This window comes from Chiloscyllium punctatum, chromosome 9 (genome assembly GCF_047496795.1).
Source record: "Chiloscyllium punctatum isolate Juve2018m chromosome 9, sChiPun1.3, whole genome shotgun sequence".
NCBI classification, from domain to species: Eukaryota; Metazoa; Chordata; class Chondrichthyes; order Orectolobiformes; family Hemiscylliidae; genus Chiloscyllium; species Chiloscyllium punctatum.
The window spans coordinates 10,941,589-11,518,304 of record NC_092747.1 but is presented as its reverse complement, the minus strand read 5'-3'; the positions used below and the strand labels follow the sequence as shown (position 1 = coordinate 11,518,304).

Below are 576,716 nucleotides of genomic sequence, written 5' to 3'. Positions count from 1 at the left end.
CAGGACTGGAGGGTTTGAGTCATAAAGAGAGGCTAGGATTTTCTTTTCCCTGGAACACAGGAGGTTGAGAGGTGACCTTATAGAGGTTTATAAAACCATGAGGGGCACAAATAGGGTGAATAGACAAAGTGTCTTCCCTGAGGTGGGGGAGTTCAAAACTAAATGATTTGGATGCGAGCATAAGAGGTATAGTTACGAAATTTGCTGCTGATCCCAACATTGGAGGTGTAGTGGACAGCGAAGAAGGTTACCCCAGAGTTCAACAGGATCTTGGTCAGATGGGCCAGTGGGCTGAGGAGTGGCAGATGGAGTTTAATTTAGATAAATGCAAGGTGCTGCATTTTGGGAAAGTGAATCTTAGCAGGACTTATACACTTAATGGTAAGGTCCTAGGGAGTATTGCTGAACAAAGAGACCTTGGAGTGCAGGTTCATAGCTCCTTGAAAGTGGAGTCGCAGGTAGATTGGATAGTGAAGAAGGTATTTGGTATGCTTTCCTTTATTGATCAGAGTATTGAATACAGGAGTTGGGAGGTCATGTTGCGGCTGTACAGGACATTGGTTAGGCCACTGTTGGAATATTGCGTGCAATTCTGGTCTCCTTCCTATCGGAAAGATATTGTGAAACTTGAAAGGGTTCAGAAAAGATTTACAAGGATATTGCCAGGATTGGAGGATTTGAGCTATAGGGAGAGGTTGAACAGGCTGGGACTGTGTTCCTTGGAGCATGGGAGGCTGAGGGGTGACCTTATCGAGGTTTATAAAATCATGTGGAGTATGGATAGGATAAACAGACAAAGTCTTTTGTCTGGAGTCCAGAAGTAGAGGGCATAGGTCTAGAGTGAGAAGGGAAAGATATAAAAGAGTCCTAAGGGGCAACTTTTTCACACAGAGGGTGGTACGTGTATGGAATGAGCTGCCAGACGCAGTGGTGGAGGCTGATACAATTGCAACATTTAAGATGCATTTGGATGGGTATATGAATAGGAAGGGTTTGGAGGGATATGGGCTGGGTGCTGGCAGTTTGGACTAGATTGAGTTGGGATATCTGGTCGGCATGGACGGGTTGGACCAGAGGGTCTCTTTCCGTGCTGTACATCTCTATGACTCTATGACTCGAGACAGCATAGTCTTCAGGTGAGAGGGAAAGATTTTAAAAAGACCTGAGAAGTTATTTTTTCACACAGAGGATGGTTCTTACATGGAATGAACTGTCAGATGAAGTGGTAGATGCAGGTACAGTAACAACATTTAAAAGACATTTAGACAGATGCCTGGATAAGAAAGGTTTAGAGGGATATGAGTCAAAGAAAAGCAAGTGGGACTAGTTTAGTTTGGGGAACTTGGTCAACGTGGATGAGTGAGATAGAAGGGTTTTTTTCTGTGCAGTATGATTCTATGACTGCTCCAGAATTGGATCTTCTGGGTGATGCAGATATCTTTGAGCCCAAGACCATCATTAAAGGTCAAGCCAGACCTCACCATCTTATTAACCATAGAATAGAGCAGTGCAGAAGGAGCTCATTTGTCACATCATGGCAACACTGGTTCTATTGCCTGGTGCCTTTTCCCTGTACTTCCTAATGACATTACCTGATGTACTCTAATGTTTCAAAGGCACTTTGATAAGCTACAGATCCAGGATTAGTGGGTGAGGGTCAGAGAGCCAGGTTAGTAATAGTGCCAAGGTGCCATCTGGAGGAAAGAGTGCCAGGTGGTTAAGTGAACTGGGGGGCAGGGACTGAGGGGAATAGGTTGGCATGTGACTGAGAGGAGTAAGGTGCTGGGTGGGTGTTTGAAGGGTAGAGTGCCGGATAATCAGGTCAGAGTGTACAGTGGCTGGTGGATTGATGATAGCATTGGGTGGCTGGGTGGCAGATACAGTAAGAGGTAAGTGAGCAGCGGCAGTCCACTCAGACCATCGAATCTGTACTGCCATTCAATGAGTTCATGGATAATCTGATAATCCTCAACTCCACTTTCTTGACAGTTCCTCATCATGATTCCCTGCACGGATTAATAATCTGTCTGCTCAGCCTTGAAGACACTTATTGTCTCAACCTTGACAGAGACTTCTGTGTGATAAGGAATTCCACAGATTCACTGGCCTCTGGGAGAAAACATTTCTCCTCATCTCTGTCTTAAATGGGTGACTCCTCATTCGGATATGATGCCCTTTGATCCTAGAGTCTCCCACGAGTGCAAACAACCTTTTCACATCTATCCTGTCAAGATCCCTAATAATCTTTATGTTACAATAAGGTCTTATTCTTCTCAACTCCAGTATTAAAATGGAGAGGGTTCAGAAGAGATTTACCAAAACATTGCCAGAAACGGAGGGTTTGAGTTATGAAGAAAGGCTGCATAGGCTGAGACATTTTTCACTGAAGCGTAGGAGGTTGAGAGACGGCTTTATGGAAGTTTATAAAATAATGAGAGGTGTGGATAGAATGAATGGTAGCTGTCTTTTCCCTAGAGTGGGGGATTTCAAGACTAAGGTGAAACGTTTCTTAAGGTGGGAGGAGAGAGATTTTAAAAAAGGTTTGAGGGGGAAATGTTTTACACAGAGGGTGGTTCCCGTGTGGAGTGAACATCTGAGGAGGTGGTGGATGTTGGTACAGTTACATCGTTTAAAGGACACTTAGTCCTTTAGTATGTGAATAAGAAAGGTTTGGAGGTATGTGGGCCAGGAGCAGGCAGGTGGGACTGGTTGGAGCGAAGGTGCTGCATGACTCTCTGACCTACCCAATCAAACCTGTCCTCCTAAGATCTGTCCTCCACATTTGCTAGCAACCTCAGAAACCTTCTCTGGCCTCCCTCTAATGCAAGTATGCCTTTCCTACATTTACACACCATTCCCTTTGAAATAAAGGCCAACCTTCCTTTCATCTTCCCTATTAGCCATTGAACCGGTATGCTAGCTCTTTGTGATTTAGAGTTATAGTCATAGAGATGTACTGCATGGAAACAGACCTTTCAGTCCAACTCGTCCATGCAGACCAGATATCCCATACCAAACTAGCCCCACCTGCCAACACCCAACCCATATCCCTCCAAACCCTTCCTATTCATATAGCTATGCAGATGCCTTTTAAATGTTGCAATTTTATCAGCCTCCACCACTTCCTCTGGCAGCCCATTTCCACACACGCACCACCTTCTGCGTGAAAATGTTGGCTCTGGGGTCTCTTTTATATCTTTCCCCTCTCACCCTAAACCTATGCCCTCTAGTTCTGGACTCCCTCACCCCTATTTACCTGATCCATGCCCCTCATGATTTTACAAATCTCTGGAAGGTCACTCTTCAGCCTTCAACGCTCCAGGGAAATCAACTCAACCTCTCCCTATAGCTCAAACTCTCCAATCTATTCTGAACCTTTTCAAGTTTCACAGCATCCTTCCAATAGGAAGGAGACCAGAATTGCATGCAATATTCCAAATGTGGCCGAACTGATGTCATGTACAGCTACAACATGACCTCCCAACTCTGTACTCAGTACTCTGACCAATAAAGGAAAGCATACCAAGTGCCTTCTTCACTATCCTATCTACCTGATTCTCAGGAGCTATGAACCTGCACTCCAAGGTCTCTTTGTTCAGCAATACTCTTTAGGACCTTACCTGCTAAGATTTGCTTTCCCAAAATGTATCACCTCACAGCTATCTAAATTCTAAAATCCCTCTGTGCTGCAGCTGTCTACAGTTTTCCCCATTTAAGGAATATTCAGCTTTGCTATGCTGACCATCAAAGTGAGTAAACTTATATTTTTTCACATTATGTTTGATCAGCCAAAATTTTCCCTATTTGTTTAACCTGTCTATGTCCAATCTGTAGAATATTTGTGACATCCTCAACACTAGCCTCCCCACCAGATAAGTGAGTAAAGGTATAGCAAGGTTGATGCGCAGAGGGGTTACTATTATCAAGGTTAGATTGGGATCCACGCGGCAGATCAGTGTGGCATAAAGATGTTTTGGGTTCAGGTCAAGGGAACTTTGGTTTGCATTGGGTCTGGCCAGGGTTTGGGGTGTTATCTAAAAGTGTTGGGGCAGGTGTCTGACCAGGGGGTTGGGGTGGGAGTGGAGGTGGAGGCATGTTTTATTGGCGGGTTGGAGGCTGCAGGCTGACTTTGATTGTTATTTGTGATATTGAAAGTCTGGTAAGTACATTGGAGTCATCAGAAGTCCTAGACTCTAACTCAGAGACTTTATGAAGCATTCCGGAGAATTGCTAACTGTTCGGATGCCCATTGTCTGCATGGCACAAAATGGCTGCTAACTGCCCCTGACAAGCTCTACAGAACTTGGCGACAGTAGTTAGAGTGTGTGGCAAAATATTTGCTGAATACAGGTCTCAGCAAGTAGGATAATAGCAGCTGTCTAAGAATCACGGTTACTGACTAAGATAGAACATGCAGCTGCTATTTCTTACATTGATAAGAACATTTTACACTGTGTAGTTGTTTTCCTTGAATTATTTAATCAACCTGTTATAATAGTAAGAGCAGGTTTTAGTTCAGATCCTTCAGACAATCATAGATCCACATATACACAAACACTCACCAAAAGAGAAGATTCAAAACAGTTTCAGCAACAGAAATGACCCATTTTATCATTAAAGTTTGTGAAAACATCATGACCAAGGCTGGACCACCAGAGTATCCATCTCTTTAAGGTGCTGTACCAGAGAGCCAATCTCAGAGGGATAACCCACCATCGCTGATCAATCGTTTAAAGGGGAGTAAGTCCGCTCTAATTTTTAACTGTGAACAGTCTGAAGCTTTGTGTGTGCCTTAGTGTGAGGAAAATATGAAGCTGCAGCAAAATTGTACCAATATAAAATTGTACTGAATCTACCACTGGACTCGGACTCTCATTGGAAAATGTGAGATCTCACTGTAACGTTGCCCCATTAACTTTCCAAGCAATTCCCAAATACTCTGTGGTTTGGAAATCCAAGGGTTGTGTTTCTTTCAGGAGGTGTCACTGTTATGCTGATCTTGCTATGAGATGATCTGGCCCAATATTATTATCAACTGGTATAATCCTCACAAGGTGCCTCATTGAATGAAACTGCCAAGCAGGAGAGAATAAAACATCCTTCCATCTTGCAGGAGAGGATTTTGGTTTATTCATTCATGATGTGAGGGAGTCACTGGCTAGGCCAATACTTATTGCTCATCACTATATTCCCAGAGGGCAGCTAAAAGTCAGCCACATCACTGTGGGTCTGGAGTTATATGTCGGGCCAGACCAGCTAAGGATAGCAGTTTCCTTCCTTAAATGGTGTTAGGAAACCAGAGGGGCTTTTCCAAACAATCAGCAATGGATTCTTGGTCATCATTAGGCTTTAAATTCCAGATTCTTTTTAACAGAAATTAGATTTCATCATCAGATATGGCAGGATTTGAATCTGAGTGCCAGAAACGTTACTTGAGTTTCTAGATTTATAATCTACCAATAATACCACGACACCATCGCCACTGTTCACTGGGTGCCTGGCCTCTGATGCAGAGTGATAGTAGCAGCATGGATTTGATTGCCATACCAGCAAAGGTCACCATGAATGTTCCATCTTCATAAACCCACTTGTCATCTGAGGCATGGTAACCCTCAGATTAAACCAACATCATTGTCTCTCTCTCAGATAAAGTAATTGTGACGTTACCTTGCAGAGTGTGCAAAAATAGTTTGATTTGCACCAGAGCAAATTGCATTTGCTGTTACTTGGAATAAATGGGTATCTTATCATGTATTCCTCAGGCTGGTAAGCTCGTCAGTAATATTAGAAATGATAGTAAAAGTTTCTTCCAATACGTAAGAAACAAACAAGAGGCAAAAGAAGAGATTGGGCCACTCCAAGTTGATGCTGGAAAGCTAGTGCTGGGAGGTAAGGAAATAGCTGAAGAACTTAATAAATACCTTGTGTCAGTCTTCACAGTGGGAGACATGAATAATACCCCAACAGTTAAGGAGAGTCAAGGGGCAGAGTTGAGTATGGTGGCCATTACAAAGGAGAAAGTACTTGATAAGCTAAAAGGTCTAAAAATTGATAAATCTCCTGACCTGGATGGGTTGCATCTGAGAGTTCTGAGGGAGATGGCTGAAGAAATAGCGGAGGCATTGACTGTGATCTTTCAAAAGTCACTGGAGTCAGGGAAAGTCCCAGATGATTGGAAAATCGTTGTTGTAACCACCTTGTTCAAGAAAGGATCAAGACAAAAGATGGAAAATTACAGACCGATTAGCCTAACCTCGGTTATAGGTAAAATTCTAGAATCCATCAATAAGGATGAGATTTCTAAATTTTTGGTAGTGCAGGGTCAAATTAGAACAAGTCAGCATGGATTTAGTAAGGGGAGGTCATGCCTGACAGACCTGTGAGAATTCTTTGTTGAGGTAACAAGTAGGTTAGACCAGGGAAACCTAAATTTCCAAAAGGCCTTTGATAAGGTCCCTCACGGGAGGCTGTTGAGTAAGGTGAGGGCCCATAGTGTTCGAGGTGAGCCACTGGTATGGATTGAGGATTGGCTGTCTGACAGAAGGCAAGAGTGTTGGGATAAAAGGTTCTTTTTCTGAATGGCAGCCGGTGGCAAGTGTTGGGGCCACTTTATATATTAACAATCTGGATGAAGAGACTAAGGTGCATTCTTGTGCAGTTCGTCAATGATACAAAGTTAGGCAGACAGGCAGGTAGTTCTGAGGAGGTGGGGATGCTCGTCAAGGGCAGTTCAGAAAGGACAACAAACTACACCCTGTCAAACCATACAGAAATATCATTGAACCTGGGCAAGCATTCCCAAGATGACTGGTGTCAATGGCTCAATCTGCACTCTGTCAGTGTGGGATACATTGGTCAGGTCCAACAGAGCCATCTGAGATGTCTTGGGTACATTCACTTTTCCTTCTTAGAATCATCGAATCCCTACAGTGTGGAAGCAGGCCATTCAGCTCAATGAGTCCACGCCAACTGTCCAAAGAATTGGTATTAGTCCAGTTTACTAAGACTAAGTGGAGGAGGAAGCCCATAGATATTCTTCATTAGAAGGTGGATTTGTCCCGATAGATGAATATGGTGCTTAATATCTGCACATATTACCTCTAAATTAAGAGATGGTCTTATGTGAGTCATTAGACCAAATGTAACAGTAAATACATATTACTGTTAACCACATAGATGTAGCAATAGAATAACAATGACAGAACAACAGCAGGGAGACTTGCAAAACACTAGTTAGCTCCTTGTAGGATTGGCTATTTATACCATCATGGGTGGAGCTTTATGAGCTGACTCTTTTAGATACTTCCTGCCTTAGACCAAGAAAGAATCTCCTCCAAAACCTCTTCGCTCACCTGAGGCATGATGACCCTCAGATTAAACCACCAGCAAGTCATATCTCTCTCTGTCTCTGTCTCTGTCTCTCTCTCTCTCTCTTTCTCTTTCTCTAATGAGCGAGCATCCCTATGGTCTTGTTAGACTATGGTGACTTTACCTTGTCTTACAGGTTACGCAAAAGTAATCTGATCTGCCACAGAGAAAATGATATTTGCTAATATTTTGAATATGTGATTTGATTTGATTTATTATTGTCACATGTACCAAGGTACAGTGAAACATTTTGTTTTAAGTGCAGTATAGGCAGATCATGCCATACAACGTGCATTAGGGTAATAGAACAGGGTGAGGAAGACAATGCTACGGCTGCAGGGAAGGTGCATAAAGAGTGAGATCAACATTAAATTTATGCCAATTACACAGGTCCATGTCATCATTAATGTCCTTTAGAGAGTGTTGGAATTGAGATTTCTTTTCAAAATGTTTAATATTTCATATTGAGCAGAGTGTTACTGTAATAACTTGCCATCTACAAACATGTGTCTGATATGGAACCAGAGGGAGAGGTGAGAAGAACCACAAGGATCCCTGAGATTATAATGTCCCTTTGAACTAACTTCACTGAGTTATCTGGTGCTCCATATCCCCTATTATCAATATATTGCTTTTGAAGGTAATAAGAAGCTTTTTTTTTGTTTTTAGGAAGAACTGTAAACTCACCTTCAGATGAAGATTGGTAATGGTGCAACAATCATCCTGTCTTTATGAGTAGTCTATGGTCATTGACTGAAAGGGTTTAGACTAGTGATTGATGAAACAAAGATGGCCACCCTCAAAGATAAGTTAAATCAACAGGGATGAGTGAAGAGAGAGGAGGGTGAGGAAGAGAGACAGAGAGAGGGTGAGAGAAAGAATCCATGAGCACAAGCCACCATCTTCCAACTTCCAAGACTGGCAGTTCCCTTACTTCAGCCTGAAAGAAGAGCAAATGTTGCTGCTACCAAAGATTCTCACCAAAGATTGTGAGAGACTTGGTATCAACACTCTGCCAGTCCAAGGTTGCTGCCCCAGGTCGTGCTTTCTTCAGAATGGCTCTCGGATCACTAAAGGGTTCCCATCTGTCATGCATATTTCCTTTCTAATTGAATAATTGAATGGGGGGAAGTTTAAAAGAGACATGTGAGGCAAGTTTTCATACAAGTGCCTGGAACCCACTGCCAGAGGAGGTGGTGGAAGCAGACACAACAGCAGAATTCAAGAAGCACCTGGATGAATAAATAGAGTCATAGAGGTGTACAGCACGGAAACAGACCTCTCAGTCCAACCCGTCCATGCTGACCAGATATCCTAAATTAATCTAGTCCCATTTTCCAACACTTGGCCCATATCCCTCCAAACCCTTCCTAATCATATACCCATCCAGATGCCTTTTAAATGCTGTAACTGTACCAGCCTCCACCACTTCCTCTGGCAGCTCATTCCAAATATGCACCACCCTCTGCGTGGAAATGTTACCCCTTAGATCCCTTGAAAATCTTTCCCCGTTCACCTTAAACCTATGCCCTCTAGTTCTGGACTGCATCACCCTAGGGATATAAACCTTGTCTATTTATCCCATCCATGCTCCTCATGATTTTATTAACCTCTATAAGGTCACCCCTCAGCCTCCAACGCTCCAGGGAAAACAGCTCCAGCCTAATCAACCTCGCCTTGTAGGTCAAACTCTCCAACCCCGGCAACATCCTCGTAAATCTTTTCTGAACTCTTTCAAGTTTCACAATATCCTTCCCATCGGGAGGGAGAACAGAATTGTATGCAATATTCCAAAAGTGGCATAAAATAGAGGGATACAGATTCTCTAAGTGAAGACAGTTTTTGTATGGAAGGACAAAATGTGTTGGCGCAGGCTTGGAGGACTGAAGGGCCTGTTGCTGTGCTGTACTATTGTTCACTCTGCCTTGTATCCAAACTGCTGCTTCTTAACAAATTTCACATACTTTCTGAAGTCTGCTTACAAATGGTCAACTGCATGTATGCGATAACTATGACTACGAATCCTCCCCAGCGTCAACAGGAAGAAAGTCTTTGACAAAAAATATCCGCAAACTATGAAAAGAATAAAGAAAGGTTTTCCTTCTCCCATGCAATTTTCTGCAAAGTTGTATCATGAACCCCCCCCCCCCACCGTCAAAGATAAATAAGACAGCACCACACCAAACACAGAGAGCTTATAATTAGTCAAACCAAGAAATCCGTCACAATGAGTCAGTTATTATCATCAAATTGTTGAAACAAAACCTTTGATTATGTCTGCAGTAATTGTTATTTTCTCATTCAGATAATCACCCCACTTGTATTGTGCCTGGCTTCTCCTGAATTGAATTATGTTGTGAAGCAGCATAGCGCGGGAATCACTTGGATTCAATGAGATTTAAGTGGAAAATCGCAACATTAAACTTTTCCAAATGCACTTGGCAAGGTAGTTTCATTCCAATAGATTTAGCATGTATTAGCCTGATGGTTACACCATTAGTTCATGACCTCAGAAGTGAGGGCTTCAGGTCAAGTTATGCCATGTTAGAAGCACAGAGGACAAATACTAAAATCAAAATAAAAGTGCTGGTGAGACTCAATGGACCTGTGAAGGAGTCAACATTTCAAGTCTCATTACCCTTCTTCAGACCTGATGCCAGTTAGGAAACAGTGGCATTTAGCTGAAGACAGAGGTGGGGGGGGGGGGGGGGAATGCAGGAGTGAGCTGATAGACAGAGGTGGAGCTCTGAGAGAGAAAGAGAGAGAGAGAACAACAGTTAGGGAGACAAAGGGATAGGTAAGTGTATGCCAAGGAGAAAGATAATGAAGGCCATAATAGGTGAAAATAGGTTGGCTATGCTGAAAGCAACCAAGGTAAATACTAGATCCAAAAAGTATCATTGAGGCTACCAAAGGGAAAACTGACCAGTCAGTCCAAATGGACAATGTTGTCGTTTACCTTCCTTAGAAAACTCCTCTCAGCCCTCCCTATTTACCATCACTGCCTTCTATTGTGTGTTTCTTCCATATAATTGCAACTAAGTTATTCACTTCAACCTCTAAGTTAGAGCATGTTACACAGTCTAACTGTTCTGTCGGTGAAGAGGTGACTTCTGCACTCCTGATTGGATTGTTTGGTGAGTATTCTCCATTCCCACTGTGGAGATTTGAGATAACCAAAGCAGACACCTTGATGTGCTGAGGAAGTAATGCTGTTACAAACCAACTCCATATCTGCAAACAGAAGAAGTGAGCCAATAAGCATTGAACTCTGCCAGTCCAATGTGCCCAGATCACTCTGGGTACAGATCACTCAAAACTGCTGCCTCACAGCGCCAGTGACCCAGATTCCATTCCCACCTCAGGCAATAGTCTGTGTGGAGTTTGCACATTCTCCCCGTGTCTGCGTGGGTTTCCTCCAGGTGCTCTGGTTTCCTCCCACAGTCCAAAAAATAAATGTGCAGGTTAGGTGAATTGGCCATGCAAAATTGCCCGTAGTGTTAGGTGAAGGGGTAAATGTAGGGGAATGGGTCTGGGTGGGTTGCGATTCGGTGGGTCGGTGTGGACTTGATGGGCCGAAAGGCCTGTTTCCACACTGTAAGTAATCTAATCTAAAAACAAGTAATCTAATCTAATCTAATCTAAAACCATCCCCTCTGAGTGAGACATGTGGTTTGTATGTCTGACACCAGACCCTTGATCCAACTCCCCTTCTAGTATCTCCTACAATCAATCACCTCACTCGAATTAGGTTTGAGAGTGTGGTACTGGAAAAGCACAGCAGGTCATTCCTAATGAAGGGCTTATGCCCAAAATGTCCTGCTCCTCAGATGCTGCCTGACCGGCTGTGCTTTTCCAGGCCCACACTCTCGACTCTAATCTCCAACATCTGCAGTCCTCACATTCTCCTCATTGATTTTAACCTCACTCTAATTAGGGACAGGTAAAAACAATGACTGCAGATGCTGGAAACCAGATTCTGGATTAGTGGTGCTGGAAGAGCGCAGCAGTTCAGGCAGCATCCAAGGAGCAGTAAAATCAACGTTTCGGGCAAAAGATCTTCATCAGGAATAAAGGCAGAGAGCCTGAAGGGTGGAGAGATAAGCTAGAGGAGGGTGGGGGTGGGGAGAAAGTAGCATAGAGTACAATGGGTGAGTGGGGGAGGGGATGAAGGTGATAGGTCAGGGAGGAGGGTGGAGTGGATAGGTCGAAAAGGAGATAGGCAGGTAGGACAAGTCATGGGGACAGTGCTGAGCTGGAAGTTTGGAACTAGGGTGAGGTGGGGGAAGGAGAAACGAGGAAACTGTTGAAGTCCACATTGATGCCCTGGGGTTGAAGTGCTCTGAGGGGGAAGATGAGGCGTTCTTCCTCCAGGCGTCTGGTGGTGAGGGAGTGGCAGTGAAGGAGGCCCAGGACCTCCATGACCTCGGCAGAATGAGAGGGGGAGTTGAAATGTTGGGCCATGGGGCGGTGTGGTTGATTGGTGCGGGTGTTCCGGAGATGTTCCCTAAAGCGCTCTGCTAGGAGGCGTCCAGTCTCCCCAGTGTAGACAAGACCGCATTGGGAGCAATGGATACAATAAATGATATTGGTGGATGTGCAGGTAAAACTTTGTTGGATGTGGAAGGCTCCTTCAGGGCCTTGGATGGAGTTGAGGGAGGAGGTGTGGGTGCAGGTTTTGCAATCCCTGCGGTGGAAGGGGAAGGTGCCAGGATGGGAGGGTAGGTTGTAGGGGGGCGTGGATCTGACCAGGTAGTCAAGGAGGGAACATGTCTTTGCGGAAGGCGGAAAGGGGTGGGGAGGGAAATATATCCCTGGTGGTGGGGTCTTTTTAGAGGTGGCGGAAATGTTGGCGAATGATTTGGTTTATGCAAAGGTTGGTAGGGTGGAAGGTGAGCACTGGGGCATTCTGTCCTTGTTACAGTTGGAGGGGTGGGGTCTGAGGGCGGAGGTGCGGATTGTGGACGAGATGCGTTGGAGGGCATCTTTAACCATGTTGCGGGTTGTGGACAAGATGAGTTGGAGGGCATCTCTAATTAGGGACAGGCCTGTTGTCTGATAAGGCAAATTGTTACAATGCCAAAATATTATGGGCAATTGAGCGGGAAAGTCCAGCTTCCAACATCCAGGTACCATTTTATAAAGTAACTAAATAGCGCCTCACTCCCTGCAACCCAGGAACATTGCTCAACCTGAGTTCTTCATCCCAACGCTCTCCTGAAAATGCCAAGGACATGGCAAACAACTGTCACAACCAGGGATTTTCCCGATGGTTTTCCAGGAGGGAAAAGAAGTGTTTGTCCCAAGAGATAGCAATAAAAGTCTGCCCTGGCTGTTGAGGGCAGCTTCTGAGGTCAGTACCTGTGATAGGGTTGATTTGATTGATTCATTGTCTCGTGGATTGAAGTACAGTGTAAAGTCTTGTTTGTGAGCGGTAGGGGTAGATCATAGTAAGCACGGATGTCCAGATCAACAAGACTTAGAGGCGTACGGGTTACATTGTACAGGGTATGCATTAGGCAAGATCAACATTGGCAAGATCAGCATTATTTGAGGTTAGAGATATCCATTCATCAGTCTAATAACGGCCAGGAAAAAGCTGTTCCTGAACCTGCTAATGCGTGTGTTTAGACTTCTGATGGATGAGGTTGTAGGAGATCATTACCGGGGTGGGAGGGGTCTTTGATGACATTGGCAGCCTTTCTGTGGCAGCGATCCATGTGAGTGGAGTCTATGAATGGGAGATTAGCTTCTGTGATGTTCTGGGCTGTGCACACAACCTTCTGTAGTTTCTTATGGTTCTGGGCAGAGCAGTTGCCGTGCCAGGCTGTCATGTATCGGGCAGTATTCTCTCAATGGAGCATGTGTAGAAGTTGGTGAGGGTCCTTATGGACAGGACAAATTGCCTGAACCACCTGAGGAAGAAGAAGCGTTGTTGTGCTTTCTTGACCATTGCATCCTTGTGGGAAATCCAGGACAGATTGTTGATTATTGCCACTTCTAGAAACTTGACGCTGTCCACCCTCTTAGCTTCAAGTCCATTGATATATATGGAAGCGTGCCCTCTTCCTTACTTTTTGAAATCAATAATCATTTCATTAGCTTTGCCGACATTGAGAGAGATGCTGTTCTCATTGCACCATGTCACCAAGCCCTCTGTCTCCCTTCTGTATTTTGACTCATCATTGTTAGATATCCATCCTACTACGGTGGTGTCTTCAGCGAATCTGTAGTGGTCTCCTCGTGAGAACTTGGTTTCACAGCCATAAGAGCACAAATGATATGCCTTACTCTGCCACTGTCTACTCAATGCCTCATACCTCTATAAGTATTGTTGGCATTGTAAAATAGTCCTCTGCCGAGGACTATCATACACAAGATACCTCATGTCCAATGAATATCTGTTACTCAAAGTTTGTGAGAAGATTTGTAGCTCGGGTGCTCGTTGTTGTGGTTCTGTTCACCGAGCTGGGAATTTGTGTTGCAAACGTTTCGTCCCCTGTCTAGGTGACATCCTCGGTGCTTGGGAGCCTCCTGTGAAGCGCTTCTGTGATGTTTCCTCCAGCATTTATGGTGGTTTGTCTCTGCCGCTTCCAGTTGTCAGTTCCAGCTGTCCGCTGTAGTGGCTGGTACACATAGACAAGGAAGAAACTATGGTCTCATTCGATATAACGGTACTGTTCACCTTTATCAACAAAACCCTAGCCAGAGAAACAATAGCCAACCTGCTGGACAGACAGAATAGACAACAAGACGGGGAACCTATCAACAAAGACTGCATACTCAAACTTCTGGACCTGTGCCTCACAACACACTTCACATTCAACAACCAAATATATGAACAAATCAACGGCACATCCATGGGCTCACTCATCTCTGGACTCAGAGCAGAAGCTGTAATACAAAGACTAGAACAAACAGTTTTACCGCAAATTCAACCCAAACTCTGGGTCAGATATGTGGATGACACCTTTGTAATCATTAAAAACACAGAAATAGAGAACACACACAGGATCATCAATGTCACACTCACAGGAATCCGATTCACTCGAGAGGAAGAAAAGGACAAACAACTCCCATTCCTAGACGTGATGGTACAGAGAACACCGAATGGAGAATTCACCACAAAGGTATACAGGAAAGCCCCACACACAGACTAAGTCCTGAACTACGAAAGCAACCACTCCAACACACACAAAAGAAGTTACATCAAGACACTGTTCAAAAGGGCCATAACACACTGCAGTACACCAGAACTACAAAAAGAGGAAGAAGAACACCTATACAATGTATTCACCAAAAATGGATACCCCCGCAATTTCATCAACAGATGCCTAAGGGAAAGACAATGGAATGAGGACATACCACAACACAAAGGACTAGACACGTTACCATACATCAAGAACATTTCTGAACTGACAGCCAGACTACTACGACCACTAGGACTCATAAGAGCACACAAACCAAGGGCCACTCTCAGACAACAACTCACCAGGACAAAGGACCCGATACCCAGCATGAGCAAAACCAACGTAGTGTACAAAATCCCGTGCAAGGACTGCACAAAACACTACATAGGACAAACAGGAAGACAGCTAACGATCAATATCCATGAAGACCAACTAGCTACGTAACGACACGACCAGCTATCCTTAGTAGCTGATCTCCACGCAGATGGCAAGCAACATGAGTTTGACTGGGACAATGCTACTATTATAGGACAAGCCAAACAGGGAACAGCCAGGGAATTCCTAGAGGCATGACCACTCATCCACAGATTCTATCAACAAACACATCGACCTGGACCCAATATACCGGCCACTGCAGCGGACAGCTGGAACTGACAACTGGAAGCAGCAGAGACAAACCATTATAAATGCCAGAGGAAACAACACAGAAGCGCTTCACAGGAGGCTCCCAAGCACTGAGGATGTCACCTTGACAGGGGACGAAATGTCTGCAACACAAATTCCCAGCTCGGTGAACAGAAACAGAACAATATCTGTTACTCTGCAGACACCAACATGGGGCTATTAACAACACAGTGATACTGCCTCTCACACATCTGCTAGGGTTTACATTTTAAACATAAAAAGGTGTTTCAACACTTGTTAGCTCAGGCAGCATCAGGTTAATGACCTTTTATCACGAGTACGAGAATGGATGGATTAGTCAGCTTTGCACCAACAATTGTATGGGATGTGGGTGTTTCAGCATTTATTGCCCATCGCTAGTTGCCCCTTGAGAAGGTGGGGGTGAGCTGCCTTCTTGAGCTGTTACAGTCCATGTGTTGTAAATTACCCCACAATGCCATTAGGGAGGGAATTCCAGGATTTTGACCCAGTGACAGTGAAGGAACGACGACATATTTCCAAGTCAAGATATTGACTGTCTTAGAGGGGATCTTGCAGGTGATGTTGTTCCCTTGTCCATTTAGATGGAGGGTTTGGAAGGTGTTGCCTAAGGAGCCTTGGAAGAATTTCTCAGTGCACCTTGTGGATAGTTTACTCTGCTGCTGCTGAGTGTCGGTGGTGGAGGTGCCAATCAATCAGGATCTTTGTCCTGGATGGTATTAAGCTTATTGAGTGTTGTTGGAGCTGTACACATTGAGGCAAATGGGGAATATCTCATCGCACTCCTGACCTGTCCCTTGTAGATGGTGGACAGACTTTGGGGAGCCAGGAAGTGTGTTACTTGCCACAGGATTCCTAGCCTCTGACTTCTTCATGTAGTTACTGTGTTTAGATAGTGAGTCCAGTTCAGTTTCTGATCAAACGTAACTCCCCAGTTTGGTGAGAGTGGAGGACTCAGTGATGGTGAGGCCATTAAATGTCAACCTGCTGTGATTTGATTGTCTCTTGTTGGAGCTGGTTATTGCTGGTATTTGTGTGGTCCGAGCGTTACACATGTTACTTGTGAGCCAAAGCATAACAGCTGATCACAGGACACAGAAGATGGGGTAGGGGCCAGAAGTGGAGAGTCGCAGACTATCCAAGGGAAGCGTAGTGCTGGAGGGTTGCCTTTTCTGACAATCTCTTACAAAAGATATTTTAAATCTGCAGCTCGGATCACTGCTGACAGCAATCCAGATTAGCTCATTGCCTCTGTCTGAGGTGATTCATCTATGCAGTTGCCGAAGGGTTTTCCTCTCCATGAATAATTGAAATAAATGAACTATCACGGTGCATTCCAAATAATGGGTGATGTTTAAACATGAATGAACAGTTGAAAGGAAAACTTGTTCAGGTTTTGATTAGCAGGCCCTTATTTGAGGAAAAACAATATATTAGTGTTTCCAGTGCTAATCAAGGGATGGTAGGACTTGGAACAAGTTCATTTTTTCAGTTCCCAGGGGTACAATTACTGCCAAGGATTATGCAGATGCCCTGTTTCCACCACGGCAACAGAAACAGAAACAGCAAATAGCATAACCCAAAACCAGGAATGATGCGAAGGTATTGGAGATCTAAGCACATTCCCTCAATCACATAGGGAAAACAGCAGATTTCCTCCAAGCCCCACATCATTGTTCTGATCCAAGCTCATGTTATTGCTGAGCAAGCCGGATCCCAAACTGAAACCTAGCTTGATAGCTCATGCTTTGTTGCCTAATTTTTTGTCTTTAAGCAAAGCGGTCAGAAATAGAAAATCCACTGAAGTTGAAACACGCAAAGTAGCATTTCTAGTTTTAACATTTAAGCAGAAGTTTATTGCATAGAAGAACAGAGGTGGAAATAGAGATTATTTATGTATAAAATTAATACATTATTTATGCAGAAAACAAGTTTAAAGAGTTTGAAACATAGCAAAAATACACACCCATCTCTTCATAACAGTACCCCTTTTCAGTGTCCAAACACCAGAGCGAATGCCCTTCTCTATCACACCTAAGGTTTGATTTAATTGTGGCTTCAAGTTTCCATTTGAGAATCTGATAATCTTTTTCTGGAGGCTTTATAGAGTTGAGCTCATACTTTCTCAGCTTCAAATAACTCCTTCAGAGGTTGTAGCTGAATCTTTCTGGTCCAGAACTTTCAAACTGAACTCTTTGTACTCATGTAATCTCTTTTTTAACCATTCAAAAATAATCTGTTTTCTCAAAAGTCACTGCTTTATACATTGAGTTTCAGCCAAACTTGTGCAACTTGCTTCAAACTAAAACTGAAACAATATAATTTCTCCAAACTAAAAATATATCCCCAACCCCCACAAATTCTAGAATTTTCCATCTGAAAATCTAATGCTCTACACTATTCACTTACTTTATTCAGAAACTTTCTCCCACCTGTCACCAGGACCTATTTCTCAAATTCTCAGATTGTATTTTTTTTTAAATCACCATGGCTACAAAGATGCTTACAATTTAATTATTGAACCCCCTTCAGAGAGACAGACTAAAACCCACATGCCATCCGTTTAAATGATGGAACTGCATCATAGTTCCTTCACTGTCATTGTGTCAACTCCCTCCCTCGTAACACTGTGGATCTGCCTAATTTCCAAACTTTGGAACTGCAGTGGTTCAAGAAGGCAACTGTCCATCACCAATTCTCAAAGGGCAATTAGGATTGGACTAGAATTGCTATCCTAGCCAATGACACCCAAATCCCATAAACAGTTTTTTAAAAAGGTGCAGCAAAGATACCCAAGAATTGTTAAATCTAAATGTTTAGATTTTAAAGATAGAAAGGGACAAGGAGAGAAAGCGGAAACACTGAATTGAGATCGAGGATCAGCCGTGATCGTACTGAATAACACAGCAGACTCAAAGGGCTGAATGACCTACACCTTTTCCTAGTTCTTAAGTTTCCATAAATGGATCAAGGAGTAGGCAGGTACATGGATGGATTGGGGAAACTGAATCTAGTCCTCTCAAAGAGAGATCATTTGTGGATTCTGGGTAATCCAAGATGGAGGACGGGAAAAATTTCTGGCTGTAAGAGCTGCTCCTTTTTTTGAGGTATTTTAGGTGTTGGAGGTGGTTTCCTTAAATTCCAGGAGCAGCAATTACTGTTTTATATGCTGTTGTACTGTTTTGGAACTTTGGAAAAAAAAAGTCAAAACAACAGCAGTTTAAAAGGGAGAAGAACAGACAAAGGAAGCACATGGTGAGAACAGTGCAGGAGAGAGAGAGAGAACCTGCACAGTTACACCCTTTGCTGTTTGAATTCGTGTACCGCTGGACATCGGAGTGCATCTGGGAAAATTAACAAATAGTGAAATTCACAACTAATCTTGGAGGAACTGTTGGGCGAAGTTCACAGCACAGAATCAGATAAATTAATTGTTGTTTTAAGTCTGTCCAAGAGAAAGGCTGCAGTAGTGAGTACAGTGGATTCTTTCTTGATTATATGTTTTTGGAGATAAGTCTCTTGATTAAACTTAAAATATAAGCCATAGCTATTAATTCAACCTGGGGGCAGTGTTTGTAGAGGAATAAGACAGTGTTATTTTCTGGGTCTGTAGATTGTGAAGGAGCAAAAATGGCCTTTGCAGTGATATATACTTCTTGTCAGATGTGGGGGTTTAAAGAGAGTTTAAGGGTTACTGCGGATTATATCTGCCATAAATGCTGTTGGAAGTGAATCTTATCAGATCGAGTAAATCGGTTGGAGAGACAGATAGAAGCAATGAGGAATTTGTGGGTGGCACGGTGGCACAGTAGTTAGCACTGCTGCCTCACAGCGCCAGAGACCCAGGTTCAATTCCTGCCTCAGGAGACTGACTGTGTGGAGTTTACACATTCTCCCCGGGTCTGCGTGGGTTTCCTCAGGGTGCTCCGGTTTCCTTCCACAGTCCAAAGCTGTGCAGGTTAGGTGAATTGGCCATGCTAAATTGCCCACAGTCTTAGGTGCATTAGTCAGAGGGAAATAGGTCCGGGTGGGTTGCACTTCGGTGGGTCGGTGTGGACTTGTTGGGCCGAAGGGCCTGTTTCCACATTGTCAGTATTCTAATAACAGTATGTGACGGATGGCAGTTATAGGAAGGGGGCAAAGTCTCAGACACAGTCACGTGGATGGTTTAACTCCAGGAAAGAGTGAGAGAGGTCAGCACCTAGGACAGGAGTCTTTTGTGGATATACCCATTTCAAACAGGTATGCTGTTTTGGAAAATGTAGGGGGTGATGGATTCCCAGGGGAACGTAGCATGAACAGGCAAGTTTCTGGTATTGAGACTGGCTCCAATGCAATGAGGGGTACATCGGCTTCCAAGTGATCAATTGTGTAAGGGGATTCTGTAGTCAGAGGTACAGACAGACATTTCTGTGGCCAGCAGAGAAAAAGCAGAAAGGCATGTTGTTTCCCTGGTGCTAGGATCAAGGATGTCTCAGAGAGGGTGCAGAATGTTCTCATGGGGGAGAGGGGCCAGCAGGAGGTCATTGTCCACATTGGAAACAACGATATAGGAAGGGAAAAAGTTGAGACTCTGAAGGGAGATTACAGAGAGTTAGGCAGAAATTTAAAAAGGAGGTCCTAAAGGGTAGTAATATCTGGATTATCTGGATTACACCCAGTGCTACAAGCTAGTGAGGGCAGGAATAGGAGGATAGAGCAGATGAATGCATGGCTGAGGAGCTGGTGTATGGGAGAAGGATTCACATTTTTGGATCATTGGAATCTCTTTTGGGGTAGAAGTGACCTGTACAAGAAGGACAGATTGCACGTAAATTGGAAGGGGACTAATATACTGGCAGGGAGATTTGCTAGAACTGCTCAGGAGGATTTAAACTAGTAAGGTGGGGGGGGGGAGGGGCGGGGGGGGGGGGGGGGGGTGGGACCCAGGGAGATAGTGAGGAAAGAGATCGATCTGAGACGGGTACAGCTGAGAACAGAAGTGGGTCAAATATTCAGGGCAGGCAGGGACAAGGTAGGACTAATAAATTAAACTGCATTTATTTCAATGCACGGGGCCTAACAGGGAAGGCAGATGAACTCAGGGCATGGTTAGGAACATGGGACTGGGATATCATAGCAATTACATAAACATGGCTCAGGGATGGGCAGGACTGGCAGCTTAATGTTCCAGGATACAAATGCTACGGGAGGGATAGAAAGGGAGGCAAGAGAGGAGGGGGAGTGGCATTTTTGATAAGGGATAGCATTACAGCTGTGCTGAGGGAGGATGTTCCCAGAAATACATCCAGGGAAGTTATTTGGGTGGAACTGAGAAATAAGAAAGGGATGATAACCTTATTGGGATTGTGTTATAGACCCCCCAATAGTCAGAGGGAAATTGAGAAACAAACTTGCAAGGAGATCTCAGCTATCTGTAAGAATAATAGGGTAGTTATGGTAGGGGATTTTAACTTTCCAAACATCGACTGGGACTACCATAGTGTTAAAGGTTTAGATGGAGAGAAATTTCTTAAGTGTGTACAGGACAATTTTCTGATTCAGTATGTGGATGTACCTACTAGAGAAGGTGCAAAACTTGACCTACTCTTGGGAAATAAGGCAGGGCAGGTGACTGCGGTGTCACTTTGGGGCCAGCGACCATAATTCTATTCGTTTTAAAATAGTGATGGAAAAGGATAGACCAGATCTAAAAGTTGAAGTTCTAAGTTGGAGAAAGGCCAATTTTGACGGTATTAGGCAAGAACTTTCGAAAGCCGATTGGAGGCAGATGTTCGCAGGTAAAGGGATGGCTGGAAAATGGGAAGCCTTCAGAAATGAGATAACAAGAATTCAGAGAAAGTATATTCCTGTCAGGGTGAGAGGAAAGGCTGGTAGGTATAGGGAATGCTGGATGACTAAAGAAATTGAGGGTTTGGTTAAGAAAAAGAAGGAAGCATATGTCAGGTATAGACAGGATAAATCAAGTGAATCCTTAGGTAAAAACAATGACTGCAGATGCTGGAAACCAGATTCTGGATTAGTGGTGCTGGAAGAGCACAGAGTTCAGGCAGCATCCAAGTAGCTTCGAAATCGACGTTTCGGGCAAAAATTCCTGATGAAGGGCTTTTGCCTGAAACGTCGATTTCGATGCTACTTGGATGCTGCCTGAACTGCTGTGCTCTTCCAGCACCACTAATCCCAAGTGAATCCTTAGAAGAGTAGAAAGAAAGTAGGAGTATACTTAAGAGGGAAATCAGGAGGGCAAAACGGGGACATGAGATAGCTTTGGCAAATAGAATTAAGGAGAATCCAAAGGGTTTTTACAAATATATTAAGGACAAAAGGGTAACTAGGGAGAGAATAGGGCCCCTCAAAGATCAGCAAGGCAGCCTTTGTGTGGAGCCACAGAAAATGGGGGAGATACTAAATGAATATTTTGCATCAGTATTTACTGTGGAAAAGGATATGGAAGATATAGACAGTAGGGAAATAGATGGTGACGTCTTGAAAAATGTCCATATTACAGAGGAAGAAGTGCTGGATGTCTTGAAACGGTTAAAGGTGGATAAATCCCCAGGACCTGATCAGGTATATCCGAGAACTCTGTGGGAACCTAGAGAAGTGATTGCTGGGCCTCTTGCTGAGATATTTGTATCATCGATAGTCACAGGTGAGGTGCCAGAAGACTGGAGGTTGGCAAATGTGGTGCCAGCAAATGTGGTGCCACTGTTTAAGAAGGGCGGTAAAGACAAGCCAGGGGACTATAGATTGGTGAGCCTGACCTCGGTGGTGGGCAAGTTGTTGGAGGGAATCCTGAGGGACAGGATGTACATGTATTTGGAAAGGCAAGGACTGATTAGGGATAGTCAACATGGCTTTGTGAGTGGGAATCATGCCTCACAAACTTGATTGAGTTTTTTGAAGATGTATTGAAGATTGATGAGGGCAGAGCAGTAGATGTGATCTATATGGACTTTAGGAAGGCGTTCGACAAGGTTCCCCATGGGAGACTGATTAGCAAGGTTAGATCTCACGGAATACAGGGAGAACTAGCCATTTGGATACAGAACTGGCTCAAAGGTAGAAGACAGAGGGTGGCGGTGGAAGGTTGTTTTTCAGACTGGAGGCCTGTGACCAGTGGAGTGCCACAAGGATCGGTGCTGGGCCCTCTACTTTTTGTCATTTACATAAATTATTTGGATGCGAGCATAAGAGGTAGAGTTAGTAAGTTTGCAGATAACACCAAAATTGGAGGTGTAGTGGACAGCGAAGAAGGTTACCTCAGATTACAACCAGATCTGGAACAGATGGGCCATTGGGCTGAGAAGTGGCAGATGGAGTTTGATTCAGATAAATGCGAGGTGCTGCATTTTGGGAAAGCAATACTTAGCAGGACTTATACACTTAATGGTAAGGTCCTGGGGAATGTTGCTAAACAAAGAGACCTTGGAGTGCAGGTTCATAGCTCCTTGAAATTAGAGTCACAGGCAGATAGGATAATGAAGAAGGTTTTTGGTATACTTTCCTTTATTGGTCAGAGTACAGGAGTTGGAAGGTTATGTTGCGGCTGTACAGGACATTGGTTAGGTCACTGTTGGAATATTGCATGATATTCTGGTCTCCTTTCTATCGGAAAGATGTTGCAAAACTTGAAAGGGTTCAAAAAAGATTTAAAAGGATGTTGCCAGGGTTGGAGGATCTGAGCTACAGGGAGAGGCTGAATAGGCTAGGGCTGTTTTCCCTGGAGAGTCGGAGGCTGAGGGGTGACGTTATAGAGGTTTACAAAATTATGAGGAGCATGGATAGGAAAAATAGACAAAGTCTTTTCCCTGAGGTCGGGGAGTCCAGTACTAGAGGGCATAGGTTTAGGGTGAGAGGGGAAAGATATAAAAGGGACCTAAGGGGCAACCTTTTCATGCAGAAGGTGGTACGTGTATGGAATGAGCTGCCAGAGGATGTGGTGGAGGCTGGTACAATTGCAACATTTAAGAGGCATTTGGATGGGTATATGAATAGGAAGAGTTTGGAGGGATATGTGCCGGGTGCTGGCAGGTGGGACTAGACTGGATTGTTATATCTGGTTGGCATGGACGGGTTGGACTGAAGGGTCTGTTTCCATGCTGTACATCTCTATGACACTATGACTCTATTTGGTAGAGGTACTTAAAATCGTGAAAGGCATAGAGTATATCGGGAGACATTGCCCATGCTGGGGAAGAGATGAAGGACAAGTAGGTATCAATCTAAGTTGGTTGGCAAAAGAAGTGACAGGAAGGAACATGAGTGGTTAAGATCGGGAATACACCTCCTTTGAGAGTGATGGCAGAATCATTAATAAAGAGAGTGAGTTGGATCATTATTGGAAGTGGGAAAATGTTCAGGACAATGAGGAAAAGGCAGGGGAATGACACTAGGAGAATTGTTCCTTCAGAGATTTAACACAGACATGCCAGCCTTCTCCAAATAGAACTGTTCTGTGAACAATTCTGATTTGATAGCAGAAAGAATACTTACATTATTTGGAATAATAATTTATTATAATTAATAAAGCCACTTGTGATTGAAAGTCATTGTCAGAGAGCCCGATTCATACAAACAAGGAACAAGAGCAGGTCAATTGGCCTATCGGGCCTGCTTTCCCATTCAATAAAATCTCATTGCCAGGACTTCTTTCAATGGCCCGTTGGTCATGGGTATCACTGGCTGGGTCATGTGCATCACTGGCTGGATCTTGGCCATTACTAGCTGGGTCATGGGTGTCACTGGCTGGGTCAGCATTTAGTGGCCTTGCCTAGTTGACTTTGAGATGGTGAAGATGAGCTGCCTTATTCAACCACTAGCCACAATGGCATTTGGGAGGGAATTCAGGATTTTTACCCAGTGATACCAAAGGGATGGTGATATGTTTCCAACTCAGGATGGTGAGTAGCTTGGAGGGAAGCTTTCCGGTGCTCCCATGTATCTGCTGCCCTTGTCCTTCTAGATGGAAGTGGTTGTGGATTTGGAAGGTGCTGTCTGAGGATCTTTCATGAATTTCTGCCGTGCATCTTGTAGATAGTACACACTGCTGCACACTGAGCATTGGTGATAGGAGTGGATGTTTGTGGATATGGGCTGCTTCGTCCTGATGGTGTCAAGTTTCTTGAGTGTTGTTGTTGGTGCCTTTGTAGATGGTAAACAGGCTTTGGTGCATCAAAAGGTGGGTTACTCACATTCCTAGCTTCTATCATGCTCTTCTAGCTATTGTGTTTATTTGACAAATCCATTTGCATTTTGGGTCAATGGTAACCCCCTAGATGTTGATAGTGGGGAATTCAATGATGGTAACACCATTGAGGGGCAGTGATTAGATTGTCTCTTACTGGAGATGGTAAGCCTAGCATTTATGTCACACAGATGTTACTTGCCACATGATGGCCCAAGCCTGGATATTGTCCAGTTCCATTTGAGCATGGACTGCTTCAGTATCTGATGGTGCTGAACAATGTGCAATCATTGGTGAAGATCCCCATTCTGAACTTATGATGGAAGGAAGACCATTGATGAAACAGTTGAAGAAGATTGTGCACAGGACACTACCTTGAGAAAATCCTGCAGAGATGTCCTGCCATACAATGAGTTGCAACAACGAATCGTCACTCACATTCCGGACATGAACTTTGGCCAAACATCTATCTCCTCGCATTGGTTTGCTAACATGGCTCCGTTTCAAATGGTTACATTCCAATATCCAGGTGGTCAGTACCAACCAAGCCATACACACATTCCCTGCAAGAATAGTAATAAGCCTCGAATCCCTATAGTATGTTAATTGTGATTCCATTAAAACTGATGTGAAAAATCAATGCAGAATTCATGTTAAATTTTGCGACTGTCCACATCATCATGATAAAGAGGTGGGTGCTATGGGTCTGATATATCTTCTGAAAAAGAGTCATACTGGACTCGAAACACTCAGTCCACAGATGCTGCCAGATCTGCTGAGTTTCTCCAGCTTTCTAGATCTTTGTTTCAGATTTCTAGCATCTGCAGCCTTTTGCTTTTATATTACTCCTTAGTTGTGTTCTCTGTGAAAAGGTAAGTCCAACACACTGCGACACGACCTTCAGCACAAGTGGGGCAATTAGAATCATAGAGTCATAGAGCAAGGAAGTAGACCCTTTGGTCCAAACATTCCATGCTGACCATAATTCCAAAGTTCTTCCTCAACCCAAGGATTCTCCAGCACTGTTGTTGTCAAGCCCTCAGCCAGTTCCATTCCAGCTCCCACACTTCAAATCTCACCGTCCACTTTTCCATCACTCAATAATGATAGTGCCCCACCTTGTCCTTACCTACCATCCCACCAGCATCCACTTTCAAAGGATCATGAGATGCTATTTCCTCCACCTCCAGCAAGATGCCACCACCAGGCACATTGTCCCCTACCTTCCCTTGTCCACCTTCCACAGGGCCCATTCTCTCTGGGACACGTTGGGCTACTCCTCCTTCACTCCCAACAACACCCCACAGGACCTTCCATTGCAATCCTTAGAAGGTGTAACACCCTGTTCCTCGCTCCTCAGTACCCAAGGGCCCAAGCATACCTTCCAGATGAAGCAGCACTTAACCTGCAATTCACACAATCTAGTCTACTGCATTCGCTGCTCACAATGTGGCCTCCTCTATATTAGGGAAACAAAGCATAGACTGGGTGACTGTTTTGCAAAACACTTGCATGCTGTCCACAAAAAAAGACCCTGAGCTTCCCATTGCCTGCCAGTTTAACATACCACACTATTCCCTGGCCAACATCTCTGTGTCAGGCCTGCTGCAGTGCTCCAGTGAAGCTCAGCACAAGGTGGAAGAACAGCATCTCAATTTCCACTTGGGCACCCAGCAGCCTTCTGGACTCAATACCAAGTTCAATGACTTTAGGGGTTGAGGTCTTCCATGTCTTTACCCCAACCGCCAAAACCAGGCCTCGTTATCATGGAGTTTGCTATTACACACTACCTGTTGTTAATCATTAATGGCCCCAATTAATAGTCATTCACCCTCCTTTCCAGATCATTATCCATTCATTTGTCAATCGAACTGTTCGTGTCTCATTTTGGACTCTATCTTCACCTATCAATTATTCTTTACCCACACTCCCCCCCCCCCCCACCCCCACCCCAACCCCCACTCTATCTCCTGCATAAAAATCGACATTTTCCTTGCTACCACAGAGAGGACATGATGTTGCCAAACCTGCTGAGCTTGACCAGCAACTTCTCTTTTTGCCCATAATCCCAAACTAATCTGGTTCCACCTGTCTACGCTTGGACCATATCCCATCAAACATTTCAAAATAATAACTAAGAAATCCAGAAGTAAACCTAGAAGTAAGCCTGAATCTCAGGTGCCGCTGCAAGATCCACGCTCCTCTCAGTCCAACATTTTAGAACATCTTAGACATGTCCTGAAGACCCCCAGGGGCAGAACAGAGATTGAAATGAATGAACATGGCACAAATCTGCTCAGAATTACTCTTCCAGTGAATCAGCTGCCCTGTCCTCCCCACGTAGCCTAACAATCTGTCATTTCATATACCTTACCATGTGTGTTTGAATGTGGAGACTTATTGTAGAAGTTCCAATTGCGTTTGGTCAATTTCTCCTTTGGAGGTTTAATCAAGGGGATTGAACAGAACAGTTTTAACATGATGATATAATGAACCTAACCATCTGTGCCTGTGTACATACACATACAGGATATGCTGGCCTCTGTGGAGGTCCAGAGGAGGGTTACAAGAATGTTCCCAGGGCTGAAGGGTTTGCCATATGAGGAGCAGTTGAGGACTTTGGCTTCGTAGTTAATGGAGTTTAGAAGGTTGAGGGGAGATCTGATTGAAACTTGGGTAGAAGTTGCTGGTCAAGCTCAGCAGGTCTGGCAACATCTGTGGAGAGAAATCAGAGTTGGCGCTTCCGGTCAAATTACCCTTCCTCAGAACTGATGGTAGCAAGGAAAATGTAGATTTATATGCAGGAGATAGAGTTGGGGGTGTGGGGGGATGGGGGGGGGGGCGGGGAGAAGTATGGGTAAATAATAAGTGATAGGTGAAGGTAGAGTCCAAAATGAGACAAGAACAGTTCGATTGAGGCCTGGGTAGAGCAGACATGGAGAAGATGTTTCCAGTAATAGGAGAGATGAGGACCTGAGGGCACAGCCTCAAACTGAAGGGATGACTCTTTAAAACTGAGATGAGGAGGAATTTCTTCAGTCAGAAGGTGGTTATCTATGGAACTCACTGCTGCAGAGGGCTGTGGAGACCAAGTTATGGAGTGTATTTAAGCCAGAGAGAGATAAGTTCTTGATTAGTAAAGGGATGAAGCATTACAGGGATAAGGCAGGAGAATGGGGTTGAGAAATGTATCAGCTGTGATCAAATGGCAGGGCAAATGTGATAGGCTGAATGGCCTAATTCCACTCCTCTATCTTATGGTCTTGTAGATTTGATGATAGTTTATGCTGAATGTGATGATGTATTAAATGATTGCTGTGGCTGTGGGATGGGGAGGGAGTTCATAACTCAGCAGACACCCCCCCCCCTCCCCCCCACCCCCCGTATCTTATGTCCTGTCTACTCAGCTGGCCTGACAACTCCAACTCTGGTCTGCCAAGCAATGAGTTCATGGCTGATCTGTTATTCCTCCGCTCCACTTTCCTTCCTTTACCTGACAACTCTCAATTCCCGCAAAGATTTAAACTGCATCCCAAAGGTTGCTGAAAGGACCACAGAGGAATGGTTTGATGGCACAGAATTATTAGAGTATGAAATACATCAAAAGAAGTGGCGACTTGAGGCCTTGACAATTGTAGAAGGTCAGAGGGAAGAAGGTAAGCACTAAAATGAGAAAAGTATTGATGAGAGAACAAACAGAAAAATGAGATATAAGGTGCTCTGGGACTCATGCAGATATAATAGGCTTTTCTTTGTATTGCATTCTATGTAAGTTATGATTCTTTGAAACACAGAAGAAATCTATTTTGTGGAAGCAACATTTCTCAATCAATGTTTTACCTGTTGCTTTTCCTGTAGAGTTCTGTTCAACTTTATAAATTCACTTGTCCAGCTTGTTTTCATGCAGATCATTCCTTGATCACGTCTGTTTTAAACTCTTAATTGACCCAACTATGAGTTCACATTGTAAAAACATCTGATTTGCTACCTCTTCTCTGTGAATGTTTCTATGCTATGATCCCAGCTGATGTTATTACTGGATAAGTGAAATCCCAGACTGAGAACAGATCAGAGTTGTTTTGTTTTTACTGAACTTGGTTGTTCACTGAAACATAAGCCAACAATGCTGCAAGGCCTCACTTTTGCAATAAAAGAGTGGTTATTTCACAAAAGCAATGTGGGAAAAATAGAATAAATCAAGGTATTTAAATAAATACATTCAAAGTTTGAAAGCACACAGTTAAAAATACAATTTCCCTGTATCTCAACCATAACTATTTGCAGTACTCAAACACAGGAGGGAATTCTCTTCTCTGTCACATCAATACTTTTGATTTTACTATTGTTTCCAATTCCTGATCTGGAGAGTTAATAGCCTCATCCTCATATCATAACACAGCTGAGCTTAAACTTTCTCAGCTTCAAATATCCACTTTGGGTTCTAGCCAAGCACTTTTGGTCTGGAACTTTCAAACTAAATACTTACACAGAGGTAACCAATTTCTAATTTTCTGAATTGATTCCTTGCTTCAGGAGAATGGCTTTATACTCTAATTTCAACTAAGACAGCTGGGACCCAAAACCAAAAGTTTTCCAATCCATGGTCATTTTCCCTAAATAAAACAAAACGCAAATAATCCCTGATCCTTCTAACTGATAATAGGCCAATGCTTTTCAATATTGACTCTGTCTGCTCATAGGACTGTCCAAAGGCAAAATAGATTCCAGGAACCATGAAGACAGTCTCCCTCAGACAATATTTCTAAATGAAATCTGTCATCTTTAATATTCCGACCCTACATATGACTTCAAATCCACAGGAAGGTGATTGACTCTGAACTACCCTCTGAAATACTGAGCAAGTCACTCAGCTCAAGGGCAATTAGGGAGGGGAAACAAACACTGGCCTTCTTGAGACACCCACATCCTATTTTCTTTCTAGAAGAACACTAGCAAACTTAATCCAAATTGCCCCTGTTCTTCTAAAATTCAGGGAGTGCATCCTTCCATTGTATAAACACTTTTTACAATTATGTCATATCTCTCCAGGTTATCAGTTTTAATAAAACACAAAACAGCAAGACTAGATTTAAAATGACAAAAACAAAATGCTGCAAGTGCTGAAATTCTAAAATACAGGCATCATGACCCTTTAAATACTCAGCAGGTCAGGTAGCATCTGTAGAGAGAAATACAATGAACTTTTTTTAGTCATTCATAGGAGATAGATATCGTTGGTTGAGCCAGCATTTATTGCTTGTCCCTGGTTGCCTTGCTAGGTCATTTCAGAGGGCAGTTAGAGTCAACCACATTGCTGTGGGTCTGGAGTCACAAGTAGGCCAGGCCAGGTGAAGGACATTAGTGAACCAGATGGTTTTTTCCCTGATAACTGAAAATGGTCATTAGTAGATTCTTAATTCCAGATCATTATTGAATTCACATTCCCCCATGTGCCAAGGCAGGCTTTGAACCTGGATCCCCAGATCATTAGCTGAGTTTCTGAATGAATAGTCTAGCAACAGTACCACTAGGCCACCACTTCCCCATTAAGTGAAGAGTTCTGACAAAATATCACCTCTACTTAAAGCATTGCATTGAATGTTACCTTAAATTGGTCAATGACAATTTTGTCGGGTTTTGTGGAAAGTTTCTCTTTGTGAGCACTTTGCCCCATCACTCACTGTATTAGTTTTGCACCTTGCCTCCATGGCACTCAGTTCATCTGACCTACTCTCTCATCAGCAGAGGAAGTACTCATCACAGCTTTGTAACTTCTGGGATTTCTAAAGCTATCACCATTTTCAAAGCCCAGCTGTTACACCAAGTCATAGGATAGAATTCCTACAATGTGGAAGCAGGCCATTTGACCCATCAAGTCCACACTGACCCCTAAGAAGAGCATTCCACCCAGAACCAACCCCCTATCCTATTGCTGTAACCTTACACTTCCCTTGGTTAATTTACCTCACTTGCACATCCCTGGACACTAACAACATCCAATTAATCTGCACAAGTTTGGACTCTAGGAGTAAACCCATGGGGAGAATGTTCAAACTCCACACAGAGAGTCTCCCGGGGCTGGAATTGTACCGAAGTCCTTGGCATGGTTAAGTCAATTGCAGTCAGCCATGAGCTGCTCTTCTTGGTGAAAGTATCAACAATAAACTTCTCTGGGCACACAGGCAGACACTTTACTACAAATGGAGGCACATATTCATACATCACTTGCTATTTAAGAGCCAAACTATCCAAGTTTCCCATCCTTAGCCTCATCCCAATGTTGAACACTGTCAAAGGGAGTGCTGCTCATTCCCCAGTGCCCAGTGTAACTCAACATCTTCTCCTTGTTCAGTATGGGACCAGCGCACACTGGAAAGCTTTCAAGCAGTTGGAAATGTCCATTTTTATTCAGCATAGCAAAATGAACAAAAGTTGCATTTGCTGCTGGGAACAGACAGGAACTTCTTGCCTTTTAAGCTGCACCGATCAATCACTGCACTCAGGTCATATTTACTGGAACCAGGCGTCAATCAACACTGCCTGGTTTGTTGTCCCCTACACATTTCACAGCTACTTTGTGCTAAAGGTGATATTCCTCCTGCTCAATATCCTTGCGAAAGGATACTGCGCTGGATGAGCCATGATCACAGGGGATGGCTTAGCAGGCTTAAGGGATCGAACAGCCTAACCCTGCTCCGAGTTTTGAAAATTCCGTGCTGCAAGAATCAATGTTCCTGCCAGTTTCGGCATCTTGGCTGCCTGCTAGCGTTCCATCATCTCACCAAATTTTTAGTTTCAAGAGTATTCCCTCAGTCCCCTACTTAATGCATCTTTGATCATAATACATTTGCACTCCTTCACCATGGCCCCAGAGTGCACTCAAAGGCTATGTCGAGTGATGTACTTTGTGACTCGACAGCATTCCACTTGGTCTAGTGCTAGAGGGCAGAAAAATGGAGAAGCATCTGTTTCTTTAACGCTCAGTTCCACTGAGCTTACATAATTTTGCAAGGTTCTATAATTAGATAACATATAGAATCCATATACCAAAGGCCTGTGTGGAGTGCTCGCCCTGGAATCTCATGTGAGAGGCAAGGTGGCCACGCCAGACACAGCTCATCAAGTGTGGTCAATGCTCCTACGCTGGGGATAATGGCTTGAGCAAAACCACTGATACTGGACTGCCAACAGATTTGCAGGATCTGTCTTTCTTGATTCATTCACGGTATATGGGCATCAATAACTAGACCAGCTTTCATTGCCTATCCCAGTTGTCCATAAGGCAAGTTAAATCAACCACCTGAATGAATGAATGAATGAATGACATTATTACTGTATGTATTTTGCAGTGAGAAATACAACAAATACAGCTTTTATTCATCGCTGCAATTCAGCACCATTTTGATAGGTTGAGAATAAGAGAGAAATGAAGAGATACAGTTTGAAGAAAATTCCATCTGCGTTCGGGTTCTGAACTGACTCAGAGCCACCACCGTCTACACGAGACCCAACTAATGGCGAGGAGCTATCTTTCACCAGCTGTGCCGGACCTACCGACATCAAATTGCAACATCTGCCAAAGTGGGATTTACAGTCATTGAGTCATACAGCACGGAAACAGACTCTTCGGTCCAACCAGTCCATGCCAAACATAATCCCAAACTGAACTATTCCCACCTGTGTGTTCCTGGCCCATATCCCTCCAAACCTTTTCTATTCGTGTACTTATCCAAATGAGCTTTAAATGCTGTAACTGTACCCATGTCCACCACTTCCTATGTACCTAGAAAATTGGTCTGGAGTTAAAACTGAGTTTATTGGTGAAAGTTGGCAGGTCTAGCAGCATCTGTGGTGAGAATGCAGAGTTACTGTTTCAAATGAAGTGACCCTTCTTGAGAAGTGAAGTTCAATGATGTTACCACCGTGCCATAGTCTCCTCTTGCAGAGACAATGCTGGTGGTAACAACCTGAGGTACGTAGTCAATATCTATGATCCACTGCTATGTAGACAAAGAGCTTGGTAGAGGAGTTTGAGGTCCTGGTCTTCAACCATTCAGGTGACCAAATGATGCGCTGGTTCAAATGCAATCATTGTCAATGTCTACCCTTCTTGAGAAGGATCTCAGGGTATAGAAAGTCCATGCTTTCCAAGAGTATGCCATAAATTTTGAAAATCGATGGGGTGGTCAGTGTCATGTGGTGGAGACAGATTCATAGAGAACCTTCATCTTGTGAATGTTTAGTGTAAGGCACATGCTGTTGATAATCCCAGTGAAGTTGTTGATGATGACTTTGAGCTAAGCCTCAATGTGCACAGATACAAAGCATCATCTACATCCTGTAGTTCAATGACAATGTCTGAGATGCCTGGTTAGCAGGTGGTGGAGGTTGAACAGGCCCCCCAGTTGGTTCTGGAGATTAACTGTGCTCCAGTGGGGAGCTTGCTGCTGGGGAGTTGGAGCAATGCAGCAAAGATTGAGAGGGGTATCAGTGGGGCAACACAGGCATGAGGAATGTTAGCCTTCATTTCAAAAGGAATAGAGTATAAAACTATGCAAGTCACCCATCAGACCACACCTGGACGACTGTGAACAGCTTTGACCCTTTATCTAAGGAAGGATATAAAGGCATTTAGACATTCCAGAAAGATTCACTAGGATATTCCAGGTATGGAGGGATTGGTTTATGATGAGACGTTGAGTAGTTTTTGCCTGTAATCATTGGAATATAGAAGAATGAGAGGTGACCTTATTGAAACATAAGATTCTAAGGGGACTTGACAAGGTAAATGCAGAATGGTTGTTTCCCCTTGTGGGACCAGAGGCTGTAACCTCAGAACAAGGAGCCACCCGTTAAAGACAGAGAATGAGAAACAACTTCTTCCCTCAGAGAGGAGTGTATCTGTGGAATTCTTTCCAACAGAGGACGGTTGAGCCTGGGCCATTAGGTGTACTTAAGGCTGAGATCAATTTTTAATCAGTAAGGAAATCGATCATTATGGGGAAGAGGCAGGAAAGTGGAGTTGGGGATTATCAGATCAGCTGTGAATGGGCTGAACAGATTCCTTCTGTGCTGTAACACTTCTGTGAATTCTATGATCCCATTGAATGGTGGAACAGACTCAATGGGCTGAGCGACCTCTTTCTGCTCTGACAGCTTATGGTCCTGTGGCCTTATAACCTTGCTTGACACCCTCTGAGCATGGCTTAGGTTTGTGCCAGATCTGTTGATTAGGATTACAGTTTACATCCAGAAGATGGTTAAAATCTTCTGGGCAAAAATGAAATGGAGCAGGGCACTCGCTCAAAGTGTTGAAGATCTTAATAGAGCCAAAGAAGACCAATCACATGGGTTGGCGTTGGATCCTGCATTTTACTGTATATATCGCACATTGAAGCTCATATCTATAGTTCCCTTTAGAGACTACATCCACATTGCAAAGGAAGGAATTCAGAAGGAGAGAGTGATTAAGAAGAATTCTTGGAATTATGTTCCCTGTGGAGACAACAGGGAAATTCTTCTGTCGCACCTCATTTGGAGCTGACACCTCTCTTGAAGTTAGTAACAATTATGATAAGGTTCCCCATGGTAGGCTTATGCAGAAAGTCAGGAGGCATGAGATAGAGGGAAATTTGGCCAATTGGATAGAAAACTGGCTAACCGGTCGAAGGCAGAGAGTGGTGGTAGATGGTAAATATTCAGCCTGGAGCCCAGTTACAAGTGGAGTTCCACAGGGATCAGTTCTGGGTCCTCTGCTGTTTGTAATTTTTATTAATGACTTAGATGAGGGAGTCGAAGGGTGGGTCAGTAAATTTGCAGATGATACAAAGATAGGTGGAGTTGTGGACAGTGAGGAGGGCTGTTGTCGGCTGCAGAGGGACTTAGATATGATGCAGAGCTGGGCTGAGGAGTGGCAGATGGCGTTCAACCCTGCCAAGTGTGAGGTTGTCCATTTTGGAAGAACAAATAAGAATGCGGAATACAGGGTTAATGGTAGGGTTCTTAGTCAGGTGGAAGAACAGAAGGATCTTGGGGTCTATGTACATAGATCTTTGAAGGTTGCCACTCAGGTGGATAGAGTTTGTAAGAAGGCCTATGGAGTATTATCGTTCATTAGCAGAGGGATTGAATTCAAGAGTCGTGAAGTGATGTTGCAGCTGTACAGGACTTTGGTTAGGCCACAGTTGGAGTACTGTGTGCAGTTCTGGTCGCCTCACTTTAGGAAAGATGTGGAAGCTTTGGAGAGGGTGCAGAGAAGATTTACCAGGATGTTGCCTGGAATGGAGAGTAGGTCATACGAGGATAGGTTGAGAGTTCTCGGCCTTTTCTCATTGGAACGGCGAAGGATGAGGGGTGACTTGATAGAGGTTTATAAGATGATCAGAGGAATAGATAGAGTAGACAGTAAGAAACTTTTTCCCCGGGTACAACAGAGTGTTACAAGGGGACATAAATTTAAGGTGAAGGGTGGAAGGTATAGGGGAGATGTCAGGGGTGGGTTCTTTACCCAGAGAGTGGTGGGGGCATGGAATGCGCTGCCCGTGGGAGTGGTAGAGTCAGAATCATTGGCGACCTTTAAGCGGCATTTGGATAGGTACATGGATGGGTGCTTAATCTAGGTTAGAAGTTCAGCACAACATCGTGGGCCGAAGGGCCTGTTCTGTGCTGTATTGTTCTATATTCTATGTTGTTCTATGTTCTATGACATCTCTGAGATCTCCTGGCCTGGTCTCTTCCTTCTGAATAAAGGTAATGAGGTCACACAATGGTGCTAATAACGCTTCCTTTCCATATTTTAGTGCTTCAGCAAGGATTCCATCTGCTCCTGATGCTTTGACATTCCTTCACTATCTAAAGGCCTTCTTTGGTTTTGAGGTTGTATTGAAATGGCAGTGGACACCGTGTTGTGAGCGGGAGTCGAGGAAGTTCTTCTCGACTACAGGAGACCTTCAACATGCTCCTTCCAGTGCATGTCAACCACCACTTGTTTTAACAGGTGTTCATTTCTCCTCATGCCGCACTAGATGCTGGATTAATTTGCCAACAGTGAAGGAATCCATAGAAGTGCTGGTGAGGGTGGCATCATTTGTGAACACCAAAGCTCTATCCTCAGAAGGATGGCATGGTGGCTCAGTGGTTAGCAGTGCTGCCTCACAGTGGCAGGAACCCGGGTTCAATTCTAGCCTTGGGCGACTGTTTGGAGTTTGCACATTCTCTCCGTGTCTGTGTGAGTTTTCTTCAGGTGCTTCGGTTTCCTCTCACACTCCAAAATGTACAGGTCAGGTAAATTGGCCAGGCTAAATTGCCCAAAGCGTTCAGGGATGTGTAGGTTGGGTGTATTAGACAGGGGTTAATATAGGGTAGGGGAATGGGTCTGGGTGGGATACTCTTTGGGGGGGTTGGTGGGGACTTGTTGGGCTGAAGGACCTCTTTCCACACTGTAGGGATTCTATGATCAATGATGTCATTGAAAAACAGGGAGGGGAGACCCTAACCAGGTCAAAATAGCTACAGGAGTAGGCCACTCATCTCCTTGAGCCCGCTTCACCATGGCTGATCTGATTTCTCCTCATTCCTGTTGACTCATAGTAACCACTCAACCCACCTGCTATCAAGAATCTGTGTACCCCTTCCTGAAGAAGACTCAAGGACTCTGCATCCATAGTCTTTGAAAAAAGAGAGTTCTGAATATTAACCCTCTGTGAGAAATATATTTCTTCTCATCTCAGTCTTCTCTTGGTGATACTTTATTTGAAACACTGACCCTCTCGTTTTATGGACACCCAAAAGAAGAAACATCCATTCCACATTGAGACTCCTCAGGATCCTATTTGTTTGAGGTAAGCTGCGTCCTACTCTTCAAAACTCCAGTGGATCCAAGCCTCACCTGCATTGTTCCCTTATCACACAGTCAGTCCATTCTGGGTGTCAGGCAAGGAAATGGAGTAGAAGTGGGAAAGAAGCCATTCCAAATGATTCTCTGGCCAACACTAAGTGGATAAATATGGAACCAGCTGAGTGCAGTCCCATCCAGTGAGATAACCAGGCAGAGACACTGAAGAAGGATGACATTGTCCTTATCAATAAAATGTAGAGTTGGAAAAAAGCACAACAGGGGCAAGCAACATCAGAAGAGCAGGAGCGTCGATGTTTCAGGTAGGACCCTTCATTAGGACTGATACTATCCTTGTGTCAAAGGCAACGGATGGCTCCAGAAAGGGACAGATGACCTTTCTCAGTTTCACATAGGATGCCATTTTAGACTTCGGTAAGACCAACTCTGTGATGGGAGCTCAAAACTAATTGGGCAGGTTCAAACTTTGAGTCAGTGGAAGATGGAAAACAGGCTGATCAGATGGTCAGAGCAGCGGTAACTGGAATTCCATCGGGATATGTGAGAGTTAATGCCCTTGGACAGGACAAACAAAAGAGACAGTACATGATGAGCAATAGGACTCTGCAGAACTCCAAGGATTAATTAGAGGGACTTCACTGTGTATCTGGGTCCATTAGGATTCAGGACAGATGGATAAAGTGGTTAAGAAAGCATATGGTATACTTGCATTTATAAGCCAAGGCACAGAGTTTAAAAGCAAGATTGTTATGCTGAAACTGTACAGTGTTGTACTATATTCAACATTGTTAATGTCGAATAGGCCACAATTAAACAGTATTGTGTGCAGTTCTGGAATCCACCTTATATGACAATGTGATAGCACTGGAGAGTGTGCAGAGGAGATTTGCCAGGATGTTACCTGAGCTGGAAAATGTCAGTAATGAAGAGGGATTGGACAGACTGGGATTGCTTTCCTTAGAGCAGAGGAACTTGAGAGAGGACATGATTAAGATGTATAACATTATGAAGGGCATTGATAGGAAGAAACTTTTCCTCTTGATGGAGATCAATGAAAACATTGCCAAAGTATTTAGATGAGCACTTGCAAAGCTGAGGCAGGCAACGCTATGGACCAAGTGCTGGGAAATGGGATTAGAGTAATTAGATAGGAGTTTTTGACCAGCACTGATGCAATGGGTAGAAGGGCCTTCTGTGCTATAGACCTCTTTGACTTTATGACAATGGCTAATAACAATTAGAATTTTGAAACTCATTCTTTGTGATTCTTTATTTTTCTTCGCTGCGAGTGTTGGGAGCTGAGTCAGTCGATGTTGCGTTATTCAATCGGAATGGATTCATGCAGGTTAGTGGCACTGAGAACACAATCCAGGCAACTTGTGAAATTATATAACTCCTGGTAGACCCCGCTGCTCGTTGGATGCTGCCTGAACTGCTGTGCTCTTCCAGCACCACTAATCCAGTATTTGCTTTCCAGCATCTGCAGTCACTGTTTTTACCTCACATTGGTGTAGCTATGTGGCATGGCAGGATTTGTGGGGGTTGTGCTGAATAAAGCAATGTATTGTATCACCAAAAAGCGAAAGTCCTTCATATTTCCGCTGTCATTCACAATCTCAACATGTCCCAAAGGGCTTCCCAGCCGCTAAATTACTTTTGAAATGTAATCACTGGTTCAATCTCCGAAATGTAGCAGCCAATTTGCATCCAGCAATCTCCACAACTGTAAAGTGGCAATGACTGGGTCATCCATGCTTTGACATGTTGATAATTATAAACCAGGTCACCCAGATATAACTCCACTGATCGTACAGTTGCTCGAGAGCAAAGTCCAGTTTAACACCTCTTCTGCAAAGTGCTGCTTTTACAGCGCAGCACTCCCTGACTATTGCAGAGACATATAACCCTTGAGGTTGTGTTCAGTTGTCAGGACAATGACTGCGAGATCCTTTCTGTTATCCCAGTGTGTCTGTGCCACCACAACGGGAGGTTGGGAGGTTGCGTCACACGCCACCTTCTGGAATGTGCCTTTGCACAGGAAGTCTGGAGAAAGATGTAGCAGTTTTTATTAAGATTCATCCTGAGCAGCTCTGTGACACAGGACTCTGTGTTTTATGGTCTGTTGCCTGGGACAAACACCAAGACTAACATCAACTGTGTCTGGAGGACCATTGACATAGTTTGGTCTACCTGAAAGTTGTTGGTCTTTCAGAACTGGGAGCTGGCCCTGACTGAGTGTCGCAGACTGTGGCAACTTCCAAGGTCCAGGACTACATCCTGAAGGATGCAATAAAGCTTGGGGCAGCTGCCGCCAAGGCGCAGTGGGGAAAGACCACTGTCTGAGGTCTCCCTGCCAAAGTTAATTTCAGTTGAAATAAAAACCGAACGAGCTGTGGATGTTGTAAATTAGAAATGAAAGCAGAGCTGCTGAAAAAGCTCAGCAAGTCTAGCAGCATCTGTGAAGAGAAATCAGAGTTATCATTTCAGGTCCAGTGACCCTTCCTCAGAACTAACGATCTGGCTGGGGGAGTGATTAGCTGTTAATGAAGACTGTTGGTGGCTAACAATAAATAATGTGAAATGGTAGACTATGTGATAACAAGTCCTGGTGTCTGTGGGAGGGGGCTAGGCCATAGGGGAGTTCAGGCCCTAAAATTATTGAACTCAATGTTGAGTCCAGAAGGCTGCAGGGTCCCCAAGTGGAAAATGAGGTGCTGTTCTTCAAGCCTGCGCTGAGCTTCACTGGAGCACTGCAGCAAGCCTAAGACAGAGATGTTAACTGGGGATAGGGTGGGGTCTGGAAGCTTATGAACCTTTTTATGGGTAGGATGTAGATGTTCTGCAAAGTGGTCACCCAGTCTTTGCTTCTATTCCCCAACGTAAAGGAGACCACATAGTGAGCAGTAAATGCAGTAGACTAGATTGTATGAAGTGCAGGTAAAGTGCCGCTTCACCTGGAAGGTGTGTTTGGGCCCTTGGATACTGAGGAGAGAGGAGGTAAATGGCCAGATGTTACACATTTGGCAGCCTGCCACTAATATCCTCGAATAATCCACTGACTCCCACAGCTACCTGGACTATACATCTTTGCACACTGTTTCCTGTAAAGGTTCCATTCCATTCCATTCGCCCAGTCACATATGCTCTAACGAGGCCAACCACAACAAGGGAGCCTCCAAAATGTCCACCTTCTTCCTCAACTGAGGATTCCCCAGCACTGTTGTATACAGGGCCCTCAGCCGAGCCTGACCCATCCCCCTCACTTCAGCCCTCATCCCTTCTCTTCCCTCCCGCAACAGCGATAGGGTCCCCCTTGTCTTTACCTACCATCCCACCAACATCCACATCCAGAAAATCATCAGCGGCCATTTCCACCACTTCCAGCAAGATGCCACCACCAGACAGACATTCGCCTCCCCTCCGGGTGAATCAATACTTTGCTGTACATTGGTTGAACCCTTCACTTGCTCTGTTAATATTTCAGGTTAGCTTGCTTTCACATTCTAATTTCTTCTTCTTTTTGTCACTTTTGCAGGTATTGAAGATTTTCCCAATCTTCTCGACTGCCATTACCTTTTGGAACATTGTGCATCTTTGCATTTTCAATTTGATATTGTTAATGAATTCCTTGGTTGTCCCATCCTTCTTTCTCAATGGTATCTGTGCTGCAGCTCCATGCTGTCAGGTCAGTATCTGTATCAGAACCACATATGAGGCTAGTTTGGGTTCAGTTTCGATGTCTTCACTCACTTGTTTCCTTGTGGTTCTGGACAAAGACTACAGAAGCAGATTTCTGTAGATGTTGGGTCTTTTTGTCGATGTCAGTCTTCCATGAAGGATAACTTTTGAAAATGTATTCATGGGATAGAGGTATCAATGGGCTACCATTTCTTGCCCATCTCTAATTGCCAGAGGGTAGTTAAGAGTCAAACACATTGCTGTAGATCTGGAGTTGCATATAGGTCAGACCAGGTAAGGATGGCAGTTTCTTTCCCTAAAGACATTAGCGATCCAGATGGGTTTTTCTTGACAATCAATAATGACATCATTACCCTCTTAATTCCAGATATTTATTAAATTCAAATTTCACCATCTACCATGGTGAGAATCAAACCCAGCTCCCAGAACTTTCATAGAATCATAGAAACCATTGAAACTCTACAGTGTGGAAACAGGTTATTTGGCCCACATCAAGCTTCTGAAGAGTATCCCACCCAGACCCATTCCCCTTACCCTATTACTTTACATTTCCTCTATCCAAACAACCCTGAACACTATGGATAATGTAGCATGACCAATCCACCTAACCTGCACATCTTTGGACTGTGGAAGGAAACTGGAGCACTCAGAGGAAATCCATGCGGACACGGGAACAATGTGTAAGTTCCACACAGGAGACCCCAAGCAGGAATCAAACTCAGGTCCTTGGCACTGTGAGGTGGCAGTGCTAACCATTGAGCCACCATGCTGCCCTTGTTTGGATCTCTGGGTTAACAGCCCAGCGATAGTACTACTAGACCATCGCCTCCCAGTTGCCCTTGCGAAGGTGGGAGTAAGCTGCCTTCTTGAACCGCTGCAGTCCATGTACTGTAAGTAAATCCACAACGCCATTAGAGAGGGAATTCCAGGAGTTTAATCCAGTGACAGTGAAGGAATATTTCTGAAACAGGATGTTGAGTGGCCTGGGAGGGAACTTGTAGGTAGCAGTGTAATGCCATGTATTTGCTGCCCTTGTCCTTCAATCTAGGTGTTTATGGTCTTTGGTTTGAAAACCTTTCAAGGTATTCCAAGCCCTCTTCATGATTCCTAATCAATGAAGCTAGGCATTTCAATCTTGCTAACAGAGATCATTAGACTCCTTACAGGAGAGAGGTCAGAGAGAGAGTACCAGCATGGACCTTCCGGGAATAGCGGTTTTTCCACATACTCTGTTAAAAAAAAACCAGAGGAAAGCTGAACTCGGAGAACTGGCCACATCCCTTTCATTGTGCAAGTGTTTCTTTCAAAAAGCTTGAAAGCCTTTTGCCTGAGGCAGTATCAGTTAGCTATTACCAGATTGGCCCTAGAAGCCTTCAACCTCCAGACTTTTTGGAGTCTGTGTCATTTGCGATCACTCTGAAAGAAAAGCCAAGGACTGTGTAACCTTGTTAAAGGAGCAGCTTTGTCACACAAGGAAGATCACCCTTCTCTCAGAGTTACGAATCTGTGCGATTCACTGCTACAGAGTGCACCAGCGGTAGCAGAATCAATCAACAGAATCAAGAAAGAAATAGATATGTTTCTGATGAGATGTGCAATAAAGGGCAATGGGAAACAGACAGGAGAATGGAGGTGAGACCACGATAAGATCAGTCATGATCGCGTTAAATGGTGGAGCGGACTCAAAGAGCTGAATTCCATACTCCCACTCCTAATACATCAGGAGACGCTAGCCAGGGAATGCTTAGGACAACGTTTCTAGATCCCGCCGTAGTAAGAGGTTACCAGATTGGATACCATGGAGGGTTGCCTGATGCACATATTAGACTATCCTTTTATAGCTGTCATCTCTGCCCTTGGTTGAAGCTTCCAGCTGACTCAGTCTTGCATCTATCATTATCTGGTCATTACTGAAGGTATTAGAGGAATCATTTGGAAAAGAAGATGCTTGAGAAAGAAATCTTAAAGCAGAGAAATCATTGCACATCAGCTTCCCAATCAACACCTCTGAGAACTGGGTTAGGGTCACGATTAGGTTTAGGATTACGGTTAAGGTTAGGTTATGGCTAGCATTGGGGTTAGGGTAGGAAAAAATAAGGGCTCATTTTAAAACTGAATTGAAGCCTCTTTGTTAGGCCTGATAATAGCCTTTGTCTTTGGAGCTCCCTTCCCATACCAGTGGTGGCGAAAGAGTCATTGAATATTTTTTTGAGTAGTGTTAGATTGTTTCCTGACTTATGAGGGAGTCAAAGGCAATCAGGAATCGTGAAGAGTATAGCTTGTAGGATGGGGCATAACTACAAATTGAGGAATGGTAGATTTAAGACAGATGTCAGACACAGGTTCTTTACTCAGAGAGTGGTAAAGGGGTGAAATGTCCTGCCTGCTAATGTAGTTAACCCGGCCACATTAGGGGGATTTAAACAATCCTTGGGTAAGCACATGGATGATGATGGGATAGTGAAGGGGGATGAGCTTAGATTAGTTCACAGGTCGGCACAACATCAAGGGCTGAAGGGCCTGTTCTGTGCTGTATTGTTCTATGTTCTAAGAAAGTAGTGTTGTGGCTGCAACCAGAGCAGCCATGATCTTACTGAATAGCAGTGCAGATTTAAGGGGCCGAATGGATGACTGCTTTTCCTAACTTGTACATCCACATGTATCTTGACACATTGAAATATTGAATCAAGACTTCTGTTTTTCCTAATTCTGCTGCATCCTTTTTCGAGGAGAAAGTGAGGACTGCAGATGTTGGAGATTAGAGTCAAGAGTGTGGTGCTTGAAAAGCACGGCAGGTCAGGCAGCATCCAAGAAACAGGAGAATCGACATTTCGGGCATAAGCCCTTCATAGCCCCAATCTACAAGCCTCATTCCTAATGAAGGTCTTGTACCTGAAACATTGAATCTCCCGCTCCTCAGATGCTGCCTGACCTACTATGCTTTTCCAGCACCACGGTCTCAACCCTGCATCCTTTTTCGACCATTATATCATTATAACAGTTACGATATTCCACCTATACTGCCATTTAGGATTCACTTGCTAGAGCTCTATCTGCTGAGTATTTCTGCTGTTCCTAACAAGCAGAGCCACAGCTGACCAGGACATAGGTGTTCCACTATAGTTCACCCAATTTTGGACACTTTGGTTTTACTCACTGGCCTGTATCACTCAAAGATATGGGGTGGACTTGGAACACTAATGAAATATTTCTTTTTTGACAGTTATGAAATATTTAATAAATGCATGCCATTAACTTCTGCCTAGCCTGCTGACCTTTGTCTACTTTAGCCAACAAGATCTTGTTAAGTTTGTAATTTCCTTTATTTAAGTTCCATACTCAAATTTCTCACCCTCAAAATGAAGGTAATATGTGATGTTATGAATACTCTTCCCAAGATGATCTTTCACTATAAGACAATTGCTCGATCCTGTGTTATTGCACAGTGTTGGTTCTATTGACCTTGCTCCTTATAAAATTTAAAAGATTTTTAGGCAGGTATAGGAATAGGGAAAGGTTTAGAGGGATATGGGCCAAATGCAACTAAATGGGACGAGTTCAGCTTGGAAACCCTGAACAGCGTGCACGGGTTGGATCAAAGGATCTGTGAAATAGACAAAGTCTTTTCCCTGGGGTTGGGGAGTCCAGAACTAGAGGGCAAAAGTTTAGAGTGACTGGGGAAAGATATTAAAGGGACCTAAGGGTCAACTTTTTCACACAGAGGGTGGTATGTGTATGGATTGAGCTGCCAGAGGAAGTGGTGGAGGCTGGTACAATTGCAACATTTAAAAGGCATATGGATGGGTATATGAATAGGAAGGGTTTGGAGGGATATGGGCCAGGTGCTGGCAGGTGGGACTAGATTGGGTTGGGATATCTGGTCGGCGGTGGACGGGTTGGACCAAAGAGTCTGTTTCCATGCTGTACATCTCTGTGACTCTACGATTCTATGACTATGATTCTATGATTGCAAGTTGATTCTAGACAAAACAACCTTGAATACACTTTACCAATTCATCCTGAAGGCTGCAATGAAAATGTAATTGCCCAATGTGTATGATGATTAAAATCACTCATGATTATACTCAATAACAACATTTAAAAGGCATTTGGATAAATATATCGATAGGAAATGTTTAGGATATGGGTCATGTGCAAGAAAGTGATGTTCGTGTGGACAGACATTTTGGTCAGCACAGACAAATTTGGGCCAATGGGCCTGTCTCCATGCTGTAGGACTCTATGATTCTCTATAATAAGTTGAGAAATAAAACGTAGATAAGAAAGTTTTTTTTAAATTTTCTGGAAAGGAAGTTTTCCGGCATTGTTGACTTTTTCCAAAGTTTATTTTTATCAGTATTTGAGAAAAGCAGGCATTATACAGTACATACATTACCTATATAAATTCAGGAACTAGCTCGACTTGAGTGTGTCCAGTCATTGTATTTTTGACATGCCTAGACTGATAAATAAGATAGGCAGCCTGGTTGGAATAATGATGTGTTTCACTTCAGTTTTCAAAAGTTTCTCAAATATATACAATTGGAGTTATGGAATATTCCAAAATGCAAAAGAAAAATATGCCCCTGAATCAGGCATCAAAGGTCAAAGCATTCTGGAAACATCGAAACATATAAAAGAGGAGCAGGGTCATTAAGCTAGTTCCACAATTCAACATGATCATGACTAATCCTTTATTACACACCACACTCCCAATTTCTTCCCATACCTCTGGATAATTTTAGCCTTTGGCAATCTCTCCATTTCTCCCTTAAGAATAAAATCAGAAGTCACATGACACCAGGTTATAGTCCAATAGATTTACTTAAAATCCCAAACTTTTGGAGCACTGCTCCTTCATCAGGTGAAGTACAGAGATGTGCAGTGGCAAGGAATGTATAGCGAAGAGATAATGGCAAGGTAATTACAGGTGATTAACAATGTCAACAGATAAATACAAATCATGTAATTAGACATTCTGTCATGTGACTTCTGACTTTGCCCACCCCAGTCTAACATCAGCATTTCCACACAGAGTCACAGAGTCATCCAGCACAGAAACAAATCCTTTGGTCCACCAGTCCATGCCAAACATAATCCCAAACTAAATTAGTCCCACCTATCTGGTCCTGGCCCATATCCCTCCAAATCTTTCATGTATCCATCCAAATGTCTTTTAAACATTGTAATTGTACCCGTATCCACCACTTCCTTGGGAAGTTCATTCCACACATGAACTCCCTCTATGTTAAAAAAAATGCCTCATGTCTTTTTTTTAATCTTTCTCATCTCACTTCTCTCACCTTAAAAATGTGTCCTCAAGGTTTGAAATCCCCACCTTAGAGAAAAGACAACTGCCATCAACTCTACCCATACCTCTCATTATCTTATAAACATCTATCAGATCACCTCTCAACCTCCTATGCTCCATTGAAAAAGTCCCAGCCTATCCAGTTTTTTTTTATAACTCAAATCTTCTGCACCCGGCAACATCCTGGTAATTCTCTTCTGAACCCTCTCCAGCTTAATAATATCCTTCCTATAACTGGACAACCAGAACTGGAGACAGTATTCCAGAAGAGGTCTCACCAATGTCCGGTACAAACTCAACATAACATCCCAATGCCTATACTCAAAGGACTGGGCCATGAAGGCAAGGGTGCTAAGTGCATTTTTAACCATCCAGTCTTTATATAATCCTGGGGAAGTTGGTGGTGAGTCCACCTCTCAATCAGCTGCAGTCCATTTGACGTGGTTACCCACATCTGTATCATGAGACTTTTGCGATTTTATATTACTTCCGAGTCAGCACGATGTGTAGCTTGGAGGGGAGCAGGCATGACTTTTGGTGGTTCTGTATGTCTGCTGCTCTCACCCTTCGAGCTGGAAGAGATTGGGGGGTGGAAATGTTTAAACTGGCTTAATTTCTTCTTTAGTACATTTTGCCTTGCTGGCTATGCAGCAGTCATTATGTGCACCAAGTCATATCAGTCTCCGAGGCACACCTCTTGAATACAGTATGACTTCAATGCATTAAAAATCCCGCTTTAATTATTAATAGCTCACTACGTGTGGAAAATGACAACTATTTCAAAACAAAAACTGAAAGATTTAGTGACTATTATACAAAAAAGGTAAAATAATCTCACAGTAACTCACAGGGGAATGGCTGTTTAACTAGTGTTTATTAACAATGATCACTAAACAGTTTAAGTAAACTGATAGAAATTCTTTATGGGGCCCGATTACATTGAGGTCAAATAGTTTGCCCTTCGCTTTTTAATATATTCAGTGTCGTGCATTCATCTCTTGTACGCCATCTCATTTGTAACTTCAGGCATCAATGGATTGGCTCAGTGTTGTGTGTAAGAGCAAAGCTTTGTACTGCAGTGGGCTGATGTATGAGCTGTCAGGTACATGACCAGAATAGAATACTCCTGACATTGCTTTTATCACTTCCACTGCGTATTAATGAGAACAGAAGAAGAGGATGGGGAGAAAGTGAAGAAACAGAAAGCAAACAAACACAGTATTAATGATCTCCAAGGATGTAACAGAGGCGAAAAGGCACCACGGCCATTAAAAACCACTCAGTTAATGTTACTTCGCAGATTGCCTTCGATTGATAACGATGGGCATTTCAGGTTTATTTTCTTGCCAACCAGCACTCTCATTCTCTCTCCCTCCCTCTCTCTCTCTCAGACACACACACACACAGGGTGGGCTCTTTATAATTGCAGCAGATGTTTATCAACAGAGGGGAAGCTGACTTGGTGCTGGAGCGACGCTGTGCACAAGAAAGGGCGGCTCTTTGACTGCATCACGGGCTGCACATTGAACCTCGGTCTGCCTTTAATGGTCGCCAGCACTTCACTCCCACCAATTGCCGGGCATTCCCCAGTCAGAAGGCAACGTTGAACCTCCCTGTTGCACCTCCAATTTAGAACGTTCCCTCTGATTCTAAATCAGGCACTGCTCCACAGATCTGAGAAATGGAATAAAGTTTTTAATCATCTGACAGCGCCGTCTCCCTCCTCTGCTCAGCCAGCTTTGAAAAGATTTCAATATCTAGTCCCTTAAGTTGCAGGAGGGATAAGGCATGCTCGGGCTGAAATTATTTAAAACATTTGATTGGGAAGCTCCAGAGAAAGTATTTGCTGGATTGGAAACAAGGCGACATAATCTCATCGTTTGAGTTAGGGTTTTGCAGGAGGGAAACCAACAAGTGTTTCTGAATGTGAAGGGTCATGAGGGGTGGATGTAAGGGATGAAAGCACCTCACAGTTTCAAAGTCAAGTAGGAATGGGCTTTAAGGAACATCTCCAGGACACCCACACCAATGGCATCGGAGTTAATGGCCTATTCGCATTATGGTTGTACTATTAATGTAGAAACTCAGCTAATGTCCTGGGGATCCAGGTTCAAATCCTGCTTGAAGAATCTGGAATTAAGAGTCTAATGATGACCATGAAGCCATTGTCAGGAAAAACCCACTTGGTTCACTCCTGTCCATGAGGGAAGGAAATCTGTCATCTTTATCAGGTTTGGCCTACATGTGACTCCAGACCATCACCAATTTGACTGACGTTTAACAGCCCTCTGGGCAATTAGGGATAGGCAATAAATGTTGGCTGACCCAGAGATGCCCCATGAATGAATTTTTATTTAAATTAATGGGGCCTCAGTTGTAACATAGGTAAAAACAATCACTGCAGATGCTGGAAACCAGGTTCTGGATTAGTGGTGCTGAAAGAGCACATCAGTTCAGGCAGCATCCAAGGAGCAGTAAAATCGACGTTTCAGGCAAAAGCCCTTCATTAGAAATAAAGGCAGAGAGCCTGAAGTGTGGAGTGATAAGTGAGAGGAGGGTGGGGGTGGGGAGAAAGTAGCATAGAGTACAAGAGGTGAGTGGGGGAGGGGATGAAGGTGATAGGTCAGGGAGGAGGGTGGAGTGGATAGGTGGAGCAGAAGATAGCCAGGTAGGACAAGTCATGGGGACAGTGCTGAGCTGGAAGTTTAGAACTAGGGTGAGGTGGGGGAAGGGGAAATTAAGAAACTGTTGAAGTCCACATTGATGCCCTGGGGTTGAAGTGTTCCGAGGCGGAAGATGAGGCGTTCTTCCTCCAGGCGTCGGGTGGTGAGGGAGCAGCGGTGAAGGAGGCCCAGGACCTCCATGTCCTGCCACCGCAGGAATTGCAAAACCTGCACCCACACCTCCTCCCTCACCTCCATCCAAGGAGCCTTCTACATCCACCAAAGTTTTACCTGCACATCCACCAATATCATTTATTGTATCCGTTGCTCCCAATGCTGTCTCCTCTACATTGGGGAGACTGGACGCCTCCTAGCAGAGCGCTTTAAGGAACATCTCCAGGACACCCACACCAATCAACCACACCGCCCCGTGGCCCAACATTTCAACTCCCCCTCCCACTCTGCCAAGGACATGGAGGTCTGGGCCTCCTTTACAGCCACTCCCTCACCACCCAATGCCTGGAGGAAGAACGCCTCATCTTCCGCCTCGGAACACTTCAACCCCAGGGCATCAATGTGGACTTCAACAGTTTCCTCATTTCCCCTTCCCCCACCTCACCCCAGTTCCAAACTTCCAGCTCAGCACTGACCCCATGACTTGTCCTACCTGCCTATCTTCTGCTCCACCTATCCACTCCACCCTCTCCTCCCTGACCTATCACCTTCATCCCCTCCCCCACTCACCTATTGTACTCTATGCTACTTTCTCCCCACCCCCACCCTCCTCTAGCTTATCTCTCCACCCTTCAGGCTCTCTGCCTTTATTCCTGATGAAGGGCTTTTGCCCGAAACTTTGATTTTACTGCTCCTCGGATGCTGCCTGAACTGCTGTGCTCTTCCAGCACCACTAATCCAGAATCAGTTGTAACATAGTCAAGCTTGAACTGGAAAGATCTGAGTTCAAGCCCAGCTCCAGGACTTAATTCTAAACTTCAGAGCTTGCATTTAAGGAGATAGTGGGAGAGTTGCTGTGGTCACTGAACCCAATCCAGGACTGCAGGCTAATTTCTGGGGCCGTGGTTTCAAATCCCACCATTGCAGATGGTGAAATTTGAATTCAATTAAAACCTGGGATGAAAAGCTAGTCCGATGACCGTATAACCACTGTCAATTGTCATAAAACTCCATTTGTTTCACTCATGTCCCTGAGGGCAGCAAGGTAGCCATCCTTAGTTGGTTTGATTTATATGTGACTCCAGACTCCTCAAAGCACATTTCGCTCTCAACTTCCCGCTAGACAGTCAGGTTTGGGCAGTAAATTTTCATTTGAAAAAAATGTACAGAGGAGGCATTGCTTTTCATTCTTTGAGGATCTGGGAGTTGTTATCCAAGGGCACGCAGCATTTATTGCCCTGCTCCAGTTTGCCAATACAAAGGTGGCTACTGAGCTGCCTTCTTGCCATCACAGTTTGCATAACTAAATGGCTCATGAGGCCATGAACAATTCACCTGGGATCAGGAATCACTTGACGACCAGATCTGGTGAGGACAGCAGATTTCCTCCCCTAACGTGCAATAGTGAACCAGATTTTTTGCAACAATGAATGATTTTACAACAATCATGGATACGTTCCTGAATCCAGGCTTTGTTAAATGACAGAATGTATTCATTTACGGGCCAACCAGGAGAGGTCAGGATTTTGAACACTGTCAGAACGGACAGGCGACAGGTGACTGAATTTAAACACCTGGGCACATTATCCAGAAAGTTGGTCAACCTGAGGGGAGATCACACAGTCTAGGTGTGGGACTGGGTTCTCAAAATATGGATAAATTGACAATGCCTTCCTCAACTGGACTCCAAATTTTGTTATTTCCCTTCACAACTCCTTCAGCTTGGATGTTCCAATTTCAAGGCATTTTTTGCTTTCCAGAGATGGCCTTAACATCGAAACTAGAAGCAGTAGTTGGCCCTTTGAGCCAGCTCTGCCATTCAACACGATTGTGGGTTGATCATCCAACTCAATGCCCTGTTCCACTCTCTCTGCATACCCTCTGCCTGCTTCAGCTCTAAGAGCTATATCTAACTCCTTGTGTAAAACTTTAAGTGTTTCAGCCTCAACCAAAGAGAATTCCATTATCCTCTGGGTGAAGAAATGTAGTTTCTTCTCAGTCCTAAATGACCTAACCTGCACCTTGACTGTCCTATCATTGAGAACATCCTTTCAGCATTAACCCTGTCTAGTTCTGTTAGAATGTTATAGGGTTTTATGAGATTCGCTCTCATTCTACTAAACCCCAATGAATACAGTCCTTATTGATCCAGTCTCTCTTCATACGTCAGTCCTGCCATCACAGGAAGTGGTTTGATAAACCTTTGTTCAACACCCTCCATAACTGGAATGTATAGGGGTGGCAATATTAATCCAGAGAGGAGAATGTGAGGACTGCAGATGCTAGAGATCAGAGTCAAGATTAGAGTGGTGCTGGAAAAGAAAACAGGTCAGGCAGCATCTGAGGAGCAGGAGAATCGGTATTTTGGGCATAAGCCCTTCATCCTAGGTTTTATTGTCACATATACTCAAGTACAGGAGTACGGTGAAAAGTGTATAACTTTGCCATTCTCCAGTACTATCTTAGGTACAAAAACCCAAATGAAAGAAAAGCAACCCCCTTCGACACAAAATCCAAAGCAACCAGCCAAGATGCAAAAACCAGAATTTAAAAAAAAACAAAAACAGAACAGCAAAAAGAGTAAAGACTAGAAGAAAGAAAGAAACATCCGGATCTAAAAGTCAAGATTAGAGTGGTGCTGGACAAGCACAGCAGGTCAGGCAGCATCCGAGGAGCAGGAAAACCGACATTCCTGGTGAAGGGCTTTTGGCTGAAATGTTGAATTTCCAGCTCCTTGGATGCTGCCTGACCTGCTGTTCTTTTCCAGCCCCACTCTAAGCTTGACTCTGATCTCTGGCATCTGCAGCCCTCATTTTCACCATCCAGATCTAAAAGTCTTATCACCATAACGTAGTCTTATCTCGGTAAGTTTAAAAGTGGATCAGACTTCTTTTGAGCAGAACTATATGCAAAACAATTATATCAGCTTACCTGCAGCTATAATTACTTAGAAAATAATATTTTTTTTGCTTAATACAGAAACCTATATGTACTTTCTATCCAGCTTGGTCTCAATGGCAGTCTAATTGGAATACTGTGCTGTTATGAAGATGTAAGGTGTACTGTACCTTTAAGAGAGTTGAAAAGCCAGCGGACCTACCTGGCACAGCAAACTGTTCTGAACAAGGTAACAATGTAACATTTGGTCGAACAGTTAGAGTAGATAGGTTGCCTGGATATAAAAACAAATTCAAACTCAGCCAATCAGTTTAAACCATGCCTCAAGATACCAAACGCCAATCATGTTTGGATTTAGTATTTTGACAATATCAAAACCAACAAAACAATCCAATGTTTTGGGGTATGAAACTGGACATTTTGAACAGCCACCCAGTGTGGCAAAGAGTGGCAAAGAGGACTGTCAAGCCACCAGCAAATACGGACTGCCACAGAACTGCTCTCTTAAAGGTACCTTTATCTATCAACAACCTGTGAAACAGAATCCTTAAAAAGAAGAAAAGGAGACAGAGGACAATATACAGATGACACTTGGCAAACTGACTGGTTTTGAAGTGTGATTCTTGTTTTGTAAATCGTAATCAGGATTTTTTTATCAGACCAGTATTGTAGAGGTGAAGGTAAAAGACAGGTGTAGAGGAAGGATTTGGAAATAGTTGTCAGTTAATTATTCTCTGTTAGACTTTAAAAAATGAAATTGTTAATTTTTACTTTAAATAGTGACCTTTGGTATAATTCTTTGCCTCTCGAATTTTAACAGATTACAGGACTGTGTGAATTTTTTGTGTGTTGCTGGTTTAAATTAACAGAGGGGTTTACCCCATGTTGTAATAGTGCATACCTCCAAAGAAAATGTTAAAATTGGTGCAACTATTAGAATAGTGGGTCTCAATTTGTAGCGTGTTATGCCAATGAGTTGTAACAAAATAAACAAAATAACCTCCTGCCCTACCTCTTCATTCTGAAACCCACAGGGAATGTTTTGCCAAATGAAGGAATTCAACTGCACTGTTATTTCTTCATTCTTATTCTCTGTAAAACATCATTTCTCTATCAGTTATCAATGAGTATTAGGTGGACAGTAAATCATCACTTGAAGACTTAATTAATTTTGACAATCATTGGTCTTGTAATAAAACATAGCCGGTAACAACATAGCTCTGAGAGCAGAAGTCAGATATTGAGCCGTTCCAGCCTGCCCCAACACACATTAATGTCGTCCTCATTGTCCTATCTGTCAAAAATAGGCTTTTTAAAAAAAATTGGGATGGCATGGTGGCTCAGTGGTTAGCATTACTACCTCATAGTGTTGTGGATCCTGGTTCAATACCAGCTTTGGGTGATTGTGTGGTGTTTGTATGCTCCTGCTGTGTGTTGGTTTCCTTTCACAGTCCAAAGATGTGCAGGTTAGGGTGTGTTGGCCATGCTAAATTGCTCCATAGTGTCCAGTGATGTGCAGATTAGGTGAATTGGTCATGGGAAATGGAGGGTTGATGTGGACTCAATGGGCTGAATGGCCTTCTTCAGTGTTCTAGGAAAATGTTGATTCTATTTTGACTCCCTTGTCCATCAAAGCATCTATTGAACACCTTGAATAAATTCAACGATCCAACATCTACAGGGTTTATGTCTCACCTCAGGGGTTGATGGCTTCACAAGAAGCACCATAATGTAGCCAAACTAGTTGGTTGTCAATCTGCAAGTTCTTCCAAGAAGCTAATGGCAAGCAGTAAGAATGGGAGAATTTCCTGGTCAACCAAGTCTGAACAGCAGCTGCAATGCAACAGTCTCCCAAAGGTTGGGTACACAACTTTTTACATAAGCAAGCAACACTCCCGTTCCCAAAAACCATCAGAAAAACACACACACATGTAAACATACACACATATGCAGTCGCACATTCACACCCACAGATAGACACACACACAAATAGACACGCACACAAAGATACAAACACATACACACACATGCAGACACATACGCACACCCACATACAGACACATACACAGGCACGTAAACACATACACACACACACACACACAGGCACAGGCACACACACACATGCACACACACAAACACACACATACACAGACACACACACACATACACACACACATACACATACACATACACACACATACACACACACACACACACACACACATACACACACACAGGTAATTTTCTACATAAAGAAATTTAGTATGAATTCCCTGTTGGATTAATTAATTGCTATTAACCTGTTATTAACAACATCTAGTTGCAAAACCCACTAGTGGAAACATATCTCTTCTAGATATTCTATCAGAGTCTTAAAAGACTTCTTTTAATTATTGATCCATTATTAATGGTTCAATTTAAAAGGGATGACCTTTTACTGTTGTGCAACAAAAAACCTGTCTGTCAAAGAGTTTTGATGAACTTTAATTTTTGGAGTCTTTCAAGGATTAAACGAGGTAAATAAATTGGACATTACTTTGGAAGGAAAGAAAAAAAACAATCCCCAATTTTGTGTGAAAGGGGACGATGCAGAGATATTCCCAGTCTGAGACATGTTCGTATAAAGTCTTCAGCCAATTCTTTGGTTGTCTCACAGTTCTATACTTTAGGGAAAAACACTGGAACTAGAGCTGCCACCAAACCAAATTAAATTGTCAAAATTAACCTTTCAAGTATGCATCGGGATATCTTTTTAATTTGATATAAATAGAACGCACAATGTGGAAATGTCAAGTGATGAATAATCCTTCATTTCTGGTCTTAAAAATAGTCACATTTTAAAACAGCTGTATTCTGTTGTGGCTCGGGGTCACAAGGTTTACATTTGTTTGGAACAAATTAATTTTTTTTTGTTCTAGCTGTGACTGCTTTATACTCTGCTGACTGTTTAGATAAGCAGTAAGGCAGTATTACTGAACACATTGGGAAGGCTGGGAGCAAGGAAGGATTTGAAGTATAGATGTGGTTTTGATTAAATGATTTTCATGTGGACTTCCCAAAGCCTGTCCACTATCTACAAAGTACAGAACAGGAGTATGATGGAAATCTCTGAAATTGCCAAGAAGGTTCAGCTCCATCAACACTCGAGAAGCTTGACACTACCCAGCATAAAACAACCCACTTGATTTGCATCACATTCACAAGCATCCACTCCCTCCACCACCAGTGGAGATCACCATAGATTCTCAGACAGCACCTTCAAAACCCAGGACCACTTCCATCTAGAAGGACAAGGACAGAAGGTACATGGGTTGGCACAGTGGCTCAGTGGTTAGTACTGCATCCTCACAGCACCAGGGACCCAGGTTTGATTCCAGCAACTGTCTGTATGGAGTTTTCATATCCCCCCTATGTCTCTGTGGGTTTCCTCCAGGTACTTTGGTTTCCTCCTACAATCCAAAGATGTGCAAGTTAGGATGGATCAGCCATGCTAAATTGCCCATAGTATGCAGGTTGGATGGATTAGCCATGGGAAATGCAAGGTTATTGGGATAGGGTAGGAGGGTGGTTCTGGGTGGGGTATTCTTCAGATGGTCAGTGTGGATGGATTGTGTGTTTCCACGCTGTAGGGATTCTATGATTCCAATGTAATTCTGAAATTCTGCACAGACTTAAACTTAGACCAATGCTCAGTAGCAGCAGTGTGTACTATCTACAAGCTGCACTACAGACATTCACCAAAGATCCTCAGATAGCACCTTCCAAGCCCACTTCCATCTAGAAGGACAAGGACAACAGATACATGGAAACACCACCATCTGCAAGTTTCTCTCCAAACCACTCACCATCCTGACTTGAAAATATTTCCCCGTTTCTTGAGTGTCGCTAGGTCAAAACCTCATGACTCCATCCCTAAAAACACTGTTGGTGTATCAACAACACTTGGACTGCAGCAGTTCAATAAGGCAACTTACCATAATAAGGCAACTGATGGTGACTCCATCAACTTAGAAGAGTACAGGGTGTCGGTGATTTGCTCCATTAACAAGTATATTGACGACGTCACTGTGTCTAAGGCCATCACCTGTCACCCCAGCCAGAAGCCATGGATGATCACAAAAGTGTGTGCGTTGCTGAGGCCCTATGATTCCACCATCAGAGCAGATGACACGGTGGCCCTAACAACAATGAGGGCCAACCTGACCCAGGCCATCAAAGATGCAAAGCATGCCCATGCACAGAGAATATACAGCCACTTTCAGGACAGTAGCATGTGGAAGGGTATTCAGGCCATCACCAGCCACAGAATTATCTAGTTGTGCTGGTGATACCTCCCTCCCAGATGAGTTGAATAACTTTTATGCGCAGTTTGAGACATGAAATGATGTGGCAGTGAGGAAGCCCAACCCCCTACATCCCCCTCCCCCCCACCAAAGACCAGGTGCTGTGCCTTACCACGGCCCACATGAGGAAAACCCTATGCAGAGTTAACCCACGTAAGGCTGCTGGACCAGATAACATCACTGACAGAGTGCTCAGAGGATGCTCTGATGTACTGGCAGATGTTCTCACGGACATCTTCAACATGTCCCTTCCAACATGCTTCAAGGATGCTACCATTGTCCACGTGCCGACAAAGTCTTCAGTGTCCTGTCTCAATGAATAACACCCTGTTGTACTTCCACCCATCATCATGAAGTGGTTTGAGAGGCTTGTGATGAGGCATATTAAAACCCTGCTGCCCCCCCCCCTCACTGGACACCCTGCAGTTTGTATATCAACCCAACCACTCACAGATGATGCTATCTCTACCACCCTCCATCTGGCCCCCACCCCCCTGGACAAGAAGAATGCCTACGTCAGACTACTGGTCATAGACTTCAGTTCTGCATTTAACAATATCATTCCTCAGCCTCTGATTGGAAAGCTGAGTCTGCTGGGCCTTCTGTAACTGGATCCTGGACTTCCTGACTGGGAGATCTCAGTCAGTCCGGATTGGGAACAACATCCCCAACACCATCATACTGAGCACATGGGACCCCCACAGGGCTGTGTGCTCAGTTCACTGCTGTTCACTCTGCTGACACACGACTGTGCAGTGATACAGGGGTCAAATCATATCATCACGTTCACTGATGACACGACTGTAGTGGGTCTCATCAGCAGGAATGACGAGTCAGCATACAGAGAGGAGGTGCAGCGGCTAACGGACTGGTGCAGAGCCAACAACCTGTCTCTGAATGTGGACAAGATAAAAGAGATGGTTATTGACTTTGGGAGGGCACAGAGCGATCACTCTCTATTGGATATCGATGGCTCCCTCGTGGAGATTGTGAAAAGCACCAAATTTCTTGGTATCCACTTGGGGGAGAATCTCACCTGGACCCTCAATACCAGCTCCACAGCTACGAAAGCCCAGCAGTGTCTCTACTTTCTGTGCAGGCTGAGGAAAGCCCACCTCCCACCCCCCATCCTCACCACATTCTACAGAGGGTTCATTGAGAGTACCCTGAGCTGCTGCATCACTGCCTGGTTCAGGAATTCCACCGTAAGACCCTACAATGGATAGTGAGGACAGCTGAGAGGATCATCAGGGTCCCTCTCCCCTCCATTACAGACATTTACATCACACGCTGCATCCGAAAGGCTAAGAGCATTGTGGAAGACCCCACACACCCCTCACTCAAACTCTTCTCCCTCCTGCCATCTGGCAGAAGATACCAGAACATTCAATCTCTCACGGTCAGACTGGGCAACAGTTTCTTCCCCAATCCATCAGACTCCTTAACACTGTATGATCACACTCTATTCCATTTGCAATTTTTGAATGACTTTTTGAATTGCTTCTAAAGCAATGTTTTATGAATGATCATTCATTGTTGTGTTGTAATTTGCCCACCACTGTGCCTATTGTCTTGTCTTGTCAGGAATTACAGTGCTGTCTTGCGTGTTTTGCACTTCTCTGTACACTTTATGCTGCCCTGCGTATGACTGTACTTTTGTGTCGTCTGTGCATTCATATAGCACTTTGGTCCTGGAGGAACGCTGTCTCGTTTTGATTGTACCAGCTGTATATGGTAAAAAAGACAAATAAAATTGCTCTACTCTAATGTATCACCTTCTCCAGGACAGTGAACAATGAGGAACAACTCCTGGCCTAGTTGGTGACAGCTATATCCTATGAAGAAAGTTTTTGTAAATTGCTGATGCCTTTCCATTGGTAATACGCTTTATGGGATAAAGGTCAGTCCTTTAAGTTGACACTCACTCAATCATTGAGTGGGGTATTTATCTCATGCTTCTCATTTGCTTTCATGTTGAGACACATTAACATCTCACCTGGCTAGACTCTTCCCAGACCATTTGCAACCTCCTCCATCATGAGGTACAGTCATGTAACTGCTCTAGGATAGCAAGAGCAATTCAACAGTTTGAGACCACACTGATCACGCTGAAGAGTATCCCACCCAGAGCCACACCCCTACCCTATCCCTGTAATGCTGCATTTCCCATGACCAATCCACCCGACGTACACATACCTGGACACACGGGCAATTACGCATGACCAATCCACCTGACCTGCACAGCTTTGGACTGTGAGAGGAAACCAGAGCAGCCAAAAGAAACCCACACAGACACAGGGAGAATGTGCAAACTCCACACAGATGGTCACCCGAGGCTGGAATCGAACCTGAGTCCCTGGCGCTGTGAGGCAGCAGTGCTAACCACTGAGCGACAGTGGCAAGTTGTCAGAATTAATTCAATGCAGTCCACAGATTGGTCACCAGCTGAAATGAAGTGAGTGATATATGGGTTCGGTGAATTGGCCATGCTAAATTGCCTATAGTGTTCAGGGATGTGTAGGTTGGGTGCATTAGTCGGGGAAGTGTAGAGAAATAGGGTAGGGGAATGAGTCTGGCTGGGTTACTGTTCAGAGGGTTGGTGTGGACATATTGGACCAAATGGCCTAGTTCCACAGTGTAGGGATTCTATGTTTCTATGATTTTTAGATTTCTATGAGTCCAAGAAGGAGAGAGATCGAAAGTAGGCAGATGTGGGATCAGATACTGGACAGAGTAGAGGTCAAAAGAAGATTGAAATGGTCAGATGTCAGTGATCATAACTGCATCTAAAATGCAAAGAGTAACATTTAGCCAGAATTCTTCTTGTTGGAAACTGGGAACACCTTTAAAACTGTGTTCTCTTCATATTGCATACATAGTAGCCCCTGTGTAAAATGAGAACTCTTTTCACTCATTCATGGGATGAGGACATCACTGGCTAGGCCAGCATTTATTGTCCATCCCTACTTACCCAGAGGTTAGTCCAGACTCAACTGCATTGCAGTCACATGTGGGCTAGACCAGGCAAGGATAGCAGTTTTCCTCCCTAGAGGACATTAGTTTTCCCAACAATTGCCAATCAATAAACTCTTAATTACAGACGTTTTTGTATTCAAATTTCGCCATGGTAGGATTTGAACCTGGGTCAGCAGTCGAGCAATAATATCACTAGCCCATCACCTCCCTGTGTTAGTTGTGATACAATAATAACTAGTCTTTCACAAGTATAACCAAAAAATTTATTGGGTCCCACACTACTCTATTATCAATGCAGTATTTTAAAAAGTAAGTAGACATTGTTCTTCAAAGGAATGAAAATTAATTTTCAAATAGAGATGGGCAAGGGCACAACGGTTACCCTGGCAATGTGAGCTGCTGCCCATGGTCATTTGCCAAGAAGGTTTAAGCTGGTGATTGACACAGTATAGACTGCCAAAAAGATAGATTAACAGGGGGAGGTGGGGATAGAGAGAGAGGATCCCAGGAGTCAGTGACAATCTTAGAGTCACAGAGTCACTCAGATGTACGGCACTGAAACAGACCCTTTGGTCCATGCTGACCGGATATCTTAAATTAATCTAGTCCCACCTGCCAGCACCTGGCTCATATCCCTCTAAACCCTTCCTATTCATATACCCATCCTGATGCCTTTTAAATGTTGTAATTGTACCAGCCTCCACCACTCCATCTGGCAGCTCATTCCATACACACATCACCTTCTGTGTGAAAACGTTGCCCCTTAGATCCCTTTTAAATCTTTCCCCTCTCACCTTAAACCTGTGTCCTCTAGTTTTAGACTCCCCCATCCCAGGGAAATAAAAAAAAAGATCTTGACCATTTACCCCATCCATGCATCTCATGATTTTATAAACATCTATGAAGTCACCGCTTAGCCTCAGATGCTCCTGGAAAAACTGCCCCAGCCTGTTCAACCTCTCCTACTATGTCTATTTACAAGGTTCAAATCAGCACTCTTCTCCTTCTTAATCATCAACCCCACCCCCCTCCCCAGATCAAGGATTATTTGCTTCCAACAGGTTCTAAGATGGCTGATTTGCATGATGCACAGACATTGTCACATACTAAGCAGTGGCGTTGGAGGGTCAGGTAGATAGATGTACATTCTAGGAGCAGCGTTAGTTGTTTTAAGGCAAAATACTGTCTTGAGTAACAAGACACTCAGTTCATGAGTGAAGACTTCAGTCACTTCACCAAAGATTGGTAAATTAAACACCTCATGTTATCTCCATCCTGTCACCGGTCAAACACAAAGGCTGAGCCGATAGTGAGAATCGCCAGAGGATTAATGAAGAAATTGTGCAAATCTCACAGAAGGCAAACATCAAGTGAAGAAACATTCCTACTGAAAGCACTCATAGGTCAGTCATAGAACCTTTACAGTAAGAGACCCTTCGGCCCATCATGTCCATGCCGATCATCAGGCATCTATCTATTCTAATCCCATTTTCCAGCACTCGGCTAGTACCATTGTATGCTACAACATTCCAAGTGCTCATCTAAATGCTTCTTAAATGCCTGGAGGATTCCTGCCTCCATCACCCTTTTAAACAGTGGGTCCACCACCCTCAGTGACCCTATGACTCTATGATCACAGAGGTAAGCATCATCAAAGAATCTCTCATGCTAGACAGATAACTGTGAAAATACTATCATAATATGTATGACCACAAATGGACCATTTGACCCATTAAGGTTGCTCTCTGAGTGAAAATTTGTTCTCCTCAAATCCCTGCTAAATCTGCCAATCTTTGCTTATAAATGTGGCCCTCGGTTATTGACCCCACTATGATACAGAGAGGACTCTGCCAATCTTCCCTCGTTGTACCTTTACTCTTGCCTGTCTCTTCATTGAGCTAAGAGCCTGGACAACCCATTCAATGTCAAAAGCTAATCTCTGGAACTCACAATGTGATAAACAAGAGCCAGGAATGGAGAGGGCAAAGCCAGACTGACATTGGAAAAGCATATTGGCAGATTAGAAGCAGTTTGGATCAGATATTGACTCGCTGAAAGAAGACAGAGGGTGGTGGTTGTGGGAAATATTCATCGTGAAGTTCAGTTACTAGTGGTGTAGTGCAAAGATCTGTTTTGGGGCCACTGCTGTTTGTCATTTTCATAAATGATCTAGGTGAGGGCATAGAAGGATGGGTTAGTAAAGTTGTGGATGACACTAAGGTCGGTGGAGTTGTGGACAGTGCCGAAGGATATTGCAGGCTACAGAAGGACATAGATAAGTCGCAGAGCTGGGCTGAGAGGTGGCAAATGGAGTTTAATGCAGAAAAGTGTGAGGTGATTCACTTTGGAAGGAACAACAGGAATAAAGAGTACTGGGCTAATGGTAAGGCTCTTGGCAGTGTAGATGAGGAGAGAGATCTTGGTGTCCATGTACATAGATCCCTGAAAGTTGCCACCAAGACTGATAGGGTTGTTAAAGTGTGTTAGCTTTCGTTGGTACAGGGATTGAGTTTCAGAGCCATGAGGTCATGCTGCAGCTTTACAAAACTCTGGTGCAGCTGTACTTGGAGTATTGCATACAGTTCTGGTCACTGCATTATCAGAAGGATGTGGAATCTTTGGAAAGGGTCCAGAAGAGATTTACTAGGATGTTGCTTTGTATGAAGGGAAGGTCTTATGAGGAAAGGCTGAGGGGCTTGAGGCTGTTTTTGTTAGAGCGAAGAAGTTTGAGAGATGACTTAATTGAGACATATAAGATAATCAGAGGGTTAGATAGGACAGACAGTGAGAGCCTTTTTCCTCAGATGGTGATGGCGAGCACAAGTGGACATAGCTTTAAATTGAGAGGTGATTGATATAGGACAGATGTCAGAGGTAGTTTCTTTATTCAGAGAGTTAGTCAGTGTTATGGGCTAGGCCAGACCACTCAAAACATTCTTAAGCAGGCAGTCCACACCGTAACTTTGCAGTTTGTTTCAGTAAGTGTACAGTGAAAATTATCTAGATTAAGTTAGCTAGGCTAACTACCAGGTTTAAAACAGACAGAAGAATTTTTTCACAAAATTACAGAATGAAGCATAAGGAACAGAATAAAGAGCCCGATCAGAACTCAGTCTATCCCCCCAAACTAAATTTAAGTATGCTGTTCCAAATATACACAACAGTCCCAATAAGCAAACTCCCTTTAAAAACCAGTATAAATAGAACATATGCTTACAGGTTGAAGTTGAAAGGCAGAAGAGAAAAAGAGAGAGTTTCTACACAGCTGCCTGTTGAACTCCTCACTAGGTCAGACTGAACTAAACTGCTCAGCCCAGCTAGAGAGCTGACCACACCCCTTTCATTATACAGGTCACTTCTAAAATATGACCATTTTGGCTTGAAGTCGCATCTGTTTACATATAAACAAAAGGCTGCTCAAAATCCTTTTCATCTCTGTACCTAACCAGACTGACCGGAGCCCAGCCCGGTTTATTACCCCTCTGAAAAATATCAAGGGCAGAGTATCCTTGACCAAGCAACAGCTTTTAGAAAAAAAGGGACTATAGCTTTGTGACATAGGGATGTGGAACACCCTGTCTGTAACTGTAGTACACTTGCCAACTTTAAGGGCATTTAAATGGTCAGAAGATAAATATATGGATGAAAATTGAATTGTGTAGGATAGATGGGCTTCCGATTGGTTCCACAGGTCGGCACAACATTGAGGGCTGAAAGGTTTGTTCTGCTCTGTAATGTTCTATATTCTATGTTCTATGTTCTAGATGGATGTCTTTAAAAACTGTTGAGTCCCTTTGGAAGAGAAAAAACGGAAACTTGAAAGATTGATTGCACTGCGTGAGTCACTGGAGTCTCAGACTAAATAAAGACATAGCGTCACTGTTGTAAATAATAAATTAATTTGCCTGACTAGAAAAAAATTCATTGTCTTCAGATGAGCAATTTCTGTGAGAAAATAAATGGGCTGCCTGGCAAGTCACTTGAATGAATAATTAAACTTTACCTGAAACGGTTAATTTCTTTTTTTCCTCCGATTCAATGCATTGAATAATTAATTTTGTGCTTAAGAGAAGGAATAATAAACGAATAAAACACCAATTGCATTCAAATATTTAAATAATTCCTCCACTGCCTAGAAGTTACCAATTTACTTTTCATGAGGAGAAATAAAGAAATATATTGCCAAAGGAGGGGAATAAATTATTTTCAAAACAACATGTCCATTTAGGGAGTCAACTCAATTTTAAATCAATTGGCACAAAACAGATGGCATCAAATGCAGTCCTTACTCTGAGCATCTTGAGTTGTTTTGCTCTCTGAAAATCCCTCCTTGCCCATCTTGGCCTCTGTAGTGTGCTCTGTCTTTCTCTTCACTTCCAGTTGAAGCCTCTTGCCCATGCCCAGTTTTAATCACTTCTCACATTGAAGGCCATGTCTTCGATTCAATGTGTTCTTGATGTTGGAATTCACTCCACAACCCTGTCTACCTCTCTGGCCACCACTCCTCCTTTAGACAGGGTTGGAGGAGTTGAGCTACAGGGAGAGGCTGAACAGGCTGGGGCTGTTTTCCCTGGAGCGTCAGAGGATGAGGGGTGACCTTATAGAGGTTTATAAAATTATGAAGGGCATGGATAGGATTAATAGACAAAGTCTTTTCCGTGGGGTCAGGGGGTCCAGGACTAGAGGGCATAGATTTAGGGTGAGAGAGAAAAGATATAAAAGAGACCTAAGGGGCAACTTTTTCACACAGAGGGTGGTACGTGCATGGAATGAGCTGTCAGAGGAAGTGGTGGAGACTGGTACAATTGCAACATTTAAGAGGCATTTGGTTGGGTATATGAATAGGAAGGGTTTGGAGGGATATGGGCTGGGTGCTGGCAGGTGGGACTAGATTGGGTTGGGATATCTCGTCAGCATGGACGGGTTGGACCAAAGGGTCTGTTTCCATGCTGTACATCTCTATGACTCTATGACTCTATGACCTGCCCTTAGGAGCCCAGTGTTACAGTAGCTCAGACATACCTCGTGTCACTGCGTTTAACCTTCAGTGGTAATGTTGGCTTGAGCCAACTTCTCACTTGATTCTACAATGGCTGTGCCAGAAAGGGGTCGGAAAACATTGAATTGTCAGAGAACAGCAATCAGGAAAATTGCCAGTCGAGAACAGTTAACTCTATTATCCATGAAATGTTTGAGCGTTCTGCTGATGTAACATCATTGGATCAGAGCTCGAAATGTGGCCTCAACAAATCAGTTTTGGATTGAATTGAAGTCACCAGAGTCCGGCCAGACCAGACGCTGCTCTCTCATTAGAGAGAGAGATGACTGGCAGTGATTTAACCTGAGGTTTGAGAAGGAGAGTTCTTCATGGTAACTCAGCCAGTCTGGAAAATGACCCCACACAGTTGGCGTCATGCTGCATGCTGCATTTTGAGTGGCTCAGTGGTTAGCACTATTGCCTCACAGTGCCAGGGACCCCAGTTTGATTCCAGCCTCAGGCAACTGTCTGTATGGAGTTTGCACATTCTCCCCGTGTTTGTGTGGGTTTCCTTTGGGTGCTCCGGTTGCCTCCCACAGTCTAAAGATGTTCTGGTTAATGTATACAAAGTCAAAAATCACACAACACCAGGTTATAGTCCAACGGGTTTAATTGGAAGCACTAGCTTTCAGGTGGTTGTGGAGTACACAATGGTAAGACTTGGAATTTATAGCAAAAGTTTACAGTGTGATTGAAAAATACCTTAATTGTTTGTTGAGTCTCTCATCTGTTAGAATGGCCATGATAGTTTCACTTCTTTCATATGTAAATCACAAAACTCTTTTTAAAAGTTATATTCTCAGGTTAACTGTAGCAATTGGTGCTAGCCCAGATAATATGTTGAAGGTGTTAGCTCCCTGTGTGCTGTTGTCTGTGCCATAATGTTTGGACTGATTCTAATCTAAAAAATGAGTTAACAGGTCTTACATTGATTCATGTGGTTTTTGAGCAAAGTACAATGTAACTCAGCAACTACAAACTCGCCCCACAAATGTATATATGTGTGTGTGTATGTGTGTGTGTGTTTTTAAGGTGGATTGGCTGTGCTAAAATGTTCATAGTGTCCGGGGATGTGCAGGCTAGGTGGGTTAGCCATGGGAAATGCAGGGTTACAGGGATGGAGCAGGGGGGTGATTCTGAGTATGATGCTTTTTGAGGGCTGGTGTCGATCCGTTGGGCCAAATGGGCTGCTTCCATACTTTTGGGAATCTCTGATTCTATGAAAATCGCCATCTAACCGACTGAGACAACAGACCCCTATGAGGTGTGTAGTGACCTCTTTGAAGCTTGGTCCATGCCTCACGGTCATTGAAAAACAAATGAAACAAAGAGTTATTCCACAGTACAATGCCATGGGTTTGTTGCTCCTTTTCATTTTGCTTCTTTTTTATTTATCCAGGGCGTGTGAGCATCACCAGCTAGGCCAATGTTTATTAACCATTCCGAGTTACACATGAGAAAGCAGTGGTGAATCGCCTTATGAACTGATGCTGCATGTATCTCAATAAGCCACAAATGTAGACTATTGTCAAGATGAAGGAGAAAAATCACAATTCAATTCATAGCTTTCACTCAAAAAAGTTTTGTTTTCTGTTAGACGTGCTCACTGCGTATCAGTGAAAAGCCAATACAAGGTCACGTATTACCTCTCCAGCTGATATCGATCTTATGTATTACTTTTTTATTCATTCATGGGATGTGAGGGTCAGAGGCTGAGTCAGCATTTATTGCCTATTCTTGCTGTCCTTGAGAAGGTGGGGGTGAGCTGCTTTCTTGAACCGCTGCAGTCCGTGTGCCCGTAGGTTGACCCACAATGCCCTTAGGGAGGAAATTCCAGGATTTTGACCCAGCAACAGTGAAGGAACAGGGATATATTTCCAAGTCAGGATGGTGACTGGCTTGGAAAGGAACTTGCAGGGATTGGTGTTCCCACATATCTGCTGCCCTTGTCCTTCCAGATGGAGTGGTCATGAGTTGGGAAGGCGCTGATCAAGAAGCTTCGGTGCACTTCTGTGGAGCATGTTGTAGACAGTGTACGCTACTGCTTTTGAACATTTGCAGTGGATGGAGTGGATGTTTGTGAATCTGGTGCAAATCAAGCGTGCTGCATTTTCCCAGAGCCTCCAACACACTCCTGGTTTGTGCCTTGTGGATGATAAATAGACTTTAGGGAGTCAGGAGGTGAGTTACTTGGTGTGGTATTCCTAGTCTCTGACAAGACCTTGTATTAACAGTATTCATTGTCAATGAAAGCCCCAAGGATGAGATGCTCCCTCTGACATAAAAACAGGAATTGCTGGAAAATCTCAGAAGGGCTGACAGAATCTGTGGAGAGAAAATCAGACTTCAAAGCTGAAGAAGGGTCACTGAACCCGAAACAACAACTCTAATTTCTCTCTGCTGATGCTGTCAGACCTGCTGAGATTTGCCATCATTTTCTGATTTGGTTTCAGAGTTCCAGCATCTGCAGATCTTTCATGTCTTTTTATCAGATGTCCCTTTGATCTGTGTGGGTCTCTGAGGCCTGTGCATAGCCATAACTTTCACAACCAAACGTTATCAGCATTCAGTGCTGACCACCGAATATCAAATCTCAGAGAAGTGTACAGTTTAGAGGGATTATCAGCCAGGATGTTAATAGTGTAGGATTCAACCATGGTAATGACTTTTAATGTCAAGGGGCAGTGGTTGGCTTATCTCTTATTGGTGACAGTCATAGCCTGGCATTTGTGTGGCATAAGTGTTACTTGCCACTTGTCAGCCCAAGCCTGAATGTTGCCCATGTCTTCTTGGATTTGAACATGGACTCTTCAGTATCTAAGGAGCTGGATTGAGGACAAGAACTAAGTGACACTGATGGAATCCAACCTAGGTGTCACTGAGCAGGTTATTGCTGAGTGGGTGCTGCTTGATGGCTCTGTTGATGACACCTTCCATCATTTTCCTGATGACCGAGAGTAGACTGATGGGGCGATAATTGGCCGGGTTGGATCTGTCCAACATAATTTCTTTAAGATTTGACATTCGGTTGTAAGCACTGAATGCTGATAATGGCCATTGATGTTTGGTTCTGAAAGTTATGGCTGTGCACAGGCCTCAGAGACCCACACAGATCAAAAGGACATCTAACTAAAAAGCATGAAAGAACTGCAGGTGCTGGAACTCTGAAACCATGGTGGCACAGTAGTTAGCACTGCTGCCTCACAGCGCCAGAGACCCAGGTTCAAATCGCGCCTCGGGAAACTGTCTGTCTGGAGTTTGCACATTCTCCCCGTGTCTGTGTGGGTTTCCTCCGGGTGCTCCAGTTTCCTCCCACAGTCTAAAGATGTGCAGGTTAGGTGAATTGGCCATGCTAAATTGCCTGGAGTGTTAGGTGAAGGGGCAAATGTAGGGGAATGGGTCTGGGTGGGTTGCTCTTTGGAGGGTCAGTGTGGACTTGTTGGGCCGAAAGGCCTGTTTCCACACTGCGAGTAATCTAATCAAATCAGAAATTGATGGCAAATCTCAGCAGGTCTGACAACATCAACAGAGAGAAGTTAGAGTTGTTGTTTCGGGTTCAGTGACCCTTCTTCAGCTTTGAAGTCTGATTTTCTCTCCACAGATGCTGCTAGCCCTTCTGAGATTGTCCAGCAATTCCTGTTTTTATGTCAGAGGGACATCTAATCCTTGGGGTTTTCATTGACAATGAACTATCCATCTGAATACTGTGGATACAAGGTCTTGTCAGAGTCCAAGAATACTACACCGAGAAACTCAGCTCCTGACTCCCCAAAGTCTATCCATCATCCACAAGACACAAGTCAGGAGTCTGATAGAGGCTCTGGGAAAAATGAGTTTTGAGAAGATTTGTAGCTCAGGTTGAGGTTTTGGGTGTAGGTTTGCTCGCTGAGCTGGAAGGTTCATTTCCAGATGTTTCATCACCCTACTAGGTAACATCTTCAGTGGGCCTCAGGCAAAGTACTGCTGATAATTCCTGCTTTCTATTTATATGTTTGGGTTTATTTGGGTTGGTGATGTCATTTCCTGTGGTGAAGTCACTTCCAGTTCCTTTTCTCAGGGGGTGGTTGATGGGGTCTAATTCGATGTGTTTGTTGATAGAGTTCCAGTTGGAATACTATGCTCCTAGGAATTCTCGTGCGTGTCTTGGATGGATGTGTTGTCCCACTCGAAGTGGTTCAAAAGCAGTAGCGTGCACTATCTACAAGATACTCCACAGAAATTCACCGAAGCTTCTTGGACAGCGCCTTCCAAACTCATGACCACTTCCGTCTGGAAGGACAAGGGCAGCAGATACATGGGAACATTAGTTCCTGCAAGTTTCACCATCCTGACTTGGAAATATATCACTGTTCTCTCACTATTGCTGGGTCAAAATCCTGGAATTTCCTCCCTCAGGGCACTGTGCGTCAACCTACAGGCCCATGGACTGCAGCGGCATTTTATTTTTAATGCACAGAACATACTGTGACAATGCTGTGTCTTTAAGAGGTGCGTTTTGACCTGGTTTCTTTTAGAGAGAGATTGGGGGACAAGTATCGAGCAGTCTATGAGAAAATAAACAACTTGTGAGGCGTTGGAGTTTTTGAAGTATTGGAGCAATTGCAGCAGCCTCTGTGGACATGGTCAATCTCTCAAAGATCCAAGAGTTTTAATTACCTTTCAGCAATTGTTGTTGTGGGCTTGAACAGGGAGAAGTTTTGTTTTTCTCCCTCTCTTGGTTACAACCAAAGCTGGCATTTCTCTTTCCAGGCTGCTGGACTGCCTGTGAGACAAAATCTGTTTTCTGAATTTGCCATTTTGCCATAGAGTGTGTTTATGGGATGCTGCTATGTTGAAACAGTGAATTAGTAATAGTTGCTGCATTTACTTTTCAGTGAAGTTTTCCAGTACCGTGAAGTTATTCTAAGTTCTTCTTTCTTTTGTTGTATTTTGACAATAATGTTTGAATAAATTGTGTTTCGCTTAACGTTTGACCAATAGCCTTGCATCTGGAAAGTGGCACTTCACATTTGCCTTAAAAATCAGAAAATATTAGGGTCTAGGCTGCCCTTAAAATACTTTGAAGGGTTCATCACAATCCCTAGGCAATTTACCACCTTGTCACGTTGATGCCAGTGTTGGAACTGTACTGGAAGAGCTTGGCGAGGGGAGCGGCAGGTACTGGGGCACACATTTTAAATACTGTTGCTGACTGTTGTCAGGGCCCACAGCCTTTGTAGTTTGCAACTCCTCCAACCATTTCGTGATATCCCATGGAGTGAATGACAGGCATCTGTGATTCTAGGGAGCTTCTGGAGCAGGCTGATAAGGATTATGTACTCAACACTTCTGGCTGAAGATTGCAGAGTGCTTCAGCTATCTATTTTGCCCTGAAGCGTTAGGTTCTTTGCTCACTGAGGATGAGGATATCTGTCAAGCCTTCATCTCCAGTGAGTTCTTTATTCTCCATCAGCTTTAACAACTGGTTGTGGCAGGACTGCAGAACCTAGAACTGGTCTGTTGGTAGTGGGAACACTCAGCTCTGTCTATCACTTGCTGCTTATACTGTTTGGTAACTTGACCACATTGACCACAGTTTTCTTTCTCGAATCAGTGAGCCAGACAAGGTTCTAGAACAATTGACAATGGTTTCACATTCATCAGTAGGACTTCAATTCAAGATTTCCGTTGAATTGGTGCCATGTTTCCAAGAACATTGCTTGTGTCTCTGGATGATTAGTTCAGTGACAATCCTACCATGCCATCCTACATTCATTTGGATGCACATGTTGCTGAATGGGCCATTGTTTGAGATTCTTCCTGGAATTAAGCATCAAGTATATCATGGTGGGTCCAAACTCACATGTAGGCCAGCTAAGGATGGGCTACCTTGAAGCACATTTTTGAACCAGATGGGTCTTCACAATTGTTCATAGAATCCCTACAGTGTGGAAACAGGCCCTTTGGCCCAACAAGTCCACACTGACCTTCCGAAGATCAACCTACCCAGACCCATTCCCCTACCCTATATTTATCCCTAACTGACTCACCTAACCTACACACCCCTGAACACTATGGGTAATTTAGCACAACCAATTCACCGAACTGGCACATCTTAAGATTGTGGGAGGAAACCAGAACACCCAGAGGAAACCCACGCAGACACAGGGAGAATGTGCAAACTCCACACAGGCTGGAATTGAACCCGGGTCCCTCACACTGTGAGGCAGTAACACTAACCACTGAGCCACCATGCCACTCTTCTTTTATAGTGATTATTCAATCAACATTCAGCTCACTTTTTTACTCAATTCAAATTTGACCATTTGTCATAAGGTTTGAAGCCATGTTCCGAGAGCATTATCCTGGGGTTCTGAATGACCAATCCAGTGACCCTACCATGCTGCCACGGATTCCCCAAGTGCTGATAATTGTTCTTAATGTAAGAGCTTGCCTGCATGAACATCAACCAGGACAAAGCAGCCCACTTGATTGGTATCACATCCATGAAAAAAATCAAACTCCTCCACACTGATGCTCAGTACCAGCAGCAGTGTGTACCATCTACAAGATGCACTGCAGAAATTCACCAAAGATCCTTAGACAGAACCTTCCATACCCATGTTCACTTCCATCCAGAAAGATAAGTGCAGGAGTTATTTGGGAACATTACCACCTGCAAGTTCCACTCCAAACCACTCACCATTCTGAGTTAGAAAGATAATCACATTCCTTCACTGTCAGAGAATCTCTACAGTGGAGAAGGAGGCCATTCAGCCTAATAAATACACACGTACTCTACAGAGTGCATTCTACCCAGGCGCAACCTCCCATCTTATCCCTGTAACCCTGCATATCCCATGGCTAATCCTCTAGCCTGCACATCACTGAACACTATATGCAATTTGGCATAGTCAGTCCACCTAATCTACAGACACAAGGAAAACATGCAAGCCCCATGCAGTTGCCCAGGGCTGGAAATGAACAAAGTTCCTGGAGTCGTGAGGCAACAATGCTAACCATTGAGCCACCATGTCACTGGGTCAAAATCCTGAAACTCCCTCCCTAATGACATTGTGGGTTTACCTGTAGCAAATGCAACATTTCAAGAAGTAAACAATTCAAGACTGCAGCTCACCACTACTTGTCCCTCTTTGAAAGTTTCCAATTCTACTGTTCTTCACTCTGTGTCCCTGCATCATTTAAATAATTCACTACACTTACTAAGACCTTGCTCCACAAGCAATAAGTTCTCAGACGGTGCCAGAACAGAGTTTACCTGAGATTGCCTGTGAGATGAACTCACTGTGTGGTAACACATAGTAACTGGGTTCACACATGAACTCAACGGCAAAAGTTTCACCAAGTTGATACCTCACTAACAAACAAGAACCTCTGAAATTAAAGAAAAAAAATGAAGGAAGATGGCTAAATTCCTGGCTGTGTAACACTCACTCACCCATGAATATAAATTTAAAAAATATAGCTTCCAATGCAACACAAAGACAGTTTCCATTATGATAAGTTATGGTGCAAAACCTGAAAGTGATGAAGCAGTTCGGAATTCCTCAGCATTGTTATTATACAGTGACAGCACCTTCTATTTGCTCTGACAGTGAAGGAATTTGTTTTCATTTATCCTGCAAAACAAATTTCCATAATCATTTGTGACAAAATGCCATAAGTGTATGTTCTTTTTTTTTGTGGGCTGGTCATTTCTGTAACTCTGCCGGGTAGAAAATCAGAAAAAAACAGACGCACTTTATTTATTCTGATTCCTCTGGCATGATCAGCTTTCATGTTCCTGCCTCCTAGGCTTCCTTTGTTCAAAGCAAGATCCAGAGGATGCCGAAAATCTGAAATGGCGAAGGGAAACTCAGCAAGCCTGGCAGCACCTGTGGAGGGAGAAACAGAGTTAGTGTATCAAGTCCAGAAAGACTCTCCTTTAAGACCGTTCTGAAGAGGAGGCACGTTGGTCTCAAAAGGTCAGACCAAGGTTTTGGATGACCTATGTGACTCACGTTTTTTTTTGAAACATAAGAATAGAATCCTTAGTGTGGAAGCAGGTCCTTGGACCCAACTCACCCACAACAGCCTGCCGAAGAGTAACCCATCCAGACCCATTCCCCTACCCTGAATTTACTCCTGACTAATGCACCTAACCTACACATCCCTGGACACAATGGGCAATTCAGCATGGTCAATCCACCCGAACCTGCACATCTTTGGACTATGGGAGGAAACCCACACAGACATGGGGAGAACATGCAAACCCCATACAGACAGTTGCTGGGATTGAACCCTTGTTGTAGGATACTGTGAGGCAGTAGTGCTAACCACTGAGCCACCATGATTGCCTAAAGCACCTTATGACACTTGATCATTTAAAAGGTGCTTATATATATGAATTGTTGTTGAGACCTTGATAAATATTTCTTGCTTCCCCATCTCTCCCACACCAGTCCACCTTTCCTTCCCCCCCCCTTCTTTCTGATTATTGCTTCCTCTCAGCATTCATTGCCCATCCCTAATTGCCCCAGAGGGCAGTTAAGAGTCAACCACATTGCTGTAGGTCTGAAGTTGCATGTAGGCCAGATAGGTAAGGATGGCAGTTTCCTTCCCTAAAGAACGTGAGTGAGCCAGATGGTTTTTTTCCAACAATCAGCAATAGATTCATGGCCATCATTAGACTCTTAATTCCAGATTTCTATTGAACTCAAATTCTACCATCCACCATATCAAAATTCAAACCTGGGTCCCTGGAATATTACCTGGGTGTCTGGATTAATAGTCATGAAGTGATAAAGTTAAAAATCACACAACACCAGGTTAAAATCCAACAGGTTTAACTGGAAGCACTAGCTTTCGGAGCGCTGCTCCTTCATCAGGTGGTTGTGGAGCAATGCTCCAAAAGCTAGTGCTTCCAGTTAAACCTGTTGGACTATAACCTGGTATTGTGAGATTTTTAACTTTGTACACCCCAGTCCAAAACCAGCATCTCCAAATCGTGACATCTAGTGATTATATGACTAGTCTACTGCCTTCCCTCTGTTGTAGGAAAGGTTTCAGAAAATATTATAAGAGATAAGATTTACAATCATCTAGCAAGAAACAATTTGATTTCAGATAGTCAACATGGTTTCGTCAAGGGCAGGTCCTGTCTCACAAACCTCATTGAGTTTTTTTGAGAAGGTGACCAAGCCTGTAGATGAGGGTCGGGCAGTTGACGTGGTATACATGGATTTCAGTAAAGACTTGATGGAAAATATTCAGCCTGGAGTCCGGTTGCTAGTGGTGTGCCACAAGGATCTGTTTTGGGACCATTGCTGTTTGTCATTTTTATAAATGACTAAGACGCAGACATAGGTTGATGGATTATTAAATTTGCAGATCACACTAAAGTCGATGGAGTAGTGGACAGTGTGGAAGAATGTTACAGGTTGCAGGGGGACTTGGATAAACTGCAGAATTGGGCTGAGAGGTGGCAAATGGAGTTCCATGCAGCTAAATGTGAGGTGATGCACTTTGGGAAGAATAAGAGGAAGGCAGAGTACTGGGTCAATGGAAAGGTTCTTGGTAGTGTGGATGTGCAGAGGGATCTTGGAGTCCAAGTACATAGATCCCTGAAAGTTGCCACCCAGGTAGATGGTGCTGTTAAGAAGGCATACAGTGTGTTAGGTTTCATTCATAGAGGGATAGAGTTCCAGAGCCGCAATATTATGCTGCAACTATACAAACACTAGTGCGGCCACACTTGGAATATTATGTACAGTTCTGGTCCCTGTATTTCGGGAAGGATGTGGCAGCATTGGAAAAGGTGCAGAGGAGATTTACCAGGATGTTGCCTGGTCTGGAGGGACGGTCTTATGAGGAAAGGCTGAGAGACTTGTGTCTGTTCTCATTGGAAAGAAGGCGGCTAAGGGGGGATTTAATAGAGACATACAAGATGACCAGAGGATTAGATAGGGTAGACAGTGAAAGTCTTTTTCCTAGGATGATGACATCAGCTTGTACGAGAGGACATAACTACAAATTGAAGGGTGATAGATTTAAGACAGATGTCAGAGGCAGATTCTTTACGCAGAGAGTGGTAAGGGGGCATGGAATGCCCTACCTGGTAATGTAGTCAACTCAGCCACATTAGGGGGATTTAAGTAATCCTTAGATAAGCACATGGATGATGATGGGATGGGCTAGGGGAATGAGCTGAGAATAGTTCACAGGTCAGCGCAACATCAAGGGCCAAAGGGCCTGTTCTGCACTGTATTGTTCTATGTTCTACGTTCTAAGGTGCTTTAAGAGTTGTTCCATTTGCCACCCTAGTACAGACACAGAATTGTACTGTAACTGGAGTCTTGCATCCCTTGCTGTACGAATACAAAATGAATAACTTAAGGTGAACATGCTGGCTTACTTGGCAGTTCGGAAGGCAAATACAGCGTTCACATTCATTTCAAGAGGGCTAGAAAACAAGAGCAGGAACATACTGCTGAAGCTATATCAGGCTCGGTCAGAAGGCATTTGAAATATAATGAACAGTTTTGGTCCCTGTATCTAAGGAAGGCTGTGCTGGTGTTAGATGGGGTCCAGAGGAGGTTTACAAGAATGATCCTGGAGATGAAGGGCTTGTCATACGAGGAACAGTTGATGACTCTGGGTCTGTACTTGAACAAGTTTAGAGGGATGAGGGAGAATCTCATTGACACTTACAGAATACCAAGACACCTGGATAGAGTGGACATGGAGAAGATGTTCCCATTAGTAGGAGTACCATATCTAATGGTCTTCTGGTCTTATGGTAATAAAGTAGGATTGAAATCCCAAAGAAAGCTGGACTAAGGGTCATCATACACAACTGACAATAAATATAAACCAGAGAGTTTTGCTCTAGGATAAGGGCAAATTAGTATGTGAGGGACTCAAAACAGAACCAGGTCAGCAAGGCCACACAGAAGCAGGCTAGGGCAGTGGGAGGTGATGGCCTTGTGGTCTTACTATTATCCGGGGGTTCCCAGCTGTGTTCTTGGGATCTGGGTTCGAATCCTGCTGTGGAGGATGGCCAGATTGGAATCTAATTGAAAAAGACAATCACAGTGACCATGGGACGATTGTTGACTGTCAGGAAAAATTCATCTGGTTCACAAATGTCCTTTGGTGTCACCATGAAGGACGTTCCTTTAAGGGTTGGGAGGAATATGGGCCAAATATTGGCAAATGGGACCAGGTTTATTAAGGATATCTGGTCAGCATGGACGAGTTGGACCAAAGGGTCTGTTTCTATGCTGCACATCTCTATAACTCAATGACTTTACTCACGCGATCCCTTTATGTGCTGGAATTCAGAAATCTTGTCAATTTTCACTTTTAACATCCTCAATGACAGAGCTACCACAGCCTTTTTGTGGCAGAGATTTCAAATGATTCACAGAACAGCAAAGTTATGCGGATGCTGAAGATCTGAAATGAAAACACAAGGTGCTGGCGAAACTCAACAGTTACTGTGGAGAGAGAGAAAAAAAAAAGAGTTCATGTTTTGAGTCTGATATATCTCTTCTTTGGATCTCATTCACAGCCCTCTGAGTGACAGAGAAAGAAACAAGCAGCTTTTTCTTCTTCTGTTGTGATGCTTTGATAGGCAATGACACCCGACAGGAATAAAGAAGTATAGAATCTGTACAGGGACAACTAGCAGGCAAGAGAAACACAAGTGACAGCTGCAATACCTCTAGGCATGGTTGCCTCGGAGTTCTCTCAAGAGCGGAGAGTAATCAACTTCAGAGCTTGAATTCCAAATGGATTTGATTTGATTTGATTTGTTTTATTTTATTGCAGTCACGTGTACTAAAATACAGTGAAAAATTTTGCTTTGCGAGCAGTACATGCAGATCAAAGTATACACCCAGATGGAATGCTTTCTAGCTTGCATCTGAATTTCGTCACCCACCTGAGGAGACATGGGGCCACCCAGAATGCTGTTGCCACAAAAAAAAGAAGTGAGTTTTGAAGTTATGATCCTTCTGCCTGTCATTTATTATAAAATTACGACGGTCTTTTCTGTAATTAAATGCAGGGCATGAGTTACCCATTAATATGCAGCAAAGTATTTATTGCCTATAGTTATTGCAAGCTGTTAGAATGTATAAATAAAACAATGTATGCATTTGGGGCGGTAAGGGCAGGGGAACTTGTCAATTTAAATAAATTTAGTGCATGAGAAGCATTCGTAAAATAACATTGGGAAACAAATGCATTTCATTTCATTTTGTACACATCCTGCTTAAAGGTGCCAGCGAGTTTCCCAATTAAATATTGCGATGGATGTATTAATGAAACAAGCTGATGATATTTCATACGCTTTATTATTGTAATCTGAAGAGAACTCGCAAGGAACATGAACTCACTTAGGGTAGCAATTATCAGCCACAATCCCATTGAATGGCACAGCAGGCTTGAGAGGCTGAATGGTCTAGTCCAACTCCAATTTCTTATGGTTTTATATGTACTCATACATTTTTAAAATGCCTCGGCAGTCATTAGGGTCCCCTACTCCTTGTCCCTCAGCCCCTGTCTTCAGGGTGGACACCATCTGCCCTACGAGACATTGGTGAAGTAACTTTTGGAATACTACATTCAATTCTGGTCACTCTGCTACAGGAAGGATGTTGTTAAAACTAGAAAGAGTGCAGAAAAAAATTTACAAGGATGTTGCCAGAGCTGGAGGGTTTGAGTTATAAGGAGAGGCTGGATAAGCTGAGACATTTCTCCTTCCAGAGGTTTATAAAATCACAAGGAGCATAAATATGGTGAAGAGCCAAGGTCTTTTTCTTAATGTGGGGGAGTTCAAAACTAGAGGGACTAGGTTAAAAGTGAGAGGGGAAAGATTTAAAAGGGACTTGGGGGCAATTTTTTCACACAGAGAATGGTGTATGTATGGAACAACAGAGGAAGTAGTGGAGATGGATACAATCACAACATTTAAAAGACATTTGGCCAGGTACATGAGCAGGAGGGGTTGAGAGAAGTATGGGCGACAAACAGGTAAATGGGAATAGTTACATCTAGGAAACCTGGTCAGCATGGACGATTTGGAGTGAAGGGTCTGTTTCTGTGCTGTATGACTCGATGACTCCATTTTCCTCGCTGCAATCGATTCTGATCAAGTGTCACCGGCTTCGAAATGTTAATTGTTGCCAGACCTGCTGAGTTTGTCCAGGAATTTCTGTTTCTGCTTGGTTTGCAGCCTTGTTTCTGACCCCCTACATTTGTGTATTCAAGCCTCACACAATACGGCAAGCTTTTTATTAATCAGCACCTAGGGGACCAGGAGTGTACCAGTTAATGAAATATTCCAATTGATCAAAAGGTCTGCATAATCAATGTAAAAATGTACAGTAAGTAATAGAAATACAGGGGGTATGTGCATCACTGTTATATTTTACTTACAGCATACATCACTTAAATAATCATGCAACTTTGCCTTAAGTAAAGCTTATTGGGCAAGGGCCTTCAATTCACAGTTAGATTAGATTCCCTACAGTGTGGAAACAGGCCCTTTAACTCAACACGTCCACACCAACCCTCTGAAAAGTAACCCACCCACACCCATTCCCCTACCCTATATTTACCCCTGACTAACACTATGGGCAATTTAGCATGGCCAATTCAGCTGACGCGCACATCTTTAGATTGTGGGAGGAAACCCAAGAAGGCACAAGGAGAACAACACAGGGAGAGCAAACACCACACAGACAGTCAACCGAGGCAGGAATTGAACTCGGGCCCCTGGTGCTGTGAGGCAGTAGTGCTAATCACTGAGCGACCATGCCACCCTGTACACCATTTGGTATAAAAGGTCATAAAAACACAGGAGAAAGTGCAACAAAAAAACCAGGATGGGACAAAGACTGAGATATGATTGATATCTGGAAAAACTAAGCAAGTTGCTTGTGAATATTCCTTTAAGAAACTTTGAGGTGATGTTTATTTTAAGGAGCTTTAAAAGTTCAAATGGGTCAAACAGGACAGACTTGGAGAAAATTTCCATAAGATTCTAAGACATGGGAGTGGAGCTAGGCCATTCAGCCCATCAAGACTGCTACCCCATTCGTGACTGATCCGATAATCCTCAACTCTATTTTCTTGCCTTTTCCTTATAACCTTTTCTCTTATGAGAAGACCCAAAGCTCCAGGAAATGAAATTCTAACAGAGAAATAAGGAGAAATATCTTCACTCAGGGTGTCCATTCTGTGAAGTCACTCCCATGGGGCAGTCAGGAAGTGGGCAATAAAACGTGCAACTCCCGTGTCCCATGACAGACAGTATTGATAAAGAAGTGGTTCAGGTAAATAGCTTAGGTATCTTGGAAATGAAACTTAAGAATACGTGAGAGAAAAGGGAATAGGAAGATACCTGTACACTGAAATTATGCAAATATAAAATCATATGGAATACAAACACCAACATAGTGCTAGTTGAGCAGAGTGATCCATTCAGAATGCTTACAGTGTGGAAGCATGCCATTCAGGCAATCAAAGCAACTCCGACCCTCCAACAAGCATCCCACCCAGACCCACCCCAACTCTGCATTATTCCATGGCTAGCCCACCTAGGGTGCATATCCCTGGACACTATGGGCAATTTCGCACAACCAATCCACCCTAACCTGCTTATCTTTGGACTGCAGGAGGAAGCCGGAGCACCCACAGGAAACCCACACAGATATAGGAAGAACATGCAAACTCCACACAGTCACCCAAGGCTGGAATTGAACTCAGATCTGTGATGCTGTGAGATTGCAGTAATAATCACCGAGTCACTGTGCCGCCTATGTACCCTGCTTCTTCAATGCAAGCATTGGAGACAATCCAATGAAGGGCCACTTGGCTGATACCAGACACTGATAGACTGCCTTACAGTGAGAGATTGAGAGATCAGGCCTACTCTTTGGATTTCAGAAGAATGAGAAGCTACCTCAATGAAACATATCAGATTTTTCGGGGACTTGACAGGGTGAATGCAGAAAGGTTGTCTCCTCTTGTGGGAAAGTCTAGGACCAGAAGCTACAATCTCAGGATAAGAGGTTGCACAGTTAAGACAGAGAGGAATATTTTCTCTCAGAGGGTTGTAAATCTGTGGAGCACTTTACTGCAGAGGGCTGTAGAGGCTGGATCATTAAGCATATGCGAGGCTGAGACAGGCATATTTTAACTCAATAAGGGATCAAGGGTTATGGGGGAAAAGCAGGAAAATGGAGTTGAGGATGATTAGATTAACCATAATCCCATTGAATGGTGAAACAGAATCACTGGGTTGAATGGCTTTCTTCTGCTGCTATGTCTTAATGTCTTACGGTCCTTTGGTCTTTTTTCTGTTAAATGGCTTCAAAGCAGAGATTCATAAATTCTTGATCTCGCAAGGAACTAAGGGCTACAGTAAGTGTGCAGGTAGGTAGAGTTGAAATGCCCATCAGCCATGATTAAACGGTGGAGTGGACTTGATGGGCCGAATGGCCTTAACTCCACTCCAATGTCTTATGGTCTTATATATTCCAGTTTACTTCCTGATTTCATATTGGGAGTTTTATTCTGTTGCTTTCAAGACTCTCTGTAATTTCAAGTTGTTGCATTACAGGTGGGAAAATTTCACATTGAACAATTTCTTCCCGTTGTGTGGAGGAGATTACATTTTGTACTGAACAAACGCAATCTTCTTTAATCTCCAATATTACTGATACATTGCCATTGAGCTTCGGTTGGATTCTCTAGCGCTCAAAATAACCCCAAATAAAGTCTTAGCGCAGTATGATCCTGCTCTTCCCAGCAACACAAATCCAAGTCTCTACCTCCAACACAATCACAGCTCCTGCTGACCATCCAACAACAATTCCTATTTATATAATGTAAAAAGAGGGAAATCCACTTTGGTCTGTATCAAAAAATCTTTGACAGTGCACCATGCTTTCAGAACAGCTGAACACAAATGTTTCTTTTTAAATTTACTCAGTGAATGTGGGTGTCATTGGCTAGGCCAGCATTTATTGCCCATTCTTAGTTGCCCTTGAGAAGGTATTAGTAAGAGACCTTCTTGGATTGCTGCAGTCCATGTGTTGTAGGCACACTCACCACACCACGAGGGAGGGAGTTCCAGGATTCTGACCCAGTGATGTTGAAAGAACAGCGATCTGATTCCAAGTCAGGATCATGAGTGGCTTGAAGGAGAACTTACCTTTGTCCTTCTCGATGGAAGAGTTCATAGATTTGGAAGCCTAGGTAAGTATCTGCAGTGCATCTTGTAGACAGTACGCACTGCTGCTACTGAGTGTCAGTTGTGCAAGGAGAGGATGCTTAGGGATGTGATGCCAATCAAGTAAGCTGCTTTGTGCCAGATGATGTCAATCTTCATGAGTGTTGCTGGAGCTGCATGTGGACAGTATTCCATCACCTTCCTGACTTGAGCCTTGCAGATGGCAGACAGGCTCTGAGAAGTCAGGAGGTGAGTTCATCGTTGCAAGGTTCCTAGCGTCTGGCCTGCTCTTGTCACCACAGTCAAAGACCCAGGTTATCAGAACCATCTTAAACGAAGAAAGTGAGGTAACAGAGGCTAAAAGCTTCAAGGATGAAGTTCCAAAGTTTAAAGCCTATATGGCCAATGGCATGGCTGCCATTGGGCAAATAAAATTGAAGAGGTACATGTGCCCAGAATTAGAAGGCCTTAGCATTTGAGAGGGTTGTGTGGCTGGAGGACAGTACAGAGAAAGGGTGGATAAGGCCATGGACAGACTTCTAAATTCAGAAATCAAAAATACATCCATGATAGGAGTTGGTGCAAATGAGGACGAGAGCAGAAAATACTTTGGATGAAATCAGACCGATCAACGAATGAAGCTGGGAAAACACGTGGCCATTGGAATAATCAAGTTTTGAAGTAGCAAAAAGTGTGGGGGCAGTGACAATAAATGCACAGCCACTGGAAGTAAAGAGCTATTAAGCTGCCAAGTAAATAAACAAGGAATTACAGAGTAACAGCTACAGTCAAAGAGTCACAGAGATATACAACTCACAAACAGACCCTTCGGTCCAACCCGTCCATGCTGACCAGATATCCAACCCAATCTAGTCCCACCTGCCGGCACCCGGCCCATATCCCTCCAAACCCTTCCTATTCATATACCCATCCAAATGCCTTTTAAATGTTGCAATTGTACCAGCCTCCACCACTTCCTCTGGCAGCTCATTCCATACACGTACCACTCTCTCATGAAAAAGTTGCCCCTTAAGTCTCTTTTATATCTTTCACCTCTCACATTAAACCTATGCCCTCTAGTTCTGGACTCCCCAACCCCAGGGAAAAGACTTTGTCTATTTAATCTATCCATGTGCCTCATGATTTTGTAAGCCTCTATAAGGTCACCCCTCAGCCTCCGGGGAAACAGTCCCAGCCTGTTCAGCGTCTCCCTATAACTCAAATCTGGCAACATCCTTGTAAATCTTTTCTGAACGCTTTCAAATTTCACAACATCCTGTGATTCATAGGATCCCTGTAGTGCTGAAATTGGCCATTCAGCCCATCAAGTCCTGCACCAAATCTCAGTAGGGCGATCCACCTAGACTCAAACCTGTCTTTCTCACAGCCAATCCATTTAATCAGCATACCCTTGGAAACCCATGCAGACATGGGGACGACATGCAAACACCACACACTCACCTAAGGCTGGAATCAAACCCAAGTCCCTAGCACCATGAGGCACCAGTGCTAACCACAGAGCCACCCCTGCTCCCATTACTGCTTGAGCATCGTCACTGCCTTTGTTTCTCTGAGGGAGGAAGAGAGGGAGGTACAATGGAAGGATTGAAAGAAAGAAGCAAAAGAGGAAGGAAGGAATGAAGGAATGAAGGAACGAAGGAAGGAAAGCCAAAACAGTAATGCAATAATGATCAGACAATATGTTTCCATCTTCCTCAAGAGCAATTAGGGATTGCCCATCCAGGGACTCACACAGTCTGAGTGTGAACTAAGAAAATCAAAAGCAATATGCTATGGAAACCCATGCTCAGAGAAATAAATGGGTAGTGCTCTGGCAGCTTCCATGGAGAGCGAAATAGAGTTGCCAAGCCTCGGATGCAGATGGAGCCTCAGATGAATCTGAATTCTGAAAGACAGAGCAATTTTGGCAACAGTATGTCTAGAACTAATAACCCTGAAGAGGTAACCTCCTAACTTGCATGGTTGATCTTTCATGTTCTCAGAGTGATTGAATGATAAAAAGAACGGTGGTTCAGTGCAAGCTGGGGGTGACAAAGATCTAAGGGGCAGATGGTGGCAAATGGGGAGGAGCAAATAGTTACAGAACTAATATCTGCACCTATCCTTCTAGAGACTTTACGCAAGTGACACAAAGGGGGGTGGAGGTTTGGAACTCTCTCCCACAAATGGCACTCAAAACGTGTGGCGCTGGGAAAGCAAAGCCGGTCAGGCAGCATCCGAGGAGCAGGAGAGTCGATGGTTCGGGCATAAGCTCTTCATCATGAAAGGAGTTTGGGTGGTGACCTTATCACCAGGATACATCCCTGATGAAGGGGGTTATGCTCTAAACATCAACTCTCCTGCTCCTCGGATGCTGCCTGACCAGCTGTGCTTTTCCAGCACCACACTCTCGACTCTGATCTCCAGCGTCTGTAGTCCTTACTATCTTCACAGATGGCAGTCAACAATGGATCAGTTGTTAATTTTTTATCTGAGAGAAAAAGAATGATTAGGCAAAATTACTGAGGGATATAAATGAACATAGAGCATAGAATATTACAGCGCAGTACAGGCCCTTCGGCCTTCGATGTTGTGCTTCCCTGTGAAACCAATTTGAAGCCCATCCATCCAACACTATTCCATTCTCATCCATATGTCTATCCAATGGCTATTTAAATGCCCTTAATGTTAGCAAGTCTACTACTGTTGCAGGCAGTATGTTCCATGCCCCTACTATTCGGAGTAAAGAAACTACCTCTGACATCTGTCCTATATCTATCACCCCACAAATTAAAGCTAGGTCCCCTCCTGTTAGCTATCACCATCATAGGAAAAAGGCTCTCACTGGCCACCCATTCTGATTATCTCATATGTCTCAATTAAGTCACCTTCTTCTCTCCAATGAAAACAGCCTCAAGTCCCTCAACCTTTCTCACTAGACCTTCCCTCCATACCAGACAACATCCTTGTAGCTATCCTCTGAACCCTTTCCAAAGTATCCACATTCTTCCTATAACACAGTGACCAGAACTGCACGCAGTACTCCCAAGTGCGGCCGCACCACAGTTTTGTACAGCTGCGACATGACCACATGGTTCCGAAACTTGATCTCTCTACTAATGAAAGCTAACACACTGCATGCCTTCTTAACATCTCTATCAACCTGGGTGGGAACTTTGAGGATCTATGTACATGGACTCTGAGATCTCTCTGCTCATCTACACTACCGAGAATCTCACCATTAGCCCAGTACTCTATATTCCTGTTAGTCTTTCCAAAGTGAATCACCTCACACTTTTCTGCGTTAAACTCAATTTGCCACCTCTCAGCCCAGCTCTGCAGCTTATCTATGTCCCTCTGTAACCTGCAACACCCTTCGGCACTATCCATAACTGCACCGACCTTGGTGTCATCCGTAAATGTACTAACCCATCATCCTACGCCCCCATCCAGATCATTTATAAAAATGACAAACAGCAGTGGACCCAAAACAGATCCTTGCCATACACCACTAGGAACTGAACTCCAGGACAAAATTTCCCATCAATCACCACCCCCTGTCTTCTTTAAGCTCAGCACAGCGTGTTTTGGCAGTGAATTCTTTGTTATTCTCTCGTGTGATGTGGGCATCACTGGCTGGCCAGCATTGAATACCTGTCTCTAAATGTAATCATTGTTACATCATATCAGGCCCGAGTTGACTGGCAGTGGAACTGCACACAGTTGAATCAGTCTCATCCTTTCAAAGTGGTGGGGGCGGGCGGGAAACGTGATTGCCTGTTTCATTTTTGGTCTTGAAGTAAAGTTTAATTTTAATTTTATGGGTCATAATTACAAATGAAAACAAATGTCGCACAATAAATATGGCAAGAACTCACTGCACATGTGACTCAATTTACAAACAAATGCGTCTTTAAGAGAATTGTCCATTTAAAATGTGCAGGAGTAATCAGTAGCTCTCCATACAGTTCATTAAAGCACACCTTCAAATCAATAAACCACATCGTCTTTTTTTTAAACAGGATGGGAGTCTGAACTCTACTTAGGACAGCAAAGCAGACAGTTAACAGTCCAGCTGCAGTGGAGGGACAAGTTAATGTCCATTCAGAAGGCCTAAGTTAAACTCTTCACGGTGAAACTCGTTCACATAATGTCAATTCAAATGGCACTCCACAGCACTGTCTCATTGCTTGATTCTTTAACAGCAAATTGGCAGCTAAATCACCTCAGCATCCACTTTGAAATGTTGGTCTCACCCTGTTATCTTGGCATTCGATTAATCCATCTTTGTGCAAAAGCTGCCTTCTACGCATCCTCTCCGAAGGAAGAGGATTGCTCAACTGTCCGGAATCCAGCTCCACTGCAAGGCTGCCAGCAAAACTAAAGCAAGCAAGTTCTTTGCATATCAATATATCCATTTCACTCGACAGTTCTTGCCAGCTCTCACAGCACCCTTAAGCATCACAGCTGTATGTGTTTATCCCAGTAGATTAGAGGAAGTAAGTAACACTATGATCTTTAATCATTCTGGCAACAGAAAATACAAGACGAGCTGCAGAGAGTGCAGCTGTAAACACACATCGTGCAGGGCTCCCAGCTAACCAGGGTCTGAAATACTTCCCATTGTCCTCAGGAGAAAGAATTACCTTTCCTAGCAAACGAGCACAAATACGGTCTGGCCAATGTCCTCCAGTAACTTTCCTTTCATTTGTTCTTGGGACAAGAGCATTGCCAGCAAAGTCAATGTAATTTCTTCCCCATGCCCATGTTATCTACTTCCCCCACCCCCTGGCCAGTGAAGCGACGGTCTCTGTGTTGGACACCACTTCAAGAGTGCCAAGAGCCGCTAAGGATGCAGGATGCACTCTAGCAGTGGTGGGGTGGAGAGGGTTGGGGAGGTTTCCATGCCCATCACTAAAGGATATCCGCCAGCACCATTTGGCAAAAGCCAACAGACATATCTGCCAGATAGGTCCAGAATCCAAGCAGTGAGGGAACCAGCAAGAGGAAAAAAATCTACAAAAGCTGGTCCTCAACAGTCTCTGTGCCTATTGTGTATCTGACCAGCACAGTGTTGGCATAAGTGATGACCGCATCGTTCTTGTGGGGACATATTCCTGTTTCTGCATTGTAGGTACGCTCAATCATGTTGTGTGGAACCATCACCATGCTAAATCCGATCTGCCAGCTCAAAACTGGACATTCATGCGATGCTGTGGGCCATCAGTAACATCAAAAAGGTATTTGATCACAACCTGTAACCCCGTATCTTGGCATAGACCCACTATACCATGACCATCAAGCCAGGATCAATGGAGAGTGTAGGAGGGCATGTCAAAAGCAGCACCAGGCATATCTACAAATCAACCTGGTGAAGCTACAAAACAGGACCATTTGAATGCTGAACAATGGAAAAAGTATGGATAGACAGATAGAAGTGAGTTCATAAACCTCCGTAGTTCTGCCACCTGCAGATGTAAATGGTGCTGGATGAAATTAAATTACAACCTAGTGGAGGCGGCTCCACAATTACTCCCATCCTCAATGATGGAAGAGACTAATGCACCATTCATGTGGCACAGTGGCTCTGCGGCTAGTGTTACAACCTCATAGTGCTAGGGACCCGGGGTGGACTCCACCCTCAGTCAACTGCCCTGTATGGAGTTAGCATGCTCTCCCTGTGCCGAGAATGTGATGCTGGAAAAGCACAGCAAGTCAAGTAGCATCTGAGAAGCAAGAAAATTGATTTTTCAGACACAAGCCCTTCATCAGGAATGAGACTTGTGGGCCAGTGGGGGGGCTAAATGATCAATGGAGGTGGGGCTGGGGGGAAAGCAGCTGACAATGGAGGTGGAAGGTGAAAGTGATAGGGTGGAGCTTATAGGTGGGAAGAAAGATGGGCAGGTCAGGAGGGCAATGCCAAGTTGGAGGCTTGGAGATGGGGGGGGGGGAGGGGAAATGAGGAAACTGGTGAAAACCACGTTGATCCCGTATGGCTGCATGGTCTCAAGGTAGAAGATGAGACTTTCTTCCTCCAGGCATTGGGTGGTAAGGGTTTGGTGATGGAAAAGGCCCAGGACCTGCATATCCTTGGTGGAGTGGGAGGGGGAGTTGAAGTGTTCATCCACAGGGCGGTGGGGTTGGTTGGTGCGGGTGTCCCAGAGATATTCTCTGGAATGATCTGCAAGTAGGCGTCCTGTCTCTCCGATGTAGGGGAAACCACATTGGGTGCAACGGATACAGTAGGGGACATGTGTGGAAGTGCAGGTAAATTTCTGTCGGATGTGGGAGGATCCTTTTGGGGCGTTGGAGAAAGATAAAGGGGGTTATGGTGTGGGCGCAGGTTTTGCACTTCTTGCGTTGGCAAGGGAAGGAGCCGGGAGGGGGGTGTGGGCTGGTAAGGGGTGTGGATTGACAAGGGACTCATGGAGGGAATGGTCTCTCTGAAATGTTGATGGGGTATGGAGGGAAATATATCCCTAGTGGTGGGGTCTGTTTGTAGGTGACGAAAGTGGCGGAGGATGATGCAACGTATCCAGAGGTTGGCGGGGTGGAAGGTGAGGACCGGGGGGGAGGGGGTTCTGTCCTTGTTGCAATTAGAGGTGTGGGGTTCAAGGGCGGAGGTGCAGGAAGTGGAGGAGATGTTCTGGAGGGCAGCATCAATCACGTGGGAGGGGAAATTGCGGTCTTTGAAGAAGGACACAGTCTAAGATGCTCTATGGTGGAATTGGTCGACCTGGGAGGCGGAGGAATTGGGAATAAGTGATAACGTTTTTACAGGAGGCAGGGTGGGAGCAGGTGTAGTCCAGGTAGCTGTGGGAGTCCGTGGATATTTAGTAGATGCCAGTGTTGAGTCAGTTGCCTGAGATGGAGATGTAGAGACCTAGGAAGGGGAGGGAGGTGTCTGAGATGGTCCAGGTGTTCTCCTTGTGGTCTGCATGGGTTTCCTCTGGGTGCTCCAGTTTCCTCCCACAGTTCCAAAGACATGCAGGTTAGGGTGGATTGGTTGCGCTAAGTTACCCAGCATGTCCAAGGAGGTGCAGGTTAGGTGTATTAGTCATGGGAAATACAAGGTTACGGAGATAGGATCAGGGAGAGGGTCTGATAGAAATGCCCTTCGGAGGATTGTTGTGGACTTGCTGGGATGAATGGCCTCCTTCACGCTGCAGGAATTATATGAGGGATGAAAAATATAAGACTAAAGCATTTGCAACTATTTTTAGCCAAAAGTGCCCAGTAGATGATCAATTTCAGCTTCCTCTAGAGGTCCCCACCCTCACAGAGACCAGTCTTAAGCCAATTGAATGCACTCTGTATGACAGTGAAGAAATGGCAAGAGGCACTGGATATTACATGGGCTATGGGCCCTGACAACATTCCGGCTATAGCTCTGAAGACTTGTGCTTCAAAACTTCCTGCATCCTTTGACAAACTGTTCCGGTATAGATGCAACGCTGGCATCCTCTCGAAAAATTGCTCAGTTATATCCTGGCCACAAAAAGCAGGACAAATCCAACCCAGCCACTTACCGCCCCCTCAGTTTATTCTGAAACATCACCTTCTCAAGGGCATGAGGGTTTGGCACCAAATCTGGCCTTGCCCACACTCTATGAAGGATTGAAAACAAAACTGAGAAGCTGGTGGTGAATCACTTTATTGAACTCCATAGTCTGTATGGTGTAAGTACACTCACAATGCTATGAGGAGGGGCACGTTTCAGGATTTGGACCCAGTAACAGGCTCTATCAAAGAAACTCTGGCAAGTTATACCTTATATAAGTACACTACTGCCATTGTGGAGGATGTACACTGCTTTTTCATAGAGTCATAGAGATGTACAGCATGGAAACTGACTCTTCAGTCCTACTCGTCCTATCCAACCAGACATCCCAATTTCATCGAGTCCCTTTTGGCAACATTTGGCCCATACCCCTCTGAACCCTTCCTATTCATACACCCATCTAGATGTCTTTTAAATGGTGCAATTGTACCAGCCTCCACCACTTCCTCTGGCAGCTCATTCCATACCCGTACCACCCTCTGTGCGCAAAAGTTGCCCCTGAGGTCCCTTTTAAATCTTTCCCCTCTCACCCTAAACCTATGCCCTCTAGTTTTGGACTCCCCTACCCTGGGAAAAAGACCATGGCTATTCACCCTATCCCTGCCCCTCACGATTTTATAAACCTCTATAGGGTCACCCCTCAGCCTCCGACACTCCAGGGAAAACAGTCCCAGCCTGTTCAGCCTCTCCCTCCAGCATGGACACTCCAACACCAACTACATTCCTGTAAGTCCTTTTGGAACCCTTTCTAGTTGGGCAACATCTTTTGTATAGCAGGGAGACTGGAGTTAAATGCACTTCTTTGATGGTGTGAAATTATCTGAGTGTTATTGGAGTCATACTTATCCAGTCCAGTGGACACTGTGCCATCACAGCTTTGATTATGGAGGAAATGAGGACTGCACAGTTTCCTCATTTCCCCTCCCCCCACATTCTCCTAGTCCCAAACCTCCAACTCGGCCACGCCCTCCAGACCCTCCCATCACTGCCCCCTTCTGACCCCTCACCTTCTCCCTCACCTTTATCCACCTATCGCTTTCCCAGTTACCTCCTCCCAACCCCACCCTCCTCCCATTTATCTCTCAGCCCTGACCCACAAGCCTCATTCCTGATGAAGGGCTGATGCCCGAAACGTCGATTCTCCTACTCCTCGGATGCTGCCTGACCCGCTGTGCTTTTCCAGCACCACCCTTTCAGCTCTGGATTAGGCCTTGTGGAATGGGGGAAAATGTTGGCAATTCAAGACGTGAATTACTGGTGTGCAGGTGTGGCAAGAGTATTTATACGGCTGGTTCAACACAGTTTCTGGTCAATGGCAACCCCCAAAATATGAAGTCAATCCATGCAACCCAATGTCAAAAAGAGAAGCGATGGTTTGAGTGAGTCAGTTGTGTCCAGCTAACCTTAGCATCCTGAGAATGAAATTATAGACTGGCATTTCTCATTCAAAAAGGCAACACCTCATTATTGTGAGATGACAGCAACTTTCAAGTGAGACATTAAAACAAAAGCCCTCTCCTTCCCTCTTGGGTAGACAGAAACATTGCACGCTATGATGGTTAAGAAAAGTGGGTAAGTTCATCCCAGTGCCCTAGCCAGATTTCTTTACCTCCAGTCTACATGACTAAAAATTATTATTCCGAATTACCAGGATGTTGCTTGGTCTTGAGGGCACTGGCTATGAGGAAAGTTTAAAAAGACTAGGATCATTTTCACTGGAAAAACTATGGCTGAGAGGAGATGCGATAGAGGTGTACAAAGTTATGAGAGGCATAGATAGGGTGGATAGTCAGAGGCTTTTTCCCAGGGTTGAAGCTTCAATTACAAGGGAGCACAGGTGCAAGGTGAGAGAGGGAAAGTTTAAGGGAGATGTGCGAGGGAGGTTTTTCATAGGGAGAGGTAGGAGCCTGGAACACACTGTCAGAGGAATGGTGGAAGCAGGCACATTGACGACATTTAAGAGGCACCTGGATGGTCACATGATCAGGGAGGAAATGGGGGACTGAATAAGGGCAGAAGGTTTGTTTTTTAGTTTAACTAGGGCACAATAATCAGCACAGACTTGGAGGGCTGAAGGGCCTGTTCCCATGCTGTACTTCTCTTCTGTTCTTTGTTTTTTTTTAAAGATGAAAGGTAAAATCATTATTGTCTTACCAGGGGATAGGACTGCTGTCTCAGAAAGAGGACGACTGGTGGTGGCTTAATCTGAGGGTTAGGCGAGAGGAGAGGTTGTGAAGGAGAGTCCTTCATGGTAACCTTTCCAGACATCTTCATATTGTTATGTATGGGACTTTGTTGGACATCAATCCCTGGTCTGCAAATTGCCCGTAATGATTTTAATAAGGTCAGCCAGCTCAGCCTCACAAAATATGAGTTCCCTGCTTGGGGCTGCTAATCTGGTCCAATCAGGGAGACCTGGCTGACATAAAAGGTTGAGTGTCAGGGATATTGACACTTCTGTGCCTGACTCAGTGAGAGGCATGGCTATGGTCAAAGTTTGAAAATAAAGGTTGGTTTGTTAATAGAATACCAGCTCCGAAGAGTTTTGTCAGGTTTCCCATATTAAGACAGTAGCTGCACCTCAAATGTCTTAATTGGTTCTAAGTTTTGAAATGTCCTGAGATTGTGAAAGGTGGTATATTAATATACACCTTTACAAGTTGTTGTTGTACCAAGAGATACAAAATACATTATGTCAGCAACCTATAAAGGTCAGATAGTCATTGGACTATAGCTACAGTGTGGAAGCAGGCCATTCAAACCATAAAGTCCATACCAACCCTCTGAAGAGCATCCCACCCAATCTCTGTAACTCTGCCTTTCCCATGGTTAGTCCACCCAGCCAGCACATTAAGGGGAATTGAACATAGAAAATCCATCGAACCTGCACGTCTTTGGACTATGGGAGGGAAGTGGAGCACTCAGAAGAAAATCCACACAGATATTCGCCCAAGGATGGAATTGAACCTGGGTCTCTGGTGCTGTGAGGCAGCGGTACTAACCTCTGTGCCACTGTGCCACCCTGTTTAAAGACAGAAAATGCTTGGTGATATTTCTCTGAAGATTTCACCCCGAAATAAGAACTTGCCTTCCAAATGCTGAGTGACATATTTGCGCCACTGCTGAATTGTCTATTGCAGGTCCTGGAGTCACTTGATGTTTCATGTGCACGCTGGTGGCGGTGCTCAAGAACCAAGCTCATACAGCCATCTTGTGGCCAGGATTTGCAACTGCACTGTGACTGTTGACATGGAAAAGTGAATGGGAAATGCTGACACAGCAGCTCACAATGGCACTGTTGGATGCAATGGCAACAAACACAGATGGCAAAGTCTGGGACCTAAAATCCTGAGAAATTCAGCTGGTGAGAGGTTTTGCAGTTTTGAAGACCTGGAGAAGGCAAAGTTTCAGCAGAGGATAGCACAATTACGGTCTCTTATGGAAAGATACATTTCAAAGTCAGGAAGAGAGAATAGCAAGCTATGACAGCTAGAGAGAGTAAAATTGCCTCTGAGGTGGATAAAACAAAAGCTTCCTTTCTAAGATTTTGTTTTTTTGTGTTGCATTTTCCACAGTTGGATTTGACAGTTCTGTGGATGGAATATTTTTGCATTGAATGTTAGATTTGACGCTATCACTATCAAACAATGTTGCACTGTCAACAGCCTGGAAATAGTTTGGAGCTGCACTTGAAATCTGCTGAGTATTTCCAGCTTTTTCTCTACTTAGTTACCATAATTTCCAATCTATTTTTATGCAGGCAGTTCATTTGTGTTTCCATATTTGGGTTGTCACGATAGGAAATAATCTGTCACCAAAGGGAGGTCATTCAGCCCACAATGGCAGCTCCCTGTGGGGGCAATCCAATTAGACCTGGTGTCCTTTACTCTCCAGGGAGCAGGAGTCCCCTGACATATCTCAAAATTTGTTGTCTTTTCCCATCCGAATGAGTAATCATCAGACTAATGAGTGGCACTTGGCTGGCGTGTAGCAGAATGCAGTCTTGCTGATCACTCAGCTGTACTCCACCAGTACACATTCGCAATAACATCTGAATAGAATCACTCAAAGCAGCAATGACACTTTCATTACTCACTGCAGGAAGCTTCAGTCCAGCAGTTGTGTTGTAAGCAGTGCTGGGTGTATTGGCAAGATGCCAGTTTATACTGCATTATGACCGCAGTACGGAAACAGGCCATTCAGCCTGACAGGTCGATGTTGCGCATATGGCTTCCGACGCCCGTCATCATGTCTGTGCGGAGTTTGCACATTCTCCCCGTGTCTGCGTGGGTTTTCTCCGGGTGCTTCGGTTTCCTCCCACAGTCCAAAGCTGTGCAGGTTAGGTGAATTGGCCATGATAAATTGCCCACAGTCTTAGGTGCATTAGTCAGAGGGAAATGGGTCCGGGTGGGTTACTCTTCAGAAGGTCGGTGTGGACTGGTTGGGCCAAAGGGCCTGTTTCCACACTGCAGGGAATCTAATCTAATTTAATCTAATCTCACCCTGTCATCCATACCCCTCTGTTCCTTTCACCCTCCTGTCAATTTCTCATGGTGAGGTAGCGACTTGTCGGTCTGCGGGCAAGGGCGGCATTTATGGGCAAGGCTGGTGCAATAACTGCACAGAGGCTGTCACCAAGTCACCCATTATTTACATGGCACTGAGATTCCAGTGTTGCACAGGGTAGGTTAAACTCAGAAATCACAGGACTCCAGGTTATAGTCCAACAGGTTTATTTCAAGTCCCAAGCTTTCAGAGCACTGCTCCTTCATCAGGTGAAGTCACTTTATGTCTCTAAAGCTTGTGATTTCAAAATAAAGCTGTTGGATTATAGTCTGGTGTGAAATTACTTACACATGCTCAGTATACTGGCTGTGGTCAGCCAGTTCAGACTCAGTCCCTGAACTGAGGAATTTCTGAATCTCCTGTTCATATTCTTTTATTTTATAAAATGGTGCACATTACAAACACGGTTAACAATAAACAAAAAGCAGCAGTTCACAAAAAAAAACACAATTTTACAGGGTAAGGGCAGCAAGGCTAAATCCCAAAACCCCAAATCCCACTGTTCCGTAATCAGGGAGGGAGGACAAACCTCAAATCCCACTTTCACTCAGAGGTAACAGTAACAAACACAGACAAGACAATGCAATCAAATGACCCAATATCGCTAAATAAAAAACACCTGACACTGGTCCACACCACGTATTGATCAGACCGTCCTTGGCTAGCCTTCCTGCAGAACAGTCGTCAGCCTTCCAGTCTCTGGCCGTCCTCCGTACTGACTGACCCTCCTCAGGCCTCCCTGTTTCTATATTTTTTCTTTTCTTTTCTCCTTATGTTCCCCACACTGTTGCCTAACAGCAGTAGTGCTTATATTTTCCCCAGCACCTGTGTTGTGTGTATGCAGGTGTGAAACACAATGAAGAACAACAAGTACGTAAATCTTTATTTATACTCCCTCACCAGTTAGAAAAGAAACACCCGAGTGGCCAGTGACAAGCAGTGCCCTTCACATCAAAGGACAATGCTGTGTGATCAAACAGTGAAGGGGAGGGTAGGGACTAAATCAAAATAGAGTTGAAGGGGGAAATAAAACGCTCCACTCCCTGTGGTGCCCACCTCTCCCTGAATAGCTCAAGGGAGTTGATGGACACTACGTGCTCCTTCTCCAAGGACACATGGGCTCACTCCTCTGTTTATTTTTTTTTATTTTTTTTATTTTTTCTTTCTGTTACCTGTTAACAAATCGGCTCCGCAATTCAGCCAGTTCAGGAATCAGGCATCCCCTCACAAAAGAAGCAGAAACCAACAGCAGCAGTAACACACTGACCGCGGCCCAGCCAGCACAGAGTCAGTCCCCTAAACTGAGGAGATGCCAAATCTCCAATTTATATATTTTTTTGTCTTAATGTTTCCCCCCACACTACCTCTTAACTGCGGTAGTGCTTATATTTTCACCAGCACCCATGGTGTGTGTGTGTGTGCGTGCAGGTGTAAAACACAGCGAAAGACACAAAGTGCACGAATCTTTATTCAATTTCCACCACCAGGAAGATAGGAAAAAAACACCCAAGTGGCCAGTGACAAGCACTGCCCTTAATCATATATTAATTTTTTTTAATTTTTTTTTTCTTTCTTTTTTCTACAAAGTGCTGGGCCTGTTTATTTATTTATTTATTTATTTATTTATTTTCCTTTTTTCTAAACCCCCACACTACCGCAGTTAGGGGGTAGTGCTTATTTTTATCCCCTGCACCCATGGTGTGTGTGTGCAGGTGTGAGACACAGTGAAAGACACAAAGTGCACGAATCTTTATTCAATTTCCACCACCAGGAAGATAGGAAAAACACCCGAGTGGCCAGTGACAAGTACTGCCCTTCAAACCACAGGGCAATGCTGTGTGAGCAAAACAGTGAAGGGGAGGGTAGGGACTAAATCAAAATAGAGTTGGAGGGGGAAATAATGCACTCCACTCCCTGCGGTGCTCACCTCTCCCTGAACAGCTCAAGGGTGTTGGTGGACACCACATGCTCCTTCTCCAGAGACACCCGGGCTCAATCTTCTGTTTATCTTTTTTTTCCTGGGGAGGGGCCCCAAGGCAAGTCCCAGGCAGCAGCAGTGAGGCAGGCCCCAAGCAGCAACAGGGAGAGTCCTTGCACGTGTGCACACACAGAGTCACAGTCACACACTGAGCCAAATCTCCAAAAAGGGGGAAAACACCCAAGTACCCAGTGAATCTCCTGTTTATATTGGTCACCCAGGTCTCCCTGATTAGTCCATAGTTAGCAGCCCCAACTAGGGTACGCATACTCAATGAGATCCACCTGGTTCCTATCACTACAGCTGGCATTTAAAGACAGCTGCTCTGAAGAAGGTCCCAAAACGGTAACTCTGCTTTCTCTCTTCATAGATGCTGCCACACCTGTTGAGTTTTTGCAGCAATTTCTGATTTTGTTTCTGATTTCCATTGCCCACACATTTATTTTTTGATTAACGTTTATTGCCTATCTCTAATTACCTTTGAGGTAACTGAGTGGGAAAAAAATGGCCTTTTTTGAGTGTCTGGGTGGGGGTGCGGGGATCAATGATTGAGACCCAGCCAGCATTCCTTTTAATTTTATTAGCAGCTGTATGGGCTTCTCAGGCCTGGGCATAGCAATGTCTACTGGAATCGGTCATTGTAGGTGGTCCATGATAGCAGCTGCACTACATGCAGCCACACAGCTTAGGGAGAATGTCACCCCCAGTTTTTCATGATAAATACACATGACCTGGATGAGGGAGCCAAATGAAACATTTCCAAGTTCGTTGACAACACGAAACCAAGTGGGATTGGTTTATGGTTTGGTGTAGGGTTTATTGTCACATGTACTCAAATACAAAAGTTCAGGGGTAGAATGAAAAGTGTATAATGTTGCCACACACAGCGCTATCTTAGGTAGAAATCTTCGGTATATAAAGTAAAGAAATAAAGAAAAAGAGCTTCATTACTAAGTCCCCCACTAATTCCTGGGGCTTGCCATTGACTAGAAACTCAACTAGACTCGCCACATAAACACAGTGGCTGCAAGAACATGTCAGAGGCTAGGAATCCTGCAACGAGTAACTCACCTGCTGACTCACCAAAGTCTGTTCACCATCTACAAGGCACAAGTCAGGAGTGTGATGGAATACTCCCCACTTGCCTGAATGGGTGCAGCTCCAACAACATGAAAGAAGCTTGACATCTTGTGGGCGACATGGTGGCACAGTGGTTAGCACTGCTGCCTCACAGCGCCAGAGACCCGGGTTCAAATCCCTCCTCAGGCGACTGACTGTGTGGAGTTTGCACATTCTCCCCGTGTCTGCGTGGGTTTCCTCCGGGTGCTCCGGTTTCCTCCCACAGTCCAAAAATGTGCAGGTTAGGTGAATTGGCCGTGCTAAATTGCCCGTAGTGTTAGATGCAGGGGTAAATTATGGGTGGGGGCGGGTCGGTGTGGACTTGTTGGGCCGAAGGGCTGTAAGTAATCTAATCTAATTATCCAGGACAAAGCAGCCCACTTGATAGACACCGCATTCATAAACATCCATTCCCTCCACCTCAATGCTCAGTAGCAATAACATGTGCTCTCTATAAGATGCACTGCAGAAATTCATCAAATATCCTCAGACAGCACCTTCCAAACCCACAAGTACTTCCATCGAAAAGGACAAGGGCAGAAGATACATGGGAGCACCACCACCTTCAAGTTTCCCTCCATGCCACTCACCATTTTGATTTGAAAATATATTGCTGCTCCTTCATTGCCTTTGAGTCAAAATCCAGGAACTCCTTCCGAAGGGCATTGTGGGTCAACCCACAGCATATAGACTATAGCGGTTCAAGAAGGCAGCTCAACACCACCTTCTCAAGGGCAACTTGGGACAGACAATAAATGGATGTAGGTTTGCTCGTTGAGCTGGAAGGATCGGTTTCAGATGTTTCGTCACCACACTAGGCAACATCTTCAGTGAGCCTCCAGATGAAGGTAACATAGCCCGCTTTCTATTTATGTGTTTAGGTTTCCTTGGGTTGGTGATGTCATTTCCTGTGTTGATATCATTTCCTGTGGCAATGTCATTTCCGATTCTTTTTCTCAGGGAGTGGTAAATGAGATCCAAGTCAATGTGTTTGTTGATAGAGTTCCGGTTGGAATGCCGTGCTACCAGGATATCTTGTGAGTGTCTCTGTTTGGCTTTTCCTGGAATGGATGTGTTATCCTAGTCAAAGCGGTGTCCTTCTTCGTCTACATGTAAGGATACTAGTGAGAGTGGGTCTTGTCTTTTTGTGGCTAGTTGATGTTCATGTATCCTGGTGGCTAGTTTTCTGCCTTTTAGCCAATTTTGTGTTTGTTACAGTTCTTGCAAGATATTTTGTCAATTACATTAGTTTTGCTTGTTGTTTGTATCGGGTCCTTCAAGTTCATTAGCTGCTGTTTTAGTATGTTGGTGGGTTTGTGGGCTACCATGATGCCAAGGGGTCTGAGTAATCTGGCAGTCATTTCCAAGATGTCTTTGATGTAGGGGAGAGCGGCTAGGGTTTCTGGATGTATTTTATCTGCTTGTTACTGTGAAATCAGCGTACTGTGTTCATTCACAAACCCACCAACACACTAAAACAAGTTCAATGAATGGGAAAAGCATGGCATATGCAGTATAATGTGGCTAAATATGAAGTTATACATTTTGATGTGAAGGCTGAATGGAGAGCATTATTTAACTGCAGATTTGTTGGGAAGTATGACTTTACAAAGAGCTTTGGATGTCCCTACACACCTCAATTAGACAAGCAGGTGCAGAAAGCAATTAGGAAAGCAAGTGATATATTAGCCTTTATTGCAAGAAGGTTTGAGTTCAGAAGGTGAGATGTTTTACTGCAGTTGCGCAGGGCCTTAGTGAGACCACAGCTGGAGTACTGTGAAAAGTTTGGGTCTCATTACCTCAGGAAAGGATGGACTTGCCACTGAGTGCAGCAGAGGTTCATGGGGTTGGTAGGACTGTCCTATAAGACAATATTGGTTCGGCTGGGACTGTATGCGCAATTACTTAGAAGGACGAGAGGGGATCTGATTGAAAAGTATAAAATTAACAGAGTTGGTCAGACTAGAGGCAGGGAGGATGTTTGCCCGGGCTGGGGAGTCTTGACAGGTGACACAGTCTCGGGATACAGGATAGACCATCAAGGATTGTGATGAGGAAAGATTTCCTCACACAAAGGGGGGTGCACCTGTGGTATTCTCTGCTGCAGAAGGCCGTGGAGGCCAAGTTACTCTATATATTCAAGTAGGACTGTTAATTTTTTTTTATTTAGAAGTCACTGAGGGGTACAGAGTGAAAGCAACAATACAGCATTGAGGTAGAGAATCAGCCATGATCATAAGAAATAACATGCTCTAAGGACTGAATGCACTACTCCAGTTCTGGTTTCTATAGCTGTGGATTGGTGGGATGATAGTAACTCAGAGGTTTTTTTTTAATAGAATCCCGACAGTGTAGAAACAGACCATTCAGCCCAACATGTCCACACCGACTCTCCAAAGAACATCCCACTCAGACTCAACCCTTACACTATAATTCCCATGGCTAATCTATTTTAACTACACACCTCTGGACACTATGGGCAATTTCCCATGGCCAATCATTAAACTCACATATCTTTGGACTGTGGGCAAAGACCAGAGCACCTGAAGGAAACCCACGCAGACACGGGGAGAATGTGCAAACTGTACACAGGCAGTGCCCGAGGCTGGAATTGAACCTGCGTCTCTGGCGCCGTGAGACAGCAGTGCTAAGCACTGGCTTTCCATATACTAGGTACGTTGCTTCATATCCTACATGGCAACCGTTGGAATTAATTTTTTTTAAAAATTCATTCATGATTATGGCCATCACAGGTTGTGCCAAAATTGATTGCCCAATCCCAGATGTGCGGATTAGCTGTATTGGCCATGTTAAATTGTTCAAAGTGTCCAGGGATGTGTACGCTAAGTGGGTTGGCCAAGGGAAACGCAAGGTTACGGGAATAGTGTAGGAGGGTGGGTCTGGGTGGGATGCTCTTTGGAGGGTCAGTGTGGACTCGATGGGATGAATGGCCTGCTTCCACACAGTAGGGATTAGTGATTCTCTGAGAAGAGAGTGGCGAGCTGCTTTCTTGAAATGTTGTGACCATCAGGAATTAAAGCTGACTGTGAGAGTAAACATTGGTTACTGTAAAAACCCATCTGCCTCACTGATGCTCTTCAAGGAAGGAAATCTTCCATCCCTACCCAATCTGGCCTACATGTGACTTGATCCAGACCAATAGCAATGCAGTTGACCCTCAACTGCCCTCTGAAGTAGCCCCATCAGACGATTCATTTCTATGGCCATTAAAGATGGGTAACAAATGCTGGTCTGACAAGTGATGTTCATATCCCATCGATGAACAAATACATGTAAACATCAAGGGGGTGTTAAGAGCCCCATCTCATTGTGAATTGGGAAGCACGTTGTCAGCTCCATTGGATAAGGATGACAGGTTGTATTTTTTTTTAACCGATAGGATGTGGCAAAACAATGGGTTCTGTCAGCAGTTCAGCTTTTTCACAGTCACTGACTCTAACTTCTTTAATTCCAGACTTTTTACATTCACTGAATTTAAACTCGTCAGCTGCCACTTTGGCATTTAAAATCATATAATTCTGATCGTTAGCCCACACAGAACTCTGAAGAATGGGTCACTGGACCCGAAACACTAACTCTGCTTTCTCTCCACAGACTTGCTGAGTTTTCCCAGGAATTTCTGTTTTGCTTTCTGAATTCCAGCGTCCACAGTTCTTTTTATTCTTGTAGATACTGTTGCATTTGGTTGCTTTAAGCCAAGTGTTTCTGCTCCCCGACAGCAACAAACAGTCAGTGAATGGTGGCTGGCTACATGTAATCCAGATCAAAGGACCGTCCTTGGCACTGATGTCTATTCTCAGCAGTGGGTGAGCAGCAAAAGATCTGTTCAGTGGCCTATTGGAAATTGGCTTTGCAGATCACGCTGAGTTAGGATTAATCACAACGTCTTTCTTTTTTGTTTCATCCCTCATCGATCGTGTAACTACACCTTCAGCAGCTAGTCAAAGATTAAAGTATTCTGGCTGTGCAATAAATTAATGTGATTTCTTTGGTGGAAAGTGTACACTTTGTGATAAAAGTGGATCTCAAATGGGTCTGAGTAATGATATTTGCCTTTATGTAGCACCTTCAACATAGCAAAATGCCTGAAAGTGTGTCATGGAAGCACGCCCACAAAATGGGACATCAAGCCAGATAAGGGGTTGTCAGAATGTCCAACTCAAATCTTGCTCATGGAGACAGGTTATCGGGAATATCTTAAAGGGCAAGAAAGGTGTATAGAGTTCAGGCGGTTTATGAAGAGAAGGCCCAGTCAGTTTGAAAGCATTGTTGAAGCTGTAATTGGCTGATGTTGTAGTTTGTAAAACCCATTGTTGGAAACATGATGTCAAAAGTGAGAAGCTTCTGAGCTGTAAGAGAGCTGGTCACTGTTCCCAAAAAGAGAAAAGTTAGAATTAAAATTGCAGTCTGCAACTTAGAAGTGTTAGGTGATTCAGAATCAAAGAATCATATAGTACAAAAAAGGCCCATCGGCCTATCGAGTCTGCACTGACAGAAGATTACTCTAAATCTACACTGATCCCACTTTCCAACACTTGGCCCATGGTCTTGAATGTTATGACACCTCAAGGGCTCATCCAAGTACTTTTTAAAGGTGGTGAGGTTTCCTGCCTCAACTACTCCCCCAGGCAGTGCATCCCAGACCCCCACCATCCTCTGGGTGAAAACATTTTTCTTCAACTCCCTTCTTAACCAACTGCCCTTGACCTTAAAGTAATGTGCCTCGTTATTGCTCATTTGACTAAAGGGAGCAGATACTTCCTCTCCATCCTGCCTCTGCCCCTTATAATCTTACACACCTGCATCAGCTCTCCTCTCAACCTTCCCTTCTCCACTGAAAAGAGCCCAAGCTCATCCATCACTGAAATGTTCTATTCCAGGCAACATCCTGGTGAACCTCACCTGCACCCCCTCCTGTGCAAGTATATTCTTCCCATAGTGTGGTGATCAGAACTGCACACTGTACTCCAAGGTTTTGTACAGTTCCAACATAATCTCCATTCTCTTATTATCAATGCAATGACTGATGAAAGCAATTGTCCTGTATGCCATCTTAGCTGCTGCTTTCAGGAGTCAATGGAGAACCATACTAAGATACCTCTGTTCCACTGAGTTTCCCCATGTTTTGCCATTCACTGAGTACTCCCTTGCCTTGTCACATCTTCCAAATTGCATCATCTCAAATTTATTGGGATTAAATTCCATTTGGCCATTTTCACTTCTGTCTGCCCATCTGATTTATTTGGTGCACGGTGGCCCAGTGGCTAGCATGCTGCCTCACAGTGCCAGGGACCTCGTTTGAAGTCTACCCTCAGGTGACTGGCTATGTAGAGTTTGCCCATTCTCCCCGTGTTTATGTGGGTTTCCTCTGGGTGCTTTGGTTTCCTCCCACAATCTAAAGATGTGCAGGTGAGGTAGATTGGCCATGGGAAATTGTCCATAGTGTCCAGAGATGTGCAAGTTAAGTGGATTAGCCATGGGAAATGTGGGGTTACACAGATAGAGTAGGTGGGGTGGGGGGTGGGGGGCGGTGTGTATCTGGGTGGGATGCTCTTTGGAAGGTTGGTGTGGACTCCATGGGTTGAATGTACAGATTCTATGGTCCTCCTGTAACCTAAGACCTTCCTCCTCACTGTCAACCATGCAATCAACATTTGTAAGATCCGCACGCTTAGTTACCATCACCCTCCATTGTCTCCTGTATCATTTACATATGTTACAATCAGGGACCTAGCACTGACCCCTGTGGTATGCCACTGGACACGGTCCTGCATTCTCACAAACCACACATGCTCTGTCTCTTGCCACTAAGCCCGCTAAGAATGGCTGTGGATTTTCCACTCCCTGCTGCTATGTAAATGAATGTCAAAATTGTATTTTTCTTCCAGTTGTATTGCCAAAGTTATGAAATAGCAATAGGGTTAAGCAAAGCGACTGAGCTTATAAGAGTTGCAACCTGGTTGTCAATGCTGGGGAAAGAGCGCTAAAGAGCATAATGGACTGTTGTGGTTCTGTTCGCCGAGCTGGGAATTTGTCTTGCAAACGTTTCGTCCCCTGTCTAGGTGACATCCTCAGTGCTTGGGAGCCTCCTATGAAGCGCTTCTGTGCTATTTCCTCCGGCATTTATAGTGGCCTGTCTCTGCCGCTTCCCGTTGTCAGTTCCAACTGTCTGCTGCAGTGGCCGGTGTATTGGCTCCAGGTCGATGTGTTTGTTGATAGAGTCTGTGGATGAGTGTCTAGACAGGGGACAAAACGTTTGCAAGGCAAATTCCCAGCTTGGCGAACAGAACCACAACAACGAGCACCCGAGCTACAAATATTCTCCCAAAGTTTGAGCATAATGGACTCTCAACTGTGTGGGAGATAATACGGGAGATTTTGAAGTTTTGAAAACATATTTTCAACTTTCTATCGATGTCACTTATGAATGGTACGTGTTCAACATCACAGCTCTGGGGAAAAGGATACTTTTGATCACTATGTGATGGGACTGACACATAATTGAATCCTGCGAGTGCAAACAACTGAAAGAGGATCTAATCGAAGATTAGATTTTTTTTACACAGAAGAGATCATGTTGTGAAAGTATATCTGCTGAAGGAAGAGAAACCTATTCTCAAGAAAGTGATCAATATGTGCAGTAGCTTGCTGACCATCAGTTGGGATATATTAGTGATCCATTTTGCAATGCATTCCCAGGCATTCCAGGTCAAATAAAAACTCAAAAACAAGGAAGAAATATTTACAGAAGAGCCAACAAGAAGGATTAAGGCCAGCAGGCAGGATGCTGAGTAAGTCACACAAAAGCATGAGTAGAATGAGGAAAGAAGTGTTCTGACTGCAAGAAGCTGAATCAATTTACACCCAAGTGTTTAGGTAGAAAAATTCAAAGCAATCCAATCAAGGTGGAGAGATATCAGCTGATGGTCGCAATGAATCTCTCAATGCAGTACAGCAGGTCGACATTGTCAGGTCTAAAGGTGAAACTTTAGATTAGATTAGATTCCTTACAGTGTGGGAACAGGCCCTTCGGCCCAACAAGCCCACACCGACCCTCCAAAGAGTAACCCACCCAGACCCAATGCACCTAACACTATGCGCAATTTAGAATGGCCAATTCACCTGACTGGCACATCTTTGGACTGGCACAACATGGCCTGTGACAGTGCAGAAGAGGCACATCAAGTGAACGTGAAGTGTCAGATATACACCAAATGGTCTAAGTAGTAGCATGAGGCTCACAGCCCGAACAAGAAAAGGACAAAGGGCAAATGACAATGCCTAAAGTCTAGTATTTGGCTCACATCCTGACAGCAAAGGGACTCTGCCTTGAGTCTGACAAGCTGCAGTGACCAACAAATGGTGAAAGCAATATAACTGCAATGTGAACTGTTTAGCCAAGTTCTTGCCTAATTTGTCATCAGAATGTGAAACACTATGGAAGGTCACTACTCAGGATGTGCATTGATATTGGGGCACGAAATAAGGAACAGTCTTCACTATAATCAAACAACCTGTGATGGCAATGTAATTGCTGAGGTGCCTACAACATCATTAATGAACTCAGCTTGCAGTGTAATGCAGAATTTGTAGCTACCTTTATGGTGAGGGCACTTTTGGGTACCGTGTACAATTCTGGTCACCCTACTATTGGAAGGATATTATTAAATTAGAAAGGGTACAGAAAGGATTTACAAGGATGGTACTGAAACTGGAGGGTTTGAATTATTATGAGACGCTGGATAAGTTGGGACTTTTCTCCCCAGAGCATAGGAGATTGAGGGGTGACATTATGGAGGTTTATGCAATCATGAATGACAAAGATAAAGTGCATAGCAAAGGTCTTTTCCCTAGAGTAGGAAAGTTCAAACCTAGAGGGCATGGATTTCAGATGAGGGGGGGGGTTAAGATTTAAAAGGAACCTGAGGGGCAATATTTTCATACAGAGAGTGATTCATATGTGGGATGAACTGGCAGAGGAAGTGATAGATGTAGGCACAGTTACATTTAAAAGGAATTTTGACAGGAATATCAATAGGAAAGATTTAGAGTGATATGGGCCAAACACAAGCAAATGGAATTAGTTTAGTTTGGGAAATCTGACTGGCATGAATGAGTTGAACCGAAGGGTCTGTTTTCATTCTGTATGACTCTATGACTCTATATAATAAGAGCATTCAGTTGCGTCTGCATCCCTGACACTAATGTAAACTGAATGATGCTGTATTCAACATTGAGAAAGCGTGCTTGGCCATTATCCTTGCTTGTGAGTATTATAATCAAACACTACTTGGGAAAGGCAAAATGATAGTGGAGTCTGATCATAAAACATCTTCCTCAAACTGTTTCTATCTGTTCCATATCATCTGTGAAGGATGTCACCTTGCTTGCAAAAAATATCATCTGGACATGACATGGAAGCAAGGGAAAAAGATTAAAACTTGCAGCACTCACTACGTAGAAAGTTCAGGATGCTCAGAGTGTGAAACTTGTAATTTGAGGTTCAATAAAAAGCATCAGCTCTAGAGTCCATTGGCCCAGCAGAGATGTCAGACAGAGTTTTATAGGAGCCAGAATCACAGTGACTATGGTGAGAAATTGCAGAGAATCTCATGGGAAGTCAAACAAGGCCTTTTTTTTAACCTTTGAGAGTAACTCATTGCGTTTTCAAACAGAGCTCTAGCCGCTCTAGGTACATGGTGGCTCAATGGTTAGCACTGCTACCTCATAGCTCTCGAGATCTGGGTTCAATTCTAAACTCGTCTGTGTGGAGTTTCCACATTCGTTCGGTGTCTGTGTGGGTTTCCTTCAGGTGCTCCGGTTTCCTCCAATTGTCCAAAGATGTTCAGGTTAGATGGCTCAGCCATGACTGTTGTGGGGTTATCAGGATAGGGTGCGGGACTCGGTTTGTGTACCTTGCTCTTTGGAGGGTTGGTGTTGGCTTAATGGGCTGAAAGGCCTCTTTTTGCACTGTAGGGATTCTATGTTGAAATGAGATTCTGATTAGGAAGCAGTGAGATGCCTATTACAGGGATTATTTCTTGCCTTTTGGCCTCATTAACTGTAAATTACACCTCATTAATATTCAGTTCCCTATCCTATCACATACTGCAGGAAAACTACACATCAAGAATTCCCGACATTTAAGTCCAAGCAGGTACCTGGTGACCTCAGCATGGTGAATTGCCCGTGGTGTCCGCGGACGTGCTGGCTAGGTGGGTTGGCCAAGGGAAATATTGGGATTGGTTGAGATGCTCTTCAGAGGGTTGGTGTGAATGTGATGAGCCAAATGGCCTCTTTCTACACTATCAGGATTCTGTGAAATGAGTTATTTTCCAAAAATATTTCCATGATTAGACATTTCAATTCAGATTTTTATTGAATTTGTGTCTCACCAATCAGCCATGGATTTGAAATCAGATTAAATAATCTAGCAATAACACCAGGAGGCCATCACTTCCCATTCAAATAATAAGTGTTAAGGACCAGATCAGAAATGTTTGAGGCAATTAGGCCCAACAGTTACATGACAGCGAGCTTTGCAGTTAATATGGTATGAATGAAGTCGGATCAGATGACAAGTATAGCCTGAGAAAATGGACAAGCAGTCAACAGTATTTTGTTTCTGCTGGTGTTCTACCCAAATTGTTTCAATCAGAAGGGACAGGCAGATTAGGAGAAGTTGGGAGGGGAGTGGCATTCAAAGAGGGAGGGGTTGGAAGGGGAATGGGTTATCAAGAGCTGGCAAGGAGAAGGAGCGAGAGGACAAATTCAGGAACTTTGTGAAGAGATCAATGGATGTCAAGAGAGGGCTGATAATGATTGCCCTGGAGAAAATTGCTTTGAGTTATTTTATTATGATTGGCTAGAGAGAAATGAAAAGGCACAATTTTCAGAAGAATTACTGAGTCACAGACTTATTTACTCACATTCAGTTAAATGTGCAGACACCACAATAAGCTCATTTGCTTCTGATGCAAAAATACCTGAAATAATTCATGCACTCATTGTTTTGCTTTACTTTGATAGCTTTGGAATCAATCTCCTGTCATACTAATGAGTGAAGGATTTGCATCATCAATTTATTCTTCTGATGTCAATCAATCATCTTATTTAAATATTATCTCCATGTTATTTTCAGTTGCACATCTATTGCCTACTGCTGTTAAAGAACAGAACTAAGATGTTTTTGTGTTGCACCATTCAAACTCATAACTCACATACTTAACTGCCAAGCAATTTCAAAGTGCAGGCATTGTTGCCATGTCACACAAATGGCACCCACTGAGACACAGCTAACTTCCACAAACACCAATGAGATAAATGATCAGGCCGTTTGTTTTGGTGATTCTGATGGGTGGATAAACAATATAAGACATATGAATTTGGAGCAGGAGTGGGCCCCTCTAGGTTGCTCTGCCATTCAATAAGATCCTGGCTGATCTGATTGTGGCCATCGTGATAATTGTATCGAGGTCAACCAGTTGGACATCATAGAAATATGAGTTCCCTGATTGGGGCTGTTAATCTGATCCAATCAGGGAGCCCTGGCACACCAAATAAACAAGGGGTGAGAATAGCGGTGCTTGTCACTGGCCACTCGGGTGTTTTCCATATCTTCCTGGTGGTGGAAATTGAATAAAGATTCGTGCACTTTGTGTCTTTCACTGTGTCTCACATCTACACACACACACACCATGGGGGCTGGGGAAAAAATAAGCACTACCGTAGTTAGGCGGTAGTGTGGGGGGAGAAAAAAAGAAAAAAATAAATAAATGGAGATCACTTTGATTTAATCCCTGCCCTCCCCATCACTGTTTGATCATGCAGCGTTGCCTTTTGATGTGAAGGGCACTGCTTGTCACAGGCCACTCGGGTGTTTAAAAAAAAATAAAAAAATAAAAAGGGTGAGTGTCAGAGATACTTACACTCTGGTACCTGACTCTGAATGACACAGTACCATAGTCAAGGACTGTTCATGTGTAAATAAAGGGTGTCTTGGTGATGGGATACCGGCCTCAGTGAAGTTATTTCAGCTTCAACTCTACATTCCTCCACCTTTATTCCCTTATTATTTAATGGGGAAACAGAAACATAGAAAAATAGAACCAGAGATAGGTCATTTGTGTCCCTTCTCCATTCAATATGACCATGGTTGATCATCCAACTCAGTCTCCTTTTCCCGCTCTCTCATAGAATCCCTACACTGTGGAAACAGGCCCTTTGGCACACCAACCCTCTGAAGAATAACCTATCCAGACCCATTCCCCCTGCCCTATATTCACCCCTGACTAATGCTCTTAACCTACACATCCCTGAACACTATGGGCAATTTAGCATGGCCAATTCACCTAACCTGCACATCTTTGAATTGTGGGAGGAGACCGGAGCAGCCAGAGGAAACCCACACAGACACGGGGAGACCGTGCAAACTCCACACAGAGAGTCGCCCAAGGCTGGAATTGACCCCAGGTCCCTGGTGCTGTGAGGCAGCAGTGCTAACCACTGAGCCATAATGTCGCTCCTCTCCCTATGTCCTTTGATCACTTCAGTCATAAGAACAATGTCTAAGTCTTTCATGAAAACATGTGTTTTGACCTCAGCCACTTGCTGTGGAAGAAAATTTCACAGGCTCACTGTTCTCAGGGTGAAGAAATGTTTCCTCATTTTAGTCATAAATGGCCTACCCTGTATTCTTAGACAGTGAACCTTGGTTCTGGGCTTCCTGGTCATCAGTAACATCCTTCATTCCCGTCCTGATGGAATTTCATATATTTATCTGAGATTCCCCTCATTCATCTAAACTCCAGTGAATGTAATCCTAACTGATCCACTTTCTCTTCATAACAGGACATGACAGGACACCAGGTAACATGTTCCTGCTTACTTTCACACAAGTCCAATGAGTAGCTCGGTCAGCTGGTGATATAATGATAATGTCCTAGAGATTTAGGAACCCATGAAGTTAATGATCTGAGTTCAAATCCCTCATTGGAAGCTGTTGCGAATTCAGTTCATTATGAAGCTCTTTAAAGTTAAAAGAAAATGGAATGGTAACAATGTTAACTTCCATCAGACTTCTGGTTCATGAATGTCCTTTGAGGTAGGGAAACTACTTTCTGTAGGAGAAAGTGAGGACTGCAGATGCTGGAGATCAGAGCTGAAAATATGTTGCTAGAAAAGTGCAGCAGGTCAGGCAGCATCCAAGGAGCAGGAGAATCGACGAGAAGGGCATGAGCCATTCATCAGGAATGAGGAAAGTGTGTCCAGCAGGCTAAGATAAAAGGTAGGGAGGAGGGGCTTGGGGGAGGGGCATTGGAAATGTGATAGGTGGAAGGAGGTCAAGGTGAGGGTGATAAGCCGGGGTGGGGGTGGGGGTGGAGAGGTCAGGAAGAAGATTGCAGGTTAGGAAGGCGGTGTTGAGTTCGATGGTTGGGACTGAGACAAGGTGGGGAAGGGGAAATGAGGAAACTGGAGAAATCTGAGTTCATCCCTTGTGGTTGGAGGGTTCCTAGGCAGAAGATGAGGAAGATGAGGCAGAAGAGCACCTCATCTTCTGCCTAGGAACCCTCCAACCACAAGGGATGAACTCAGATTTCTCCAGTTTCCTCTTTTCCCCTCCCCCCACCTTGTCTCAGTCAAATCCCTCAAGCTCAGCACCACCTTCCTAACCTGCAATCTTCTTCCTGACCTCTCCGCCCCCACCCCCACTCCGGCCTATCACCCTCACCTTGACCTCCTTCCACCTATCACATTTCCAACGCCCCTCGCCCAAGTCCCTCCTCCCTCCCTTTTACCTTAGCCTGCTGGACACACTTTCCTCATTCCTGAAGAAGGGCTCATGCCCAAAACGTCGATTCTCCTGCTCCTTGGATGCCGCCTGACCTGCTGCGCTTTTCCAGCAACACATTTTCAGCAAACTACTTTCTGTACCTGGTCTGAACTACATGGAACTGCAGACCCACAGCAATGTGGTTGACTCTTCACTGCTCTATAGGACAATTAAGGACGGATCACAAATGCTGGCTTGGCCAGTGACCCACTCCTCAATCCCCTTCCCTGCCCCCACCTTCACCAATGCATCTAATCGCAAATTACTAAAAAGAAGGCCAGATTAGACAAGTAGGTCTTCTATTGAATGTCTCGACCAAGTAGTGAACCTCAGACAGTGCAGCACTCCTGTTCTGCAATGAAGTGTGAGTCTAACCTCAATTTTGTGACTAATTCTCTGCAGTGACATTTGAGCCCACAAGCTTCTGACTCAGTGGTGTTGATTTCATTAGAAAAAAATGTTTTCAGTTTAATTTGATTATTTACAGGTGCAAGATGAAAAACTAAAATTCCTGTCAAGCCACAGCTCATCATTTGTGACTCATCTCAGGTAAAATTACTTTCAGCAATATTTATAAATATACCGTTGTGATATTTTTCCATGCAGAATATTAACCCCATTTGTTTTAAACAAGCTGAATAACGCATTACAAAACATCAGAGATGGCTCTGTTTAGTGCAGCTAAGGTTGAGAGTGGAACCTGGTTGAAGTATATAAGATTATGAGGGGGGTGGGCAGGATAAATACAAAACAGTTGTTCCCTTTAGTTGAAAGGCCAATAAGGAGGGGGCATAATTTTAATTTGATCTGATTTTGATTTATTGTTGTCAAATGAACCAAGATACAGTGAAAAGTGTTGCTTTATGTGCTTTACAGGCAGTTCATGTCATACAAAGTGCACCAGGTTAGCAGAACAGAGTGCAGAATGCAGTGTTACAACCACAAAGAAGGTGGAGAGAGAGAGAGAGAGAGAGACAGAGAGATCAGCATTAAGATTTGAGTGGTCCATTCAGAAGCCTAATAACAGTGGGGAAGAAGATGTTCTTGAATCTGTTGGTACATGAATTCAAATTTTTGTACCTTCTGCTCAACGGACGAGGTTGGAAGAGAGTATAACTGGAATTGGGAGGGTCTTTGATGATGTTGGTTACCTTCCTGAGGCAGTGGAAAGCATAGAAAGAGTAAATGGATGGAAGGCTGGTTTGTGTGATGCACTGGGCTGTGTTCACAACTCTCTGTAGTTTCATGCGGTCCTGGGCAGAGCAGTTGCCATATCACACTGTGATGCATCTGGAAAGGATGCTTTCTATTATGCACCCATAAAAGTTGGTTAGACTCTTTGTGGGCATGCCAAATGTCCTTAACCTCCTGAGGAAGTAGCACTGTTGTGCTTTCTTGACTGTCATGTTGATGTGGAAAAATTGTTGGTGATCATCACTCCCAGGAACTTGACGCTGTCGTCCATCTCTGCCTCAGCACCATTGAGAGAGCGTATCTAGGAGGGCAGTAGAGGTAGGAAACTTTGCCACCTTTAAAAAGTACTTGAAGGAACACTTGAAATGTCCTAACATTCAAGGATATGTGCTGGAACGTGAGGTTATTATAGTTAGGTTGTTACAGATTCAATGGGCTAAAGGGCCTCTCCTGTGCTGTAGACTCCATCACTTCCACTTTCAAAGCTGAGGTTTTCCCCTTTTGGCAACCTTCTCCCCATGTCTTGCTTCCTGCCACCTCCCCCCCCTCCCCCCCAAAAAAAAATCTACTTGAATCCTTAATGTTGGTCAATGCAATGAAGTGTTGTAATGTCAGAAAGACAGAAGCCTATTGGTGCACAACAGAATCCCACAAAGAACTTTGAGATAAGACCATGTGTTTTTACAATGCTGATTGAGGAATTAGTACCACATAGATGTGCGTAAAAATTAAGCTTTTGGCAACCAAACCTTTTCGCTAAAAAACATACATGACTTTGATGCAAATAACATATTTGAGGAGTGGTTAATCCCTCCTGCTCTGATCAACGACCTGATGAAGGAGCAGCACTCTGAAAGCTAGTGCTTCCAAATAGACCTGTTGGACTATAACCTGGTGTTGTGTGACTTTTGACTTTGTCCACTCCAGTCCAACACCAGCACTTCCAAATCTTGATCAAGAATGACCCTGATGCTGGTCGCTGGCCATGGTCCTGAATCCTGGCACTACTGTCCCAAACTAACCACCCATTTCCTGAGATTGAAACAACAAAACAGCAACTGAGAAAAGGATTCACCAGCAACATACCATCCTGCTGCCAAAACTAGCACAGGGTACATTAAAAAAATGCAGGATACTAAGGCTAACTGTCAACTTATTATAGAATCCCTACAATGTGGAAGCAGGCCATATAGTCCATACTGACCCTCCAAACAGCATTCCACCCAGACTCACACCCCTACCTTATCCCTGTAATTTCTGTGGTTAATCCATCTAACCTGTACATCTTTGAACTGTGGAAGGAAACTCAAGGAAACGGAGGGAGAATGTGCAAACTTCACAGAGGTAGCTGTCTGAGGGTGGAATCAAACACAGGTCTCTGGTGCTGTAAAGCACCAGCACTAACCACTGAGCCATCGTGACACCCATATGTAATGCATGAGTAACAAAAGATTTGGGACCAACTATTAGGATCAACAATTACCTGAGGTTTAATATTGTTAAGTGGCAATGAACTGCCTTAATAATATCAAACGAGTGATAGTTGTGGGGGCACCAGGGGTAACTAACCTCCTTCTCTTTACAATTGCACCATGGGAACTTTCACATCCAATGAAGCAGACAAATGCCATACAACATTCAATGATTCATTGAAAAAATAAAAAATTGCCTTAATTTGGAAACTGCTTAAAGATAAAGACAATGATAGAACATCCAGTTGCTCATCTCAAAGAAAGTTAGAAATCTCAAACTCTGTCCTCTGAAAGGTAATGGATACTGTGAATGGACTGAGTGGGGTGAGGGAATATAAGATAGGTTTAAGTACATAAAGTGGTAGAGTTTTGACAGGCAAACATATCACGGGATTATGGACCAAAACTTGAAATTGGAGTTAACATGCAGATCCAGCTATAGTGAGCTTATTGGAGCGATCCTGTTCCTCCATGCTATTTGTTAGTTTGTCAGGAAATCTGCATGATCTCCCAGCACTGAAGGAACAAGTTAATCTATTCGTACTTGGTACCAAACTTACCTTAGAGCTGTTTCAGAATTTGATAAGAAATTATCAATAATTCTCACATCTTGTTGAGTAAACAAAATGCTCTGAGGTTGTAGTTTCTCATATGTTGTGTTGTTGGATTGGAGTTGTTCCAATAATTCTTGAAGATTTCTGCCTGTGACACAATTTAACTTCATTGCAATATATTTATAATTATGAGAACATTCCTTTACATTAGCTTCTGTCTTGCTTGCTGTCCCCAGAGTCTACTCCATATGAGTCCTTCTACTTTGATCACAGACCATTGCCGTTAATCCTTGATATGGCTTCATCTGATATGCTCACTTACACTACATCTGCATCCACCAGTCCCCAAAATCTCTACTTGGATTTCAGCTTTCTCTGATGTTCCTGGATACCCAATGCTTTAGTCTTGTTAAGGAGCAACTCCCTCAAACTATATTCAGAGGATTACTTTGGTTGTAGGTATAGTGTTGGAAAGGATTGTAAGAATTAGGATTTATAATCAGCTAGAGAGGAATAAGTTGATTAGCAATTGTCAGCATGGTTTTGTGAAGGGTAGGTCATGCCTCACAAACCTTGTTGAGTTCTTTGAGAAGGTGACCAAACATATAGATGATGATAAAGCAGTTGATGTGGTATGTATGGATTTCAATAAGGTGTTTGATAAGGTTCCCCATGATAGGCTACTACACAAAATACGGAGGGTCATTGAGGTTGATTAAACGGTTTGGATCAGAAATTGGATAGCTGAAAGAAGACAGAGGGTGGTGGTTGATGTGAAATGTTCATCCTGGAGTTCAGTTACTAGTGGTGTATCACAAGGATCTATTTTGATTTCACAGCTGCTTGTCATTTTTATAAATGACCTGGATAAGGACATAAAAGAATGGGTTAGTAAATTTGTGGATGACACGAATGTGCAGTGGAGTTATGGATGGTGACGAAGGATGTTGTAGGTTACAGGGAGACATAGATAAGCTGCAGAACTGGGCTGAGAGGTGGCAAATTGAGTTTAATGCAGAAAAGTGTAAGGTAATTCACTTTGAAAGGAGCAACAGGAATAAAGAGTACTGGGCTAATTGTAAGCTTTTTGGTAGTGTAGATGAGGAGAGAGATCTCGGTGTCCATGTACATAGATCCCTGAAAGTTGCGACCCAGGTTGATAGGGTTGTTAAGAAGGCATTCAGTGTGTTAGTTTTTGTTGGTAGAGTGATTGAGTGTTGGAGCTAGGAGGCAATGTGGCAGCTGTACAAAACTCTGGTGCAGCCCTGCTTGGCCTATTGCATACAGTTCTGATCACCGTATTATAGGAAGGATATGAAAGCTTTAGACAGGGTTCAAAGGTGATTTACTAGGATGTGGCCTGGTATAGAGGGAAGGTCTTACAAGGAAGGGCTAAGGAACTTGAGGCTGTTTTCATTACAAAGAAGAAGATTGAGAGGTGACTTAACTGAGACGTATGAGATAATCAAAGGGTTGGATAGAGCGGACAGTGAGAACCCTTCTCCTTGGTTGGTGATGGTTAGCCCGAGGGGACATAGCTTTAAATTGAGGAGTTTAGGACAGATGTTAGAGGTCATTTCTTTACTCAGAGATTAGAAGGGGCATGGAATGCCCTGCCTGAAGTAGGAGTAGACTTGCCAACTTTAAGGGCGTTTAAATGGTCATTCAATAAACACACCAATGAAAACGGAATAGTGAAGGATGGATAGGCTTCAGATTGCTTCCACAGGTCGGCGCAACATCGAGGGCCAAAGGACCTATACTGCATTGTAATGTTCTTTGTTCTATGTTCTAAGATGCATTGTGGCAATTCACCTTCCAAAATACATGACCACTTCATCTAGGAGGATGAGGGCAACAGATCCATGGGAACACCACCACCTGTAAGTTTTCCTCCAATCCCCTCCTGACTCGAAAATACATCGGTGTTCCTTCACTGCTGATGGGAAAAGGTCCTAGAAATCCCTTTTGCAGCAGCCTCAGCGGTTCAAGAAGGCAGCTCCCCCCACTTTCTCCAGTGCAACTTGGAACGGACAATAAATGTTGGCTAGCCAACGACATCCATGTCCATCCATGAGTGAATAAGAAAAGGAAACTCTCATGAACTAAGGGCCCTACACTCCATTCCAACAGTATCATTCTTAATTAACAGAGCTACACTCCAAAGAAAAAGTTATGAAACCTTCCTATCATGACAAAATGTCTTGTTTACTTGGATATTCATAAATCAGTCTTACCCTGTAGCCAGGTGTCTATAATAGCTACCATTTCACTTATATTACTTTCTGTCTATGGTTGTGAATTCTTTTTGTCACAAATGTTTTATGCATTTAAGTACTGAGGCCTTAGTTCTGTCTTTATGCTATCTAGTACCCACGAGTTTTATCTACTGGTGTACATTTTTATGATTATGACTCTCTCTCTCTACCATGCTCTGACCATCATTTCCTTGTTATTATCTTGTTCCAATGCTTGGCTTCTCTATTCAAGTCAAGACATCTTCACAAACTTGAACCCTCACCCCATTATTGAGTTTAAACCTTCCTCTACTGCCCTGGCGATACAACCTGCCAGATCACTTGTCCAGCACAGGATTCAAAGCTGGGCAATGATTGACTCAAGGTCAAGGATGTGATTCTGGAAAAGCACAGCAGGTCAGACAGCATCCGAGGAGCAGGAAAATCAATGTTTCAGGCAAAAGCTCTTTGTCAGGAACGTCGATTTTCCTGCTCCTTGGATGATGCCTGACCTGCTGTGCTTTTGCAGCACCGGACTCTTGACTCTGATCTCCAGCACCTGCAGTCCTCACTTTCGCCCAATGACTGGCTCAGGCTACCTATTACAGAGGGCCCTCTTCATGTGTTAGATGGGGGTGGACCTACAGTGGTGGATCTCACTCTATTTGCCTCGAATTTGAAGACACAAATTCTCAGCCCTGCACAGGCACCCAGTATGCAGCAAACTGACAATGACAAACTACTCCTTAAAGCAAACACAATTATAACGAGGCTTCCAATGTTCCCTCAACACTGCCTCATAATCAGTCGGATGTTATTTATTATGTGGCCTTTTCTTTGAGAGGCGGAATGCTTATCAGTTTCTCTATTTGTTGAAATCGCTGCCTACACAGATTTGTGTGCAGATCGTTCGAGACAAAATGCTCCCACTAGCAGAAGATAGTGATTCATGACAATTAGGGATAGGGGCAGAGGAGGGAATGTGTGAATGATGTTTTTCACACAACGAGCTGTTATAATCTGTATACACTGCCTCGGAGAGCTGTAAAAGGTGATTTAATGATAAGAGAATTGAAAGGAAGAGGTTTTTCAAGGACCTGTTGTAGGCATGATGGGCTGAATATTCTCCTTCTGTGCAGTGTGACTCAACAATAGCCTTTAATTAATGCTCAAGCATATGGCTTTTATCAGATGGCATGCATTATTTGTGTTCCTGCTTGGGTTACAGTCCAATACATCATGTCATTTTTTCCAGCTATTGTATCTGCATGAGAGGCCATGACTCAGAGAATTATTACATCATAAAGAGGAGGCCATTCATCCTATCAAGTCCATGTCAATTCTCTATGGAATGAACCAGTCTACGCTATGACTCTGTATTACAATATTTAAAAAGCATCTGGATGAGTGTATGAATAAGATGAATTCTAAGTATATGGGCCAAATACTGGCAAATAGGACTAGATTAATTTACGATATCTGGTTGGCATGGACAAGTTGGACCAAAGGGTCTACTTCCATTCCATACAACTCTTTGACTATTTGACTCAGTCAGTCCCACTCCCCATGCACTGTACCCATAACCCTGCAAATTAATTTTGTTGAAGTATTCATTCATTTTCTTTTTGAAATCATACACTGTCTCTATTTCCACCATTGGGTTCCATGTGATTTCCATTCACTGCATTAAAAAAATTTTTCCTTAAATCCACCCTACACCTCTGACTCAAAACCACCTCTACCCATGAGCTGAAAATCACAGAATTGACGTGGTGCCAAAGGATACAATTCATTCCATCATGCCCATGTCGGCTTTCTGAGCATTTTGACTTTGTGACAAACTCTAGCCTCCAATATAATTTCATTTTGAAAGGGATGAAACCTGTCTGTAATATTCCAGATTTGGTCCCACTTATGCTTTTTGCACTTGAAGCACAGTGCCTTACTTTTATAGTCTATTTCTTTTGCAATAAATGCCAAAATTCCATTTGCCTTCCTTACCACCTGTTTTACCTGTATATTGGTGATTCATGCAGGACATAAGTCACACTGCACGAAAGATTTTGACATTTCTCTCCATTTAGATAATAAGCCACCTTTCTATTCCTTGGATCGAAGTGGATAACCTCACACTTAACCACATTAAACTTCATCTGCCACATTTTGGCCCATTCATCTACTCCTATCTATTTCCATTTGCAAATTTCTTATTTTTTCATTGCAACTTACTTTCCCACCTATTTTGGTGTCATCTGCAAATCTGGCTATCATGCATTCTGTTTCTGCATTAGGTCATTAATACAAAATGTCAATATATGAGACTTTAGGACTGAACCGTACAGCACCTTGTTAGTTAAAGCTTGTCAACCAGGAAAAGCCTCATTTTTCCCAATTTTCTGTTTGTTAGCTAATCCTCTATCCAAGGTCATTAGATTAGATTACTTACAGTGTGGAAACAGGCCCTTTGGCCCAACAATCCACACCGCCCCGCCGAAGCGTAATCCACCCATACCCCTACATCTACCCCTTACCTAACACTACGGGCAATTTAGCATGGCCAATTCACCTGACCTGCACATCTTTGGACTGTGGGAGGAAACCAGAGCACCCGGAGGAAACCCACGCAGACACAGGGAGAATGTGCAAACTCCACACAGTCAGTCGCCTGAGGCGGGAATTGAACCCGGGTCTCTGGCGCCGTGAGGCAGCAGTGCTAACCACTGTGCCACCGTGCCGTCATGTATTACCCAAACCATGTATGATCTTACCTTGCACTTTTGTGGGCAATTTATCAAATGCTTTGGTTTCAGTAAGACTTCCCTATCTTCTCATTTTCCACTCTTTATGAAATAGTGACCAAAACTTTATTTGTCTTTTCCATTACCTGCTTTACTTGGATGTTAACTTTTTTCTAAGTCATGCAAGAGGACCTCCCCCCTTCCAAATCCTTCCATCAGGTACAATGGACCAAATGGTCTCTTCCCATGTCAACCCATCGTCGTATGAAGCTCTTTCCATGAGACCAGAAAGAGAAGGTAGAGCAGGGACTGACTTTGCAATCTTCCTGGTCTTTCATTTTTTTTTTATGTTCAGGGGCACAGTCTTTGGTAATGGAAGGGCTTTCCAAAAGAAAGGAAATTACTTATCTGGAGGACCCTGTGACCTAAAAATTGCCACACTGAGGGCTTGCTCATGATCTGAGTCCTCAAAGGTTCTGGTGCAAGTGAGGTGGGAACAAATGCTGGGAATGTGTTTTATCCAACAAAAGACTCTTCATGTCAGTTCTGTCCATCATGGAGAGAAGGTGTTTGATAATAGCAATATATTTCAGACAATAGATCACCCAACAGTGTTCAGGAACAACTAATGCAGTTATTGAAGTGTTCAGATTCGCATCAACAATCCACCAAAACCCAAACACAGCATCATATTTCTGAAGAGATTCAGCTGAGCTTGATTTGATTTAAGATGTCAAAACATTTCATCTTTCATTTTGTTTGTGTGTACGGAGTGATGCTGATAAACATGTACCACAATACCTCATGTACAGGCTCCAGCTTTTTTTGAATGAGACCAATAATCCTTTTAATGATGTGGAGAGGACCAATAAGCAAAACCTTCTTTTATATATGTATCATTACGGTAACCACATCTTGGTGAGAGGTGGGCAGTGTTGCAGCATAGTTTTTAAAAATTATTATGGATGGCTCATACATGAAAGAAAAATGGCCCATATGTAATATTTGCACCTTAGTTAATTTAATCACTGCTTGTTACAATTAAATCTAAATTAAAACATTTATCAAATGGGATGTCATCAAGGTCCCAACTGCACAAAGAAAGACAGCTAATGTTTGCCAGGCTGGGAATCTGTGAGGATCTGACACATGCACAAATAAATTAGTAATCACTGACTTTCATAAAAGTCACGGAAATACTTTTCTTACAAATTCCTCTCTCTCGGTTTTATATTTTGCTTTCTTGACTTCTGATAATGTTAAATGTGCCCTGAAATGTGGCTCCCACAGCAACTGAGGGACAGGAGGGAATTGTTCCTCACATTTAGTTTGGTCCATCATTCAGTTGGATCATGGCTGCTCTCCATCACTACTCTACTAGCAATTCCTTGATTTAGTGGCCCTTTATAACCTGAAGAAGCAAACCTTTCATTCTTGCAATCCTTGACTCCATTCCAGCTTGCAACTCTTTGGTGGGGGTGGTGTTGGTGTGTGGGGGGGAGTGAGGTTTGAGTATTCCAGATAAGAAGTACCCTTCGTGTGAAGACTCACTTCCTGTGTCACCCCCTAATCAACTTAGTCCTAATTTCAAGGTTAGAGTCCCTTGCTCTGGACTCATCCAAAAAGGACTACAGATTACAGACCCACTCGAGTCAACCTACAGACTGGTTTAGCTTGGAATTATGTTCTGCTGGACTGGTTGGACCAAAGGATCTGTTTCTATGTTGTATGTCTCTATGATTCTATAACTCTATGACCATTCCTCACCCCATCCAATACTTCAGGAATGCAGTCTAGTCTATTCAACCTCACCTCATGACTTAACCCTTTTATCCCCCACACCGCTCTGGTATAATCGACTCTATTAACTCCTGAAAGACCACCATTCTACATGCGAGCGCTGTATAGGTTCTTCATTCTGCTCCACCATTTAGTACGACCGTGATCTCATCTCAGTCTCAACTCCACTTTCTCACCCACTCTCTAAAATCCTTTAACCCATTACTAATTAAAAATCCCCTCCTTAAATTTACTCAATGTCCCAGTATCCACACGCATTGGCGTAGGGAGTTCCCAAAATTCATGATTTGTTTAGAGAAGTAATTTCTCCTCATCTCCATTTTAAATCTACTACCCCTCATCCTAAAGCCATGTCCTCTCATTCAAGATTTACCCACATGAGGAAACATCTTCTCTACACCTGCTTTGTCAATCCACACTAGCATTTTATACACTTTAGTTAGATCTTCTCTTATTCTTCTAAACTCCAGTGTGTACAGGCCAAATCTCTGTTCATAAGACAATCCCCAGTCTCTGGGATCAAGCTCATGAACCTCCTCTGAACTGACACCAATGTAACTACATCCCTCCTCAAGTATACCATATGCCTGATCAGAAAGAACCCTTCTGCTTCCCCTTAAGTAGACTCATAAGTCCACTCTGGTCTGCTTCTAACCATCAGTTCTGATAGCATTTGTGACAATACTGTGGCTTTAAGAGGTACACTTTGATGTGGCATGGTTGGTGGCTCAGTGGTTAGCACTGCTGCCTTACAGCACCGGGACCTCTGGTTTGATTCCAGCCTCGGGCGACTGTCTGTGTGGAGTTTGCAAGTTTTCCCCATGTTTGCGTGGGTTTCCTCTGGGTGCTTCAGTTTCCCCCGACACTCCAAAGGTTTTCAGGTTAGGTGCATTAGTCAGAAGGAAATGGATCTGAGTGGGTTACTCTTCGGAGGGCTGGTGCAGACTTGTTGGGTCGAATGGCCTGATTTCACACTGTAGGAAACCTAATCAAAAGAAAGAGATTTACTTTGTCATTTTTTTTTAATGAAGAAAAATTGTGACCTGAGTGACAAGTGATGTGCTTCAAGCCAGTAATCAGTTTGTGAGAGCTTGACATTTTTTTTTGTAAGTTGGAACAATAGAAGCAGCCTGAATGGGTGGAGTTAAGTTCCCAAGAACCAGGGCTTTTAGTTTTCAGTTAGCTTTCAGCACTTGCTGGGGTGTTGAAGTTGGATGTGGGAGTTGTTTTTCCTATCTTTGTTACAGCTAAAAGCTGGGGATTCTCTTCTTGTTGCTAGAATTGCATGTGAAACAATCTATTTTGCTGAATCTGCCTTTGACAAGGGTGTGTTTGTGGGATGTTATCATGTTGGAACAGTTGCTGTTTAGAAGTTAAATAATCTATCCCTCTGTTAAGTTTCCAATAGAGTTGTTACTCCAATCCTTTCTTTTGTTGTATTTTATGTATAATGCATGAAAAAACATGCTTTGCCTCAAACCTGGTAGTTTGACAAATCAAATTGATTCAAAACACATTGTTCAGGCCAAAATAATAAACAGAATAGTGAAAAATCAATCACAGTCATGAGTGTGCATTGACGCATTGCAGAAATTATTAATAAGCTCGTAATTTTGTTTTGCCTTTAAACTAAGAAAAAGTTAGAGTCTAGGCTATCTCCTTGAAATGTTTTGAGGGGTTTGATCTGATCCATAACACATTGTATCTGCTGTGCTCATGTCCAACACTTCTGCTAGCATTATATCTGGTATGCTCATACCCACCAGGATGCCGAGGTGTTAGTCAAACTTACTGACACCAGCTGCTAAAGAATCCCCAAACAATGTCTTCAGGAAAAGAGAGGCTCATTGTAATAAACAGGTTAGGTTCATTATATAGTACTTACTGGCTAGTTACATTACATCTGAGCAATGTGAGAGTCCTTTGTAAGACTTCATGCCAGACTTAACAGTAAATGCGCGTTACTGTTAGCTTCATAAAGTTCAGTTACGACCTGAAAAGTCAGCTTAGCTCCTCACTCTATAGTCTGATGGGCAGAGTTTTTATTGTGATGTTACTAACTGGCTTATACAATATGTTTCCGAATGTTTGAGCAATGAGTGCAGAATGATACTTTAATACAGTACTGAGGGAGCCCTGTAATGGCAGAGACATCATTTGTTCATTGTGACTGTCTTTCCTCTCACGTGGCCATAAAGACCATGGGTTGTTCTCCCACATCTCCTTGCCAATATTTATTCTACACCAATGACTTTTCAGTTAGTCCTTTTGTGTGTGTAGGACTTTACAATGAAATAGCTCAATAGCTATTAAACAATTTGGGCAGCCTGAGATCATGAAAGGAGTCATATAACTGTAGGTCTTTTTCTGTTGACTTTAAAACATCTCCAAGAGTTTTCAAAGAAAGATCTGAGAATAAGGAAGCGAATGGGCCAAAACATTATGAGCTTGTTAATAAGTTTCTGCAACGCGTCACTGCACACTCATGACTTATGTTGATTTTTCACTGTTCTATTTATTACTTTGGCCTTCACAATGTGTTACCCAATGTGTTAGATTATGTGGCCCATTAAAACATAACTAACTGCTGCTGGTTGACATTTTTATCTTTCTTCACAGTTAGTTATCACATTTCCACAGCAGTGAAAATGCCTTCCATACATACATGGAAACAACAGTCTCAACGCTCTTCCTTTGTATTCCCTTTAACTATTCCTCCATAGGAGTCAGAGGATCACACAGCACTGATGAGGCCATTTGGTCCTGGAGAAGTGCTTCTACTGTGGTAACATTGCTAGACTAGCAATCCAGAGTCCTAGACTAATGTTCTGGAGAGAAAAGCAAACTACCATGAAGGCACTGGAGAAAATCTGCAGGTCTGGCAACATCTGTAGTGAGAGAAAGACACTTGATGTTTCAAGTCTGATAAAGTTGTCATAGTCCCAGAGGACCATAAGGCTCGTGGTGATGTTATCAATTTAAAAGGTTATCTTGTCTTGTTTTATTTTGTAGAGAGATAGTTAGGCAGAGGTCCCAAACTGTTTACTGTACACCATGTATGTAAACAGCTTGGGAGTCCTTGGGGTTTCTTTTTTAACAGCCTGAATGGGTGTGGCCAGCTTTCACTGGTCAGGATTTCTAGGTTTTTAGATTTAGCCTTAAACAGAAGCTATTGGGATCTCAGCAGAGTTGGGAGCTTCAGTGAATGTCTCCTGACTGCTACTCTCCCTGAAATTTCACTTGATGTTTTTTCCTCCCAGATTGGAGAACCGCATGTGAGAATCTGTGTCAGCATTTTCCTTTTTTCCAAGGGGTGTGTTCATGGGATGTTATTATATTGGAACAGTTAATTAATAACAGTTACTGTACCTATTATTTGGTTAAGTTTTCCAATAGGGTTGTTACTCTAAATTCCTCTTTAATTGATTGTATTTTTAACTACAGTGTTTAAATAAATTGTGTTTGCCTAATGTCAAGTAGTTTGAGCAGTTGCATCGCATCAGGAACAGGAACTTCACATTTGCCTTTAAAAATAAAGGTCTAGGCTCCCTTCTTAAAATATTTGAGGAGGTCTGATCTGGCCCATAACAGGCTGCTCTCTCATTAGAGAGAGAGAGGTGACTGGTGGTGAGTTTAACCTGAAGGTCAAGGTTGAGACGGTGACATTCATCATGACCTCAGCCAATAAAGTCAGAAGTCAAATAAGCCTGTTGGACTATAACCTGGTGTCATGTGACTTCTGACTTTGTCCACCTCAGTTCAATACCAGCACCTCCAAATCATCAGCCAATAAGGGAATTGAACCTATGCTGTTGGTTGTACTCTGAGTCACTAACCAGCCAACTGAGCCACCCCACCAATTTTATAAACAGTTTGTGTTTTAACTCACTTTTTATAATATCCTTGCTTGTACAGGTAGACAATCCTTTATCCGAAATTCCAAAATCCGAAAAGCTCCAAAATCCAAAGTTCGTTTGTGAAGTGTTTTCTCAATAACAAGGTGACGTGACGTTGTGGCCCAGCACTGGCAGACATGAATTCTGTATCAGCGCTCGTACTATTCACACGTGCATCTGCTGTTTGGTAATTTTTTTTTAAATTACACTATGAAACTGTCGCTTATTCCAAAATCTGAAAAGTTCCAAAATCAGAAAACTAGCTGGCCCCGATGGTTTCAGATAAAGGATTGTGTACCTGTACACTAAAACTGGAATGTTGTTCCTAATAACCTGCCAGGAGTAATCTCAGTCATGTGGACAACAGGATTTCAAGATAGCACCTCATCACTGCCTCTTCAATGAAGACTAATGCTAACACCAGTCAGCAACGGCGGGATGCCATAATGAATGATTAGTGTTGACCCCACCTGAGAGAACACCTTGGGTTGGATTGCTTGGAAACTTTGAGTGGGTGCAGGGAATTAGGCATCTATGCCTGTAGGACTTTATCAATACATGAGCCAAACAGAAAACTCATTCAGAAAATTACTCATGTGACATGTATCAAGCAGTGATGAAAGTGCAGGATCACCAAATAGAATCGTCTGAAAATCCTTGATAACTGCCATTGTTTTAACATCATCCCATCATCACGTACTCACTGAAACATGTCTTTCTGTATTGAGCATGATGTTCTTTGTTTACTGAAGCATCATGTTCAAACCAAGCAATTGATGCTTTCACAGTCAATAAAGACACCGATGGTACCACAATGATGTGCTTAAATAAATTGATGACTTTAGTAATCAACAACAATAAACTCCAATAGAAGTTAATTTCTTTCTCTCAGTGAGAGGCCTAACTGGATACCAAAGGCCCATATTTCTGAATTTAAAGCCAGATTGTGAAAGACCAGGCGAAAATGTAGGACAAATTGAGAAATTTGTGTTGTTGAAGCTAATGCACAAGGTATATTAAATGTGTCACATTATTTATTAATTTTACTGTTGGTTCTCTGCAGGTTTGTGGGTGGCTCATCTCCAGCAATAAGCTTGGCTCTTGACTGCCTCTGAACTCATTCAGTTTTAACAAACCTCTAGCCCAGAAAACAAATTTGAGTAAAAGTTTGATACTGGCCTGTCTCATCTTGTATACTTAAAAATGGAATTCCAGTGCAACCGGAACGTTCGTTCACTGTTACACTGCTTTTTGTTTCACCTTTTTTTGGTTTTACATAGTCTGTCACAGTACAAATGAGCATACAATTTAGGAGCACAAGGGAGTCTTGTGGGCAACATTGTTAGATACTTACCTGATAGTCTCCTTAAAAAGTCTTGCCCCGACACTGTTGCTAAGCAATCAGCAGTAAGCGTGTGCCTGGTAACTAAGGAGGGCACTCAACGAATTCTGCATTATGCAGGGTGGGCCCCACTGTGGGGAAGGAGGAATTTCAGATGCATCAGGAAGGCACACTGGTTTTTGGTCCTCACTACTGCCTGCCACTCTGAGGCTTCCAATTGGTGCTTTCTCTCTCTGTCTCTCTGTCTCTCTGGAGAAACCATCACCAGAAGGCCCTACCCTCATGCCTACGGAGTGACTATTCTTCTCGATTGTGCCGTCAGCCCTGATTTTTATCCTGCAGTTGGCTTAATGGACGGGTCTCAGGAGGGAAACCTTGGCTTTCACTAATTTAACAGGAATGGAGAAAGAAAGCAGAATGTGGAAAAGTTGAAACTTCACTGAATGAGCATCGGCGTGGGTTTTAATGGAGATCACTTTGAAAGAGGCTGTGGGGTGACCTTATAGCGGTTTATAAAATCATGAGGGGCATGGATAGGATGAATGGACAAGGTCTTTTCCCTGGGGTTGGGGGAGTCCAGAACTAGAGGGCATAGGTTTAGGGTGAGAGGGGAAAGATATAAAAGAGACCTAAGGGACAATGTTTTCACACAGAGGGTGGTGCGTGTATGGAATGAGCTGCCAGATGCAGTGGTGGAGGCTGGTATAATTACAACATTTAAAAGGCATTTGGATGGGTATACGAATAGGTGATTTTTGAGGTATATGGGCCAAGTGCTGTCAAATGGGACTAGATTAATTTTGGGACATCTGGTCAGCATGGATGCGTTGGACTGAAGGGTCTGTTTCCATGCTGTACATCTCTATGACTCTACGATTCTAAGAGCTTACAGTTTCAGGGCTAGACCCAGGGACCAACCTGTGAGGAAATCAAGGGAATTGAAAGAGGCAACAGGCAGCTGAGTGAGCTGGGATTTAGTGCTGTGCGCCTTGACTGTTGGGGTAGGGATGGCTAACTCCGAGCTCTATCACAGTGAGAATGGTGGGGTGGCACGGTGGCACAGTGGCTAGCACTGCTGCCTCACAGCACGAGAGACCCGCCTCAGGCGACTGTCTGTGTGGAGTTTGCACATTCTCCCCGTGTCTGCGTGGGTTTCCTCCAGGTGCTCCAGTTTCCTCCCACAGTCCTAAAATGTTCAGGTTAGGTGAACTGGCCACGCTAAATTGCCCGTAGTGTAAGGGGTAGGGGTAGGAGCGGGTTGCACTTCGGAGGGTCGGTGTGGACTTGTTGGGCCGAAGGGCCTGTATCCACGCTGTAAGTAATCTAATCTAAATCTACTGTGGTTAATCTACATCCCTGTACATAACCAATTCACCTAACCTGCACATTTTTGGACTGTGGGAGGAACCCAGAGGAAACCCACTCAGATATAGAGAGAATGCTCAGATTCCACACAGACAGTTGCCCGAGGGTAGAATTGAACCCGGATCCTTGGCACTGTGAGGCAGCAGCACTAACTACTGAACCACCATGCTGTTCCATAATCTTTATACACAAGATCTGTTGGGTTGGTTCTTGCTGATCCAAAGTTTTCTCCTCGACCTTCCTTTCTATTGATGCTTCCACACTTATTAAATGTTTCTGACATATCCAAAATCGCAAATTTCAGCCCCTGCTGAAGGAAAGATAAGCTACTTCTCTTCTGTTTTAAAGTGGCTTACTGCAGAGAACTGGGAGAGAGTGAGTGAGTTATTTTTGGCTGTTGCAGACCTGCTTTCTCTTCTGGTCTGACCGAACTTCCCTCCATCTATTCATAGCCCAGGCTGTTTAACTACCTGGCAATCAATCACATGATCGTTATCAGGCAGAGGACACTTGTCATTGATAATTTGCAACACCAGTCAGTTTCATCTTCTCACCTCCAGTTCTCGGCACGTTGCAGAGGGCGCAGCTAAACAAACAAGGGTTCACTAAAGGTATCAAATTTGTTGCTTTTAAAGCATCCATTCTTATAGATCACTGGATTTTAAACCAGTTTGTTTTAATTTAAGTCCACGGTTTTAAAAAATACTAAAATGAAAAGATAGTTTTTACTGAAAGGATAGAAACATATGCTGCAGAATCAGATGATTTGCAGTTAGCGTGAGTAACGCAATCTCTGAGCAGGAATCCCACATGTGGACCAGGGAGAAACTTTACCTCAACAATGAGATTTGCTTTCTTCACTTGCGCTCTGAAAGCACAAACCCTGATTGAAATCAAGAGAAAACCCCCAGAAATAAACGTTATGTGCATTTAAATAAGAGAATTTGACTTTCACAAAGAAACACAATTACCAGTAAGCAAATCATTTTGTTTATCCATTACACTCTTTGATTAATATTTATGTATATGCGAGATTGTGCATGTGTGAAGTTGTGTGCATGAAATTATTTGTGACTGTGTGTTTGTGTACATTTGCATGTGGGTATGTGAGAGATTGTGGGTGTGTACATATTTGTAACTGTGTGCGGGTGTGTTTGTCTATTTGTGTGTGTCTGTTTATGTGGGTGTGCCTGTCTATTTATATATGCTTTTATGTGTGTGTGCGTACGCCTGTCTGTCTATATATATATGTGTGTGTATGTCTATCTGTCTGTATCTGTGCCTGTGTTTGTGTGTGTCTGTTTGTCTGTCTGTTTATTAATGTGTGTGTGTGAATGTGTGTGTATATGTGGGGAAGTGCATCTGTAATCACCTTCTGTCCTTGGTCAGTGTCAGTTTAATCCATTTCACAGTATGAAGTGACAGGTCTGACTGCAGTGGCAGGCTCGATCTCACAATTCTGCAGCACCTTATCACCATCATTGTGATGGTAATTTTTCTTCCCATCTCAGAGGCAGCTCTGATCACTTTCGTCTCTGTGGGCAAGTACGGCATGGCTTCACAGTCATAAAGCTGAGCAGAAGGTTCATCATTTTGAGACAGAAGGGAAGTGAATGGTGTTCTAATTTTTGACAGCTGGACCATTGTGTGATGGTGGTATGCTGAGAATGTTTCAGAGAGTTAAATGAAAATTGATGAAATATGATTTGCGAGAGCTTGCTGTATGTGCTGTGAAGCTGCATTCTCTGGAAATCAAAACTAAGACTGAGAGGAGAAGGAATTTCTTCGCTCAGAGGCTTGTGAGTCTTTGGAAGTCCTTGTCGGAGAGAGCTATCGGAGCAGAACTTTTCTGTCCACCAAGGCTGAGATAGATAGATTCTTGATCAGAAGGGGAATAGGGGGTTATGGGAAAAGGGCAGAAAGTAGACATAGGAAATGTCAAGGTAAAAACAATGACTGCAGATGCTGAAAACCAAATACTGGATTAGTGGTGCTGGAAGAGCACAGCAGTTCAGGCAGCATCCAACAAGGGCTTTTGCCCGAAACGTCGATTTCGCTGCTCGTTGGATGCTGCCTGAACTGCTGTGCTCTTCCAGCACCACTAATCCAGTAATAGGAAATGTCAAAGCAGCCATAATCCTATTGAATGGCAGAGAAGGGTCAAGAGGCTGAATGGTCTACTCCTGTTCCTATTTCTATTGGTTTTCTGGTCTTAAAAACCTTCAAGGCCCTTCTTCAGTCTTATTTCAGCTATTTCACTTTGTGCTTCTCTCTGCTTAGGATTATCTCATTGTCCCCTCCATTCAACTAGCTCTGCAGACATAGCATAAACTGCAAAGTGGCAATGATGATGGATCCAGAGACAGGAAATTTCAGTACTGAAGATGGATGGAGAAGTTAAGCTTCTAATCCTTAGACAGGAGAAGGCTGAAAGGAGGTTTGATTGAAGTATTCAAAACCGTGAGGAGAAAGAATCAAGAACAAGACAGTGCAAAGTTGGAATAATTGATGGAAGGAGATATGACAAAAATCTTTCTTATGCAGTGAGAGGTTGGGGCCTGGAATGTGCTCCCTCCAAGTGGGGTAGACATAGGTTGAATTGATCTATTGAAAAGGGAGTTATTACTGTTGGGGAAGATGGTGGACTAAGACTCACCAAAGACTCAGACTAACGTTCTGGGGAACACACACACTGAATGCTGGAGAAATTCAACAGGTCTGGCAGCCTCTGTGTATATTTCTTATACACTTGACAGCGGAAGAGGAGAAGCAAAAGGTCTGATGTATTGAGGCCCAGTGCAAAAGTAAGTATAAAGAAAGCTGGACTTCAGAACTCGAGACCTCGCTGTCTCCTCACGCAGGCCTCCAGCCCAGAACCTGCCTCCAGGCCTCCAGAACCACTTCCTGAGCTGGCTTGGTCTTGGTCTCACCTCCTCCATTTCCTATTCCCTCCAAGTAAGTTTAAAGAATTAAAAGTTGGTAGGAAAGATAACTGCAGAAAAGAGAAGTAAGAAAGAAAGAAAAAGGAAAAGGAACTGGCAAAGCAGAGGAGCTCCAGCTGGAGTGTCCGACTCTGCTGCCATCTTGACTGTTATTAGACTGATGAATGGACCTCTCTAACTTGAAATAATCTTGGTCTTGAGAATGTTGATCTTGCTTTGTGCACCTCCTGTGCAGCTGTAACCTTGTATACCTGACTCTGTCCAGGCATCCTATGATCTGTATGTTCTTGATTGCTATGATCTGCCAATACTGCTCACAAAACAAAGCTTTTCACTGTACTCAGGTACGTATGCCTACAATAAATCAAAGCAAATCAAAACTCTGTTTATACTTTAACATCATTTTGAGGATGTTCCAACATGCTCACAGGTGTCTTAGTGTGGTTTCTCATTGATGTTGGTGCCATGGTATCTATTTTGAGTGAGAAATTTTCCCATTGGTCTTTTTTCTCAACTCTGTCTCACTTGTGTAAAGGACGTTTTTCAAGTTTACAAAACATCAGTTACTTCTGGTTTTGAGAATGATCACGTGTCCACAGAAAGTCAGGCCAGACAGATTCACGTTCTCTGTAGCTGCCCTACCATTCTGACTGGTTCAGGTTCAGATTTTAGATCAGAGTGGTGCAGGAAAAGCACAGCAGGTCAGGCAGCATCCGAGGAGCAGGAAAATCGATGATTCTGGCAAAGGCCCTTCATCAGGAATCAGACTTGAAGACCCCACAGGAGCGTACATGAACATGTCTGGTGACACTGACTGTGTCCAGTGCTATCTGTCTTATTTCCTGGATTTGGGAAGATGAGGTACTGTGCCCGTTCCTCTGTCAACACATCAATTTCACCAATTTCACAAGATTTGCAAAGGTTGCCAACTGCAATCCTCACTGGAGATGAAAGGACTAGAAGCAGATGGTAAATTCATTGCCGGGAATATCAAACCTAATCACTGCATAAGGCAAAAAAATGACAATTCAAAGTGGGCAACTACCTTAAGGCAGTCTACAACGATATCATTTCCAGACAAGCATCCACTTCCTCTGCCCTGATATCTTTGGCCACGTGGTGAAATAATGGTAATTTCACTTGATTTGTAACCGTGAATTCCATGCAAATACTCTGGGCACATAGGAGCATAAGACCATAAGACATGGGAGCAGAGGTCAGCCATTCAGCACATCGAGTCTGTTCACCCATTCAATAAGATGATGGCTGATCTGATAACGCTCAACTCCACTCTTGCCAGCTTTTTCCATACACACTTGATTTCATTGCTGACTAAAGATCTGTCTATCTCAGGCTTGAATTCAAAATTTTGCCCAGACAGTTGGTGGAATTTAAATTCCATCAATAAAATAATTGGAATTTGAGCTAGACATAGTCACGATGACGATGAAATCTGGTATTACTGATATTAAAAGCCCATCTGGTTCACTAAACATGTTTCAGAAAGGAAATCTGCTGTCCTTACCCTGTCAGTTCTAAATATGATTCCAGATCCAAAGTAATGTGGTTGGCTCTTAACTGCCTTTTGAAATGGTCGAGAAAGCAATTCAGCTCATGGGCAGCAAGGGATGCTGGCAATGCCCACATCTCACATGAAACCAGAATAAACAAGAACAACTTCACATTATTTCCTGACTCCCCAACATTGACAAATCTTGAGATGCAGCAGAGCTACTTCTACTTACCTCTTAGAGAGCAAAGCCAACATTGTACAACTTCAGGCAGATTTGTTACAGAATCAAAAAGTGTGGCGCTGGAAAAACACAACCGGTCAGGCAGCATCCGAGGAGCAGGAGAGTTGACGTTTTGAGCACAAGCTCTTCATCAGGAACCAACATTCCAAGCATAAGTTCTTCAAACTCTGATCTCCAGCATCTGCAGTCCTCACTTTCTCCTACATTTGTTGCAGTGCCAGAGAATGTCCTCTGAACTAAGGTCAGCAGCTAATACCTCCCAAAATACCATTTCTTCAGTCTTGTCAGATGTTGAAGGAATGTTAGGATTAACCTATTCAATGATATTGTTATCCATGGAAGGGGAAAAAACATGGTCCTGGCTCCATGGTTAGCACTGCTGCCTCACAGCGCTTGGGACCCAGGTTCGATTCCAGCCTCAGGCGACTGTCTGTATGGAGTTTGCACATTCTCCCCATGTCTGTGTGGGTTTCCTCTGGTTTCCTCCTACAGTCTAAAGATGTGCAGGTTAGATGGATAGCCCATGCTAAATTGCCCTAAAATGTCCAGAGATATGTAGGGTGGCTGGGTTATCTGTGGGAAATGCGGGGTTAAGGGGATTGATAGTTTGAGTGGGTGGGATACTCTTCGGAGGGTTGGTGCAGACTTGATGTGCTTATTGGCCTCTTTCCTTTCTATAGGGATTCTATGATCCCAGGTTCCAAAGGGAGCTCATGTAACCCAATGTGATGCTCAACAAGTCTGGTGCTCAGTTATAAATTGCCATATAGAATTCAGCAGAATCTGCACAGTTTACAAAACACTCAGTGCAAAGCCTCTTAAACTGTGTCCTGCAGCTCTCCAACTATTGCCATGACTAGCAAAACCATAGCAACAACTCCAGTTTTTTTTTAAAGGGAAGTTGAAGGAATTGATGCGGGGTTTTTTTGCTGGTTATTTATGGTCTATGCGGATTATCACCAGAGATAGCGAGAACATCACTTCAGTCATTGATGCTTCAGCTTGGTTTACAAAATGGGGTTTGCCAGACACGTTCAGTACAAATCATCGATGCAATTTGTTCCCATCCAGTTCACACAGCTTCTAGCACGTTCCTGGATTCATTGTCATCTGATATCACAACACAACTATCAGTTGAATGGTGGGATTGAATGATATAAGAGGCTGGGAATTGACAATGTGTCAAAGGGAAACCATATTTGAAAAGTCCATTCATAGGTAACACAGACTCCCTGATCAAAAAGACAGCAACCACACTTAAAATTCTTCACAGCTTTGACCTGCCATTGACAGTTATTCCTGATGAAGGGCTTTTGCCCGAAACATCGATTTCGAAGCTACTTGGATGCTGCCTGAACTGCTGTGCTCTTACAGCACCACTAATCCAGAACTTAAGCCATCAAGGCCATTCAATGAGAATGTCTCAGTAAAAGTGAAAGAAATTGCAAAGTTCCAAGGTAAAGTGAAACGTTCTTTATTAAGTGAACATCTGCAAAGGAATGGCGGTTTGAGGTGGCTATGATGCAGATGTGCTGGCGTTGAACTGGAATGGACAAAACCAGAAGTTGCTCAACATTAGGTTATAGTCCAACAGGTTTACTTGAAATCACAAGCTTTTGGAGAGCTGCTCCTTCGTCAGGTGAAGACTGATAGATCTGTTGGACTGTAAGCTGGTCTCGTGCGATTTGAGGTGGAATATTCGATTTATATTGAGTAGCTAAATTGCAACCACAAGTCCATGTCATCCAAGCCAGGACCAACAGATTGAGCAGCTGCTTGGTATTTACACATATCTGTTGGATGACAGCATGACATGAAACACAATATGTTTCATAGCGAGCTGACCGTGATAATTTGAGGGTGGTATTTATGAGGATGAGTTTCCTTTACTGGTGAGCAGCTATGATGTTGATCATTCACCCCAGAGAATGGATCACAGAATTCTAAACCCTAGATTCAGTTAACTCTGCAAAGTCATCAGAGACCTATGTACCTCGAATTCTATTTCTGTACTTGGAGAATACTGATAAGCTGAGCTGTAATAAGTGGTGTGATGCAACATATTTTTGTTGTGCGGCCTGATTTAATTTAAAAGAAGGTCTGTAGTTTTCCAAAGGGGAAAGGACATAATGGTCAACTCTTCAATTATTTTGTGCTGGATTATGTGAGTGTGCTTGCTACTGAATCTCACTGGGTCTGTTTCATTAAGCATTCAGAGAAAAATGAACAGAGTTGGAAATTAGTTGCTCACTGTGCTGGAAGCATGAAAACACAGTGAATAAATTACTTACTTAGAACCTGCGTGGCTATCTCTGCATAGTTTCAAGCATAAAATGTACAACATGGATCCTCTTCCTTTTGAAAAGACCATATATTTTCATTTTGCTTTATTTCTGATTGTAGACTGACTTGGAAAAAGGGACTACTTTGGAATAAAGGATTGAGGATGGAATTGTGATATCTTTAAAAAGCAAATTAGTGAAATTTGTTATTATTTGTGCTTACACTGTCATTTTGCAAGCAGTGGTGAAAGGTGTAAATAGGCAGAACAGCACTGGAGCATGTGTACAAAGTGAATTTTGACTAACAACATGTAGCTGATTGGTTTGTTCAATTGTGACCAGTCATGGGTGTCAATGCTCACGAGCCTGATGACAATTCACTGATTGATTCCTGTGTCGCTGGACAGATTGAAGGTGAATGATATAGTGAGAAGCTCTCGGACCTCCAGTTAAATACCTGAAGTTAAAGAACCCCTGTTGTTTGATCTGACTAGTTTCTATTAGCTGTTGCTTTTAGCCAATAACTCAGAGACTTAATAATTTGTGAAACAGTCACCCTGTGCCTCTTGTGAAGAAGTGAAAGAACTAAAAGGAAAGGCTCAGGGATGACAAAGGTGATTGATGAGGTCAGGGTGGGGGATGTTGTCCACATGGACTAAAGCATGGCCTTTGACAATGTCTCTCATGGCAGGCAAATGCAGGAGGTGAAGTCACATGGGATCCATGGTAAGACAGGTACAGTACAGAACTGGCATCATCATAGAAGACGGAGTAGCGGTGGAAAGGTGTTTTTCTGAATGGAGACACATGACCAGTTCTGTTCCACAGGGTTTAATGCTGGGAGCCCTGTTGATTGGAATATGTATAAACAATTTGGAGGAGAACATAGGTGGCCTGATTCTTAAGTTTTTGGACAGGAACAAAGATCGGAAGCCAGTAAGAAGGATTGCAACAGGATGTAGCAGGATATAGGTAGATTGGAGACTGGGGCAGAGAAATAGCAGATAGAATGTAATCTGGACAAATACAAGATCAATGTATTGTGGAAGGTCTAATGAAGGAAGGAAGTATACAGTTAATGTTAGAACCCTTAGAAGTATTAACATACAGAGGGATCTCAACATCCATGTCCACAGTTCCCTGAAAGTGGCAGGACCAGTGCACAAGGTGGCAAGAAGGCATATGGCATGATTACCTTCATTAATTGGGGCTTAAAGAGATGGATTTTTAGAGCAGCTGGTGCTGGAGCCAACCAGGGATAAGGAGATTCTGGATCTGGTATTGTGTAACGAACCAGAATTGGTCAGTGACCTCGAAGTGAAGGAGCCATTGGGAAGTAGTGACCATAATACAATAAGCTTCAATCTGCAATTGAGAGGGAGTGGGTACAATCGGAAGTGACAATATTTCAGTTGAATAAAGGGAAATATGGAGCTATGAGGGAGCAACTGGCCAAAGTTCAATGGTGCAATACCTTAACAGGGAAGACCGTGGAGGAACAATGGCGGATATTTCTGTGTATAATGCAGAAGTTGCAGGATCAGTTCATTCCTAAAAGGAAGAAAGATCCCAGGAGGAGACATGGGTGGCCGTGGCTGACGAGGGAAGTAAAGAAACATATAAAGTTAAAAGAGAAAAAGTATAACTTAGCGAAGATAAGTGGGAAAACTGAGGACTGGGAAGCTTTTAAAGAACAACAGAGGATTAGTAAGAAGGAAATACGCAGAGAAAAAATGAGGTACGAAGGTAAACTGGCCAAGAATATAAAGGAGGATAGTAAAAGCTTTTTTAGGTATGTCCAAGGCAAAAAAATGGTTAGGACAAAAATTGGGCCCTTGAAGACAGAAACAGGGGAATTTTATTACTGGGAACAAAGAAATGGCAGAGGAATTAAATGGGTACTTCAGATCTGTGTTCACTGGGGAAGACACAAGCAATCTCCCTGAGGTAACAGTGGCTGAAGGACCTGAACTTAAGGGAATTTATATTTGCCATGATTTGGTGTTGGAGAGACTGTTAGGTCTGAAGGTTGATAAGTCTTCGGGACCTGATGGCCTGCATCCCAGGGTACTGAAGGAGATGGCTCGGGAAATCGTGGATGCACTGGTGATTATTTTCCAGAGTTCAATAGAATCGGGGTCGGTTCCTGAGGATTGGAGGGCGGCTAATGTTGTGCCACTTTTTAAGAAGGGTGGGCGGGAGAAAGCAGGAAATTATAGACCAGTTAGTCTGACCTCAGTGGTGGGAAAGATGCTGGAGTCTATTATAAAGGATGAAATTACGGCACATCTGGATAATAGTAACAGGATAGGACAGAGTCATCATGGATTTATGAAGGGGAAATCATGCTTGACTAATCTTCTGGAATTTTTTGAGGATGTAACTCGGAAGATGGACGAGGGAGATCCAGTGGATGTAGTGTACCTGGACTTTCAGAAAGCTTTTGATAAAGTCCCACACAAGAGGTTAGTGAGTAAAATTAGGGCGCACGGTATTGGGGGCAAAGTCCTAGATTGGATAGAGAATTGGTTGGCTAATAGGAAACAAAGGGTAGTGATTAACGGCTCCATTTCGGAATGGCAGGCAGTGACCAGTGGGGTACCGCAGGGATCCGTGCTGGGACCGCAGCTTTTTACAATATATGTAAATGATATAGAAGATGGTATCAGCAATAATATTAGCAAATTTGCTGATGATACAAAGCTGGGTGGTAGGGTGAAATGTGATGAGGATGTTAGGAGATTACAGGGTGACCTGGACAAGTTAGGTGAGTGGGCAAATGCATGGCAGATGCAGTTTAATGTGGATAAATGTCTGGTTATCCACTTTGGTGGCAAGAACAGGAAGGCAGATTACTACCTCAATGGTATCAAATTAGGTAAAGGGGCTGTTCAGAGAGATCTGGGTGTTCTTGTCCACCAGTCAATGAAGGCAAGCATGTAGGTACAGCAGGTCGTGAAGAAGGCTAATAGCATGCTGGCCTTCATAACAAGAGGAATTGAGTATAGAAGCAAAGAGGTGCTTCTGCAGCTGTACAGGGCCCTAGTGAGACCACACCTGGGATACTGTGTACAGTTCTGGTCTCCAAATTTGAGGAAAGACATTCTGGCTATTGAGGGAGTGCAGCGTAGGTTCACAAGGTCAATTCCTGGAATGGCAGGATTGCCTTACACTGAAAGACTGAAGCGACTGGGCTTGTATACCCTTGAGTTTAGAAGACTGAGAGGGGGTCTGATTGAAACGTAGAGGATTATGAAAGGATTGGACACTCTGGCAGGAGGAAACATATTTCCGCTGATGGGGGAGTGCCGAACCAGAGGACACAACTTAAAAATACGGGGTAGACCATTTAGGACAGAGATGAGGAGAAACTACTTCACCCAGAGAGTGGTGGCTGTGTGGAATGCTCTGCCCCAGAGGGCAGTGGAGGCCCAGTCTCTGGATTCATTTAAGAAAGAATTGGATAGAGCTCTTAAAGATAGTGGAGTCAAGGGTTATGGAGATAAGGCTGGAACAGGATACTGATTGGGAATGATCAGCCATGATCATATTGAATGGCGGTGCAGGCTCGAAGGGCTGAATGGCCTACTCCTGCATCTATTGTCTATTGTCTATTGTCTATTATTGTCTAAAGCATAAAAATTGTCAAGTCATGTTGCAGCTGTGTAGAACTTTAGTTCGACCACGTTTGCAATATTGCATCCAGCTCTGGTCGCCACACTACCAGAAGGATGTGGAGGCTTTGGAGAGGATGCAGAAAGGGTTTATCAGGATGTTGTCTGGTGTGGAAGGTATTAACTATAAGCAGAGATTGGACAAACTTGATTTGTTTTCATTTGAATGTTGAAAGCTGAGCAGCGACCCAATATAAGTTTACAAAATTATGAGGCATGAATAGAATGGGAAGTCGGAATCTTTTTTCCAGGGTAGAAAAGTCAATTACTGGACGGCATAGGTTTGAGATGGAAGAGGGAAAGTTTAAAGAAGATATGAGAAGCATGTTTTTTACACAGAGGGTGGTAAGTGCCGGGAATGTACTGTCAGAGGAGGTGATGTATGTAAATATAATAACAACATTTAAGCTGCATCTTGATAGATACATGAATAGGTAGGGAATACAGAGATATGGACCATACAGAGGTAAAAGACCCTTGGTTTAGAAAGGCATCATATATCAGCACAGGCTGGGTGTGCTGAAGGGCCTGTTCCCGCTCTGTACTCTTCTTTGTGCTTTGAGCTAAAGGACTTGGGAAATCAATGGAATCCTTCCACTGAATCCTGGTAACATTGTTCGCATTATTTTTTTCCTTCCATTCAAAACATGAAGATGTTTTGTACATTGGTGTGTGCATATGTTGGGGAGGGGGGGAGTTTAACATTTAAGTTTCAATGGATAGAGTTAAGTAGAGAACTCCCAATACAACAAGGACAGACCCCCCCCCCCCCCCCCGCCACCCTAATCCTCACAGTCCACCCCACCAACCTCCGCAAACAGCACACCATTCTCCGCCATTTCCGCCACCTCCAAACAGACCCCACCACCAGAGTTATATTTCCCTCCTCATCCCTATCAGGGTTCTGAAAAGACCACCTCCTCTACAACTCCTGCGTCAGGTCCACAGCCCCCATCAGCCCACACCCGACTCCTGGCACTTTCCCCTGCCACCGTAGGACATGCAAAACCTGCATCCACACCACTCCCCTCACCTCCGTCCAAGGCCCCAAGGGATTCTTCCACAGCCATCAGAAATCCACCTGTACCTCTGTCAAAGTCATCTACTGTATCCGTTGTATCCAGTACGGTTTCCACTACAGCGACAGGTAGACAGGACACCTTCTTGCAGATCGGTTCAGAGAACATCTCTGGAACACCTGCGCCCACCAACCCCACTGCTCTGTGGCTGAACACTTCAACTCTCCCTCTCACTCTGTCAAGGACATGCAGGTCCTGGGCCTCCTCCACCATCAAACCGTTACCATCTGAAGCCTGGAGGAGGGATGCCTCACATTCCATCTTGGGACCCTGCAACCACACGGAATAAATGTGGATTTCAATAGCTTCCTCATTTGCCCCTCCCCCCACATTATCCCAGTCCCAAGCCTCCAACTTGGCACTGCCATCCAGACTCGTCCATCACTGCCCTCCTCTGAACTATTACCTTCTCCCTCACCTTTATCCACCTATCACTTTCCCAGCTACCTCTCCCTGACCCACAAGCCTCATTCCTGATGAAGGGCTCCTCAGATGCTGCCTGTCCTGCTGTGCTTTTCTAGCACCACATTCTTGACTCTAATAGAGTTAAATGTCAACATTTCATAATTGTTTACCCTTGCTTAGAATCTACTTATTTGTAATAAACAGTAGTTCCAGTTCGGTGTGAAGAACAGTACTGTGTTCTCAGTTAACTTAAGTCGATTAAGTGGCATGGTGACTCAATGGCTAGCATTACTACCTCACAGCTCCAGGGACCCAGGTTTGATTCCAGCCTCGAGTGACTGTCTGTGGAGAGTTTGCATATTCTCCCCGTGTCTGCATGGGTTTCCTCCAGGTGCTCCAGTTTCATCTCAAGATCTACAGTTAGGGTGGATTGGCCATGGGAAATGTTGAAGTGGGGTTATTCTGGGTGAGGTGCTGTTCACACAGTAGTGTGGACTTCTTGGGCCAAATGGCCTGTTTCCGCACTGTAGGGACTCTATGATAAAGTAAATTTAGGACTTTGATGACTTTTGAAACTTTCATGAGACATATGGGAACAGTTTTGAAGAAGGGTCATTGGACCCAAAATGGTATCTCTACTTTCTCTCCTTGGATACTGTCAGACCTGCAGAGTTTTTTTTTTCCAGCAAGTTCTCAGTTTGCGTGTGATTTCCAACGTCCACAGTTCTTTGAGTTGTTTTTATAATATCTCTACCTCTATCACATCTGCCAATCTTGCAGGCACCAGAGTGAGGGGTAAGAACAACAGGAAATATTGGAGAAACACAACAGGTCTGGCAGCATTCATGGAGAGAGAAACAGAGTGAACATTTTAATCTTTTGCTTTACTTTGTCAAACATTAAGGAAGTGTGGTAATTCCCCAAATTCAGAGTTTAACAGTTTACCTTACAATAAGTATAGATACAAAGGTATTAAGGTATATGGGTCAAAGGCAGGTATATGGAGTTAGGACTCAAGATCAACCATGATCTCAATAAATGATGGAATAGGTTTGAGAGGCTGAATGGCCTCCTGTTTTTATTGGCCAAATACTACTAAACGGTAGTGAATGGTCTGGAAATAATGTTTAAAAATCAGAATTTTGTCTAATGTTTTGCGCTGAAAGAATGACAAGTTCCTGCCCAGGATTTTAACTGGGGTGTGATAGCAGGCAATGAAGGGGCTTTGGTTAGTGGGAAGGTTTAGATCAGAAACCTTGTTCATCTTCAAGCAAGACACCCTGTTGTAGTCCAAGTTTTTCATCTGGTGAAGGGGCAGCACCCCAAAAGCTTAAGAGGGAGTGGATTGGAAGTATTCTAAATTCTGAAGAGGTTTTTTTGATAGGGTCACTGAGGAAGAACTGACAGAGGTGTGGTGGTCCAAAAGTCGCAGAACGGACATCCTTGGCAAAAGAGCCAGAGGTATGCTGTGAAGATTGTTTCGATGCAATGAGTTGCTAGGATTTTGAAAGCAAGGGAGGGAGAAGCAGATTCAATTGTAAAAGGGAATTGAATAAATAATTAAAAAGAAATGTTCAGAACTGCAGGAAAAGAGCAGGTGAGGGGAGAAAGGAAGAATGAGGCTGATTGAATGGCTCTTTTGAAGAGATGGTGTGTGTGCAATGGGCCAAATGACCTCCTTTTGTGCCGTAAAATTCTATCAATCGTAGAAACATGATGCAATAAAAGCACAGATGCATCTCCTTTGTGGCGAAACCATATAATTAACATCACCAGCATTCATTTATCAACACTGCTGATAACTCTCCATTTTAAATGCATTACGAAATACAACCTGGTTTCAAATGGATCAACACTGGCCCTGCAGAGGACTTGGGAATGCGAAACACATTTCACAACCTGCCTTGCTACTAATGGCAGGCTATATGTGTTTGTGTTTATTTCACTGCATAATAATGAACCCTCTTCAGCTTCTCAATCACAGGATGTCAAGGGCAAAGCAGGATCAAAATATTTCTCAATAACTCATATCAGGAGGAGTTATATTTCAGTCAGCTCTTTGGAGGAAGGAGGGTTTTCCAGGGGTCAGCAGTCAATGGCAAAAGTACTTATCTCACTAATTAAGAGGATGAATATAGTGGCAGATATATTCTGTTTTCTTCATTAAACCAACAGGTTGACGAGTCCCCTCCAGCGGTTTTATGCTGCCTCAGTGGAGTTTAGCGCTGTGTTTGCTTCAGGTTCTTGTCCAGTCGTGTTAGGATTGGGCAAATAACTCCTTAGAGCAAACACAACATGCAGGTTCCGGTGGTTCACTGGGGTGGACAAGGTCAGAAGTCAGGCGACACCCAGTCCTAGTCCAAGCTTTTCAACTGGTGAAGGGGCAGCGCTAAAAAAGCTTGTGGTTTTAAGTAAACTCATTGGACTGTAACCTGGTGTTGTCTGACTTCTGACCTTATGGCATTGACATCAGCACTTCTTTGATGACCTGTTTGCACAGAATCACTACAGTGTGAAAATAGGCCATTCACCCCCAAAGAGTCTACACTGACCCCCCAAACAGCATTGCACCCATACTCACTCCCCCTACCCTATCCTGGTAACCCTGCATTTCCCATGGCTAATCAACCCGAGCCTACACATCTCTGAACACTATAGGTAATTTAAGATGGCCAATCCTCTTAACCTGCACATCTTTGGATTGTGGGAAGAAACCAGAGCACCTGGAGGAAACGCACACCAACACAGAGAGAATGTGCAAACTCCACGCAGGCAGTACCTGAGGATGGAAACGAATCTGTGTCCCTGGAAGTGTGAGACAGCAGTGCTAGCCACTGAGCTACTATGTCACTGTGTTGTTTATTATCTGGTAAGCTCTACATGTGGGAGCATTATGAGCACAAGACCTGAGTGGACAACTCCAAGCTCATCCCTGGAGGAGTGCTGTATTGTCAGAGGTGCTGTCTCCAAGGTGAGATATTCTCAAGGTCAGCCAGACATTGACAATAAAGATTGGCCCCAGCCAAAATGCTCACATCCCATGAGTGAATTTTAAAAACTGCAAGAATCTATTGTTCCTGTTCACAGTTATAACAGTAAGAAAAGGCAGTCAGATTTCAGGCTGGTACATTCAAATTGTTTTACTTACCATTATATATCATGATAAAATCAGTTTAACACAAACCGATCCATTATGCCCACAGTGTCTCAGTGGTTAGCACTGCTGCCGCACGTCACCAGGAACCTGGGTTTGATTGCACCCTTGGGCAACTGTCTGTGTCTGCATGCATTTCCTCTGTGTACTCGAGTTTGCTCTCACAGTCCAAAGGTGTGCAGATTAGTACCTCCAGTGAGCATGTCGCCCCTCAGTATGCTTCGGTATGCCCAGATTCTTAGGGTTAGCCTTGATCTCAGAGCCATAGAGTCATGTAGCACCAAAACAGATTCTTCATTCCAACTCATCTGTGTCAAGTAAATTTACCAATCTGACCTAGTCCCATCTGCCAGCATTTGGCCCATTTCTCTCTAAAATATTCCTATTCATATACCCAACCAGGTGCCTTTTAAATGCTATAATTGTACCAGTCTCCACCACTTCCTTTGCCAGCTCATTCAATACATGCACCACCCTCTGCATGAAAAGGTTATCACTTGGGTTCCTTTTTAAATCTTTCCCCTCTCATCTTAAACCTATGTCCTTTAGTTTTGGACTCCCCAGTCCTTGGAAAAAGACCTTGACTATTCACCCTAACCCTCACCTTCATGATTTTGTAAACCTCCATCAGGTCAACCCTCAGCCTCCGACGCTCCTGGTAAAACAGTCCCAGTTTATTCAGTCTCTCCCTATAGCTCAAATTGTCTAGTTTTGACAACATCCTTGTAAATCTTTTCTGCATGTTCTCAAGTTTAACGACATCATTCCTATAGAAGGGTGACCACATTTAGTGAGTTTTGAGAAGATTTGTAGATCAGGTTGAGGTTCTGGATGAAGGTTTGTCCTTCACGAAACGACACGACCAGCTATCCTTAGTAGCAACACACGCGGATGACAAGCAACATGAATTCGACTGGGACAACACTACTATTATAGGACAAGCCAAACAGAGAACAGCCAGGGAATTCCTAGAGGCATGACACTCATCCACAGATTCAATCAATAAGCACATCGACCTGGACCCAATATACTGACCACTGCAACGGACAGCTGGAACTGACAACCAGAAGCAGCAGATTCAAACCAGTACAAATGGCGGAGGAAACAACACAGAAGCGCCTCACAGGAGGCTCCCAAGCACTGAGGATGTCACCTCGACAGGGGACGAAACATCTGCAACATAAATTCCCAGCTCGGCAAACAGAACCACAACAACGAGCACCCGAGCTACAAATCTTCTCACAAACTTTGAAGGTTTCTCCGCTGAGCTGGAAAGTTCGTTTTCATTAACCTTCCAGCTTAGTGAACAAACCTATATCTGGTGATCCAATTTGTATGCAGTATTCTAAAAGTGACCTCATAATGTCCTAAAGAGGTCCCTCATGATATCCCAACTCTTTTACTCAATGTTATGAACAATGAAGACAAGCATGCCAAATGCCTTTTTCACCACTGTCTACCAGTGACTCCGCTTTCAAGGAATTATGCACCTGCACCCCTCAGCAGCACTCCCCCTGCATTGACTACAAAAGTCCTACCCTGGCCATTCTATGTCCACCATTAGAGAGCTCCCTCGGAGTTATGACTGACAAAGATTAGTGACAGAAAACAAACACTTGGCTGAAGAAGCTTTGGTCATCAGGGAATGCACGTAGATAGGCTTCTCCATACAATCAGTTGAATCCTTACAGTTTGAAAACAGGAAATTCAGCCCAACAAGTCCAAACCAACCCTCCAGAGCACATCCCACCCAGACCCATTCTCCTACCCATTCCCTGTGACCGTACATTTGCAATGGCATCTCACCTACATATCCCTGAACACTATGGGTAATTTTGCATGGCCAGTACACCTAGCTTGCACATCTTTGGACTGTGGCAGGAAACCGGAACACCCAGAGGAAGCATATTGCAAAGGTTGCGATGCACCGCTGCCTTCTTCAATAGATGAAAAGAATAATCACTTTGACAACTTTGTGCTGATCTAATTAGCATCAATCAGCTGTCTTGCAATTATCAACCTTTTCTGTTCAGCAACAGGATCCAGCAACCTTTTAACTAAATCTCTGCAGAGGCTGCAGGTATAACATTTTGATTTGAAGGGATCAGGCTAATAAATATCCATGAGGCAGTAGAGGGAGGTTCATCCAATTCAAATGTCTGCCAATTCATTTAAAAGGAACAGTCTGTGTGTGTTTGATTTGGGTGGCCCTTGAGTCAATAATCTTGAGGCCTTGACACATCATTGAGGCAGTGTATTGAATTAAACTGTGGCAACACTTCTATGAGTGAAGTTGGTCATTAATTCCCCATGTACCATGACTGAATTAAAGACATTGCATACAAAGTTAAATTACTTTTCTTGTTAGATCGCCCTCACTCTACTTCACCACTGACTGTGTCGTCGTTCTAAATTGGCTACCCAGTGAAGAGACGGGAGGTCTTGTGGGTAGTGCCCCAACTTTGGGCTAGGAGTTCCAGGTTGAGTCTCACTACAGGACACGTTAGCATGTTCACAAAGCAGCAATGCAGTTTGATTGTCCATTTGGCCTGAAGACAAACAATAGGAGTGGGCCCATCCCCTGGTGATCCATGCTGCAGAAGGTAATGGCCAACTATTGCAGCCTACTTGATTGGCCCTCACCTCCTCAAATATCCATTCCCTCTACCACTGACCCTCAATAGCAGTCGTGTATCCCACCTGCAAGATGCATTGCAGAAATCCACCAAGGCTCCTTCGAAAAGATGTAAAAATAAATTAAATTTTAAAAATCAAATTCCTTTTCAAAATGGCTAGTGATCTCAACGAAACGTAAAATTCTGAAGGAGCTTGGCAGGGTGGATATGGAGACATTGGTTTCCCGTGGTTGGGAAGTCTAGAACACAGGGTTACTCAGGATAAGCAACAAGCCATTGAAGACTGAGATTGGAAGTTTATCATCCTGACTTGGAAATATATTGCTGTTGCTTCACTGTCACTGGGTCAAAATCCTGAATTCCCTCCCCAAGAGCATTGTGGTCTACCTACAGCACATGGACTGCAGCAGCTCAAAAAGGTAGCTTACCCCCACCTTCTCAAGGACTATTAGAGATGGCCAAAAAAATCATTGGCTGGACAGTGATGCCTACATCCCATAAAAATTAATTTTAAAAATGTATGGGTCATCCAGGGAATTTGGTGTGTGATGATGCTGCTCCATTAACAAGGTTATGTTTTCCTTGATTTTTGTTTTCAAAGAGTTAGTAAACACAGAGCCTCCATGGTGTCCAGTTTTGAGATGGTTTAGGGCCAGTTTGATTATAGCAAACAGATACTGCCTCAGGAAAAAGGCTTTCAAGTTAAAAAGAAACACTTGTACAATGAAAGGGGAGTGACCAGTTGTCCCAGCTCAGCTTTTCTCTAGTTTGGTTTGGTTTTTAGCAAGTAGTCCATTGTGAAGCTGCTGAACCCACAGCAGCAGATCTATGCTGAGCCTCCTCTCTCCCTCCCTGACATCTCTCCTGTAAGATCCTGTGTTTGATTTTACCTTTTTTGCAAAGGGGTTTTTTATGGGGATTGTTGCAAGTATTTAGAACCGTATCATTAAGATGGGATAACCTGTTGGGTTTTTGGATCTATTAAGTTATTCGGTATTCTGTTCTCTTTGTGTTTCATTTGGTAATTTTGCAAATAAATTCTGTTTTGTTTAAAACTAAGTAGTTAGGCCAGCTGCATCACTCCTGGAATATCCACTTACACCTGCTTAAAACAACTAGAAACGTTAGGGCCCGGGCTGCTTTCTTGAAATGATTAGATTCCCTACAGTGTGGAAACAGGCCCTTCGACCCAACAAGTCAACACCCACCCTTTGAAGAGTAACCCACCCAGACTCATTTCCCTACATTTACCCCTGACTAATGCAGCTAACACTATGGGCAATTTTGCATGTTTTGAGGGGTTCTGGTTTCGTCTATAACAGGTAATGTAGAGGTCCCAGTTTTCTCTGGTTGGGAAATCTAACAAGTAGGAAGCAGATGTTTCAGGATATTGAGCAAGAGGTTTTGACATTCAGAAGGGTGGGCAAACATTAGATGTGGGGGTGGCAATGCTAGTCAAGGTAGGATTACTACGTCAATCCCAGAAAGAGTGAATGGTAGTTGACAGTGCCACTTACTCTCCACCTGGCCAAGGATTCCAATTATCATTTCCGAAAAATTATACCTTTGCTGATGTACCTTTATTTCTGGGGATATGAGTACAAATTCCAAGTGAATCAAGTTAAATTCTGTTAACAAGACAGGAACTATAAATAACAGCAAGCCCAAAACTATCCTTGATTCTTGCTATTGTGAATGCCCTTCAGCTCACTAGTGCTTTGGTATCGCTTATATGTGACTCCAGACCCACAGCAATGTGCTGGCACTGAGTGCCCTCTGAAATGGCCTTGCAAGCCAATCATCTCAAGGGCAATTAGGGATTGCAACAAAATGCTGGGCTTGCCAGTGACACCAACATCCCATCAAAGATTCAAAAAGATATGTTTCTAAACGTGAGCTTATCCTTGGGGGTTAACTTGACTTCTCTCTCCCACAGATTTCTCAGTTGAATTTGAACATCATTTCACAGAATCCCAACAGTGTGGAAGCAGGCCAACTGAGCCCACACCAACCCTCTGAAAGCATCCCACCCAGACCCACCCCATAACTCTGCTTTGCCCATGGCTAATCCACAGAAGCCTGTACATCCCTGGATACTGTGGGCATTTTAACATGGCCAATCCACCCCAATCTTTGAACTAGGAGAGGATACAGGAGCATTCGGAGGAAACCCACACAGCCACAGGGAAAATGTACAAATTCCACAGTCACCAGACAGTGGAATCAAACACGGATCACTGGCGCTGTGAGGCAGTAGTGCTAACCACTGAACCATTGTGCCATCCTGAGAGTGACTCCTTGTACGTCATGACAAAATTAAAAGAAACAAAAACAATCAAGGTAAAATGTTCGATTGTTGACATGTATATACCTTAACAAGGAAAATCTCACATTTTAGAACACTACAAGGAAACGAAACTATAAATACTTAAACTGAACAGGAAATGATTGAGAGTGACAGATCTTTTATTTAAACAAGGATCTGAGTCGTGTAAAAAGTTTCCTGTGTGGGCACAAAATGCAACTTTAAAAAGTAACTGTCGATTTTAAAAGAATGGTCAATCTTGAATAATGCAAAATTTATTTTTAAACATAATAGAGACTTTAATTACTCTGCAGCTAAAAGAAAATTAATGGGATTTGCAAGTCAGCGACAAATAATCTGAAGTAGAGCACTTGTCTACGAAAATGTAAAAACTAAGGAATTAATAAATCCATTAAATAGAGCACTGAGGCATAGAATTTCATTTCAACTCCCTCTCCCACTCTGCCAAGGATATGCAAGTCCTGGACCTCCTCCACCGCCAAATCCTAGCCACCATATGCCTGGAGGAAGAGTGCCTCATCTTCTGCTTTGGGACCCTCCAACCACATGGCATCAACATCGACTTCACCAGTTTCCTCATCTCCCCTCCCCCCACCTTACCCTAGATCTAACCCTCCAACTCCGCCCTCTTGAACTTTCCTACCTGTCCAACGTCCTTCCCACCTGTCCACTTCACCTCCATTCCAACCTATCAGTATCACCTCCCCACCTGCATCTACCTATTGCCTTCCAAGCTACCTTCTCCCCAGCCCCACCACCCCCCCCTTCCTATTTATCTCTTCGCCCCTTTCCAACCACCCACATTCCTGATGCCCGAAATGTCGGCTCTCCTGCTCTTCGGAAGCTGCCTGACCGGCTGTGCTTTTCTGGCTCCACCCTTTTTGACACTGACTCTCCAGCATCTGCAGTCCTCACTTTCTCATAAGATAAAGCCCGGCAAAGAAACCAATTGCACAATTTTTGGGATTTAATTCCTTTTGACTGTTATGTTGAATGCACCCTTTGGCTTGACTCAATTATTTAAATCAAGAGCGTGGTGCAGTAAAAGCAAAACAGGTCAGGCAGCATCCGAGAAGCAGCAGAATAGACATTTTGGGAAAAAGCGGAACGGCTTGATAAAGGGCTTATGCTTGAAACGTCGATTGTCCTGCTCCTCGGATGCTGCCTGACCAGCTGTGCTTTTCCAGAGTCACACTCTCGACTGTGATCTCCAGCATCTGCAATCCTCACTTTCACCTCAATCATTTAAATTCCTTTCTGCAGGCATTAACTCATTAATTTTCACTTCATCGCCAAAATTGGAGTTTAAGTGAATGGATGCAATAAAGTGGTGTTTAGAGGGGATTAAACTCATTGGAGGATGAAAACTTTGACTGCTTTATCATTAAGCCCTGCCTCTCTATCGGTGAAATAGTGGAGGAAATCAACAATGTTGGTGCAGTCCTTAACTAGTCTAACTAGCTAGCTGCAGGATATAATCTAAACTGTATAATTAGTGGAAACAAAAGCAGAAAATGCTGGAGAAACTCAGCAGATCTGGCAGCATCTGTAGAAAGAAAGCAGCGTTAACATTTCAATTCTGGTGACTCTTCATCAGAATGAGTCACTGAACTGAAAGCATTAAACCTGATGCTGCCAGACCTGCTGAGTTTCTCCAGCAATTTCCGCTTTTGTTTACGATTTCCAGCACTCGCAGTTCTTTATTTTGTGTAATGGTGGATGAACTAGTTCTCGTTATTCTGGCTATTATATTTCTCTCTGCATGGACTGGATCTATTACGTAATTGATGCTATTTACATGATTACTCATGCTCTTGTTCTGGATTGTTTTTGTTTGTTTTTTATATGGCCATTCACCCATTAAATGTAACTGAGCCTACAAAGGTTATTGCAGGAACAGGAAAATTTTGAACGGCTCGCAAAAGCAGGGGGTCATTTGGCCCATCACTGAGTGCTAGCTCTTTGATCGAATTATCATTCTTCCTTAACCTTTCTCTGTAAATATTTCCCGATTTCCTACAAACTTGATTCCTTTCTTAAAGTTATGGATGAATAAGGACCCTCCAGCCTTTTACTTAGACAATTGCAGATCATCAGAATGTGCTGCTTATAAAATAAATCAACTTCCCTTTGGCTCCTTTATCAGTTCGCCTTCGCTCCTTGTTCTCTAAATGCTAAATTTCCAACAAGGTATTTCCTTTTACTGGGTCAACTGTCTTCATTTTATTTACCTCAATTGATTTTAATAACCTCAATTAAAATTGTATAATCAAATAGTGAAATGGTTATAGCATCATGGGAGGCCATTCACCTCATTGTGGCTATGCTCACTCTCTGAAGGACCCATTCACTTAGCAACACCTCCCCGATTTCTCTCTGTAACCTTGTACATTCTTCCTTTTGAGATAATATTCTTAAAATTGCTGCTTAAATCTCTCAATTGAACCCACCTCCTCCACACCCTTAGGCACTGCATGCCACATCCTTCCAACTCGCTGCCCCCGTCTCCATTTTTTCTATGGCCAATTGCCTTAAATCAGTGTCCTCTGGCCTTCAATCCTTCCTCTAGGATTTGTGCCCTTGTTGTGACCATCTGTCATTTTTAACTGAAGTGACTAAGCTCAGGATCAGTCCAGTGGTGCATGATAACATGATTTTGAAACCTTGCAGGGATAATTTTTTTTTAGGGGCCTGATTTGGGTACTAGTGTAGGGATATGACAGGTTTTTTTGAATTGGTTTTTGGATCAATATATATGGTCCATCTGTCAGTCTTTGACTGTACGTACAATGGCAAAGAAAGCAGATGATCACCATGTTGTATGAGTTCTGAAGAAGGGTCACTAGACCCAAAACATTCACTCTGATTTCTCTCCACAGATGCTGCCAGACTTGCTGAGCTTTTCCAGCAATTTCTGTCTTTGTTTCTGATTTACAGCATCCGCAGTTCTTTCTGTTTTTATTTCCTGTAGTGTGTGGCAGCTCACACAATGCATATTCATATTGGCATGGTCACTATAAACATCGTAATGACAGGAATGCAGCACATTCCAAGATTCAAGCGAAATGTTTGCATTTTGAAGCAGTGAATAAAGTGATCAGTTTTCACTCACTCAGCATCGTGAGTTACAGTTTGGCTCAAGCATGGGAATATTCAGAGTCACCCAAGTCAAAACAGCTCATTACCCAGTCCTTCTTTCCTGAACTCTCCAGAAAGTCTGACGACCAATTTGTGGCAGTCAGTGCTACCTGAAAGTGCAATCAGTTCCAATTAAGTGTACCACTGTCATTTTAGTTTAAAGTCGGATTTGTTCTGATAAGACTTATTTATTTCATATGTACACTTTCCTCTCCTTCCTTTGGCTGAACTGTTCATTTGTACATTAGAGTCCAGGTGATGTCAGCTACAACACCCTTATGAAGTGCAGAAGTGACATGTTGCTAGTACTTGCCCCAAACTTTCTGATTAGCTCATTAAAATCACCAGAAATAAGAACGAGATGGCAGGGCTTTGTTGGCTATTATTCATAATTTACAGCAGCACTCTACAGGCGAATCTGTCCACGCTGGTACATTCTGAAGGAGGCACATCACTTTCCCTCCTCTTCCATCATTTACCACCTTCTTTGCTGCACAAAACCATGGAATTTCCCAGGCTCCATCAACCTCAGCATCTCTCTCCCATCTCCAAGCGACATTTATTCATGCACAATTAAGTAAACGAGAGGAGAATGGTATCCTTTGACAACTTTCTACACTAACCACAAGGCCCCCAGTCTTTGTGTCATCTGCAAACTTACTAACCCACCCACCTATATTTGCATCCGAGTCATTTGTATAAATTACAAATACAGACCACTGCAGAACACCATTAGTCACGGGCCTCCAGCCTTCCACCACTGCCCTCTGCCTTCTATGGGCAAAGTTAAAAAGCACACAACACCAGATTACAGTCCAACAGGTTTATTTGGAAGCACTAGCTTTCGGAGCACTGCTCCTTCATCAGATGGTTGTAGGGCAGGACCATAAGACACAGAATTTATAGCAAGAGATTGTCGCATGATAATGATCAGACTGTCAGCGTACATGATGCTGGTTGAGGGATTAGGCAGGAGTCCAGTGAACATTGCCCTTTCTTTGTCTGAACACATGCCACCAAAGCTCTGATATTCAGGGGAGAGGACAGGTCAAGCCTCGCCTGAACACCTTACTCTCAAGGTATATATTAAACAAATGCTATGTGCGAGGGTAGGTGTGGGAACAGAATTGGAGCTTGTAAGAACATGAAAAAATAAGAGCAGGAGTGGGCCGCCATTAAGCCCCTCGAGTCTGCTCCACCACTCACAATGATCATGGCTGACCACCATCAGACTCAGTGGTGAGAGTACCGGCAATGGAACCGTGGTGGACAAATTGGGATCACTGGAAAAGGCAAGGGGTACAGCAATCAGAAATTCAACATTAGAATCATAGAGTCATTGAGTCCTACAGCACTGAGACAGGGATTCATGCTGACCAAAATGTCCCTCCACACTAACCCTATTTTCCTGCTCTTGGAGCATATCCTTCCAATCCTTTCCTATTTATGTATTTGTCTAAATGCCTTTTAAATGTTGTTAATGTACCCACATCAACCATTTCCACTGGCAGCTCATTCCATGTGTGTACCACCCTCTGTGTAAAAGTGTTGTCCCTCGGATTCCCATTTATTCTTTCTCTTCTAACCTTAAACTGCTGCCCCCTACTCCTCAATTCCCCAATCCTGGATGAAGACTGAGTGCATTCACCCTACTCATGCATCTCATGATCTTATACACTTCAATGAGATCCCCCCTCAGTCTCCTACGCTCGAAAGAAAAAGTCCACACTTGTCCAACCTCTCCTGATAACTCAAACCTTTGATTCCTGGCAACATCCTTGTAAATTTCTTCTGCACTCTTTCCAGCTTAATAACATTCTTCCTGTAGCAAGATGCTCAAAGCTGAATGGAATACTCCAAGTGCGATCTCATCAATGTCCTGTACAACTGCAGCATAACTTCCCAAACTCTATACTCAGTGCCCTGACTGATGAAGGCCAGTGTTCCAAAAGCCACCTTCACTGCCCTGTCTACCTGTGCCTTCACCTTCAGAGAACTGTGCACCTGAACTCCAAGCTCCCCCTGTTCCGCTACACTCCTTAAGGACCTACCATTCACCATGAAACTCATACCATGATCTGACTTTCCAAAATGCAAGACCCCAATTGTCTACCAGTTCCCAATGTTGTTCCAATTGGATGTTCCCAACTGTAAAAGATCAGACAGATGAGGGGACCAGCTTACTGAGTTGGATGACCAGTCATAATCATATTTAATAATGGAGAGGTCTCACAAAACTAAATAACTGACTCATAATCCTATTTTCTATGCTTTTCTGTATTTCTATCCTATAGTGCTACAGAAAGTGACATGTATCATCTTCACCAGCTTCCCACAGGAAGCAAGACACCCAATTTAGCACATGTAATGAGTCCTGATAAAACAACCCACAACATTAACTCTGCTTTTCTCTTTCCACAGATGCTGAGCATTTCCAGTATTTTCTGTTTTTATTTCAGATTTCTAGCATCCGCAGTATCATCAATTCTATTTCAACAAGAAACACTCTGATCATCTTTAAGGAAAACAAGCCTCAGGGCATGTCCCAGTTAAGTTGGATTAATGTAGAGACAGCTAACCATTGCGTCTTCTTCTTCTGCAGTGAACAGCCCCAAGAGAGCCCTCTAGGCTTATCACCAAACTCACGAGAATTTATGAGATCAGCACTGAAGAAGTCATCTAATCAGGATCAATTGTTCTGAAGTTGAGTCAGTGCTGCTCATTTTGTTTGGATTTACACAGCCAAGAATCTCATTCATCCCTGCCTGTCAAGACCAATGAAGATTTTTTGATCCCCCTGACATTAAAGCTAAAGTTGCCATCCTTACCTCATCTGGCCCTACATGTGACTCCAGACCCACGCCAATGTGATTGACTTTTAACTGCCCTCCAGGAAAATAGGGATGACCAGTAAATGTTGGCCGAGCTAGAGATGCCCTCATCCCGTGAGTGAATATAAAATAAAATTGTCTTTCACATCCTTGGAGTGTCTCATAATGATCGAGAGCCAAGGAAATACTTCTGAATCGTAGTGAGTTTTGCCAGTTTATCATCAATTGAATCAATGTGCTGAAGAGTGGCAAATGGAGGTTAATTTGGATACATGCAATGTATTGCATTTTGATACAACAAGTAGAGTCCTGGGTAGTCTGGTGGAACAGAGAGACCTAGGGTTTGAGGTATATAATTCTTTGAAGTTTGCATCATCCATAAATAAGGTGGTTAAGAAGGCATTTAGCACGCTTGCCTTCATTGCTCAGACCTTTGAGTGTAGGAGTTGGAACATTATGTTGAGGTTGTACGGTATGGCCTCTTCTGGAGTCCTATGTCCAGTTCTGGTCACCCTGCTATAGGAAGGTTATTATTAAGCTGGAGAGGGTTCAGTAGAGATTTACCAGGATGTTGCCGGGAATGGAGTGTTTGAGTTATAAGGAGAGGCTGGATAGGATGGGACTTCTCCCACTGGAGCTTCGGAGTTTGAGATTTGACCGTATAGAGGTTTATAAAATCATGAGGGGCATAGATAAGGTGAAGGTCAGGTGTCTTTTCCCTCAGGTGGGGGATTTCAAGACTAGGGGGATTATTTTTAAGGTGAAAGGAGAAAGATTTTGAAAAGTCATGAGAGGCATTTTTTTTTAACACAGCGAGTGGTTCGTGTGTAGACGTGGATACAGTTACAACATTTATAAGACATTTGGATAAGTACCTGAATAAGAAATATTTGGAGGAAGACAGGCCAAACGCAGGCAGGTGGGACTGGTTTATTTTGGAATTATGATCGGAGTGGAGTGGTTGAACCAAATGGTCTGTTTCTGTGCTGTATAATTCCATGATTATAATATCCTTTGTTATGGAAAGAAACCATTGACGTGAAATAATTATTATTGGTGAGAAAAGACCATCTTGCACTCATCAAGATAATTTGCAAGAATACAATTGAAAAGTGGAAAATTTGAGCTGCAAGTTAAACTTCTGCGTTCACACTGCTAGTAATCGGTAGCAACATGAATGTTGTTCACCATTAACCAGACACTGCCGTCAGGTCAAAGACACTTTCTGCCAATCGCACAAATGAGTAATGTGCTATATGACTTTCAGTGCCAGTGTGATGCTAAATGCATTGGCCATGCTTATCAAAATGAGCAGATCATAATCATGGTCTCAGCATAGTTCATATGTGCATACTGGAAGGTCCCTCTATTCCTGCAGAGGAATCTAACTTTTGTCAGAATACATGCTTGTTTCAACTCATCAGCCGACATTTCTGCCACCTCCAAACAGACCCCACCACCAGGGATATATTTCCCTCCCCACCCCTTTCCGCCTTCCACAAAGACCGTTCCCTCCGTGACTACCTGGTCAGGTCCACGCCCCCCTACAACCCACCCTCCCATCCTGGCACTTTCCCCTGCCACCGCAGGAATTGCAAAACCTGCGCCCACACCTCCTCCCTCACCTCTATCCAAGGCCCTAAAGGAGCCTTCCACATCCATCAAAGTTTTACTTGCACATCCACTAATATTTATTGTATCCGTTGCTCCCGATGCGGTCTCCTCTACATTGGGGAGACTGGGCGCCTCCTAGCAGAGCGCTTTAGGGAACATCTCCGGGACACCCGCAGCAATCAACCACACCGCCCCATGGCCCAACATTTCAACTCCGTCTCCCACTCTGCCGAGGACATGGAGGTCCTGGGCCTCCTTCACCGCCGCTCCCTCACCACCAGACGCCTGGAGGAAGAACGCCTCATCTTCCGCCTCGGAACACTTCAACCCCAGGGCATCAATGTAGACTTCAACAGCTTCCTCATTTCCCCTTCCCCCACCTCATCCTAGTTTCAAACTTCCAGCTCAGCACTGTCCCCATGACTTATCCGGACTTGTCCTATCTGCCACCTTCCTTTTCCACCTATCCACTCCACCCTCTCCTCCTTGACCTATCACCTTCATCCCCTTCCCTCACTCACCCATTGTACTCTATGCTACTTTCTCCCCACCCCCACCCTCCTCTAGCTTATCTCTCCACGCTTCAGGCTCACTGCCTTTATTCCTGATGAAGGGCTTTTGCCCGAAACGTCGATTTCGAAGTTACTTGGATGCTGCCTGAACTGCTGTGCTCTTCCAGCATCACTAATCCAGAATCTGGTTTCCAGCAAATGCAGTCATTGTTTTTACCTCAATACTTGAGCTATGTATGACAAAATGACTAAATTTTTTTTATTCATGACTTTATCCAGAAATTTCAAGGTACAATCATGGCACAAATAAATTGCTGCTCCATTTGTTTAGAGGTGAAATGGAAGGCAAAATCCGATTAATCACAAACATTTTGCTTTGATAACATGAATCTCTTGGGGATAAGTCAAAATCAATATGTTCTGTGAGGAGATGCTTCATCATTTGATCCAGTGGCTCAGGACTCTCGTGCTGACAGAGTCAACTTTGTAGAATGCTTTAATGACAGTGATGGGCAGAGTATTGATGGAATTTCTCAAGCAGAGAAATATCAAAGAATGGGGAAAACGAAGAAGGAAGACAGCAGCGATAGTTCATTTGAAATTCGTTGATGCAGAGAAATGAATTCTGACCAAAAAAGTCCATTCCAATACCTCAGGAAGCTGAGCACCATCCAGGACGAAGCAGCCTATGTATGACAGATTATCAGAGACTCCCTAAAGTGTGGAAATAGGCCCTTCGGCCCAACAGGTCAACACCAACACTCCAAAGAGTAACCCACCCAGACCCATTCCCCTATACTGTATTTACCCTAGACTAATTCACCTAACCTACTCATCCCTGAACACTATGGTCAATTTAGCATGGCCAATTCACCTGACCTGCACATCTTTGGATTGTAGGAGGAAACCCAGAGGAAACCCATGTGTAAACACCACACAGACAGTCACCCGAGGTGGGAATCAAAATCGGGTCCCTGGCTCTGTGAGGCGATAGTGCCAAACACTAAGCCATTGTTCCACCTACTTGTTTTACACACTATTCACCATTTCAGGATTTACTCTCTCTAGCACCAATACACAGTGACTGCAGTTCCATCTACAAGATCTAGTGCAACAACTCACCAAGACATCCATTGACAGCAGCGTCTGAACTCATGACCCTTTTCATCTAGAAAGACAAGGACAAATGGGAATCCCACCCACCCCTTGCATGTTCCCCTCCAGGCTTCACACGTTATGACTTGAAAATATATTGCAGTTTCTTCATGGTCACTGTTCAAAGTCCTAATAGTCATTGCTTAACAGCTTTGTGGGTGTCGCTACACCTCACCCCATGGACTGCAGTGATCCAAGAATGCAGGTCAGGATTACCACCACAGGAGGAGGGACACTTTCATTACCCAACCGCACCCTGCCCCACCGCATCCCCAGGACTGCTGGTCAGCCTTCGGGAATCGAAGGTGCTGCTGATTGGGTGGGGGGTGGGAGGGGTGAAACTTTGGCGTCTCGACCAGGCATGAATGGTCCAAAGACCAGAGCAACAGCAAAGTGTCGTCTCTGTCATAGATTTGATGGTGCCTTTGGAAAATGAGACATGTTGGCTGGAGTGATGTTGGCAGTGACTCCTGGCTACATAGGTCTGATGTGTGGACCGTTGGAATGGCAGTGTAGTGTTGGCTACAGCAATGGTGAAACGGGGACTCCTGGCTGCAGTAGGCCCAGAGCATGAACTCTTTTGGCAATAAGCCATCGACTGCGACAGTGTCGGTGCCTAGAGTGGGGGTCATGGCTGGGATAGGCCCAGAGTAGGGACCTCAAGGAAGTTCTGCAGTCTGACCGATGAAGGTGAACTCTATTTAAGTATTTTCTATTGATTATTTTGTCCCTCAAAATGGTGCTGGATTGTGGCGACAGAACACTTTCTACCTTCTCTCTCCAGATATATGTGACAATCTATTCATTCATATTAAGTGCAGTTGAAGGTGGTCAACTGATATTGCTCCAGCCAGCACCACCCACTTGCTGTGAAAAAGTGAAAAGAAATTGCTTCTACTAGATACAGTGATAGATAATTTGTAAAAATGTGTTTTTTTGAGACAGCCTCAGGTGATTCAAGGACACTTTGATCCCACACCTAATAATTAAATTCTGGAGTATTTGCAGTCCTTGTATTTTTTTCAAGTCTTTCAGAAATAAAGTTCATTCACAGGATATGGGGTATCACTGGCCAGGCCAGTATTTATTGACTATCCCTAACTGCCCAGAGGAGCAAGTGTGAGGTACCAACATCGCTGAGGGTCTGGACTCACAGGTAGGCCAGACCAGGTAAGGATGGCAATATTTTCTTCCCCAAAGAACATCAGTGAACCAGTTACACGGTCATCATTGGGATCTTAATTCTATATTTTTATTGAATTCAAATTTCACCATTTACCATGGCAGTATTTGAACCCAAGCCCCCAGAACATTACCTGGGATCTCTGGGTTAATAAACCTACTGTTAAAGCACTCTGCCATCAGCTCCCCTAATCTAAAGTTGTTTTGGTTCCACCAGACCATAGGATTGCTCACTCATTAGCGATGGATGACTGGTTGTGAGATTAGATTAGATTAGATTACCTACACTGTGGAAACAGGCCCTTCAGCCCAACAAGCCCACACCGACCCTTCGAAGAGTAACCCACCCAGAACCATTCCCCTCTGACTAATGCACCTAATACTATGGGCAATTTAGCATGGCCAATTCACCTGACCTGCACATCTTTGGACTGTGGGAGGAAACCGGAGCACCCGGAGGAAACCCACGCAGACACTGGGAGAATGTGCAAACTCCACACAGACGGTCGCCCGAAGCTGGAATCGAACCTGGGACCCTGGTGCTGTGAGGTAGCTGTGCTAACCAAGTTTAGCGTCAGGGTCACCATGTCTCAGCCAAAGGGCAAGGTTAGGAAAGTGAGACTTTCATGTTAACCTCAGATAGTGCTGTCGGCATCACACTGCATTGCAAACTAGCCATCTAACTGAACTAATCACTGCCTTACGTAAGATGAGATACACTTCCCAGTGAGAGAGTCCAATGAAGGTTAACCAGACTGATGGCTGGGTTGGCAGAATTGTTGTATGATGACAGATTGAATCAACTAGGGCTGTATTCACTGGAGTACAGAGGGGAATGAGAGGAGATCTCATTGAGATGTATAAAATTCTGACAGGGCTGGACAGATTGGATGCAGGGATAATGCTTCCTCTGACTGTGGAGTCCAGAATAAGGGATAATGTGGAACAACAGAATGAGTTTGATTTGCCAAATGGCTTACTCCCTAGTTGTAATGTTTTCAAATTTACTGTTGATACCGGCGACATCAGTATAGATGGCATTTTACTGCAATAATACAAGATAGGGATTGAACAGCCAGCTAGGTAGGTTTCAAAAAAGTGAATGCCTGTTAGAAGTATTCAATGATGAAGGAAATGGATGCAGATGACACTCAATGTGGATTAATATCAAGTTCTCCATTTCGATAGCAAAACCAGAAAGGCAGATTATTATCTGAGTGGAAATAGGTTGGAAATGAAGAGTTGAAATGAGACCCAGGTCTCCTTATATAGCAGCTGCTGAAAGGAAGCATGCAGAAGCAATAGGCAGTGAAGATAGGAAATGGTGTGATAGCCTTCATCATGAGAGGGTTCGAGTACAGAAACAGGAATACTTGATGCAATTTTGCAAAATCTTGGTTGGACCACACCTGGAGTATTGTGTGCAGTTTTGGTCTCTCTATCTGGGGGAGGATTCTCTCGCTGTGAAAGGAGTGCAACAAAGCTTTAACAGACTGATTCCTGGGATGACAGGGCTGCTAGTTAATGAGAGACTAGATTAGCAAAGACTATTTTCACTGGTGTTTAGAAAAATGTGAGAGAGATCACATAGAAACCTATAAAATTCTAAGAGGACTAGGCATAATCAACACAGGAAGAATGTTTCTGATGACTAGACGGTCCAGAAACAGGGATCACAGTCTAAGGATATTGATTAAGCTATTTAATACTGAGACAAAGAGAAATTTCTTCACCCAGAAAATGGTGAACCTGTGGAATTCTCTGGCACAGAACGTGGTTAAGACCAAAACATTGAATGCTTCAAGAAGGAGATAAATTTTGTTCTTAGGTCTAAAGAGATCAAAGGGTATGGGGCGAAAGTTGGAACAGGAGACTGAATTGGATGATCAGCCATGATCATATTGAATGGGGGAGCAGGTTCAAAGGGCCGAATGGCCAGTCCTGCTTCTATTTTCAGTGTTTCTATATAGATTGAAATCTCCATAATTATCCTACCATTATGTCAAGGTCCCATTAAGTCTTCATTTTCACTCCTCTCATATAGATGTGGTTAGGGACTCTCACAAGTGACTCAGTGACTTCTGTCTGATTTCTACCTATACCAATTCCAAATCCTGATTTCTTAAACTTAGGTTATCCCTCACTGTTGAGTTAATACTGTCATTAACTATCAGAGCCATGCCACCATCTTTTTCTGAGCTTTCTATTCTTCCTAGGTGGCTTGTAGCCTTCAATATTCAGATCCTAACCTATGTCATCCCATGGACATGTCGCTATAATGGCCACCAGCTCATACTAACTGTGCGAATGAAGCTCTAATCGATTTTTTTTGTTGGTAATGACACAAAGTAATGTCCCACACTAGTGACTATTAATTTGTTGAATCTTTACAATTCATAACTTGGCTGTATCAAGCTTGGGAGGGATTTTTATTTTTTATTATTTTCTTCAAGGGGATGTAGGAGCTACTGGCTGCGCCTGCATTTATTGGCTATCTCCAATTGCCCAAGACAAGGTAATGATTTATTGCCTTCCCCAGCCACAATAATCAATGATGTGTAAGTAGGTCGGACTGCTGCTTTAGATGGAAATTCTAGAAAGCTGTGACAGTGACACTGAACGAATGGCAATGTATTTCCAAGTCAGGATGGTGTGTGGCTTGGAGAGGAATTTGCAAATCGTCGTGTTCCAAGGGTGTGAGCATACTCAAGAGATAGTACAAACATCAGTGAACCCCTTTCTTTAGTTCTATCATGTAAAGTGGTACAGAGGATATTTCCAAGTAGCTTGCCCCCTAACTAACCGAAGATGAAAGCAGCAAATAAAAACAGAAATTGCTGGAGTTCAAGTTGAGTGACCCTGACCTATACAGGAGATGTGGGTACGATCTTCACAAAGCTATCAGCAGTTCCAAGAGACATACCAGATTAGAGTCCCAGACTAACCATAGGAACACATGTTGACTGTGGCAACACACAGATATAACGGGTTACAAAACCGAGTCGAGTAGAATCACTGGCAATGATGCATCCCTCTCCAAAGAGTACAATGTATTCTATGCAGGTTTTGAACAGGAAGTCAGTGAAATTATGCCCACATTCACCACCGCAGATGTTTGATCGGCATTCTTCAGAGTGAATCCAGGGAAAGCGACTGACCTGGTTGGAATCCCCGGCCATGCGCTCAGATCCTGTGTGGACCAACTGGTGGGTATATTCACTGACATCTTTAACCTCTCCTCACTACAATGTGAAGTTCCCACCTGCCTCAAGAAGATGACTATCATCCTCGTGCCAAAGAAAAATTAGGCAATGTGCTTCAATGGCTACTGCCCAGTAAATCTGATATCCATCATTACGATGTGCCTCGAGAGGTCAGCAATGGTACACATCAACTCCAATCTCCCAGCTTGCCTTGAGCCACTACAATTCACATATTATTGAATTAGGTCCACAGCAGATACCATCTCACTGGTCCTACATCATCATTGGAATAGCTGGATAACAAGTCAGACTCCTATCTATTGATTTCACTTTTACTTTCAACAGCACAATTCTAACCAAACTCATGTCCAGACCTGGGACTCTGCCCTCCTTCTGTAACTAGATTCTTGATTTCTTGACCCACAGACTGCAATCAGCCAGAACAGACAACAGTACCTCCTCTACTATAATCCTCAACACTGTGGGGCAGCATGGTGGTTCAGTGGTTAACACTGCTGCCTCACAGCACGAGGGTCTCAGGTTCAATTCTCCCCTTGGGTAACTGCCTGTGTGGAGTTTGCATATTGCACAGATTTCTTCCGGGTGCTCCGGTTTCCTCCCACAATCCAAAGATGTGCAGGTCAATTGAATTGGCTATGCTGAATTGCCCATAGTGTTAGGTGCATTAGATTAGATTAGATTACTTACAGTGTGGAAACAGGCCCTTCGGCCCAACAAGTCCACACCGCCCCGCCGAAGCGTACCCACCCATACCTCTACATCTACATCGACCCCTTACCTAGCACTACGGGCAATTTAGCATGGCCAATTCACCTGACCTGCACATCTTTGGACTGTGGGAGGAAACCGGAGCACCCGGAGGAAACCCGCGCAGACACGGGGAGAACGTGCAAACTCCACACAGTCAGTCGCCTGAGGCGGGAATTGAACCCGGGTCTCCGGCGCTGTGAGGCAGCAGTGCTAACCACCGTGCCGCCCATTAGTCAGAACGTAAATGGGTCTGGGTGGGTGACTCTTTGGAGGGTCGGTTGGGCTGAAGGGCCTGCTTCCACACTGTAGGGAAACTAATCTAAAAAAAATCCAAGGCCCCGCAAGGCTGTCTACTCAGGCCCTTACTATACTCCTTATACGCTCATGACTGCGTGGCTAAAGTCTGCTCTAATTCCATTTATAAATTTGCTGATAACACCAACATAGTGGATTGGATCTCAAACAACAACGAGGCAGAGTACAGGAAAGAGGCAGGCAGCTTAATGGCATGGTGTAAAGACAACAATCTCTTCCTCAATGTCAGCAAAACAAAGGAGCTGGTCATCGACTTCAGGAAGTGGAGTGGGGGGGTCACCACCTCTGTCTGTATTAATGGGGCTGAGGTGGAGGTGGCTGAAAGCTTCAGGTTGCTAGGTTCAAATATCATCACCAATCTATCCTGGTCTAAACATGTCAATTCTATCGTGGAGAAAACACACCAATGCCTCTACTTACTTGGATGACGAAGGAAATTCGACATGTCTACAATGACTCTTACCAATTTTTATAGATGCAGCTTAGAAAGCAGCCTACTTGGATGCATCACAGCTTGTTATGACACCTGCTTTGCCCAAGACCACAAAAAATTACAAAGAGTTGTGAACGCAGCCCAGTCCATCACACAAACCAACCTTCCTTCCACTGACTCCATCAACACTTCCTGTTGCCTCAGGAAAGGGCCAATATAAGCAAACATATAAATAGAAAGCTGGAGACAACAGCTTCGCTTCACTTGGAGGTCGCCACTGATGATGTTACCGAGCCAGGTAATGAAACGTCTGGATATCAAACCTACAGCTCAGTGAGCAAACCCACACCCTAAACCTCAACCTGAGCTACAAACATTCACAAACCTGGCAAAAATCAAAGACCTTTCCCACCCTGGTTATACTGTCTTCAATTAGGCAGAAGATACAAAAGTTTGAAAACACATACCAACAAATTTAGGAACAGCTTCTTCTTTACTATTAGTAGACTTAGAAACCTCTCATATAGAGTCATAGAGATGTACAGCATGGAAACAGACCATTCGGTCCAACCCGTCCATGCCGACCAGATATCCCAACCCAATCTAGTCCCACCTGCCAGCACCCGGCCCATATCCCTCCAAACCCTTCCTATTCATATACCCATCCAAATGCCTCTTAAATGTTGCAATTGTACCAGCCTCCACCACTGCCTCTGGCAGCTCATTCCATACATGTACCACCCTCTGTGTGAAAAACTTACCCCTCAGGTGTCTTTTAAATCTTTCCCTTCTCGCCTTAAACCTATGTCCTCTAGTTTTGAGCTCCTCTACCCTGGGAAAAAAAGAACTTGGATATTCCCATATCCATGCCCCTCATGATTTTATAAACCTCTATAAGGCCACCCCTCAGTCTCCGATGCTCCAGGGAAAATGGCCCCAGCCTATTCATCCTCTCCCGATAGCTCAAATCCTATGTCCCAGCAGCTTCCTTGTATATCTTTTCTGCACCCTCTCAAACTTACCAACATCTTTCCTAGAGAAGTGTGAGCAGAATTCTGTGCAATATTCCAAAAGTGGCTTCACCAAACTCCTGTACAGCTGCAACATGACATCCCAACTCCTATACTCAATGTTATGACCCATGAAGGCAAGCGTGCCAAAGCCTACTGTCTACCTGCAACTCCACTTTCAAGGGACTATGCACTTGCACCCCAAGGTCTCTTTGTTCAGCAACACTCCCCAGTGCCTTACCTTTAAGTGTATAAGTACTTGCCCTGGTGTGTCTTACCAAAATGCAACACCTCGCGTTTATCTAAATTAAACTCCACCTGCCAGTCCTCAGAATAACAGGCTTGGCAGCATTTGTGAAAGAGACAGACAGACAGATGTAATTACCAGCTCAGGTCATTGATTTTTCATGGATCCATCGAAATGAGGAGCAGCTGCAGGCCATTCGGCCCTTTGAGCCTGCTCCCCCATTTGATATCATCATGCCTGATCCTCTATTTCAACTTCATATTTCTCTTTCTCCCCATATATCCATTGATACTTTGAAAGCCGAAACATTTATTGATCTATTTTTCTAATATATTCAGTGACTTGGCCTCCACAGCCTCCTGTGACAAAGAATTCCGTAGGCTCTCCGTCCTTTCATTTCAGCTATTCTGACAAAAAGTCATTACGCTGAAGTGCTTGGAAAATACAATGTCTCAAAGTTCATTGACTTCAAAATTGATTCTGCTAAACTTGTTTCTTTCTCTTTACAGATTCTGAGTATTTCCAACATTTATGGCATCATTTCCCATTTCCACACTCAGTGTGCCTTTGGAGTCAAAGGGTCATAGAGATGTACAGCACAGAAACAGACCCTTCAGTCCAACTCATCCATGCTGACCAGATATCTCAACCTAATCTAGTCCCAATTACCAGCATTTGGTCCATATCACTCCCATCCTATTCATATAGGCGAAAGTAAGGACTGCAGATGCTGGAGATTAGAGTCGAAAGTGTGGTGCTGGAAAAGCACAGCAGGTCAGGTTGCACCCGAGGAGCAGCAGAGTCGACATTTTGGGCAAAAGCACTTCATGATGGCTTTTTGCCCAAAATGTCGATTCTCCGACTCCTCGGATGCTGCCTGAACCTGCTGTGTTTTTTCCAGCACCACACTTTCGACCTTTCTATTCATATACCCATCCAGATGCCTTTTAAGTGTTGTAAGTGTACCAGCCTCCACCACTTCCTCCGGCAACCCATTCCATACACCCACCACCCTCTGCATGAAAATGTTGCCCCTTAGGTCCCTTTTAAAATTTTCCCTCTCACCCTAAACCTATGCCCTCTAGTTCTGGACTCCCCCACCACAGGGGAAAGATCTTATCCGTGCCGCTCATGATTTTATGAACCTCTATAAGGTCAGCCCTCAGCCTCCAACACTCCAGGGAAAATAGCCCCAGCCTATTTAGCCTCTCCCTATAGCTCAAACCCTCCAACCCTGGGCAACATCCTTGTAAATCTTTCCTGAATCCGTTCAAGTTTCACAACATCCTTTGCTGGTTCCTATTAACAAAGGATCAAATATAAATGTAACAAGGTTTTCTGATGTCATGGCAATTATCAAAGAAAGAAACTTGGGGCAGCATGGTGGCTCTGTGATTAACACTGCTGCCTCACTGCGCCAGGGACCCAGGTTCAACTCCACCGTCTGGCAACCTTCTGTGTTGAGTTTGCACATTTTCCCTGTGTCTGCGTATTTTCCTTGTGTCTGCGTGGAGTTGCTCCAGTTTCCTCCCACAGTCCAAAGATGTGCAGGTCAGGTGGATTGGCCATGGCAAACTGCCCCATAGTGTCTCAGGATGTTCAGGCTGAATGGGAATGCAAGGTTACAGAGACAGGGTAGGGGTGAGTCTGGGTGAGGTGTTCTTCAGAAGGTCAGTGTGGGATTGATGGGCCAAATGGCCTGTTCCCACATTGTCAGGACTCTAGGAAGCATTTGCACTTCTGTAAAATTTACAAGATGTACCAAAGCACTTTACAGAGAATGTACCAGGTTTTGAAGGCCCATCAAGATCAGGAAATTTGACAATCAAGGTGTCTGTGACAGAGCAATAAGTAATCAGGAGTTGGTAAAATCAGAGGGACGTAATATTACACTTTTGTATGAGCAGTTTATGGTGCTGCAGTTTTGATCGATTAACTGCTCTTGTTTACGATGCTCCTTTCTTTCATAAAGGAAACAAAAAGGAGCCTTGCAATTTTATAGAACTTAAGGTAATGCTACCTCACAGCATCAGGGACCCAGGTTCGATTCCACTCTCGGGTGACTGTCTGTGTGGAATTTGTACATTCTCCCTGAGTCTATGTGGGTTTCCTCTGGGTGCTCGTTTCCTCCCACAGTCCAAAGGTGTGCAGGTGGTGTGAATTGGTCATGAGAAATGCACTGTTACAGGAATGGGGTGGGTCTGGGTGGGATTCTTGTTGGAAAGTCGGCGTGGAATCAATGGGCTGAATGGCCTTCTTCCTCACTGTAGGGATTCCATGATTCTGTGATTTGCATGATCATTGGATGTCTCTGACAGTCAAAAACTATTTTATTGAAGTAAATGAGCTTAGATACTGCAGCAACCAATCTGAACTTGGCAAACCCTTACAGATGATATTATGACCTTTTGGAATTCATTCATAGGATATGGGCATCACTGGCTAGTGCCAGCATTTATTGTCCATCCCTAACTGGCCAGAGGTAAACCGTGGATAACTGAAACCATGGAAACCGAATCTGCGGATGCGGGGGTTCCACTGTATTCAAGAGGGAACTGGGTATGGCCCTTGCAGCTAAAGGGAGAACAGGAAATGGACAAAAACGGGAATGGGATACTGAGATTGCATGATCAACCGTGATTATGTTGAATAGTGGCGCAGGTTCGAAGGGCCGAATGGCCTACTCCTGCATCTAATTTCTAAGTTTCTATTAGTGAATAAGCTAGGTTTTAAGGATGTGAAAGTGCTTAGATTCATTTTAATTTCAAATTCTATTGAATTCAACTTTCACCTATCAGAACATTAGCTGAGAGTAGCTGGATTGCCAGACTCGTGACACACTGTCCCCATGACTCGTCCTATCTGCCTACCTTCTTTTCCATCTATCCGCTCCACCCTCCTCCCTGACCTATCACCTTCATCCCCTCCCCCATTCACCTATTGTACGCTACGCTACTTTCTCCCCACCCCCACCCTCCTCTCATTTATCTCTCCACCCTGCAGGCTCTCTGCCTGTTTTCCTGATGAAGGGCTTTTGCCCGAAACGTTGATTTTACTGCTCCTCGGGTGCTGCCTGAACTGCTGTGCTTTCCCAGCACCTCTAATACAGAATCTGGTTTCCAGCATCTACAGTCATTGTTTTTACCTAGACTCGTGACATTACCACAATGCCACCACTTCCCCACGAAGAGTTTGAAAATCTGTTTTTCTTACTCAAGGATAAACCTTAGCCCAGACACCAGGAATTACCCCTCCGTCCTTCTTTAAAACAGTGTCATGTGGCCTTTTTACAGACTGGTGGATGGGGTCTCATCTGAATGACAGCATCATGGATCATAAAGAACTCCCTCAGTAAAGGTGTTGGTTTTAACAATTATGAATATTAATTATTGCAAGTATGTGTCGCTCTGCTATAACATATTCTTCGTCAACAAGATTTCACTGTAACGCGATTGACAAATTGGGGACACTGTTTCCACAGCGTGAACTTTTAAAAGATGTGTTGGCTGTAACACAATTACATCATCACCACTTTAAGCGCTGTTCCTAAAGTGCGATTTTTCTATAATGTGAGGTTGCATGAAAACACAGCTATTGTGTTCAGAAGAACTGACTGTATCTGAATTGTATCGAAAGCTCCAACTGAGTGAATTTTACAGAGGAACCTCACACAAGCCAATACTGAAAGGCATCAATCTGTTCTGGTTTTGAAAGGAGGTCAGGAAGGAAAATGCCCCTCTGATTTACACGGTCAGTTTGTACCACAAGGTCCATGCAATAAGATCAATCCATTTCAGCTTAAAACATTTTAGTACAATGCATTTGCCTCTGTTAGCAGAGGACCCTGATCCTTGCCCTGATTTGCTCAGAATTTCGTCAATCCTAAATTTGTTCTTTCACAACAAAACACAAAACTGACGAAGCACTGACACAGCAGCATTCCATACCTTCTTTCCAAAATAAGGAGACAGATTCAAAATATTGACAACATGGACTTATAAGATGTAATGGCTTCCACTATTCCACGTCTGGCAGCCATTGACTCCCTAAATCCGAGACTCCCAAACTTTTTTGCACTGTGATGCTCAGCGACACGGGTGATCAGGAAGATGGGGAAGGAGAGAAATTGTGGAAGTAACTCCATGAAGGTCAGTATCCTGGCACCAAGTCACCCTTCATTTACACTGACCCAGCTAGCACAGAGCGGCTCCCAAAGTGAGCAGAACCCCTGATCCTCCTGCTTATTTTTTTTTCTTTTTTTTACCCCCTCACTACCGCCTAACTGCGGTAGTGCTTATTGTTTTCCTCCTGCTTATATCTGTCAGCTAGGACTCCCTTATTGGACCAGGTTAACAGTCCCAATCAGGGAACTCATATTCTATGAGGTCCATCCAGCTGACTTCATTCCAATCAATATGATTGTGAGTAGAGGTGTGGGGGCTGGGTGGTGGTGGGCGGTCAGAAGTCTTGGTGAGGGGAGGCCCCTGAGGAAGTTGATCAGAGTTCTTGGGGATCGGAGGTGATCTGAGTACAGCAGCCTGGGAGAACAGTTAGGCTCAAGGAGCTGAATGGCCTACGCCTGCCCCTATCCATGGATCCTTTTGGGACATAGCTTTTCATTCATTCATTGAACATGAGCACCACTGGCCAGAGACCAGCATTTTTATCACCCATCCGAGGGCAATTAAGATAAAATCATGCTGCTATGGGTCTGGAGTCATATGTAGACCAGAACAGCTGAGAGATGGCAGCTCTCTTCCTGAAAGGACATTAGTGAACCAGATGACTTCTTACTCAACTGACAATAGATTTATGGTCATCATTAGATTCTTGATTCAATTCCAATATCTGCCATGGCAGAATTTGAACCCAGGTCCCTGATATATTACCAAAGTCTCTGGATTAATAGTCTAGCGATAATAGCACTCCTCTTTCACAATAGTAAGAAGGTTTTGTTTAATTTGTTGTAAAAACCTACCTGACTCACCGAAGTGCTTTAGAGAAGAAAATCTGCCATCCTTATTTGGCATGGGCTCCATGTGACTCCAGACCCACAGCAACACAGTTGGCTCTTAACTGCCCTGTGAAATGGCCCAGCAAGTCACTCACTCAGCCCTCCTGAGGGAGGAAGCTGCCATCCTTACCTAGTCTGGCTTGTACATGACTCCAGACTCACAGCAAAATGATTGACTCTCGCTCAGCCCAAGGGCAATTAGGGATGCGTGAGAAATGTTACCCTGTTCAGCAAGGTCAACATCCCATGAAGGAGCTAAAAATAAAAACAAATGCAAGTTATTGCTGCCTTTCGGCTCCTGTATTTCAAATGATCCACTCCTCCCATTAAGTAATGTTAACTGGATCCAGTTAATAATAATCCAGTAATCGAGTGATCATATGTTTGAATGCCATCATGGCACTTGAATTCAGTTTGATTTTAAATCTAGATATAGGAAACAGTCAAAGGTGACCATGGAGCTCGTGGAATGTTGCAAAAACACAATTATTTCTGTTAAGGAAATCTGCCATCCTGGTGCAACATGAAACTAGGTCCCTCACCAACATGGTTGACAGTCAACAGGTGGAGTAGATTTGAAGAGCCAATTGCCTTTCACCTGCTCCTACTTTCTACATTCCAACTGAAATGGCTAACAAGGCACCCAACCTGCTCCCCAGGTCCAAGACCATGAACATTTCAGGACAACTACAACTGGGCAACCAATGTCAACATTACAGAAGAGAGCAGCCATTGCCCCTGGGTCAAAATCCTGGAGTTCCCTCCCTAAGGGCATTGTGGGACAACCCCACAGCATGTAAACTGCAGCAGATCAAGAAGGCAGCTCAACACCACCTTCTCAACGGCTACTAGGGCCAGGTAATAAATGCTGGCCCAGATCCCTCGGGTGAATATAAAACATCCCGAGAGCGAGTTTCACAAAGTTCAGGTTTAGATGGAGGAATACCACGCACGTACATTAAAATTTTCAGAACATTGAAGGTGCACTGACGATGGTTGTGGAGTTCTGTGAGATTTAATCATACATAACAAAAGTACAATAAATTAGAAAATAGTGTGATCATTTTATTTAAAAAAGCTGCTGAAAATTTTATATATATATATATGTCCAGCCAAAAGGTCATTGTCTATTATCACTTAAGGCAAACAAAAGTGAACAAAAACATATACATCGATATACTACATTTAAAGACCCTTCGTGCTTCAAAATGTATAGGACATAATGAGATAAAGAATACACACGGTTAACAAGATTCAAATGAAAGTATATTACTTGTTTTCTAGACTTGTGTCCTTACGAGGTATGTTTCTCCCAAAGGCAAAACCATGTTCAATCTGTCTATCATTCCCTTAACAGATAATTATCCCTTAACCTTTGTACCCCGAACATCTCGAAGTTTGTGATCTGGAAAATTTCAATACGGACCCTCTAGGATTGCGAGGCACTCTTACCGAGCAGGAGAAACTTGTGTCCCTAGTCACTGACCCCCTCAGACACATCGCCTGGACCTGCTAATCCAAACTGAATCAGTCATCAGCTTGTTGCAAGCCCTATCGCTCCCACAAAAGGCAAATAACAAAAGCATTGTCCTGAAGAATTGATGCAAGATGGATGATGAGAGAAAACTTTTTTTTTGTCATCTGCTTTAAATATTAACAGTATCGTTTATTTGTAAATTCTCCATATCCCGCCCAACTGCCTTCAGGACTCCACAAGTCATATGTTGCCTTGTGTCGTGACTCACCTTTTCCTTCCTGATCATGTACCAAAAGAAAATACAAATCCACAGTCGCTCGCTACGATACTTAAACATGCACCTAACATAATCTAAAACAGAGATAAGCTAAGTTACATAGAAGAAATGTTCTGGGCAATAAGCATAAGCGGGCATATCTTCTACAGAGGTTGATGTTACAAATTCCCTAGCCTCAAAAGTACTTCAGGTACCATAATATCCAGGTAAAGTAATTGGCAGAGAACAGAGATGGTTCATCTCATGTATATACAGAAAGAACATGATATAAAGCACAAGCTGTCTAAAAGCTGACCCTTTAAAACTTAAAAAGAACGATAAAAGCATTTTTTTCTTTAAACCCACAGCTATTTACAAATGTTTACAAAGTTTCATAAATACAGTTCAGAGGGACAAGTCAGTCTCACTTCATACAGACTTGGGATCCACGCAACTGAATTGTCCTTTCATCGATGAAATGGGATATTCATCAAGTGCAGTACCATCACACATCTCAATTCCAAAAAAAAAGCCTTTGTTCGATCATTAATTCCTGGCAATAAGGGTGTAACACAGCATGGCACATTGAAGACACTGTACAATCACTTACTTTGAAACGAGAGCTATCCTTTGTTGAATACACTGTCCTATGGTTTATATTTCTCACTGTCTCTGCCAGATGGTTAGAAAAGATCCACAATTCTCTGCGCTGTTGGACACTGAGCTGTCAGTTCCATCTGATACAGTGGAATATTTGAATTACTTTTCCAAATGTTCATCATTTATAAAAGACTTCTGCTTTCAACTCTGATTGTAGAATGCACTGTTCCTCTTTATTTTGTTTTTATTTTGTCTTTCCCTTGGCTATGTTAATTGAAACAATACAACCGTGAAGTGAATATAGCAACTTATCCCCTTCCCACCCCCACCACCCTCTCCACCAAAAAGAAAGTAGTTACTCCAATATTTGTCTTCTACTTGCGGATGGTTTGCTGACAAGTTCTGCTTCGCCGCTTGTTAAAATTGTGTTGAAAAAATGGAAAAAAAGAAACAAAATGAGATTTCTCGCTCAATTGGGGGAGGGGAGGTGGGAAACTCAAATGGGGGGAAAAAGGGGCTCCTCCGACAGGGGGAGCTATACCCGAGTGGTGGAATGTGCGTGGGGCAAGCTCGTACTGTTTTGTCCACCGGTGAACGTGTTGAAGGTGTGCAGGGGCTGCATTGCAGCCAGGGTGTTGGGGATCATGGGGATGGTGTTGGGGGTCATGAGCGGGATGTCGTCCGGTGACCTCCTCAGGGTCAGGGCATAGTCGGGTGGGTAGGTGAGCCTCAGGGTGTCGTGGGTCTGCATCGCCTCACACTCGTGCTCGTGGTCCATTTGCTTCATCTGCAGTGACATCATCTCCTCGTTCTGGAGGTGAGCCAGGTCGTTGGCGGTGCCTCCACCACCCTCCCTCTGGGGGCTCTGTCGCCGGTGTGTCTCGTGTCGCCGCTTGTCCTTCTTGTAGTAGAGGGCAGCAAACGCCAGGATGTTCAGGAAGAGCAGCGACGCCCCCACAGCAATGGTGACGCTCAGCTCGGTCGAATAGTCCCTCTTGTCTTCAATCAGGACTGTCGTCTCTTCAGGGCTGGACTTGCGCGTATCTTTGGCCTGCTTGTTGGGGTTGTGGGAAGGTGTCAGAGGTGGCCGCTTGGTGGTGGAGGACCACAGCTTCCCTGGGGCCCGTCGGGTCACATAAGGGAATGGCGTGGAGTCCGTCTGCGGCACTTTGGTGGTGGTTGACACGTACTGGAAGATTTCGTTCAGATTGTGAAGGTGGGGGACCAATTCTAGCCAGAAGGCCACTTTCGTAGCACGGTAGTGCTCCCTCACCCTGGGCTTCAGGCCGATGTGAAGGTACAGTTGATCCTTTGGATTATACTTTGACCAGGCCACCTCCTCAAACCGGTTGGGTTTTGTGTGGATGAATTTTGTGTCTTGTGGAACGGGCTGGTTTGGGTCACTGGAGGGAAAAGTCAGAAAGTGATTTTAATGGCACAACATTTCAGGATTTTTAAACACAAACCCCCACTGACAAGGGTAATGTACTTTATGAGGAGAGGTATTTTGCCCTGGGAAATTGCTTTTCAGGGCTCACATCGAGATACATGGTAAATGTTAAAATTTCACCCCTCACCCCAGTCAATCGTCTTCCCTTGATATTGAGGCCTAGTTTGCTTTAACTCCTGCTGCTCAATTGCAACAAAGAACAGTACAGCACAGGAACAGGCCCTTCGGCCTACAGTGGCAACATATGAAGTCTTTTTAAACAGGAATCCTTTTGCCTCTACACTGTCTGCATCCCTCCAGTGACTGCCTATTCGAGTATCTGTCAAGTTGCCTCTTAAACGTTGCTATTGTATCTGCCTTCACCACCTCTTCTGGCAATACATTCCAGGCACTTACCATCCTTTGTGGAAAAATCTTGCCTCTCCTACCCCCTTCAAACTTACCCTGTTTTATTTTAAACCTGCATACCCCAGTAATTGACATTTCTACCCTGGGAAAAAAAGAGCACGATTCTCCATTCTATCCATGCCTCTCAGAGTTTTGTAAATTTTTTCAAGGTCGCTCCTCATTCCTTGAAGTTCAAGTGAAAACAACCTTCCTCAGACATGTACAAAGACAAGGTTACATCACTGCTTCAAGTTTCACTGGCAGCAAAACAGAGCTCCATTAAGGCTAGATGGATCCCTATCCACCAAATCAAGCTGAGAAAATTCAATGTTGACCCGATCATTCAGGCAACCATGGCCTGGAGTTTATGCCAGTACTTGCAGGAAACACAATGGGCAATGGACAATGATTTGCAGATTAGGTGAATTAGCCATGCTAATTAACGCATAGTATCCAGGAATGGGTAGGCCAGCTGGATTGACCGTGTTAAATAGTCCGTAGTGTCCAGAGATGTGTAGGCCAGGTGGATTGTCCATGTTAACTAGTCTGTCATGTCCAGAGATCTGTAGGCTAGGTGGATTGGCCAAGTTAAATAGCCAGTAGTGTCAAGAGATGTGTAGGCTAGGTAGATTGGCCATATTAAATAGCTTGTAATGTCCAGAGATGTGTAGGCTCAGTGGATTGGCCATGTTAAATAGATTGTCGTGTCCAGAAATGTGTAGGCTAGGTGGATCGGCCATATTAAGTAGCCCATAGTGTTCAGGGATTGTTGGGCTAGGTGAATTGGCGACGTTAAATAGTCCGAGGTGTCCAGGGATGTGTGGGCTAGGTGGATTGGCGATGTTAAGTAGTCCCATAGTGTCTAGGGATGCATTGACTAGGCAGGCTAGCCATAGGAAATGTGGGGTTATGGGGAGCATCTGAGTGGGATGCTCTTCGGAGGGACAGTGCAGACTCAATGGTCTCTTTTTACATGGTATTGATTCTATGATTCTATGACTTTTATGATCATTTTGTTAAGCAAGCTACTGTAAGAGTATAAGAACTAGGAGCAGGAGGAGGCCATTCAGCCCCTCGAGTCTGCTCCACCATTTGATACAACCAATGGCTGATCTTATCTCAGCCTCAACTCCACTTTCCATAACCCTTTAACCAGTTAAGTCATTACAAATCTGTCTATCTCCTCCTTAAACTGACTCAATGTCCTACAATGCACTGTATTCTGGGGTAATGAATTCCACAGATCATCAGACTAAATTATCAGGTCATTAATTTCAGTGAGATCATTGTTATAATAATTTGCCATGGCACAGATTGAGCTCCCCCCCGCTAAACAGTGCTGCAAGTCTTGTACACAGCAAGAGACCAGACGGGGCCCAGACTTAATGTCTCACTTGACAGTGCCTTCAGCAGTGCAATACTGCCTCAGTTATGCACCAGGAGTGTTTAGAGAGATATGGGCTGGTTGCTGGCAAATGGGACGAGATTAATTTAGGATACACTCAGTTCTGATGTAATGCTAAAAGTCAGGAAAGCTTGAGTTCTACAAAGAACGGTCTAAATTTTTCAATCGCATTAAGCCAAATCGCATTGAACAAGCACATGTTATAGCAGAACCGACTGCAATGGTCGGCATGGATGAGTTGGACTGAAGGGTCTGTTTATGTGCTGTACATCTCTATGACTCTATATTATTGGTTAGCTCAGTTGGCTCTTTCAAAGAGTGACACCAATTGTGTGATTTCAAATCCTCTAATGGCTGAGGTTACCATGACGGCTCGACCTTGCCCCTTTCCTGAGGTCTCAGTGACCCTCTCACCAGTGACCTCTGAGAGGGCAATCATCTGGGACTATTGTGACTTTTCTTGACATCTACTCAGTGTGTTCATTCAAGCCCAGAATGCTGGAATGGAAACATATTGCTTTGCAAGTTTAAAAAAACAATCCCTGAAAATTTGGAAGGGTAGAGCCCAACTCACCCTGTCTTCGCAAAGTTGGTCCAGTAAGTCATGACCACCGCACTGAGCATGACATCGTTCTTCGAGAAGTTGCAGGGGAAAAGCTCAGTGGGTCCAATCATGGGGACGCCAAAGACATAGGGGACCTCATCTCCGTGAGCAGCATCAGACCAGCCTGGCTTCATGTCGCTCTGGCAGTGGTGGTAAAAGGCATAGAAATAGGTGGGTGAGCCATACTGGGCGTGTAGGTCTGCTGTTGCCACCGCTGGCGCTACCCACTGGTGGTCAGTGAACAGCGCCACAAGAGTCTTGCGGCGGGTCTCAGGGTTCTCCTTGTCTGCCCAGTCAGTGTACATGAACTTGATGGTCTCCCGTAGGGTGTCCTTCCCCTCTGGGTAGCCGTACAGGTTGTCGACAAAGTTGGAGACAGCGAAGTCGAAGTCGCTGGCCGAGATCCCGTCCTCGTTATCCACCATGTTCTCCACAAACTTCAGGCCCTCGCCCTGGTTGACACCCAGCATGATGTCATAGTTGAGGAACTCGCCCTGCTCCATGAGGATCTGGGGGTCATCAGGAATGACATCTCCGTCAATGACTGGCCCAAAAGCGATGTGGTAACGGGCAGGCATAATGTCCTGCTCAATCAGCTCCTTGTAGCTCTTCATCCGGAGGCACTCCACCAGGTCAATGGTGTCCAGCATACTGCAGCCAACCTTCTCTGCCAGCAAGCGGGTATACTTGGCAGGCTGGTAGTTAACAGCCCAGCTAGACAAGGCTGTCCCACTCTGAATAATTGCCTTCTGGAACAGACCTGTTGGTTCAATGATAGAAACAACTTAATGGTAACATATACAGGAGGTGGAGATGGCCCAATGGTATTAACACTAGAACCTTAATCCAGATAATGTTCTGGGGGAGCAAAGGAAAACACAGAACTGCGGATACTGTAAATCGGAGACAATAACAGAAATTTCTGGAGAAACTCTGCACTGGCAGTACCTGTGGAGAGAAAGCAGAGTGAACCTTTTGGGTGCTGTGACCCTTTGTCAGGATTGATTGTAGTTATGAAAAGGTTGGTGTGTTGGCTGAAGATGGAGAGGGATGAGGGAGGTCGAAGGAGTAAAGGATAGGTAGGAATGGACCCAGAGAAAGACAGAGAGATGAAAAGCAGACAGTAGGCAGATAAAGGAATGGTAAATGTCAGCGTGAGGGAATCAATAATGACTAACAAGGACCATTAGGAGCTGACAATGGATTGTTGGTGGTAGCAGCCCATGTGATGACAAGGCTGGGTGCACGGGAGTTGGGGTAAGGGCATGGAAAGGGGTGTTCAAGCCCTAAAATTGTTGAACTCGATACTGAGTCCTGAATGCTGCAGCGTTCCCAAGCGGAAAATGAGGTGCTGTGCTTCCAGCTTGTGTTGAGCTTCACTGGAACACGACAGCAAGCCAGGGAACAGGGTGGGGTGTAAGAGTGGCGGGTAACTGGAAGCTCCAGGTCATACTTGCAGACAGAATGCAGGTGTTCTGCAAAGGAGTCATGTCACCCATTTGTGCTTCATCTCCCCTGGCTAGAGGAGACTACATTGTGAGCAGCGAGTACATTAGACGATAATGAGTTAAATACAGGTAAATCACTGCTTCACTAGTGTTCTGGGGAACAGGGATCGAATCCCACCATGGCAGATGGTGGAATTTGAATTTAGTAAAAATCAAAAATTGACAATCTAATGCTGATCATTGTAGGAGGAAAAAAAAATCTGATTCACTAATGTCCTTTATTGAATGTAACACCTGGTGAGATTCCAGTCCACAACAATGTGGTTGACCCTTAACTCTGGCAATTAGGGATGGGCAAGACATGTTGGACTAACCAATGACACCCAGATCCAATTAATGATTTTTTAAAAAATGCAAGAGTAGGAAGTAATGCAGATAGACAAAAGAAGAGAAGCTTAAGAGTGGAAATACAGTGGCTTCCATTACATCAGCACAGATAAATTGGGACAAATGTCCTGCCTGTGCATTGCAATTACCCACAGGATATAGGTGCCAATAGTAAGGCTAACATTTATTGCCCATCTCTATTGAATCAAGCGACTCATGAGCAACTTAGACTAAGGAGAGCATATGATCTGTTTGGATTTCCAAAAGGCCTTTGACAAGGTGCCACACAGGAGGCTGCTAAATAAATTAAGAGCCCATGGTGTTAGAGGTGAGGTACTGACATGGACAGAGGATTGGCTGACTGGCAGAAGGCAGAGAGTGGGAATAAAGGAGTCTGTCTCAGTATGGCAGCCGGTGACTAGTGGCGTTCTGCGGGGGTCACTGTTGTGACTACAACTATTCACATTATATATTAATGATCTGGATGAAGGAACTGAGGACATTGTTGCTAAGTTTGCAGTTGACACAATGATAGATGGAGGGACAGGTAGAGTTAAGGGGGCAGGGAGGCTGCAGAAGAGGACAGGCTAGAAGTGTGGGCAGAGCAATGGCAGATGGAATACAATGTGGGAAAGTGTAAGGTTATGCACTTTGGGGGGGAGAATGAAGGCATGGACTATTTTCTAAACAGGAAAGGCTTCGGAATTCTGAAGTACAAAGCAACTTGGGAGTCTTAGTTCAGGATTCTCTTATGGTTAACATTCAGGTTCAGTTTGCAGTTGGGAAAGTAAATGCAATGTTAGCATTCATTTCAAGAGGGCTAGAATACAAGAACAGTGGTGTACTGCTGAAGCTGTATAAGGCTCTGGTCAGACCATATTTAGAATATTGTGAGCAGTTTTGGGCCCTATATCAACGGAAGGACATTCTAGTGTTGGTAGGTTTCCGGTGGAGGTTTATAAGAATGATCTCAGGGTTGAAGGGTTTGTCATGTGAGGAGTGATTGAGGACTCAATGGAGTTTAGGAGGATGAAGCAGGATCTCTGAAACTTCCAGAATACTAAGAGGCCTGCATTGAGTGGACATGGAGAAGATATTTCCAACAGTGAGAGAGACTAGGTCCTGAGGGCACAGCCTCAGGATGACCCCTTAGAATGGAGATGAGGAGGAATTTCTTCGGCCAGAGAGTGGTGAATCTGTGGAACACATTGCTGCAGAGGGCTGTGAAGGCCGAGTCATTAAGTGTATTTAAAACAGAGATAGAAAGGTTCTTGATTGGTAAGGGGATAAGGGTTACAGGTAGAAGACAGGAGAATGGGGTTGAGAAACATATCAGCCATGATCAAATGGTGGAACAGACTCAATGGGCCGAATAGTCTAATTCTGCTCCGTTATCTTATGGGTTTATGTCAGAGGGCATAAGTGAACCACATTGCTGTAGGTCTAGCACCGCATGCAGCCAGGCCAGGTCAGGACAGCAGATTACTTTCACTAAACGATAAGTCGGCTTCTACAACAAGCAGAGATAATTGCTGTTACTGAAACTTGCTGCCAATTCCAGAATGCTAAAATGAATTAAATGCAAATTCTGCCATCCATCACAGTGAGACTTGAACCCACATTCCCAGGGCATTGACCTGGGGCAGTTGAATGACTAATCCTTTAAAATTACTAATTCCCCACCATCTCGCCGTAAAACTCTATGCAATTGTGTTGCAGTCGGCAGGATTTAAGTCTTTCATATTTAAAACAGGTTGTTGATTATGTTGCCCTACAGCTATGAACCATTTGCATTACAGTCAATGCTAAACCTGTCGATTACAGGCTCTTGAGAGATCTGCAACTGATTCTGACTGAAACCTTTCCATAAAACATCTGTTTCATTTTGCATTGAAGCGACCTGACCTCGTTGTGCATTTCCAGCCTCTGGTGCTGCCCTATTTGTTCGAGTGCATGGAGGTAAATAACCCCTTGTTGATCAGCAATCACCTCTCTGTACGTAATCCCCTCTGACTGGTGCGGGGTTTTACAGTTCACTTCCAGTGGTCACTACAAATTACTAAATACCTACAGCACTGAACCAGAGCATTCGGTCTCACTAATCCATGGCAATATCAAAGCTCCATGCTTGCCTGCTATCTCTCAGCGAAATCGACGTTTCAGCAAAAGCCCTTCATCAGGAATAAAGGCAGTGAGCCTGAAGCGTGGAGAGATAAGCTAGAGGAGGGTGGGGGTGGGGAGAGAGTAGCGCCAGGGACCCGGGTTTGATTCCAGCCTCAGGTGACAGTCTGTGTGGAGTTTGCACATTCTCCCCGTTTCTGTGTGGGCTTCCCACAGCCCAACAATGCGCAGATTAGGTGAATTGGCCATGCTGAATTGCCTGTAGTGTTCAGGGATTTCTCATAGAAACATAGAATCCCTACAGTGTGGAAACAGGTCATTCAGCCCAACAAGTCCACACCAAAAAGCAACCCACCCATATCCATTCCCCTGCTTTATTGCTCTACAATTCCCCCTGATTAATGAACCTAACCTACACATCCCTATGGACAGCTGGAGTGGCATGCCACTGATTTGTGAATCCCTGCAGAGCAGGCAGCAGGCCATTCAGCCCATTGAGGCCACACTGCCCCTCCAAAGAGCATCGCACCCCACCCCACCCCTGTACCCCTGCATTTCCCATGGCTAACTCACCTGCACATCCCTGAACACTATGGGCAATTTAACATGGCCATTCCACCCTAATCTGCATATCTTTGGATTGCAGGATGAAAACGGGGAACCTGGTGGAAACCCACACAGACACGGGGAGAATGTGCAAACACCACACAGGCAGTCACCTGAGGTTGGAATGAAACCTGGGACCCTGGTGCTGTGAGGCAGCTGCGCTAACTAGTGAGCCACCTTGTTGCATGTATTGGAACGGCATTGATATAGCAGCATTCTGTTCAGTAAGTCAAACCTCCTGCTTTCCAAACCAGGAGACAATGAGAATTTGGAGTTTGCTACCACTTGGGGTGGTTAAGGTGAATGTCGTGAGTGTCTTTAAGGGGAAGGTAGATGAGGAGGGAAGGAATCATGGGATATGTCACTTGTGGTCTTTGATGAAGAAGGAGGGCAACTTATACGGAGCACGAGCATGGTACAGTTGGACCAGCCAATCTCTTCTTATTTTTATTAACCTGTGGGAGGTGGGTATCTCTGGCTGGGGCAATATTTATTGCCTGTCCTTAGTTGCCCTTGAGAAGGTGTTGGTGAGCTGCCTCCTTGAACTGCTCCAATCCATGTGCTGCAGGTAGACCCACAAAGCCATCCAGGATGGAATTCCAGGATTTTGACCCAACAACAGTGATGAAGGGTGATATATTTCCAAGTCAGGATGGTGAGTAGCTTGGAGGAAAATTGCAAGAGGTGGTGTTCCCAAGTATTTGCTGTCCTTGTCCTTCTAGACAATAGGAGTCACGGGTTTGGAAGGTGCTGTCTAAAGAGCCTTGGTGAGTTTCCACTGTGCTTCTTATAGATTGTGCACACTGCTGCTGTAGAGTATCGGAGGCAGAGGGAATGGATGTTTGTGAATGCAGTGTTGGATTCTGTGCATTCTATAAACAAAGGCTTCTTGGTTTTGTCAACTCACAATCTGTCTGACTTTCTGTAAGTGTAGAGTGATTATTTAACAAGTGCTCCTGAGTGGAACTGATTTGCAAACTTCGTGTGAACTGGCAGTGGACGTGGGGAAGGGAGCCTTCACGTGGCGTCAGTAAGGAGAGCTCTGAGATTGTGTGACCAGGAAGGATCGTAATACTCCTGACCTGGAGAACACTTCTGATAAAAACAGTGAACACTGTTTTCACTTGCGGTGGGAAGTCCAATACTAGGTGTCTTAAATAGGAGATGGTCGCTAGTTAATTCGATTAGAACTGTTTACTTCTTCACTCTCCCATATGGGATATGGGTGTCACTGGCAAGGCCAGCTTTTGTTGCTCATCCCTAATTGCCCTTGCACCAATCAGCTGTCTTGACTATTTCAGAGGGCAATTAACAACCAACCCCATGGTTCTCTGGAGTCACGTGTAGGCCATACTAGGTAAAGATTGTAGATTTCTTTCCCCGAAGATTAGATTCGATTCCCTACAGCACGGAAACAGGCCCTTCGGCCCAACAAGTCCACACCGACCCTCCGAAGAGTAACCCACCCAGATCCATTTCCCTCTGACTAATGCACCTAGCACTATGGGCAATTTAGCATGGCCAATTCACCTGACCTGCACATCTTTGGACTGAGGGAGGAAACCAGAGGACCCAGAGGAAATCCACGTAGACACGGGGAGAATGTGCAAACTCCACACAGACTGTCACCCAAGGCTGAGAATCGAACCTGGGACCCTAGTGCTGTGAGGCAGCAGTGCTAACCACTGAACCATCGTGATGGAGCTTCAGGACTGGAGTGACTATAGAAAATGCAATATGGCTGCCATGCATGTGGTCAGTGACAGCTCATTGGACACCAGGAAACTGAAATTTGAGGCGATAGACAGATTTGTTATGGGTTAACGGACTATGGAGAGGATACAAAAAAATGGAATTGAGGCTCAGATGGGATCAGCCATGATCGTAATGAATGGCAGAGCAAACTCAATTCTGCTCCTAGTTTTTATATTCTTCTGCAAATTCCAATGAATTCTCCAGTTCTACCCTCACACAATAGAAATATTGCTACTGAAGCCACATACGGTTGTCTTGTGGTCTCGTTTTTTCTACATTATTGCACAACTGAAAGCAGGACATGGCCTTTCCCCAGCAACAATACTCAAGAAGTTGCCAGCAGTTGAACACAAGACACAAGTTATTGTTTTATAAGACAATGCATTAGATTAGATTACTTACAGTGTGGAAACAGGCCCTTCGGCCCAACAAGTCCACACCGCCCCGCCGAAGTGTAACCCACCCATACCCCTACATCTACATCTACCCCTTACCTAACACTATGGGCAATTTAGCATGGCCAATTCACCTGGCCTGCACATCTTTGGACTGTGGGAGGAAACCGGAGCACCCGGAGGAAACCCACGCAGACACGGGGAGAACGTGCAAACTCCACACAGTCAGTCGCCTGAGGCGGGAATTGAACCCGGGTCTCAGGCGCTGTGAGGCAGCAGTGCTAACCACTGTGCCACCGTGCCGCCGTGCATTATGGTTCCACATCAGCAAATGGACTGGAACAGCTTCCAAAATGCCTCAAAATGTTATATTTGTTGAAGCTTCAAAGACGAACATAAACTGATGTCAGTTTACTTGTGCAGGCAAGAGTTCAGGATTGTCTCCAATGAAATGACTCTCAGCTGTCAGTTCAGGTTTGGCTTGAGCTGTGGCTATACATGGCTTCATACTTTTCGGATTAAGCAGCAAATCATTTGAGAGCAATTTGCTCACACGTATCAAATCGGAACGTCAGGAAGTGACATCTTGATAACGCAACCACTGCTGAAGGGGAACCGATTGCCATTTTACAGAATGAGCTGTCCAGGCTCAATTGCTGTTCACTAACCTACACTGCAGTGCGGACTGTGAGAGTGAATCCACCACTACGGGACACTCAATAAACCCACTATTATATGACCTGCAATTAACTCATTACTACAGGTCATGCCATAAACCCACCATTACAGGGCAAAAAGAAAACGCCATGACAAGGCAAAAAAAACCCACCATTACAGAGAAAAAATAAGCCCACCATTACAAGACACAATGGGGTGGCACAGTGGCTCAGTGGTTAGCACTGCTACCTCATGGTGCCAGCGACCCAGATTTGATTCCAGCCTCAGGCGACTGTCGGTGTGGAGTTTGCACATTCTCCCTGTGTCTGCATGAGTTTCTTCTCACAGACCAAAGATGTGCAGATTAGATGGATTGGTCGTGGGAAATGCAGGATTACAGGGATAGGGTGGGGAGGGTTGTGGACGCTCTTCCGAGGGTCAGTGTGGGACAAATGGCCTGACTAAACACTGTAGTGATTCTGTGAAAAAACAAACTCACCGTTACAGGACATAAAGTAATCGGACCATTATGGGACATAGAATGAACCCACGATTATGGAGTCATAGAAACGAAAGCAGTATTACAGGCTTAGGAACAAAGAAGATAGTAGCAAAGTTAGGCCATTCAACCCCTCAGGCTTACTTCATCATTTAATAAGATCATGTTTTATCTAATTAGATTCTAAATTCCACAGTCCCATCTATCCTCAATCAACTTTGATTTTTCTGTCTTATGAGAATCTAATTACCTCTACCTTAAAACTATTCAATGACCCCATTTTCATTGCCTTCTGAGTCAGAGAGCTACAAAGTCACAAAACTGTATGAGAGAAAGACATTCTCCTTACCTCTGTCCTGAAAAGGTGTTCCCTGATCTTAAAATAGTGACCCCAGATCTGAACCCCCTTATACGAGAAAACATCTTTTCTGTATCCACATCTGATACACTTCCATCTAGTTACCACTCACTGTTCTCAACTCTAGTTGAAACAAGCCCAATCTGTCTAACTTCTCCTCAAAAGATAACCCACTCATTCCAGACATCAATCTCATAAACCTCTGAACTGACTCCAACAATTTTACATCCTTACTTATACAAGGATACCAAGCCAGCATACAGTTTTGAATATGAGGTCTTACTAGTACTCTATATAACTGAAACGTTACATCCTTGCCTTTATGTCTGATTCTTCATTAACCTTCTTGATTATGTAGGGTAAAAACAATGACTGCAGATGCTGGAAACCAGATTCTGGATTAGTGGTGCTGGAAGAGCACAGCAGTTCAGGCAGCATCCAAGTAGCTTCGAAAGCGACGTTTCGGGCAACATGAAGAGCTTTTGCCTGAAATGTCGATTTCGAAGCTACTTGGATGCTGCCTGAACTGCTGTGCTCTTCTTGATTATGTACTCTACTTGCATATGAGAGCCATGACTTGGAGGTGCTGATGTTAGACTGGGGTGACAAAGTTAAAACATCACACAACACCAGGTGACAGTGCTTCCAAATAAACCTGTTGGACTATAACCTGGTGTTGTGTGATTTTTAACGGCATATGAGAGGACCTATATCACTCTGCATCTTGGACTTCCAATTCTTCTCCAGTGAAATAACACTCTGCTTTTCCATTCTTCCTGTCAAAAGAACAATTTCACATTTTCCTAAATTATACTCCATCTGTCAGATATTTTCACACTCAGTCAACCTATCATTGTCTATAAATTTCTTATGCCTCCTTCACTATTTACTTTCCTGCCTATCTTTGTCATTTGCAAATGTATTGACTGTGCCTTCATTCCCCTCATCTAAGTTATTGATGTAAGTCATGAGAAGGTGAATGGGGAGGCAATGGCCTCTTCACCATGGATATCCAATCCCTCTACACCTCCATCCGCCATGACCAGGGCCTCCAAGCCCTCCGTTTTCTCCTCTCCCGACGTCCCCAACAGTACCCTTCCACCGACACTCTCATTTGTTTGGCCGAACTGGTCCTCACCCTTAACAATTTCTCCTTCGAATCCTCCCACTTCCTCCAGACCAAAGGAGTAGCCATGGGCACACGTATGGGCCCCAGCTATGCCTGTCTCTTTGTTGGCTATGTAGAACAGTCCACCTTCCATAATTACACTGGCACCACTCCCCACCTCTTCCTCCACTACATTAATGACTGCATTGGCGCCACCTCATGCTCCCGCAAAGAGGTTGAGCAATTCATCAACTTCACCAACACATTCCACCCTGACCTTAAATTTACCTGGACCATCTCTGACACCTCCCTCCCCTTCCTGGACCTCTCCATCTCCATTAATGATGACTGACTTGACACTGACATTTTTTACAAACCTACCGACTCCCACAGCTACCTGGATTACACCTCTTCCCACACCGCTTGCAAAAATGCCATCCTGTATTCTCAATTCCTCTGCCTCCGCCGTATCTGCTCCCAGGAGGACGAGTTCCACCACAGAACACACCAGATGTCCTCCTTCTCTAGTGACCGCAATTTCCCTTCCCACGTGGTTAAAGATGCCCTCCAACGCATCTCGTCCATATCTTGCACCTCCACCCTCAGACCCCACTCCTCCAACTGTAACAAGGACAGAATGCCCCTGGTGCTCACCTTCCACCCTACCAACCTTCGCATAAACCAAATCATCTGCCGATATTTCCGCCACCTCCAAAAAGACCCCACTGCCAGGGATATATTTCCCTCCCCACCCCTTTCTGCCTTCCGCAAAGACCGTTCCCTCCGTGACTACCTGGTCAGGTCCACGCCCCCCCTACAACCAACCCTCCCATCCTGGCACTTTCCCCTGCCACCGCAGGAACCGTAAAACCTGCGCCCACACCTCCTCCCTCAACTCCATCCAAGGCCTTCCACATCCATCAAAGTTTTACCCGCGCATCCACTAATATCATTTATTGTATCTGTTGCTCCCGATGCGGTCTCCTCTACATTGGGGAGACTGGACGCCTCCTAGCAGAGCGCTTTAGGGAACATCTCCAGGACACCCACACCAATCAACCAAACCGCCCCGTGGCCCAACATTTCAACTCCCCTGCCCACTCTGCTGAGGATATGGAGGTCCTGGGCCTCCTTCACCGCCGCTCCCTCACCACCAGACGCCTGGAGGAAGAACGCCTCATCTTCCGCCTCGGAAAACTTCAACTCCAGGGTATCAATGTGGACTTCAATAGTTTCCTCGTTTCCCCTTCCCCCACCTCACCCTAGTTCCAAATTTCCAGCTCAGCACTGTCCCCATGACTTGTCCGGACTTATCCTACCTGCCTATCTTCTTTTCCACCCATCCACTCCATCCTCCTCTCTGACCTATCACCTTCATCCCCTCCCCCACTCACCTATTGTACTCTATGCTACTTTCTCCCCTCCCCCACCCTCCTCTCACTTATCTCTCCACCCTTCAGGGTCTCTGCCTTTAATCCTGATGAAGGGCTTTTGCCCGAAACGTCGATTTTACTGCTCCTCGGATGCTGCCTGAATTGCTGTGCTCTTCCAGCACCACTAATCCAGAAACTGGTATTGTTGCTGAGCTGTACAATTAAAGACTCGGGTAATGTTCTGGGGACTCATGTTCTGAGTGCTGTCACGACAGAGGGTGGCATTTGAGTTCATAAATGTCTGGAACAAAGATCTTTATCATGACCATGAATCCACTGCCAATTGTCGGGGAAAAACCCATCTGGTTCACTAATGTCCTTTAGGCAAGGAAACTGCCATCTTTACCTGATCTGGCCTACGTGAGATACTAGACCCACAGCAGTTTTACATTTAAATCAGCTTTATTGTTACATATACTGTTGTGAGTACTGTGAAAGGTTTACAAGGTGCCACTTATGACACCATCCAAGGTACCTAGGTACAGATTCTTGAGTACAAATTCTCAGGAAAAAAAGTTAGAAAAATTAAGAAATGAAAAGTACAGCATTACAGACCTCCAAAAATACAAAATCATTTTAATAAATTAGATAAGTGAAGAAATAAAAGTTCAGACTAATAGTCCTTCTACAATTGTAAAGAAAAAAAAGACTTTTTTGGAAAAAGAGAATTCAAGAATAAGTCCACCTCGTCCATTTCATGGTTCTGAGCTTGAGGACCCAACCACCACCACATCCCCCCCACTGTATTACCCATCTACACCCCCCCCCCAGCCCCCCCCAACTCCCCCCCCCCCCACCAACCATTGGAATCTCAGGCTCGACTCATAACAATGCTGACGTCAACATGGAGTCACAGACTGACTGGAGCCAACTGCCCTCTGTCCAGTTAGGTATGGATAATAAATGATGGCCAAACCAGAGATGCCCACACCCATGAATGAATTTAAACAAAAGCACAAACCTCTGCAGGACTCCATTCATCACAGCCTACCCATCTGACAAAGATCCATTTGCATATGCTGTCTGCTTTTTGCCAGCCAGCCAATCTTCAACCCATGCTAATGCATCATGAGCTTTTATTATTCGTAATAACCTTTGATGGGGCACTAGTTCAAATGGCTTCTGGAAAGCCAGCTACAATATATTTGCTAGTTCCCTTTTATTCACAACATATTAGTCTTTCAAATAACTCAACATTCTAGGCCCTCACTAGGAACCAACCTTTAAACAAGCAGAACATTAAAGGATGTAGTGAACTATGTCTTTTGTGAAGTAGCTGTATGAGATGATTTACATCCATTGCAATAGGGGGCATTTTAGAATCAGTTCAGCACTTCATCCAAACTATGGATTCTTCAGCAGTGCAGCACTTGGTCAGTACTAGCACTGAAGCAGCAGCCGAGAGCTTGCATAAGAGGGCTGACTGATTCAACAAAGTGTGATACTGAAAAAGATCCAACTCTGATCTATCTTTGACCATTATATCTAAGTTCAGTCATTGACACAGTAATTTCAAAGCAGTTTGAGACAGTCCTGAAATGAAGAAAAAAGGTTGATTCCCTAGTGTCAGAGAGTGACTGCCACGGTTCTATGTTTTGCCACAAAGACAGAAATTGCTGGCGAAACTCAATGGGTCTGGCAGCATCTATGGGGAAGAAAGCAGAGTTGATATTTCAAGTCTGGTGAACCCGGATCCCTGGCACTGTGAGGCAGCAGTACTAACCACTGAGCCACCGTGCTGCGCCATAGAACTTGAAGCTTGAGTGCCAGTAAAATAGTGACCATTGTATAGATCTGCAGGTGAACCTAATAGCAACTGTTCTGGAAAGGTAGGCGGAGACTGCAGATTGTTGAATTCCTTACTGTTACTTTGGGTGCATTGGCAGCCAAATACAATCCATTTTGAGATTACTTACTTTCCCTAATTTTCCTAATTTCTTGGAATTTGTCTCACCCACATTCATTACAGCCAGCAGTCTGTCACTGGTACAAGGTCTTTACTTCCAGATGGTTTCTTGTAGTGCAGATGTCAGAACTGCTGCTTGTTCATGCATCGTTGTACTGCATATGTTTGACCAATGGACATGGCATGAATTTAAAAAATTATGAAAGCAACAATAAGTAATCATAAACAATCCTGTTTCAGATGAGGGAAATTAACATAAGATAAATGACTAGTCAAGGTTTTGAATGTTGTTTAATTATCTTAGTTTATGGAAAGTATTTCTTGATTTTAGAACAAGCCAGATTCATTTGTTAGCCAGACTACTGAGAATCCTTTCTTCCTTACAGAGTCTTTGGAACTCCTTGAGGTGGGGGCAGAGTCCTTATGCATATTTATGACTGAGATAGATAAATTCTTGATCGGTCGTCGAATTAAGAGTTAAGGAGAAAGGGCAGGAAAATGGATAGTTCCCGAATGATCCCATTGAGTGCCAGAGCAGGCATGAGGGGCTGAATGGCCTGCTCCTGTTCTTATTACTTATTGTCTTATAGTGATGATTGTCAAGAGACCAGAATCAGAGGTGCACAGAGGCTTGGAGGGTTTTTGTGCAATATGTTCAAGGATGCTGGAGTTTTTGGCTAAGGCAGCATTTATTGCCCATCCAAGTTGCACTCTGGGCATTTAAGAGTCAATCAAATAACTATGGTCTGGAGTCACAAGTAGGAGGACTGTTAGGGTTTCCTTCCCTAAAAGGCGTTAAAAAACCAGATGGACTTTTACAATATGCATTGGGTTTATTAGATTAGATTACTTACAGTGTGGAAACAGACCCTTCGGGCCCAACAAGTCCACACCGCCCCGCCGAAGCGCAACCCACCCATACCCCTACATTTACCCCTTACCTAACACTACGGGCAATTTAGCATGGCCAATTCACCTGACCTGCACATCTTTGGACTGTGGAAGGAAACCGGAGCACCCGGAGGAAACCCACGCAGACACGGGGAGAACGTGCAAACTCCACATAGACAGTCACCCGAGGCGGGAATTGAACCCGGGTCTCTGGTGCTGTGAGGCAGCAGTGCTAACCACTGTGCCACCGTGCCGCCCTTATATGGTACACCGTTGCGTTAACTTTTCATTAAATTCAAATTTCATTATGTACCATGGTGGGATTCAAACCCATGTCCCAGAACATTAGCCTGGGCACAGAGATTGGAGCATGTGTGGGGAGGGAGTGTGAGCACTGATTAATGAAAGCATTGCTGCGTTGGAGACAGAGTATGTGCCAAATTGGTCAAGTGCAGGTTCTGTTTGGCTACAGCGAAGGATCTCAAAGGTTCTATTACATTGCTTAATGTAGTCTAGAGGCAACTAACTAGTGGAAAGGATGTAGAAGGACATATCTGCAAGAAAATTACAGACAGCTACATGTATTATGGTTCTAATAGCCTCGAATCGTCAAGAATTGAGTTCATATTAGGAAAAGCTTTTTCTAGCAGAATGTTTCCAGACTAAGCAGAAAAAGGTGATTCAAACAGTTTCTTGGCGATGCAGAATTTCAACATTGCAAAATGAGAGACATATTGCTGAAGCTTTTTGCCATGGACTCATCTGTACAGATGCAAAAATGCCAAATTTCAAGCAATCACGAACAGTTTATACTATCGGAGAAAAGCGCTGACTATTTGGCAAGTCAACTCTGATTGGTTGAGGCATTGTTACAGAGAAAGCAATGTAGAAGTTTGGGGACCCCAAGGTCCCAGGTAAAGCATACAAGGCACAAGGCTTGAATATATTCCTTTTGTTTGCAGAGAACAAGGCCATGAATATGCATACATGTCTCTTCCAAACAATGAATGAATTTGACTGATGACCTTAAATTGGTTGTTCATGTAGCTATCAACATAGTCAAGGCTGATATTCAGATATTGCCCATTCACACTGAACAGGAGAAATGTACTTTTAGGATTTGCAAGGACTGTAAATTGTAGCATTTACTCTTGCCTATTACGAAAAATCAAAGGAACATGCTCCTTGATTTGATTGGCCAATCATTGGGATATAGGGCCTGCATGTCAAGGATTGTACTGGTACTGAGATTTATCCACTGCATTCTCACTGTGTGGTCAGCAGAGTAAAACACAAGCTCATTAATGGGCCACAGGCCACCACTTTAATTCAGGTCTGAAATGTGTTTAATCCACCTCAAATAATTCTGCAAAGTATCTTGAAGACCCAACAACAGGTTAAGCAAGCCAGTTCACACTGCAGTGGCTATGCAAGTGGCATTTCCCACTAACGTGACACTGGCACCAGTCAGCCAATCATTCTTGACCTTAACCCAACTGTTCTTTTGGTCTATTTACCCCCATTTTTCTCTGACACTGCACTCGTTCAAAATATGTCAAATCTCTAAGCCTGACCTCATGAGTGTTCAAAAAACAAAGAGTAGCAGATGCTGGAAATCTGAAACAAAAACAGAAATTTCTGGAGAAACTTGGCATGTCTGTGGCGAGAGAAACAAAGTCAATTTTTTGTGTCTAGTGACACTTCTTCAGAGTTCTCCACAGATGTTGTCACACCTCATGAGTGCTCTCTACTTGTATTTATAGGTACAGTCAGTTCTGCTATAACACAGTAGTTCCATTCTCATGTAATCCTGTGTTATAAAGAAAATCACATTGCAGAGGCACCATTTAAACTAATGGGGCCACAATCGCATTATAACTAATATATACTTTAAAAGTTTGTGCTTTAGAAACAGTGTCCCCAGTTTGTCAATCGCGTCATAATGAATCCACGCTAACGAAATATGTATTATAGCAGAACGACCTGTAATCTTTCGATATTGGGATTTTAAACATACAGGCTTTACGAACCAATTCCAGATGGATTTGAAAAAGTTTTCCTCACATTAATTATTTCCTCACATTATTAATTATATGCGTTGCCTGTTATCCTATTCTGCCAGTCCGTGAAGTAGCTTTCTAATGAATGGGAGCCTCAAAACAAGATTTAAATATTACCAAGGCCCTCTTAGAATCATAGAATCTCTGCAGTGTGGAAACAGGCCATTTGGCCCAACAAGTCTACACCAACCCTCCTGTCTTAGCACATTCTGGAGTTAAGGATAATTATGCAGAAGGATGACATAACTTTGAGCTATTTCATTATGGACTGAGATTGATTGCCATGGTGCTGGTCCTAGTATTGAGCTGTCAAGCCAGGGGTCAAATACACTGGCCACCCAACACCCAATTACCTCTGCCCATACCATTTCTGGGATTCTGTGTCAATCAGGTGCCTACTGAGCTGGCATCAGGATTTATTTTAAGCAACAAGATTCCCCCACCCCCCCCACCTCAGTCAAAGAACCAGCAGTCTTGACCTTCAGAATCAACAGCACCACCAGAAGAAATGGCCATTGGTGGAACTGCACCCAGCGAGGAGCAGTATCATGGAGGTCACACTTAGACCCCGTTGAGTGCATTGGGGAACACCGGGGCCAGACAGACAGTAACCCCAAGCCTTTGAGGAAATTGTATCAGCACAATATATTAATGAGACCCTTCCATTAGGAACTAGGATGAGGAACAAAGCAACGATCACAGCATTCGGGAGTAAATCAATCATTACAATCCCAGAATGAATCCATCATTACAAGAATCCCATTACAAATCTTTTCTTACTCGACTATTGAATAAGTCAGCTGAATAACTGTAGAAAGTTGCAGAAGGCCACTGTTACTTTGTTAATTTTTTTCAAAGTGTGATGAAGATATACATGTAAGGTAAAATCACCGAGGGCTGCTCTTTCATGAGAGAAGGAAAACTGAGGGTGAGTTTAACCTGAGGGTCACCATTCTTCAGGAAAGGGGTAAGATGAGACTGTTGTGATAATGTCAGCTGATCATAGAAGCCCGATAGGGTGGGAGCAGGTCATTCAGTGCACCAAATCTTCCAGACAGCTGCTTACTCAGACCCACCCTATTTCCATAACCCTGCATTTCCCATGGCTAATGCACCTCGCTTGCGTATCTCTGGACACTATGGACAATTTAGCATGGCCAATCCACCCTAACCTGCACCTTGTTGGACTGTGGGATAAAACCAGGGGAAAGCCACCCAGACATGGGGAGAACGGGAAAACTCCACACAGACAGTCGCCTGAGGCTGGAATCAAAGTCTAGTCCCTGGAGCTGTGAGGCAGGGGTGCTAACCACTGAGCTAATGTGCTGCCCAATAATGATGCACACCAGCCAGCAACCAATTCATCTAACTGTTGCCCAGAGAGTGGTCAATAATCACAAGGGCAAGAAGCTATAGAGCAATGGGGGTCATGCAGTGGACTGGGACTAACTGGGTCATTTACTTATCCATTTGCAAGCTATGAGTAGCCTACTTTTGGGCATTGTATTACAGATCAAAGCCACTCTTAGCTTGGGGTAAAAGTATGTTCTCATGTACCTCAAGTTTTTTTTGGCCAGTTACCTTAAATCTGACATTAAATTCATTCACAACATTCCAGGTCCACTCACCTCTTCCAGCGATGAAACCATCAACCATGGGTCAACTGATCCACTGCACTAATAATTAGAACTAGTCAGCTGGATGGTCTGTTTGTCTCACAGTGTCAAATATTAGTAAGGGGTTGACAGGAGACCACACTCACAACGATTACCAGACGTAAGCCCAAAGGAGATTGAGAGTAAATGGCTGATTGTTGAAGGTTAGTGCAATCAGCAGGACATGTCACTGTAAAAGTGTGAGAAACAAAACTCATATTCATAAAACACCTTTTACAGCATCAGCATGTCCCAGAGCACTTTATAGCCAATGTAGAATCCTGGAATAAATCCATCCTTACAGGGTCGGAGAACGAATTGAACATTTTCAATGTTCTATGAGGCGACCATTATCAGAGACTGGGGCAGCATTTTACTCAGCCCGTGAGAGTAGCTCAGGAGGTAGATGATGCCATTCGCTTTTATTCATTCACAGGACGCTGGCATGTACAGCATTTATTGCCCATCCCTAATTACCCAGAGGGCGGTTAAGAACCAACCACATTGCTCTGAGTTTGGAGTCACGTGAAGGCCAGACCAGGGTGTAATGAGGTCAGCTAGGTGTCCTCACAGAATATGAGTTCCCTGATTGGGGCTGAGAATCTAATCCAATCAGGGAATCCTGGCTGACACAGAATTTATCGCAAAAGTTTACAGTGTGATATAACTAAAATTATATATTGAAAAAGACCTGGATTGTTTGTTAAGTCTCTCATGTTTTAGAATGACTATTCTAAGTTCTTTTTTTCTAGATGAATGGATGCATTGCCATGGAGAATGCACAAGTTAGATGATGACTGACAGCTAACTGTCAAGCTTTGTTCAAGTTTAAACCAGACAAGTTGTGTTTGCTTTGAGTTAAAAAAAAAGTGACAGTCATTATCTGATTCATTCCTAAGGATAATGCATTGACTGATCATAATCCCAGTCGCCAGATTTTAATTTAAATAAAGCACACTGGTTAAAATTCAGTCATCATCTAACTGATACATTCTCCATGGCAAAACCTTTACCTTTCAAAGTTCACTTGCCCCACCAATCAGCACTCTCCTCTTACAAACTATAAATGATGTTTTCCCTTTGCATCGATATTTCTTGCACATTGCCCTCATAAGGTGAAAAATTTCAAACAGGTTCATCTTTTTTTCCCAGCGATACACAGTCTCTGTACAACCAAATGGATATAATTAAAATGACTTCATTTTTCAGCACAGTTAATAAAGTTTCTGACTGGACTGCTAAATTTTTAATATCCACATCTTCACAATGTGCATTAATTAACATTATGAATGGATCTCATTTGTGTCTGACACCAATCCCCTCCCTGACCAGTTTCCAAAGCTGACACAGACTGTTTGCAATCTCAATGTGTTTTCTTCCCTTGAGCTGAGCATTCTCACTATATCATGTCACTTTGTCCTCTTTATTGCCATGACCATTTACTTCCACCTTGTTAATCCACTGTCTCCTTCTTCATATCCATATCTTAGCTCATCTGCTGCCGAATTTATTTTTTGAAATTTATTCTCTCATGGGATAAAGGCATCACTGGCGAGTCCAAAATTTATTACCCATTACGAATGACCTTGAAATGAGTGGCTTGTCAGGCCATTTCAGAGAGTGAACTAGAATTCTGTGGATTTGGAATCCCGTCTGGCCCAGTCCAGGTATATATGGTAGATTTTCTTCCCAAAAGGTCATGATAAACCAGGCATATTTTTACAACAACCTCGTTTTTGGAATGTGAGGTGATGCATTTTGAAGGATTAAATTTAGTTGCGAATCATACTGGAAATGGCAGAACCCTTAAGAACATTAACACACAGACAGATCTGGGTGCGCAGGTCCACAGTCCCCTGAACGTGGCAACACATGTGGCCAGGGTGATTAAGAAGTCTTATGGCATGCTTACCTTCATTGGCTGGGGCATGGAGAACACAAGTTGGCAAACCATGTTGTAGTGATATAAAACCCTCGTTGGGCCGCATTTGGAGTATTGGATGCAGCTTTGGTCCCCACACTACCAGAAGGAGGTGGAAGCTTTGAGAGAGTGCAGAGAAGGTTCACCAGGATGTTGCCTGGTCTCAAGGGCATTGGCTATGAGGAAAGGTTAAAAAGACTAGGATTGGTTTCACTGGAAAGATGGCAGCTGAGAGGAGACCTGATAGAGCACGACAAAATGAGGACGGGTATAGTAAGGGTGGATAGTCAGAGACTTTTTCCCAGGTTCAAGGTAGAGGGGAAAAGTTTAAGGGAGATGTGCGAGAGAAGCTTTTCACAGAGACAGTGGTAAGAGCCTGGAATACACTGTCAGAAGAGGTGGTGGAAGGAGGCATATTGGTGACATTGAAGACGCATCTGGATGGTCACATGAACAGGGACGGAATAGAGGGATACAGACTGAATAAGGGCAGGACATTTGCTTTTTAGTTTAGTTAGGGCACAATAATTGACTCAGGCTTAGAGGGCCGAAGGGCCTGTTCCTGTGCTGTACTTCTCTTTTGTTCTTTTGAGAGACAAGTGGATCTCATTGAGCCTGAGTTCTCTGATTGGGCCTGTTAACCCAGGCCAATCAAGGAGCTCTGGCTGACACATATAAACAGCAGTTTGGAGGTCGCCCTCAAGACGCTGCCTGTCTTTTACCAGGACCTGATCACTGTTTGGAACATGGTCGAATCGCGCCGCGCCTACCCTCCGGCTGGAGTAGTGGCTGTCGTCAGGGAGCCGTTGCTCAGGAATCCACACCTCCGTACTCGCGGGTTTGAGTGGCTGTCGGAGGGAAGGGCCGTGGCGGCGAGGGCGACCAGGGTCGGGGGCGTGCTGGGTGCCGGGGGCCTGGGCTGGACGCTGCCGCAGGACATAGCGAGCAGGGCAGCGGTAGACGTCCGGTACGTGGCCACCGCCATCCGACGCCTTAAAACGGCGGTGCTCGGACCCGACGTAGTGCACCGGTTGGAGGACGCTCAGGTGTGCGGTGGGATCCCGTCCGCGCTCACCCCGGCCCGGACGGAATTTCACATTGGCCCCAAGGTCCCGTACTTCCCGCGGGAGCCTGTGCCCCACAACCTGAGCCGCCTCCAGAATTTAAATTTAGTTTCTTTTAAGGATATTAAAAGGAAGGCCCTGTATCGACTGCTGCTGCACACCGTCCACCTCTTCTCCCTCATCCACCGTCCGGACACGCCTTGGCGTGCCCATTTGCCACCGGGCGGTGGGGATCCCCAGTGGAGGGCTCTCTACGCGGGAGTCCTCCCCCTTTCTCTCGGGGATCTGGGGTGGAGGGTGCTGCACGCAGCAGTCCCCTGCAACCGCAGGTTGCGGTTGTTCACGGACTCCCAGCCCAACTGCTTGTTCTGTGGCGCTGTGGAGTCCGTGGACCATGTATATATTGGGTGTGGGCGTTTGCACTCCCTTTTTGATTTTTTCAAAAACCTCCTCCTCTGTTTCTGGCTGCACTTCAGTCCCACGCTCCTGATCTTCGGGCACCCGGTACAGAGGAGGGAGGGCAGGTCCGAAGACCACCTCGTGGGTCTGCTCCTGGGCCTGGCCAAACTGGTCATCAACAGGTCCAGGCAGTGGGCTGTGGAGGGGGTCGTTAGGGCCGACTGCCTGCCCCTCTTCCGGGGTTACGTTAGAGCCCGGGTGTCCTTGGAGAAGGGGCACGCGGTGTCCACCAACACCCTGGAGTTGTTCAGGGAGAGGTGGGCGCCGCAGGGAGTGGAGTGCATTATTTCCCTCTCCAACTCTATTTTGATTTAATTCCTACCCTCCCCTTCACTATTTGATAACACAGCATTGCCCTTTGATGTGAAGGGCAGTGCTTGTCACTGGCCACTCGGGTGGTTCCTTTCTTCCTGATGGTGGAAATTGAATAAAGATCCGTGCACTTTGTGTCTCTCACTGTGTCTCCCACCAGCACACACACACCATGGGTGCTGGGAGGAAATAATAAAATAAACTGGAGTGTCTGGGATTCTCCTCACTCTAGGGACTAGCTCTGAGCTGGTTGGTCGCGTGTAAATAAAGGGTGACTTTGTGACCGGATACCGACCTCTGTGGAATTATTTCAGATAGTTTCATGTTTAATATAACGAATGTTTAATACTAGATTTCATTAACTGAATTTGAATTCCACTAGCTGCTGTGGTGAGATTTGAATCCAGTCCCACTGAATCCATCTCGGCCTCTGAATTACTAATCTAGCAAATTTACCTTCACTATCCTCTCAGCTTTCTTACTCTGATCCTCTCGATGCTAACCCAATGCCTTGCCAGCTTTCCTTTGTGCATTTTGCACACATTTGCCCTCTTCCAATAATAAATTGCATTAATGTAGCACCTTTAACATCCCCAACCTGCTACACAGGAAACTTACAAAATCCAATTCAACACCAAACCACAAAAGGAAGAAATATACAGCCTATCAAACGTGGAGTGAAGGAGAAGGTTTTCAGGAAATTCTCGAAGGAGAGGCAGTTCAAAGATAAAATTCCTGAATTTAGGGCCCAGATGTACAGTTGAAGGCTTGGTCAACAGCTCTGGAGCCATTATAATCTGGGACATCCAAGAGGCCGTAATTAGACCAAGACAGAGATCTCAGAGAGTTGTGGGCGACCAGGAAAAGCTAGGTCCTGGACAGATTTCAAAACTGGGTTGAGAATTTTAAAATGGAGGAACCACTGAATCAGGAAAGCATGTGCAAACGTACAATTTACAGTTACGTTAAATCACTCTTAATCACCATTAACCCAGGCTTCCTGCCCTATTAGTTAGCAATGCTGGAGTGCTAAATCACTATTAGTCCCTTTAAATATTAGGACCAAATTGAAGCATTGAACAGAAGCCACTCTCTTGGTATATGTCTCATTTGGTTTTTTTTTGTTGCTGTCTGTCAACAGGAGCCATTTTCATTGTTCATTCTGACCCTGTGCTCTGCATAAACAATTAAAATGGAGTCTTCTTTTTGAATGGCTGTCGCGTTCCTTTAAATGCTCCTTCACCCATCTGTGTTCTCAGTCCCATCCTTCACCTCTTGAACATCCCTACAGTGCTCTTTGTGTGTTGCCATCAGTAAAATACCACACTCCCTGATTTACCTCAGTGTTCCTCTTAAGTCTTTCTATCTTAGTGGCATTCCACACTGCAACCCTTGACCCTTCACCTAGATTAATTTCTCAATCTTTTTTAAAAATGGGCTAAATAATAATTTGGACAGTCAGAAATGATTTGCCCTTTGGAGAAATGACAGGCTGTTTCAATAAGTGGTGCTGCTTAGATCATTACAGAAGCCCCCACAGATTTCATAATTCATGACATTATTTGGGAAGTTCAACACAAGAAAGCATCTATGTACTGCTCTGTATGATAGGCCGCATTACTAAGTCATGAATAGATGACTGAACACTCTTTGTTCGCTCTGCTCAAGCCATGTCACTTGTAAAGAAAGGAATTCAATCTAAGAACAGACTCATTCTTAGAGCACAGCGCTGCCAGAGAAAACACTGGGGGAGTATACAGTGGGAATGAAGTATCGGATCAGAGGAAAGAAAAATTTCAAACAAGGAGGGTTCGGACCGTCAGGCTGGCATTCAGTGTTGTTCCGTCCATTCACTTGCTGTTAAAGGGAACAGTGAGATGTCTATGCAGCGTGATTTGCTACTGAATTGAGAAAGAGAGGCCACACTGTTCTCCAAAGTCTCCACGCTGCCAGGAGTAAGCGTCGGGCACCTCTACACGGCCAGAGAATTACTCCGGGGGTCCCAGGTCACAGGGACCGAGGAAGTCAGAGAAATGCAAGGGGAGGAATGCACGTTGTAGTTGAATTGGAGTCAAAATGGACAGGGGAGCTGGAGGAAGTGGGGGGTGCTCAGAGCAGTGTTGCTAGAGAGCTAAGCATGCAGGGCAATGAGCAGAGATGGTCAACATTTTTGGCCAAATCATCGGGAACTTCATTATCACAGAAAATCCATTGAGAGAGATATGAAAGTTTTCTTTCAAAACAAAACAAAAGAGTGAATGATGAATTTTACAGCTACTGAAAAGTTTAAAAAATGCACAATATAATGCAGAAGTATGCCCTTCAGACTACTGTGCCTGTGCTGGCACTCTGGTTGGGTTAACTTAATGATTTTCACTCCTCTGCTCCTTTCTGTATATCCCCGTTAATATACTCTCCTCAAGTAGCGAAAGAATTCCTCTCTGAATGTTCCTATTGAATCTGTTTACAGCAACCATTCAGGGAGAGCACTCCAGATCGTAATCAGTCCATTCATGGTGGAGAGAGAGAGAGAGAGAGAGAGAGAGAAACAGTGAGAAATTGGGCACATTTTCCTGTCTCACACAAAGATTTTTAAAGGGGAGACAGGGGGATCTTTAATTGAGTAAGAGATAAAATTTAGTTTCCCATAGTATTGTTATGAAGTTCTTATTTCCTTTCAGTTGGATCAGCTACCTGCTTTGTATTAGTTAGTATGTCACAAAAAAATTCACTAATCAATTAAAAACTGCTGATTTGGACAACTTAACACGGCCAATCCATTTAAACAACACATCTTTAGACTGCGGTGGGAAACCAGGGCAACAGGAGGAAACCCACACAGACATGGGCAGAACATGTAACTCCATACAGACACGGGAAGAAATTGCAACTCCACACAAGACACGGGGAGAACATGCAACTCCACACAGACAGTCACCCAAGGGCTGTGCTCAAAACCGGGTCCCCAGCGCTGTGAGGCAGCACGACTAACCACTGAGCCACTATGCCCCCAAAAGTTATTTGAACATGATTTCCATTTGATGAAGCCATGCTGATTGTTCCCCATGACCTTGAGTTTTCTAAGTGCACAGCCAACTCTTTAAAGAACTAAGAGCATTGGGACCCAAGAAGGTCCTGCTTCAATGCGCTCAGCACTATTTCATCAAGTTCCTCTCTCTGTCTCCCTTCCACTGCTTAATTCACAGTTATGACTGAAATGTTTTTTATATCCACTACAATGACAATGTTCATTTATTTCAAAGCATCCAAAGGACGAAGGATGTTGGAAATTCGGAACAAAAAGCAGACGTTGCTGCAGAAACTCACCAGGTCTGGCAGCATCTGTGGGGAGAAAGCAGTATTAACGTTTCGAGTCCAGTAATCCTTGTTCTGAACTGATGAGGGTCAATGTATCCAAAATATTAACTCTACTTTTCTCTCTATAGATGCTGCCAGACCTGCTGAGTTTCTCCAGCAACTTCTGTATTCATTCATTTCATCGAACACTTCCCTATTATCTAATATTAACTCTTCATTCTCACTCTCCAGAGGACCAAGACTCTGTTCTTATTCCTTTTCCTTTTAGATACCTGTAGAGACTCTCACTATCTGTTTTTACAGTTCTATATAACTTCCTCTCATATGTTAATTGATTTTATTAACCTGAAATAGCTGTACAGAGTCCAGTATTCCTGTTAAGGTAAAAAGGGCTTTTGCCCAAAACGTCGATTTCGCTGCTCGTTGGATGCTGCCTGAACTGCTGTGCTCTTCCAGCACCACTAATCCAGTATTCCTGTAACCAAGTCCCCCTTTATTTTTTCATTCACAGTACAATGACTCTGACCAGACAGCTCAGAGCCCGTCCCTGGAATAGGGAGACTCTCTGAATCTCCTGTTTATATCTGTCAGCCAGGGCTCCCTGATTGGCCCAGGTTAACAACCCCAATCAAGGATCTCATAGTCAATGAGATCCAACTGGTTCCAATCGCTACATATTCCTTTCATTCATCATTTTTTTAACGTTCTGACCAATCATTTGACCTGCCACTCAACTTTGCACAATTATCTGCTATTTCTTTAAGTTTGATGCTTTCATTAATTTCTTTAGTTAACTGAAAGTGGTGGGTTGGAAACTCCCCTTGGAATTTACATTTACAGTCAGAATATTCTTCTTCTCAGTATTCTCAGATATCCACCTAAAGTCTACCATCATTTCTCTATTTGTCCATTTAGTAGCCCAAAATCTCAGTTGAATTCAATTAGCTATGCGTACACACCCACACAGTTGCCCCTTTGTGAGTTTAAAACACTAGCCTCAGACCCAGTCTTCTCCCTTTCAAACTTAATGTAACAATTAATCATATTGTGGCCATTGCTTCCTTGAGGTGCCTTTTCTCGGAGGTCATGAATTAATCTTGTTACACAAAATCACGTCAAAGGTAACATGTGCCCTCAATGGTTTCAGAAAGTAGTGGTATCAGAAAATATCTTGAAAGCATTCAGTTAACTCACTCCTCAGGACTGAAAACAAAAAATGCTGGAAATCACAACGGGTCAGGCAGCATCCATGGTGAAAGAGCAAGCTAATGTTTCAAGTCCAGATAATAATTCATCCTTGTTAGCGTTGCATACCTGATTTTTCTAATTTATAAAGATTAAAGCTGTCCCATTATCACAGCACCTACTTCTTGAACACTCTGTCCTACATTATGGTGACTATTTGACCCTATGGAGTATTCCCAGTAGTAATTATTTTCCCCTACTATTCCTCGTCTCAGTGAAACTGACTTTATGTCCTGATCTACTGATCCAAACTCATCCCTATTTATCAGAAATGCCAGCTTTGATTGAGTGTGCAATCTTTCCACCTTTACTTAGCTTCCAGCCTGTAAGTAATATCATAGACCTTTCAATTATCAAGACCTAATCATTGTCATTGTGTAAACACATTTCTATAATGGTTATCATATCATCTTCATTTACTTCAGCATGCACTATTGATTTGTTTGCTTTGTAATGAATGCTTTGTATAAAGTTTTCAGATTGTGTTTTTGTTATCATAGAGACTATAGTGCAGAAGAGGACATCCAGCCCATCGGGTCCTCACTGACCCTCCACAGTGCATTCTCCAGACTCTGTAACACTGCATTCTCCTTCAATAATCCACCTAGCTTGCATATCCCTGGACACTACGGGACAATTTAGCATGGCCAATCCACCCTAACCTGCATATCATTGGGCTGTGAGCAGAAATCGAAGCTCTCAGCAGAAACCAGGGTCAGAACATGCAAACTCCACAAGTTAGCCAAAGTTGGAGTCAAACTCAGTCCGTGCCACTGTGGGGCAGCAGTGCTAACCACTGGGCCACTGTGTCATTATCTTTGTCACAATGAGATCTCTTTTCACTCTGCCCCTTCCTACCATGCCTGCAATTCACATGTTGCTCTCCTGCCCTAACTTTACCTCTTTATTTGTCACATCTAGATCCATTTTATTTAGGTTAAGGCCCTCTTACTGGAGCCTACTTCTCCCACACCAATCTTTGAGCCATACATTCACTGCTCTAACCTTATTCAGACTGTGCCAATTTATTCATGACTCAGGCAATGTCCCCACCTATGACATTCTGCTTTCTGAGTGCCTTGCTTCTCATATTCTTTCAGCAGAAGCTCCCTTTCTAGAACTATTCATGTCTTTGATACTGACATCACCTTGAGCACAGCATCCTTCCCCTTCAGCTGCTCATGCCTTGACAGACTTTAGTAGAGGGGATGGTCTCATGGTTTAATCACTAGAATATTAATCTAGAGACTGAGGTAATGCTCTGGGGATTCACGTTCAAATCCTACTACAGCAGCTGGGGAATTGCAGATTTTTAATCAAATTCCAATTAAGAGTCTAATGATGCTTTTTAGCAGGAATCAGTTTTTGGTACAGCCACCCAATGGTTCACTAATGTCCTTTTGGGCAAGGTAACTGCCGTAGTGGTCCGGCAATATTTCTGACTCCAGAGTCGAGTTCTGCCCTCTAGGTCTGGACTCCCGCACTCCATTGTCTAGATTAGAGTGATGCTGGAAAAGCACAGCAGGTCAGGCAGCATCTGAGGAGCAGGGAAAAGATCTTTCGCTGCTCGTTGGATGCTGCCTGAACTGCTGTGCTCTTCCAGCACCACTAATCCAGTATCTTGTCCATTTACCCTGTGCATGCCCCTTATGATTTTGTAAGCCTCTATAAGGTCACCCCTCAGCCTCCGACGCTCCAGGGAAAACAGCACTAGCCTATTCAGCCTCTCCCTATAGCTCAAATCCTCCAACCCTGGCAATATCTGTGTAAATCTTTTACGAACACTTTCAAGTTTTACAATAGAATTGCACGCAATATTCCAACAGTGGCCTAACCAATGTCCTGTACAGCTGCAACATTACCTCCCAATTCCTATACTCAATGCCCTGACCAATAAAGGAAAGCATACCAAACGCCTTCTTCACTATCCTATCTACCTGCGACTCTACTTTCAAGGAACTATGAACCTGCACTCCAAGGTCTCTTTGTTCAGCAACACTCCCTAGGACCTTACCATTAAGTGTATAAGTCCTGCTAAGATTTGCTTTCCCAAAATGAAGCAGCTCGCATTTATTTAAGTTAAACTCCATCTGCCACTCCTCGGCCCATTGGCTCATCTAATCAAGATCCGAGGTAACCTTCTTCATTGTCCACTACACCTCCAATTTGGTGTCATCTGCAAACTTACTAACTATACTGCCCTGCTTCAGAAAGGATATTATGAAACTGGAGGGTTCAGAAAGGATTACCAGGATGTTGCCAGGAATAGAGAGTTGAGTTACAAAGAAAGGCTGGATAGGCTGGAACGTTCTTCGCTAGAGAGTAGGAGGTTGACCTTATATAAACCTTATAGGGGTTTATAAAATCATGAGGGGCATAGATAAGGTGAATAGCAAAGATCGTTCCACCACAATGGGGGATATTAAAACTAGAGCGGATATTTTTAAGGTGAGAGGAGACAGTTTTCAAAAGGACATAAGGAGCAACTTTTTTACATAGAGAGTGGTTCATGCGTGTCGAGAGTGTGGTGCTGGAAAAGCAGATCAGGTCAGGCAGTAGGAGAATTGACATTTTGGCCATGAGCCTTTCATCAGGAATGAACTACTAGAGATTATGGTGAATGCAGACCATATGAATAGGAAATGACTAGAGGGAAATGGGCCAAATGCAGGTAAGTGAGACTAGTTTAGTTTGGGAATATGGTTGGTGTGAATGAGTTGGACCGAAGGGTCTGTCTCCATTACTCTCTGAAAGCAAGTAGTTGTTATATTTGAGGAAGCCAAATCAGCTGCACTTACTTTTCTGAAACATGGGTGGTTCAAGACGGAGGCTCTCCAAAACTTTCTCAAGACAAGATATGGAGGGTCAATAATCATAGAATCACAGAACCCCTACAGTGTGGAAAGAGGCCAGTTGGCCCATCAACTCTGTACTGGCCCTCCAAAGAGCATCCCATCCAGACCCAGACCCCACCCTGATTCATGTGAATTTAATGATTCACCTACTGAGCCATCATGCCCCCCCCCCCCCAGTAAATATTGGCCACACATTGTAGAAGACTAAAATTAAATGGTATAGCACATGACCTTAAGTACACAAGAACTGAAGTTAGACCAGTGTTATGAAGGTATAGGTGTATACTATACCTTTAAGAGAGACTGGAAGCTGGCATGGACTTAGACACTCCCTAGGGCATTACCATTAAGTGTATAAGTCCTGCTAAGTCTTACTTTCGCAAAATGGAGCACCACGCATTTATCTAAATTAAACTCCAACTGCCACTCCTCAGCCCATTGGCTCATCTAATCAAGATCCTATTGTAATCCGATGCACGGACTTAGACAGGCACAGAGAGTACTGAAATAAGTTAAAACTTACCATTTGACTATGAAACCAATAGTGCAGATGAGTTGCCATGATACAAAAACCAAATTCAAATTATGTCAAACGTTTTAAATTATGCCCCAAGATGCCAAAGTCCAATCAAATTTGAATTTATTATTTTGATAATATTAGAACCAATGAAACAATCCTATGATTTGGGGTATAAAACCAGACAGTTTGAACAGTTTGGGAGAGAACTGCCAAGCCACCAATATGTACAGACTGGCAGCAGAATAGAGCTCTGAAAGGTACCTGTCTGTAAGAAGATTGCACAATAGAACATCAAAAAGACAACATGGGAAAATCTGCAGAGGAAGATACAAAGAGAAGATTCAACAGCTGGACTGGTTTTGAAAGTTTATTTTTTTTTTGTAAACCTTAATTGGGATTCTTTATTGGACTAGTATTGTAGAGGGGAAGGTAAAAGATAGGTTTAAGAGAAAGGAGTTATAAATAGTTGTTGGTTTTAATATTCTCAGTGAGACTTAAAGAATAAAGTAGTTAATTTTTACTTTAAGTAGTGACCTCCAGGATAGTTATTTGCCTCTTGAATTTTAACAGGTTACAGCACTGGATGAATCTTTTCAGTGTCGCTGGTTTACGTTAGCACATATCGCAACACCAGTAAGCCTGCTTTATTGTGATCAAGGCTAGTCTATATTATGACTGTATCTACCTCCCATGGCTCCCCATTCTCCTCTACTTTTGAGTACAAGGTAGTGATTGGTGTGACAGTTGGCAGGATAATTTGCAGAGGGGTCACAAGCTATTGCTCTGTCATTGTTGTCACAGAGGCTGATCAGATCCCTGGCCCCAATACTGTCACTAACAGGGTAGAGGAAGGGTGAGATGTACCACTTTGCTCAAAGATAAAATCAGTCAACTCAAAAGTGCAAAAAAAACACATCATGAGAAAGTACCAATCATTAAAAGGAAAACTGACTGTTGAATTTGCCAAGCCTCGTCTTTGACATCTATTGCTTCAATTCCACAAAAGGTTCACAATCAAATGTTGAGCAAAGCTTGCTGAGTTGGGCAATTAATACCACGCTCTCCCTCCTGTACTTTTCCCCTGCAGCACCAGTGAATAATGCTCTTATCTCCTCCACTCATTGGAATTGCTGACTCCACCAGCAAAGGGATCAAAAATCCACCATTGACATCCATCAGCCTAATTGGGAGTAGCTTGCAATCTCAGCCACCACAGGTAGCATTCAGACACTCACATAGAGATGGCTCACACTGCACACACTGCAATTTATCAAAGTTTATCGCACTGTCTAAGGCTGCAGTAGATGTATCAGTGAGCCAAGAGGGCATGGGTTCAAGTCTTAGCTTTTGAACTTGACCACAGTATGTAGGCTGAATGCTGAGGGAGTGTTATGCTGTTGGACATGCAGTTCTTCAAGATGAAACGTCAAATCAAAGTGAATTCATGATATTCCAATGCACCTCAAAACAAAGGAAGTAGTTTGAAGGATATTTATTTTTGTCATAGAGGAAATCCAGAGGAGGTAATAGCAGAGTGGTAATGTTACTGTACTAATAGCCAGAAATCAAAGTTAATGCTCTAGGTTCACTCTTTAGCATGGCCGTTTGAATTACAATTGGTGAAATAACCCCACAGAGGCTGGTATCCCGTCACCAAGTCACCTTTTATTTACACTTACAGTACCTGGGCTCTGAACAGCTAGCTCAGAGCCAGTCCCTACAGTGAGCAGATTCCTGTTTATGATTAGATTAGATTACTTACAGTGTGGAAACAGGCCCTCTGGCCCAACAAGTCCACACCGACCCGTCGAAGAACAACCCACCCAGACCCATTCCTCTACACTTACTCCTTCACCTAACACTACAGGCAATTTAGCATGGCCAATTCACCTGACCTGCACATTTTTGGACTGTGGGACCAAACCAGAGCACCCGGAGGAAACCCACGCAGACACGGGGAGAATGTGCAAACTCCACACAGACAGTTGCCTGAGGCAGGAATTGAACCCCGGGTCTCTGCCGCTGTGAGACAGCAGTGCTAACCACTGTGCCACCATGCTATTTTATGAAACAATACACAGTTCACAAAACAATTAACATTAACAGCTGTATGCAAAGAAACAGCAATTTTACAAGGGAGAGGAATGGCAAAGCCACGCCCCAAATCCTACTGTTCAACTAGTTTTCAGGGAAATGAGGACAAACCTCAAATCCTAGTTTCAATCATTACAAAACAGTCACAATGATTTCTGTCAGCCAGGGCTCCCTGATTGGCCCAGGTTAACAACCTCAATCAGATATCATGGAGATCCACCTGGCCTTCGTTCCAATCACTACAATTGGAAATCTGGAATTGAAAGCTCGCTGATGACCGTGGAAGTATTGTTGTTTGTTGTCCATTCTTGCCCAGTCTGACCTACTGTCTTAATCGTGAGTCCATTCCCACAGCACTCGGTCATAAACTGCCTTCTGAAGTAACCTCACAGGCAACTCAGTTCAAGAACGGTTAGAGCTAGGTAACACATGCCAACCTTGTAATCCCGATAAGGGAAAATGCAGCATTCAAATTACACACAGGAATACCTTAGTAATGCTACTGAGACAGGTGACCGATTAATGTAGGAGCACGTTACTACAGATGCTGGAATCTGTACTGAAAACAACAAATGCTGGAATTCTCAGTGAGTCAGACAGCATCCATGGAGAGAGAGCAAGCTAACGTTTCGGGTCTTAGTGACTCTTCATTAGAGCTGACATGAAGTGGGGAGGGGGCAGCAATGCTTTCTCTCTACGGATGTTGCCTGACCTTCTGTTTTTGTTTGCTGACCAATTAATTTGTTTTCTTTTAAATGTTGGTTGAGCTGTTCTCCCAAATTGTGCAAAGGGACAGCAGATAGGGTTAACACCGTGACTGTGAAATATGGCACCCCCAACAATGCAGTGCTCTCCCAGTACTGCACCGGAGCATCAGCCTCTGTACTGACTCTGTTCTTTAGGGAATTTCAACTCCATTCCGATCTGACACAGGGACAAATCTGCGATCCCCTGCATCCTCACAGGAGTGCCATCAGTTGCTTGTGGCTTCCTTGGGATAACAGGCTGTGTTCTTGGGTTTGCCAGAGTCAGGTGTACACACATGAGTACAGATTTCCTCCCTTCCTCTCTGAAGTGATGCCCTACCATGGATTAACGAGTGCTGGAAAAGGAAAATTGCCACAACTCCACTCCCCCACCATCTGAGGTTTGACAAGTTTGAAGGTCATGGTGGGGGAAGGAAAATCAGGAATGCATGAGAGGTCAAAATTGGAGGAACACCAAGATCACATAGGTTTGTTTGATTGGTATCGATCGCAGAGCTTGGGAGGGGAGTAAGGCCGCTCAAGACTTTGATGGAAGTTGGTGATGGAATATCAGCCAAACTGTGTGGGATATTTCTAGCCAACCTGTTAGAAAATGCCCAGTGTTGGGGTTTGGGGTTTCAGTTTTACTCCTCGAATCTTGGCTTCCAAAGCCCCTCAGTGAATTTTAATATCCATAACAGATCCCTCACACAAAACACATTGACCAAATGGAGCTCCCCTCAAGGACAGTGAAAATGAGGCAAATAAAGTATTTTCTTAAAATAAAGGCAAACAGCATCCATCAGACTGACAGGAGACAGTCACAAACATTGTGGGATTGAATTTGGAGATGATTTTAAAGGAAAATTGGATAAATATGTAAGGGAGCTGCCAATTGAAGATTAATTCATGCAAAGCTGTGAGATTGATTTTTGATCATATTTGCTCCTATGGTCCCCAGGATTGGCAGTTTCCTTTTTTCAATCAATCCCTGCATCTGAACACTTCGAAAGATAACTGATTTCTTTCTTCATTCTGTCTCCAGGTTAACTGCAGACTTGCCAATTCTAATAGGCTCCAGGCTGACCTCTCACATTCTACCAATCCCCCACCCCCCCACCAACCCCACACCACCATCCCTCCTCCCCCCCACCCCCCCAACTTCCCTAGTTAACCTTGAGCTCATTCAGAATTCTGCTGCCCATGCCAGAACTTTCCCTAATCCTAACCCTAACCCTAACCTAGGTCCCACTATCCTAACTCCCCTATGTCCAATGACTAGTGAGACAGCAAATCTATTTGAAACTTCTTGTCCTGTTTGCAAATATCCCCATGACTTTGCCCCTCTCTATCCCTCCTGGGTATCCTCAAGCTCTGAGCTCTCTTGACCTCTGCACAGTGCCAATTCTGACTTCGTGAGTGTCTCCAAGTTAATCGCTCTGCCAATCCCTTCGGGAATGGGGTGATGGTGACATCATAGCCCAGCTGCTAATGTATTTCAGGTCCAAGCTACTTAGCAGGTGGTTGTAACTTAAATTGATTTTCATCAAGAATTTGGACCATATATTCCATAAAACCATAGTGGAGGGTTGTAAAACTCTATCTGACTTACCAGGGTCCTTTAGGGATGGAAATCTCTCTGTCCTGCACATGACTCCAGACCTACAGCAAAGTGGTTGACTCTTACCTGCCCTCAGAACTAGCCTTGGAGGCTATTTAAGGGCAATTAGGGATGGGCAATAAATACAGGCCTTGTCAGCATCACCACATCCCTTAAAGAATTTATTTTTTAACCTACCTAGGCCAGATTTTCTCAAAGTGAGATCAGGAACCATAAGTAAGCTGACATGGAGTCATAGAGATATACGGTTTGGAAACAGACCCTTCATACCAACTCATCCATGCCAACCAGATATCCTAGATTAATCTAGTCCCATTTGCCAGCACTTGGCCCATATTCCTTTAAACCCTTCCTATACATATACCCATCCAGATGCCTCTTAAATGCTGTCATTGTACCAGCTTCCATCACTTCCTCTGGCAGTTATTTCATACACACACCACCCTCTGCGTGAACAGGTTGACCCTTAGGTCTCTTCTCAATCTTTCCCCTCTCCTTTTGAGCTCACAAGCTCTGAGATAATAATGTCAGTCATACAGCTCTGACTCAGTTGCAGTACGTTTGCTCTTGCTCTGATAGGTAGCTGCACTCAGCTCCCATAGGTCTCTCTCTTCACCACCACACAGTCCGCCCCCCCACCCCCCCCCCCCCCCCGCCATCCTCTCAGCACCGCACAGCAAGACCCCTTCTCTCCTCACCAACACACAGCCAGACCCCCTCACTCCTCACCACCACACAGTCAGACCCCTTCTCTCCTCACCAACACACAGCCAGACCCCCTCACTCCTCACCACCACACAGTCAGACCCCCTCACTCCTCACCACCACACAGCCAGACCCCCTCTCTCCTCACCAACACACAGTCAGACCCCCTCTCTCCTCACCACCACACAGTCAGACCCCCTCTCTCCTCACCACCACACAGTCAGACCCCCTCTCTCCTCACCACCACACAGCCAGACCCCCTCTCTCCTCACCAAGACACAGTCAGACCCCCTCTCTCCTCACCACCACACAGTCAGACCCCCTCTCTCCTCACCACCACACAGTCAGACCCCCTCTCTCCTCACCGCCACACAGTCAGACCCCCTCTCTCCTCACCGCCACACAGTCAGACCCCCTCTCTCCTCACCGCCATACAGTCAGACCCCCTCTCTCCTCACCACCACACAGCCAGACCCCCTCTCCTCACCAAGACACAGTCAGACCCCCTCTCTCCTCACCACCACACAGTCAGACCCCCTCTCTCCTCACCGCCACACAGTCAGACCCCCTCTCTCCTCACCGCCATACAGTCAGACCCCCTCTCTCCTCACCGCCATACAGTCAGACCCCCTCTCTCCTCATCACCACACAGTCAGACCCCCTCTCTCCTCACCGCCATACAGTCAGACCCCCTCTCTCCTCACCACCACACAGTCAGACCCCCTCTCTCCTCACCGCCATACAGTCAGACCCCCTCTCTCCTCACCAACACACAGCCAGACCCCCTCTCTCCTCATCACCACACAGCCAGACCCCCTCTCTCCTCACCAACACACAGTCACACCCCCTCTCTCCTCACCAACACACAGTCAGACCCCCTCTCTCCTCACCAACACACAGTCAGACCCCCTCTCTCCTCACCACCACACAGTCAGACCCCCTCTCTCCTCACCGCCACACAGTCAGACCCCCTCTCTCCTCACCAACACACAGTCACACCCCCTCTCTCCTCACTAACAGACAGTCAGACACTCTCTCTCCTCACCAACACACAGTCACACCCCCTCTCTCCTCACTAACAGACAGTCAGACCCCCTCTCTCCTCACCAACACACAGCCAGACCCCCTCTCTCCTCACCAACACACAGCCAGACCCCCTCTCTCCTCACCACCACAGTCAGACCCTCTCTCTCCTCACCACCACACAGTCAGACATCCTCTCTCCTCACCGCCATACAGTCAGAACCCCTCTCTCCTCACCAACACACAGTCATACCCCCTCTCTCCTCACCAACACACAGTCAGACCCCCTCTCTCCTCACCAACACACAGTCACACCCCCTCTCTCCTCACCAACACACAGTCAGACCCCCTCTCTCCTCACCAACACACAGTCACACCCCCTCTCTCCTCACCAACACACAGCCAGACCCCCTCTCTCCTCACCAACACACAGTCACACCCCCTCTCTCCTCACCAACACACAGTCAGACCCCCTCTCTCCTCACCATCACATGTCAGACCCCCTCTTTCCTCACCGCCACACAACCAGACCCCCTCTCTCCTCACCACCACAGTCAGACCCCCTCTCTCCTCACCACCACACAACCAGACCCCCTCTCTCCTCACCACCACAAGCCAGACCCCCTCTCTCCTCACCACCACACAGTCAGACCCCCTCTCTCCTCACCAACACACAGTCAGACCCCCTCTCTCCTCACCACCACAAGCCAGACCCCCTCTCTCCTCACCACCACACAACCAGACCCCCTCTCTCCTCACCACCACACAGTCAGACCCCCTCTCTCCTCACCACCACAAGCCAGACCCCCTCTCTCCTCACCACCACACAGTCAGACTCCCTCTCCCCTCACCACCATACAGCCAGACCCCCTCTCTCCTCACGGCCACACAGCCAGACTTCCTCTCTCCTCACGGCCACACAGCCAGACTTCCTCTCTCCTCACCACCACACAGCCAGACTTCCTCTCTCCTCACTACCACGCAAGTCAGACCCCCTCTCTCCTCACCAGCGCACAGTCAGACCCTCTCTCTCCTCACCACCACACAGCCAGACCCTCTCTCTCCTCACCACCACACAGTCAGACCCCCTCTCTCCTCACCGCCACACAATCAGACCCCCTCTCTCCTCACCACCACACAGCCAGAGCCCCTCTCTCCTCACCACCACACAACCAGATCCCCCTCTCTCCTCACCACCACACAGCCAGACCCCCTCTCTCCTCACCACCACACAACCAGATCCCCCTCTCTCCTCACCACCACACAGCCAGCTCCCATGTGTGCTCCCACAGGTCCTAGCCTCTCTTCCCTACCTGCCATCCCCCCATCCCCCACCTCCTCACACTCGCCCCCCACCCCCCCCACAGAGGGGTCAAAATAATTTCAAGCCTCAATGGCTTGGGAAGCTCTGACCCAAACTCTAAGTTCTCTCAGTCCTGAAGAAGGGTTACGATGGGCTCGAAATGTTAACTCTCTTTCTTTTGCCGCAGATTCTGCCTTTCCTGGTGGGTTTCTGTTGTGTGTTTGTTTCAGATTTCCAGTATCTGTAGTATTTTTTCTTTTATCTAAACCCTCTGCCTATTAATTTCTCTCTAATCCATTAAGATGCACCTTAAAACCTACCCCTTTACATTAACCTCCAGTCACCTGGCTTCAAATCTTCTCAGGTGACTTAGTATCAATTTCTATTTGCTAACACCCATGCAGAGCACCTTAGGATTTTTTATTATACTGAAGGCACTATATAAGTGGAAGGTTCAATTTGTGAATTGATGCAGATCTGCTTACTTTGGCTTGAAATGGAACATAAACATCATCTGCTTTTCTCCAGTAGCTAAACTATCCTGTATTCAAAGAAGAATTTGATTGTTGCATCTTTTACTTTGAAACTATTTGCTAAACACCTGAAAGACTAATTTTGGAATGGGTTGGAATGGGGTAGAGGAACTATGTGCTATCAACCTTGGAGTGGCGTGGTGGCTCAGTGGTTAACACTGCTGCTCACAGTGCCAGGGACCAAGGCTCAATACCAGCCTCAGGCGACCATCTGTGCAGAGTTTGCGCATTCGCCTTCTGTCTGGATGGGTCTCCCACAGTCCAAAGATGTGTAGATTCAGAGACTAAGTTGCCCATAGTGTTCAGGGATGTGGATTAAGGGAATAAGTCTCAGTGGGATACTCTTCAATGGTTTGGTATGGACTTGTTGGGCCAAATGGCCTGTCTCTGCGCTGTAGGGATTGTACCTTGGTGCAATTATTTTATCAATCATTAAGGCTTACAATATGCTATCAGCATCTGCAACAGATGCTAATTTTACCTTGGAGATGCTGCGTGTGCTAAGTAGCTTCTAGTTAAGAGTTCCTTCATTATACTTAGACAACTTAAAAGTGTTACACCTCAAGTAGCTACATGGTGTGTGGACTGAGACACAGCCAGCTGACATTTCAAGACTGAAATTTAATCAAAGCTGCACACATAATCTGCAGTGTAAATTTCAAAGTATTTATTTACTTTTTATGACACTTTGGCACCAAGAGTTTTGCAAAGTCTGTTAGCACTCCACAGCATATTCAATCCTAAATCCAAAATATTACCCCCACCTTTCTGTCAGGACTTATTTTCATCAGTAGGGGAATTGGGGAAGACATGAATCACACCTGGGTGAAACTGAACTTATCAGAGCCCTTTGAACTCAGTTCAAATGGAACCCTATTTTACTGGAGCAAGGACCAGGGGAAGTGTGGGCATCATAAATGTTTAGGATAGACATAAATTCACATAAAAGATGGACCAGGTCAATGGCATTGCCAAGCTGTCAAGTCATTTAATTGTCCAAGCCTTCAGTTGTGTGTTTTGACATAACCCAAAAAACTCGCATTATAGCATTATTCTAGTTTGACTACTTCCACAACCTAACATTATTGCAGTGGGAAGCCATACGGCTCGTAGTTTGATTGAAAACATCAATTAAACAACCAGCTATTGTTGATGTGTCTTTTTTAACGAAATCAAAATATTTAAGGATTTAAGGGAGGCTAAATGTATTGAATGACTTTTCATTAATGACAGTGCTATTTTGCAGTAAGACCTGCCAGGGATATTTGGAAATGTATTTTATTTCATCTCACAACAGCTCCTGAAGTTGTCATATATTTACTGGCTGAGTTGTCATGGAGGGTAAAAGGACAAAGAGTGTTGTGTAGGCACCATGGGTTGGTATGAGCTGGTAATAATGGGCATGGGGAATGGGTGAGGGTTGATGAGAGTAAGGTGTGCAGTCTAAAGGGACTAATATTTAGCCAAACAACTGAGTTGCCATCCAAGTAAGCCAAGCAGATATTTTTACCAATCACCTCAACACACGACAGTCCTGATTTATCCCAAACACATTCCCACACCTCTACCCCAACCCGGGAATGAATACCTGTACATTCAGAGCACCTCTTCCTTGGGGAGGGCTAATCGAGTAGTGAGATATCTCAACACTGCACACCAGTCTCAAGACTGAAAATCCAAGTCTATATATCCTTTTACATTCATCAAAAATAAATTATCCTCGCTGTTAGCAGCCTTTAATAGATCCTAATAAAACTCTGGCCAGGTCGGTTACTTCAACATATTGCTGATAGTTAGTGGTTAAGATAAGATTCAATACTTTTCTGTAAATCTAATTTTGTATGTATTTCACACTAACTGAAAATTTATAGTCTAAACTGTAAAATTCACAGCATTTAACAAGGTATCCACTGCAACAATAGTGGGTCTGAGTTAATTAAAGAAGCATTTGAAACTAATTCTTCAAAAATGAGGTATTTCTGTTCGGAGCATATAAAATTGGCCAAATCAGTTTGACCTAGGACTGAATGCTGGAAAGTGATGAGATCAAGGGTTCTAATTTTATTGTATAAATTTTGTCTGCAGTTGATATTTTAATTAACATTGAACTGAAATCAATAATTTAATTTCGAACTTTCCTTACCTTAAGCAAGGTTTTTTAACAAGGTGTCCATTCAAAGAACAAAGTTAACAATCACATAACACCAGGTTATAGTCCAACAGGTTTATTTGAAAGCACTAGCTTTCGGAGCACTGCTCCTTCATCAGATGGTTGTCACCAAAAGCTAGTGCTTCCAAATAAACCTGTTGGACTATAACCTGGTGTTGTGTGATTTTTAACTCTGTACACCCCAGTCCAACATTCCAAAGATGTGCAGGTCAGGTGAATTGGCCATGCTAAATTGCCCACAGTGTTAGGTGCATTAGTCAGAGGGAAAATGGGTCTGGGTAGGTTACTATTTGGAGGGTCGGTGTGGACTTTTGGGCCGAAGGGCCTGTTTCTAAACTGTTGGGAATATAGTCTAAACTAATAACAGCATTATTCAAAGAACAGTTTTGCTTAGTTCAATGAAAAAAGCAGCTGGAATCAGTTCCTCTGCAATTGGGTCAGAAAGAGTCATTTTGTTTTAGATGCATATAAAACTAGCTAACATAATGCAACAAGTATTAATCAGATGATTAAGAAAGGAAGGGAAAGAGGTGCCTCATTATTTTTGTTTTTAATTTCTCATTGTTTCAGCCTCCAGTAATTGGTTCTTGTGCTTTTAGAGGAGAAGAAGCTAATTATTTGGTCAGTATCTGGTAAGTGACAAAAGATTATGCTATTTCTGAAGTTCAAGTCTGTTCAGCAGGAGGGAGGAGTGGAGTCAATGCTATTTTTTAAATTTTAAGGGAAATTATGAAGATGTATATGCACAGTTGGCTAAAGTGAATTGGCTCATCAGATTTTCAGTAAAAATGATGCGTCAATGGAGAAGCAGGGGCAGATATTTAAAGGGATATTTGAAAATACGCTGTATAGTTAGGTTCTGCAAGTTAAAATTCTGAAGGATAGACCCACCATCCATGGTTAACAAGAAAGGATTAAGACAATAACAAGCTTAAAGAAGTATAACATTGCCATGAGAGGTGGAAGGTCAGAAGATTGTATTTAATGTTTAAAGGAGGAGAAGATGACAAAAGATAATAGTGAGGGAAAAACTGGAGTTACAGAAAGCTGAACAAAAATATAAAAACAGCTAGTTAGAGTTTCTATAAACATTTAAGGAAGGAAAGAGTTAACAAAGTGAGTGTTGGCTCCACAGAAAGTGAGACTGGAGCATTAACAATGGAAAATAGAGAGATGCCAGATGAATGAGTATTTTGCAACATAATTCAATGTAGAGGACACAAATAACATCGAGAAGCACTTACAAGTTAGGAAATAAAAGTGAGGGAGGAACACAGGAAAATTACTATCACCAGAGAGGTGGTCCTGAGGAAATTATTGGAGTTATGACTGTCTAGTGCTTAGACCTTAAAGGACATCATCCTAAGGTCTCAAAAGAAGTGACAAATGAAATAGTTGATGTATTGGGTTTAATTGTCCACATTCAGGGGAGATTCTAGTAGATTTAGAAATTGAAAATGTAACTCCTTTATCTAAAATGGATGGTTAAAAATCACACAACACCAGGTTATAGTCCAATAGGTTTATTTGCAAGGACGAGCTTTCAGAGTGCTGCTCCTTCGTCAAATAAAGCTGCTGGACTATATCCTGGTGTCGTGTGACTTTTACGTTTGTCCCCCCCAGTCCAACATTGGCACCTCCACATCATAAAATGGGAGGGAGAAAGTAAGCAGGAAGCTATGGGACATTTAGTTTAACATTTAGTTTGTCATTGGGAAAATGTTACAAAATATTAGTAAAGAAGCAATGGCAGGGTAAATGGAAAGTCCAAGGTAAGCAGGCAGAGTCAACAGGGTTTTGTGAAAGGGACTTCAGGCTTGACTTAACTTTCAGAGTTCTTTGAGGAAGAAACTTGTGTGACAGATAAAGAGAAATCAGTGGAAGCACTATACTTAGATTTGCAGAAGGCCTTTTATAAAGTACCACATCAAAGGTTATTGCAGAAAGTCAAAGTTCAGGAAGTGGGTACCAGTACATTAAAAAGAGCTGAGATTAAGGTTAAATGTGTTTTTTTATATGGTTGTTAAGCTGTACTGATTTGTGTGCCACAGGGACTAGTGCTGGGACATCACCTGTTTGTAACTTATTTAAATGACTTGGATGAAGGAACAGAATTTTTGCCAAATATGGTGAGGACACAAGAACAGGTACGAAAGTAAGTTTGTAGATGGGATGAGGTGGTTATAAAATAATATAGACCAGTTATGTATGTGGGAAAAGACATGGCAAATGCAGTACAATGTGAGAAAATGTGAATTTGTCCATTTTATCAGGAAGAATACCAAAGAAGCACATAAGTTAAATGATGAGAGATTGCAGATCTCTGAGATTCTGAGGGATCTGGGTGTCTTAGTGCATGGATCAAAACAGCTAGAATGCAGATACAACAAGTAATCAATAAAGCTGATGAATGTTATCATTTATTGTGAGGGAAATTGAGTACAACAGTAGAGAGATTATGAACACAACAAAATGGAAATTGTTGGAAAAGCTCAGCAAGTCGGGCAGCATCTGTGGAGAGAAATCAGAGTTAATGTTTCAGGTCCAGTGACCCTTCCTCAGAACCTTATTTTTTGATTTCCAGCATCCGCAATTCTTCCAGGATGTATTTAGTAAAGAGATTATGCTTCAGTTCTACAGTGCAATGGCAAGACTGCATCTGTCGCACAGTTTACAGCATCACAAAGAACAGCACACCACAGGAAAAGGCTGTTTGCCCCACCAGGTCTGCGCCAACACATGACACGTGTCTAAACTAAAGACTTTTTGCCTTCATGCAGTTTGTATCCTTCTATTCCCTGCCTATTCATGTATACATCAAGATGCCTCTTAAACGTTGCTGTTATAACTGCTTCTATCAACTCCTCTGGCAGTGCATTCCAGTCATTAACCACCCTCTGTGTAAGAACCGTGCCTCTCATATCTCTTAAACTTTCTCCCTTTTACTTTACATCTACACCATGAGTAACTTACACTCCCACTCTGGGAAAAAGACTCTGACTATCCATTCTATCCATGACTCTCATAATTCTGTAAACCTCTGTTTAGTCACCCCTCCGCTTTCAAAGTTCAAGTGCAAACAAACTAAGTTTGTCCAATCTCTCCTTATAGCTAATGCCCTCCAAATCAGGAAAATCTCTCTAAACCTTTTATTATGCCCTTCTTGGAGCCTCCACAACCTTCTGGTAGTGTGGTGACCAGAACTGTAAACAACATTCCAAATGTGGCCTAATTAAAGTTCTATACAACTATAACATGGCTTGCTAATATTTACACTCTATGCACTGATCAATGAAGGCAAGCATGCCATACGTTTTCTTTTTTACCTTATCCACTTGAGTTGCCACTGTCAGGGAACTGTGGACCTGTATGCCTGGATCCTTCTGCATGCTAATGCTTTTGAGGGTTATGTCTTTCACTTTATACTCCTCTCCCTCACCACTTTGCATTTGACCATTTTAAGTTATATCTGCCATTTTTCTGCCAAGTATCCAGCACTACACATATCCTGCTACATCCTCTGGTAATCCTTCTCAATACTCACAGCTCCCCCAATCTTTCTAACTTCCATAAGCTTATTAATCAGACCACTAGATTCTCCTTCAAATCATTTTTATATATCACAAATTAGATTAGATTACTTACAGTGTGGAAACAGGCCCTTCGGCCCAACAAGTCCACACTGACCCGCCGAAGCGCACCCACCCATACCCATTCCCCTACATTTACCCCTGCATCTAACACTATGGGCAATTTAGCGTGGCCAATTCACCTAACCTGCACATTTTTGGACTGTGGGAGGAAACCGGAGCACCCAGAGGAAACCCACGCAGACATGGGGAGAATGTGCAAACTCCACACAGTCAGTCGCCTGAGGCGGGAATTGAACCCGGGTCTCTGGCGCTGTGAGGCAGCAGTGCTAACCACTGTGCCACCATGCCGCCCACAAACAATAGAAATCCCAGCACTGATCTCTGTGGAACATCACTGGTCACATATCGCCAGTCAGAAATATCCCCTCCCACTGCTACTCACTGTTTTCTATGAAAGAGCCAGTTCTGTAAACATTTTACCAGCTCAACGCAGACCCCCTGTGATGTCACCTTTTATATCAGCCTGCCATGAGGGACCTTGTCAAAGGCCTTGCTGAAGTCCATGTGGGCAACATCCATTGCTTTGCCCTCATCAATGCTCTTGTCAATTAAGGAAGGATGTAACGTACGGGAGGTAGTTCAAATAAAGTTCCCAAGGCCAATAGATGGAATGGGTGGGTTGTCTGATGAGGAAAGTTGGTTGTATTTGTTCAAGTAAGAGGTAACATGATTGAAACATATAAGACTGAGGCATCTTGACAGAACAGATATTGACAGAATGTTTCTTCTTAGGAGAGAATCAAGAACTAGCACTAACTTGCTTACAAATAAGGAGTCACTGATTTAAAATGGAGATGAGGCAAAATATTCTCATTTAAGATTGAGCCTTTGGAGCACTCTTCCTGAAATATCAGTGGAAGCAGAAACTTTCAACATTTTGAAGTCCAAGGTAGATAGACTCTTGTTAAGGGTGAAAGAGGAAAGTGAACGTGAATTTGAGCGTTACAATCAGATCGGCTCTGGTCTTATGTAACAAGGTCAAGGGTTTGAATGGCCTTTTTCTGCTTCTTAAACCATAAGGCTTCAGAGCAGATATAGGCCCTTTTTTTGTGTGCTTGCAAGTTGCAATTAGTCTTGATGTTCTTACCTTCTGAATAGTGGGAGAGTGTCAGTAAACTGACACAGGATGCTCCTGCCCCAGATCCAAAGACTGTAATCCGCATCGAATCTCCTCCGAAAGCTCCGATATTTTCACTGATCCACCTTAATGCCTGAATTTGGTCCAGCAATCCATAATTGCCTTTGGCAGCTTGGTCACCTGTGCTTAGGAAGCCTGCAAAGGGGGAAAAAAGAACATACGCAGTGTAAGGTACCAGGGAGTGACCACAAAACACGTTAGTGTGTGACAGTACATGTATATCGCCATCCCTTCAGTGCTGTCAGGTCAAAGTCCTGGAACTTCCTCCATTCCCAGTATCATTGTGGCATTGACATTTCCACCCTGGGAAAAAGGCTTTGACAATCCATTCTATTCAGACCTCCCAATTTTGTAAACTTCTATCAGGTTGCCCCGTCAGCCTCCAAGGTGCAAGTAAAAACAAATCAAGTTTATCCAATCTGTCCTCATAGATAATACGCTGTAAAATCAGGCAACATCCTGGTAAACCATTTCTGTATTCTCTTCGAAGCCTCCATATGCTCTGGTAATGTGGCAACCAGAATTGTACAAATGTGGCCTAACTAACGTTCTATACAACTGCAACATGACTTGCTAATTTTTATACTCTATACCGTGACCGATGAAAGGAAGAATAACATGAGCCATCTTATCCACTTGTGTTGACACTTTCAGGGAACTGTGGACTTGTACACTTGTGGTGGACTTGTAGATCTCACTGTATGTTAATGCTACTAAGGATCTGCCATTTTCTGCATATTCCCCTCCTGGATTAGACCTTCCAAAATGCATCACTTTACATCTGAGTGGATTAAATTCCATCTGCCATGTCTCTATCCAAATCTCCAACCTGTATCTAGCCTGCTGTATCCTCTGGCAATCCTCTTCACTATCTGCAGCTCCCCAGTCATTGTCCCTTCTGCAAGCTTACTAATCAGATCACCTAATTCTCCTCCAAACCATTTATATATGTTACAAACCGCAGGGGTCCCTGCACTGACCCCTGTAGAACATCACTGCTGTCAGCACGGTGCGGCATGTGGACTGCAATGGTTCAACATCGAGATTGTGGTGCTAGAAAAGCACAGCAGGTTAGGCAGCATTCGAGGAGCAGGGTAATCGACATTTCAGGCAAAAGCCCTTCATCAGGAATCTTAGTCAAGGGCAACTCAGGATGGTAATAAATGCTGGCTCAGCCAGTAACACCCACATCCCATGAATGATTTTTTTTAAAAATGACTTGAACGTAAATTTGACATGAGGGTCACCACACCTAAGATTAAGGCGGCAAGGACTTCATTGTGTCCTTAGCCAGTGCCAGAACTGAACCTGCACTATCCAGCAACTAAGCTAAATAGCACGCACAGGTTCTAGTGCCACTAGAGCAGCTGGTGGAATTTCAAATCAACTAATTAGAATCTGAAGTTGAGATGATTGTGAAACTATTATCAATTACCGTAAAAATCCATCTAGTTCACTCATGTTCTTTAAGGATGAAAATCTGTCTTCTTTCCCTGGCCTGGCCTATACGTGACTCCACACCCACAGTAACATGGATGACGTTTACCAACCCTCTGAAATGGCCGAGCAAGTCACTCACTTCACAAGCAACTGAAGATGGGTGACAAATGCTGGTCTTATCAAGGATGCCCACATCCTGTTAAATATGGAAACTAAAATAAGTGATAAAATGTACTGGCCTACTTTAAGGTATTTAAACTCAATTTCTAAGTTGAAACAAAGGTTTTCTTTATAAATTGAAGTTCTGTCTCTATCTAAATTGCCACCACTTGAGAGATTTCATTTTTAGATAACCAATTAAATACTTTGCCTAGATCAGACTTTAAACAAAAAAAGTCAATCAACCCAGATTTCTTAATAAACATGATTATGAGTTCATTATAAAAACAAAATACATTCAATTAAGATGTAATAATTGGTTAACACAGGCAGTAACATAGAAATATAACTGCTTATAACTAAAAATAGCCCAAAAGGCATATTCTTCAGGAACAGATATAATAAAATTAGGTTTCTCTGCAGGGATTAGCTTTTTGAAAGAAATACACTTTACCAAATAGGTGAAAGCATAAAGCATAGAATGTTCTGGAATACGTTGCTCAAAAGTTCTGGCACATTTAGTTAAGTCACAAATCTTGCAGAGTTCTCTCTGAAGTCTTGTGGGCACAGCCTGCTCAGGGATTACGATCTTGCAATATTCTTTCAAAAGAACAATTAGTTTCATCCTGAACTGAAACTTGGTGAGATCAGCTGGGCAACTTGATCATCGCAGGCTTCCCTCCAATTTAACTGATTCTTAGTCGGCTTTCTTCCAACTGAATCAAATAAAACATTCTCCGAGTCAAAAAAAAATCGCTGACAGTCATCTACAGAGAAACAAGTAATTACTACAGTCATGTGATTTTTGGAAGCTCTATTTAAAATGTTCATTGTGAACTTTCAATGACCTATTTTTCAAAGCCACGCAAAGTCTCTCCACTATCTTGAAACAAATTCCCTTTTCCGCAATCCTTCAAAACTCAAATAATTCAAATAACTGTCTGTGTGGAGTTTGCACATTCTCCCCATGTCTGCGTGGGCTTCCTCCGGGTGCTCCGGTTTCCTCCCACCCTCCTCTAGCTTATCTCTCCATGCTTCAGGCTTTCTGCCTTTATTCCTGATGAAGGGCTTTTGCCCGAAACATCGATTTCACAGCTCCTTGGATGCTGCCTGAACTGCTGTGCTCTTCCAGCACCACTAATCCAGAATCTGGTTTCCAGCATCTGCAGTTATTGTTTTTACCCCAAAGATGTGCAGGTTAGGTGAATTGGCCATGCTAAATTGCCCGTAGAGTTAGGTGCAGGGGTAAATATAGGGGAATGGGCCTGCGTGGGTTGCTCTTTGGAGGGTCAGCGTGGGCTTGTTGGGCCGAAGGGCCTGTTTCCACACTGTAGGGAATCTAATCTAATTTTAAATACAAAGCATCTTTGTAATCTTCACGCTTGGAAGAATGAAACATTGTTTTTCAACGTATTTCAATGTAAAGTACAAACAGAACGAAACATTAAAAGAACTAAGACATTCTCACACTGAACTTCACTCTCTCTTTACATATAACACAACTACCTCTGATATCCTCTCATATAATTCGAATACGTATACATTCTGGACAAAGCATTAGTTATTACATTATTCACACTATGGGGCAAACAGTTTTTAAAAAGTGTGATTGAAATAGTAAACCCCAATGAAATAGTCTGTCCTTTTAGATTTTAAGTTATTTCCACAAAGATTATGACATTATGATCAGTACATAACAATGCCTTTTCGTGGATATGACCGACGTACACTTCAAAATAGTTAAGAACCAGTAATCCATAGTAATCCTTAGCTTTTTTCTCACTATAGAGTATCTCGTTTGGTATTGATTTAGTTTTCTGGGAAAGTTTGATCTATTGGTTTTTCTAAGCCCGAACAATCTCGTAACAGAATTACACCCATTCCACAAATCACTGGCATCAATGGTAATCTTGATCTCCATTTGGTAAGTAATCAGGCACTGTTATCCCGATCAATACAGTCTTCCAAGTGTGGAGTCTGCCTTTATTTTTGCAATGATGTTTCTGAAGCCCATTCAGAATCAATTTGAACAATTAGGCTTAGGTAGTAACATGACTGGCAAACTTCAAGTATTCTGACTGGGTACAACTAGACACTTTTCCACCACTTCTTGATATCTGCTTTCACCTGGGTCTGTTTCACTGAACATGAGAGATAAGGGTATTGTTTATCATGGAATCCCTACAGTGTGGAAGCAGGCCATTCAGCCCATCAGGTCCACACAAACCCTCTGAACAGCATCCCACCCAAACCCACCCTCCTACACTCTCCCTGTAACCCTGCATTTACCATGTTTAACCCACCTAGCCTGCACATCCCTGGGCAATTTACCACAGCCAATCCCCCTAACCCAAACTGTGGGAAGAAACTGGACCACCTGGAGAAAACTCACGCTGCCATGGGGAGAATGTGGAAACTGTACACAGGCAGTTACTCAAAGGTGTAATACAACCCAGGTCCCTGACACTGTGAGATAGCAGTGCTAACCACTAAGCCACCATGCTTTATAGAGGAGGAGTCTTCAATATCTACATCATGTATAAAGTTAAAAATCACACAACATCAGGTTATAGACCAACAGGCTTATTTGGAAGCATCATATATCATGTATGGCTCAGGTTTATTCCAACAGACTCATGTAAATTCAGTGAATAACCTTGATAGGTCTTTTCATTCATCATTCTCTAAATATAACAGCATGGTTGTGTAATATCCTTCACAGTTCAGTGTTGGCTAACCGGACAGTACATGATTTGATTTGTGAATTATCTAATCTTCCTTGTCTAATCATTCTCTCCCTCACTTTCATTGTCTATTTTATCATAGATCTGTACTCTTGATGGTGAGAATGTTTCAACATATTGATGCAACACAGCCAATTCTTTATTCTGTGATCTGAGATGTCACTCAGATCACTTATTTTATTAATCTTTTTGACTGTCCTTGGTGGACCACTGAAACGTGTTTTCAATGGTTCAGTTCATAAAGGTGGGGGCACTAACCTTATCCCTGGATTAAAATGATCATGGTTGAAAAGTGTGGTGCTGGAAAAACACAGCAGGCCAGGCAGCATCCGAGGAGCAGGAGAATCGACGTTTCGGGTATAAGCCCTTCTTCAGGAATGCTGGTACTCCAGCATCTGCAGTCCTCACTTTCTCCTAGTACCTCATTCCTGAAGAAGGGCTTATGCCCCAAACGTCGATTCTCCTGCTCCTCGGATGCTGTCTGGCCTGCTGTGTTTTTCCAGCACCACATTTTTCAACTCTGGTACTTCAGCATCTGCAGTCCTAGTTAAAATGATCATGATTTAGTCGGCTTGCCCCATTGCTTATGATGCTCCATGGAGTTCCTGAGCTACTTTGTAGACTCCTGTGAGTTGTTCCCAGACGCAGGTACATGGTCCAACATGGTCAACGTATTCTTCTGTCCTAAGTTCCAGCCTTTCCTTTGTTTTCAAAATGTCTTCATCCAAAGAGTGGGGAGATTTTGGAATTCTCTGTTTGAGGCCCAAAAATTGAATATTTTCAAGGAGTTTGACATCATTCTTAGGGGTAAAGGCATCAAAGGGAATGGGGAGTTAACAGAAACAGGATACAGAGTCTAGATTAGAGTGGTGCTGGAAAAGCACAGCAGGTCAGGCAGCATCCGAGGAGCAGGAAAATTGATGTTTCAGGCTAATGAAGGGCTTTTGGGATTCGGGAGGCAGAGGGGGTTATTGACAGGACTTACAGAGAGGTAGTCACTCCCCGGATAAAAGAAAAAGACAGATAGGTGACAGTTAGGGGACAGAAACAGAACCGGTAGGCAGTACAGGGATCCCCTGTGGCCATTCCCCTCAACAATAAGTATACTGTTTTGGATACTATTGGGGGGGGGGGGGATGACTTACCAGGGGAAAGCAGTGGGGCACCTGCTGCTCAGAAGGGAAGGGGGAAGAGGAGCATAGCAGTAGTCACTGGGGACTCGATAGTTAGGGGGACAGATAGGAGTTTCTGTGGGGACGAGAGAGATTCACGGTCGGTGTGTTGCCTCCTGGGTGCCAGCGTCTGTGATGTCTCTGATCGTGTTTTTGGGATCCTTCGGCAGGGGGGGGAGGGAGAGCAGCCCCAAGTCATGGTCCACATTGGCACCAACGACATAGGTCGGAAGAGAGATGGGGACTTGAGGCAGAAATTCAGGGAGCTAGGATGGAAGCTTAAAGCTAGGACAGAGTTGTTTTCTCTGGTTTGCTGCCCGTGCCATGTGCTAGTGAGGTGAGAAATAGGGAAAGAAAGGAGTTGAACATGTGGCTACAGGGATGGTGCAGGAGGGAGGGTTTCGGGATTTTGGATAATTGGAGCTCTTTCTGGGGTAGGTGGGACCTCTACAAGCAGGATGGTCTTCATCTAAACCAGAGGGATACCAATATCCTGGGGGGGAGATTCGCGAAAGCTATTAAGGTAGATTTAAACTAATACAGCAGGGGGATGGGAACCAAAATTGTAGGACAGGTACAGAAGAGGATGAGAGTAGGGAGTTACCAAATCAGTATCTGACACTGGCAAGCGAGAACCTGGTTTGAAGTGTGTGTACTTCAATGCGAGAAACATCCGAAATAAAGTGGGTGAACTGGCAGCGTAGGTTGGTACCTGGGACTTCGTCGTTGTAGCCATTACGGAGACATGGATCGAGCAGGGACAGGAATGGCTGTTGCAAGTTCCGGGATTCAGATGTTTCAGAAAGAACAGAGAAGATGGTAAAAGAGGGGAAGGTGTGTCATTGTTGATCAGGGACAATATTACAGTTATGGAAAGGATGTTTGGGGACTCGTTAACTGAGGTAGTATGGGCTGAGGTTAGAAACAGGAAAGGAGAAGTCACCATGTTGGGAGCTTTCTATAGGCCTCCGAATAGTCCCAGAGATGGAGAGGAAAAGATAGCAAAGATGACTCTCGATAGGAGTGAGAGAGGCAGATTAGTTGTCAAGGGGGACTTCAACTATCCAAATATTGACTGGGATCACTCCAGTACAAGTACTATAGATGGGTCAGTTTTTGTCCAGTGTGTGCAGGAGGGCTTCCTGACACAGTATGTAGACAGGCCTACAAGGGGCGAAGCCACTTTAGATTTAGTACTGGCTAATGAGCCTGGCCTGGTGTTAGATTTGGAAGTAGGTGTGCCCTTTGGAGACAGTGATCACAATTCTGTCAGGTTTTCTTTAGTGATGGAAAGGGATAGGTGTACTCCACCGAGCAAGAGTTACAACTGGGGGAGGGGAAATTACGATGCAATTAGAAAAGATTTAGGAAGCGTAGAATGGGGAAGGAAACTGCAGGGGATGAGCACATTAAAAATGTGGAGCTTATTCAAGGAAAAGCTCCTGTGTGTCCTAGATAAGTAAGTACCTGTCAGGCAGGGAGGGAGATATAGAATGCATGAACTGTGGTTTACTAAGGAAGTGGAATCCCTGGTCAAGAAGAAGAAGGCGGCTTATGTTAGGACAAAATGTGAAAACTCAGTTAGGGCACTTGAGGGTTACAAGGAAGTCAGGAAAGACCTAAAAAGAGAGCTCAGAAGAGCCAGGAGGGGACATGAGAAGTTGTTGGCGGATAGGATCAGGGTTAACCCTAAGGCTTTCCATAGGTATGTCAGGAATAAAAGAATGACGAGAGTTAAATTAGGGCCAATCAAGGATAATAGTGGGAAGTTGTGTGTGGAGTCAGAGGAGATAGGGGAAGCACTAAATAAATATTTTTCAACAGTGTGCACTATAGAAAATGAAAATGTTGATGAGAAAGATTCAGAGATACTTACATCTAGACTAGAAGAGATTGAGGTTGACAAGGAAGAGGGATTAGAAATACTGCAGAGTGTGAAAATAGACAAGTCCCCTGGGCTGGATGGGATCTATCCTAGGATCCACTGGGAAGCAAGGGAAAAGATTGCCGAGCCTTTGGGATTGATATTCAAATCATCATTGTCTACAGGAATAGTGCCTAAGGACTGGAGGATAACAAATGTGGTTTCCTTGTTCAAAAAGTGTAGTAGAGACAACCCTGGTAATTACAGACCAGTGAGTCTCACTTCAGTTGTTGGTAAAGTGTTGGGAAAGGTTATAAGAGATAGGATCTTTAACCATTTAGAAAAGAATAATCTGATCAGGAACAGTCAGCACGGTTTTGTGAAGGGTAGTTCGTGCCTAACGAATCTTATTGAGTTTTTTGACAAAGTGACCAAACAGATAGATGAGAGTAAACCGGTTGATGTGGTGTATATGGATTTCAGCAAGGCGTTCGATAAGGTTCCCCATGGTAGGCTATTATACAAAATGCGGAGGAATGGGATTGTGGGAGACATAGCAGTTTGGATCAGTAATTGGCTTGCTGAAAGAAAACAGAGGGTTGTAGTTGATGGAACATGTTCATCTTGGTGTCCAGTTATTAGTGGCATACCGCAAGGGTCGGTGTTAGGTCCACTGCTGTTCGTCATTTTTATAAATGACCTGGATGAGGGCTTAGAAGGGTGGGTTAGTAAATTTGCAGGCGACACTAAGGTTGGTGGATTCGTGGATAGTGATGAAGGATGTAGTAGGTTGCAGAGAGACATAGATAGGATTCAGAGCTGGGCTGAGAGGTGGCAAATGGAGTTTAATGTGGACAAGTGTGAGGTAATACACTTTGGATGGAGTAATCGGAATGCAAAGTACTGGGATAATGTTAGGATTCTTGGGAGTGCAGATGAGCAGAGAGATCTCGGTGTCCATGCACACAGGTCCCTGAAAGTTGCCACCCAGATTGACAGGGTTGTTAAGAATTCTGGATTAGTGGTGCTGGAAGAGCACAGCAGTTCAGGCAGCTTCCAAGGAGCAGCGAAATTGACATTTCGGGCAAAAGCCCTTCATCAGGAATAAAGGCAGTGAGCCTAAAGCGTGGAGAGATAAGCTAGAGGAGGGTGGGGGTGGGGAGAGAGTAGCATAGAGTACAATAGGTGAGTGGGGGAGGGGATAAAGGTGATAGGTCAGGGAGGAGAGGGTGGAGTGGATAGGTGGAAAAGCAGATAGGCAGGTAGGACAAGTCCAGACAAGTCATGGGGACAGTGCTGAGCTGGAAGTTTGGAACTAGGGTGAGGTGGGGGAAGGGGAAATGAGGAAACTGTTGAAGTCCACACTGTTGAAGCCCTGAGGTTGAAGTGTTCCGAGGTGGAAGATGAGGCATTCTTCCTCCAGGTGTCTGGTGGTGAGGGAGCGGCGGTGAAGGAGGCCCAGGACCTCCATGTCCTCGGCAGAATGGGAGGGGGAGTTGAAATGTTGGGCCACGGGGCGGTGTGGTTGATTGGTGCGGGTGTCCCGGACTTGTTCCCTAAAGCACCTAGGGACACTAGGTGGCACCTAGTCTCCCCAATGTAGAGGAGACCGCATCGGGAGCAACGGATACAATAAATGATATTAGTGGATGTGCAAGTAAAACTTTGATGGATGTGGAAGGCTCCTTTAGGGCCTTGGATCGAGGTGAGGGAGGAGGTGGGCACAGGTTTTACAGTTCCTGTGGTGGCAGGGGAAAGTGCCAGGATTGGAGGGTGGGTTGTTTGGGGGCATGGGCCTGACCAGGTAGTCACGGAGGGAACGGTCTTTGCGGAAGGCGGAAAGGAGTGGGGAGGGAAATATATCCCTGGTCGTGGGGCCTTTTTGGAGGTGCTGGAAATGTCGGCGGATGATTTGGTTTATGCGAAGGTTGGTAGGGTAGAAGGTGAGCATCAGGGGCGTTCTGTCCTTGTTACGGTTGGAGGGGTGGGATCTGAGGGCGGAGGTACGGGATGCAGACGAGATGCGTTGGAGGGCATCTTTAACCACGTGGGAAGGGAAATTGCAGTCTCTAAAGAAGGAGGCCATCTGGTGTGTTCTGTGGTGGAACTGGTCCTCCTGGGAGCAGATGCAACGGAGGCAGAGGAATTGGGAATACGGGGATGGCATTTTTGCAACAGTAGGGTGGGAAGAGGTGTAATCCAGGTAGCTGTGGGAGTCAGTGGGTTTGTAAAAATTGTCAGTGTCAAGTCGGTCGTCATTAATGGAGATGGAGAGGTCCAGGAAGGGGAGGGAGGTGTCAGAGATGGTCCAGGTAAATTTAAGGTCAGGGTGGAATGTGTTGGTGAAGTTGATGAACTGCTCAACCTCCTCGCGGGAGCACGAGGTGGCGCCAATGCAGTCATCAATGTAGCGGAGGAAGAGGTGGCGAGTGGTGCCGGTGTAATTACAGAAGATCAACTGTTCTACGTAGCCAACAAAGAGACAGGCATAGCTGGGGCCCATACGTGTGCCCATGGCTACCCCTTTGGTCTGGAGGAAGTGGGAGGATTCGAAGGAGAAATTGTTAAGGGTGAGGACCAGTTCGGCCAAACGAATGAGAGTGTCGGTGGAAGGGTACTGTTGGGGACGTCTGGAGAGGAAATAATGGAGGGCTTGGAGGCCCTGGTCATGGCAGATGGAGGTGTAGAGGGATTGGATATCCATGGTGAAGGTGAGGAATTGGGGGCCGGGAAAACGGAAGTCTTGGAGGAGGTGGAGGGGCGTGGGTGGTGTCTCAAACGCATGTGGGGAGTTTCTGGACTGGGGGGATAGGACAGTGTTGAGGTAGGTAGAGATGAGTTCAGTGGGGCAGGAGCATGCTGAGACAATGGGTCGGCCAGGGTGGATCTTGGGAAGGAGGCAGTGCGGGGTTCCCTGACTATGAGGTTGGAAGCTGTGGGTGGGGGATCTCCTGAGGTGATGAGGTTCTGTGCGGTCTGGGAGATGATGGTTTGGTGATGGGGGGTGGGGTCATGGTCGAGGGGGCAGTAGGAAGAGGTGTCCTCGAGTTGGCGTTTGGCTTCAGCGGTGTCGAGGTCAGTGCGCCAGACTACCACTGTGCCCCCTTTATCCACAGGCTTGATGCTGAGGTTGGGAATGGAGCAGAGGGATTGGATGGCTGCGCGTTGTGAGGGTGAGAGGTTGGAGTGGGGGAGGGGAGTAGACAGGTTGAGGCGGTTAATGTCCAAGGCATACAGTGTTTTGGCCTTTATTAATAGAGGGATTGAGTTCTGGAACCAGAAAGTTATGCTGCAGCTGTACAAAACTCTGGTACGGCCACACTTGGAATATTGTGTACAGTTCTGGTCACCACATTATAAGAAGGATGTGGAAGCTTTGGAAAGGGTGCAGAGGAGATTTACTAGGATGTTGCCTGGTATGGAAGGAATGTCTTACGAGAAAAGGCTGAGGGCCTTGAGGCTGTTCTCGTTAGAGAGAAGAAGGTTGAGAGGTTTCTTAATAGAGACATACAAGATAATCAGAGGGTTAGATAGGGTGGACAGGGAGAGCCTTCTTCCAAGTATGGGGATGGCAAACACGAGGGGACACAACTTTAAAGTGAGGGGAGATAGTATAAGACAGATGTCAGAGGTAGTTTCTTTACTCAGAGAGTAGTAAGGGTATGGAATGCTTTGCCTGCAATGGTAGTAGATTCGGCAAGTTTAAGTGCATTTAAGTCATCATTGGACAGGCATATGGACGTACATGGAATAGTGTAGGTTAGATGGGCTTCAGATTAGTATGACACAGCGGTGCAACATCGAGGGCCGAAGGGCCTGTACTGTGCTGTAATGTTCTATGTTCTATGTTTTGCCTGAAACGTTGATTTTCCTGCTCCTCGGATGCTGCTTGACCTGCTGTGCTTTTCCAGCACCACTCTAATCTAGACTCTGGTTTCCAGCATCTGCAGTCCTCGTTTTTACCTAGAAACAGGATACAGTCAGTTCTTCTGTAACGCAATGGTTGCATTCTTGAGCAACCCCGCATTGTAGAAAAATCATGCTTTAGAAACAGTGCTTAAAATGTTGGTGCCTGTGGTCATGGTACAGCCAACACATGTTTTAAAATTTCGCACTGTAGAAACAGCGTCCCCAATTCGTCAATCACGTTACAATCAATTTGTGTTGATGAAACGCATGTTATAACTGAGCTGGATGATCAGCTGTGATCACGTTAAATGGTGGAGCATGCTCGAAAGGGCCACGAGGCCTTATTCTGCTCCTAATTCCTATGTTAACATGTTTCTTTGGTTTGCATCTGAGTTCCCCTTAGCTCATCTCGAAAAGGATCAAAAATGGTTGATTCATTAGGTGCATCCTATGCAGCAAACACAAAATATGCCTTTGACCCTATCATTACGATATTCATGACATTCTCATTTGCTCATTGTTTTAAGATTTTGTTGGCACCTTCTTAAAACTCCTTGCACCCATCAGTCTGAAGATCGTAAATGTGTCTTATATAGACTACTCCCTGCAAAGTATGAGATATGAAATTGGAACCTTGATCCGATTGGATCTCCACAGGTAATCAATATCACGTGAAGGACTGGGTTAATGTCTCTATCACTATCTCAGCAGGAGTTGTTCTTCAGGATATCAGCTCTGAGAAATCAGTAACCATTTCCACAATAGTAAGGAAATAGTGATGTCCTCCTTGGATTTTCTTCAAAGTTCCCAAATAAACCATCAGCTCCAGGGCCCTCATTCCTGATGAAGGGCTTTTGCCCAAAACGTCGATTTTCCTGCTCCTCGGATGCTGCCTGACCTGCTGTGCTTTTCCAACACCACTCTAATGTAGATTCTGATTTCCAGCATCTGTAGTCCTCATTTTTGCCAGACTGTGTGTTGCTGCTTTCCCATCAACTGTACTACATCTAAGTGAAAATCTGGCTAGCTAAAACTTTAACTTATATATCTTTGTTTTGGAACATTCGACACTTTATCATTTTGCTACAAAAACAACCCATTGGCCAAGCCATTTCTACTTTTCTGGAAGCTCAGATCTGCAGAGATTTTTGTTTCCTTTTTCTGAGAGCATATGCATATATCTGTCTGTCAGTGTGTGCCTGTGTATGTGTGTATATTTGTCTATATGTGTGTGTGTCTGTCTGTCTTTGCCTCTCTGCATGTGGCTGTGCATCTGTGTATGTGCGTTTGTCTCTGCCTGTGCCTGTGTGTGTGTGTGTGTGTGTGTATGGGTGTGTATGCGCCTGTGTATAGGAGAAGATGTAGGCCATTCAGCCCTAGTGAATCTACTCCACCATTCCATGAGATCATGCATTTAATGCAAGAGAAAAGTTGAGAGAAAGGCCATAACAGCTTAAAATAAAACTGGAGCTAAAGAAACAATTCTCTGACTCCACAGAAAATTCTGATGATGAATGACCCAAGTCTAATCCAAGAGAGCTGTTTAAATTTGTGCTACCCTCCCTGATATTCTAAAATTTCTGCTGGTAAGCTTATTCAAAAGCACCAAGAATAGCTTGATTTTCTGCCACCTCACATTCTTTAGAAGCTCCACAAGACAGATACTTGGTCTGTCAACCTGTTTTGCATGGTCGACATCCAGTGTTATTTCAGCCACCTCATCTGCTTGCCTTTTTTTTCAAAAGGTTGAAGATGAATCAGCCACTCTCTCATCAAATTCAAACAGCTCCATCACTGTCTTGAATTAGATGCCAGTCATTCCTTATCAGGATGTTTCATGGAGTCACAAGACTCAATAAGTTTAATTCCAGATTTTTAAGTTGGGAAATCTTCTCGCTCCCCTTTAACTTACATGAAATGCTCTAACTTTTTGCTACCTCTGACATGCTTTATTTGTTTATATTTCCTCAAATTCAAGTTTTCTAAATTTCCATTTCCTTTTCAAGTTTACCTTCAATTGAATTCAGTTGAATCACAATCTGGTTTACTGAAATAATTCCACAAAGGCTGGTATTCTGTCACCAAGTCACTCTCTATTTACATCTGCATGGTACACGGCACTCAACAAACTAACTCAGAGCCTGCTCCTAGAGAACAGATCCCTTGGATCTCCTATTTATATCCGTCAGCCAGGGCTCCCCGATTGGAGCAGGTAAACAGTCCCAATCAGGAAACTCATATTCTATGAGATCCACCTTGATCCAATCACTACGTTTAAGTTGCTATTCTTACAATTTCAAATATTGCACTATTGCCTGAAATATGTCAGTCTCCTAAGCACCCACAATTAACTCTAAACATGGTGACCCAGTCATAGAATCATAGAGATGTACAGCATGGAAACAGACCCTTCGGTCCAACTTGTCCATGCCAACCAGGTATCCTAACCCAATCTAATCCCACCTTCCAGCACCTGGCCCATATCCCTCCAAACCCTTCCTATTCATATACTCATCCAGATGCCTTTTAAATGTTGCAATTGTACTAGCCCCCACCACATCCTCTGGCAGCTCATTCCATACACGTACCACCCTCTGTGGGAAAACATTGTCCCTTAGGTCGCCTTTATATCTTTGCCCTTTCACCATAAACCTATGGCCTCTAGTTCTGGACTCCCCCACCTCAGGGAAAAGACTTCATCTATTTATCCTATCCATGCCCCTCATGATTTTATAAACCTGGATAAGGTCACCCCTCGGCCTCCGACGAATAGCATTCGAAAAATAGAATCAGTCAAACCTTACTTATTCTCTGCAAGTAATTTGGGATTAATCATTGATCTCCAGAAAACTCTTCTCAACTGTCAACGGTATTTTGATATAATGGAACACAGCAAACCTGTTGCATAACGTACTTCCTTTTATCCTTTTCTGATTATTCACAGTCCAATTCAAATTAAACAAGATCTTCTTTGGCCATCACATTTCTATTACAACTGAGGCTGGAGGAAGGCACCATTTCTCTAGTCCCACTACTCCAGGGTTGCAATATAATAGAAAAATATGTTTCCCAGCTCCCAAGATCATCAATTAAATACTTGTTTATATCAGCTGTTACCATAGCAATCTATTTATATCATCTGGGTGGCATGGTGGCTCAGTGGTTAGCACTGCTGCCTCACAGCATCAGGGACCTGGGTCTGATTCTACTCTCAGGTGACTGTCTGTGTGGAGGTTGCACTTTCTCCCTGTGCCTGTGTGGGTTTCCACTGGGTGCTCCGTTTCCCTCCCACAATTCAATGATGTTCAGGTTAGGGCAGATTGGCCTTGCTACATTGCCCCATATTTGTTAAGCGAGGTAGAGTAACCATGGTAAATGCAAGGTTACAGGAATAAGGGGATGCTGGGGTGGTGATTTAGGTCTGAGTGGGATGCTCTTCAGAGGGTCGGTGCAGACTCGATAGCCTCTATCTGCACTGTAGGGCTTCAATGTTAATCAAAAAGATTAATTAGCTGGGTTTTTAATAAGTACAGTTGAGAATTAATTATCAGACCCAATATATTCAATGAAGATGTTATGATTGGTTACCATACACAGTCCGTAATATAGAAATATAAATGTTGTGGTTCTGTTCGCCGAGCTGGGAATTTGTGTTACAGACATTTCGTCCCCTGTCGAGGTGACATCCTCAGTGCTTGGGAACCTCCTGCGAAGCGCGTCTGTGATGTTTCCTTCGGCAATTATTTGTCTCTGCCGCTTCCGGTTTTCCATTCCAGCTATCTGCTGCAGTAGCCGGTATGTTGGGTCCAGGTCATGAGCAAAACCTATGTAGTATACAAAATCCCATGCAAGGACTGCACAAAACATTACATAGGGCAAACAGGAAGACACCTAACGATCCGTATCCATGAACACCAACTAGCCACAAAACGACACGACCAGCTATCCTTAGTAGCCACACACGCAGATGGCAAGCAACATGAATTCGACTGGGACAACACTACTATTATAGGACAAGCCAAACAGACAACAGCCAGGGAATTCCTAGAGGCATGGCACTCATCCACAGATTCAATCAATAAGCACATCGACCTGGACCCAATGTACCGACCACTGCAGTGGACAGCTAGAACTGACAACCGGAAGCGGCAGAGACAAACCACTACAAATGCCAGAGGAAACAACACAGAAGCGCTTCACAGGAGGCTCCCAAGCACTGAGGATGTCACCTAGACAGGGGACGAAATGTCTGCAACACAAACTCCCAGCTCAGCGAACAGAACCAGAACAATGTGCACCCAAGCTACAAATCATCTCACAAATTTTGAAGAACTATAAATGCTTATCTCTAGAAGAATTCTCCAAATGCACATCTAAGCCCAAATTGGTGAATGGATGATTCTTAAAGGCAAAAGGATAAAGCGTAGGAATGTTTCAGATTCTGTTGCCCCGAATCTTCAGGCTGGTGTGGTCACGTCATGAATCTGGTACAGTTGTCTCCAAATTCATGCAGACACATCTTGCTCAGTCACATTCTTTTGAAAGAACAAATTGGCTCTACCTTGAAATGATGTAAAGGCTTTTCTTTGCAGAAATGAGAGAGATCAGCTGGGCAGCTTGTACATAGCAAGCTTTCCTTGGACTCTGCGGATTCTTACTGGCCTTTCTTCAAAGTGAACCCAGATTTTTAAAGACGCACTTTTTCCCAGCCAATCACAGTTCAAAACAGCCCCAGCAGGGTCTTCAATAATACAAGCAATTATCATCCATCATGTTATTTCTAGAAAACATTGTTGTAAAACAACTCTAATGTTCACAATGGACTTTCAATTACCTCTTTTAAAGAAACCACTTCAGGTATGTCCAAAACTTGAATTAAATTACTTTTTTCACAATGCTTCAAAATGTAAGTACTCCAAGCAATATTAAAGTTCAATTGCCTTTAGAACACCTTACACACGCTGCCTAACCTGCTGAATGTTTCTAGCTGTATATTTACTCTTCCTTTAGATTTCCCACATCTGCAGTATTTTATTTTGATACTAACAATACGCCACTGGGACTATTAGGAAAAAAAGAACAACTGGAAATATTAAAAACTAGGTTATTAAAATAGAATAAAACAATTGAGACTATTATAAACATTGAGGCTTTGGCTTTTTAATAGAAAGAAGCGCTTATTGTAACAAATGAACTATTAAAGCAAACAAAGCTATTGAGAAACTAATGGAATCATTAAAATAGTTGGGCTCATTTTATTTAAAACAAAAGGATGTGACCTGGTTAATCAGAAAACTGGTGCATCATTCATAAAAAGTAATATTTGAGCAATATTGAAGCTAGACCTTTTAATCAAACAACAAGATATTGGTATGAAGGGAACTGAGCAGAACGAAGTGCTGTTGTACGATACTAACCTTTCTGCTGCTGGTAACATTGTATACACACTTGCATCTAAATGACTGAAGAGGTAAAGAACTAATGAAGCAATGGATTAAATGATAATGGAACTCTACTGCATTTATATAGGGCCTTTCATCACCCCAGGGGATCTCAAAGAGCTGAACAGCAAACTAAATGCTTGTGAAAAGTAGTCAGTCCTGAAACAGGCAGGTTCATCAGGCAATTCACACTGTGGCAAACTCTCACAAAGAAATAGGTTATAATGGCCAGGCGATGTGTTTTGAACAATGTTGTCTTAGAAAACAGTGTCCCAAGAGGGCAAGACAGAGCTTCACTAACACCTCAGTGAAGGACAGCACCTCCAGCAGGGTAGCATTCACTCGTTTGAATGCAGGTCGTGACCTTTGGAAGGTGAGGTTACACCCAGCAATCTTTGCTTTGAGGTAAATGGGTTGCACACTGACATGGGAGTGGCCTGTGTGAAAAATAGCCCTTTAATGGTAGCAATTTGCCTTTAACCCAAAGGAAGAAATGCAAATCAACGCAAGTAAAGTGCAGGAATTGACGCTCGGAATGTAATTTTTAATTCCAGATCTTGAAGCTCACATGTGCTTTATAGAGCGTGGCCAAATTAAATTAATTGCCGCGTATTGTAATATTAATGCAGGCACAGAGGATTAATCTTCCCCAGCAGGTGTATCGATAATCCCAACACTGAACTGGCAAAAAAAAAACAGGCCAGCTGCCAGTCTTGAAGATATCTCCCCCTTGACATATGCAGACTTCAAAGCTCAGGGTCATTGATCAAATGTTGTCAGCTTAACGTGGCAGGGGGATGGTTCAGGACTTGCTCAGGGATGTTGGCAACAGGGCTGTCATAGACTTGGGCAGCTACTGCTGAAACACACTCCCCTCCTTGGAAGGCAGTGTAATAAATCCACAGCCGGATCAGACGGCCTTGAATGGTTTGAAGCAATAGACAGAAGTCAAAATGCTTGATCCTCACTGCAGGAGCCCAATGAGATTGAATGCTCATGCACTGACTACTTTTCATCAACTGGTGTCAGATTAGAAATAGTATGAGGCTTATTGTCACATGTACTCAAGTACAGGAGTACAGTGAACAGTGTACAATGTCGCCACACAAGGTGCCATCTTAGGTGCAAGAAATCCTAGGTACTAAAATTGATTAGGGACAAAAATAGGGAAATAAAGATAAAAGCTAAACATTCTAATTTCATCGTACTAATTAAGAAGATGAAATAAAGTTAAAAGATAAATGCTACAGTCCTCCTGTTGCCTGCAGTTTGTGGGCTTTCACATGTCGCCTCACTCTCCCCTCACCGCTGGAAGTCTGTGATGGGTTGACCACACCCAGTCTCAGTTCACCAGGAAAGGCACAGCGGAGTCTGGGGATGTGCCTCTTGTGGGTTTTTGCTGGCCCTTGGGGGCACGACGCTAATGATCCAGAAAACATGAGTTCAAATCCCACCAGAACAGTTCAACAATTGGAATTCTGCTTATTCCAGGAACGACTGCATAAAACATATATAATTCTGGTAAAAGTAGCTCTGATGTTGTTATTATTAAAGACTTCTATAAAGGAAGGTTGCTCCATTCTGGGTGTATATTAGCCCAGTAGAAAGTGAAAACTACAGATGCTGGAGATCAGAGTTGAGACTGGGGAGCTGGAAAAGCACAGCAGGGCAGGCAGCATCCGAGGAGCAGGAGAATCGACGTTTCAGGCAAAAGCCCTTCATCAGGAATCCTTGTATATTTAGAACATTCTGGGTCAGAGTATCACAGAATTTCTTTGATGCTAGAAAGAATCCATTCAGTCCAACGTGCCTTCACTAGTTCTATTACCTAGTGCCAATCTCCTGACAATTCCCCCGTCCCTCCACCATTACCATCCAAATAGCCATCTAATACCCTCTCGTATGCCTCAACTGAAGCCACCCCCACCATGTTTCCAGGCAGTGCATTCCAAACCCTCACTACTCTCTGTGTGAAAAGGTTTTTCTTTCTCTAAAATCACCTTTGCTCTGTTCGCATACACTGTTGCATACTTTGTACATACCATGTCTTTGCATATTTGTATTCTAGATATGTACTGCTTTTGATGTGATCTGGAGACGGAGGCATCATGCAACTTTAAACACCAGATGTACAGAGAGAGAGAGAGAGAGAGAGAGAGAGAGAGAGAGGTTGTGACTTTGATTCATTTAATTAATTCATTCAAAGTGTGTCCCTTTGACCATATTTATCAATGGAAATGAAATGTTAACTCTGTTTTCACTCCACAGATGCTGATTTTTTTTTCCCAGCAAGTTCTGTGTTTTGTACAAAAGACTATTCTGGGTGTGTATTTAGCCATTTTGGGCAAATATTTGATTCCAGATGCAAATTTGACCATTCTGGGTTGCATATTATCTCCAAGGTACAAGTCAGGAGTGCGTTGGAACACTCCCTACTTGCATGGATGGATGCAGCCCCCACAACACTCAAGAAACTTGTCAAAATCCAGGATAAATCAGCCCACTTGATTGGCACCACATCCACAGATATCTACACTCTCCACCATCAGTGCTCAGTAGTAGCAGTGTGTCCTATTGTCCTAATGAACTGCAGAAATTCACCAAAGATTTACCATTCTCTGTGTATATTTGATAATTCTGGGCATCATTGAAGATTATATCTGATATTACTACAGACTTGGAACAGAAACATTCTAAGTACTGAGCAACCTCTAGAGGGTCTTGCGGTGCAGTGGTAGTGTCCCTAGCTGAGGGCCAGAAGGTCCAGGTTCAAGTCTAACTTGCCCCAGACATGTCAGAATAGGTTGGTGAAAAAGATAAACTTCAAGCGTTCAACAATGGTAGGCAAATCCACGAGGTCAGAGGAATACTGACTTGAACCCAGAGGGGACAAGGATAGTCTATAGAGCCAGGAGCTGACCATATGTCAACTTTCAAAAGAGAACTGGATAGAAATAGAGTGAAAATTCTCTTGGGTGACACATATATGGAGTCTAAGCTGGTGTAAAGGCTCTTCTCTGTCTCCTGCCTGGGAATGAAAGCCAGCAACATCATTCATTTCCAAACAATTGGCCAATGTTCTAGTTTCACGGCATCTTACCACCATCTTCACCAGAGGTCAGACACTACCACTGCACTGCAAGACTCTCTAGAGGTTGCTCAATACTTATAATGTTTCTATTCTGAGTCTGTTGTAATATCAGATATAACCTTCAATGGTATATAGTATATATACCGTGGTGCCTTGGAATCCGACTTTAATTCATTTCAGGAGGCTGTTCGGATTGTGAAAAGTTCGGATTCCGAAACTATTTTCCCCATAAGAAATAATGGAAAGTGAATTAATTCGTTTCTGGACCCATGCATACTGTTCTCATGCTCAGCGATAAATTCTTTCTTCAACTCAATTGTCGTTCTCATGGACTTCCTCTTACTCTTATTTGCTTCACTGTTCTTCTTGGGTGCCATGGTGAATGCACAAGGGTGATAATTTTTGAAAAAGCACAAATCAAGGTGAAAACACGAGGTAAACTAGTGATGGACACACGAGAGATGCTTTCATGACTACTTCCTGGGACGAACTGAACAAACAATGTGTGACCTGAATTGTACGTGGTATTCAGATTCTGAAAATGTGTTCAGAGTTTAGGGCAAACTTTTCTCAAAATAATTGTTCAGATTCCAACTTGTTCAAACAATAGGGCGTTCGGATTCCAGGGTCACTACTGTATATATACATATATATATACACATACCCAGAATCGTCAAATATACACACAAATCATCAAATATACACACAGAATGACAAATCTTCTGCAGTTCATTAGGTCAATAGTACACACTGCTGCTACTGAGCACTGATGGTGGAGAAAGTGGGATATCTGTGGATGTGGTGCCAATCAAGCAGATTGGCTTTAGAACTGGGAACAGCCGGGTGAGGTAGCCTGAAGGCCAAGTCAGTCTCTAGACCCTGAGCAGCACACCACCCCCATGCCCTCAAGTACCATCAGGCAGATGGCAGCTGACTGGGGTTGACCACTGGATGGGATGTTAGCATTCTGGACAGCTTCAAGGCCAGCCTTTGCAGTGGAAGGGTCTGTACTTTATTAACTGTGGCCCATCTTGCAGTTGTGGTTATTTCCTTTTCACTTTCTAAATGTTTAAACATCAGTGAGAAGGTGCCTCAAGATGGAGGTGGCCTATCCTCCTCCTATCTGCAGCTTAGTCCATGCTGGACAGTGGACAGCTTACTGCAGACATGAAGGTTACAGCTGTCTTCCACATTGGCAACAGTGAGCATATCCATTGGACATCCATGCACCAATCAGGTGCAGTTATTGACCTTCCAAATAGTATCGCACCCAGACCTATCTGTCGACCCCCATCCCTGTAACTCAGCATATCCCATCACAAATCCCCACAGCCTGCACATCCTGGCAGGGATTTAGCAATGGACCAATCCACCTAACCTGCACATCTTTGGAATGGGGGAGAAAACCAGAGGACCTGGAAGAAACCCATGCAGGCACAGGGAGAATGTGCAAACTCCACACAGAGAGTTGCCCGAGGGTGGAATTGAAGCCGGGTCCCTGGCGCTGTGAGGCAGCAGTGCTAATCATTGAGCCATGATACCACCCAGATGGTGGAAAATGGGATTGGAATATTTGTGTGTTTGCACTGACTCAATGGTCCAAACTGCCGTTTTCTGTGCTGTGGACCTTTATGATTTTACGGCCTCTTTCTGCATCGCAACAATTTGGTGATTCTGGAAATCTTTGAATGAAGCTTTTTCCAAATATTTGGCAGGAATGAAAGGGAGCAGTTGAAAGAGTGTAAACTTTGATCCTTTTATTGAATTGAATCATTGCTACAGTCAGATAAGAGAGTAACTTATTCTGTCCGCTGAGCAGAGTGATGAGCTCCAGCAAATATAGGTCCTGGGGATCAATCCAAAGAAATATTATCAGACCATGATATCACCTTGCTAATCTCCAGGAAGGAATTCTTTCAAAAGACAAGACGAACAACATAGATCAGCACAATTTGCATTTATCCAGCATCTCCAACATGGTAGAAACAGGAGTAGGTCATTCAGGCAGTAGGCCTGACCATCCCCAGCTGCTTCATCAATGACCTTCCCTCTATCGTAAGGTCAGAAGTGGGGATCTTTGCAGATGATGGCACAATGATCAGCATCATTCACAACTCCTCAGATATTAAAACAGTCCATGTTCAATTGTAACAAGATCTGGACAATATCCAGGCTTGGGCTGACAGCTAACATTCTCAGCCAGGCAATGACCATCTCCAACGAGAGACAATCTAACCATTGCCTTTTGATAGTCAATGGTGTTACCGTCACTGAATCCCCCACTATCAACAAACCCTGTGGTCACCATTGACCAGAAACACAACTGGACTCCCATATAAATACAGTGGCTACAAGAGCAGGTCAAAAGCTAGGAATACTGCAGTAACTCACCTCCTGCCTCCTCAAAGCACCACCGACAAGGCACATGTCAGGCGCATAATGGAAAACTCCCCACTAGCCTCAATGAGTGAAGCTCCAACAAGAAGCTTGACATCATCCAGGAAGAGGCTTGATTGACACCACAACCATCAACATCCATTCCTTTCACTATTGACACTCAGACAGCAGCAGTATACATTATCTACAAGAAGCACTGCAGAGATTCACCAAAGATCCTCAGACAGCACCTTCCAAACCCACAATCACTTCCATCTAGAAGGACAAGGGCAGCAGTATTTTCATCAGTATTCACACTAAAAAGAAGACAATGTTGTCAAGTGAATATGGAGACACAGGCTACTAAACTAGATGGGATTGAGGTTCACAAGGAGGAGGCGTTAGCAATTCTGGAACGTGTAGAAATAGACAAATCCCCTGAGCCAGATGGGATTTATCCTAGCATTCTCTGGGAAGTCAGGGAGGAGATTGCCCAGCCTTTGACTTTGATCTTTATGTCAGCATTATCTACAGGAATAGTACCAGAAGACTGGAGGAGAGCAAATGTTGTTCCCTTGTTCAAGAAGGGGAGTAGAGACAACCATGGGAATGAAAAACCAGTCAGCCTTACTTCTGTTGTGGGTAAAGTGTTGGAAAGGGTTATAAGAGATAGGAAATATATTCATCTGGAGAGGAATAAGTTGATTAGGGATAGTCAACATGATTTTGCAAGAATAGGTCGTGCCTCACAAACCTTATTGAGTTCTTTGAGAAGGTGACCGAACAGATTAGATTAGATTAGATTAGATTACTTACAGTGTGGAAACAGGCCCTTCGGCCCAACAAGTCCACACCGCCCCGCCGAAGCGCAACCCACCCATACCCCTACATTTACCCCTTACCTAACACTACGGGCAATTTAGATTGGCCAATTCACCTGACCTGCACATCTTTGGACTGTGGGAGGAAACCGGAGCACCCGGAGGAAACCCACGCAGACACGGGGAGAATGTGCAAACTCTACACAGACAGTCGCCTGAGGTGGGAATTGAACCCAGGTCTCTGGCGCTGTGAGGCAGCAGTGCTAAAGGGTAAAGCGGTTGATGTAATGTACATGGATTTCAGTAAGGCATTTGATAAGGTTCCCCATGGTAGGCTATTGCACAAAATATGGAGGCATGGGATTGAGGGTGTTTTAGCGAATTGGATCAGAAATTGGCTAGCTGAAAGAATTGGCTAGGTGGTGTTGATGGGAAATGTTTATCCTGGAGTTTAGTTACTAGTGGTGTACCACAAGGATCTGTTTTGGAGCTACTGTTGTTTGTTATTTTTATAAATGACCTGGATGAGGGCATAGAAGGATGGGTTAGTAAATTTGTGGATGACACTAAGGTCGGTAGAGTTGTGGACAGTGACAAAGGATGGTGTAGGTTACAGAGGAACATAGATAAGTTGCAGAGCTGGGCTGAGAGGTGGTAAATGGAGTTTAATGTGGAAAAGTGTGAGGTGACTCACTTTGGAAGGAGTAACAGGAATGCAGAGTACTGGGTTAATGGTAGGATTCTTGGTAGTGTGAATGAACAGAGAGATCTTGGTGTCCAGGTACATAGATCCTTGAAAGTTGCCACCAGGTTAATAGGGTTGTTAAGAAGGCATACAATGTGTTAGCTTTTATTGGTAGAGGATTTGAGTTTCAGAACCATGTAGCTGTACAAAACCCTGGTGCAGATGCACTTGGAGTATTGTGTACAGTTCAGGTCACCGCACTATAGGAAAGATATGGAAGCTTTGGAAAGGGTTCAGAGAATAATAGCTAGGATGTTGCCTGGTACGGACGGAAGGTCTTACAAGAAAGGGCTGAGGGACTTGAGGCTGCTTTTGTTAGAGAGAAGAAGGTTGACAGATGAGTTAATTGTGACATATAAGATAATTAGAAGGTTAGATAAATTGGACAGTGAGAGCCTTTTTCCTCAGATGGCGATGACTAGCACAAGGAGACATAGCTTTAAATTGGGAGGGTAACAAATATAGGACAGATTTCTTTACTCAGACAATAGTAGGGGCTTGGAATGCAATGCCTGCAACAGCAGTAGAGTCGCCAATTTTAAGGACATTTAAATGGTCATTGGATAAATAATTGGATGATAATGGAATAGTGTAGGTTAGATAGGCTACAGATTGGTTTCACAGGTTGGCGCAACATTGAGGGTCAAAGGGCCTGTACTGCGCTGTAATGTTCTATGTTCTAAATACATGGGAACTTTACCACCTGCAAATTTCCCTCTAAACCACTCACCATCCTGACTTGGAAATATATCACCATTCCTTCACTATTACTGGGTCAAAATCCAGGAATTCCTTCCCTAAGGACATTGTTGATCAATCCACAGCAGGTGGACTGCAGCAGTTCAAAAAGGCAGCTCACCACCACCTTCTCAACGGGTAACTAGGGATGGGCAATGAATGTTGGCCCAACCAGTGACGCTCACATCCCACAAATGAATAAAAAATCCACCCTTTGTTTTACTGTTAATATTTTGAAAACTTTGTTCAGATCATAACTGAAACTTCTAAATCCTACAGAAAATGTAATACAACTCTTCTCATAAGATAATCCCTGAAGTCCAAATCTCATTCTTGTAAATCTACATCGTATTCCTTCCAAGGCCAATATATCATCCCTGAGATGTGGTGCCCAGACCTGTTCATATACTCCAAGTGAGGTCTCACCAGGATTTGGTTTAATTGCAGCCCAACTTCTTTGTCCTTGTACTCTGGTCCTCCCAGAGCATTATCAAGCAATATTCTGACATTGCGCTACATGAGTTGAGAGAAGACCCAAAGGCTGGCCGAGGAGGTAGATTTGAAGGAACATCATAAAAGAGCTGAGATCAATAATGAGGAAGAGCTGTTCTGGAAGAATGTTCCAGACCGTAGAATTGATCTCGCTGAAGGCACAGCCATCAATGATACAGTAATGAAGGACTGAGGTGCAGTAGAGGGAAGATGATCAGGATTTCAGAGGATCAAGGACTTGGCTGGAAGTAGACAAGGCCACTGAGGTTTTGGCACATCAAAATGTCAGAATTGAGGTATTGCCTATCTGTGTTCCAATGACTAACGAGGAACTTGGATGTGATCAGTGAACAGGAGTTGGGACATGGGTGCCAGAGTTTGGGATAAGATTGAGTCTATGAAGAAATGAGGAAACAGGTTTTCAAATTGTTCACCAGATGGTTGCTACACTGGATACAACTATCTTGTTTTTGTTATTGACTCATGAGAAGTGGGCATCTTGACCAGCATTTATTGGCCATCCCTAATTGGTTAAGGGTCAACCACATTGCTATGGGTCTGGAGTCACATGTAGGCCAGATCAAATAGATTAGATTCCCTACAGTGCAGAAACCGGCCTTTCAGCCCAACCAGTCCACATCAACCCTCCGAAGAGTAACCCACCCAGACCCATTTCCCTCTGACTGATGAACCTAACACTATGGGCAATTTAGCATGGCCAATTCACCTGACCTGCACATCTTTGGACTGTGGGAGGAAACCAGAGCACCCGGAGGAAACCCATGCAGACACGGGGAGAATGTACAAACTCCACACAGACAGTTTAGGGAAAGGATGACAGATCTCTTTCCCTAAAGGACATTTCCTTTCCCTATTCTAAACTCAACAGTAATGCAAATACAGCACATTGCAACAGTGATTTTGCACAATGTCCTTGCAACTGCATGGTGACAACTACCAGATAAACTGCCTTTGTGGTGATAGCTGAGGGATAATGGCCAAAATACCACTCTCCTGTGCTTTCTTAAAGTGTTGCCAAGAATATTTTGCGTCCTTTGGAAAGGGCAGATGGTGCCTGAGTTTAACATTTCATCAGAGAATCTCTCCCTCTGACAGTGTGCATAGTGTTCTTTTAGCACTGCACTGCAGGGTAAGCCTGCATTATAGGAAGTGCTTTTGACAAGCATAAGGCAGAACTTGCAATCGAGTATCAACAGGAATACTAACGGTTGAGTGAAAGGAGATAAAAAAAAGCTAATAAGAGAGGCGAAGAGCAGTTATGAGAAAAGACTAGCAGCAAACATAAAGGGAAATCCCAAAGTGTTCTACAGCCATATAAACAGGACGTTAAAGGAGAAGTTGGTTGATCAGAGAGGGAAAGAAGATTCTCACATGGGGGCAGGGGGTATGGCTGAGGTGCGAAATGCAGCTGTCTGCACCCATGAGGCAGATGCTGTCGAAAACATTCCCTCCTCTATCACCAGAAGGGTTCAAAATTAGTAAGAAGGAGGCCTTGGATAAATTATTGGCATTTGAAGTTGTCTGGATATCAGGACAAGAAGAAATGCATCCAAGGATTTTGTGGGAAGTGAGAGTGGAGGAGTCAGTGGGGAAGCTGCCAGAAGATTGAAGAATTGCAAACATCATGAAAGGATCTGAGAAAAGTCCCAGCAATTACAGACCAGTCCTTTTAACTTTAGAAGCGGGGACATTTTTGGATCACTTAGTCAGGACAAAATCGGGAGTCACATGGAAAGGTGGGCTGATTAGGGAGTCAGCGTGGATTTCTAAATGTAAATCAAGTTTCACTAATTTGTTGAAGCTTTTTGAACAGGTAACAGGAAGGGCCAATGACAGCAATACTATTGATGTGATATACAGAGGAACCTCAATTATCCGGCATTTAATTCACCGAATTTTGGATTATCTGGACAAGATTGCAAGGTCCCGATGCTTGGATAAACTATGTTATCCGGCATTCAATTAGCCAGCATTCGACTAACCGAATGAAATACTCCCCGCCCGTGTCCTTCAGATAACTGAGGCTCCTCTGTACATGGTCTTTCAGAAAGTGTTTGATACAATAATATACAACAGACTTGGGAGGGAAGCTGTAGCTCATGGTGTAAAGGAAACATGGATACAAAAATCAGGCTGAGTGAGAGGAAACAGAAAGTAATGCTTCATGGATATTTTTGGGACTGGAGGAATATTTCTAGTGGAGTTTCCTAGGGATGGATATTGGTTTTGCTTTTCTGAATTTAAGTTACAGAAACAGATTAGGCCATTCGGTCTATCGAGTCTACTCCACCATTCGATCATGGCTGATATGCTCCTCACTCCCATTTTCCTGACTTCTCTCCATATCCCTTCAGCCCCATTACCAATTAAAAATCAGTCTAACTCTTCCTTAAATATACTCACTGTCCCAGCATCCTCTGCACTTTGGGGTAGCAACTTCCATAGATTCACAATCCTTTGAGATAAGGAGTTTCTCCTCAGCTCTGTTTTAAATTTTCTACCCCTTACCTTAAGACTATGACCTCTCATCCTAGAATGCTCCACAAGAGGAAACATTCGCGCCCTGTCTATTTTATCATCTGGATATATATGTAGTATGGAACTGCAACAGGACATTGACGAGTTGGTGGAATAGATACCAGCTGAGACTGAATGTCGAGAAATGTGAGGGATGCAATTTGTTCAGAAGAACATTGAAAAACAATAAAACTGGGCAGAAAATAACTGCTGGGGGGGGCCTTCTTGTGTCGTATCCATACCTCTGGATTGGGAGGCTCGGTTCAAGTCCTACCTGGTCCAGAGCTGGATAATTACATCCCTGAACAGGCTGAGTAGAAAATAGAAAAACAATATAAAATAAAGGGATACAATCCTAAAGGAGGTGGAGGAGCAGAGGGACCTGGGTATATTAGTGCACCGATCAGGTGGAGAGATGTCAGAATAGGGAGAGAGAGGAGTTAATAAAGTACGCAATGTTCCTAGCTTTAATAATAGGAGTGATGTGGAGGTCCCAATGTTGGACTGGGGTGGACAAAGTCAGAAATCACATGACACCAGGTTATAGTCCAACAGGTTTATCTGAAATCACAAGCTTTCAGGAGACGAAAGAACTGAACTCTCAAAGCTTGTGATTTCAAATGAACCCGTTGGACTATAACCTGGGGTCATGTGACTTCTGACTTCATTGACTGGAGGATAGCGTACTCGAGTAGTTAAACTTGTACAAAAGGCTTGTTTGACCTCAGGTGGAGTATTGCATATAGGTGTGGACATGATATTACAGGAAAGTTTCAAATACATTGGAGGAAGTGCAGAAGCGACTTACAAGAACACTTCCAGGAATGAGAAACTATGTGGATAGGTTGAAAGAGCTGGGGCTGCTCTCCCTGAGTTTTCAAAATCATGAGCTGATTGGACAGAGCAGATCGGGAGAAACTATTGGGGCTCATAAAAGGAACAAGAACAAAAGGGCATAGATGTAAGGTGATTTGAAAACGAAGCAAGGGTGGTGTGTGAAATAAAGACTTTTTACACAATGAGTTGCTCAGGTTTGAAAAGCATTGCCTGGAAAAGTTTCAACTGAGGTTGAATTGAGGCATTAAGAGGGCATTGGATATAAATTGTGTGCAGCGATATAGAAAGAAAGACAGGAAATAGGAACTTGATAATAGAAATAACATGATGGGCTGAATAGCCTCCAGCTATGCCATACCAGTTCACAGCTACCCCTACGAAATGGGGTTGAGAACTGGTAACCTCTGAATCAAGACATGAGGCTGTTTGCAATACATGTGCAACCAGCACTTGACATTATATTGAACCAACATTAAGAGATCACTGACTATATTTCCTTTCCTGGTTAAAGCATTAGCTACAGGTGCTTTTTCATAATAATTTGTGACACTGTAATAAAACAACAGGACTGCAACCATTTTCAAATGTGTAGCTTGTCAGAATATGATTTCATAAGCAGTAATAAAAACAAGCATGCAATTAGGATGCAGCTGTAACAAGGAAACTTTAATGTTTCTGAAACAGCTGTGAACCATTTAACTGATTTAATTGCTGACAAATCCATTAATCCAGCTATGAAGTGCACAACTTTCATAAATGGCCTCGGGAAAATCAAGATAATCCCAAGTTACGACATGTTGTTTTACAACATAGAAGCGAGTCATTTGCCCATGCCAGCGCTTAAGGTCTGCTCAAGCCTTCTCCCACCCGCGTTCATGGGCCAACCTGAAATATTCCATTCCATCAATAAGAATAAAAAGAAGCATACTGCCTAAATGCTGGAGAGTTCTGATGTAGAAAGGGATATGAGTGTCATTATGCATGAATCACCAAATGTTAGTGAGCAGGTACAGCAAGCAATTAAGGAAACTAATAGAATGTTATTGTTTATCACTTGGAGAATTGAGTAGATGACTAGAGAAGCTCTGCTTCAGTTATACAGCATGCTGGTGAAAGCACGTCTGCATACGACATTGATCACTTTACTTAACTCTGAATGTAAATAATTTGGAGGCAGTTTACAAAAGGTTTTCCAGACTAACTGATTGACAACTTGTCCTATAAGTTGAGAGAGTGTTGCTGGAAAAGCACAGCTGGTTAAGTTGAGAGAGTGTTGCTGGAAAAGCACAGCTGGTCAGGCAGCATCCAAGGAGCAGGAAAATCAACGTTTCAGGCACGAGCACTTCATCAAGAACTCTCCTGCTCCTCAGATGCAGCCTGACCTGCTCTGTTTGTCAGCGCCACAGTCTCGACTCTGACCTCCAGCATTTGCAGTCCTCACTTCCTCTAGGTTGTCGAATGAGGAAAGGTCAGGCAGGCTAGACTCCTATCCACTGGGAAAAAGTGAGGACTGCAGATGCTGGGGATCAGAGCTTAAAAATGTGTTGCTGGAAAAGCACAGCAGGTCAGGCAGCATCAAAGGAGAAGGAGGATCAACGTTTCGGGCATAAGCCCTTCTTCAGGAATGGGCACACCCTCTTCATTCCTGAAGAAGGGCTTATGCCCGAAACGTCGATTCTCCTGCTCCTTTGATGCTGCGCTTTTCCAGCAACACATTTTTAAGCTCCTATCCACTGGGACTTAGAAGAGTGTTTTAATCCTGTAATTTCTTGAGAAGACATGACAGGATGGGTAAGGAAGGGAAGTTCCCTGTTGTGGGAGAAACTGGAACCGGGGCCACTGCTTAAAAATAAAGGGTTGCCCATTTAAGTCAGAGATAAGGAGAGCTTTTGATCTTTCACTTGCTGCAAAGGAGTTGAAAGCAAAGTCTTGGAATAATATTAAGGAAGAACTGGATGGATTCTTGATAAGCATGAATATGGGTCGGTGGGAAGGTTGTGTTGAGGTTACAGTCAGCTCTGACCTTATTAAATGGGGGAACAGGATTGAAGGGCCAAGTGGCCTCCTACAGTTTCTAATCTGTATCTTCATACATTCGCCTTCCATACGTTTCTTTTTCACCTGTTCATCTGGCTCCTCTTTAAATGCGTCTATTCTTGGAATCTCTACTTCACATGTTTTCAAATTCCACTTTCCAGTCAGTCACTGGGTAACAAAATTTCTCCAGAAATTCCCATTGGATTTAGCAGCTTATCACTGATGAATGTACCATGAAATGGGAGTTGGGAGTTCTCAAGGAGAACTTAGAAGTTGATCAGGCTTAAGCCTGAGCTGTGTATCCCTCTGTGTTCAGTCACTCAGTTCTGTGCGTGCCAGGGTTTTGACATTTCCAATAACATTTTGTGCAGCTGGTCTGGTCTTTTGTTGGTATTATGCGCTCAGGTCCTCAGTGAGAACTGAAACACTGTTAGGCCTTCTGATGTTTTGATGTAAATAAAAGAGAAAAAGCTTTCCAGAACATAAGACAACAGTCGAATCTGCACATCCAACTCTGAGCAAAATGTGTGGAGGCAGGCCATTCAGCCTGTCCAAAAGATCATCCACCCAAACCCAACCCATCTCTGTAACCCTCCATTTCCCATGGCTAATCCACACTATGGGGCAACTTAGCATGACCAATCCACCCTCCCTGCACATCTTTGGACTGTGGGAGGAAACTGCACAAAGCAGAAATCAAACCCAGTGGGTGACAGGGCTAACCACTGAGCCACTGTACCACTCTCAATAAAGATGCTTCGGTGCTACAGGGAACATGATGGCTCCTAGGCCTAGCAAAAAGTCAGGTCAAGAGAAAAGAACACACAAGGAAGAACATTAAATTATATTGTGGAGTTAGCTTTCCTTTAGCTTTGGGAGGTAAGAATAAGCTTTATGGCTTAACAGGAGCCTCAGGTTGGTAAAATTATCATTAATGAAATAACCTACATGGCACACAACGTTTTCCCATTCATAGCTTTTCTTACAACCTTTGTTTACAAGTTGAGGGCATTGCTGGATTGGTCAACATTTACTACTCATCCATTGCCCAGAGGGCAGTTGAGAGTCAAACATCTTGCTGGGGATCCAGGGTCAAATGTAGGCCAGACCCAGGTAAGGATGGCAGATTTCCTTCCCTAAAGGAAGGAAGCACCTTGTGAACTGAATGGGTTTTTCCAACAACCAACAGTGGCTTCATGGTAACCAGTAGGACAACTTTATTCTCTCCCCTCCCCAAGATTTTACTGAACTCAAATTTAACCATCTGCCGTTGTGGGATTTGAACCCATGCCCCTAGAATGTTGGCCTGCAGTTTGGGATTGATAGCTCGGTCACAACTATCTCCCTGTTCTGCATGTGACATCGCACCCTGTTGTGATTTGTTTGTTAAATTGATTAAGCTTAGTGTTACCAAAGGCCTTTGTGTAAGACGCACTCAAGTCTGAATAGGGCTCATCATTGGTTAGGTGACAGTGTAGATGGAGCCCAAGATTAAGAAATATGAAGTTGGATAATTATTGTGTTCCCTGAATGGTGTTTGATGGGGAATTGGGGTGGCGGTCGGAAGAGAGAATATATTTGTGCCCCTTTGCAAAATTTAGTGACATTACCTGTGTGTGATACTAATGAGGCTGTTAAGAGTGACATGGAGACAGAAAAGCTAAGCATGGCTGGTCTGTTGAACTGGTTGTGTTTTTGGATGTAGGCTTGCTCGCTGAGCTGGAAGTTTCATTTCCAGATGCTTCATCACCCTACGAGGTAAAATCTTCAGTGGGCTTCCAGGTGAAGCATTGCTGCTGATTCCTGTTTTCTATTTATATGTTTGGGGTTCTTTGGGCTGGTGATGTCATTTCCTGTGGTGATGTCATTTCAAGTTCTTTTTCTCAGGGGTGGTAGATGGGGTCTAGCTCAATGTGTTTGTTGATAGAGGTGGTTGTGTTTTTTTGGATAATCTGATAGTTTCATGTTCTTTTTCTTTTGAAATCAAGATTTTTTTTTTCCTCTTTAAGTGTTTTGATTAGATTAGATTACTTACAGTGTGGAAACAGGCCCTTCGGCCCAACAAGTCCACACCGACCAGCCGAAGCGCAATCCACCCATTCCCTTACATTTACCCCTTTACCTAACACTACGGGCAATTTAGCATGGCCAATTCACCTGACCTGCACATTTTTGGACTGTGGGAGGAAACGGGGAGAATGTGCAAACTCCACACAGACAGTCGCCTGAGGCGGGAATTGAACCCGGGTCCCTGGCGCTGTGAGGCAGCAGTGCTAACCACTGTGCCACTGTTTTGCTTCTGCTTTAAACTGAATTAAAATTCTTTAAGAGCCATCTGAAACATGAACTTCTTTCAGTGGATTGATGGCTCAGGGATTGCAATTACATTCTGGGATCATCAATGTGACTCCCAATTCAGGGTTAAGATCTGTGTAGTGCTTGTGGGGTTGACCTGCTGCATTAGTGCTGAGGTTCTCTGGACCAGCAAGATCTGGGATCAAATCCTATATGCTGTGGAGATCTATCATGTCTGAGTAGTTTCATTTCTGTTTTATGGTATGTTGGGATCTCTCACAAGGTCAGAGTAAAAGGGGTCATACATTTAAGACGCTGAAGTGGAATTTCTTCTCCCACCAGATCCATGGAATTCTTTACAGTCGAGGGCTGTATTTAAGGCTGAGATAGGCAGATTTTTAATCATTAAGTGACTCAAGGGTCAAAGAGAAAAGGCAGGAAAGTGACTTGAAGATTATAAGAGCAGCTATTGTCTCATGAAATTGTCTCAAGACTTGATGGGCTGAATGGCCTACTTCTACTCCAAGGCTTGATGGTCAGTGTTTGTTGCCCGTCCTTAGCTGCATCCCCAAGTGCAGAATGCTGTTACTCTTTCCAGTGCACTTTAGAATTAATTTCGATGAGTAACAACATGACATTTCCCTTTCTGACACCATGATTTTTTGAGTGACGTTGCCTATGGACCTGTTAAATTCCAGTCAGCTCATTGTTGTTCACACAGACGACTGTGCAGAAACTGACTGCTTTCAGGCACAATTCATGCAACTAACAAAGATTTCCACCTTGGCCTGTCCACCTGGAAGTATGAGTCTCATTGGGAGCTAACCTACTGTGTTACTTCCACCCCCCCCCAATCTTCCCATGTCCCGCATAGTCTTAATCACCACCTCTCCTTTTCCAAAAGAAATCGGCTTGTTTCTTTCAAGTCATTGGAGGCAGCTAAAGGGAAGGAGGCTTTTACAGTGGGGATCTCCAAGCCACACTTATGCGCACTTCTGATGTCTCTAGTTTGACTGTACTAATGCTTTCCTGCCACCTATGAACCTGAGGTCATCCAAGTACCAATCCCCTATCCGTATAACTGTCCCTCAAGTGTACAGTATTCCAAGAAGTTCAGATGCCTCCAATGCTTACATATTCCTGACTTTCTTCAGCTTACCCAATGGTAGCTGTACCTTAAGATCCATCAGCCACAAACCCTCCCGAAACTATTCCAAGTCTCTGGTACCCTTTCTTAAAATGTCCATCAAAGCATGAGATGTTGGCTAAATTCTTGCTCACCTATCCAAGAACCGTGTACGTCACTTGGTGTCAAATGTCAAATGCACCTTCGCAAAACTCACAATTTCTTCATTTCGAGGAGGTGAGTGTTGGATTGTGCCAGCATTTCTCAACCATTCCCAATTGGCTTTGATTTAAGTAGCTTAAAGGGATCACTGCAGAAAACAGCCAACAATGAACCATATTGTGGTGGGTCTAGAGTCATATGTAGGCAAGGCCAGGTCCCTAAAGGGCATCATTGAACCAAAAGGCCTTTTATGACATTAGGCTACTTCGTAATTCCAGAGTTCTTTATAATAAATTGAATACTAATTTTCACCATTAGCCAGATGGGATTTGAGCTCATATCCAAGAACATTAGGGTAGAGGCTCTGGATTGCTCATCCAGTGCCATCACCACAATGTCACTGCCTCTCACACTGCTGAGTAGCAATCAATTTAAAGTAGTGTGGAGCAAAATGCCCTTTCGAAGTCCTCTGCCTCACTTACCCAGTTGAAGAGAGATGGAGAAAAACCATAGAAAGCTTTAACACAAAGGGACTTGTGCATGAAACACACAGGTAAACAGGAAGGCTAATGGAATGTTGGTTCTTATTTCAAGGGGTTTGGAGTATAAGAGGAGGGAAGTCTGACTGCATCTGCACAAGCAGCTGCCAAGATCACATCTGGAGCACTGGGAGTGGTTTTGGTCCTCTTATTTAACAAAATATATCATTTAATTGGAGGCAGTTCAGAGAAGGTTCACTAGGATGCTCCCTGGTATGGAGGGATAATCATAGAGTCATAGAGATGTACAGCACGGAAATAGACCCTCCAGTCCAGCTCATCCATGTTGACCAGATATCCCAACTTAATCTAGTCCCATTTACCAGCACTTGGCCCATATCCCTCTAAACCCTTCCTATTCATATACCCATCCAGATGCCTTTTAAATGTTGCAATTCTACCAGCCTCTATCACTTCCTCTGGCAGCTCATTCCATACATGCACCACCCTTTGCGTGAAAAAGTTGCCCCTTAAATCACTTTTATATCTTTCCCCTGTCACCCTAAACCTATCTCCTTTAGTTCTGGACTCCCCCACCCCAGGTAAAAGACTTTGTCCATTTATCCTATTCATGCCCCTCATGATTTTATAAAGCTCTATAAGGTCACCTCTCAGCCTTCGATGCTCCAGGGAAAACAGCCCCAGCCTGTTCAGCCTCTCCCTATAGCTCAAATCCTCCAACCCTGGCAACATCCTTGTAAATCTTTTCTGAACCCGTTCAAGTTTTGTGACATTCTTTTGATAAGAAGCAGACCAGAATTGCATGCAATACTCAAAAAATGGTCTAACCAATGTCCTGTACAGCCACAACATGACCAGGGTTGTTTAGTGCCTGTGTCCCAGAGATGTTCTCTGAAACGTTCTGCAAGTTGGCATCCTCTCTCCCCAGTGTGGAGGAGACCACATTAAGAGCAATGGACACAGTAGATGATGTGTGTGGAGGTGCAGGAAAATCTCTGTTCAATGTGGAAGGATCCCCTGTCCATAACCTCAATTATATGATTCACCAGGTCTCTGGTCACAGCATGATTCAGCTGGAGCAGATCCCATTGAAGCAGCTCCCTCCATCCCCAGTACTGGTGCCAATGTCCCATGCATTCCAATCCGTTTCACCCACACTAATCTTTGAGCCATGTGTTTATCTCTTCAATCTTGTAGACTCTGTGCCAAGTTACTCGTGGCTCAAGTAGTAATCCAGAGATTATTACATTTTGGTTCCCCTTGTAGACGAAACTAGGACCAGAGGTCACTGTCTCAGAATAAAGGGGTGCCCATTTAAGACTGTGATGGGGAGGCATTTCCTTGCTCAGAGAGTTGTGAGTCTTTGGAACTCATTGCTGAAGAGAGCTTTGAGGGCAGGGTCATTGTCTGTATTTAAGGCCAAGGTTCTTGGTTAGTTGGGGAATCGAGGGTTATGGGGAAAGGGCAGAACAGTGAATGTGAGGGATGTTGGATCAACTATGATCCTATTGAATGCTACAACAGGCTTGAGGGGCCGAATGGCCCACTCCTGTTCCTTTTTTTTATGGTCTTATGGTATTAGAAGGGGAACTGGGACCTATGGTTTCAAGAGGAGAATAAATAAGATTGGAAAATGAAATGAAGAAACAATTAAGCAGACTTTACAGCAGGAAATAGCCACAGGAGACTTGCTTCGAAGCACGATGAACAGCTTTTGATTGTTCTCATTGGATTGTTGACACAATAGAAGGTGACGCTTTGCCTTGTCTATGATCTGCTCTCTGCCTCCAAAGCTCGAAGACAAGAGATTCATTCATGTCCATATTGCACATCACTGGCTTCATTGTTAGTGTGCAGTGAATTAGCACACACACAGCATTTCTGTTTGGCGTACTGTAGCATAGCATGTCAGTTTATGGGGCTGCTAAGCTGCAGTTAACCATCTGTCCACGGCACTGCATCTGACAAGCATCTTTAACATTAAATCTAAAAGTTGGGCGTATTCTTGAGTGAAGATATTTCTGGCTCATTTACCAAAATGCCAGTGACTGGTGTCAGGGTTGGCTATCATTGTGTTATCACGAGGTATGGAAGACACGCAAGATTTTACAGCGTAGAAGGAGGCCATTCAGGCCCACAATGGTTCTGCTGTCTCTTTGAAAGAGTGATTGAATTAGTTTCACTCCTCTTTCCCCATATACTTGAAAATTTCCTCTATCCTGTTTTCTTATTGTTTCAGTAGGCCCAGAGTTGCCAATTTTCAATTAGTTCCTGTCTACGAAAGGAATGATGGGCATTTGTGTATTTTTCAAGGAAGCCCTCACATCTCTGGAAACACAAAGGACAAGCTGCCTGCTGTTTATCTGTCAAACATCTACGCTGAAGGGAGACAAGCGGGAACACAATTGTTTTCTGATCACACAATTCTGGTTTGCTCTCTCTTTTTGTAATGGTGCACAAAAAGTAAAGAAGAGGCTGTAGTTACAGAGCACAAAATCGCAGAGTCCCTACAGAACAGGAGAAAGAAGCTATTCTGCCGATCGGGTCTGCATCAACCCTCCGAACAGCATCTCCCCCCCCCGACCCAGACCCCTACCCAATCCCTGTTAACCCCACATTTACCAGAGTGAATCCACCAAGTCTATGAAGTGGAAGTGCCAGGGTTGGACTGGGGTGGATAAGGTCAGAAGTCACATAACACCAGGTTGTAGTCCAACAGGTTTATTTGAAATCACAAGCTTTCAGAGCGCCGCTCCTTCATCAGTGAAGTACCCCAGACGACACTTTTCCTGATGATGAATCAACGCTCCAAAGGATTGTGATTTCAAATAAACCTGTTGAACTCGAACCTGATGTTGTGTGATTTCTGCCCTTGTCCACCCCATTCCAACACCGGCATCTCCACACAATGTGATAGCACCTGCAACTAAATCCAAACTTCAACTGATTTTCAGATCAGAGGGGTGGTCATTAGTACATACATGGGCCCCAGTTACACCTGTCTCTTCATGGGGTACGTGGAACATTCCTTGTTCCAGTCCTATTCCGGCCCTCACCCACAACTCTTTCTCTGATATATCGATGATATCAGCAGTGCTGCTTCCCTCTCTTGTCCAGAATTAGAAAGGTTAATCAATTTGGCTTCCAATTTCCACCCTGCCCTCATTTTCACCCAGTCTATCTCTGACTCCTCCCTTCCCTTCCTCAACATCTGTTTCTAACTCTGGGGATAGACTGGCCACTAGTGTCCACTATAAACCCATCGACTCCCACAGCTCCCTGGCCTATACATCCTCGCAGCCTGTTTCCTGTGAAGATTCCATTCTATTCTCCTAATTCCTCCATCTCCGACACATACGCTCCGAAGAAGCCAACTTCGACAAGGGAGCCTCCGAAATGTCCACCTTCTTCCTAAACCGAGGATTCCCCAGCACCATTGTTGACAGGGCCCTCAACCAAGTCTGACCCATCCCCCTCACTTCAGCCCTCACCCCCTATTCCCTCCTGCAACAGCGCTAGGGTTCCCCTTGTCCTTAGTTACCATCCCACCAGCATCCCCATACAAAAGATCTTCAGCCACCATTTCTGCCATCTTCTGTGAGATGCCACCACCAGACACATATTACCCTCACCTCCCTTGTCTGCCTTCCGCAGGGACCATTCCCTCCGGGACACACTGGTCCATTCTTCCTTTACTCCCAACATGCCCCACAGCCCCATGATACCTTTCCCTACAAACGCTGAAGGTGTAACATCTGCCCATTTACCTCCTTCCTCCTCAGTATCCAAGGACCCAAACATACCTTCCAGGTGAAGTGGCACTTTACCTTCACTTCACACATCTACTGCATTTACTGATCACAATGTGGTCTCCTCTACATTGGGGAAATGAAGCATAGGCTGGGTGACCACTTCAAAGAACATCTACGTGCTGCCTGCAAAGATGACCCTGAGCTTCCAGTTGCCTGCCACTTCAACACACTACCCTGTTCCCTGGTCAGCATCACTCTCTCAGGCTTGCAGCAGTGCTCCAGGAAAGTTCAGCACAATCTGGAAGAACAGCACCTCAATTTCCACTTGGGGACCCTGCAGCCCTCCAGACTCAATATCAGGTTCAACAATTTTAGGGCTTGAACTCTCCTATGCCCTAGCCCCCAATCCCACACACCAGGCCTTGTTATCACATAGGCTACCATTACACATTACCAATTGTTAGCCACTAATAGTCTCCATTAACAACTATTCACTCTCCCAGCCAGATCACTCCTTTGCCTATCCAATTGTTCTCTCTCAATGGGCTCAATCCCCACCTATCACTTACTGCTTACCTCTCCCTCCACCCCTTTCTTATGCACACAAATTGACATTTTTCTGAGCTACCATCAGATCTCAGGAAGGGTCACTGGACCCAAAACTTAACTCTGATTTCTCTTGATGTGGAAGTGCTGGTGTTGGACTAGATCCAGCTCCACAGCTACCTGATGAAGGAACAGTGCTCTGAAAGCTAGTACTTCCAAATAAATCTGTTGGACTAGAACCTGGTGTTGTGTGATTTTTAACTGATTTCTCTTCACAGATGCTGCCAGGCCTGCTGAGTTTTTCCAACAAATTCTATTTTTGTTTCTGATTTACAGCATCTACAGTTCTTTGAGTTTTTATAAAGCATTTCCATGAGTTTATTGAACACCACCTGATGAAATTTGTTAAAGTATTAGGATTTAGTGGTTGTCCGCCTGATGAAGGAGCAGCGCTCCGAAAGCTAGTGCTTCCACCTAAACCTATAACACGATGTTGTGTGATTTTTAACTTTGAGAAAGTGAGGACTGCAGATGCTGGAGACCAGAGTTGAAAAATGTGGTGCTGGAAAAACACAGCAGGCCAGGCAGCATCCGAGGAGCAGGAGAATCGATGTTTCGGGCATAAGCCCTTCTTCAGGATTTTTAACTTTGCACATTCCAATCCAACACCGGTATCTCCAAATCATAGGATTTAGTGCATCACAATGACTACTAACATGAATAAGGCATCAAAGAGTCAACTCTCCCACAAGGGAAATGATCTTTCTGATAGGGTAGAGGCAGAAAGGTTGTGTCTCCTTGCTGGAGAATCTTAGGCCAGAAGGCATCATCTCAGAATAAGGGGTTGTCCTCATGAAGAGATGAGGAGGAATTTCTATTTTTAAGAGGGTAATGAATCTGTGGAACTATTTACCACAGAGAATTGGTGTTGCTAGGTCATTACGTATATTCAAGCCTGACATAGATTTTTAGTCAAAAATCGAATCGAGATGTATGGAAGAAATTCAGGAAAGTGGAGTTGAGGATTATCAGATTGGCCATGATCTCATCTCAGTGCAAATCTGATGGGCTGAATGGTCTACTTCTGTTCCTACATCTTATGTGGGAGCTATTGGAACAAGGATAAAAGAGAAAAGGAGAACAAGCAAAAGGTGAAATTGATGGAGAAAAAAAGATTAGCAGAGGATTGAATTTGATTCAATTTGAGCCACTTGGCTGTCCTTTATATTTTATGATTTCAGTGCCTCAGGTCCAAGGCTTAGAATGAGTTCACACCTAGAATTTGTTCAGTCTTGACAGCAACTATCTCTAGATGCCAGCTAGCGTTTTGTAACTTTTCACAGCTGTTAAAGCTCTCAAAGGCTTTTGGTACATCTTTACGGAGTGTATTCTCTTGCCACACAGTATCATCAGACATAACATCAGCAGCTGATTCTCAGAGTATTCCAAGGATATTTCCAAATATTTCAGAGGCCGGTTAAGAGTGGCCCTAGAGTTACATGGATGCCAGACCATTCCCTGAAGGGAATTCCATGCTCTCATGAACCACGTGGTTTTGGATGACTATTGATGAAGTTCCACAGTCACCATTACCAAGATATGGCACGGTGACTCAGTGGTTAGCAATGCAGCCTCATAGCACCAGGGTCCCAGGTTTGATTCCAGCCTCGGGCGACTGTCTGTGTGGAGTTTGCACGTTCTCCCCGTGTCTGCGTGGGTTTCCTCCGGGTGCTCCGGTTTCCTCCCACAGTCCAAAGATGTGCAGGTCAGGTAGATTGGCCATGCTAAATTGTCCACAGTGTGAGGTGCATTAGTTGGAGGGAAATGGGTCTGGGTGGACTTGTTCGGAGGGTCGGTGTGGACTTGTTGGGCCGGAGGGCCTGTTTCTGCACTGTAGGCAATCTAGTCTAAGACCAATATTAGAACTCTGTAACAGTGGGATGACTTAACCCCATGTCTCCAGAGCATTTACCTGGCCTCTGGATTACCCGCCCAGTCACAATTCCACTAAACTGCTTGGAGAGAACTCTCAAACAAAAAATAAAAGAATCGCCCATGCTTGAGATCGAAAATGAAAGCAGAAATTGCTGGAGAAAAACCAGCAGCACCTGTCGAGAGAAAGCAGAGTTAACATTTCAGGTCCAGTGGCACCTCTTCAGAACTAACTGTAGCTCGGAAAAGGTGTTATATCTGCTGAATCCCCATCTTTAACACATTCAACACAAGTGCCTGTGCAATTTCTTTCCCTGCCTTGCACTTTGTAGCTTTATTTCAATTGAACTGTTTGCCATAGAGGGGGCTTGGCTTAGCTCAGTTGGCTGTGTAGTTGGTTTGCAAAGCAATATGATGCCAACAGTGTGGGTTCAATCCCCACACCGGCTGAGGTTACCATGAAGGACACTCCTTCTCAACCTCTCCCCTCACCTGAGGAATAGTGGCCCTCCGGTTAAAGCACCAGCTGTCATCTCTCTCGAATCAGACTGCAGCCCTGTGGTTTGGTAAGGCTATAGTGATTTGATTAATTGTAGTTTGCCAGAGAAAGAGATCAAAGCCAAGCCATCGACTGTTTTCAAGAAGGAGTTAGATTTATTTTTTGAGGTTAAAGGGCTCAAAGAGTATGGGGAGAATGCAGGAACAGGTAAGGGAGTTGTATGATCAGTTTGGATTGTATTAGAAGGGCCGAATAGCTTCCTTCTGCTCATATTTTCTATATTTCCATGTTTCAAATTGTTTGATGTCGCATTTTCACAACCACCCCTAACTCCCCCATGGCAATTCAGCCCATCAAACCTGTTCCATCACTCAATGCGATGATGGCTGGTCATCTCCCTCAATTGCCTTTCCCCATATCCCTTTATGCCATTGGTATTCTGAAATTTGCCATTCTCTAAAATATGCTCAATGACTGAGTTTCCACAACTTGGTGGGGTTGTGAATCATTAGAATTCCAAGGTCTCTTTGTTTGGCAATACTCTTTGCATGATTTTGGAACAGAACAAAGTGTTTAAAGTGACATCATTTCACAAGTTTTAAACTCAGCTTTGAAGACTTCTATCAAGACTGACTTTACATTGCATTGTTCAAGGTGATGTGAATGGCTAACATAACAGCAATAACTTACTTTTAGATAAGATTGTTAACATAGTCTACAAAAACATTCCAATAACTCGGTAGGGGTCTAATCAGGCAACATTTGATAGTGAACCATTTAACGGGATACTAAGAATGATGACTAAGGGCTTGGTCAGACAGGTAGATTTTAATTAGTGTCTTAAAGGGAAAAAGGCAGATGAGGGGAGATAAGAGGTTTTGGGAGGGTATTAGGGAATAGGCAAAGAATAATGGGATTCACATTGGAGGTACATATAAAGTCTTTTTTTAAGTTTGTTCATTGGATGTGGACATTGCTGGCTGGTCCAGCATTGATTGTCCCTCACTATTTAGCCCTTGATCTCAGTAAAGCCAGTTCAGAATCAACCACATTGCTTTGCATTTAGAGTCACATATAGGTCATACCAGATAAGAACAACTGATTTGGGAGCATAGGAACAGGAACAGGAAGAGACCATTCAGCCCCTCAAGTCTGTCCCCCCAGTCAATAAGACCTTGGCAGATCTGAGGCCTAACTCCATATTCCTGTGACGTATTTTAGGTGTTGGAGGTTATTTCCTCGAATCCCAGGAACAGCAATTACTGTTTTATATGCTGTTGTATTGTTTTGGAACTTTGGGAAAAAAAAAGATCAAAACAATGGCACTTTTAAAAGGAGGAAGACAGACAAAAAGCAGCAACCACAGGGTCAGTGAGGTAGAGAGAGAAAAAGAAACCTATACTGCTAACTGACACAGCAGTCAACCTGCACAGTTACTGCCTTTGCTGTTTGAATTCATGTATTTCTGGACATTGGACTGCATCTGGAAAAATTAACAAACAACAAAATTCACAGCTGACCTTGAAGGAACCTGTGTGGGAGAGCTCACAACACTGCAACAGATAGGTGCATAGTTTTGTTAAGTGCACCCTTGCTGTGAGTCTACAGTAGTGAGTAGAGAGGGTTCTTCCTTGATATTTTGTTTTATTGAGATCTGTCTCTTGATTATGTAGTGAGCTGCCAGAGGAAATGTTGGAAGCTATTACAATTACAGCATTTGAAAGGCATCTGGATGGGTCTATGAATAGGAAGGGTTTAGAGGGATATGGACCAAGTGCTGGCAAATGGGACTAGGTTAGGTTAGGATATCTGGTCAGCATGGACGAGTTGGACCGAAGGGTCTGTTTACATGCTGTACATCGCTGTACATCTCTATTACTCTATAAAAGTAGAATTTGCTGGAAAAGCTCAGCAGATCTGGCAGCATCTGAGAAGAGAAATCAGAGTTAACATTTCAGATCCAATGACCCTTCCACAGAACTATATATTTGCCTTTGGCCCATATCCCTTCATGATTTCCCTTTGTTAACCAAAATATTACCTAATTCAGATTTAAAGTTAACAACTGATCCAGCATTCACTGCAGTTTGTGGAAGAGTTCCAAGCCCCTCCCACCCATTGTGTGTAGAAGAGCTTCCTAATATCTCTCCTGAACAGTCTGGTCTGATTCTCAGATGGTGTTGCCCCTAATCCTCGAATTCCCAACCAGTTTCCTTCCTTAAAAGGACAGGACTAAACCTGGTAAGTTTTACGAAAATTGTTATATCGTTGTCATTAGGTCATTTTAAAAAAGCAATTCCAGATTTCTTTTGGAATTTCAGCATTTGCCATGGGACAGTTCGAATCCAAGTCCCCAGAGCATTAGTCTACAGTTATACCATAGGGGAACAGAAGTTCTAAACTAGTGTCGAAGGAATGCAAGCAGTAAATAAAGTGTCCCTGCAGAAAGTTAATTGATTCTCGCAGCATGACTTTGGGAGACTGATCAGAGTTAGGCCCCCAAACACACGAGAAGAACAGTTCGTTGTAGCATTCGCGTGTTTTCTTGACCAGCAATGTGACACAGCTGATAAAGACAGATTGTGTCTGGCTCACCAGATTTTCACCTGGCCTGAGGTCAAACTGGCTCACTATTAATCGGATGTGACAAAACCTCTCAGTGGCTCTTAGGCATGAGATGACGCCAACCATGTGACACATACATGTGACCGACCATCTCCAGCTATTCTTTAAGTAGCTGCGACAAATATTTCCATTTTTCTTGTGGATTGAGTAATTGGAACTCACTTCTCTGGAGAGATTTTAACTTGATTTTAATGGAAATAAAATGCAGATGTCTGCTACAACTGGAAGTCAAAGCACAATGTTTTAAGCCTGGATGGAGAGCATAAACCCTCCTCCATTATGACCTCTAAGTATCCACATTACAGCCCAGAGTTATAAATATTATCTACAATGTACTCGAGATACAGGTTGAGAGATTTTTTGAGCTAAGGGACAGGCAGATGGTGTAGCAAGGTGGAATAGATGTAAAACATCATCCACAATCTTGTTGAATATTGAAACAAACTCGAAGGTCTAACTGCAACTCCTGTTTCTTAAATTCCTGTGTTCGCTAACACCCCTTTATTGCCTACCTTAAGAATTGAAAGGCAACATTATTTAACAGCAAAAGCAATGACAGGTGTCTGTATAGAATTACTGATAAGACACATTTTGTCAATGGTTTTTCCTTGCGCTTTCCATATCACATATAGGGGCAGGGATGTGTTGTTTCAGTTATACAGGGCCTTGGTGAGGCCACACCTAGAAAATTGTGGGCAGTTTTGGTCTCCTTTTCTGAGGAAGGATGCTCTTGCTATCAAGGGAGTGCAGTGAGGGTTTTCCAGGCTGATTCCAGGGATGGCGGGACTGATGTATGAGGAGAGATTGACTGGGTTAGGATTGTTTTCACTGGAGTACAGACGATTGAGGGGGGAATCTCATAGAGTCTTATAAAATTCTAACAAGACTAGACGGGGGGGATGTTCCTGTGTGCAGAACCAATGGTCACAGTCTGCAGCTTTGGGGTAGACCATTTGTGGGCGGCACGGTGGCACAGTGGTTAGCACTGCTGCCTCGCAGCGCCAGAGACCCGGGTTCAATTCCTGCCTCAGGCGACTGACTGTGTGGAGTTTGCACGGTCTCCCCGTGTCTGCGTGGGTTTCCTCTGGGTGCTCCGGTTTCCTCCCACAGTCCAAAGATGTGCAGATCAGGTGAATTGGCCATGCTAAATTGCCCGTAGTGTTAGGTTAGGGGTATGGGTGGGTTGCGCTTCGGCGGGGCGGTGTGGACTTGTTGGGCCGAAGGGCCTGTTTCCACACTGTAAGTAATCTAATCTAATTACGACGAAAATTGTGTGATCTCAGAGTATTCAAGCCACAGGTTGAGAGATTTTTTTGATCTAAGGGACAGGCAGATGGTGTAGCAAGGTGGAATCAAGGTAAAAGATCAGCCACAATCTTGTTAAATATTGGAACAAACTCGAAGTGCTAACTCCAACTCCTGTTTCTTAAATTCCTGTGTTCAATTACATTCCTTCATTGCCCACCTTAAGGATTGAACAGCAACATTATTTCACAGCAAAAGCACCCAAAGAGCAATAAGCCTGTGGAATTCATTACCACAGGAAGTAGTTGATGCCAAAACATTGAATGTATTCAAGAGGCGGCTGAATACAGCACTTGGGGTGAATGTGATCTGAGGTTATGGGGAGAAAGCAGGCTTAGGCTATTGGGTTGGACGGTCAGCCATGTTCGTGATAAATGGTGGAACAGCCTCGAAGGGCGAAGTGGCCTCCTCCTGCCCCTATCTTCGATGTTTCTATGTATTGAGGAACAATATTTTATACTGTATGAGAAAAGAGTGCTGTTTAGTTGATCAGTGAACTCTGATTGTTGGAGGCATGACCATGTGAAATGCACTGGTTAGATGAGACTGACTGTTAATTGTCAAGTTTTGTTTAAATTTCAACCTCACAGGTTGTTTTAGAAAATGTACACGCATTGCACCTCTTTGAGCTTAACAAACTATACAATAGTCATTCTCTGGCTCATTCCTTGGGCAAAGCCTTGAGTAGTCAAAGTCAACCTTTCATATCTCCACAAGTCCAAAGATGTGCAGGTTAGGTGGATTGGCCATGGGGAATGCAGGGTTACACAGATAGGGTCAATTGGGGTGGGATGCTCTTTGGAGGGTCAGTGTTGTCTCCAAGGCCTGCTTCCATACTGTAGGGATTCTCTGACTCTTTGACTCTGATCTTTAAGAGAAATGTGCATGGCTGCTCTCTAATCTTACCAGATTCCTCAAACATTATGAATTATAATGCGATAATACTCAAAATGCAGCAAAACATTAATGCCTATATTAGAATATAGTATAAAAGCTAGGAATAGGCCATTCAGCCCCTCGAGCTGTTCTGCCATTTAACATAGAACATGGAACATTACAGAGCAGTACAGACCCTTCAGTCTTTGATGTTGTGCTGACCTATGGAAACACTCTGAAGCCCTTCTCTCCTGCACTATTCCATTTTCATCCATATGTCTATCCAATGACCATTTAAATGCCCATAAAGTTGGCAAGTCTACTACTGTTGCAGCAGGGAATTCCATACCCGTACTACTCTCTGAGCAAAGAACCTACCTCTGACATCTGTCCTATATCTATCCCCCCTCAATTTAAAGCTATGTCACCTCGTGCTAGCTATCCCCATGTGAGGAAAATCATGGCTGATCTCATCTCAGCCTCAACTCCACTTTCCTGCCTGCTCTCCATAACCTTTCAACAAAAAAATCTATCTCTACCTTAAATTTACTTAATGTCACGGCATCCACCACACTCTGGGGAAGTGAATTCCACAAATTCACAATCATTTGAGAGAAGTAATTTCTACTCAACGCAGTTTTAAATTTGCCACCCCCTCCCCTGAAGCTATGACCTCTCATCCTCTCCATGTCGACAATATCAATCCCTTTTAGTATCTCGTATACTTCAGCTCAATGTTAATGAGATCTTCATTTTGTGTACTGTTGTCAGACTGTATGTGTCGTGAAGTTAGCAGTGTGCTCTGTTTGCCATAGCTCAACAAGAGTCCTGATAATTAAGAGGCTGATATGTTCATGACAATTGATAAAATGTGGTGCTGGAAAAGCACAGCTGGTCAAGCAGCATCAGAAGAGCAGGAGAGTCGATGTTTCAGGCATGACCCATCATAAGGACATGATGACCCTTTATCAGCACGTTCGAACAACAAAATATTCAGACTTTTCAGAAATCCAAGTATCAATACGATGCCAATTCGATGCAATACAATTTTTGATTAATTATGAACTTGTTACCTGTGAATAAAGATGCACTGGAATGCAGGTATCCAAATACACTCACCCACGAGTAGGAACTACACACTGATTGGAGTTTCTTTACTGAATGACCAACTTACCTTTCCTCTTGATTGTAACAACAAGTTTCCTTTAACAACTACCTTCCTTTCAGTAGTGGCTGGGATGTTACCATCTGTACCATCAAAATCTATCCTTGGTTAAAGGGATAGGTCAAGTTCTTTGTTTAAGCAACTGAGCAAAAACCTGCCTTCATTTTCTATGAACTTCCAGAGATTTCACACATTCCTTCTGTCTTTTGTCAATCAAGCTTCTTACATTATCTTCTCTTATCTCATCCCAAGCTGTTTCCTGTAATTCTCCTGAGAAGTCGAATCTCTGATTTGCAAATTAATTCCAGCAGCTTCTTTGTTCATGCCAAGCACTAATTAACTTTACATTCCAGCGAGCACAGCAATGTAAATAGGAGGCTCCTGTGATGCAGTGGAAGGGTCTCTGCCTCTGGGCCAGGAAGCCCAGGTTGAAGTTGCATTTATTCCAGAGTGATGTCAGGACATGTCGATTGAAAATATCTAAAGATTTAAATAGCTTCCAAATTTGCAGGCTGTTTTTTCACAGTGACATTCAAAGACACACTCTCTTGTTTTGCCTCATCAGGGAGAAGGCTGCTTACTGTTTTTAGCAGCTACGCCATTGTCCTTTCAAAATTCTATTGGACTTGCAAAGCATGCTGGTAAAATGATTCAGTTCGGTGAACCCCTTATATGAAACCTGTATTGCCTGGCCACTGTAACACACTACGATGTTCAAAAATAAGTTCCAAAACAATGCAACAGCATATAAAACAGTAATTGCTGCTCCTGGAATTTGAGGAAATAACCGCCAACAGCTGAAATACCTCAAAAAACGAGCAGCTGTTATAGCCAGAAATATTTCCCATCCTCCATCTTGGATTACCCAGAATGCCTAAATTCAGTAAGACATTTGACAAGGTTCTCCATGGGAGACTGGTCAGCAAGGTTAGATCTCATGGAATACAGGAAGAACTAGCCATTTGGGTACAGAACTGGCTCAAAGGTAGAAGACAGAGGGTGGTGGTGGAGGGTTGTTTTTCAGAATGGAGGCCCGTGACCAGTGGAATGTCACAAAGATCGGTGCTGGGTCCTCTACTTTTCATCATTTATATAAATGATTTGGATGTGAGCATAAGAGGTACAGTTAGTAAGTTTGCAGATCATACCAAAATTGGAGATGCAGCAGACAGCGAAGAAGGTTACCTCAGATTACAATGGGATCTTGATCAGTTGGGCCAATGGGCTGAGAAGTGGCAGATGGAGTTTAATTTAGATAAATGTGAGGTGCTGCATTTTGGGAAAGCAAATCTTAGCAGGACTTATACACTTAAAGGTAAGGTCCTAGGGAGTGTTGCTGAACAAAGAGACCTTGGAGTGCAGGTTCATAGCTCCTTGAAAGTGAAGTCGCAGGTAGATAGGATAATGAAGAAGGCATTTGGTATGCTTTCCTTTATTGGTCATAGTATTGAGTACAGGCTTTGGGAGGTCATGTTACTGCTGTACGAGACATTGGTTAGATCACTGTTGGAATATTGTGTGCAATTCTGGTCTCCTTCCTGTCTGAAAGATGTTGTGAAACTTGAAAGGGCTCAGAAAAGATTTACAAGGATGTTGCCAGGGTTGGAGGATTCGAGCTATAGGGAGAGGTTGAATAGGCTAGTGATGCTTTCCCTGGAGTGTTAGAGGCTGAGGGGTTACCTTATCGAGATTTATAAAATCATGAGGGGCATGGATAGGATAAATAGACAAAGTCTTTTCCCTGGGGTGGGGGAGTCCAGAATTAGAGGGCAGAGGTTTAGAGTGAGAAGGGAAAGATATAAAAGAGACCTAAGGGGCAGCTTTTTCACACAGAGGGTGGTACGTGTGGAATGAGCTGCCAGAGGAAGTGGTGGAGGCTGGTACAATTGCAATATTTAAGAGGCATTTGGATGGGTATATGAATAGGAAGGGTTTGGAGGGATATGGGCCGGGTGCTGGCAGGTGGGACTAAATTGGGTTGGGATATCTGGTCGGCATGGACAAGTTGGACAGAAGGGTCTGTTTCCATGGTGTACATCTCTATGACTCTATGACTCTGGGAGGTGGGATGGTGTTGGGGGCGAGGGGCCTGCGTGCGGTTCTGGTCCTGTCCATAACAAATGTCCAAGGCAGCTGGTGGCCATGATGGATCTTGCCGCTGCCTCAAACAAGGGAGAAGATAAAAAGGTCAAAAACATTGATGCTTAAAGAACCAACCAAATGGCCAGCCAAGGTGGATCTTGCAGTGAAATCCCATGATAAGCAAACCTTTCAGCTCTTCACCTTGAGCCTAACTGGGTGCTGTAACGGACAGGAATTGTCGAGTTTTGGCAATATCAGATTTGGAAATGGCCCTCCTAGGCCTGTGCATTGGCAGTACCATGACTGGAGTTTTCGCTGGAGTTTGGATGAATGAGAAGGAATCTCATAGAGACTTTATCAAAATTCTAACAGGACTGGACAAGGAAGATGTTCCCAATGGCGCTGTGTCCAAAACCAGGGATCACAGTCTGAGGACTCGGGGTGGACCATATAGGATGGAGATGAGGAGACATTTCATCACCCAAGGAGTGGTGAGCCTGTGGGATTCATTACCACAGGAAGTAGTTGATGCCATAACATTGAATGTATTCAAGAGGCAGTTAGATATGGCACTTGGGGTGAGTGGGATCAAAGGTTATGGGGAGAAAGCAGAGTTAGGCTATTGAAATGGACGATTAGGTGTGATCATGATGAATTGTGAATCAAGCTCAAAGGGCCAAATGGCCTCTTCCTGCTCCTACCTTCTATGTTTGTATGGAGGTCAGTGAGTTCCTATCTCTCCCACTCTGTACTTTCTATTTAATCCCAAACCAAACTATTCCCACCTGCCTGCTCCTGGCCCATATCCTTCCCAACCTGTCTGATTCATGTATTTATCCATTTGTCTTTTAAACACTGCAATTATCCTCACATCCACTACTTCTTGAGGAACACCATCTATGTAAAAAAGTTGCCCTTCATGTCCTTTTCACATATCACTCCTCTTACCTTAAAAATGTGCCTCCTTGTCTTGAAATCCCCCATCCTAGAGAAAAGACAATTACCTATCTATACCTTTTAATATTTTATAAACTTCTATCAGGTGTCCCCTCAGCCTCCAGTGAAAAACGTCCCAGCCTAGCCAACCTTTCTTTATAACTTAAATCTCCCATATCCGGCAGCATCTTGGTAAATCTCTTCTGGACCCTCTACAGCTTAATAATACCCTTCTGTTAAGAGGGCAACCAGAACTGGACACAGCACTGTAGAATAGGCCTCACCAATGTCCTGTACAACCACAACACAACTTTTAACATATTCAGTCCATCAGGTTGGCTGCCCCGTTCTATGAGATAATGACTGTTCTTGGATTCTCTTACTGATTTACAAACTGCCTCTCAGTCTTGAATGACTCAGATTCAACAGCCCTCTGTGGTAATGAATTCCACAGATTCACTGCCATCGAAGAGAAGAAATTCTTCATTTCCATCTTAACTGGGTGATGCTCTACTCTCTGATTTCACTGAAAGATTTCGGTTAGTTCTCAAGGCTGGAGGCTATGGAGCAAAAGAGGAAACAGGTTCTTGAACTGGATGATCAGCCATGATCATATTGAATGTTAGAGCAGGCGTGAAGGTTGAATGGCTCACTCCACCTCCTATTTTCACTCTGTCTATTTTAACCCCTGGTCTTAGACAGAGGGAAGCATCCCCTCAGCATTGCCCCTGTCAAATCAGTAAGAATTTTATAGATTTCAATAAGATCGCCTCCAATGAGTGCAGACACAGGTTTCTAAACTACTTCTCTGAAGAAAATCCCTCCATCCCAAATGAACCTTCTCTGGACTGTTTTTGACACCACAATGGCTATTCTTTATTGAAGGGAATAAAGCTGCTCACAGTGTTGTAAATTATTTTCTGAAATTCCAATTGTTTTCTGACTAGCTAATCAAAGCCCTTATTTCATTCATTTGCAGATCATTCTGCTATAACACGCATTTCGTCAACACAAATGCACTGTAACACGATTGACGAATTGGGGAGGCTGTGTCTGCAGTGCGAACTTTTAAAACGTGTGCAGGCAGTGACGTGATTACAGCAGCAACACTTTAAACACTGTTTCTAAAGCACAATTTTTCTATAATGCGGGCTTGCACATGAACACAAACATCACATTATAGAAGAACTGACTGTATTTTACTTTCCTGGAATTTCCAAGGACTGCATTTCCAGACCCGTCAAACCACACCTGGCATGCTCTCTGTTGACTTCTCTCTTTTTATAGTCCTTTCCCTTAAAAATACACACTGTAAATCGTAACATTAGATGGCATTGTTGAATATATTTATATTATGTTATGTATAGCTGGGAGGTGGAGACATCATGAGACCTGACAGAACGCTCTGAAGCATCATGTTCAAATCCAACTACAGTAGCGAGTGGAATTTAAGTTAAATTATTTGAATCTGGAGTATAAAGCTAGTCTCAGGAGTAGTGAGCACTTTGGGAAAGAAATCAACTGTCCTAACTTGGTCTGACCTACATGTCACTCTAGACCCACAGCCATGTGGATGACTCTGAAATACCTGAGCAAGCTACACAGTTCAAAGAGAGTGAAAGATGGGCAACATATCTTGATCTGGCCAATGGGTGACATGGTGCTTCAGCGGTCAGCACTGCTGCTTCACAGCGCCAGGGACCTGGGTTCGATTCTACCCTCAGGCAACTGGTTGTGTGGAGTTTGCACATTCTTTCCATGGCTGCGTGGGTTTCCTCTAGGTGCTCTGGTTTCCTCCCACAGTCCAAAGACGTGCAGGTTAGATGGATTGGCCGCACGCTAAATTGCCCACAGTGTCTCGGAATGTGCGGGTTAGGTCCGTTCCCCATGGAAAATGCAGGGATTGGTGAAGGTGATGGGTCTGGGTGGGATGCTCTTCAGAAGGTTGGTGTGAATTTGTTGGGTCAAATGGCCTGTTTCCATACTGCAGGGATTCTGAAAAAAAATGCCCACGTCCCATGAAAGAACAAAGGAAAAATAAATTACAGCACTAAAGCTTGCCATTTGGACTAAGATGTTTTGCTGTTGGTTTATGATTCACAGGAGCCCCTTTCTATCTGTCTCCAGCTCACTCTATCAGCCTATTCTTCAAATTCTCTATCCCTCATGTATTTAACTGGCTTCCACCGAAATAGATTTGTGTAGTAGAAAGTTCCAGATCCCCACCACTTTCAGACTAGAGAGGTTTCATGGTTGAATTCTCTATTTGAATTTAATTAGTGACTATCTCATACCCATGGGAGGCTGCAAGAACATTGCCAGGCTGAGTTGGTTATGCTCTGGGCTGGGTTAATGTCAGTGGCAGCATGACTATTACATCAGGTGAGCATTAGCTGGAATACTCCTCACTTGTCGTATGGATGCAGCTCCAACAACATTCAAGAAGCTTGATACCATCCAGGTCAAAGTAGCCCGCTTGATTGGCACCACATCCACAAGCATCCACTCTCTCCACCACTGACGCTCAGTAGCAGCAGTATATACTATCTACAAGATGCACTGCAGAAATTCACCATAGATCCTCAGACAGCACCTTCCAAACCCATAACCACTACCACCTGGAAGGACAAGGGCAGCAGATACATGGGAACACCGCCCTCAGCAAGTTCCCCTCCAAGCCCCTCACCATCCTGATTTGGAAATACATCGCCGTTCCTTCACTGTCACCGGGTCCAATCCCAGAATTCCCTCTCTAAGGGCATTATGAATCAACTCACAGCACGTGGACTGCAGAGGATCAAGAAGGCAGCTCACCACCACATCAAGGGCAACTAGGGATGGGCAATAAATGCTGGCCCAGCCAGAGATGCCCACATCCCATGAGTAAACTTTCAAAATATACATTTTACAGACATTCTGGGAAGTCTTTGCTGGAGAACTAATCTATTCAAGCCTTTCCATATCACTCAGTTCTGGTATTATCCCAGATAATTGTTTTTATACCATCCCCAGTGCCTCCATATCACTTTTATCATTCAACCCACATTTTCTGATTTCCAGCATCAGCAATATGTTTCTTGGTTCCACGTTAAGGCAAGAACAAATTTCTACCAACTGCTTTCACTGAATAAACTGCACAGCCTTTCAGAATTCCATGAAGGATAACTACACTGAGAGTAAGGAAGGGGGTATTGTCACAAAGCTAGTTCCTTTTGTTTTAAAGCTGTTCCTTGGTCAAGGATACTCTGCCCTTGATTTTTTTTTTCAGAGGGGCAATAAACCGGGCCGGGCTCTGATCAGTCTGGTTTGGTGCAGAGACGAAAAGGATTTTGAGAGGCCTTTTGTTTAAAGGTAAACAGATGAGACTTCAGGCCAAAGTGGTCATGTTTTAGACGTGACCTGTATAATAAAAGGGGAGCGGTCAGCTCTCTAGCTGAGCAGTTTAGTTCAGTCCAGAACTGGTTGGGTGTTGCAACGGTGAGCTGTGCAAAAACAAACTCTCTTCTTCTGCCCTCTAAATCCAAGTAAGCATATGTTCCATTTATATTGTTTTTCAAGAAGGTTTGCTTATTGGGACTGTTGTGTATATTCAGAACAGCATACTTAAGTCTAATTTGGATAGACTGAGTTCTGTAAGGGTTCTTTATTCTGTTCTTTGTGTTTCATTGTTTAATGTTGTGAATACATTTTTGTCTGTTTTAAAATCTAGTAGTCGACCTAGCTAACTTACTCTGGGTAATTTTCACTATACACTTACTGAAACAAATTGCAAGGTTATGGTATGAGCTGCCTGCTTAAGAATGTTTTGAGTGGTCTGGCCTAGTCTATATCTCTCTGCACCTTACTCAGCCTCAGGATATCCCAAAGTGCTTGGAAGCCAAATAAGCTCTCTCGAAATGTTCCAAAACTGAAGAGATAATAAGTCTTACCTCAGTGTTGCCACCCGCAAACATTTAAAAGCAGCGAGGGAAGCCGCAGTCAGAACCCAGACTGGCCCAGTAGTGCTTTTATTTACCTCCAATACTTTGCTACATTCTGTATTACAATGCAGTAAATCAGACACAACTGCATTGAGTTGTACTTTGTTAAACTCTGCATGAGTGCTTTTCATCTCTTGAATCATTGAATTCCCACAGTATGGAAGCAGTCCATTTGGCCCATCAAGTCCACATTGACCTTCCCAACCAGACCCACCCCCTCTACCTATAACCCATTTCCCATGGCTAATCCACCTAACCTGCACATCTCTGGACACTAAGGGTAATTCAGCATGGCCAATCCACTTAACCTACACATCTTGGATTGTGGGAGGAAACCAGAGCACCCTGAGGAAACCCACGCAGACACAAGGTGAACATGCAACTCCCAGGCAGACAGTCACCCAAGGGTGGAATCGAACCCAGGTCCCTGGTGCTGTGAGACAGCAGTGCTAGCCACTGAGCCACCATGCTACCCACATAATTCTATTCCATCATATGTGGCATCTGATGTTTGGCATGCAAGTGGTCCTGGGCTGTAGCTTGACTATATTGCCTAGTTCCACTCTTGCTATACCCTCCATGTCTTTTCAGTGAACCAGAGTTAGCCTCCTAGCTTGATAGTCATGATCGAGTGAGGAATACTCAGGTAATGAGGTTGCAGATTGGGATCAAATATAATTCTGCTGTTGATGACCGGCAGTTTCTCCTGGATGCCCAGAGCCACTAGATCTGTTTGAAATCTATCCCATTTCGCGCAATGGTAGTGCCAAAAACATGATGGAGGATAGCCTCACTGTGAACACAGGACTTCATTGTGTGGTTCAAAGGCAGAAGGCAATGGAAAGGATCATAGTGAGGGAAGGTGAAGTGGGATAATTTAGGTCAAGATATATTTACTAGTCTAAGCCAATTGCCCCATGCAGTATGGGACAAGCATAAAACAGCATGCGAAATGTAAACTGAGATTAACCAAATTGTCATTGTGTAATGGCGTATAGAACTGAGGTAAGTAAATGTAGTTCATAGCGTCATGGAGATCTACAGCACAGTAAAAGGTCATTTGGCCCAACAATTCTGTGCTAATCAAAAATAAGCTTATTTTCCAGCAATTGGCCTATAACATTAGCATCATAAACACACATCTAAATATTTCTTCAATGTGATGAGGATTTCAGACTCTACCATCCTTACAGACAGTGACTTCTGGATATCCACCACCCTCCAGGTGAGAACATTTTCCTCACATCTCCTTCTAAACCTGCTGCCCCTTACTTTAATCTGTGACCCCTGCTCATTGATCTCTCCAACAAGGAGAATTGTCTCATCCTGTGTCCCTATCTATGACCCCACCATTTTATACATCTCAGTCATGTCCCCCTCAGTCTCCTCTGCCCCAAGGAAGTCAACACCAGTTTACGGCTATCATTGGACTTGAACGTTAACTCTGCTTTCTCCCCACAGACGCTGCCAGAGACCTGCTGAGTTTCACCAGCAATTTCTACCTTTGTTTCAGATCAGCAGCATCTGCGGTTATTTGTTTTATATTGGTTGATGCAATCTCTCTTCACAACAAAAACTCTCCAGCCCAGGCAACGTCCTGGTAAATCTCCTCGGCAGCTGAGGTCCAGATCAGTCATGATCTAATTGTGTTGAGAGTAGCCATGATGTGAAGGTGCCGGTTGGATTAGGGTGGACAAAGTTAAAAATCACACAACATCAGGTTATACTCCAACAGGTTTATTTGGAAGCACTAGCTTTCGGAGCACTGCTTCTTCATCAGGACAACTGAGGAGCAGCGCTCCAAAAGCTAGTGCTTCCAAATAAATCTGTTGGACTATAACCTGGTGATGTGTGATTTTTAACATGATCTAATTGAATTGGCAGAGGGTGGATTATCCCCTTCTCTTCCTGTGTCCTGGAAACATGAAAAAAAATCTTGAAGCTGGGCAGCAGCGTGATAAGACCGAACTCCCCCCTCCCATCCCAAATACCTTGTCAGTCAGGTCGGAAAAAACACTGCTCGCTGGGAGAGAGTGTCAGAGACAACCCTCTGTTAGTTTCCTTTCAGGTTAATAACTTCCCAGAGCTGACTAATTTGGCAGCCACGGCTTCTGTTCAATTTCCCAAGCCCACCATTTACTGAGATTCGCAAGCATCTCCTCGGTAGACTGGGCAATAGTTAGGGTTTTTTCTTAACCTGACTGCAATAAAGAAACATGAAACAGCTACAACTGTGTTTTACAAGCTACGACATGCAAAATATTGCATATTGGAGCAACTAGTTGTTACTCTCAAGGGTAATTTAAACCATTGAGAAGCTCAGAGGAACAGAAAATGGTGCATAAAAAGAGTTTGTACTCAGCTTCAGAACTACAGAGAATCTCAGGAAAACTTTCTGGGATGCCTGTGGGCTTTTGTTTTCTTCTTTCATCTCTCTCATTTGCGTGACATTGAATAAAAATGCTCTGTTATTTCTTTATGAAATAAAAGGACATCCTTTTAACAAGTTGATTCTCCACATTTTTTACAGAGTGCTGTCAAGGCTGGTCATTAGCATGTGAAATGCTGAGACAGGCAGACTCTTAATCAGGAAGGGAATCAAGGGTGATGGGGAAAAGGCAGGAAAGTAGAGTTGAAAATCATGACATTGTTGAATGGTGTAGCAGACCTGATGGACTGAATGGTCTACTTCTCTTCCCAAGTCTTATCATCTCCAGGGAAGGAATGGAGACTTCGGGAATTAAAAATCACTGTCACATGCAACTCCAAAAGAATTGTCAGAGGGGCATTAAAGTAAAAATGTGGTTTCCGCTTCAATTGCCTATCGTTACTCTTCTTTGCCCATGTTACAAACGGGAGGTAGTTGAGATGGTTGGCCGTTTAATGTGTAAGAAACAGGCAGGACATTTCTCCATCAGCTAGGCCGCATGGGACAGACATTTTAAACAGCCATTGAGAATGTATGGCAGGAAACCATGTGACAGAGGATGCTTTTGATTAGGGGGCGGCACTGTGGCTCAGTAGTTAGCACTGCAGCCTCACAGTGCCAGGGAGCTGGGTTTGATTCCAGCCTCAGGTGACTGTGTGTGTGGAGTTTGCACGTTCTTCCAGGGTCTGCGTGGGTTTCCTCCAGATGGTCTTTTGTCCTACCACAATCCAATGATGCACAGGTTAGGTGAAGTGGCCGTGCTAAATTGCTCATAGTGTTAGGTGCATTAGTCAGAGGGATATAGGTCTGGGTCGGATACTCTTCAGAGGGTTGGTGTGCACTTGTTGGGCCAAATGGCCTGTTTCCACACTGAAGGGAATCTGATCACCTAATGTAAGTTAGTAACCATTCCGGCACTCATAAAATCAGAATATTCACTCTCTTTGCTTCAATGGAATCCCAAGAGATGGTCCAAAGGTAGGTCAATGCATTAAATAATCCATTGGACATGGGCATCACTGACTGACCAGCATTTATTGCCTATCCCTAGTTGCCCTTGAGAAGGTGGTGGTGAGCTGCCTTCTTGAGCCGCTGTAGTTTACCTGCAGTGGGGTGACCCAAAATGCCCTGAGTGAGGGAATTCCATGATTTTGACCCAGCGGCAGTGAAGGAATGACAATATAGTTCCAAGTCAGGATGATGAGTGGCTTAGAGGGGAACTTGCTGTTGTTAGTGTTCCTTTGTATCTGCTGCCCTGTCCTTCTAGATGGAAGTGGCCATGGGTTTGGAAGGTGGTGTCTAAGTATCTTTTGCGAATTTCTGCAGTGCATCTTGCAGACAATACACACTGATGCTACTGAATATCAACAGTTGAGGGAGTTTGTGGATGTGGTGCCAATCAAGCTGGCTGTTTTATCCTGGATGGTAAAGAACATAAGACCATAAGACAGAGGAGCAGAAGTTAGGCCAGTCAGCCCATCAAGTCTGCTCTGCCTTTCCATCATGGCTGATAGGTTTCTCAACCCCATTCTCCCACTTTCTCCCCGTAACCCTTGATCAATCAAGAACCTACCTCAATGACCTGGCCTCCACAGACATCTGTGGCAGCGAACTCCATAGGTTTGATAAGATTCCACATGGTAGGCTATTGCACAAAATACAGAGTCCTGGGATTGGAGGTGATTTTGCAGTTTGGATCTGAAATTGGCTTGCTGAAAGAAGACAGAGGGTGGTGGTTGATGGGAAATGTTCATCCTGGAGTTCAGTTATCAATGATGTGCCACACGGATCTGTTTTGAGGCTACTACTCTTTGTCATTTTTAGAAGTGATCTGGAGGTGGTCGTAGAAGGATGGGTTAGTAAATTTGCAGATGACACTAAGGTAAGCAGAGTTGTGGATAGTGCTGAAGGATGTTGTAGGTTACAGAGGGACATAGATAAGCTGCAGAGCTGGGCTGTGAAGTGGCAAATGGAGTTTGATGCAGAAAAGTGTGAGGTAGTTCACTTTGAAGACGTAACAGGAATGCAGGGTACTGGGCTAATGGTAAAATTCTTGGCAGTGTAGATGAACAGAGATCTCGGTGTCCAGGTGCATAAATCCCTGAAAGTTGCCACCCAGGTTGATACGTTTGTTAAGAAGGCATATGGTGTGTTGTTTATTGGTAGGTGGATTGAGTTTCGGAGCCACAAGGTCATGCTGTACAAGACACTGGTAAGGCCGCACCTGGAGTATTGCGTGTAGTTCTGGTCACCGCCTTATAGGAAGGATGTAGAAGCTTTGGAGAGATTTCAGAGGAGATATACTGGGATGTTGCCTGGTATGGAGGGAAGGACTTATGAGAAAAGGCTGAGGGAATTGAGGCTGTTTTCGTTGGAAAGAAGGTTGAGAGTTGACTTAATCGAGACGTATAAGATAATTGGAGGGTTAGACAGTGAGAGCCTTTTTCCTTGGATGGTGAAGACTAACACGAGGGGACATAGATTTAAGTTGAGGGGTGATAGATTTAGGCCAGATGTTAGGAGTAGTTTCTTTACTCAGAGAGTAGTAGGGGTGTGAAACAGCCTGCCTGCAAAAGTAGTAGACTCGCCAACGTTAAGGGTATTTAAATGGGCATTGGACATACATGTGGATAATAACGGAACAGTGTAGGTCAGATGGGCATCAGAGTAGTTTCACAGGTCAGCACAACATCGAGGGTCAAAGGGCCTGTACTGAGCTGTAATACTCTATGTTCTATAGATTCACCACTCTCTGGCTGAAGACGTTTCTCCTTATCTCTGTTCTAAAAGGTCTTCCCTTTACTCTAAGGCTGTGCACTCAGGTCCTAGTCTCTCCTACCAATGGAAACATCTTCCCAACATCCACTCTGTCCAGGCCATTCAGTATTCAGTAAGTTTCAATTAGATCCCCCCCCTCATCCTTCTAAACTCTATTGAGTATAAACCCAGAGTCCTCAAACATTCCTCATATGTTAAGCTTTTCATTCCTGGGACCATTCTCGTGAACCTCTTCTGAACATGGTCCAGGACCAGTGCATCCTTTCTGAGTTATGAGGCCCAAGACTGTGCATAATACTCCAAATGTGGTCTGACCAGAGCCTTATAGAGCCCTAGAAGTACATCCCTGCTTTTATATTCAAGTTCTCTCAAAATAAACGTCATCATTGCATTTGCTTTCCTAACTACTGAGTCAACCTGCAATTTTAACCTGAGAGAATCCTGGACTAGAACTCTCAAGTCTCTTTGGACTTCAGACTTCTGAATTTTCTCCCTATTTAGAAAATAGTGCATGCCTCTATTCTTCCAACCAAAGTGCATGACCTCACACTTTCCCACATTGTACTCCATCTGCCACTTCTTTGTCCACTCTCCTAACCTGTCCAAATCCTTCTGCAGCCTCCCTGCCTCCTCAGAGATACCTGTCCCTCTATCTATCTTTGTATCATCTGCAAACTTACCCAGAATGCCCTTAGTTCCTTCATCTAGATCATTAATGTATAAAGTGAAAAGTTGTGTTCCCAACACTGAGCCTTGCGGACACCACTTGTCACCAGCTGCCATCCTGAGAAAGACCTTTGTATCCCCACTCTCTGCTTCCTGCCAGACAGTCAAGCTTCTATCCGTGATAGCACCTTGCCTCTAACACCATGAGCCCCTTATCTCACTTGGCAGCCTCCAGTGTAGCACCTTGTGAAAGGTCTTCTTCAAGGGTTGGATTTGTCCGGGTTTTTATGTGCAGGACATACCTGGGCAATTTCCCACACTGTCGGATAGATGGCAGTATCCAGTGTTTCTTACATTTCTGGATATTACATGGAGTGAATCGAATTAGCTGAAGACTAATATGTGTAATGCTCTGAACCATTGGAGGAGGCCAAGGTGGATCATTCACTCAGCACGTCTGGCTGAATGTTCGACCTATTGCACTGATACATTGGGGTCTTCCATCATATTTGTGGAGATATTTGTGGAGCCTCCTCCTCCAGTGATATATTTCATTCTTGGGCATTCACGACTGGATATGGCAGGACTGCAAAGCTTAGGTATGATCCATTATTTGTGGGATCGTTTACCTCTGTCTATCACTTACTCCCTACATTGTTTGGTGTGTAAGTAGTCCTGTATGGTAGCTTCACCAGGGTGACACCTAATTTTTACGTGCACTCTCCAGGGTTGATCCCCTGGCTTGTTGGTAATGGTTGAATGGGGGATATGTCAGGCCATGAGGTTGCAGATTGTGCTGGAATACAATTCTGCTGTTGTTGATGACCCACAATGCCTCATGGATGCCCAGTCTTGAGTTGCTAGATGTATTTGAATTGTTCACTTGTTATATCATGCTAATGTATCGGAAATTAACACAGATAATGTTCTGAAGAAGAATCATACATCACTCAAAATGTTAATTCTGGTTCTCTCTTCACAAATGCTGTCAAACCTGTTGAGTTTCTCCAGCATTCTCTGAGTTTGTTTCAGATTTCCAGCTTCAACAGTATTTTGCCTTTAATTGATAGGAAATTCAGTGGAATGTGAAATGGATATCGAATCACCATTGCCTTGAGTTTAAATTACCTACATTGGCCGAAAGAAAATATCAAAAGTGCTCAGATGAGAGGAATGGGCACAATACAATGGCTTTGATGTTAACAGTTTCAGCCCTTGTGTCGTAAAGTGTATTATTTACAATAATTGCACAGACAGGAATGTGAAATTACAATTCATTTACAGCACAGAAGCAGACCATTCAGCCCAACTAGTTTGTCCTTCCCGCCATAATACCCGCCATCAGCAGATCTTTTTATTCCTTATTCCCTCATCTATTTATCTGACGACTATTTAAAGTCATCTGTGCTAATGTGGATGTCGAAAGGTTGTAAAAGGGCTATAAATGCAGATCATTCCCCCTAAAGCAATGTGACACCCTGAATACCAAGTCGTTCAGGCTCTTCATAAATTACATTGCTGACCATATGCAAGAGCCGACAACAGAGTGACACAGATTGTCCAACTCACTGCCTTCCGAATAGCAATTAGATCTCAGTTCAGAGAATGAATGGTTGTATCGTTAAGGTTGCATAGGCAATATGTGCAGTGCTAACCAAAGCAGCAAACATGACAAACTCCAAATAAAACTGCTTTCCAAAGAGCTCCGGTCTCTGTGCTAGTTTGCTGTGTTTGGCATGTTTGTTTTGGTAAGTATGGCTATCATTTATCAATGTCACTTGTAATTGTTTAGCACTGTATTGCTTCAGACAGGACGATTACTTCTGGTTGAGTGACCTGACATATTAGAATCTCTATAACAGTATTGGTTATGATAGGCACTCAGACCACTAATGTGCAATGGTATAAAAGCTGGAAATGTACAAATCAAATCTGCATGTTTCTAAGGCTGTGTGAGACAGAAGAGATATTAAGAGATGGCCTGATGTTCACCCTAAGTGGCCAAACAGCAATACAGATAATGGTTCGGACATCATCGATCAGAAACAAATGATAAACATGCTCCAAGCTGGCTTTAGATACAATGCTCTTCCCTTCACAAACAGAGAATGGGCAATTTTGGCATAAACCGTTTTTGTCAGAAGACTGTGAAGTTAAGTGCAATTCAATGGATTTGTCTCCTGTCAGACATTACCCGATTCTTGGGATGGCAGGACTGATGTATGAAGAGAGATTGGATTGGTTAAGACTATGTTTGTCAGAATTTAAAAGAATGAGAAGGTATCATATAATCGGACTTAAAGGGTTTTGTATTGTGGGGTTAGCAGACTTTATTAAAAATAAGGCAGGATCTGGCCAAAATAGACTGGGAACAGCTACAGTCTAGATTAGAGTGGTGCTGGAAAGGCACAGCAGGTCAGGCAGCATCCAAGGAGCAGGAAAATCGACGTTTCGGGCATAAGCCCTTCTTCAGGAAATTAGGAACAACAAGCTCATGTAACTCTGGATGTCTAGAAATATTCAGAACTGGATAAGAAGGGAAACAGAGATGTAAAACAGAGGGAGCAAATCACTGGCAGCCCCAGAGGAATATAAAAAGCACAGGGGTGAACTTAAGAAAGCAATTTGGAGAAGAAAGTGGAGCATTTGAAAAAACACTCATGGATAAGATTAGGTAGAATCCCATAATGCTCTAGAAGTATATTAAGGGGAAGAGAATAACCAAGGCAAGATTAGGGCCTGTTAGGATCCAAGAGGGAGCCAGAGGACATGGGCACGGTGTTAAACAAGCACTTTGCAACTATCTTCATTGGAAGGAAGGAGGATAACGGTGAAGAATTCAGGGAAATGGACTTTGAGGTTCTTAAAAAGGTTGATATAGGGAGTGAGGATGCGTTGACAGCTTTGGTGGGTTTAAAATTGGATAATTCCCAGGTCTGGATGATTTGTATCAGAGGCTGCTGTGGGAGATGAAGGAGGATATTACAGAGAATCTGATCCAAATTTTGTAATAGTCCCTGGCCAGAGGTGAGCTGTCAGAGGACTGGAGGGCAGCTAACATTGTTTCATTTTTCAAGGAGGGTGGTAGTGACAAAGCAGGGAATTAAAGAGCAGAGAGTCTCCTATCAATGGGTAGGGAAACTATTGGAAAAGGTTCTGAAAAAGAGAATTAATCTCCATTTCAAGAAACAAGGTTTGGTCAGGGAGAGTCTGCATTGCTTTGTCAAAAGGAGGTCATGCCTAACAAATTGACTGAATTTTTCAAAGAGGTGAACAAGTACGTTGATGTGGAGTTGATGTAGTTTATATGGATATTCCAGCAAAATCTTTGACAAGGTCCCAGATGGGAGACTGATAAAGAAAGTCAAAGTGCATGAGATCCAGGGTAATTTAGCAAGTTGGATGAAAACTTGGCAGAGTGTTAGGAGACAGAGGATAATGGTAGAAGGCTGTTTGTGTAACTGGAGGCCACAGGTCTCAGTGTTGTGTCCCTTATTGTCTGTGTTATTCATAAGTGATGCAGGTGAGAATGTGGGAGGGTTGAGAAGTTAGTTTGAAGATGAAACCAAGATTTTTTGAGTGTTTGACAGTGAAGAAGAAGGTGCCAGCTTGCAGGAGGGTATAGGTAGATTGGTTAGATAGGCAGATCAGTGGCAGATAGAATTTAACCCTAATAAGTGTACGGTGACACACTTTGGAAGAAGTAACAAGACAATGAATATTCAATAAATGGCAGGACACTAGGAAGCTCAGAGGAATAGAAGGATCTTGGGCTGCTTGTCTAAAGATTCCAGAGCAGGTTAAGAGGGAAGTTAAGAAGGCATATGGAATACTTGCCTTTATCAGTCGTAGCATTGATTATAAAAGCAGGTAGATTATGTTGGTTCTGTACTGATCTTTGATTGGGCTACATCTGGAGTACTGTGTACAGTTCTGGTCTCCTCACTGTAGGAAGGATGTGATTGCGCTGGAGAGGATGCAGAGAAGATTCACCAGGATGTTGTCTGGGATGGAGCAACTTACCAATGGATAAGCTCGGGTTGTTTTCTTTGGAGTGGTGAAAGCTGAGGGGGGGTGGATTGATAGAGAGTATGTATAAGAGTATGAGGAGCATGAGCAGGTGGAGAGAAAATAGCTTTTCCACTTAGTCAAAGGGTCAATAACAAGAGGCATAATTTTAAAGTGAAAGGCAGATTAGAGGAGATTTGAGGAAAAGATTTGTCGCCTAGAGGGTAATGGAGGTCTGGAACGCACTGCCTGGGAGGGTAGTTAAGATGGGTAGCCTCACAACCTTTGAATGAGTAATTGAAATGTCATAACATTCAAAGCTATGAGCCTAGTGTTGGAAAGTGGGACTAGTTTGGATTCAATGTAGCTTTGATAGTGCAGACTTGATAGGCTAAAGGCCCAACTGCAGAGTCTAGAACCAGGTATCACAGTCTAAGGATAGGGGGTAGATCTTTTAGGGTTGAGATGAGGAGAAATTTCTTCACCCAGAGAGTGGAGAGCCTGTGAAATTATCTACCAAAGAATGTGATGTGGGCCAAAACATTGAATGTTTTCAAGAAGGAGTTAGATATAGTTCTTCAGGCTAATGGGACCAAAGGAGTATCAATTCAATGAGATTACGGCAGATCCAATAACTCTCAATGGTACCTCCTTCTCACCATAACGTTTGATTCACTTACTGATTTCAAATCTATCTCTCAGTCTTGATTATACTCAATGACCCAGACTCAACCCCCCCACTGAGCAGTGAAATTCTACATTATCATCTTAACTGGACGATGTCTTATTCTGTGATTTTGAGAAGGAGTTAGATATAGTTCCTAGGGCTAAAGTGTTCAAGGTGCATGGAGGAAAAAAGGGAACAGGGAACTGGGTTGGATGATCAGACAATGACGATGTTGAATGGTGGAGCAGACTTGAAGGGCTGAATGGCCTATTCTGACCCCTATATTCTTTGCTTTAACACTACAGAATGGGAGGGAAACAAGTAATGTACCCACGAGTTCCTTGAACCCAGCTTTTACCTTGACTCACAGATGCTTACAGCATCGAAACAGGCCTTTCAGCCCAACTTGTCCATTCTGTCTAGTTTTAACAATTAAATCAGTCCCATTTGTCTGTGTTTGGTCCATATCCCTCCAGATCTATCCCATCCATGAACCTGTCCAAATGTTTCTTAAATGGCAAAATTGTACTCTGCTCCACCACTACCTCAGGCAACCCATTCCAGACACTTGCCACCCTCTGTGTGAAAGAAATTGCCCATCTGGGACAATTTGTATCTCGCCCCCTCTCATCTTAAACCTATGCCCTCCAGTTTTAGATTCCCCTAGCATGGGGAAATGCTGTTGGCTATCTACCTTATCAATGCCTCTCATGATTTTATAGACCTCTGTAAAGTCACCCCTCAGGTTTCTACACACCTGGGAAAGAAGTCCCAGTCTTTCCCCAGTTGAGAGAGAGTGAGCGCTCACACTGAGACATGCCTGATGTTACAGAAAGACTTTAAAACATCAATGCTATAAATGGCATTTTTTAAATGTCAACATTTCTATGCATAATACAACTCAAGTAGAGGCCAACTTCCTTCAATTTCCCTGCAACCCTTCTAACTGCTTCTGGAGATTGTATGGGAGACAGAGATCAGGAAACCAATCAAGTGCTACAGCAATTGCCTCATTTCAGATTGCACTTCAAGCAGCCATCAGCCCTGAGGCACTCAACAACTGGTTCCAGCAACTGAGAAAGATTGTAATGAGACCCTCCAGGCCACTAATGACCATGATGTCTGGGCGAAACGATGTTACCGTTCAGGCTATTATCAATCTGAGGCCTATTCCTGTGCTACACTGCACTGTGATGTGACAGTGCTTTGTCATGCAGAGCACATTGCAGAGTCTGAAGTGAAAGAGCACTGTAGATTTATAAATTTTACAGCCCAGATCACCAATCTCGAGCTATGTGCATCTGCAGACAGCTGCTATGTTTGTGAATACATTTATATGGGTAGGGTGACATTGCAGTAAATGTTTTCGATTGCCTATTGGCTTTGGGTTGAGCAGGTGATTAAAGAGGTCGATTTTTCCTCTCCCTGTGCTTTGACTGCATCAAGCCACCATGTACAGTGGGATACAGATCTTCCATATCTCAGCAGGCAGAAAATAAAGAATGCTGTCTTTGGTTTTCTGCTACTTAATTTCTTCAGTCCATGCCAGGAAAATATGATGCTTCTGACCTTAAAAAAGAGCAATACCTTCAGTAATACACTTCACTAAAGCAGGGACGGTTACTTAGCAGCGAGTGTCACTACCTGGTGTGACAGGCCCGAACACAAGGCCCAAACTTAATTCATAAACACAATTGAATTAATTTTAATTGACCTTGAGACTGCCAATCATTGTAACAACATGCCTACTTCATCATTGGCTCTTAGGGAAGGAAATTTGTCATTTTTATAAATGACTTGGTGGATGGGTTAGTAAGTTTGCAGATGATACTAAAGTCAGTGGAGTAGTGGACAATGTGGAAGAATGTTGTAGGTTGCAGGGGGACTTGAATAAACTGCAGAATTGGGCTGAGAGGTGGCAAATGGAGTTCAATGCAGCTAAATTTGAGGTGATTCACCTTGGGAAGAATAACAAGAAGGCAGAATACTGGGTCAATGGAAAGATTCTTGGTAGTGTGGATGTGCAGAGAGATCTTGGAGTCCATGTATATAAATCACTGAAAGTTGCCACCCAGGTTGATAGTGCTGTTAAGAAGGCATACGGTGCGTTATTGTTATGTCATGCTGCCACTATACAAAACACCAGTGCGGCCGCACTTGGAATATTGTGTCCAGTTCTGGTCACCCCATTACAGGAAGGATTTGGAAACATTAGAAAAGGTGCAGAGGAGATTTCCAGGATGTTGCCTGGTCTGGAGGAAAGGTCTTATGAGGAAAGGCTGAGAGACTTGGGTCTGTTCTCATTGGAAAGAAGAAGGCTAAGAGAGGATTTGATAGAGACATGCAAGACAATTAGAGGATTAGATAGGGTAGACAGTGAAAGTTTTTTTCCTAGGATGATGACGTCAGCTTATACGAGGGGGCATAACTACACATTGAGGGGTGATAGATTTAAGACAGATGTCAGAGGCAGGTTCTTTACTCAGAGAGTGGTAAGGGCGTGGAATGCCCTGCCTGCCAATGTAGTCAACTCAGCCACATGAGGGAGATTTAAACAATCCTTGGATAAGCACATGGATGATGATGGGATAGTGTAGGGGAATGAGCTTAGATTAGTTCATGGGCCGAAGCACCTATTCTGCGCTGTATTGTTCTATATGTTCTATGAAATCTGCCATCCATCCTTGGTCTGGCCTACATGTGACTCCAGTCAATATGGTTAACTCCAAACTGCCCCCTGAAATGCTCCAGGAAGTCACTCTGTTCAAGGGCAGGTAAGAATAGGCAACAAATGCTGACATTGCCAGTGATGCCCACACCCTATGAAACAATGTTATGTGTCCTGAAGGGTCACTGGACCCAAAACATTAACTCTGCTTTCTCTGCATAGTTGCTGCCAGACCTGCTGAGTTTCTCCAGCAATTTCTTTTTTTATTTCAGATCTTTAGCATCCACAGTTCTTTGATTTATTTAAGAGAAAGCCAATTGTGTCATGAAGATCAGATGTGTTCTTGGTTCTATCCTCAGTCTGTGCACAGTTTAAGTCTAGGATGGGACAGAACGTTGCAATTGAACTCAGCAACGCCGGGTTAAGCAGGAGAAAGTCTGTGTCTGTTTTTTTTTTAATTCATGCGATGTAGGCATCACTGGAAAAGACAGCAATTTTGGCCCGTGCTTAACTGCCCAGAGCATTGTGATTGGATTATACCAATTTCAAATCATCATATAAGCTTCTGGGAGAAATGAGAAAATACATGAAGGAACACTAGCATCAAAAAAAAGGGGTAGGACATTTGGGGAAAATCCTGCTGATGCTAAAAATCTGAAACAGAAACCCAGCAGGTCTGGCAGCATCGGTGGAGAGAGAAAAACAGAAAATTAAGGTTTTGGGTCCGGTGGTCCTCTTCTTCAGAACACTTGGAGAATTCCCCTTTGACCCACATTACGCAATCAAACTTAGTTCAGGAGATCATTTTGACCAAGTCTGGACACGTATAGCTATTAACCTGCACAGCTTCTATTAAATGATTCCAATGTCTCAGCAAATAGCAGTCTGGCTCCCTTCTGAAGACACGCAGAGAGTGAGCACCCACTGCACAATTGATTCCAAAGATTCGCGACTCGCTGGGAATGGAAGGAGCATCCAACCTTGCTGTTCAACATCAGCATTGTCTCTCTGAATGGCAAAACAGGCTCAAATAGCCTCCTCCTGTTCCTAGCTTCCTCATATCCAGCCTGTTGCTACTCAAGAATAATTTAAATGCATGAACGCTGATACTCACCCTTCGGTTAACAGGGTACATATAATCTATCACCCCTTATATTGATTTTGAATCCTCTGTCAGGACACCTCTAAGTCTTATAAAGTAAAGTAAATTTTAAGGAGAAAGTGAGGACTGCAGATGCTGGAGATCAGAGCTGAAAATGTGTTGCTGGAAAAGCGCAGCAGGTCAGGCAGCATCCAAGGAGCAGGAGAATCGAAGTTTCGGGCATCAGCCCTTGTTCAGGAAGTAAATTTTAAGCCCAACGGAGTAATAAGGTTTTCTTTTTGAGTCATAGAGTCACACAGCATAGATAAAGCCCTTTAGGCCATCAGGTCTGCAATAATACCACTTTCCAGCACTTGGCCCTTAGCCTTGAATGTACATGAGAATGGATTTTGTATCACTCTGCTGAAACCTCATTCAGGTCAGCATGTGAGTGAAGCACAACTGAATGTGCTCAATCTTACTGCCTCAGAGGTAAGATTGCTAGGCACCAGCTTTTTCTGGAATTTGTACACGATTCAAAACCACGGGGGAGATGCAAGGTTTTTGAATGCAACAAGTGGGGTGGTACAGTAGCTCAGTGGTTAGCGCTGCTGCCTTGCAACGTTATGGACCCGAGTTTGATTCTGCTCTTGGTTGACAGTCTGTGTGGAGTTTACACAGCCTTCCTATGACTGTGCAGGTTTTCTCTTGGTGCTCGGGTTCCTCCTGCAGTCCAAAGATCCGCAGTTTCAGGAGGATTGGCTGTGGGAAATGCAGAGTCAAGATTAGAGTGGTGCTGGAAAAGCACAGCAGGTCAGACCGCATCTGAGGAGCAGGAAAATCAATGTTTCAGGCAAAAGCTCTTCATCAGGAATGAAGTTGGGAGCTTCCAGGGTGGAGAGATAAATGGGAGGAGGGTGGGGCTGGGTAGAAGGTAGCGAAGATTGCAATTGGCGTATGGAGGTGAGGATGAAGGAGGTCTGAGAGGAGGGTGGAGTGGATATGTGGGAAGGAAGATTGGCAGGTAGGACAGCTCATGAGGATGGCGCTGAGCTCCCTCACCATCAATCCCTCACCGCCCAATGCCTGGAGGAAGAACGCCTCATCGTCCACCTCGGAACACTTCAATCCCAGGGCATCAATGTGGACTTCACCAGTTTCCTCATTTCCCCTCCCCCCACCTTACCCCAGTTCCAACCTGCCAGCTCAGCACTGTCCTCATGACCTGTCCTACCTGCCACTCTTCCTTCCCACATACTCACTCTACCCTCCTCTTCGACCTATTACTTTCATCCCAACCTCCATCCACCAATGTACTCTTAGCTACCTTCTCCCCAGCCCCACCCCCCTCCCATTTATCTCTCAACCCCCGAGGCTCCCAGCTTCATTCCTGATGAAGGGCTTTTGCCTGAAACGTCGATTTTCCTGCTCCTTGGATGCTGCCTGACCTGCTGTACTTTTCCAGCACCACTCTAATTTTGACTCTGATCTCCAACATCTGCAGTCCTTACTTTCGCCCTGTGGGAAATGCAGGCTTACAGTGATAGGGTGCGTCTGGGTGAGATGTTCTTCAGAGAATCAATATGGATCCCGATGGGCTGAATGGCCTGCTTCCACACCGTAGGGGTTCTATGATCATGGTGATTGGGAAAACAAATGCCAATAGATTAACTGCAAGGGAGGGAAAGGAGAAAAGAGACTTGAAGTGAAAAAGTAAGCATGCATTGTGCCTGAACCCAGAATGTAAGTCATGGATGTTAGCACAAAGATAGTTGTGTTGCCACATCACACGAAGTTCAAAGAATCTGAACAACAAAAGCAAACATTCAAAATGAATCATTTGCACTTTGAAAAGACATAGGGAAGAACACAGGGATAAAAAAGCCTATCCTGTCTGAAAAAGTAGCGGAAACAGAGTCAACAAGAACATCCTATAGTGACCTGGCAAGGTATCATTTGCAGAGCTGAGGGGTTGGGCAGTGAACAGCACAAGCAAGATTGGCTGAAAGATCTCCTTCATTGGTAGATTCTATGACTCAATCAGGATGATTAGGAATAGGCTGTGTGGAATAGAGGAGGATGAGTCAGATGTCAGCTCTTGTATAATCTGTGCCCTGAGGTTTTCATATTCCATTTTGCCTCTTCCACTAACTGACGAGCAAGCTGTAAATCAAACTTCTCATCACTGGGTTTAACTTCCATTAAACAAACTAATAGAAAGAAAAAACTCTTAGCAGAGTTTTATTAATGGCATTGGCTGATTGACCGAACATTAATCTTGGTGAATCGGGGCATGCCCGAAATTGAAAGGAGCAGAACTAAAGAGATGCTATGGGAAAGCTCTGACTGAGGGCTAGTGGAACCTTAAGAATTAATTTGATATCCACACTCATTAATGGGTCCAATGATGATTCCAAATGGATTTTTATAGTGTTAATCAGCTCCAATTGTAGCTGATTCATATTGGGAAAGTTCATTAGAAGCATAATGACAGACAGAACAGGTTGCTATATTGCATGTAGAGAGGAAGGAGGAATTTTTAATCATAAGCCTCCAATAATGTAATTTTTAATTGATTACAGTTCTTGTTTGCAACTGACTCTGATTCACTGAGTGCTAATTAAACTTTAATTCCAACAACCAGTTTGACATGTTTGACGGCAGCAAGGAACTCCAAAGGCACGAACGGTTAATGACAGATCCTGGTGCATTGCCAATGCCCTCAATCTACTTTCCTTTGGATATTGAAGTTTGAGGAATGATCTTATATGAGGAAATAAAGCATTAGGGTTGATAAAGAGAAATAATCTCCGCTGATGGAGAATTCAGAAAGCAAGAGGACACAATATTTAAAATGAAGGAGGGTTGCTTCAGGAGGAAATGGTAGGTTGAGAGGAGTGTTGCCGAACAGAGTCCTTGGGCTGCAGCTTCATAGTTCCTTGAAAGTGGAGTTGCAAGTGGACAGGATAATGAAGAAGGCATTTGGCTCTCTTGTTTTTATTGGTCAGTGCGTGGAGTCAGGAAGTCATGTTGCGACTGGACACGACATTGTCGGAAGTCACAATACACCAGGTCATAGTCCAACAGGTCTATTTGGAATCACAAGCTTTCAGATTGTTGCTCTTTCGTCCCTCGTCCGTATTTTGTCACACAAACGGATGTCAAAAACTTGGGATTCTTGCCCCGAAAATAGCATGATTGTTGGAGACCAGTTTGGAATCCCAATGAGTCGGTCAATATATATTTGTTGAGTAAGGGTATCAAGGAATATGAAGCTAAACCAAGTAAATATAAATGAAGTATGGACTCATTGTGATTTAATAGTGTGGCCAAGGCATACAAGACCACAGCCCAAGGGCTGGAAAATGGAATGTGAATGGTTAGGTGGTTGTTTTTGACCTGCACAGTCTCAATGGGCGGAATGACTCTAGAGCCTCTTCCTCCACCTGACAATGTGGGACAGGGTGTTCTATGGCATACCTTCCCAAAAGTGGATGAAATTGTCACTCATCCCATCCTTGTCTGTGTGACCATGGTCGCAAAATAACTGCTGCACAAGATCAGTAATTTACCACATCCTGAAAGGTTTGAAATAACAGCAATAGTTCTATCAGGTGATACAAATCTTTCTTTTCCTTTCGACCTAAGGCACTTGTTCCCTGAAATACTCCACACTCTCATTAGGCAGGCACACTCCTTTGTAAGCACTGCTGAGTTGAATGGTGTGCCTGACCTGGAGTTCAATTTAGATAAATGCAAGGTGTTGCATTTTGGTGGGCCAAACCAAGGCAGAACTTACATAGTCAATGGTAGGGCCCTGGGGAGCGTTATAGAGCAAAGAGATCTAGGGATACAGGTTCATAGCTCCTGGAAAGTGGAGTCACAGGTAGACTGGGCAGTGAAGAAGGCTTTCAGCACAGTAGCCTTCATCAGTCAGAGCACTGAGTGTTGGAGTTGGGACATCTTGTGGCAGCTGTACATGACATTAGTGAGGCCACATTTGGAATACTGCATGCTGTTCTGGTCACCCTACAATAGAAAGGATATTATTCAACTAGAAAGAGTGCAGAAAAGATTTACTAGGATGCTACCTGGACTGGAAGGTTTGATTTATAAGGAGAGGCTGGATAGGCTGGGACTTCTTCCCTGTCCCACATTGACGTGGGAGACCGAGGGGTAACCTTATGGAGATCTATCAAATAATGAAAGGCATAGATAAAATAGAGAGCTAACAGCTTTTCTCCATGGTAAAGAAGTCTAAAACTAGAAGTAATAGGTGATAGTTTAAGTAATAGTTTAAGGTGAGAAGGGCGACTAACAAAAGGGTCCAGAGGGGCAATTGTTTCTAACAGAGAATGGTGCGTGTCTGGAACAGGCTGCCAGATGTAGTGGTGGAAGTGAGTACAGTTTTGTCATTTAAAGAACATTAGGACATCTACATGAATAGGACAGATGTGGAGGGATATGAACCAAATACAGGCGAATGGGACGAGATTAATTATGAAAACTGGGCAGCGTGGATACATTGAGCCAAAGGGCCTGTTTCCATATTGCAATTCTTTATGATTCTATGTCTCAGGAGAGAGATATTGCAATAAAGGAAGCCAGGAAAATATTCGGATGCAAGGATTCTCCTACATGATTCCCAGAAAAGGTCCTTCTGCATCAGTTCCCTTTGTATTTCTTCTGCATTGATTGGGAAAACATGCCAACTAAGGATTCACTGAAAGAATTCACTGAAAGAGGCTGAGGGGTGACCTTATAGAGGTCTATAAAATCATGAGAGGCATGGATAGGATAAATAGACAAGGCCTTTTCCTTGGGGTGGGGGAGTCCAGTACTAGAGGGCATAGGTTTAGGGTGAGAGGGGAAAGATATAAAAGAGACCTGAGGGGCATTCTTTTCATGCAGAGGGTGGTACGTGTATGGAATGAGCTGCCAGAGGAAGTGGTGGAGGCTGGTACAATTACAGCATTTAAAAGGCATTTGGATGGGTATATGAATAGGAAGGATTTGGAGGGATATGGGCCTGGTACTGGCAGGTGGGACTAGATTGGGTTGGGATGTATAGTCAGCATGGACGAGTTGGACCGAAGAGTCTGTTTCCATGCTGTACATCTCTATGACTCTATGAATTGCTGGGGTAGGGGGGAGTGTGGCATTTGCAAAGTATAAACACGAGATATAGGATATTCTCAAAGTTAACATTGCCATCACCTTAGAGGTGGAACATTTCATTGTGGCATTGTGAGAAGGGGTGCCTTGTGAAAATTCACTGATTTATGTAAAATGAATCACTGAGTAATGTTGACCAACTATTTGCTGTGGGGGGGGCATCTGAATTTAGTTTGAATACATCAGTTTCTGGTGTATTTTACCTGCAAAATTTGAAAGAATTCTAGTTAAAATAAAGGCTTGTGGTTTTCATGACTTTGAGATGTTGTGAAGCACTTTCCAGCCAATTAAATTTATTTTTAAGTGCAGTCACTATCATCATGCAGGAAATAGGCACTCAATTAATACAGACTAACACTTAGATGCTTTGTGGTACAGATCCTGATTATCACAGAGAAAGAGACACGCTGTCAGATTTTCATCCGGACACCACTGCAAGAATACCAAATTCTAATGGCAGCATCAATTTATTCTGCATGAGAAAAGGGTCTTAATTGCTTGGTAAGTCAACTCTTATTGGTCATGTTGTCTCTGTGGAGAATGCATGAGGGAGCCATTGCCTATGGGAACAAGGATTGATTGAGTGCCCACACGATTGGCACCACATCCATTAATATCCACTTTCTCCAACACCAATGCTCAGTAGCAGCAGTGTGTACTATCTATAAGATGTACTGCAGAGCAAAGAACAGTACAGGACAGGAAAAGGCACTTCGGCCCTCCAAGACTGCACTAACACCTTTTGCCCTTTCATACTGAGAAATTCATCTAAGATCCTGAGACAGTGTCTTCCAAACCCGTGATCATTCCCATCTAGAAGAACAAGAGTGAATCAAAAATGAACAAAGAAAGAAATCATGTGAGACAATTAGCTCCTTGAATTATACACCATGGTAAATTAGCGCTGTTTTCAGTATAGTATAAATGTTGCTCCCTTTGAAATTTGAAATTCCTGCATCTGTCCTGATGTATTTTATCTGAAAATTTTGGAAGAGTTCAACTTAAAATAAAGGCTTGTGCTTTTCATGAACTTGGGGTGTCTTGAAGCATTTTATAACCAATTAGATTTTGTTTGAACTATCACAGTGCAGGAGATGGGCAGTCATTAGATGCTGAACAAAATTTCATGAGTGGCATTTAGTCGCTTGGTGAAAAAAAATGGTGTTAATGGAGCTTTTTTCAGGACACAATTGCAAGAATGCCAAATTCAAATGGAAGCATCAATTTACTCTGCATGAGAAAAGGGTCTTGATTGCTTGGCATGTCAACTCTGATGGGTGAAGTTACTGCTGAAAATGTGTTGCTGGAAAAGCGCAGCAGGTCAGGCAGCATCCAAGGAACAGGAGAATCAATGTTTCGGGCATAAGCCCTTCTTCAGGAATGAGGAAAGTGTGTCCAGCAGGCTAAGATAAAAGGTAGGGAGGACAGACTTGGGGGAGGGGCGTTGGAAATGCGATAGGTGGAAGGAGGTCAAGGTGAGGGTGATAGGCTGGAGTGGGGTGGGGGCGGAGAGGTCAGGAAGAAGATTGCAGGATAGGAAGGCAGTGCTGAGTTTGAGGGATTTGATTTGGGGGGAGGAGAAATGAGGAAACTGGAGAAATCTGAGTTCATCCCTTATGGTTGGAGGGTTCCGAGGCGGAAGATGAGGCACTCTTCCTCCAACCGTCGTGTTGCTATGGTCTGGCGATGGAGGAGTCCAAGGACCTGCATGTCCTTGGTGGAGTGGAAGGGGGAGTTGAAGTGTTGAGCCACGGGGTGGTTGGGTTGGTTGGTCCGGGTGTCCCAGAGGTGTTCTCTGAAACATTCCGCAAATCGGCGGCCTGCCTCCCCAATATAGAGGAGGCCACATCGGGTGCAGCGGATGCAATAGATGATGTGTGTGGAGGTGCAGGTGAATTTGTGGGGGATATGGAAGTATCCCTTGGGGCCTTGGAGGGAAGTAAGGGAGGAGGTGTGGGCGCAAGTTTTGCATTTCTTGCGGTTGCAGGGGAAGGTGCCGGGAGTGGAGGTTGGATATGGTGGGGGGTGTGGACCTGACGAGGGAGTCACGGAGGGAGTGGTCTTTTCGGAACGCTGATAGGGGAGGGAAGGGAAATATATCCCTGGTGGTGGGGTCCGTTTGGAGGTGGTGGAAATGACGGCGGATCATACGCTGTACATGGTGTTTGGTGGGGTGGTAGGTGAGGACCAGTGGGGTTCTGTCCTGGTGGCGGTTGGAGGGGCGGGGCTCAAGGGCAGAGGAGCGGGAAGTGGAAGAGATACGGTGGAGGGCATCGTCGACCACGTCTGGGGGGATATTGCGGTCCTTGAAGAAGGAAACCATCTGGGTGGTACGGTTTTGGAACTGGTCCTCCTGGGAAGGAATTGAGAATATGGGATGGCATTTTTACAGGGGGCAGGGTGGGAGGAGGTGTGGTCTAGGTAGCTGTGGGAGTCAGTCGGTTTATAGTAAATGTCCATGTTGATTCGGTCACCCAAGATGGAAATGGAAAGGGAGGGGAGAGAGGAGTCTGAGACAGTCCAGGTAAATTTGAGGTCGGGGTGGAAGGTGTTGGTAAAGTGGATGAACTGTTCAACCTCCTCATGGGAGCACGAGGCAGCGCCGATACAGTCATCGATGTAGCGGAGGAAAAGTTGGGGGGTGGTGCCAGTGTAGCTGCGGAAGATGGACTGTTCCGTATATCCTACGAAGAGGCAGGCATAGCTGGGGCCCATGTGGGTGCCCATGGCTACTCCTTTGGTTTGGAGGAAGTGGGAGGATTGGAAAGAGAAGTTGTTCAGGGTGAGGACCAGTTCAGTCAGTCGAAGGCGGGTGTCAGTGGAAGGGTACTGGTTGGGTCGGCGGGAAAGGAAGAAGCAGAGGGCTTTGAGTCCTTCGTGATGGGGGATGGAGGTGTACAGGGACTGGATGTCCATGGTGAAGATAAGGCATTGGGAACCGGGGAAGCGAAAATCATGGAGGAGGTGGAGGGCGTGGGTGGTGTCCCGAACGTAGGTGGGGAGTTCTTGGACTAAGGGGGACAGGACCGTGTTGAGGTATGCAGAGATGAGTTCGGTGGGGCAGGAGCAGGCTGAGACAATGGGTCGGCCGGGGCAGTCAGGTTTGTGGATTTTGGGCAGGAGGTAGAAACGGGCGGTGCGGGGTTGTGGGACTATGAGGTTGGAGGCGGCGGATGAGAGATCCCCTGAGGTGATGAGGTTATGGATGGTCTGGGAGATGATGGTTTAGTGGTGAGAGGTGGGGTCATGGTCCCTCATTCCTGAAGAAGGGCTTATGCCCGAAACGTCGATTCTCCTGCTCCTTGGATGCTGCCTGACCTGCTGCGCTTTTCCAGCAACACATTTTCAGCTCTGATCTCCAGCATCTGCAGTCCTCACTTTCTCCTGGGTTAAGTTACTGCCAATTTAACAGCAGACTCCTCGTTTCAGCAATAAACAACAGCGAGATGAATGAGCAGTTCATCTGGTTGAGAGGTAAATATTGGCCATGAAACTACAGAACCTCAGCCCTGATCTTTGAATGGCGCCCTGAGCTCTTTTATGGAGAAGATAAGTCAGGTCTCAGATTATCACTTCACCTTAAAGACTCCTGTGACAGTGTGGCACTCCACTAAAGAGACAACCTGTGAGTTTGGGGTCTAGTGATTGGAGTTGAACTTGGAGCCACCAACTTGTGATGACTCAGAGGCAAGTTATCTACTGAGCCGTAGCTGCCAACTTATTTTGGCAGTCCTGGTGACAGTGGGGCATAGAGCGGCAATCAGGAGATGCACACTGTGGTACCATAACTCCTTGGTGAATGCACAGAAAATTAGTTGCATCCTAGCTAATTACTAAGACAGTGCAATATCCAGGACATTATCACCAGAGTGAGTTATTATATCAGAGTAAGATAGTGTTCAAGAAAATAAAGCAACAAGTCTGATCAGGAATGCAGACATGAGCTGGGTATTAAACCTTCCCGCACATTGGATAACAGGATTAAAAATGGGATAAACAAGAACAAGGAGCATTTACCTCAAGATGCTCTGACTCGCTGTAACAAAATCCATTAAAGAGAGACAGCTGTATCAAAAATGAAGATTTCTAAAAGCAGGCTAGAATAAGAGGGAGAAGGTTTCGAGCTGGCAGAATATAGCCAGCCTTTTAAATAGCCCCAGGGTGAAACCATTCCTTTCATTGCATTCATCACTTCCTATTTAGTTACCCTGATCTTTGTTCCTCTCAATACACAGAGCACTCCATGCTTACTCACTCGAACTTCCTATGTTACCATGGCATTTTCTTTCCCTTGCACACAAACAAGTTACATCACTGGACATTCATGAAGGATTCTGTTCACTCAGGAGGTGGAGTGCTCTGAATGAGATTTCGGGTTTGATTAAAGTAGTGTCGGGTGGGGGTGGTGTGGGGGGATGGGGGGTTTTGCGGGGGGAAGGTGGAGGGGGAGGAGTAAAAAAGGGCAAGAGATTTGGATTATCTTCTGCTGCAAAATGTGGGTCACGAAGCCAAAAAGGAAGATTTGAATTGAGACAGCACTTTTTATGATCTCGAGAATTCACAGCCAATCTTCTTATGTAGTGTAGCCGTCGTTGTAACATGGGAAAAGCTGCAGCCAATTTGTTGCACAGCAAGCTCCCATGAGCAGCAAATGATAATGACCTGTAGACATGGTGGTTAAGAAGGTGTTTAGAGGTAATCCTGCTGAAGTTACATGGGGGTCTGTTCAGTTATCTGACCCTCCTGGTGCCTCAAATCCATGTAAATATAGTCTGGTTCAAGTAAGAAATGTCTTTGGTTTGTTTGGACAGACCCAAACTTCAAGGCTATTTGTTTCCTTGCACATATTACTGTACACAACTAAACTTTGTTTGTGACTATGTATATACCTTAACATTTTTTTATGAATAAAGTGTATTTTTGAAATAAATTTTAAAATGTAGGCAAACGTAAGAAGGGGCATTTGCCGTCATTGAACTCAGACCTTTGAGTATTGGAGTTGGGATGTTGAGGTTTTACAGGACGTAGGTGAGACCTCTTCTGGAGTACTCTGTCCAGTTCTTGTCACCCTGTTAAAGGAAGGCTTTTATGAAACTTGAGAGGGCTCAGAAAAGACTTACCTGGATGTTGCTGTGAATGAAGGATTTGAGTTAAAGAGAGTCTGGAGAGGCTGAGAGGAGTTGTACTGGAATGTAGGAGGTGGAGGGGTGACCATTGAGGTTTATAAAATCATGAGGAGTATAGATAAGGTGAATGGCAGGTGTCTTTGCCCTAGGGTGGGGGAGTTCAAGACTTGGAGGAATCTTTTTAAGGTGAGAGGAGGAAGGTTTAAAATGACATGAAAGGCAATTTTTTTACACAGTGTGGTTCTTGTGTGAAATGAACATCCAGAGGAAGTGGTGAATGTGGGTACAGTTATAATGTTTAAAAGACATTTGGATAAGTACACGAATAAGAAATGTTTGGAGGGATATGGGCCAAGAGCTGACATGTGAGACTAGATTAGTTTGGGATTCCGGTCAGCATGGACTGGTTGGACCAAAGGGTCTGTTTCCGTGCTGTATGACTCTATGACTCCGTAACTGGATAATCTGTTTATGAGGGTTGATTACAGGGAGAGTATAAACATAATCATGGCCTGTGGTGGTGACATCACTGGGCTAGTAATCGAGAACCTCTGGTTGAATGCACTGAGGATGTTGGCTAAAATTCCACTAAAGCAGATGGTGAAAACCGAACTCAACAAAATCGTACTAGAATTCACAAGGGAGCTTAATAGAAACCCTATAGCCAATGCCAAATATCACAAAAACCCATCTGGTTCACAAATGCCCTCAAGAGAAGGAATTCTGCCACCCTTACATATGATTTCAAGTATGGGAGATTTTAGTTGGAATTTTATTTATTTGATGTCACATGCACTTGTTGGATATATTTGTTACAAATCGAGTGAAAAGTGTTGTATAATGTCAACACCATCCAGCATCACCTTAAGAACACAGATGATAAACCAAGACATAGAATATACAGGTAGAAAATCAAGGAATTAAAGTTAAAAGTTCAACCTTATAGTCAACTTTAAGATACCAGGTTAGGCAGGAGAACTCTTTGAAACAAAGGAGATTGAGGGGAAACTTAAAGAAGATTAAATCAGACAGAGAAACAGAATCCATTCCCATTAGCTGATGGTACAAGGACTCAAGGACACAGAGGTTTTGGACAAGGAATGTGAGGGGAAATGTGAGTGGCAACTTCTTTCAGGTCAGAATATTGTGTGCAATTCTGGTCTCCCTGTTGTAGAAAGAATGCTGTGAAACTTGAAAGGGTTCAGAAAAGATTGACAAGGATGTTGCCAGGATTGGAGGGTTTGAGTTATAGGGAGAAGCTGAATAGGCTGGAGCTGTTTTCTCTGGAGCGTCGGAGGCTAAGGGGTGACCTCACAGAATTTTTATAAAATCATTCAGCCATTCAGCCCCTCAAGCCTGTTCCACCAAGCAGTGAGGTTAAGGCTGATCTGTGACCTAACTCCATATAGTTGCCTTTAGTCCATATCCCTTAATACATTTGCTTAACAAAAAATCTCACATTTAAAATTAACAACTGATGGTGCAATGTGTGAAAGAGAGTTACAAACCCCTACCACCCTTTGTGCGTAGAAGTGCTTCCTAGCATAGTTCTTTGAAATTTGTGTCACATGTAGACAGGCTGGTTACAAAGGCATTTAGCATGCTTGCCTTTATTGCTCAGACCTCTGAGTACTGATGGTGGAACATCATGTTGAGGTTGTATAGGACATTTGTGAGGCTTCTTCTGGAAAACTGGTTGCCCTGTTATAGAAAGGATATTATTAAACTGGAGAGGGTTCTGAAAAGATTTACCAGGATGTTGCTGGGAATCGAGGATTTGAGATACAAAAACAGATTGGAAAGGCTGGGACTTCTTTCACTGGAGTGTAGCAGGTTGAGAGGTGACCTTATTGAGTTTTACAAAATCATGAGCAGCATAGATTAAGTGGATGACAAGGGTCTTTCCTTCGGGTGGGTGAGTTCAAAACTAGGAGGCATATTTTTAAGGTGAGAGGAGAAAGATTTAAAAACGACATGGGGGCAACTTTTTCACACAGAAATAGTTCGTCTGTGGAATGAACTGCCGCAGGAAGTTACAATGCTTCAGGGACATTTGGACAGGTGCATGAACAAGAAAGGGCAGGTGGGATTAGTTTAATTTGGGATTATGGTTGGTGTGGACTGGATGGACCAAGGGGTCTGTTTCCATATTGTATGGCTCTACCACTCAATAATTCTATTTCTCCTGAATGGTGCGACTCTCATTTCTAGACTGTGGCCCTGGTTCTGAATCTCCAACCAGTGGAAATAGTTTAACTTTATCCACCCTGTCTCTTCCTGATAATATCTCAAAGAAGTCAATCAGATCAGATTACCTTCCAAATTCTGGAGAATATTCAAGTAATTGGATGGGAATTAATCTCACAGAACAGAGAGGGGAATGGGACTAAGTGGATTACTGAAGAGATAGCAGCCATGAATCTGATGAGCTAACTGGCTCCCTTCCCACCTGTCCACTCCACCCAACTCTCTCACCTATCACCTCCATCCTCACCCCCATTCACGCATTGTACTCTTTGCTACCTTCCCCCACCCTCCTCTCTGACCTATCACCTCCATCCCCACCCCCATTCACCTATTGTACTCTTTGCTACCTTCTTCCCAGCCCGACCCCCCCCACCCTTCCATTTATCTCTCCACCCTGGAGGCATCCTGCCTCTATTCCTGACAAAGGGTTATTGCCTGAAACGTCAATTTTCCTGCTTCTTGGCTGCTGCCTGACCTGCTGTGCTTTTCCAGCACCACTCTGATCTAAACTCTGGTTTCCAGCATCTGCCGTCCTCACTTTTGCCTGGCTTCCTTCCATGCTGCAATGAGGGCCACGACACTTTTGTGAGTTGGCCTCAGTGCCTGCTGCCCTTATGTTTACGTGGAGAGGTATGCTACTGCGTGGAGAGACAGAAATAAAATACTGCAGGTGCTGGGAATTGGGAATTAATACAGTAAATGCAGAAAACACTCAGCACCTCTTTCTGTGGAAAGAGAAGACAAGTTTCTGATTCAAGATCATAGACCTATCAAGTATTTTCTCTATTTTTTATTGAGTCAAATGTTCATATAAGGGTGATAGGCAAAACCGAGAGCTGGAAAAAAGCCACGCAAGGAGTTTGAAAAGCTTTGATACTTGTAAAAGGAAGATAGGTGTGAGGAAGCGAAGGTGTTACACAGTTTTAAAATGCTGTCAGATACTGAGCCCAAACAGGAGACAATAGATGATTAGGTTACTTACAGCGTGGAAACAGTCCCTTTGGCCCAACAAGTCCACACCGATCCTCCAGAGAGCAACCCACCAAGACTCATTCCCCTACATTTTACCCCTTCACCTAACACTATGGGCAATTTAGCATGGCGAATTCACCTAACCTGCCACATCTTTAGACAGTGGGAGGAAACCGGAGCACCTGGAGGGGACCCACGCAAACAATGTGCAAACTCCACACAGACAGTCGCCCGAAGCAGGAATTGAACCCGGGTCTCTGGCGCTGTGAGGCAACAGTGCTAACCACTATGCCACTGTGACACCCATTATTTCAACAGACAACAAGAATAAAGAACAGAAACAAAGGGCAGTTTCAGAAACAAAGAGCCCACATACTGTGGAGAATGGGCAGAAAGTACTATTTATAGAACCCCTCCCATGCCCTCAGATCAGCCAAAAGCTCTTCACAGACAATGTGGGGGCCATTTAGAGAGCAGACACCTATTGTAGCATTGGGAAATGCTGCAGCCAATTTGCACACAGCAAGCTCCATAAAAAAGCAATGAAATAAATGGCCAGATGATCTGTTTTTAATGATGTTGATTTTGTTCACAGCTAGTAAGCTACACAATTACTTTAAATAAAAACTTTATTGCTATTGATTATTACAATAAGTGTGGGTGTTGAAGCTGTTATCTCTGACACTCAGGCCCAGATGAGCAGAAGATTGCCTCCTTATTGGCTGAAGCCAATGAGATTATAAGCCCCATTATAAATTCCATTCCCTCGCTACTCAGACCATACTACTCCCCTGCAACTGAGGCAGTCTCTTCATAAAGTTAGTGGCCCAGATTGGATGGCAAACTGAGTGATGACCCCTTAATCACTCACAACACTCATTGCCACCTTCTCTTTTGAATTTGTTTCCAATGTAGATGCACTGAGTGGCTTTAAGCCAGCCATTTCAGACAGAGATTGGAATGGAGGGTTTGAGTTATAAAGAAAGGCTGCGTAGGCTGGGACTTTTCTCACTGGGGCACAGGAGGCTGAGGGGTGACCTTGTAGAGGTTTATAAAATCGTGAGGGGGCACGGATAAGCTGACTAGCAAGGGTCTTTTCCCCAGGGTGTGAAATTTCAAAACTACTGTTAAGGTGAGAGAAGAAAGATTTGAAAAAGACATGAAGGGGCAATTTTTTTTTTACGCAGAGTGGTTCATGTGTGGAATGAACTTTGAGAGGAAGTGGTGGATGTGGGTACAGTCACAATGTTTAGATGACCTTTGGATAAATACATGAACAAGAAATGTTTGGAGGGATGTGGGCCAGGGCTAGTTTTGTTTGGGATATCTGGTCAGCATGGACTGGCTGGACCAAAGGGTCTGTTTCTGTGCTGTCTGACTCTCTGACTACATTGCTGATGTCATGCGTCATCCATGACCAGGTAAAAACAGCAGATTTCTTTCCCTAACGGGACTCAGTTGAACCAGATGGATTTTCAATTGGTTGCTAAAAACAATGACTGCAGATGCTGAAAACCAAATACTGGATTAGTGATGCTGGAAGAGCACAGCAGTTCAGGCAGCATCCAACGAGCAGCGAAATCAACGTTTCGGGCAAAAGCCCTTCATCAGGAATAAAGCTTATGAATTCTCCTGAGGATGTAGTACAGAGTGGGTCCTTTGCAATTCTGAGAGAGTGTGGCCCTCAGCTGAGGCAGGGCTGACTGGAGAGAGGTTAGGTGACGGCGCATTGCTGCAAGCGTGGAGCGGAGGATCTTGAAGGAGAACTGTTGCTGGTGTTTTTGAATCTGTAGTCTGTACTGTTTGTCCTGTTCGGGTCCGAACTCTGCTGGTTTAAAGGTGGTCTGGAGTCCGTGTGGGATGAGTTGGTAACGGAGGCATGCACTGAGGAAGCAAATGTGGCTGTGGTACCAAGTTTGTTTCACAACATGGTTGAAGAGCTTCAGAGCAGAGGAAATGACCTGGGAGTTGCAGTGGGAGAGAGACTCCCTGAGGTTCTTGTAGAGAGAGGAGGAAAACTTCTTCAAGGCAGGCGTCCTTGCAAGAGGATTCACAGTAGGGTTAAAATCAACAAGGTAAAAACAATGACTGCAGATGCTGAAAACCAAATACTGGATTAGTGGTGCTGGAAGAGCACAGCAGTTCAGGCAGCATCCAACGAGCAGCGAAATCAACGTTTCGGGCAAAAGCCCTTCAGGCCCTTCAGGCTTTTGCCCGAAACGTTGATTTCGTTGCTCGTTGGATGCTGCCTGAACTGCTGTGCTCTTCCAGCACCACTAATCCAGTATTTCAATTGGTTGCTGTTAAACCTGTTTATGTTAATTCTGGATAATCTTATTAACAGGTGTGATTTTAACCCATGTTCTCAGAACACTGTAGGAGGCCGTTACTGCAGATGCTGGATTCTGGACTGATGGCAAAAAAGTACTGGAGATCATAGCTGGTCAGGCAGCATCCGAAGAGCAGGAGAGTCAATGTCTCATCATCCTGATGAAGGGCTTATGCCCAAAATATTGACTCTCCTGCTCTTCAGATGCTCCCTGACCTGCTGTGCTTTTCTAGCATCACACTCTCGATTCTGATCTCCAGCATCCGCAGTCCTCGCTTTATCCATGGACAGAGGGCGAGCTAACATTTCGAGTCTTCATCAGAGCTGACGTGATGTGCCAGAACACTGGCCTGGATCTCTTAGCCACTGCCTCCCCCTCTTGAATACTTTCAAGCTGAGTTAGGTAGACTCTTAATTATTGAGGGAGTCCAAGTATTATGGGAGGTCAGGAAAGTGTAGAGACCCTATTCAGATTCACCATGATCCTATCAAATAGCAGAAAGTGTGAGGGACCAATCCTGTAAAACATTTAAATTTACTCTCTACTTTCTAATTACAAGTGCCAAAGCTTTTCAAATGCAAATATAAGTCTCTATGCTCATATTTCAGAGGTAACTAGCAGTGTCCTCACTCACAACAAGACATCTTTGGCCATTACCTCATGCTTACATGTGAAGTAATGTGTCAATTTTAATGCTGTCACTTTTGCTTTCAAATACTTGCAAGACTTCAACCCTCCCTGTAATGTCGTCCAAACCCACAAGTTTACCAGATAATCTGTACAGCTCCAATTCTGACCTCCTGGCCACCTCCAACTGGTTTCTCTTTACAATTGTGCCTCAGTAATCTTGGCACTAAGATCTGAAAAACGTACCCTTAATCTCTCTGCTTCACTTTCCCGCGTAAGGTACCATATAAAACCTTCCTGTATGACTAAACATTTGGTCATCTACCCCAATACTGCCATGGGTTTGGTGGTGGATCAGTGTCAAATTTGCTTTATAAATTCTCTCTGAGAAAACTGGGCCAGGTGGTCAGTTTGAAAGTGCTAAATAAGTTACAGCTGTAGTCCTAGGCTGTCTCACTCCAAAGATAAATCTGGGCCAATCCATAGCAACATCAATTAAACTCAGGCTAACATTCCAACACCGTACAGAGTGAGGGTTACACGCAGCTTGTAAGTTTGCTTGCTTAACTGGCAGGTTTGTTCTCAGACGTTTTGTCACCATGGTAGGTAACATCATCAGTGAGCCTCCAGTGAAGCGCTGGTGTTCTGTACCACTTTCTATTTATGTGTCTTGGTTTCTTAGGGTAGGTGATATCATTTCCAGTCCTTTTTCTCAGAGCTTGGTAAATGAGTGTTACGCTGTTGGAGATGTTGTCTTTCAGGTTGGATGTTAACATGAGACACCTTGACAAGTAGACGCGAGAAAGTTTTGAATTTATTTAGCACCTTTCATGAACTAAGGACATTACTGCCCATCTTCCTTTCTAGTGTAGCCACTGTTGTAAAGTGGGAAAAGCCACAGCCAATGTATGCTCAGGAAGTCACATGAGTATGATAATGACTGGATAATCTGTTTTCTCAGGGCAGTTAAAGAGTGAAAATAATCATCATCCAGTGTATCCGGGAGACCAATCCTCCATTCTTCAAAATCAAGTGTTCGTTTTAAAGAACAGAGCAATTCTCCCTACTGTCCTAGCCAATGTTTGCCTCCCATGCCAAATCCCTAAAGCAGATAACCTATTCCAGTCACTAACTGGTTAGCACTGCTGCTTCACAGCATCTGGTTTCAACTCCAGCCTCAGCAACTGTGTGGAGTGTGCACATTCTCTCTCCATCTACATTGGTTTCCTCTGAGTCTTCCAGTTTTCTCTCACTGTTGAAAGGTGTGCAGTTTAGGTGGACTGGCCATGGAAATGGGAGTAAAGTGAGTCGGGGGGGGAAGCTCTTCGGAGGGTCAGTGTGAACCTGATGAGCCGAATGGTCTGGTTCCACACTGTAGGGATTCTGCGATACCAGTCTGTCCCAAAATGTTGATTGTGGTAGGTTGTTGTGCACATATTGACTGCTCTGTTGTCTATATTACAAGCGTATATGCAGCAAGACCTGGACAACATCCACGTTTGGACCAATGGGTGACAAGTAACATTTGCAGCACCCAAGTGTCAAGTAATGGTCACCTCCAACAAGAGAGAATTCAACCATTACCCCTCGACATTCAATAGTGTTACTATCACTGATTCATCCATAGTCAACACCCTGGGGGTTACTGATGACCAGAAACTGAAATGGACCAGCCTTACAAATGCTGTGGTGAGAAAAACAGGTCAGGAGGAATCCTGAAGAGAATAGCCAGTTCTGCATCGACAAGGCATATGTCTGGAAGAAGACAACTCAATAAGACTCAAGAAGGTTGACACCAACTTGGACAAAATAGCACTTCAGTTGGCAGCCCATTCCACCATCTTTAATATTCACACCCTTTGCTAATGACGTAGAGTGCCAGCCGTGTGTGTACTTGCATTGCCACAACCACCAAGGGTCCTTGGAAAACATTTCCAGATCTCGACTACATAGAAGGACAAAGGCAGCAGATACACTATATGCAAGTTCCTCTCCATCTCATACATTACATGCAAGTTCCTCTCCAGCTCATTCACCATCCTGACTTGGAAATATATCGCTGTTCCTTCACTGCCGCTGAGTCAAAATCCAGGAATTCCTTCCCTAAGGGCATTGCTGGTGTACGAACACACCAAGGACTGCATTGGTTCACAAAAGCAACTTCCCACCACAATCTAGAGGGCAGTTGGAGATCAGCCTAGCCAATGAGGCCCACATCTCATGAATGAGAGAAAATGTTCAAAATGTACTTAATTAGCCACAGTGTACTTAAGGTAGCTTGGGAGTCATGAAAGGTACCACATAAATTCAAGTCTTTCTTTCTTTCCATGGGGTAGGAAACAGCACTCAAAGGATTAATTAAACTTGTTACAAACATAAACAGAGAAATAACAGATTCATCTCCATGCTGTTCTTTTTCTGATGGTTGATAATGTGATGTCAGCTTACAGACAGCTTAATGAATCCTTAACTTGTTCACAATCGCATTTTTTAAATCTAGAGTTAACTAAAACGTAGAAGTGTATAAGCAGCCAGGAACACCAGGTACCACATTTCTGATTAATTGTGCAATGCAGGGACGGCAGATTCTTATGCAACAAGATAATTTTCATTGAAGTGACTTCATAATCAGATTCACACTGTCATCCCTTCAGACAAACATTTGCCTTTTCATGTTTGTTCAGCTACTTCTGAAGGTGTTCCAGAGGGCCGCATCCAGCGATTAAGAAATGATTAATCATTTTTATCCTTTTTATTCCCCTGTGGCAGAAAGTGAATGATTCAGCAATGCAAAGATGGACATGATGTGATCTTGATTGCTAATGCCAGACACATTATCAGTAAATTGGGAAGGTATGAGAGAATCTGTACTTGCCTTTGTTCAGACTGATGAGCTATTTGCAGGAACAGGTATCAGATTTCAACTTACAAAATTCTGTTAGAGCCCATCAGGCTGGATGCAGAAAGGATTTTCTAAGTGAGTGGGCAAAGATCTGGCAAAGCTTGGAGTTTTGGAGAAGATTGGTAGCTCGGGTTGTTGTTGACGCTGTTGACTTGCTCCCTAAGCTGATAAGTTTTGTTCGCAGATGTTTCGTCACCATACTAGGTAACATCATCAGTGTGGCAAAAGTGTGTGCTGCAGATGCTGGAAATCAGAGTCAAGATTGGAGTGGTGCTGGAAAAGCACAGCAGGTCAGGCAGCATCCGAGGAGCAGGAAAATCGACGTTTCAGGCAGGAGCCCTTCATCAGGAATGGTCCTTCATCCTGATGAAGGGCTCTTGCCCGAAATGTCGATTTTCCTGGTCCTAGGATGTTGACCTGCTGTGCTTTTCCAGCACCACTCTAATCTTGACTCAACATCGTCAGTGTGCCTCCAGTGAAACATTGGTGCACACTACAACATCTACCAAGAAGTATAAAGAATCCCATAATGACAACCAACAGGACTAATATCATGCAAAGATTGCCAAAAGTGTTGCAAAGAGACGGGCGGGAGGCTGGAAGAAGACCAGGCAGCATCAGGAGGTGGAGAAATCCACTGAAGAGGGGTTACACCCGAAATGTCGACTTCTTCACTTCCTGATGATGCTTGTCTTGCTGTGTTCCCCCAGCCTCCTGATGCTGCCTGGCTTGCTGTGTTCTCCAAGCCTCCTGCCTGTCTATTTTGGATTCCAGCATCTGCAGGTTTTTTTTGTCTCTAAAACCACTACAAAGGGCAAACAGGAAGGAAATTAGCCACCAGGGGTGCACGAATACCAACTGGCCACCAAGAGACATGACCAGCTATCACTTGTATCCATACACATGGACAATGGTTATGCTATATTTTCCAGAGATGTACTGGAGAGGTGGATTAACCACAGTAGATTTAGATTAGATTACTTACAGTGTGGAAACAGGCCCTTCGGCCCAACAAGTCCACACCGACCCTCCGAAGAGCAACCCACCCAGACCCATTCCCCTACATTTACCCCTTCACCTAACACTACGGGTAATTTAGCATGGTCAATTCACCTAACCTGCACATTTTTGGATTATGGGAGGAAACTGGAGCACCTGGAGGGGATCCATGCAGAAACAGGGAGAAGGTGCAAATTCCACACTGACAGTTGCCTGAGGCAGGAATTGAACCCGGGTCTCTGCCACTATGAGGCAGCAGTGCTAACCACTGTGCCACCATGCCGCCCGTATCCATCCTGGGACCAGCCAGACAGAGACATGGACAGGAATTCCTGGAAACCTGGTGCTCAACCTGGAATTCCATTAATAAACAGGTAGAGTTGGACCCCGTATATCAATTACTAAGAAACAGCAACAAAACCAGAAATGACACCACCAATCCCAGCAGACCCAGACACACAGATAGCAAGTGGGACAGAACACCAACACTTCACTAGAGGTGCACTGATGATGTTACCCAGTGTGGTGATGAAATGTCTGCCAACAAACATACCAGCTCAGTGAGCAAGTCAGCAACCTCACCTGGCAAAGCGTATATAAAGTGGAAAAGGGTGAAATTGTCCATTTTGGCAGGAGGAATAAAAAGGAAGTCCATCATGTAAACAGTGAGAGTTTGCAAAGCTCTAAGATATACAGAAGCATCAGGTGACTGACGCATGAGTCACAAAAGATTTGTATGCAGGTACAGCAAGTCATGAGGAATGCTTATAAGATGGTGTTGTTTATTGCAAGATGAAAAGTTGCGATCTTGTGCTTCATTAGTACAGAACATTGGTGAGGCCACATCTGGAGTACCATGGACATGATTGATCACTTTACTTAGATTACTTACAGTGTGGAAACAGGCCCTTCGGTCCAACAAGTCCACACCAACCCTTGGAAGAGCAATCCACCCAGACCCATTGCCCTAAATTTACCCCTTCACCTAATACTACAGGCAATTTAGCATGGCCAATTCACCTAACCTGCACATCTTTGAACTGTGGGAGGAAACCAGAGCAAACTCACGCAGACACAGGGAGAATGTGCAAACTCCACAGACAGTTGCCCAAGGCAGGAATTGAACCCAGGTCTCTGGCGCTGTGAGGCAGCAGTGCTAACCACTGTGCTACCATGCCACCCACCTTGAAGGAAAGATGTAAATGTGTTGGAAGCAGTTCAGAAAAGTGGACCAAAACCTAGAAAGGCAGTTTGTCTGATGAGGTTAGGTTAAACAGACTAGTCGTGTGCCCATTGGAGTTTAAAAAAGTATGAGGTAACTTGACTGAAACACAAGATCTTGAAGGGTCATCTTATGGTGCATTTGGAGAGGATGCTTCCTCTTGTGGATGAACTTAAAACTAAGCATCACTGTTTCAAAACAACGTATTGCCCATGTAAGTTAGAAATGAGAACTTCTTTTACTCTAGAGGTGATAAAACAAAGATCCTTTGGAATTCTCTTCCTCAAAAGGCACTGGACACAGAGACTTTGAATTATTTAAAAGCAGATGTAGACAGGTTCTTGATAAATGAGAGAGTGTCAGGTGATTGAGAGTGGGCGAGAATGTGGAATATTGAGATCAGTTGTGATCTTACTGACTGGTGGACAAGACTTGAGGAGCTAGTCGCTTACTCCTGCTCTTAATTCATGTATTTGCATGTTTCCTGTAGATTAGGATGGGGTCAGTAGGCCTTGAATCAGGGAAAGTCTCAGAATAAGGGGTAGGTTTTTCAGGAGTGAGCTGAAGCAGGATTCCTACAATCAGTGGGCAATGAATCATTGGATTTCTCGACCCTGGGGAACTAAGGATTCAGCCATTGAATGATTTCAAGTAGGAACTCCATTAACAAATAAATATTGATGACATCGAGGGGATAAGGGGATAGTGGGGAAGATTGTGCTCAGGTAGGTGATCAGTAATGATCTAAACTGGGCCTCTTGCAGAGATATTTGTATCATCAATAGTTACAGGTGAGGTGCCAGAAGACTGGAGGTTGGCAAACATGGTGCCACTGTTTAAGAAGGGTGGTAAGGACAAGCCAAGGAACTATAGACCAGTGAGCCTGACTTCAGTGGTGGGCAAGTTGTTGGATGGAATCCTGAGGGACATGTATATGTATTTGGAAAGGCAAGGACTGATTAGGGATAGTCAACATGGCTTTGTGAGTGGGAAATCATGTCTCACAAACTTGGTTGAGCTTTTTGAAGAAGTAACAAAGCGGATTGATGAGGACAGAGCGGTAGATGTGATCTATATGGACTTCAGTAAGGCATTCGACAAGGTTCCCCATGGGAGACTGATTAGCAAGGTTAGATCTCACGGAATACAGGGAGAACTAGCCATTTGGATACAGAACTGGCTCAAAGGTAGAAGACAGAGGGTGGTGGTGGAGGGTTGTTTCTCAGACTGGAGGCCTGTGACCCATAGAGTGCCACACGGATCGGTGCTGGGTCCTCTACTTTTTGTCATTTACATAAATGATTTGGTTGCGAGCATAAGAGGTACAGTTAGTAAGTTTGCAGATGACACCAAAATTGGAGGTGCAGTAGACAGCAAAGAGGGCTCCCTCAGATTACAACAGGATCTGGACCAGATAAGCCAATGGGCTGAGAAGTGGCAGATGGAGTTTAATTCAGATAAATGTGAGGTGCTGCATTTCGGGAAAGCAAATCGTAGCAAGACTTATGAACTTAATGGTAAGGTCCTGGGGAGTGTTGCTGAACAAAGAGACCTTGGAGTGCAGGTTCATAGCGCCTTAAAAGTGGAGTCCCAGGTGGATAAGATAGTGAAGAAGGCATTTGGTATGCTTTCTTTTATTGGTCAGAGTATTAAGTACAGCAGTTGGGAGGTCATGTTGCGGCTGTACAGGACATTGGTTAGGCCATTGTTGGAATATTGTGTGCAATTCTAGTCTCCTTTCTATCGGAAAAAATGTTGTGAAACTTGAAAGGGTTCAGAAAAGATTTGCAGGATGTTGCCAGGGTTGGAGGATTTGAGCTATAGGGAGAGGCTGAACAGACTGGGGCTGTTTTCCCTGGAGCGTCGGAGGCTGAGGGGTGACCTAATAGAGGTTTATGAAATTATGAGGGGCATAGATAGGGTAAATAGACAAAGTCCTTTCCCTGGGGTTGGGGAGTCCAGAACTAGAGGGCACAGGTTTAGGGTGAGAGGGGAAAGTTATAAGAGAGACCTAAGGGGCAACTGTTTCACACAGAGGTTGGTACGTGAGCTGCCAGAGGAAGTGGTGGAGGCTGGTACAATTGCAACTTTTAAAAGGCATTTGGATGGGTATATGAATAGGAAGGGTTTGGAGGGATATGGGCTGGGTGCTGGCAGGTGGGACTAGATTGGGTTGGGATATCTGGTCGGCATGGACGGGTTGGACCGAAGGGTCTGTTTCCATGCTGTACATCTCTGTGACTCTATAATTTGGATGTATAATTCTGTAAATACACACTGGGATACATTAGAATTTCTCCGAGTATAGTGTGCCTGCTAATGCCTCAGTATCATGGGAAAAATGTAGACTTTGAGGCTTTCCTGTTTCTAGTGATGCATGAAGTAATCAAAAGGACTCTGCTTCCATGATTAATTTATTCTGGAAAAGGTCACCAGCCTTGCTGTCAGACGATGTGACTTGCAGGGTAAAACTGTGCATCAAGGACTCCTGACCTAAGGGAAAATGTTTTCACACAGAGGGTGGTTTGTGTATGAAATGAGCTGCCAGAGGAAGTGGTGAAGGTTGGTACAATTGCAACATTTAAGAGGCATTTGGATGGGTATATGAATAGGAAGGGTTTGGAGGGATATGGGCTGGGTGCTGGCAGATGGGACTAGATTGGGTTGGGATATCTGGTCGGCATGGACGGGTTGGACTGAAGGGTCTGTTTCCATGTTGTACATCTCTATGACTCTATGGTGAAGCAGACTGACTGGCTGCTCCTGCTCCTTTATTCTTTTTTTTCCCAGCCTCTTGCACATCCTTGATTTTCAACCTTACTCCACAAACTGGCCTTTCCTGATCCCTGTAAGGCCCTCGGAGTTGTTCTCTTCCACATCCAATCTCCTGTGCTTTCCCAAAGCTCAGCACTCCACAATTTGGTCCCACTCTTTCATCTTTGGAATTCCCTCTCTAAACATGTCTAGATCTCTACCTTCGAGTCAATGTTTCACTTTACCTCGAGATTTCTGATACAAATTCTCGATGTCTCTTCCTTCCCTGACATTTGGAATGATCTCTCTTGAATTCCAACCTCACGTGCTGTCAGCTCAGTAGGCTGACTTTGGGTGGTTTAGTATTACACAATGATTCACTTTCCAGTGTAGCTGTGAATGTGTCTCACACATGCAATTGGTTTCTGCCTTATTTACGATCTTACGCAAATCACATTCAGTTTGTAATTGTTCCTGTGATGGTTGAGATGATTCAGTGATATGAAGGAGTCAGGTAATTGTATAACTTATGCTGCTGCTGCAATTAATAAGATGACCACCTGACCTTGATTCCAAAAGAAAAGCTCGCCTTCTGGGTGAATGCATTACATTCTTCATTAGAACTTGAGAATTGCTGGCCATCAAAGTCCATCCTGTTGACCTTTAATCATTCTGGTGATCAATGGTACAATGATAATATTTCAATGATACAACATGGGTCCGTGTGGAGTTTGCACATTCTCCCTGTGTCTGCGTGGGTTTCTTCCAGGTGCTCAGGTTTCCTCCCACAGTCCAAAGATGTGCAGGTCAGGTGAATTGGCCATGCTAAATTGCCCATAGTGTTAGATGCATTCAATATATTCCAACGATAATTGAGTTTTTGACTATTCATTGCCATAAATATCTTCTCAATTCATAAGAAGTGGTCACATCAAAACCAACAAAAGTCTTAGAAGGTGTGACAAAATGGATGTAGATTGGATCTTTGGCCTGGCTGAATTTCCAGAACCATGGGAGTAGACCACATAAAGAGTAGACCACTTAGGTTTGAGATGAGGAGAAGTGGTAGATCTTTCGAAATGTCTATACCAAAGGCCCATGTAACTTCAATCATTGAAGAGGTTCAAGATGGAAGTCAACAGATTTCTGGAGACGAAATGACATCAAGTGGATTGGAAGGTAGTGCAGGAAAATATTACTGAGGAAATTATCTCAAATGCCAGGGTCAGAATGGTGGGCCAAATGGCCCAGTTCCTATCTTTTGATGTTTTTATGTCAACAACAGGCTCAGATAGGGGTGGAAAAGTGCTGACCCAACAATGAAGATTTTTAGGAAGCCTTCGTGCAGTAGTATCTGTTTCAATTCATGCAACATGCAACATGCAACTTGGGCGACTGTCTGTGTAGAGTTTGCACATTCTCCCCGTGCCTGCGAAGGTTTCCTCCGGGTGCTCCGGTTTCCTCCCACAGTCCAAAGATGTGCAGGTCAGATGAATTGGCCATGCTAAATTGCCCATAGAGTTAGGTGCATTAGTCAGAGTGAAATGGGTCTGGGTGGGTTACTCTTCGGAGGGTCAGTGTGGACTGGTTGGGCCGAAGGGAATCTAATCTAATCTAATCTTTCCAAATGATCCACAGAATTCAGTGAAAGCAACTGGTAAAATTTGCATCAGAATCAGCACTGTCTGACTCAATTGTATCCCTAAGAAGGCATAGATTACTTTTCTGTTCCCCCCTTCAAGTGCTCTCCTATTAAAACAAAAATTGAGAGCTGCTGCTCCCAACCCCTAATTTCTACCTCCAGCCCCTGACTATTTGTCTCACATCACTTCAGCTTTGATCTCTGCTACCCGTTCATCTGAAAAGCCTACCTTCTGACTCAACTCCTACTCAGATCTTTAGACCCATGACACCTACCTCAATCCCAAACCTTGCTCTGTTCCAGTGGGTGCCTTTAACACCATCTGATACCCAACCAAACACCTCGCACCTTCTACCCAATCCACACCCTATTAATTTCAGACTTGGCAATCCTTAAAGGAAGGCAAATGGATGAGACAGTTTCTTAATGATTGCTTGCAGGAAGAATCCTGCCATGCATATTGTCTTGGGGAAGCTGTGTGTCAAATACCCTGGAGATATCCAACTGAAAGGCATGTGGATAAATACAGACAGCGACAATCAAGCCAATGTTTTCCCACAATCATCTCCCTTGACAGTATTAAATAAATGTCTTATTGTTGTTGCATATCTTCACTTGTTAAGAACGTGATTATTTCTATCGGTAAGTACTGAATAGTGTTTCCTCCCAAAATATTGCTGTGAATGCCTGCCGATCTATTAAAATGTCACCCTTTCTCATATCTGGTACTTAATGAGGCGATTCGGCCCAGCTTGCCAATGTTGCCTTTTTGAAATCACTTTCCCATTAGTTCCACCCTCTTGCCCTTTCCCCACTGCCCAGCAAGTTCTAACACTTCAAGTATTTATTGGATTCCCTTTTGAAAGTCACTATTGAATTTATCCATTTAATGCATATTCCAGATAATACCAACTCAGTTTGTTAAAGCAAGGTTGCAGAGTTTTCCTGCGTAGAACATTCAGTCTATCAGGTCGGCACTAGCCCTCTGAATGAATGTTCTGATTTAGTGCTACTCATGTGCCTTTTCCCTGAGCATTGTTTCCATTTAAATCGCCGTCTAAAAAAAGGTATCACTATAGCCTTACCAGGCCATAGGGCTGCTCTCTCATTACAGAGAGACGACAGGTGGTGGTTAAATGTGAGGGTCACACACCTCAGGCAAAGGGAGAGGTTGAGAAGGAAAGTCCTTCATGGTAACCCCTCAGCCAGTGTGGGAATTAAATTCATGCTGCTAGTGTCACAATTGCCATTTTCCAATCTCATGGCACCGCTCTGGAATTCAGAGAATTTTTGCAATATTTAAAAGCACTGCATCAACTATCACAGTAGTATTGAAAACTCAAAGATGAAGTGGATCAGGACTTAGGAACTTAACAAAGTTTAGTTACAGTAATATTCTCAATACTTTTTCTCTGGCTGATGTATTTTTGTTTAAGTTCACTCCTCCATTTCACCTTCTGATTTACAATTATATCTGAAATGTTGCTTGTACCTTCTACAGTGAAGACAGATATAAAATAATATCAATTTATCTACCATTATTTACTTTTCCTTTCTAATTCTGCAGGCCACTCCCTTGAGTACCAATGCTCAGTCTGTTTATAGAGTCATAGTCACGTAGCATGGAAACAAACTCAACCTGTCCATTCAAACATAATCCCACCTGCCTGTGTTTGGTCCATATCCCTCCAAACCTTTCCTATTCATGTACTTATCCAAATGTCTTTTAAATGTTGCAACTGTACCCATATCCACCATTTCATCTGGCAGTTCATTCCACACACAAACCACTCTCTGTGTAAAAAGGTTGCCCTTCACATCTTTTTTAAAACTTTCTCCACTCACCTTAAAAATATGCCCCTGGTTTTGAACTCCCCTACTCTCGGGAAAAGGCCCTCTTCATTCACCTTACCTACACCCTTCATGATATTATAAAGCTCAATAAGGTCACTTCCGACGCTCCAGGTGAAAAAGTTCTAGTCTTTCCAGTCCATTTTTATATCGCAAACCCTCCATTCCTGCCAACATCCTGATAAACCTTTTCTGAGCCCTCTCCAGTTTATTAACATCCTTTGTAAAACAGGAGGATGGGAACTGCACGCAGTAGTCCAGAAGAGGCCTCACAAAGGTCCTGTAAAACCTCAATATGACAGCCCAACTCCTATACTCAATGGTCTGATCAATGAAGACAAGCGTATTAAACGCCTTCTTAACCACTCTGTCTACATGTGTCGCAAATTTCAAATAATTATGTATCTGAACAACCTGTGATGGTTGTTTACACCAACCACCACAGGTTTGGGTGATATTTCCGGCAGAAGCTAGTCTAGTGGTTGGGGCCTGTGAAGGGAATGGGGCGTGGTGCGTGGGGCGTGGGGCGTGGGAAGTGACTGAATGAAATTTGAGTGAGGCAAGAAGCAGGTCATGATACTGGTAGCCAGAACCAGTTCACTGGCTTCAATTACTTCAATTCTTACACCATCACTGGGAGGAGGAATTATGTGAAAGCAACACACACTGGGATCACGGTAATTTGTTTGTTCTTCAAATTAAGATCAAAAAAGAAGATACCACAGCAATCACAGAACAGAAATGACGTGATTCTCCATAAGACAGGGCTAGTCTGCTCTCTGTTCTCCAAGATGACCCAGGGCCTACCATTAATTGTATAAGTCCTGGCCTTGTTTGTTTTACTAAAATGCAATACCTCACATTTATCCAAATCAAACACCACCTGCCAATCCTCAGCCCATTGGTCCAATGGATCAAAGTTTCTCTGAAATCTTACATAACGTTTTTCACTGTCCACTATACCACAATGTTGGTCTCATCTGCAAACTGACTAACCAGGACTCCTATATTCTTACCCAAATCATTTATGTAAATGACAAACAAATCCTTCTAAATACCTTGGAAACTCTTACCTTTTTTTGTATTTCTAGCTAGCTTTCGCTCGCACAATAATTTCTCCCTCCTTATTTTGAATGTAGTTGATCAGAGACAGCATCTGGTTAATAAAAAGGAGTGAACCCATGGCTAGATTGTTGACTGATTGCAGAGATGTTCACTTGGCAGAATGTTCTCGTTATACGCCCCATGAAAGGATTGGCTGGACCATGTGCTCTATGATGTAGTCGAAAAGTGTGGAGTTGGAAAAGTACAGCAGGTCAGGCAGCATCTGGGGAGCAGGAGAATCAGCGTTTTGGGCATAAATCCTCCATTTCAGATGAAGGGTTTATGCCCAAAATGTCAATACTTGTCGACTCTGATCTCCAGCATCTGCAGTCCTCACATTCTCCTGCTCTATGATGCGGAATAATGCCAAGAACTTGGGTTCAATTCCCATACTGGTTGAGGTCACCATGAACATCTTACCATCTCAACCTCACCCCTTGTTTGAAGTGTATTGGCCTTTAGGTTAAATTCTCCCAGTGGCTCCCTTTCTCTAACAGGATGATGGCAAATTTATTTTTATACTTGCCATAGGCTCAGAGGACCATAACGCTGGTCGAGGGCTTTATAATTACCAGAAAGAGAAGTTCACCACACTAATTGGCATGGTGGCCAAGGACCCGGGTACGACTCTAGCCTCAGGTGACTGTCTGGGTGGAGGTTGCACATTCTCTCTGTCACTTCGCACTCTTCCTCCAGGTGCTCCAGTTTCCTCCCACAATCCGAAAATGTGCAGGTTAGCTGGATTAGTTATGCTAAACTACCCCATAGTGTCCAAGGGTGTGAAGGGCTAGGTGGCTTATCTTTGGGAAACACGGGATAACAGGGATAAGGTGGGGAATTGGTCTGGATGGGATGCTTTTCGGAGGGTCTGTGTGGGCTTGATGGACTAAATGGCCTCTTTCCACACTGTGGGGATTCTATAATCCCAGGCAGACAGGATTCTCTTACTGTGAGAGATTGAGGAGACCAGGCCTGGATTCTTTAGCGTTTTCAAGTCTTGAAGACCATTTCATTAAAACATACAAAATTCTTACAGGGTGTAAATGCGCAAATGGTGCTTCCTCTGACTGGTGAGCCTAGGACAAGGGGACACAGTCTCAGAACAAGGGGCAACCATTTAAAACTGAAATGAGGAACAAGGCCTTCACTTAGAGGGTGGTTAATGTTGGAAATTCTCTGCCAGAGGAGGCTATGGTAGTATCGCTGGACTATTTGAGACCCAAAAAATGTTCTGGGGACCTGGGTTCAAATCCTGCCACAGCAGATGGCCAAATTTGAATTCAATAAAGATCTGGAATTAGGAGTGTAATGATGACCATGATACCATTATCGATCGTCAGAAAAACCCATCTGGTTCAATAATGTCCTTTAGGGAAGGAAGTTGCCATCCTCACCTGCTCTGGCCTACATGTGACTCCAGACCCACAGCAATGGAGTTGACTCTTAACTAACCTCTGGGCAATTAGGGACAGGGCAATAAATGCTGGCCTAGCCAGCGACACCTTCATCCCATGAATGAATGAAAAAGGTCACTGAGCAGGTTCAAGGCAGAAATCAATAGATTTAGATTTTTTTGTCATATGTATATAAAACAACAGGAAAAGTGGGCTTCGTGTATGCAAAATGCAAAGTGTCACCATACTCCAGCACTTTCTTGAATCACTTGATATAATGCAGGATATCAATGCAACAGAAACAAAAACAGAAATTGCTGGAAAAGCTCAGCAGGTCTGACAGCATCTGTGCATTGGAATCAGAGTTACGGATCAAGAGACCTTCCTCAGAGCTGAGGCTGCAATAGAGTTCACCCTTCCCTCTTCTTCTAGTTATCCTCTTGCTACTCCTCCATTCACTGCTTGAGGGGTCTCACTAATGGGCTCCTGGGTCTCACTTACGGTTCCTGCTTATTAATCACATCAAAGGATACCGGCTGAGTGGGGGAAAATGATCTCGAGGATAAGCCATAGTGTTACTGAATGATGCAACAGACTCGCTGTGCCAAATGGCCTACTCTTGCTCCTGTTGCATCTGTTCCTTTGTGAGGTGAAGAGATAGTGAAAATTAAGGCGAAGGCTCCAGACTTCAGACCTCAGGCACGACTGGCAATATTAGGGTTCAGCTCATTATCCAAGGAATTTCTCTGTGCTTGAAGACGTTTGCATGTTTTATTAATTGCAGAAAGTGTTTAAAATTCTGCTTTATCTTTTATCATAAATGATAGCAATGGCAAAGACTGAACTGCATTCAAATAGCTATCGGCTAAGCTATGTTTTGATCTTTGGTTTTAACGTTCTGATAGAGAAAGGGAGAGAGAGAGAGAGAGAACGTACGTGCTGGCCCTGACGAAGCGGGTACTGCTTGTGCTTTGAGGCAGACAGTGGGAGGGTCAAACTCTACTTACAGGGAAGATGCAGGGCACGGTGGCACAGTGGTTAGCACTGCTGCCTCACAGTGCCAGAGACCCAGGTTCAATTCCCGCCTCAGGCGACTGACTTTGTGGAGTTTGCACGTTCTCCCCGTGTCTGCGTGGGTTTCCTCCGGGTGCTCCGGTTTCCTCCCACAGTCCAAAGATGTGCTGATCAGGTGAATTGGCCATGCTAAATTGCCCATAGTGTTAGGTAAGGGGTAGATGTAGGGGTATGGGTGGGTTGCGCTTCGGCGGGGCGGTGTGGACTTGTTGGGCCAAAGGGCCTGTTTCCACAATGTAAGTAATCTAATCTAATCTAATCTAATCATGCCAGCCAGCAGTACAGAGGGGGTGCTGCATTGTTTGAGGTGCCACTCTTCAAATGAAATGATAAGCTGCCTTCTGAGGTGACAGGAAAAAAAATCCCTGGTGGAAGAGACAGTGCCCAGATCAAAAATGACGCATGAGAAGTCATCTCGGTATCACAGAATAAAAAGGAGGTCATTCACCAATGCTGGTTCTTTGACAGAGCTATCCAGTTATTCCCACTGTTGTCTTGTGACACAGTGTGTAGCATCCATACTTCTTGGCCAGGAGCACTGTTCCAGTCCAACTTTGAGATTAGATGACCAGGGGAGTGTGACATAACATGGTCAAAAATGCTGATGATCAATCTGTAATGTAAACATAGCCCAAGGGTGGCACAATGGTTAGCACAGCTGCCTCACAACACCAGGGACCCAGGTTTGATTCCAATCTTGGGCGACTGTCTGTGTGAAGTTTGTGAAGTGTCTGCGTGGGTTTCCTCTGGGTGCTCCAGTTTCCTCCCACAATCCAAAAATGTGCAGGTTAGGTAGATTGCCCAAGCTAGATTGCCCATAGCGTTCAGGGATGTGCAGTTTAGGTGCATTAGTCAGGAGTAAATGTAGAGTAATAGGGCAATGGAGTGGGTTTCCTCTGGGTGCTCCGGTCTCCTGCCACAGTCACAAAGATGTGCAGTTCAGATGAATTGGCCATGCTAAATTGCCCATAGTGTTAGGTGCATCATTCAGAGGGAAATGGGTCTGGGTGGGTTACCCTTTGGAGGTTCGGTGTGGATTTGTTGGGCCGAAGGGCCTGTTTCCACACTGTAGGGAATCTAATCTAATCTAATGTGTCACTAGCTATTAAATCCTATGTAATAAACCTGTTTGGTTTATCAAAAGTGAGCATATCTATGGCCAAGAAGAAGGATTAGTGGCAGCAAATCAACCTAAGGTATCTCAGGTTGACCCATCGGAAAGCGTAACCACAGTGTTTTAAGATCGGAGAAATGGCGGTCATCTGAGGAAATAGCTTGCCCACACCGTGGCAGTGGTAACAGTGTGAGAGTCCTCAGGTCAGCAAGAACCATGCAATGGTACAACAGCCTCTCCAAGTAAAAGGACTTCTCCTGCAGGTTCATGTCATGAGCAAACAGCATTCTCAATCCAAGAGACTTTTTCTCAATTTTTTTCTTTTTAAGAACTCATAGGCTGCGGGCATCACTGGCTGGGCCAGCATTTATTGCACATCCCTAGTTGCCCATGAAATAGTGATGGTGATGGGCCTTCCGGAGCCGCTGCAGCCTGTATGCTGTAAACAGACTCACAATGCTGTTAGGGAGAGAGTTCCAGGACTTTGACCCTGTGACACTGAAGGAATGGCTGATATATTTCCAAGTCAGGAGGTGAGAGGAGAACTTGGAAGGGAACTTGTAGGAGGTGGTGTTCCCTTGTCTACTGCCCTTGTCCTTCTAGATGGAAGTGGATTTGGAAGGTATTGTCTGAGGAGCCTTGGTGAATTTCTGCAGTATATACATGCTACCAGACAGAGAGAGAGAGAGAATCCTACTCATCTGAAAATATTTCTTTTTCAAGTATTGATCGAACTTCCATTCAAAAATTGGCATTAAATCTGCTTCTGTAATCATTCCAGATCATAATATACTTAATTCTCTTCATCTTCCCACCCCTCTTTTTACCTTAAATCTGCGCCATTTGGTTACTGGACTGCCAGCTGGTGGAACTTAATGCCCTTTATTGACACAATTGAAACCCAGTGCAGGTGGACTCTGATTTCTCATTCTTTGCTGTAAACATTCATACACCGTCTTTCATGGTATAGCCAATGGGAGAGTCGAGAAATTTGGGCACGCCTGAACTGACAAGTCATTTCATTCCCCCATGAAAATGGTGGTCAGAGGAGCACCGATAGATTTAGCATTCGGCTGAACATTTCCCTCACACAACCTGACAGTCTCAGGACACCCTTCATTAACATGGTGTCTGTTAAATAATTGAATGGACAATCCACACGAGTATTCGAATAACTAGCCACTAGTAGCCACGGTTTATTAACTCTGCTCATTACAATTTAATACGTTAAGATTTCCAATCGTAATTGGCTCCTGCTGAATATTAATCACTTTTGTACACAGGAGAGGGACTCAATAGACTGTGTTAATTATAGGCCTCTCCATGCACAGTAGGCCTCACCGCAGTTTTCCACATCCTCCATACATTATTCCGCAACCCAAGGTGAGTGAGAGACTCAAATAAATAAGGGAAGTCTAAATGAGAAGCTTGCCAGTGGAACAATTGAGACTGCATGAGGCACTCAGTGAGAATATGAGTTTGGAAATTACCTTTGGTAACATAGGCAGCTGAATAGCTAATGTACGTGCTTAAGTGAAAAGCCCCTGTCTACTAACAGCAAAAGCTTTAACCCCTGTGAACCAGTATGCCAGCTAATATAGAAAATATTGCAACGGAGATTTAGACTTTTTTTTATGGTCAAAACATAAGCCTATCAACTTTATTGGGGCAGGACTGGGGGTGGACAGTGAGTTATCATTGAACAGAAACTGAACTGGCATCAGTCATATACATACTGCGGCTACAAGGGCAGGTCAGAGGCTTGGAATCTTGCAGTGAGTAGCACACTCTTGGTGCTCTGACAAGGATTTGGAGGCCAGGCGGGGAGTAAAGTAAAGCAGGGACAAAGGCAAAACTTTGCTGATGCTGGAAACCTGAAACAAACACACAGAATACCAGAGAATCTCAGCAGGTCTGGATGCATTTGTGGAGAGAGAAAGTCAGAGTAAACAATTCACGTTCTGATGTGACTCAGCTTCAGAACTGGAAAGGAGTCATATTAGACTCGGAATGTTAACTCTGTTTCTCTCTCCATAAACGTTGCCAGACCTGCTGAGTTTCTCCAACATTGTCTGCGATGGGGTCAAGAGTGTGATGCTGGAAAAGCACAGCAGATCAGGCAGCATCCGAGGAAGCATCATTCCTGATGAAGAACGTTGATTCTCCTGCTCCTCGAATGCTGCCTGACCTGCTGTGCTTTTCCAGCACCACACTCTCGACTCTAATCTCCAGCATCTGCAGCCCTCATTGTTCGCATTGGTAACAGTGAGGGGTATGGTTCCCTCAATGTTCACAGGGAACCACCCCTTCCTCTTACCATCCATTTTAGAATTTGTGGTTGAGAAACCAGGGGCCTATTCTTGCCCATTTGCCCAGGCCCATCCTGAGGCTTGGCCTGGCAAGAAACTCAACTGCCCTTTAATTATTTACTTAAAATAGCAAGTGTAGAACTGATTTACAGCCTGCCTTCCATAGCATGGGGGTCAGCTGGCGGGTGCACAGCAAGGTAGTGAACAGAGAACTCATTTTCCATACTCCCCCTGCTGAAAGTACATCTGAATGGGAACCTCTAGCACCCATCTTCTCAAGTTACCATTTTATTCATTTCATGGAGAGAGGGAATCAATACTTATCGCCCATCCCTATTGCCCAGAGTGCAATTAACAGTCAACCACTCAAGTAACTGCACAGAGGCTGGTAACCCGTCACCAAGTTACCCTTTACTTATATGTGCACAGTGCACTGGCTATGACCATCCAGCTCAGAGTCAGTCCCCGAAATGAGGAGATTCTGAATCGCCTGTTTATTTATTTATTTTTCTGCTAACCGCCACACTACCGCCTAACTGCGGTAGTGCTTATTTTTTTCCCCAGCACCCATGTTGTGTGTGTGCAGGTGTGAGACACAGTGAGAGACACAAGGTGAATCTCCTGTTTATATCTGTCAGCCAGGGCTCCCTGATTGGCCCAGGTTAAAAATCCCAATGAAGGATCTCATAGTTCAAGCTGTGGCTGTACAGGGCATTGGTCAGGCCACTTTTGGAATATTGCATGCAATTCTGGTGTCCATCCTATCGGAATGATGTTGTGAAACTTAAAAATGCTTCAGAAAAGATTTACAAGGATGTTGCCAGGGTTGAAGGGTTTGAACTACAGGGAGAGGCTGAATAGGCTGGGGCTGTTTTCCCTGGAGTGTTGGAGGCTGAGGGGTGACCTTATAGAGGTTTATAAAATCATGAGAGGCATGGATATGATAAATAGACAAGGTCTTTTCCGTGCGGTGGGGGAGTCCAGAACTAGGCAGCATTGGTTTCGGGATATAGGGGAAAATTTTACAAGGGACCAAAGGGGCAATTTTTCACACAGAGGGTTGTGTGAGTATGGAATGAGCTACCAGAGGAAGTGGTGGAGGCTGGTACAATTACAACATTTAAAAGGCATCTGGGTGGGTAGGGTTTAGAGGGATATGGGCCAAGTGCTGGCAAATGGGACTAGTTTAACGTAGAACATCTGGTCAGCATGGACAAGTTGGACCAAAGGGTCTTTTTCCATGCTGTACATCTCTATAATAAGATCCACGTGGCTCCAATCATGACAAACACATTACTGTGGGTCTGGCACCACATGTAGGCCAGACCAGCTAAGGATGGCAGTTTCCTTCCCTAAGAGGCATCAATGAACGAGATGGGCTTTTCTGGACAGTTGTTTTATGATCATCATTAGACTCTTAATTCCAGACTACTTTTTAATTGAATTCAAATCCCAGGTCCCCAGAACATTACCTGGGTCCCTGGATTACCGGCAATAATACTACTAGGCCATCATCTCCCCTCAGTGCTTGACTATTCATTTTTCAAAGGTTCTGTTGGATGTGTTTCTGTCACTCTTTGAGGTAGAACATCCCACACCACAAAAATAATCATTGCCTGAAGAAAAGAAAAATTTGCCCCGCTCCCTCCTTTGGCTTCTTGTGGATTCTCCGACATCTTTAAATCAGAAACAGAAATTGCTGGAGAAACTCAGCAGGTCTGGCAGCATCTCTAGGAAAAAAGCACAATGAACATTTCAAGTCCAGTCACTCTTCGTGAACTCAGAAACCTTTGGATTCTGGTCCTTCTGCTGCCGGATCCAGTTTCTCCTTCCTTACTACTCTCCTCATGGTTAGAAACAGAAGGCATAGTCTCAGAATAAAGAGACGCCAATTTAAGACTGAGATGAGAAAGTTGAGAGTCTTTGGAACTCCTTGTCACAGAGAGCTGTGGGGGCAGCGTCCTTGAGTATAATTAAGGCTGAAATAGATGGATTCTTGATCATTCAGGGAATCATGGATTACAGGGAAAGGGTAGAAATGTGGAGGTGAGGAATATTAGATCAGCCATGATCCTATAAAACATCAGAGCTGACTTATGGGGCCAAATGGCCTATTCTTGTCCCTATTCTTATGGTCCTTTTAAAAACCCTTCATGACTTTAAACACCACAATCCAATCACCCTTTCACCTTGTCCGTTCTCAGGGAAGTGACCATAGCTTCTTCAGTCTCTCCATTTATCTCAGGGATTGTTTGATAAAAACAGTAGCAGCTTTGGATTCAGGACTTGATGATCATGGGAAGTGTAATGTAACATGGCAAAGCAAGTTGGTTACCAGTCTTCCAGTGTACCTGGAGTGAAGTGGGACAGTTTCCTGGTCAGCCAAAACCAGTGCAACAGCTTCCTCACATTCACAGGCTCCACACGTAGTGTCCTATTGTCAGCACAATCCTCACTCTGAGGGATAACCACACACCCACACACAAACCCACACACACACACCCACAAACATCCACACACACACCCACCCACACACACACACCCACACACACACACACACATCACACATACCCACACACCTACACACATACCCACATACATCCACACACACCCACACATCACACATACCCACACACCCACACACACACACATACATCCACACACACCCACACACACACACATACCCACACCCCCCCCACACACACACCCACATACATCCACACACACCCACACACACACACATCCATGCACACCCACACATCACACATACCCACACACCCACACACACACACACACCCACACATACCCATGCACTCACACACAGATACCACACACAACAAACACATCAAACACAGACACCCACACATACACACACACACCACACACACACAGACACCCAGACACAGGCACGCGCGCGCACACACACATACACCCAGCAATACACCCACACATGCAGAGACACACCCACACATACAGCCAGACACATATCCATACACACACCCATACAGACATACATCCATACCCACACCCATACGCACACACAGTCATCCACACCCATACACAGTCACCCACACACACAGTCACACACACACCAAAACACAGTCACTCACACCAACACACAGCCACACAGGCACATGCACACACACACACACACACACACACACACACTCACACAGCAATACACCCACACGCACAGAGACAAACACACACCCACACATACACACTCATACAGACACACAGCCCTACCCACCCACATGCACACACAGTCACCCACACCCACACAGAGTTTACCCACACACACACCCCACACGCACAGGCACACACACACACACGCCAACACACACTAACACACACCGACATGCACACACACTGACACACATACACAGACACAGACATAGGCACACGTGCGCACACACACACCCACGCACACAGAGACACACATACACCCAGACACACACGCACTGATACAGACACACAGCCATACACACGCCCACATGCACACACAGACACACACACAGACACATACACACCCACACACACCCAGACACACAGCCATACCCACCCACATACCCACACACAATCACCCACACTCACACACAGCTACGCACACACCCCACACACACACTGACACATACAGTCACCCACACAGACACACCCACACACAAATACACACAGTCACTCACACACACACACACACCCATACACACCCACACACATAAACATCCACACACAGACACACACGGACACACACAGTCACCCAACACACACTCCAACCCATACACAGACACCCACCCACACACCCAAAAGCACCCACACAGATATACACACACAGACACACACCCACACACACATCCACTCACACACCCGTACAGGCACACAGCCATACCCACATACACACACACACACACAGAGTCACCCACACCCACATACAGTTTACCCACACACACAGACACACACACAGACACACACACACTGACACACAGTCACACACACTAACACACACTGACACGCACACACACCGACACATACACAGACACAGACACAGGCACGTGTGCGCGCACACACACACCCACACACACAGAGACACACACATACATACACACAGACACAGGCACACCGATACAGACACACAGCCATACCCACACCCACATGCACACACAGACACACACATATACACACAGATACACACACACACACGCCCATACAGACACACAGCCATATCCACCCACATATCCACACACAATCACCCACACCCACACACAGCTACGCATACACCCCACACACACACCGACACACAGTCACCCACACAGACACAACCACACAGGCAAACTCACACAGTCACCCACACACACACACCCCCACACATAGTCACCCACACACACAAACACACACACAAACGTCCACACACAGACACACACAGTCACCCAACACACACCCCAATCCATACACAGGCACCCAAACGCACCCACACAGACACACACACAGACACACACCCACATGCACATCCACTCACACACCCGTACAGGCACACAGCCATACCCACATACACACACACACACACACACACACAGTCACCCACACCCACACACAGTTTACCCACACACACCCACAGATACACACACACACACAGTCACACACACTAACACACACCGACGTGCACACACACAGACACAGACACAGGCACGTGTGCGCGCACACGCACACGTACGCACACAGAGACACACACATACATACACCCAGACACAGACACACCGATACAGACACACAGCCATACCCATACCCACATGTACACACAGACACACACACACATACACACAGACACACACACGTCCACACACACCCATACAGACACACAGCCATACCCACCCACATACCCACACACAATCACTCACACCCAGCCATGCGCGCACACCCCACATACACTGACACACACACACCGACACACAGTCACCCACACACACACACACACGCAAACACACACAGTGACCCACCCACACACACACACAGACACACACACACGCACCCCCACATACAAACACACACACATACACACGCCCACACACAGACACACACGGACACACAGTCACCCAACACACACTCCAACCCATACACAGACACTCACATACACACCCAAATGCACCCACAGACACACAGACAGACACACACCCACATACACATCCACTCACACACCCCTAGAGGCACACTGCAATACACACACACGCACACACACGCATCCAAACACACTGGCATCCTCACACACAGGCAGCCCCCCCCCCCCACATGCACACACACACACTCACGCACACACACAGACACCCACGCACACAGACACCTACCCAAACAGGCACACACACACATAAACACACATCCACATAGACAGCCACCCACACAGACACAAATACACTCAGACATCCCCACATACATAGGCACCCACACCCACACATACATACACACCCACATTCAGACACACACACACCGATACAGACACACAGCCATACCCACACCCACATGCACACACACACACACACACACTCACAGATACACACACACCCAAAACCACTCAAAAATACGCACACAGACACACACATACACACACCAACATCACACAAACACACATACACTAAACATCCACACATTCACACATCCAAACACACACAGACACACAGACACAGACACACACAGGCACCCTCACACACACACAGTTTACCCACAGACACCCCCCACACACACAGACACACACACACACACATACCAACACACAGTAACACACACCGACACGCACACACACCGACACACACACACAGACACACACACAGGCACGCGTGCGCACACACACACCCACGCACACAGAGACACACATACACCCAGACACACATGCGCCGATACAGACACACAGCCATACCCACACCCACATGCACACATAGACACGCACACACCCACACACACCCATACAGACACACAGCCAAACCCACCCACATACGCACTCAAAATCACCCACACCCACACACAGCGATGCACACACCCCACACACGCACTTGCACACACAGTCACCCACACAGACACACCCACACACGCAAATACACAGTCACCCACACATACACACCCACACACACAAACACACACACAAATGTCCACACACAGACACACACAGTCACCCAACACACATCCTGACCCATACACAGACACCCACACACACTCCCAAACGCACCCACACAGCAACACACACAGACACACACCCACACACATATCTACTCACACACCCGTACAGGCACACAGCCATATCCACACACACACAGACACACACACCTCCACACACACCCATACAGACACACAGCCATACCCACCCACATACCCACACACAATCACTCACACCCACACACAGCCATGCATACACACCCCACACACACCGGCACACACACACACACATATCTACTCACACACCCGTACAGGCACACAGCCATATCCACACACACACACAGACACACACACCTCCACACACACCCATACAGACACACAGCCATACCCACCCACATACCCACACACAATCACTCACACCCACACACAGCCATGCATACACACCCCACACACACCGGCACACACACACACCGACACACAGTCACCCACACACACACACACGCAAACACACGCAAATACACACAGTCACCCACACACACACCCACATACACAGTCACCCACACACACGCAAACACACACACAAACTCACACACACACACGCCCACACACAGACACACACGGACACTCAGTCACCCAACACACACCCCAACCCATACACAGACACTCACATACACACCCAAACGCACCCACAGACACACACACCGATACACACAGCCATACCCACACCACATACACACACAGACACACACACACACTCAGATCCACTCACACCCAAAACCACACAAACATACGCACACATACACACACCATCACACAAACACACATACACTAAACATCCACTCAGTCACACATCCAAACACACACAGACACACAGAAACAGACACGCACAGGCATCCTCACACACACACAGACACACAGACACACATACTCACACACACAGTCACACACACTAACATACACTGACACACACACACACCGACACGCACACACACCGACACACACAGACACAGGCACGCGTGCACACACATACACGCCCACGCACACAGAGACACACACACACATAGACACACACACACACCCCCACACACACATACAAACAGCCATACCCACCCACATACCAACACACAATCACCCACACCCACACACAGCCATGCACACAGACCTCACACACATACACCGACATACACACACCCACACACACACAGTCACCCACACATGCAAACACACACAGTCACCCACATATACACACCCACACACACAGTCACCCACACACACAAACACACACACACACACACCCACACACAGACACACACGGACACATACAGTCACCCAACACACACCCCGACCATTACACAGACACCCACACACACACCCAAATGCACCCACACACACACACATCCACTCACACACCCCTACAGGCACACAGCCATACCCACACACACACACACATTCAAACACACTGGCACACAGACACACGCACCCACATCCACATCCACACCCACACACAAACACACAGACACACTCACACACAGGCACCCCCCCACACACACTCACCCACACACACAGACCCACACACACAGACACCCACACACACAGACACCCACACATCCACACAGACACCTATCTACACAGACACACACACACACACATAAACACACATACCCACACAGACATCCACCCACACAGACACAGACACACACAGACATCCCGCATACACAGGCACCCACACACATAGACACATACATACACACCCACACCCAGACATACACACACTGATACAGACACACAGACATGCCCACACCCGCATGCACACACAGACACACACACACACCCAAAACCACATATACATGCGCACACAGACACGCGCATACACACACCACCACCACACAAACACACACATACACTAAACATTCACACATTCACACATCCATACACACACAGACACCCTCGCATACAAAGGCACCACACACACACACACACACACAGACACACCCACCACATACACACTCACCAACACACACACACACACACCCACATACCCATACGCTCCACTCACACACAGACACCCACACACAGACACACATCCAGATACACACACAGACACACTCACCCACACACACGCCCACACAAACATATACACAGACACACGCCTCACGCACACTCACCCACACACACACACACACCCACATCCACACACACGCACACACAGACACACCCACACACAGACACACATCCAGATACACACACACACACACACACACACACATCCACATACACACACACTCCCACACAGGCAGACCCCCACACAGACACACACACATCACATACAACCACACTCACCCGTAGATACACACCCACACACACACTCAGATACACACACACCCAAAAACACACTTACACACGCAGACATACACACATCAACACCACACAAACACATAAACATCCACATATCCATACACACACACACACACAGGCACCCACAAACACAGACACATACAGACACCCACACACTCACAAACACTCACACACAAACACACACAGACATACCCCACACACACTCACTCAAACTCACACCCACACACTCACCCACACACACCTACATTCACACCTTCCCACACGCACATACACACACACCCATACCTAACCACATACTCACTCACACACCCACACACACCCACACCCAACACTACACCCATCCTTCCCATACAGAGCCCTCATATACACACCCCTACACCCACACCCACCCACAACCACCCACACAAACACACACATCCCCAAACACAAAACCACACACAAACCCCACACACAAACCCCACACACACCCCCAACAGACACACCCACACACACTCAATCACATCCACACACAGCTCAACACACACATCACCAAACGACAGACACACACAAACACACCCACATACACACAAATACACACATACTCATAGACTCACACACAAACACACCCCACACACTCACTCACATACATAAACGCACACACACACAAACACACACACTCAGCCACACGCACATGACCACATACACACACCCACACACTCATACCCAAAAACACTCACCCACACATGCACGCACACACTCACATGCACACTCACAAACACACAGCTACATGCACTCACTGACACCCACACATACTCACACCCACACACACATAAACATTATCGCACATACACTCACCCACATACACCCACGCACACCCCTCACACACCCACAATAACACACACACACACATGACTTGACTGAAGTGCTACATCTTTAGAACCATTCTAGTAAATCTCCTGAGCACTCTCTCATCCACCTAACGAGTGTTTTATATAGAGATAAATTGATTCTCCTACTTTAGAATCCAATGTCACTGCGTCCCCCTGGGAATGTCCCATACTATGGCCTTTAGCCTTTCCTCTGAAGTTCCCATTTCAGACACCTCTCCATGTTGAATACTTTTACAACGACCCAATTAATTCTTCTTTTTTCAGAAATGGACCGGATAGGATATAGACGACGTTTGACGTGAGATCAGTTCCATGCACTGTGACTGAACTGCTGCAGCAGAAACTGTGTCCCTGTCATTAACTGAAGATGACTTGTACAGTGCAGTGAACTGAAACACACGTTCGTATCCTCAGGGATCTGAGTTCCATTCAAGCACAGGCTTGGAGGAAATGTCATCCCTCTGTGATGGGAACAAGATGTGATGTGAATCAAATGAAGGCTATGCTAAGCTACAATTCGCCTCAATGTAAAGGTTGGGTATGGACAGGGTCTTGCAGTTTGCAATATGTGGTGTTGCCCATTGACAATTTTTGTGAGGTTTCTCTTCCACTCTTAACTGTGAGGGCAAAAACAGAAATTCACAAATTGTGAGCAGAGAAATGGACTGCCATTGCACTAAGGATTTTTTTATTCTAGTTCATTTAACAAGACCTGCATTAATTGCCAATCCCTACTTTCCCAGGGACCAGTTGAAAGTCGAGAATATTGCTATGGGTCTGGAGTCACATGTAGATCCAGACCATGTAAGGACTGCAGTTCCCTTCACTAAAAAATGATTAGTGAGCTAGGTGGGTTTTCCAAACAATGGTCATCAGTACGATGGTTAGCACTGCTGTCTCACAGCATAAGGGACTCGGGTTCGATCCCACCCTCAGGTGACTGTGTGGAGTTTGCACATTCTCCCCGTGTCTGTGTGGGTTTCCTCTGGGTGTTCCAGTTTCCTCCCATAGTCCAAAGATGAGCAGGTTAGGTGAATTGGCCATGCTAAATTGTCCATAATGTTCATGGATGTGTAAGCTAGTTGCTTTAATCAGGGAAAATGTAGAGTAATAGAGTCGGGGAATGAGTCTGGGTGGGGTACCTATCAAAGGGTCAGTGTGGACTTGTTCGGACAAATGGCCTGTTTCCACACTATAGGGATTCAAAGATTTCTAGATTTAGCACTGATTCCACCATCATAGGATTTGAACTCAGGTCCCCAGACATTACGAAGGTCTCTGGATAATAGAATCCTTACAGTGTGGAAGCAGATCATTTGGTCCACTGAGTCTACACCAACCCTCCAGAGATGATCCTACCCAAACCCATTCCTATAACTCTGCATGTGCCATGGCCAATTCACCCAACCTGCACATCTTTGGACTGTGGGAGGAAATCAGCGGAAGCCCACACAGACACAGGGAGAACATGCCAACTCCACACAGATAGATGTCCAAGGCTGGAGTCAAGCTTGGATCCTTGGTGCTGTTACGCAGCAATGCTAACCACTGAGCCACCGTACCGCCTCAAATTGCCGAGTGATAATACCATTAGGCTATTGGCTCCCCATTGCACTAAGTCAGGAGGCTCTCTTACTACCAACATTAAACACTGGTCTTAAGGCCACTATATTTGGAAAAACAGAATCGTAAAATTATGGAATTGTCAGAAAGATGGCATTCAGACCATCATTTCCATACTGGCTTTCTACAAACGCAACTCGCCCAGGATTTGTTTTACCCACTGAGACCCACTGAGGAAGCCTGATGGCATCCAGTGCCCTGCAGGAAAATTGCTGTGTAATGTTTACATGAGAGCTGGGCATCACTGGCTCAGGTCAGCATTTATTGCCTACCTCAAAGAGTAAAGAGCCAATCACAATGGTATGGGTCTGGATTCACATGGAGACCAGGCTGAGTAAGGACAGCAGTTTCCTTCACCAAAGGGCATCAGTGAACCAGATTTTTTTTTTAAAAAGAACATCAATTAATAAAACTAACTGAACTACACTAGCTTCTAATTTCATAACCAGTACCAGACTGAATCTCTAGGTAAACATGGTGTGACCAATTCCCGTTTCAACGTGAGTCAGACCATTTGCCTTATTCATCAAAACTAGAAACTTCAGGAAACTGGCTTGTATGAATTTGTAATCTTCTCATCTTTCATTTCTTAAAGCAATGTTTTCATCAGATCCCTATAGTGTGGAAACAGGCCATTTGGCCCAACAAATCAACACCCTCCCTCCGAAGAGTAAACCACCCGGACCCATTACCGTACCCTATTACTATACATTTCCCCCTAACTAATGCACCTAACCTGAACACTATGGACAATTTAGCTTGGCCAATTCACCTAAACTGCACTGTGGGAGGAAACCCACACAGACACGGGGAGAATGTGCAAACTCCAAACAGACAGGTGCCCAAGGCTAGAATCAACCTGGGTCCCTGGTACTGTGAGGCAGCAGAGCTAACCACTGAGCCATTGTTTTCTTTACATAAACTATGCTTTGTATAACTTTATAGCCATACTCATGCAGGGATTATATATCGGATTTGAACTGCTTCGGATTTCAGATGTTTTTACTGTACTCTGATTTTACCAGCTGTTTTGTTGGAGATTTGAGTCTGTGTGCCCAGTCCATTAGACTGGTGTTCTTGGATTACGAGTCCAGTTGCATTATCACTTGCCCAAGTGGTGACCACTCTATGGTTGAAGTACCCACTGGGAGAGAACTCACCTGCCCAGAGCTTGTGGCCAAGACAGAGGTTGGCTGCCTCGCCATTGGTGGCAGTGTCACTGGGAACTGAGGCACCAGCATCCTGGGGTGGCAAGGTGGCTCAGTAGTTTGCACTGCTGCCTCACAGCACCAGAGACCTGGGTTCGATTCCAACCTTGAACGACTGTCTGTGTGGCATTTACACAGTCTCCCCGTGTCTGTGTGGGTTTCCTCCAGGTGCTTCAATTTACTCCCATAATCCAAAGATGTGCAGGTTAGCTGGATTGGCCAGGCTAAATTGCCCATAGTGTTAAGTGCATTAGTCAGGGTAAATATAAGGTAGAGGATGGGACTGGATGGGTTACCCTTCAGAGGGTCGATGTGGACTTGTTGGGCCCAAAGGCCTGTTTGCACACTGTAGGGATTCTAATCTAATCTACCCACCTTCAGCCCCAGTTTTATTGGGTGACAGCAGGCCAAAGGTCAGGCAGGCTAGGCTGGGGGTCACTGGGAAGGGCCTCAGAGAGGAAGGGCAATGGTTTTCAGTGGGTAACACCTATCATGCCTGCCTGAGGCCTGTTGCGCCTTGATCAGGCACAGAGTGTTTGACAGCGATGAAGGTCAATCTCCTTCCTCAATGGGAGGGCCATTAGCAAACCCATCATGGTTTACTGGCCAGCCTGCTGGATGAGGTCTTTCTTTGATGTTCCTGATGACGGGCTTATGCCCAAAATGTCGAATCACCTGCTCCTCGGATGCTGCCTACTCTGCAGCACTTTTCCAGCATCTGCAGTCCTCACTTTCTCTTATTTGATAGCTCAGGTGGGGCTGGACTGTGGTGGGTGCAGGGATGATGCGTGTTAATTGGCTTCTTAATGAGCCTGGCTGACACGGCATGCAAAGATTAGGTAGATTGGCCATGCTAAATTGTCATTGCGTCCTGGGATGTGCAGGCGAAGTGGGTTAGCCATAGGGAATGCAGGTATATAGGGATAGGGTGAGGGTATGGGTGGGATGCTCTTCAAAGGTTCAGTGCAGACTCGATGGGCTGAATGGCCTATTTCCACACTGTTGGGTTTCTATGATTCAACGATTGCACTGTTGATGTCCCCAGTGGCCTAATGGATATGGTAGTGGCCTCCTTAAACCAGGGATTGTGGGTTCATGCCTCAGCTAGGGTGTAATGAGCTTGATTCTGCAACACTCTCTGTATTTAAGGTTCTTGTGGCACTTTGGTAGTATCCTTATCTCCAAACCAGGAGACACCGTTTTAAATCTCACCTGCCTTAGAGATTTGGCAAAACATATCTGAACACATTGATTAAAAATATCATTCCTCAGATCCCTCTCTCAAGCAGTTAAATAGTTCCCTGTTAAACAGTCTTGAATATGCTTAATGATCCAGTCTTGACCTGTTTCTGTGATAAAGAATTTCACAGATTCACTCTTCTGTGAAAGAAGAAATTCCTCCTGATCTCTGTTGTTAATTTTTATTGTGAGATTATGCCGTCTAGTCCTCAGCTCAAACAGGTGGCACAGTGGCTCAGCACTAGGCACTGCTGCCATACAGCGCCAGGGACTTGGGTTTGACTGGGTCTGTGCAGAGTTTGTACATTCTCCCCATGATTCATGGATTTCGACTAGTTACTCTGGTTTCCTTCCACAGTCCAAAGGTGTGCAGGTTAGGTGGATTGGCTGTGCTAAATTGTCTTGAAGTGTCCAGGGATGTGTAGGATAGGTGGATTAGCCATGGGAAATGGAGGGTTACAGGGATAGGGTAAGGGTCTGAGTGTGATGCTCTTTGGAGGGTCAGTGCTGACTAAATGGGCTGAATGGCCTTGCTCTGCACTGTAGGCAATCGAGTCCTAGATTTTCCCACAAGGGGTAACGTCTCTACATCCACAATGTCAACTCTCCAAAGAATCTTGTACATTTCAACAAGATCGCCTCTCACTCTTCTTAACTCAGTACCGGCCCAACTTACTCAATTTCTTCTTCATAAGATACTCCCTTCATACCTGGTAACAACTGAGTGACCCGTCTATGGACTGCCTTCAATGACAGTCTATCTTTCCTTGGTCAAGGGGCCCAAAACTGTTCATAGTATTCTATCTTAGAGGCAATCTATTTAGAGGCAATCTTGTCGCCATTTCTTCACATTATTGTTATACCTTTGGTCAACAGCACGTTTTACTAAAGGATATTTTTGCGTAGGGTTGTTAATTAACCCCGTGCCAAACAGATGCATTCAGCTGAACAACATGCTGGTTAGATCACACCTAGAGGAATTTCAGCCACCAACACCTTAGAAAAGATGAATTGGTGAGGGGGGAGTGCGGCAGAGATTTACAAGGCCAATATCCACACTTTGTAAATAATAGCCTTGAATCCCCTGGAAATTGGAAAATTCAGAAGTGACTCGACCAAAGTTATCAAGATATTAAGGCAAACAGAGAAGATAGCTCTGTGAAAAAGTATTTTCACTAATCATGAGTTTTGAGGGGACATAGTCAAAATATTAGAGCTCGGCTTTTCATGAGACCAATAGGGAACATTTTCTTCACATAGGGTAGTGAGATGTTCTCTTCTAAATGAACAGTTAATACATTATTTAATTTACATTTGAGATGAAAATACCTTTTGGCCAAACGTGTTAAGAGATTTGGGCAAAGGTTTCTATGTGAAGTTAGGTCATAGATCGTCGATGATCTCAAAGATTGGTGGATCAGGGTCCTGTTCCTATGTTTCATGTCTTCCTGCATCTATTTCACATTCACGTGAAGCTGTGAGGTTAGCAGCAGCCTTCTTGTTCATCTGAGTTAATGTCAAAGTTCCAACACCGGCCCTAGCTGTAAGGTTGAGTCAGCCTCCAACAGCACTTGAAGCTCCAATAACACCTTGCAAGTACAAGGAGGAATCTGAGGTCATGGCTTCTCTGCATCATTATGGCCCTATGACCTCCAACTCAACCATCCAACAGGCTGCCCTGCATGGCAGCATTGGCTCAAAGGGCTGAATGACCTTAACCCATTTGTGGTTTTTATTTTTAATGATCCCATGCAAATTTACACCATCAAGTGGAGGATAACAGCACTTGAACTTCAACCCTGTGTATCAGTGATAAATTGCTTTCTTTAGCATTGAGTGCTGCACATTAGAAGCACAGAGAAACATGCAAGTAGGAATTAAGCTATGATCCACATAGACATAAAGAACCAACATAAATCATCCAACAACAACTCCTTGATGCACCAAGATTCTGATAATCAGGATTGTGACATAGTTCTTTGATACTTCAGCCTACAGGTGGTTACAACGCCCTATTATAGATGACAATCAAAGTTAGGGACTCACCAAAGCGAATCAAAGCTCAAACCTAGCATGAGTTGGCTCTGCGATCTAAAATCAAAGCTGTTCATGTCCATTTGGATGTTCTATTCTACAGCCAAATGCTTTCTGTCGCTTCTTGGCAAACACCAAACTCCACAACGTGATGTATCACAGCGGTGACACCAGTGACATACAACATTCAGAACTCAACAGCTGAAAGTAGGGACAACCACCAGAGGAGGTAACCACTCAATGTCCTGACTTGGAAACATATCACCGTCCCTTCAGTGTCGCTACTTCGAAATCCTAGAATTCATCCGTTTTACAGCATTGTTACCTACAGCACTGGGATTACAGTGGTTCACGAAGGCAGTTGAACACCACCTTCTCAGGGGCAACTAGAGTTGGGTCATAATTGCTGGCCCCGCCATGACTCCCAGGTCCTACAAGTAGATAAGTGAAAGAAAGCTTTGTTTCAGCTCTGTTCTTGTGGAATATGAAGGAAGGTGCTATGGAAGGAACATTGCTGGGAGTGAACACATGTGATGCTGTGACCCCTTTCATCCAACTAGCCATAAACATGTCTGAGGCAATGAAGTCACAGCCAACATTAATCTGAGAAGAACCAGGCTAAGGAGGACCTTTGTGTTCTCATCACCACTGGCCACTTCTAAGATCTTTAATTGAACAATGCATTTTGGGAAAGCAAATCGTAGCAGGACTTATACACTTAATGGTAAGGTCCTAGGGAGTGTTGCTAAACAAAGAGACCTTGGAGTGCAGCTTCATAGCTCCTTGAAAGTAGAGTCACAGGTAGATAAGATAGTGAAGAAGGCATTTGGTATGCTTTCCTTTACTGGTCAGAGTATTGAGTACAGGAGTTGGGAGGTCATGTTGTAGCTGTACAGGACATTGGTTAGGCCACTGTTGGAATATTGCATGCAATTCTGGTCTCCTTCCTATCGGAAAGATGTTGTGAAACTTGTAAGGGCTCAGAAAAGATTTACAAGAATGTTGCCAGGGTTGGAGGATTTGAGTTATAGGGAGAGGCTGAACAGGCTGGGGCTGTTTTCCCTGGAGCGTAAGAGGCTGAGGGGTGATATAGAGGTTTATAAAATTATGAGGGGCATAGATAGAGTAATTAGACAAAGTCTTTTTCCTGGGGTTGGGAGCCCAGAACTCGAGGGCATAGGTTTAGGGTGAGAGGGGAAAGATATAAAGGAGACCTAAGGGGCAACTTTTTCATGCAGAGGAGGGTGATACGTGTATGAAATGAGCTGCCAGAAGAAGTGGTGGAGGCTGGTACAATTGCAGTATCTAAAAGGCATTTGGATGTGTATATGAATAGGAAGGGTTTGGAGGGATATGGGCCGGTTGCTGGCAGGTGGGACGAGATTGGGTTGGGATATCTAGTCAGCATGGACGGGTTGGACCGAAGGGTCTGTTTCTATGCTGTACATCTCTATGACTCTATGACTCTATAATTTGGATGTACAATTCTGTAAATACATACTGGGATACATTAGAATTTCTCCGAGTAGAGTGTGACTGCTAATGCCTCAGTATCATGGGAAAAATGTAGACTTTGAGGCTTTCCTGTTTCTAGTGATGCATGAAGTAATCAAAAGGACTCTGCTTCCATGATTAATTTATTCTGGAACAGGTCACTAGCCTTGCTGTCAGACGATGTGACTTGCAGGGTATCACTGTGCATCAAGGACTCCTGACCTGGGGACTCTCCCATTCTTACCACCTGTCACTGGTGTACTGAAGAGATTCCTGATGAAGGGCTTATGCCCGAAACATCGACTCTCTTGCTCCTCAGATGCTGCCTGGCCTGCTGTGCTTTTTCCAGCACCATACATTTCGACTCTGAAGAGATTTGAAGGTTGGCAATCAACTTGCTTGGCCATGCAACAAAGGAGCCTTCTATGGCTCCAAGTCCTGCAGCTTGAAACTGGAGCTTTTGGTTAGGAGACATGGTCTCATTCTCTCTCTCTCACACACATGGTCAAAACGTTAGAGTGCTTATGGTGTTCTTGGAAATATGGCAGCTAGCTTTTTATGGAATTGTCAGTGTACAGAAAGACCAGAAGGTTTCTTATTCTCTTGTCGTGAAGTTGTACCATTTAAATCTTTTCATGGGCTTACTTTGAGATGAGCAAATTACAGCCAACCGTCCTTTCACACCATGTTGCATACTCAGAACTCAGCTTCACTTCAAGCCACAGTTGAATAAACTCCAATTGGCTTGCCTCAGTATCTAAGAATATCCTTTTCCAGCTTAAGTAAGAGAATTTAGATTTTTTTAAAAAAAGGTGCGATGTGTTTGGTGGGAACATAGTAGTTATTTTGTACTGGCACACTAAAGGATGTAAGATATTTCAGAGTGTACACATGTTTTGAGAATAGGTCTGGGCAAGGAAAAAGTGAATTGTTAAATGGTATGAACAATTTCTTTACTTGAGATAAATGGGCGAGGATAGGGGAAGAAGGGCCAAATAAAGTTCTGATTTGCTACCATTTGTTTGGCTGCACAAATCAAGGTCAACCATTAGCATTCCCTCTGCCCTTTTCTTCCTGGAGAAAATGTTACTCCCCCACCGCCCCCCCACCATTCTCCAATTTAAATATTGCTGAAAAGATTGACAGCTCAAAGCTTTTCATTTTGCATTCATCAGGACAATTGCAAGAATGCCAAATTGCAAATGATCACAACAATTTATACAACAGGACTGGTTGGCTGCCAAGCTCAGAACATGACTCAATTAGACTTCCTAGAAGCAACATGAATTCATTCACAAGAATGCAATTTCTGCATGCAAAAGGAATATGGTCAAGCCTAGTGCTTTTTTTTTTAGGGATTACCCAGGAGTTTTTTGGATCCCATTGTTCCCTGGTTCTTTCTCCATGGCAACATGTCAGCTAAACGAAATTGAGTTACCAACCAATTGAAATCCTTTTCTCCTGCAGTATAAACTGTCATAATCATTTGATAATTGGCATTCTCCATCAACACCAGCAAAATTAAGGATCTGGTCATTGACTTCAGGAAGCCGAGCAGAGAGCACGACCCTGTCTGCATCAATGGCACTGAGATGGAGGCAGTCGAGAACATCAAGTTCCTGGGAGTGATGATCACCAACAATCTGTTCATCCGTGTTGGCACTACAGCCAATAAAGCACAACAACGGCTTTATTTCTTCAAAAGGCTAAGGAAATTTGGTGTGTCCATTAAGACTCTTCGCAATTTTTTATAGATGTACCATAGAAAACATTCTACCTGAATGCATCACAGCGTGGTTTAGCAACTGCTGTTCCCAAGACCAAAAGAAACAACAGTGGGCTGTGAACACACCCCAATTCATCACACAAACCAGCCTTCCATCTATTGACCCCATCTATGCTCCCCATTGCCTCGGGAAAGCAATCAACATAATCAGACACCCGTTATACTCTCTTCCATTGAGCAGAAGATATCTAAGTTTGAATACACATACAAACAGATTCATGAACAGTTTGTTTCCTGCTGTTATCAGACTTTTGAACTGACTTCACAAATGTTAATGTTGTTTTCTCTCTCTCTGTACTCCCTGCGGCTGTAACACTGTACTCTGCACTCTGTTCCGCTACTCTGAAGCACCTTGTATGGTACGATCTGCCTGTAGAGCACACAAAACAATACTTTTCGCTACATCTCAGTACATATGACAATTACAAATAAAGTCAAATCAAAATTCTTTCATTTGTCCTGATGAATGTAAGATCCAAAATTCTGGCAACATACCTTCCCTTTCAGAAATCTGAAACAGTCAAACAGAGAAAACAAAGGAACATAGGAATAGGCATCCAACCTGCCCTGCCATTCAATATGATTGGAGCTAATTGAACACGTCAATTCAATTTTAGTCACCCGATCCTCGTAGCCCTTTATGCCACTGACAATCAGAAATTCAAAGATTGAGCAACATCACCCTCAGTGGCGGAGAATTCCAAAGGTTCACAATCCGCCGAGTAAAGAAAAATCTCTTCATCTCTGATCTGAGTGGCACCACCCAACTATTTATATAAACTGTGAACCCCATCCCTCCCCCACCTGGTTTAGGTCTTCTCAACCAGGAGAAACATCTGAGCTGCTGCATCCAAATGCTTTAAGTGTTATGTCAGTGAAACCAACACCAAAACAGGATCATATCACAACAGTACATCACAACTGGAGTAACTGATTTATTCACACTGACACAATATTCTGAACACAGGGCACAGGCATGTTAGGAAATTGCAACACCCGTCTCCAGTACTGAGGGAGGGAAGGATACACTTAAAGGTACTAGCTCCATTGACTGTCTCCCTAACTCAGTATACACAGCTGCTAAAGTGGCTTCCCATGAGAAGATGAAACAACGGGACATTCCTCACAGCAGGCAACTGCTGAATGATGTTGGCTGGTGCCCAGGAATCTGTTTCCCGACACAGAATGAGTGCCAGCACCCAGTACATTCAGAGCCACAGGCTGAACAGCGGAACCGTGTTGGACTGATTCATCTTGGTAGGGGAGACAAAAGGTTGTAGGAGATGTTGGTCTCCGAACAGTCAAACCATGGCACACTGTAATAAAAAGTTATCCAAAGTCCATACATTATCAGCTCTACATTCACAAAGTATTGACACTGACCCAGTCACTCACCTAAAACCCCGAGCCTGTAGTTGAGTGTGACAACAATGACATTTCCATAACTTGCCAGAATGCTTCCATCGATTAAGTTGCCTGTGCTTTCCATGTAGGAGCCTCCATGAATGTATACCATAACTGGTTTGGGACCATTGTCATGGATATCTGTAAGGAAATAAAAAGGTTTGTCCTCAGATACATAGAGGCATTCCATCACATGCATGGATACACAATATAAATGCACATGAGCACACAGACACATATACACACTGACACACACAAAAATACACTGAGACATTCAAATGCACGCAGACCAAATCACTGAAATACAGGGGCACTCACACACAGGCTTACTCTTACACACACACACACACACACACACATATTTACAAACACATAAACATAAACTAAACACACTGGTTCATATATACATACTTTTGCACACAAAAATACATTCACACGCATACCAACATCCACTTAGACACATTGGCATACTCTTAAACACACACAGGCATACACTTACATACACACAGGAATATATATACTTACACAAATACTACCAGACAGACACTCATACATACACACAGGGATATATACACTTACACACTACCAGGCATACATACATGCACACATACATACTCACACACGCACATACATTTACACATGCACACACACACATAGAGACACACACTCACACACCTCTTGTGATGATATATGATGGGTTTAACAGGATTAGGATCAATTTGCTAATGCTCAATGGATTCACAGCATTCTTTATGAGCTAACATGGTCAGCGCTCCGCACATGCCACTAAATTCTGATGGAACATGAAACGATCCCTGACAATTCCTCCAATGAGACGGAATGTTGCACTTTGTACCATGTGGAAAATCAAGGCTTGGCTCATGCATTAAGCACCGTTTCTGCCGAGATTTGATCCGTGTCTTTCAGTAATGAATGGAGCAATCTGCAAACATCCTCCGTGTCATTGTCATCTTAGTTCAGTAGGGCTCATCCCACAGAGGTCTACCCCATGTGGCTCAGCTGGGAACTCTGCTGGCTCAATGAGGGTGGGACTGGGACCACAGGCCAGGATGATCACAGCTCTGATCCCTATCTCCCACCACCATCTCCCCTCCCTGTGTAATCTGGGAAAGCCGTTTCCAGGCAGGGTGCATCTGCCATTAGCATCTCAAACTAAAGAGGGGAAATGTCTCCGTCGGCCAAGGGTCCCCTCTACGTGGGTGACTCCTTTCTTGAAAATAAATATTTGCCAAACACAGAGTAAGGGCTGAACCATAAATCCCAAATGGCAAATTGGCTCCTCGGCACTCCTTGTCTAGTCTCAGAGAGTTGAGGCACCATAGTAAGAGGAAGGGCAAGGGTGTCAAAGACCCACCACAGCATATGGTCGAGAGTCTGGCTCGGGGCGGGGGGAGGTGAGAACCCCTGGGGAAACAGAGCATACAATCTCAGGTAAAGAAGTCCCATTCAATTAATCCCCCACCATATTCCCCCCAGAGACACTCACTTCCAACCAGCCCCCCAAATCCTTAGACCCCCAGCTCTCCCTGTCAATGGAAATTTATCCTGTGAAGCAAGTCAGCATTCAAGATGAAGAAAAAGAGAAAAAAAAACCCCTCAGAATGCACACGGAAGGTGCATGGCTTACGTAAAGAAAGAAAGAAAGAAAAAAATGGGTTGGAAGAAGTTGAAAGGTTGGTTCTCATGCATTGGGGGGGGGGTGTGTGTGGGGAGGGGGGTCGAGCACAAAAAAAAATACCTTCATCTTCATCACCATGATTACTGGTTATATCATCAGCGTGTTTCTTTGTGTTGGCTCCTAGGTTCAAGAAAAAAGATGAGGAGAACAAAGGGAAAAAGAGAATTCAAAAAAACAGCAAAGGTTTTTTGCCAAAAAGAAGTGAACATTTCTTTAAAGGAGAGAAAAAAAAAATCTTCTGGGAAAAAAAAAAGATTCTCAGTGTAACAAGGTAATACCATAAAAGCTTCGGCTGCTGTGAGGCTGAAACATCGTAAAACAATTGTTTAATCTCAAAAAATAGGAGGTCACGAAATGGACTGAGGGTCAAGAAGTTCAACAGCAAGAATTGGTCTTTCTCAGCACGAGATTCCAAAAAAAAAGACAATTGAGCATTAAGAAATTCAAAAGCATAAGAGAAAAAAAAATGTCAAGGATTTTTCTGAACATCCATGTTTATCAAACAATAGTCCTTCTAGTTAAAATGATTAACCACATCACAGGCAGAACTCTGGAGCTAGGAGATCTACCCCCCCCCCCCCCCCCCCCCCAACAGGGTCATACTATCAATGGAAGTGCAAAACATGCTCACAGTATCCAGTTAAGAATAAAGGTTAGTTTGATCTGATAAAATAATTAGTGGTGAATATATGGATTTGCCAACACTCGCCTGTAATTAAAGTCACCTGGTTTTTGAAAGAAAATTTCTTTAGAAAGGATGGATTTGGTATTCCCCACTTAACTCACTCCAAAGCTACACAGGAATAAGAGGTTAAGGTTTTCAGTGAATTGTCAATGTTCTGGAGATGTTGCCACTTTTTCACCCTAACTTTCCCATTGCCATTCAACTTGATAAAATAGTGGCAGCCTTAATCATAGTTTAGGATGTCTCTATCAAGTACACTGGCCAAGACCATATACACACAATGTTCAGAAACCTTGGAGATGATCCACCGTGTGAGGCATCAGGAAGACCTATAGTACTGGACATCATGAAGACCCTTATTGCTGGGCATTATATAGGCCCATGTTATGGGGCCTCACAAAGACAGGGAGAAATTGGGAAGAAGGCATTGTGAATCAAGTAACGTTGGTTAGGTGATGCCAAACCTGCAACTCAAAGACATAAAGACAAGGAAAGCAGAAAAAATGACATTTACACAACACTATTTATAACCTTTGGATGACTCAAATCACTTCCTATGTTTTAAAGTGTGCTTCTATTTGTAATGTGGCAAACACAGTTCCCATTATTGTACACAGCAAGCTCCCACAAATAGCAACATTATACCCAATTAGGCAATGTCTTTTCTTGATAATGGTGGTTCAGACATAAATATTGGCCCAGATAAACTTCATGAATTACCTTCAAATTTGTGCTGCTCAATCCTTTAGAGCTAACTACTCTCTTGATTTAACGTTTTGCCTGAAAAGCAGTGTCTCTCTCAGTGCTGGTCCGTAGTGGCCACTTGGATGACATTCTCAAATTTCGAGAGCAAGGACTTGAGCTGACAATCTTCTAACTCCACATGCAACTAACTGAGCCATAACTGACACTTAGACAGATGAAGGGTTCTGAGATCTTGAGCAAGAATGATTTGGAACAATGCATCTCAGATTTGGTATAATGAGAATGGGGGGGTGAATTAAGTGAGTACTGTACAGTTAATACTTAGAACTTGAGAGGGATTGGAAAGAACAGATCAAACTCCAGCAAAGCAGAGTCAAATAGGAAAGGTGGAAGGGAAGGTTTGGAATTAACTCAGAAGAATTCAATTGTGAATGGACAATCAACCATACCAAGTGGTCTGAATGGACCTCTTACTCAGAAAAGATCAGAGATCGACTGGAGATGTTTTTCATTCCCCTCAGGGTCAGAGACTGAAAACACTAAAGAATTGCTCAAAATCAGAGATGCCCTTACAAAATCTAATGGATATAGTTTAAATATGACAAACAGATCAATAATCCCAAAATACAAGGGCTGAGAGTCCAATGTTGCTGAAAGATCACAATGCAATTAAACTGAGCAATTAAATAATGCTAAGGAGATGCTGCAACATTGGAGTGAGGAGCATCTGAAAATCTCATCTTACTGCCGTCTTAGTCCATGAGAGCACAAATCTGGAAAGCACCCATAATTAGGACTATGGGTTGCTTTATCGCTGCATTAAGCAACAAAGCAAATGATATCACAATACACTTTGCTGGAGATAAGTTGCAAATTTGCAAGAAGCTTCTAGGGAGCAAAACTCTCTCCCAATAGACCCATGAGTCAATCCAACCTCCCATTGACAACAATTGAACTCTGAAACTCCAAAACAGTCGGAAAGAAATTCAATGTCCATTATATAGTTGACAGGGAAGCAGAATGGCAGGGAAACTAATGAGGGTATTAACTGCAGAGGTTGAGTGTAAGAACTAAAACATAGATAGCTGGCATAGTAATAATGACAACTTGCATTTGTATACAGCCTGAATAAAATATCCCAAGATGCTTCATGAAAAGGACACTTGGAAAATGTTATCCACATCCACACTAGTACAGATAACCAAAAGCTAGATCAAAGTAGTCATTCTACAGGAGGATCATAAGACAGAGAGGGAGAGAACAGATAATTTTAAGGAGAAAATTCTTCAGATGTGGACAATAGACTAGCATGCCACTCAGTTCAAAGGGAGTTAGGGATAATCGAGAAATGCTGGTGCAGCCATGGTTTTAACAATGCTGAGATACACAAGACGTCAGATTTGGAGCAGAGCAGATATCTGAATGGAGCTTCAGGAGTTTACAGAGATATGGAGAAATTAAAGTCATGGGAAAGTTTGAATAGAATTTTAAAGGGTAAGAATTTTAAAGTCAAGCTGTTCAGAGCCAGTGCTATCAGTCAACACGAAACCCATGAAGGTATATGCAGAGGAGTTTCTCAGAAATACATGTTCATGAGGGAGATGGGGGGAGTGCTGCTGTGGGAGGTGGTCAGGAAGGAAATGTTATTGTTGAGTCTTAATGCAACATAAATTATAAGAGCAGGGAGGTTATGCTGGAGCTGTACAGAACTTTGGTTAGGTTCTGAGGAACAGTCACAGGACCCAAAACATTAACTCTGCTTTCTCTCCACAGGTGCTGCCAGACCTGCTGAACTTTTCCAGCAACTTCTGTTTTTGTTTTTTTTTGATTTACAGCATCTGCAGCTCTTTCGGTTTTCATGGCTGACCTTCTACTGCAATATCATGGGCTTCAAACACCACAAGCACTGTCATATTAACATCCACAGTCTGACCACTCTCTCGGTTTCCTCTAAAATTCCCTCTGGAGTTATTTTCTGACTATCTCCATCAGTGGCCTTTTGTTTAAATTCTCCCTGATAACAGAAAACGTTCTCTCTGTATCCACGCAACCAAAGTCTTTCATAACTCGAAAGGCTTCTTTAGCCTGCTCCTTTCAAGAGAAAAGGGATTAATGCTGCTCATCCTTTCCAGATAGAGATATCAGGGAATGATTGAGAAAGCAAATCCATTGAGGGAGCTTCTGAAACACCATAGAGTAGTTCTCAATGGTTCCAGGTGTGGAGCAGGAATAAAGGCCCCATTGCTGTCCATTGATTTGCCTCCATCACTGGAAAATTAGTTGAGTAAGTGCCTCCAGAGAATGGGATCAGGTTCAATCCACATGGTCAGATGGGCCTGCCAAGATTCTCTATCGAGTTGGCACTCATGAAATAGCTGCTAGGGCAGCATGCCCAGAGTGATACCAGTGCCAGTGAAACCAAACTGAAACCTGAGTCAGATCTTTCAGAGGGGGAGGTGGAGAGTCTGGATGAAGAAAAACCAGCCTGCAATTCAAGCATTGTGAGTTAGGTAGCAATTTTTCAAATACAACAATAGGATGTGTTGATTCTTTATGGAGCACACGGCCAGGCCAGCAGTACAAAATCTTTTTAAAAGATTCATTCACAGGACGAGGATGACACTGATGTGGCTAGTATTTATTGTCCATCCTTAATTGGCCAAAGACTCAACCACATTGCTGTGGGTCTGGAGTCCCATATAGGCCACACCAGGTAAGGATGGCAGTTTCCTTCCCTAAAAGACATTAGTGAACCAGATGGGATTTTCCAACAATAAACCATAGATGCATGGACATCATGAGACTCTTAATCCCATCTGCAGTTGTAGGTTTCAAACCCATGTCCCTGGAACATTGCCCAAGTCTCTGGGTAATGCTAATACCACTCGGAGGCACCATCGCCTCCCCTCAGCAACAATGGTGATAAGATTCCTCATCCCCCTCACTGTCACTGTAACTCTGCTACCATATGTTAGACTTGGAGATCACATGAGGAATTTTCCAGTAAATATCTCCATTGGGGTTTTTGCGAACAGCTGAGGAGGGAGAATTGGTACACGTCTTTCAAATACAGTCTTAATTAATCCAAGCAAATACTTTTATTTATTTTTAACATTCATCCACGTTTCATTTTACCTTAATTAACAATATATCTCACTATATCAAAATGAAGGAGCTAATTACAAAGTTTTCATGAACAAAGAACAAAGAATTTCACCTGCTGATCACATGATATCAAATAAGCACATGAACACAGGCAACAGGTTTAAAAGACAGAGTCAAGCAAAGAATAGGCTCGGGCTGTTTTCCCTGGAGCATCGGAGGCTGAGGGGTGGCCTTATTAGAGGTTTATAAAATCATGGATAAGATGAATAGCCAAGGGTAGGGGAGGCCTAAACTAGAGGTTTAAGGTGAGATGGGAAACATTTAAAAGGGACCAATAGGGTAACATCTCATTATTAGGATGGTGCGCATTTGGAACGAGTTGCCAGAGGAGGTGGTGGAGGCTGGTACAATCACAACATTTAAAAGGCATCTGGATGGATACATGAATAGGAAGGGGATAGAGGGATATGGGCCAAATACTGGCAAATGGGACTAGGCCAGTTTAGGCTATCTGGTTGGCATGAATAAGTTGGACTGAATGATCTGTTTCCATACTGCATAACTTTGTGAATCTATAATTCTATAATAACAGCTATATAGTTAGAGACCTTGAAATTTTAGATCTTTTAACTTAACATCATAAGTTATTTAATTTTTCATTGGTATACTCAACTGTGACAAATTTTGCAGATATTTTTGAGCTCTTTGTGAATGCCTGGTATTTTAATTGTGTTTTCAGTGAATGCTGTCTTCTGAAAGGTTAAGAGAAACAGAGAGAGATAGACGTCTCACTCTTGTTGAAAATTTGCTTTTCTTTCTCTTTGAGCTGCTGCCACTGAAATATGGTTGGTCTCTGTATTGTCAAGCCTGGTTTCATTGCCTTTGCAAGCTGAACAGTTACAGGTAAACAACAATGCCTTAAATATTAACTTATCACAAAGGTGAGAGTTAAAAGAAGAAATACAATCTTTTTGATGCTGACTCGGTTGTCTGGTTTCAATGCCTTAATGGAAACTAATTTCCATGCAAACAGCTTTGTTCATAGCAACAGGTCTCCTGGACTTGGTTCAATCTGTGCTCAGGGAACACAGCAGCTATTTTAGGTCAGTGCATCTCATTTTCTTGAAGTCATTTTACTCCATCAAAGTCTTGCATATAAGATTCAGATAATGCAAGTCGAAATTTAAAGTTTGCAGTTAAGTTGAAACTTACCACGATCATAACAGGATCAATTCTTTCTCCTCTTGTCCTGAACCTATATTTTGTCTCTTCTGTACAGCCATTGACATTGTCTTTGATTACTTGCTCTATGACTGACAGATAGGCAGATTCTTCATCAGGAAGGGAATCAAGGGCTTTGGGAAAAGGCAAGACACTGGAGTTAGGGATCATCAGATCGGCCATTTTCTCATCAAATGGCAGAACAGACTCAATGGACCGAATGGCGTGCCTCTGCTCCGATAGATTATGGTCTTACCTTTCATCTCAAAACTCCCTTGCCCTCTCACCTTTCCCTTTTCACACTCTCCCCCCTCCACCCCCCCAAAAATGTTTCCAACAACACTGCTCATCAGGTTTGTAGAAGAATCACATCGGACTCAAAACATTAACTCTGCTTCTCTCTCCACAGTTACTGCCAGACCTGCTGAGCTTTTCCAGCAATTTCTGCTTCTATTTTTGCTTGCCGCCTCAGTTTGAGCAAGTCACCTGTCTTTGAGAAAACCTAAATTTGCTTCCTACATTACATAGCATAGATCATTTCATTACATGGTTATAAGTGTGCTTAAAATGTTCTCATACCCCACACAGAAACCAATAGATGCATCGAGAGTGCACCTTGTACACCTCATGGTTACTCTCGAAATTCACACCAGAAATTCAGCTCTTTACAGCTTCAGACAACTTGCTTCTTTAGAATTTGTATTCATATTGTGCCTTTCTTGTTCCAGACCCTCCCAAACTGTTTTACAACTAACGAGTAAATTTCTCAGTGCATCACTGCCACTACACTGAAAACACTAGAGCCCATTTGTGCACAGGAAGGTTCCATAGCCAGCAGTGAGCTAATTGGCTGAAACTGTCTGCTACTTTACAATACTTGGTGCATTTACAGTTCTTCGCATTCAGGATGACCTCTCATTGTGATGAGATGTGGCTGCAGCAAAACTTACCAGTTCACCGCAGCAACATAATGTGAATTGAGTGGGCCAGAGCATCCATATTCAATGTACCCGTCGAGAATATGAAGAGGTTAATTGATTGCTTTCTTGGTCAAGTGCATCTTCTGTTCAAATAGAAAACTATTGCTTTTCTTCCTAATCTCCAACCCAAGCCACATAGGCATATCTGCATGGCTAGTATCTACCTAGTGCAGTGTTAAGATGCACAGAGTTATAGAGATGTACTTCACAGAAGAGATTCTTCAATCCAACTTGTCCATGCCGACCAGATATCCCGAACTAATCTAGTCCCATTTGTCAGCATTTGGCTCTTTTAAACCCTTCCTATTCATATATCCATCCAGATGCCTTTTAAATTTTGTTATTGTATCAGCCTCCACCACTTCCTCTGGCAGCTCATTCCATACATGCACCACCCTCAAAGTTGACCCTTAGGTCCCTTTTAAATCTTTCCCCTTTCACCTTAAACTTACGTACCCTAGTTTTGGACTCCTCCCACCCCATGGAAAAGACCTTGTTTATTTATCCTATCTGTGTCCCTCATGATATTGTAAACCTCTATAAGATCACCCCTTAGCCTCTGACGCTCCAGGGAAAACAGTCCCAGCCTATTCAGCTTCACCCTACAGCTCAAACCCTCCAACCCTAGCAACATGCTTGTAAATCTTTTCTGAACCCTTTAATATTTCACAACATCTTTCCTACAGCAGGGAGAGCAGAATTGAATACAGTGTTCCAAAAGTGTTGGCAAGAGTCAAGGCTTTGCGATTCAGAAGTATGTACACGAACATTGCTGCGAATAAACCACATACAAAGCATTGTTCAGGTTCCCATGTTTGATCAGCCAGGACCACCCTTGCTGGTATCATATCAGTTTGCTGATTGGTTCCCTGCCAAGCAGAGTTCAAGCTAACATTGGCACCTCACTTTCATTCCTATTAATGAGCTAAACTGGTCAACCTCCAACATACAGAATGCAGCAGAGCTGCCCAAGTTAGATAGGATTGAGTAGATTCCAGTCTTCCTCTGCCAGTCCGTCATCTTTTGCATTCACAGTAGATCTCTAAGAGGTCCTTCTGAATTCATTTGGTGAATTTCTAAGTGTAGGTGCATTCTAAGGTAGATAAGATAGAGGGTGGCACGGTGGCTCAGCAGTTAGCACTGCTGCCTCACAGCACGAGGGTCCCAGGTTCAATTCCAACCTTGGGTGACTGTCTGTTTGGAGTTTGCACATTCTCCCCATGATGTGTGTGGGTTTCCTCCGGGAGCTCCGGTTTCATCCCACAGTCCAAAGATGTGCAGGTTAGGTGAATTGACCATGCTAAATTGCCCATCGTGTTAGGTGCATTAGTCAGAGGGAAATGGGTCTGGGTGGGTTACTCTTCGGAGGGTCGGTGTGGACTGGTTGGGCCGAAGGGCCTGTTTCCACACTGTAGGGAATCTAAGACAATGGGCTGAGTGCCTAAAAATGGGATTAGAATAGTCGTGTGGCCGTTTTGCATTGACACAGATGTGATGGGCTGAGCTGAAGGGGCTTTTCTTTCTGTGCTGGAGATCTCTATGACTCTATCCAGACCAATGTTAGCCAATGATTAGGAATTAAAAGAACACTTTTACTTTCTTATATTCATTCGTTGGACACAAGGTTCCTAATGTTAGACTGATTAGCAAGGTTAGATCACATGGAATACAGGGAGAACCAGCCATTTGGATTCAGAACTGGCTCAAAGACAGAAGGTGGTGATGGAGGGTTACTTTTCAGACTGGAGGCCTGTGACCAGCGGTGTGCCACAAGGATCATTGTTGGGTCCACTGCTTTTCATCATTTATATAAATGATTTGGATGTGTGAACATAGGAGGTATGGTTAGTAAGTTGCAGATGACACCAAAATTGGGAGCGTAGGGACTACAAAGAAGGTTACCTCAGAGTACAATGGAATCTTGATCAGATGGGCCAAAGGGCCAAGGAGTGGCAGATGGAGTTTAATTTGGATATATATGAGGTCCTGCATTTTGGAAAGGCAAATCAGAGCAGAACTTATGAATTTAATGCTAAGTTCTTGGGGAGTGTTGCTGAGCAAAGAGACCTTGGTGCGCAGGTTCATAGCTCCGTGAAAGTGGAGTCCCAAGTACATACGATAGTGAAGAAGGTGTTTGATCAGCTTGCATTTATTGGTCAGTGGCTTGAGTATAGGAGTTGGGGGATAATGTTGCAGCTGTACAGGACATTGGTTGGACCACTTATGGAATACTGCATGCAAGTCTGGTCTCCTTCCTATCGGGAGGATGTTGTGAAACTTGAAAGAATTCAAAAAAGATTTACAAGGATGTTATCAGAATTGGAGGATTTGAGCTAGAGGGAGGCTGAATCCATTGGGGCTGTTTTCCCTGGTGCGTCGGAAGCTGAGGGGTGACTTTATAGAGGTTTGTAATATCATGCGGGGCATTGATAGAATAAATAGACAAGGTCTTTTCCCTGGGTTGGGGGAAGTCCAGAACAAGAGGGCATAGCTTTAGGCGTCACTGGCTGGGACCAGCATTTATTACCCAACTCCAATTGCCCCTTGAGATGGCAGTGGTGAGTCACCAGCTTGAATGGCTGCAGTTCATGTGCTGTAGGCAGATCCACGATCCTGCAAAAGTTCCAGGATTTTGACCCAGCAACAGTAAAGGTGCAGTAATACATTTCCAAGTCAGGATGGTGAGTGACTTAGAGGGGCACTTGCAGTTGGTGGTGTTGCCAGTCTTGCCCTTTACAATCCATGTCAATGACAGGTGAGGCTAAATTTGGCACATGGAACATATAATTAAAAATGTGAATGTGTTTGTGTTTGAGTCCATGTTCTAATTCCAGATCATAATTTAGATGTTAACCAGTGTTTGCCACTGCTTTTAGGAACAAGTTTTACGTCATAAAAAATGATTATTTTGAGATCATCAAGCAAGCTTTATGAAAATCAATTTCGTACAATGGTTACAAAAAATAATCAGTAGGCCACTTTGGTGTTTGAATCAACACATTCATATTGACAGACCGACTGGCAGAATACTGGAGCTTAATTATTAGCGCACAATCACTGTCACAGATGTAACATACAGAGAACACGGCACAGTGGCTCAGTGGTCAGCATTGTTGCCTCACAGCACGAGGGATCCGGGTTTGATTCCAGCCTCGGGCGACTGTCCATTCTGTGTTTGCACATTCTCCTGTGTCTGCATGAATTTCCTCCCACAGTCTAAAGATGTGCAGGTTAAGTGAATCGATCATACTAAATTGCCCATAATGTTCAGGGTTGTTCAGGTTGGATGCATTAGTTAGGGGGAAATGTAGGGTTGGGGAATGGGTCTGGGTGGGTTTCTCTTTGGAGGGTCGGTGTGGACTTGTTGGGCTGAATGACAAAAGTGAGGACTACAGATGCTGGAAACCAGAGCTTAGATCAGAGTGGTGCTGGAAAAGCACAGCAGGTCAGGCAGCATCTGAGGAGCAGGAAAATCGACATTTCGGGCAAAAGCCCTTCATCAAGAATGTTGGGCCGAATTGCCTATTTTCCATACTGTAAGGTTTCTAAAAAGAAGATACTGTACAATTAAATACTTACAAGCAGAATTCACTTCCATACAAAGAGTCAGTTAGCTGGATGGCTGGGTTGTGATGTAGTGACATCAACAGTGTGGGTTCAATTCCCATACTGGCTGAGATTATTGCAAAGGATTCTCCTCAACCTCTCCCGCCTTGCCTGAGGCCTGATAACCCTCAGGTTAAACCATAACCAGACGTCCCACTCTCTCATGAGATAGCAGTCCTTTATTCTGATAAAACCATGAGGGAACTTTAACCCCTTATATCCAAATGCGCGAACAGAGTGGGTTACATCAAGAAAAGAAAATTAGGAATCAATCTGATTGTGCAGTGCAGTTAGACAGGAACAGATAGCCAAGTACATACATTGAAAACAAAGATCCTAGTGTCTTGTTTTAGCAGCAACGGGAAGGAGAAATTGAGGGTGAAAATGAGAAGAGGAAGTGGATTCATGTGAGCGAATAACAATGAGTCTGAGGGAGGCTTGAAGAAAGCCAAAGGAGAGCAGAATGCCAACAGCCCTGCTATTATGAAACTGAAGAAGGAATGAAACACGTTTGAATGCAATTAAGGCTGAATCAACCACGAGAGAGAGAGAGAGAGAGAGAGAGAGGAAGAGACAGAGAGAGAGAGAGAAAGGGAGAGAGAGAGAGAGAGAGAGAGAGACAGAAGAATTGAAGGATATGTTCATAATGCTGGAAGAAGAATGACAGAGCTCACATGATGGATAATCACTAGCATGCACCAAATGGCTGAATGAACAGTCTCTGTGCCGTAGATTTTGTACAGGGCTGGATTTTCCAATGGGAAGCAGGAACTGAGAGGTGGATTCAGTACCAGGTCCTGACACTCCAGCCATCTCTAGCAGCTCTCCATGTGTTACATGTGCTGATTCTCACACCCCATTATTCACACCATCACTCTCAATGTGTTCATTCAAACAGCAAAATGGCTCATCATTTCGTTGTTGCACTGCTATCCAGAAACAAAGAGAGCTTCACCAGGCTTTCCAAACAAATCCAACATCGTCCAGAAGGCAAGGTTTTCATTTCCACGTAGACTAGGGGATGGGATTGCTGCCAGTTAGGAGCAGAAACAGAAGTGGTCACAGATGCCATTCCTCCACTCTCCCCCAGCTATTCCTCAATCTCTCCACCCTTCCACCCTTCACACTCTCCCCTGCCACCTCCCACTCTCTTCCGCCATCCCCCCACTCTACCCTGCTATGCCTCCACTCAACTGCTCATCAGTCCTCCACTCTCCCCCCGTTACCCCTCCACTCTCTCCCATTACCCCTCCACTCTCCCTGTTACCCCCGTTACCCCTCCACTCACCCCCGTTACCCTCCACTCACCCCCGTTACCCCTCCACTCTCCACCCGTTACCGCCCCACTCTCCACCCATTACCGCCCCACTCTCCACCCGTTACCCCTCCACTCTCCACCCGTTACCCCTCCACTCTCCCCCGTTACCCCTCCACTCTCCACCCATACCGCTCCACCCATTACCCCCTGTTACCCCTCCACTTTCCCCACCATGCCCCCCCCACTCTCTCCCTGCCATCTCCCCACTCCCCCTACTCTATCACCCCCTCCCTGACACTCTTGCAGGGGCAGCTAACACAGGGGCTGCCTGTTTGTCATTCCACTCAATTCCATCCCAACGTGGGGACAGGAGTCCTTCAGGAAAGTGAGTCTCGTATATTTCAATGTGATTCCCTGTCCCCAAAGGTTGTAATTTACAACAATGATCAGGCCAATCCATTCCGGGATTTGAGATTTTCCCAGACTTAATTCATTTAGAGACTCTTGCAGCTTGCAGAGGAGGGAGTCAGATTTTCATTCCATTAATCTGATGGATATGAACCTGAAGTTAAAGGACAGTTTGTGAAGCCACTAAACTCCCCATTGCCTCAAGGGAGTAAATCATTTCAATACATTGAAAAGGTTGACATTCCCAGTGGATTCAATCTGTAAATACAGCCCATTGTGACAAGCAGTGTAATTTTCATTAAACACATAGATCCTGAGGATGGGAAACAAGAAATACAATCAGTTTTCCAGTTCATGCAGCACACTATTAGCTCCCTTGCCTAAAATTGGTGCTGTGTGTGAATAATGAAGGAGGTGAACATTAAACAGGCCCCAGCAACATCATAGAACACAAAGACTGGACGTGCTTCAAGATGCAACCTTAAACTATTCCCTTTCATGTGCTCAAGGGAAGCTTTCCACTTTATTTTGCAATATGTCACTCTGCCCCACAGAAACATCTGAGGCCAACTCCCATACAATGACCTTCCTGTGAAGTGTACTGGGGCAAACACAGGGATGGTGGCATCTGTGGAGAGAATGAGGAGCTCGCCTTCTGGGTCCAGTGACCCTTCCTCAGAACAAGCAAAAGAAAGCCAGAACAGAAGGAGGGTATCTGGACCTGAAACATGAACTCTGCTTTCTCGCCACAGATGCTGCCAGATCTGCTGAGTTTCTCCTGCAATTTCTATTTTTCTTTAAGACGCAACATTGGTTTTGTGTTTAGTTTATTTCTGGGATGGGGCTACCCCTGTCAATGCTGATATTTGTTACTGTTCCCTTGTTGTACTTGAGAAGGTGATGAATGGCCTTCTTTCTGAAAGACTGCAATCTGGATGGTTTAGGTACACTCAACCAGTTTAGTCTCTTGGCTTTAAAGACTGTCCTTGCACTTCAATACGATCATGACTCACCTGGTTGCTCCAGTCCTCCCTGACCTCAATGACCTGTCAACCCCTTGCTTATTAACATTGGTGTTAGAGCGGCAGATGGAGTTTCCACATTGGGCACTCCCTCAAAGCCCCTTCATCACCCCTTGAGGTCATCTCTTCCTACCTTGCCTTGACACCAGGATCTCTACTCCTGGCCAATATCTATCTCGCAATTAACATCACTGAAACAGACATCTTAACCCATTGCTGGGTGTGCAAATTTGTCATGTGCAAATTTCTTTCCACCTGCACCCTGTCCACACCCCTCAGGATTTCATATACCTCTTCTCAGTGAATATAAGCTTAGACTGTCCAGCCTGTCCTCATAAGCCAATCTGCCCATTCCAGATAATAGTCTAGTAAATGTCCTTTGAACTGTATCCAACACATTTACACCTTCCTCACAAAGAGTAGCCAGTGCTGTACACAGTACTCAATGTGACCTCGCCAATTTGCTCAGCTTCCCTCATGATCGTCATTTTCTTGGCTTCTCCTTCTTTTCCACTTCCTGATTTGTAGCTATTTCCAGGAATTTACTCGTATCCTCCACAGTGAAGACAGATCCAAAATACCTGTTCAATTCATCTGCCGTCTCCTTACTTTTCATGAAGTGAAAGAAAAGGAAATAAGAAATAAAGACAGAAAGCACTGGAGAAGTTCAGAAGGTCCCACAGAGGCTGTAGAGAGAAATCAGAGTTAATATTTCAGGTTGAGTGACTCTTCCTCATTCTGAGTTCTAAGGAAGGGTCACAGGACCCAAACTCTGATTTCTCTCCACAGATGCTCCGGACCTGCTGAGCTTTTCCAGCAATTTCTAATTTTATTTCAGATTTACAGCATCCACTCTTCTTTCGGTATGTTTTGAGTCCACTCTTTGTCGAAATGTCCTCAGAGCTGAGTTCTGAAGAAGAGAGATATTGAACTCAAAACATTAACTCTGTTCCTGTCTCCACAGATGCTGCCAGACCTGCTGAATTTCTCCATCGCTGTCTGCCTTTATTTCTTTATTTTCCATCATTAATACTCAGAATCACTACTTATAAGACCAATGCTCACTTTAGTAACTGTGAGTTTTTAAATATCTGTAGAAATTCTTACTATCTGTGTTCATATTTCTACCTAGTTTTCTCTCACACGCTAATTTTTTCCTCCTTATTTGTTAGTCATTCATTGTTAGTTGGTGGACAGCCTGTAATACATAACATACATGAGATCTTTCACAGACAGATTTCTCACCCATCCCTAGTGCAGCCCACTCACCCTCGTCCAATTTGAAGCCACTTTCTGTCCAGCATTCATTTTATTCAAGGTCTTCACATCAGGGGTAAATGGGACAACTGCTTCCCCGCTGGCACACTTTCCACATTGAGCACTCCCTCAAAGCCTGCCTTCTATGTCCTTTCATCACCCCATGATGTCACCCCTTCCTACCTTGCCTTGACAGCAGGATCTCTAAACTCCTGACCAATACCTATCCTACAACTAACACATCTTAACCCACCGCTGGGTGTGCAAATGTGTCATGTGCAAGTTTCTTCGATGTCACCACATTGCTTAGGTTCCACAGGCTTCACGGCTGCAGCCAGCAAAAGGTGCTATATAAATGAGCGTACTGGCTGAATGTTCATTGTGGATTGGTCGTTAATCATTTTTTTTCTCTCATTGGATGTTTCATGGGGTTGCAACTTGTTGATGTTTTTTGAAAACCAACATTTCGGCCAATAACGATGTGGAATCTGTCACAGTTTTTGGAAAGGTGGAAGAAATGGGGTGGTGAAAGGTGGAGATAAGGGAGAGGGGACACCCTCAATTCCCACCAGTGACAGTAAACAGACTCATTGTGAATAAACAACTTGGTTAAAGTCCCTGTGGTTTCCATTTGGAAACATCAGTGAAAGTCAAGTGTAACATACTATAGAACAAGCGAGCAGTTTAATAACTTCCTATCATTTCTCTGTGTCCCTCCACAGCATTTCTATCTTAATAATCACCCAATACCCTCTTGAATGCCACAATTGAACCTGTGCCCACCACATTTCTAGACAGTGCATTCCATAGTATAACAACTCGCTGAGTGAGAACATTTTCTCTCATGCCCCACCCTTGCTTCATTTGCACATTATTTTAAATCCATGCTGCCTTGTTCATGATTCTTTTCTGAGCAGGAACTGCTTCTCCCTATCTACTCTGTCCAGCCCACTCAAGGATTTGAAAACCTCAATCAAAACTCCTCTCAGCCTCCTTCTCTCCCACAGGTATGCAGCGTAATCCCAAAGTGTTTGGCAGAGATCTCACAGAGTGGCAAAATAGAGTAAATATGGCTGAAAGTCATACTTCATTCACCCCTTCCCTCTGCCACTGCTGTAATGACCAGAGATCAGGAACAATTCCATGGAAAGGATTCTCAAGGTTTTCTTTACAAGATGATAAAAAATAGGAATTGGAGTAGGCCATTCAGCCCCCTCAAGCCTGCTCCAGCCTGCAATAGGATCATGGCTCAATTGACATTTCTCATTTCCTACCCTTTCCCCACAAACTTGATTTTCCAAATGATCAAGAATCCATCTATCTCCACCTCAAATATACACAAGGACTCAGGCCCCACAACTGTCTGTGGCAAGGAGTTCCATAGACTTAGAACCCTCTCAGAGATGAAATGCTTCCTCATCATTGGAAACTGATTAGCAAGGGTTGATCTCACGGAATACAGGGAAAACTAGCCATTTGATTAGATTAGATTACTTACAGTGTGGAAACAGGCCCTTCGGCCCAACAAGTCCACACCGTCCCGCCGAAGCGCAACCCACCCATACCCCTACATCTACACCTTACCTAACACTATGGGCAATTTAGCATGGCCAATTCACCTGACCTGCACATCTTTGGGCTGTGGGAGGAAACTGGAGCACCCGGAGGAAACCCACGCAGACACGGGGAGAATGTGCAAACTCCACACAGTCAGTTGCCTGAGGCGGGAATTGAACCCAGGTCTCTGGCGCTGTGAAGCAGCAGTGCTAACCACTGTGCCACCGTGCCGTGGATACAGAACTGGCTCAAAGATAGAAAACAGAGGGTGGTGGTGGATGGTTGTTTTTCAGACTGGAGGCCTGTGACCAGTGGAATGCCACAAGGATCGGTGCTGGGTCCTCTACTTTTTGTCATTTACATAAATGATTGGGATGCGAGCATAAGAGGTACAGTTAGTAAGTTTGCAGATGACACCAAAATTGGAGGTGTAGTGGACAGCGAAAAGGGTTACCTCAGATTACAACAGGATCTTGATCAGATGGGCCAATGGGCTGAGAAGTGGCAGATGGAATTTAATTTAGATAAATGTGAGGTGCTGCATTTTCGGAGAGCAAATCTTAGCAGGACTTATACACTTAATGGTAAGGTCCTGGGGAGTGTTGCTGAACAAAGAGACCTTGGAGCCCAGATTCATAGCTCCTTGAAAGTAGAGTCACAGGTAGATAGGATAGTGATGGCGGCGTTTGGTATGCTTTCCTTTATTGGTCAGAGGGTTGAGTATAGGAGTTGGGAGGTCATGTTGTGGCTGGACAGGATATTGGTTAAGCCACTTTTGGAATATTGCGTGCAATTCTGGTCTCCTTCCTAACGGAAGGATGTTATGAAACATGAAGGGGTTCAGAAAAGGTTTACAAGGATGTTGCTAGGGTTGAAGGATTTGAGCTACAGGGAGAGGATGAATAGGCTGGAGCTGTTTTCCCTGGAGCATTGAAAGCTGAGGGGTGACCTCATCGAGGTTCATAAAATCATGAGGGGCATGGATAGGATAAATAGACAAAGTCTTTTCCCTGGGGTGAGTGGGTCCAGAACTAGAGGACATACTAAATTAGGTTGGGATATCTGGTTGGCATGTACGAGTTGGACCAAAGGGTCTATTTCCGTGCTGTACATCTCTATGACTCTGTGACTTACGCCTCTGGTACTGTTAGTTCAGATTAATTTTTCAGCACATCTCATTCCATTATCTTCATGTCTATCAGGTCCTTTATCACATTTCTTCTTGAATAAGAATTAGCTTGTCATTTCTTTTACCCCTTTGTTTTCTGTAAGCTTAGTTACGGCACGGCCAAGATTTGAGTGCATTAGGCTGTTAATTTGGATTCGATAATTAAAAAGCTTCATCATAGTACATTTCCAATAGGCTCCTCATTAAATTAGTCCAGAAACATTCGCCAGAGGATGTCAAGATTGTGGCTTATGCTGACTGCAGTAATTAATGTTCATGGTACAAAAGGGACTACCTTCACAATGCAGTATATCCCTTGTTTGAGAAACATGAAAGGAAAGTTCAGTTGAAACCGATAGCTGATGTGCACTGAACAGTGATTGTCCACGTATTGACTTTGTAGATGTTTCAGTCGTGTGCTACAGTTCTGCAGAGCAAGGTTGAGGATTATCAAAGGGTCACCAGCAACAAGAACAGGATTGGAATCAGTCGTTGGGAAATTATAGCAGAACATTTTGAAAATCATAATTGAGTCAAACACAGTCAGCTCACATCCAAATCATTTATGTAAATGACAAAAAGTAGAGGACCCAGCACCGATCCTCCAATGGTCACAGGCCTCCAGTCTGAAAAGCAACCATCCACCTCCACACTCTGTATTCTACCTTTGAGCCAGTTCTGTATCCAAATGGCTAGTTCCCCCGGTATTCCATGAGATCTAGCCTAGCTAACCAATGTCCCATGGGGAACCTTATGGAACGCCTTATTGAAGTCCATATAGATCACATCTACCACTCTCCCCTCATCAATCCTCTTTGTTACTTCCTCAAAAAACTCAATCAAGTTTGTGAGACATGATTTCCCACGCACAAAGCCATGTTGACTATCCTTAATCAGCCCTTGCCTTTCCAAATATATGTACATTCTGTCCCTCAGGGTTCCCTCCAACAACGTGCCCACCATTAAGATCTGGCTCACCGGTCTATAGTTCCCCAGCTTGTTCTGACCACCTTTCCTAAATAATGGTCAGCTTACTTTACAACCTCCTCCCCAAAACCAAAACTGATGACTTCAATCACACTTCAGGATTTCAAGACAAGACCTTGGCTGTGACTTCCCTGCAATAGGGAGTCCTCATTGTTAGTGGACCTGTCCATGGGAGTGAAGCATTAAACATCACCAGAACTTGAAAGCTTTCTACCATTTAAGAACAAGGACACAGGAACAAAAGTAAAAACAACCATCGCGATATTCCCTTCTAGTTACACCCCACTGTGGGATATGGGCATCGCTGGCTGGTCAGCACTTAATAGAATCCCTGTAGTGTGGAAAAAGGCGATTCAGCCCATCAAGACCCTCTGAAGAGCCTCCTATTCAGAACCACCCTTACCCTATCTCTGCATTTCCCACGGTTAATTAGATTAGATTAGATTCCCTACAGTGTGGAAACAGGCCCTTCAGCCCAGCAAGTCCACACCAACCATCTGAAGAATAACCCACCCGGACCCTTTTTCTGCTGACTAATGCACCTAACACAATGGGCAATTTAACATGGCTAATCCACCTAACTTGCACATCATCAGAATATGGAAGGAAACCAGAGCACCCGGAGGACACCCACGCAGGCACAGGGACAACATGCAAACTCCCCACAGGCAGTTGCTCGAAGGCAAAATCAAATCAGGGAACCTGGCACTGTGAGGCAGCAGTGCTAACCACTGAGCCCCCATCCGCAATTATCCTTGAGAAGGTGGTGGTGAGCTGCCTTCTTGGACCATTGTAGATCGCCCATAACCAGTAGACCCATAATGCCATTCTGGAGGGAATTCCAGAATTTTGACTCAGAGACACTGAAGGAATGGCAATATATTTCCAAGTTTGAAGGGGAACATGCAGGTGGTGGTGCTCCATTGTATCTTCTGCCCTTGCCTTTCTAGGTAGAAGTGGCAGCAGGTTTGGAAGGTGTTGGCAAAGGAGCCTTGTGAATTTCTGCAGTTCCATCTTGTGGATGGTACACACTGCACCAAAGGCATCACAAAAAGTGGTGGACAAACATTGCTGAGGAATGTACGACAGATCACATTTGAGAGCAATGCTGACGTCCCAGAGGATCATGGAACTGGTGGTGATTACAGTGACAGCTTGAGATTCTGGAGGGATTTGAAAATTCAGGTGAGAAATTTGAAATAAAGATTTTACTTGACTGGGAGCCAATATAGAGTGGCAAGCTCACAGGCTGATATGGGAATGGGACTTGCTGTGTACATCTGTGAAGTACCTTGAGACATTTCGTTGTGTTAAAGACTTCATATTGAGAATACCCTCCATCATGTTGTGAGGCATTATCACTGTGCTAAACGGGCCACAAGTAAATAACAAAAATAGATGGGAAGGAGGTTTTGGAGGGTAAATATCTCTCATACTCCAAATGTATTTTGACCACAATGGATAAAGAGACATTTTTCATGACAAATATAGGAAGACATGATTTCCTGAATTTCTGTTAATATTTTGGTAAATATTCTGGAAATCGTTTGGAGTCAAATCAGTTTTTTGTCGAACAGTCACCACATGCCGGACAATTTGTATAAACATTCAGGTGAATGAAACTTAATGACAGATCAAATACAACTATCCCTTTTTGTCCTTGACCTGCAACACTACAACTGGCATTCAATAATAAAAGTTTTGCATCTCCATTTATTTTCCTCAATATATGGCAGATGGTCAGACTGTATTCTTTCTGGAATTAGTTTCAACAGGGCTTGTTATTGACAAACTTGCAAATTACCTTTCAAAGAGAAATGATATTGGCTGCTTGCCTCCAATTCTTCACTTCACAAGCTTATCTATAGAAGAAGTAGCATTGACTTTTTTATATACACCCTGTTACTGACAGTAATCCCAAAAATCAAACTGAAGCAAAAACCATCCCAATACAGCTCCATTCATACAATCATATACTAGACAACAGGCCCTTTGGCCCATCTTTCCTTCAATCAAATACTTTTGAAACGTAGGCACTATTGTAAGGAGTACTCAATTGGCACATCGAAAACTCCCACATTTGACAATATTGTAAATTACCTGTATTTTTTTCTGGGTTGAAGGTTAAAGACTGGCAGTCTGAGACCACATTATCTTATTTTTCAAACCCCTTGAACCAGCATTGATTAACATCTTCTCCTAAAGACAGTGCAGCACCCCCTCAGCACAGGCACCAAAACTTGAGTCAGATGCTCAACCCCAAGTCGAACTCAGTCACAATTGACTCAATGAATCTAAAGCCTACCTGAGGAGGGAACAGTCTCAGAGATAATGCAGGCTTTGTGTTTATTTTCTAACAGTGCATTTTCCATTACTGCTAATGCAATGTTATTGTGACAACAGTGTAAAAGGATCTGCAGCTGGCTGAATGCCCAGTGTAAAGTTGAAGACAAATATGTAACTAATTCACATCTTAGGCTGCAAACAAATTACCCAACTGTAAATAATATTACTTTCCTTGTGCTGTCTTTTTTTTGTGGCTGAAGAAAGTGGCAATGAAAGCAGACGAACTTGAAAGCGTTCATCCTCCAGAATAGAATCTGATTGACGTTCAGGACATAGTAAATTGATTATGCAAAGATGACAACAGGACAATAGCCTACACAAAACATAATCTCATATTCTTAATACTGTTAGGCAGTGGTATATTGAAGGTTGTAATTTTCATTTATGTACTAAGTCTATTTTTGTCCTCAAGTGATCCTAAACTACATTGGAGTCAACAAAGTACAGTTTGAATTGTAGTCACTTTTGTGATCTAAGAAACATAGCAAACAATTCGTGCAAACAATTTGTGCACAGCAAGCTCCCACTAACAGCAGCATCCTGGAGATATAAAATACTGTGAATACGGAAGCTTGAATTAAAAAGAAATATTCACCTGATCTGGCATCATCTATGGAGAAAGAGGAAAATAAAGAGTTAACATTTCAAGTCCAATATGATTCCTTTTCAGGGCTCTTGAGGCTCACTGGTTGTGCCCCAACCTTTGAGCCAGGAGGCCCAGGTTAAATCCCATCTGTCTCAAAAGTGTGTTAGACCATCTTTGAACAGGTTGATGAAAGGTATCTATAACTCTTCTTCAGGGTTCAGCAGCACAGCCAGGTAAGCAGTGGCTTCTGCTGGTACTGCACTTACCCAAAGCCTGAGGTTCACAGAATCCCAACCGTGCTAGAAACAGACCACTTGGCCCAACAAGTCCACACCGATTCTCCAAAGAGCATCCCACCCAGATTTACCCCCTCTACCCAATCCCTACAGCTAATAAATCTAAAGTACACATCCCAGGACACTAATGGTAATTTAGCATCACCAATCTCCCAAACCTGCATATCTTTGAACTGTAGGAGGAAACCAGAGTACCTGGAAGGCACCCTACGCAGACAGGGGGACAATGTCTGTGTGGGGTTTGCACAGTCACCCAAGGCTGGAATCGAACCTAGGTGCCTAGTGCTGTAAGGCAACAGTGCTAACCACTGAGCCACCATGCGCAGGTTATCACTGGATTCCGGAGCCACAGGTGAGTGACAGCAGGAAGAGTGCTTATTGTTAGACTGACAGTATCTAAATGGTTATTTATGGTCTGATCAAAATGATTACAAAAAGACAGGGCACTTTAATATGAAGCAAATTTATTAGTTTTACTCAATTAATATTTATTAGAGACATATGCAAACTCACGAATGAACCTATTAGCTTAAGATCCACAATTTATATATCTGTACTAACAGGGGGTGGGGGTGCTCACACTGCCTTCTGTCTGACGAGGACCTTGATGATGGTGGGATCAGAGCTCTATCTCAGACTCCACAGCACCGGTCTCACAAACCCCAGCCTGATGGTGAACAGTCCGATGAGTGGGACAAAGTCCCTGATATTGATACCATTCTGAATCTACTGTTGCGTGTTGAATTCCTGTTTCAGAATAACTTCAGTCCTTTCCCTGCACTCAAAAAAAGATGGAAAACACGTCCAGGTGACCCCATGTCGATTGAACAAGTAGGTGGTTCCCACCAACCCTCAAGGTTAGGCTGTTACTCCCCAATCAAAACAGGCTATTTTTGTTGGCTTGTTTTTGATGCACTTTTCCACTTCACTTCCATTGCTCATGTCCAGTTAACCCTTAAGGATTAACCCTTAATGATCTGGTTCTTTAAGGCCAACACTACAGAGCTTTGTGAGATGGGAGACCCAGGTTGGGTGAGGGGAGTAGCGGGAAAAGTAGGGAAGGTGGTTCTCAGCATGTTCTTTCATTGGTGACTGAGCGCCATTGAATGAGGCACCCCAAGCTCCCAGCATTGCTACCGAAATTGGTTTGATCTTTGGGCTCCCCACCTGAGTGACCATCTTGCCAACTGTTTGAGAAGTACCACCAATGGCGAATTGTCAGATCAATTGTTGACATATCAGTAAGGCTTCATTGTGACAGACCTAATCAGGAGTTGGGATGGCTTCAGGGACCCAAACTTACAACCCAAAAAAATTACCCTCCCCCCTCCCCTGTCACCCACTTACCCACTCATCATGAACCGTTTACTCCCAACAACTAAGCCTGGAGTAAAATATTCCAACATTATTCATCAAGCGGAGACCTGTATTGTCTGGTGTTATTCTAATTCATATCATGAATGGAGGAACCCCTTATTAACATTACAGTCACACAGCCAAAGGCCTTTAGAAAACAAACCACTGCCCCTTCAAATTATGATTAGCTTCATTGCACTTCCATTCTGTCAATTTGTTGATTACTTTGCTAATGGTAAGTACTGATGATATCAGCTGGGTTAGCAGGTCAACGCAACAACATTTACATACATAATTAATGCTGGAGCATTGTTAATTGCTCACTCCCATCATTGTTAATTCACATCCCTGACACCCTCAGTCTTCGAAACTTGTTGAAACTGTCCATCTCAATACCACTCCCTGTGGAAATGTCAATGAAAATAGACAAAATAGAATAAAAATAAGGTCCTGTTTTTATGTGACATTGTGTTGTTGATTATTTTCCTCTTTTACAAATGGCTCAATCTTCATTTTATTTCGTCTTTCATAACTTTACTTCTTCCTGTTAAGGACCTGGACAGAGCCATTGAGTCATACGACATGGAAATAGACCCCAACCACTCCATGTGGACCAGAATCACAAACCACCTGCCTGCTCCTGGCCCACATCCCTCCAAACATTCCTTATTCTTGTACTTATCCAAATGTCTTTTAAACATTTTAACTGTACCTGCATCCATCAGTTCCTCTGGAAGTTCATTCCACACATGAACCACTCTCTGTGTAAAAAAGTTGTCCCTCATTTCATTTTCATATCTCTCTCCTCTCACCTTAATAATGTGCCTTCTGGTCTTGAATCCCTTACCCTGGGGAAAAGACACCCACCATTCACCTTATCTATATCCCTCATTATTTTATAAACCTCTAGAAGGTCACCTCTCAACCTTCTATGCTCCACTGAAAGAAGTCCCAGCCTATCCAGCCTCTCCTTATAACTCAAACCTTCCATTCCTGGCAACATCCTGGTCAATCTTTGGTTTAATAATATTCTTCCTTTAACTGGATAACCAGAACTGGACAGAGGGTGACCAAAACTAGAGAGAGGACAACCAGAACTGGACACTGTATTCCAGAAGAGGGTTCACCAATGTCGTGTACAACCTAACCCATACCCAAAATGACCAATTCTCACATCGAAGCCTGGGATAGCCCTTTCCACAATCTGTGCTAAGCCAAAAGGGCCACTTGTGGGCCAGTGATCAAATCCCAAACTCCTAACTGGAAATTCCGGATTCAAATCCTACCTGTCCCTGGAGATGGGTCAGAAGATGTCTGAACGTGATTTGAAAGTAAGTGTATGGAGCCACCATGGCAAAGTTAGATGAGATGGTGTTGTCATATTATTGTCACTATTATAGAGTCAAAAAGTCATAGAGATAAATACAGCACGGTAACAGACCCTTCCATCCAACTCGTCCATACTGACCAGATATCCTAACATAATCTAGTCCCATTTGTCAGCAATTGACCCATATACCTCTAAGGTAAAAACAATGACTGCAGATGCTGGAAACCATATTCTGGATTAGTGGTGCTAGAAGAGCACAGCAGTTCAGGCAGCATCCAAGGAGCTTCGAAATCGACATTTCGGGCAAAAGCCCTTCATCAGGAATAAAGGCAGTGAGCCTGAAGCGTGGAGAGATAAGCTGGAGGAGGGTGGGGGTGGGGAGAAAGTAGCATAGAGTACAATAGGTGAGTGGGGGAGGGGATGAAGGTGATAGGTCAGGGAGGAGAGGGTGGAGTGGATAGGTGGAAAAGGAGATAGGCAGGTAGCACAAGTCCGGACAAGTCATGGGGACAGTGCTGAGCTGGAAGCTTGGAACTAGGGTGAGGTGGGGGAAGGGGAAATGAGGAAACTGTTGAAGTCCACATTGATGCCCTGGGGTTGAAGTGTTCCGAGGTGGAAGATGAGGCGTTCTTCCTCCAGGCGTCTGGTGGTGAGGGAGCGGCGGTGAAGGAGGCCCAGGACCTCCATGTCCTCGGCAGAGTGGGAAGGGGAGTTGAAATGTTAGGCCACGGGGCGGTGTGGTTGATTGGTGCGGGTGTCCCGGAGATGTTCCCTAAAGCGCTCTGCTAGGAGGCGCCCAGTCTCCCCAATGTAGAGGAGACCGCATCGGGAGCAACGGATACAATAAATGATATTAGTGGATGTGCAGGTAAAACTTTGATGGATGTGGAAGGCTCCTTTAGGGCCTTGGATAGAGGTGAGGGAGGAGGTGTGGGCACAGGTTTTACAGTGCCTGCGGTGGCAGGGGAAAGTGCCAGGATGGGAGGGTGGATTGTAGGGGGGCATGGACCTGACCAGGTAGTCACGGAGGGAACGGTCTTTGCGGAAGGCAGAAAGGGGTGGGGAGGGAAATCTATCCCTGGTGGTGGGGTCTGTTTGGAGGTGGCGGAAATGTCGGCAGATCATTTGGTTTATGCGAAGGTTGGTAGGGTGCCCCTTCCTATTCATATACCCATAAGATGCCTTTTAAATTGTACCAACCTCTGGCAGCTCATTCCATACACCCTTTATGGAAAAAGTTTCCTCTTTGGTCCCTTTTATATCTTTCCCCTCTCAGTCTGAACCTATGCCCTCTAGTTCTGGACTCTCCCACACTTTTTATCCCATCCATGCTCCTCATGATTTTACAAACCTCAATAAGGTCACCACTCAGCCTCCAACACTCCAGGGAAAACCATCCCAGCCTATTCAACCTCTCCCTATAGCTCATATTCTCTAACCCTAGCAACATCATTGTAATACTTTTCTGAACCCTTTCAAGTTTCACAACATCCTTCTGATAGGGAGGAGACCAGAATTACACACAATATTCCAAAAGTGGCCTAACCAATGTCCTGTACAGCCACAACATGACCTCCCAATGCCTATACTCATTGACTACTAACTCAGAAGCCCTGACTAATATTCAGTGGACCATTCTGAAGAAGAATCACTGGACCCAAAATGTTAACTTTGCTTTCTCTCCACAAATGCTGCCAGGCCTGCTGAGTTTTTCTGGCAATTTCTTTCATTCTGATTTCCAGCATCCACAGTTCATTCAGTGTTTTGTTTAATACAGTTGGTTTTGCTATCATGTGTGTTTCTTCAACGCGAATTGACTTTCATGAGATTGAAGAATTTAGACCATTATTGTGGAAGGCAGAGTTTCCTTCCCTGTATTGGCTATAATGTGATTCCAACCCCATTAGTTTAAATGGCATGGCTATTGCACAGACTTCTTATAATGCAAGACTGCACAAGAACGGGACTATCACATTATATCATAACCAACTGTATTCAGTGAAGTGAGTTCAAATCGCACAATGTCGGCTGGTTGGGATGTAAATTCAATTAGTAAATTCTAAGAAAGCAAGTGTTAGAGATGGTAACAATGGAAGCTATCATTGATTGTTGCAAAAACCCATCCGGTTCACTAGAACCCTTCAAGGGAAGGCAATCTGCTGTCTGTACTTGATCTGACTTATGTGGGAGTCCAGAACCACCCCAATATGGAACTCTTAACTGCCCTCTGGCTTAGCAAATCAGTTCAAAGGCAATTAGATTAGATTCCCTACAGTGTGGAAACAGGTCCTTTGGCCCAACCAGTTCACACCCCGACCCTCCGAAGAGTAACCCACCCAGACCCACTTTCCTCTGACTAATGCACCTATCACTATGGGCAATTTAGCATGGCCAATTCACCTGACCTGCACATCTTTGGACTGTGGGGGGAAACCGGAGCACCTGGAGGAAACCCACGCAGACATGGGGAGAGTGTGCAAATTCCACACAGACAGTCGCCTGAGGCTGGAATTGAACCTGACACCCTGGTGCTGTGAGGCAGCAAAGCTAACCACTGAACCACCATGCCGCTGAAAATGGGGGAGGACAAGAAGTACTATACTTGCCAATGACACCCCAAATCCCATGGAAGGGTAAAGCAAAGCAAAGAGGTAGTACTTTGGCTTCTGAGCTAGAATATTCAGGTTCAAGTCTCTCTCGCCCGGATCTGGATTGCAATTGTTTTGGAACAGGTTGACTAAAAAAAAGTTTTAACTAGCCGATGAAAAGTCAGTTCAACCTCAATCAAACATCAACTCTGTTTCTCTCTCCCCAGTTGTTACTCGATTTGCTAAGTAATTTCAACATTATCTGTTTATGTCACCAAATTAGGTTCTAGTTGGCACCAGGATGAACGAGAGAATTGAGGACTGCAGATGCTAGAGAGTCAGAGTCAAACATTGTGGGGCTGGAACAGCACAGCAGGTCAGGCAGCATCCCGAGGAGCAGGAGAGTCAACTTTTCTGGCATAAGGCCTTCATTAGGAATGGTGAAGGGCTTATGCCCGAAATACGACTCTTCTACTCCTCAGGTGCTGCCTGACCTGCTGTGCTTTTCCAGTGCCACACTTTTTGATTAGGAAGCTTGGCTTGGTGGCACACGGGTGGCATGGTGGCTCAGTGGTGAGCACTGCTGCCTCATAGCACCAGGGATCTGGATTTGATTCCAGCCTCAGATGACTGTCTGTGTGAAGTTTGCACATTCTCCCATGTCTGTTTGGGCTTCCTCCCATGGTCCAAAGATATGCAGGTTAGGCAGATTGGCCCTGCTAAATTTTCCTGTAGTTTGCAAGTTAGGTGGATTAGCCATGGTAAATGTGAGGTTGTAGGTATGGGGTTGGGGGGGTGGGGGGGGTGGTGGTTTGGAGATAGGTGGGATGCTCTACAGAGGGTCAGTGCAGACTTGATGGGCTGAATAGCCTCTTTCTCTACTGCAGGGATTCTATAATGGCTATACATCCTGTTAACTGTGATATTGTAAGCTCAGTCAGGCTGGATTCTGAATCTGAAATTGGGAATTCAACACACATCGAATTATTCGGTGGGGAATAATGGAGGAACAGTCCTCAAAGGCAGTTGGAAGCCATGTTGGTTTATAGTATAGGGTTGACAGTCGGTCAGAAAGTAGGCTGCCTCATGGTGCTAAGAAATGTGTGGTCATCAGCAGTGTTAACAAGGGGAATTTAATCAGTAATAATCTAGTCGTTGATGTTTGGTTTGGGTTCTGCCAGAGTCACTCGTTGACCACTGAACTGAGTTCCGCAGTGAGGTGAGAATGACAGGCCTTGACATCAAGGCTGCATTCAATCAGGCATGACACCAAACAGCCCAAAGTTGCAGCCAATGGGAACCGAGGAAAACTGGAGTAACTTACCAAAGTTCCTGTGACAGCACCTTCCAAGCCTGCAACCACAACAAAGGATGGGCAATAATACAGCAGTAGCATCTGCTTCCCATTACCATGAAAAATAAACAGCCAACTTGCTGATGTGAAGGGAGTGGAGCAGTTCAATTATTCAATATTCACACCACACAAATGCCATCTCCAATAATAGGCAATCTTAACCACTGCCCCTTGACATTCAGCGGTATTACCATCGCTGAATCCTCCACTATCAACATCCTAAGAGTTAGTTTTTGTCCAGTTATTCAGTTGGACTCACCGTGCAAATACAGCAGTTACAAGAGCAAGTCAGAGGCTAGAAATGCTGCGATGAGTAATTCACCTCCTGACTCCTTAAAATCTGTCCACCATCAACAAGGCACAAGTCAGGAGTGTGATGGAATACTCCCCACTTGCCCTGGATGGGGAGAGCTTCAACAACACTCAAGAAGATTGACACCATCCAGGACAAAGCAGCCCACTTAATTGGCAGCACATCTACAAGCATCCATTCCCTCTCACACTAATGCTCAGTATCAGCAGTGTGCACTATCTACAAGATGCGCTGCACAAATTGACTGAAGTTCCTCAGACAGCACCTTCCAAACTCACAACCAGTTCCACCTAAAAGGAAAGAGCAGCAGATACATGGGAACACCACAGCTTGCACATTCCCCTCCAAGCCACTCACCACCCTAACCTGGAACTATAACACCGTTCTTTCACTGTCCTTGGATGAAAATCGTGGAATTCCCTCCCTAATGGCATTGTGGGTCAACAGCATACGGACTGCAGTGGTCCAAGAAGGCAGCTCCCCATACCTTCTGAAGGGCAACTAGGGATGGACAAAAAACGCTGGCCAGCCAGCGATGCTCACACCCCATGAATGAGTAAAATATGGTTTTGTGACATCTCTTATTACATCAGGCTCCTGTGCAGAAGAATGTTTAGATTTGGTAATGTGCAATTTCAATATCATCTTCTGGCCTTCCCTCCTTTAACAAGGTCCTCAAGGAGTTGAACAAGAAGTTAATTGGAGGTGAGCAGATTTCCATCTCCCCCTCCCCACCCCACCAACTTCACTTTGGTGATTAAAGTCTGTCCCTCAGGCGTTGGAACCTCTGTATCCACTGCAGACCACATCCATGTGGCCAGTTAAAAATTAAACCCTCAGGATTAATTTGTGACTGCTTATTGGATTGGTGCTCTACGTTTCTCACTGGATCAAATCCTAACTTTAAATCCTTTGAAGAACTGCAGAACTGACACTGCTTTTGAAGTGTACAACAAATTTATTTCCAACTATATTGAAATCCCTCTGCAATCGGAAAATGTCTGCACTCCTGCTTACAACCCAACGGTCCTGTCATGGTGCTGCTTGTTTACCTTGCTCTGAGTCCACAAACAGACTCAACCAGCCAGGCACAAGGAGCACAGGTCAGTTATCAGATTCACATACTCAAACACAGAACAACTGAACCATTGATCACTGCACATCACTGTATACCATCCATGCAGAAATGATTCGATATCAAGGTTAGAATTTTCAGGGAGTGAAGCTCCTGGAATCAATGAACAATGGAAACAAAAATATGGCATGAATAGCCTGGCATTTCTATTACCAGACAGGGTGACAGGGCAGGAGGGTTGGGGGTGTTGTAGTGGAGGGACAGGTTAATGAACTCTCCTGCTGCAGTGACCTGTCCAATAGGTTGACTCAAGGTTGGACTCAAGATAAACAGACTCTAACCTCACACACAGTTAATGCATTGTCTGAGCTGAGATGTCACCTTTTTCAAAAATAAAACCTTAAGTTATCTCAAGAATGTGATTTGAAAGAATTTCTGGGATTTACATATTAATGAACCAACATCTGTAACCCATTCTAAAAACTGGAAGACCTAACAGCAATCTTGGTTTGTTCAGTGTATAGTATAAGTTGCATGCACGACACTGTGATCTTTTGCTATAAGCTCTGTGTCTTATGTTCCTGCTCCAAAGCTATCTGATGAAGGAGCAGCGCTCTGAAGACTATTACTTCCAAATAAACCTTTTGTGCTCTAACCTGGTGTTGTGTGATTTTTTAGCTTTGTCCACCCCAGTCCAAAACTGGCTGCTCCACATCAAGCTTGTCCAAATTAAGACAGTTAAGGAGCTCAATAGGACTTGTCTCCCAAGGGGAAGGCATTCATTAGGAGCTATGTGATGCAGAGCAGCTCAAGGCTGGTGAGATCAGAGTCAGCTGCATTTTCAAATTAACTTCTAAGGCACAGGGACAATGAGACCATCAGATATAGGAGCAGAATTAGGCCATTTAATCCATCAAGCCAAAGGTTATACACCTCTGCAGGATGGCGTTGTACAGAAGTGAGAACTGAGGGTATGTTCTATAACCTAGAGCCTTGTAACACAAAGGCAAGAGTTCTAACTATAAGCCCAACTGGACAATTACAAGTAACAGCTACAAATATACTTGGGATCCCTTTCATACTTTTTGAAGGTTAGAGCTGTTTACGCATTTACATAATGGGAAATAAACAGACAGGTTTAAGCTAATAGTGAAAAGCATTGAATGTCACAGCAGACAAGAAGGGCTGAATGGCCTACTCTTGCACCTATTATCTATGTTTTCATGTTTCTACATAACATTTCTGCCATTTAAGTGCCAGATAATAATCACCAACAAGAGAGAATCTAACAATTTTAACCTTAAATTCAATGGCATTAACAATTAAATTATCATTATCAGTTAAGAACCTTGGCCTCAGTAATCATAGTTTGCCTATTGGTGTGGAAGCAGGTAATTTGGCCCATCAAGTCTACACCAACAATCCAAAGAACATCCCACCCAGACCCACTCCCCCATCTGCTGCATTTTCCATGGCTCATGGTGACTCAGTGGTTAGCACTGCTACCTCACAGCACCAGGGACCCAGGTTCGATTCCAGCCTCGGGTGACTGTGTGGAGTTTGCACGTTCTCTGCATGAGTTTCCTCCGGGTGCTCTGGTTTCCTCCCACAGTCCAAAGATGTGCAGGTCAGGTGAATTGGCCATGCTAAATTGCCCGTAGTGTTAGGTGCATTAGTCAGAGGGAAATGGGACTGGGTGGGTTACTCTTCGGAGGGTCAGTGTGGACTTGTTGGGCCGAAGGGCCTGTTTCCACATTGTAAGGAATCTAATCTAAGCTAATCTACCTAAACACCATGGGCAATTTAGCATGGCCAATCCACCCAGCCTGCACATCTTTGGGTTGTGGGAGGAAACTGGAGCACCCAGAGGAAACTCATGCAGACAGGGGGGAGAATATACAAACTCGACACAGACAGTCGCCGGAGGCTGGTATCAAACCCAGGTCCCTGGTGCTGTGAGGCAGCAGTGCTAACCACCATGCCATCCTCAAAACCCTGGGCTTGCTCGTGACCTGGAACTGAGCTGGATGAGCAATGTGAATGTTGTAGCTACAAGAGCAGGTCAGGGGCTGGTAATTCTGAGATAATGGTGACTCCCCCAAAACCATCAGCAAGGCACAAATCAGAAGTGTGGTGGAATACTCTCCACTTGCCTGGATGAATGTAGCTCCAACAACACTCAAGTAAGTCAATCATATCCAGGGCAAAGCAGCCCACTTGTTCATCCCCCTCTTGTGTGAAGCCTGCACACAATGGCTTCAGCATGAACCATATATCAGACACACTGCAGCATATCGGCAAAGGTCTTAGGACACTAGCCTCGAAATCCATGAGCTCTATCATCTAGAAGAACAAAGGCAGCAGACAAACGGCATCTCTACCACCAGCAGCAAGTGCCCTCCTGCTCACACATCATGCCGAGTAGCATAAATGGAGAGAAAAAAAAATACTTGGACTAACTTGATCAGAACTTCTGTCCACGCACAGCATCCTTCCACTGGCACACTTAATATTCCTGATGCAGGGCTTATGCCCAAAACATCAACTCTCTGCCCCCTCGGATGCTGCCTGACTTGCTGTGCTTTTCCAGCACTACACTCGATCTCAACTCTGATCTCTAGCATCTGCAATCCTCACTTTCTCTGGCACACTTAACAGACCCCACCAATGGGGTCAAAAAGTGTGGAGCTGAAAAAGCACAGCAGGTCAGGCAGCACCCCAGGAGCAGGAAAATCGACATTTTGGACATAAGCCTTTCATCAGGAACGTGATGAAGGCCTTACGCCCGAAATGTTGACTCTCCTGTTCCTGGGATGCTGCCTGACCTGCTGTGCTTTTCCAGCATGAGACTTTTCAACTCAAATCACCCAATGAGATTGATCATGTTCAACTTATGGCTGAATAAAGGGTTGATTTCCCCTATGTCATTCACTATGACATTAGAATTCTCTGCCCAAGGCAGTGGAATGTTCCGCCTGCAGGATGTTTGAGGTAGGGGTGACCACCGATGCTCCTGCCGACTTCACCTGCAGGAAGTGCAGCCAGCTCCAGCTCCTCACAGACTGCGTTAGGGAAGTGGAGCTGGAGTTGGATGAACTGAGGATTATTCGAGAGCCTGAGAGGGTGATAGATAGAAGCTACAGGGACATAGTTACGCCAGAGAACAGAGGTAGCTGGGTAACAGTTAGAGGTGGGAAGAGGAGGAAGCAGGCGGTGCAGGGATCCCCTGTGGTCGTTCCCCTCAACAATAAGTATACCACTTTGGATACTGTTGGGGGGTACGGCCTAGCAGGGGTAAGCTGCAGTGACCGGGTCTCTGGCATGAGGTCCAGCTCTGAAGCCCAGAAGGGAAAGGGAGAGAGGAGGAGAGCGCTAGTTATAGGAGACTCTATAGTTAGAGGGACAGACAGGCGGTTCTGTGGACATGGGCGAGACTCTGAGATAGTTTGTTGCCTCCCAGGTGCCAGGGTTCAAGACGTCTCGGACCGTGTCTTCAGAATCCTTAAGGGGGAGGGTGTGCAGCCAGAAGTCGTGGTGCACGTTGGCACCAACGACATAAGTAGGAAGGGGGGTGGGGAGGTCATTCAGGAGCTCAGGGAGTTAGGCTGGAAGCTAAAAGCTAGGACGGACAGAGTCATCATCTCTGGGTTGTTGCCGGTGCCACATGACAGTGAGGCAAGGAATAGGGAGAGAGTGCAGTTGAACACGTGGCTGCAAGGATGGTGTAGGAGGGAGGGCTTCAGGTATTTGGACAATTGGACTGCATTCTGGGGAAGGTGGGACCTGTACAAGCAGGACGGGTTGCACCTGAACCAGAAGGGCACCAATATCCTGGGAGGTAGGTTTGCTAGCACTCTTCGGGGGGGTTTAAACTAATTTGGCAGGGGGATGGGATCTGGCCTTGTAGTCCAGCAAGTAGGCTAGCTGTGTGTCAGGATGTCCAAGACTGTAGGGAGGCTGTGGAGAAGGTAGCACTGACAGGGAATACTTGCGGACACAGAGATGGGCTCAAGTATGTATACTTCAACGCAAGGAGTATCAGAAATAAAGGTGGGTGAACTTAAGGCGTGGATCGGTACCTGGGACTACGATGTTGTGGCCATCACAGAAACGTGGATAGAAGAGGGACAGGAATGGTTGTTGGAGGTTCCTGGTTACAGATGTTTCAGTAAGATTAGGGGGGGTGGTTAAAAAAGGAGGGGGGGTGGCATTGCTAATTAGAAATGGTATAACGGCTGCAGAAAGGCAGTTCGAGGGGGATCTGCCTCTGGAGGTAGTATGGGCTGAAGTCAGAAATAGGAAAGGTGCAGTCACCTTGTTAGGTCTTTACTATAGGCCCCCCAATAGCAGCAGAGATGTGGAGAAACAGATTGGGAAACAGATTTTGGAAAGGTGCAGAAGCCACAGGGTAGTAGTCATGGGTGACTTCAACTTCCCAAATATTGATTGGAAGCTCTTTAGATCAAGTAGATTGTACGGGGCGGTGTTTGTGCTGTGTGTCCAGGAAGCTTTTCTAACTCAGTATATAGATTGTCCGACCAGAGGGGAGGCCATATTGGATTTGGTACTTGGTAATGAACCGGGACAAGTGATGGGCTTGTTAGTGGGTGAGCATTTTGGTGATGGTGACCACAATTCTGCGACTTTCACCTTGGTTATGGAGAGAGATAGGTGTGTGCAACAGGGCAGGTTTTACAATTGGGGGAAGGGTAAATACGATGCTGCAAGACAGGATCTGAGGAGCATAAATTGGGAGCACAGGCTGTCAGGGAAGGATGTCGTCGAAATGTGGAACTTTTTCAAGGAACAGATATGACGTGTCCTTGATATGTATGTACCTGTCAGGCAGGAAAGAGATGGTCATGTGAGGGAACCTTGGTTGACGAGGGAGGTTGAATGTCTTGTAAGGAGGAAGAAGGAGGCTTACATAAAGTTGAGGAAACAAGGTTCAGACAGAGCAGTGGAGGGATACAGGATAGCCAGGAGGGAGCTGAAGAAAGGGATTAGGAGAGCTAAGAGGGCATGAAAAATCTGTGGCGGGTAGGATCAAGGATAACCCCAAGGCCTTTTATGCGTATGTGAGAAACATGAGAATGACGAGAACGAGGGTAGGTCCGATCAAGGACAGTAGTGGGAGACTGTGTATTGAGTCGGAAGAGATAGGAGGGGTCTTGAATGAGTACTTTCCTTCAGTATTTACAAATGAGTGGGACTGTATTGTTGAAGAGGAGAATATGAAACAGACTGGTAAGCTAGAGGAGATACTTGTTAGGAAGGAAGATGTGTTGGGCATTTTGAAAAACTTAAGGATAGACAAGTCCCCTGGGCCTGATGGGATATGTCCTAGGATTATGTGGGAAGAAAGAGAGGAAATTGCAGAACCGTTGGCAATGATCTTTTCATCTTCACTGTCAATGGGGGTAGTGCCAGGGGACTGGTGAATGTTGTGCCCCTGTTAAAAAAAGGGAATAGAGATAACCCCGGGAATTACAGGCCAGTTAGTCTTACTTCGGTGGTAGGCAAAGTAATGGAAAGGGTACTGAGGGATAGGATTTATGAGTATCTGGAAAGACACTGCTTGATTAGGGATAGCCAGCACGGATTTGTGAGGGGTAGGTCTTGCCTTACAAGTCTTATTGAATTCTTTGAGGAGGTGACCAAGCATGTGGATGAGGGTAGAGCAGTGGATGTAGTGTACATGGATTTTAGTAAGGCATTTGATAAGGTTCCCCATGGTAGGCTTATGCGGGAAGTCAGGAGGCATGGGATAGTGGGAAGTTTGGCCAGTTGGATAGAGAACTGGCTAACCGGTCGAAGTCAGAGAGTGGTGGTAGATGGTAAATATTCAGCCTGGAGTCCAGTTACAAGTGGAGTTCCGCAGGGATCAGTTCTGGGTCCTCTGCTGTTTGTAATTTTTATTAATGACTTGGAAGAGGGAGTCGAAGGGTAGGTCAGTAAATTTGCAGACGATACGATGATTGGTGGAGTTGTGGATAGTGAGGAGGGCTGTTGTCGGCTGCAAAGGGACTTAGATATGATGCAGAGCTGGGCTGAGGAGTGGCAGATGGAGTTCAACCCATTTTGGAAGGGCAAATAAGAATGCGGAATACAGGGTTAACGGTAGGGTTCTTAGTAAGGTGGAGGAGCAGAGGGATCTTTGGGTCTATGTTCATAGATCTTTGAAAGTTGCCACTCAGGTGGATAGAGCTTGTAAGAAGGCCTATGGTGTATTAGCGTTCATTAGCAGAGGGATTGAATTCAAGAGTCGTGAGGTGATGTTACAGCTGTACAGGACCTTGGTAAGGCCACATTTGGAGTACTGTGTGCAGTTCTGGTCGCCTCATTTTAGGAAAGATGTGGAAGCGTTGGAGAGGGTGCAGAGAGGATTTACCAGGATGTTGCCTGGAATGGAGAATAGGTCGTACGAGGATAGGTTGAGAGTGCTAGGCCTTTTCTCACTGGAACGGCGAAGGATGAGGGGTGACTTGATAGAGGTTTATAAGATGATCAGTGGAATAGATAGAGTAGACAGTCAGAAGCTTTTTCCCCGGGTATAACAGAGTGTTACAAGGGGACATAAATTTAAGGTGAAGGGTGGAAGGTATAGGGGGGATGTCAGGAGTAGGTTCTTTACCCAGAGAGTGGTGGGGGCATGGAATGCGCTGCCTGTGGGAGTGGTAGAGTCAGAATCATTGGTGACCTTTAAGCAGCAATTGGATAAGTACATGGATTGGTGCTCAAGCTAGGACAAATGTTCGGCACAACATCGTGGGCCGACGGGCCTGTTCTGTGCTGTATTGTTCTATGCTCTATGTTCTATAACCAGTCAAACTAAGCTAAAATTGTCAAGACCTTCAGAACTTCAGAAGGATATTCTGAAGGATATAAAGAATAGTCAAGACGAGAGCAACAGTTACTGGCATAGAACTGGAGAAATGTCAGAAAAGAGGACAATTCGCCGATCATATCGATTGCAGCTCTACACTGGAGAATTCCGACATCGGTCTCACTGCCCTATCTCCCTCCACACAGTTACATACACTTCCTTGTCCTTCAATTACCTATCCAATTTCTCCTTAAATTTGTAATAGTCTTGGCTTCCACCTTGCTCAACAGCCTTCTCCACTACAACAGTTATTTTAAAAATCTCTCCACAATCATTTAAATCTCTGGCCCCTAAACCAGAGGAAATCATCCTTCCCTATTGGTTCTATCAAGATGCTTCTTGATTTAAAAAAAGAACTCTATTAAATTTCCCCAATCTGCTCTGTTCAGATAAAAATAGTGCCAGTATCTCAAATCTGCCCTCGCAGCTCCTTTCTCCATCCCAGATATTATTCCGGTGAATCATACTGTGGGTCTCTTGGGACTGTAATGTTTTTTGCTACAAGATTTTAAAATTGTTTCCTGGTCTCACCCTTCTGTAGTTGTCATAATTCCCAGAATCCCCTGAGAACTCTGCACTCCCCCAATTCTGTTCATCCTCACATCCCCAAATTTAACCCCTTTTAGATTTCAGCTAACTGTAGACCTGGACATATGGCATTCACATTATTTAAACTCTCCAGTTTTAGGTAGCTGGGTCAGAAGGTCTGAGTTCAATTCCCACCTATTGTAGAGGTGAGTCCTAACATGTCATAGAGTCATAGAGTAAAAGAGGTTTCGAATTTTGCGACATGGAAACAGGCCCTTCGGCCTAGCTTGTCCATGCTGCCCAGTTTTCACAATTAATCAAGTCCCATTTACCGGCATTTGGTCCATATCCCTCCATGGCAACAGTGAGTACTGCAGATGCTGGCAATCAGAGTCTAGATTAGAGTGGTGCTAGAAAAGCACAGCAGGTCGGGCAGCATCCGAGGAGCAGGAAAATCAACGTTTCGGGCATGAGAAAATAACCTGATGAAGGGCTTTTGCTCTAAACATCGATTTTCCTGCTCCTCGGATGCTGCCTGACCTGCTGTGCTTTTCCAGTACCACTCTAATCTAGACCCATATCCTTCCATACGTGTCCCATCCATGTACCCTTCCAGAATTTTCTCAAAATTGTGCTTGCCTCCACCACTACCTCCAGCAGCCCATTCCAGACACTCACCACCCACTTTGTGAAATAATTGCTGCTCCGAACCCTTTTGTATCTCTCCCCTCTCACTATACCCTCTAGTTTTAGACTACCCTACCATTGGCCAAAACCTTATCGATGCCTCTTGTGATTTTATAGAGCTCTGAATGGTCCACCCCTCAGTCTCATACGCTCCAGGAATAAAAGTCTATCCAATTTCTCAAACCTTTCAGTGCAGGTAGCATCCAAGTAAATTTTCTTTGCACTCTTTCTAGTTGAATAATATCCTTTCTATTGTAGGGTGACCAGAACTGCATGCAGCACTCCAAATGTGACATCACCAATGTCTTGTACAGCTGCCACAAGATGTCCCGACTCCAATACTCAGTGCTCTGACTGATGAAAGCTACCGTGCTGAAAGCCTTCTTCAGTGCCCAGTCTACCTGTGACTCCACTTTCCAAGAGCTGTGAAGCGATGTACCCCTCAATCTCTTTGTTCCATAGCACTCCCCATCAACTGTGTAATGTAAGTCCTGCCCTGGTTTGACCTCCCAAAATGTTTCAGAACAAGTTGGCTAAAAAAAAATTATTCCAGGATTTAAACCACAAGAAGTCCCCAAAGCTAAATGCTGTATACTAAAGAAAGGAATCTAGTCATGGTCATAAACAGAAGGTTGTACAACCTACTTAAAGGGTTTTGGTGACGCTAATGTAAAAAGTTTAGTTTACTTATTCTTGTACTCTGGATGTAAGTGATGTTGTCAAGGGCACCCTTACTGTCCATCTTTAATTACTGGACACTCATGTATCAATACAGCCTTTGGTGATAATTGTATCCCTGAATGGACGAAAGTTGGAATTTCCATCAGATTGCCAGTAATGACGATGAAGGAGTATTCATATACGTCCGAGTCAGGATGATACAAGACTTTGAAATCCCTTCACAAGAGATGACATTCCCAACAGATCTGGCCATACAAAAGTATTCACCTCGGAAGCAGGCAAATCCTCCCCCAAGGAAAACAACTTAGAATTTTGTCAAAATACAATCGGTGAGACTTAATTATGAGCTTTAGTCGTCAGCGTATTATCTCACATTCAGCCACCATCATGTGCGCTGTCTGAAGCTACATGTCAGAAATGCGAACAAATAATTTCCCACACAGTGAGCAAGGTGGTCAGCAAAAGGCAAAAGATTGGCACTGGATAATAGTCCTTGTTTGAGGAGCCTGATGCAAGCACAGCCGGCTGAATGTCCACCTCCTGTGCCGCAACACTTCTGCGATTCTGTGATAATCAGGTCGACACTCCTGTGCAGTACTGAGGCATGGGCTGTGCCATTGGAGATGTCAACGTTTGGATGAGAACTTAAGCCCATCTGATCCCATGGCTCTTACAGAAAAGCAGGAAAGGCTCTCCCTGGCTGATATCATCCTTCCTCCAGCAGGGTACGGTCAGTTACTTGAACAGTCGATTTGCAATATAGAGGAATGCCAACACTGGTGGTTCAATGCCTGCACCAGCTGAGGTTAGTGTGAAAGACTGTCCTTCTTAATCTCCCGCTGGCTGAAGTATGGTGACTCTGAGTTAAACCGCTACCAGTCATTGAATCCCTGTGGTGTGGAAATAGGCCTTTCAGCCCATCACGTCCACACTGAGCGTCTGAAGAGGTTCACATCCAGACCACCCATCCTCCTCCCTCCCCCACCCCACCTACATTATCCCTGTAACCCCCCATATCCCATAGCTAACCCACCTAGCCTGCACATCTCAGGACACTACGGGCAATTTGGCATGCCTAACCTGCACATTGTTTCGACTGTGAGAGGAAACCGGAGCACCCAGAGGAAACACATGCAAACAAGTGGAGAACATGCAACCTCACACAGATAGTCACCCAAGGGTTGGCATCGAACCCAGGACCAGGTGCTGTGAGGCAGCAGTGCTAATGACAGAGCCCTACGTAACCCCAGTCGCCTCTCAGTACTGAGAAATCAGCTCCATGATCAAGTGGGAACTACAGTGATTTTACCCTTTATTTATTCTATTGTTAACCTTGCTGTGTCCAAATTAGCCACCATGCTCTGAGATTACAACAGTGACTATAAGTCAATGTTAATTTTAAACTTTGTTCACCCCGGTCCAACACCAGCTCCTCCACAGCAACAGGGTGTTCGGAGGTCATGAAAGTCTGCGTTTCGATTCAAGATCTTTCTGTCCTTTCTCTTTCCAGTCAGCCTGACTTCACAGCAAAGGGTAACCCTTATTACTTTCATATCTTACTGAAACAAATTCTATGCAAAGTTAGCAATTAATGGTCATAAATCTGCATGCAAATTAGGATACATCTCATTACCAGCTATGATGTGGGTTGACATCCTCTGAGGGGCCAAAGGGTAGAAATTGGGCTGTACATTTATGATGGCATTGTGGCTTAACATGTTTCCCCAAAACTCCCTTACCCATTTTTTTAACCAATGCATCAACCCATTTGAAAGAAATTGGTGAATGTCATTGTGAAATAGCATACAGAGTGCTGGTGTCCCGATCATCTCAATGCTGACACGGTTAGACACAGGCAGTCTAATTTAAGTCGTCCTTTAGAAATATAGAAACCAGAAATAGGAGCAGGAGTAGGCCATTCGGCCCTTTGAGCCTGCCCCACCATTCAATATGATCATGGCTGATCGTGCAACCACTTCCAGCTCACTCTCGAATCTATCTAATGAACTAGCCCAAACAGCTTTCTGTGCTAGAGAATTGCACAGTAGTCCAAAATTTAAATAATGATAAAAATTGATGCATTTTGTCTACAACTTTGTGTCTTGCACCCATCAGGACAATGTGCAAGAAGCACCAAACAAAAATGGAAACAACATTTATATCAAATAGAAGGAGGCTGCAATTGGACTCCAATGAGAAAAGATGGCACCATGGAGGACGCACCAGCTTATGGTGACTGACAATTAACTGCCAAGCTTTGTAATTTCAAAGCAAGAGTGAGATACACAGAAAGAAAAAAAATTGCAATTTGTACAATACTTCTGACAATGCCAAGACAGCCCTGGGCCTTTTATAACCAATGAAGCTCTTTTTTAAGGTACAGCCTTTACTGTGATGCAAAAACCAAGCAGCCGATTTGTGCACAGTAAGATCACACAAACAACAAGGTGCTGATGACCAAATAATCCACCAAAGGGATATTATTTGAACATTAAAAATTATTGCGCAATCTTACATATCCTCTGCTCTCCTAAACAAATATAGTGCTTAATGACTATTAAGAATGTGTTAATGTTAGGAAGAGGGAATTTCCAAGAAGGATCAGAATCTATTTATTAGTTCAGAGTAAAAAAAAATTGAATATGTTGCATTGCAAAGGCTCAAGCTAGTGGGAAAAGTATGTAATCATTTGATACATGTAAAGTCCTGAGGGGTTTTGAAAGGATGCATTTTGCAAGCATGTTTTATTTGATGGGATTTTGAACTGCAGGTCACTGTTTAAAAATTAATGGTCACCATGTTAAGACAGAGATGAGGAGAATTCCTTCTTGCAGAGGGTCATGGGTCTTTGGAAAAGTCTGCTCACCCATTGATTGAAACTGTGTCATTGATGTTTGTGTGGAGCAGTTGGAATCAATTACCGATTCCTTCCTCTATTCCCATTTTGGGGAGGGCATCCTTTATACAGGTGTGTGATATCCTGGTAAAAGCATTCTCCTGGTCCAGGCTGATGAGGCAGGTGCCTAGTCCCCCATGTAGGTGAACATATCCCTGAGTAGCTCTCAGAGATCTACCTGCTCCATATAGCACTGGTCAGGGTGAATCTCCTGATCCAGTTGGAAATGACTTTGGACAGCTTTTATAGCCCAATGTTAGATGGGCCACCAATTTTTAATTACCTCTCTCTCCCCCCTCTGCTTGTAGATGAGGGGGGTGTCGCTTTTCCTCATGGATTCAGGCACGCTGCCTGCCTGAAGCATCTTCTCGCACACCTCCAACAGGTCCAGGCTGATCAAATCCCACAGTAATGATCGCAACTTGGCCATTAGTCCTGGGAGTTTAACTCTTCCCAACTAACTTAAGGGCCTTCATCGGCACATCCAGGATTGACAACAGCCCCACTAAAAAGGATTTAACTGAATATTCATCGCACTGCTAGGTGAAGTTTTACCCAATATGCATTTTGTCTGCTGCACTTCACTACACAATGACAGTGACTGCACTTCAATTTAATTCATTGCCTGTGAAACACTTTGCAATGTTCCTCAGAGATGCGATAAACTTCTTTGCAAACCTATAAACACCTGATGAGCAGCCATCATCTGAAAACCTCACATCGAAACCTCTCAGTACAAGCAGTCTGTCCCAATCTAAAACATGAGACTGTCTTTTTTTTTTCCATTCAGATGTTAAGTATGGCATATTTCCAATATCTGTTTGTTGCTAAGGTTCCAGAAATATCCCACAAGCAGTAACAGGATGAATGTTCTTTCTCTGTAAGTGAGAGTGAGTCAAGAAAATAATCTGATTTTTTTAAATATAAAATGCTTGGGATCTTCAGTTTTAGGCTCACTTTATCTAAAAGGATTGGAATTCGATAGTGCAACCTTAAACTACCTTTCATTTTATTTATTCATTCATGGATGTGGGTGACATTGGCAAAACCAGCACTGAAGTGCCCATCTCTAATTTATTCAATAATATGCCGATTGGAAAGCAAAAAGATCAAATTGGATGATGTTTGATTGTCAGCCAAGAAGCTATTCATACAAGCCCTCCTCCACACTGTTGTCTGTGTGGGTACAAGTTCAACCATAATTCTGACAGGCAGAATCCCAGGATTTTGACCCAACAACACTGAAGGAATGGGGATATATTTCCAAGTCAGGATGGTGAGTAGCATAGAGATGAACCTTGCAGATGATAGTGCTCATAGTTTGGAAAAAGAAGGTTTAGCAAATGTCTACAGATGGTACACACTGCCACTACTGAGCATCAATCAGTAGGGGAAGAGAGTGAATGGTTAAGTACATAAAGCAATATAGGCTTTGTCCTCAGATTAAGAATTAAAACCATCTGCATCAGTTTGTTTTACCATGCCCTTCCTTTTACATTTCTGTATTGAGGAAACAGAAATGTTGCTAATGACCCCATTGAGTCTGCTCTGCCCTTCAATAGGACTGTGACCCAGCACCCACATTAACCTCTAACTTTAGTGAATAGCCTGTTTGCTCTGAACACCATTTCGCTCTTTGTACCCTAGCAACCTTGTGGCACCAACTAAGAACACATATTCTGGGATGTTTCATCAAATGACTCACCCCCAGGCTCCAGTCATTGGTTAACCCACACATTGTTTCTTGACCTACGCTCTTTGGAATGCAAAAAGATCAAATTGGATGATGTTTGATTGTCAGCCAAGAAGCTATTCATACAGTATATCTGTTAAAGAGAAATACACAAAGAGAATGATGAAAAAAAGTCTCCTGAAGTTTTGAATTTTCTCTGAGGTTGTACACGGCAGTGTCCTGAAGATTGATCACCAAATCCTGGAGACTCCAGTTTAACCTTGAAGAGTTGCCAACACCTTTTTTTCAAACATGTTTATGGGATGACTCCATATGAACGTTGCTGGCTGTTTTGCCTATCCCTAGGTGGCCTGGAGGGGTGGTGGTGAGCTGCTTTCTTGGGGTGTCAGTAGATCCACAATGCTGTAAGAGAGGGAGTTCCAAGATTTTGACCCAATGGCAGTGAGGGAACAGACACATATTTCCAGATCAGCGTATCACGTATCTTGGAAGCAAACTTATAGTTAGTGGTGTTCCCTTATACCTGCTGCCCTTGTTCTTCTTGAAGAAAGTGGTCATGGGTTTGGGAAGGTGCTGTCCAGGAAGCCTTATAGAATCATAGAATCCCTACAATATGGAGGCAGACCTTTTAGCCCACCATGCCCACACCAACCCTCCGCAGAACATCCCACCCAGACCCACCACCCCACCCCATCCATGTAAATGCTACGTTTCCCATGGCCAACCCACCCACCCTACACATCCCTGGACATTACGGGCAATTTAGTGCTGTCCGAATTGTTGTGCCATACCTTGTAAATGATACACATTGCTGTTGTTGAGTGCTGATGTTGGTTGGAGTGAGTAGCGAAGATGGTGGATGCCTTGACATCTTATTCAATAATCCGAAACACCTAGATCAACTCTAAATCTTTGAGACCTGAGGGAATGTAAGCCTGGCTCTGTGCTACTTGCTAATTTAACCACCTGAACTTTAACTGAGCTGTTTGTCTTTTGGGCTGTTCAGTCAGCAGCACACCAACTGAAAGCGTTTCATTCCATTCTTTAGCTGGCTTAATTCCAGCAGCGTATTTTATTAAATCCTTGCAAAACAACACATGCTGATGTAGTATCTGTCAAACCCCAATGTGATGAATACAGAGAATAGCAGATCTCTGAGTCTGATTGCTAACTTCAAATCTTTCTCAGTGACTGTCACCTTATACATATGCAGGCACCACAGCGTGTATGAAAACATCAGCAAGGTGCTTTCATTTCGATCAATTTTCTCCTGCACCGATTCCCACAGGACTGTGCAAAATGAGGCATTGCGAGAGAGTCACTCAGTGGGTACCAGCTTTAAAACAGAAATTTGTGGGCTTCTAATCCCAATTCTAAGCTTTAAGCACTTGACCTTGTTTGACACATCCCAAGAAACAGTCTGGGTGTGCTATATTGTCAAAAGTGCCTCTCTGTGTTGGAGCCTTATAAATTATTATGATGTACAGGGAGGCCATTCTGCCCATTTTCACGGTTCCAGGACCTAGTACCAATCTCCTGCCTTGTCTCCATATCCATGTAAACCATAAGTGTCCAAATAATCATCCAAGGCTCCTCCTGAATGTCTCAATTGAACCTGCCTCCACTACAATTCCAAAGTGTACAACACATATCTTAATTACTCTTGGAGTGAAAACGGTTTTTCTTACATTACAGAAAAGGATGTGGAAGTTTTGGAGATGGTGCAAAGGAAGTTTACCAGGCTGTTGCATGGTAGGGAGGATGCTAGCTATGAAGAGAGGTTGAGTAGATCATTAGAAAGACAGAGGTTAAGGGAGGACCTGATTGAGGTCTACAAAATCATGAGAGGTATAGACAGGGTGGATAGCAAGAAACTTTTTCCCAGAGTGGGGGACTCAATTACTAGGGATGAAGAGTTCAAAGTGAGAAGGGAAAAGTTTAGAGGAGATATACATGAAAAGTTTTTTATGCAGAGGGTGATGGGTGCCTGGAATGTGTTGCCAGCGGAGGTGATAGGTGTGGAGGCGATAGCTTCATTTAAGATGTATCTCGACAGATGCATGAATGGGCAGGGAGCAGTGGGATATAGATGCTTGGAAAATAGGTGACAGGCTTAGATCGAGGATCTGGATCAGCACAGGCTTGGAGGGACGAAGGGCCTGTTTCTGTGCTGTAATTTTCTTTGTTCTTTGTTTTCACATCACCACTGCTGTATTTGCACATCATTCTAAATCACTTTCAGGTGTTGACATAAAAGGTCCCGTGACCTTGTCTTGTAGAGTCATACAGCACAGAAACAGACCCTTCTGTCCAACTCGTCCATGCTGACCATGTTTCCCCAACTAAACTAGTTCCATTTCCCTGTATTTGGCCCATATCCCTTTCCTATGCATGGACCTGTCCAAATGTCTTCAAAATGTTGTCACTGAACCTGAATCTACACTTTCTCTGGCAGTTCATTCCACACACGAACCACCCTCTGTGTGAAAAAGTTGCCCCTCAGCCTAAAGAATGTTCTACCACAGAGGGTTGGATGTTCATATATATTTAAGGCCAAGTTAGACAGAGATTTTGATTTCTCAAGGTGAGGGAGGACATGAGTTATGGACAGAAGCTGAGATTGAAGCCAGGTTGTATTGAATAGGCTTGTTGGGTCAAATTATCTACTCTTGCTCCTGTTCTCAACAGTGAAGCATTTCCTGGATAAGGTTCATCACTCAACCAGCATTGTTAAAACAGATCGTCCAGACAATCAGTACTAAAACAATAGAGTGATACTTGGAAGTGAATGTACAGTGGCACTGGGTATATTGGAGTTTCACATTGAAGTATACACGACAGGGCAGACCAGTAATGTCTCCCTTGTTAAGTTTTACAGATTTTATTTGAGGTTGTCAGATCACTATCATGTTGCTTTCCGTGGGACCTTATGTATCCAAAATGGCTGCCGCATTTCTGACATTAAAACAACATGATCAGATCAGCCATGATCTCATTGAATGGCAGAGCAAACTTGATGGGCTGGATAGCCTCCTTCTGCTCTTATTTCCTACAGAGGTACTACAAGTACTTCATCGGTTCCAAAGCTTTGGGATACCCTGAAAGTCATGAGAGTTGCTATAGGAATAAAGTTTGTTTTTTTTTCCTGCTGGGGGTTTTGGTTATGTTGAGTCAGAGGGTCACTTATTTTTATAAAATTACACCCTGTCACAGCCACTGTGTTATTCTGCTGAAACTCTGCGGTGCAAGAGAGAAAAAGGAACAGAGGAAGGTCTTGCATTTATATAGCATCTTTTAAATAATCCTCAAGGTCAAGCTGTTCAGCACGCTTGCCTTCACTGGTCAGGGCACTGAGTTGGGACATCATGTTATTGCTGTTCAAGGCATCGATAAGGCCATAATTTCATATAATTCTGGTCGTTTTGCTATTGGAAGGATGTTATTAAGCTGAGAAGGATGAAAAAATGATTTGCAAGGACTTTACTGGGACGGGAAGGTTGGAGCTATAGGAAGAGGCTGATATTCTGGAACATCTTTTCGCCTGGAGTGTAGGAGGCTGAGGGGTGACGTTATAGAGGTTTATAAAATCATGAGGAGCACAGACAGGGCCTTTTCCCTAGGATGAGGAGTCCAAAACTAGAGGGCATAGGTTTAAGGTGAGAGGGTAAAATTTACAAGTGGTGCATACATAGAACAACATGGCAAAGGAAGTGGTAGAGACTAGTATAATTAAAATATTGAAAAAGGCATTTGGACAGGTACATGGACAGGAAAGGTTCTGATGGATTTGAGCCAAATTCAAGAAAATGGGATAAGGTTAATTTAAGAACCTGGTCAGCATGGATGAGTTGGACCAAAGGGCCTGTTTCTGTGCTGTATGGCGCTATAACAAACCAACATTCAGCTCTGAGACCCCAGTTAGAAGCCTAGATGCACCATGTAGAGGCACAAACAATATATTATCAAGGCTTGACTACACACTAAGTGACCGAGTAATCATATTAAACTCAGGAAATGAAAAAGCAGTCGTTTGGCTCCAGAGATTTACATTCAATAAATTGAAAAAACAAACCTCAGAAATAGCCCAAAGGGCTTCACAACCAAGGAAACATTTTTGAAGTGTGATCCGTAAGAAATAGGAACAGGAGTAAGCCATTTGGCCCCTCAAACCTGCTCCACCATTCAATAGGATCATGGCTGACCCGGTATTCCTCGCACCCACTATTTTTGATCTCCCCTACTGTTGAAAGGAAGGAATTCCTTTTTTAATCTGCCCCAGTCCTTTTACATATAACTCAGGACAATCTAAAAGCTAAAGACTTCTAGCAGGTTAGAACGGTTTTTGTACATCCCTCAGAAGGCAGAATAACAGAATTAAAATCCAAACTGATTGGCTGATCTATTCCCCTTCACCTGTTTACCAAGCCACAAGGTGGGTTCAGTGAGGAAAAATAGCAGCACCCTGGCAAAAGGTTGTTACTGAAGGGTTTTTTTAAAATTAAAAACAAAAGCAGTAAAGATGTGGGGAAACCATAGGCATCGCTGCACTGTTAAGACAAAGCAGCCCAAACGTTACAGCACATTGCTGGGCCTCACTGCACCATCAGCTTGGACAGGCAATCTCAGCAACGTAGCACACTAAGACAGATGTACAGTGCAGAGCAACTGACTGCCTGCGATGCAGTAAATCATGCGTTAGCACACACGGTGGCCGGGTGTGGGGGTGGGCGTGGGGAGGCGGGCAGCAGGGGCACTGTGCTTAAAGCTTAACGCACAGTTTTATTGACAACTACAGCCAGTTTTCTGGCAATAAACAGCAATGGGAAGGAAAACGTCCCTGTTTCAGGAGGAGCTGAGTGATTTGTAGGAAAGGCTGAGAAACAGAGGGGAGAAGGTGGCCTTGCAGTCAGGTCACTAGCTTCATAATCCAAAAACCCTCTGGAGGTGCAGGGCTTAAATCCCACACCACTCACTGGAGTTTGGATTAATTAGCAAAATGAATGTCAAGTTTGAGTTGAGTAAGAGTGACTGCCATGTTGTCACTGGGTCTCTTACTCAATTCAAAGGCACCAAGACACTTGTATCATCCCCACAGTGCAGACAGAGGGCATTCAGCCCGTTGAATCTCTTCACCAACCCTCCGAAGACCATCCCAGCCAGACCCAGCTCCCCCACACTATCCCCATAACTCTGCATTTACCATGACCTAGCCTGCACATCCTGGTGGGACAATTTCCCACAGCCAATCTGCCTAACCTGAACATTTATGGACTGTGGGTGGAAACCAGGGTTGCCAGAGGAAACGCACGCAGACACAGGGAGAATGTGCAAACATCACATAGACAGTCACCCAAGGCTGGAATCAAACCCAGGTCCCCGGTGCTGTGAGGCACCATAGAGCCACTGTGCCACTCATAACAGCTTGTGATCCATCTTTAAAGCAAGGACCATTGTATCTTCCTCCACTCAGGAGGTTTGCAAGTGGCCTTTTTCCAAACTCAAGTTCTGGGGGTGGGGATGGATGTTCTGCCCAATGAGAGGCTTCTGATTGAGAAAATGACAGCCCAAGCAGGACAAGGTCCTCAAACAGTTGACCATCTGCAAGCTCATTAAATGGTCACAGGTTGACCATTTGAAGTACGTAAGTAGATTTAGAAAGGTTGAACATGGGAACTGTAATAATTGCAATGAGGTGAGCCAGCTAGACATCATAGACTATGTGTACCCTGATTGGGGCTGATCAGGGAGCCCTGGCTGACATGAAAGGGTGACTGTCAGGGATGTTGAGATGTCAAATACTATGCTCAGTGAGAGGCAGTGTTATGATCAAAGGCTATTCATGTGTCAATTAAAGGTAACTTGTGATGGGCTGCCAGCCTCTGAAGAGTTATCTCAGGCTCTCTACTTGCAGTGGAAGTAGGGAAGGCATTGGAGGGGTTCTGTCCCAACCATACAGATCTAACATTCCCGGCCTCCCCTCCTCCTTCCCAGTCTTCACATGAATCCGAAAGATTCCTCCCCATGGGGCTATCATCAATTGTTGCACAAGCTGTATCTGCTCCACAAGTGTCCTTGAAGGAAGTGAATCTAGTGCCAATTGGTCTGGCCTGCATGTCAGTCCAGAACCCACAGCAGTGAGATTGACTCTTAACTACCCTCTGAATTAGCCCTAACCAACCACTGTCCAAGGGAAATTGATATTGGCCAATACATTCTGCCTTGCATATGTCATGAAGGAATAAAGAAAGAAAACACAAGGAGGACATTGAGACTCATGAGATGTTCATCAATGATGATTGAATTGAAAAGCAGGAACAAATTAGTGCATACAAATGGCCTCCTGTAATGTTTCTGCAGAAAATGGATTTCCCTTTATTAAATCACCCTCTGCTTCCAGGGAAAATAGGAAAACATTTTGTGAAGAAGAATAAGGAGGTGCATTTTATCTCCCATTTGAGACAGAGAGAAGGAGAAATATCATCTCTTAAATAATCATTTAGCCCTGAAAGTGTGGTGGCGAGATCATTGAAAGAGGAGATAGATAGATTAATATCAGGGAATTGACAGTTATGAACAGCTAACACAAGAGGAGTTGGAGCCTGGGGCAGATAAGCCATGATTTTATTGAATGGCGGAGCAAGCTAGAGAGACTGAATGGTCTATTGCTGCTATTGTTTTAGTTTTTACCACATTGTGGAATTCTCTACCCCGCAGAAAGGTGGAGGCAGGATGAAAATCTTCTTAACTAACGAGGGGGTTGAAGGTAACTCAAACAAAGGACTAGATGCCACAATCAGATCCACCATGGCACAATTACAGAAGATCAACTGTTCTACATACACTCTCATTCGTTTGGCCGAACTGGTCCTCACCCTTAACAATTTCTCCTTTGAATCCTCCCACTTCCTCCAGACCAAAGGCGTAGCCATGGGCACACGTATGGGCCCCAGCTATGCCTGTCTCTTTGTTGGCTATGTAGAACAGTTGATCTTCTGTAATTACACCGGCACCACTCCCCACCTCTTCCTCTGCTACATTGATGACTGCATTGGCGCCACCTCGTGCTCCCGCGAGGAGGTTGAGCAATTCATCAACTTCACCAACACATTCCACCCTGACCTTAAATTTACCTGGACTATCTCTGACACCTCCCTCCCCTTCCTGGACCTCTCCATCTCCATCAGTGACGACCGACTTGACACTGACATTTTTTACAAACCCACTGACTCCCATAGCTACTGGATTACACCTCTTCCCACCCTATCTCTTGCAAAAATGCCATCCCATATTCCCAATTTCTCCGCCTCCGCCTCCGCCGTATCTGCTCCCAGGAGGACCAGTTCCACCATAGGACACACCAGATGGCCTCCTTCTTTAGAGACCGCAATTTCCCTTCCCACGTGGTTAAAGATGCCCTCCAACGCATCTCGTCCACATCCCGCACCTCCGCCCTCAGACCCCACCCCTCCAACCGTAACAAGTACAGAACGCCCCTGGTGCTCACCTTCCACCCTACAAACCTTCGCATCAACCAAATCATCCACCGACATTTCCGCCACCTCCAAAAAGACCCCACCACCAGGGACATATTTCCCTCCCCACCCCTTTCCGCCTTCCGCAAAGACCGTTCCCTCCGTGACTACCTGGTCAGGTCCACACCCCCCTACGACCCACCCTCCCATTCTGGCACTTTCCCCTGCCACCGCAGGAACTGTAAAACCTGTGCCCACACCTCCTCCCTCACCTCTATCCAAGGCCCTAAAGGAGCCTTCCACATCCATCAAAGTTTCACCTGCACATCCACCAATATCATTTATTGTATCCGTTGCTCCCGATGTGGTCTCCTCTACATTGGGGAGACTGGACGCCTCCTAGCAGAGCGCTTTAGGGAACATCTCCGAGACACCCGCACCAATCAACCAAACCGCCCCGTGGCCCAACATTTCAACTCCCCCTCCCACTCTGCCGAGGACATGAATGTCCTGGGCCTCCTTCACCGCCGCTCCCTCACCACCAGACGCCTGGAGGAAGAACGCCTCATCTTCCGCCTCGGAACACTTCAACCCCAGGGCATCAATGTGGACTTCAACAACTTCCTCATTTCCCCTTCCCCCACCTCATCCTAGTTTCAAACTTCCAGCTCAGTTACTGTCTCCTTGACTTGTCCGACCTGCCTATCTCCTTTTCCACCTATCCACTCCTCCCTCTCCTCCTTGACCTATCACCTTCATCTCCTCCCCCACTCACCCATTGTTCTCTATGCTACTCTCTCCCCACCCCCACCCTCCTCTAGCTTATCTCTCCATGCTTCAGGCTCACTGCCTTTATTCCTGATGAAGGGCTTTTGCCCGAAACATTGATTTCGCTGCTCGTTGGATGCTGCCTGAACTGCTGTGCTCTTCCAGCACCACTAATCCAGCATTCAGCCCTTCAAGCCTACTCCACCATCCAATATAATCATGTGTGAACCTCTAGACACCTTGAAAGTCCAAGAATCTACCTACCTCTTTCTTAAATATGTTCAGTGGCTTGACCACCACAGCCCCCTGTGGCAGAGAATTCCACAGGCTCATTACCTTTTAAGAGCTCTTTCCTCATCTCCCTGCTAACTGGTTTACACCATGTACTAGGACGCTGTATCCTGGTTCTAGACTCCTCTGACCAGGGAAAGCATCCTGCAGAGATTGGATGAAGGATGAGACACTTCAGTCAAACAGGAGAAGCTGATTATTCACATTGGAGCAGAGAAGGTTACGATGAGATTCATGAGGATTTTTGTTGAAAAAGGAAAGGATAAATAAGAAATCACACTCAGCATCATGCAGTCGCAGTGCCTGCGAGAGTAGTGCTGCAGGACTTGTGAAATGCCGAACACCACATAATTGTACAATGCTTGAGTTTTAATGTTGTAATAGGTCATGGCTCTGAAAGAGTTAATGTTGAAGTTGGATTCACTCCACCCAGTCTGAGGAAGTGGCAAAGTGTTTAGGCAGAAAAGCAGGTTGGCTGACCCAATGTCCTGATTGAGGCACAAGTACCAACTCTGGTTGCTGATAGTTGTAATTACATCTAACTATTTAATGTTAATTGTTACCTATATCAACCATGTGTCGATGGTGGAGTGAACAGATATTTGTGGATGTGGTGCCAATCAAATGGACTGCTTTGTCCTAGAATGTGTCAAGCATTTTGAGTGTTGTTGGAGCTGCCCCAAGCAGGCAAGTGACTTGGTTAAAAACCACACAACACCAGGTTTATTTGGAAGCACTAGCTTTCGAAGTGCTGCTCCTTTATCAGGCGGTTGTGGAGCAGGACCATAAACACAGGATTTATAGCAAAAGATTACAGTGTCATGCAAGTCAAATGATATATTTAATAAACCACGACTGGTGTAAAGTCTTTCATCTTTTAGAATGGGTTACAGGTTTTTGTTCATTAATATGTAAATCCCAGAACTTCTTTTAAGTCATATTCTCAAGATAAGTTAAGGTTTTATAAAGAAAAGTTGACATCTCAGCTCAGACAATGCATTAAAGGTGTGAGGTCAGAGCCTCCCTGTATCCTAATATTGACTCAGATTGGTTCAATTTCCAAAGTGGAATTTACAAAATATTATATTGATTGACTTACAACTACATGTTGTGTATTTTTTGAGGAAAATAGAATGGTATCTGTAAATATAATTTTGCAAATACAAATTCACACTTGTGTGTGCAGGACAGAGAGAGAGACAGAGAGAGACAGAGAGAGAGAGAGAGAGAGAGAGAGAGAATGAGAGAGACAGAGAAAGAGAGAGACATAGAGAGAGACAGAGTCAGAGAGATTCCAATTTCATCAACAGTTTTGGTAATATTCAAATCTGGTGCCCCACTGCATTGATTAGCAGGTCAAAAGCAAAGGTTAAAGGGGTATTATTACTATAGCACTGTTCTTCTGATCAAGGAATCATTGGATAACTCTCTCAAAGAGCTGGACATGAAGTTTGATGATATAGAGTCATAGAGACGTGCAGCACATAAACAGATACTTTGGTCCAACTTGTCCATGCCGACCTGATTACCTAAATTAATCTAGTCTCATTTGGCCCATATCCCTCTAAACCCTTCCTCTTCGTATACCCAAAGCGATGCGTTTTAAATGTTGTAATTTTATCACTTCCTCTGGCAACTCATCCCACACACACCACCCTCTGTGTGAAAAAAATTGCCCCTTAGGTCTCTTTTAAATCTGTCTCCTCTCACCTTAAATCTATGTCCTGTAGTTTTGGGATCCCCTACCCTGGGGAAAGGACCTTGTCTATTCACGCTATCCATGCCCCTCATGATTTTATTAACCTCGGGACAGTCAGCCTCTCAGCCTCTATTGCTCCAGAGAAAACAACCCCAGCCTGTTCTGCTTCTCCCTATAGCACAAACCCTCCAACCCTAGCAACATCTTACAAGTTTAGATTCAAGACAGACTAGTCAAGCTGGTGGCAAAGTCAAAGATTGTCTTTAGACTTAGATTTTAGAGTAAGACTAGTTATTATTAATTCCTACTAAACACTAGGAAGAATGGTAATCATAGATATACCAAGCTCTGTATGTTATAGTTATATAGGGAAGGATTAAACTAGCTTCTTCCTGTGTTCATGTCCATCTTCATATGTCAGTCTTAAATCTAGAACAGTGCAGTCTGGTGATATTCTTCCACAGGGCGCATGGTATTCTAACTCCACCCACTCTGACTTATTTACAGTTGAAGCCATTCCTGATGAAGGGGTTTTTGCCCAAAACATCGATTTTCCTGCTCCTCAGACGCTGCCTGACCTGCTGTGCTTTTCCAGCACCACTCTGATCTAAACACTGTTTACAGTCGGTGCCATGCAGCTCAGTGACATGGTCGCCAGGTTACTCCAGGGTCCTGAAGATCTTTCCTGACAGATCTGAAATAACTGGTTTCTTTGTCGGATGCTTCAATGATTCGGTGAATTATAGCCACGTTGCTGCAAAATGCTCCAGTTTCCAATTTTAAACAACATAATGTCAGTCACAGTTTCTCAATGTAGCTGTAAACGGAGACTCCACTGGGAATATGCAACTAATCACAGCTCAGAGGTAACATTATTGAGACTCTGTCACTACCATTCACACCCTACCTATATAATGGATTTCACTGGAGCAGTGTAAGATAACAATGCAGCGACCACTCAAAATTTATTCCCTGAAATAATAAAAGCTGGCTCTCACAGCTGAACATTCATTAATTGGTTCTCAGGGTATGAGCAATGATTGACTTTAATGCTCATCCTTTAACACTTGAATATAATAATGGTAGTGGAGCTCTTTGAGGACAACTTGTCACCTTGGGGTGGGGGATTTAGGAGAGTCAGGGGTTGGACTGGATCTCCAATGGTTTGTCAAACTGCATCCTGGATTCAACAGGCTGTACCTCAGTTTAACTTCGATACTTTTCCACGGTGTAGGCAGTCAGGGATTCAATTTCAAATGTTGAGCAGCAATGTGTTGGACTGAAGGGTCTCCATGCTGTACATCTCCATGACTTAGAGGCACCTGCCTTATTTATAACACCTAAGCCACCAGTACACCTCCCAGAAGTGTGTCCGTTTCCCAACCACACTACCCATCATTCCCCTCACCAGCATTGGAAGGGGATTAGAGTTGAAATGAGTTAGCATCAGGAATCAGGTTTTCAGATAACCTCCTCCCCCTGCCATCTGGCTGAAACCCACCCATTTCCTAGAGGCAACATTGCCCACACAATGTTGAACAGGAAGGGGCACCTCCAGTAAGTCTTCATTTCTGCAAAGTAAGTTTGCTGCTTTAATCCAACTGAAAATGGCCTAGGGCAAGCATTAACCATGAAGGACATGGAGAAGTTTTGGAGATGTTTGTCAAGACTCTTTCTTTCACCCAAAAGAATGGGTTTGATATGGCTACCAAGCACAGAGACAGGGAACAATGTTCCCAAAACAAGTCAACACTGTGGCTACAAGAGGAGGTCAGAGCCAATTCATGAGGTCAACAATGAAGACACTCCCTGATAGTTGAACAATCCTCAGCCACATTTGGTCAGACACTGAAGCAGTCAGTGTCCTTATGTAGCAAGACCTAGACACCATTCTGTCTTATGTTGATGACTAGCAAGTAAAAATGGTGCCACAATGTACCAGTCAATGATCAGATCCAACAAGGGAACATCACCATGTGACACCAAACCTCACCATGTGACTCCAGATTTGTAGCAAAGTGATTGAATTTTAACTGTCCTATGTGCAGTTAGGGATGGACAGTAAATGCTGACCTTGTGAATGCATTTGAAACAATTATTCAGGCATTAGATATGGGCTTCAACAGTTGAACAAAATGTATTGCCTTTACCTAGTTGCCCCTTGAGAAGGTGGTGGTGAGCTGCCTTCTTGAACCGCTGCAGTCCACCTGCTGTAAGCCAACCCGCAGTGTAGTAAGAGAGAGGATTTCAGGATTGTTACCCAATGAATGAATGAATGAATGGTGATATATATTGAGGTTCAACCAGTGTCTTATATAACTTCATTATAACTTTCCTGCTCTCTCACTCTATGCCCCTATTTCTAAAGCATAAGATACTCTACGTTTAATAGTTCCCTCTATCTATTCTGCCACCTTTAATAAACTGTGCACACATCTCTGCTCTGCACACCATTTAGAATAGGATCCATTATTGCATGCTCTCTCTGCATGATTTTTGGTCCACTACTTTTCATCATTTAAATAAATGATTTGGATGTCAGCATAAGAAGTATAGTTAGTAAGTTTGCAGATGACACCAAAATTGGAGGTGTCGTGGACAGCGAAGAAGGTTACCTCAGATTACAACAGAATCTTGATCAGATGGGCCAATGGGCTGAGAAATGGTAGACAGAGTTTAATTTAGATAAATACGAGGTGCTGCATTTTGGAAAAACAAATTTTAGTTGTACATATACACTTAATGCTAAGGTCTTGGGGAGTGTTGCTGAACAAAGAGACCTTGGAGTGCAAGTTCATAGCTCCTTGAAAGTGGAGTCGCAGGTAGATAGGATAGTGAACAAGGCATTTGGTATGCTTTTCTTTATTGATCAGAGTATTGAGTACAGGAGTTGGGAGGTCATGTTACAGCTGTACAGGACATTGGTTAGGCCACTTTTGGAATATTGCGTGCAATTCTAGTCTCCTTCCTATCAGAAGAATGTTGTGAAACTTGAAAAGGTTCAGAAAACATTTACAAGGATATTGACAGGTTTGGAGGATCTGAGCTATAGGGAGAGGCTGAACAGGCTGTGACTGTGACTGAGTGGTAACCTTATAAGGGTTTATAAAATTATGAGGGACATGGATAGGGTAAATTGGCAAAGTCTCTTCCCTGAGGTAAGGGAGTTCAGAACGTGAGGGCATTGGTTTAGGGTGAGAGGAGAAAGATATAAAAGAGACCTAGGAAGCAACTAGTGGGCGGCACGGTGGTACAGTGGTTAACACTGTTGCCTCACAGTGCCAGAGACCCGGGTTCAATTCCTGCCTCAAGGGACTGACTGTGTGGAGTTTGCACATTCTCCCCATGTCTGCATGGGTTTGCTCTGGTTTCCTCCCACAGTCCAAAAAATGTGCAGATTCGGTGAATTGGCCATGCTAAATTGCTTGTAGTGTTAGGTGTAGGGGGATGGGTTGCAGGTCGGTGTGAACTTGTTGGGCCGAAGGGCCTGTTTTCACACTGTAAGTAATCTAATCAAAATTTTTTCATGCAGAGGGTGGTACGTGTGTGGAATGAGGAAGTGGTGGAGGCTGGAACAACTGCAACATTTAAAAGGCATCTGGATGGGTGTATGAACAGGAAGGGTTCATAGGGATACGGGCTGGGTGCTGGCAGGTGGGACTAGATTGGGTTGGGATAACTGGTCAGAATGGATGAGTTGGACTGAAGGGTCTGTTTCCACGTTGTACATCTTTATGACTCTCTGACTCTATGAAGTTGGAGAATAAAAGTAGGGAAGTCTTCACACAAATATACAGAGTGCTGGTGAGACCATGTCTGGAGCACTGAAAGAAGTGTGATCCCCTTATTTAAAGAAGGATATTACTTCATTGGAGGCAGTAAAAAAATAACAATGACAATTCCCCATACGGAGGTGGGGAAATTGCTGGAAAAGCTCGGTAGGTAGGTCTCACAGCATCTGTGGAGAGAAATCAGAGTTAACAATCAGATCCAGTCACCCTTCCCTTGAGGTTTTGAGGGAGGGTCACTGGACCCAAAATGCTAACTCTGAATTCTCCCCACAGATGCTGTGAGACCCACTAAGCTTTTCCAGCAATTTCTGTTCATGTTCCTGCTTTGTAGTATACTCAGATCTTACGGTTTTAATGGAGGAGGGATTGTCAAAGACTAAAACAGATTGTAATCTATCTACTGGAGTTTAAAAGAATGAGAGGTGATCTCAGTAAATATATAGAATTCCTAAGGGACTCAACAGGGTAAATACTGAGAGGAGGTTTCTTGTCATGGGAGAGTCTACGAACAGAGAGTATACAGTATGAAGGGCCATCAATTTAAGACTGAGAGGAGGAAGAATTCCTTCTCAGAGTGTTGGGAACACAGTCCTTGTGGATATTTAAGGCTGAGACAGATTCTTGACCAGTCAGGGAATCAAGAGTTTTGGGGAAAGGGCAAGAAGGTGGACATGAGGAATGTCAGACCACCCATGATCCGATTGAATGGCCTATTCCAGATCCTCGTTCTTGTGGTCTTATTACGGTCTAAGAGAATGTCACATTGAATGTCATCTGCTGTCTATCCATTCTTTCCAATACAGTGTCAATATCTTTCTGACGTTTTGCCCAGTCCTCCTCAGAGTTTACCTTTCTCTCATATCTAACGCTAACATTGAAACTGTCCTCTGAACACCAAGATTTAGATCAGTTCTACAAAATACACACACACATATCAGGCAAATCAAGGTCCTAGTACCGACCCTGGGGAAACCCTACTATGAGCATTAGTCCAGCCCAAAAATATCTGGTCTTCTCGAGCTTTGGACTAGCTGAAAGACACAATTGACATTACCTACACCTTCAGAAATCCTAAACATCATGCTCACACTCAACTTTTGCTTTTCTGGTGATAACATCTTTGGTTGATATGACCACTCCTCATAATCCAATCCCTCCATCCCCTCCATCATTCTAGCTGTAGTCTTCTGTATCTTTCTTGTAAACAAAGGTATTGTCTTGGTCCTGTGCCAGGAGTTCCACACCACCACCGCTACCACCAATGTGCATGGTTTCCGAAGCACTAAATCCATGACAGCCGTGGAATCAAGACATCAGCAGCGATCATCCAGCACCAATGGAAATGTACAGCTTCATGGGGTTGGTAGGAGTTTGTGACTTGCCTTTGCCTTCTAGAATCAACATGGCAGAAGTCGGTACTGTAGATGCTGGAGATTAGAGTCAAGATTAGAGTGGTGCCAGCCTCTCCTTATAACCCAACCCTTCCGTTCCCAGCTAATCCTGGTAAAACTCTTCTGAACTCTCTCCAGCTTAATAATATCCTTCCTATAACAAGGTGAACAGAATGGGATACAGTACTCCAGAAGAGGCCTTGAGGGAACATTATTCCTGCACTATTCCAGTCAATAAAAATCTCCCAGACACTCTAGCAAGATCTATTATTAGGAAGTTAAAGTTGGTCCTCATAAAAATAGTCAACTCAGACATTGAATACCTGTTGTGATATAATGCTGTAACCTGGTGTTTTGTGATTTTTAAACTTTGTCCACCTCAGGCCAACATTGGCACTTTCACACCATCATGACCACTCTGTGTTTCACTTTGATTTCCTGGAGCATTTTTGTTCCTTAAAAGTGATCCAAACCCCATCAAGACTCTAAATTAGGATACTAACAAATTCAGGAAGGTGGTGGGGTGGGAATAATCACTCAAGAAGTGGCATAAAATCATGATCAAACGTGATGATCATCAGGTGATGGAGAATGGTCACTTCTTTGACTCTAGAAAGACCCTAATAAGTACAAAAGGTTAAATACTTTAGTCACTGCTATAAAAGAAATGTCACAAATCATGGTAAGAATTGCTTTACACAATAATAATGATGTTGACACCCATCTTATTCTGCTTGGCATTCCCTAAGTCATTATCATGTATTTCAAACATAATTCTCTGCTCACTTTTCTCTCCTGGAAATAGTATCAATTCCCACTTAATGCTTAATTTAGTAACAGGTATACAGTAAAGGCTACCCATTTGTGGCTGAGACATTGGATATTGAGGCATGGTCAGAACTAAGTCATAAAGCTGTACAGCATGGACCAACTTGTCCATGTCGACCAGATATGCTCAATAAATCTAGTTCCATTTGCCAGCATTTGGTCCATATCTCGCTAAACCCTTCGTGTTCATATATAGATCCAATGCCTTTTAAATGTATCAGCCTCCACCAGCTCATTCTACACCCTCTGTGTAAAAAAAGTTGTCCCTTAGGTCCCTTTTAAATATTTGCCCTCTCACTCTAAACCTATGAGCTCCCGTTCTAGACTCCCCCACCCCAGGAAAAAGACCTTGTCTATTTATCCTATCCATGCCCCTCATGATTTTATAAACCTCCATAAGTGTCCGATGTTCCAGGGAAAACAGCCCCAGCCTTTTCAGGCTCTCCCAATAGCTTAAATCCTCCAACCCTGGCAACATCCTTGTAAATCATTTCTGAACCATTTTCAAGTTTCACAACATCCTTCCTATAGCAGGGAGACCAGAATTGAACACAATATTCCAAAAATGGCCGAACCAATGTTCTGTACAGCTGCAACATGACCTCCCAACTCCTCTACTCAATACTCTGTCCAATAAAGGCAAGCATACTAAACACCTCTTTTACTATCATATCGAGGTGGGACTCCGCTTTCAAGAAACCATAAACCTGCACTCTGAGATCTCTTTGTTCAGCAACACTCCCTAGGACCTTACCAATATGTGCATAGGTGCTGCCCTGATTTGCCTTTCCAAAATGCAACGCCTCACATTGATCGAAATTAAACTCCATCTGCCACTTCTCAGCCCACTGGCCCAACTGATCAAGGTCCTGTTGTCCTCTGTGTAACCTTCTTCCCTGTCCACTACACCTCCAATTTTGCTGTCATCTCCAAATTTACTAAACATACTTCCTATGTTCACATCCAAATCATTTATATAAATGACAAAAAGCAGTGGATCTAGCATTAATGTATGTGGCACACCGCTGGTCACAGGCCTCCAGACTGAAAAGCAACCCTCCACCACCACCCTCTATCTTCTACCTTCAAGCCTGATCTATATCCAAATGGTTAGTTCTCCCTTTATTCCATGTGATCTAACTTTGCTAACCAGTGTCCCATGAGGAACCTTGTCGAATGCCTTATTAAAGCCCATATAAGTCACGTCCATTGCTCTACCCTCATTGATCCTCTTTACTTCTTCACAAACTCAATCAAGCTAGTGAGACACGACTTTCCATGCACAAAACCATGTTGACTATTCTGAATCAGTTCCTACCCAAGATTCACAGCCTGAGTGCCCTGGCTAACCCATTGTCTCAGCCTCCTCCTGCCCCGCCAAACTCATCTCCACATACCTTGATACTGTCCTATCTCCCCGGTCCAGGAACTCCCTCAGGAACATTCAGGACACCACCCACAGCCTCCACCTCCTCCAAGACTTTTGTTTCCCTGGCCCCCAACATCTCATCTTCACCATGGACATCCCATCCCTTTACACCTCTGTCCGCCATGATGAGGGCCTCCAGGCCCCCGTTTCTTTCTCTCCCAGCATCCCCACCAGTACCCCTCCACTGACACTCTCATTCGTTTGGCTCAACTGGTCCTCACCCTCAATAATTTCTCCTTTGAATCCTCCCACTTCCTTCAGTCGAAAGGGTAGCCATGGGCACCCACATGGGTACCAGCTAAGCCAGGCTATTTGTCGGTTACGTGGAACAGTCCATCTTACGAAGTTACGCCCGTATGTTTCTACACCTTTTCCACTGCTATATTGATGACTGTATTGGCACCACCTCATGCTCCCACAAGGAGGTTGAACAGTTCATCAAATTCACCAACACACTTCACTCCAACCTTAAGTTCACCTGGACCATCTCAGACACCTTCCTTCCCTTCCTGGACCTCTCCATCTCTATCAATGGTGGCCGACTCAACTTGACATCTTCTACAAACCCACTAACTCCCACAGCTACCTGGAATACACCTCCTCCCAGCTGCCTCCTGTAAAAACACTATGCCTTAACCCAATTCCTCCGTCTCCACTGCATCTGCTCCCAGGAGGACCAGTTTCACCACAGAACACACCAGATGGCCTCCCTCTTTAAAGACTGCAATTTCCCCTCCCACATAGTCAATGATGCCCTCCAATGCATCTCGTCCACATTCCGCACCTCCGGCCTCAAACCCCAAACCTACCAAAGCAACAAGGACAGAACCCCCCTGGTCCTCACCTTCCAGCCCACTAACCTCCAGATACTTTGCATCATCCTCCACCATTTCTATCTATAAACTGACCCCACCATCAGAGATATATTTCTCTCCACACCCCTATACGTTGTTCGTAAAGACCATTCCCTCCTTAATTCCGCGCCCCCCCAACAACCCACTCTCCTCTCCCAGGACTTTCCCCTGCCACTGCAGGAATTGCAAAACCTGCACCCACACTTCCCCCCTCACCTCCGTCCAAGGCCCCAAAGAAGCCTTCCACATCTATCAAAATTTTACCTGATCTTCCACACGTCATTTACTCTATCCATTGCTCCTGATGCAGTCTCCTCTACATCAAGGAGACAGGATGCCTACTCGCAGAGCGCTTTAGAGAATATCTCTGGGACACCCGCACCAAACAACCCCACTGCCATGTAGCCAAACACTTCAACTCCCCCTCCCACTCTGCCAAGGACATGCAGGTCCTGGGCCTCCTCCACCGCCACTCCCTAACCACCCGACGCCTGGAGGAGGAACGCGTCATTTCTGCTTCAGGACCCTCCAACCCCACGGCATCACTGTGGATTTCAACAATTTCTTCATTTCCCCTCCCCCCGATTTATCCCAGATCAAACCTTCCAACTCAGCACTGCCCTCATGACTGGCCCCACCTGTCAATCTTGCTTCCCACCTATCTGCTCCAGATTCCGCTCCGACCTATCACCTTTACCCCGACCTCCATCGAGCAATTGCACTCTCAGTCACCTTCTCCCCAGCCCCACCCCTGTCCCATTTATCTCTCCACCCCTTCGGCTCACAAGCCTCATTCCTGATGAAGGGCTCTTGTCCGAAACGTTGATTTGCCTGCTCCTCGGATGCTGGCTGTCCTGTTGTGCTTTTTCAGCACCACACTCTCAACCCATAGCCTTGTATGCTTTGGCAACACAATTGCACATCTAAGTATTCCCAAATTTTAAAAATCACACAACACCAGGTTATAGTCCAACAGGTTTATTTGGAAGTACGTGTTTTCGGAGCGCTGCTCCTTCATCAGGTGGCGAGTGGGGCAGGATCAAAGGAAACAGTATTTATAGCAAAAGATCAAATTGTCAGATCTATAAATTCTGTGTCTGATGATCCTGCTCCTCAGCTACCTGATGAAGGAGCAGCGCTCCGAAAGCTAGTGCTTCCAATTAAACCTGTTGGACTATAACTGGCGTTGTGTGATTTTTAACCTTGTCTACCCCAGTCCAACACTGGCACCTCCACATCATATTTCTTACATGTTATGAGCGTATCTGTCTCTACCACCCTTACAGGCTGTAAAGGTCACTCTACCACACGTATATGGACAGCAAGCTAATTAAACTGCAATGTATTCTTAACCTCAACAAGGCACAGGAGGACATGAACTGACAGGAAACGTTTAGACAAGAACAAGGTTGTAATGTGCCTTCGACAATTTAACTAATCGTAAGGAGCAAGGCTAAACCATTCTCATTGAAAGAAAGATACCAAAGGGAAGAAATGATCCCGACACTTTTAAATTCATAAGTATAGACAGAGTCAATTTGCGGCACGGTGGCTCAGTGGTTAGCACTGCAGCCTCACAGCACCAGTGTCCCAGGTTCGATTCCAGCCTCGGGTGACTGTGTGGAGTTTGCACATTCTCCCCGTGTCTGCATGGGTTTCCTCTGGGTGCTCTGGTATCCTTCCACAGTCCAAAGATGTGCAGGTCAGGTGAACTGGCCATGCTAAATTGCCCATAGTGTTAGGTGCATTAGTCAGAGGGAAATGGGTCTGGGTGGGTTACTCTTCGGAGGTTCAGCGTGGACTGGTTGGGCCGAAGGGCCTGTTTCCACACTGTAGGGAATCTAATCAAAGAGTCATACAACACGGAAACAGACTCATCTGTCCAACTAGTCCACGCTGACCAAGCTTCCTAAACTAAACTAGTCCCACTTGCCTGCAGTTCACCCATATCCCTCTAAACCTTTCCTACTGTGTACCTGTCCAAATGTCTTTTAATTGTTGTAGCTGTACCTGCATCCATCACTTTCTCTGGCAGTTCATTCCATAGATGAACAACCTTCTAAGTGAAGAAGTTACCCCCTCAGGTTCCTTTTAAATCTTTCCCTTCTCACCTTAAAATTATGCCTTCTAGTTTTGAACTCACCCACCCCAGGAAAAAGGCCTTTGCTATTCACCTGATCTATGCCCATTGTGATTTTATAAATCGCTATAATGTCACCTCTCAGCCTCCCATGGAAAAAAGTTCCCAGCCTATCCAGCCCATCCTTATAAATCAAACTCTCCGTTTTTAGCAACATTCTGGTAGAACATTTCTGAGCCCTCTCCAATTTATCCTTCCTATAACAGGGCAACCAGAACGACACACAATTCTCCCTCACCAACGTCCTGTACAACCTCTCCATGACATCACAACCCCGACACTCAATGAGCTGAGCAATGAAGGCAAGCGTGCTATGTTTAAAACCTATGGAACAGGAAGCAGAATTAGGAATAGAGAGAAACATGATTCTCTAAAGCCACCCTCACCTTTTCAAAAGGGACAGTAAATTCCAGACAGTCTTCACTCTCTCACTGAAAACATTTCTTCCTCATTTCCCTGAGGAAACTGAAAGACTTGCCTTTTCCGCTCTGAATTCGAGCGTGGGGTTTCTTATAAAAATCAAGGGAGTGAGCATGCCTTCACCTGATGCAAGTGGAGAGCTGGAAAATTCATATTGATTCAACAACAACAATCTGAGTCTATACTGCACTTTAATGGGGTCAGATTTTCCAATCAGGAGCATCAGCAAATAACATTTGGCAGAGGTTCACACACAGAGACATCAAGGGGAGATGATCAAATTCTAGATTTAAGAACTTGGTTTTTTAAAGAGGAAAGGGAGGATATTCCCGAGATTGAGGCTTTGACAGCTGGCTGCCAGTGGTGGAGAGATTAAAATTAGAGACACATAAGAGATCAGAGTCAGAGGAACACTGATATCTCAGAGGCTCGAGGAGCTGGAAGAGTTTATCCAGCTGGAGAAGGCTCAGGCTATGGAGGGATTTGAAAACGGGGATGTTCCTAAACGAATTTGAGTCAGTGAGCTGATGGGTGAATGGGGCTTGGAATGTGTTAAAGTTTGGGCAGCAGAGTCTCAGGCAAACTCAAATTTTCAGGACAGAATGTGGGTGACTACCCAGCGGCGAACTGGAATAGTTATGTTTAGAACTCACCAAGGCCTGCGTTTCAGCTGAGATCAGTTAGGGCAGAGGCAGGGTCAGAGTCAGGTACGGGCTACAAAATCAGGAGGGGGTCCCAGTGGAATAGATCAACAAAAACAAAACCGTCTGCTTGGTGGAAGGATGGTGACCAAAAGCCTAGAGGAGTAAGGAGATATGAGAAAAAAGCTTTCTCTCATACAGCGAGCTGGTAGGGTCTGGAATGTGGTGTGTTGGACGCAGGTTCATCTGAGACACTGTATCTGAAAATAGAGAAGCTGTAAAGCTGTGGGGAAAGATCCAGGGAGGGGAACAGATGGCATTTCTGCAGTGAGCCAGTGCGTACGAGATGGGCAGAACAGCCTCCTTCTATGCTGTTCCCATTCTGTGATTATAGAGGTCACAATAGTTGGTCGCAGAGATGAGTTGCAAAATCAAAAGCTCGTTTCGAGGTCAAAGATGCCTCCTCATTTGAGAAAAATAGTCATCGAGGTGAGGGACAGGCTTGGTGGGTAGAGAATGGAATTTGTGGCAGGGAACAACAAAACAGTTCAAACATGTTGAGGATCTTTCTGCTCAAGGTAAACTTCTAAATTACAGATAGACCACACAAGGTAAACTCTGATAACCTGCACAGTTTGGGGGCAGAGATTAAAAACAAATCTCTCGGTCAAACCATTGCGTTTAAATAAACAGCCACTTGACTTTGCCAGCTCAAGAGTGAAGGTAGATGTGATCTTATATTTCCCCTTCATGTACTTTCTGAGCAATTCTTTCCAAGCTTAGAGAAAGAAAATGTCAAATAGGATTTCAATGGGAAGGTTAAAAAAATACAACGGATTATCCTACTCCTATTTTTAATCTCATACTCAAACTGTGGTCATGTTCACCGCTGGGAGAAAGCACAGAATCTGCTCGTGACCACAACCTGTTCTGTCTTCACACCCGAATCCTCTGATTAATCACACTCATCCGAAAGATATTTCAAAGAACTCTTTATCCTTTGTTCTTTGAGCAGCTTAATTAGAAAGGATCAAGCCTTTGTACTCTCAGCCTGTCTGTTATCACATTCATGCTGTCTCTGCCTTCCCTTTGATCGCGTAGAATGGTCAAACCCTCCCCAAAAAAAACAGAGCAAGCCAGACCCTGCGAGGGGGAGATGCTATCTGCGGCTCAATGAGTCAAGTCTTGACTCTGAGTCAGAAGATTGCTTGTTGGAAGTCTTATTGGAAGAGAGGTAAGTGCCAGCTGTCAAGGTTGATAACTGCTGTTGCAACATCTGAGGGAAGGCTGCATTTCTGCTCTTCAGACTACAGCATGAAACCAAGCTGTCTCTCCCAATTGGACACAAAGAATCCGATGACACTATTAGGGCCCTGGGCAGTGTTGCAGAACTGAGAGACCCCCCTCAAGGTTCAGTACATAATTCTTTGAAGTTTGCGTCACATGTAGACAGGGTAGTTAAGAAAGTGTTGAGCATGCCTGGCTTTATTGCTCAGACCTGTGAGTATTGGAGTTAGGGCGTAATGTTGAGGTTGTACAAAATATTGGTGATGCCCCTTTTGGAGTACTGTGTCTGGTGCTGGTCATCCTCCTACAGGACAGATATTATTAAGCTGGAGAGCATTTAGAAAAGATTTATCAGAATGTTGCTGGAAGTGGAGAGTTTGAGTTATAAGGAGAGGCTGGATATGCTGGAACTGTAGCGTAGGAGGTTTATAAATAGATAAGGCGAGGCAGGGGTCTTTTCCCTAACATGGAGGATTTCAAGACTATGGGTCATTTTTTTAAAGGTGAGAGAATTTAAAAAAGACATGAGGGACAACATTTTTACACAGAGACTGGTTCGTGTGTGGAATAAACTTCCAGAGAAATTATTGGATGCTGGTTCAGTTACAACATTTAAAAGACATTTGGATGAGTACATCGATATGAAATGTTTGGAGAGATATTAGCCAAGTGCAGGTACGTGGGACTAGTTTAATTTGGGATTATGGTCAGTTTGGACTGGCTGGACCGAAGGGTCTGTTTCCTTGCTGCATGACTCTGTAAGAGTGAGGGAGACCTCAATACTCTGCTCAAATATTATCTCCTACCTGTTGCAGAAGTAAATGTTTATGACAACTTGCTGCGATTCTACACTGCAAGGGTGAAATAGGGCCAAGTCAATTAGAAGGTGGAGTAGGCTATTCGGTCCCTTGAATCTGATCTGCCATTAACACTGATTACTCCACAATCCTGCCTACCTCCGATAGCCGTTCATCCCTTGATTATCAAGAATCTATCCATCTCTGTCCTAAGCATACTCAAAGGCTCTGCTTCCACTACTACTTGGGAAAGAATTCCAAAGTTGAAAAGTGTGGTGCTGGAAAAGTGCAGCAGGCCAGGCAGCATCCGAGGAGCAGGAGAATCGACGTTTCGGGCATAAGCCCTTCTTCAGGAAGGTTTCTTCAGAAAGAGTTCCAAAGACCTACAACCATATGTACGAAAACCATTCTGGAGTGGCCAAAACCCAGTGGTATTATCACTGGACTGTCAATCAAAAGAGCCAGGTAATGTTCTGGGGACCTGGGTGTGAATCCTGCCATGGCAGATGGTGGAATTTGAATTCAACAAAAACAAACCTGCATTTACGAGTCTATTAATGACCATGAATCACTTACCAGGAAAAACCTATCAGGTTCACTAATGTCCTTTAGGAATGAAACTGCCATCCTTACCTGGCGTGGCCTACATGTAAGTCCAGAGCCACAGCAATGTGGTTGACTCTTAACTGCCCTCTTGGCAGTTTGTCCAACCTTTCCTCATAAGACCATCTGGCCATTCCAGGTTTTAGTCTTGGATCCTTCCAATGATCCTTCAATAAGGAGAACCCAGCACATATCCCTGGAACACACCACTCGTTACATCAGAAAATGATCCATTTATGCCTACTGTCTGTATTCAGTTCACCAGCTGATCTTCCATCCATGTCAATGAGTTACCTTCTACCCTATCAGCTTTGCCTCCAATGACTGCACTTCATTGGCTATAAGGTGCTTCAAGGTGTCCTGAGGTTGTGAAAAATGCAACATCAATTCAGGACTTTCTTTATATGAATTACTCAGGAAGAGGTGGTCAGTGCATATGAAAGATGGATTTCGAAAGACTGTAGTTGCGAAGGAAGGTTGAAATTGATAACATGCTTTGGTATTAAGACACCTGAAAGGAAGATCAAGAAGGCACTTGCGTTTAAGCATCTTTCATAAGCTGCAGAGTATGCTAAAGTGCAGAACCCCAATGTTTTAGGTTTAAAAGTAGTCAGTATTGAGTATGAATGTATGAAGATAGAACAAGAGTGGGCCATTCTGCCCTTTGAGCCTGTTCCACTATTCAATAAGATTGTGGCTGACTTTAAGCTCAACTCTACATTCCTGCAAATCCCCAATAGTCCTTCATCCTTTTGGTATTCAAGAACTTATCTACCTTCAGCTTAAAAATATTGAAAGATTCAGCATCAATTGCCTTTGAGGAAAGGAATTCCAAAGACCCGCAACTCCTAGAGAAAAGAAATGTTTCCTCATCTTTGTTTGAAATAGGCACCCCTTTATTTTTAAACCATGGCTCCTATTCCTAGTTCTAGGCTTCCACCAGAGGAAACATGTTTTCAACATGGTCAAATCCCTTCAGGATAGTATATGTTTCAATTAAGTCAAATTGCAAAGGATCCCTACGGGGTGGAAACAGGCCATTTGGCCCAACAAGTCCACACCAACCCTCCAAAGAGTAACCCATCCAGACCCATTCGTCTACCCTATTACTTTACATTTACACCTGACTGATGCACCTAATCTACACATCCCTGAACACTATGGGCAGTCTAGCACGGCCAATTCACCTAACCTGCACATCTTTGGACAGAAACCGGAGCACCGGAAGGAAACCCACACAAACACGGGGAGAATGTGCAAACTCCACACAGACAGTTGCCTGAGGCTGGAATCAAACCTGGGTCTCTGCAGCTGTGCTAACCACTGAGCTACCATGCTGCAATTTGAATCTTGTAAACTCTGGAGGATACGGCGTAGCCTGTCTGTTGTTGTGTTGCCATAGTTTTACCGGACAATAGGGGCTGCTCTCTCATTGGATAAAATAATCCAAGGCATTCCACAGGAACATAAGCTTGAGTATAACCCTGAGCCACAGAAAGATACATAGGGTCAGGTGACCGTAAGTTTGAATGGAGATTGGTTTTCCAGTTTGTCAACTGCTAGAAAGTGGGACTAGTGTAAATTTAGTTTCTATTTTGTGGGTGCAGACTCGATGGGCAGAATGGTCTCTTCTACACTTAAAGGAGGAAAGTAAGGAGAGAATTACAGAACCATGTCCCTTGGTAACTGAGATCACGGTTACTTAGAGTGGTGGGGTTAAAATGGGAACACCAACTTCTCCAAGTTTCCTCCAAATCCAATGAGACCCTGACTTGGAAATGTCTTGGTGTTTTTTCATCAAAAACTTGAAGATAACAGCAGCAAATGTCACCTTCAGCGCATGGATTGCAATAGTTCAAGTCCCAGCATTACTGATGTAAGGCATCTGGAGCTGAGCAATGAGTACTGACCTTGCTCACAAGAAATAATTTCAGTGAAGCACTATCAACTCTGATCTGTCAACTCTACAAAATGCCAAATAGGAATAAGCCTCAAACTAATATCTGTAGCAGCCTTAATAAATATTAACTAATTATGACAAATACATAGATAACAAGAATGTCCATAATAGCTAATTAAAAACACATTCATGATTTGTATAAGAAACAGGCTAATGCCCTAATCCAACAGAAGTTAACAAGCTACGACTGACAATTAGAAAATCAACTTTTATATCTTATTAAATCCAATAAATAGCAACAAAGAGATAAAGAGGGAGCACATTCATTCCCAACTAAAGTTTAAGAGAGAATCTAAACAGAATGTGTTCTGGGGTGTTTCTTCCAAGAGCTGAGAATTTGCACTCTAATCCTGATAAACACACAACTCGTCTGCCAAAAAAATTGCTTGGATGAGGATTAAAGGGGGATTATGATTTCTATAAACAGATAAAAGCAGCCAATTTTACAAAATCCCTGCACTATTCTGTACTGGTGGAAAAAAAACCAGGCTGATTGCTCTGGTAACTGAATGGGCAGTGCCAATGGCATTGAAGTCCAAGAGTGTGAGATTCAACTGCCCACTGAATGATAGGTTAACCACCCTCACCTAATGGGGTGGAATGGACTCTTCCATTGACTGCAACTCTGCTTGGAATAAGGAAGGGGCAATTTTGTTTTTAAATTTATTGTTATACAAAATACAATACGTCCGTGACAAGAGAAGCAGGGACACAATCACAAGGTGCCCGAAATTTTGCAAAAACAAACAGCACAACTTGAAATACATGAAGAATTTTCACACAAGTCCCTGTCCTCTTAAAGGCTCCACAATGACAGAAATCCAGAAAAGAGTCCATTTCAGCCCCAAAGGGCAAAATTTACCGCAGGCTGAAGCCCACAATATACAGTTGCAAACACTTTACACATTGCCGGCACCCAAGCAGAAAAGAAAGCAGTCAGCGAAACACAATATAGCCAAAAATATTCAACAGCAGAAGCAATGATTACATAACTCAACTCCCCCCAGCACCCTCCTGTCCCTGGGTACCCTACACACCTGACACCGGTCCACTGATCAGGCCATCCTTGGCTAGCCTTCCTGTGGGACAGTCGTCGGCCTTCCGGAGGAAGGGGCGATTAGCAGCTGAGGCTCTGATTTTCTTTTTGTTTTAACTTATTCCTTAAATCAACCATTTCAGCATGTTATTGCACACTTCCAGAGCAGGTGGGACTTGAACCTATGTCTCTTGGCTCAGAGGTCGGGACACTACCCGAGACAGCCCCCTGAGGCTCTGATTATGTGGAGTTCAAATGGCAATTCGCTGGTTCATCACATGGTTCATCAGGTGCTCCTTCATCTGATGAAGGAGCGTCGCTCCGAAAGCTAGTGTGCTTCCAATTAAACCTGTTAGACTATAACCTTGTGTTGTGTGATATTTAACTTTGTACACCCCAGTCCAACGCCGGCATCTCCGAATCAGGTTTATTTGCAATCATAAGCATTGCTCCTTCATCAGGTGCAGTCAAATGTTTTAAATGTTGTTATTGTACCAGCCTCCACCACTTCCTCTGGCAGCTCATTTCATACCCGTACCACCCTCTGCATGAAAATGTTGTCCCTTAGATCCCTTTTAAATCTTTTTCCTCTCACCTCAAACCTATACCCTCCAGTTTTGGACTTCCCTTCCCTGGGGAATAGATGTTGTTTATTTACCCTATCCATGCTCCTCATGATCTTATAAATCTTTATAAGGTCACCGCTCAGCCTCTAACACTCCGGGGAAAACAGCTCCAGTCTATTCAGCCTTTCCCTACAGCAGAAACCCTCAACCCTGGCAACATCCTTGTAAATCTTTTCTGAACCCTTTCAAGTTTCACAACATCTTTCTTAAAGCAGGGAGACCAGAACTGAATGCAGTATTCTAAAAGTGGGCTCAGTGGTTAGCATTGCTGCCTCACAGTGCCAGGGACCCAGGTTCGATTCCAGCCTCGGGCAGCTGTCTGTGTGGAGTTTGCACATTCTCCCTGTGTCTGAGTGGGTTTCCTCCAGGTGCTCTGGTTTCCTCCCACAGTTCAAAGATGTGCAGGTTAGGTGAATTGACCATGCTAAGTTTCCCAGAGTGTTCAGGGATGTGTAAGTTAAATGCATTAGTCAGGGATAAATATAATGTAGGGGAATGCGTCTGGGTGGGTTACTCTTTGGAGGGTCGGTGTGGACTTGTTGGGCCAAAGGGCCTGTTTCCACACTGTAGGGATTCTAATTCAATGTTCTGTACAGCCACCACATGACCTCCCAACTCCGAAATTCAATGCACTGTTCAATAAAGGAAAGCATACCAAACGTCTTCTTCACTATCCTGTCTACCTGTGACTCCCCATTCAAGGAGCTATGAACCTGCACTCCAAGGTCTCTTTGTTCAGTAATACTCCCAAGGACCTTACCATTAAGTGTATAAGTCCTGCCCTGATTTGCCTTTCCAAAATGCAGCACCTCACATTTATCTAAATTAAACTCCATCTACTACTTCTCGCCCCTTCGGCCCATCCAATCAAGGTATCATATCACTCTGAGGGTAACCTTCTTTGCTCTCCTCCTTCATAAATAAACACGTTAAACTAGCAGTTTCCCAATCATCTGGGACTTTTGCAGACTCCTGAAGGACTACTACCAGTGTATCAAGTAACTCTGTCGCTACTCCCTTGAATATCCTGGTATGCATCCTTTCAGGTCCTTGTTGATGGCGTTAGTAGAGGTTCCAGTTTCTATCCACCACTGGTGGATCAGGAATCCCTCCCGCTGTTACCATCTGTCATTGGCTTGTTTTTGAAAGATTTGCAGGTTGGCGTTCTAGCAGTTTGATGCATTATATAACCATCTTTATCCAACAAATACCCGGGTTGGGACTTGCAACCAGAGTTCCGAGCTCAGGAGCAGTGATTCCACCAAAAGACCTCCTGGAATATCAAATACTGAAGCATAAAAATATCAACAACAGTGATTTAAATTGAATGATTTATGGTCACTTGGAGTTTAAGTGAATAATGCAGTAGAATACAGAGAAAAGCTTCAATTGTTGCCACAATATGGTGCCATTTTTGGTTTGGAGATGTCGGTGTTGGACTGGGGTGTCCGAAGTTAAAAATCACACAACACCAGGCTATAGTCCAACAGGTTTCATTGGAAGCACACTAGCTTTCGGAGCGACGTTCCTTCATCAGGTGATAGTGGAGGGCTCGATCGTAACACAGAATTTATAGCAAAAATTTGCAGTGTGATGTAACTGAAATTATACATTGAAAAATTGATTGTCTGTTAAGCCTTTCATCTGATGAAAGGCTTAACAGACAATCAATTTTTCAATGTATAATTTCAGTTACATCACACTGCAAATTTTTGCTATAAATTCTGTGTTACGATCGAGCCCTCCACTATCACCTGATGAAGGAACGTCGCTCCGAAAGCTAGTGTGCTTCCAATGAAACCTGTTGGACTATAACCTGGTGTTGCGTGATTTTTAACTTTGTGCCATTTTTGAATAGTTTTAGAATAAAAAGGAGGAAAGGATATAACTACAGCATAGGATACCTACAGCGTGGAAACAGGCCTTTCGGCCTAACAAGTCCATACTGATCTTCTGAAGAATATCCAACCCAGACCTATCCCATTATTTTTTCCCCTGGCCAATCCACCTAACTTGCACATCTTTGAACTGCAGGAGGAAACCGGAGCACCCAGAGGAAACGTACACAGACATGGGGAGAACGTGTAAAGTCCACACAGATAGTCACTGGAGGCTAAAACCGAACGTGGGTCCCTGGTGCTGTGAGGCAGCAGTGCTAACCACTGAGCCACCATGTCACCCCCGACTAAAAGAGACTGCATCATCATTCCACTGCCTTCACAATGAGCCATAGCCGGCTCACCCACAACACCCATGCCTCCACCCTCTTGCCCCACCTCCGTCTTCACCCTTTTGCCCCACCTGCAAGTACACCCCTTCATCCCATCCCCACCTTCACCCTTTCACCCCACCTGTGACTCCACACCCTCGCTCCCCCCCCACCCCCCCCACACCAGACCCACCCATGTAGGAGTCGCCACTCTTCAGGCTGGGTGCACCTCACCAGTGCCAACGTTGAGTCCCATGCTGAATCCACATTCACCCCGCAACCAGGAATCCCCTCTCCAGGCCTACCACGACTGCAGCCAGGAGTCCCTTGCTCCGCTGTCGCCTCAATAACGCTCAATCCCACTCTGGGCATAACACGCTCCCACCACTGCAGCTGCCACCTTGCCAAAGCCAGGAGTCCCCACTCTGGGCCCACTGCAACACGGAGTTCCTGGCTCCACTGCCAGGCCCAGCTGCCACGTCAAGAGTCCCACTCCAACCACTGTCCTCCAAGATATCACCTCACTACCACTGCCATTTTTAAGAGTCTGTTGTCAACGCCAACGCTACCACTCATTAGGGGAGGTTTGCCACCGCCTCCCACTCCGAATGAGGACGTCCTTGCTGCCACTTCCACTGCCTCCAACCACCAGATGGAGCCGCGTCTGACCACTGGGCGCAGCCGCCACTCTGCATACAACCAGCTGCCCCTGCCACGCCAACACTGCCAACTAACACTCCAAAGAAAAGTAAAATGAAAGGAAAAGAACAAAAGAAAAAGAGCAGAAGTGAAAAGACATAAAGCAAACAGCAGCAGATGCGCCCTGGGCAAGAGCCCCCAAGCAGCCCTGTTATTCCGCCACTATTTTGGAATAGACAGGTTCTCAAAATGGAGGCCACTCAACCACTCTTACTAACAATGAAGAAATACGCTTCAAAATTAGTATTTTTCCCCCAAGTGATGTTATTTTTCTACTTTCTAACAATTTTCTTTGGTTAATTATCCAAACACATTCTTATCCTGAAAAAGTTGATACATCAGTATGACTTGCAATTTACATGACAAGGTATGTTCAATAACCCTTTTAGGTAACTTGTGCTTATTCAAAATAATAATGAGTCTGGTTACCAAACTGTACGATAATGGAATTATTTCCCCCGAGTATCACTCTGGGTAAAAGACTTCCAAAATTCTACAATCCTTTGAGTGAAGAAATGTCTTCCTGTCTTAGTCCTGATGACTGACCCCTTATTCTAAGATTGTGACCCCTGGGTTCTTGTTATTCATCCATGGGATGTGGACATCGCTGGCAAGATGAGTATTTATTTCCCATCCCTGACCTGCTCTTGAACTGAAAGGTTTGCTGGGTCATAACATAGGCCAGTTAAGAGTCAACCACATTCCGAGGAAGGATGAAGTCACATATAGGCCAATGCAGATAAAAAGGGTGGATTTCCCTCCCTTTTAGTGATCCAGCAAGAGTTTTTACCACAGTTAATGATAGTTTCATGACCGCTCTAACTGAGACAAGCTAGCAATTCTAGATTTATTAATTCAATTTAAATATCACCAGCTGCCATTATGGGGATATTCTGTACTTCTGGAATATTAGTCCAGTGATGTTACTACTACATTGCCATCTCCTTCATTTTAGATTCACTAGCCAAGGGTTTATCCAACCTGCGACCACCTTATGAAACTCCTCATATTTCAATGAGATCAACTCTTGGTATAGAATGGTATAGAATCCCTATAATGTGGAAGCAGGCCATTCAGCCCATTGACCCGCTGAAGAGCATCCCATCCTATCCTTGCATTTCCCATGGCTAACCTGTACATCCCTGGACACTATGGACAAGTTCCCCATGGCCAAGCCATCTGACCTGCACATTTTTGAACTGTCAATGGAAACCGGAACACCCAGAGGAAGCCCACGCAGACATGGGGAGCATGTGCAAACTCCACACAGACAGTCACCTTGCTCTAAGGTCTACGGAATATTGACCTACTCTACTCAACATCTCATCATTGGATAAACCCTTCAATTCAGGAATCAGGCTTGTGGACCTTCTTGTCCTCTCTCAAAGGCAAGTCAATTCTTATCTCGGTCAGGAGACCATTACTCCACTTTGTGGTTTTGCTGTCCTGCATAATGAATGGGAAGAGATTATAGAAGCAGGAGCAGGAAGGGACCATTCAGCCCTTCAAGTGCCCTCTGCTCTGCAAAATGATCATGGCTGATCATCGCCCACTTTCTCCCCATTTCCCTTTGATCCCTTTTGCCTCAGGAATTACCGTCTATATTTAGCTCCTTTTTGAAAACATTCAATGTTTTGGCCTCAACCTCTTTCTATGGTAGAGAATTCTACAGGTTTGCCATTCTCTGGGTGAAGACATTTCTCCTCATGACAGTCCAAAATGACCTACCCATATCATAGAACATAGACAAACCTTCAGCCCAACATGTCACTGAGTAAAGAAGTTTCTCCTCATCTCATTTTAAATCTATGCTTCGCTTATCTCCCTTAAACTTTCCCCTTCTCACATTAAGCCTATATATGTGAAATATTTCCACTCTGGGAAGAAAAGACTCCAACTATCCACTCTATCAATGCCTCCCATAATTTTATACTTCTATTAGGTTGCCCCTCAGCCTCCAATGCTCCAGTGAAAACAATCCAACTTTGTCGCTCCCCTTCCCATTCTGCTGAGGACACGTCCATTCTAGGCCTCCTCCACCATCTGCATAGGTCCACCAACAAACTGGAGGAGAAACACCTTATCTTCCACCTCCACACGGCATGAACATTGAATTCATCCCAAGCCAACCCTCCAACTCAGCTCCATCTGCCTACCTTTGACCTACCTTCCCACCTATCCAGTCCTGACTTCCCACCAACCTATCACCATCATCTCCTACTTTCACCCACCTGTCGGCATCCCACCAACTTTCCCGCTAGCCCCAACTCCCCTCCCCCTATTTATCTCTCAGCCCCCTTTCCCTTCCCGAGTCCTGATGAAGGATTATGTCCAAAACGTCGACTCTCCTGCTCCTCAGATGCTGCCTTACCTGCTGTGCCTTTTCCAGCTTCCCCCCTTAATAACTCTCAAAATCTCCTTATAACCAATCCATCCAAATCCAGGCAATGTCCTGGTAAACCTCTTTTACACCCCACACAAAGCCTCCACCCTTCCTATCGTGTGGTGAACAGAACTGCACACTACATTCCAAATGTGGCCAAACTAAAGTTTTATACAGCCTCAAGATGACTAGCCAACTGTTATATTCAATGCCTCGGCAGATGAAGCAGACTAGTTTGCCTTCTTGAACACCTTATCCACTTGTATTGTCACCTTCAGGGGGTAATGGCCTTGGTCCTCAAGATCCCTCTGCACATCAATGTTCCTCAGAGTCCTGCCATTTACTGTACACGTTCCCCTTGTGTTTGACCTCTCAAAATGCAAATGCATCACCTCACAATGAAAATGCCACATCTCACAAACAAAATGCATCGCATCACACCAAAACGCATCACCATCCTTAGACTGTAACCTCTGGATCTGGATAATTACAGCCAAGACGCTTCTAAGGTCAAAGGTCAAACTAACAGAAAATCCTTGCCTTGTTTAGGAGTTTCAATAATTTTGAATGACTTAAACATGCTCAGTCAAAATCAGCATCGATTCAACACGGGGTGGGGAAGCAGACTGGAAGGGAGGGGACAGATGCAGATATTGATGGTTTAAATAAAATAGAGTGTTATTGGCTGCAGGCAGTTATAGGATTTTCATTTTCTTTCATTGCATGAAAATAGAGCTATCGGCTTGAAGCTTGGCACGCTGAGCAAAGGAGGCAAAAGTGGGTTGGAATGAATGCATGCACTGACTTCAAAGCCAAGCTTTGCTTTGATGCAAAGGTAGGAATTTGAAGAAGCTTTGCATCCACAAAAACAGGGAGCCATGATACCTGGAACTTTGGAAAGAATGGATTGACATGAGTAAATTTGTTTTGTCAGTGGACCTAAATGGTCTTTGAAAGCTAAGACAGAGTGAAAGGGACTGATGCAGTTGGATTTATACACTTTAGGAACTCAGAGAAACTAGAGGTCATAAGCTTTATGAGACAACTTTTGTCCTTAATCCTCTAATGAACCATTGGAACAACACCATTAATTCAAGTGACTCTGATTATTCAAGTGATTCAGGGCCCAGTGGCTCTGATCTCAATAATCATGAAGTGCTGCAAGAGACCGATCATGGCCCACATCAACTCCAGTCTCCCAGCCTGCCTCAGTCCTTTACAATTTGCCTAATGATGTAACAGTTTCATGTCCCCAGCCCCGCACTCATCCCTGAAACATCTGGACAACAAGGACATCTATGTCAGACTCCTGCTCATCGACTACAGCTCTGCCCTCAACACCATTTTCCCCTCCGGACTGATCTCAAAACTCTGTGATCTTGGTCTTGACTCCACCCTCTGCAACTAGCTCCTCAGCTTCCTGACGCACAGACGGTAATAAGTGAGGGTAGATAACTGCACCTCCTCCACAATAACACTCAACATTGGTGCCCCCCAAGGATGCATCCCCAACCCCCCACTGTATTCCCTGTACACCCACGACTGGGTTGCCAAATTCCAAACCAACACCATCCACGAGTTCACTGAAGATGATGTGATTTGTGATGTGATGCAATGATAACAACCTGTCTCTCAATGTCAGCAAAACTAAAGAACTGATCATTGACTTCAGAAAGAAAGGAAGAGAACATGCCCCCATAGACATCAATGGAACTGAGGTGGAGAGGGTGGAGACAGTCAAGTTCCTTGGAATGACGATAATTGACAACCTGTCCTAGACCTCCCATGTAGTCACGACAGTCAAGAAAGCAAGGCCTCTTCTTCCTCAGGCAGCTCAGAAGTCTGTCCTGTCCGTAATGCCCTTCACTAATTTCTGCAGATGCACCACTGAGAGCATACTGCCCGGGCACATAACGGCCTGGTACAGCAACTACTCTGCTCAGGACCATAAGAAACTACAGAAGGTTGTGTGCACGGCGCAGACCATCATGGAAGCCAACCTCCCATTCATGGACTCCATTTATACAGCTGCGGAAAGGCTGCCAACATCATCAAAGATCCTTCGCACCCCAGTAATGATCTCCTACAACCCCTTCCATCAGGCAGAAGATACTGAAGCATGAACACACACACATCAGTAGGTTCAGGTACAGCTTCGTCCCAGCCGTTATTAGACTGATGAATGGACTCTCTAACCTCAAACAATGCTGACTTTGCTAATACTGATCTCACCTGGTGCATACCCTGTGGAATGTAACCTGTATGGCTCTGACTAAGTCTTTTTGATCTCTACGTCCTTGCTTACTTTGATCTGCCTGTCGTGCCCATAATCAAAGCTTTTCATTGCACTTAGGTTCATGAAACAATAAATCAATCAATCGATCAATTTCAGTGTCCTGTGATCATAAAATATGTGAGACCAGGACAAAAAGTTGTTTTCACATATATGATAAAATCATGAAGACATCTGCAACATTCATAGGTTTAGAGAATTACTGAAGGAGGTTTAAGCAGACGGGCATTGTCAAGGAAGTCCTTTGTAGAGTACTTAGAACAGAAACTTAGACATATCATTTTGCAATTGCAGATGAAGGCGGATTTTGATAGGAGAGATTGATTGTTGCCAATGAAACAGCCTTGGAGCCCCACTTGGATAAATTGATTCAGTGCTTAAATCAGTAGATGGGTCAACGATTGAGCGTACATTTCAAAGGGAGGTTAACCGCTGAAATAAAACGTAGAACTGTGATGCTCAAGATCTGAAACACGGAACAGAAATTGCTGAAAAACTCAACAAGTCTGGCAATATCTGTGGGGAGAAAACAGAGTTAACATTTCAAGTCTGATGTGACTCTTCTTCAGAATGGTTTTCCAGCAATTTCTGATTCAGAGAGGTTAATTGCTTGTTGGGTAATCTTATATATGATTTCCTAAAATTTGTGAATAATAGGTACATTGTTAATAAGTTCAGTATGCTTTTCAACCTTTGTAAAGACAATTGTATTTAATTTGAGCTTTGAATATCATCTCAATATTTCTCATAGTTCCCATATCTGAATAGCAGAGTAATGTGTCAGGTGTAGAAGGTTAGGTTTTAGTTTGTGTAGAGTCCAATATATTTCCCTATTTATCCAGCAATTAGATAATAATGTATCAAACCATGAAATGCAGACAATTCTAGTTCTTGATTAAAGACAAAATTTATATTTATATAGCACCTTTAATATATGAAGAACATCTGTAAATGTTTCACAAAGGCAAACAAAAATGGTAAAATTAAAAAAAGTTGCAATAGTCCAACTGAACCATAGGGCTGCTGTCTCATAATAAAAAGATAAGTGGTGGTGATTTAACCTGAGGGTCACCACACCTCAGACAAGGAAAGAGACTGATATGGCACGTGGTTAGCACTGCTGCCTCATAGTACCAGGGACCGGGTTCAATTCTACCCTCGGGTGACTGTCTGTGTGGAGTTTGCACATTCTCCCTTTGTCTGTGCAGGTTTCCTCCGGGTGCTCTGGTTTCCTTCCACAGTCCAAAGACGTGTAGGTTAGGTGAATTGGCTATGCTAAGTTGTCCAGGGATGTGGAGGCTAGGTAGATCAGCTGTGGGGCTTTCAGGGTGATACAGTAGGGGAATGGCTCTTAGTGGGATGCTCTTTGGAGAGTCAGTGTGGCCTCAGTGGGCTGAATGGCTTGTTTCCGAACCGTAGGAATTCTATGGTTGCAAAGGAGAGTGTGTCATGGTGTTCTCAGCTGGTATGAGAATTGAACCCACATTGTTGTTGTCTCTACATCACAAATCAGCCTTCCAGCCCACTGAGCTGACCATCCCTGAACAAAGGTCAATGCCAAGCCTAAACAAGTGATAGTATGAAAGACAGGCCAGCATTTTTGACAACATTGAAAATGGTTACAGATATACACAGGGTGTAGCAATAGACACATTTAAAGGCAAGCAGGAGAAAGTCAAAACTCCAGGCTTACAGTGGGGCTGCTGCACTGCCAGAGGCAACATATTTTTGGAAAGGACAAGGTAGAACAAGGCAATGTCAGTCCTTCTAGGTAGACTTAATAAAAAGTCCCACTGAACCATTCTGAAAGAAATGAACAGTAGGGGGGTGAATCTTGGTGGGATGCTCTTTGGAGAGTCAGTGTGGCCTCAGTGGGCTGAATGGCTTGTTTCCAAACGGTAGGAATTCTATGATTGCAAAGGAGAGTGCTTCAGCTCTCAGTTTTCCTCCAGCTAACATAAAAAGATTCATTTTTTAATATAAAAACAGAAAATACTGGTGAAACTCAGCAGGTCTGGCAGAATCCATGGAGAGAGAAAAACAGTTAATGTTTGGAGACCAATATGACTTCTTCTTGGAGTGATTGAAAAGAGGTCAGCCAGGTGGATCTCATTGAGTATGAGTTCCCTGATTGGGGCTGTTAGCCTGGGTCAATCAGGGAGCCCTGGCTGACAGATATAAGCAGGGGTCTTGAGGGTGCTGCACGCAGCAGTCCCCTGTAACCGCAGATTGCGGTGGTTCACAGACTCCCAGCCCAACTGCTTGTTCTGTGGCGCTGTGGAGTCCGTGGACCATGTATATATTGGGTGTGGGCGTTTGCACTCCCTTTTTGATTTTCTGAAAAACCTCCTTCTCTGCTTTTGGTTGCACTTCAGTCCCACGCTCCTGGTCTTCGGGCACACGGTACGGAGGAGGGAGGGCAGGTTTGAAGACCTCTTCGTGGGTCTGCTCCTGAGCCTGGCCAAACTGGCCATCAACAGGTCGAGGCAGCGGGCCGTGGAGGGGGTCGTTAAGGCCGACTGCCTGCCCCTCTTCCAGGGTTACGTTAGAGCCCGGGTGTCCTTGGAGAAGGAGCACGCGGTGTCCACCAACACCCTGGAGTTGTTCAGGGAGAGGTGGGCGCCGCAGGGAGTGGAGCACATTATTTCCCCGTCCAACTCTATTTTGATTTAGTCCCTACCCTCCCCTTCACTGTTTTGATCACACAGCATTGCCCCTTGATGTGAAGGGCAGTGCTTGTCACTGGCCCCTTGGGTGTTTTTCATATCTTGCTGGTGTTGGCAATTGAATAAAGATTTGTGCATCTTGTGTTTCTCACTGTGTCTCACACCTGCACATACACAACATGGGTAAAAAAAAGAGGAAAAAAAACAGGAGATGTGAAAAAAATATAAAATATAAAAAATAAGCTGGGGTCTTGAGGGGCTTGCACGCAGCAGTCCCCTGCAACCGCAGATTGCTGTGGTTCACAGACTCCCAGCCCAACTGCTTGTTTTGTGGCGCTGTGGAGTCCATGGACCATGTATATGTTGGGTGTGGGTGTTTGCACTCTCTTTTTGATTTTCTTAAAAACCTCCTCCTCTGCTTTTGGTCGCACTTCAGTCCCACGCTCCTGATCTTCGGGCACCCGGTACGGAGGAGGGAGGGCAGGTCCGAAGACCTCCTCGTGGGTCTGCTCCTGGGCCTGGCCAAACTGGCCACCGACAGGTCCAGGCAGCGGGCCGTGGAGGGGGTCGTTAGGGCCAACTGCCTGCCCCTCTTCCGGGGTTACGTTAGAGCCCGGGTGTCCTTGGAGAAGGAGCACGCGGTGTCCACCAACACCCTGGAGATGTTCAGGGAGAGGTGGGCGCTGCAGGGAGTGGAGTGTATTATTTCTCCCTCCAACTCTATTTTGATTTAGTCCCTGCCCTCCCCTTCACTGTTTGATCACACAGCATTGCCCTTTGAGAAGGGCACTGCTTGTCACTGGCCACTTGGGTGTTTCCTATCTTCCTGGTGGTGGAAATTTGAATAAAGATTCGTGCACCTTGTGTCTTTCACTGTGTCTCATACCTGCACACGCACAATTTGGGTGCTGAGGAAAAAAATAAGCACTACCGCAGTCAGGCGGTAGTGTGGGGGTTAAAAGAAAAAAAAAGAGAAAACAAAAGAAAAAAAACAAAATAGTCAGACATCCTGTTCACTCTGAGAGCTGGTTCTGAGGGAGTTTGACTCCCATGTATAAGGACTCTCCATGTATAAATAAAAGGTGACTTTGTGACAGGATAGAGAGAAAAAAATAAGCAGGGGTCTTGGGCCTCTGCTCATTCTAGGGACTGGCTGTGGCTAACTGGTCACATGTAAATAAAGGATGACTTGGTGATGGGATACAAGCCTCCGTAGAGTTGTTTCAAAATACTTCTGGTCATTTAAAGTGTCATTTGATAATCCATGCTGGACCACAGTTCGCTTGTTACCAACAATTTAAAAGGCTGGTTAATTTAGTATGGAGGGGCTATGAGGCTTCCTGAAGCACATCTCAGTAGAAGTTCAAAATTCCTCAACACTATGTTTCAAATGAGCAAGAGAAAAAGCAGTACAGGTCGTATAAGGCGGGTTTCGTTAGTGCCAATTCGCTATAACACGATTCATGAGTTGGAGACACTGTTTCTAAAGCACAAACTTTTAAAGCGTCTATTGGTTATAACGTGATTCTGGCCCCATTAGTTTAAATGCTGCTGTTATTACGCCATTTTCTTATAACACGGGATTGCACGAGAACAGAACTACCACATTATAATAGAACTGACTGTCAGCTGCTTGGTTAATGTCGCCCATAATGAGGGAAGGAAGGCTGGCAGAGAAAAGAGAAAGGTGCCTGCTTACTTGGCAACATGTCTGTGTCTGAAAAGACCCTTTAGAACTTAGTTCTTAGCAATCATTTATAATACAATGACAGGACGACATTTAGGAGTCCCATTTGCCAGCAGTCCTGAGTTACAAAATTATATACACATATACCCACTTTTCAATTAACCTATTTTCCTACTCAATCTGTTCAGACTTGCTACTACACACCTCTGGAGCAGATGGGACTTAAACCTGGGTTACTTGGTCCAGGGGGAGGGACACTACTACTGAGCCACAAACAAGCCCCTTAGCCCATAGCTATTCGATGTAGAATCAAACATATTCACCTGCAGCACTCTCAGAGTGAGAGAACACACTCTGTGAAAAGCAAACTTTTTACATCATCTGAACTTACATGTGTCTGAGTTGTTCACTTGGATTGGAGAGTTGCGCACTTCAGTCCACTATTTAAGAAAGATGAGAGTGGTAAGTGATGAAATTATAGACCTGTTAGCCTAACACATCTCGGTAAATTGCTAGAATTTCTATTTAAGGATTGAGTGGCTGAAGCATTCATCAATTTCAGCTGATCAGAGGGAGCAGCAGAGTTTATTTTATTTATTTACGTGATATGGCCATTGGTGATGCGGCCAGCATTTATCGCCCACCTGTAATTTTCCTTGAGAAGGCGATACTGGGGAGGGATTTCCAGAAGAAACAGCAGTATATTTCCAAGTCAGGCTGGTGAGTGGCTTGGTGGGAGACCTGCAGCTCATCCTGCTCCCATGTATCTGCTGCCCTTGTCCTTTCGGATTTTGGGTGTTTGGAAGGTACTAGTTAAGGACCTTTGGGGAATTGCTGCAGTGCAGCTGGTAGGATGTACACATTGCTGCGACTGAGCGTCAGTGAAGGAGGGAGTGGATGCTTGTGGATGTAGTGCTGATTGAGTGGGCTGCTTTGTCCTGCGTGGTGCCAAGCTTCTTGAGTGTTGTTGGAGCTGCACCTATCCAGACTAGAGTGGTGCTGGAAAAGCACAGCAGGTCAGGTAGCATCCGAGGAGCAGGAAAATCGACGTTTAAGCAAAGGCCCTTCATCAGAAATACAGGCAGAGAGCCTGCAAGGTGGAGAGATTAAAAAAAATTATCTCTCCACCCTGCAGGCACTCTGCCTCTATTCCTGATGAAGGGCCTTTGCCCAAATCGTTGATTTTCCTGCTCCTCGGGTGCTGCCTGACCTGCTGTGCTTTTCCAGCACCACTCTAATCTAGAATCTGATTTCCTGCATCTGCAGCCCTTGTTTTTACCCTGCACCTATCCAGACAAGTGGGCAGTATTCTATCACACTTCTGACTTGTGCCTTGTGGACAGAATTTGAGGACTCAAGAGGCGAGTTATTTGCTGTAGCCTCTGACCTGCTCTTGTAGCCGCAGTGTTTATTTGGTTGGTCCAGTTCAGTTTCTGATCAATGATAACCCAAGGTATTAGTAGGTGTACAGATTGGTCTTGTAACAATGACAGAAAAGGTCTCACCCTGAGCCCTCTATTGCCCCACCACACACATAAAATTACTAGGGGGGGGAAGCAGCTTTCAGTGGATTGGCTCCCCGCCTGACCTTTCAGCTGGAGGTGGGGGTAAGGAGGGTGTTGGGGAACAAGGATGAAATATCTCAGTGATGATACTGACTCTCTGGAACAGGCTCCCTTGGAAGTCCTATGGTTCTGAAAACAATCAAACATTGGGGTTCTCCACCTGTGAATGCTGCAGACCAATCAGTCAATACTGATCAATATGGCAAATCATTATCCACTATCATAGCTTTGACAATGACAGAGAGTGAGCTACTGGAACTGTGGTCTCTATTCAGAGAATCCAAGAGCTGTGCTGTTGGCTCACTCTGTATCTAGAAGCAATGAGGCACTTCATTTTCCTTTTCCTTGTATGTATAGGATGTGGAGGTCAATAACAAGGCTGGCATTTGTTTCCTTGGACTCAGGCCAGTTCTGATGTAAGTCTGGAGTCACAAGCCCTTCCCTGAAGGACATTAGTAAACCAGATGGGCTTTCACAAGCATGGACTCGAGATTTTGTTGAATTCATATTTTGCCATCTGCCATGGAAAAATTCTGTGTTCCTAAAAACATTAGCGTGGGTCTATGTACTAACTAAATGACATGACCACCATTCCACAGGCCACCCTTAACTGTCTCTTTGTCACCAACATATTCTATTTTTAACTCATTGATCAGTCACTTTATCATCCAAAAGGGAACAAAACCAAAATGCAAATTTACTTCAGTGAGAAAATCAGAAGTAAGTTATTTCTTGCTAACATGTTGCTAAGCAACTTCACATTTTCAATGTCTTATTCTCTGCCTCATAGTCAGTGCCTGAATCGTTGTTACAAATTCTTCCTGGGCAGAAAGTGTATCAACCCCTTAAAAACACGAGTTAATTCCTCCTTTTTCAAAATTCATGGTCAATTGATCAACAAGAGATGGCAAAATTAATTGAACTGTAGAGTCAACTACCCAAATGACCTGAAAGCTCAGTGTTACATTGTAGAATGTTCTAGATAGTTCCTGGGGAACTGTGCAGTCCATTTATTATATAATATTGTATCTTTGGGTTTCTGTGACTTATTTTCTGTCCACCATCCCACAACCCAGCTCCAAACATTGGAACTCTTGTTTCTTCAGATTTTATGGAGGTAATTTAGTGGCAATAACGATACACCTCATTGCTCCCCAACAATCTCTTCCAGTCTAGCACAAATCAAGCTCAAACATAGAGTCATAGAAGTGTACAGCACAGAAACAGACTCTTCAGCCCAAACTGTCCATGCCAACCAGATATCCTAAATTAATTTAGTCCCATTTGCCAGTATTTGGTCCATATCCCTCTAAACCCTTCCTATTCATGTATCCATCCATATGCCTGTTAAATGTTGTAATTGTACCAGCCTCCACTACTTCCTCTGGCCGCTCATTCCATACAGGTATCACCCTCTGTGAGAAAAAGTTGCCCCTTAGGTCCCTTTTTCTATTTCTCCTCTCATCTTAAACCAATGCCTTCTCGTCTTGGACTCCTCTACCCTGGGAAAAAGACTTTAGCTATTCACCCTACCCATGTCCCTCATGATTTTATAAACCTCCATAAGGTCACCCCTCAACCTCCGACTCTCTAGGGAAAACAACCCCAGCCTTTTCAGGCTCTCCCTTTGGCTCAAACCCTCCAATCCTGGTAACACCCTTCTAAATCTTTTCAGCAACCTTTCAAGTTTAACAACATCCCTTCTACAGCAAGGAATTGCACGCAATATTCCAAAAGTGTCCACACCAATGTCCTGTACAGCCGCAACATGACATCCCAACTCCCATACTCAATGAACCGACCAAGCATTGTCATTTGGCACTGATTGCATGGATAGCATGTCACCAAATCAAATGGGTGGGGCCTTCAAAACCACTTTAGAATCCTCAGCGATAGAGATGTGGTGACATAGTGGCAATATCTCTGAAACCAGCAAACCTGAGTCCTAAGCTAACGTGCTGTGGACCGGTATTCGAATCCCAATATAGCCACTAGTGAGCTATAAAATTCAGTTATTAACTCCGGAATAGCTTAAAGGTAGTCCTAATAATGCCATTTCTTGCTGTTAAATGCCTTTTAAAGACTGGGTCATGTTAGCATAATTTGAAGCATGGTTTGCTACTGGAAACCTTGTGTAGCCTAATTGCCTAACCTTAGAGTCATAGAGATGTACAGCACGGAAACAGACCTTTCAGTCCAACTCGTCCATGCCAACCAGATATCCCAACCCAATCTAGTCCCACCGACCAGATATCCCAACCCAATCTAGTCCCACCTGCCAGCACCCGGCCCATATCCCTCCAAACCCTTCCTATTCATATACCTATCCAGATAGCTATTAAATGGTGCAATTGTACTAGCCTCCACCAATTCCTCTGGCAGCTCATTCCATACACTTACCACCCTTTGCGTGGAAAAGTTGCCCCTCAAGTCTCTTTCATATCTTTCCCCTCTCACCCTAAACCTATGCCCTCTAGTTCTGGACTCCCCGCCCCCAGGGAAAAGACTTTGTCTATTTATCCTATTTATGCCCCTCATGATTTTATAAAAATCTATAAAGCCACCCTTCAGCCTCCAACACTCCAGAGAAAACAGCTCCAGCCTATTCAGCCGCTCCCTATAGCTGAAATCCTCCAACCCTGGCAACATCCTTGTAAATATTTTCTGAACCCTTTCAAGTTTCCTTAGCCTGGTCACTGATTTCTCTATGAATGTATTTGTTGTAAATAATTACCAACTATAACAACCGTCTGTTGGGTTCTCCAGTATCATGCTATCCCCTATGTTATAAAGGGAAAGCTTAGGCATTGCCAAAGCAGGGGGAAAAAAAAATCTCCTGATGAAGGAAAAACCCACAGTAATGATGACCATGACAACTGTCAATTGTTGCAAAATAAACTTCTGGTTCATTAATGTCCATGAGAGAAGGAAATCTCCTCTTCTTACCTATCCTGGCCTCATGTGACTCCAGACCCACAACAGTGTGTTTGACTCTAAACCACCATCTGAAATGGGATGGCAAATCACTCAATTGGGGCATCATGTTGAGGTTGTACAAGGCATTGTTGAGGCCACTTCTGGAATACTGTGTCCAGTTGTGGTCACCCTATTATAGGAAGGATATTATTAAACTGGAGAGGGTTCAGAAAAAAATTATCAGGATGTTGCCAGAAATGGAGGTTGGGTAGTCTGGGACCTTTTGTGCTGAAGCGTAGGAGGTTGAGGGGTGGCCTTATCAAGATTTATAAAATCATGAGGGACATAAATAAGGTGAATGGCAGGTATCGCTTTCTTAGGGTGGGGGATTTCAAGATCATGGGGCATATTTTTAAGGTGAGAAGAGGAAGATTTAAAAATGACATGAGGGGCAACTGTTTTACACAGAAAGTGGTTTGTATGTGGAATGAATTGCCAAAGGAGGCAGATGTGGGTACAGCTTTAACATTTAAAAGAGATTTAGATTAGTACATGGGTAGGAGAGGTTTGGAGGGATATGGGACAGGAGCAGGCAAGTGGACTAATTTAGTTTGGGAACATGGTTGGCATGGACGATTTGGACCAAAAGGTCTGTTTCCGTGCTGTATGATTCCATGATTCTAGAATTCAAGGATATAGGGATGGGAAACAGATGGTAGTCTTTTCAGTGAATTCAACAACTACTGTTAATCAAACAGGGGGTCCCCAGTTTACAAACATCTGACTGACAAATGCAATCCTGCACACGGGTGTAATTTTATCTATCCTACATACAAACATTTCCTGAACTTAAAAAATGCTGTTTGATATTGTGCTGCATTGCATTCCAACCTGTATACAATGGACTTGCAAACAATCTTAGAAATGGAACCTATTTGAAATGCAGGATCTTCCTGTAGTCTTGCAATGGGAATGCTTTTCAATTCCAGGTTTTATTAATTCAGTTTAAATGCTGTGGTGGAGGCTGATCCCATGTCCCTAGAGTATTAGCCTGGGTCTCTGGCAAAGTCACCCAACAACATTACACATCACTTTCTATCCCTGGAGAAGGACCTGAGGTGGTTTCATTGGATGAAAAACCAAAGCTGTCACTCCCCCCCACCCATACCGAGGATGGAGTGCTGCATTGTCACAGGTGCCAATGTTCGATTGAGATGTTAAAGTGAGGCTCCACCTGCACTCTCAGGTGCAAAACAAAATCCACTGGCAGCAGTGAAAAGAAAGAACGCAGGTGTTTTACCCATGTCCTGGTCACTATTTAACCACTCATACTCGGACCTTGTTATCAACAATTTGATTGATGTATTTATATTTGCTGCTGTGTTTTACTTCACCAGAGCACATTTCATTGTTTGTTAAGTGCTTTGGGGCATTGTGACATGACTATAGGTACCACATAAGTGTCAGCTTTTCTTAACTCCTTTCGCTGGTGTATTTTTGAGGACAGCGTCTTCACTTATTGTCTTAGTGAGATCATGGATTAGAGTCACAGAGTCCTACAGCATGGAGACAGGCCCTTTGGATCAAACTGGTCCATCCACACTAACCCCATTTCCCTGCACTTGGCCCAAATCCTTCTAAATCTTTCCTATCCATGTATTTGTCCAAATGTCCTTTAAATGTTGTTCAAGTACCTGCGTCAAGTACCTTCCCCTGGCAGTTCATTCCATGTGCGGACCACCCTCTGTGTAAAAACGTTGCCTCTCAGGTTCCCTTTTATTCTTTACCATCTAACCTTAAACTGATGCCTTCTAGTCCTCGATTCCCCAATCCTGGGAAAAAGACTGAGCGCATTCACCCTATAACTGCCTCTCATGATGTTATGTACTTCTATAAGGCCCCCCTCAGTCTCCTACACTCTAAAGAAAAATAGCCAAGCCTGTCCAACCTCTCCTTGTAATTCAGACCATTGAGTCCTGGCAACATCTTTGTGACTTTTTTCCACACTCTTTCCAATTTAATAACATCCTTCCTATAGCAAGGGACCAAAACTGAATACAATACTCCAAGTGTGACCTTACCAAAGTCCTGTATAACTGCAATATAACTGTCCAACTTCGAAAATCAATGTCTTGATTCTGATCTGATATTTGCTGCTAATCATTTGTCCATATTGCAAAACACAGAATTATCAAGAAAAGACTTTTACATAACATTAAATAACGGTCCAACTAGCCTGTGCCAATGTTTCTGCTCCACACCCCTCATCCCATCCTCCCTGTTTCAGGTAGGGTTGGTTAGCTCAGTTGGCTGGACAGGTTATTTGTGAAGCATTATGATATGAATAGCACAGGTTCAATAAGACAGTGGCTGAGGTTACCATGAAGATTTCCGCATCTCAGTCCTATCCCTTGACTGAGATGTGGTGACCCTCATGTTAAGCCATGAGAGTGTGGAGCTGGAAAATGACAGCAGGTCAGACAGCATCCAAGGAGCAGGAGAATTGATGTTTTGGGCAGAAGCCCTTCATCTGCAGTCCTCACTTTCTCCTGTTAAGCCACCACCAGTTCTCTCTTTCTGAAGTTAAAAATCACACAACACCAGGCTATAGTCCAACAGTTTTATTTGGAATCATTAGCTTTCGAAGCGCTGCTTCCGCTTCAGATGGTTGTCTGGAGTGACTGTTTGCATGGAATTTGCATCTTCTCCTCGTATCTGTGTGCGTTTCCTCCAGGTTTCCTCTGGTTTCCTCCCACAGTCCAAAGATGTGCAGATTAGGTGCTTCCAATAAACCTGTTGGACTATAACCTGGTGCTAGAGGAGAAAGTGAGGACTGCAGATGCTGGAGATCAGAGCTGAAAATGTGTTGCTGGAAAAGCGCAGCAGGTCAGGCAGCATCCAAGGAGCAGGAGAATGGACACACTTTCCTCATTCCTGAAGAAGGGCTCATGCCCGAAACATCGATTCTCCTGCTCCTTGGACGCTGCCTCACCTGCTGCGCTTTTCCAGCAACACATTTTCAGCTATAACCTGGTGCTGTGTGATTTTTAACTTTGTATACCCCAGACCAACACCGGCACCTCTAAGTCATCTCTTTCTAATGAGTGCATGGATTGTGGCGACTTTGCCTAAAATCCTGCATCGCATCCCTTTCTTAGCTTCCTTTTAAATACTTCTGATCTACTTTCCAAAACTACACCATGTGGCAGGCCAATGAACAGTCTCACCACTATTGGTGTAAAGCATGCTCTTCTGAATTTCTAACTGGGTTTATTGGTCACTATCTTATGTAAATAACCACCATGTTAAGGAACATTTTTTCTATTTTACTCCTGTCAAATTCTCCATTGCGTTGTGAGGTCACGCCTCACTGGGAAAACACTCACAGTGATTTTTAAAATCTTATAAATGGGATATGGGCTATGCCAGTATTTATTGGGTGGTTCAATGGTTATCACCACTATCTCACAGCACCGGTGACCTGATTCCAGTTCAACCTGGCTATGTGGAGTTTGCATATTCTCCTCGATGCTGTGTGGGTTTCCTCTAGGTCCTCTGATTTTCTCCCACAGTCCAAAGATGTGCAGGTTAGGTGGATTAGCCATGCTAAATTTCCCAAAGTGCCCAGGGACGTGTAGGCTAGGTGGATGAGCCATGGGAAATTCAGGGACGGGGTCAGTCTGGGCGGGATGGTCTTCGGAGAGTCAGTGTGGACTTGTTGGGCCAAATGGCCTGTTTCTACCCTGTAGGAATTTTGTTGCCCAAAGGCAGTTAAGAGTGTGGGGGGAGATCAGATCACTTCTCAAGGACATTAATGAACCAGATGGGTTACACAGTCGCCATAGGTTAGTTTTTTTTGTCCAAGATTTTTATTGAATTCAAATTTCACCATTTGCCTTGAGAGAATTTGATCCTTTGCCCTCCCCAAGGACATTAACTTCTGTGTGATTCTGACTGTGGTTAATTACTGTGGCAGATTAGGTAGCATCTTTGTGATTTTTTTTCTGCACTTCCTCCAGTGCTTCTGTTCTCTCTTGCAATGCACCTTCCCCAGGGTCATTAGAGATAAGAAATAAATGCTGGCTTAGCCAGAGATGCTCTCAACTCATTAACAAAGAAAAGGTTCCTCATACTCTTAGTGTGCTCTGTCCAAGATACAAACCAAATTGACTTTCGCTTCCCAGTAGTTCAATTCTTTTCCTCCAGGGAAGAATCACATTGCATTGTTGTGCTTGTTAACAGCTTTAAGAACACATTGGGGTCTTGTTTGGTATTTTAGAAACTTCGAGGTATCTAAATATTTTCCTTTCAGAAGTCAAAGCAGCTAGCAACATTAAGATACGGCACAGTTAATAGGGAAACCAGATAACCATATTAGTTGATAATGGATTCATTTGCTCTGGTGTTCACCAATAAAAAAATAAAATTCAATTCAGTCTAATGTCTCACTTCCGAACACCTTGTTCACATAGTACTTGAGTTTAAGCAGCGTAAATAGCTTTGAGCTCTCTGGAGATGTCATACTACTTTACAAATAATGGCAAACAGATGATTTCTTTCACCACCACAGGGTATTAGGCAATAAGTACACACTCCCTCATAAATGTATTTATGAAAAAAATGCTTGAAAATTGGCTTTTTGAGTTTGTGTAAGGTTATATTAGAATAATGACTACAATATGCATTTATATAGCATATTTAGTCGAGTAAAATATCCCAAAGTACTTTATGCATGTGATTATCCAACAAGACTTTACCCTGAGCCACATTCAGGGAAATTTTAAAAAAAGCACCACTTTGTCGAAGAGTTTAATGGATGGAGTGTTTTAATGGAAGGCAGAGAGACAGAGACATCGAGATTTTTAGTGTTTTATGGGGGTCTCTCCAGCAGCGAAGGGGGAGGGAGGACACAAAGCAGGGGAGCTTGAGTAGTCATAGTCATAGAGTCATAAAGCTGCACAGCACAGAAGCAGGCCCTTTGGTCCAACTCACGCATGCTGACCAGATATCCTAAATAAATTGAGTTGCATTTGCTCGCATTTAGCCCATATCCCTCTAACCCCTTCCTCTTCATGTCCCCATCCAGATGCCTTTTGAGTGAATCTTGTCAACAGAAAACAGTGGCTTTGGCAGAAAGAGTTTCTTGGAGAGAGATAGACTTACATTGAATTTCTTCAACCAGACCTGACATAGAGGCTTAATTCCAAATAAGGTAAAAACAATGACTGCAGATGCTGGAAACCAGATTCTGGATTAGTGATGCTGGAAGAGCACAGCAGTTCAGGCAGCATCCAAGTAGCTTCGAAATCGACGTTTCGGGCAAAAGCCCTTCATCAGGAATAAAGGCAGTGAGCCTGAAGCGTGGAGAGATACGCTAGAGGAGGGTGGGGGTGGGGAGAAAGTAGCATAGAGTACAATGGGTGAGTGGGGGAGGGAATGAAGGTGATAGGTCAAGGAGGAGAGGGTGGAGTGGAAAAGAAGATAGGCAGGTATGACAAGTCCAGACAAGTCAAGGGGACAGTTACTGAGCTGGAAGTTTAGAACTAGGGTGAGGTGGGGGAAGGGGAAATGAGGAAACTGTTGAAGTCCACATTGATGCCCTGGGGTTGAAGTGTTCTGAGGCAGAAGATAAAGCGTTCTTCCTCCAGGCGTCTGGTGGTGAGGGAGCGGCGGTGAAGGAGGCCCAGGACCTCCATGTCCTTGGCAGAGTGCGAGGGGGAGTTGAAATGTTGGGCCATGGGGCGGTGTGGTTGATTGGTGCGGGTGTCCTGGAGATGTTCCCTAAAGCGCTCTGCTAGGAGGCGCCCAGTCTCCCCAATGTAGAGGAGACCGCATCGGGAGCAACGGATACAATAAATGATATCTGGATGTGCAAGTAAAACTTTGATGGATGTGGAAGGCTCCTTTAGGGCCTTGGATAGAGGTGAGGGAGGAGGTGTGAGCGCAGGTCTTACAGTTCCTGCGGTGGCAGGGGAAAGTGCCAGGATTGGAGGGTGGGTTGTTTGGGGGCGTGGACCTGACCAGGTAGTCGCGGAGGGAATGGTCTTTGCGGAAGGCGGAAAGGGGTGGGGAGGGAAATATATCCCTGGTAGTGGGGTCTGTTTGGAGGTGGCGGAAATGTTGGCGGATGATTTGGTTTATGCGAAGGTTGGTAGGGTGGAAGGTGAGCACTAGGGGCGTTCTGTCCTTGTTACGGTTGGAGGGGTGGGGTCTGAGGGCGGAGGTGCAGGATGTAGACGAGATGCATTGGAGGGCATCTTGAACCACGTGGGAAGGGAAATTGCGGTCTCTAAAGAAGGAGGCCATCTGGTGTGTTCTGTGGTGGAACTGGTCCTCCTGGGAGCAGATCCGGCGGAGACGGAGGAATTGGAAATATGGGATGGCATTTTTGCAAGAGGTAGGGTGGGAAGAGGTGTAATCCAGGTAGCTGTGGGAGTCGGTGGATTTGTAAAAAATGTCAGTGTCAAGTCGGTCGTCACTAATGGAGATGGAGAGGTCCAGGAAGGGGAGGGAGGTGTCAGAGATGGTCCAGGTACATTTAAGGTCAGGGTGGAATGTGTTGGTGAAGTTGATGAATCGCTCAACCTCCTCGCGGGAGCATGAGGTGGCACCAATGCAGTCATCAATGTAGCGGAGGAAGAGGTGGGGAGTGGTGCCAGTGTAATTACGGAAGATCAACTGCTCTACGTAGCCAACAAAGAGACAGGCATAGCTGGGGCCCATACATGTGCCCATGGCTACCCCTTTGGTCTGGAGGAAGTGGGAGGATTCAAAGGAGAAATTGTTAAGGGTGAGGACCAGTTCGGCCAAACGAATGAGAGTGTCGGTGGAAGGGTACTGTTGGGGACGTCTGGAGAGGAAAAAATGGAGGACTTGGAAGCCCTGGTCATGGCGGATGGAGTTGTAGAGGGATTGGATATCCATGGTGAAGATGAGGCGTTGGGGGCAAGGGAAACGGAAGTCTTGGAGGAGGTGGAGGGCGTGGGTGGTGTCTCGAACGTATATGGGGAGTTTCTGGACTAGGGGGGATAGGACAGTGTCGAGGTAGGTAGAGATGAGTTCAGTGGGGCAGGAGCATGCTGAGACAATGGGTCAGCCAGGGTGGTCAGGCTTGTGGATCTTGGGAAGAAGGTAGAACCGGGCAGTGCGGGGTTCCTGGACTATGAGGTTGGAAGATGTGGGTGGGAGATCTCCTGATGTGATGAGGTTCTGTTTGGTCTGGGAGATGATAGTTTGGTGATGGGGGGTGGGGTCATGGTCGAGGGGGCAGTAGGAAGAGGTGTCCTCGAGTTGATGTTTGGCTTCAGCGGTGTAGAGGTGAGTGCACCAGACGTCCACTGAGCCCCCTTTATCCGCTGACTTGATGGTGAGGTTGGGATTGGAGCAGAGGGATTGGAGGGCTGCGCGTCGTGAGGGTGAGAGGTTGGAGTGGGGGAGGGAGGTAGACAGAAAATGCCTCATTCAGTGTTTCACCTTAACTTCTCTTTACAAGACCGGATGTCCTCATGGGATGAAGAAACCCTGCTACGTGATCTTCGGGACATCCACGTGCTCCAGTCTGGGTGCCAACATCTACCTTTGAAAAACTATGAGCTGCTGCACCATCTCAACCAGGACCTGCTGCCAGGAAGTCAGCATCATTCAAGAAAAGGTGAAGGGAATGTTGACCAGGTTAGACAGCTCCAAGAATAGAACATGGACCTTTAGGCCACATTTGTTACCTAAGTAATGGAGAAACTGGGCTGCCCTGAGAAATTCATTTTCATGGTTTGAACATTCCTCAGAGACATGCTCCTACCTGTCCTGGATAATGGTGACCCAATTCCAGTCACTGACGGAGTTAGACAGGGCTCTGTTCAAGTGCCAAGCCTTATCAGGATGTTCTTCTCCAACATGCTGTAAGATGCCTTCCATGATGGCTCAGTGGCTAGCACTAGTGCCTCACAATGCCAGGAACCTGGGTTCGATTCCAGCCTCAGAATCAGTGTGGAGTTTGCACATTCTCCCTCTGTCTGCGTGGGTTTCCTCTGGGTGCTCCAGTTTCCTCCCACAGTCCAAAGTTGTGCAGGTTCGGTGAATTGGCCATGCTAAATTGCCCATAGTGTTCAGGGATGTGTAGGTTAGGTGCATTAGTCATAAGAAAAGGTAGACTAATAGGGTAGGAGAATGAGTCTGAGTGGGTTACTCTTCGGAGGGTCAGTGCAGACTTGTTGGGCCGACTGGCCTGTTTCAACTCTGTAGGGATTCTGTGACAATGTAAACCCAAGACATCAAAATCATATGGGAATTCTGCAGAAAAAGGGAAAGGATATACTTTGTCATTCCCTCTTTGCTAAAGACTGTGCACTTGCTGGAGATTCAAAGCTGTACCCATACTGTAGCATGAACTTGCTCACGAGTGTTGTGAACAGCCAAAAGAAAACGGAATTATTACAACAGGCTGTTCCCCCTGCTGACAGCCCTACCTCGAGCCCAAGGTTTCCGTCCATGACCTGCACCCAACAGCAGTGAATAAGTTCACTTAACTTCAGCGGCTCCATCCATCAAGCTACATGACAAGATTCATGGAAGAGTTGCCAAAGCAAGTATAGCATTTGGTAGACTTTGAATATCAGTGTGGGATTGAAGAGGAATAGGTCTGTCTACCAAACTGAAAGTCTGTAGAGGAATAATCTTGGAGGAGAAAGTGAGGACTACAGATGTTGAAGATCAGAGTGAAGAGTGTGGTGCTGGAAAAGCACAGCAGGTCAGGCAGCATCTGAGGAGCAGGAAAATCGACGTTTCAGGCATAAGCCCTTCATCCGGAATCATCTTGCCCACTCTGCTCTACGGATGCAAGGCCTGGACTGTGTTCTGCATCACGACAAGATAGAGTCATAGTGGTCTACAGCATGGAAACAGGCCCTTCGGCCCAATTTCCCCATGCCACCAAGGTGAATACTGTCATTTCGATCATCTTTGAGAGTTTCTGAATATCAACCATCAGGAGAAAATGTCATACTCACTCTGGACCAAAAGCATCCACACAATATCGGAACATTCTCGACTCAGTTGGTTTGGTGGCGAGACCAAAAATGCCTGACACTTGCTTATGAAAGCAAACACTTTTTGCAGACCTTGAGTCTGGACTGCATTCTCAATGACCATCGAAGGACATTCTGAAGTTCTGATTTTGGGTCCTGGGAGGAGCTCGTTGAGGATCCCAGCATCTAGCCCAACCAAGCAAAAACAACACAGCGCAGGCTCAATTGAAAACAAGCACATGTCAGGGAAGGAGCGCAAACACGAGGGGAGGAAATCTCCAGCCAGCAACTCACCCAGAATGCAATCACCAAAGATATCCTGGTCTATTTACAATAGCACCGCTTACGTGACCATCAGAACCCTACCAAAGCCCCCAAGGTGATGAATATGGTGAACCTTCACCTTTAAAAAGGAACCTGACAGTCTTTTCAGGAGATGTTACCAAGGGGCAGCAGCCAGACGACAAATAGGTGCATTGAATTTATCGTCACGTGTACCGAGGCACAGTGAAAAGCTTTGCCTTGCGAGCAATACAGGCAGATCACAGAGTTAAATTAGCACAGATAAGTAAATAATAGGTAAACAGCGGCAAAACAAAAACACAGACACAGGCAAATGTTAAGAGTTTGTGAGTATTCTAAAAACAGTAGGGTAGAAACTGTTTCAAAACCGGCTGGTGCGTGTGTTCAGGCTTCTGTACCTTCTCCCCGATGGTAGAGGTTGTAGACAAACATTGCCAGGGTGGGATGGATCTTTGAGAATGCTGGTGGCCTTTCCTTGACAGCGGGCCTGGTAGATGGATTCTATAGATGGGAGGTTGGCCTTTATGATTGTCTGGACCGAGTTCACCACTCTCTGTAACCATCTCCTATCTTGAATGGTACAATTGGCATACCAGGTAGTGGTACATTCAGACAGCATGCTCTTGATGGCGCACCTATAAAATTTGGCAAGGGTATTCGCCACCATGCCAAATTTCTGCAGCTGTCTGAGGTGGTGGCCAAGACTAAGCTCATGTAATGATTAGAAACTGGGCACCCACTACAATGACCCACGCCGTCTCCTATCAGTGACAAACATGGGCCTTGGGAGAGATTTTATTGTCATGGTCATTTCAATATTTATGATGGGAAGAGGTAGTTTCTAGTCAATCTTTGGCAGCGTTGCAAAAGCCAACTCCAGTTGAGGCCATTTGCCCACTCCACCTCAAACCACCCTATGCTGACACTCCTGCCCCTGGCATATTTCCTGCAGACTCACATGGAGCTGTATCGTGAAGGTGAGTCTAGGAGGTTGACAACTGCAGGCAACAATAAATTGAATTCACCTTGAATTCACATTGTTTTTGGGATCCAAAGTCTGGCATGAGACTTTCACGTTACTGAGGAAGATTGTTTTTTGGTCACTCTACGTTTGAAATACCGTAAATACGTTCAAGGATAAAGGTTTGCATTACAGAAGGAGAGACAGAAATTAGGAGCAGAAGTCGATCATTCCCTTCAAGTCTGCTCTGATCATGGCTAATCCTCTATCTCAATGCCATGTTCCCACTTTCTCTCCATACCGTTAGGTGCCTTTCGAGTCAAAAAATTGTCAATATCTTTCTTCAATATACCCAGAAATCCTGTGTTCCTCTGTGATGGAGACTTTCAGAGGTTGGCCACCTTTGAGTGAACAAACTTTTGAGTCTCCACATCTCAGTTTAAAAAGCCTATCCCCGAACGTGAGATTGTGTCTTCGGGTGCTAGGCTCCTCAGTCACCAGGAATATCCTTCCTGCATCTAGTCTGCCCAGCCCTGTCAGAATTTTGTACATTTCAATCAGATCCCCTCTCTTCCTTCTAAACTCTAATGAATACGGTTCCTGTCAAACCAATCTTGCTTCATACGACAGTCCTGCACCCCCAGTGTCAGCCCAGTGAACGTGCGCTGCACTCACTCTCTGACAAGTGTATACTATCTCAAGAGGAAGACCAAACATGCATGAAATACCCCAAGGTCTCACCAAGGCACTGCATAACTGGAGTGAGACATCTCCTCTTCCAGTTGTATGGAAACAGACCCTTTGGTCCAACTCATCCACTGCCAAACAGATATCCTAAATTAATCTAGTCCCATTTGCCAGCACTTGGCCCATATCTCTCTAAACCCTTCCTTTTCATGTACCCATCCTGATGCCTTTTAAATGATGCAAATGTACCAGCCTCCACCACTTCCTCTGGCAGCTCATTCCATATTTCTGAACTTGGAATGAAAGCCAACACATTTCATGGTGTCAGCTCATCACAAAGTGTTTTACAGCCAAGAAAGTATGGATTTTGAGAAGCATAGTTGCAGTTGTAATGTAAGAAACGAGGCAGCCAACTTTCACCCATCAAGCTCCCACAAACAACACAAAGGAAACCATCAGGTCGTAAACGTTGGCAGGACACTGAGTGAAGAACCCTGCTCTGCTTCCCATAATGGCTGTAGCATTTTGGTATATCCATCTTTGAGGACAGGCAATAGCTTGTTTTAATATCACATGCCCAATACAGCATAAGGTCTACAAGTCCAGATCTCGCATGGCTATTTGAACCTCTGACTCCCTAATTCAGAAGTAGACGCTTTACCCATTTAGCCATAGATGGCCCATCACATGAGGCTGCTTAAAGTGCAGGAAACCTTACTCAAGAGGCAAAAGGCTATCCTCTTGCCAAGATGTTTTCTCACACTCGCTGAAACACAAGTCACTGCTGATCTGGGCACCTTTGTGTCATTGTGTTCCACAATGGAAAGCAATCATTGGTGAGAGCTATCAGGCATGTGTCATGATATCCCTGAACAAGATGACGAGGGGAAAGGTAGCCACCAAGTGTTGTGAACTTGGGTAGAGTAATTATCAATTAGGAGACAGGACATTAGAATTTAATACATGTAATATTGTAAAATGCTAGGGAGGAAAGCATTGCATAGTTCCTTTAAATGAAGGGTTTTTTTTGTGTTCAGAGATTTTAAAATGTATGTCTGTGAGGAGCAGCTTGTCGGTTTGCCAGGAGAGAAAGCACCTATATTGAAACATTTGTACAAAACATTGTAGAATTTTTTTAACTAAGGCAACAATTTGTATTTTAGCCAACCCATTTGAATCAAAGACTTAGCTTTCAGAAGCCTATTAAATTTAAATCTGATGGTTTTGACAACAAAGAACCAATCCTAGGTAAGAAATATTGTTATGTCATCACAGGTATAAAGCAGGGGGCACTTGGACCGAGACCTCAGAGCCAATTGCCACCTGCTAAGAAATAGCAGCTCTCACAGTCATCTATATGTAGAGAAGGCACAGTTAAATAGTCTAAATAACATTGATACCAACGTCAGAGAAGACATTTCAGACAGAGGAAGAAGACGGGAAAGACACAGAAAGTTCCGGAAGACATAACCTGTCTGTAAATTTTGAGAGCTTACTTTATATTTTTATTTGTGCATGTGGGACTTGAAGTTATTGGAACAGCATACCGTTAGAATCTTGTTTTATTCAGAAATAGTTGGTAGTTAGAATAAATTCGGATTGTTACTAAGTTAGTTAATTTGTTCGCTGTTAGAGTTAGATAAATAACTTGTTACTTGTTGATATTTTTAAAGTGAGTGTTCGGGATTTGTTTTATTTCACTGCTAGAAGTTGCTAAGAAGCAGGTTATACCACTTTTCACATTCCGTTTTAACAGGTTACAGGTCAAAGGTGCTCCTCACTGGGTGTTTTGGTTTTAGTTCTCCAGGGGTCAATCGCTGCTTTACTACCCGACAAGTCAAACCAGAGTATTATGCCATTTTATTTTTAAGAAAGAAGAACAACAGTAAACATGATAAATCATCTGATACAGCTTTTCAAGCATCATTGGATAGATTAAAAAGAGCAGCACTCTCAACTAAAAGCAGCAGCTCTAGTTCCAACATGCCATTACACTTGTGATGACGGCAATTTACAATAACCTCAGAACCATCACCCTGAGCAGAGTGCTAAGATTCAATCAGACCACTGTACCAATATTTAGCAGACCATTAGGCTAGCTATAGCTATTAATTGTGTTTCTATTCTAGATTCTTGAAACATTGGATGAAATGTTTGACCTGTTGAAATTACATCCTTCTTCGAATTTTAAACAAGTTTGTATGGCAAAGATTTCTGGCTTTCTCAGGTCCTTTATCTGATATTTTTGAGAGGGGGGAGTTCAGGGGTCACAGGCAGGAAACTGGAATTAAGGTTACAGTTATGTTCATGCAGCACAGTAAGCTCAAGGGGCCAATTTCTTACATTTAAATGATGGCTGATATTTCCTTCCTCAGAAGGTGAGGAGGGTGAGTATGGCAACTAGGGGCAGGAGTAGGCCATTCAGCCCCTTAAAACTGCTCCACCATCTAATGGGATCATGGCTGACCTCATCTAGGCCTCAACTGCACTTTCCTGCCCACTCGCCATAATCCTTCAACCTGTTTAAAAATCTGTTAATTTTCTCCTGAAATTTATTCCTCTCAGACATCCACTGCACTCTAGGCCAGTGAATTCCACAGATTCATAGCACTTTGAGAAAACTAATTTCTCCTCATCTTTGCGTTAAGTGTGCTCCCCTTTATTCTAAAGCAATGACCTCTCATTTTAGATTGCCCCCTGACAGGGAAGCATCCTCTCCGCATCTACATTGTCATTCCTCTTTAGCATCTTGATAAGAGAAAGAGCCTAGAATCCATTCTGTGAGCAGGCAACCACAAAAAATTTCAAGATATGTTAAAGAGCTGTTTTATTTGATACAGGAAGTTGAAAGTTATCCCAGGTGGAGTTAACGCAAGGTGATAGACTTCACCTCACTGATCTGTGCTGGCATTTATACTCCATGTGACACACACACACACACACACACACACACACTCACTCACTCATATTCCTCTCTCTGCATCCTTGTCATCTCACCCTGTTAGCAGGTTTATCGAAAGGAGGTGTTCAGTTGTGAAGGGAGCTGACAAAATGATGAAAGATTCTAAAGCTAAAAGAAATGGAGTTGAATCCTTAAGCTGTGAAGTTCATTGAATCCCTATAGTGTGGAAGCAGGCCATTCAGCCCACCATCCCCTCAGAGAGCATCCTACCCTTACCCTATAACCCCACATTTTCCCATGTCTAAGCCTCCTGGCCTGCACATCCCTGGACACTATAGGCAATTTAGCATGGCCAATTCACCTAACCTGCATATCTTTGGATTGTGGGAGAAAACTGGAGCACCCGGAGGCATGGGGAGAATGTGCAAACACCACACAGACAGTCGCCTGAGGCTGGAGTCGAACCCAGGTCCCCGGTGCTGTGAGGCAGTAGCTCTCACCCCATTAAAGTGATGAAAAGTAGCATGAGAGTTTGAGGAAGATTTTGGGGGAAGTGAGCGGGGATAGGGGAACGTTTGGAGAAGATGGTATAAGCACTCTGGGGAGGGGCAGACAGACATATTCTGGAGTGAGGAAGGGTCTTGGGGTGGGGGGGTTAAAGTGGAGAAAAGGCAGAGGAACTAGTTTCAGAAGAAAAATTCTGTGCACCTCAAAACATTAATCTGGTCCTCCGTCCACAGATGGCACCCAACGTGTTGAGTTTCTTGTGATTTCTGCTTTTCAGATCACCAGCAGCTATAATACCTTCATTCTCATCATTCTAGGCCTGGGAAGGGGAGGTGAGCAGGGCTGATCTATCTGAGGACACAGCTTTTAAAAATCTGACTCAAGGCAGATTGTCAGAAACCATGTTTGCTGGAAGACGCTGTAAAGAATTGGGGTGTGGGAGGGTGGAGGAGAGAGATGACCATAAAAAGGTCATTAATGAAATAGCACCATCAACTGAGTGAGGAGAGGTCTAGAGAGAGGCTTTATGAAATTTGATATCTAAAAATAACACCCTGAAAGTAAGGAATAGGAACTCAGAATCAGAATGAATTAAACCAGGCAATTTTAACATGTGGGTCACATGCACTGCAAAGTATTGGGAGTAGCGTTCATACTTTGCTCTGGTTGTTTGCTCCTGGTATAGAACTAATTGTACCTGATTATTAAAATTGTGCATTGGTACCATCTCGGTTTATGCATTCGTGCTGAGGTTGCTTGGATTTATAGAGTCATGGAGTCATAGAGATGTACAGCATGGAAACAGACCCTTCGGTCCAACCCGTCCATGCTGACCAGATATCCCCACCCAATCTAGTCCCACCTGCCAGCACCTGGCCCATATCCCTCCAAACCCTTCCTAATCATATACCCATCCAAATGCCTTTTAAATGTTGCAATTGTACCAGCCTTCACCACACCCTCTGGCAGCTCATTCCATACACGTACCACCCTCTGCGTGAAAAAGTTGCCCCTTAGGTCTCTTTTATATCTTTCCCCTCTCACCCTAAATCTATGCCCTCTAATTCTGGACTCCCCCACCCCAGGGAAAAGACTTTGTCTATTTATTCTATCCATGCCCCACATAATTTTGTAAACCTCTATTAGGTCACCCCTCAGCCTCCGATGCTCCAGGGAAAACAGCCCCAGCCTGTTCAGCCTCTCCCTATAGCTCAAATCCTCCAACCCTGGCAACATCCTTATAAATCTTTTCTGAACCCTTTCAAGTTTCATAACATCTTTCCGATAGGAAGGAGACCAGAATTGCATGCAATATTCCAACAGTGGCCTAACCAATGTCCTGTACAGCCGCAACATGACCTCCCAACTCCTATACTCAACCCTCTGACCAAGAAAGGAAAGCATACCAAAGGACATCTTCACGATCATATCTGCCTGCAACTCCACTTTCAAGGAGCTATGAATCTGCACTCCAAGGTCTCTTGGTTCAGCAACATTCCCTAGGACCTTATCATTAAGTGTATAAGTCCTGCTAAGATTTGCTTTCCCAAAATGCAACACCTCACATTTTTCTCAATTAAATTCCATCTGTCACTTCTTAGCCCATTGGCCCATCTGGTCCAGATCCCGTTGTAATCTGAGGTAACCCTCTTCGCTGTCCACGACACATCCAATTTTGGTGTCATCTGCAAATTTACTAACTATACCTCTTATGCTTGCATCCAAATCATTTATGTAAATGACAAAAAGTAGAGGGCCCATCACCGATCCTTGTGACACTCCACTGGTCACAGGCCTCCAGTCTGAAAAACAACCCTCCACCACCACCCTCTGCCTTCTACCTTTGTGCCAGTTCTGTATCCAATGGCTAGTTCTCCCTGTATTCCATGAGATGTAATCTTGCTAATCAGTCTCCCATGGGGAACCTTGTTGAACGCCTTACTGAGTCCATATACATCACATCTACTGCTCTGCCCTCATCAATCTTCCTTGTAACTTCTTCAAAAAACTCAATCAAGAGTGTGAGACTTGATTTCCGACGCACAAAGCCATGTCGACTATCCTGAACCAGTCCTTGCCTTTCCAAATAATTCCCTCATAATTCCCTCCAACAACTTGCCCACCACTGAGGTCAAGCTCACTGATCTATAGTTCCCTGGCTTGTCTTTACCGCCCTTCTTAAACAGTGGCACCACATTTGCCAACGTCCAGTCTTCCGGCACCTCACCTATGACTATCGATGATACAAATATCTCAGCAAGAGGCCCAGCAATCACTTCTCTAGCTTCCCACAGAGTCCTCGGGTGCACCTGATCAGGTCCTGAGGATTTATCCACGTTTAACCGTTTCAAGACATCCAGCACTTCCTCCTCTGTAAGCTGGACATTTTTCAAGATGTCACCATCTATTTCCCTACAGTCTATATCTTCCATATCCTTTTCCACAGTAAATACTGATGCAAAATATTCATTTAGTATCTCCCCCATTTTCTGTGGCTCCACACAAAGATCACCTTGCTGATCTTTGAGGGGCCCTATTCTCTCCCGAGTTATCCTTTTGTCCTTACATATTTGTAAAAACCCTTTGGATTCTCCTTAATTCTATTTTCCAAAGCTATCTCATGTCCCCGTTTTGCCCTCCTGATTTCCCTCTTAAATATACTCCTACTTTCTTTATACTCTTCTAAGGATTCACTCGATCTATCCTGTCTATACCTGACACATGCTTCATTCTTTTTCTTAACCAAACCCTCAATTTCATTAGTCATCCAGCATTCCCTATACCTACCAGCCTTCCCTTTCACCCTGACAGGAATATATTTTCTCTGGATTCTTGTTATCTAATTTCTGAAGGCTTCCCATTTTCCAGCCACCCCTTTACCTGTGAACAACTGCCTCCAATCGGCTCTCGAAAGTTCTTGCCTTTCTCCAATTTAGAACTTCAACTTTTAGATTTGGTCTATCCTTTTCCATCACTATTTTAAAACGAATAGAATTGTGGTCGCTGGCCCCAAAGTGCTCCCCCACTGACACCTCAGTCACCTGCTCTGCCTTATTTCCCAAGAGTAGGTCACGTTTTGCACCTTCTCTAGTAGGTACATCCACATACTGAATCAGAAAATTGTCTTGTACGCACTTAAGAAATTCCTCTCCATCTAAACCTTTAACACTATGGCAGTCCCAGTCAATGTTTGGAAAGTTAAAATCCCCTACCATAACTACCCTATTATTCTTACAGATAGCTGAGATCTCATAGAACATAGAAAAATACAGCGCAGTACAGGCCCTTTGGCCCTCGATGTTACGCCGATCCAAGCCCACCTAACCTACACTAGCCCACTATCCTCCATATGCCTATCCAATGCCCATTTAAATGCCCATAAAGAGGGAGAGTCCACCACTGCTACTGGCAGGGCAGTCCATGAACTCATGACTCACTGAGTAAAGAATCTACCCCTAACATCTGTCCTATACCTACCACCCCTTAATTTAAAGCTATGCCCCCTCGTAATAGCTGACTCCATACGTGGAAAAAGGTTCTCATGGTCAACCCTATCTAAACCCCTAATCATCTTGTACACCTCTATCAAGTCACCCCTAAACCTTCTTTTCTCCAATGAAAACAGCCACAAGTGCCTCAGCCTTTCCTCATACGATCTTCCTACCATACCAGGCAACATCCTGGTAAACCTCCTCTGCACCCGTTCCAGTGCCTCCACATCCTTCCTTTAGTATGGCGACCAAAACTGCACACAATACTCCAGATGCGGCCGCAACAGAGTCTTATACAAGGAGTCTTATCTCCTTACAAGTTTGTTTCTCAATTTCCCTCTGACTACTGGGGGGTCTATAATACAATACCAATAAGATGATCATCCCTTTCTTATTTCTCAGTTCCACCCAAATAACTTCCCTGGATGTATTTCCGGGAATATCCTCCCTCAGCACAGCTGTAATGCTAACCCTTATCAAAAATGCCACTCCCCCTCCCCTCCTGCCCATCCCTGAGCCATGTTTCTGTAATTGCTTTGATATCCCAGTCCCATGTTCCGATCCATGCCCTGAGTTCATCTGCCTTCTCCGTTTGGCCCCTTGCATTGAAATAAATGCAGTTTACTTTATCCATTTCTCTCTAACCAGAAGTGAAACCTCAGAGTCTAACTACCTCCTGAAAAATCTGTTTCCATCAAAGCTTTATCCACTGTGAAACTTAAGCACCGTGGGATACCTAAAGGGTCTGAAGGTTAACTCACACCATCGCTGGGAGGGCAAGGGGAGCAGCTCAATCCGTCAGTGTTGACTTCCTCTCCCTCTGCTTTGTTCCCCAGTTTCCTTCTTTTGTCTAAAACTCAGCAACTTACCGTCCTCAGTCGGAACGTAGACGTTCAGGTAGAGGCAATCTTCACTCTGATCTTGGATGTAAGTGGCCACGATATCCAGGTTGGAGGTAAACCAGACCGGCAGCATCACATCGGGCAAGATCCCGTGAATGTTCTGGGGGCAGACCGGGGCAAAGTGCGTAGCGTTCCTGATGCCGGTCCAGGAGGATGGGGACTCCGGGTGCTGGAAGCGTCTCTCTCCTGTCGGAGCTGAGGCGTACGGTATTCCAAGGTACTGGTCCACGGGTCCCAGGATCTCATTGGGAAGCGGCGTTCTCACCCCCCTGAGCTTCCCATAGTTGGTGTTGACAATGGGATAGTTTTCCTGGCAACTGAGAAGGCCAAACCGCACCGCAAGGGTCATTATCCAAAGCAGGATGTTTAGATTCAAGGTCGGAGCAAGGACAAAAGACATCCATGGTATTCCATTGGAGTTCAACATTGTTTTCTGATCTCAAAGTGAGCATACAACCTTCCAGAAATGAGAAAGCAGCCTTGGTCTCAGGCTGGGAATCAACTTCAATCTTAATTTTGAGCAACTGGATTCATACAATCCAGAGGATCCATTTACCAACGCAAAGATCCAACTAATTGCATCCGACACTGGTATTATCCATCTGAGTCCACAGTTACCATCTTGCAATACAGGAACGTCCTCCAATGAAGGCAAAACACTCCCCTTGAACAATGAGGTCCTTCCACCAAGGAGGATTGGCCAACCTGAAGTTGAAGAAAAGGAAAATGATCACTCAGGTTCATGCCTTGACAGACAGATATGCAAATGGACAGTGGGCAGTGAATACCGCAGAACACCTCAAAGACATAAACACAATAGTACAGAACAAACCACACAGAGGTAAAGGAGGATCACTGGGGGTTAATTATTCATTTGTGCCTCAAGATAATTAATTTGGATAATGCGAAACCTACCAGGCAAAACAGATCCCTCAACCCAATTGGTTTAAGCTCCAAACAAGCATCCTGCCACCTCACTTCATTGAACCAAGCACTAATCTGTTCTCCCTTGTGTGCCTATTTGCTTTGTTCTTCAATCCATTAATTTTCTCTGTGATAGTTGGCTTTATGTTCTAACAACTCTCCACGTAAAAGCAGTTTCTCCTATATCCTTGAGCAGATTTGTTGGTGACTGCCTTTTTTTTTGTGACCGCTATTTTTGAAATTTTCAACACCCAGGTGGAAATATCTCCCCTTTTGAGCCTTTCCAGGGAGGTGAGGGGTCTGGAATGCACTCTCAGGGAGGGTAGTTAAGATGGATACTTGGATGAATACAAGGTGTTATAACATGCAAGGTTATGGACCTAATGTGGGTAAGTGGGGAGATTGATGTAGAGTAGTCTACAGGGTGAGGGCATCATTGGCCAGGCCACCAATTGTTGCTCATCCCTGAGTGCCAAGTTAATAAGGCAAATAAGAGTCGACCACATTGGTGGGGGTCTGGAGTCACATGTAGGCCTGACGATCGACAATGGGTTTAGATCAGAGTGGTGCTGGAAAAGCACAGCAGGCCAGGTAGCATCCGAGGAGCAGGAAAATCGACATTTTGGGCAAAAGCCCTTCATCAGGAATTCCTGATGAAGGGCTTTTGGCTGAAATGTCGATTGTCCTGCTCCTCGGACGCTGCGCTTTTCCAGCACCACTCTGATCTCCAGTCCTCACTTTTGCCTGCCTGACAGTCGACAATGGTTTCACACTGGCCATTAGATTCAGAATTCCAGATTTTTTTTTAATTGAATGAGATTTCACCATGCTGGGATTTGAGCCTACGTTCCCAGAACATTAACTGGGTCTCTGTATTAACAGTCAAGTGATAATACCACTAGACCATCACTCCCCTTTTGGTAGTAGAGACCTCATGAACCGAAAGGCCTTTTCTGCATTCTATCGTTCTGTGACTCTATAATTCTATGAAATCTAGCAGGTTAAAATGAAGAGTCTGGACTGACTAAATTAATTCTAATTAAAATAATTGATTACTGACCTATGCCAAATGCACTACACAAAAGTAAGTTGATTATTAGAATTCACTAATAATTATAACATTTTGGTTCTGGTAAATCTTTTTTCTGCACAACCTCCAGATCAGGGCTTCCCAGATTTTGGGTGCTGACCCTCGTGGGGTCACAAGCTGAACTTATGGAATCCTGAATGATGAGGCCGGGATTTCCAACGACATTATAACAACCGTATCTCCACCATTAGCAGCTCAGCTCCCACCCCCCAAACGTCTCAATTTCCCACTGAGCCACTGTCACTGAGAGGGGGATTGGGGGGGGGGGGGGGGGTGGTCACAAGAATTTTCTGAAGGAAGGGGGTCACACTGTGGGGAAAAAAATAATTGGGAACACTGCACTAGATGTTTACATGATGAAGGGCATCTCAGAACAGCAGAGTCTTCCAGATTAGTCCAAACAAAAGGCATTCAACATAAGTTAAGCATGCTTTCTGGATGACATTGTTGCTATGGAAATGAACTTGAGTGCTTTGTTCGCATTTAAATTATATAAAACTGCCTTAATGCATTACGTGCCATTTGCATCAATCATTCAATCTTTAATTCAGTTGTTGTTCATCAATATCATTGATGTAGACCCACAGTGACAGACTAAACCCAAACATAAACATGGAAATACTCACCTACATTTTCCAGTAGATTTCACTGGCCTGACTCTACAATAGGATCATTTAAGGGCACCAACAAGCCTGCATAGACTATTAAGTAGAATAAGCTAACTGGTATCATAGAAATTTATATATGATGAGTGATTTATTCATGGGACATTAGCACTGCTGGCTGAGTGATCACTGATCGCTCAAAGAGCAGTTCAATCTGAATGATAAGATTTGTTACGATGCAGAAAGAGGCCATTTGGTCCATCATGTCTACACTAGCTCTCTTTATTTACACATGAGACAGAGGGATTGCTCCCCGGACAGTATTTATTGCCCATCCCTAGTTGCCCTTAAGAGCTGCCATCTTGAACTGCTGCAGTCCACCATCTATAGGTTGACCCACAATGTCCTTAGGAAGGGAATTCCAGGATTCTTACCCAGCGACACTGAAGGAACGCCAATATATTTCCGAGTCAGGATGGTGCATGGCTCAGAGGGGAACTTGCAAGGGGGTGGGCGTGGGGGGATGGGGGAGGGGGTTTGGTGGTGGTGGTGGTATCCCCATATATCTGCTGTCCTTGTCCTTCTAGACGGAGGTGGTCCTGAATTTGGTCAAGCTTGGAAAATATGTGATCTAGCTCATCCATGTCTTTTCTGGTCACATGTGGGACATTCATCATAATTCACCATAATACAGGTTTGGAGGAAATGGGTATGGCAGGAGGAGGTGGGGAGTTGGGTAAAATGCCCACTGGGCCACCAGCCTTAGGCCATTAAGATCTTTAACCACCCAGTTAAATGGCAACCAAGAGTCTCAATTTGCCTCCACTGCCATAAAAGACTGTGTGAGGCAGGTGAGCCAGAGTACAAGAGGCCATTTTGAAAAGGTGGGGTGGGGCGTCTCAAACAAGGAGTTGCCTGGGCACCACTCCCACGCAAGATATGTTCACCCTTTCCTCCACCCTCTATGCAGAAGAAAACAAACAGAAAAGTTATCAATGATGCGATATCAGTTTGACTCAAAATATTATTTCAACAACACCGATATGTTCATTTCCAAATTTATCGGGTTTTGCTTTAGTGGTTTGTCCCTCCGGGGGCCTGATCTCCAAAATCTCTTTCTCCCTATTCTTTCCTTCTCCCTGACCTCCAAAATCTCCCTCTCCCCACTCTTTCTTTCTCCCTGAACTCCTTCACTCCTTCCTCACCCCATCCCAATCTCATCCCTTCATAACTGCTCAACCATTTCAGAGAAGCCTCTGGCCTACCTCATTCCACTCACCCCTACACTGCTCCTTGAGACTTAATCCTGTCCCAGCCACAACCAAGACTAAACTCTGGTATTGCTGGATCTGACAGAAGTACGAGCTATCAAATATTTTCTATTCTTGCTCACAGGAAGTGGGCATCACTGGCTAGGCTGACTAGCAATTCTTTCTAATTGCTTTTGAGGAGATGGTGTTGGCGTGTTGCCTGGAATTCCATGATTTTGATCCAACGACACTGAAAGAACAGATCAAGTCAGGATGGTGACTGGCTTGGAGGAGATCATGCAGGTAGCTGTTGTGGTGATTGTAACAAGGCCAGCCAGCTGGATATCATAGAACATGAGTTTCCTGGTTGGGGCTGTTAACCTGCTCCAATCAGGGAGTCTTGGCTGACAGATAAAAAGGAGTACAGCCACTCTGAGAGCTGACTCTGTGTGAGGCAGGACTGAAGTCAAGGACTGTTCTTGTGTAAATAATGGGTGACTTGGTGATGGGATACTGGCCTCCATCGAGATTCTTCAGTGGTGCTTCTATGTATTTGTTGCCCTTGTCCTTCTAGATGTAGATATCGAATCCCTACAGTGTGGAAACGGGCCCTTCGGCCCAACAAGTCCACACCAATCCTCTGAAGAGTAACCCACCGAGACCCATTCCCCTGCATTTATCCCAGACTAAAGCACCTAACCTACACATCCCCGAACACTACGGGCAATTTAGCATAGCCAATTTGCTTAACCTACAGATCTTTGGACTGTGGGAGGAAACCAGAGCACCCGGAGGAAATCCATGCAGACACGGGGAGAATGTGCAAACTCCACACAGACAGTCACCTGAGGCAGGAATCAAACCCAGGTCCCTGGCGCTGTGAGGCAGCGGTGCTAACCACTGAGCCACTGTGCCGCCCTTTTAGATGGAAGTATGGTTTTGGAAGATATTGTCTAAGGAGCCTTGGTGAATTTCTGCAGTGCCCCATGTAGATGGTATATAGTAGTGCCAATGAGCACTCAGGCCTGGAGCTCCTACCCAACTGAAGGTTGGCAGATCAATCCTCAGCCAGTTTCTGCTACCCACAGTGGGTTATTGTTGTTAGTGGTCCCTTACAATTTGGGCCATTTCTTCAAGATGGGGGCATGAGCAGTCAGTCAGCTTGCTGTTTCACTGGCAGCATCAAACTGTGGAACTCCCTTCCTAATGAGGCTTTGGGTGTCCCTACACAACTTGGGACTACTGTGGTTCAAGAACACTCACTACCACATTCTCAAGGACAATTCAAGATGGTCAACAAGTAATGACCAACACCAGTAATGCCCACATCCCATAGAAGAATCGAATAATGACAAGATGGCAGCTATATCTCCAGTACACACTGAAAAGGCTGGGGCTGTTCTCCCAGGAGCGTCAGGGACTGAGGGATGACTTTACAGAGATTCGTAAAATCATGAGGGGCATGGATAGGGTGATTAGTCGATATATTTTATCCAGGATAAAGGAGTCCAAAACTAGAGGGCATGGGTTTAAGGTGGCGGGGGTGGGGGGCGGGGGGTGGGGCGGGGTGGGGGGGGGGGGTGAGATTTAAAAGGGACCTAAGGGACAACATTTTCGGGCAGAGGGTGGTGTGAGTATGGAATGCTGCCAGATGAAGTGGTGAATGTTGGTACAATTACAACATTTAAAAGGCATCTGGACAGGTATATGATCAGGAAGGGTTTAAAGTAATATGGACCAAGTGCTGGTAAATAGGACTAGATTAATTGAGGATATCTGGTTGGCATGGACAAATTGGACTGAACAGTCTGCTTCCATGATATACATTTCTAGGATTCTAAATATTTAGGGGATGATATTATACAGTAGCCCAAAACATGTAAAACACGTGGTACACTGGAGATCTGGAGAAACTTCTGTATAATATTGCTGAGGAAAATGCAAATATGCAGGCATCCATATGGAGCAAACCTTGCTATGTGTGCTTGGGTGCTTATATCTGAGATGCATTGCAAATGAGGGACGTACGCTATTATATTGTGGACCTGTTTTGTGACTAGGGCAGAAGGGTGAATGCTTCTGTTTCTGAGTCGATGACCTGGTATTAAAAGGTACAATTTGTGTGACAATGTCCTGACAATAACCCCACACGTGGGCAAGAGATACGCCAACTACATCTTGTATATATGTAGCACTTCTAACATTTCAAGATGCTTCACAAGAGTGTTACAGATTTTTAATTAGTAATTTTAGATTAGATTCCTTACAGTATGAAAACAGGCCCCTTCGGCCCAACAAGTTCACAGTGACCCTCTGAAGACTAACCCACCCAGACCCATCCCCCTACCCTATATTTACCCCTGACTAACACACCTAACACCATGGACAATTTAGCATGGTCAATTCACCTGACCGACACATCTTTGGACTGTGGGAGGAAACCAGAGCACCCAGAGGAAACCCACGCAGACACGAGGAGAACGTGCAAACTCCACACAGTCGCCCAATGAGGCAATTGAACCCAGGTCCCTGGTGCTGTGAGGCAGCAGTGCTAACCACTGAGCCACCGTGCCATTCCCTTGGGTTGTAACGGTAAAGAGTTTTGAGGAGCCAGCAGAAAAGTGGAGTAGAGGACAAGATGAGATCAGCCATGATCAAATTAAAGAGGGGCTGGATGGCCTATCCCTTTTCCTAGTTCTTAGGTACTTATGTCATTGATCAAAACTTGTCTCTGAGCTACGTAGGAGTCAGCAGAGTGTAAAGCCATGGGTTTAGGTATGTTTTAAGGAGGAGAATGAAGTTTAAAGGTGGGAACATTTAGCGAGATGAATTGCAGAGTTTAGAGATTCAGAGGTTGGTGGTACAGCCACTAAGGAGAAAGTGAGGACTGCAGATGCGGGAGATCAGAGCTGAAAATGTGTTGCTGGAAAAGCGCAGCAGGTCAGGCAGCATCAAAGGAGCAGGAGAGTCGACGTTTTGGGCCTGAGCCCTGAAGAAGGGCTTATGTCCGAAATGTCGATTCTCCTGCTCCCTGGATGTTGCCTGACCTGCTGCGCTTTTCCAGCAAAACATTTTCAGCTCAGTACAGCCACTAAGTCTGCATCAAAGGGAATTGCGAATGTGTCAGAATGACAATAGGGTGGATAACTCAATGGAATGTAACAGCTGCAGCAAAGCAGAGACATGTGGAGTTGGGGATTTGAAATCAGAGTGGGAATTTTAAAAAGGGAAAATGGCCTTGGAGCTTGTATGACAATACCATGGCTTTAAATGGCTCTTTTGTCCTGTTTAAATATTTTAAGGCAGAGTGCTAAGATGTATATTAAAAACTCATAAAGTAAACAGCTTGTGACACTTTGGGTCTTTTTTTCAGTTGAAACAATAGAAGCAGCATGGTTGGGTGGGGTCAAGCTCTCACAGAACCAGGGTTTTTAGTTTCTTAGTTTATCAGTAACAGTTGTTGCTGGGTCAGTTGCTCTAGTGTATCTCTCCCATCCTCCTGAGTTGCTGAAATTACAGGTGAGATAATCTGTTCCTGAATTTGCCTATTGCCAAGGGATGTATTTATGCGATGTTATCGTATTGGAGCAGTTAATTAGTAATAGTTACGGAATCTATTAGGCGAAAGTGGGGATTGCAGATGCTGGAGATTAGAGTCAAGAGTGCTGTGCTGGAAAAGCACAGCAGGTCAGGCAGCATCTGAGGAGCAGGAGAATCAACGTTTCAAGCAAAAGCCCTTTAGCAGGAATCATCATGCCTGCTGAAGGGCTTTTGCCCGAAACGTCGACTCTCTTGCTCCTCAGATGCTGCCTGGCCTGCTGTGCTTTTCCAGCACCATACTCGTTACACTATCCATTACATTGTTAATCATTTCAATTGAGTTAAAGCTAAGCTAATTCTTTTATTTTGTTGTATTTTAACTAGCGCATATGAATAAATTGTGTTTTGCTTAACATTGAATAGTTTGACCAATTGAATTGCATCTGGAACGCAGCACCTTACGTAAATACAAGATGTGGTAAAGGTAGGGTTGAGACAATCTTCTTAATATATTTGAGGGGGTCTGGCCTGGTCCATAAAACTTGGTCAATGTAAGAGTTAATATACGAGGAGTTGGGGATGATATTCTGAACAATATAAAACTTTAAGTTTACATTTTGTATTTGGTGTGTTAGGAAGTGGAAGACAAAGGTAGTAATTTTTAGAAATTCATTTCTGAATTTTGCTCAGTGATGTCAAGGAAATCTGGAGGTCTGTTTTGTTTTAGCTATAAGGAGAAGTGAGTAAAACTCAGGTAGTTTTCTCTGGAGCAGCTGAGGCTGAGGGGAGACTTGATAGAAGCCTACAAGATTATGAGATACCTAGATAAGGTTGACATTCAGAATCTTTTCCCAGAGTTAAGTATCTAAAATTATGGGGCATGCTTTTAAGGGGAAGGGGCAAAGTTCAAAGGAGATGTGAGGGGCAAGACTTTTACACAGAGCGTGGTAAGAGTCTGGGATGCGCAGCCAGGGGTGGTGGTGGTTAAAGATACAATAAGAGTGTTTCATCGACTTTTAGATAAGCACCTGAATATGCAAAAACTGGAGGAATATGGACTAAGGGCGGGCAGAGGGATTAGTTTAATTTGGCATCACATTTGACATAACACCATTCCTGTGCTGTACTGTTCTATGTTGTTTGTTTACATGGATTTTAATGAGGTTTTACAACCTTGACTTGAATAGCACAGAGCTCTAAGAAAACTACTGTTGGTTAGCAATAGGATCCAATGACACAAAGGAAGGCAGAACGATGTTCAAAGTCGCTCAGTCAGTGGTAGAAAATGGACACTGGACACTGGATTTAGGGAACTCCTCTGTTTGCTCTGAAACGAAAAGAATTGGTGAGTTTAGCTTGTAGTTGCTTTTAGATTTCTTGAGGAAAGCCACCAGCTGAAGAGAAAAAGCATGTGGTAGCTAGATAGAAATTTGGTGAGAGAAAACCAGTTGCAACTGTACCAGCCCAAGTCTCAGCAGGGAGCTTAGTGTGAAGATAGCAATAATGCTTCACTCAAGTTTGGATGTTCGCAAAGTTATTGATGAGGAAAAGGAAGGGGTAATATACACATAAATCCTTTACTGGTGTCTCTCATTAAATCTTAAACTATGTCTAGCATAACATAATCCATATTCCTTTCACCTCATGAAATAACATTTTTATGCTTTGTGTTAACAGTACACTGGCAGCCTCTTGTGAGTCTGTCCAGTTTCAGGATAGAAATATGAGGAAGCTATTATTAAAGATCTTCTAACAGGGCACTGGATAAGTTCAAGGTAATGGACAGGGCCTTAATGGTTTTGTCCAAGGTAAATCATGTTTAACTAATTTATTTGAATTCTTTGAAGAATTAATGCATGCTGTGGATAATTGGGAAACAGTAGATATGCTGTACTTAGATTTCGAGAAGGCATTTGATAAGGTGCCACATCAAAGGTTATTGCAGAGAATAAAAGCTCTCATGGTGTAGGAGTAACATATTGGCATGAACAGAAGATTGTCTGGCTAACAGAAAACAGAGAGTATGAAAACAGAGGGTCTTTTTCAGGCTGGCAAGATGTTATGAGTCACGTGCCACAGGGTCAGTGCTGAATCCTCAACTCTTCACAATCTGTAGAAACCTTTGGAATGAAAGGATCAAAGGTATGGCAGCTACATTTACTGATAAGACAAAGATAGGTAGGAAAGTGAGTTGCCAAGAAGACATAAGGTTTAAAAAGGGATACAGATAGGCTGAGTGAATGGGCAAAGATCTGGAAAATGGAATACAATGCTGGAGTGTGTGAAATTGTCCATTTTGGGAGAAAGAGTAAAACAGAAGCATATTATCTGAAGTACACAGAATCCTTACGGTGTGGAAGCAGGCTATTCAGCCCATCGATTCCACACTGACCCTCCAAAGAGTATTCCACCCAGACCCAACCCCATCTTTGTAACGCTGCATTTCCCATGGCTAATCCACCTAGTTAGCACATCCCTGGACTATATGGTCAATTTAGCATGGTCAATCTACCCTAACCTGCACATCTTTGGATTGTGGAGTGGAACCGGAGCACCCAGAGGAAACAGGGAAAATGTGTAAACTGCACACAGACAGTCACATGAGGGCGGAATCCAACCCATCCCTGATACTATGAGGCAGCAGTGCTAACCACTGAGCTACATGGTAAGAGGCTGCAGAGCTCTGAACTGCAAAGAGATCTGAGAGTCCGTGCTTGAAGATTGGTATGCAGGTGCAGCAAGTAATCAGGAAAGCTAACAGAACATTATGATTTACTTTGAGGTGAATTGAGTAAGAGTGGGAAAGTTATGCTTCAGATACACAGGGTACTGGTGAGACCACAAGTGTAATATTGTGTACAGTACTGATCAGGGTTGCCAGGGAGACAGGATGCCAATTGGCAGATCATTTCAAGGAACATCTCTAAGACCCCTGCACCAACCAACCCCACTGCTCTGTGGCTGAACACTTCAACTCCCCCTCCCACTCCATAAAGGACATGCAGGTCTTGGACTTCCTCCATTGCTAAACCCTAATCATTCGACACCTGGAGGAAGAACGCCTTATCTTCGGCCTCGGGACCCTGCAACCACTTGGGATTAGTGTGGATTTGACCAGTTTCCCCATTTCGCACCCTCCACCTTATTCCAGTCCTAAGCCTCCAAGTAGGCACTGCCCTCTTGACCTGTGTTTCCCATCGATCCGCTCCACATTCCTCTCCGACCTATCACCTTCTCCCCCATCTTCAGCTACCTTCCCCCAGCCCCACCTTGCTCCCATTTATCTCTCAGCCCCCAGGCCCACAAGACTCATTCCTAATGAGGGGGATTATGCCCAAACTGTCAATTCTCCTGCTCCTCAGATGCTGCCTGACCTGCTGTGCTTTTCTAGCACCCCACTCAACTACAGTACTGATCACATTTATAAAAACATGTTAATATATTGGAAGCAACTCAAAAAGGGTTTACTAGACCAAACTTGCAGTGAGTGGATTGCCTTATGAGGAAAGGCTAGACAGACTGGCCTGTATCTTCTGGAGTTTAGAAACTTCAGAGGTGACTTAATTAAAACATATAAGATCCTGATGAGATCAGATGTGGAAAGAATGTTTCCTCTTGAGGAAGAATCTAGAACTGGGGGTCAGGGTCTAAAATTGAGAGGTCACCCATTTAAAACAGAGATTAATAAACACATTATTCTCTCTGAGGATCATGAATCTTTGGCATTCTCTTTGCTAAAAGATAGCCTTGAGAAATTTGGGCAGAGGTAGATAGGTTCTTGAGGACCAAGGGGATGTAGGATTGAGGTTTAACTCAGATCAACCATGATCTTATTGAATGGTACAGCAGGGTCAAAGGGCTGAATGGCCCCTGTTCCTTGTTCATGTGCACAGTGTCTGACCTCCAAGGTTAAAAAAATGCTAGGGTCTATCAAGCAGGTTTTATTCAGGGAGAAAACTTGTTCAGGATTAACATCAGCTAAGACCATTACAGTAAATACAAGATCCTGCTTATTTTATTCTTGTGCAGGATGTCGGCATCACTGGCAAGGTTAGCATTTCTCGCTCATTACTGGTAACTGATTGGCTGGCCAGGTCATTTCAGAAAACAGTGAGAGCCAACCACATTGCTATCATTTTGGAGTCACGAATAGATCCAAAATGTAGGCTAGGGACCGAGAAAGAGGCCGCTCCCTCTCTGGAGCGCACAACCACCACCCTCGCACATATCCCATAGCTCACCCCTCATGCACATCCCTCCCTGCACATCCCCACCCCACTCAATCCCCTTTCCCCACTCCCCTCCCTCACCCATCTCCCAATCAGCCTCTCTCCGAACACCCCTTACGGCCCTCAATGCTCACTCCCTCCATTGACTGTTATTCCTCGACTCTTTCACTCTGCTTTGCAAGGGCTAGTGCAGGAAAATGATGTTGCCATCAAAGATCTGCCTTGGTTTCAGAGTAGTGCCAATTCTCGCTGCATTTATTTGCTTGTGTCTTATTCTCACAAAGAACTTTCGTGAACCAGATGGGTGTTTATGACAATCAACATGTGGTCATCGTTAGATTCACTTTTAATTCCAGATTTATTTAAAACTGAACTCAGATCTCCAAGATTGGTCACAGCACATGTCCAGAACATTAGTGCAGACCTCTGGATTAATCATCTAGTGACTGAGAAAGAGGTTGGGTCATTGAAAAGATTCATGAACGAGTTGGGCAGAATCATGAACTGATTAGATTAGATTAGATTACTTACAGTGTGGAAACAGGCCCTTCGGCCCAACGAGTCCACACCGCCCCACCGAAGCGCAACCCACCCATACCCCTACATCTACCCCTTACCTAACACTATGGGCAATTTAGCATGGCCAATTCACCTGACCTGCACATCTTTGGACTGTGGGAGGAAACCGGAGCACCCGGAGGAAACCCACGCAGACACGGGGAGAACGTGCAAACTCCACACAGTCAGTCGCCTGAGGCGGGAATTGAACCCGGGTCTCTGACGCTGTGAGGCAGCAGTGCTAACCACTGTGCCACCGTGCCACCCACTAATGAAGGGCTTTTGCCCGAAACGTCGATTTCGAAGCTACTTGGATGTTGCCTGAACTGCTGTGCTCTTCCAGCACCACTAATCCAGAATCATGAAATATCAGGGTTTGGGCGATTCAAGGATTGTGTGGAACAGACTTGAGGTCACAATCAGATGGACCATGATCATATCGAAGCACAAAGGCTGAATGGTCTACTCCTTTTTGTACTTCCAATGGTTCGTGTTCTCAGTGGAGAGCTCCAACAATGGTACAGTCCATTGTTATTAACCCGTGAAGTGGCTCTTCCCATAACCTGGCGGTACCGTGGCTCAGTGGTTAGTACTGCTGCCTCACAGCACCAGGGTCCCAGGTTCGATTCCAGCCTTGTGTCTGCATGGGTTGTGCAGGTCAGGTGAATTGGCCATTCTAAATTGCCCATTGCATAATTCAGAGGGAAACGAGTCTGGGCGGGTTACTCTTCGGAGGGTTGGTTTGGGGTGAGGGGCCTGTTTCCAGGGGAAATCTAATCTACTCCCAAATGATGGGAGAGAGCATCAGCAAAAGAGGGGGGGAGGGGGAGAAAATGAAAAATCACGAAGGGTTAATTCCTGGGCTGAGAGATTGTCCGATGACGGGAAATTCAGTCGACTTTGTCTATCGCCCCATGAGTTTAAAGGAATGAGGAGTGATCTCATCTCATCACTTAACCTTGTGTCATGGTTTTTAAGGGATTTAATAAGGTAGATATTGGAAGGATAGTGCTGCAGTTGGTCATGTGATAAGAGGTTAGTTGATTCAGACCAAGATGAATTGAAATTATGATTATGAATCTAAATCTATTGATTTCTGCCTTGAACCTGCTCAGTGACCTCTTCTTGATTCATTTATGGGATGGGGGCATTGCTGGCAAGGCCAGAATTTATTACTCATCCCTAATTGCCCAGAGGGCAGTTAAGAATCACAGAGTCATAGAGTCATAGAGATGTACAGCACAGAAACAGACCCTTTGGTCCAACTTGTCCATGCCGACTAGATATCCTAAATTAATGTAGTCCCATTTGCCAGCACTTGGCCCAAAATCCTCTAAACCCTTCCTATTTACAAACCCATCCAGATGCCTTTTAAATGTTGCAATTGTACCAGACTCCACACTTCCTCTGGCAGCTCGTTCCGTACACGTACCACCTTCTCACGAAAAGGTTGCCCCTTAGGTCCCCGTTAAATCTTTCCCCTCTCACCCTAAACCTATGCCTCTGGTTCTGGACTCCCACACCCCAGGGAAGAGACTTTGTCTATTTATCCAGTCCATGCCCCTCACGGTTTTCTAAGCCTCTATAAGGTCACCCCTCAGCCTTTGATGCTCCAGGGAAACCAGCCCCAGCCTGTTCAGCCTCTCCCTATAGCTCAAATTCTCCAGCTCTGGCAACATCCTTGTAAATCTTTTCTGACCCCTTTCAACTTTCACAACATCCTTCTTCACTATCCTATCTACCTGTGACTCCACGTTCAAGGAGCTATGAACCTGCACTCCAAGGTTCCTTTGTTCAGCAACACTCCCTAGGACCTTACCATTAAGTGTATAAGTCCTGCGAAGATTTGCTTTCCCAAAATGTAGCACCTCGCATTTATCGAAATTAAACTCCGCCTGCCACTCCTCAGCCCATTGGCTGATTAGGATCTCATTGTAATCTGAGGTAAACTTCGCTGTCCAGTACACCTCCAATTTTGGTGTCATCTGCAAACTTGCTAACTGTACCTCTTACGCTCTCATTCAAATCATTTATATAAATGACGAAAAGTAGTGGACCCAGCACTGAACCTTGTGGCATTCCACTGGTCACATGCCTCCAGTCTGAAAAACAACCCTACAACACCACATTGCTGTCTCACGTGTAGGCCAGACTAGGCAAGGATGGCAGATTGCCTAAAGGACATTAGTGAACCAGATGGGTTTTTCCATCAATTGGCAATGGATGCATGGTCATCATTAGCCACTTAATTCCAGAATTTTATTGAATTCAAATTCGACCCGCTGTCATGGCAGGATTCAAACCCGGGCTCCCCAAGACATTGCCTGGGTCTCTGATTTAACAAGTTTCCTGAAGAAGGGCTAATGCCCGAAACGTCGATTCTCCTGCTCCTTGGATGCTACCTGTCCTGATGCACTTTTCCAGCAACATTTTTGAGCTCTGATCTCCAGTATCTGCAGTCCACACTTTCTCCTCTCTGATTTAACAGTCTAGCAATAATGCCACGAATGCCATCACCTCCCCTTTGTACACCAGAAAGCTCAACACACGCAGTTTGACAGATTTTTCGACTTTTTAAGGAAATCAAGGGATGCAGGGTGTGCTGTGCAAAAGCAGATTCAAGGTAGATGTTTTACAGAATGATGGAGGAGGCATGAGGGGCCTAAAGGCCTGATCAGACTCCTATCATTTACATTCTTATGGGGGACAGAAAGGGGGAGGTCTGAATGAAGGAAAAGAGAAGGGATTGGAGAGTGAAACATCACAAGTAAAGGAGAGGATTTGGAATAGTGGGTTAGAGTGAAGGAAATAGAAAAAGGGAAAGCAATGAGGGTAGAGAGAGAGAGAGAAAGAAAAAGAAGTGAATACGCTGAGATAAAGAAAAGGATGTAGAAAGAGGTGGAAGAAAGGAAAGGGAGGGGTAGAGCTGTATCTACAGCAGTTGCTTTAAGAACCATGCTTGAAGAGAGGAAAGTGATGGAAGCAGTGGTCATGTATTCAGCTTCTCCTGCATTAACAGCCTCACTGCAGAGTACAGGATGGATTGATTGCTGCATTCGCCCATCGATCTGTGCAGTACTGCATCTGCAGACCAATGCTGCTTCTTCCCACTCTATCCCTCTCTCTTTCTTTCTCTGGAAACAGCTCCCCTCCAACACTGCAAAGACTGGACCGCCAAGGACAGGGGCATCGCCAACAATTAAGTAAAAGGGAAATTAAAATTGAAAATCATGCAGCTCCAAAGATATACGAGATGGAAAGTAATGTGAAGTCGCTCTAAATTAGATAAGAATGATTAGAATTTGAATGTAGCAATGCAATTGACAGCAATGAATATATGAGCTAGTTTTAGTTAGTGCGGACACAAGGTCTTCAAGCAAGTTTCTTCGCCTCTGGAGCACAATGAAGGAAGACCAGTTAATTGGGAAACGTGCTGGGAATGTAAGCAATATCATTCTGCAGACTGCACCCCTTGGATAGTGCACAGCGTCAAATGGGTGAGACCAATGTGCCCTGCTTGTCGTATTTTCACGACATGAAGGGAAACAGGTGTAATGTCACATTATTGTTACTGCACTGAAGGAGGCTATTATAGAGTCACAGAGTCACAGCACAGAAACAGAACCTTCGGTCCAACTCATCCACGCCAACCAGATATTCTACATTAATCCAGTCCCATTTGCCAGCATTTGGCCCATATCCCTCCAAACCCTTCCTATTCATGTACCCATCCAGATGCCTTTTAAATGTTACAATTGTACCAGCCTCCACCACTTCCTCTGGCAGCTCATTCCATACATGCACCACCCTCTGTGTGAAAAAGTTGCCCCTTATAAATCTTTCAGCTCTCACCTTAAACCTATGTATTCTAGTGCTGGACTCCCCCACCCTGGGGAAAAGACCTTGGCCATTCACCCTATCCATGCCCCTCATGATTTTATAAACATCTATAAGGTCACCCCTCAGTCTCTGGCACTCCAGAGAAAACAGCCACAGCCAGTTTAGCCTCTCCCTATGGCTCGAAGCCTCCGACCTTGGCAACATCCTTGTAAACCTTTTCTGAACCCTTTCAAGTTTTACAACATCCTTCCTACAGCAGGGTGAGTAGGAATGATTGAACTGTTCCAAAGGTGGCTTTTGGAACAACTCAGCCATTGTGCCTGCCTGAGTATGATTGTCTCATGTCAATCTCCTGCTTCTTTCCTCACGCTCCTGTACACCATTTCTATCCAATTAATCATCTAATGCCCATCTTAAATGCCTCATTTGAACTTGCCCCCAGACATTGCATTTCATCCCCTAACTCCTCGCTGTGTGGAAAAGAGCTTTCTCACCTCATTCCTGCTTCTCTTGTGCGACACTTTAAATCTATGCCCCGATATTCTAACTCCTTTAGTGAGCTTGCCCCTATCTACTCTGTCCAGCCCGCTCGTGATTTTGAAAACCTCTATCAAGTCTCCTGTCAGCTGCCTATTCTTCACGAAGAACAGTGCTGATTTCTTCAATCCAGTCACACAAACTGAAGGTGCTCTCATTGCTGTGGAACCATTCTTGTAAAGCACTGCAACATTCTTCCCAATGTATTCATATCTTTCCAAGAACATCGTGCCGACAAACTGCACACAATACTCAAGCTGAGATCTAACAAGTGTCCTATACACATTCAGCATCACCTCCCCGCTCTTGTATTCCTAGCCCCTTTTAATAAAGCCCAGAACACTACACATTATTAACTGCTCTCTCCACCTATTCTGTCACCTTCAATGATTTATGCACATGTACACCCAGGTCTCTCTGCTCCTGCACTCCTTTTAGAATTGTACCCTCTATTTTATGTTGTCTTTCAATGCTCTTCTGACCAAAATGTGTCGCCTTACATTTCTCTGCATTAAACTTCATCTTCCACTTATCTACCTGCTCCACTAACTTGTCAATGTTCCTTTTGGAGATCCACACTGTCCTTCGCACACTATAATTCTTCCACGTTTGGAGTTAAAGTGTGTTGAGGGAGGATTGTTTTCTCTTGTTTCTAACAGGAACATTGTAGTCACATTTAGCTATGTCTCTGGACAGAGCAGTGAGAAAGAGAGAGAGAGAGAGAGAGAGAGAGAGAGCATGAGTGCTTCCACTGCTGGAAGACAGAGTCATAGAGTCATAGAGATGCACAGGAAAGAAACTGACAGTCCAGTCCAACTTGTCCACGCCAACCAGATATCCTAAATTAATCTAGTCCCACCTGCCAGCACCCGGCCCATATCCCTCCAAACCCTTCCTATTGATATACCCATCCAGATGCCTTTTAAATGTCACAATTGTACCAGCCTCCACCACTGCCTCTGGCAGCTCATTCCATACACGAGCCATCCTTTGTGTGAAAAAGTTGCCCTTTAGGTCCCATTTAAATCTTTCCCCTCTCACCCTAAACCTGTGCCCTCTAATTCTGGACTCCCCCACCTCAGGGAAAAGACTTTGTCGGTTTATTCTATCCATGCCCCTTATGGTGTGTATGTGTGTGAGTGTTTATGTGTGTGAGTGTGCGTGTCTGTGTCTGTGAGTGTGTCTGTGTCTGTGAGTGGTGTGTGTGTCTGTAAGTGGTGTGTGTGACGGGTGTGTGAGTATGTGTGTAACCTCTATAAGGTCACCCCTCAGCCTCCGACACTCCAGGGAAAACAGCCCCAGCCTATTAAACCTCTCCCTATAGCACAAATCCTCTAACCCTGGCAACATTCTTGTAAATCTTTTCTGAACTCTTTCAAGTTTCACAACATCTTTCCAATAGGAGAGAGACTAGAATTATAGACAATATTCTAAAAGTGGCCTAACCAATGTCCTGTACAGCCAGGACATGACCTCCCAACTCCTGTACTCAATACTCTGACCAATAAAGGAAGTAATTGGCAATAGAAACAGAGGCAGATTTTGTTTTAATGTGGTGAGTTATTATAATTTGGAACAAACTGTCTGAAAGGGTATTGAAAGCAGATTCAATCAAAAGGAAATGGGTAATATTGTTGAAAAATGAAGACGTGAGGGTGATGGGGGTAAGCAGGAAATAACAAAGCTTTTTTTCCAAAAGGGCAACACACACACACACACACACACACACACGTACACCACTCACAGACACACAGACCCACTCACACACACACACACAGACCCACTCACAGACACATAGGGCCACACACACACACACACACACACACACACACACGTACACCACTCACAGACACACAGACCCACTCACACACACACACACAGACCCACTCACAGACACACACATACTCACACACCCGTCACACACACCACTCACAGACACACACATACTCACACACCCGTCACGCACACCACTTACAGACACACACACCACTCACAGACACAGACACAGACACGCACACACACACATAAACACTCACACACATACACATACTGTCACAAACACATACACACACACACATACACACACACACACACACACACACACACACACACACACACACACACACACAAATAGCTTTTTACTGTGTGGTTATCAGTCTATAATACTGGCAGATACAGCTGTATAACTCATAACAGATTAAAAGGGGTGTTGACACAACATCATTGACTTAAGTGTGACCTGTGTTATAGCTTATTGGTGTTTACAGGATCAGTGGGAATCAGTCAGTTGTGATAATATCTATCATTTGTTCTGCTGATTGTGCTCTACATCTGACTTGGCCCAACCCTTTGAGTCATTAAGGCATCTACTTCAACTAGTCTGTAAGCAAATATAGTAGCAAATGTACCTCACGACTGGGAGGTTATGGACTCAAGTCCCCACTGTAGAAATCATATTTGAGTGTGGCACTGCCAAAGGTGCCAGCCTCCAAGCAAGATGTTAAACAAAGGTCCTACACCCACCTAACCCTTCCTAGACCAGCAACATCTCTGATTGTTCTTGACTCAAGACCTATGATCAGGAACTTCATGAACTCTTTCACATGTCAACCTCACCCAGGTGCATCCTGGTCCTGAACCAGAAGGTTGTGAGACCAGATCTCACTGAAAGAAACCATATGAACACAATGGCTGCAAGAGCAGGTCAGAGGGTCAGAGGGTAGGAAAGCTGCAGTGAGTAACTCACCTCCTGACTCTCCAAACCGTCTACAACTCAGGAATGTGATGGAATACTCTGACCCACTTGTCTGTATGGGGGCAGCCCCAACTACACTCAAGAAGCTGGACACCACCCAGGACAATGCAGCCCGCTTGAATTTGCACCACACCCACAAGCATCCACCCCCTCCACCACTGAGACTGTCTCTGGGTCAAAATTCTGGAAATTCCTCCTGAACAACATTGGGGGTCTACCTCCAGCACCTGGGCTGCAGTGGTTCAAGAAGGCAGCTCACCCCCCACCTTCTCAAGGGCAACTAAGTCTTGTCTCATTCAGTGATACCCACATCCTATGAATGAATTTTTGAAAATCTTTGTGTACTGGAGGGAGTGCTGCATTGGCAGAGGTGCCATCTGGCAGATGAGGCATTGAACCTCTCAGTGGATGTGTGTAATTCCCAGGGCACAATCTATACGAAGAGATGGAGATCTCACTCCAGTGTCCTGACCAATTTCCACCCCTTCACCAATGTCATCTTTAAAACATATTACCTGAACACAAGTCTATTTCTATTTCTCTGCTCTTGATGTGTGAAAAATTGCTGTCCCCTTTCCTACATTACAGTGCTTCAGTATCACTGCATGAACAGCCAACTGTTTTGGGGATGTCCCGAGGATGTGAAAAATGCTATATAAATGCAGGTCTTCCTTTAACCACAGCCTCCTAGCTTAAACAAGAGTCAGGTTAATTAGGCTCATACAATGGACAAACATGAATCAACAACAATATGCATTTAGAAAGCTACTTGCATGTAGTCAGATATCCCAAAATATTTCACAGGATATAATCAGACAAAAGAAATTGGCACAGAACCTAAAGAAGCAGCCAATAGGAGAGTGATAAAAATCTTGGTCAAAGGAGTTGGAGATTTTAAGAAGAACCCGAGGGGAGGAGAGGGAACCGGAGAGATTTAAAGAGGGAATTCTGGGACTTAGGGATCAGCCTGAAGGAGCACTGCCATTGGCTGGGGGAGCAATCCAAACCAGATAGGAGCAAGAGGCCAGAATTGCTGGAGTGCTGGTGTTTAAGAGGCTGGAGGGCAGGGGGAGGTCACAGTGACAGGAAGAAGTGACACACATTTGAAAGCAATGGTTTTTTTAAACGTAAGTTGATGAGTTGCCACAGTGGCTCAGTGGTTAGCACTGCTACCTCACAGCGCCAGGGGGAACCAGGTTCGATTCCAGCCTCGGGAGACTCTCTGTGTAGAGTTTGTGCATTCTCCCCGTGTCTGTGCGGGTTTCCTCCTGGTGCTCCGGTTTCCTCCCACAGTCCAAAGATGTGCAGGTTAGGAAAATTGCCCATAGTGTTCAGGGATGTGTAGATTAGGTGCATTAGTCAGGGGAAATGTCGACTAATAGAGAAGGGGAAACAGGTCGGGGTGGATTATTCTTCGGAGGGTCAGTGTGGACTTGTTGGGCCGAAGTGCCTGTTTCCATGCTGTAGGGATTCTATGATTCAGCAGTAGGTACCAGTGAATCACTGGGGTGATAATTGAACAGGACTTAATGCAAGATAGGTCACGGGTAGCCAAGTGTTGAACATGCTCATGTTTCTATGAAGATGGGAAGGAGGTACATCAGGAGAGCATTAGAGTAGTGGACACTACCAGTAACAAATATGTGGATGGAAACAGTAACTGGCTTAACTAAATATTGGGACGGGGGTCAGGAGGAAGCCATATAGCCTCTTCTACCATTCATTGAGATTGTGTCTGACCTGCCCCTCAACAGCTCCCAGTCTCCATTTAAAAACAGACAGTGCTGGACAAACCCAGCAGATCTGGCAGAATCTATAGAGAGAGAAGCAGCGTTAACACTTAGAGCACAGTCTGACTCCACTTCTGAATAAAAGTCATATTGGACTCGAAACGTTAATTCATTACACATCCACGCTAACATGGCTGGGCTGGTCATCCAGAACTGCAGACCTATTTTCTGGAGGCATTCATTCAAATCCAACCACAGCCAATGGTGTAAGGCCCACTCAATAAAAATCTGGAACATTGACCCTGCAACCAGTCAATTGTTAAAAGCCCATCTGGTTCATTCATGTCTTTGAGGGGAAGGGATCTGGTGTCTTTATCGAGGAGAAAGTGATGATGGCAGATGCTGGAGAGTCTGAGTCGAAAAGTGTGGCGCTGGAAAAGCGCAGCAGGTCAGGCAGCTTCCGAGGAGCAGGAGAGTCAACATTTCAGGCCTAAGCTGTTCACATTCCTGATGAAGGGCTTCAATTCTCCTGCTCCTCGGATGCTGCCTGACCTTCTGTGCTGTTCCAGTGCCACAGTTTTTGACTGCTGTCTTTATCTGTTGACTACAGACCCATTGTCATGTGGTTTGCTCTTAACCACCCTCTGAAATGGTCTATCACTGCACAGCCATTTTTACCCACTCTGACTCCAGACTCCAGACTGTCCTCTGGGCAATTAGGGACAGGTGATAAATGCTAGTCTGGTCAGAGATACCCACAGCCGACAAACGTTTTTTTTTAAACAATACAACGGTGCATTTAATCACAGCGCGCGTAAGAAGAGAGTAATTTATCCAATTACTGAGGTCCTGTCAGGCAACAACGGTCAGGCAAACTGTTGTCAGGGCAGGACGACTATAATTCAGGTCAAGGACTTAGTGCAGAGGTCACTTCACAGACAGCCAAAGGAGCTACAACCTGGAAGCATTAACCCTATCACCAAGGACTTGCCTCCTGTTCATTTAGTGCTTTGTTTTTTTGTCATGAAAATCAAAATGATTTTGATTTTAATTAATATGTGAAAAGGTCTACAAATTTCTACCATGAAGCCTGACTCGGGCTCTGATAAAATCTCATTTAACTCTGAACGTGGGCTGATATGGGTTCACTGCTCTTTTAAAATGTGACAAATTATAATCTGGGTTTGAAATAATTTCTTGTTTAGAAATATGACAGACATCCCCTCCACAAATCCATCTTGCTTTGGGGGATACAAGCATCAGGTTACAACACATTAGTCTCCTGGTTTGGTTTGTTTTTATAGCATAGTGTGACTGGCAGTTCCACTAAAGAGAGAGAGAGATGGGGATAGAGGGAAATATGGATATAGTGAAGCCACATTTCACAATAAGGGAGTAGATCTGTACCGTTTCTTTCTGTCACTAACTCTTCGTGGAAAGACACCTTTTATTTTTAAACGGATATCTCCCTACTCTGCCAAAACAATTTTCCTAAAAACAAACAAAAAATCCACCAAGGACTCAATCTAAAACCTTGCCAAATGAGTTAACATTGACCCTAAGAATCTTGTGTGTCTTGAAGCCCCACTCCAGAATATCTAGGGAGCACTGAATACAAGTGCTGGTGCTGCCACCTCGTGGAAGACTCGCGCCGCTTCAAAGCTCAAATAAAATTATAGCAAGATTTCTTTTGAAAAATTCTGAGAGTTGTTAAATGTGGGAAAGCCTTTAATTATACGAGGACCTCGAAAGCTGCTCCAATTTTATCCTCTCTCTCTCTCTGTCCGTCTGTCTGTCTCTCCCTGCACACTTGTTACGAATCCTTCATTATCATAAATCCAAATGGGCTGCAAAATGCAGTGAGATCCTGCAGAGTTGTGAAATATTAACCCTCCTGCAGAGGCTGGGAAACTGACATTGCTCGCTGCGACTATATTAATGCTCAGACAAAGATAAAAGAATTTCAGTAAACAAATAAAAAACTTCTCTCAAAACACACAGCCCTGGTTTGCTGGGAGATTAAAATGTGATTTACCTTCGCTTTTAATCTAATTCGTCCGGAAACCGAGTGGGGGTTTCCGGGACTGTCAATCCCATCGATGCTTTGAATCCAAAATCCAAGCATTTTGCTGGAGGTTTCTTCCTTTCTCCACTCACCACCCTCCACCCCCCACCCCGACCCAAACACCTTTCCAAAATGATGTGTGCTTCTTGAAAGAGGAGTCAGTGAAGTTGGGATAAACGCACCCCCTCCCTTGCACCCCCCCACGCCTCACAACGACCATCCCATTCCCTATAAATTCCTTTTCTCAAGCAACGTGGGACCCCAGTGTTTTATCTCGAAACGGCTTCTCTCCAGTGAGGACAATGTTCATTTACCATTTTGTGTGTCAGTGTGTCGCAGTGTTTGGGGGAGAGTTGCAAATTGGACACAATTGTTGGGGGGGGCGGGGTGGGTAGGAGGAAACAAGAGTGAGTCAGGGAGAAAGGGGGGGGGGGGAGAGAGTCAGAGACAGAAAGAGAAACAGAGAGGTGGGGGGGAAGGGGGTTCAGGTAGACAGAGACATTGAGATTCCGACCTACACACAGTGAAACCGATACAACGAGACAGAGTCAGGGACGGAGAAAGCGAGTCAGACAGAGACACAGAGAAAGAAATTGAATCAGAGTGGGGCCAAAGTCAGATAGAGAGATTTTTTTTTTGTTTTGGGGGAGAGACAGATAGAGCCGGGATGTAGGTGGCAACACGCGAGGAGAGGCAGAGCGATTGTGAGAGGGCGACAGACGGTCCAATACAGAGAGAGCAGGAGCCGTGGCCCACCGAGTGTGTGTGTGTGTGTGAGACACAGAGAGAGAGAGCGGCAGCCGCATTAAACAGGAACCCTCCACAGAATAGCTATCCACGGCTCCCTCTCCCTCCCAGACACTCGGGGAAAGCTCCCGAGGGAGCTCAAACCAGGAGAAAAGATGAAATCTTAATACCCAGGAAAAGAAAACCCAGTCCCATATCACAGATATCCATCCCGCAACAGTTCCAGAGGGTCAAATCCACAAGAAGGAAAGCATCGCAAGCGATTCACTGAAAAGCACCAACTAGTGTCTCCCCCCTCTCTATCACTATTTTAATAAGTGTATGTTCAACAGACACTTCACACATATACACAAAATAAATCCTCACACTCACATACACATATGTACACACAGATATTGAAAAACTCATTTATACACACATCAACACATACACACTAACACAAACTCATACTTTCCATTATACACACACACATACAGACACACATGTACAGACACACATATATAGACACGTATACACACACATACACATATACAGACACACATGTACAGACACATATACAGACAGACACATATACAGAAATGGAACACATACAGACAGACACAGATACAGACATACATATTCAGATACACAAATATATGGACATATACACACACATTTACAGACACATGTACAGACAGAAACACATACAGACACAGACACACATATAAGGACACACACATACAAACACAGACACACATATAAGGACACACACATACAAACACAGATAGGCATATATGGACACACATATACAGACACATAAATACCCACACTCATACACGTACACGGACTCACATTCGCACAGATACAAATACACACACGCATTCACGGACACAGTCCCCATACAACCAAGGCTTCCAGACGTTTTTTGCTGTATTTAATTTGTTAAACATTCAATCACAGAAAACAAGCCGCTTTTCTGAAATCTACAACATTACATTGAGGTGAAAGTCGCCGATCAAACGCAGCGATGCCTGTCCGAGGCGAATACAGATCAGGGCACAGTGTTGGCTTTGCCCAGCACTTACCCCCGTCTCACGGGCCGGCGGTCTCCCACACACCCCGGGGGCTGGGTTTGACTGAAGTCCTTTGGCCAGGCGAGCGGTTGTGGGTTGTTCTTTTCTTGTTTTCTCAACTGACTTTTCCCCCTCACGAGTCTTCCAAATACAAGGGGGAAACAGCTGAATTAATCCACACGGCGCAGCAGCAGCATCAGTTCCCGTCCAGTTTGAGTTGAGATATCTGCTAAGATTCGCGTCTCCCGATCTTCAAGGCCAGTTCCCTTGCCTGTTTGATTTATCTTTCTTCTCAATCCAAGATGAGATTTATGCAGCAAATTGGGCACATTGGATGGATCGCTGATAATTCCTCCTGCAAATTTCCTGCGCCTGGTATTAACCTTGAGATAGAAGAGGCTCAAGCGCTGGGGAGTTGCACACACAGAGAGAGAGAGAGAGCTCCCCTCACACACACAGAGGCAAGCAGGAGTGTGGAGCAAGGCACGGACTGTGTGTGTTGTGTGTGTGGTTAGCGCTTTAACCCCTGCCTCTGCCCATGGCACTGACGGAGACACGGATTCAGGGGGAGAGAGAGAGAGAGAGAGGGAGATGAAGTAGGACACAGAGCTGGGAGAGAGCAGGCTGCCAGTTAGACAGCCGGTAGCATTATTCCCCACCCTCCCAGCACGCTCTCTGCCATTGGACAAAAGCGAGGAGACATTTATAAACATGCCAGCCAATAGCTCGCCCTCTCCGTCTGCTGGATCAGTGCTGATACTGCTGAGTGTGAGAGGACCGGTTAGAATCCTGCAGCTCTCTGCCATTTACACCCTGTTTCGTCCGTCCATCCATCCATCCATCTATCTGTAAATCTGTATCTATCTATCTATCTATCTATCTATGTGTAAATCTCTATCTATCTATCTATCTGTCTGTCTATCTGTAAATCTGCATCTAACTGTAGATCAATTGATTATCTATCGATCGATCGATTGATTTATCTATCTATCGATCGATCTATTTATCTACCTATCTATCTATCCATTCATCTATGTCTGTCAATCTGCATCTATCTGTAGATCTGATTGATTATCTATCTATCTATGTATCCATCGGTCTATCTGTCTACCTGACTGTCGATTTATCTCAATCATACATCTATTTATATCCATTTATGCTTTTCAATCTTTCAATCTATCCATAATTCTTTATCTGTATATCAATCTGTCCATCTTTATTTTGATCTCAAGCAAGAGCAAGTCCTGACAGTTGCAGACTCTTGTCAGTGTCTGTGGAGAGAGAAACAGTGTTAATGTTTCCAGTCTGCTTTGACTCTTCTTCAGTTTCTCCAGCACTTTCTGTTTTTATTTCAGATTTCGTGCATCTGCAGTAGTTTACTTCCATTTATATCTGTCCGTCTGTATTCATCTCTGTCCATATCTATTGATATTCATCTCGCCTTTATATCTATCTACCATTACCATTCTCACTTTGTTTTTCCATCTCTCTATTCATCTATATCTTTCTTTCTGGTCATAATTTTCTCTATCTAAATATTTATTTCTCTCTCTCTTTCTCTGTGCATCTCTTTCTGTTTTAAATTGCTTATCTATCTTTGTACCTCTCTGCCTAAATCTGCCTCTATTCTCTCTCAATTTATCAGTCTCTGTCTATCTTAGTCTCTATTCATATATATTTATAATTACTTATCTGTCCTTCTATCTATCTATATCTAAAACTTTATAACTGCCAATCTATCAATTAGCTACCTTGTTATCTATCTGTCTATCTTTCTATCCCTATCACTATACTACTATCAATCCAGAGTCACGATTAGAGTGATGCTGGAAAAGCGCAGCAGGTCAGGCAGTATCCAATGAGCAGGAATTTTGCCCCAAACGCCTATTCTCCTGCTCCTTGATGCTGCCTGACCTGTTGTGCTTCTCCAGCACCATTCTAATTTTGACTTCAATCTCCAACATCTGCAGTACCCACTTCCACCTACGATCAATCCAGCTCTATCCATTATCAATATTTACATTATTTTTCTAGACATCTCTGTGATCACTTTACAGTATTGGCTTATGTAATCTTTGTTACCTCCTGTCCTCTAACCACATTTTCACAACTTGTCAATCTCACTATGTTCCACTTCTCCTCCCTTTAAAAAAAAACATTGCCACAATTTCTGAACAGCTCCAGTACCCGAGACAGAGACCAAGAGGCAGAACATCAACCTTTGGGACTTATTGCAAGGATAAAAGTTACCCTTGTCCTGCCAATGGATGTTATCCAAAGGAGATTGGTTGGCCATCACTCCCCATTGTGATGAAGAGTGAAAGAGAGATGGTGGGACTGAAAATCCCTCTGATACAATGTCATGGACTGATATGTAGTTGCTCCCTGGAACATAGGAGGTCAAGAGGCGACCTGCTGGAAGTTTATAAGATAATGACAGGTATACATTGTGTTGATGGTAGTTGTCTATTCCCCAAGATGGCATATTTCAATACAAGGAGCATAATTAATAAAGTGTCAGGAGAGAGATTTAAAAAAGACATGAGGCAATTTTTTTTTACACAGAGGGTGTTTCATGTGTGGAATGAACTTCCTGAGGAAGTAGGGGATATGGGTATAAATACAACGCTTAAAAGACATTTGTATAGGTACATGATTGGGAAAGGTGTGGAGGGATATGGGCCAGGAGCAGGCAGGTGGGACTAGTTTAGTTTGGGATTATGTTTGGCATGGACTGGTTGGACCGAAGGGTCTGTTTCCCTCCCAAATGACTCTATGACACTAATGATAGATGAATGGTATAATCAGGTGATCAGAATAGACAGTATTATGTGTGTGAGTTTGTATGTATGTGTGCATGTCCATGTATGTGATGTGTGTGTATGTGCATGTGTGTGATGAGTGTGTGTTTGTGTGCATGATAGTGTGCATGTGTGCCTGTGTGTGTGTACTGTGAGTATGTGTTTTGCAGGTGTATGTGTACAACTGTGTGTGTATGTGATGCGTGTCCCACTAAATTAGAAAGAGTGCAGAAAAGATTTATGAGAATGCTGCCTGAAATGGAGGGTTTGAATTATGAGGAAAGGCTGGATAGGCTAAACTTTTTTCCCTAGAGTGTAGGAGACTGGGGAGGTGACTGTATACAGGTTTATAAAATCATGAAAGGCATAGATCAGGTAGATAGCCAATAGCTTTTCCCCATGGTAGGGGAGTCAAAAACCAGAGGGCATAGGTTTAAGGTTAGAGGGAAGAGATACAAAATGGTCTAGAGGGACAATGTTTTCACACACTAGGGTGTTAAGTATCTGGAACGAGCTGTCAGAGGTCGTGGTGGAAGCGAGTACAATTTTGTCATTCAAGAAATATTTGGACAGGTACATGGATGGGATAGGCACGAAGGGGTATGGAATGAACGCAGGCAAAAGGGACTAAATTCATTGGCATAGGCAAGTTGGACCAAAGGGCCTGTTTCCATGCTGTAAACCTCCATGACTCTATGACCATGTGTATGTGAGTATGTATATGTGTACGTGTGCGGATGTGTATGTGTGCAGATCTGATGTATGCATGCATGTGTGCATGTATATTTGCATATGTGTGCATTGTGGGTACAGAAGGGGTGATGACTTGAAAGGTCCACTCTTCCCAGAATGTTTTCCTGTTTGCCGGCTTGCAATAGGGCGATGGTGGGGAAGAGACAACACCTTTAGGTTAGTTGCTCAGCAATCTGGGCTAATCCTTTGGGGACATGGGTTTGAATTGTATCAGGACAGATAGTACAGATCTGGAATCAGGTACTACTGTTGATCGGTGTACACCTTTATTTTGTTCATTAATGCCCTTTGCTATGTCCTTCCCTGCCATGTCTGGCAAACATGTGACTCCAGAACCAAAGCAGTGCAGTTCACCCTTAACTGCCCACTGGTCAATTGGGAGTGGGCAATAGAGGTGGTCATTAGCCATTGGCCTTTTAATAAGTTAGGATCTAGCAACATCACTTTCCCCTTGGCCTGATGGCACAAACATATTTCAATGGTGTGGGGGACAGGATGGTCCAATTGACCTCTTTCTGTGCTGTGAGATTCTGTGATTGTACAGTGTTAGACATGGATCTGGTGAAAGGTCAATGATCAGAAACAATTCATTCAGTTTCTGTGGACAGAGACTTGCTGCCGCACTAACTGTTCCAGATTGTCTCCATTCCTTGTACAGGATCATCTCAATGGGTTTTAATTCCTATCTAGGTCTCCGTCCATAATTTGGGAATCAATTTCAGCTGGCTTTTGGATGATATATTGAACTGAGGTCACAAGCTGGCAAATGTCAACAATCCTATGTCAGTTTTGACTGAGATTTAAAGAGTAAATATTTCAAAAGTGGTTTTCTGGAATAGGGGATTTTAGAGAATACCAGCCTATCTCTCTCTTCACAGGACAGTCCCCACCATCCTGGGAACAAATTGGTTAAACCAATATTGCAATCCCTCTATAGCAATAATATCCCTCCTGAGGTATGTGATGATATTGTGGCTTTAAGAGGTGTATTTTATCCTGGGTGTTTTTGAAGCGAGGTTTTAAGGCAGAGCAATCTACCAGAGCCACTGGAGAAAACAGCTTCTGGTGAAGCCTTGGGGTTTTTTGAAGTTAGAATAATAGAAGCAGCCTGAATGGGTAGGGTAAAGCTCCCACAGAACCAGGATTTCCAGCTTTAGCTTTTGGCAGTTACTGCTAGGATCTGGAAGAAGTGGAAGCTATTTTTTTCCCTTTCTCATCTAGAGCCATAAGCTGAGGATTCTCCTCCTGCTATTGGAGTTGCATGTGAGATAATCTGTTTTCTGAATTTGCCTTTGGCAAGGGTGTGTTTATGGAATGTTACCATAGTGGAACAGTTAATTAGTAATAGTTACTATTCTCTATTATTCGGTTAAATTTTCCAGTAGAATTAAGTCGTTCCAATTCTTTCTTTCTTTTGTTGGTGTATTTCGAATCTAGTGGATGGTTAAAGTGTGTTTTGCTTTAGATCCGTGTAATTGTTTAAACAGTTTGACCAATTGAGTTGCATCTGGAACACAACACCTTACACTTAGTTTTAAGATAAGAAGAAGCGAGGGTTTGAGCTAGCTTCTGAATATTTTGAAGGGGTTTGGGCTTGTCCAGAACAGGTTCAAGGCCAAAACAGAACACAGCACACAAGGTGTGGTCTCACCAAACTTTGCCACATTATCATGGGGATAATGCAAACCCTGCTATTCTCTGAGTTATCTCATGAGTTAAAAAGTTTATCAAGGTACTCAATGTCCCCAGTTTATCTGTTGGATAGATCCAGGTAACAGAAAATGCAGACCAAGTTTCTGTACTAAACAAAAACAACTCTTTATTATAAATAAATAGATTCTAACCACAGGCAAACAGCTATAAACTGTTGAAAACATAACTGTGCTAGTTAACACCCTAACCTGTCCCCTCATAAACCCCCATTCAGACAGAAAAAGAAACATTGGTGTTACAGGTGGATGGAATAATATTGGAAAGCTTTTCAAGGACCCCAGTCCAAGAGGTTCAGTAAGATTATTCTTTTCCTTGTTGGAGTTTTCGGTTTTTCTATCTTTTTTCACCTCAGTTATTTTCACTTCTTCATGACCATACATATGGGTTGTACATTAATTGTAAAGTATCTTAGTTTCTGTTTAAAATCTACTGCAGCTGGCAAGAAAATAAACTGATTTTTTTCAGCTTTTAGGTCTTTTACTGGAGAAACAGGCACACCATCTTCCCACATGCAGCAGTCCAAAGGCTTCTGTCATTATTGTTCACACCCACTAGCAAGTTCAGCAACCCAGGAACCAATCAGGTAGTTGTTGCCAGGCTAAAAGCCTTTGTCATCCACAGATAATGACAATTGCATGAACAAATCAGCAACCTCTTGTCAGCTGAATCCCTTTGTATCCAACCCCTGGTTCCAGGCAATCTACAAGGGACCTTCCTTCAGTGCTTGAGCAATGGTACAGTGCAAACATGATTTATAATAAATGTCAGTACCTTTCTTTTTAAAAGTAATTCCTTTCACAAATCTTGGCCTTAAAACCGTCCCCTTCTCATTTCAGTCTACAGTCAAAAATACAGATAAATAAAAAGATACAGTCTTTAAAGCTTTTATACTCCTGTACCTAAATCCTTTTGCAATAAAGGCTAATATTCTATTAGACATCTTAAGTGCTTGCTGCATTTTCATGTTCACCTTCAGTGATTTGGTCTCTTTGTGCATCATTCTTTGAAATTTCCATCACGTGTTGACAGGATGATTAAGAAGGCATTTAGCATGCTTGTCTTCATTGCTCAGAACTCTAAGTAGAGCAGCTGAGACATCATGTTGAGGTTGTACAGGATGTTGGTGAGGTCTCTTCTGGGGTACTATGTGCAGTTCTGTTTGCCTTGTTACAGGAAGGATATTATCAAACTGGAGAGAGTTCAGAAAACATTAACCAGGATGTTGCTGGGAATAGAGGTTTTGTGATATGAAAATAGACTGGAAATACTGGGACTTCTGTCAGTGGAGTGAAGGAGGTTGAGGTATGAGCTTATAGATTGATAACATCATGACAGGCATAAATAAAATAAATGACAAAAGTCTTTTCCCTAGGATGGGGGTGTTCAAAGCTAGGGAACAAATTTTTAAGGTAAGTGGAGAAAGATTTAAAAAGGATGTTAGAGACAACCTTTTATTTACACAGAGAGTTGTTTGTGTCTGGAATGAACTGCCAGAGAAAGTGGTGGATGTGGTTTAGAGGCATTTGGATAGGTACATGAATCGGAAATATTTGGAGGGATATGGCCTGGCAGGCAATTTAGTTTGGGAACATGGTCAGCATGGACTGGTTGGACCGAAGGTTCTGTTTCTGTGCTGTATGACTCTACAATTACAATTTCTAATCTCATTATTTAATAAATGCTCTGTACATCTGTGCCTCCTAACAAAGTCAGAAGTCACACGACACCAGGTTATAATGGCTCTTCACCTGACAAGGATGCAGTGCTCTGAAAGTTTGTGATTTCAAATAAACCTGTTGGACTATAACCCAGTGTCATGTGACTTCTGACTTCGTCCAGCCCAGTCCAACACTGGCACCTCTGCATCACCCTAACAAAGTGGATAACTTCACATTGGAATAAATTATATTCAATTTGCTATATTCTTGCCCACTCACTAGGCGTGTCAAAATCCTCCTGAAGCCACATTGCATTTTCTTCACAACACACTTTCTCACTTAGCTTTGTATCAGTTGCAAATTTGGAAAAAAGTACATTGAGTCCCTACCTCCAGATCATTGCTATGTATTGTGAACACTGGAGCCAATCTGCTGATCTCTGTGGTACGTTACTCGTCACAGACTGCCAATGTGAGAATGACCCACTTATTCTCACCCTGTTTTCTGCCTGCTAGTGTGATATTATGGACTTTAGAATTTTAATAACTGTTCTTGGATTGAATGACTCAACAAAGAAAGCAGCAGTAATAACTCTGAAATAAACGATTAAAGGGCAAGGACAAACTGTTTCAGGAATTGAAAGCAATTAGCCTCGTCTGGCAAAAGGAGGAGTTGAGACTACACAGACAAAACTGCTTTGACATGTGCTTGATAAACTGGAAGCTTTATTGCCACAAAGGAGAACTAACCACTCTGCAGAAGAATTTAAGGAGTTAACAACAGGAAAGATGAGCCTTTGAGGAGAACTGTTAAGGCCGAATGTGACAAAGAACAAATAGGCTAGTGATATTATCATTGGACTGTTCATCCAGAGATCCAGGGAATGTTCTGGGGACCTGGGTTTTAATACCACCATGGCAGATGGTGGAATTTGAAATCAATTTTTAAAAATTCGGAATTAATGATGATCACGAAACCTTTGTTGGAGAAGCCCATCTGTTTCGCAAACATTGTTTAGGGAAGGACACTGCTATCCTTGTCTGGCCTAAATGTGACGTCAGACCCACAACAATGTGGTTGACTCTTAATAACCCTCTGGTTAATTAGGGATGAGCAATAACTACTGGACGAGCCAGTGACACCCTCACCCAATGAATTAAAAGAGTAAGAAAGCAAGCTGCAGACTTGCAATAATTTGGATTGAAGAACTTTCAGAGGTCATCAATAATACCACATATTGACCAAAGGATCTGTGATAAGAATTAACCACCAGAGCTCCATCCTTAGCAGAACTTTGAAAAACAATACTGTACAGTTGGTTCTGATATAACGCCATAGTTCTGTTCCTGAGTTATAGGAAAATCGCATAATAGCAACGTCATTTAAATCAATGGGACCAGAATCGCAATACAGGTGAGGAAAATTCACGTCCTACAAACAATGGTCTAAATTCTTCAGTTGCATTTTGGACAAGTTGCGTTGGAGAAATGCATGGAAGCAGAACCAATCATCCAAGGATTGAACCCTGGACATTTCTAGAAACAAACACATTTGTTTGGAATCGTGCCCAGATTCCACCATTAATCTGCTAATAACCAAGCTGGTTTATCAGGCTTAACTTGCTCACTTGAGGGTTCTTATTTTGGTTGCTACATGCAATAAAGTTTGATTTATTATTTCAGTCCTTAATTCTCTGTGTGATTTCTTAGTAAATAGCCGAATGAAAGGTAACTTGTGGTAACTTACCCACAACAGGCTAATCCCTCATACATGACCTCCTATCCCAAATGCTTTAATTTTCCTAACTAACCTCCTGTAGGGCACTTTATAAAAAGCCTTCTGAAAATCTAAGTATACTCTATCTGTTGACTCACCTTTACCAATTTTGTTAGCAACATTCTTAAAAAAACAAAACAAATTACAGAGTCATAGAGATGTACAGCATGGAAACAGACCCTTTGGTCCAACCTGTCCATGCTGACCAGATATCCCAACCTAATCTAGTCCCATTTGGCCCATATCCTTCTAAAGCCTTCCTTTCCATATACCCATCCAGATGCCTTTTAAATATTGCAATTGTACCTACTTCCTCTGGCAGCTCATTCCAGACACAGATCACTCACTGTGTGAAAATGTTGCCCCTGTGGTTGCTTTTAAATCTTTCCCATCTCACCTTAAGCCTATGCCCTCTAGTTTTGGATCTCCCTACCCTAGGAAAAAAAAACCTTGCCTGTTGACCCTATCCATGCCCTCATGATTTTATAAACCTCTATAAACCTCAGCCTCCAAAGCTCCAGGGGAAATAGCCACGATTCAGCCTCTCCCTATGTGTCAAATCCTCCAATCCTGGCAACATCCTTGTAAATCTTTTCTGAATCCTTTCAAGTTCCACAACATCTTTCCTATAGCAGGAAATCCAGATTTGCACACAGTATTCCAAAATAGCCAAAAAATTGTCCTGTATAGCCTCAATATGACCTCCAAACCCCTGTACTCAATGCACTGACCAAAAAAGGTAAGCATACCAAACGCCTTCTTCACTATCCTATCTTTCTGTGACTCCACTTTCAAGGAGCTATGAACCTGCACTCCAAGGTCTCTTTGTTCAGCAACACTCCCCAGGACTTACTATTTACTGTATGAGTCCTGCCCAGGTTTGCCTTGTCAAAATCTAGCACCTCATGTTTATCGAAATTAAACTCCATCTGTCACTCCTCGGTTCATCAGCCCATCTAATCAAGGTTCTGTTGTTCTCTGAGATGACCTTCTTCACTGTACACTACACCACCACTTTTGGTGTCATCTGTAAACAAAATAATCATAATTCCTATATTCACATCCAAATCATTTATATAAATGACAAATAGCAATAGTCCAAGCACCATTCATCAAACATAACTTCCCATTCACAAATACATGTTGACTATACGCAATCAGATAAGTATTATCTAAATGGTCATTTATTCCATCTTTATGATAGATTCTAGCATTTATCCACTACTGGGATAGGGCTAACAGGTCTGTACCTCCATGTTTTCTCATTTGCTCACCTAGAAGATGATCACCAAAAAATCGAGTATCTCAATAGCTACTTCCTTCAGCAATCTGGGATGTAGTAATATGAGATCCTGGGGATTTATCAACTCTCAAGCTATTACTTTCTCCAGGGAGAAAGTGAGGACTGCAGATGCTGGAGATCAGAGCTGAAAATGTGTTGCTGGAAAAGCGCAGCAGGTCAGGCAGCATCCAAGGAGCAGGAGAAAGTGGTGGTGTAGTGTACAGTGAAGAAGGTCATCTCAGAAAACAACAGAACCTTGATTAGATGGGCTGATGAACCTAGGATGATAGATGGAGTTTAATTTAGATAAACATGAGGAGCAGGAGCAGGCTATTACTTTCCCCAGTCCAGTCTTCTTACTGGTGCTAACTTGCTTCAATTTCTCATTCTCGCTAATAACTTGGATTGTTACTTCTTGAGGATTTCTCGTGTCTCCTTCAGTGAAAACAGACACAAAGCAGTTATTGTGATTCTCTGCCATTTTTCTATTCCCCACTCTCCTGACTTTGGCTGTAACAGCAGGGGAATTTAAATACAACAAAGTGAGGCTGAGATAAAATGATTGGCATTGAAAATGATAGCAATGAAACTACAGGGGTGGAAATCTAATATCCTTACCCAGCCTGAGTGAGTCCAGGCCCAAAACAGTGTGTTTGACTCTCAACTGCCCTCTCAAATCACGAGCAAACCACTGAGGTCAGCTCAAGAAAACTCTCAATGCCGCCATCACAGGTTCAAAGCGTGGATATAAAATAAACGTTGGCCTTGCAATGACACCCATATCCCACGAGTGACTGGAAATGAAAGTAAAATATGGCCAGCGTGGCAATAATGACAGTATTTTAGCAGCCTTATTGCAAGACTGTAGTGTCAGCCGGGATTCAAGCCTCTGATATTGGGCATAGATCCCTAACCTGGCCCAGAGAAAGAGTACTGACTATTAACGTTGCACAATGTTGTGTTATTGCAGAACAAGCAACCAAATTATGTCTGTATTTCCACACTGTAGTGCGCATGACATCAAATTTGGTCCTAACAATGCAGACTATCTGAAACCTGTTTACTGGGAATGGATAGAAAGATTTACTTTCTAATGTTTTTTTTCCAGACTTGGCTCTTACCCTTAATTGCAAAGCTGTGATCAGGTGCTAAACACTGTGGGTTGAAGAACCCAAGGAGAGGTATTTTTATGCAGTGAGTCATTGTGATCATGAATTCACCTTCAGAAAAGGTGATGAAAGTAGATTTGGCCTTTCTTTTCAAGAGAATTGGACACATATTTTTAAGGAGATTGTAGTTAAAGGGCAAGTATGCTGGTCTAATTGGATGAGTCTTACAAAGAGCCAGCTTATGAACGAAGGGCTGAATGGTCTCCAGTACTTTAAGAACCTTTTGTTCCATGATGCTCAGAGTTCCTGCTCTTCCATTCCGTGACCCGTGCACAGAGTTTGGAATATGTTAGAACATTGCACATAGCCAGCAACTCAGCTTTTGAAGTGAACTTTCTCTGTGAGGGTCAGGTGTGCTTGGAGTTGGGTTTTTTTTCATCTCTGAGTAAGAGTTCTGTAGGTTCAACATCTTGCCTACAGACATGGTGACACAGTGCTGCCTCATATTACCAGGTATCTGAGTTCAATTCCACCATTAAGCCACTGTCTATGTGGAGTTTGCATATTCTCCTTGTGGGTTCCCTCCCACAGTCCAAAGTTGTGCAGGTAAGGTGGATTTGTCATGCTAGATTAGCCATGGGAATTACCCATGTAAGTTAGCCATGGGAATTATAGGGAGCAGGTGGATCTGGGTTGGATGCTCTTTGGAGGGATGATGTGAACTTGATGGGCTAAATGTTCTGCTTCCACAGTGTAGAGGTCCTATAGGAGTACACAGAATGTACTGAGACCAGTTTTGAGGATCCACTGCATTTTAACCAGTGATTTTTTTTTGTTTGGATTTTGGACATTAATAAGCATTTAGAATTATTTCATGATCTCCTGGCAACATTCAGATCATAATCACTATTGCCAAAACAGGTCAACTGGTCAATCACCTTTATTGGACTCACAAGCGATGTTAAACCTGTGTAGAAACTTTGGTTAGACCATGCTTTAAGTTCTGTGCTCATTTTCAATCTGCATATCACTCAGTAGTTATAAAGGCATTGGAAAAATACAAAAAAAATTACAAGAATGAGCCCTAAACTGAGAGGTGTAGTTGTTACAAAAGATTAAACAGTTTGGACTTTTCACTCTTGAAAAGAAAAATGTTCCAGCAATTTCATCGATGCCTTTAAAGTTATGAAGACTTTCGATAGACTGGGCAAAGGAAGGTTGTTTCAACATGTGGTCTGTTCAAAAACATAGTGAATAAATATCAGATGATTAGATTAGATTACTTACAGTGTGGAAACAGGCCCTTCGGCCCAACAAGTCCACACCGCCCCGCCGAAGCGTAACCCACCCATACCCCTACATCTACATTTACCCCTTACCTAACACTATGGGCAATTTAGCATGGCCAATTCACCTGGCCTGCACATCTTTGGACTGTGGGAGGAAACCGGAGCACCCGGAGGAAACCCACGCAGACACAGGGAGAACGTGCAAACTCCACACAGTCAGTCGCCTGAGGCGGGAATTGAACCCGGGTCTCAGGCGCTGTGAGACAGCAGTGCTAACCACTGTGCCACCGTGCCGCCCACTGTACAGTGTACAGTGGCAGCTCCAAGCAAATTCAGTTGGTGAAAGTCCATACATAAGACCAAATCTGGGAGCAGAACCAGGCAATCCAGCCCTTCGAGTGTGCTCCACCATTCAATAAATTCATGGCCGATCTGATAACCATCAATCCCTCTGCCCTGTTGCCGACCACTTCAACTGCCCCTCCCACTCCCCCAAAGACAAGCAAGTCCTTGGCCTCCTCCACTGACTAATCCTTGCCACCTGGTAACTGGACGAAGAAAGCCTCATCTTCCACCTTGGGACCCTCCAACCACATGGCATCAACATCAACTTCACTAGTTTCAAACTCTCCCCAAATCCCATCCCTCCCACCTCATCCCAGATCCCCACCCTCCAACTCGGCACCACCCTCTTGACCTGTCCACCTTCCTTCCCCAATGACCTATCACCATCACTCCCCACCTGCATCAACCTATCACCTTCCTAGCTACCTTCCCCCTACCCCCACCCTCACCCCTGATTTATGTCTCAGCCCCCTTACCCCATCCCCACATTCCTGATGAAGGGCTTATGCCCGAAATGTTGACTCTCCTGCTCCTCAGATGCTGCCTAACCTGTTATGCTTTTCCAGTGCCACACGTTTTGACTCTACTTTTCCTGTCTTTTCCCTGTAATCCTTTGATTCCTTTTATTGATTAGAAATGTGTCTCAAGGTAAAGTTGCCATTCTCCTTGGAAAGGGGAAACTTCACAACCAAAGAATTCTCAAAAATCATAACTTGAAGGAGCATCTACATAATTTGAACAAAATAGCTGGAGAAACTTAGCAAGTCTGGCAATATCTATGGAGAGAGGAACAGAGTTAAATGTGTTGATTCCAGGGACCCTTCTTCAGAACTAACAATGCTTGGCTGGGTGTTTGACAGAGATTTAAAGGTCGCTGTTTCATTTCAGGATACCCAGTGAGAGACAAATGAAGAAGAGTCATTGGATCAAAACATTAACTCTGGTTTCTCTCCAGGGTGCTGTCAGACCTGATGAGCTTCTCCAGCAATTTCTTTTTTTGTTTCCGATTTCCAGCATCAGCAATTAGGGCAGCATGGGGGCTCAGTGTTTAGCACAGCTGCCTCACAGTGCAAAGGACTCGGGTTTGATTCCAGCCTCAGGCCATTGTCTGTGTGCAGTTTGTACATTCTCTCAGTATCTGTGTGGGTCTCCTCTGGGTGCTCCAGTTTCCTCTCACAGTCCAAAGATGTGCAAGTTAGATGAATTGGCCATGCTAAATTACCCATAGTGTTCAGGGATGTGCAGATTAGGTGCATTAGTCAGGGGTAAATATAGGGAAAGGGAAATGGGTCTGGATGCGTTTCTCTTTGGAGGGTTGGTGTGGACTTGTTGGGCCAAATGGCATGTTTCTATGATTCTATGAATTCATTGTTTTATTTTACCACAGCAACGCAATTCAGGTCAGCTGTGAAAATTGCAAGGCTGCCTTCTCTTTATAACAATGCCTTAACTGATGTTGGCAGCTCATGCACAGACTCATATAGAATTATTAAACTGCGACAGGAGTCCATCTGCATAACACTGCCACCTCGACCTTCTGACGATCACAACGTCGGGCTTAAATATGAATGAATGGTTCTGGCTCAGACCCCCCATCTAACCGGGGCACAGCTGTCTATAAAACCATGCAGGTCTCTCATCAAAGGGAAGTGACTGGGGGTGGTTTACCATAAGACCAACAGAGGTTGAGGGTAGTGAGGGGAAAGAGAAGTAGGAGTGACATAACCCAACCTCACAATTTTTGGGCATTAGCTCCATTTCTCTTCATCCAGCTGTTTCAAGCATGGCAGGGTGCTTGTCAAAACTTCATAACCTAAGTCATGATGGCTTTGTGGCCAATTACAGGGATCTGACCTTGGAATCTGACACTATGGTGAGGTAGCAAGGGAGTGTTGCACTATCAGAAGTGGTGCATTTCACATGAGATTTGAAATTGAGATCCTGTTTCACCTCAGGTGAATATAAACCAGCCCTGGCACTATTTCAAACAGGATAGGGGGAGCTCTCCTCTATAGTCTTGACTGATAACTATTAGCAATTCGAAAAGCAAAACAGGTCATCTGATTGTTTTCGAAAGGATATATTGGCCGTTGAGGGAGTACAACATAGAGTCATAAAATCATAGAGATGTACAGCATGGAAAGAGACCTTCGGTCCAATTTATCCATGCCAACCAGATATTCTACGTTAATCTAGTCCCATTTGCCAGCACTTAGCCATATCCCTCTAAACCTTTCCTATTCACATACCCATCTGGATGCTTTCTAAATGCTGCAATTGTACCAGCCTCCACTACTTCATCTAGCAGCTCATTCCAAACACGCACCACCCTCTGTGTGAAAACATTGCCCCTTTGATGCCTTTCCCCTCACCTTAAACTTATGCCCTCTAGTTCCAGACTCCCCCACCCCAGGGAAAAGACTATCTCTATTTATCCTATCCATGCCCCTCATGGATTTACAACCTCTATAAGGTCACCCCTCAGCCTCTGATGCTCCAGGGAAAATAGCACTAGCCTATTCAGCCTCTCCCTTTAACTCAAACCCTCAAATGTTGCTTCAACCGGGACCTTGGGTTCATGTTACATTACAGGTGATCACCATTGCACTACACACACATACTCTCACATACACATGGACACAGGTACACACAGACGTGCACACAGACACCTACACACACCCTTATAGACGTACACACTTCCACACTCACACCATGCACCCCCTCACAGACTTAAGACACTCTGCACTCACTACACACACACACAGACACACACACACTTTCTCACACTCACAACCCCCACCCCAGACAGACACACACACAGACAGACAAAGACCCACATACACACATATTTTGTGGGGTGAATTTGTACTTGCAGAGTTACATTGTACTATGCTCAAAAACTGCATGCATTCATGTCGAACTCTGAGCTCAAAAACTGCATGAATTGATGTAAAACTCTGTTATCTCACTTTTTAGATTAGAATCAATCTCAACATCATGGCATAGACAGAGAACACAGGGGGCTAACACCTTCAACATATTGTCTAGCTATCACCATTGTTAACAGCTAACCCGAGAATGCAACTTCAATAAAAAGGTTTTGTGATTTACATATGAAAGAAGTGAAACTATCACTGTATTCTAACAGATGAAAGGCTTAACAGACAATCAATTTTTCAATGTATAATTTCAGTTACATCACACTGTAAATTTTTGCTATAAATTCTGTGTTACGATCGAGCCCTCCACAATCACCTGATGAAGGAGCGTCGCTCCGAAAGCTAGTGTGCTTCCAATTAAACCTGTTGGACTATAACCTGGTGTTGTGTGATTTTTAACATTCTTGTAAGTCTTTTCTGAGCCCATTCAGACTTACAAGAGGATGCTTCCATTGCAGGAGTTAAATAATCAGAAGAGATTTGAGAAATGAGGCCTGTTTTCTCTGATATTTAGAAGTTTAAAGGTGATCTGATCAAAGTTTTCAAGGTTTGATGGGTTGAATGGCCTGCTCCTGTTCCCATGTTCCTATTTCAATGCTGTTTGTCAGAAACCGCTGCGTTCAATTGCTTAGTGTGTTTTCTAAATTACAACAGTAACTGCCACTGTATTAGGCACAAAGTAGCCAAAGAGCTAACTGACATCACGAGGTAGGTTCCATCCATTAGGCTCGAAAGGACATTTCCTGGGAGAAGCCATCTTGAATGCATCAGTTCAGTCTTGAATGCATTGATACTTCAAACATTCCTCTTGGCCCGAGTTTCACATTCTCAACATTTTCTGGATAAAGAAGTTTCTTCTGAATTCCTTGTGGTGATTATCTGATATTACTAGTCTCGAGTTACCCTCTTCCCAGCAAGTGGAAACATTCTCTTTACGTCTGCTCTTATCTTGACTTTTCACAACTTTAAAGAGTTGGATATGTGCACTCTTCTTTCAAAAGAAAAGAAATCTAGTCTCTATTAATCTTTTTCTGATGTGTATGTATGTATCTCTAGTGTTATCCTTGTAAGTTTTCTCTGTATCTTCTCCACTGCCTGTAAATCCTTATTACATTATAGAAACTAAAGCTGCACACAGTACTTTAAGTGAGATGACACCAAAATTATAGTGGACAGCAAAGAAGGTTACCTCAGAGTACAACGGGATCTTAATCAAATAGGCCAATGGGCTGAGGAATGGCAGATGGAGTTTAATTTAGATAAATGTGAGGTGCAGCTTTTAGGAAAAAGTAAATCTTAGCTGGGCTTATACACTTAATACACTAGGGAGTGTTGCTGAACAACGAGACCTTGGAGTGCAGGTTCATAGGTCCTTGAAAGTGGAGTCACAGGTAGTTAGGACAGTGAAGACAGCATTTGGTATGCTTTCTTTTATTGGTCAGAGAGTTGAATATAGGAGTTAGTAGATCATGTTGAGGCGGTCCAGGACATTGGGTAGGCCACTTTTGGAATATTGCATGCAAGTCTGGTCCCCTTCCTATCGGAAAGATCTTGTGAAACTTGAAAGGGTTCAGAAAAGATTTAGATTAGATTAGTTACAGTGTGGAAACAGGCCCTTTGGCCCAACAAGTCCACACCGACCCTCCAAACAGCAACCCACCCTGACCCATTCTCCTACATTTACCCTTCGCCTAACACTACGGGCAATTTAGCCCGGCCAATTCACCTAACCTGCACATTTTTGGGCTATGGGAGGAAACTGGAGCACCCAGAGGAAACCCACACAGACATGGGGAGAATGTGCAAACTCCACACAGACAGTTGCCTGAGGCAGGAATTAAACGCACATCTCTGGCGCTGTGAGGCAGCAGTGCTAACCACTGTGCCACCGTGCTGCCCAGTGGTGCCACCCATTTACAAGGATGTTGCCAGGGTTGGAGGATTTGAGCTAGACGGAGAGGCTGAGCAGGTTGGGGCTGTTTTCCCTGGAACGTCAGAGGCTGAGGGTTGACTTGTATGGAATGAGCTGCTAGAGGAAGTGGTGGAGATTGGTACAATTGCAACCTTTATAAGCAGCTGGATGGGTGTATGAATAGGAAGGGTTTAGAGGGATATGGGCCGGGTGCTGGCAGGTCGGACTAGATAAGGTTGGGATATCTGGTTGACATGGACAAGTTGGACCAAAGGGTCTGTTTCCGTGCTGTACATCTCTATGACTCTATAACTCAATGTAGTCTAATGAAGGTTCAGTGTATGTTTAGCATAACCAGCTTACTTTTCAATAGTATCTTGCACTTTTTCTCTCTTCAATCAATACTGCTCTAATTAACAACACCAACAACTTAGACTTATGTAGCACATTTGATCCAGTAAAATGCCACGGCATTTCAGAGGAGTGTTGCCAGACGAATGACACATTTCTCTGAATTTTCCCTGGACTTCTGTAACACAGAATTAGATGATTATGACTTGGGGCTCTGCTGATGGACGTGTTACATATAATCTAGGCTGATAGACAGACAAAATGCCGAACAAGTGCTGTATTGTTGGGGTGATATTAGAGCACCTCAGCATCAGATAGTTGGAAACTTCACCTGGTAGCCTTCACATTGCTCAACGTATGAACATGTAATTTAGAAGCAAGAGTAGGTCACTCCGTCCTTCAAGTCCGTTCCACATTCAGTTAGAATCTGGCTGGAATGATTACTTTACATTCCCACCTGCCTCACAAAATGTTTCACCCCCTTGGTTACCCAGACTTTATCTCCCTCTGTCTTACAGATAATCAAGAACACTGCTCGCACCACCGTTGGAGGAAGAGAGCTCGGCAGACTCACGACTCTCCAAGAAAAATAGCACTCCTCATCTCCGTCTCAAATGGGTGACTCCAAAATCAACCAGCATCACCAAAAGGAAAGTCGAGCCACTGTTTATTGAGCTTTGCTGTTGCAAAATTGTCTGCCATTGTTTAGGTAGCAGGAAGTTCCAACTTCACTATCTGATACCTCACTGGTCTCAGTCTGCTCATTACTGCTAACCTTGATATCAATGAGTTAAGGAAGGGAACATGATTCAATCTAACCAATGCTTCAGTACTTCCTTGTTGAAACTTGACGCAGGTGAGAACAGGATAAGCTTTAACTATTATATCTGTTTCATTCAAGATTAAGATTAAGAAATAGCAAGTAATACATTCTATCCTGCATAATTATTTGTAGTTTTATTTAGATTAATCCAGCAGTTAAAGACGAACATGATTTTTTTATCTATTTCTCGGACTTGGGCATCACTGGCTGGGTCAGTGGTTATTGTCCATCCCTAATTGCCCTTCAGATGTGGTGGTAAGTTGCAGCCCCTGGTCTGCAGGAACACCCACAGTGCTGTCAGGAAGGAATTTCCAGGCTTTCGACCCAGAGTCAGTGGAGGGACGGTGATATGATTCTAAGTCACGTTGTTGAGTGGCTTGATGGGGAACTTGCAAGTGTTGGCATTCTCATGTATCTGCTGCCCTTGTCCTTCTAGATGGTTGAGGTCACAGGTTTGAAAGTGTAAGACATAGGAGCTGTAGACCATTCAGCCCATTGAGTCTGCTCCACCATTCAATGATATCATGCCAGATCTGATAATCCTCAACTTCACTTTCCTGATAATTATATGAGAAACGACAATGAGGACAATGTCCAATATATAATTACTTCATCATTCAACATGGTAACAGCTAATCTGACTGCAACCTTTACTCCATCTCCCTCCCTACACATCCCCCACCAACACCTCTAACTCCTTAGCCATAACCCTTCACTCCCTTGTCAATCAAAGTTCTGAAGTCAGCTAGCACTTAACATTTAGGTTCGTTTTACCATCGTCGCGAATGTGGTGCTGGAAAAGCACAGCAGGTCAGGCAGCATCTGAGGAGCAGAAGAGTCAATGTTTCAGGCAAAAGCTCTTCATCAGAATTCCTCGAAACATTGACTCTCCTGCTCCTCGGATGCTGCCTGACCTGCTGTGCTTTTCCAGAACCACACTCTCAATTCTAATCTCCAGCATCTACAGTACTCACTTTAACCCAGTTTGTTTTATCATGTCTACCCGGAGTTACGATTCTAATTTTATGCTTTATTTTCTAAACTCTGATGATTTCAAGTAAACTTTGAGCCAGTAATACTTTTACAAATCTGGGAGCACCTGGATTGAAGTGTATGAAACCCCCAGCAATCAGAGGGAAATTGAGAAACAAATTTGTAGAGCGATCGCAGATATGTATCAGAATAATTGGATTGTAATAGTAGTGGGTTTTTAATTTTCCAAGCATTCACTGGATTGGCCATAGTAATGGGGGCTTGGGTGGTGAGGAATTTGTTAAATGTGTTCAAGAAAATTTTCTGTATTATTACATAAGTGTATGTATGAGGGAAGGAGCAAAACTTGATCTCCTCTTGGGAAATAAGTCAGGGCAAGTGAGTGAAGTGTCAATGAGGGAGCATTTTGGAACCGATAATCATAATTCTATTAGTTTTAAAATAGTTATAGAAAAGGACAGACATTGTATACAGTTCTTAACTGGAGTAAGGCAAATTTTGATGGAATGAGACAGAAACTTTCAAGAGTTGATTGATTCTAGATAAAAGGAGGACTCACAAGTGGAAGGATTTCAAAAATGAGATAAACAGGGTTAAGAGGCAATATGTTTCTGTTAGAGTGAAGGGTAAAACTGATGGGAGTCAGGAAAAATGAATAAATAAAGATATTGAGGCTTTGATCAAGAATAAGTAGGAATCATATTACATACAGGCAGCTGGGATCATGTGGATCTCGTGAAGGGAATAAGGGGTGTAGGGGCATTCTTAAGCAGGAAATAAGGAGGGCAAAAAAACGATATGAGGTGGTCTTGGCAGATAAAGTTAGGGGATAATCCAAAGAGATTCAGTAGTACATTAAGAACAGAAGAGCAACTAGGGAGAGAATAGGGCCCCTTAAAGATCAATGAGATTGTCTACTGTGAAACTTCATGAGATAGGAGAGATACTAAATGAATATTTCACATCAGCTTTTACTGTAGAAAAATATGAAGACTAGGGGACTTGGGGAAATAAATATTGATGTCTTGAAAACAGCCCACATTTCAGAAGAAGAATTGCTGGACGTCTTGAAAATCATGAAGGTGGATAAATCTTTGGGACCTATTTAAGAGTATCCCAGGATGTTTTGGGAAGTTAGGGAAGAAATTGCAGAGCCTCTAGCAGAGATATTTGTGTTATCTACAGCTATGCATGAGGTGCCGGGGGACTGGAGAGTAGCTAATGTTGTGCCTTTATTTAAGAAAGGCTGTAAGGAGAAGCCTGGGGACTACAGATGGATGAGTCTGACATTAATGGTGACCAAGTTGTTGGAGACAATTCTGAGAGACAGGATTTACCTGCATTTGGAGAGGGGTATGAGGAACAGTCAGCATGATTTTGTGTGAGGAAAATCTTGTCTCACAAACTTGATTGAGTTTTTTTGAGGAAGTAACCAAAAAAATTGATGAGGTAGAGTAGGGGACGAGTCTACATCGACCTCAGTAAAGCCTTTGCTCGGGTTCTGTATGGTAAACTAGTTAGTGAAGTTAGATTACATGGGATTCAGGGAGAGCTTACTAATTGGATACAAAATTGACCTGACGGTAGGAGTCAGAGGGCAGTAGTAGAGGGTTTTTTTTGGGTGAGAGGCCTGTGACCAGTAATGTTCCACAGGGATTGGTTGCTGGGTCCACTTTTGTGTCTCATTTATATAAATGATTTAGATGAAAATTTGGGAGGCATGGTTAGTAAGTTTGTGGACGACTGCAAAATTGGTGGCACAGTCAACAGTGAAGAAGGTTATTTAAGATTACAAAGGGATCTTGATCACATTTGCCAAAGGGCTGAGGAGTGGCAGATGGAGTTTAATTTGGATGAATGTGAGATATTGCGTTTATAAATGCAAGGGCAGGACTTATACAATCCATTGTCGCATCCTCCGTGGTGCTGTTGAATAGAGAGGCCAAGGGTTTCAGGTACATAGTTTTTTGAAAGTTGCATCATAGACAGGATGGCTAAGCAGGTGTTTAGCACACTTGCCTTCATTGCACAAACTATTGAGTATAGGAGTTGGGATGACATGTTGAGATTGTATAGGACATAGGTGAGACCACTTCTTGAGTACTGTGTCTAGTTCTGGTCACTCTGCTATAGGAAGAGTATTCTTAAATTCAAGAAGGGTTAAGAGAGAAATTTACCAGGATGTTGCTGGGACCGGAGGGTTTGAGTTATAAGGATAGACCATGATAGAACTTTTCTCACTGGAGTGTAGGAGGTTGAGGGGTGACCTTATAGAGGTTTATAAAATCATGAATATTGTAGATAATGTAAATAGCAAAGGTCTTCTTTCCTGGGCTGGGGGAGTTCAAAACTAGGGGACATAATTTTAAGGTGAGAGAAGTAAGTATTTAAAAGGGACTGGAGGGACAACTTTTTCATATGTGGAATGAACTGCCAGATGAAGTGGTAGATGCAAGTACAGTTACAACATTTAAAAGGCATTTGGACAGGTACATGAATAGGAAAGGTGTAGGGGGATATGGGCTAAACGCAGGCAAATGGGACTAGTTTAGTTTGGGGAACTTAGTGTGCATGGCCTAGTTGGATTGAAGGATCTGTTTCTATGCTGTATGACTCTATGATGAGGTGGGCTTGGAAAGGATGTTTCCTCTTCTGGATCAATCCAGTACTGTTTTAAAATTAGGTGTTACTCTTTCAGGAAAGAGATGAGGAGAATGTTCCGCTCTCAAAGAGTTTTGAAACCTTGGAACTCTTTGTCTCAGAAGGCAGTAGAGGCAAAGAAATTGAATATTTTTAAGATAGCAGTGGACAGATTCTAGGGTTACTGGGGGAGATGGAAAAGTGAAATTCAAAACACAAACAGATCAGCTATGATCTTATTGAATGTAGAACAGGCTCAAGGGGCAGAATGGCCTACTTCGGCAAATGTGACACCACTGTTTAAAAAGGGAAGTAGACAAAAGATGGGGAATTATAAACCAGTGAGCTTAACCTCTGTAGTGGGGAAGATGCTTGAGTCCATTATCAAGGAAAAAAGAGTAGGGCATCTCGAAAGAAATTGTCCCATTGTATAGATGCAGCATGGATTCATGAAGGGCAGGTCATACTTCACAAATCTTTTGGAACTCTAGGAAGACATTTCAATCAAAGTGGACAACGGGGACCCTGTGGATGTGGTGTACCTAGATTACCAAAAGGCCTTTGACAAGGTGCTGCATATGAGGCTGCTGTATAAGATAAGGATGCATGGTGTTAGGAGTAGAGTATTAGCATGGATAGAGGATTGGTTGACTGACAGGAAGTAAAAAGTGGGGTTAAATGAGTGCTATTCTGGTTGGCACTAGTTGTGTGCCTCAGGGATCAGTGTTGGGCGCACAATTATTTACAATAAATATAGATAATTTGGAGTTGGAGACCATGTGTACGGTGTCAAAATTTGCCAATGACACTAAGATGAGTGGCAGAGTAAAGTCTACAGAGGACTGTGAAACTTTGCAGAGGAACACAGATACATCGAGTATGTGGACAAAGGTCTATTAGATGGAATACAATGTTACTGAATGTGAAGTCATACATTTTGGTAGGAGTAACAGCAAAATAGATTATTACTTAAATGGTAAAAAGTTGCAGCATGCTGATTTGTGAAGCACCTGGCTGTTCCTTGTGCATGAATCACTGAACGTTGGTCTGCAGGTACAACAAGTAGTTAGGAAAGCAAATGGAATTTTGTCCTTCATTGCTAAAGTTGTTGAGTTTAAAAGCAGGGAGGTAATGTTACAGCTGTATAGGGTGCTGGTGAGGCCACAACTGGGATACTGTGTACAGTTTTGGTCTGCTTACTTGAGAAAGGATGTACTGGCACTGGAGGGGGTGCAGAGGAGGTTCACTCGGTTGATTCAGAGATGAGGGGATTGGCTTATGAGGACAGGCTGAGTTGATTGGGATTATATTCTTTGCAATTCAGAAGAATGAGGGGGGATCTTATTGAAACATATAAAATTATGAAGGGAATAGATAGAATAGAAATAGAGAGGATGTTTCCACTGGTAGGTGAGACTAGGACAAGGGGGCATGGCCTCAAGATTAGAGGAAGCAGGTTTTGAACTGAACTGAGAAGGAACTTTTTCACCCAGGAATTCTATGGAATTCCCTGCCCAGAGAAACAGTTGACACTACTTCAGTAATCGCTTTTAAAGCTGAGGTAGATACTGCTTTTGAAAAATAAAGGAATTAATGGATATGGTGAAAACATGGGTAAGTGGAGCTGAGTCCATGAAAAGATCAGCTGTGATCTTATTGAGTGGTGGGGCAGGCTCGATGGGCCAGACAGCCTACTCCTGCTCCTCGTTCTTATGTTGTTATGTTTTTAGCTTCTTCTTCTGCTTCCATTTCACTTGTTAGAATATTTGTATCCCGTGAGGGCCAGTACAGAGAGTAGGCAAGCACAAGATGAAAAAGTCTTGCAAATCCAGTTTTTTGGGTGTGATGGGTTTTTCAGAGATATGATAGGCAGAATGACCCCGTTTTAGGGCCTCTCATTCTCTGATCCCAAGTTCTTTTCCCATTTCTGCAATATTTTTGATTTTCACAGGATTCTTACGGTCAGAAAGGAAGCCTTTTGGAGCCACCCAAAGTTTTTGAATAAATGCCTAACATCCCAAATGTCCTTTAGTTTCTTCATACAAAACAGTGGAAAGACCTTCCAAAAACAATAACTCTCCCGAAAGGTTAGCTTTGGTTTCTCTCCACAGATGCTGTCAGAACTGCTGAGTTTTTCCAGCAATTTCTGTTTTTGCTTCCAGAAGATGCTCTTTAAGTAAGTTGACTAGCTAACAAATTCGGCATTGTTTCATCTGAAGAAAACAATATTTGTCCAGCACATTAGAAACTATTCTTTGAGGTGTTCTGTTTGTAAACATGAGAGAATAAGTATGGCTGAGAAAATGCAATTAATAAGTCTAACTAATTTTCAAGCTGTGGAAAAAGCAGCCAATGCATCATTAAATACGAATGCTAGTCACTGGAAAGAAAGTTACTGGATAGCAGGATATTAAAGACAAGTTATCGGGAGGGAAATTATTGGAAGCAGAAAACACATGTCGAGAGAGAAACAGAGTTCATATATTGAGTTTGGTAGGACGTTTCTTCAGAACAAGAAGTCTCTGAAGAAGAGTAATATTAGACTGAAATCTGTTCCTCTCTCACAAAAACTGTCAGAGTTTCTCCAGCATCCTCTGCGCTTGTTTCAAATTTCCAGCATCCACAGTTTTGCTTTTATATAAATGTCAGTTGCTGCTGTAAAGAAACAGTGCTGGAGAAATTGAATCATTTCTTCTCTTAGTCTTCCATCCCTCCTGTGAGGTATAGACTCTCAAAATCCTTGTTTGCTGTTATCCAATCGTTTCATTGATTTCTTTTTTCACTTTGGTGCGATCCTCTTCTCCGTGCCTTGTGATTAAATCCTCCTTTACATCGATTTGGTACGTGTAAATCAGCAATCTTTTAATGTTGTAACAATCAGGGAATAGGCATTTTCAGGGTATTCTGGATTAGTGCTTCGAAGCTCCTTGGATGCTGACTGAACTGCTGTGCTCTTCCAGCATCACTAATCCAGAATCTGGTTTCCAGCATCTGCAGTCATTGTTTTTAACCTCGTTGATTTTCATGGTATTGCTAAATTTGACTCCTCAAAAATTAGTCACATTCAATACTGCTCAGCAATAAGGGCAGCACTTGTAATGTTTTCAATTACTCATTTAGAGCAGTTCAATGTTTACTGAATAGTCTATCGAATAGAGATAATCAGAGGAGAAAGCTGTCACTTTTGGGATAGTTACTGAGGAAGAGGGAAAAGAGGTTTCATTCCAAAGGGTAGTGCTGCAATAGGCACTGAGCTATTCGACTCAGACGTTCGAGATGCAGGAGGGATTTTCTATTCATTCACAGGTTGTGGGCATCAATGGCTGTGCCAGAATTTATTGCCCGTCCCTACTTGCCCTTGAGAAGGTGGTAGTGAGCTGCCATCTTGAACTGCTGCAGTCCACTTGCTGCCAGTTGACTCACAATGTCCTCAGGGAGGAAATCCCAGGATATTGGCCCAGCGGCAGTGAAGGAACAGTGGTGTATTTCCACATCAGGATGGTGAGTGGAACTTGAAGGTGGCGGTGCTCCCATGTATCTGCTGCCCTTGTCCTTCTAGATGGAAGCCGTCATGGGTTTCAAAGGTGATATCCAAAGATCTTTCATGAATTTCTGCAGTGCAGCTTGTAGATACCAGGGTTATGTTTTGGGCTTAAGTCTAAGGTTGAGGAAAAGCTCTGGAATTTTGTTGAGACCGAGAAGTAGCTGTGCACAGTTTTGGTAATTCTGTCCGCCTGTGAGGCAAGGGAAACCAAGTCCACGTGTAGGATTTGTTGTGCACTCCAACCTCACTCCCCATCTCCACTCCCCCCACCCCCCTTGCATAAATACTACCCTCTTCACACTTCACTCCAGCTCTGATGAAGAGTCATCTAGCCTCAAAATGTTAGCTTGCTCTCTCTCCACGGACGTTGCCTGACCCACTGTGATCTCCAGCCTTTATTTTATTTTCAGTATGGATTCAAGCATCTGCAGTGAGTTGCTCCTGCAGTGTTTGTTTGGTGCAGCTGAGCAACTTGAGAGCTCATGGAGACACAGAGGCACTACTACTTTGGCGAAGCGAGCTGTTTGTTAAAAATGTAAGCTTGTGCCGGTGGGAGGGTGCTGGAGTATAGTTTCCAAAGGGCAAGGGAACAGTCTAAACTGGGAGACTGATGTACCAGAGAATGAAGCAATGCTGAGGCAGTCAATGACAGAGTGGCAATTCAAGATATACCAATGCCAGATTTTCAACAGTGAAAAATTGGAATCTCTTGTAAACTTTTCATTAGACTTGATGACCCATAGTATCGCAAACATGTTGGGGGGGCGGGGGGGGGGGGGGGGGGGGGGTGGCGGGGGGGGGGGGGGGGAGGGTGTCCCTGAGAAATTATTGACATCTATCTCAACTGTATTTGCTACATGATGTGCTCTGTGAAGGCATATGATCACTGCGTCTGGGACCCCTACTTACCTCTGGTTACTTAACATTGAATGTTGGAATGTAAGTTGCATCTAGATTATATCACTAATTTTATATAGCAAAGTTTTTTGCTAACAGAGACAGAAATTGCTGGAAAAGTTCAGCAAGTCTGGTAGCGTCTGTTGGGAGAAATCAGTGTTAACATTTCAGGTCCAGTGACCTTTCCTCAGAATCTTCTGACAAAGGGTCATTAGAACCGAAACATTAACTCTGATTTCGCTCGATAGATGCTGACAGACCTTCTGTGCATTTTCAGCAATTTCTGTTTTTATTTCTGATTTACATCATCCACAGTTCTTTCAGTTTTTATAAAGTTTTTCGCTATCTCTTCAAACTCATGGAATTTTATGCTTCTACTCTCTGAGCAATCGCACCTTTTGTGTACTTGTTAAAAAAAGAATAGTTTATATGTCCCCAGCCAATTCAAAGCATAAATTTGATAGTCTGAGCTGGGATCGAAACATTATCCTTTCCCTTAAGTTTGCTAAATAATAATTTTAAAATTTTATAAGCCAAACATACAATATTCTGCAAATGTCTAAATGTTTATGTTCTCTGTAATAAGTATCATCAATCCACTGTCAATTTTTTCACCCAGAGAAGTGGCACATTTCATTTTACCTTAAAATATGAAGGTTATTTTCAGCTTTTTTTTGTTTGTTTTGATTGAAGTGCTGAATGAAGGATTAAATGGGCTGTCATACAAATTTGTCAAATTGCGCTAACGATGACAAACAGAATTCCTGAGCCATGTATAATTTTGATGGAAGCTCAAGCAATTCTTGGCAAAGTGGTGTTCTGTTTATCACAGTTCAAATGTGCGTCTTCAAAAACTGTGCGTGCTAATTACCAATTATATTTCTCAGCAATCGATGATATTTCAGTACAGCACGAACCTTCAGAAAAAGTGAAAGAACATGGGAAAGCATTGAGAAAGAGTCATTGAACCATAAAGCTCACTACTTCAGTGACCCATCTCCAATTTACCCAAAAATTACATCGAACTAGCATCGCAGGAATAATTGCGTTGTGGTGTTTAGACTCCACGTGAGCATCCTCCTAGTTTACTTTATGTGATCCTGTCTGTGTATCTTTCTCTACCTTTCTCTTTCATTTGTTCACCTATGTTCCCATTCAGCAGAGCTGTACTAGTTAAAAACCAAAGAACTATAGCTGCTGTAAATCAGAAACAAAAACAGAAATTGCAGGAAAAGCTCAGCAGGACTGGCAGCATCTGTGGAGTGAAATCAGAGTTAACGTTTCAGGTCGAGTGACCCTTCCTCAGAAACTCCAAGGGCACACAAGCTGTTTACTTTATTGGATCCCTAAACCGCTCTGTACCTCCATCTTCAACCTCTCTTAAAAAAAAACCAGGAGCAAATGCATCTCTTAAAGCTATAGTATCATCATAATGCCCTCTGTCTTAGTTCAATAAGATATGTTTGTTGAATATCACTTAATTTCTGTTACATTACATCTGAGATATATAATAGTATCTTGCAAGATATTAGCTTCACCCCAAAGCTATGATTAGATTCCTGCTACAGGAACATTCTGGTAACCTCAAGACTACTCTGGACATCCCTTATAAATACTGGATTAGTGGTGCTGGAAGAGCACAGCAGTTCAGGCAGCATCCAACGAGCAGCGAAATCAACGTTTCGGGCAAAAGCCCTTCATCAGGCCCTGGTGAGCTCTACCCAGGAATAATCCTTCATATCCTGATGGATGGATCTCTTCTCAAGATATCAGTTGGCTTTTTAAAATGTTGGCCATCTTATATAATTCCACCTATCCCCTTCAGCTGAGATTCCCAGCCATACAGCAATTATTCCAACAGCACAATCCATAATCATTCCAGTAATCTTTCTCCTCAATCCTCAATCCTCAATCCTCAATCCTCAATCCCCTCCTCCCTCCTCCCTCCGCCCCCCCTCCCCCACCTCACCTGAGGTATAGTGGCCTTCAGCATAAACCACCACCAGTCACCTCTCTCTAATGAGAGAGTGTAGGATAATGGTAACTTTACCTTTCAATTTATCATTTTCATTTGTCTCCTTGGAGCATTTGTAGATAATCCCCCTCGGGACACCTTGGTCCACTCCTCCTCCACTTCCAACGCCTCCTTAAACCCCCATGGCACCTTCCCATGCATTCTGACACTCTGTCCAATAAAACGACCCTGAGCTTCCAGTTGCCTGCTACTTTAACACACCCAGCCTGTTCCCTGACCAACATCTCTGTCTCAGGCTTGCTGCAGTGCGCTAGTGAAACTCAGCACAAGCTGAGAACAGCGTCTCATGTTCTGCTTGAGAACTCTGCAGCCTTTGGGAGTCAATATTGAATTCAATAATTTTCGAGCCTGAACTGTCCCATGTCCTTTATACAGCTCAGCGTCCTGCGAGGTTACCTCAGCTGGTGCAGTAATTGAATTCACACTGTTGGTAGTCGGCTGTATTGTAAGCCAGCTGTCCAATCATCAGAGCTAACTGACCCCCCCCATCCTTACTGAAGATTGCTGGTATGATTATGGATGGAGCTGTTGGAGTAACTGGGAAGGAATGATTGCTGGGAATCTCAGCTGAAGGGAATGGGTTGCATTATATAAAGTAATTTGCATTTTAAAGAGTCAACTGGTATCCTGGGAAGAGCTTCATCCATCAGGGTATAAGGGACTATTCCTGGGCGGAGCTGACCAGTGTTTATAAGGGTCAGGATTAGTGTGGTGCTGGAAAAGCACAGCAGGTCAGGCAGCATCTGAGGAGCAGGAAAATCAACGTTTCGGGCAAAAGCCCTTAATCAGGAATCATTAATTTTCCTGCTCCTCGGATGCTGTCTGACCTGCTGTGCTTTTCCAGCACCACTCTAATCTTGACTCTAATCTCCAGCATCTGCAGTCCTCACTTTTGGCTAGCGTTTATAAAGGTCAACCCAAAGGAATCTCGTGTTTACCAGAATGTTTCCGTAGCAGTAATCTGATCATACTGTTAGGTTGAACCGACTGTCTGAGATGAATGGTTTGAGAAGTAGCCTTTGTGACCTCCAGGTGAAAGACTGCAGTCAAGAGGTACAGGATCAGATGTGATCAACAGGCCCTGAAAGTATGGCCTTGCTGCTGGCTCCATCAAGGAAGGAAATGGACCTGAAGATACCTTCCAGGTTCAAAGACTGACAACCTCTTTGGAAGCTTTGATACAAAGATGGCTGCAGTAGATAAGTCACTTGAACACAACAAAATGAGAAGAGGCATTTTTCTCAACAAACATACACTCCCATGACAAATGACAAGCAATGTGCTCTATCCAGTGCTCCAGCTAGTGTTGCTGACCCTCCAAGATTGTGCTGGAGTCTCCGAGAGTTAAACATTAATGTTCAACTGGAAGTAGCTTTGGAGAATTCATGAGTAAAACCAGATGCTTAAACAATATATGTACTTTCCTCATAGGCCACTTTCCACTTATTTATTCTGAAAATATTGGAGACATGCTTTACTACTCGATGGGATGTGAATGTTCTTGCCTAGGCCAGCACTTAATGCCTATCCCTATAAGCCCATAAGGCAGTTTAATGGTCAATAACGTAAGAACTAGGAGCAGGAGTACACCATCTAACCCCTCAAGCCTACTCCACCATTCAATAAGATCATTGTTGAGCTTTATCATGGATGCAGCTCCACTTACCCATCCTATCAACATAACACTTCATTCATTTATTCTTCAAAAATCTATCTATCTTTCCCTTAAGGCCATTCAACAAGGTACCCTCAACTATTTCATGGGGCAGAGTTATTCCACAGCTTCAAAATCCTGAAGAAGTTTCTCCTCAACTCAGTCCTAAATCTGCTCCCCCTTATTTTGAGGTTATGCCCCCCTGGTTCTAGTTTCACACCCCCCAATGGAAACAACCTCTCTGTTTCTATCTTATCCATTCCCTTTATTATTTTGTGTGTATCTATAAGATACACCTCATTCTTTTAAATTCCATTGGATATAGAGCCAGTCCACACAATGTGTCCTCAGAAGCAACTCCTCTCAATTTCGGAAGCAACTGAGTGAGCCTCCCCTGCACGCCCTCCAGTGCCAGTACATCCTTTCTCAAGTACGCAAATCAAAATGGTACACAGTACTCCAGGTGTGGCCTCACCAACACCCTGTATAGCTGCAACATCACTGTTTTTAAGATGTAGGCCATTCAGCCCCTAGATGTTCCGTCATTCAATGAGAGAACAGTAAGATCAAAATGAATTGAAAGGTTCGTCCTTTTGCATGGGCTAGTATTTAGTGACACGAAAACAGATTTTAGGTTCTTGTGGCACAATGGTAATGTCTCTACCTCTGAGACAGTAGGCCATGCTAAATTGCCCATTGTGTTAGGTGCATTAGTCAGGGGGGAATGGTTCTGGGTGGGTTACTCTTCGGAGGGTCGGTATGGACTGGTTGGGCTGAAGGGCCTGTTTCCACACTGTAGGGAATTTAATGTAATCTAATCTATCTGATCATTGTCACATTAGCATTTGTGGACTTGCTATGCACTTTCTCAAATGCAATTGGGCATTGAATTTCGAAAACCTCAATTACACTCCACTAAATAAAAAGATATAAAAAGAAATTAAGAGTGACATATTTCAGGACATACTTGGATCTTTAAAGCTGCTTTCTGCACTTCATTTCAATTTTGGCTTTCAAACAAGAATTGAAAAGATTTTTGTTTTTCTTTCACTTAATGTGGGTGGTGCTGGCTGAGCCAGTATTTACTGCCCATTCCTCGGTAGCCTTGAGAAGATGACGGTGAGCTGTTTTCTTGAACCACAACAGTCCATTTGGTTTAGGGATGCCCACAGTTTGTTAGGAAGGGAATTCCAGGATTTTGATCCAGGACTCCAAAGGAACGATAATGTTAACCAAAGAGAAATGTTTAAGGTCTAAAGAGAAAAGGCCAGGGTTAGGGATGAGTTGAGTTGCTATCATAGAAAGCTGGCCTAGACCTGATATACTTATAGCTTCTTTCTGTACATAAGACATTCTGTAGTCCTACGATTTCAAATGGCACATTTCACACCTGTCCAAGACCTATATGGGTTGATGGGACGCAATAAAAGTTGGTGCCAGTTTGAGAATTAAAAACCTGCAAATCTTCTCGAGGTCAGCCAGACCAGTCAATGCGAGTTACCAAATTATGATGGTGTTTGTCTAGAACTCCAGAAGAAATTGAAATTACATTAGATTCCCCACAGTGCAGAAACAGGTCCTTTGGCCCAATAAGTCCACACCAATCCTCCAAAGAGTAACCCACCCAGCCCCATTCCCCTACTAATGCACTTATCCTTATGGGCGATTTAGCATGGCCAATTCACCTGACCTGCACATCTTCGGACTGTGAGGAGACCCACGTAGACACAGGGAGAATGTGCAAACTCCACATGGACAATCGCCCGAGGCTGGATTCAAACCCGGGTCTCTGGCGCTGCGAGGCAGCAGTGCTAACCACTGAGTCACCGTGCCTCCTGTTCCAAAGTAGTTAAGGAGCCTGTTAATGCAATACATGGCAACATTCCATTGTTGTTACACTTACAAATGATCGTTTCTAACTCAGAATTACAGGGTTGTAGCAAATTTGTAAAATATTGAATTTAATGAGAGACAGTTTATTGTTCTTTATCAGGCCATTGTTTCAGTCGAGCATACATTCTTCTAGTGAGGACGAATGTCTGCTGAGATAAGGGCAGGACTTCATAAAATAGTAAATAATAACCGAAAGATCTGCAGAAACTGTTCATCAGAAACAAAAACAGATGTTGCTGGAAAAGCTCAGCTGACAGGCAGCATCTGTGGAGAGAAGTCAAAGTTAACGGTTCAGGTCAAGTCAGAACTTATGAAGGGTCACTTGAACTGAAACTTTAATGCTGATTCCTCCCTGTTGAGCATTTCCAGCAGTTCTGTTTTTCATAGATTCCCTACACTGTGGAAACAGGCCCTTTGGCCCAATAAGTCCACACCAACCCTTCGAAGAGTAACCCACCCAGACCCATTCCCCTATCCTATATTTTCCCTTGAGTAATGCACCTAACCTACACATCTCTGAACACAATGGGCAATTTAGCATGGCCAGTTCGTCTAACCTGCACAGCTTTGAACTCTGGAAGGAAACCGGAGCACCCGGATGAAACCCATGCAAACAAGGGGAGAATGTGCAAACTCCACACAGACAGTCACTCGAGGCTGGAATCGAACCTGGGTCTCTGGTACTTTGAAGTAGGAGAGCTAACCACTGTCCACCCAAATTTGTTTCATTAAAATGGTTATGTTTTCAACTGTCTCTTTAGCTTAAGGTAAAAATGGAGCAATAAAGAGAGATTTGAGATCCGTTGCCAATTTTATCAGAAGACAATCCTCCATGGCTTGGTTACCATGGGAACCGAGGGCCAAGTCAAATGACATTGAAATCCATTTGCCAGGTTTGATCACAAAGGGGAAAAAAAAGTTCCTGACATTATAGATGTTTAGTCTCAGAAATTTAAAACAGAATGAGAAAGGATATCTCAAAGAGAATCAAAGATGGTGACTTACTACGAGAAAATGATGGATTCTCTGTTAGCTACCAGACAGAATGTTGGCAAGAAGACAGTCCTCCAGGAAAGTCTTACTGGACTCAAAATATTAATTCTGCTACTCTCTCTAAGATGTTGACAGACCTCCTGAGTTTCTTCAGTAGTTTCTGTTTTACAACAGATTTTCAGCAACCGCGGTATTTTGTTTTTAGATTAGATTACTTACAGTGTGGAAACAGGCCCTTCGGCCCAACAAGTCCACACCGACCCGCCGTAGCATACCCACCCACACCCATTCCCCTACATTTACCCCTTCACCTAACACTACGGGCAATTTAGCATGGCCAATTCACCTGACCTGCACATTTTTGGATTGTGGGAGGAAACTGGAGCACCCAGAGGAAACCCACGCAGACACGGGGAGAACGTGCAAATTCCACTCAGAGAGTCGCCTGAGGCGGGAATTGAACCTGGATCTCTGGCGCTGTGAGGCAGCAGTGCTAACCACTGTGCCACCGTGCCGCCCATTGTCTTTATCATCTTGAACTATGGTTGGCTGAAAGAGGTGATTGATTCATGTGATTCACTTAGAGGAAAGCCTACTGAAAACAAGCTGAGTTGGAAGAAAATCAATTCAATACAATCTGCCCAGCTGATCTCTCCCATTCCTGAGAAGAGAAACCTCTTGTTGAGTTAGGTGTGAAAGCTCTTTGTAATTTTAAAAGAGTAATGGAACAAACATCTCAAGACTGTATTCCCCAGCAAATTATATCTGCAAGACTTCAGTGACAATCGTGTATGATTGGTGACTTGATCACATACATGCTAAAACAACAAACTACAGAAGAATCTGTCCTTTCTGCTTTAGCCTTCAGAAGTGACTAATTTGGTACTTTGTTCTTAAAGCCAGTCTTTACAGAGAAAACTATTTTGTTTTCTTTTCCTGAAGAGTCTGGGTGTTTATATTGGAGTTATTTCTGATGGTGAATCTTAATCTATTATTGAATCTTTATTTAAAAAAAATAATTTTGATGATTAATCAATGATTGTACTTATCAAGAAAGCTGGTTGATACAACTTTTTATTTAACATTGAAGAAAATTATTGAAGGCAGAGCCTGAACGTTGTCTGTGTGGACTTCAGTAAGGTGTTTGACAAGGTTAACAAAGTTAATCACATGAATTACAGGGAGAACTAGCCATTTAGATACAAAATTGGCTCAAAAGTAGGTGACAGAGGGTGATGGTAGAGGGTTGCTTTCAGTCTGAAGACCTGTGACCAGTGGTGTGCCTCAAGAATCAGTGCTGTGTCCACTGCTTTTTGTCATTTATATAAATGATTTAGATGTAAGTATAGGAGGTACAGTTAATAGGTTATCAGATGACACCATAATTGGAGGTGTAGTGGACAGCCACAAGCTTATCTCAGTGTACAATGGGACCTTGATCAGATGGGTCAATGGGCTGTGGAGTAGTAAATGGAGTTTAATTGAGATAAATGTGAGATACTGCATTTTGGAAGGGCACATCAGAACAGGACTGATGCATTTAATGGTAAGGTTCTGGGGAGTATTGCTCAACAATGAGACCTTGGAGTGCAGGCTCATAGTTTCTTGAAAGTGAAGGAGCAGATAGACAGTAGGTAGTGAAGAAAGCATTTGGTATGCTTGCCTTTATTAATCAGTCCATTGAGTATCGGAGTTGGGAGGTGATGGTATGGCTGTGCAGGACATTGGTTAGGCCACTTTTGAAATACAACATTTTATTCTTGTTTCCCTGCTATTGGAAAGATGTTGTGAAACTTGAAACGGTTCACAAAAGATTTACGAAGATATTGCCGGGTTTGGAGGGTCTGAGCTACAGTGAAAGGCTGAATAGGTTGGCGCTGTTTTCCCTAGAGCGTCGAAGGCTGAGGGGTGATCTTATAAAGGTTTATAAAATCATGAGGAGCATTGAAAGGGTGAATAGCCAAGATCTTTTCCCCAGGGTAGAGGAGCCCTGGGCATAGGTTTAAGATGGTGGTTCGTGGGAAGGGGAGGAAAGATCTAAAAGGGACCTCAGTTGCAGCTTTTTCACTCAGAGGGTGATGAATATATGGAATGAGCTGTCAGAGGGAGTGGTGGAGTCTGGTACAATTACTGCATTTAAAAGACATCTGGATGGGTATATGAATCGCAAGGGTTTAGAGGGATATGGGCCATATGCTGGCAAATGGGACTAGATGAATTTAGGATATCTGGTTGGCATGGACAAGTTGGACTGAAGGGTCTGTTTCTGTGTTCTACAGTTCTATGACTCTTTGACTTCATAAAAACTAATTGTTCAAATTGGTTCTTTGTTCTGGAGGTAAGTTTTCTCGCTGAGCTGGAAGGTTCATTTTCAGACATTTTATCACCATACTAGGTAATATCATCAGTGAGCCTACAGTGAAGCACTGGTGTTATGGCCTGCTTTCTATTTACATGTTTAGGTTTCCTTGGGTTGGTGAAAGAACAGGAAATGACGTCACCAACACAGGAAATGACATTGCAACAGGAAAAGACATCACCAACTCAAGGAAACCTAAGCAAATAAAGAGAAAGTGGGCCATAACACCAGCGCTTCACTGGATGCTCTCTGGTGATGTTTCCTAGTATGGTGACAAAATGTCTGAAAGTGAACCATCTAGCTCAGTGAGCAAACCTACATCCAGAACCTCAACCTGAGCTACAAATCTTCTGAAAACTTACTGGTTCTTTGTTCCAATAAGGCAATATTTGCAGAGAAAACTGTTTTGAATCCATCTGAATGGATCTATACATCTATATATCTGATGTGGATGTTAACCTATTATTGCATCTTCATAAAATAAATTTAATTTTGATCATTAATCAATGATTGTATTTCTTAGGCAACCTGATTGATACAACCTTTGATTTAACACAATGTAAATAAAGTATCCATGGTTACAAGAAAAAAGGTTTTTATTTTATGCTGTGATCATGTTGCACACCTCCAGCCTTGTCCATAACAACATTTTGAAGATTTAAGACATTTGTAAGATTGGTTCTGCAATACTCAGTGAAAGGAGTCATTAAAGTGAACCATGCCACTGGAGGTCAGCACCAGAATTTCTCAGAAAACTGAGGTAAAAAGCCCTCAATGGTCATCAGACTTTAAACTGAAGGAAAAGGGAAGATTTGAAACAACTGATAGCTGATAGCGACTTTGGACTGTTTTTTTTATAAAGATCCCAATTCTGTGGAGTGAGTGCTGTAACATATATATGTGATGTGGCTTTATGGGTCATTTAGGAACTAACGAGGGACATCTTTTCTATCTTTACAGTATTGATTGCCTATTAAGAAATGTTTAGTTGATGTTGATTTCTGTTTATTTGTTACATTAAACGCCTTAAAACATATGCAGTCACTTTTAGTCAGCCACTGGGAATTCAATCTGCATTTCCCACTGGTGTCCATAATATGAGACAGAATGGGATATTTGAAGGCTGGATGAATGGGGTAAGGCACCAAGTCGAGTAGACTGCTTATCAATTAACAGCCTCACAAGGGTACATTTTGAGAAGGCAAATCAGGGCAGGACTCATATACTCAATGGTAAAGTCCTGGGGAGTTATACTGAGCAAAGAAATCTTGGAGTGCAGGTTCATAGGTCAAGATCTGTAGCCCAGGTTGTGGTTGAAGTTGTTGGTCGGTTCATAATTCCTTGAAAGTGGATCCGCAGTTAGACAGGGTAATGAAGAAGATGTTTGGTATGCTCGTCTTTATTGGTCAGTGCATTGAGTATAGGAGTTGGGAGGTCATGGTGCGGCTGTACAGGACATTGGTTCAGTCACTTTTGGAACACTACATTCAATTCTGGTCTCCATCCTATAGGAAATATATTGTGAAACTTGAAAGGGTTCAGAAAAGCAGTGTCAGGGTTGAAGGATATGAGCTATAGGGAAAGGCTCAATAGGCTGGGGCTATTTTCCCTAGAACGTCAGAGGCTGGGGGGGGTGACCTTATAGAAGTTTATAAAATCATAAGGGACATGGATAGGGTGAAAAGTCAAGGTCTTGTCCACAGGGTAGGGGAATTCAAAACTAGAGGGCTCAGGTTTAAGGTGAGAATGGGAAAGATTTAAACAGGACGTAAAGGCCAATTACTTCATGCAGAGGGTGGTTTGTGTATGGAGTCATCTGCCAGAGCAGATCTTGGAGGTTGGTACAATTACCGCATTTGAAAGACATCTGGATGGGTATATGAATAGGAAGGGTTTGGAGGGATATGGGCCAAGTATTTGCAAATGAGACTATCTTAATTTAGGATATCTGGTTGGCATAGACAAGTTAGACCAAAGGATCTGTTTCCATGCTGTCCATCTCTATGACTCTATCCCCTCTATATCACTGTAATACCTACAGCTAGGGAAGGCAGAAGGAAGGTAATCAGCTCAGCAGGTTTCATTGCCTGGGCTAAGGGCAAAAAGGAAGGGGATGGCATTTCTTTTTGGATGGGTCCATACTTTTCTCTGAGATTTATCCCTCACCCGAGATGATATCCATCCTCTGTCCCAGCCTCTAAAACCAAAACCCTACTTCTTTTTCACTGGAGTCATGGAAATAAGTATCTCCAAAATACCCAGACTAAATATTAATGTAGGAGACATCGTAAATTCTTCTCTTTCATCTTTATAGCCCCAGTTGTGACAATATTGTATCTTTAAGAGATCATTTTGTCCTTTTTTTTCAAAGAGAGGGTTTAAGACAGGTACCAAGTGGTCTACCTGGCAAGCCAATAAATAGCTGGTGAGGCCATGGGGTTTTATTTTAAAGTTGGAATAATAGAAGCAGCCTAGTTGGGTGTGGCCAGCTCTCACTGACCAGGATTTCTGGATTTTTAAAAATTTTAAGTTTATCTTTAAGCAGTTGTTATGTGCGTGAACAAGTGGAAGCTATTTTTTCCTCTCTCCATTACAGCCAAAAGCTGGAGACTCTGTTCCTCAGCTGTTGGATTGCATGTGAGATAAAATCTGTTTTTGAATTTACCTTTTTGCCAAAGGATGTGTTTATGGCATGTTACTATATTGGAACAGTATAGAGTCACAGAGATGCATAGCACGGAAACAGATCCTTCAGTCCAACTCGTCCATGCCGACCAGGTATCCTTAATTAATCTTGTCTCATTTACCAGCACTTAGCCCATATCCCTTTAAATCCTTTCTATTCATGTACCCATCCAGATGTCTTTTAAATGCTGTAATTGTACCAGCCTCCACCATTTCCTCTGGCAGCTCATTCTATACACACACCATCCCCTGCATTAAAAGGTTGTTGCTTAGGTCCATTTTAACTCTTTCCCCTCTCACCCTAAACCTATGCCCTCTAGTTCTGGACTCCCCCAACCCAGAGAAAAGATCTTGTCTACTCACCCTATCCATGCCCCTGATGACTTTATAAACCTCTCTAAGGTTACCCCTCAGCCTCCATTGCTACAGGAAAAATAGCCCCAGCCAGTTAATTAGTAATAGTTACGATGTCTATTATTCTGTTAAGTTTTCCAATGGAGGTAAGCTATTCTAAATTCCTCTTTCTTCGGTTGTATTTTAAGTATACTGTTTAAATAAGTTCTATTTGGCTTAACATTGACTAGTATGACCATTGCATTGCATCTGGAACACAGCATATTACATTTGCTTTTCACTTAAGGAAACATGAGGTCTAGACTATATTCTTAAAATATTTTGAGGGAGTCTGGTCTGGTCCATAATGCAGTAGTGTCCATGATTATGTTCTGGGACTACAGCGCTGATGATTGCTTGATCGCTATCAGGGTGGGATGGAGGGTTTCCTGTCTTGGGAAGGTTGAATGTCCGACTCTTACCTCACTACAGAGCCTCCTCACCCACTGCTCACCCCAGTATCTTGTCAGTACAGAACAGCTAGATTTAATGTTTACAAGATGCCAATTGACCTTCGACAGAGGCTGGAGTGGGGTGAAGAATACGGTCCTCCTATAAATTTCACCTTAAGCCGTAATTATTTACATTATTTGGTGGCACCATTTGACAGCAGGTCAGTTATGACGAAAGGTTGCACTGAAGTGATGAAATCTGTTTCCCTTCTTTGTGCTGTTAGTCATTCCAGTATTTTCTGTTTCAATTTAAGGAGTCTTGCTCTTTACCGTTAACCTGCCACAGCCTGGTTACAGTCCATCTTGCCCACACTGGCTCTCGGAAGGTACAATTCATTTAGTGCTATTATATAGAACATAGTACACAGAACAGAACAGCACAGTACAGGCCCTTCGGCTCCCGATGTTGCGCTGATCTTTTATCCTCCTCGAAGATCAAACTGACCTTATGCCTTCTTTCTGTTGCCCTGCACATTCTTCCTTTCCAGATAATAATCTAATTCATTCTGGAATGCATCAATCAAACCTGCCTCTGCCATAGTCTCAGGTACTGAATTCTAGACCCTAAAGGGGCGGCACAGTGGCTCTTTGCTACCTCACAGCGCCAGGGTCCCAGGTTCGATTCCAACCTCGAGAGAATGCTTGGAGTTTGTACACTCTCCTCGTGTCTGCATGGGTTTCCTCCCACACTCCAAAGATGTGCAGGTCAGGTGAATTGGCCATGATAAATTGCCCATAGTGTTGAGTGCATTGATCGGAGGAACGCAGATCTGGATGGGTTGCTCTTCGGAGGGTCGGTGTGGACTTGTTGGGCCGAAGGGCCTGCTTCCGCACTGTAGGGGATCTAATCTAATCAAAACCATTCACTGCATGAAAATCTTTCTCTTCAAGTCAGAATGTCCATAAATTTTTGCCTTCTGGTCCACAATCCTTCCAACAATGTGAGGAGTTTTTTTCAGTATAGATTGAGAAGAAGATGGTAGGGAGTGACAATGGAAAATTGTTCCTTTGGAAAATCAGGACAGACTTGATGAGCTGAATGGTCTCATTGGGTCCTATCTGAGGCTCTTTGAGAGGGTGAAGTGAAGGTTTCCCACAGTGGTTCCAGGAAGGGGGAAGATTTCAGCCAAGAGGTGAGGTTGAGATGTTCATTTTGCTCTCATTGGAGAATGGAGTTTGAGGTGAGTGTTTATACAGGTATACAAGATGATGAAAGGCTTGGATATATACATAGAGAAATGCTATTCCCATTGAATCTTCTGACATCATTCCTTAAAATGTTAGGTTTTCTGATTCAGCCAGCATGTGTTACTCATCCCTAATTGCCCTTTGAACTGAGTGGCTTGCTCAGACATTTCAAAAGGCAGTTATGACGCTATCATGTTGCTTTTGTTCTGGAGTTACATGTGGGTTACACCAGGTACAGATGGAAAATTTCCTTCCCTAAAGGACTGTATTGAAGCAAATGAGTTTTACAGCAATTAGCGAGAACTACAATTGTCACCGTCGTTGAAATTTGCTTTCAATTCTGGATTGCATTTTAATTGATTGAATTTTTCAAATATAATCAACTGATTTGTTGGTAATTGAAGTCTTGTTCCCTGAGCATTAGCCTGGATCTCTGGATTATTAATTCCCTACCATTACTGACCATTACCAAACTTCCAGGTTTTCAATGCAAACATTGGTCATGTTTTGGAACTCAGTGCCTAAGAGAGTGGCAACAGCAGAGAGAATTAATGATTTCAAAATCAATTTGTATGAACACTTGAGAAAAAATTAAACTTTCAGGCCTTGGGGATATAGCTGGGGAAATGGGACAGATTGGACTGTTCCACAGAGAGTCAGCATAGACTTCATGAGCTGAATAGATTACTTACAGTGTGGAAACAGGCCCTTCGGCCCAACAAGTCCACACCGCCCCGCCGAAGCGCAACCCACCCATACCCCTACATCTACCCCTTACCTAACACTACAGGCAATTTAGCATGGCCAATCCACCTGACCTGCACATCTTTGGACTGTGGGAGGAAACCGGAGCACCCAGAGGAAACCCACGCAGACACGGGGAGAACGTGCAAACTCCACACAGTCAGTCGCCTGAGGCTGGAATTGAACCCGGGTCTCTGGCGCTGTAAGGCAGCAGTGCTAACCACTGTGCCACCGTGCCGCCCACTTTGTTGAAAGTGACTCTTTGAGTTTGATACTCAAAACAATAAATGCAGAATGAATGGCCTCCTGGCCTATACTATTCCATAATTCTATTCCTGATAAATAGGGTGGCATTGTAGCTCAGTGGTTAGCACTGCAGTCTCACAGTGCTAGGGGCACAGCTTCAGTTCCAGCCTTGGTTGACTGTTTGTGTGGAGGTTACACATTCTCGATGTATCTGTGCGGGTTTCCTTCCACAACCCAAAGATGTGCAGGTTAGGGTGGATTAGCCATAATGTCCTGGCTGTGCAGCTGAGGTGGATTGTTCTTCGGAGAGTCAGTGTGGATCTGATGGGTCAAATGGCCAGCTTCACACTGTAGGGATTCTATCAAGTGCTCCTCCTCCTCAATTTTTTCAGTCCTCATAACTGATTTTATAATTCTAAGGAGTAGCCTGTCTATTTCTCCCCATCAATACCCTTTTTCAGGCAATTTTGCATGCAACCTACCCCCTAATTTTGCTTTTGGCTTGTGTTGTAAGCATGATGCCGCTATTTTATTCTGAACAATCTTGAATAGCTTTTTCCAGCCTTTCAGAGTCCTAACAAGTGGCTGTTATTCACTTGCAACATTGATTTGGCTAGTTATTTGACTGTGGTAGCATAACAAACACACACACACACACACACACAAACCCTGGCCAATTGTCCATCCATTTGTTACTGACTGACATCAGCTAATTGAGCTGAAACTATAAATAAACAGCCTCCACATTTCCAATCCCAACAAACTATCACCTACTTCCTATATCTACAATCTCCTCTCACCTACAAACCCTCTAAGGCTTGAGTCCCACTCCATTCCTGGCCTGTTGTGCATCTACAAACATTCTGGTTCACTTCATTTGGTGTCTCAATTTGATCATTTGCAGTTGGTGTTTTTTTTCTCCCAAGGTTTATGATGAGCGGGGATAAGAGAAATTAAAATGGTGTTAGCTTAGTCAGTGAAATCAGGATCTAACATCAGTAATCCCTAAATAACAATTACAGATTTAATTATTAGGTTCATAAATGATTAATTATTTTCATAAATATTAATAAATATATTCAACTATCCAAGTTTATTAAATACAGATATGTAGAGTGGGTGGTTAACTCATTAATCACATCTTTCTTTTCCCTCTGGGAATTTGAGGTTTGATTTATTTGCACATTTCTGAGATATTACTCAATCATCACTCACCAGCATGTTTAAAAGAGGCAAGAATATTGATTCCTAATTTCCCATTGCAGTCTCACAGCACCCTCTCACTGTAACTTCATCCAGTCCTACAGATTCCCAGACCTCTGCTCTCTTCCAATGGTGGCCCCAGCAACTCCCCAGTTTTCTTCTCTGCACACCATTGTCTTTAGTGAAAAAGTGTGTGGCGCTGGAAAAGCACAGCAGGTCAGGCAGCATCCGAGGAACAGGAGAGTCGACGTTTCCGGCATAAGCCTTTATTAGGAATGTTTAGCTCATCTCAGCTCAACAAATCACTCTCTAACTGCTCTCACTTCCTAACGATTCTCCTCTTGCTCACTCGTGCTGAAACCTCTTTATGTGGCTCAGTGTCACATTTTGCCTGATAATGCTCATGTGAAATACCTTAAGCTGATTCAATGCATTGAAGGCAAATTCGCAGGAATGAAGGATTGATTTGCTGCAGGGGTTAGCTCATTTGAAGCAGGAAAGCTCATTACAAATTATGGAAAAGACCAAACCCCCTCAAACTATTCAGAAGATGGTCTAAGCCTTAACTTTTATCTTATCTTAAAGGTAAATATAATGTGTTGCATTCCACATGCAATCTGATTGGTCAAACTACCAGGATTTAAAGCAAAACACACTTTATTCATCCACTATAGTTAAAATACAACAATGAAAGAAAGAAGGAATTGGAACAACTTAATTCTACTGGAACATTTAACTGAATAATAGATACAGTAACAATTACTAATTAACTGTTCTAATACAGCAACATCCCACAAATACACCTTTGGCAAAAGGTAAATTTAGACACAGATTGTCTCACAAGCAACTCCAATCCAGGAGGAAAAAACATCCCAAGACAATTCTGAGAGATAGGGAACTCTAGCTTTCAGCTGTATCAAAAAGAGATGCGGCAGCAACTACCCCAGCAACTTTTGCGACTGAAAACCTAAGAAACTAAAATTCCTGGTTCTGTGGGTGGGAACTTGACCACACCCATTCAGGCTGCTTCTATTGTTCAATTTTTTAAAAGAACCCAAGGATTCACAGGTTGTTTATCTTTTGATAGACCTTCTCAGCACTTGTGCCCCAATCTCTCTCTAAAAGAAACAAGGACAAAACACACTTCTTAAAACCACAGTGTTGTCACCTTACGAGTTATGAAACAGGCATTACAGCAACCAGAGTTTAGAGTAGAGTGGTGCTGGAAAACCACAGCATGTCAGGCAGCATCCAAGGAGCAGGAAAATCAATGTTTCGGGCAAAAGCCCTTCATCAGGAATGGAAGGAGGGAGCCACCAGGGTGGAGAGATAAGTAGGGGGGTGGGGGGGTTGGGCACTGATAAGAAGGTAGCAAAGAGTACGATTGGTGAATGGGGGTGGGATGGAGGTGATAGGTCAATGGGGATGGTGGAGCGGATAGGTGGCAAAGAAGATTGGCATGTAGGACAGGTCATGAGGACAGTGCTGAGCTGGAAGGTTGGGACTGAGGTAAGGTGGGGGGAGAGGAAATGAGGAAACTGGTGAAGTCCACATTGATGCCCTGGGGTTAAAGTGTTCCAAGGCGGAAGATGAGGCGTTCTTCCTCCAGGCGTCTGATGGTGAGGGAGCGGCAGTGGAGGAGGCCCAGGACCTGCATGTCCTCTGCAGAATGAGAGGGGGAGTTGAAATGTTGGGCCATAGGGCAGTGTGGTTGATTGGTGCGGGTGTCCAGGAGATGGTCCCTGAAGCGCTGTGCGAGGAGGTGTCCATTATCCCCAATGTAGAGGAGACCGCCTCGGGAGCAATGGTTACAATAAATGACATTTGTGAATGTGCAGATGAAACTTTGATGGATGTGGAAGGCTCCTTGAGGGCCTTGAATGGAGGTAAGGGAGGAGGTGTCGGTGCAGGTTTCGCAATTCCTGAGGTGGCAGGGGAGGGTGCCAGGATGGGAGGGTGGGTTGTTGGGAGGCGTGGACCTGACCAGGTAGTCACGGAGGGAATGGTCTTTGTGGAAAGTGGAAAGGGGTGGGGAGGGAAATATATCCCTGGTGGTGGGGTCTGTTTGGAGGTGGCGGAAGCAAACATCTGACCTCTGGGTTTGCAGTTTGCAAGTTGACAGACAAAGTCACAACATTGTATGCATTTGGCAAGTGGGTCATTGAAGGTGAATTCTCTTCAAGGCCAGGGCACACACATCACTACATATCTCTACATTTAGTTAGTACTGAATTGCATTTTCCTCTGAACCATTTGAACTTTGGCAAGTCACATCTTAAAATTCACTGAGGGAATCTTGTCCTCGTTGGCTGTGCCAGCATTTATTGCCCGCCTCTAGTTTCCCTTGAGAAGAAGAGGTGAGCTGCCATTTTGAATCACTGCAGTCCATTTGATGTCGTTAGACCCACAATGCCCTGAAAGGGGGAAGCTCCAGGATTTTGACCAAGTGAAGGAACAGTGATATATTTCTAAGGTAAAAACAATGACTGCAGATGCTGAAAATCAAATACTGGATTAGTGGTGCTGGAAGAGCACAGCAGTTCAGGCAGCATCCAACGAGCAGCCCAGGCTGGTGAATGGCTTGGAGGGAAACTTGCAGGGTGTGGTTTTCCAACATATCTGCTGCCCTTGTGCTTCTAGGTGGAAGCAGTTGTGGGTGTGGAAGGTGCTGTCAGAGGATCTTTAGTGAGATTTTGCAGCACATTTTGTATATAGTACACACTGCTGCTACTGAGCGTTGATAGTGGAGGATATGGATGCTTGTGGATGTGGGGCTAATCAACTGGGCTGCATTCTGCTGGATGGTGTCAAGTTTCTTGAGTGTTGTTAGAGCTGCACTCATCCAGGCAAGTGGGGAGTATTCCATCACCCTCCTAACATATGACTTATAGATGGTGGACTGGCTTTGGGGAGTTAGGAGGTGAGTTACTCATGTAGGATGCCTACTCTGCAGCCTCTTTTTTTTTGATTAGATTAGATTACTTACAGCGTGGAAACAGGCCCTTCAGTCCAACCAGTCCACACCAACCCTCCAACGAGTAACCCACCCAGACCCATTTCCCCCTGACTGATGCACCTCACACTATGAGCAATTTAGCATGGCCGATTCACCTGACCTGCACATCCTTGGACTGTGGGAAGAAACCGGAGCACCCAGAGGAAACCCATGCAGACACGGGAAAATGTGCAAACTCCACACAGTCACCCAAGGCTGGAATTGAACTGGGACCCTGGTGCTGTGAGGCAGCAGTGCTAACCAGTGAGCCACCGTGCTGCCCTGTATTTATATGAACTATAGGGAGAGGTTGAATAAGCTGGGGCTGTTTTCCCTGGAGCATCGGAGGCTGAGGGATGACCTTATAGAGGTTTATAAAATCATGAGGGGTATGGATAGGAGAAATAGACAAACTCTCTTTCCTGGGGTAGAGGAGTCCAGAGCTAGAGGGCATAGGTTTAGGGTGAGAGGGGAAAGATATAAAAGAAACCTAAAGGGCAACTTTTTCATGCAGAGGGTGGTACGTGTATGGAATGAGCTGCCAGAGGAAGTGGTGGAAGCTGGTACAATTGCGACATTTAAGAGGCATTTGGATGGGTATATGAATAGGAAAGGTTTGGAGGGATATGGGCCAGGTGCTGGCAGGTGGGATTAGATTGGATTGGGATATCTGGTCGGCATAGACATGTTAGACCGAAGGTTCTGTTTCCAAGGTGCACATTTCTATGACGCTATGACCAGCCCAGTTCATTTTCTTGCCAAGACATTGATAGTGGGGGCGGGGGGGGGGGGGGGGGGGGGGGGGGGTAGGTGGGGGGAGTTTACTGATGGTAATGTGATTGAATGTCAAGGTTAGGTTGTCTTTTACTGGAGACAGTCATTGCCTGGTGCTTGTGTTGCAGGAAATTACTCACCACTTGTCAGCCCAAACGTCAATATTAGTTTCTAAGGTCTTGCTGCATTTGGACACCCACTGCATCAGCATCTGAAGAGTTGCGAATGGTGCTGAACGTCATGCAACCATCGGCAAACATCCACACTTCTGACCTAATCATGGAGGGTAAATCATTGATGAAGCAGCTGAAAATGGTTGGACCTAGGACACGACCCTGAAAAGCTCCTGTGAGATGATCTGGAGCTGAGATGACTGAGCTCCAACGCTACAAACATTTACTCTTGTGCCAAGTATGAGTCCAACCAGTGGAGACTTTACCCTGATCCATGGTGACACTAGTATTACTCACATTCCTTGATGCCTCACTCGGTCAAATGTGACCTTGATGGCAAAGGCAATATATCTCACCTCACCTCAGGAGTTCAGCTGTTTTGTCCATCTTTGAACCGAGGCTGTAATGCGTTCAGGAGCTCAGTGGACACATACTGAGCTTCAGTGATCAGGTTATTGCTGAGCATACGCTGTTTGAAGATGCATTTCTGCATTTAGGCCAACCCTGTATAATATGGCAACAAATTTTCAGGTCCAACCAATTTCTGACAAATAGCAAAACACTGGTGTCATGGACACAAATGCACTAAAGCAACAGCTAAGACATTACACAAAAAACAATATAGCTGCAATTCATGGTGCTCATTCTTAGAAATTGCATATTCAAACAGATGGGAGCCTTAAGACAGGACAATAACAGTTTTATTTTTAAATAGAACTTTTAACATGATAAATATTTCAAGGTGCTTCATAGGAACCTTGTCAAAAAGTATTTATTATCAAGCTGCCTGAAAAAAAGTTAGGGCAGGTGACCAAAAGGACCCAAACAACGAGAGCAGGATTAAGATGTAACTGGTTTGAGATTTGCCCAAACTTCTGGGACATAATTTGTGGAAGAGAGGAGGTGGGTACACTTGCTTGCCCCAGTCAAATCAATCAATGAACAGTGGAACTCTAAACTTCCAAGCCTTGTATATCAATAGGGTCAGGTGAGACCAAACACCTTCACCAAGTCCACTCAGAAGAAGTCGCCCACCCAGAGGGCAGCCTGAATGTGACTTCTGAAGGCATGGGATGGCAAATATCGGAAAGTTGAGAAGGAAGCATGCTCATGTTTTATCCAGAGGTATGGTTAGTGTTAGAGTTATAGTTAAGGTTTGAATTAGGGAGTTAGAGTTAGGGTGTTGGGTAAGGAATAGAGTTAGGGTTGGGATTATGGTTGGGGTTCATGTTGGGTTAGGTTTAGGGAGTTAGGATTAGGGTCAGAATTAGGGTTAGTATTAGAGTTATGGTTATGGTTCGGGTTAGGTTTGTGTTATGGTTCGGGTTAGGGACTGATAGAGTTAAGGTGAGGGTTAGTGAGTTAGGGTTGGGATTAGTGTTGGTGTGAGTTAAAGTTAGGGTTAGGATACAGCTTGAGTTGGGTTAAGCTTCGTGTTTGGGTTAGGGTTAGGGTTAGGGCTAGGAATTAGGGTTAGGGCTAGAGAATTAGGGTTAGGGTTAGGGTTAGGGAATTAGGGTTAGTGTTAGGGCCAGGGAATTAGGGTTAGGGTTAGTGTTAGGGCTAGGGAATTAGGGCTAGGGTTAGGGGTTGTGTTATGATTAGACTTAAAGATGATAAAGTTAAGATTAGGGATTTAGGGTTAGTATTAGAGAGTTAGAGTTGATTTTAGGGTTGCGTTGGGTTTAGAGTTAGGGTTAGGGTTGGAGTTCATGATCATCATGAGGTTAGAGGTAGGGATTGATAGAGTTAGGATGGGAGTTAAGGAGGGTGGTGAGGGCTAGGGTTAGGGTTAAGATTAATGGGTTAGGGTTAGGGAGTTAAGGTTTGGTTTGGGGTTATAGTTAGTATTAGGGAGTTAAGATTAGGGTTAAGTTCAGTGTTAGGATTTGGATGTTAGAGGTATGGTTAGGGTTAAGATCAGGGTCTGGGTTAGTGCTATTGTTAGGGTTAGAATGAGGGAGTATGGTGAGGGAGAGTTAGGGTCAGGGTTCAGGTTAGGTTTAGGGTTAGGGTTAGGGTTAGGACGAAGGAGTGTGGTGAGGGAGAGTTAGGTTCTAGGTTAAGGATAGGGATAGGGTTAGGCTTAGGGTTTGGGTCATGGTTGGGATGAGGGAGTGCAGTGAGGGAGCGTTAGGGTCTGGGTAAGGTGAGCGATAGGGCGGGTGAGTGTGTTAAGGAATTATTAGCTTTAGGGTTAGGGTCAGGGTTGGGGTTAGGATTAGGGTTCAGGATAGGGTTAGGGTTAGGGTTCGGGATTGTGGTGAGGGAGAACAGGGAACGTGCCAGCCAAGGAGTCTTTGCTCAGACTTTGTGATAAGAATCATTATATTACAGATAACATAAGAAATAATGCCTTGTGTTTACTTTTCCTGATTCAGGAACACCCAAAGTATGTTGAAGTCAATAAACCCCTTTCAAAGTACCATCACTGATTTAATGGCTTGGTCTGACAGAGAGTTACACTATTCACTCTTTTTTCTCTCTCCACTAATGCTGCTAGATCTTCTGTGTTTCTCCAGCACTCTCTGTTTTTATCTCACATTTCCAGCATCTGCCGCACTTTTGAGTAACAGCCAACTTGAATATGACAAACAATGAAGTGGGCATCACCAGGTAATCTGCTTCAAAAAGAGGAAATGTTCCGCTTGCTCTGGCAGTATCTGTGGAGAGAGGAACAAAGTTTGTGTTTCAAATCCACTATGACTCTTCTTCACAACAGCAATCTGTTTTAGTGGTTTAGCTTCAGAGATAAATAATCTGCAGAATTTCAGATGGAATACCCCTGCTTTTAGTCCACCGAGCCCCAGAATCTTTTACATACACTTCAGAGCTTAGGCCAAGCTTGACTCTATGTCTCATTCAGAACATGATAGCTCCCACTCAACAGCACAGTATTGCACAAAAGTGTTAGCAAAGAAATTGTGTATGTGTTTGTGAGTGGGATTTGTCCTTCCAACTTACTGCCTTAGGGGGAAGAAAACTACAAATGAAACCACAAAACAGAGTGTGCAGGGGAAAGTACTTGTGACAGATTGGGCTAGGGTTAGCTATGTGTTAAATAACACAAGTGAGAAAGGGGGCAGTCTGTAGCATCACTGCCTCACACCCAGAAATTCCAGGTTTAAATCCCACTCTAGGTCTTGACCTGAAAAAGAGTCATATTGGACTTGACATGTGGTCCACAGAAGATGCCAGATCTGCTGAGTTTCGCCAGCATTTTCTGTTTTTATCTCACTCTACGACTTCATGGGCAAGAGAGATGTGTTTATAAAATGGCCAAAACCTGGTTAAGCGTCAATTTGAAAATCTTTCCATTGCACACCGACGACAGCCAATTAAAGGCAGGAAAGATTCCTGCTCAGCAACCTGATGGGAAGGTCCATCAGCCTCAAGTATCACTGCCCACAGCTCCAGGGTGCCGTGAGCATAGAAAGGAGTATCAGTGCTCAACTGGGATTCCTTGCAGGGTCCAGGAGGCTCAGTTGATTGGACAGCAAGTGTGAATCAGATGATGTTGACAGCATGAAGTTTGATCCCTGTTCGAGCTGGGTGGATTCATCGAAACATTGAAAACAGGAGTAGGCCATTCGGCCCCTCAAGCTACTCCACCATTCAATATGATTAGGGCTGACCATCCAACTCAGTCCCCTGTTCCCACTTTCTTCTCATAACCTTTGATTCCTTTAGCCTTAAGAACTATATCTAACTCCATATTGATTTGGAGATGCTGGTGTTGGACTGGTGTATACAAAGTCACAAATCACAGCACCAGGTTATAGTCCAACAGGTTTAATTGGAAGCGCTAGCTTTCGGAGCGACGCTCCTTCATCAGGATCTAACTCCATCTTGAAAACATTCAATGTTTTGACCTCAACCACTTTCTGTGGTAGAGAATTCCACAAGCTCACCAAGCTCTGGGTGAAGACATTTCTCCTCACCTCAGTCCTGTGTGTCTTACCCCATAGGAGAAAGTGAGGACTGCAGATGCATTCCTGAAGAATTCCTGAAGAAGGACTCATGCCCAAAACATCGATTCTCCTGCTCCTTGGATGCTGCCTGACCTGCTGCGCTTTTCCAGCAACACATTTTCAGTTCTGTCTTACCCCATACCCTTAGGATGTGACTCCTGATTCTGGACTTCCAAGTCATCAGAAACACCCTTCCTGTGTTTACCTTGTCTAGCTCTGTCAGAATGTGAGAAGTTTCTATGAGATGTCTCTTTATTTTTGTAAACTCCAGTGAATATAGGCCTAACCAATCCAGTCTCTTTTCATATTTCACTCCTGCCATCCCAGGAATCAGTCTAGGAAACCTTTTTACTCCCTCGATAACCAGAACATCCTTCCTGAGTTAAAGAGACCTAAACTGCATACAGTACTCTGGGTGTGGTCTTGGAGAAAGTGAGGACTGCAGATGCTGGAGATCAGAGTTGAGAGTGTGGTGCTGGAACAGCACAGCAGGTCAGGCAGCATCTGAGGAGCAGGAGAATCGACGTTTCGGGCATAAGGCCTTCATCAGGAATGAGGCTTGTCGACCCGGGGGCTGAGAGATAAATGGGAGGTGGGTGGGGCTGGGGGGAAGATAGCTGGGAACGCAATAGGTGGACGAAGGTGGGGGGGTGATGGTGATAGGTTGGAGAGGAGGGTGGAGCGGATAGGTGGGAAGGGAGATGGACAGTTCAAGAGGGAGGTACCGAGTTGGAGGCTTTGGACTGGGATAAGGTGGGGGCGGGGGGGGGGGGGGAATAAGGAAACTGGTGGAATCCACACTGATGCTGTGGGATGGAAGTTCCCAAGGAAGATGTGGTGTTCTACCTCCAGGTGTCAGGTGGCTAGAATTTGGCAGTGGAGGAGGTCCAGGACTTGCATGCCCTTGGCAGAGTGGGAGGGGGAGTTAAAGTGTTCAGCCTCGGGATGGTGGGGTTGGTCAGTGCGGGTGTCCCAGAGATGTTCTCGGAAACGATCCGCAATTTTGTGTCCTGTCTCATAATTGCAGCAAGACATCTCTGCTCCTGTGTTATATTATCTCACTCTTAAGACCAGCGTACTACTTGCCTTCTTCACCACCTGCTGCACCTGTAGGCTTACTTTCAGTGCCTGGTGTACAAGGACACCCAGGTCTGGTTACCTCCCCTTTTCCCAATCCATCATGGCGCAGATAATAATACACCTTCCTGGTTTTGCTGCCAAAGTGGACAATCTCACATTTGTCCACATTATCCTGCATCTGCCTTGCATTTGCCCACTCACTCAGCCTGTCCAAACCACACTGAAGCATTTCTGCATCCTCCTCACAGCTTCCCCTTCCACCTAGCTTTGTGTCATCTGCAAGCTTGGAGATACTGTATTTAATTCTTTCACCTGAATTATTCACCATAATGTGCAATTCGGGGGAAGCTTTCTATATGGAGGATTGCTTACGTTAGGATTTGCAAATTCAACTGCAAGCTGTTAAATAAGATTGTCAAGTAAATTGAATCCATGCGACGTAATCCATGTTCCTTACTGATAACCCAAGAAAAACCACAACTCACTGGAAGTACGAAACGTGATAACTTTGTGACAAATATGGGAAAGCTATTTTAATGCTAATACCTTTCACTTTGGAAAACACATTAAACAAAAGAATTATTTTTTTGAAAAAAAATGTAATTTTACAATCAATGCTGTGACATTCAAAAGTTGTCTCATCTATAAGGCCACCTCGCCAATCAGGGAATCTACCCAACCCTACTCGGGTGAGATGTCTCAAAGATATTTCCAAAGGATTTCGAGAAAGGTTCCAATGCATTCTCCCTAACCTTTGCATTATTCATCCTCGCTGACTTCCTGGCCCTGCTGTGATATGTTCACACCGCAGGAGTCACTGCACTTGTTAGAATGCGGTTCTCCTTATTATTCATGGCTTCATTTACAAGGTCACGATGAGGCTGGTAGTTGTTACATACAGTTAGACAACGCAGCAACCTACAGTCACCCATCACAGCAGCCAACTCTGAAATGCCTCCACAGGGTTAGAAACTGGCATGCATTGATTTTCAACAACTACTGGCTTTTATGTAGGACATTTAACAAGACTTCTCAAAGCACTTTGCGAGAGCAAGTATCAAACACGATTGGACACATAAAAGAGACAGGGGAATATGTGGCCAATCACTCGATTTCATGGCTCTGGCAAGGAGGGGAGAGATTTCAGGAGCATTTCTAGCCTCGATTTCAGAAGGTAGGATCAATGGCAGGGGAAGTAAAATCCGAGAAAGGGGCAGTGCAGAGATCACAGAATTACAGAATAGATTATGTGTAGAAGGACAACATTCGGTTCATCAAGCCTGCACTGGTTCTATTACCTACAGCCAATCTCCTGCCTTTTCCCCATACCCTTGCACACCATTTCTACCCAAATAACCATCCAATGCCCCTCCTGAACGCATCAATTCACCTCCACCACATTGCTAGGCATTGCAGCCCTGTCTCGAAAAACTCGCGGTGTAAGAAAGATTTTTCTCACATCACCTTTGCTGCTTTTGCACAACACTTTTGGATCTGAAAGTTTTCGGCGGGGGAGGGGGGTTGAGTTTGAACAGGTTACAAAAATAGAGAAAGGATTGGCTATTGAGGAGATTCTAATCAAGGGTGGTATTTTTGAAAAATTAAGAGGCTATCTGACCAGGAGTTGGAATTGTTCAATGACCACAAGGATGATAGGTGAATCAAGTGATACAAAGAGCAAAGTTTGAATGAGCTCACATTAGCACAACTAATTTCATCACCTCAAGCAACCATGTTATTGTTGATTGCAGGAGCAGGCTGTCTCATTGGCCAACAGAAGTGGAATGGTTGCTTTTCTTACTGCTGAAACCCTCCACCATTCCTTCATTACTTCAAACTAAAATATTCAAACAGTCTCAGTGTCAGCCTCCAGCATGCACCTTCCATTCAGTTTCATCCAATCCTACAGTCTAATATGTTCATCCATTAGCTTTCCCCTCACATGGTGATGGTGGTAATGTCATTGAGTTTCTAATACAGGAGGCTTATGTCCAAGGAGATGAGTTCAAATCTCACTCTGGCATTGGGGATGTTCAACTGACCACTAGCCTCAGTTATGATGATGATGAAACTATCATTACTTGTCGTTAAAAGCCCCATTTGGCTCAAAAATGCTCTTCAGAGAAGGAAATCTACCAGCCATACCTGATCTGGTTTACATGTGACTCTGTACCAACAGTGGCCTGGCACAGTGAGAGGAATAGAATAATTACAGGACCAGATAGAGTCAGTAGCCAGAGACTTTTCCCCAGGGCAGGATTGACTGGTAGGAGAAGTCATAGTTTGCAGATATTAGGAGGAAGGTGTAAAGGAGATGTAAGAGGTAGGTTCTTTACGCAGAGAGTTGTGAATGTATGGAATGCGTTGCCAGCTGTGGTGGTGGAAGCAGAGTCATTGGGGACATTTAGGCGACTGCTGGACATGCACATGGATAGTAGTGAGTTGAGGGGTGCATAGGTTAAGTTACTATATTTTACATTAGGATCAAATCACGGCACAATATTGTGGACCAAAGGGCCTGTTCTGTGCTGTACTTTTCTATGTTCTATAGTGGCTCAGTGGTTAGCATTGCTGCCTCAGAGTGCTATGGACCCAAGTTTGATTCCACTCTCGGGTGACTATCTGTATGGAATTTGCACATTCACCCCATGTCTATGTGGGTTTGCTCTGGTTTCCTCCCACAATTCAAAGATGTGCAGGTTAGGTGAATTGGCCATGGTAAGTTGTCCATAGTGTTCAGGGATGTGTAGGTTGGGTGCATTAGTCAGGGGTAAATGTTTCACTGTGTCCTACACCTATGCACATACGTTACATGGGTGCTGGGGAAAAATAAGCACAACCACAGTTAGGAGGTAGTGTGGGGTAAGGAAAAGGACCAAAAAAAAGCAGGAGGGTCAGAGGTTACAAAAGGAGTCTCAGAGAGTCTCCTCACTCCAGGGACTGGTTCTAAGTTGGCTGATCAAAGTCCATGTACTGTGCACATACAAATAATGGGTGATTTTGTGATGTGATGCAGCCTGTGTGTAGTTATTTCAATGCTCCACTACTGGTTGCTGTGAGTTCAATGTTCCAGATCCAAACCTCTGGATTTCTCTTCCTAAGCTCCTTTGTTTAGATTCTGATTAAGTCCCATCTCTTTGGCCAAGCTTTTGGTCTATTGCCCTGATGTGTCCTTCCTTAGCTTGGCTTTAATGTCTGTCTGGCTATACACCCCAGCATATTCTGCTACATTAAAGCACTACATAGATGCAATTCCTTGTTGCATACATTGACTCATTGGTACCGAAGTGGTTTAGGATGTAAAAGGTACTAAACGAATACAAGTCTTTCTCCCAGGGCTGCAATGCAGCCATTAAGAAGCCAGTAAATCAGGAGGAATCAATAATGCTGCATAATATACAGTTCAATCTCAATAAACATATGGCTCGTTTGCCAAGCAAGGTCATGTTTGAATTTAAAAACTGTGCTTGAACAAGAATTTCCGCAAACCATTGATAAAACTTGCCATGCAAATCTTTCCATTGTAACCCACTGAATTATTCATTTGACCAATTTAATTTCCGACACAAACAACAGAAAGTCACCAAATTAAAAACAGTGTTTCATACAAAAATTATTAGATTTGTGAAATGTACAGTTGTGTTGAGGTGGAACTTGGCAATGTCTCAACTCCCTGAACTGTGTTGAATATGAGATACTGCATAATGAAAGAGGCTTTTATGGTCCATGATGTTATAAGTAGGGACATGGAATACATGCTTGGAAGTAATGATGAGATTGTACAACATACTGGTTATAGGCCTGGGCCCTTCGAGTGTTGCTTGAAGCCTCAATTACTGTATATGGTAGCTCAATGGTTAGTGTTGCTGCTTTACAGCACCAGGGACCAGGTTCAATTCCAGCCTCTGGTAACTATCTGTGTGGAGTTTGCACATTCTCCCCATGTCTGCGTGGATTTCCTTTCACAGTCCAAAGATGTGTGGGTTAGGGGATTGGCCATGGGAAATACAGAGTTACATGGATAGGGGTGAGTCTGGGTGGGATGCCTTCCAGAGTATGGACTGGTTGGGCTGAATGGCCTGTTCCCACACTGTAGAAATTCTGTGATCTATAGCAAAGCTTCAAATGGATTCAGAATGTAGGAAAAGAAAGATGCCATTTTGCCACTTGAGCAAACACAAGACTGATCTCTGACTTAACTCTGTATTCCCTTGTTTACCCCATATCCTTTAATAGCTACTGTTAACAGCCTAACAATCTTAGATTTAAACTTACAACTGATCCAACCTTTGGCGCTGTTTGCAAAAGGTGTTTCTAAACTCCTGGCACCACTTGAGCAGTTTCCAGTGCAGGTAATGAGGGTTGCTTGATGGAGAGCTGGTGAGAGACCCTCCTCTCCGCATGCCTCTTCAGGACGGGACCCACCATGTCAGGCACTTAATTAGTCAGCATCAGGCCTTCCCTGGGATCAAGGCATCAGTAGATATGAGAGGAAGTTATAGTGTAGTGGTCATGTCACTAGACCAGTAATCTAGAACTTCAGGCTAATGCTTGAGAACGATGTTCAACTCCCACTAGGGCTAAATGGTGAAATTTGAATTCAGTAAGAAGCTAGTCTAACAGTAACTACTGTTTTAAATACAATCATCTGGGTCACTCTTTCCCTTGAGGGAAAGAAGTCTGCCATCCTTATCTGGTCTGGCCTGTACCTACTACTGGGGCAACAATTGGAGTATTGTGTGCAGTACTAGTCAACGTATTACAGAAAGGACATATTTCCCCTGGAGAGAGTGCAGAAAATGTGCCTGGGCTGGAGAATTATAACTACAGGGAGATATTATAGTTGCTTTCATCTGAACAGAGAAGTTTGAGAGATGACATGGTGGAGGAATACAAAATAGTGAGGGACAAGATAGAGTAAACACGAGGAACCTGCTTCCCCTGACAGAGAGTTTTAAAACCAGGGGTCATAGATTCAAGCTAAGGGGCAGAAGGTTTAGAGGGGACATGAGGAAATTTATTTATTTACACAGAGGGGGTAGGGTGTCCAGAATTTACTGCCTGAGTTGGGGGTGGAGGCAGAAACCCTAAACTATTTTAAAAAGGACCTGGATCTGCCACTTGACTGCTGTGAGCCGCAGGGCTATAGGCCGTGTGCAGAAAGATGGGATTAGAAACAGCATCTGGGTGTCTTTGGGTTGACATGGATAAGATGGGTTGAATAGCCTCCTTCTGAGCTATATCATTTCTATGGTTCCAAGTGACTCCAGACTAATAGCAATATAGTTGACTCTCAGCTGTCATTCTGGGCAATTAGGGGTGGCCAATAAATGTTAGTCTAGGCAATGATATCCACAACCCGTGAATTAATTTTAAAAAGCTGTTGACCAATTAAAGGTTAGCAGTTCTAGGTTGCAGACAGTGTTATTGGAAGAGTAGTGGCTATAGCTGGAAACGCACCAAGTGGAGACCCAGAACCAGAGAGGAAGCTCAGTAAAAGGTGAGTGAGGGTGGGAGAGGTGGGTAACAGAGGGGTACGCAGTGTAGGAGGGTGCGTGGTAAAGCAGCAAGGTCAGTAGTGTGTCTCTCAGCAGGCAGGCCCAGCAGAGAGCCTGACAATGAGGGATGCCTCCCTCTCATAGATTTGTGTAGCATAGAAGGAGGCCATGGTACTCTCTCTCTCTCTCTCTCTCTCTCTCTCTCTCTCTCGGACATCCAGGCGAACGGTTGTCTGCAGATGTTATTGACAGGCTTGAGGAACCTCCAAGACAGAAAAGATTGAAGATTACCACTGTTAGCATTTAGAAGTGGTATGCAATAATTGAGACCAACAGCAGATTAATGAGAGTGGCAGCACAAAGTGGTACCTATCATTTGGCAACATCTGGGTGTCTCATCTTCTTCCACAGTTTTCTCCTTGGAGTCTCCTCTCAGAGTTTCTCACTGACCTTTTACAGCTGTCTTCTCCTGCAATAGGGAAAACGGGGAAGAGGGGGCAGAAATGAGAAAGATGATCGTGGGTGGCACGACAGATAATGCAGATGTACGTGGGGGGAGGTGTTTAGAAGCACTGAGGAGGCAGTGTGGAGGGCATACAGGGTTAGTGGTGTGGCAGAGAGAGCTGAAGGGCAGGAATGGGGCAAGGAATGTGGGACAGGCAACACTGAGATATAGGGGCATGTGCCTTGATGAGAGCTGTGCTCAGTGGCACTAAGTGTGAGGTAGCAGAGAGATCAGCGTGGCACTTACGCTGGCAGAGGAGAGACCCTGACCTTCATCCCACACTGTCTGTCCACACCCTGGGGAGTGCATTAACCTGTGTTGGGTACCTCGGACCAGGCTGGCAAGTTCCTCTGACAGTGGCCCCTGACCGAGGACATCTCTTCATTGCCCATTCACCAGGACCTCTGGGTCCCTGTTACAAGAATGTAGTTGGGGTAGGGATGTGGAAGTGCTGGTGTTGGACTGGGGTGGACAAGGTCAGAAGTCAAAGTAGATGGGTAAGAGACTACTAGAACACAGCAAGCCAGGCAGCATCAGAAGGTGGAGAAGTCGATGTTTTGCATAAAACACTTCTTCAGGACTCTGTCAGCGAGGGCTCCCTGATTGGCCCAGGTTAACTCCAATCCAAGGGACCTGGGTGTCCTTGTTCAAGAATCACTGATCGTTAACAACAAGCCATTAAGAAGGCAAATGGTATGTTGGTCATCACTGTTAGAAGTTTTGAGTATAAAAGTAAATATATCTTCTAGAGTTGTACAGGATGTGGAGGTGGTGGTGTTGGACTGGGATGGACAAAGTCAGAAGTCACATGACACCAAGTTATAGTCCAACAAGCTTATTGAAATCACAAGCTTTCAGAGTGCTGCTCCTTCATCAGGTGAAATGACTTCAAATGACGACAGAGCAGTGCTCTGAAAGCTGGTGATTCCAAATAAACCTGTTGGACAGTAACCTGGGGTCATGTGACTTCTGAGTTTCTCCAACATGGTCCTATCCCATCCGTCAATGAGCTGGGCAACTTCAGAATGCCGGTCCTCACCGGCTATTTACAGGGTGCAGGTACAAAGGATGCTTGTTATTGGGCAGATATCCACTAAGTGCCAAGTTGTTCCAAAAACAGTGCACTATGGGATAGGATTGGTTGTCGGGGATGGGGTAGGGGGGGAGTTCGATGAGTGTGGTCAGATAGGACAGGTAAAACTCAGAGCCTCACACTAACAAACTCCCCAAAAATCTCAATACAACTCGGACTGAGCCAAAACATTCCACCCATGACCACATGACTAGATGAGACTACTTGGTGTAGGTGGTCTAACAGTAAAGAGCACGCAACTGCAATAGAATACATTAAAACACAAGAGTGCAAACCTGTTGAAAACATTTATATTATTTACAATAAACAACTTGCTCTTTTGAGCCTGCACACATGTTACAACTTCCTTAAGTGAATAAATAGAGATCAACAACTTCCCAGGGACAACTGATCTAGAATCAAACCACTAGTGATCTACTGGTCCAGAAACAAACCATTAATGAACTGGTCCAGAAATAAATTACTGATAAACTGGTCCAGAAGCAAACCATTGGTGATCTACTGGTTCAGAAACAAGCCATTGATGATCAAATGGTAACCAAACAAAATATTCAAAAAGAAGGAACAATCCATTGAGATAGCCCATGATGAAAGTAATGCTTCATGTGGCTGAAAAGAAACAGTGGTCAACAAACCAAAAGATACTCAAACAAATTCAACAGGAACATGAGTGACATGCTGCCAATTTGTCAGTACTGTGTTAAAGTTTGACTCGTTCAAAATTGCGGTGAGTTGGCGGAGAATGCAGCCAGTGTTTCATATTCATAGATGATTTACTAGTGAATGACAAAAGGCTGTTTATTCCAATTTGGACTCCAACTATGTACTAAAAAGGAGATATAAACTTAGCAACTGCCAGGGCTGAAGTTGTGGGGCAAATCACTCCACTTTCTGATGATGATTATGAGGCTATACCAAATTAATTTAATCAGTCCCCACATAACTCCAATCGATGTGACCCATCGTAAAGAAGACAGCAATACACCATCTGTGGAGGAACGGAGAAATCTTCCTAAAACAGTGGAATGTAAAATGAATTTGAATTAGTCGAATCATTGCAGTGCAGTGAAGCAGAAAATGTTTTTCTGTGACTGGGGCTAGGACTCTTTCAAACTATATTTGGTAACATTGAGCCTCATTTGGGAATCGTTGGATGATGTACTCAAGACTAATTGGTAGAAGAATATGGTTTTAGTGGGAGGTGAAATACAGTCAATTCTTCTATAAAGTAATGTTGCGTTCTTGTGCAACCCCGCGTTATTGAAAAATTGCGCTTTAGAAACAATGCTTAAAGTGTTGGCGATGCAATCGTGTTACAGCCAACACATGTTTTACTGGCTCACATTGTAGAAACAGCATCCCCCACTCTGTCAATCACGTTACAGTGAATTCAAATTGACGAAATGCATGCTATAACAGAATGACCTGTACAGAGCAAAGAGGGTCATGGAAACAAACACCAGTACAGACCACCCGCTCCAAGTTTCTGTGCAGTAAATTCAATGTGATTTCATATAACTCTGTGTGATTTGATATAACTTAACAGTGTTGGTGTTTGTAACATTTTGAATGAGGCTTTCAGTTGTGCCAGTTGAATAACATAACACTTTTCAGTAAGATGGAGGCAGAGTAGTATGGGTCAGTGTGGTGCTGGAAAAGTACAGCATCCGACAAGCAGGAAAATCGATGTTTCGGGCAAAGGTCCTTCATCAGGAATGGAGGCAGGGAGCCTCCGGGGTGGAGAGATAAATGGGGGGGATGGGGCTGGGGAGAAGGTAGTAAAGAGTACAATAGGTGGATGGGGGAGGGATGGAGGTGATAGGTCAGAGGAGAGGGTGGACCGGAGAGGTGGGAAGGGAGATTGGCAGGTAAGACAGGTCATGAGGACAGTGCTGAGCTGGAAGGTTGGAACTGGGGTAAGGGGAAGATTAGATTCCCTACAGTGTGGAAACAGGCCCTTCAGCCCAACAAGTCCACACCAACCCTCCGAAGAGTAACCCACCCAGACCCATTTCCCTCTGACTAACGCACCCAACCTGTGGGCAATTTAGCATGACCAATTCACCCTAACGTGCACATCTTTGGACTGTGGGAGGAAACCGGAGCACCCGGAGGAAACCCACGCAGACACGGGGAAGAACATGCAAACTCCACACAGACAGTCACCCAAGGCTGGAATCGAACCTGGGACCCTGGTGCTATGAGGCAGCCGTGCTAACCACTGAGTCACTGTGCCGCCCAGGAAATGATGAAACTGGTGAAGTCCACAGAGTAGTATGTTCCAGCTGGAACTCAACAGCTCTGCCTGTTCTTTTTCTTCTTTTTCTCCTTCCCTTCTGTGGTTTTCTTCATTTCTTCAGTCTTCTCAGACTCTCAGCCTTCGACGTCCAACTCCCAGCCTTCGCCAGTGGCCAGTGGCCCCGGAGGCAGCATCCCAATGCGTGCACGGGGTAGCCAGTGATCAGACCATGGAGTGGTCCCCTGCGCTGGTCTGCTGTGTGAGCTCAAGGAGAAAGAGTGTGATGCTTATCTTCGTAACTTTGTTTCGTGTTTTTTGGTTATACAGGTGGACGATCCTTTATCCAAAATCGCTGGGATCAGCTATTTCTTGGAATTCGGAATTTTTCGAATTTCAGAATAAGTGACAGTTTGATGGTAAATTTTTTAAAATCTTACCGGAGGAGCAGACGTACTAAGTAAAAACAGGCCTTGAGAGAGAACCCAGGCCTGCCGGTGCTGGGCCACATCACATCTGAGTGACACACATCGAATGGGTGTGGACTTGGGTTAACTGTTTGCATGCCAAACAACCTTGTTAATGAGAAAAAAACTTCACAAAAAAACCTTTGGATTTCGGAACTTTTCGGACTTTGGAACTTCGTATAAAGGTTCGTCTACCTGTACTGTGTGTAGCTGGAATGCAACTTTGTTTCTTCATTTCTCTATTCTGTAAACTATGGATTGTTCCTGGAAACCCTTGTACCTTAGTTGGCTGTGTGAGTGATGACTTATAAACTTTTCACTGTACTCATTTGAGTTTGTGACAATGAAGCTATATCATTCATTCATTCTTTTTTTTAACCATTTGAATGAGCATCATTGGGGTATTTTGGATGATTTGATCAGATAGCATAACTTGTGTGAAAGCAAAATGTCAGCTTTGCATCTTTCCAATACAATGGTAACAGAGGTTTACATGGAACACAAAGGCTTTCAAGATGTAATTGACCTAAAGGGGTGGTTTTTGGGCTGTAATATGCTGCTTAGGGACAGAAAGCAGTGTGTTTGGGTGAGTGCTTGCTTTTCAGATAGGCAGAGGTAGTCATTGGAAAAGGGGTAATGAGAGATGAGCAATAAATGCTGGTGTTGGCAGCGATGCCCACATCCCGTGAAACACTAAAGAAAGGAAGAAATTCCCTAGGGATTACAATTAGGTCAACATCCCTTTCCAGTTGCATAATGGTGGACAAGCAGAGGTCACAGACTTAGGTGATCAGTAAATTAACTTCTGTTTTAAATTCATTTGTGGGACATGGGCATCGCTGGCTGGACAGTATTTATTGCCCATCCCTAGTTGCCCTTGAGAAGGTGGTGATGAGCTGCCTTCTTGAACCGCTGCAGTCCACCTGCTGTGGGTTGACCTACAATGTCCTTAGAGAGGGAATTCCAGAATTTTGACCCAGCGACAGTGAAGAAACGGTGATATAATTCCCAGTCAGGATGGAGAGTGACTTGGATGGGATCTTGCAGGGGTTGGCGTTACTATATATCTGCTGCCCTTGACTTTCTGGATGGAATTGGTTGTGGGTTTGGAAGCTGCTGCCTGAGGATCTTTGGTGAATTTATGCAGGCTGCTTTGTCCTGGATGGTGTCGAGCTTCTTGAGTGTTGTTGGAGCTGCACTCATCCAGGCAAGTGGGGAGTATTCCATCAGACTCCTGACTTGTGCCTTGTAGATGGTGGTCAGGCTTTGGGGAGTGAGAAGGTGAGTTACTCGCCTCAGTATTCCTAACCTACCAGCTGCTCTTTAGCCCCAGTGTTTATGTGGTGAGTCCAGTCGAGTCTACTGATAACTGGAGACAATATGACAAAAGCATCTTGTTTTATACAACTCAGCCTCGTGGTAATGTCACTGGACTAGCCATCCAGAGTTCCAGATGAATTTTCCAGGAACCTGGTTCAGATCCCATTAGTCAAATTTGAGATTGTCATCACTCACTGATTTCAGTCAAACTATCCAAAACCTATAGTTAAAAAAAAGCATTCACCAGATCTCTGTACTTAATAACCATTTATTATGATTAAATTGTCTTTAATCAATGGCGTTTGTGAAATATGAATTGCTAATTATTTTTTATTCATTGGATGAAGGTGTTGCTAGCTAAACCCTAATTACCCAGAGCGCAGTGAAGACTCAACCACATTGCTATGGGTTTGGAATCCCATGTCGGCCAGATCAGGTAAGGATGGCAGTTTTCTTCCTGAAAGTGCATTAGTGAACCAGATAGGTTTTTCCAGCAATTAACAATGGATTCAAAGTCATCATTTAGACTCTTAATCCCAGATATTTCATTGAATTCACATTCCACCATTTGCCATTGTGGGATTTGAACCCAGGTCAACAGAAGGTGACCTAGAGCTCTGGACTAACTGCCCACTGATAATACCACCGGGTTGCCACCTCCCCCTAACTTCTAATTATCCAACTTAAACTCTAACCCTTGTTAAACACCACCTTCACAAACTGAGAGACACACAAAGACAGACAGTACAGAGACCTCATAGAGTTATGTAGTATGGAAACAGACCCTTTGGTCCAACTCATCCATGCCAACTAGATATTTTAAGCTGCCATTTGCCAGCATTTAGCCCATATCCCTCTAAACCCTTCATATTCATGTACCTGTAATTGTGCCTCACAGCTTAGACTGTGGAGAGTGAGGAGAACAATCAGATGCTAAATCTATCTGTATCTAAATTGCAACAACAGCAAGTTGCCACTTCCTTCTGGATATAGAGAGTGCGAAAAGAAAGTAAAATCAGAGAAGTGCAGTTCAATAGTATCAGTGTTTCTTTCTCTGCACATTTCTGTGCACTGATTCTCTCAATCATTGGTTATGAATTCATCCTTTCACTGTCTCTAAAGGCATTTTATTCCTCTTCCACGGGGGATTTGTAAAGAAAGGTGAGTGAAAGCAAGCTCTCTATTCCTGGAGAATGTCTCGTCCATTATCACACAGAGACACAGACAGAGATATTTGAATGTTTTTTCTTTACAGGCTGGATGGTTCTGAGCTGCACTGACTCCGCACAAGCCATGGTTTGATGAATTTATTGTTGTCACATGTACCTCGATACAGTGAAAAGTGTTGTTTTGCGTGCTATACAGGCAGATCATAGCATACAAAGGGCATCAGGGTAGCAGAACAGAGTGCGCAATACAGAGAGAGAGAGCGACAGAGAGACCAGAATTAACATTTGAGAGGTCAGTTCAAAAGTCGCCATTGATAACAATGGGGAAGAAGCTCTTCTTGAATGGTCACCTGATCAGGAGCCAGTCAAAACATTGTAGCCAAGAGGTTTTCCTGTGGCTTCGAATACATTGGCTGTGTGACATCTGCTTTTGTTCCCACTGTTGACGTGGGTATGTAATATTGTACATAACTCACAGTGTAGCCATCACTTTGCACATCCTCGGATTAAAGCAATATCTTCCTTTTTAGTTCAAAGTCCAAAAACAAAAGAAATGTAAAGATGTGGTCTTTACAAGATCATTTTCTTAAAATCTGGATTATAAAAACGAGCATAATAGCAGCTGCAAAACCATTATTGAATATCGTAGAAGTCCATCTGCCTCACTAATGTCCTCTCAGGAAGGAAATCTGCCATCCTTACCTGGTCTGGCCTGCATTTGACTCCAGAAATGCAATAATATGGTTGATTTCCAACCGTTCTCAGAAATGACATTGTACGCTACTCGGTTTAAGGGCAATTAGGGTTAGGCAATAAATGTCAGCCTTGCCAGCAATGTCCACATCCCATGAACGCATTAGTTTATCCCTTCACACTGAAAGGGCACAGAGGCAGATTCAGTAACAACTTTCAAAAGTAAAACGGATAAATAATTGAAGTGGAAGCCTTTGTTGAGCAGTGGAATTAGTTTGAGCATCTACCAAAGACCAGAGGGTTGAATGTCCCCCCATGCTAGAACTTTCTATCTATGGTTCTGTACATCAATTAAAAATTGAGAGAGAAATATCTGCCGCCTCACTGTCAGCTGTCAACTTCAAAATTACTTGCTTTGAAGTGCCAATCTGGCTTAGCACCATAAGAAATAGGAACAGGAGTGGGTCATTCGGCCCCTCAAGCCCATACCACCCCATTCAATAGGATCATGGCTGATCTGACATTCCTCACCTCCACTTTCCTGCCCTTCCCCTGTAACCCTTGATTCCCTGACTGATCAAGAATCTATTTATCTCATCCTTAAATATATCAGTCCCCAACCCTCTGAGAGAAGAAATTCCTTCTCATCTTAAGTTGTTGCCCCTTTATTCTGACACTATGCCTTCTGGTCCTACACTCTCCCATGAGGGGAAGCATCGTCTCAACATTGACCCTGCCAAGCCTCTATATGTTTCAATGTGTGACCATGTTTGGAATTTTTTTTGTTTCTCGATTTGCTTATTCATCTCTGCCAGGAATTTTTTGGGTTTGGTGCCGTCCTTTCAAAGGCTTGAAATTTCTCAGTTAGTTGCCCTTGGATTAATACCGATCAAGCGTTTGTGACTGATGCTGAGCTCAGATTTTGTGATCATTTACAGGCACTGTACTGGTTACAATGCCTGTTTCTCACATGCAGTCAACTGACCATTCATTTACAGTTAAGGAAGACTTTTGTTTACTTGCTATCTTTGTCAAGACAAGATGACGGCCAGATGTGTGCATAGTAAACACAAAAGGCTATTTCACATCCAGTTGAAAGGGTAGTCATATAGTCTATCTTCTAGAAGACAGCATCTCTGACAATGCAGCATTCTCCCAGTGCAGCATCAACCTGGATTCAGTGAAGTTTATAACATTATGAGGAGTATGGATGGGGTGAATGGCCCTGGGGTAGTGGGAGTCCAAAACTAGAGGGCGTTGCTTTAAGTTGAGAGGGGGAAGAATTAAAAGTGACCTAAGGGATAGCCTTTTCATGCAAGGGTGGTGCGTGTATGGAACAACCTGTCAGAGGAGGGCTGGAGGCTAGTACAATTACAACATTTAAAACTTTGTCAGAGAGTTGTCCAATTATAAATAAAGCCTGTACACAGATCTTGTAAAATTGACAAGTACTGGTTTATTTCACAATAATGTGGGAAGAGAGATTGACTGCACGTATGAAAAATGGACACTTTGCACGGCTGAGTCAAAAGCCCTCTTCCCCGAGCCTCAGGGCCAGTCAATTTTTATAGGGTTACAAGAGAATGGAGTTAATTACAAGACAATACAGTTTCAATCACAGTTGATGGGAACAATGCTGCTGTAGTCAAGCAGTATCGGTCAGTTAACAATGGTAACAGGAGGTTAGTTAATCGACAGAATCTACAGTTAATCTCCAGAAATGGGTGCGAATATTCAGCGTTCGGCTGTAATAGTTTCATAGGACAGTGAGCATTCATCTCAAGTCTCCTGGAACATTAATGTCTGTGTGGGCCTTGTGGTGACTGGGTTCCTGGGTAGATAGGGAGTGCCCTCGGGGTTTCAGGAACTGTGATACCATTGTGAGGCAGTGAATCTCATTAGCAGGTCACTGAGATAACATATTCCTTCAGTCAGTAAGAGTTTAAATAATGACTCTTTTACTGTCTGCTCCTGAGTGTGGCCAAGTTGAGGCAGCACTGACATTATGAGTCAGCCCTCTTTGGCTAAAGATAATCATAGTGTCTGTAAGCAATGGTCTGTAGGCAAAGTGGTTGTTTCTTCTCCCACAAAAAGGGATAAGTGTACGAATAGGAAAGAGTTTAGAGGGATATGAGCCAAATGCTGGCAAATGGGACTAGATTAGTTTAGGATATCTGGTTAGCATGGATGAGTTGGGCCGAAGGGTCTGTTTCCATGCTGTACATTTCTATGACTCTAACATTCTGAGTGCTTGTTTTGTTGGTGCTTTTATTGAACAGATATTTCAGTTGGCTGGTTTGTAATGCAGAGTGATACCAACAGCATGGGGTTAATCCCCACACAGGCTGAGTCTACAGTGCACGATTCCCATTCTGAACCTCTCCTCTGACCTCACTTGCAGTAACCGTCAGGTTAAACCACCACCAGATATCTCTGTCTAAGGCAGAGCAGCCCTATGGTTCAGAAGGACCTCAGTGACTTTTTGAACATATGAACTTCTGACTTAAAGGTGAGATTTCAGACTGCTGAACCACAGCAGCTTCTGATTATTTCTTTTTGGCAGAGGCTTTAATTTTGTCTTTTTTATAGGTTTCACCCAAGACGTAGCAAATTGGAAATGAGACAAGGGAAAGTGCAGCCTTCAGCCGAACAACAAGTGACAGGCCCTTCCATGGAGAGGAATGGAAGCACTCCTAAAAATGAAATAAAAATCAAGGACATGAAAGATCATATTTAATAACTCTTCTGTGAGAAGTTAAAATAAATTCCATAACCTTTTCGTATTTGTCTGCACAGATTTGTCAGAGCAGGAGGAACGATACTCGAGGGATTTGACTAATCCAATTTTAAATCTTATAATATTCTCTCTGAACTATTTAAATTCGTTAATAATGAGGCAGAGTGAAACTACTTGATCCTGAACATTAACATCTATCCCTCTTATTTGATCGACAGCCCTCAGGCTGCAAGTTACCAATTGTAGGTTTAGATTTATGGAAAATAAAAGCTAATATATTGGAATATTGTGTTCAGTTTTTGTCACCTCATAGTAGGAAGGATATGGAAGCTTTAGAGAGGGTGCAGAGGAGATTTACCAGGATGCTGCCTGTACTGGAGGTCATGTCTTATGGAGAGAGGTTGAAGGAGTTAGACTTTTCACTTTGGAGCAAAGAAGGATGATAGGTGACTTGATAGAGGTATACAAGATGATGAGGCATAGATAGAGTGGATAGCCAGAGACCTTTACCCAGGGCAGATATAGCTATCATGAGGCAGCATAATTTTAAGGTGATTGGAGAAAGGTTTAGGGGAGATGTCAGAGGTAGGTTCTTTACTCAGAGAGTGGTGAGTGTGTGGAATGTATTGCCAGCGGTGGTAGTAGAGTCAGATACATTAGGAACATTTAAGCGACTCTTGGATAGGCACATGGATGACAGTAAAATGAAGAGTATGTAGGTTTGTCTGATCTTAGTGTAGGATAAAAGATTGGCACAGCATCAAGGACCGAAGGGCATGTACTGTGCTGTACTGCTCTATGTTCTATGTGCTAGTTTTGAATGCCTTCTTATTGTGACATCCATGATGCAGTTGGTAGACACAGAAAGATGTGTGTTTAAAATCACTTTTCTTGACAGCCAGGTATTTCAAAGTACTTTAAGTGTTGGAATGGCGATGGCCTACTGCTATTACCACTAAACTACTAATTGACTGATGCAAGTAATGATCTGGGTTCTAAACCCATAATGGTAGATGATGGATTTGAGTTCAATTTCTAAACAAAAACTGGAATTGAAACTCTAATGATGACCATGAAATCAATGCCAATTACTGGAGAAAAACCCATCTGATTCACTAATCCCCTGTAGAATAGGAAATTGCTATCCTTATCTGGTTGGGTCAACATGTGACTCCAAACCCATAGCAATGGAGTCATAGGGTCATGCAGCATGGAAATAGATCCTTCGGCCCAACCAGTCCATGCTGAACATAATGCCAAATTAAACTAGTCCCACATGCCTGCTACTGACCTATATCCCTCCAAACCTTTCCCTATTCATGTGCTTATCCAAATGTCTGTTAAACGTTATCAGTGTGCCCACATCCATCACCTCCTCAGGAAGTTCATTCCACATGTGAAATACCCTCTGTGTAAAATATTTGTCCCTCTTGTTTTTTTGTTAAATCTCCCTCCTTTCACCTTAAAAATGGACCTCCTAGCCTTGAAATCCCTCATCCTTGGGAAAAGAAACCTCCTATTAACCCTATCTGTACCCCTCATGATTTTAGGGGAGGCGATGGTATTATCACTGGACTGTTAATCCAGAGACCCAGGTAATGTTCTGGGGAGCCAGGTTTGATTCCTGCCATGGCAGATGGTGGAATTTGGATTTAATAACTATCTGGGATTAAGAATCTAGTGATGATCATCAGTTGATTGTCAGGAAAACCTACCTGGATCACTAATGTCCTTTTGGGAAGGAAACTGCCTTCCTTACCTGTTCTGGTCTACATGTGACTCCAGACCTACAGCAACGTGGTTGACTCTTAACTGTCCGCTGGGCAAGTAGGGATGGGCAATAAATGCTGTCCTAGCCAGCAACGCCCTCATCCCATAACTGAATAAAGATGAAAAAAATAAAATAAACATCGATAAGGTGGCCTCTCAAGCTCCTATGTTCCAGTGGAAAAAGTTTTAGCCTAACCAGTCTTTCTTTATAAGTCAGGGAGGAGAAAGTGAGGACTGCAGATGCTTTATAAGTCAAACCTTCCTTAGTCAGCAAAATTCTGGTAAATCTCTTCTGGACATTCTCCAGTTCACTCTTAATTTTTCACCTTCTGGGGATTTTTTTTTGTTTTTAATTTGTGGGAGTTGGGTGTTGTTGGCTGGTCAGCATTGATAGCCCATCCCTATCTGCCCTTGAGAAGGTGGTGGTGAGCTGCCATCTTGAATCGTTGCATCCACGTGCTGTGGGTTGACCCACAATACCGGTAGGGAGGGAATTCCAGGATTTTGACCCAATGACTGTGAAGAAACAGCCGTATATTTTCAAGTCAGGGTAGTGCGTGGCTTGAAGGGGAACTTGCAGGTGATGGTGTTCCCAAGTACTTGTTGTCCTTGTCCTTCTAGGTGGAAGTGGCCATGGGTTTGAAAGGAGCTGTTGAAGGAGCTTTGGTGAATTTTTGAAGTGCATCTTGTAAATAGTACACATTGAAGCTACTGAGCTCCACTGGTGGAGGAATATAATGTTTGTATATGTGGTGCCAATCGAGTGGGTTGCTTTGTCCTGGATGGTGTCAAGCTTCTTGAGTGTTATTGGATCTGCACCCATCCAGGCAAGTGGGGAGTATTCCATCATACTCCTGACTACTGCCCTTGTAGGTGGAGGATAGACTTTGGGGAGTCAGGAGGTGAGTTACTCACTACAGTATCCTTGGTCTCTAACATGCTCTTGTAGCCGCTGTGTTATGTGGGGAATCCAGTTGACTTTTTGGTCAATGGTAACCCCAAGAATGTTGACAGTGAGGGATTCAGTGATGGTACTACAGTTGAATGTCAAGGAGTGGTGGTTAGAGTGTCTCTTGTTGGTGATGGTCATTATCTGACATTTGTGTGGCGCAAATGTTACTTGCCACTTGTTAGCCCATGTCTGGATATTGTCCAGATCTTGTTGCATTTGAGCATGGATTGCTTCAGTATCTGAAGAGTCGCGAATGGTGCAGAACACTGTGCAATCATCAGCGAACATCTCCATTTCTGACCTTATGACAGAGGGAAGGTCATTGATGAAACAATAGAAGATTGTTGGGCCTAGGACACTACCCTGAGGGATTCCTGCAGAGATATCCAAGAGCTGAGATGTCCGACCATTCACAACCACAACCATCTTCCTTTGTGCCAGGTATGACTCTAACCAGGGGAGTGTTTGACCCTGATACACATTGATTCTAGCTTTGCCAGGGCTCCTTGATGCCATACTCAGTCAAATGCAGTTTTGATGTCAAAGGCTGTCCCTCTCACCTCCCCTCTGGAATTCAGCTCTTTTGTCCATGTTTGAACCAAGGCTGTAATGAGATCAGGAACTGAGTAACCCTGGTGAAACCCAAACTTGGCATCACTGACCATGTTATAGCTGAGCAGGTGCTGCTTGATAGCACTGTTGATAATCCCTTCCATCACTTTACTGCTGATGGACAGTAGACTGATTGGGCGGTAATTGGCCAGGTTGGATTTGTCCAGCTCTTTGTGTACAGGACATACCTGGGCAATTTTCCACATTGTCAGGTAGATGCCAGTGTTGTACTATACTGGAAGAGCTTGGCTAGGGGAATGGCAAGTTCTGGAGCACACGTCTTCAGTAATATTGCCGGAATATTACCAGGGCCCATTGCCTTTGCAATTTCCAATCCCTCCAGCTGTTTCTTGATATCACGTGGAGTGAATCAAATTGGCTGGAGACTGGTGCCTGTGACACTGGGGACCACTGGAGGAGCCCGAGATGGATCATTCACTCGACAATTCTGACTGAAGATTGTTGCAAATGCATCAGCCTAATCTTTTGCACTGATGTGCTGGGCTCCTCCATCATTGAGGATGGGGATATTTGTGGAGCCTCCTCCTCCAATGAATTGTTTAATTGTCCACCACCATTTGCAACTGGATGTGGAAGGACTGCAGAGCTTGGATCTGATCCGTTGGGTTGTGGGATCGCTTAGGTCTATCTATCACTTGCAGTTTATGTCATTTGGTTCGCAAGTAGTCCTGTCTGGTAGCTTCACCAGGCTGATACCTCATTTTTAGGTATGCCTGGTGCTGCTCCTGGCATGCCTTCGTGCACTCTCCATTGAACCAGGGTCGATCCCCTGGTTTGGTAGTTATGCCTGAGTGGAGGATATGCTGGGCCACGAGGTTACAGATTGTGCTGGAGGACAGTTCTGCTGCTGTTGATGGCCCACAGTGCCTCATGGATGCCCAGTCTTGAGCTGCTAGATCAGTTCAAAGTCTGCCACATTCAGCACGGTGATAATGCCACACAACACAACAAAGATTATTCTCAACATGAAGGCAGGACTTCATCTCCACAAGGACAGTGCGATGGTCACTTTTACCTGTACAGTCATGGACAGATGCTTCTGCAGCTGGCAGATTAGTAAGAATGAGGTCAAGCATGTTTTTTCCTCTTGTAAAAAAGGGATGGGCAACAAATGATGGCCTAGCTTGTAGTGTCTGCATCCTGTGAATGCATAAGCAAAAAAAAATTAAGCGCTTTTTGAAGTGTGGTCACTGTTGTAATGTCAGAGACATGACAGCCAAGTTTCACTCAGCAAGCTCCCAAATGCACATTGTGTGACAATGCCGTGACCTTAAGAGGTATGCTTTGTCCCAGTATCTTTTAGACGGAGATTGGGAGACAGGTATCAAGTGGTCTATGAGAAGATAAACAACTTGTGAGGCCTTGGGGTTTTTCTTAAAGTTAAAACAGTACGAGCAGCCTGAGTGGGTGTGGTGAAGTTCTCACAGATCCAGGACTTTTAATTAGCTTTCGGCAGTTCATGTTGGGATCTTGAAGAGATGGAAGCTATTTTTGTCCCTCTCTCACTAAATGCTAGGGGTTCTCTTCCTAGACTGCTGGCAAGAGAAATAAAATCTATTTTCTGAATTTGTCTTTTTGCCACAGGGTGTGTTCATGGGATGTTACTCTATTGGAACAGTTAATTAGTAATAGTTGCTGTATCTTTTATTCTGCTAAGTTTTCCAACAGAGTTAAGTTATTCCAGGTTCTTCTTTCTTTTGTTGTATTTTAACTATAGTATTTGAATAAGTTGTATTTTACTTGAGTAGTTTCACCAGTCGCATTGCATCGGGGAACACAACACCTAATATTTGCCTTTAAATAAGAACATATTTGGTCCTGGCTTCCTTCTTAATATATTTTGAGGGGGATTCTGGCCTGGTCCATAACAGTTGTGACAGTGATTACTTATTGTGATGTTGATTGATGAATATTTACTGGTTCAGCACACTGGACACAACTGATCTGACACATAGCCATGGAATCCTGGACATTTATCCCAGGCAGTTGGAATAAGATATTAAATTTTCCAGATTAATTTTCTTTTCATCTAGGCGGGTGGTAGATATATGAACTATGTGGCTGAGAGGGTGTTGGAGGCAACTACTCTCAGAACACTTAAGAAGCACCTGGATGAGCACTTAAACTGCCAGGGTACAGTAGGATATGGACCAAGTGCAGGCAAATGGGATTAAAGCAGTTTGTGCTTGTTGGTCAGCATGGACACAGTGGGCCTGGTTTTATGCTGTATGACTCTATGATTTTCACTCTCTGGTAACAGTTTAGTTTCTGTCCAGCCTGCACACCATTTTGAAAACCTTCTCCCAACATTGTTCCTCTCTCTGTGAAAAAAAAATTCATTTGGAAAATTTCATATCCTATTCTGCTCTTCTCAATGTATTATCATCACATATTTGGCCTAAGTGTTGTTGTTTTTCCCCAAAATTAATATCTGCAGAGAAAATTTATTTATTTGCCTTAATCATCTGGTTGTGCTGTCAGTTGTAAAAGGAACAAGAAAGAAAAGGCATAGATTTAAAGTCACATGCAAACAAAAATAAAGCATTTTCATACAATGAGCAATCAGGAAATGTAACAAAGGCAGGTTTCTTCAATCTATCCTCATAACTGAAGTTTCCCTTTCCTGGAACCAGTCCTGTAAACTGCTTCTTCACTCTCTCGTATACATTCACAACTTTTCCATAATGTGGCACCCAGAGAAAAATTTCAGCTAAAGTCTAAATAAATTACTGACACAAGTCCAGCATCAACTATTTACTGACAATGTCTCTACGTATAAAACCAAGGACACTATATACCTTGTTTATCTTTCTCTCCACCTGACCTTCCATCTTCAATGATCTATCATCATCATTTGCAACCTCTCGCAAATGGGATGACCCTCTTCCACTCTCAGGGTGAGTCTGTAGGTGATCCAATGCAGTGCCACACTTGGGCAAAAGGGTGGTCACTGGAAGGGGTGGATAGGGTGTTGGTGTGGGAGTGCGCTCCTTGTTTTCCCCCAGGTTCCGCTTTTTCCCAACGGTAAGTCGTAGAGTCAATAAGATGTACAGCATGGAAACAGACCCTTCGGTCCAACTCATCCATGCCAACCAGATATCCCAATCCAATTTAGTTCCACCTGCCAGCAACCGGCCTATACCCCTCCAAACATTTCCTATTCATATACCCATCCAAATGCCTCTTAAATGTTGCAATTGTACCAGCCTCCACCACTTCCTCTGGCAGCTCATTCCATACATGTACCACCCTCTGTGTGAAAAAGTTGCCCCTCAGGTCTCTTTTATATTTTTCCCCTCTCACCCTAAACCTATGTCTTCTAGTTCTGGACTCCCCCACCCCAGTGAAAAAACCTTGTCTAATTATCCTATTCATGCCCCTCATGATTTTATAAACCTCTATAACGTCACCGCTCAGCCCTGACGCTCCAGGGAAAACAGCCCCAGCCTGTTCAGCCTCTCCCTGTAGCTCAAATCCTCCAACCCTGGCAACATCCTTGTAAATCTTTTCTGAACTCTTTCAAGATTCACAACATCTTTCCAATAAGAAGGAGACCAGAATTGCATGCAATATTCCAACAGTGGCCTAACCAATGTCCTGTACAGCCGCAACATGACCTCCCAACTCCTGTACTCAATACTCTGACCAATAAAGGAAAGCATACCAAAGGCCTTCTTCACTATCCTATCTACCTCCGACTCCACTTTCAAGGAGCTATGAACCTGTACTCCAAGGTCTCTTTGTTCAGCAACGCTCCCTAGGACCTTACCATTAAGTGCATAGGTTCTGCTATGATTTGCTTTCCCAAAATGCAGCACCTTGCATTTATCTAAATTAAACTCCATCTGCCACTTCTCAAGGTGCTTGAGGTGTCCAGGTGCACGACGTCTTCCCGGCTGCTCCTCCTCCACTTTGTCGATCTTGAATCAGTGGTTTCCCAGGTGTCTGTGGGAATGCTGCACTTCCCAGCGATGCCTTGAGGGTATCGCTGAAGCACTTCCTCTGTCCCACATGGGGCTCACCTGCCATTTTGGAGCTGAGAGTAGAACTTGAGCTTGGGGATTCCCACACACTGATCTGTACACATACACATCCAGGCCCCTTTGTTCCTGCCGCCCTTTCAGAATTGTACTCACTATTTTACATTGTCCCTCAACGTCCTGACAAACAAAATGCACCACCTCACACTTCTCAGCATTGAGCCCCACCAACTTGTCAATGTCCTTTTGGAGTTCTCCACAGTTTACAGTTCTGCCCAAGTTTTGTGCTATCTGCAAACTTTGAAATTGTCCCCTGCACACAAGGATCCAAATCATTAGTAGATATCTGGAAAAGTAAGGGTCCCAATCCTGACCATGGGCCACTCCACTCCAAGCCACCTCTACCCGAAAAAATTCATTGACTGTTACTGTCTGTTTCTTATTGTACCACAATGATTGGGTTAACTGACAACATGATACTTGCCGCAGCAAAACCATTAGTTAATCCTTCCCTTTTTGAAGGCCTCAATACGAATGAATAAAACACATAAACCAGCTATAAATGGATAACAGGCAATAATTCCACCAAATAAATTTTCAAAGTTATAAATTATCGGGCGCTAACTGAAATCCCTAGGTTCACAGATGAGTAAGAAAATCTTTTACAGCTTTTGCAGAAGCAAAGCCCACATTGTTGATTTATGGCTTTGATCTCACAGATATATTCTGTTTCTGAAAAATTTAGAAGTTGATTCACTGGAGTCTAGTTAAGATCTAAATAGTCTGGAGCTGTAAGTGATTTGGTGCTAACCAGGCCTCTACGAAAATTAAAAAAGGTTAAGGTGCAGTCTTAGCCCCTCTGCTGAGGATCTCAGTTCTCACAAAAGTTAATTGTTAAGCAACTGAATCTCTAAAACGTCTCTCAGTATGTTTATTATAAAGGATCTTGGTATTAACTGTTTGTTATTGACATGTTTCATAGATTTAAAGCAAGAAGGCAGTTTTAAAGCATTATAATTGACTGCTTAAACTTAGCAAGAATGCTGAATCCATTCCTGGGAACCACTTTTTCAGAAGAATTTTAAGGCCGTTTAGAGAAGGCAGACTAAATGTCCTGTCCTGGACATGCTAATAGGCATAAGTCAGGAATCCTATTCGTCACTTGCTTGGATGAGTGCAGTTTCAATACTATTCAAGAAGCCCAACAGCATCTTGAACAAGGTATCCTGCTTAATTGGCATCCCATCCACCCCCTTCAATATTCACTCCCTCCCATACCAATGCCTAGTGGCAACGGTGTGTACCATCTACAAGATGCACAGCAGCAACCTCCCCGAGGCTGCTATGAGATCCCTTTCCAAACCCACAAAACAGAACTCTCTAGAAGAAGGGCAAAAGATGAATGGGAACACAAAAGCATGCAAGTAAAACCTTTCCCCACCCCACCCAAGCCGCACACCATCCTGACCTGGGCCCATGTCATTGTTCCATCACTGTCGCTAGGCCAGAATCCTGGAGAAAGCATTGTAGGTAGGCTTTCCCCTGTATGGCAGTGGCTCGGGAAAGTGGTTCCCCATCACCTGATCAATGGCCATTAGAAATACACAGTGAGCGCTGGCCTAGGCATTCATGCCCACATCTCATAAATAATCATCAAAGTGCTGAAACAGTTCAGTTCTGTGGAGAAATTGGGTTTGCTGCCCTTAGAACAGAGAAGGTTGAGAAGAGATTTAATAAAGGGATTCAAAATTATGCAGGTTTGTGTAAGCAGACGGACAGAAACATATTTCCACCTGCAAGAGGAACAGCAACCAGAGGACAAACACTTGGCAAATAATCTAATAGAGATGAGAAGAACATTTTTTTCATATTTCCGAAAAGGGAATTCTGGTAGTACTGTGTTTTCTGTTTCATGGCAACTACCAACCAATCAGTACCCCTTTCTCTTGTAATATAAATTGTGGTGATTGTTTGAAATTTAGCATTCTTGCATTTGTCCTGATGAGTGCAAAATCAAAAGCAATAGGCCCCTCAGATTAACAACATTTTTAACACAATGATTGTTACAAACTGAAATGGAGTAATTGAGTTTCAAAGGGGAATTGGATATACATTACAAAAATAAATATACATTTCAGTGGTGATGGTAAATATCAGGGCAGTGTATCTCAGGCGAGACAAGACAAAACAATTTTTTCTGGGCAGTAGGATTGGGTGATTCTATGAACAGATAAACAGAACGTTTCTGAGATGGGTACAGACTGTCCCTGACCAGAAATAGGTAGCACAGGCTCAAGACTTGAAGAGGGAGAGGGAAGAGACTGCTTAAATGGAACAAAGCTCAGTTTTGCTTTTTGTGCTCAAATCCTGAAGTAGAACTTGAACATGGAGCCTTGCAACGAGGAAGGAATGCAAGCTATGGCTGATGTGCTACAATATTATCTCACAACCAAACCCGTGCCATTAGTCACGGAGCCATAGAGATGCACAGCATAGAAACAGACCCTTTGGTCCCAACTCAGCTATGCCGACCAGGTATCCTAAATTAATCTAGTCCCATTTTCCAGCACTTGGCCCATATCCCTCTAAACCCTTCCTATCCATATACCCATCCAACTGCCTTTTAAATGTTGTCATTGTACCAGCCTCCACCACTTCCTCTGGCAACTCATTCCATACACACCACCATCCTCTGCCTGAACACGTTGACCCTGAGATCCCTTTTAAATCTTTCCCCTCTCAGGCTAAACCTTCATCATTCTTTCTTCACTCCACAGAACCAAGGGTTAGAGACTAAAAGGTTGGGGCCTTGCACTTTATTAAGATCCATTCTTAGTGACACCAACTTTAAAATAACAGGCAGAGATTCATGGTACAAATGTGATAAGTGATTTGGCTTTAAAAGTAATTCCTATCCTTATGCCTGAGGATAGACATTGGAAACTGACTGGAATGGCAATGCAAACACTGCTGAATAACAGTTCAAAGCGCTTTAACATCCAGCAGCGTGAATATAGATCAGAAGAAGTGCCAACTTAAAACTCTTCAGGTGTATAATCCCATTCATCACTAATAATACACTCAACGTTTGGAAATAATAACCTGACTTGCTTCCACAATCAATTGTGTTGAGATGAAGCCCAGTGTAAAAGAACAGTACTGAATATATGGACATATTTTTATGAATACCAAAGGACAAATGGCTTCTTGTTAAAGCTTCGCTTTTATTCTGTCAAAGCACAATTCCTGCTCTTCTCATGACTATAGATCAAGTGAAGGGAATCTCATCATTATTGCCATTTTTCATCATATCTGAGGCATCTTCCTGCTATGAAATCTTAGACTGTCTCCTGGGGTTCAAAACACACAGTATTATTTCATTAAAGACATGGAATTATACTGAATCTACAGCATGGGCCGTTTAGCCCAATCAGTCCACACCAGTCTCCATGGGCATCTCCTCTCACGTGAATTTTATTTCACTTAATCAAAGGAACCGTCTCCCTCATGTGCTCATCATTGAATCCCTATTTGAGGAAGCAGGCCATTCAGTCCATTCTAGACCACACCCCCTTTCCAAAGAGCATCCCACTCAAACTCATGCCATTTCCCCATCCGTGTAACCCTGCATTTCCCATGGGTAACTCATCCGGCCTGTGCATCCCTGCACACTATGGGCAACATAGCATGGCCAAGCTACCTAACCTGCACAACTTTATCGGGTTTCCCCTTAAATATATCTGTTATACTCGCCTCAACCTCGCCTTCTGGTAACCAATTCCATGTTCACAACAACCTTTGGGTTCTTTTTTATTCACTCATGGGACATATAGGCATCGTTGTCTGGGCCACCATTTATTGCCCAACTCTAATTGTCCTTTGAGAAGGTGGGGGTGAGCTGCCTTCTTGACCACGTGCTGTAGTAGTCCCACAATTCTGTTGAGAGGGGAGTTCCAGGATTTGAACCCAGAGAGAGTGAAGGAATGGCAATACATTTCCAAGTCAGGATGGTGACTGTCTTGGTGGGCTCCCATGTGTCTGCTGCCCTTGTCCTTCTAGATGAAAGTGGTTTTGGGTTGGTGTTGTGTAAGGAGCCTTAGTGAGCTTCTTATCGAATTTGTTGGAGGTTACCTCATATTTGGGCTTGTTATACAAATTATAACATGGGTGCTGTAATGCATCATGAGTTGGCTTCAAAGGTACAAACACAAATTCAAGGGAAACTGATGACCTGCTAACAATGCAAACTGGCTCTTGGCTAGATCATTTCATTCCCCCCATTCCCCCCACCATTGCCAGGTGGCACGATATCTCAGTGCTTAGAATTACCACCTCAAAGCACCAGGAATCTGGGTTCAATTCCACCCTTGGGCAATTGTTTGTATGGAGCTTGCATGTTCTCCCTGCATTTGCATGAGTTTCCTCAGTGTGCTCTGGTTTCCTCCCCCAGTTTAAAGATGTGCAGGTTAGGTGGATTAACCATGGGAAATGTGGGGTTATGGGGTGGGAATCTGGTTCTGGACAGAATGCTCTTGGAGGGTTTTTTAGCCTCTTTCTATACTGTAGGGATTATAGACTTCTTTTATTATGATTCTATGAATGAGCATTGTATGAGGTGCTAACTGAGGGGATGTGCCCCAGAATGTATAAGCTGGGTGAACTTCAAATTGCTTTCATGTAGCATCTTTGATGGCGTGAAAATATCCATTTATCAGACAACAGTTGATCTTTCATCAAAAAACAAGAGGTTAGGGCAACCTGTTATGTGTAGCGAAGATCTCCTGATTATCTCCATCTATGTGTGGATTAATCAGCTGGGAAGTCTTGGATAGACTTGCTGCCACCAATTGTTCTTATTGGTATTCATCAAAACAGAGGGTGATGGATCTTTGGATTTCGCTACCCCACAGGCTGGGCAAGTTCAGGCTTTGTGTACATTTAAAGTGGAGGTTGATAAACATTTGATTACCAATGGTGTGAAGGCTTATGTGAATCATGTGGGTAAAATACATTGAAGTGTTTGATCAGCTGCAATTATATTAAATGATGGAGCAGGCTCGATGGGCTGAATGGCCTCCTTCAGTTTCTATACCACAAGTTTGTAATTCACCCTGTGCACCTTCATTCCAAGACATAATTGGAACATCTTGTCGATGTAATAGCTGTCTCTACTGCCGGGATTGGAACATTCGCTTGATGGCACACACCTTCACAAGCTGCTGAATATCCAGCTTCATCCCTGGCCATGTATTATCAATGTGTATGTTCAATGCCCATCTCACCCAGGTGTGACATGGTCATCGAGACAGAGATGTACAGCACGGTGACAGACCCTTCAGTTCAACTTATGCACGCCGACCAGATAATCTAAATTAATTTAGTCCGATTTGCCAGCATTAGGCCCATATCCCTTTAAACCCTTCCTGTTCATGTATCCATCCAGATGCCTTTTAAATGTTGGTAATAGGACTTATTTGCCTTTGAATATGACATATTGCAGCGTACCAACTTTATCTCTGAATGTCTAAAATGAAAGAATTTTCTCATGTACTTATAGAGTCATATAGTTGTACAGAGCCTTCAGTCCAACTCATCTGTCCCTGACTACATATCCAAAATCTCATTTGCTAGCATTTGGCCATATCCCTCTAAACACTTCCTATGTGACAATAAAGATAATTCATTCACTTATTCAATTATCCATGCACCAGCCTTTTAAATGTTCTCATTGTACCCACCTTCACTACTTCGTCTAGCAGCACATTCCACCCTCTGTGTGAATACATTGCCCCTTAGGTCCCTCTTAAATCTTTATCCTCTCACCTTAGACCTATGCCCTCTTGTTTTTGACTCCCCTGCCCCCGTGAAAAGATCTTGTCTATTCAACCTATCCATGTCCCTCGTGATTTTATAAACCTCTATAAGGTCATCCCTCATCCTCCAACACTCCAGGGAAAATAACCCCAGCCTATAAGCCTCTCCCGTAGCTCAAACCCTCCAACCTGGCAACATCCCTGTAAATCTTTTCTGAACACTTTCAAGTTTCACAACATCTTTCTGATGGCAGGGAGATGAGAAATGGACACAATGTTCCAAAGGTGGCATCACCAATGTCCTGCACAGTTGCAAAATGATGTCCCAACTCCTATACTCAGTGCGCTGACCAACAAAGGCAAGCAAGCCAAACACCTTCCTCATCACCTTGTCTACCTGCGACTCCACTTCCTTTAATCTGTCTGGCCATCCCTGGATAATGACCTTTTGTAACCCTTCTAGTTGCTAGTCATCAGCATTGGCCAATTGCAACTGCTCACACTGGCTCTGGCCACAGTGTACCAGATCAATCTTGAGAACATCTTCAACCACGTTGAGATCAAGAGGATGTCTTGATCTTTGTGTGGGTTGGGTAATCCGCTCAATGTGTCAGATATAATTATCCAGCTACCTGGTTTCTAGCTCATTTCAGAATCAAATCCTTACACTTTAGCAAGTAAGACACTGCAAATGTGGAGATGTATTCATTAAGCAGTTTGTAGCATATTATTCCTGACAGCTAATGATCTGATTCAGCGGTGAATTTATGACCAAATAGTTATGTGTGAAACCATGTGATGCCAAATGTCTGAGCTAATGTCTCACACTCTAGATTGGAATAGTTGACTCGTACAGAGGACAGGGTTTTCAAACCAAAAGCAACAAGGTTCTCGTATTGCAAAAGGCTTCTTGAGATCCGTGCAACCTGAGCTTCATGACTTTTCTGGGCCCATAGTATTAGGCTGACAGAATCTGCTTGAAAGAATCAAAGCTGTACTGGTGGTTATTTTATCCCACATAGGTGATATTTTCCTTCATCACATCTCTCAGCAGTCCATGAAATTAGGAATATATCATGGGAGGAAATTTAGAAATCTGAGACGCATCGCAGGTTCTGAGTTCTGAAGAAGGGTCACTGGACCCAAAAGGTTAACTCTGTTTTCTCTTCACAGATGCTGTCAGACCTGCTAAGACTTTCCAGCAATTTGTAATCTTTATCGCAGGTTCTCTTTATCCTTTAGGGTTGGTATTGTTTGAGAATCTTCAATGTTCAGGACAATCTCCATAAGCAGAGTGAATTGACACAAGGAGGTTCCTCTGACTGACGTCGATCTGGCAAATAGTGTTGTCATTGAGCTTCTCTCATCAATGTTGTGGCCATGCTCTGCCTTTCTTTTATCCATGACTGTGATACCATCAGCGATACAAATATCATCAGGTACTATCTCAATAATTCTACCCCTGTGCTCCTGACTAATTGATAACCCAAATGGTAACCATCAGAAACAGGACCATCCAAATGGCATCCTATGTGTCTTCAGCTCTTGAGACTCTTCTGTGAAGTAGACAGATCAATATTCATGCTTCACATTTAACTTTGAAAAGGACCTTAAATCATAGAATCGCAACAGTGTGGAAGCAGGCTGTTTGGCCCATGAAGTCCACACTGAACCTCCAAAGAGAATCTCACCCATACCCACCTCCCTACCCTATTATCCCACATTCTCCATGACTAACCCACACATCCATGGACAATACAGGCAATTTAGCATGGCCAATCCAACTAACCTACACATCTTTCGATTGTGGGGGATCCATAGCACCCAGAGGAAACCCATGTGGACATGGGGAGAACATACAAACTCCACACAGTCACCCAAGGTTGGAATTGAACCTGGGTTCCTGGCATTGTGAGACAGCAGTGCAAACCACTGGGCCCACCCAGCTGCTCTTGCTCTGGAAAATTTAGAGTTTAATTCATCCAGCATTGATATTTTGTGTAGATACCTTTAAGTGAAAGGTGGAGGCACTTTAGATTCAGGCGAATTGCTATGTTGCCAGCTTACTTTAAAATGTATGAGATGGAGATAGACCGATCCATGTGCTGGTCAACCCAAGCCATTCACTCCATCTTCACACTGGAATCTTGTCTTGGTTGTGCATGCTGCACTTCCTTTGAGGATCAATAACTGGAGTTGTACCATCCTTCAGAGACCATCCTGCAATCCTTTGAGGATTGCATTAAATCCATCTGGATAAAGGTTAGAGACCATTGACTGATTCAAATGTGCCAGGAGTAGCCTGTGCTTTGACTGTCATGAATTATGGATGCTTATAAATCTGCGCTTACTGGTAGCTCTGGCACTGGTGTCTAGGTAGAAGATTTCAGGGAACCTGCATACTGGCACTGCCAATGCAAAGGATTAGCGATCCCACATACATGATAAGATGATCTCTCTCAGGCTGTGTCATTAAGCATAACTTGCTAAAGCACATGCATTTCAGGATATCCATTGATCGTATATTAATGCCAGCTCATATGTTGAATTTAGCTTTCAGTGTGTGTCATCCTGTCTTTTAAGGACACGTGATATTAATCATTATAAAAGCATCTGATTGCTTTATACCATCAACATGCTGCGTAGGTTAATAATGTGAAATTCTTGGTCATCTTCTGAGATTTCCCTTTCACTTGGCTGACTTTGAACCCCATCTACATATTTAGGCTTGTATATATTCTTAACACTAGCGTGCCACTTGTAAATAAATGGCCCGTAACTGACCCTGAGTTGGCCAAACAACTTACTTCATTATTCCAAACCACAACCAGTGTTTCAAAAATGTCAGTGCTGGAGAAGCATAGCTGGTCAGGCAACATCCGAGGAGCAGGAGAGTTGACATTTCGAGCATAAGCTTTTCATTTGGACACAATCCTCCAGCATCTGCAGTCCTCACTTCCTCCTTTCAAAAATGTCACCTGCTTTGCCAAAGAAAGCAGCATTCTCAGAACGACTTTTTAAAGTTCTAATTTCGGATTACTTACGTCAATACTGAATATGGGAGCCTCAACCCAAATGCATGCTAAACACCAGTACCTATAGAATGTCCTCTTACCCTTACTCTTTGCTTCCTACCATAGGGGACAGAGCCTCAAAATAAGGGGGACCTGATTCAGGACTGAGTTGAGGAGGAACTTCTTCACCCAAAAGGTTGTGAATCTGTGGAATTCCCTGCCCAGTGAAATAGGTGAGTCTTCCTCATTGAATGTTTTAAGGCAAAGATGGATAGACATTTGAACAGTAACAAATTAAGGGTTATAGTGAGTGGGTGGGGAGGTAGAGCTGAGTCCATGAAAAGATCAGCCATGATGTTATTAAATGGTAGAGTAGGCTCGATGGGTCAGATGGGGTAAAAACAATGACTGCAGATGCTGGAAACCAAATTCTGGATTAGTGGTGCTGGAAGAGCACAGCAGTTCAGGCAGCATCCAAGTAGCTTCGAAATCAACGTTTTGGGCAAAAGAGATTTGTTATAATCAAAGCAGCCATCTTGTCACATAGTAAGAGCCTGGAAACCATTTTAAATCTCATATTAGTGTCTGCTTGTTAAGTTTGTACGTTTCTGGGCTCAGTGAGGTGATTGGCCTTGCAGCTGTACTAACATGGTAGTGAAACTCATTCCCAGCACGGGAATGTTCTTCTTTTACAAGAATCTATTGTAATACTAACATTTACTTATCAGCTTCTAACTAACACTGTCCAGACACTATGTGACTGGGGCTAGTAACTGGGCAAAGTGCCTGCTTACTCATTATACTGCAATTAACAGTTTGCTAATTGCTAAATGATTGTAACGTGTATAATCACACAACTCTCTGTATCTTGTTGGAGTGACTTGTGACCATTAGGTTGACTTGTCTCGCCCCATGAGCTCACGAATAAACAGTCAATAACTCAAGGTTTGTGTGGCGTGATTACTTATTTAACTTGGACTGCTACAAGCAAGTCACCCACTGCATAATTCATTTCATCCCCAACAGAATGGGAATAGGAGCTGACTTTACAAGAACATAAGAACCAGGAGCAGGAGTAGACCATCTGACCCATCGAGCTCGACGTTTCGGGCAAAAGCCCTTCATCAGAGATGAACAGAACGGAACCAGATCCTTCAGTCCAACCCGTCCATGCCGACCAGATATCCGAAATTAAACCAATCCCATTTACTAGCATTTGGCCCATATCCCTCGAAACCCTTCCTGTCCATGTGCTCATCCACGATTTTAGGTGATAGAAATAGGTTTGGAAGAAGCATTTGAGGAGCCTTACTGAGTCGCTGAAGTACATCTTGGAGATGGTACACCATGCCCTGATCCCCAGTGGAGTAATGAGACATATTTTGGGATCCATAAGACATGAGACGTAAGAGCAGAATTAGGCCATTCAGCCCATCGAGTCTGCTCTGCTTCTCAGTGAGGTCAAGGCTGGTCTGAATCTTCAATTCTGATATCTTGCGGTTACCCCGTAACCTTTAATTCTTTTACTGATTAAAATGCTTACTATGACTATGCTTAATGACCCAATCTCAACGGTTCTACAGAGCTCAGAGCACAGAGCTTTACTGTATTTCCATCACATAGATATAACTAATTAAGATTATTCAAAACAAAGCTGGGACTCTGACATGAATCATAACGTCATGGTGTCATACAGCACAGAAGAGTCCCTTTGGCCTGTCAAGACTGTGCTGACCTTCCAACACTTTCCCACACTAGGCCCACATCCTTGACTGTTATAACCTCCAAGTGTTCATTCAATTACTTTCTCAGTCGTGAAGTTCCCTGCTTCAGTTACCCTCCCAGCATCTGCATTCAAAAATTCCCATCAACCTCTGGGTGAAAGGAAATGTCCTCAAATCCGCTTTAAACCTTTTGCCTGTCACCTTAAAACTATGCCTTTCAATAAAAAGGAACAGCTGCTCTCTATTCACTCTGAGCCTGCCCCTCATGATCTTATCCACCTCTTTCAGGGACCCCTCAACTTTCTTTGCTCAAAAGAAAACAACTCGAGAGCTTATCCAGCCTCTTTTCATCACTGAAGTGCTCCATCCCAGACAACATCCTGGTGAATCTCCCCTGCATCCCCTGCAACACAATCACATCCTTCCAATAATGTGGGGACCTGAACTTCACACAGTACTCCAGCTGTGGTTAACTGAAGTTCTGTACAGCTCCAATGTGATCTCCCTGCTCTCATAATCTATGCCATGACTGACAAAGGCAGGTGTCCAATAAACCTTAATGACACTATTAACCTGATGTGCTACCTTCATGGATCTCTGGACAAGCATCCCAAACTCTCTCTGTTCCTCTACGTTTCCCAGTATCCTGCTGTTGATTGACTACCCCCTTGCCTTCCTTCTTAGAGTCATAGAGTCATAGAGATGTACAGCACAGAAACAGACCCTTTGGTCCAACCCGTCCATGCCATCCAGATATTGTAACCTAATCTAGTCCCATTTGCCAGCACCTGGCCCATATCCCTCTAAACCCTTCCTATTCATGTATCCATCCAGATGCTTTTTAAATGCTGTAATTGTCCCAGCCTCCACCACATTCCATACACTCACCACCCTCTAAGTGAAAAAGCTGCCCTTTAGGTCCCTTTTATATCTTTCCCCTGTCACCATAAACCTATACCCTCTAGCTTTGGACTCCCCAACCCAGGGAAAAAGACCTTGTCTTTTTATCCTATTCATGCCCCTCATGATTTTATAAACCTCTGTAAGGTCACCCCTCTGCCTCCGCGCTCCAGGGAAAACAGCCCCAGCCTGTTCAACCTCTCCCTAAAACTCAAATCCTCCAACCCTGGCAAAAGCCTTGTAAATCTTTTCTGGACTCTTTCAACTTTCACAACATATTTCCAATAGGAAGGAGACTAGAATTGCACGCAATATTCCAACAGTGGCCTAACCAATGTCCTGTACAGCCGCAACATGACCTCCCAACTCCTGTAGTATACCAAACACCTTCTTCACTATCCTCACTTTCAGAATCTTCAACACTTATCTGAAAAATTGAAGGATGCATATAAAAGCGATAAGCGTGGCTGCGCTCAATAAGTTTTGAAGAAGAATCACTGGACGTGAAACGTTCATGCGCAGATGGTCCCAGACCTGCCAGAACAGAAAAGAGTCTTGAGACCTGTAATGTGCTTTTAACATCAGACTGCAGGCACTGTAAGGAGCCATTTAGACCCCAATCCTGTTTTTTGGTTAGTTAGGTAATCCCTCACGAGTATCTCAACTCCAGTTATCTGCCTTGGTTCTGTAACCCTCTACACTATCGCTGAACAAAGATTTATCAAAGTTGGTTTTAAATTTAGTTTGACCTCTAGTCTCAACAGCTTTCTGAGTTCCTTTTCACTTTGTCTGAAGGAGCACTTATTAACACCACATCTGGATTATGTAACTCTAATTTTAAGGCCATGCAACGTTTCTCTGGACTATCTCACCAAAGGAAACTTGGGGGAAAATTTCCTGATGCCCTCTCAGGTTTTGGCATTTTGCAGACTATTGCTGTTGTACAGCCCTCAATTTCCACGTAAGTAGACAAGAAATTACAGGATGAGCAAACTGGGGAATTTCTTTTCAGATATTTCAGGACATTTTTCAGATTGTCAACTTGGATTTCCCCCATGACCTTTAATTTCCCGTATCTCTGAAACAAGCCTACCATCCTTTCCTTTCACTATGGTCCCCCCAATTTAGGCATTTTACAAGCATTCATTGCTATTTTAATCAGAAAGAAAACAAAAGAAGAAATTGCTGGGAAAACTCAGCAGGTCTGGCAACATCTGTGGAGAGAAAGCAGAGTTAATGTTTTGGGTCCAGTGACCCTTCTTCAGAACTGATTGTCGCCAGGAAAAAAGCTTGGGGTATATGCTGAATTTGGTATTGGGGCGAGCGTGGGGAGGAAGAAATGAATGGGTGGAGATGGAGCCCAAAGAGAGAGAGAGAACAACAGTTGGACAGACAAAGGAATGTATAAAGATCAACTTGTGAGAATTAATAGATTCGAATGGGGACCATTAAGTGACTGACAATGGGTTGGTTGTGGTATCAACCTATGTAATGACAAAAACTGGTGTGTTAGGGTAAGACAATGGCAAAAGAGCTCACGCCCTAAAGTTATTGAACTCGATTTTGAGTACAAGAGACCACAAGGTTCCCAAATGTAACATTTGATGGCGTTCTTTCTTATTTTAATCACTGTAGCTTTGTTGGCTTTGTCTTCAGCTACTTAATCCCAAAACTTTGGAATTCCCTCCATAAACTTACCCATCTCCCCTCCTTTAAAATGATCCTTTAAACTTACCTCTCTGACCAACCTTTTAGCCATCAGTCCTTATGTGTCAAATTTTGTTTGCTAGCACTGCTGTGAAGTGCCTTAAAACAGTTTACAACATGAAAAGCTCTTGATAAATGGAAGGTGTTGTTGTCGAGTTTTAGAAACAGGATCTGGAAGAACTTCACTGACAGAGCTTAACTTATTTTCAATAATTCCTTGACCATAATTGTCCTTCATTTTCAAATTTGAAGGAGGTTGCATTTTTTAATTAACTGGTGTTAGCAGATTAATTAATTCTGTGCACTAAGCTTCATAGTCACATCGTACTCAGGTTAATTAGAAACAATAAAAATTAGGGATACGCAGAGACGAAGATTGCCAACAAGTAGAGAATTTCCTGGGTTTCCCCAAAATTTGCCCCATGACCTCCTCTCCATGACCTTCCCTATTACAACACCACCGATGTCGGTTGGATCTCAAACAGCAAACGGGACAGAATACAGAAAAAAGATTGTGTGCTTAGTTGCATGGTGGAAAGACAACAGTCTCTCCATCAACATCAGCAAAATGAAGGAGCTCTGGTCATTGACTGCAGGAAGTGGAGTAGAGGGCACGTCTGCATCAATGGTGGGGAGGTGGAGATGGTTGAGTGCATCAGGTTCCTGGGAGTGATGATTACCAAAAATCTGTCCTGGTCCATCCATGTCGATGTGATGGTCAAGAAAGCACAACAATATCTCTATGTCCACAGGAGCCTCAGGAAATTCAGCATGTCCACAAAGACTCTGACCAATTTTTACGGATGCACCATAGAAAGCATCCTATCTGGATTTATCACAGCTTGGCATGGCAACTACTCTTCCCCAAGACCGCAACAAAATATAGAGAGTTGTGAACACAGCCCAGTCCATCAAACAAACCAGCCTTCCATCCATTGACTCCATCTATTCTTCCTGTAGCCTTGGGAGAGCAACTCACATAATCAAATACTCCTTCCACCCAGGTTATACTCTTTTACACCCTCTTCCATCTGGTAGAAGATACGACCAGATTCAAGAGCAGCTTCTTCCCCGCCGTTATTAGACTCTTGAATAGGCCTCTGAAATATGAATTCTGATCTCAGTCCTTGCACCTTCTCTGTGGCTGTAACTCAGCATTCTACACTCTGGTCTGTTACCCTGATGCACTTTGTATGGCACAACCTGACCGTATTGCAAATAAAACAACACTTTTCACTATATCTTGGTACAAGTCACAACAGTAGATCAAATCAAAATCAAATCCTCTCCCAGCTTCAGTGAAAGTGGAGGATATCAGCCATATGGAGTACATTGAGCTCTTCCCACTTCCTCCATGGGAAGGATTTCCCTCTTTTTACTTTTTCGCACTATTGAGAATCACTTGCTTGTCTTCTGTTTTCGGCTGTATTCGTCAAAAGTGTTAAAATCCACCTAGCACTCGTCTGGCTGTCCTTGTACAATGGTCACTGGAAGCAAGCATGCAGGTACTGCCAGTGGTGAAGAAAGCAAATGGTATGTTGGCTTTCAGAGTGTGACAATGTAAGCACAGGAGCAGGGACGTCCTGTTGCAATTATATGGGGTCTTAATGAGACCACACTTGGACAGTTATGTGCAGCTGTGCTCCGCTTATCTGAGGCAGGATAGTCTAGCTGTGGAGGGAGTGCAGTGAAAATTTACTGGACTGATTTCTGGGATGGCCAGAGTGGTGTATGAAGAGAGACTGGATCAGTTAGGACTGTAATCACTGAATGAGCCGACAGGGGGGAGATCTAATTGAAATAATAAAATTCTGACAGGACTAGAGACTGTAAAAGCAGGTATGTGTTCCTCATGAATAGGGAGTCCAGGACCAGGGGCTGTAGTCTAAGGATACAAATTAGGCCATTTCAGACTGAGATTAGGAGAAATATATTCAACCAGAGATGGTGACCCTATGCAAAAATCCGATTAAATTAAATGAATTCTTGCAGGGTCCATGTTAACTACGCTCACTTTGAGCAGAGTTTCGGTGGAGAGGTAACACCTATTCTGGCAAGTCCTGACGAACTTATCCCAACAGTCACTGCATCAGAGGTCAGATCAGTTTTCTTTCATGTGAATCCAAGGAAGGCGATGGGACCGGACGGAGTACCAGGCCGTGCATTCAGAGCACACGCAGATCAACTGGCAGAGGTCTTCTTGGATATCTTCGACCTCTCCCTGTAGCAGATCACTGTCCCTGCCTGTTTCAAGAGGGCCAACATCATCCCTGCACCTAAGAAGGCTCACACAGCATGTCTCAATGACTACCGCCCAGCGGTCCTAACATCGGTGGTCATGATGTGTTTTGAAAGGATGATCATGGCGTTAATCAACTCCAGCCTCCCCACTACTCCTGACCCACTCCAATTTGCCTATCAGACCAACAGATCCACGTCAGATGCCATATCACTCGCCCTTCACTCCTCCCTAGAACATCTTGACACCACGAACAGCTACGTAAGAATCCTACTCATTGACTACAGTTCAGCCTTCAACACGGATATCCCCTTGAGACTGATTACTAAACTTTGTGATCTCAGACTAAGCCCCACTCTCTGCAACTGGATCCTCAGTTTCCTGACCCACATGCCGCAATCAGTGAAGATTGGGGACAATATTTCATCCTCACTAACACTCAACACTGAAACCCCCTAGGGGTGCATACTCAACCCCCTACTGTACTCACTGTATACCCATGACTGTGTCGCTAAATACCAGACTAATGCCATTTACAAGTTTGCTGATGACACCACCAGAGTCAGTCGAATCTCAGATGGCGATGAAATAGACTACAGACAAGAGGTGGAAGACCTGGAAAAATGGCACACTGAGGGCAACCTAGATCTCAGTGCAGGCAAAACCAAGGAACGTATTACTGACTTTCAGTGAGATGTTACTCATGCTCCCCTACACGGGGAGAGGTGGAACAATTGGAGAGTGTCAAGCTCCTGGGAGAGGTCATCCACAACAAGCTTGCTTGCACGCTTCATGTGGATGCACTGGTTACAAAGGCCCAGCAACATCTCTTCTTCCTCAGGTAGCTGAGGAAGTTTGGCAAATACTCTTGCCAACTTTTATAGGTGTGCCATCAAGAGCATTCTGTCTGGATGTATCACTACCTGGTATGGCAACTGTACCATTCAAGATTGGAGACGGTTACAGAGAGTGGTGAACTCGGTCCAGGCAATCATAAAGGCCAACCTCCCATCTATAGTATCTATCTACCAGGCTCACTGTCGAGGAAAGGCTGCCAGCATTCTTAATGATCCATCCCACCCTGGCAATGTTTGTCTACAACCTCTACCATTGGGGAGAAGGTACAGAAGCCTGAACACACACACCAGCCAGTCTCGAAACAGTTTTTACCCTACTGTTGTTAGAATACTGAATGGACTCACAAACTCGTAACATTCACCTGTACCTGTGTTTTCGTTTTTGCCGCTGATTACCTATTATTTACTTACCTACGCTACTTAACTCTGTGATCTGCCTGTATTGCTCGCAAGACAAAGCTTTTCACTGTATCTCGGTACACGTGACAATAAATTCAATTCAATTCACTCCATTTACTTCTGATGTATCCATCAGTCTTGCTAGATCACAAAACCATAAGACATGGGAACAGAAGTAGATCATTCAGCCCATCAAATCTGATCCACCATTCAATGAGATCATGGCTGATGTGATAATCCTCAGAGCTTAAAAATGTGTTGCTGAAAAAGCACAGCAGGTCAGGCAGCATCAAAGGAGAAGGAGAATCGACGTTTTGGGTATAAGCCCTTCTTCAGGAATTATCCTCAAGGTGATAATCCTCAGCTCCACTTTCCTGCCCAGAACCCTTGATTCCTCTTACTGATACAGAAAAATCTGTCTATACAGAATGACCCAGCCTCAATAGACCTCTGCGATAAAGAATTCCACAGATGCATTACTCTCTGAGAGAAGAAATTCCTCTGTATTGCTATCTCAAATCTGTGACTCTTTTTTTTCTGAGATGATGCCCTTTGGTCCTAGACTCTCCCACAAGGGGGGGCAATCTCTCCACATCTCCCCTGCCCAGTCCCCTCAGAATCTTTTACGGCGCAATAAGTTCATGACTTATTCTTCTCAAATCTGACATATGCAGGTTCAAGTCAAAACGTGTGGCGCTGGAAAAGCACAGCCGGTCAAGCAGCATCCGAGGAGCAGGAGAATCGACGTTTCGGGCATAAGGCCTTCATCAGAAACGTCGACTCTCCTGCTCCTCGGATGCTGCCTGACTGGCTGTGCTTTTCCAGCATCACATTTTTGAAACCCGATCTCCAGCATCTGTAGTTCTCACTTTCTCCATATACAGGTTCAACCCAATCAACCTCTCCTAATAAGAGAACTTCTTCAGACCTGGTTAAACCAAGATGCTCCTATGTCCAAGTCACAATGACTTGCTTCATTGCTAAAGCTGAACAAGTTACCTCACTTTAACACTGGCACTCCGAATCTCACGCACAGAGTGGCCTTTCTTGCCCTAGCTGCTTCTTACATCACTGGTCATCATATTTGCTGGTAAGAACAGAAAGCAATTTTGATGTGAGAGACAAGTTTTCCTGACCAGAGGAGTGGCACGTTTTATTCCACTGCTGGGCCAACATTTATTGTCCATCCCTAATTGGCCCAGAGGGCAGTTAAGAATCAACCATATTGCTGTGGGTCTGGAGTCCCATGTAGGCCAGACCAGGTAAAGATGGCAGTTTCCTTCATATTAGTGAGCCAGATGGGTTTTTCCCAACAACTGGCAATGGATTCATGGTCTTTATTAGATGTCTAATTCCAAACTTTTATTGAATTCAAAATGTCCCACCTACCATGGAAGGATTTGAATCCAGGTCCCCAGAACATTACCAGGGTCTCTGGATTAATAGTCCAGTGGTAATACCACGAGGCCATCACAGATGCCTGGAATGCCTTGCCAGAGGAGGTAGTAGAAACAGATATAATAGCAATGTTTATAAGGCATCTACAGCAGTGGCACCATGATATGCAGGGTTGTCCATTTCCACCTTTCTGAGTAGCTTTGCTCTTTGGGATGGAGGGAGTATTGCTCTGAGGTACAGTAAAATATGATAAACAACTCTGGTTCAGTTGGTCTCACTCATTCTGACAAAGACCGAGACTCACTCCTGGATCTTCTTGAAGTATCTTACCAAACGCATCCCTTTGACTCCCTATCCCCATCTAAGGCATCATTCTCATCCCATTCTGTCCCCATCTTACAACACAGCCTTCCAGGAACATCTCGTCCCTCAGCAGATATCCACACAGAATAGAATAGCCTTTATTGTCACGTGTACTCAAATGAGTGCAGTGAAAAAGCTTATAATGTCACCTCTTGGCACCATCCTTGGCACTGAGTAACCTAAGTATTTATTACAGAATTGAACAAATAAAACAGAAGTCTAGCATGGGAAAACAAGTCTTTAAAAAATACTTGAATTACTCAAAGTCTAGAATATGAATAAAAGTATCTTCAAAAGTACTTAAATTACAGTCCTTTTCACCGACTCTGTGCCTGCCTGGCATCAGCACATTAGGCCTCGCTGCCTCCTCACTTTGGCCTCCAGCACATGTCCCACCACCAGGACCTGTCTCCCCCAGTCAGCCTGGGCTCGGGCTCCAGCCTGCGATTCAGTTCTGTGACTTACATCCTGCATCAGCCTGGACACAGGCTCACCTCTCCTGTCCTCCATTCCCTTGGGGTAAGCCTAAGAAGTCAAAATTTGGGGGAGGGGAGGAGGGGAAGAAACCACCAGGTACATGAATGGACAGAGAATACAGGGACACGGACTGTGGAGAGGCCAAAGGTATTTAGTCAAGAAAAGCATCAAGAGTCAGCACAGTCTTGGTGGGCTGAAGGGCCTGTTCCTGTGTTGTACCGCTCTTTGTTCTTTAGAACCTACCCATTTGTACCAAACAGTGTGCAGGCTCTTAGAATGGCGGGGGAACACTCCTTAATAAAACTTCAAGACGTTTTTTCAAGACGTTTTGCAATGACTGAGTGGAGCATTGGAGAATTATTCCCAGTTCCCCTGTAATTTCCAGTTTTACCTCCCTCAAACCCAGGTGAATAATCTGGAGATCCAAGCTAATATACTGGGTAATGACAGAACCACATATTATTCTACTCAATCGTGGGTTATAGTTGTCTCTGGGTGTTCCAGCATTTATTGCCTATCCCTCGTTCTCCTTTAGAAGGTGCTGATGAACTGTCCTCTTGAATCACTACAGTGTATTTCATGGGGAATCACAGAGTTTTACAAGACAGAAGGAGGCCATTCGGTCCATCGTGTCTGTTCCAGCTCTTCAAATAACTACCCAGCTAGTCCCATTCAGCAGGTGAAGAACGCCACATCTTCCTCCTTGGGACCCTCCAACCACATAGCATCAATGTTGTTTTCACAAGTTTCCTGATCTCCCCTCCCCCCACCTCATCCCATATCCAACCCTCCAACTTGGCACCGCCCTCTTGAACTGTCCTACCTGTCCATCTTCCTTCCCACCTATCCACTGCACCCTCCACTCTGACCTATCATCATCAACCCCCAACTTCATCTACCTATCGCTTTCCCAGCTACCTTTCCCCCATTTACCTCTCCCATTTATCTCTCAGCCACCTTGGGCTGTCACTTCCCCTCCCCCCTAACCCCAACATTCCTGATGAAGAGCTTATGCTCAAAACATCGACTCTCCTGCTCTTTGGATGCTGCCTGACCTGCAGTGCTCTTCCAGCACCACACGCTTTGACTCTGATCTCCAGCATCTGTAGTCCTCACGTTTTCCTAGTCCCAATCTGCAGGCCTATCTCCATAGCCCACTAATTTAACCTTTCAAATATATATCCAGCTCTCTGTTGAAACGTCGTACAGAATCCACCTCTACCACTTTCTCAGGCTGTAGTTAGCTGACAGAATTTTAATTTAATGAACAAATCAGTAATATGAAAATTCATCTCAGTAATGATGACAATGGCAATCATGACTTATGGAAGTGTATAGGTCATGAGGGGCAAGGACAGGATTAATAGCCAAGGTGTTTTCCCCAGGGGAGGTGAGTACAAAACTAAAAGGTATTGGGTGAGAGAGGAAATATTTAAAAGGGATCTAAAGGGCAACTTTTTCACACAGAGGGTGGTGTGTATGGAATTAACTGCTTGAGGAAGTGGTGGAGGCTGGTAACAATTATAGTATTTAAAAAGGAATCTGGATGGGTTTATGAATAGGAAGGGTGTTGAGGGTTAAGGGCCAAATGCTGGCAAATGGGACTAGATTTCTATAGAATATCTGGTCAACATGGACAAGTTGGACCGAAGGATCTGTTTCCATGCTGTACCTCCTATGACTGTGACTTTTGAAAAAAACATACAGTGGCTTGAGGGAAGGAAATCTACCATCTTTACCTGGTCTGGCCAACATGTGTCTCCAGACCCACATCAATATGGGCAACCCTTTGCTGCCCTCTGAACTGGCCAAGCAAGCCATTCATTTCAAGGGCGGTTAGGAGTAAGTACCAGGTACTGGTCTTGAAAGTGACATCGGCTTCTCATAAAAAAATTAATTTTGTAAATGATCTCTCTCTGTCTGTCATTCAGGGCTGTGTTTTTTGTAAATTTTAAATTACCGTCATTCACAATGGTGCTTTGTTTTCCCTTATCTCAATGTAGTTTTCTTCTGTAACCCAAAATAAAACTTGCTTCCAACTGCAGTTGTTGACCCCATCAGTTCCGTGCCATTCCCTGAGAATAAGGAAAAATACCAGCACTAATTGGAATTAATTTATGTGTGAAAATGCAATCGCATAAAATTTTGTCTTTAAACCAAAATGCACATGTTGCCTTTATAAATTGTCAAGAGTCTAATTACTAAACTATTAGAGATAATACAGTGATGAAGAATTTTAATAAGACTTATGAAAAATGTACAGATTAGGTTAATTAGATGGTTGACTTTGAAAAAAAATGCAAGACCTATCTTTGCAGCAAACTCAATTCAACTGTGTGAAAGGAAATATGTTGTTTAATTATACTGGGGAGAAACCAGGCATAACCACTTCCAGTAACATAAGAGCAGGAGGAGACCAGTTAGGTTTGAAGTTTTTTCTGCTGTTCAAAGATATCAGGGGTGACCTGCAGCCATATGACCTACCTTTATCCCATAACTTGGTTCAACAAAACTGCTTCACCAAATATCAGCTATAATTCAATTATCCATTTTCAGATTGATATCTGAAAGTCTGGTTAATCACAAATACTCAGGGATGTTTGCAAACAGCATGTCTCTGTTTTTGGATCTAGTGTTGCTGAAAATAGACAGCTTTTCATCTTACCCTCATCGGGGCATTTTGCTAGAAATATCAAGATGGCGGTGGAGAAGAAGTGTGAGTCTGGAGCTCATCCACTCCCTTCTGCTTTCTTTGTTTGTCTTTTTACTTTTACTTGCACTCTCTACTTTTGCTCTCCTTTTTTCTCTACCAAAGCCTTTTCAGAATCTTCACCAGGGCGAGAGCAGGCCTGGCCTCCCGAAAACATGAGACAGTGGCAGCGTGAGTTGGCTCCTCAGGGAGAACGGGCCCTTAGAGAGGTCGTGACGGCAGTGAGTGTGGGCCCAACAGTGAGAAATGGCACCAGAGTGTGGTGACTTCAGCAACGGAGGGCCCAGCAGGGCAGGACTCAAGGCAGTGTCAGTGGCACCGGGTTTTCAAGATGGCAGCCTCTGCAGTCAGTGTCGAAATCGAGACATTGGGCTCCAGCTGCAGTAATGTGATAGGCCTGAATCGGTACTCTTGGCGGATTGACAAGCACCATTTTCATTGGTGGTGGCGTGGTAGGCCCGGTGCGGTACTCCTGGTGGTGGAGTGGGAGCAGTGCAGATGGTCCCAGAACAGAACTCCTGGAAAGGAATGTGATTTGGGGGCATTGGTGGACATAGAGCCTGTTGTGGAGATTCCACCCATCTCCCCCCCCCCCCCACCAACCCAATGTCAAATGGAGCATAATAAGCGGAAAGAATTATCTTTTTAGTTATATATTAGTTATAAGTTAATATCTTCTGTAACCCAAAATGGCGCTTGAGTGTAGCATCATATTACACTTTTCACTGTACTTATTTGTTTTATTAGAAATGATAATAAATCATTCGATTCCACTTATACCAGGAAAAGGGAAAATACCATTCTTACTGTATGAGAGGAAAGTGTTGGATTCTGGGCAAATGAATGATGAATAGTCGAGGTGTTTCCACAGAGAATTCACCACTTAGATAATGACTGACAGTTAACTGCTGATTGGAGAACAAGTCAACTCTGATTGGCTGACAATCTGCCACAAAGAAAACAATAGGGAACTATACGTTGCCAAAGCTGTGTTTAATCAAATAAGCATTAGGCTTGAACATATTCCTTTTGTTTGTTGATAATGGGTCTCTGTGAATTAATATTTTTTTTAAATTCATTCATGGGATATGGGTATCACTGGCTGGCCAGCAATCATTGCCTGTCCCCAGTTGCCCCTTAGAAGGTGGTGGTCAGCTGCCTTCATGAACCACTGCAACCCACCTGCTGTGAATTCACCCACAATGCTGTTGGAGAGGGAATTCCAGGATTTTAAACCAGCAACCGGAATAGCGATGCATTTCCATATCAAGATAGTGATAGACTTCGAGTGGAACTTACAGTGACGGTGTTCCCATGTATCTGCTGTGAACCTGACTGATTATCTTAAAACGGTTATTAGCAACTTAGGATTGTCCAGCAAGTGCTATCCAATCACAGAACGATATTTTGTTTTGAGTTTAAAAGACACAGTTGTTGAGTGTGGTGCATCTGTTACAAACAATGAAAGGAACATTGTGTTTGACACAGATTTTACCTGTTAATGTGCTCAAATCAGAAGTCACATGACACCAAGTTACAGTCCAGCAGATTTATTTGAAATCACAAGCTTTCACAGTGCTGCTCCTTCATCAGGTGAATTGACTTGGACTACAACCTGGTGTTGCGTGACTTCTGACTTTGTCCACCCCACTCCCACATCAGCACATCCACATCATATCTACCTGTTAAAGTGCTAGCAGTAAAGAAACATTCATGTTCTGGTATTTGAGAGAATTGACAACACGGATAACAGATAATATAATAGGAAGGTCAACTTTCCTCAATATATTTCAACTCCACCTGGTTGGTGGGAATTTCAATTTGGGTGTCAGTTGCCCCAGAGAATGGGAAGTCAAGCAGGTCACCCGCTCCTGACCGTTAGCCAGCAATTCATGCAAGAGGCAGAGGTCACCTGATGACAGGATTTGGGCTCAGGAACTGTACCAGGCAGGAATTTCAGAACCCATGTATGGAGGTGAACAGGTTTCAAAACTGGCAGTGCAGGCCTCTGTCACAACCAGCCATCGCTGTGAGGGAGTGTTAGCAATTAGATTTGTGAATGGGAATTGAGACAGCAGGTTACTACGAACATTGAGGACCTGAAACAGAAAGAGAAATGACTTGAAAAGCCTGAGCAGGTCAGGCAGCATCTGTAGGAAAAACAAAATTTACATTTCAGGGTAATGACCTGTCATCAGAGTTTGTTCTTTCTTTCCTTTTCCAATTATCACTTCAAGAATGGCTGGCATTGGGCTGTGTGGTGGCACAGTAGTTTATACTGCTGCCTTACAGCACCAGGTTTGATTCCACCTTCGGGCGACTGTCTATGTGGAGTTTGCACATTTATCCCCGTGTCTGTGTGGGTTTCCTCCAGGTGCTCCAGGTTCCTCCCAAAGTTCAAACATGTGCAGGTCAGGTGGATTGGCCATGATAAATTGCCCATAGTGTCTGGGGATGTGCAGGCTGGGTGAGTTAGCCATGGGAAATGCAGGGGTAGGCTCCACAGAGGGCTTGTGTGACTCAGTTGGCCAAATGGCATCTCCCCGCTCTGTAGGGATTCTCTCATTGTTCTGCATTGTTGTTTTAATGCCTCATGTTTTATAATCTCATCCTTGTGTTCAAACTATGGTCTCACTCTCCCCTACTACTGTAGCTTCTCCAGTCCCATTGCACTCCAGCCTCTTGAGCATCCCCAATTTGAAATGGACTTCCTTTGGCCATGTTTTCTGCTACCTAGTTCCTAGGATCTGGAATTTCCTCTGTCACTCTACTTCTCTCATCATGCTCCTTAGCGTGGTATGGTGGCTCAGTGGTTAGCACTGCTGGCAAATTTTGTTTTAAGATATTACTGCAAAACATGTTTAATCACATTAAAGATGGCCAGATGAATACAAGTTGCTGTTATTTTTCTCTTAATCCTGTTAAGCATCTCTCTCTAGTCAGACGCAGAGGCATTGATTCTCAGGTAACAGATCCCAGGATTTTGACCGAGTGAGAATCAAGGAATGATCATGTATGTCCAACTCGACGCCCTGGTGTTCTGATTGCTCTTGCTGCCTTTGGTTTTTGAGATGGATAAGACTGCAGATTTGGAAAGGGTTGTTGTTGAAGATGCGATGTGACTCTTGCTGGGTGTTTTATCGGCTGTGATAATGCTTACATTACCCTTCACCACATAAGAAACTGGATGTTGTGGGATTGAAGAAGCCAACTAAGGGTTGTTCCAGCTAACTTTTAGGTACAAGCAGTATATTCACAGGCACAAACAGATAGTAATGACACCATTAGTGTGTCCCTTCAAGATTAAGTACACACTAACTATGAACCATAACACATCAGGTGTTATTAAGCTGAGGGCGTTTCAGAAGATAGTTACCAGGATGTTGCTGGGATTGGAGGATTTGAGTTATAAGGACAGGCTGGATTGGTGGGGAAAAAACGAGGTAAAAACAATGACTGCAGATGCTGGAAACCAGATTCTGGATTAGTGGTGCTGGAAGAGCACAGCAGTTCAGGCAAATTCCAAGTAGCTTCGAAATCGACGTTTCGGGCAAAAGAGATTTGTTATAATCAAAGCAGCCATCTTGTCACATAGTAAGAGCCTGGAAACCATTTTAAATCTCATATTAGGGTCTGCTTGTTAAGTTTGTACATTTCTGGGCTCAGTGAGGTGATTGGCCTTGCAACTGTACTAACATGGTAGTGAAACTCATTCCCAGCACGGGAATGTTCTTCTTTTTACAAGAATCTATTGTAATACTAACATTTACTTATCAGCTACTAACTAACACTGTCCAGACACTACGTGACTGGGGCTAGTAACTGGGCAAAGTGCCTGCTTACTCATTATACTGCAATTAACAGTTTGCTAATTGTTAAATGATTGTAACGTGTATAATCACGCAACTCTCTGTATCTTGTTGGAGTGACTTGTGACCATTAGGTTGACTTGTCTCGCCCCATGAGCTCACGAATAAACAGTCAATAGCCCTTCATCAGGAATAAAGGCAGTGACCCTGAAGCATGGAGAGATAAGCTAGAGGAGGGTGGGGGTGGGGAGAAAGTAGCATAGAGTACAATGGGTGAGTGGGGGAGGGGATGAAGGTGATAGGTCAGGGAGGAAAAGGTGGAGTGGATAGGTGGAAAAGGAAATAGGCAGGTAGGACAAGTCCGGACAAGTCATGGGGACAGTTACGAAGCTGGAAGTTTAGAACTAGGGTGAGGTGGGGGAAGGGGAAATGAGGAAACTGTTGAAGTCCACATTGATGCCCTGGTGTTGAAGTGTTCCAAGGCGGAAGATGAGGTGTTCTTCCTCCAGGCGTCTGGTGGCGAGGGAGCGGTGTTGAAGGAGGCCCAGGACCTCCATGTCCTCGGCAGAGTGGGAGGGGGAGTTGAAATGTTGGGCCACGGGGCGGTGTGGTTGATTGGTGCGGGTGTCCCGGAGATGTTCCCTAAAGCGCTCTGCTAGGAGGCGCCCAGTCTCCCCAATGTAGAGGAGACCGCATCGGGAGCAACGGATACAATAAGTGATATTAGTGGACGTGCAAGTAAAACTTTGATGGATGTGGAAAACTCCTTTAGGGCCTTGGATAGAGGTGAGGGAGGAGGTGTGAGCGCAGGTTTTACAGTTTCTGTGGTGGCAGGGGAAAGTGCCAGGATTGGAGGGTGGGTTGTTTGGGGGCGTGGACCTGACCAGGTAGTCACGGAGGGAACAGTCTTTGCGGAAGGCGGAAAGGGGTGGGGAGGGAAATATATCCCTGGTAGTGGGGTCTGTTTGGAGGTGGCAGAAATGTCGGCGGATGATTTGGTTTATGCGAAGGTTGGTAGGGTGGAAGGTGAGCACCAGGGGAATTCTGTCTGAGCTCTGCTTTGCCAGAAAGGAGAAGAGGGGGGAGAGAGAGAGAGAGAGAGAGAGAGAGAGAGAGAGAGAGAGAGAAGAGAGCTCTGATATCTTCTGCCAGCTGCTTTCAGATGCAGCGTGTAGTGCAAATGTCTGTAATGGAGGGGAGAGAGACCCCAATGATCCGTTGGACTATCCGTTGAAACTATCCGTTGTAGTGAAGACGGTGAAATTTCCGAACCAGGTAGTGATGCAGCAGTACTCTCAATGAACCCTCTGTAGAATGTGGTGAGGATGGGGGGTGGGAGGTGGGCTTTCCACAGCCTGTGCAGAAAGTAGAGACACTGCTGGGCTTTCTTGGCTATGGAGCTGGTGTTGAGGGTCCAGGTGAGATTCTCCGCCAGGTGGACGCCAAGAAATTTGGTGCTCTTCACAATGTCCCGGAGAGAGCTGTTGATGTCCAGCAGAGAGTGGTCACTCCATGCCCTCCTGAAGTCAACAGCCATTTCTTTTGTCTTGTCCACATTCAGAGACAGGTTGTTGGCTCTGCACCAGTCCGTTAGCCACTGCACCTCCTCTCTGTATGCTGACTCGTCATTCCTGCTGATGAGACCCACTACAGTTGTGTCATTAGCGAACTTGATGACGTGATTCAAGCTATGCATCACTGCACAGTTGTGTGTCAGCAGGGTGAACAGCAGTGGACTGAGCACACAGTCCTGGATGATCAAAGCCTAGATTTTGGGGTCATTTAAGAGGAACTATGTGGAGACACCATAGGACTGGTAGCTTGGAACAATGAATCTGAATAAGTTGAAGGGACATTGTTAACTGCATCAATCTGCAGTCTGCTTGGTCCTAACTATTAACGGTTTGATAATGCTGAAGCATAAAAATGTGCTGTAGCTATGTATTTTCCAATTAATCCCCCTGGGTCATAGCAGTCATAACCCTCTTTGTCCCTGAAGGATGGAAATGATTAACTTCAAATCTTACTGTAACAGGATGTGCTCAATCTTAATCTGATTTTGAGTTAGGAATAGCTTTATTTGACAAAGGAAAATGCATTTGTTCTCCTTTAATCTGTTCAGATCATAGCTCACACCCGCACCAGGCATGTAGCATACTGACACACAGGGTCCATGGGATTGTTTTCCTTCAGTCCTCCTGCTTGATTCAATTTATAGATTTGTAGAGTCAAACATGATTGAAATGACTGTTCCAGCATCTGTAAACAGTGGGGATTGAATTTACCTGGAAGTTTAAAGAATGACAGAGGAAGATGAACTCCAATATTGAATCATGCATGGAAAGTTGTCTCCTGAAATGCAATCTTCTGTTCAAAAAGCTACAATAATATTGTCCTTTTTATGGGATTATGCAATGTTGGTTCTTCCAAATAAAATATGTTTTACTCATCTCAGGAAGCATAGGAGTAGGGGGTGGGACAGGGGAGCGAAAAGGTTGACAAAGGGAATTTCAACTGCTTGTCACCAGCCTGAAATTGAGTGTTACATAAATTATCCTCAGTCAGTCATTCCCTCAGTTTGAAAGTGGTGGTGTCGAGGTAATATCATTCCACAATTAATCCAGAGGCCCAAGCTGATTCTCTGAGGTCGTGGGTTCAAGTCTCACCATGGCTGTGTGGAGTTTGCACATTCTCCCCGTGTCGGCGTGGGTTTCGTCCTGGTGCTCCGGTTTCCTCCCACAGTCCAAAGATGTGCAGGTTAGGGTGAATTGGCCATGCTAAATTGCCCAGAGTGTTCAGTGATGTGTAGTTATGTGCATTAGCCAGGGAAAATGTAGAGTAATAGGGTAGGGGAATGAGTCTGGGTGGGTTACTCTTTGGAGAGTTAGTGTGGGGATTCTATGATTCTATGGCAACTGGTGGTGTTTTAAATTCAATTAATAAATATCTGGAATCGTAAAGCTAGTCTCTAATGAAATGAGTGGTTGTAGTTTAAAGAATACAGCACCATGGGGATATGCCATCTCTATCTTGAGGGCCTAGAGGTGACTCCACAACTGGCCTCTGAAATGCTGCAGCAAGTCAAATCAGCTCAAGGAAAATTGGGGATTGGCAATAAATGATTGCCAAGTCCAGTGAAAGAATTGGCAAGGCAAGTTTCCAAACCATCTTTGATCATGTTTTCAACAGTGGCATCAAGACATGTTGGATTGTCAACCTTCACAAGTAGCTTTGCTCTTTGGGATGGAGGGAGGTTTCCTTTGGGTGAGGTAAAATGGGATAGCCCACTCTGACTCAGGTGGTATCACTCACTCTCACAAAGTCCAAGTCCCTCTTCTGGGTCTTCTTGAAGTATCTTACCAGATGTATCTCATTTACTAGAGAAAGTAAGGACTGCAGATGCTGGAGATCAGAGTCGAGTGTGGGGTGCTGGAAAAGTACAGTAGGTCAGGCAGCTGTCTGAGGAGCAAGAGAATTGACATTTTGGGCATAAGCCCTTCATCAGGAAAGGTCATCAGGAAAGCCCTTCCTGATGAAGGGCTTACGCCCAAAACGTTGATTCTCCTGCTCCTCAGATGCTGCATGACCCACTGTGATTTTCCAGCATCTCATTTACGCCCTAAGGGATCATTCTCTCTGGTGACATCCCTACCTTCCTGCAATTCAGGCCACTTTTCAATTTGTTAGCACAGTGCCAGGAACCCAGGATCGATTCCTTGGGCAATTGCCTGTGTGGAGGTTGCACAATCTCCCTTTGTCTGCATGGGTTTCCTCCCACAGTCCAAAGATATGCAGGTTAGGGTGGATTGACCATGCTAAACTACCCAGGAATGTGCATGGTAGGTGGGTTAGCCATGGGAAATGCAGGGCTTCAGGGATAGAGTAGGGGCTGGGACCCTTTTTGGACAGTCAGTGGGGACTCCATGGACCGAATGGCCAATTTCCACAGGGTTACTATTTTTAAAAAGTTTCCTGTAACTCACCATTGGCAGCTATCCAGGACCTAAACTACTGAGTTTCCTGGTAAATCCTCTAGCCTTCTCTGCTCCTTCGCGACATTCCACAATAATGTGACTCTTTGACAAAACTTTGTTGTAACCTGAGGTAATATCTCCACATGAAGTGTGGCGTGCATCTTTATTTTAATTACATTCCTGTAAAATGGGTTATTTTCTAAAGGAGTGCAGAAGCAGAAATTATAGCTGCGAGGAGAGATTGGAGTTGTTTTCCTTGCAACAGGGAAGGCTGAGTGGTAACATGATGGAGGTATAGAAGATTGTGAGTGGTAGAGATAGAGTAGACAGGAGGAACATGTTACCCTTAGCAGAGAATTCAAAAACCTCGGGTCATATCAAGCTCAGTGAGAGAAGGATTAGAGAGGACTTGAAGAAACATGGTGTTACACAGAGGGTGGTGTGCACCTGGAATTCACTGCCTGAGCTGGTGGTGGAGGCAGAGAACAGAAACTCTTTTAAAAATACCTAGATCTGCACCTTAAATACTGTTAGCTGCAGGGCTGTGGGCCGTGTGCAGGACGATGGGATTAGAAAAGACCTCTGGGTCAGCATAGATAAGATGGATTGAATGGCTCCCCTTCTGTGTTGTATCATTTATGTGGTTCT

The 576,716-nt window shown here is 44.0% G+C and overlaps 1 protein-coding gene across 2 annotated transcripts; it reads right to left on the bottom strand.

Moving 5' to 3' along the window:
• Positions 1-168,469: 168,469 nt before the first annotated feature.
• On the bottom strand, positions 168,470-472,620 carry nlgn4xa (neuroligin 4 X-linked a). 2 transcript variants are annotated; one of them, XM_072576889.1, is made up of 7 exons: positions 471,981-472,620; positions 447,014-447,751; positions 341,306-341,365; positions 339,538-339,687; positions 216,026-216,211; positions 172,088-172,877; positions 168,470-169,674 (listed from the first exon to the last, which is right to left on the bottom strand). In XM_072576889.1, exons 2-7 carry the CDS (start codon positions 447,471-447,473, stop codon positions 168,807-168,809), a joined length of 2,514 nt encoding a protein of 837 aa, XP_072432990.1. In that variant the 5' UTR covers positions 447,474-447,751; positions 471,981-472,620; the 3' UTR covers positions 168,470-168,806. The 2 variants fall into 2 exon arrangements, with proteins under 2 accessions (XP_072432990.1, XP_072432991.1); XM_072576890.1 differs by lacking the exon at positions 341,306-341,365.
• Positions 472,621-576,716: the final 104,096 nt, after the last annotated feature.

Coding starts and splice junctions, on each gene's coding strand:
- nlgn4xa (XM_072576889.1), bottom strand. CDS start 447,473: ATGTTGAACTCCAATGGAATACCATGGATGTCTTTTGTCCTTGCTCCG. Junction 339,688..341,305: donor TCATGGTGATGAAGATGAAG/GTATTTTTTTTT, acceptor ATTTCCTTACAG/ATATCCATGACAATGGTCCC. Junction 169,675..172,087: donor ACCAACTTTGCGAAGACAGG/GTGAGTTGGGCT, acceptor TTTTCCCTCCAG/TGACCCAAACCAGCCCGTTC.